General features: G+C 39.9%; 2 protein-coding genes across 5 annotated transcripts; both read right to left on the reverse strand.

The window, feature by feature from the left end:
- Nucleotides 1-81,556: 81,556 nt before the first annotated feature.
- LOC136859426 (zinc finger protein 836) lies at nt 81,557-124,349 on the reverse strand. Its single transcript, XM_068225228.1, has 4 exons — nt 124,186-124,349; nt 113,449-113,585; nt 110,134-110,186; nt 81,557-82,979 (listed from the first exon to the last, which is right to left on the reverse strand). Exons 2-4 carry the CDS (start codon nt 113,545-113,547, stop codon nt 81,971-81,973), a joined length of 1,161 nt encoding a protein of 386 aa, XP_068081329.1. The 5' UTR covers nt 113,548-113,585; nt 124,186-124,349; the 3' UTR covers nt 81,557-81,970.
- A 24,185-nt stretch (nt 124,350-148,534) lies between these two features.
- On the reverse strand, nt 148,535-330,032 carry LOC136883299 (sialin). 4 transcript variants are annotated; one of them, XM_067155545.2, is made up of 13 exons: nt 329,888-330,032; nt 321,478-321,547; nt 304,828-304,938; nt 290,576-292,347; nt 239,156-239,345; nt 231,096-231,332; nt 212,660-212,834; nt 197,712-197,836; nt 186,560-186,683; nt 183,302-183,435; nt 171,744-171,886; nt 168,102-168,222; nt 148,535-149,158 (listed from the first exon to the last, which is right to left on the reverse strand). In XM_067155545.2, exons 5-13 carry the CDS (start codon nt 239,267-239,269, stop codon nt 148,982-148,984), a joined length of 1,350 nt encoding a protein of 449 aa, XP_067011646.2. In that variant the 5' UTR covers nt 239,270-239,345; nt 290,576-292,347; nt 304,828-304,938; nt 321,478-321,547; nt 329,888-330,032; the 3' UTR covers nt 148,535-148,981. The 4 variants fall into 4 exon arrangements, with proteins under 4 accessions (XP_067011646.2, XP_067011638.2, XP_067011654.2 ...); XM_067155537.2 differs by lacking the exons at nt 290,576-292,347; nt 304,828-304,938; nt 321,478-321,547; nt 329,888-330,032 and adding an exon at nt 262,865-262,939; XM_067155553.2 differs by lacking the exons at nt 290,576-292,347; nt 304,828-304,938; nt 321,478-321,547; nt 329,888-330,032 and adding an exon at nt 259,013-259,087.
- Between the last annotated feature and the right edge of the window lie 246,684 nt (nt 330,033-576,716).

A 576,716-nucleotide genomic window follows, 5' to 3' on the forward strand; every position in this document is an offset into this window, starting at 1 on the left:
CAACATGTTTGATCCTCGCGAAGTCCTCGCTCACGGGTACTGGCGCAAGAAAGTATTGATTTATGAGCTCCGCATTAGAAAGTTCCAGTCTGGAGGCATCGTTATGTCAGATATTGCCAAACTTAGAGTCCTTATAACTGTCTATTTGTATCCCAGGTTTTCGGGAAAAGGAAATTGATGAGGCTCTATCCACTATCACAGACAATACCACTGAGCCAGCGTCTGTAGTTAGTTTCTTTGAAGTGAGGGACCCATCTATTTACCAACTTAAGAAAGTACAGGTTACACAGTTCCATTTTTACAATAGGGCTAGGAACCTATTGTCTCTAAACTTAAAGGATGATCATACCAAGGAGGCTAGCAATTTGGTTGAACATCTGTCAGACATGTCCAATAGAGTTAGTCACTTGTTGTCTAGGGCGGCTACTCCCAAAACCGACCAAGTCCCTTTGATAAACTTAGCTACTGAGGAGGATCCTAGTAAATCTATTGAAAGTAGGAAATCTGCCCCATTGGAAACTGAGACCGGTCAGCCTAGACAAATTCCACCTTTCTTTCTGAATAATGCTGCGTTTGAAACTTCTCAACCTCCTATGCCGTCACCTATCATGTCACCCGGTTTCAGTAGTTTGCCTCATCCATTGGCTATGTTGCTTAAGGGAATTTCAAAATTTTCAGTAAACTTACTAATGAAGTCATTTCCTCTCTAAGGATTTTAGTAGAATTTCAAGATCATGCGTTGGTGTTTTCTCTCTCTCATTCCCAAATTCTTCAAGTTATGTATCCGTATTCTGTAGGCGTCCTATCGGACAAAAGTCAAAGCCATAGCTGATCGATAATTTATAGAATACTTCCACGCCCACCTACGGGCTAACTTTATTCCGGCTAGAGCAATATCGTCCTTAATACAAAAGTTCTACTTTAGAGTACAGCGGTTGGATGAAAATCTTGCAGACTTTATCCAAGATATTAAATTTTACACGAGGGTGTTCGCTCGTATATCTTTGAAAGACCAAATTTTGCAAGCTATTGTCGAAGGCATCTCTCCGACCTGTACGTTTTATCTATGTTTTGCATCCCGACCGCAAACTTTCTCAGAATTAGAGGCAATGGCTGTGTGAGCCGAAGGAGTACGGTACGCCGACACCTTACGAGTAGCGAAGGAGCCCCCTCCGTCTTCTAACAGTTCTCGGCCTCCACTCGCCGAACATTCTTCACTCGCAAATGTTATGCTTGTGGTTCAACTGAAAATCTTCGCAGTAAATTCCCATTGATAAAATCGAGTGGGAGTAAGAACGGAGCAGGTTCATCTCAAGGTTGCTTTAAATGTGGCTCTTTTACTCACCTCGCCAATAATTGCACTAATATCAATAGCACACCGTCCTGCTCAACTTCTGGTGCTACCTCCGCTAACCCTGATAATAGGAAATGACTGGTGTCATCGGCTAAGTCAGCATGTTCACCTTCCCAAGGCTCAGTCCCTGTTAAACTCAGTAAAGGTTCTGTTAAGGGTGAAATTTCTCTCATTTATCGTTTGAAGGCCCTAGAGAATGTCTTAGGATCGCGGAGGAGAACCCTGCATTCATGCCATTTCTGAAAATTGAAGTAAGCAATGAACCTGTCACTGCTCTAGTAGACTCAGGGAGTGTGAGTTCCATAATTTCGGAAGAAAAGTATTCTAAATTAAAAACCGCTTGTATGTTTCCGGAATATACTCCCTCTTCTGTTAAATGTGTTTCGGCTAACTCCTTTCCATTAGAAATTTTAGGTTCCATTTGGGCTTAAGTTCGTATTTTAAGATTTACCTGGAAGGTGAAATTGTTGGTCGCTAAACAATGGCCTTGCCCTGCAATATTGGGGGCCGATTTCATGTCTTCTACTGGTCTTGTGCTCGACTTTCAGAGCAAGTCGTGCACCTTCAAATTTGCAAGTAACTGTAACATTCACCTCTTAAAATATAATTCTGTGTCATGTTCATACGTTTCGCCTACCCAGAGTGAGATGTTGTTAAATCTTATACATCTATCTGAGGAGCAGGCTGAAAGTATTCGAAGGTTGTGTCAGTCCTATCCTGATGTACTTTCTGATACTCTTGGCGTTACTGAACTTTTCGAATGTAAGATTGAGGTAACGGATTTGATTCCAGATAGGTCCCCGCCGTATAGGCTGTCCCCACCTAAAATGAAGGCTCTTATGGAAATATTCGATCAGATATTAAAGGATGGTATAATTCGGCCTTCTAAGTCGGCGTATTCATCGCCCATTTTTCTTGTACCGTAACCTCAAAGTGGCTTTAGGCATGTTATCGATTACAGGGCTTTAAACCTTAAGGTGGTGTTACAGTCGGTACCACTTCCTGATCTTCACTCTCCTTTTTCATGGTTTCGAAGGGCCAAGTTCTTTACCAACTTCGATCTTAATCAGGCCTATAACCAGATAACTCTAGCAGAAGAATCGAAACATATAACGGTTTTGCCACGGATTGGAACCTGTATGAGTACAACCGCGTGCCTTTCCTGCTCCCCACGGGGGCAGCTGTTCTTACTAGACTGTTAAATAGGGTGTTCTCGGACATCAAATTCGAATATCTTGATCACTACCTCGATGGTGTCCTTGAATTTTCTGAGACCTTGGAAAAACAACTTGATCATCTAAAGGAAGTACTCAATCACCTTCGTAAGGCCGGTTTGACTGTGAACTCATCTAAGGTAGCTTTTGCGAAACCTTCCGTCGTTCTTAGGGCATATTGTGTAGCCCGGTGGTGTTTTCATTGATCATTTCAGAACACAAGCTATCCGTGATATTAAACCTCCCCAGCACATGAAAGGCATTGCCAGTTTTATAGGCGTGGTGAATTTCTTCAGGAAATTGATTCTTAACTTCGCTAACAGGGCGGCGCCCTTGAACTTATTCCGCAGGAAAGGTGTCAAATTTGAATGGGGGCAGTCTCAGCAAGCAGCTTTCGAAAATCTGAAATTAGCTCTTTGTAAAGTCCCTATATTAGCCATGCAAGTTTTCCCTAAGAAATTCATTGTTAAAACAGACGCCTCGTCAGCGGAGGTTGCCGCTGTCCTTCTTCAGGAAACGGAACTCGGGATTCGACCCATCGCATACGCTTCTAGGACCTTATCGGCTCAAGAAGCCAAATATTCAATCTATGAACTTGAGGGTTTGGCAGTTGTGTTTGCCAAAATTCGACTTAGAAACGGATAACCAAGCCTTAAATTGGGTGTTAGCTAGGCCTCGTCGTACTGGACATATCGTCCGCTGGGCCATCAGAATTTCAGCTTTAAAATTTGATGTGAGGCATATTAGGGGATCGGAAAATTTGGGGATGGATTAAGCCGCATATTTTCACATGAAGTGGAGACCACTAAACAGGAAGAGAGTTCCTATTTTCCCACGCCCATACCCTCGAGTATTAATGCTATCCTGAAGGATGCCCCTATGTTATTTTAGGATATTAATGAATATCAACGTGAAGATCCAGTGCTGGCTCCTATAATGGGAACCCTTTCTTCTGGGGAACATGTAGTCCCTTACGTGTTGAGGAACGGGGTTTTGTGTTGCCCTTCGAGGCACGATCAAAGGATGAAAGTAGTGGTTCCGGCTGTGCTTGTGCTTATGATCTTCAAATACTACCATGAGACCCCGTTAGGTGGGCATTTAGGCATCTTCAAAACTCGGGAAATGACCCGAGAGATGTTTATTTGGAAAGGTATTGTACCAGGAAAAGTTGTGGGCAAAGGGCATGAGTAGGACTTCAGGGAGTGGAACTGGGTTTTGGAGCCGATACAGAGAAGGATAGTCTCGCAGAGCGAATAATAGATGGTAAATAATTTTATTTCTTAAAACGATTTATTAATTTTTCACCCTGCGGTATGATTATTGACTCAAATTTTGCATAGAAATTAAATGTCGAAAATAATCTCCTTAAAAAAATGGCATAAATATCATTGGTTTCAAAGTCTTTCATATGTGGGAATTTCCACCTAAAGTCTTTTTAAACCTAAGCACACTTTTATAATGAGAAATTATCAAAGTTTTCAGTTCTCAGTTCGTCAATCTCGATATATAGCACACTTGAAAGCCTATAGTCTTTCTACTGAAATTAAATTTATCACTTTTGAGAAATTATGAAAATTGTTCACACGCGACACTGAAGTTTCACTGTTCAAAATAAATGAAAAGGTTTAGTCAGTTTGTTACTCACTTATGACAAGAACTGTTGCTACCAAATGTCGAAAGATGGACGTCTGGAATGTTCCATGTAGAATCAGGATTGGCGATGTTGACGTTCCCAATGAGGTGATGACGGCTGGAACTGGATCACGTTGAGTTGTAGCTTGTTCGGGTGATTTTCGCACACGAAAATGGCGTATGAAGAATCACAGTCCCTTCTGTACGAAATGCTATTTACAGTCGTTATTGAAACGTTCATAATCACACAGTTCACATAAAAAAAAGAAAGTAAGTCGATAAGCACAGTCTTTGAACACAGTCTGAAGTTGCTAGGGATTATTTTCTGCTAATCCTGTTACTATAATGTTATATTAACACAGAAAAGTTCTCACTTTTTCACTCAAATTACTACTGTGAGTCTTATGTTGGTGTGACGTGAATATGAGTTCTGGTAATTCTAAGTATTAGGCTCAGTAAAAGTTCAATGTTACTTGAAGTTACCTAAGTCCACACGTAATGAAATAGTTAATATTTGTACTCCAATAAGTTCACTCGCGTTACAGTCTTAAATGTCTTTAGGATTATATTGTAATCGCAACGCGGTATACTAACTGCAGTGCGACGTCCTTTAATAATTCTATCGGTGATAGAATTTCGCGTTCCGGAGATACGACGGAAAGTACTTCTACCGTGACTGCGCGAACATACTGTACGCGGGCCGGTCTCTTCGCTATCTCACTCACACAGCTGTTTGCTTGTCCTTGTACTAGTTTGCGGGCTGTCTGGCCTTGACATATATAGATACCAGCGCAGGGAGGGGTGGCGGCTCTCTCGGCCTTGTGACCATGATTACGTAATTTCGTTGAGACTTTAAATTATTATAACTCAACAACCGTTTGATGAATTAATTTGAAATTTACAGGGATTAACTTTTATGATGTTTGCTATAATTCAGCGTTTGTCCCGTTGAAATTGGTTAAGGCGTTAAAAAGCTGTTAAAAGAAAATTTCTTTCGAGAAATATCTCTAGGGGAGGTGAGCTTCAAGCGACAGGTGACGTCACTTGACTCCGCCTAGCGCACTCGTAGGGTCTGGCACATACTGGAACATTCTTTACATGGATGTTCGTACGTCGGTCGGATCTTTAATGCTGGAAATAACATTTCTTTCAATTAACATGGACCAGGACCTAGGCCTTCCTGGTACATCTTCCCCTTGGTTGGACGAAAAGAAAATACGCAGGATTTTCTTTTCCAGGCTTTACTCTTCCTGTGGTACATATTGTTTTAAATTGGCTGAGTTATAAATACCCTCGAAAGTGCCGTCCAGTTTTGCAATTTCATAAGCCCCGTTTCTCAATACAGTGCGGACACGGTAAGGACCTACGAATAGTGGACAGAACTTAGCGTAAATCCTTCTCTCAGGGTTGGAAGTAGCTGGTCTCCGTATTAAAATAAGGTCTCCAGGATTCAATGGTCTTCTGAACTTCCTATTACGCTGGCGTCGTTCTCTAAGGGCGGCTGCATGTCTTAACCTGGTCAGCGCGTCGTTAATCTTAACTTGCTGCGGCACAATAGCATTTGGTAGAGCTGGTAAAATTCTGTCCCAAGGTCGCTCTGGTTTTGACCCATGATGTAGGCTGAGAGGAATGTCATTAGTAGATTCATGCACAATAGAGTTCATACTTTTCTGAATTACTGGTAAGACCTCGATCCACTTCCAGTGATGTTCACTACAATAAATTCGACAGAATTTAGCGAGTTCTCTCATTATTCTTTCAGCAGGGTTAGCTTCCGGATGCCTAATAGAATTCATGATATGTCGAATGTTGAGTTCTTCCAAAGCCTGTTGGAATTCTACGGAAGTGAATTGCGTTCCGTGATCCGTCAGTAGGTATTCAGGCTTTCCCATCTCAGGGATGATGTTCTTTTTCAGCCTCCTTAAGATGTTACCGGCGTTAGCTTTCTGGATAGGCAATAACATAGTATATTTGGAAAAGACATCCACAACTACGATGACATGTCTGTTCCCCCTGGTCGCCTTTGGCAAAGGGCCGTACAGATCGATTGCCATTATTTCTCCGGGCTTTTCCGGGATCAGCGGTTTGGGAAATTCCTTAAGGAGATAATTATTCGGCTTGATCCGCTGGCATAAATCACAGGACCGTAAAATTCTCCTAATGTCTCGCCTAAGATATTCCCATGTAAACCTTTCCTTAATAAGGTTGAGAACTTTATCCGTACCAGCATGACCTGAAATTGAGTGACAATGCCACATGATGGCCTTCCTGATTTTAACAGGTGCATAAATCCTGCATTGCGTCTTGGCTAAGTCAGTGTATTTCATAAGAATCCCATCTCGTAAACAGAAGTTTGAAGAGAGTCGTTGGAGACGTGGGAATTCATCATCATCGGCGGGAATCGAACCTGATAAAAATCGAATTAATTCCCTACAATTGGCGTCTCTTCGTTGCATCTGGACAAGGTAACGAAGTTTGCGAAGACATTCTTCGTCATCATCAGTCATGATGTTAACCTCGTGAATTTCAATAACTTCAGCAGGGTTGCGGCTGAGGGCATCTGCTAATGTATTCTTCCGGCCAGGCCTATGTATTACTGTGAGGTCAAACTGTTGAATAAAAAGAGCCCATCGGGAAACTCTCTCATTCGTCATGTCAGATGACAGTATGAATGTCAGAGCTTTATGGTCTGTGTAAATCGTGATGGGATAGCCGTAGATAATTTTCTTCCAATACTGGAGAGAAAAAACAATAGCCAGAGCATCGAGTTCAGTTATAGTATAAGACTTTTCGTGAGGTCGTAGTTTTCTACTTAGAAACGAGATGAAAAGTCTATAATCGGGATCTTCAGGTCTCGCTTGATACAGTACCGCGCCTATTCCTACAGAGCTGGCATCACACTCTATGAAGAATGGAAGAGAAAAATCCGGATAAACTAGTTTAACAGAGTTTTTCAACATGTCCTTGGTGGCAAGGAAAGCTCGTTCACATTCTTCGGTCCACTTCCATCTATTATTCTTAAGTAGTTGCTGAAGAGGAGCTACCGTCTCAGTGTAATCTGGACAGTGTTGAGAAAAGAACTGACAAAGTCCTAGGAACTGTCTCACGTTTCTAATGCGCTGAGGTCTAGGAAAGTCAATGATACTCTTAATCTTGGCAGGGTTGGGTTGAATTCCATCACCACTAATTACGTGTCCTAAGAATAATACTGATGTTTGAAAAAGTTGACTTTTCTGGGCATTTATCTTGAAATTCTTCTTCTCCAATTCCTGCAGGACCAGATTGACATCTCTTACATGCTCTTCGAAAGTTCTCGAGGCAATCAAAATGTCGTCAGCATAAATCGTAGTTATGTCCTTTACATCATCTGATAAGTGTTTTTCCAAGGCTCTGATCAAAACAGCTCCCGAGTTCTTAATTCCAAAGGGCATTTTGTTGAAAACATAGGTCCTATTTTCAAATAAGAAGCCTGTGAATAGCCTACTTTCAGCATCCAATTTTATGTGATAGTATGAAGAAGTTCCGTCAAGGCAACTAAAGAAATTCATGCCGTGGAATCTTCTGATAATATCCTTAAGTAATGGAGGACGGTCATATTCTAAGGTCAGTCGGTCATTTAGGACCCTTGCGTCGAGGCAAATTCTGATACTGCCGTTAGGCTTACGTACTATGGCCAATGGATTCAAGTACTTAGTTACGCAAGGCGAAATTATCCCATCATCTGTCATTTTATGAATTAAGTTACGAACTTCTTCTCCATATTTCTCGGGTACGGGATATGGTTTCTTCTGATAAGGAGACAAGTCATTTACATCAAGATGATATTCGTAGTCAGCTATCTCTCCAGGCTTGTCATCGAATACACATGCAAATTTCTGTAGAACGTCATTTTTAGCCTCCTCCAATTTTAATTTAATTTCCGGGTCTTCAACCACACTGGCTATTGACATTATATAATCCGGACCTATAATGGAGTTCTCATTGAATAGGGACTCTGCGTCGTCCTCACTTTGGTCACCCTTTCTACTTTCTGCTACGGCTGGCGCAACCTCGCTTACAGCGGGCTTAATAATGTCACCACCGGCTTCTTCAAAACGGGCTCCCTTCTCTTGAACTTCCAGGTCACTTCGTCCTACCAGCTGTAGTTCTACGGAATGATTCTGTAATCTTACGAGGTTGGCATCATAGTCAATGGTTCCTTTGTATTTGATCATAAAATCTGATCCAAGTATTAAGTTGAAGTTAAGACGTGATACTACCAAAAATATGTGTTCGAACATCTGACTGTTAATTTCAAACTCTAAAAATGCCTGGGATTTGCATTTAACAATCTTATCAGGAACTATCCCTCTTACTTTAATCTGAGCTGCAGGTAATAACAAAACATTGTTCTGATCTTTCAGCGAGTCTACAAGCTTATCAGAAATTAAAGAAACTTGCGCTCCAGAATCGATGAGCGTAATCACCTGTAGGTTGCCTGTGCGTACTGTTATGACAGGTAATGAACGTGTAATAATTGGCCTTAGTGTTTGTGCGTCTTCGAATAGTAATTCGGAATCGTCAATATGCCAGTAATTGATAACAGCAGTACAATAATTTGACGTTTCGACCTCATCGTGTTCGGTAGTCAATCTCCCTATTGCGAGATCGGCGTTTTTTTTATAGCGCCTGTTGGGTCAGGATCAGGTGATCTTTGTTCTCTTGGTCCGAATTGACGTTGATATTCCAGGGATGTCGCTCCAGGTTCATCAGGATTACGGTTTCTCTCCCTGATGTATTCCCGTGTGTCCTTCCATCTACTTTCGAGTTCTCGCCGTCTGGCCTCACGATTTCCTTCAGGAGTGCTTTCGCGCTGTCTCCATGAATTCCTAGGTTGGTAAGGATGTCTATCCTGATTCCTCTGACGTCTAAAATTCCGGAATCTGGTTGGGTTAGTAGGGCTTAATCTGCCTTCTTCACGTATCCTGGGTTCCTCTCTCTCCGGAGGTTTTATTTCCGCAGAATTCGTATTTATTTCTCGACTCCTGTTAGTTTTCGGACTAGATTGGGTATTAGCCGTATCTAACCTACGCAAAGTAGCGTCAAAATGCTCCATTGTTTTAATGTTGGCAGCGACTAGTATCTATTGAACATGAGGCGGATATTGAAGTGTCAGGATCTGAATAAGTTCAACATCTGGCAAAGGTGGATCTAAAAACTGGAGTTTCTTTAATTGCATTAGACAGTAATCTGAATATCGGGAAGTATTGACTGAAGTATTGTATTTGCTAGAGTAGAGTTGCATCTTGACAAGGTGCTGTCTTTCTGAATCCCAAAAGCGTTTAAGAAGTGCCTGTTTAAAGTCATCATAGTTTTTAAAATTGCTCTTAAAAGCTATGAACCATGATAAGGCTCGTCCTTCTAGAAGTTTGGATACTACTCTAAGTTTCCTATCGTCCTCTACCCTATTCTCTTCCAGGTAATCGTCGACATTTAACAAAAATTCTCGAGCAGTGTACTCATCACGTCCTGAAAATTTGACTGGTTTGTCATCTGGTACTTTAATAAGGGTAGTTGTATTGTGTATTTCCCTCGACGAACCAGGAATTGTGACGTCAGTTGTATGTTCTTTAAGTTTAATTTGATTCATTTCTTCGGACAAATTTTTAATTTTAGAATTAATTGAGGTGTCTAAACTTTTTATTTCATTTCTCAAGTCAGTTTTAATGACTTGTACGTCTTTACAGAAAGCAGCTATCTGGGTATGCGTGCTATCTAGCTGTCCTGTAATACGCTTGTCGAGTTCTCCTTGCGTGCTCTTAATTAATCCTATCTCGCTTCGTAATTTACCCACGTCGCTCTTTAATGCATCTCGCAAGGTTTCCTGCACCTGAGCTAACTTTGCTTGAGTTTGTGAGATGTTACCATGGGATTCTTGAAATTCAGTCCGTAAATCTTTAAGTTCAGTGGAAAATGCTTGAACGGAAGGAAGAACATTTCTAAGATCTTTGTCTAAAGACTTGACGACCTCTGTCTTTATTTCTTCCTTAATAGACTCTAAATTTTCAACAAACTGATCCCGCATGTTTTTCAATGTAGCTTCGACTTGTGCACTAGAATCAGTAAGTTTCTTTTCGAGGCGAGTTCCAGCTTCACGGGATCGTTGCTCGATAAGGGCACTAGATTCAGTGAGTCTTTTATTAATGACTTTATCCGCTTCAGCAAACTTAGTGTCCAAGGTCCTGTCAATTTTAGAAGTTAAGTCTTCAACCTTACTATTTGACTCAGTTAACTGCGCTTGAAGTTGAGTATTTTGTGCCTGCATTTGTTGTTGAAGTTGAGTATTTTGAGCCTGTAGTTGGGAATTAGACTCGATCATTTGAGCCTGCAATAGGTTATTAGACTCTACCATTTGTGACTGTAGTTGTGTTATCTGGTTATTAGACCTATCAATCTTGGCATTCTGATCGTTAATGCTAAGGCTGAGAGCTTCGATTGCTGCAAGTAAGTTATCCATGTTTCCGGAATATTCGATAAGTCAAATACAACAAATTCTTCGTGTTCGTAATGATTGCAGTCGGATCCTGTGCGCAAAATACAATGACTTGAATCGAACCCTGAATATTGCGATTATTACGGGCGCATCATCTGTTATTATAGCACGGCTCCAAGTTGAACCCTTGAAGTTGCGACGTCATTTATTATTATAGCACGGCTCCAAAATCGAGCCCCACGTTGGGCGCCATCTATTATTTTACTATCCTCTCTGTACCAGGAAAAGTTGTGGGCAAAGGGCATGAGTAGGACTTCAGGGAGTGGAACTGGGTTTTGGAGCCGATACAGAGAAGGATAGTCTCGCAGAGCGAATAATAGATGGTAAATAATTTTTTTTCTTAAAACGATTTATTAATTTTTCACCCTGCGGTATGATTATTGACTCAAATTTTGCATAGAAATTAAATGTCGAAAATAATCTCCTTAAAAAAATGGCATAAATATCATTGGTTTCAAAGTCTTTCATATGTGGGAATTTCCACCTAAAGTCTTTTTAAACCTAAGCACACTTTTATAATGAGAAATTATCAAAGTTTTCAGTTCTCAGTTCGTCAGTCTCGATATATAGCACACTTGAAAGCCTATAGTCTTTCTACTGAAATTAAATTTATCACTTTTGAGAAATTATGAAAATTGTTCACACGCGACACTGAAGTTTCACTGTTCAAAATAAATGAAAAGGTTTAGTCAGTTTGTTACTCACTTATGACAAGAACTGTTGCTACCAAATGTCGAAAGATGGACGTCTGGAATGTTCCATGTAGAATCAGGATTGGCGATGTTGACGTTCCCAATGAGGTGATGACGGCTGGAACTGGATCACGTTGAGTTGTAGCTTGTTCGGGTGATTTTCGCACACGAAAATGGCGTATGAAGAATCACAGTCCCTTCTGTACGAAATGCTATTTACAGTCGTTATTGAAACGTTCATAATCACAGAGTTCACATAAAAAAAAGAAAGTAAGTCGATAAGCACAGTCTTTGAACACAGTCTGAAGTTGCTAGGGATTATTTTCTGCTAATCCTGTTACTATAATGTTATATTAACACAGAAAAGTTCTCACTTTTTCACTCAAATTACTACTGTGAGTCTTATGTTGGTGTGACGTGAATATGAGTTCTGGTAATTCTAAGTATTAGGCTCAGTAAAAGTTCAATGTTACTTGAAGTTACCTAAGTCCACACGTAATGAAATAGTTAATATTTGTACTCCAATAAGTTCACTCGCGTTACAGTCTTAAATGTCTTTAGGATTATATTGTAATCGCAACGCGGTATACTAACTGCAGTGCGACGTCCTTTAATAATTCTATCGGTGATAGAATTTCGCGTTCCGGAGATACGACGGAAAGTACTTCTACCGTGACTGCGCGAACATACTGTACGCGGGCCGGTCTCTTCGCTATCTCACTCACACAGCTGTTTGCTTGTCCTTGTACTAGTTTGCGGGCTGTCTGGCCTTGACATATATAGATACCAGCGCAGGGAGGGGTGGCGGCTCTCTCGGCCTTGTGACCATGATTACGTAATTTCGTTGAGACTTTAAATTATTATAACTCAACAACCGTTTGATGAATTAATTTGAAATTTACAGGGATTAACTTTTATGATGTTTGCTATAATTCAGCGTTTGTCCCGTTGAAATTGGTTAAGGCGTTAAAAAGCTGTTAAAAGAAAATTTCTTTCGAGAAATATCTCTAGGGGAGGTGAGCTTCAAGCGACAGGTGACGTCACTTGACTCCGCCTAGCGCACTCGTAGGGTCTGGCACATACTGGAACATTCTTTACATGGATGTTCGTACGTCGGTCGGATCTTTAATGCTGGAAATAACATTTCTTTCAATTAACATGGACCAGGACCTAGGCCTTTCTGGTACAGTATGGACAGCGAAATGAGAGAAATGGTGAAATCTCGTAAATCTTGCTTGCTTAGTAAGCCCACCTTGTCACTATGCTAGGGCTCTTTCCATCGCATCAAGCGCCTCGCTCCATGGAACGTCTATATATTGCATCCGCTCACCTCCTGAGTCCCAGACTAGCCTTAATCTCAGGGGTGATCAGTTCGTAAAAGATGTTAACAATTTTAATCAATAAAAAATATATAGGCGCACCAAATGAACACAGGGATGAACGCGGTATGCAAATTAAGGTAAAGGGGGACGGCTCATTCATAGATACTAATTATAGACACAATAGGACTGGGAAGTGACAACTTAAATGCCATGGGCATACTGGACTAACTACAATAAAAAGATATGAAAACTGTGTCCTATTGAAATTGCAATAAGAAGCAATTTATTGACTTATTTTGCAAACCGCACATGATGACAATTATTACATTTAGAAATTTCCCTCCTGAAATAGAATACATACATTTAAATTGACGTCACTACTCTGGTAGTGTGAAATATTTAGTGAATTCGCCCCATGGGTTAATGGGGATCGAATCCACATCCGTATGAGTGGACGTTTCACTGCTGGAGATCTTCTTCCGGAGACATGGGCATGAGAGTCACTATTTACTGTCATCTCCACGTTCCTTTGGACATGAGTCACTTCCGGTATGTACATTCTAGTAGGACGGATCCCCACCGTAGAAATGTTATCGTATCTAAAACGGGAATTTATTGTACGGACAAACTCTAGCCAATATTTCCAGATTCACATACATGCCAGATGTAGCTCGTTAACTCAAAGCTTATCTCAATATTTACATTTTTCAATACTACAAGACGTACGGAAAGATTCATTACTATGCTTGCACAATGAAGACACGTGCCGTCCGTGGGTTATTCCGCACATACCGCCAATAATCTCCCGCGTGGAAAACCAACATCTCGTTCCGACCAAATCGACACATGACGACTGTCCCTATCATATCTTCCTATGATTAATAAATAATTATCATCATCATACTTTATCTGATCATTATCCTATTCTGTGATTACGATCAATTATTTTATTATTATCATTAATTCCAATTATCATCCTATATTTGATTAGTATTGTTACGGAGATATCCGTGGTAGGTAGAGGTGAAAGAAGGTGCGGGTGTGAATGGGTTTCAAGCTACGAAATTAACGGGCAATGAAAAATTAATTTAAAATTTAACTAGGTTATATTTTCTTTTCGAAAACAAGAGATAACAATCATAACAGGTACAGAGTAGCAAAAATGTAGGTACAATATTACTGGGTTCGGGCTCAGTGCCCTTACTTCATAACTCTTGGGCAATCAGCCCCGCCTTACTCCCAAAGAAAATTTTAGCCAAGGGGCAGAAAACCCCATTCATGCCCAGGAGCACTGGCTCCAAACATTACACATAAAGCCTGCACGAGGCATTCAGAAACAAATTTCAAAGAGCGATCCGCTCTCAAAATTGTAAGCCTATCACAAGGCCACACCAAACTCTACCTTCAAGCTGTCCTCTAAGGACGTATTTACAGGGGTAAAATACCCAAACTACGGAGGTCTATTACATGAAAAGAAGGTTGACTACATGACCTCTAAAATAACAATTTGAGAGGAGGCGAACTTGCACTCCTAATACACTTTGTTTTTAAAACCTAATCTGGCTCTGGGCCACTAACGCAAGGGCTAATCCCATACTACAGAGGTGACTTAGAGAAGAACACTTTACATTACATAAACGAAGAATAGTTTGAGAAAATAAGTTCACCTCAAAACAAATGTGAGTGGGAGCTCGAGAGGGTTAGCACTCTCTATCCCAATATGTAGCTTTACAAGAAAAAGATGAAAAGAATAATTACATTTTAGGAAAAGGTTACATGATGGAAATGCTTCGAACCCGCCGCGAGCGTTAAACTGCCGACCTAGCAAGAAAAGAAGTTATTAATAGGCCATTACCTGGTGTTGAACGGCTGAAGAAGAAAGAGGCGCTTCCCGCCTCCTGCTATGTACTTAATACACTGAAAGATGGAACAGAAGTGGCCCGGAGACCCCAAAATCAGCAGTTTATATCCTCTCGCGGAAGATTCTAGGCGTTAGGGGAAAGAAAACACCCTCCCACAAAATCAATATTGGCTAGGGAAAAGAAACCCCTACATAGAGGAAAAAGAAACACATTATTGGTGGAAAATTAATTAAAGAAATTCGGGATTGGCTAGATCCAAACTAAGGGGAAAAAGAGGAGTATACAGCCAACTTAAACAATGACAGAAGGAAATTTAACAAAGAACAAACTCTTGAAATAAAAATTTCTCCAACAAAATAGTTCTTTGACTCCGCACTAGGTCGCACTATTGTTGATCTTCAGTAGTGTCCTCTAGAAGAGAAAGTTCACACTTCTTACTTCAAGCGAAACAAAAACACATCAAAAGTGACACAGTTCAAAAACTCAAAATTTTCCACGTGGTGACATCTTCTGAGAAAGTAGAGAATTAATAGAATAGATAAAGTTCAACCTTCCTCCAGAAGAGGAGTTTCAACTGGCGCAACTTTTAAATAAACGGTGTAGAGGTGTACCGCCCGGTACAGACCTCCCCCCCCAAAAGTTCCTCCAAGGGGTAACACAGAAGAACATAAGCTTTGTTTCCAAAATAAGGTCCAAGTTTTGATGTTGATATTAAGATTAATTGCGGAAGCATTTATAAGATTTTAGTAATTTGGTTGGTTGCAATTTCAAAATTTTGTTGTTGCAGGTGCAGTAAAGTTTTTCTGTTGTAGTAGTTGAATTTCTGAAGATAAACCTTTAATGCTTAAAAGTGAAGAAAAGTTTTGCAATGTCCACCAAATATTGTTGTTGAATTCCCAAGTGTAATTATTGCTTATGGTGACTGTCCATGTAGTTGATGTAGATTGAGTCGGATGGCCAGACCGGCCGTTGCAGCTTGCGTCCAACGGAGGCCGCTCGGACCCCTCAAGTACCCTGAGATACCGCTCGCCCGCACTATGAGGGGAGCAGAGGTGTTGAAGTACGCCGCGCCCGCGGTGAACAGATACAGGCTGCGGGCATGTAGTAGGTCGTGCGCCGCACATCAGCCTTGGCCGGGACGAGAGCTCCGGCTCGCCGTGCACATGTCGTCCTCGCTGGAGAGGAGGGGGCCCATCCCCCTCCCCAGTCGCTGCACGGTGCTGCGCGGCTGCGGGGGCGCTGAAACATTAAAGCTAGGCGGCAGAATTGTGTTGGACTATCATCTTCTTTGAGGGTACAGGCTTGTGGAGAGGTTGAGGGGCCAGCGGCGTGTAGATATCCATGGCATTTACTATTATGAAGCCACAGTGTAAGGTGGAGCAGGAGGGGGGAGCGTGGTAATGGCCGTGGCAAGAACAGGATGGCAGTTTAACGTTTCGGGGCAGGTTTTACACAAGGCTTACATCTAAAACCAAAATATTACAGAAGGGGCAGAATGCCTTAAAAGTGAAACTCAAAAAAAATATAACCTTCATATCCTTTCAAAATAATATGAAGCAAGTTAACACAGAAATTACACCGGTTTCACCTGGGACAGGTGAACTCTAAATATCCTCTCGGTGGCTGGATTACTTAGCAATAAGGTAACCGGCGTAAGAAAATCGAGAATGATACAAGGTCCATGAAATCTGGGGGCAAGCTTGCCCGCGGGAACAAAATTTTTGACCATAACCTGGTCACCTACCTTCAAAGTGGTGGGTCTCCGTCCACGATCATACCTTTCCCTAACCTTTTCATGAGACACTTTAAGATTGGCTTTAGCCTTCTTCCAAAGATCTTTAATGTTATCCGGATCTATTGTCTCGGGTAGAATGTCATTCAAAGACCAGAGGTTAGAGAGCGGCGAGTTGGGAACAAACTTGAACATCAAGGAAGCTGGAGTAAACTTGTGAGATTCATGAACCGCCGAATTCAAAGCAAAAGCTATCCAATGCAGGGACGTGTCCCACCTGGAAGGATCTTCATGATGATAGGCAATGAGTGCGGACCTGAGATTACGGTTAACCCGTTCAGCCAGAGATGGTTGAGGATAATAAGCAGATGTAGTTACATGAGAGATGGACAAGTCAAAACAGAATTTACGAAATAAATTAGATGTAAAAGCCTTAGCATTATCAGATACAATATATTGACACGGACCAAAAGAAGCAAAAATAGAATTTAAGCAAGTAATTGTAGACTGAGCGGTAGCCAGCTTAGTCGGGAATAACCACGAAAATCTTGTAAAACCATCTACACATACAAAGATGAATTTGTTGGCATTCCCCTTTGACTGGGGGAAGGGTCCTACATAATCAATATACAGGCGTTCCATGGGGCGCGATGCTTGATGCGAAGACAAGAGGCCTACCTTGGTGGACATGGTTGGTTTACTGAGCAAACAAGATTTACAAGCTTTTACAAGTTCACGGATTTCACCGTCCATACCTTTCCAGATGAACATTTCACGAATCTTTTCACGAGTTTTAAAGATACCCAGATGCCCTCCTAATGGGGTCTCATGATAATACTTGAAGATCATAGGTACAAGAACCGCTGGAACAACAACTTTCATCAACTTATCATGCCTCGAAGGGCAACATAGAACACCATTCCTCAGAACATAAGGGACAGCATGTTCCCCAGAAGAAAGGGTTTCCATTATAGGAGCCAGCGTCGGATCTTCACGTTGGTATTTCTCAATATCCCTAAAAAGCATGGGAGCATCTGTTAGGATGGCATTAACCTCGGATAGTATGGACTCGGAAGGTGATGAACTGTCGACCGGTTCGTGGGTTTCGACGTCGTTATGAAACATACGGCTGAGTCCATCAGCAACAACATTTTCGGTACCTCTGATATGTCGTACATCAAATTGGAAGGCAGAAATACGGATGGCCCAACGGGCTATACGACCAGTACGACGCGGCCTACCTAAGACCCAGCTTAAGGCTTGATTATCTGTCTCCAGGTCGAATTTGACATGTTCCAGATAGAGACGGAACTTTTCTAAGGCGAATAAGACTGCCAACCCTTCGAGCTCATAGATGGAATACTTGGCTTCTTGAGCCGATAGAGTCCTAGATGCATAGGCGATGGGACGCCTCCCTAGTTCAGTCTCTTGAAGAAGGACTGCAGCTACAGCTGACGACGACGCGTCGGTTTGGACGATGAATTTCTTCGAGAAATCAGGCATAGCAAGTACAGGGGCATTACAGAGAGCTAATTTAAGATCTTCGAAAGCGGCTTGTTGAGAAGGTCCCCACTCGAATTTGATGCCTTTCCTACGAAGAAGGTTTAAGGGCGCCGCTCTATTAGCGAAGTTAGGAATAAACTTCCTGAAGAAATTCACCATACCAATGAATCTAGCGATACCTTTGATGTCCTTAGGAGGTTTAAAATCACGGATGGCCTGTGTTCTAGAATGATCGACAGCTACCCCATCGGGTGACACAATATGCCCCAGGAATGACATTGAGGGCTTAGCAAAGGCAACCTTGGACAACTTAACAGTTAACCCAGCCTTACGAAGGCGATCGAGAACTTCTCGCAGATGATCTAGATGTTCTTCAAAAGTCTCGGAAAATACGACGACATCATCCAAGTAGTGATATAAGTACTCAAATTTGATGTCGGAAAAGACCCTATCTAGTAGTCTAGTGAGCACAGCTGCCCCCGTGGGGAGCCCGAAAGGCACGCGGTTGTATTCGTATAAATTCCAGTCCGTGGCAAACGCTGTAAGATGTTTAGACTCCTCGGCAAGGGGAATTTGATTATAGGCCTGATTCAAGTCCAAGATAGTGAAGAACTTGGCCTTTCGAAACCATGAAAAGCAAGAATGAAGGTCGGGAAGGGGCACAGATTGCAACACCACCTTCCGATTGAGAGCCCTGTAATCAATGACAGGCCTGAAGCCTCCTTGGGGTTTCGGGACTAGAAAAATAGGCGAAGAATACGCTGACTTAGAGGGCCTAATAATACCATCCTTCAACATCTGATCGATGATTTCTTTTAGAGCCTTCATTTTAGGTGGAGATAGCCTATACGGTGGAAAACGGACAGGAATCGAATCCGTAACCTCAATTTTGTATTCAATAAGGTCAGTAACACCAAGAGTATCAGAGAACACCTCGGGAAACGACTGACACAGTTTGCGAATACTATCAGCCTGCTCCTCAGGTAGATGTCTAAGGTCTAACAACATCTCATCCTGGGTAGGCGAAATAGATGAACATGATACAGAATTACACTTTAATAGTGGGATTTTATAACTAGAAGCAAATTTGAATGTGCACGACCTAGACCGGAGATCGAGCACAAGACCAGTGTGAGAAATAAAGTCAGCTCCCAATATAATGGGGCAAGACAATTGCTTGGCCACAAACAATTTAACTTTCCATGTAAACTTAAAAACACGAATTTTGACCAGTAAGGAACCTAGAATTTCTAATGGAGATGAATTAGCCGAAACGTATTGAACAGGAGAAGAGACATAGTCAGGGAGTTTACAAACAGATTTCAATTTAGAATACCAATCAGCCGAAATAATGGAACAAACACTGCCTGAATCTAAGAGAGCTGTTATAGGCTCGTTATTTAACTCAATCTTAAGAAAAGGAACAGGTGCGGGGGTATCCGCCGCAATCCTAAGACACTCTTTAGGGCATTCAAAAGATGAATTTGAAGGCTGGTCGTTCTCTGCATTTACAACATGTTTACTAGGGGCTGAGTCTCGGGAAGATGGATTAGTCGGCTCAGCCGACGCCACTAGTCACTTTTTATTATTGGCATAGCTAGAATTTGCACCAGAAGTTGAGCAGGAGGGGGTGCTATTTGAGTTTGGGCAATTCTTGGCGATATGTGAGAAGGCCCCACACTTAAAACAGCCTTGTGATGACCCTGCTCCATTCCTTGTCCCACTTGACTTGATCAGAGGACACTTATTCCGCAGATGGTCAGGCGACCCGCAAGCATAACATTTACGGGGATTGACTGGTCGGCGAGGTGGAGGCCGAGTGTTACTAAAGGAAGGCGGGGGTTCTTTCGCGACACGCAAAGAATCGGCGTATCTAACTCCTTCCGCTGAGACTGCCAATGCTTCAAGTTCCGAGAACGTTTGCGGGCACGCCGCGAAACACAAATATGACCTATAGGATGGTGAAATACCTTCCACAATAGCTTGTACAATTTGATCCTCAGGGAAGTGAAGAGCAAACACCCTAGTATAAAACTTAATATCTTGGATGAAGTCTGCCAGGTTTTCATCCAAGCGCTGTACCCGATAATAGTACTTCTGAATAAGGGAGGACCTGGCCCTAGCCGGGATGAAGTTAGCTAGCAAATGGGCATGGAAATCCTCAATAGAAGATTGCTCAGCGATGGCTCTAACTATTTTGTCAGATAGAACACCAATAGCATAAGGATAGATAATTTGCAAAATTTGACATGGGGAAAGAGAAAACACAAGGGCATGATCCTGAAATTCCACTAGAAATCTTAAAAATGAAATTACGTCACTGGTGGTGTTGACGGAAAACTTAGAGATACCTCTAAGCAACATTGCCAATGGATGAGGCAAGCTGCTGAACCCAGGTGACATAGTCGTTAAAGGTTTCAATGGCAAAGAAGTTAATTCAGAGCGGATGTTACTCAATGACGCACGGCGTTCAGATTCGTTGTTCGATGGGGCAGAGATAGTTTGAGCAGCAACGGTTATCCTATTGACTTCTCCCTGAGGAGGCTCTTCCTCGTTACCTACATTCACCGTGGCGGGTTGATCAGTTTTGGGAGGAGCTTCGCCGGTTAGCAATTGAGTGACCTTATTAGACAATTCAGAAATAGTTTCAAGGAGCGTATTAGCTTGCTTCCTCTGAACGTCATTCACCTTTAGAGACAACAGATCATTAACTCTATTTGCAAAGTGATACAGCCTGCCTTGCACACGCTTAATTTGATTAGGAGATGGATCGTTTTCATCAAAAAACCTGACTACAGATGCTAGCCCAGTAATATTCTCGACGATCGTGGAAAGAGAGTCATCAATTTCTTTCTCTCCCAAATTGGGGATGGAAATGGGCAAATCAAGGGACTCTCTAAGCTTGTTAGTGTCTATTGCAACCGTGCCTCCAGATTGAACGTTTCTGATAGTTAACTCATATATCAACTCCTCTTTGCGCAAGTAGTTAAGGAGGAGAACATCGCGAGGGCCGGGCATGATGACAGAACAATTTTGAAAAACTCAAAAAATTCCAGCAACTGAGAAAACTGTTAGAGTTCGAATTAAAGCAATGTTTAGCCGTCAAAAGGGGCTAAATTGAGACCCATTCAACCACGCTCTGCTACCACTTGTTACGGAGATATCCGTGGTAGGTAGAGGTGAAAGAAGGTGCGGGTGTGAATGGGTTTCAAGCTACGAAATTAACGGGCAATGAAAAATTAATTTAAAATTTAACTAGGTTATATTTTCTTTTCGAAAACAAGAGATAACAATCATAACAGGTACAGAGTAGCAAAAATGTAGGTACAATATTACTGGGTTCGGGCTCAGTGCCCTTACTTCATAACTCTTGGGCAATCAGCCCCGCCTTACTCCCAAAGAAAATTTTTGCCAAGGGGCAGAAAACCCCATTCATGCCCAGGAGCACTGGCTCCAAACATTACACATAAAGCCTGCACGAGGCATTCAGAAACAAATTTCAAAGAGCGATCCGCTCTCAAAATTGTAAGCCTATCACAAGGCCACACCAAACTCTACCTTCAAGCTGTCCTCTAAGGACGTATTTACAGGGGTAAAATACCCAAACTACGGAGGTCTATTACATGAAAAGAAGGTTGACTACATGACCTCTAAAATAACAATTTGAGAGGAGGCGAACTTGCACTCCTAATACACTTTGTTTTTAAAACCTAATCTGGCTCTGGGCCACTAACGCAAGGGCTAATCCCATACTACAGAGGTGACTTAGAGAAGAACACTTTACATTACATAAACGAAGAATAGTTTGAGAAAATAAGTTCACCTCAAAATAAATGTGAGTGGGAGCTCGAGAGGGTTAGCACTCTCTATCCCAATATGTAGCTTTACAAGAAAAAGATGAAAAGAATAATTACATTTTAGGAAAAGGTTACATGATGGAAATGCTTCGAACCCGCCGCGAGCGTTAAACTGCCGACCTAGCAAGAAAAGAAGTTATTAATAGGCCATTACCTGGTGTTGAACGGCTGAAGAAGAAAGAGGCGCTTCCCGCCTCCTGCTATGTACTTAATACACTGAAAGATGGAACAGAAGTGGCCCGGAGACCCCAAAATCAGCAGTTTATATCCTCTCGCGGAAGATTCTAGGCGTTAGGGGAAAGAAAACACCCTCCCACAAAATCAATATTGGCTAGGGAAAAGAAACCCCTACATAGAGGAAAAAGAAACACATTATTGGTGGAAAATTAATTAAAGAAATTCGGGATTGGCTAGATCCAAACTAAGGGGAAAAAGAGGGGTATACAGCCAACTTAAACAATGACAGAAGGAAATTTAACAAAGAACAAACTCTTGAAATAAAAATTTCTCCAACAAAATAGTTCTTTGACTCCGCACTAGGTCGCACTATTGTTGATCTTCAGTAGTGTCCTCTAGAAGAGAAAGTTCACACTTCTTACTTCAAGCGAAACAAAAACACATCAAAAGTGACACAGTTCAAAAACTCAAAATTTTCCACGTGGTGACATCTTCTGAGAAAGTAGAGAATTAATAGAATAGATAAAGTTCAACCTTCCTCCAGAAGAGGAGTTTCAACTGGCGCAACTTTTAAATAAACGGTGTAGAGGTGTACCGCCCGGTACAATTATCATTTATCATTCGGGATGATTTTATGCTATCCTTTGCCGACGTTTCAAACGAAAGGTCGTTTTTCCTCGTAATTAATCCGCATAAATTAAGGATCAGTCTCATAATAAATTATTATTATTTTCATCGGTGGAGATTATCATATTCGTGACACTGAATCATCGTCCATTTAATATCTTAATTTTCTTTCATCGTAATTATTATTCTCAAAATACTATTGCAAGTTCTCCTTCTTCTGCTTCTTCACATGACTGTGTTTATGTCATCAGACCATAGACTGGTTTGATGCAGCTCTCCATACCATCCTATCCTGTGCTAACCTTTTCATTTCTACGTAACTATTGCATCCTACATCTGCTTGTCATATTCATACCTTGGTCTACCCCTACCGTTCTTACCATCTACACTTCCTTCAAAAACTAACTGAACAAGTCCTGGGTGTCTTAAGATGTGTCCTATCATTCTATCTCTTCTTCTCGTCAAATTTAGCCAAATCGATCTCCTCTCACCAATTCGATTCAGTATCTCTTCATTCGTGATTCGATCTATCCATCTCACATTCAGCATTCTTCGGTAACACCACATTTCAAAAACTCCTATTCTCTTTCTTTCTGAGCTATTTATCATACATGCTTCACTTCCATACAATGCCACGCTCCACACGAAAGTCTTCAAAAACATCTTTCTGATTCAGATATCAATGTTGAAGTGAGCAAATTTCTTTTCTTAAGAAAGCTCTTCCTTGCTTGTGCTAGTCTGCATTTTATGTCCTCCTTACTTCCGCCATCGTTAATTATTTTACTACCCAAGTAACAATACTCATCTACTTCCTTTAGGACTTCATTTCCTAATCTAATATTTCCTACATCACCTGCCTTCGTTCGACTGCACTCCATTACTTTTGTTTAGGACTTATTTATTTTCATCTCGTACTCCTTACCCAAGACTTCATCCATACCATTCAGCAACTTCTCGAGATCTTCTTCAGTCTCAGATAAAATAACAATATCAACGGCAAATCTCAAAGTTTTGATTTCCTCTCCGTGGACTGCGATTCCCTTTCCAAATTTCTCTTTGATTTCCTTTATTGCCTGTTCTATGTAAACATTGAAAAGTAGGGGGAACTGCAGCCTTGCCTCGCTCCTTTCTGGATTGCTGCTTCTTTTTCATAGTCCTCGATTCTTATCACTGCAGATTGATTTAAATATAGCTTGTAGATAATTCTTCATTCTCAGTATCCAATCCCATTCACCTTCAGAATTTTAAAAAATCTTGGTCCAATCAACATTATCGAATGCCTTTTCTATATCTACGAATGCCACGTACGTGGGCTTGTCCTATTTGATTCGATCCTCTAAGATCAGACGTAAAGTCAGGATTGCTTCACGTTTTCCTACATTTCTTCTGAAGCCAAATTGATCTTCTCCCAACTCAGCTTCAACTTGTTTTTCCATTCTTCTGTAAATAATACGTGTTAAAATTTTGCAGACATGAGATACTAAACTAATGTTGCAATAGTTTTCACACCTGTCAGCACCGGCTTTCTTGGGAATAGGCATAACAACATTCTGCCGAATAACGGATGGGACTTCTCCTGTCTCATACATCTTGCACACTAAATGAAATAACCTTGCCATGTTGGTTTCCCCTAAGGCAGTCTGTAATTCAGAGCGAATGTCATCAATTCCACGTGCCTTGTTCCTATTTAGGTCACTCACAGCTCTGTCAAACTCTGACCTCAAAATTGGGTCTCCCATTTCATCAGCATCAACAGCCTATTCATGTTCCAGAACCAAATTATCCACATCTTTACATTGATTCAACTGTAGGATATGCTCCTGCCATCTTTCTGCTTTGTCTTCTTTCCCTAGAAGTGGATTTCAATCTGAGCTCTTAATATTCACACACCTAGATTTCCTTTCTCCAAAGGTTTCCATGATTTTCCTGTATGCAGCATCTACCTTTCCCAGGACCATACAGCCTTCGACATCCGTGCACTTCTCCTTCAGCCATCCTTCCTTAGCTACCTTGCACTTTCTATCCACTTCATTCTTTAATCGCCTGTATTGTTTTCTGCCCTCTTCATTTCTAGAATTCTTGTAATTTCGTCGTTCATCAATCAGGTCTAGTATCTCCTGAGTTATCCACTGATTCTTAGTTGATCTTTTCTTCCTTCCTAACATTTCTTCAGCAGCCCTACTGACTTCATTTTTCATGACTCTCCACTCTTCCTCTATAGTGTTTCCTTGAGCCTTTTCATTTAGTCCTTGTGCAACATGTTCGTTGAAACAATCCCTCACACTCTTTTCTTTCAACTTGTCTAGATCCCATATTTTTGCATTCTTTCCTTTCTTCAATTTCTTCAACTTCAGATGGCATTTCATGACCAACAGGTTGTGGTCAGAGTCCACGTCTGCTCCTGGGAAAGCTTTAAAATCCAACACCTGGTTTCTGAATCTCTGCCTAATCATAATGAAGTCTATTTGATAGCTTCCAGTGTCTCCAGGTCTCGTCCACGTATACAGCCGTCGTTTGTGGTGCTTGAACCAAGTATTGGCAAGGACTAAATTATGATCAGTGCAGAATTCAACCAGCTGACTTCATCTTTCGTTCCTTTGTCCCAATCCGAATTCTCCTACTGTATTACCTTCTCTTCCTTGGCCTACCACTGCATTCCAGTCTTCCATCACAATTAGATTCTCGTCACCTTTTACATATTGTATTAAATCTTCTATCTCCTCATATATTCCTTCGATTTCTCCATCATCCGCTGAACTAGTAGGCATATAGACCTGCACTATTGTTGTGGGCATTGGTTTGGTGTCTATCTTGACGACAATAATTCTTTCACTATAGTAGCTTACCCGCTGTCCTATTTTCTTATTCATTACTAAACCAACTCCTGCATTTCCCCTGTTTGATTTTGTGTTGATAATTCGGTAGTCGCCTGACCAAAAATCTTGTTCTTCCTGCCAACGTTCTTCACTTATACCAACTACATCTGACTTTAGCCTATTCATCTCCCTTTTCAGATTCTCTGACCTACCACAACGATTCAAACTTCTAACATTCCACACTCCACTCGCAGAATGTCAGTATCCATCTTCCTGATGATCGCATCTCTCGTGTAGTCCCCACCCGGAGATCCGAATGGGGGACTAGTTTATCTCCGTAATATTTTACCCGGGAGGAAGCCATCATCAGTACACCATTCATACAGAGAGAGCTGCATGTCCTCGGGAGGTAGTTACGGCTATAGTTTCCCGTTGCTTTCAGCCGTGTAGCAGTATCAACACAGCTAAGCCATGTTGAGTATTATTACAAGGCCGTATCAGTAAATCATCTAGACTGCCACCCTTGCAACTACCGAAAGGCTGCTACCCCCCTTTCGATGAACCATTCATTAGTCTGGTCTCTCAACAGATACCCATACGATATGGTATCAACTGCAGCTCGGCTATCTGCATCATTGGGACACGCAAGCCTCCCCACCGCGGCAAGGTCACATGGTTCGCAGAGGAGGTCACAAGACTATTATTATTATTATTATTATTATTATTAGTGGAGATTATCAATATCGTATCAATTATTCATCACGGATTTAATATTTTACATTGATATCACCAGAATTATTCTCAAATTAATCTAACAAATTCTTCCTTTTATTCCTCCTCGAATTATTATAATTATTATTATAACTCAATTTTACATGATACACTACCGTTAGCGATATTTATGGTTAATGCATAAGCTTTTACAATTTCGGTCTAGTTTGGCACTAAGTAATTGATTTAAGAGAAGATTCACTTGTATTATTATCATTAAACTGAAAGTTTTATATTTTAATTTCCACTCTTTAGAATTTATTCACATATGTTGAGTCCCATTATGAACCTCCAAGATCCGATTTACATCGATCGGGACACCACGGCATTCGGAACCGTAGTTGAAGAGATGCAAATCATTAAACAAATCGCGAAAGAAAACGACCATCCTCCAGGCACAGTAGATAAACTATTAAATAAGCATAAGAAGAGTCGCCGGAAAAGCACCACACATGACAAAGAAAACTACGTTGTTCTCAACTAACAATAACACATACAAAGTAGCTAACATTTTCAAGAAACAAGGTTTAAAAGTAGCCTTTCGAACGAATAACACACTACAGACACAAATCAGCAGGTGCAACCTAAAAAAGGACCCTTTCTCAAAGTCAGGAGTATATGAACTCAAGTGCCAAGAACCTAACTGCAACGCCACATATATAGGTCAGACAAAACGTAATTTCCATACAAGATACAAAGAACCCCAAAAAGCGATCAGATATAATCGGCATTCAGCCTTCGGGGAGCACATATACGACTGTTCACACCATTTCACAGACATCAACACTGATCTAAAAATTAAACACATCGAAAATAAAAGTAAATCTGTGAATATAAAAGAAACAATAGAAATTCACATTGCAAAAAATGCTAATGCAAATAACCTGAATGAGCATACACATTTAAATAATTCCCCCTATTCGCTCTACTCACATAATATCTGACAACACCTACTGATTAAATTGCTTTTATAATAATAATAATAATAATAATAATAATAATAATAATAATAATAATAATAATAATAATAATAATAATAATAATAATAATAATAATCTTGAGGCAACCTCTGAGGCTCAATACCTTAGTTGTAACTATGAGATTGACAAAGATCAATCTCCCCATTATCTTCAACTTACTAGCATGATGGCAACGTCAGTTAATGATACTACTACCCCAGGCCCTAGTATTCATACTAGGTTTTCTCGGTCATCGGATTCTGGGGGACCGAGAACATCATGCGGGAATGTATCGGAGCTTCCCAAATCTCTTCGCCCAAAGGAAAAACATTTTATTGGCACTTTAAACATCAACACGCTTCGCAAAATTGGAAAGTTGAAGCACTTAACAGACACATTAGACCAACTCAACATCCAAATTCTGGCACTCCAAGAAACTAGGTACAGTGACGAAAATCATTTTGAATCAGGAAACTATAGAATTTATAAAGGTAAACCAGCTACCCTCCTCCCTAACAAAATATTACAATTTGGCACTGGTTTTGCAGTGAGAAAAAATATCACAAATTCGGTATTATACTTTATATCTCCTTCTGAAAGAATTTCGCTAATGACAATCAAATCAGGAAACAAAGCTTATACACTAATCAATGCACATGCACCAACAAACAATTACAATAAAAAAGACCAACAGAAGGTAGATGACTTCTGGGAATTACTAGAAGAAACTACAGCCAAAGTTCCAAAACATCATGTCAAAATTCTGCTGGGGGACTTCAATGCACAAATTGGCAAAGAGAAGAAATTTAGGACCACTGTAGGACTTTACCCTGCTCACAAAAGAACCAATAAAAATGGAGAACGTTTAATTGGCTTCTGCGAGAATTTCGATCTAAAATTGATGTCAACCCATTTCCTGGCACTTCCACAAAAGAAAATGACATGGAGATCCCCGAACATGCATTTAGGAGAATTTCAACTAGACCATGTGGCAATTTCCAAGAAAAACCAAAAAGAAATTATGAACGTTAAAGTCAAAAAGGGAATTATTGACTCCGACCACCACCTATCTCTTGTTAAAGTAAAGTTTCAACCCAACAGGAAGAAAACCAAAACAATCAGAAACCCAAGAATCGACCCTGAATTTCTGAGACAGAACTCAGACAATTTCCTTGCGAATATCTCCAACGATGCTCCTTCAAACTGGCTAGAACTCAAGGACACACTCTTGAAAGCTTCACAAAACATCAGCAATCCCCCAAGGAAACGCAAACACAGGTGGTGGAATGACACCTGTGACAAGGCCATAGAAGTCAGAATTAGGTCCTGGCTAAACTGGAGTTCCCATAAAACTGATCAAAATCGTGATGAATTCTTCAAAACACAGAAACAAACCTCAAAAATCATCAGATCTGAAAAACGAAAATATGATCAAAACAGACTGGTAGAAATAGAAGAAGATTTCAAGAAAAACAATACACGGAACTTCTACAGAACATTCAGAGAAGAATTATCCAATTACCAGGCACCTAGTCTCTGTTTCAAACGTACAGATGGGACTTTGGAAACAAGTAATAAGGGAAATTGTGAACTCCTAGCAAACCATTTCATGAACCTTTTAAACTGTGAATCTCCAAAGGAACAATTCACGTATGAAAAACCAACACCTAATCCAGATTCAGAACCCCCCACATTACAAGAAGTCAAACAAATAATCAGAGATTTAAAAGACAACAAAGCACCAGGAGAAGATGGAATAATCGCTGAAATGTTGAAAATTGGTGGTGACAAACTGGCCCAGAGTATTCAAAAAATCTTACAGGACATTTGGTTTTCTGAAGAAATTCCGGAGGATTGGAAATGTGCATTGATTCACCCGCTTCACAAGAAAGGAGACAAATCAGATATTAATAACTACAGAGGAATTTCTCTCCTCTCACTCGTATATAAAATCTTCTCTAAAGCTCTACTTAATAGATTAGAGAAACAAACAGACCACCTGATCGGAGATTATCAGGCTGGATTCCGAAAAGGGAGATCCTGCGCAGAACAAATCCTAAACCTAAAAACCATACTGCAGATTCGCAAAACCAAACAAACAGTAATCACCTTTGTTGACTTCAAAAAAGCGTATGATTCCATAGATCGGCAGACCCTGTTCAACATACTAGAGGAATTTCAAGTCGACAGGAAAACGAGAGAATTGATTAAACAAACTCTGACCAACACAACATCAAAAGTTAAGTTCTTGGGAGAAATTTCTGAACCGTTCGAAATCAGAACTGGCGTCCGACAGGGAGATGGACTATCCCCACTACTATTCAATTTAGTTTTGGAAAAAGTGATTCATGAATGGAGAAAAGAAACTAAAGGTATAAACATTGGCAGACTTCTTAAAGACAAAATTCACCTTGACTGCTTAGCTTTCGCAGATGACCTTGCGATCCTTTCGAACAACAGACAAGAAGCAATCCAATCCATAGAAAAATTGAATGAAATAGCCGCAAAAACCGGACTTCAAATTTCATTTGAAAAGACGCAGTTTATGGAAGGAACTAAATCAAGATTCGACAATCAACCATTAATCACCAAATGTGGAATAATTTCCCAAGTAGACAAATTCAAGTATCTAGGTGAAATTATTCAGCCAGCAGGGTTAAATCAGGAAGCTAACAAAGAAAGAACTGCTAAACTGCAAAGGGCTTACAAAATCACATGGAACAGATACAACAAAAGATGTATATCAAAAAATGCAAAATTACGACACTACAATACAGTCATCAAACCAGAGGCACTTTATGCATCTGAAACACTGATTATTGGCGGCAGGTCACAAATGAAAAGCATTGAGAAACAAGAGAGGAAAATTCTCAGAAAAATCCTAGGACCAAAGTTCGAAAATGGAATTTGGATGAAAAAGAAACCACACGAAATTTTTCAATTCACAGAAAAAAATCACAGATACCATCAGAAAGAGACGACTAAAATTCTACGGACACCTACACAGAATGGATGACAACAGGCTGACAAAGGAAATTCTAAATCTAGCTCTAACATTGAAAATCCGCAACAATTGGTTAGCAGAAATTCATGAAGATCTACAAGAAATGGGTATTGAAGACGAAACCATTCAAGATAGAATGAAATTTAGAAGCTTAGTAAACAAACATAAATTTGCAGAGAAACCAACAAGAAAAAATACAGGCTGGACAGAAACACGCAGAAAGGAACACAGTGAAAAAATGAAGAGATATTGGGAAGAAAAGAAGAAGAAACATTGTGCAAAATAAGTTCAAACGCGCTCCACAGCTGGGCACAACGAATCAAAAATAATAATAATAATAATAATAATAATAATAATAATAATAATAATAATAATAATAATAATAATAATAATAATCATAATAATCATAATTGTACCGGGCGGTACACCTGCACGCCGCTAATTCAAGCATTGCGCCAGTTGAAACTCCTCTACTGGAGAAAGCCTGAACTTTAACAACCACATTAATTCTAAGCTTTCTCAGAAGATGTCTTTACTGTAAATTTTGAAAGGATCTGAACTATGTCGGTTTTGATTTGTTTTTGTTTTCTCTGTAGTAAGAAGTGTGAACATTCTCTTCTAGATGGCACTACTTAAGAACTACAATTGTGCACCCTAGTGCGAAGTGAAGGAACTTTTTTTGAAGAAATTTGCTATTCATAAGTTTGTTCTTTATTAAATTTCTTTCAGTCATTGTTTGGATTGGCAGTATAACCCTTCTCTTTCCGCCAGTTTTGAATTTGACCAAGAGGAATTTCTGTAATTAATTTTCCACCAATAAGGTATTTCTTCTTCGTCTGGTGTATTAGTTTTTGCTGTTATCCAATAAAATTTTGTGGGCGGGTTGTAATCATTCATGAAACGTCTCGAATTTTCCACGAGGGTATATAAACTGCTGATTTTCTGGTCTCCTGGCCACTTCAGTAACATCTCTCCTAGTGTGATTATGTAGCAGGGGGCGGGAAGCACCACTTTCTTCGGGCAGCAGTTCATCCACAAGGTAATGGCCGTTTAATAACTTTCTTTCTTGCTAGCTCAGCAGTTTAACTGTCGGGGCAGGTTCGAAACTTTTCTCATGTAACCTAACCTTAAAATGTAATAGACATTTTGTAAAATTTTGGCTTTTTAACTATAAATTGGGATAGAGAGTGCCTAACCCTCTCGAGCTCCCACTCATATTGTTCTGAGGTGACTACGTTTTCATTTCCTTTTTCTCCCTTCGTAATGTAAATAAGTTTTCTTATCGTGTCACCTCCATAGTATGGGATTAGCCCTTGCATAAGCGGCCTAGTGCCAAATAGGTTTTAAAATGTATTAGGAGTGCAAGTTACGCCTCCATTCTACTCAGAATTTTGGGCCATGTAATTGACCTGTTTCTTTACTGAATAGGACTCAGTAGATTGGGTATTATTACCCCTGTTCTTGTGTGCCTGGAGGGCAGATTGAAGGTGGAGTTTGGTGTGGCCTTTGAATAGGCTTGATCTTTGAGAGCGGGTTTGCTCTTTCTTAAAAGTGGATTTTCTGTGTGCCTCGAGGAGGCTTTACTGGGTAATTGGGAGCAAGTGCTCCTTGGCCTGATTGGGGTTTTCTGCCCCTTTGTTGTACCTTGTATATAGGTAAAGTTGGGCTTATAGCTCAATGATTGTGAGTCTGGGGCTCGAAGCCCAAATCCAATAACAAACTGTAATTGTACTTTCTTAATTTGTTGATCTGCTACTTGGTACCTGTTACATTCTGTTATTTATTTATCTTGAAAAGAAAATATAACCTTTGTTAAAGTTTTAAATTAACTTTAATTTCGTAAGTTGAGACCTAATCCCGCCCGCACCTTCTTTCACCTCTGCTGTTCCACAGATACCTTGGAATAATAATAATAATAATAATAATAATAATAATAATAATAATAATAATAATAATAATAATAATAATAATAATAATAATAATAATAATAATAATAATAATAATAATAATAATAATAATAATAATACCGTTTCTTACTTTATTCGCCTAAATTATTAATTTGCATTCATCCATATTACATAAAAGTACATTTAACAGGAATAACCTGTCTCCCCTCTCCAATGTTGATGGAAGGTTCCACAACGCTCCAGCCGCTCCTCCCTAATTCTCCCTCCCCTCTCCACTGTACAGTATACTCGATTTAATCATCCAATAGGAGAGATCCACATCGCTCTACGAGGCCCGTCCCATTCTTTCCCTCCCCTCTCCACGCGCAGCGTTCCTCACCATAAACTTTCCATGACCACAGTCCTGAAATAGTGTTTGGTGACAACGGACTTAACATCGGAAGTCTAGATAAGTACGTAAGTTTTCGTTATATTAATACTTGTAAATATTTTTATTTTTATCATTACTGTTTCATGTAATCACTAAACTCTCTATCATTGACAAGTTTACGCTACGTAAACAATACTGTACATATATCTGTGGCTTGGTTCTAAAAGGGCCAATGTCATTTTTTTAAATCGAAATTGAGATATTAGCTGATACAAATGTGTTTTATCCTGGCTTGCAACATGTTAAAGGACCAATGTCTCTGTTAAGTATTAAACAAGCAGTTAACATTTAATTAAATCAACCCTTGCAAATAATGTTAGATTACAAATAAAGATTAGAGACTTCGCAATTTTTAAAGAATACGATCGAAAAAATTAGCGTTTAATAAGGTGAATTCCACAAAGAAATTATAAGGTTATTTAAAGTTAGTTGTTGAAAAAAATAATTGGAAAACTATAAACAAAACTTCAAATGCTCATAGCTCAGAAACAGGTTTTTTGAGATTGGCCCGTTTAGAACAAAGCCACAGATATAAGCATGTTCTTAAGTGATTTGATAGAATCTGAGGATGTTCTTATAGAATGAAACATGTCATTCTTTGTATGTTAGTGTGTATTTTACAGGTATGTTTATAGTGTTATAATTTACATTGTATTTGCTGTGTGTTTGACAGACTAAAAAGCCTTTGTTACACTTCTTTACACATATAATTTATATATATAAGAAAACGCAAAGATCAAATTCTACTGCCTTGAGGAATTCCCACCTTAATTATTACAGGGTCAGATAAGGCTTCACCTACTCTAATTCTCTGTGATCTACTTTATAGAAATATAGCAACCTATTCAGTCACTCTTGTCTAGTCCATTTGCACCCATTTTTGCCAGTAGTCTCCCATGATCTACCCTATCAAATGCTTAGGACAGGTCAATCGCGATACAGTCCATTTGACCTCCTGAATCCAAGATATCTGCTATATCTTCCTGTAATCCTACAAGTAGAGCTTCAGTGGAATAACCTTTCTTAAAAGCGAACTGCCTTCTATCGAGCCAGTAATTGATTTCGCAAACATGTCTGCTATCATCAGAAAAAATACTTTCCCAAAGCTTACATGCAACGCATGTCAAACTTACTGACCTGTAATTTTCGGCTTTATGTCTATCACCATTTCTTTATACACAGAGGCTGCTATAGCAACTCTCAATTCATTTGGTATACGGCGTCTCCGAAAACCGTAAGGGTAGTTACTGAGACGTAAAGCAAATAACATTATTATTATCATTTAGTAAAGCGCCTTCAATCAAACAATAATCAAATAAGTACTTCAGATATGGTACTATATCCCAACCCACTGTCTTTAGTATATCCAGAGAAATCTTGTCAATTCCAGCCGCTTTTCTAGTTTTCAACTTTTGTATCTTATTACAATGTGATTGTTATCATATATAAATTTTAATACTTCTTTAGCATCACTCACCTCCTCTATCTGGACATTATCCTTGTGACCAACACACTTTACATACTGCTAACAGAATACTTCTGCCTTTTGAAGATCCTCACATACACACTCACCATGTTCATTAATTACTCCTGGAATGTCCTTCTTGGAATCGGTTTCTGCCATAAATTACCTACACATACCCTTCCATTCATCACTAATATTTGTATGACTGCCAATTATGCTTGCCGTCATGTCATCCTTAGCTGCCTTCTTTCCTAGATTCGATTTCCTTCAATTTATCCTTACTTCCACAGCCATTTCTAACTATATTTGTTTCCAGTCCCCACATCAATCAATCAATCAATCAATCAATCAATCAATCAATCAATCAATCAATCAATCAATCAATCAATCAATCAATCAATCAATCAATCAATCAATCAATCAATCAATCAATCAATCAATCAATCCTCATCAACCGAGCTCGATAGCTGCAGTCGCTTAAGTGCGGCCAGTATCCAGTATTCGGGAGATAGTAGGTTCGGACCCCACTGTCGGCAGCCCTGAAAATGGTTTTCCGTGGTTTCCCATTTTCACACCAGGCAAATGCTGGGGCTGTACCTCAATTAAGGCCACGGCCGCTTCCTTCCCACTCCTAGCCCTTTCCTGTCCCATCGTCGCCATAAGACCTATCTGTGTCGGTGCGACGTGAAGCAACTAACAATCAATACTGATCTGCATTTAGGGCAGTCGCCCAGGTGGCAGATTCCATATCTGTTGCCTTCCTAGCCTTTACCTAAATGATTTCAAAGAAATTGGAAATTTATTGAACATCTCCCTTGGTAAGTTATTCCAATCCATAACTCCCCTTCCTATAAATGAATATTTGCCCCAGTTTGTCCTCTTGAATTCAAACTTTATCTTCATATTGTGATCATTCCTACTTTTATAAACGCCACTCAAACTTATTCGTCTACTAATGTCATTCCACGCATCTCTCCGCTGACAGCTCGGAACATACCACTTAGTCGAGCAGCTCTTCTTCTTTCTCTCAATTCTTCCCAACCCAATCATTGCAACATTTTTGTAACGCTACTCTTTTGTCGGAAATCACCTAGAACAAATCGAGCTGCTTTTCTTTGGATTTTTTCCAGTTCTTGAATCAGGTAATCCTGGTGAGGGTCCCATACACTGGAACCATACTCTAGTTGGGGTCTTACGAGAGACTTATATGCCCTCTCCTTTACATCCTTACTACAACCCCTAAACCCCCTCATAACCATGTGCAGAGATCTGTACCCTTTATTTACAATGCCATTTATGTGATTACCCCAATGCAGATCTTTCCTTATATTAACACCTAGATACTTACAATGATCCCCAAAAGGAACTTTCACCCCATCAACGCAGTAATTAAAACTGAGAGGACTTTTCCTATTTGTGAAACTCACAACCTGACTTTTAACCCCGTTTATCAACATACCATTGCCTGCTGTCCATCTCACAACATCCTTGAGGTCATGTTGCAGTTGCTCACAATCTTGTAACTTATTTATCACTCTATAGAGAATAACATCATCCGCAAAAAGGGTTACCTCCGATTCCACTCCTTTACTCATATCATTTATATACATATAAGAAAACATAAACGTCCGATAATACTGCCTTGAGGAATTCCCCTCTTAATTATTACAGGGTCAGATAAAGCTTCACCTACTCTAATTCTCTGAGATATATTTTCTAGAAATATAGCAACCCATTCAGTCACTCTTTCGTCTAGTCCAATTGCACTCATTTTTGCCAGTAGTCTCCCATGATCCACCCTATCAAATGCTTTAGACAGGTCAATCGCGATACAGTCCATTTGACCTCCAGAATCCAAGATATCTGCTATATCTTCCTGGAATCCTACAAGTTGAGCTTCAGTGGAATAACCTTTCCTAAATCCAAATTGCCTTCTATCGAACCAGTTATTAATTTCACAAACATATCTAATATAATCAGAAATAATGCCTTCCCAAAGCTTACATATAATGCATGTCAAACTTACTGGCCTGTAATTTTCAGCTTTATGTCTATCACCCTTTCCTTTATATACCGGGGCTACTATAGCAACTCTCCATTCATCTTGTATAGCTCGTTCGACCAAACAATAATCAAATAAGTACTTCAGATATGGTACTATATCCCAACCCATTGTCTTTAGTATATCCCCAGAAATCTGATCAATTCCAGCCGCTTTTCTACTTTTCAACTTTTGTATCTTATTGTAAATGTCATTGTTATCATATGTAAATTTTATAACTACTTTGGCCTTAGTCTCTTCCTCTATCTCGACATTATCCTTGTAACCATCTTTACATACTGCTGACTGAATACTTCTGCCTTTTGAAGATCATCACATACACACTCCCCTTGTTCATTAATTATTCCTGGAATGTCCTTCTTGGAACCTGTTTCTGCCTTAAAATACCTATATATACCCTTCCATTTTTCACTAAAATTTTTATGACTGCCAGTTATGCTTGCCATCATGTTATCCTTAGCTGCCTTCTTTGCTAGATTCAATTTTCTAGTAAGTTCCTTCAATTTCTCTTTACTTCCACAGCCATTTCTAACTCTATTTCTTTCCAGTCTGCACCTCCTTCTTAGTCTCTTTGTTCCTCTATTATAATAAGGTGGGTCATTACCATTCCTTACCACCCTTAATGGTACAAACCTGTTTTCGCATTCCTCAACAATTTCTTTAAACCCATCCCAGAGTCTGTTTACATTTTTATTTCCCGTTTACCAAAGATCATATTTACCTTTTAGAAACTGCCTCAAGCCTGCTTTATCAGCCATATGGTACTGCCTAACAGCCCTACTTTTAAGACCTTCCTTTCTATCACATTTATTTTAACTACCACAAAAACAGCTTCATGATCACTAATACCATCTATTACTTCAGTTTCCCTATAGAGCTCATCTGGTTTTATCAGCACGACATCCAGGATATTTTTCCCTCTGGTTGGTTCCATCACTTTCTGAATCAGCTGTCCTTCCCATATTAACTTATTTGCCATTTGTTGGTCATGCTTCCTGTCATTCGCATTTCCTTCCCAATTGACATCTGGCAAATTCAGATCTCCCGCTACAATCACATTTCTTTCCATGTCGTTTCCCACGTAGCTGACTGTCCTATCAAATAATTCCGAATCCGCGTCAGTGCTACCCTTTCCCGATCTGTACACTCCAAATATATCAAGTTGCCTATTATCTTTAGAAATGAGCCTTACACCTAGAATTTCATTTGTCTCATCTTTAACTTTTTCGTAGCTTACAAAATTCTTCTTTCACCAGAATGAACACTCCCCTCCCTCCCTTCTTATCCTATCTCTACGATACACACTCCAGTGCCGGGAGAAAATTTCTGCATCCATTATATCATTTCTCAGCCATGATTCAACTCCTATTACAATATCTGGTAAATATATATCTATTAAATTACTTAATTCTATTCCTTTCCTTACAATACTTCTACATTTCAACACTAACAATTTTATGGCATCCCTACTTGATTTCCAGTTCCCTGTTCCCTTATCACCGCTCCCTAGGCCATCCCGTTTCCCTGAATGTACCTCCCTATTACCCTTCCAAACAAATTTCCTAACTTACACGTACCACTGCGGTTTAAATGAAGGCCATCTGAGCGCAGATCCCTATCTCCTACCCACCCATTAGGATCTAGAAATTTCACTCCCTCCTCCTTAGACTGTTTATTTCTCTGTTATAATAAAGTGGGTATTTGCCATTCCTTACCAGCTTTAATGGTACACACCTGTTTTCTCATTCCTCAACAACTATTTAAACCATTCCCAGATAATGTTTACAGTTTTATTTACCATTTTACACCGATCTTAGTTACTTTTTAGAAAGTGCCTCATGGCTGCTTTATCAGCCATATGGTACTGCCTAATAGCTCTACCTTTAACACCTTCCTTTCCAACACATTTATTTTTAACTATGTTAAAAACAGCTTCATGATCACCAATGCCATCTAATACTTCGGTTTCTCTATCGAGCTCATCTGGTTTTACAGCACCACATCCAGGATATTTTTCCCTCTAGTTGGTTCCTTCACCTTCTGAATCAGCTGTCCTTCCCATATTAGCTTATTTGCCTTTAGTTGATCATGCTTCCTGTCCTTCGCATATTCTTCCCAATTGGCATTTGGTAAATTCAGTTCTCATGCTAAAATCGCATTTCTTTCCAGTTCGTTTCCCGATTATCTTATCAAATAATTCTGAATCCGTGTCAGCAGTACCTTTCCTTGTCTGTACACCCCAAAGGCATCAAGTTGCCTATTATCTTTAGAAATGAGCCTTACACCCAGAATTTCATGTTTCTCATCTTTAACTTTTTCGTAGCTTACAACTTCTTTCACCAGAATGAATACTCCCCATCCCAACATTCCTATCTTATCTCTACGATACACTCTCCAGTTCAGTGAGAAAAGTTCTGCATTCATTATATCATTTCTCAGCCATGATTCAACTCCTATTACAATATCTGGTATATATATATATATCATTTAAATTAATCTATTCCTTTCTTTTCAATACTTCTACAGTTCAACACTAACATTTTTATGTCACCCTCACTTGACTTCCAGATCTCTTTACCCTTATCACCGCTCCCTATACGACCCCGGTGCCCTGAATGTACCTCCCTATTACCCTTCCAAACATATTTTCTAACTTATACGTACCACTGCGTCTTAAGTCAAGGCCACCTGAGCGCAGATCCCTATCACGTACCCACCCATTAGAAGCTAGAAATTTAAACCTACTCCATAGTCTCATTTAAATCTCCAATCACCCTCCAGTCAGTATCTCTTCTACACAGTATTCCACTGACAACAATCTCCGCTTCCTTAAACTCCACCCGTGCTGAATTTAACAGATCCCACACATCCCCAACTATGTTGCTACTTATATCAGCTTGCCTTACGTTGTTGGTACCAACGTGAAACACTACCACCTTCTCCTTCCCCTCCTCTCTCTCTTTTACTTTCCTCAACATCTGCCTCAACCTAATTCCTGGATAAAACTCTATCCTGTTTCTCCTTCCTCCACACACTTTCTCCACATGTCTAACGATGGGATCCCCCATGACAAGAGCCTTAACCCTACCCACCTCATTTGATCCCCTCCTCTCCTAGTCAGCCCTATCTTTCTTGATAGCTGCAAAATCCACTTCCTCCTCACTTTTCTCCAACGCATGACCCTGTTCCGCCTTTCTTTTCCTATCATCTAATCTACATTTCCTTTTCCTACCTTTTCCCTTCCTCCTACTTCCACACATCTCAGCAACAGTTCCCTGTTCCTCTTCTTCCCTCTGTTGTTCAACCTGGAGTAATTCGTACCGATTTCGCACAGCCATCTCTCCTGAATTCTGATCCGGAGTAGAGCCCTTAGCCTGCAATCTCCTTCTCCTTAGAACATTAGACCACCTGTCTTCTTCAAGTCCCTCCCTTTCCGTCCTTTCTCTCTTGTCCACCTACTGTAAACTGTATGTTGTTTGAGAGAGGCCTATCTACCTTACTGTCTTCTGTGAGAATCCTAATTATCTCCCTCAAACTCTCCAACTCCTCCCTCTTACCCCTTAATGCCTCGCCACACCCACAGTTCCTACACTTGCACTCTTTAGCCATTCTTTACGGAAAAATAAAATAACTTATGTGCAAAAACAATGAACGGTGGGATATATTGTCCGGGATAGTACTCAAGGATCACACAACAATAAGGTAATTTATATACGACCACACTGCAATACGACTTGGTCGAACTCTATTTTATCCTACAACACTGTAACAGGAACTGAGAGGAATACACAACAATTGCATAATTCTAAACTGCAATTAACCCTATCCTAATTACAACAACAGAATCTTAGTAAGAGAGTTTCTACGGATATCTCCACTATACTGTTATTACACAAATATTTTACAATAATAAAATAAGCACGCTATTTCGAGATCATTAGTATCTTTGGTATTCTACAGAAGTGGATCCTGGTTCCTCCTGAGTACGGTTTTATCTTTCATATACTCCCGGGTATCCTTCCACCTTCTCTCCAGCTCACCTCTCCTCGAGTCTCTAAGTTGTTCTGGAGTTTTCTCGGATTTCCTCCAAGAAATCCTTGAGTTATGAGGGTTCCTATCTGAGTTGTGTTGCATTTGTAATCTTCGAAATCTGTTCGGAGTGCATTGATTATCTCTATTTTCTAACCTCCATCAGGGGTCATCTCTATCTGGAATATTCAATTCAGTACAATTAGCAACTGTTTCCTTGACTCGGCTGGTCTTAGGCGTAGATTGTGTGTTTGCCGTGTTAGTATGAATTCTCAAGCCGTATATTCATCCCGTCCTGAAAATTTGATAGGTTAATCTTCTTTGACCCTAATGAGTATTGTCCTGGTATGTACGTCCCTCGAAGTACTCAGGTTAATTATGTCTGTTGAAGTATTCCGTTGTTTGAGTTGAGCTACTTCTTCCGTAATATCTTCTATTTTTATTGCACGGCAGCATGTAAGTTGTTATTTTCTGTTTGTAAGCTTGCATTAATATTCTGCACGTCCTTACAAAACGTTGCATTGTTGGATGCGCTTGAGAACGGTTGGCTGTTGAGAGAGCTCTTGCATTATTGTAGTGATAAAGTAGTGAAAACCTATTGAAATAGCTTAATTTTGTGTATAACTGATTCATTTAGTGCTGTTTATATAGTGGTGTTTAGTGCTTGTTGGTAGAAACTGGGATTAGTAATAATTATTAAATTTTGTAACAAGTAATTCAGTTGGTCTTCAGTAAATTACGTTTTCTAGGTTAAGTATGCTGGCTAGGTGCACCTTGTTTCGAATTTAGGTTTAGGTAATACTTTAGGTAACAATATTAACTTTAAAAATATTTGTAAATATCTGTAGCTTCGTTGGTTGTACTTACAAAGGCAAATTATCATAAGGAATAGTACCGTAACTTCTGCAGCAACTTCTCCGGTATTTCGTATAGATATACGTTCAAACTATCGCGAAGGTAGTAATTTACTACATTAAAGAACATGATACGCCTGTGAACTTCCATTGAAAAAGAAGTTAAAGAGATTACACGGTAATAGTTAACAGTCGTATTGTTATTGATTATTGTCGCTCCTCATATTCAAATATTGCATTGTTAGCTACAGTCGTGAACAAAGGGTGTAGTGCAGTCAAGTAAATATAAATAAAAATCAGCTGACCTTGTATTCCATTCATTTGTACTTCTGAGTAGGTAGTTAGTATCCGAAATTTATATTTCGCTCCCTTGATCTTTCAGTATTTATGAGCGGTTAGCTAATAATAATAAAGTTCATATATCCCAGTAATTGCAGTTCAAGTCCCTGGAGTAGTAGTAGTAGTAGTTTTGATAGAAATATTTGAGAAATTATTGTAGACAACCTCGTATTTTTCAGTAGGCCTAATTAAGGACACTTTTTTTTCTCCGTCCCGTGGAGTAGGGAAAATAATAGTAATCCACCAACTGTAATAATCACATAACCACATTTCAGTAGAATTGTAGTGAAGATAAGGTATAATATATTAGATAGTATCTTGCCAGTTATATTCGTGTTTTTCTTCGTGTACGGCAATCCTTTTGATACTTAAGCATTTAACCAAACGCAGTGTAGTGTAGTGTAGATACATTGTAGTATAGATACAGTACATTTAGATAGTGCCGTATCTTGCCCGCTATATTCGTGTGTTATCTTTCGTGTATATCTATTAGACCGTAATACTAATAATAATTTGTCTAAGCATTTAGCTTCGTTGGTAATCTTTGAGTACAGTAGTTCTTGCAAATTTCATTTCTGTTGTGCTTAGTAGTGACATACGGTACGGTACCAGTATCGTAATTAGGATACGTCTGAAAGTAGTTTAAAAATTACTGTAGTGTACTGTACAGTAGTATACGAGTAATATCCTATTAGAATTTAGTGTGCTTATTTTATTATTGTAAAATATTTGTGTAGTACTGGTGTAGTAGAGGTATCCGTAGAAAATATTACTAAAATATTGTTGAAATTATGATAGGCTTAATTGCAGTTTGGAATTTTGTAGTTCTTGTGTATTACTTTCGATATTCAGTAATTAACAGCAGTTTTTATCCTGTTAGGGGTTGTAGGATTAAAAAAAATAGAGCACGACTAAGTAGTATTGTAGTGTAGTCGTATATTAATTACCTTATTGTTGTGTACTATCCCACACAATATAACCCTCTGTTCATTTATTTTTTTGCAAATAAGTTATTTTTTAATTTAAAATTTTCCCCCCGTAAAGAATGGCTAATGAGCGCGAGTGTACTTATTGTGGGTGTGGTGAGGCATTGAGGGGTATGAGGGAGGAGTTGGAAAGTTTGAGGAAGATAATTAGGATTCTCACAGAAGACAGGAAGGAAGATAGGACTCCCTCAAACAATGTACAGGTTACAGTAGGAGTACAAGAGGGAGGCGAAGGAAAGGGAGGAGTTGTAGAAGACAGGTGGTCTAATGTTCTAAGGGGAAGGAGATTGCAGGCCAAGGGCTCCATTCAGGATCAGAATTCAGGACAGGTGTCTGTGCGAAATCGGTACGAGTCACTCCATGTAGAACAACAGAGGAAAGATGAGGGACAGGGAACTGTTGCTGAGATGCGTGGAAGTAGGAGGAAGGGAATAGGTAGGAAAGGGAAATGTAGAGTAGAGGATAGGAAAAGACAGGTGGAACAGGGTCATGGGAAGGAGAAAAGGGAGGAAGAAGTAGCTTCTGCAGCTATCAGGAAAGATAGGGCTGACCAGGAGGGCAGGGGATCAAATGAGGTGGGTAGGGTTGAGGCTCTGGTCATGGGGTATTCCATCGTTAGACACGTGGGGAAAGTGTGTGGAGGAAAGGGAAGCAGGGTAGAATGTTATCCAGGAATTAGGTTGAGGCAGATGTTGAGGAAAGTAGAAGAGAGGGAGGAGGGGAAGGAGAAGGTGGCAGTGTTTCACGTTGGTACCAACAACGTAAGGCAAGCTGATATAAGTAGCAACATAGTTGGAGATGTGTGGGATCTGGTAAATGCAGCACGGGTGAAGTTTAAGAAAGCAGAGATTGTTATTAGTGGAATACTGTGTAGGAGGGATACTGACTGGAGGGTGATTGGGGATTTAAATGAGACTATGGAGTGGGTATGTGGGAAACTGGGAGTGAAATTTCTAGATCCTAATGGGTGGGTAGGAGATAGGGATCTGCGCTCGGATGGCCTTCATTTAAACCGCAGTGGTACGTATAAGTTAGGAAATTTGTTTGGAAGGGATGGCCTAGGGAGCGGTGATAAGGGAACAGGGAACTGGAAATCAAGTAGGGATGACATAAAATTGTTAGTGTTGAACTGTAGAAGTATTGTAAAGAAAGGAATAGAATTAAGTAATTTAATAGATATATTTACCAGATATTGTAATAGGAGTTGAATCATGGCTGAGAAATGATATAATGGATGCAGAAATTTTCTCACGGCACTGGACTGTGTATGGTAGAGATAGGATAGGAAAGGTGGGAGGGGGAGTGTTCATTCTGGTGAAAGAAGAATTTGTAAGCTACGAAAAAGTTAAAGATGAGACACATGAAATTCTAGGTGTAAGGCCCATTTCTAAAGATAATAGGCAACTTGATATACACTGACTGACAGAGCAAATGCAACACCAAGAGGGAATGGTTCGAAAGGGATGAAAGTTGGGGAAAAACAGAGACGGCACGGACGAATAATTGATGTTTATTTCAAACCGATATGCAGGTTACACAATGCGCACGGCATCGACTCAGTAGGATGTAGGACCACCGCGAGCGGCGATGCACGCAGAAACACGTCGAGGTACAGAGTCATTAAGAGTGCGGATGGTGTCCTGAGGGATGGTTCTCCATTCTCTGTCAACCATTTGCCACAGTTGGTCGTCCGTACGAGGCTGGGGCAGAGTTTGCAAACGGCGTCCAATGAGATCCCACACGTGTTCGATTGGTGAGAGATCCGGAGAGTACGCTGGCCACGGAAGCATCTGTACACCTCATAGAGCCTGTTGGGAGATGCGAGCAGTGTGTGGGCGGGCATTATCCTGCTGAAACAGAGCATTGGGCAGCCCCTGAAGGTACGGGAGTGCCACCGGCCGCAGCACATGCTGCACGTAGCGGTGGGCATTTAACGTGCCTTGAATACGCACTAGAGGTGACGTGGAATCATACGCAATAGCTCCCCAAACCATGATGCCGCGTTGTCTAGCGGTAGGGCGCTCCACAGTTACTGCCGGATTTGACCTTTCTCCACGCCGACGCCACACTCCTCTGCGATGACTATCACTGACAGAACAGAAGCGTGACTCATCGGAGAACACGACGTTCCGCCATTCCCTCATCCAAGTCGCTCTAGCCCGGCACCATGCCAGGCGTGCACGTCTATGCTGTGGAGTCAATGGTAGTCTTCTGAGCGGACGCCGGGAGTGCAGGCCTCCTTCAACCAATCGACGGGAAATTGTTCTGGTCGATATTGGAACAGCCAGGGTGTGTTGCACATGCTGAAGAACGGCGGTTGACGTGGCGTGCGGGGCTGCCACCGCTTGGCGGCGGATGCGCCGATCCTCGCGTGCTGACGTCACTCGGGCTGCGCCTGGACCCCTCGCACGTGCCACATGTCCCTGCGCCAACCATCTTCGCCACAGGCGCTGCACTGTGGACACATCCCTATGGGTATCGGCTGCGATTTGACAAAGCGACCAACCTGCCCTTCTCAGCCCGATCACCATACCCCTCGTAAAGTCGTCTGTCTGCTGGAAATGCCTCCGTTGACGGCGGCCTGGCATTCTTAGCTATACACGTGTCCTGTGGCACACGACAACATGTTCTACAATGACTGTCGGCTGAGAAATCACGGTACGAAGTGGGCCATTCGCCAACGCCGTGTCCCATTTATCGTTCGCTACGTGCGCAGCACAGCGGCGCATTTCATATCATGAGCATACCTCAGTTACGTCAGTCTACCCTGCAATTGGCATAAAGTTCTGACCACTCCTTCTTGGTGTTGCATTTGCTCTGTCTGTCAGTGTATTTGAAGTGTACAGATCGGGAAAGGGTAGCACTGATGCGGATTCGGAATTATTTGATAGGATAGTGAGCTATGTGGGAAACGACATGGAAAGAAATGTGATTGTAGCGGGAGATCTGAATTTGCCAGATGTCAATTGGGAAGGAAATGCGAACGACAGGAAGCATGACCAACAAATGGCAAATAAGTTAATATGGGAAGGACAGCTGATTCAGAAAGTGATGGAACCAACCAGAGGGAAAAATATCCTGGATGTCGTGCTGATAAAACCAGATGAGCTCTATAGGAAAACTGAAGTAATAGATGGTATTAGTGATCATGAAGCTGTTTTTGTGGTAGTTAAAAATAAATGTGATAGAAAGGAAGGTCTTAAAAGTAGGACTGTTAGGCAGTACCATATGGCTGACAAAGCAGGTATGAGGCAGTTTCTGAAAAGTAACTATGATCGGTGGGAAACGGTAAATAAAAATGTAAACAGACTCTGGGATGGGTTTAAAGAAATTGTTGAGGAATGCGAAAACAGGTTTGTACCTTTAAGGGTGGTAAGGAATGGTAAAGACCCACCTTATTATAATAGAGAAATAAAGAGACTAAGAAGGAGATGCAGACTGGAAAGAAATAGAGTTAGAAATGGCTGTGGAAGTAAGGAGAAATTGAAGGAACTGACTAGAAAATTGAATCTAGCAAAGAAGGCAGCTAAGGATAACATGATGGCAAACATAATTGGCAGTCATACAAATTTTAGTGAAAAATGGAAGTGTATGTATAGGTATTTTAAGGCAGAAACAGGTTCCAAGAAGGACATTCCAGGAATAATTAATGAACAAGGGGAGTGTATATGTGAGGATCTTCAAAAGGCAGAAGTATTCAGTCAGCAGTATGTAAAGATTGTTGGTTACAAGGATAATGTCGAGATAGAGGAAGAGACTAAGGCCAGAGAAGTAATAAAATTTACATTTGATAACAATGACATTTACAATAAGATACAAACGTTGAAAACTAGAAAAGCGGCTGGAATTGGTCAGATTTCTGGGGATATACTAAAGACAGTGGGTTGGGATATAGTACCATATCTGAAGTACTTATTTGATTATTGTTTGGTCGAAGGAGCTATACCGGATGAATGAAGAGTTGCTATAGTAGCCCCTGTGTATAAAGGAAAGGGTGATAGACATAAAGCTGAATCAGGCCAGTAAGTTTGACATGAATTGTATGTAAGCTTTGGGAAGGCATTCTTTCTGATTATATTAGACATGTTTGTAAATTAATAACTAGTTCGATAGAAGGCAATTCGGTTTTTTGAAAGGTTATTCCACTGAAGCTCAACTTGTAGGATTCCAGCAAGATATAGCAGATATCTTGGATTCTGGAGGTCAAATGGACTGTATCGCGATTGACATGTCTAAAGCATTTGATAGGGTGGATCATGGGAGACTACTGGCAAAAATGAGTGCAATTGGACTAGACAAAAGAGTGACTGAATGGGTTGCTATATTTCTAGAAAATAGATCTCAGAGAGTTAGAGTAGGTGAAGCTTTGTCTGACTCTGTAATAATTAAGAGGGGAATTCCTCAAGGCAGTATTATCGGACCTTTATGTTTTCTTATATATATAAATGATATGAGTAAAGGAGTGGAATCGGAGGTAAGGCTTTTGCGGATGATGTTATTCTCTATAGAGTGATAAATAAGTTACAAGATTGTGAGCAACTGCAACGTGACCTCGAAAATGTTGTGAGATGGACAGCAGGCAATGGTATGTTGATAAACGGGGCTAAAAGTCAGGTTGTGAGTTTCACAAATAGGAAAAGTCCTCTCAGTTTTAATTACTGCGTTGATGGGGTGAAAGTTCCTTTTGGGGATCATTGTAAGTATCTAGGTGTTAATATAAGGAAAGATCTTCACTGGGGTAATCACATAAATGGGATTGCAAATAAAGGGTACCGATCTCTGCACATTGTTATGAGGGTGTTTAGGGGTTGTAGTAAGGATGTAAAGGAGAGGGCATATAAGTTTCTGGTAAGACCCCAACTAGAGTATGGTTCCAGTGTATGGGACCCTCACCAGGATTACCTGATTCAAGAACTGGAAAAAATCCAAAGAAATGCAGCTCGATTTGTTCTGGGTGATTTCCGACAAAAGAGAAGCGTTACAAAAATGTTGCAATGTTTGGGTTGGGAAGAATTGAGAAAAAGAAGGAGGGCTGCTCGACTAAGTGGTATGTTCCGAGCTGTCAGCGGAGAGATGGCGTGGAATGACATTAGTACACGAATAGGTTTGAATGGCGTCTGTAAAATAGGAAAGGTCACAATATGAAGATAAAGTTGGAATTCAAGAGGACAAGCTGGGGCAAATATTCATTTATAGGAAGGGGAGTTAGGGATTGGAATAACTTACCAAGGGAGATGTTCAATAAATTTCCAGTTTCTTTGAAATCATTTAGGAAAAGGCTAGGGTGCAACGGATATGGAATCTGCCACCTGGGCGACTGCCCTAAATGCAGATCAGTATGATTGATTGATTGATTGATTGATTGATTGTTGCTATTCGCGTGTGTGTACTGTCTAATTTTCCAATTCTCCCTGGGTGCTTTTGAGCCTCTAGTCATGGGGGATTCTATCGTTAGACATGTCGGGAAAGTGTGTGGAGGAAATGGTACCAGGGAAGAGTGTTATCCAGGAATTAGGTTAAGGCAGATGTTGAGGAAAGCGGAAGAGAAGGAGGAGGTAAAGGGAAAGGTGGTAGTGTTTCACGTTGATACTGACAACGTAAGGCAAGCAGGTATAACTACCAACATAGTTGGGGATATGTGGGATCTGGTAAATGCAGCACTGGTAGTGTTTAAGGAAGCGGAGATCGTTATCAGTGGAATACTGTGTAGGAGGGATACTGACTGGAAAGTGATTGGGGATTTAAATGAGACTATGGTGTGGGTATGTGGGAAACTGGGAGTGAAATTTCTAGATCCTAATGGGTGTGTAGGAGATAGGGATATGCGCTCAGTTGGCCTTCACTTAAACCGCAGTGGTTCATATAAGTTAGGAAATTTGTTTAGAAGGGTTATAGAGAAGTACATTCAGGGAAACAGGGTGGCCTAGTGAGCGGTGTTAAGGGAAGAGGGAACTGTAAATCAAGCACGGATGACAAAACTGTTAGTGCTCAACTGTAGAAGTATTTTAAAGGAATAGAATTAAGTAATTTAATAGATATATACTTACCAGATATTGTAATAGGAATTGAATCATGGCTGAGAAATGACATCAAGGATGCAGAAATTTTCTCACGGAACCGGAGTGCGTATCGCAGAGATAGGATAGGAATGGTAGGAGGGGTAGTATTCATTCTTGTGAAAGAAGAATTTGTAAGGTACGAAAAAGTTAATGATGACAAACACGAAATTCTAGGGGTAAGGCTCATCTCTAAAGAAAATAGGCAACTTGATGTATTTGGAGTGCATAGAACGGGAAAGAGTAGCGCACATGCTGATTTAAAATTATTTGATAAGATAATCAGCTATGTGGGAACGATGAGGAAAGGGACGTGATTGTAGCGGGTGATCTCAATTTACCAGATGTCAATTGGGAAGGTAATGCGAACGACAGGAATCATGACCAACAAATGGCAAATAAGTTAATAATGGAAGGGCACCTTATTCAGAAAGTGATGGAACCAACTAGAGGGAAGAATATTCCGTATGTGGTGCTGGTAAAACCACATGAGCTCTATAGAGAAACCGAAGTTCAATACTTAAATATTTGGTGCATTTATTATTAATGTGTAGCTCTAATTTAGGTCTTATACACATTCACATTATCAATTACTTTTCCGGTGGCTCCGATTTAAGCCCCACGTTGTGCGCCATCTATTACTATTTACTCTTTCTCTTTACCAGGAAAAGTTGCTTGAAAAGGAGTATGAGATAGGTCCTAGGTAATGTTCGGTTCTTAGGAGCCAGTACAGATAAAGGTACTCGCAGTGCGAAATAATAGATGTTCTGTTTTTAAGGCTAACTTTATTCGATTGATATGATGCGTAGAAAACTTTATTATTTCGCATGCGAAACCAAATTATTTTTACTTCCCTTCTTTTAATAATTATTATTGCACTGTAGAAAATTCTCATTAAGTGTTTGCAAGAAAAGGAAGTCAAAAAGAATCACTTGTCATGAAATAAATGTTGCCTCAAAAGAGTTATTAAAATTCGATATCAGATAAAACTTAAAATTTTCTTCAAGAGGTAAACACTTGAAACTTAGAGTCTTTTTAAGAAAACGCCTACAGCCTTTCTAAGAAAAACACCTACAATCTTCCTAAGATTATTATAACGTGAATATATATATCACTGGAAATTACTGGAATACTTTGACATTTTTGAGTTCTTTGAATTAACACTTGAATAAAAATAAAGTTATTAGTTCATGAAGTCTATTAATTAGTGGCTGAATTGGATTATTTATCACTTTGAAATTACTTCAAAATTTTATCATTGTCTGCAGTGAAAGAAGTTTTGAAATTAAAGGCACCCATATCACCTGAATTATTATTTAAGCAGCGTCTATTGAACTGTAGTACAGCAAACAGCATTGATGAGCTCCATTGATGTCGTGATGTACGAACTCCTACGAAGGACCACGTTCAGTTCCTCGTTGTACCACGTATTATCTCCCACGTCGTACCATGCACTATCTCCCACGTCGTACCATGTCGTATCTCGTTGAGGTTGATATGATAATGGCAACACTCGGTCAAGGTTTCTGTGTCATGTATTAAATTGTATTGACACTAGAAAGTTCAATTGACGGATTAACTTATAAGAGTGTTGAACTAGCACGATTCTACCTATTTAGAAGTCAGTAAAATAGCACAATGTATTACAGTTCATGTCACAGTCTACCATTTGAAGTTGAAATTAGAAGCATAGTTTTAGTAAAGATACTTGACTAGAAATGAATTCACTTTGAAATGAAAGCACAGTTCGAAGTTCGAAGCACAGTCCACGATTCGAAATTCTATCTTTATTACACAGTTCAAAGCATAGTTCATTCTATTTACGTAGTTCACGGTACAATTCATTCTATTTACACGAAAAGTAATGCCACAGTCTCTCTGGGTTCACGGTATTGGATTGAAAATTAATTTAAAGAGTGAAGTGTTAGTTCAGATCGCTAACCACACACGAACATATATTTGAATATTCCTAGTTGTTCACTGCACCAATATTAATCAAATAATATTTGCTAATTTCCTTCAACTGAGTTGATATTTTCTTAATTGATGGTAACATAACCTTAAGGTTCACTGTACCGTTTTGTATTATTGTTCACAAATAGGACAACATCCGATAAATTTAATCACTGAAAATGTTAACCTCAAGAATTTTCTAAGTCCTGAGTATCATTGATACGAATTTTATAAGTTTCGAATCGCAGTGTTCGAATGTTAAAGTCACATTAATACATGCGGTAAATTTTATAAGTCCCGAGTTATCACTCTCAAAAGTTAAAGTTCACATTGATATAGGCGGAAAATTTCACAAGTTCCAAGTTAATTTCGTATATATGTTAATCTCGACACACGCTGGATATTGACAAACTATCGACGCACTGTAGACAAATTTTGTAAGTACGGCGAATAGTACAACATTACGAACAACGAAGTTCCAATTTCCCGACCCACACAGTGTCAGCACGACATACCGTTGCGGTTGAGTTACGATGCATAACTGATTCTACCTCCCTGAACGCTCTAATATGTAGGCGTAGTCGAGGTCACTGTTGTTTGCTCACAGAAAAATGTGTTTTCTTACCACTAAAATATTTTGGTAACCTGTGGGTCGATTGGCTTGAAATTTTAACACAGTGAAATCCAGGTAATGGGCTTTACAATGATATGCTTCATTTTTATATCTCAACTGGTTTCCGAGGTATAAATAGGTCTCTGGAATATTCCAGACGACAGCGAGACAGCTACACGTGGCGACTACATCACAGCCGATGACATACCCTCTCACTCGCTCTGAACTTCCACGCCGTCTCGTTAGCTTGCACATTATAATCAGCTGTTCCGTGCCGCCCTGTTGCAAATACTTGGCGACATAACAATGTTCCAGGAAGAAATACGCCCTTAGGCATTCATGATACAATACCTCCATGTCACATTAAATTATCTCTTACCTCATTCAATGGTACCGGCCCCTGGGTGTAGGATTAGCGTGTTCGCCTCTTACCTGGAGGTCCGGATTTGATTCCTGTCCTGGTCAGGTATTTTTACCCGGATCTGAGGTCTGGTTCTAGGTCAATTCAGTCTGCGCGAGGATTGCATTTGACGATCTATATGACCGTAAGATAGCGGCCCCAATCTAGAAAAGCAAGAATTACGTCCGAGAGGATTCGTCGTGCTCACAACATGACACCTTCTAATCTTCGGTCAATCGGGCTGAGCAACGGTCGCTTGGTAGGCCATGCCCTTCGGGGCTATTAAGCATGGTGTTTGGTTTTGAAGCTATTAACAACTATCCTTCGAAGTAATATGACATTTGATCACCTGCTAACAATGATTTCAGAAACTACCCTCCCTCATATGCTATGTGAATATTGTAATAACCTCCACAAATATAATTCACCAAATCCCATCATAATATTTGCATTTAAAAGATCATTAATATTCGCCTACATCGATCACATATTGTACCAGGAAAAGTTGTTGGGCTATTGAGCATGGGGATGGTCTCAGGTAGTGTACGAACCTTAGGAGCCGGCACAGAGAAGGGAGTTGGCAGGGCGAAATAATATATTTTATTTTGCTAATAAAATTTATTCAATGTCTAGTTGCAAAAATAACCCTCTTCTTATCTCGCATTTAAGATTGAGAATATAACTTGAAAATATCTTCTCTCATAGGTATGGTCAACTCAAAACTGAAATCCAGAAACTCTCTGATATAGATAAAGTTGAACATAAACTTATCCCTTCATAAAATTCATATGGTGAATGCAGTTTCATAAGTCGTTAGAAGTTCAAAAATAAACACTTATGTTCATCAATCACACTCATATAAAACCTACAGTCTTTTTTTAAATTCATGCCTACAGTCTGCTTAAAATATTAAATTGAATTTCATAAATTGAATGTGGTTTCACAAGTCTTCGGAATGTTCAAAAGTAAACATTTGTTTTCATAAATCACCCATGTGGAACCCTTTAGACTTTTTAAATTGATGCCTAAAGTCTGATTACATTCTTAAATTAATAATCACACGAAAGTGAACTTTGATCAATTGGCACTTGTAATTGGTGGTTAACGTAGCACTTAAAAATTTTTTGGAAATGTGCCTCTTCAATAAGTCAATGATTGTCTAGTGCGATAGTTTTTAAAGTATTCACTTGCTTTTACCAGATTAAATGCTAAATGCACTCATATCATCTGAGAATTATGTAGGCTGCAACTGATGAATGCGGCTCCACGAGCAGCAACTGGAACTCCAACGATGTTATCAGCTCGATGTCGAACCAAGTACCACCAACGTCGTACCACGTTCCATATCCCTCGATGTACCACGAATTACGTCCCTCGTCGAAACACGTACCACCTCCAACGTCGTACTATGTCCCACGTTGAGTCAGGTGTTAAGTTAAAATGAGGCTTAGTACTCCGTCAAGACTTCTGGTGTCGTAGAATGTTGTTGACACACGAGAAAGTTCAATTGACACTGAATCATGAGTGTGAAAATGTAGCACTGTCTGTTAATTATTTGCAAGTCAAGAATAAATAGCAATGCACTTAGATTCACGTGAATTTTAACTCACTGTTTATAATGAGCACTTTGAACACAGTCCGTTTTCTAAATTCCAAAAAAATGCTCGAAAATAGTTATGGCTTTCAAAATGGTTTAAAGCACAGTCTGAAGCGTTTGAAACACGTGCCCCACTTCGAAGTGTTCACAGTTTTAAAATATTCACACTTCTTAAATAACCTGAGCGTTTAAAGATATTCATATAATGCAAGATATTTACACTGAACACAATGATCCTGACATTCAAAACTCGTTGTATTAAGTTCGAAGCGAAACTTAAAGTTCACAGTTTATGGAAATAGCGTGTGTAAATCCAGTCCACACACGATGCGTTTAACTGTCTCTAGCTATCAGCAACATATGTCTTACGTAAGTTTTCAATGATAATTATCTTCACTTAAGTCAGTATTTCCTATAAATGACATAAAATGTCCTTAAGGTTTACTCAATTGTCTGATATCAGTGTTCAATCACTAGTTATATCTGTTAAAATTGTTCACATTCGGCTATGACAATTATTGAGTTTCTGATTATCAAAATGCTCTAAGTTATGCGAAGTCACAGTTCAATGTTAAACACACGTAGAAATGTTATTAACTTCGGAGATGCACCTATAAAAATAAAGTTTAAACCGTCACTCGCAGTCTTTTTCAAAGTCCGCAACACTGTATCTGAGAATGACAGAGTTCGACTTAATGCACGCTAAAAATTTTACAAGTCCGTAACACGCCAGAAAATTTATAAGTCTCGTCTTATTATACGCCGAATTTTTCTAAGTCTTTCCGTACGACAGACGTTTCATAACTCCGACGGATCACTTCGCACAACGCTACACAGCGATAGCACCATCTCACATGGTCGAGTTGTGTATTCTAACTGCCTGTACTCAGCGAGGCGATGCTCTTATATACTGAGAGCTGGCTGGCTTGCTGCTTCAAGCGAAGAAAATGTGTTTTGTTTCCACCTTAATATTTCGGAAACTAGTAGATGGATTTCCTTCAAATTTTGGCAACCTTACTTTTCACTTATGAGCTTCACGCTGGTTTACTTCGTACTTTTGTAGTTAACGGCTTTTATAGACATTAGAATGATCCGGAATCATTCTAAACGTGCGGGTCTGCAGCACGTGGCGATTTCGTCACCCAGCCGGTTCCCTGCTTGTGACGTGGCGCTGTCTCTCTCACTCACATAGCGAACAGCTGAGTCTCTAATGTTCGCTCGGCACGCTGTCTCCAAACGTTAGGGCTAACAATTCTTTAATAAATTATGAATTACAAAGTTGATGGGCCAGATCGTAGGCATTCCTGGAACAATAAGTCAATTATGTATGGTAATTACGGTGATCCTAACCTCACAATGGCATTATACTCTCATCAAACTATCACAACGTCGCACTCAGCACAAATCTGAACTATAAGTTAATCAATGTAATCTACTAAACAAGTAAATTGTCGTGATTATTTATATCAACCAGTAGTGAATCAGAAATATATTAGTCTTCTCTCACAGGAATTTAATAATCCACTTTCAAATGAAATGCATACACATTAGGTGATCGAAGAATAACAAAATAACATCTTAGTTAATTGTCTGGTGGGAGAGGAAATATTACAATATCTACAAGAAAGTAATAATACATATATATTGGCACCGGTACTCATCCTCAGGATATTCTGGTGACGACTGATGAAATATCTACCGGTCCTTCATGGTTCTGGTCTCACACACAATCGGGCTGCATATTCAAGTTCCCCTCCTTCAACTCAATGAAGTACACTGCCCCCTTCCAGATTATTGTTTTAAATTTCAAGTGTGCAAGTTACCTTAAGAAACATTGAAAACATTAATACAATTATTCATACGCATCTCAGTTATCTTCTACTCTAATCAATGAATCACTACTGATCTGCATTTAGAGCAATCGCCCAGGTGGAATATTCCATGTCTGTTGTTTTCCTAGCCTTTTCTTGAATTATTCCAAACAAATTGAAAATACGTGGAACATCTCCCTTGGTAAGTTATTCCAATCCCAAACTCCCCTTCCTATAATCGAACATTTGCCACAAATTGTCCTCTAGAATTCCAACTCTATATTAAGATCCTTCCTACTTTTAAACACACCACTCAAACTCATTCGTCTACTAATGTCATTCCACGCCATTTCTCCACTGACAGCTTGGATCATACCACTTAGTCGAGCAGTTCGTCTCCTTTTCCCATCTCTTCTCAGCCCAAACTTTGCAACAATTTTGTGACGCTATCCTCTTGTTGGAAGTCACATGGAACAAATCGAACGGCTTTTCTTTGAATTTTTCTCAGTTCCTGAATCAAGCACTCCTGGTGAGGGTCCCATACAATGGAATCATACTCTATTTTGAAGCCTTACCACTTATATGCCCTCTCCTTTACATCCTTACTACAACCCCTAAACACCCCCATAATCATGTGCCTAAGAATAACACCTATGCACTTACAGTGATCCCCATAAGGAACGTTCGCTCCAACAACTCAGTAATTAAAACTGAGTGGTCTTTTCCTATTTGTGAAACTCACAACCTGACTTTTAACCCCGTTTATCATCATACAATTGCCTGATGCCCATCTCATAATATTATCGTGGTCATTTTGCAGTTGCTCACAATCTTGTAACTTATTTATTCTCTGTACAGAATAACATTATCGGCAAAAATCCATACGTCTGATTTCAATTCTTTGCTCACATAATAATATAAGAAGGTTTTATAGTGATGTAATATCAACATTATTATTTCGGAAAGTAGTATCATCAGCATATAGGACTGATGTGCAGAGAACCTTACATGCCAAGTGATTGATACAGACCAAAAACAGGAAAGGTCCCAATACAGATCCTTGTGGAACTCCTGCTTTAACAGTTTCCAGATCAGATTCCTTATTACTTATTAACACCATATGTTTCTTGTGATAAAGATGAGATGCTATTAATTTCAGTTATTGGCCCCTTACGCCATAATAACTGAGCTTATGAATTAAGATTTTATGCGAGCACACTCATAAGCTTTTGTCAGGTCAATTAATGTAGCGTCAGTAACTGTTCCATCCTCAAAATTATTTAATATGTCCTTGATGACACATTCAACTGCTTTTATCGTTGAATGACATTTTCTAAATCAAAACTGTTTTTTGTACAGTAAATAATTTTTGAAAAACTACTCTTCGAGTTGCATAGATATACAGGATTCAATGATTTTACTCCGAATGATTACTATTGCTATAGGGCGGTAATTTGATGGACAATTTCTATCCCCCTTTTAAAAGATATATATCACTTTAGACATCTTTAAATACTCGTACTCAGGAAAATTACCGTGTCTAAGCATTACATTTATTAAAATATCAATGGCATCAATCTAACGTCAATAACTACTTTGGTTGTATTGTTGGAGAGTCCATAAATATCTTGGTTTCTAGATTAATTCAAATTTGTAACAATACTTCTGACTCTCTGTGGATTTACCTCCACCCACCTAACATCTTTATTCAATACATTTGAGAGAAGATGAAAGTTAAGCAACCAGTCAAAGAAATTATGTTTACTTGCATCCACATCTGATAAAATGCTATTATCCGTATCACATGTGCATTGTACGCCCTTCCCGCGTCAAGGATGTGACACGTACAAGAAATCCCGGCCAGTCTCTCAAGGTTTTTGATTGAATAGTTATTTTATGTGGAATCAGAAAATAAAGTAGATACAGCGATTATTTATTTTATGCATCATTAGACTCGATGGACGTCTCCATCCGACGTATCCATAGATCATACGGATACCCAAAATTTCATTACTTCGACTTTAGGGCCTCTAATGCTATCATAGCAAGCTATAAATGAGATATCCAATAAATCTTAATTACTATGATTTACTAATAAAAATAAAATCTTGCAAGAGAAAAGTGGAATAATGAAATTAATTAAAATTTCAAACTTAATTAACAAGATAACATTTGGTAGGTTGGAATTATTTGTTAGCAAACACATTCTTCGTAGCATATTTTTGTATCATCATAGAAATAAGCTAATGATTCATTGTATTTACAATATTTACAACATAACATAGTTAAAAAAGCAAGTTGATCATGGGAAACTTGGTTATATTAAGATATCATATTCCTTGCAGCTAAGATTCCTTATCCATTTTGATATTCTTATTTGTACATAGAATATTTTGATAAGATATTGTTTGGTGATTTCTAATCGTGAAGTATCTCATGATATTTACAAAATCTCCTCAAAATCCTACGGAAAATTTATAAGTTTTCGGTTATTCAGCAAAATCTTGCTTTAAATCAGTTGAAATTACCTATTCATTTAAATTCATATCTCAAAATAACATTCCTATTAACATTAAAGGAATCATTAAATCTAGCATGGCATTCATAGCCTATATTGGGTCTTTTTTGCTAGGGGCTTTACGTCGCTCCGACACAGATAGGTCTTATGGCGACGATGGGATAGGAAAGGGCTAGGAGTTGGAAGGAAGCGGCCGTGGCCTTAATTAAGGTACAGCCCCAGCATTTGCCTGGTGTGAAAATGGGAAACCACGGAAAACCATCTTCAGGGCTGCCGATAGCGTGATTCGAACCTACTATCTCCCGGATGCAAGCTCACTATAGTGGGTCTCAATATGACTGTGTGATCTCGCGTGATTCAATTAAAGTATTAGGGAAAATTCATTATTGAAGATACTGTATGGAACCAACTTATCTACATTCTGATATACAGTAGCAATGATCATTCGTGTTAATCTAAGTATGCCATACTCAACTTTAGAAGAATGCAACTTTACAGAAGAAATCCTTAGTTAGTATTTCCAAGTGTAGTGCATATTCGTTCTTATAATGATATCTTTTTTATGACTACGTCCTAACATCCTATTTTATGGATTTTAAGATACGCCACAATTATTGTTGTACATGGATTCTTGACAAAATATGCAACGATATTCCCTCTTGCACATAATTGATCCTAATCGGCGCCCATCATCTTACTTTAACAATTCATTTCTTCTTTCATTTCATCGTGGGATATAATTCATCCAACTCATCTTTCATTTCTTTCATTTAATATATCGATATCCTCTTCATTTACTCATTTCAACTCGCATCTCTTCCTACTATTCCCAACCTTTCACATAATCACTTATTTCTCGCGCACAAATAACCCCACTCTCATGCCTTCTCATCATTGGATTTATATCTTGTCGAATTACAATAACATTGCCCCCGTCTACTGACATTTCCGTATTTCGTAATACTATTCTTTATATTGTAACAACGTATCACATATTCATATCATTTTAAATATGTCATCTACACTGACTGAGCAAATGTCATGGGATAGCGGAGCACTGATGCGCAGGTGTGTTGTCTGCGCACCACACGCCCCCTGTGCCAGCGGCAGTTGTATAGGAGGCCGTGTGAACAGTGGATGTGCATTTGAAAAGTGTAACATGGAACGTCGTCTTGAGCTGACACCGTTCGAACGGGGTATGGTGGTCCGTGCCCGACGGATTGGAAGTACAATTTCGGAAGTGGTGCCGGAATTCGGCTTCACACGATCAACCGTGTCCAGGGTGTATCGTGAATGGTTGAATGCGGGTGTCACCGTCCACAACAGACGAACGACTGGCCGTCCAGCCACCCTCGATGACCGTGACCGGCGACATCTTAGACGGATTGTCAATAGTGACAGACGGGCAACCGTGGAACAAATCACGGCTAAATTCAACACAGGCCGTGCAAGGCACGTCTCCCAGTGGACAATTCATAGGAACATGGGTTCTATGGGGTATGGGAGTCGGCGCCGCACACAGGTGCCACTGTTAACCCAACGTCATCGGGCACAACGACGCGCATTTGTCGCCAGTCACCAGGGATGGACACTGGAACAATGGCGTAACGTGATATGGTCGGACGAATCACGATTTCAACTGCACCATGCCGATGGGAGGCACCGTGTATGGCGCAGACCACATGAAGCGATGGACACCCCTGCCTCGAAGGTGTGGTCCAGGGCGCTGGTGTCTCTGTTATGGTCTGGGGTGCATTTTTCTGGTATGGAAAGGGCCATCTAGTTGTTCTGCAAGAGACTTTGAATTGTACGCGGTATTTGAGATGCTCGGAGACCATCTCCACCCATTTTTGGCCTTCCAGCGCCCAGACGGTTCTGCGGTGTTTCAAGATGATAACGCGCCGCCACATCTCTTCCACGTCGGCCGGGAATGTTTCCAGGAAATGCAGCGGAGGTCCAACGACTGCCAAGGCCACCCAGGAGCCCCGATATGAACCCTATCGAGCATATCTGGGATGTCCTGGAACGCAGGCTCCGTACCATGGATCCTGCACCCACGAACATACCAGCATTGGCGGCCGCTCTGCAATCAATTTGGTGTCAGCTGCGTCCAGAGGACTACCAAGGACTTCTCGACTCACTTCCACGGCGTCTCACTGCAGTTCGCAGGGCCAGAGGAGGCCCCACGACATTTGGTAATTCAGTGTACATTCATATTAACGTATCACTTGGAATCTATACAATATCTTTAAGAATTCTTCTTGTCAGAACTTCACATCTGTAATGGCATTCCTTGGATATTCATTTTTGTATCTAGTGTTTGGTTATATTTCTGTCGAGGACTGCCTAATTCCTTTATATCGATCTAATGAGAAATCACTTGCGAGAATCTAACATGATATAGTTTAATTTGAAGATTAAACGGCACAATCTCAAAACTTCAATTACCAATTACCTACTTTATATCTACCTAACTATATGTTTTTATTTGTTAAACATCTCTTTTCCGTCGCTTTTGGGATGATTTATGCCTCATTCATTCTCCGCTGCCGAGGGCGATCTCCATGCTATGTGGCTGGCTTTGTGGACGTCATCTGTGATGTAGCTAAATCATCGTCCAGCTCAGGTTATCCCAGGTAGCCTGTCACTCATCTTCTTAAAGAGCCGTCATCTTGTCTCGTTCAATTATAGAAATACAGGATATAAATGATATCAGCTGATACATGTGGATGCTAACAAAGCCTTCTGATTTAGCAATTATTTATCTCGTGTTATAATTTCTTTGACTGACCTGTTACTTTTATCAGACTCCCAATATATCTGTTTTATTATCAAAATATATGTCGAATGGTTTGCTTTGATTTATGCTAGCAATGGTATTGCGTTCTTGTGACTTGTTGATTCTCTAGTTGAATCTATTCCCTTGGCGTCTTCAATCTGATTGATTTTCAACTCTTGGGAAATGTTTCAAGTGAAATTAACTGCTTTGTGTGTTCAAATATTACTCTGTTGCGCGTTGTTTCGACGTATAATCGTAGTTGATATCTTCTTTAACCAAGCTCTCTTCTTTCTTGATGCATTTTATCTGACTTAATTCGCTCTTTTTTGCGATACATCTGCTTGCTGAATAAGTCAGACATCTTGTTATTTTCTAGTGTTGGGACCATATTTTTTAAGAATCCGGCTCCTGTTTTTGGTCTTTTTTCTAACTGCCATTATGATTATATCTACTTCGATATTGAGTCAATCTTAGCTTCTATGATCTTCTATGAAGTTATTCACTTTGATTAAACTTGATGTGGGTAATCGCTTTTACTCCGACCCGATTGGATTTTCACTTCGGGAATGGTGTAATGGCACAATTGATAAAATATCTATTACAGTAATCAGGTACTAGGGGCATCACATCTTTGTTAATTAAAATTTGACTAGCAATTCTACTCTTATCAAAAAGAAACGTTCCGTTTTACTGACCTAAGCGGTCTTATTCATTAGAACCGCGGTGTTTGTTTTATCTTCTTTGTAACTATTACGTAATTAGTTTTCTTTCAATTTTAAGATGGGTATAATTGGGATGCTGGGTTTTTTCATGTTTTTATGAACGTATTCTGTAGTCACCTTGTCACCTTGTTTCTCATAGGGTAACTTGCTGATGGCCAATTCTGATTCCGCTAACCGTAACACGGTTCTGAGTATGTAGAATATGTATGTAAGTAGAGTTATGCTACCCGCCGATCACGATTCCCCTGCGAGCATGTCAGCTGAGAGCAGCCGGGAAGTAAGACGTCACAACTGGGAAACTTGGTCAAGGCTATATTACGTCAGACGACGGAATATTCGATTCCCTTCCATCATTAATTTCTTCTAAATGAATTAAGATATGAAGAAATGAACTACATCGCTGTGTAGCTTATTTTCTTATAATCATGATTCCAAAGCTTCAGGGAGATCTGTTGAAAATTACGGAAGATATTAGCAATTGCAATTTCTTGGGGATACCTTATAAAAAGGCAGGCATTTCGCTTGTCAAGTCAGTTCATCTTGTATCACAGCCGAGATCGGACGGCCGGCTGTTGGGTATTCTGCAGTCATAATGTAAATAGTCAGTTCGACCCTCTGTGAAAGTTTAAGCCCGCGTATGACGACGCACTACAAGACTTAGAATATTTTCAGTGTCGCGTGGGTGGTGACAGAATCTGCGCCTAAGTTGAAGTGTGAAAAGTTGAGGAGTTTTACGAGAACAGTGTGACTAAAACTTACATTTTCTCACTAATACGATGTTGCGCCAATATAATTTGATGTTCGTATTTGAAGAAAGTGATTAACTTTACATGGGATACTGAAAGTGTTGAAACGTGATCGTCAGTGAAACGTCAAAACTGTCCATGATTTTATATTTAATTCTGACTGTGCTAGTAGTGAAATATAATCCCATATCTTCAGACTGTTCAGGTTATTGAATTTACGGTAGTGAAGCATCACAGTGCATAGTTGTTCTACCTAGGATGTTGGAACATTTTTCAAACTGCACGTCTATGTCACGAACGACTGATACAATTAATCATATTTAACAGTGTCGTCGAGCTTTGATTCTATTTAACAAGTGACCAGATTCTTAAATGAGCATAAACTCAATACTGTATTTAAACGATCTGGTGCATTTAACATTCCTTAATTATCCTGATAAGACTTGTGTCGAACCAAGAACGGTTCCAGGAAGGACAGTGTTTTCTTTTGCCATTTTCGATAGTGAACGGGACTAAATTCACGGAACTTATTCTTTTCCTTTGATGTTGTGTGAAGTATTTAAACGGGATACCTTGTTTTCTACATCGTTATTCGAACAATTTTACGTGATTAATCCATCAGTAATTACTGCATCCTTCTAATTAATTAGTGAAATCCCACTGGGAAGACAATTGAGTGGAGCTTGTGACTCGTCAAAGATCGCTACTGACCATAATCTCATTTGTGGAGATCACTTACTTTGAATCCATTTCATACCCCAGTGCCGCGTTACAACCAAGACCACGAGTGCTCCTAGACCATCCAGACCTCCGAGATATTCGAGACCTTCTAGATATTTGTGACCGGTTCGGAATGTGGTGGCACCATGAGCAGACATTGCGGACCCGCAATGTATCAGGACCAGTTCAACCCCAGGAGAAGTACTCATTGTAACTGCTGTGCTGAGGTGATGTTAAATTCAGAATTTATTTCATGAATACACTTTTCTTTAAAAAATAGCATTCCTTATACTTATCTTACTTACCTCTCCTCTGTAACAAGTCAGATAAGGACCGGTCACCCTTGTGCCGAGTCTTGTGTTCAGCTAGCTATCGAAACAAACTTTTAAGGTTACAGTATTCTGTAGTTTTTTCTTTATTTCATGTCTGTCACCTTGTTTCTCATAGGGTAATTTGCTGATGGCCAATTCTGATTCCGCTACAGTGTTGATTAAGTTGCTTTTGTTGGGAGAGTTGACCCAGTTATGTTTAGGTCACTTGCTGATGATCTCTAAGTCAAACTCATTCAAATCTAAATTCGTGAGATTCATAACTGGTGAATGAAATTTGTGGTTGACTTGTTGTTCATCTTGGGGACTGAATGTCTCTTGAAAATGATGCCCAATTGTTGGCTTTCAAATTTAATAATAATAATAATAATAATAATAATAATAATAATAATAATAATAATAATAATAATAATAATAATAATAATAATAATAATAATAATAATGTTATTCACTTTACGCCCCACTAACTACTTTTACGGTTTTTGGACACACCGAAGTGCCAAACTTTAGTCCCGCAGGAGTTATTTTGCGTGCCTGTAAATCTACCGACATGAGGCTGAAGTATTTGAGCACCTTCAAATACAACCTGACTCAGCCAGGATCGAACCTACCAAGTTGAGGTCAGAGGGCCAGCGCCTCAACCGTCTGAGCCACTCAGCCCGGCGGCTTTCAAATTGATTAGCTTTTTATTCAAAGTATTGTGTTTGTATATGATTTGAAATAGTCTCAGATTCCATTCCATTTCAATGAGGCTAAGGGAAGAGGAGCTGCTAAATAAGCGTCATGTAGTTTTGCATTGAGACAAGATTTCTTTTTATAAAGATAATTTATCTTCTTATACGTAATGTGGCCACTTTTGATTGCGTTTTTCGTTCCCAACTTGAACTTTCGCGTTTGTTGAGACTGGCACTTATGAATTTTGGAGTTATCTTTGAGAAACCGTTTTAAAAAGAATATGCCTTTGCCGAATTTAGCAACTGTGATTTTAATATATTTAAAAACAAATTTTCGTTTTTATATGCCTGGTTAGGATTACTGTGGAACCCGCTTTTAACGAAGACTTTCGTAAGGCCCAGCCAAATGGCCATAACCCCCTTCTAACGAATCTCAGCATAAGGAAAAGTCCGTTTTTAAGGAATATATTTCACATAAATTACCATCGCACATCCTGTTGTAACGAAAATTTGCGATAGGATACTTTTTCTAAACTTGCTTGAAATCTTAATTAACTTCCGTTTTCACGTAATCTCAGTCTGAATTTAACGGGTTAAATTAAACCGCTCCGTTAGCAATATGTGGAACCTTTGGAAATCACTGTTATCGGCGAGCAGCAGTCACTGTCGTGCTACATGCCGTCGATAAGTCATGTCCACTGAACTGTAGGCAGTACCGAAATGACGACTCTTTGGCAGCTAAGTGCGGTTTCCGGCGAGACTAGATGTGCGGCCTAGAGGCATGACTGACGTACGCGTACACGCCGCGAGACACAAGTAACTTCACGAAATATAAATATTTAGGTGGAAGGTCTCTTACAAATTTTACGTGATTTACAGTGAAAGATATATTTTAGAAGATTTAAAGCAATTTGAAACTGAAAAAGCTATGGGTACGGTATTGAACAAAATGAAAATGTATTCTAGAAAAAAATACGGAATAAGTAGAAGGTCGTGCATTCCATGCCTTACGCTGCCTGAACCGTCATGGATAGACCCCAAGTGTAAGCGTACGAAAAGTAGAGCGGTTCATGCTCTACAAAAAGTCTGCGAGGGTATATACGTATCTCCAACCATTTGACCTTTAGAGCGATTTTAGTTCATAGTCGGTGGTAAAATAAACCTTCTCTTATAAATAAATAAATGGAGATTTTCCCCATATGTTACATCCAAATAAAGTGTCCAACCTCCTCTAGGACTCGTTAAGTATTAAAATAATCTTTAAAGTACATAATTTTCATGAACGGTTCGGGAGTTACGATAATTTATGTCGGATGAGTCGCTAGTTGGCCTTAAAATATCCACAAAATGATTAATTTCATATCGTACATCAAGCCTGCGACATTTCTACCGACATATTTTTCATTATCCGCAATAACGGCAGTTAATAATGATGATAAATTTTAAAATGTATGAATAATCCCTTAATGAAAATAAATATCCTATGTCCCGTCATTATCTGAAAAAGGAAAATCTGGACTAACGACAGTTAAATAGTTATGTCTCCAGTGAGGTCAGCTGCCTTAACCTGTAGCCCCAGTGCTGTTACACCGGCTAGGCATTTCCGTCTCGCAGCACCAATCGCTGCTTAGGAATCACGCGGAGCGTGCAAACTGAAGAATATCTGCAGCTTCATTCACTATTTTTGTCCTTGTGTTGCATGTTGTGCTACGAGTTACATTTGTGTCCGTGATTAAGTGTTGTACTGCGAGTTACATCGGACTACGTTCATTATGGATGCTGAACGTATGAAGCTGACTCTTCACCAAAAGATCGACATTATTCACAGATGGCAAAAATATGACTTGGCACCCTCTACGCTGTTTGGCAAAATGAAGCAGAAGGAAACAATTCTGACCGCGGAAGTGGAGTGTGGTTCTGGGGCAAAAATGTGGAAGAATTTTCGTTCTTCACCGTACGAGGAACTTCAAAACATTTTAATGAAATGGTTCGTGGAAAACGGAGTGAGAACGCTCCAATTCACAGGAACATTCTTAAACAAAAAATTCGAGAAATCGCGCTTAAGCTGGGTTGGGTCGACTCCCATGCTTCTAATGGCTAGTTTGATCGTCTTAAGGAACGGCACAATCTTTCGTTCCAAAACATGCGCGGCGAGGGTGCGGAAGTTAATGATGATACATTTGTGTACTGGAAAATGAATACGTTACCTCGACTTCTTGAAGGATATGATGCTACGGATAATATTTTAACGCCGATAAAACGGGGGTGTTTTACAATTTGCGCCCGTCCAAGACATATGCTGTTCGTGGAGAAAAATGCCACGGAGGCAAACAAGTAAAGAAAGACTGACAGCGTTGTTATGTGTTAATAGGGCGGGAGTGAAAAATTACCCCTGCAATAATCGGAAATTTTAAGAATCCAAGATGTTTCAAGAACACACCCATGTAAATACAATGTTAACAAAAGTGAGCGGATGACATCGGAGATATGCTAAGATGGGATCATCAGGAAGGAAGATAGTGCTGGTGACAGAAAAATGCCCAGCTCATCCTTCAGATACATCTCTCCTGCAGAATATCAAAGTGGTTTTCTTTCCTCCTAACTGCACTAGTAACCTGCAGCCTTTGGACCTTGGCATTATTCATTCTGTGAAAGTGAAGTACAGGAAGGCGCTGGTTCAATGAGCTATTTCTTTCCTCAAAAGAAATGAGGAAATGAAATTGAACATACTCCAAGCCATGCATATGTTTGTAGCAGCATGGCAACTAGTCACAACAGACACTATTCAAAACTGCTTTGGCCATGCAGGTTTTGGTGCCATTTCAGAAGTTTCTAATGAAGATGATACTACTGATGACATTAGCGAAGATTGGGGGGTTGTATCAAAGAACGCGAGTGCCAACACATTATAAGAATTTGTAACTTGTGATGATATCCTAACCTCAGTACCACAGATGGATGATGGAGACTTTTGTGACGATGCAAGAAAACAAAGTACCGGTACTGAAGAAGATCCAGCAGAACCAACTTTAGGGGCAGCAGTGGAGGAACTGGTTATTGTCCCCCAGTACTTCTCTTCCTTCAACATTGATGAAGATCTCATCAACAGTCTCAACCAAATTGAGAGAAAACTTTACGTGAGACATCTGGGAAAGAGGAAGCAAACTACTGTATTCGACTATTTCAGAAAGTGAAAGTTAATATGCTAATTCTCTTGGTTCTCATATTCTATTTTTCACAAATATATTTAAAATCATGTTAGGTCTCTGTTTCTTCAATTTAAAAGTGCAAGTCAGTTATACCCATTTCTCTTTTCCTTGCTGCAGGTTGTGCTCCAATGGTCCAATAAGGAATTTGTTATATCAGCTGTTTTGTAAACACTTCCTGTTATTCTTGTGTTAATTTGAGATTCTAGTATTAATATGTTCATTTATTATTTCTTTACATTACTTAAAGACATAAATGTATTATTTTTTCTTGTGATATATAGCCTATTTTCTTTGAATCCCCTTTTAAGGAAGAAATATCAAATTCCAATGAGATTCACTAAAAAGGGGTTCTACTGTATTATTACAAGTAATGAACTTCATTCCAGTTCTATATTGACTTAAATACCTAATATAAAATACTAAAAATGTAATGGTATAAAGTCTACCCATTCAATACACGTTTACTATTTGATAAAGGGTCTGTCTGAAAATAAATATAGGACATGTTTCGACCTAAGAGGTCATCATCAGCTACATAATGGAAAGAAGAAAGACATATATAAAAACAGTGATACGTAAGACATTTGAGATGAAATACAATCAACAAATGCAAAGGTAACTTATGTTTCAAATATGCATAGTTTCAATCTTAAAATACAATCAACAAATGCAATGGAAATCTGTGTTAAAATGTACACAGCTTCAATCTTTAAATACAATCAACAAATGTTTAATAGAGTTCCCTGTTTGGTTATATGTAGGATCATAGATCTTTATCTATGGTGGAGAATGATTTTGATCTTACTTTGTGTTCATTCATAGTGGAAAATCTCTTGCATTTAGCTGCATTAAAATATTCTTCGTAGAGGATTTGCAAGTTTCTCCCAGTCTGTCCAATATAACTAGTGTTGCACTGGTTACACATCAACTTGTAGACCCACGACTGCAAATGTTTGTCAAATTTGTTAAGTGTGCTTGTGTTATAGAAAAGTTTAGAAGTAGTGTGGTTAGTTCTAAAGGTGATACTGAGGTTCTGTTTTTTTTAATGTTTGAGATTTGGCATAGTTTATTGCTGTTGAATGTGAAGGCGATAAAATCAGTATTCTCTTTCTTTTGTTTTTCAAGTATGGTGGTGGGTTTACATTTTATCTTATTGCGAATTCTGCCACCAAAATTGCTATTAAACCCATTAAGGTTTGCTAAAATGTGGATGGTGTTAATTTCTTTCTTATATGCTTTCTTGGACTTAGGAATGTTCAAGGCTCTATATATCATACTACAAATTTTCAAATTTATTTTTGTGAATCCCACACTCCCCACTGCTAGATCTTTACCAAAGATTCATAAGACCAATGTTCCCATCAGGTGAATCATTACTTTCAAAAGTAGTCCGACTTACAATGTTTCTCATTTCATACAAAATTCTTGGCTAAATATTATACATTTCCCTATAGAACCTCCTTCAAAAATTCCATAGAATTCAGTAGCATCACAAATAAACTTAAATCCAAATCACACTATGCACTCGTTCGAAATTACTAATATGTGAACTAACTTTTTATTTCAATATTAAAATTTACATTTCAAGCATTTCAGGAGAGAGTATATAAAACTGATATAGCTGATTGATTAATAACAAAATAAAATGTCCGATTCAATGTCCATGGCTCACTAAAATATGTTTGGAACCCATCATATAATATACACAAATAATGTCTACAGGAACTCGGTGCTCATCACTTTCATCTTCATTCAGGCATTAATTTACTCTGGGTGACACAGTGCCACGACAAGGTTATGAAACCAGGGAATTAACAAGGCACCTGAAAGCGGTCCACTGTTCACCCACCCATTCTCTCGTGACCCCTTAAAGGCCTAAGTGGGATGGGGGATAGGTGGAGGGGCCCGCCCATTCATTTGTCCTAAGACTGTAAATATTAGCTGGACCCTTCCAGAGCACTGGACACACAGCCTTAATTAACCTAGCTGTTAGATCGCGACACTGTTACCACCCTCAATTCTCTCACCCATGATAGCTTATAAAGCACAATAAGATATATACCACCGAGCTCGATAGCTGCAGTCGCTTAAGTGCGGCCAGTATCCAGTAATCGGGATATAGTGGGTTCGAGCCCCACTGTCGGCAGCCCTCAAGATGGTTTTCCGTCGTTTCCCATTTTCACACCAGGCAAATGCTGGGGCTGTACCTTAATTAAGGCCACGGTCGCTTCCTTCCAATTCCCAGGCCTTTCCTATCCCATCGTCGCCATAAGACATATCTGTGTCGGTGCGACGTAAAGCAAATAACAAAAAAATGTATACCTAATAATACAATGAAAGGAAATGTAAGTACTGAACACTGGTTGTTAATATATTGTCATCTGTAACAATTCATAATCACCTGCTCATGCTCTCACACATCCATTCATCTTGGAATCATTTCACAAGTGCAATAGGCATATATTCAAAACACACTTACAGCCAGGCGTTCTTCACTCGCACATCATTCATCCATCTAACATTCGTACCCACTACCGTTCATTCACTCGTGTCGACAAGCATTTCTACATGCACACCCTAAAATATATTACAGTTATACACTGCTACATGTAATAAAGAATAGGGGAACAATACATTCATAACGATTAACACCACTAACAGACTGTTGCGCACTGCACTTACATTTACTATTTTGGTGCACTACACAACACTCGCACTGAGCACTGCTGCACTACGCCGCCCGCCTAGGTGTACTGGCGGTGTCCGGTGATGTATTCCACTTAAAGGTCACGTGACCATCAAATCGTGTCCGAGGCACAGAAGTTCGCCATTACTTTAGTGTAACTCTTGGCGATGCCCAAGCAGTAGGTGGACTTAGTGCTGCCGGAGTCCCAGGTGTCGAGTGAGCCCACTACGAAGGCTTCCAAGTTCACCTTGCACCCAGCGTTGCGCAGGATGGAGGCAGTAGGCTCGTACTTTTGGATTTTGTTCTCACGAGCCTTCTGCAGAAAGTGGTAGCCATCCTCGAACGGGATAGTGACATCGACGATGGTGATGGTACTGTTCACGTCGTTGACGACCACAAAGTCCGAGCTAAAGGACTTAACTCCGGCGGTGACGGTGTTGGATGCGTTGGCCCCTATAAGTTGGTCAAAGGGGACCTGCTGGTTTTTCCTGACGGACACAGATTTGGCGGGGACATCTTTTGCCACTCGGTCAAGGACCGAATCATGGCGCCTCTGGATGGTGGCGAGGTGGGGTCGGCAGTAGTTGAAGTCGTACACCGTCGTCTCTTCATGTGCGCCGCACTTGCGACGAAGGCATTGTTGCCCTTAATAAAAATATAAATGGTCCGTTATTGGACATTATAAATTTTCCGGCCAACGTGCTAGGTACCAACTGATGAGCCCAACTTAGCACACGGGGGCGAAATGCTGGCAACCAGGAATGAGTTAGCTGGAAAATGTATAATCTCCAATAACGGACCATTTATATTGGTATTATAAATTTGCACATTCGGGACAAATATTTCAGGTTCCCTATGGGAATCAACATCTATATCATTGTTGCCCTTATCAAACCTCCGGCAACCGATGAGACGGAACAGTCCAAGGCGGGCCCGGTGGATGAATCTCCAGTCAGCGAATCTTGCATACCTTCCGGACTGCAGGAAGTGATTTGATGCTGTGTTCCGGGAAGAGGACTGGAAGACCTTGCCTTGATCGGGATTCTGATTCAGCTTGGCCTTATAGTGCTCCGTCAGGCAGTTTCGAAGCAGCCCTGCCATGTCACGGCGCGATCCTTTATCGGTAATCGAGGTGTTGGCGTTGCGATTAGGAAGGTGTAGTTCTCACCTCTATACGGTTTCAGCCCATCCCAATCGTAGTCCTGGTATACGTGCTTGAAGTTGACGCGTAGCAGATCTCAATTAAGACCACATAGTTACCACGTCCCCGGAGTCACGGTTAAAAGGCTCAACCATTGAGCGACAGAGTTACGTGGCGATGTCGTCCTAAGTGGATTCCCTCCCCGTCTTCTTCCCACTCGTCCGACGATGTCAGCAGCCTGAATGCGTGGTTTACAGCTGCAAGGTTAGACACGTCGGCTAATAGCGCATGGGCACGTAGACTATCTCCGCGCTGGCATGCTGCGAGGGGTTCAGAGCGTTCTTGGCGCCTGTCTCAATCTTCCTGTCCAATTGGGCGAACGGTGTCTTCTTCACTCTCGCAGTCTGGAGCGTGTGCTAGAGTTGTAGGATGGTGAAAGTCCGTACAGCATCGAGCTTTAGCCACGGGTCTAGGAGGCCATCAAAAATGGCGTCGACCTCCTGTCCAATCCGTAGCATGGCATCGTTGGGTGTCTGAACAATCCTTAGTCCAGTGGGGACAATAAGAATTGGTAGGCGTTGAGCCACACCCTCCCTAACTAAAGGACACACATAGTGAATCACGACCATCGTAAGGAAACAAATTTGCCGTGGATCCCCGATCACGAAGGGCGAAGTACACAGCCCTGAGCTGAAAATGTTATTCTCCTCAAACAATTAAAGCTAACAACTAACACTACTACGAGTAAAAATCCTTATAAATGATAGATGAGGATTTATAGTAATGTAACGTAAACCAAGGGATTAATTAGATGAAATAACCAGTAATAATAACAAGGTAATACATACATATTCGGCGTCAGCCCAAAAGATAATCGTACCAAGGTCTCGTGACCTCATCTTTTCTTACATGCATAGGGCAGAGTTACTCTTGAGATGATAGCAGTTATTCCACCACTGACCTCGCTACTAAAAACTGCGAGCTGAATCATTAACTCAATCTTTATTCAATATTTCCTTCGGCGAGGAATAGAAACGCAATTTCAAGCGTGGGAGTCATTTTCAATATCCACACTTTTTTTAACAATCCCCTCTCATATCGATTCCCACACACCAAGGAGCAGATAAAATAATAAAGTGATTAAATCAGAAAACTGCCGGACCAAGGAAATAATCCACGAGGGGCAAAGACAATGCTCCATGGAGCAATGAACGCAAAGCAAAACAATAACAGAAAACATGGACCTGAACACGGCCATGAAAGAAATAAACCAACATGGCGAGCTCCAGGTCGTAAACAACTAGGATGCACATCATACAAAATAAAGACTTCGCACCCAGGAGAAAAAGAGGCGCGATAGGGAACAAATAGGCATAAATTCAACAGACCGATACGTCATCTTAGCACTCAGCTCATTCAACTACACATTCATTCAATCACGCGATCCTTTTGCCCCCAAAGGCAAATAATTCCGGCAGATTGGTGCGAGTAAATAAAATCAAGGCAACTCGTAGAGTGCAGTTCAACATTTCATCAATAAGGTCTCACGTCAATAGTAGATATATAGCCCACCTAGGGCAAATGACAGTAGGACGTTTGTGACCCCACGGTCACGTGTAGATCGATCACCTACATACTGCGTACGGCTAGAATAGACCTTCTGGCCGACACACAGACCATACCTCCAAATAATGGCAAAATGTTTCATCGAGAAATTCATTTGAAATAATCAGAGACCAGATTTTGACGCACCACAATCACCTACACAACTCATACACATGCCATTCTCGCCTCGAGTACCGAGATGGACTTCGGTCGCCCATAATAAAAATAAAGATAATACATCAAATAAATTTAAAACGTTACATTACCGTCAATATCATTCATCGAAGCATGCAAATGATGCAGCAGTTTTGCATAGTTTTAAACTTATAAAACCACCATAAGAAAAGCAAAAACGCCGCTCCTGTGTGTGTGTGATACATCTCTTCATTCCCCAGCATAAACAACCCAACATTTACTTCAAGGAGAAGATATTAAAAAGGTCTCGCCGAGAAAAGATCCTTCACGCTCGCGACAGAGGGAGCTGCCCTCTGTCGACAGAAGGTTGAAATACAATAACTATTGGAACAGCCAGATACCTACTCATGGAGACATCGGTATAATAACATTAGAAACCATGCTAAATTAGCATGTTTCAGCGTCGTCCGCGCAAAGACCCGTCATGGTTCCCCTGGAGATGGTGAATTCCGTCCTGAGGGCGGCCTCCTTCTTCACGTGCAATGATGCCAAGACGGCGTGTTGCCCATATTCTTCAGTGGGTTCTTTATTTCTGCCTCCAACTGGGCCACAAGGGCAATGCCTTCGGTAAAGGCCAGAACGGAGACAGTTCGTCGTCTGATGCGGTATCCTTCGGTGGAAGTTGGGATACGCAGGAGGTACTCCATAACTAGGTTGAAGTGGATGGACGAGAGCGGGCATCCGTGCCGCAATCCCGCGTTGAAGGGGATGGGCTGTGTCTCCCCCGTCATGGATCGGATCCCTGTGATGTTGTTATACAATTCCTTGACGATTCTTGTGAAGTGAGGACCTGGGTTGACGTCGTTCAGTGCCATGATGAGGATGGAGTGTGGCACTGAACCGAAGGCGTTGGCTAGGTCAAGCCAAGCTCTTACCAGTTTTTCCCCGATCTTCTGGCGTCCACCAGGATCTCTTGGAGGATGAAGTTGTGCACAAGGCACCTCTCCAAAGGCATGAACCTCTTCTGGGCTTTGGATATGATGTTATTATCCGCGGCGATACTTCCTAGCCTCGCTGCTAGAATGGCGCAGGACCGTTTCCCAATAGTGTTGGAGAGAGCGATGGGCCTCCAGTTAATCACGTCATCTGATCAACTTCTTGAAGAGCAGCACCGCCCTGCTCTCCTTCCAGGAAGACGGGACCTTCGGGAACTTTAGAGACGTGTTGTAGATGTATGACAGAAGAACTCCATTCTTATCGATCTGACGCCAGTCGGATTACGAGATGGTGTCGGGACCAGGTGAGGTGTTTGGTGCACTTAGACATCTTGGCGGCCACTCCTTCCGGCAAGATGTTGACAATGGTAATGGAGTCCTCGATTCTCGGTAGCCTGGGTGTTTTCTCGGGTGCATCAGTGGTACTGCAGCCATCCGTGGCCCGTTGAATTCCCATGAAGTTCGTCTCCAGCTCTTCTGTGGGGGCCGTGCAAAAAGGTGGATTCTGCTTCGAGGAGCTGCCTCATTGCTTTCCTCCGATCAACACGGCAGAGGCGCTGAATTCCGGCGACCTCTTTCGGGTCGAATTGCAGCATCCCTCGGCGTCTGCGCTGGAGTGTTTCACCTCGAGGCTTCCCTGTGCCCTTGGCACTCTTCCACTCATTCGCAGCAGTTTGGCGTTCAGTTCTCTTACTGCGGACGACCTCAGTTAGTTCGGTACAGGTGCATTCGAAGACTTCCCACTCTGTAGCGCTCTTGAAATTCTCCAGCGGTTCCTCCTGGAATTCGGTGAGTTTCGATGGGCCAGTCAAGGTGTTGGCATTACTGGCCTGGCTGGGAGGTTGGTCTGCACGACTGACGTCTAGGTTGTCGCTGTCTGGTCCATGGGGGACGCCAGATCCGGTGTCGTATACAATCGGGACCGTCAGGATTGTCATAGTCGTTGTCATCCCCTGTGGGTATCGGCGAGGCTCGCTCGGTGATGAGTCCCGGGGCGCTGAAGTATTGCCAGCGCAGGTGGTAGGCAGGGGTGATGAGGCCTTGGTCTCCAAGAAGCCGCCTTTGTCCCGCATGGGTGCCTGGTTGGAGCCAGTGGGTTATTCGTCGGCAGGTGTCGGTGCGGTCTGTGTTCCTGAAGACCCATCTGCGTCCCAGATAGGAGCCTCTACGGAGCAGGTAGGGCGTACATTGGCGAGCTGGCCATCTCTGGCATGGTGTTCGGGGGGCTAGTAGACTCTGCTTCAGATGGTGAGGTGCTTTTGCCTGGGGGTGGCGGTAGAGTTTTGGCAGGGATTAGCAGGCCAGGATTCAGGGTGTCAAGGATGTTTAGATTGATCTCGGGAAGGATTTGTATTCGGGAAGGGGTACCAGGCGTTGCAGTTCCAGTTGCGATACTGCCGTGGATGGTGAGGCGACATCTCAGTGGGGTGTCTGCTTCCAGAGGCTCGCCTTGGTGTTTTTCCTCTCCAGTGCTTCCCGGCCAGCTTCTTAACATAGCAGTTCTTGCTGGTTTCGAACCGCTGACTGCAGCATTCAAACACCACGTCCAGTTCACTGCCCTTCTCCACGTGGAACTTACGCGTGTGTTTAATGAAGTCGTCATACTGCTTGAAGGAACACGGCGGCGCAGTACAGATCTGGCATGGTCACTTCTCCTTGGTGAATAACTCAATGTGTAGAATACCAGTGCGCTGGCCTCTTCTACCTGGAACAGGCAAAAATATAGCAGCCTCCATATTAAGGGTGTTTAAGTAGGATGCCCAGGGGCTGTTGAGACTTCGTCTGTCTGTAGGGCTAGGGAGCACCGCAGTTCCTGCCCCTCAGGGCAACCACTCAAATTATTGCCGGAGGTGAAACCATTAAACTAGTTAAAGATAACCTAAACAAATCATATATTTTAGCCCTGAACTGTGTTGGGTGTGGCATATTTTTTTTGTGGATTGTCACCTTAATTTTGGGAACTGAATTGAATTATCCTTGGGCTTGTGGATTATTACCAGTGGAAATGAAGTTGTAACTTGGAAGGCCATATGATTTGATTTAATACTTTCCTTAATTTAATGTCATCCTTGAATATTTTCCTACATTTAAATTTGTTCTTTGATCTCATTTAAAACTTGTTCGGTTATATCTTACTATTGAGTTTTTTATATCATTGCAGATTTGTGTAATTTTCTAACACCTCTTTTTTGTGATAATTTTTCTATTCTTTTCATACTTTTATTCCCCTCCTGTTCATCAAACCTGTGACCCATTTGAAGAAAAGGTAAGTCCTAGTGCCACGGATTATAGTCTGGGATTATTTTGTTGAATTTATAATGTATTGTGGGTACCCGCCTAACTAAACAGTTATAATTACCTCATTTATGCATTTTAATTTAAAATCATGTCATTCTGATGAATATTTCCTTTTCTTCATGTTAAATTTTTGTTATCTCATGAGTTGTTATTAATATCTATTTCATTCCCTATTTAAGTTTTCTTTGAGTAGATAGTCACAACATGTACTTTGGATACATCCGTTCTTGTATTTGCTTTTTCAGCTTATTTCACATGGACCTTTCTGGAGTATTTTGTGGTAATTTTTGTGATTGTTTTGCATTTGAAAGATTTGTTCTTATCTGTTTTATTTGTTCTGTCCGGTCCATTTATTTGACCTGTACCCTCTAATGATGTTTTAATCAGGAGCGTGGCATCACTAAAAGGGGTGAAACCGCCATGGCAATACCGCAATAACCATATTTGTGTCGGGCTATCCCCAGTAGTATCGTCATTTGAAGCATGTAATAACTAAAGCATATGTGTTTTCTACAATTTTGCATTTTCCAGAGTATTTTTGGTATGGTCTAATATTGTTTTTCAACAGTGTGCACGAGTTACATGACCATACTGGCATGTCACCTGAAACCCCAGGTAATGTACCTAGTATCTCAGGTACAGCAAGTAATATTCATAATTATAAGTTTTGAAGGAAATATTACAATGTAACAGCAAGTAATATTCATAATTATAAGTTTTGAAGGAAATATTACAATGTATTTCAATACTGTATAATAGTCATAGGCTGATTCAGGAAGTAATGTCACAATTGTATTTGTCACTGGGTTGGTCATCCAAAGTAAATCCAGTGACACACACATGAGCGGAAGATTCTTGATGATGACTCGCTGTTAGTCATGAGCAATTGAGTGTATTGTAATCTCGGGGTGCGCCCTGAACTTTGCTCGCTACTTCATTATAAAAGAGCCTGTGTCCCAGGCTCACCAGTTTCACTTAATCATCTACACGCTGCAAGGTAGGACTCTGCCAGTCCGTCACCAAGAATCGAACTCTGCATTAACATCAGCATTGAGAGTAGATTATGAGCAACTGTTTAACTTATTCAATCTTCAATAAAAGTCAAGTTATTTTAAACCTGCTACCAACAAGTCTAGTTATTTCTGAAAGAGTAGCCTACAGCAAGCGGTAACGAATCCGTGACCTTAGTGGTTTAACATTAACACTATTTGAAGGTTCTACATTCCAAGTATAAACCGCTAAAACATAACTCACGTAGGTGATATTTTAAATTTGCAAAAGAAAGCTATTCGCATATTACAGTTATCAGTTTCACTGGTTTCCGTATTGAAGTGGGATTACAGTAAATTAAAATTCTTTCAATGTCCACCTATTCAATACAATGATATTTTATTGTGATTCAATCACATGTCAAATGGTACTAGTTTGGGCATCTATGTGCTATCATCAGCCTTACGTACAAATTAAACAATTATATACATATGCTTAAAATATCATAAAATACATTACTGTAATGATACATGAGATAAGTTAAAATTATGTTACAATTGATTGCTGTAACATAAAATTCTTAAAATTCCGGCTATTCGTTATATAGTCCAGTCTGTGTACATCCGTGATAAGTGAATTTGTGCTGTTTTATGCTGTCTATATGGGTGACACTTATTCCCTTGATATTAGGTGGTTCCGGGGAAGTTTAGTTTGATCATGTAAGATCGTGATATAAATAGAGATGAATTCCCACTTCAATGTAAACCTGAAGAAGAAATTAGCCAACTTAGACATTGGAAGCAATGTATGGAAGTTACTAGAATCATTAAATGATGATTGACTCACCTTGAACAGCATGATGAACGTGTTTGTTACACAGCCGAAGCCGGACGATGTGTGTGTGATAGGTAAGGTAGGCAGTGGTAAAGGAGGCGAGGGAATGGAACTAGGGCGGGGCAGAAGGATGGTGGTAGTGGGGGTAATTGACGGGAGTGTGTGTTACGGATTACTTGGATAATCGAACTGTTTTTCGATAGTTTGGTATTTTTAAGCCAAATGATTAAAAGATCGAAAAGGATATTGGGTTTCTCGTAAATTTCGTTTAAATTATAATTGGGGTTGAAGTACTGATCACAGTTAATGTAACAACTATCAATAATATTCATGATGAATCCCTTACTTGCTGTTTGGAGAATTTCCATATCTTGTTCAATGTCGGTAAATTTGTAATTAGTGTCATGCATATGTTGACCCATGGCGGAGAACTTACTGTGCCTTATCGCGTTGACATGTTCTGAATATCTAATCATAAAATTACGACCTGTTTGACCCACGTAAAAGATGCTGCATTCGTTATATTTCAGTCTGTATATTCCAGATTTGGAGTAAATATTGGGGGTATTGATTGATGTAGAGTTGTGTACAATTTCGGAGGTTCTATTGTCAGTTTTGAATAAAATTCTTACATTGTGTTTCCGGAAAAGGTTGGTGATTTTGTGGACGTCGTTATTGTAAGTGATGGCGGTTGAAATAGATTTTTCTTTTGCTTTTATGAGTTTGGTTTGTTGATTATTTGTTTTATAAACGGCCTGTTGTACCCACTGAACTTGGCAATTGCCCCTATGGTGTTAAGTTCTTTATTAGTATCTTTCTTTGTCATGCATTAGGGGATGTATGGAATCTTTGTGGATCGTGTTAGCAGTTTGTGTATGTTTCCTGTAGATTTTGTAAGACAAACCAGAGATATTTCTGGTAATGGTTATATCTAGAAAATTGATTGTTTTATTTATTTCTGACTAGTGTGAATTTAATGTATGGATCAATACTATTCAAGTCTTGAATAGTGGAGTCCGCTTTCTTGATTAATTCATCCATAATGACGAATGTGTCGTCCACATATCTAGACCATATGAGAATATTTGAAAAGTTATTGTTGATTTTGTGTGTTGTAAGTTATCTAAATAGATATTAGCCAAAATTACTGAAGAAGGTAATCCCATCGCCAGTCCATTCTGTTGATAGATAATTTTGTCGAAAACAAAGAAGTTATTGTTGATGACCAGTTTTAGAAGCTGAATGAAATCTTGTACTTCTAGTTTGCTGAGAGAACTGTATTTACTTAAATTATTTTCAATGAGTTTTGGAAGTTTAGAAATTGGTATGCTCGGATACATATTTTCTATGTCAAATGAGTGGAGGGAGTGGTTAGGTTGTAGGTTAAATGCCTTTAATTTCTCAATGATTTCGGTAGAGTTTTTAATGGATTTATTGCAAAGTGATAATTTTGGTTAGGAAACTTTGGATGAATTGGGATGCTTAGTAGAGTGGACTGGGTCTATAGTTGATAATAGGCCGGATAGGAATATTAGGTTTGTGAATTTTTGGAAGGGCTTTAACTGTAGGAAGGCCTGGATTCATGATTACTAGTTTAGATTTTTCATGGTCTGAAAAAAGAAATGATAAGTTCTTTAAAGTTTGTTTTAGTTGTCTCTGGATTTTTTGGGCAGGGTCTTTCTTGATTATTTTAAATGTGTTGCTATTGAAAAATTCTTTAGTTTTGGATACATACTCAGTTTTATTCATTAAGACAGTAGCTTTACCTTTAACTGCCTTTGTGATTATTAAGTCAGTATGTTTTATTTCTTTTCTAAGTTCTATTATTTTTTGACAGAGCTCGATAGCTCCAGTCGCTTAATTGCGACCAGTGTCCAGTATTCGGGAGAAAGTGTGTTCGAACCCCACTGTCGGCAGCCCTGAAAATGGTTTTACGTGGTTTCTCATTTTCACACCAGGCAAATGCTGGGGCTGTACCTAATTAAGGCCACGGCCGCTTCGTTCCGACTCCTAGCTCCGTCCTGTCCCATCGTCGCCATAAGACCTCTCTGTGTAGGTGCGACATAAAGCAACTTGCAAAAATGATTTGTTTTTGTTCAGAGATAAAATTGTCATCATTAGAGTTAGTTGAAATGGTTTTTCTGCTTACGTTCTTAGCTGTGTACATCTTATCTAGTTTTCTTTTTATTTCAAACCTAATTTCGTCTCGTTTCTCTAAAGGCATTTTATTCAATGTGTCTTCTGATTCTATAATTATGTTAGTCATTATATTTATTTTATTCATGTTAGGCCAGTTTTGGCTAGGGCCCTTTGGTAGTATGGCGATTTCTTCCTTATTAAGGTTTACATTGGAAAGGTTAACCAGAGGGGGATGAAATTTCTCGATTATGCTTTTTGTCAAATTGATTTCTTTGGGTTGATTTTGAAGTGAAAACGTATGCTTTTCTTTTTCAAAGTGTTTAATCTTCAATCTAAAGTAAGCTGTTTTTGTGAAAGAATATCAAACAATTTGTTGTCAATTTGATTTTTAAATATGTCCCATTGTGCTCTAGAAAACAGATGAGCTGCTTCAACGCGAGTTTCATACAATTTGTTATTTAAGAAAGATTTTTCTTTTGTAAAAAAATGTAATTTTTCAGCCAAATTTTGTTTTTCTTGCTGAGTTTTGATCAAATGTTGTGTATAACGATGTTTTTAATCGTTCCTTTCAAAAAATTAGGTGTTAAATCATTGCTTCAGGAAATTGATAACTTTGTCTAATTTTGCAACTTTAATTTTTAGGCCTGGTAGGCCGTTTCACTTATAGTTATGAATTTCATTGGGTTCTGTATTGAAGTGGGATTACAGTAAATTAAAAGTCTTTCAAGGTTTACCTATTAATTAAAAAAGGCATTTTATTGTGATTCAATCACATGTCAAATGGTACTAGTTTTGGCATCTATGTGCCATCATCAGCCTTAGGTACAAATTAAACAATTATATACATATGCCTAAAATATTGCTGGCATTCGCCTTACAGCCACTGTAAACGACTATTAATTGAGCTGTGTATCTTAACAATAATCAATTTATATGTATATAATCTTCTGATATATATATATATATGAAGAGCAAGCCCAGAAATGATTTGCCAGGATGTCAGAACACCATGCACATCTATGGTACAAGGTCGTATTATCATCTCGGTATGCCATGGTATATATTACAGAAAATTTAAAAATGTCATATATATTCAAGAATTCTATGGCACTCCATTGCCAAGAGCATTGAAGAGGACTGGAGTGGTCTACAATAATTTTGAGTGTTAATTCCTAGGTTTCTATATCTTCAGAAGAGGTAATGTCTTCGACAGTATTTGTTTAAATGTAATATATCTAGTTATCTAAATGTACTATGTATAACTCGATTCATCAATGATATCTTTAACAATTTTTATTGTTGTTCTGATATCATATGAATGTCCACTGCACATTGAACTGGATGAGAATCCCCTGCCAGATGCTACCAGGATTCACAGCACTGACTGAGTGCATTGATGGACAACATCACTGCACTGCTGATGTACTTTTTTACAATGTTATAATTAATTTTTTATTACTCGCATATCTGTCAATTTACTGGAGTATAAATGTGTAGTTTCTACAGGACATACATTTTTTTAATACATAAGTGCATCCATTACCATGCAAGATATTTTCAGGTGTCTATAGTTTTAGGTGTCCAGAAGACTGAAACTCACCATGTACTGGGTTATAATCCAACCAGAATATCTCGAAAAGGATCCTTGGCACGGCTCATGATAAGAAGAGTGGCGCATCAGGACCAACGAAGAAGTCTTTGCTCTGTATGGTGACCTTGCTTGAGATAGTTGCAAAGGCCAAAATGAGGACACTTCAGTCACATCATAAATATAGACCAGGACTGAGCAACAAAGACCAACATCCTGGTGGCCAACAAAGATGGGGAGACCAAGGACAATATGGTTGGGCGTGTTGAGAGATTTGAAGTTGTTAGGGATCCAGGGCTGAAATAGGAGAGCTGTGGACAAAAGGGACTGGGCAAGTGCTACTGAAGAGGTCAGGGTCCTTCATGGGCTGTAGCACCAGGAGAATGACAGTGAGTGAGAATTTAGTTTTAATGTTGGTATAAGCTTGTTTAGCTTATATGGATATCTCTATATATTAAAGCAATATGACAAAGGATATTGCACTTGTTTTTGGTTGCCTAATGATTCAATGAGTCAATTAATATGCATTTTCTTCACTCATCTCACTGCGGTGCATCAAGAGATGAGCATGGAGAACAACTTCAACAACACATTTCAGCAATGAAAAGAAGAAATCAGTGCAAGTGGAATTGATCTGTGAATGCAGACTACGGTTAAATTATAAGAGTTGCCCTGGATTTTTATGAATTTTTCAGGTAGTTTGTAAGTTCATTTATTCAAAATTACTTTCAGCAGACTATAACCTATCAATGATATATTAGTCGAGTTGAAACTGGGAAAAAGGCTTTAGATATCACAAGAGATACCCTAGAGGCAGACTACCAACTAAAATAATATTTGAACAGAAACAATCCAGTGAATACATATAATATATATATATATTTTTTGCTATTTGCTTTAAGGCGCATTAACACAGATATATATTATGGCGATGATGGGATAGGAAAGCCCTAGGAATTGGAAGGAAGAGGCCGTGGCCTTACGCTACAGCCTAGTGTGAAAATGGGAAACCATTTGCAGGGTTGCCGACAATGGGGTTCGAACACACTATCTCCCGATTACTGGCCGCACTTAAGCGACTGCAGCTATCGAGCTCGGTAATATATATACTGATAAGAGTGTATAAGGAAGAGTTCAATACACAAATATTTAAAGTAAAGAGCTAATAACAATGTTTGGACATATCCATGTTCTTTGCCCTGTATTTACTAGGAATCTATTTTCGTTAACCAGTGTAATGATTGCTGTTTTTAGAGGCCTAGTAAGCAGGTCATCTGCTAATTTTATATTCAAATTTGGAATTATACTAAGGCAGGTCCCTCTCGTGTGATAAGTTGTGTCTCTTAAGGTGGAAACCCCTAGTAAATGCCTTGCCACACAGGGTACAAACGTGCCGCCGTTCCCCTAAATGGAGTAGCATATGTCTCTTAAGGTCGAACGACAATCGAAAAGATTTTCCGCACGTAGTACAGTTAAACGGGCGCTCTGTAGTGTGTCGAGCAGTGTGGTTCAAAAGGGTGGCTTTACTTTTAAAGGATTTGTTGCACAGAGTACAAGAATGTGGGCGATCTTGAGAGTGCAGTATAAAATGCCTAGCAAGACTAGCGCGCACATTGAATACCCTACCACAGATACTACAACCAAATGTATGATCCTCAGGTCCATCATTGACACACTTGTGCCTTTCATGGTCCAAACGGCTCTTAAATGTCTCTAGACAGATAGAACATTTGTACGGGCGTAGCACCGCATGGAGCCTCATATGTTTACAATAACTGTAGTTTCTTGTGAATGCTTTATTACATATAGTACAAAAATATGGCCATTTTCCATTGTGACTAACAGTATGATTACTTAGTTCTTTAGCCTCTTTGAAAGTTATTTTGCAGACATTACAAACATAAGGCCTATCCACTCCATGTTTCATCAACATATGTTTCTGGAAGCCAAACTTACGAGTGTACACTTTATTACACTTAAAACAATTGTATGGCCAATCCTCTGCATGATCAATACTGTGTTTCTTCAGATCTATCAGGGATTTGAGAGATTCCTTACACACTGGACATGGCTGAATACTTGATTTCTTTTCTCCTGGTCTCTGGTGTGTAAGATCTAAGTTTTCTTCCTCATGCAAATTACTAGTAAGAGGAGTATCTTCAACTATGACACGCCGGAGTTCGGTTAAATGTTCACTAGTATAAGTTTGGCTGGTAGAAGTCTGACACAAAGTAGTACACCCATAAGTCCTGTCAATAAGTAAAGGTTTAGTCTCTTCAGTTAGTAATTCCTTAACTTCTGATGATGACACTCCTCTGAAAATAAAATAGAAAGGAATTAACATGCAAGTTTAAAGTTTCATATTCCTTCAATCTACTTATGTGGTGCTACAAAGAATTTCAGAGAATGTTCTCATAAAAACAAAAATACTTATGTTAATGCATAATTTCCACCATTAACTTCAAAGTAGTTTCCCTAGACTTGAATACAGTTATTCCAGCAATTTTCCCAACTTTGGAAGCACTCATAGAAATCTTGCAGCTTCAACGTGCCCAGCACCTCCACTGATTCTGTTTGGAATTCTTCAATGGAGTCACAACACCACTCTTTCATGCAGAGTTTCAATTGGGAGCTGCATAAATGGTTGCCATGTTGATTTTTTGTTAGGAAGTCCCTCACATTAAGCAAGGTGTATGCAAGTGTAATGCCATTGTTCAGTAACCAGTCCCCATTGTTCCATACATCAGGTCGTTTGCATCTCACATGTTCTATCAATCACACCACACCCACTTCCTGACCATTTAAGGAGTGCACATGATTGTGCTTAATTTAAATAGTCTTGTATTCCACAGACTCCTAGCCATCTAGGAAAATACTTAAACACTTGTAAGTTTGGCTTCCAGAAATATATGTTGATGAAACTTGCAGTGGATAGGCTTTATGTTTGTAATGTCTGTAAGTAAGCTTGGTTAGATATGACTTCTTTTGTATTCAATGAGTTCCAGTTAAAATTTAAGTGAACAAGAAGCAATATTGAAAGCAGATTCTTTGCTCCTTAGCATAAGCCATTTCAAAATTTGCAGTAGGACAAGGACAAATAATAAAGAAAAGCACCTAAACTCTAAAAACACATGTATTTACAAGGGTGGCTATTGGAAGATTAAAGATTTCTTTATAATATTTGGAGCAAGGATGTCTCTGAGAGAAACAGAGTGATATACAGGACATACTATGAACCTACTGTGACCAGGATACAGGCAAGTGAAATGAAATTTCTGAGAAGCACGAAAGGAGTAAAAAGAATGCGTAAGATGAGGAAAGAGAAGGTTAGGGACATAGTGAAAGAAGAGCCACTACAGAACAGGGTAGAGGCATCTAGACTTAGATGGGATAGACACATGAAGAGAACAATAAAAGAAATGATACCCAGGAGGATGCATGAAATACAGATAACAGGAAAACGACCAAGAGGAAGACGAATAGACAGGTGGATAATAGGAGTGAAAGAGTGTGTACAGAGAGGAGGAGACGACTGGGTAAGAATGAAGAGGGAGAAGTGATGGGAAAACAAGAAGAGATAGAGAGCTTTATGTTCCAAGCAGACCTGGCTAACAGCTGCAAACTGCATATGACGGTGATGATGATGTTTAATATGGTCATGGACAAAACTGTAAAGGAAACAAAGGAAGCCTAAGAAGAAAAAGAGATGACGATACTGCTATCTGCAGAAGATAATGAGATCTGGAGAAAGAACAGCAAATAAGTGCAACAACAAAAACTGGATGTACTGAACGAAAAAATTGAGAAGTATGGCATGAGAATCAGTACAGAGAAAAGCAAGACTAAGAAGATACAAGAGGGGAAAGGCAGGGAAAGGGTACTATGAACATTGGAAGTCAGAGTCTGGAAATTGTGGATAGCTTTAAATACCTAGGAAGTATATTGATTCAAAATGCTACGGTGGACATGGATATTAGCAGGAGGGTACAGCAGGGTAATGCATTCTACCAAAGTGGAAGAAAACTTACTTGGAGCCAAGAAGTACCAAGGAAAAGTAAATAGATAATGTACAAAATGTATTAAGTACCCATACTGAATTATGCAGGTGAGACTTGAACTTCGATTAGCAGGCAAGAGAGTAGAATTCAAGCCAGTGAGATGACATTCCTAAGAAGTATGACAGGAAAGACAGAGTGAGAAATGAAGATGTTAGGAAGAAAGTTGGAATAGGAAAGCTAATCGAGAGAGTTGAAAAGAATAAACTAAGGTGGTTTGGACATGTAAAGAGGATGCAGAAGAATAGAATTCCAAGATAGACATGGGAGGCAAAAAGCGAGGGCAAGAGAGCAAGAGGAAGACCTAGAACAAGGTAGACTAAACAGTGAAGAGCAGCATAAGAAGATAAAATTTAGACTGGGACAAGATCATGGAAGAGGAGTCGTGGAAGGAAAGAGGAAGATGGAGAAATGCCATAAATACCCCAACCCAGCAGGAACTGGATAAGGGGAAATGATGATAAAGAATAGATTTTCATGAATGGTGGCCATCCCTGCTCACAGAGGCTGTCATCAATGAAAATGAAACACTTTTTAGAAGTCAGAAACAACCATTTGCAGCCATGAAATTTAAACAGTTCCTATAACAGCAACCAAACTGGACCAGCTCAAGCATCTATCTTCATAGACTCCCCAGTGATGCATAATTTTTTTCTGGGAAAACAAAATATTGTAATGAGCCCTGCAATTCCTTGTGAGTAGCCATATAAGGACGTGTCCATGACCTTCAAGAAGCTGCAGAGCATTAGAAAAATCATCTAATGTATTCCATATGAAGGACTAGATTTCTATGTTGGGTTGCTGGAAGCGGCTAAATACAGCAAATGAAAGGGGATCCTTGTAATGTTCAATGTCAGGAGTGGTGTTGTAAATTATATTTGTACTGGATGTAGTACATGGTGTTTTATTACAAATATATTTTAAAACAAAATATCATATGAAATATTCATTACAAATGTCTTTATGTGATATTTAACTGACCAAGGAGCTGAATGGAATTACATCGCTTTTACAAAACAGATTTTGATAGTTGTTGATTAAATTAACATAGACTCTCCACAAACACAAATGTAACATGAATAGATACTTCATAATATAGAAGGACATAGTGTGTTTGTCAAGTTCTGTTTGAGTAGTGACAATTTTTCAGTCCTGTCCTGAAAACTGACTTAATGCTTTTCAGCTCTGGCCGATTCATTTAACCTGAATCCGCCCAGCGTGCCATATATGGCACGGCAAACTACACAGTCTTCTTGGACTCTTATTATTGAAACCGCGCGCACGGTATCCAATGCTAAAAGTTACAACTTTATTCTCAAAAAATTCAATCTTGGGCGGATCCAGGTTAAGGTCATACCAGTCAGATTCCAACACTTACTAACCTTCACAGAGCTATGCCATGAGGTTGCAACTTTCAGTACACAACTTTTTAAAGATATTACTGTACTATTTATATGAGTGCTGCTTCATTTCTGACTACTGCTATAATCTTTTCAGAGTTTGAGGAAACACTTGAAACTTTTCCACAGTTTTTTTAGAGACAGAGAGGAGTAAAACTCCATGATATGAAGTATTCCACCAAATGAAACCATGGCTGATTCGATCAAACCAGGAACATCACATGGTGTGAGTTTAGTGAGAAGTTGTTTTTGGCCTGGTTTCTGTGTGATCAGTACATGGTTCAATCCATATGATGTTCAACTAATTTCATGCTGCGTACTGATAGGAAGCTACAATATTTGAAACATTTCGACTGTTACGATTACTCAAGCCAAGAACGTCAAACATTGTGAATTTAGCAAGAAGTGAACTGGATAAACTATAAGGTGATAAAATTTGTAATCTTATTTCTATCATTAAGTCTGAATGTGAGTTATTCAGTGATAGCAAGTCACAGAACAATAAGACTCCCAATACTACAGCTCTTGGTGATAAAAGTAAGTGTTAAATTAGCAAAACTTTTATTTAACAGGGTAACATACCTTTTTCAATCTGTGATTCATTGTTTTGATAATTGTTATAGTGGCTTTTGTGAAACCTATAACAGTGAAATAAGACATGTTGATGTTTCTTATGAACATGGAAATGAGCAATAAAAGCTGGCACAGGCATGTGGTAACTTAGCCCTTAGAGGGTTGTATTTACTGTCTGGCAAAATACATTTCACCTTAACTTTCCTCTCAGGCCCAATTCTCTGGAATAATACTAGATGAAAATGGAGATTAAACATCATATCTCATACGAAGATTGCAATATACTGATAGAAAGCTACTATATTTAAAACATTTGGACTGTTATGATTATTCAAGCCAGGAACATCAAGCAGTGTGAATTCAGCAAGAAATGAACTGGAAAAACTATAAAGTGATAAAATTTGTAATCTTATTTCTATCAAATCTGAATGGGAGTTATTCAGTGATAGCAAGTCCAGCAAGTCACATGGCCTGTACAAATTAGAAAGGGCAATGCTATTGCAATTAATACTTAAGTAAAATGAAATTGAGCTTTCTTAGTCTGTCGACTCACTGATACTGAGAGTTAGTGGTCAACAAAAGTCTAAGGTTAGTGTTCGAAGCAGTAAGAACAATTTGTAACTCAATGACATTGTCTTCAAAATTACAAGTTGCTGGCAAGCTTCCCTGAAACTATCTTTGCATGTACTTTCTTTAGATCCTGAGAAATGGTTATGTTTATCTTAACCAATATAATCCATTCACATATTACATCTAGTGGCCTATTATGATCCCATAAAGCATTCCTTTGTCTACATTTCTTTTGATGACTGAGTGATTTCTTTCCTTTAGGGAAGTGGTTGAGAATTTTTCATGGAAATCTCCCTGTATCCATCCTTTGAACAAGATTTTCCCGCTTTTGTTGATAGCTATATATACTGTATCTGGATTCTGCAATGACCCACCCTTCAAAATAAGCGATCCTATTGCTACAGTAATACAACACATTGAAAACGTGTCATATAAAATGTACAGGGCGGTACACCTCCACGCCGCTAATTCAAACATTGTGCCAGTTGAAACTCCTCTACTGGAGGAAGCCTGAACTTTAACAACCACATTAATTCTAAGATTTCTCAGAAGATGTCCCTACTGTAAATTTTGAAGTGTTCTGAACTATGTCAGTTTCGATCCGTTTTTGTTTTCTCTGTAGCAAGAAGTGTGAACATTCTCTTCTAGATGGCACCATTTAAGAACTACAATTGTGCACCCTAGTGCGAAGTGAAGGAACATTTTTTGAAGAAATTTTGTAGTCATAAGTTTGTTCTTTGTTAAATTTCTTTCTGTCATTGTTTGAGTTGGCAATGTTAATCCGTTCGTTCCGCCAGTTTTGAAATTAGCCAATCCCAAATTTCTTAAATTAATTTTCGAACAATCGGAGCTTTCTTCCCCAACCTGCTCTGTAACTGTGTTCGGTAACCAATAAAATTTTGTGGGCGGGTTGTAATCATTCATGAAACGCCTCGAATCTTCCACGAGGATATATAAACTGCTGATTTTCTGGTCTCCTGGCCACTTCAGTAACATCTTTCCTAGTGTGATCATGTAGCAGGGGGCGGGAAGTGCCTCTTTCTTCAGGCAGCAGTTCATCCATCAGGTAATGGCCTTTTAATAACTTCTTTGCTTGCTAGCTCAGCAGTTTAACCCTCGGGGCAGGTTCGAAACTTTTATCATGTAACCTTCCTTTAAAATGTAAAAGATACTTGGTATAAATTCAGTCTCTTTAACTACAAATCGGGATAGAGAGTGCCTAACCCTCTCGAGCTCCCACTCATATTGTTTTGAGGTGACTACATTTTTATAACTGTTTCCCATCTCTTCGTAATGTAATAAAGTTTTATTTAGTGTCACCTCCGTAGTATGGGATTAGCTCTTGCATAAGCGGCCTAGGGTCAAATTAGGTTTTAATAAAGTGTATTAGGAGTGCTGAGTATGCCTCCACTCAAGTTGGTATTTTGGGGCCATGTCATTGTCCTGTTTCTTTACTGAATAGGCCTCAGTAGGTTGGGTATTTTTACCCCTGTTTTTATGTGTCCGGAGGACAGCTTGAAGGTGGAGTTTGGTGTGGCCGTTGATGGGCTTGAACTTTGAGAGCGGGTTGCTCTTTCTTAAATTTGGTTTCTGTGTGCCTCGAGCAGGCTTTACTGGGTAATTGGGAGCAAGTGCTCCTGGGCATGATTGGGGTTTTCCGCCCCTTTGTCAAACTTTGTATTTGGGTAAAAGTTGGGCTAATTGCTTAAGAATTGTGAGTCTGGGGCTCGAAGCCCAAAATCCATTAATAAACTGTAATTGTACATTCTTAATTTGTTGATATACAACTGAGTTCCTGTTATACTTGTTATTTCTTTATCTCGAAAAGAAAATATAACCTTTGTTAAAATTTAAATTAACTTTAATTTCGTAAGTTGAGACCTATTCATCCCAGCACCTTCTTTCACCTCTAACTACCTACAAAAACAACAATGGAAAAACATGGCCTAAGGAAATCAATTACACAAAGAGGGTTTGAGAAAATGAAGATTGCTTGTTGGTTGTAATTAACATTTGTGAAATTTATTTAAATTTAACACTGAGTAGTTCCATTGGTGTTGGACAAATTTTGTATTCTACATTATGTAGGTTAGGTTTATTTTGTTTCATATCTGGGTAGTTTACATATCTACAGTTAAGTTGGTAAAATCCCATCATACAACTTCCCTGAAGGTCCATGGCCTACCAAGCAACTGTTGCTTGCCCAAAGGCTTGCAAATTACGAGGTGTCGTGTGGTCAGCACGATGAATCCACTCGGCCATTATTCTTGGCTTTTTTAGACCAGATAGTTATGTTGGTATGTTGCATACAAAGACAGTTTATTAAATGGAGTTATACCTTCCACAATTTGTTCATTTTTAATTTGTGTAAGTACTGTACTACATTACACTACAACATTAAAGACTGGAAGGTGCTGGAGGAACCATCACTGGCAGACCACCAGCATATCCAATTTGCAATAGATGCGAGACTATGTGGGACTGAGATGTACAGAGACCCAAAAAGAACTAACTGGGATAGATACAGAGCAGTTCTAGGGAAGACTGTACAAAAAATTCCAACTAACGTGAGAGGACAGAAAGAATTGGATGAGGCAGTGGAACTATTAGAAGAGGCCATTATAGACTCATTCCATGACAACTGTCCTCTCAAAGAAAAGAAAAACACCAAAAGAGTAAGGTGGTGGAACAACAAAGTAGCCAAAAGGAAAAAAGAGGTTAGGATGTTGTATAGAATATCATCTAGAAATGGTATGTGGGACGTATATCACAGGAAACTCACTGAGTATAACCTAGAGGTACAGAAAGCAAAAAGAAAATCTTGGAGGCGGTTCTGTGAGAAAGTGGAATCACACACTGAAACAGCAAGGCTCCAGAAGGTTCTGAAAGCAACCCATATAAATCAAGTGGGGACACTGGAGAAACCAGATGGGTCAATTACTCAGGCGGGGATGTACACACTGGAGATACTAATGGCGTGTCACTTTCCTGAGGCTGAGGAGATGACAGAAGAAGAAACGGTTGGAACAGAGACCAGAGCTCAAAGAGCAGACTGGAACTGTGCCGACAGAATAATAAAACATAACCATGTAAAATGGGCAATCGACACGTTTCATCCTATAAAGGTTCCGGGGCCAGATGAGATACTTCCGATACTCTTACAGGAAGGACAGGAGATACTGGTTAATGCTCTGAAGAAACTTTTCAGAGCTAGTCTAGCTTTAGGGTACGTGCCAAAATCATGGTCTGAAGCTAAAGCAGCATTCATACCTAAGCCTCAAAGGGCAAATTATGCTCAAGCAAAAGCTAACAGACCATTAAGTTTAACCTCCTTCATGCTGAAAGCAATGGAGAAAATTATGGATAAATATATCAGAAGAACGGTGCAACTGGACTCAACATTACATGAAAATCAGTTTGCACATAGACCTGGAAGATCCACTGAAGTAGCACTCCACCAGTTGGTTTGTAAACTAGAGGAAGCCTAGAATATAAAGAAATTGTACTAGCTGCATCTCTAGATAAAGAAGGAGCCTTCAGCAATACAACCTATGACTCTATGATCAAAGCATTGGAAAAGAGCAAGGTGAGTAAAACCGTCATCAAATGGATTAAATCCATGTTATACAGGAGGAAGATAAAAGCAACCCTGTTTGAAGAAACGCTGATGGTTAGGACCACCCAAGGCTGTGCTCAGGGAGGAGTTCCTTCACCTCTGCTGTGGAACCTCGTGATGAACAAAATCATAGCTGTGCTCAACGAACAGGGTTTTTATACACAAGGATACGCAGATGATCTAGAGATTGTGGTACAAGGTAAGGTGGTAAGTGTTATTCAGGACCTCATGTAAATATCACTTAACTTTGTGGAGAACTAGTGTCAGGAAGAACAACTATCAGACAACCCGAACAAGATAACTCTGGTCCCGTTTACAAGGAGAAAATTAGAGGGAAAGAGATCACTGAAGCTATTTGGACAAGATATATATGGAAGAACCGGCACTGCACCTAGGTGTAGTGTTAGATAAAAATCTAACCTGGAATCCACATACAGGAAGTAACATAACCCGGGCCAAGAATTTGCTGTATGCATATAAAAGAGCCATCAGGAAGACATGGGGCCTAAGCAATGGTAATGTTGATATACACAATGATCATTAGACTGTTGATGGCCTATGTGGCAATCATCTGGTGGCAGAAAGTAACCCAAGGAAAAATCAGTAGTAGATTGGATAGCCTATAGAGAATGACATACATAGCCATAACTGGGGCTATGAGAACTACGCCGACAGAAGCCTTGAATACCGGTAATTTACTACACCTCCCATCACTATGCCATTTCATAAAAGGACAGGCAAGAATGAGTTCATATAGACTGGCACAATCAGAGTGCTGGAATGCACAAAGACCCGATCTAGGACACTGTGAAATTAACAGAGTAATAACAGAGGAATTTCTAGACATGCCTTCTGATCATATGATACCAAAGTACAATTTTGAAAAACCGTTTGAGACCCAGATAATAAAAAAAGAAGAATCAGATATCAGCAAATGGAATACTGAAAAATAAGATATAGTGTGGTGGACTGATGACTCAAAGACTGTGGATAGCACACTAGGAGGGATCAACGGGGAAGACCTGAGAGATCAATCCAGATGAGCCTGGGCGAACACACTACAGTCTTTCAACACGTCTTGAAGAAAATCTGAAAACGAACTATAGGAATAAGAACTTCCTCATTTTTACAGACAGTCAAGCGGCCATTAAGGCACTAGAGGCAGTGTGGATAATATCCAGAAAACCTGGTATTGCCATTCACTTCTCCTGATGCTTTCAAGGTACAACATTGCCAAGATAATATGAGTACCAGGGCATGCAGGTATAGAAGGAAATGAAAAGCAGATAAACTGGCCAGAAAAGGGGCAGAAACACATTTTGTAGGCCCAGAACCTGTAAGCAGGATTTCCTATGGATGAGCTCAACACTACATAGGAAAATGTGTACAAAAGAAACAAATGGAGAACTGGAAAAATACTCCACGATGCAGGGTTGCAAAGGAACTGAGAAAAGGACCAAACAAGAATCCTACTAAAGAACTGTGGAAACTCAGCAGAGAAAATATAATATGGGTACTAAGACTGTTGACAGGACACTGCCATCTGAAAAAACACCTACATAGAATTGGAGTAATAAGAGACAATATATGTAGGAAATGCAATGAAGCAGAGGAATTAACTAAACACATACTTTTCGAATGTGAGGCGCTGGGTAGAATCAGACTCTCCATTCTAAGACTACCAGGTGAAGAGAGAGAAAAAAGCCAAGAAGACCCAATAAGAACAACCTACAGCTTTGTGAAGGGAGCAGGTATATCTAGGTATCTAGGTGGAAATGAAGGAAAAACATGGTAGCAAACGATCTTAGAGGTCAACGCAAATTAGGAACTAATATTAAGAGGCCCCCTGAAGAAAAGAAGAAGAAGTACTGTACTACAGAAGATACACTGATCAGCCAGAACATTACGACCACCTACCTATTATCGATGTAAACCCGTCCAGGCGATAGCGACATCACCTGATGAGGAATGACTGCTAGTCAGACACACGCATGGTGCATGTAGTATCAGCGAGTGTGCTGCCCATGTGTAGAATGGGGAAGGAATGGGATCTATCTGAGTTTGACCGAGGGCAGACTGTGATGGCCCGGAGGCTCGGCATGAACATTTCGGAAACTGCATATGACTTGTCGAGTGTTCGAGGAGTGCTGTGGTGAGTGTTTTCAACAACTGGCCAAACCAAGGTGAAACTACGTCCAAAGATGTAGGGGTTGGGCAGCCACCCTTCATTACAGTCGGATGTCATATGCTGGCCGGACTGGTAAAATAGGACAGACGGCAAACTGTGGCAGAACTAACATCAGACCTTAATGCTGGGCAGAGTACAAGTATAGTGCACTGAACACTCCTAAGAATGAACCTCCACAGCTGACGACCCATGCATTAGCCAATGTTATCACCACGACATCAGCAACTACGACTAAAATGGGCACATGACCTTCATCACTGGACGTTGGCACAGTGGCAGAGTGTAGTATGGTCTGATGAATCCTGATATCTTCTTCGTCATGCAGGGGAGGGTACGTACCCGTTGTCTTCAAGAGGAACAGCTCTTTGACACCTGTACTGTGGGACGGAGATAAGCTGGTGGTGGCTCAATTATGCTCTAGGGGGAACATTCATGTGGGCATTCATGGGTCCAGTGGAGCTAGTTCAAGGCACCATGACTGCCGAAAAGTATTGTACACTGGTTGCAGACCACATATACCCCTTCATGATGATCATGTTTCCCAATGGCAGAGGCATTTTTCAAGATAATGCTCCATGTCACAAGGCCAGGAGTGTGATGGTTCGAGGAACACAATGATGAGTTACAACTGATGTACTGGCCCCCCAACTCGCCAGATCTTAGCCTGATCTAACACTTCTGGGATGTGATTGAACATGGTGTCAGACCTCATTAACCCCCTGCCCAGAATTTACAGAAATTAGGTGACTTGTATGTACAGATGTGGAGCCACCTCCATCTAGTGACCTACTGCTTGCATGCCAAGACGCGTCGCCGCTGTTATCTGTGCCAAAGATGGACATACCGGCTATTAGGTAGGTGGTCATGATGTTCTGGCTGATCAGTGTATTTCATATAGCACTCCATTGCACCTACCTTGAGGGAAATAAGTTCCTTAAATAATCAATGAACTACTAGTAGCATTGTAAATTTAATTAAAGGAAATAAAAAGGCATCAAAAGAGTATAATGTATTTTGCTCATAAGGTAGTAAATGGTCTTTCATTGTTGGTAATTACTGCTGCTTTGCCAATTCAAATATTCCACTGTTGACATACGAGTGGGCACGAGATAGGGATCTAAGCTCAGATGCCTTCAACTGAAGTACAATGGTTTGTATAGTTCGATATTTGTACTTCAAGTCTCCAACATAATTAAGTCACTGGTTGGTGTCTTCACTTGTACTTTTGATATCTCAGCAATTAATGGCAGTTTTAATTTCTGTTAGTGAACAAGTAGAAAAAGAATAATAATCTGTCTAAGTATCAAGTATCTAGGTTTAACTTCTCTGTTTTTCACTTTACCTGTTCTAATTAGAATATGCCCACATGCAGTTTAGAATTGAATGTAGTTATTTTGATAGACAGTATCTAGTTTGCTATTCTGGTATTTCTGCTTAACTGAACAGTGGTGTTCAAATATTTTAAAAATCTCTCAAATTTGGTATTCTTGTTTAATCCTGTGTAGTCCTTTGGATATTTCAACATTTAATGGTGGTTTTCATTTCTATTTGCATGTAATAGGCTGATAATGTTGATGATGATAATAATAATAATAATAATAATAATAATAATAATAATAATAATAATAATAATAATAATAATAATTGTACCGGGTGGTACACCCCTACGCCGCAGTTTTTAATCTTGCACCAATAAATCCTCCTCTACAGGAGAAACAACGAACTTTAAAAACTAGATCAACTCATAAGTTTCTCAGAAGATGTTACTACCGTAAATTTTGTGATTACGAAGTTGTCAATACTGTGTGGATTTCAACTTGTTTTGTTTTCCATTGATCAAGAAGTGTGGACATTATCTTATAGATGTCTCTACTAAAAAAACTATGATCATGCACCCTGGTGCAAAGCGAAGGAACTTTTTGAAGAAATTTTGTATTCATAAATTTTCTCTTTACTAAATTTCGTTCATTCATTTGTGGGTTGGCAATATTAATCTTTTCTTTCCACCAGTTTTGAATTGAGCCAATCCAGAATTTCTGTAATTAATTTTTGACCAATCATGTCTTTCTTCTTCGATTTTGAGTGTACTGTTTACACTGAACAATAAAATTGAGTGGGTGTGGCTGTTTTATTCATGAAAGGTCTCGAATTTTCCCCGAGGGTATAAAAACTGCTGATTTTCTTGTCTCTCGGCCACTTAATCAACATCTGACCTAGTGTATGGACATGTAGCAGGAGGCAGGAAGCGCCTCTTTCATCAGGCAGCAGCTCTTCAGTAAGGTAATGGCCGTTGAACATCTTTATTTCTTGCTAGCTCAGCAGTTTAACCCTCAGGAAAGGTCGGAATCCCTTTACAATGTAAACTATCTCTTTGACATGTAATTTTTTGCCATTTGATGTAAAACTTAATTAAATCTGTAACTGCATTCGGGGATAGAGAATGCTTTACCCTCTCGAGCTCCCCTTCATATTGGTTTGAGGTGACTACGTTTTGTAACTGGTTTTCTTCCCTTCTGTAATACCTTAAAATTTTTCTTATATGAGTCACCTCCATAGTTTGGGAATAGCCCCTGTTTCATCGGCCTAGTGCCTCTTAGGTTTTAAGAAGTTTCATATAGGAGTGCAAGTGCACGCCTCCATTCATCTTTGTATTTTGGGCCATTTAATTAACCTGTTCTTATCTGCTAAGGCCCAGTAGGTTGGGTACAAGATACCCCTGTTTCCTTGTAAGTGTGCCTTGAGGGCAGTTAATGGTGAAGTCTGTTGTGGCCTTTAATAGGCTCAAAAAATTGAGAGCGGGTCAGCTCTTTTATTTGTGGTAAAAGTGCCTCAGAGAGGCTTGATATTAAAAGTTGGGAATAAGTGCTCCATGTATGGAGGGGATTTCTGCCCTTTGGTAAATATGTGTTGTGTGAGCTGAGAGCTCAGGAAATGTAAAGTGAGGGCTTGAAGCCCAAGTTCTGTTTATACCACCAATCTTGTCTTTCCTAGACTTAAATTTTTGTTACTGGTACCTTGTTACTTGTTGTTTCTTTTAAAAGAGAGAAAAAATATAACCTTTGTTACAGTTTTAAATTAACTTTCATTTTGTAGTTAGACCTGTTCACCCCGCCACCTTCTTTCATCTCTGCTAATCCACCAAACCACGGTAACAACAATAATGATAATAATAATAATAATAATAATAAAAATAAACCAAACCCCATGGCACTACAGCCCTTGAAGGGCCTTGGCCTACCAAGCGACCGCTGCTCAGCCCGAAGGCCTGCAGATTACGAGGTGTCGTGTGGTCAGCACGACGAATCCTCTTGGCCGTTATTCTTGGCTTTCTAGACCGGAATAATAATAATAATAATAATAATAATAATAATAATAATAATAATAATAATAATTGTACCGGGCGGTACACCTCCACTCCGCTAATTTAAAATGTGCGCCTGTTAAAACTCCTCTGCTGGAGGAAGTCTGAACTTTATTGACGGTATTAATTTTCTACCTTCTCAGAAGATGTCACTACCTGTAAATTTTGGAGTTTTAGAACTGTGTCATTTTTTATGTGTTTTTGTTTCGCTTGAAGTAAGAAGTGTGAACTTTCTCTTCTAGAGGACACTACTGAAGATCAACAATAGTGCAACCTAGTGCGGAGTCAAAGAACTATTTTGTTGGAGAAATTTTTATTTCAAAATTTTGTTCTTTGTTAAATTTCTTTCTGTTATTGTTTAAGTTGGCTGTATACCCCTCTTTTTCCCCTTGTTTTAGATTTATCCAATCCCGAATTTCTTTTAGTAATTTCCGACCAATCCGATGTATTTCCCCCCAACTTGGATATGTTTCTGTAACCTAGCCAATAAAATAATTGTGGGCGGGTGTTTTCATTCCCCTAACGCCTAGAACCTTCCACGAGAGGATATAAACTGCTGATTTTTGGGTCTCTGCGCCACTTCTGTTCCATCTTTCAGTGTGTTAAGTACATAGCAGGGGGCGGGAAGCGCCTCTTTCTTCGGCAGCGGTCAACAACAAGGTAATGGCCGATTAATAACTTCTTTCTTTGCTAGCTCAGCAGTTTAACTTTCGGGGCGGGTTCTAAGCGTTCAACCATGTAACCTTTTCCTAAAATGTAACTACTCTTTTCATATATTCTCTTTTAAAACGACATATCGGGATAGAGAGTGCTTAACCCTCTCGAGCTCCCACTCACATCGTCTTGAGGTGAACTTATTTTTCTCAACCAATTCTTCCGTAATGTAATGTAAATTGCTATTAAGTCACCTCTGTAGTATGGGATTAGCCCTTCTATTAACGGCCTAGTGCCAAGTAGGTCTTAAGCAAAGTGTATTAGGAGTGCAAGTTCGCCTCCTCTCAAATTGTATTTTTGAGGTCATGTATTAACCTTCTTGTCATTTAACAGACCTCAGTAGGTTGGGTATTTTACCCCTGTGTATATGTCCTTTGAGGACAGCTTAAAAGTGGAGTTCGGAGTGGCCTATGATAGGCTTGTATTTTAGGGGGAAGTTGCCCTTTCTTGAAAATTGTGTTTCTGCCTCAAGGAGGCTTTTGGGTGTAATTGGAAGCAAATGTTTCTGGCATGTTTGGGGGTTTTCGTCCCCTTTGTTGTATGGTGTTCATTGTAAGGTTGGGCTCATTGCTCAAGAATTATGTTTCTGACTTTTGAAGCCCCAAATGGGATACCTATGTAAATGTATTTTTCAATCGTGTTTCGGCTACTAAGTACCTGTTCTATTTGTTGTTACCTAATTTTGAAAAGAAAATATAACCTTGTTAAATTTTAAAATTAATTTCACTTTAGTAGCTTGAGACCTATTCACCACCCAGCACCTTCTTTCATGCATAACTACCACAAAAACACGGTAACAAGTGGTAGCAGAGCGTGGTTGAATGGGTCTCAATTTAGCCCCTTTTGACGGCTAAATATTGTTTGTTCCGAACTCTAACTATTTTCCCAGTTGCTGGAATTTTTTGAGTTTTTCAAAATTGTTCTGTCACCATGCCCGGCCCTCGCGATGTTCTCCATCTTAATTATTTGCGCAAAGAGGAGTTGATCTATGAATTAACTATCAGAAATGTGCAATCTGGAGGCACGGTTGCAGTAGACACTAACAAGCTTAGAGAGTCCCTAGATTTGCCCATTTCCATCCCCAATTTGGGAGAGAAAGAAATTGATGACTCTCTTTCCACGATCGTCGAGAATATTACTGGGCTAGCTTCTGTAGTTAGTTTTTTTGATGAAAATGATCCGTCTCCTAATCAAATTAAGCGTGTGCAAGGCAGGCTATATCATTTTTCGAATAGGGTTAACGATCTGTTGTCTCTAAAACTGAATGACGTTCAGAGGAAGGAAGTTAGTACGCTCCTGGAAAATATTTCCGAATTATCTAGTAAGGTCACTCTATTGTTGACTGGGGAAGTTCCTCCCAAATCTGATCAACCCACCATAGTGAATGCAGGTAGTGAGGAAGCGCCTCCCAAGGGAGAAATTAATAGGATAACCGTTGCTGCTCAAACTATCCCTGCCCCATTGGACAACGAATCTGAACGTCGTGCATCATTGAGTAACATCCGTTCTGAATTAACTTCCTTGCCATTGAAACCTTTACCTACTATGTCACCTGGGTTTAGCAGCTTGCCTCATCCATTGGCAATGTTGCTCAGAGGTATTTCTAAGTTTTCTGTTAATACCACCAGTGATGTAATTTCATTTTTAAGATTTCTAGTTGAATTTCAGGATCATGCCCTTGTGTTTTCTCTTTCTCCATGTCAAATTTTGCAAATTATTTATCCGTATGCTATTGGTATTCTCTCAGATAAAATCGTAAGAGCCATTGCCGAGCAATCATCTATTGAGGATTTCCATGCCCATTTACTAGCTAATTTCATCCCGGCTAGGGCCAGGTCCTCCCTTATTCAGAAGTACTATTATCGTGTACAGCGCTTGGATGAAAACTTGGCTGATTTCATACAGGACATTAAGTTTTACACTAGGGTGTTTGCCCTTCATTTTCCTGAAGATCAGATTGTACAGGCTATTGTAGAAGGCATTTCACCATCTTATAGGTCATACTTGTGTTTTGCGGCGTGCCCGCAAACTTTCTCTGAACTTGAAGCGTTGGCCGTCTCAGCGGAAGGAGTTAGGTACGCCGATTCCTTGCGTGTGGCAAAAGAACCCCCTCCTTCGTTTAGTAATACTCGGCCTCCACCTCGCCGACCAGTCACACCCCGTAAATGTTATGCTTGCGGGTCGCCTGACCATCTTCGCAATAAATGTTCATTGGTCAAAAGTAGTAGGGCAAATAATGGAGCTGGTTCAGCACAAGTCTGTTTTAAATGTGGGGCCTTCTCACATATCGCCAAGAATTGCCCAAACTCGAATAGCACCCCCTCCTGCTCAACTTCTGGTGCAAATTCTACCTATGCCAATAATAAAAAGTGACTAGTGGCTTCGGCTGAGTCGACTAATCCATCTTCCCGAGACTCAGCCCCTGGTAAACAGGTTGTAAATTCAGAGGACGATCAGCCTTCAAATTCATCTTTTGAATGCCCTAAAGAATGTCTTAGGATTGCGGCGGATACCCCCGCACCCGTTCCTTTTCTTAAGATTGAGTTAAATAACGAGCCTATAACAGCTCTCTTAGATTCAGGAAGTGTTTGTTCGATTATTTCGGCTGAATGGTATTCTAAATTGAAAACGCTTTGTAAACTTCCTGACTATGTCACTTCTCCTGTTCAATACGTATCGGCTAATTCATCTCCATTAGAAATTCTAGGTTCCTTACTGGTCAAAATTCGTATTTTTAAGTTTACATGGAAAGTTAAATTGTTTGTGGCCAAGCAATTGTCTTGCCCCATTATATTGGGAGCTGACTTTATTTCTCACACTGGTCTTGTGCTCGATCTCCAGTCTAGGTCGTGCATATTCAAATTTGCCTCTAATTGTAAAATCCCACTATTAAAGTGTAATTCTGTGTCATGTTCGTCTATTTCGCCTACCCAGGATGAGATGTTGTTAGACCTTAGACATCTAACTGAGGAGCAGGCTGATAGTATTCGCAAACTGTGTCAGTCATTTCCCGAGGTGTTCTCTGATACTCTTGGTGTTACTGACCTTATTGAATACAAAATTGAGGTCACGGATTTGATTCCTGTCCGTTTTCCACCTTATAGGCTATCTCCACCTAAAATGAAGGCTCTGAAAGAAATCATCGATCAGATGTTGAAGGACGGTATTATTAGGCCCTCTAAGTCAGCGTATTCTTCGCCTATTTTTTTGGTCCCGAAACCCCAAGGAGGCTTCAGGCCTGTCATTGATTACAGGGCTCTCAATCAGGTGGTGTTGCAATCTGTGCCCCTTCCTGACCTTCATTCTTGTTTTTCCTGGTTTCGTAAGGCCAAGTTCTTCACCATCTTGGACTTGAATCAGGCCTATAATCAAATTCCCCTTGCCGAAGAGTCTAAACACCTTACAGCGTTTGCCACGGACTGGAATTTATACGAATACAACCGCGTGCCTTTTGGGCTCCCCACCGGAGCAGCTGTACTCACTAGGCTACTAGATAGGGTCTTCTCCGACATCAAATTTGAGTACTTATATCACTACTTGGATGATGTCGTCGTATTTTCAGAGACTTTTGAAGAACATCTAGATCATCTGCGAGAAGTTCTCGACTGCCTTCGTAAGGCTGGGTTAACGGTTAAGTTGTCCAAGGTTGCCTTTGCTAAGCCCTCTATGTCTTTCCTAGGGCATATTGTGTCACCTGATGGTGTAGCAGTCGATCATTCTAGAACACAGGCCATTCGTGATTTTAAACCTCCCAAGGACATTAAAGGTATCGCCAGGTTCATTGGTATGGTGAATTTCTTCAGGAAGTTTATTCCTAACTTCGCTAATAGAGCGGCGCCCTTAAACCTTCTTCGTAGGAAAGGCATCAAATTCGAGTGGGGACCTTCTCAACAAGCCGCTTTTGAAGACCTTAAATTAGCTCTTTGTAATGCCCCTGTACTTGCTATGCCTGATTTCTCGAAGAAATTCATTGTCCAAACCGACGCATCGTCGTCAGCAGTAGCTGCAGTCCTTCTTCAAGAGACTGAACTAGGGAGGCGACCCATCGCCTATGCATCTAGGACTTTGTCGGCTCAAGAAGCCAAGTATTCCATCTATGAGCTCGAAGGTTTGGCAGTCTTATTCGCCTTAGAGAAGTTCCGTCTCTATCTGGAACATGTTAAATTCGACCTGGAGACAGATAATCAAGCCTTAAGCTGGGTCTTAGGTAGGCCGCGTCGTACTGGTCGTATAGCCCGTTGGGCCATCCGTATTTCTGCCTTCCAATTCGATGTCAGGCATATCCGAGGTACTGAAAATGTTGTTGCTGATGGACTCAGCCGTATGTTTTCAAACGACGTTGAGAACCATGAACAGGTCGACCGTTCATCACCTCCCGAGTCCACACTATTTGATGTTAATGCCATTTTAACTGATGCCCCCATGCTCTTTAGGGATATCGAGAAATACCAACATGAAGATCCGACGCTGGCTCCGATAATGGAAACCCTTTCTTCTGGGGAACATGTTGTCCCTTATGTTCTGAGGAATGGTGTTTTATGTTGCCCTTCGAGGCATGACAAGATGATGAAGGTTGTCGTTCCAGCTGTTCTTGTGCCTATGATCTTCAAGTACTATCATGAGACCCCATTAGGGGGGCATCTTGGAATCTTTAAAACTCGTGAAAAGATTCGTGAAATGTTCATCTGGAAAGGTATGGACGGTGAAATCCGTGAACTAGTAAAGGCTTGTAAATCCTGTTTGATTAGTAAACCAACCATGTCCACCAAGGTAGGCCTCTTGTCTTCTCAGCAAGCGTCGCGCCCCATGGAACGCCTGTATATTGATTACGTAGGACCATTCCCCCAGTCAAAGGGTAATGCCAACAAGTTCATCCTTGTGTGTGTAGATGGTTTTACCAGATTTTCTTGGTTATTTCCGACTAAGCTGGCTACCGCTCAGTCTACCATTACTTGCTTAAATTCTATTTTTGCTTCTTTTGGTCCGTGCCAATATATTGTATCTGATAATGCTAAGGCTTTTACATCTAACTTATTTCGTAAATTCTGTTTTGACTTATCCATCTCTCATGTAACTACTTCTACTTATTACCCTCAACCATCTCTGGCTGAACGGGTTAATCGTAATCTCAGGTCCGCACTTATTGCCTATCATCATGAAGATCATTCCAGGTGGGACACGTCCCTGCATTGGTTAGCTTTTGCTTTGAATTCGGCGGTTCATGAATCTCATAAGTTCACTCCAGCTTCCTTGATGTTCAAGTTTATTCCCAACACGCCGCTCTCTAACCTTTGGTCTCTGAGTGACATTCTACCCGAGACAATAGATCCGGATAACATTAAAGATCTTTGGAAGAAGGCTAAAGCCAATCTTAAGGTATCTCATGAAAAGGTTAGAGAAAAGTATGATCGTGGACGGAGACCCACCACTTTGAAGGTAGGTGATCAGGTGATGGTCAAGAATTTTGTTCCCGCGGGCAAGCTTGCCCCCAGATTTCATGGGCCTTGTATAATTCTCGATTTTCTTACGCCAGTTACGTTGTTAGTAAGCAATCCAGCCACCGAGAGGATATTTAGGGTTCACCTGTCACAGGTGAAACCAGTGTAAATTTTGTGTCAACTTGCTTCATATAATTTGAAAGGAATATGAAGGTTATATTTTTTTTTTGAGTTCAACTTTTAAGGCTTTCTGCCCCTTCTATAATATTTTGGTCTTATATGTAAGCCTCGTGTAAAACCTTCCCCGATCCGTTAAACTGCCATTCTGTCCTTGCCTCGGCCATTACCACGCTCCCGTCTCCTGCTTCAATACACACTGTGGCTTGATTTGAGTAAATGCCATGGATATCTGCACGCCGCTGACCCCTCAACCTCCTCACCAAGCCTGTGCCCTCAAAAAAATGATGATGGTCCAACAATATTCTGCCGCCTAGCTTTAATGTTTCAGTGCCCCCGCAGCCGCGTGGCGCCGTGCAGCAACTGGGTCCGAGGACGGGCCCCCTCGGCCCCAGCGAGGACGACATGTGCACGGCGAGCCGGAGCTCTCCTCCCGGCCAAGGCTGATGTGCGGCGCACGACCTGCTACTTGCCCGCAGCCTGTATATGTTCACCGTGGGCGCGGCGTGCTTCAACACCTCTGCTCCCCTCATAGTGCGGGCGAGCGGTATCTCAGGGTACTTGAGGGGTCCGAGCGGCCTCCTTTGGACGCAAGCCGCAACGGCCGGTCTGGCCATCCCACTTCATCACCATCAACTACATGAACAGTTACTATAAGTAATGACTACACTTGGGAATTTAACTGCAATATTTGATGGACATTGCAAAATGTTTCTTCACTTTTAAGTATTAAAAGTTTATCTTCAGAATTCAACTATTACAAACAGAAAGACTTTACTTCACCTGCAACAACAAAATTTTGAAACTGAATCAAACCAAATTAAGAAATCTTATAAATGCTTCTGCAATCTATCTTCATATTCACATCATAACTTGGAACTTGTTTCAAACTGACTTCATGTGTCATCCCTGGAGGAACTTTTGGGGGGGGAGGTCTGTACCGGGCGGTACACCTCCACTCCGCTAATTTAAAATGTGCGCCTGTTAAAACTCCTCTGCTGGAGGAAGTCTGAACTTTATTGACGGTATTAATTTTCTACCTTCTCAGAAGATGTCACTACCTGTAAATTTTGGAGTTTTAGAACTGTGTCATTTTTGATGTGTTTTTGTTTCGCTTGAAGTAAGAAGTGTGAACTTTCTCTTCTAGAGGACACTACTGAAGATCAACAATAGTGCAACCTAGTGCGGAGTCAAAGAACTATTTTGTTGGAGAAATTTTTATTTCAAAATTTTGTTCTTTGTTAAATTTCTTTCTGTTATTGTTTAAGTTGGCTGTATACCCCTCTTTTTCCCCTTGTTTTAGATTTATCCAATCCCGAATTTCTTTTAGTAATTTCCGACCAATCCGATGTATTTCCCCCCAACTTGGATATGTTTCTGTAACCTAGCCAATAAAATAATTGTGGGCGGGTGTTTTCATTCCCCTAACGCCCAGAACCTTCCACGAGAGGATATAAACTGCTGATTTTTTGGGTCTCTGCGCCACTTCTGTTCCATCTTTCAGTGTGTTAAGTACATAGCAGGGGGCGGGAAGCGCCTCTTTCTTCGGCAGCGGTCAACAACAAGGTAATGGCCGATTAATAACTTCTTTCTTTGCTAGCTCAGCAGTTTAACTTTCGGGGCGGGTTCTAAGCGTTCAACCATGTAACCTTTTCCTAAAATGTAACTACTCTTTTCATATATTCCCTTTTAAAACGACATATCGGGATAGAGAGTGCTTAACCCTCTCGAGCTCCCACTCACATCGTGTTGAGGTGAACTTATTTTTCTCAACCAATTCTTCCGTAATGTAATGTAAATTGCTATTAAGTCACCTCTGTAGTATGGGATTAGCCCTTCTATTAACGGCCTAGTGCCAAGTAGGTCTTAAGCAAAGTGTATTAGGAGTGCAAGTTCGCCTCCTCTCAAATTGTATTTTTGAGGTCATGTATTAACCTTCTTGTCATTTAACAGACCTCAGTAGGTTGGGTATTTTACCCCTGTGTATATGTCCTTTGAGGACAGCTTAAAAGTGGAGTTCGGAGTGGCCTATGATAGGCTTGTATTTTAGGGGGAAGTTGCCCTTTCTTGAAAATTGTGTTTCTGCCTCAAGGAGGCTTTTGGGTGTAATTGGAAGCAAATGTTTCTGGCATGTTTGGGGGTTTTCGGCCCCTTTGTTGTATGGTGTTCATTGTAAGGGGCTCATTGCTCAAGAATTATGTTTCTGACTTTTGAAGCCCCAAATGGGATACCTATGTAAATGTATTTTTCAATCGTGTTTCGGCTACTAAGTACCTGTTCTATTTGTTGTTACCTAATTTTGAAAAGAAAATATAACCTTGTTAAATTTTAAAATTAATTTCACTTTAGTAGCTTGAGACCTATTCACCACCCAGCACCTTCTTTCATGCATAACTACCACAAAAACACGGTAACAATAATAATAATAATAATAATAATAATAATAATAATAATAATAATAATAATAATGTCTGCATATTTACATACTAAGTGTAACTTGACTACATTTCTGTAGTTTCTGCTATTTTACAATTAGGATGCACCTAAGTAGAATAATTGTAGTGTAGTTATTTTATCAGCAAGTATTTTGCTCGATTTACTGTTGAGAATTATTTCTTTCCTGTGACATATATGATTTTTATTTATGGAATAGGCTATTTTATTTCTGCTGATATTTCATATTTCTGAAAAAGAAGATAGAATACTGGGTGAGGGGGGCAGGTGAATGGACTGTGGGTGTGAGAAGGCATTAAGGAATATGAAGGAAGAGATAACAAGTTTGAAAGAGAGGCTTTTAACAGAGGATAGGAATGAAGACAGGTCTACCTCAATAAATATACAGGATATGATATGAAGAGAAGACATAGGGGAAGGCACAGAAGAAGTTGTGGAAAACAGAAGGGCAGGTTTACAGACTATGGTTGCGAGCAGACGTTAAGGAATATCATGGAAGAGACAGCGAGTCTGAAGGAGGGGAAACAAAATTAGGGCTACGGGTACACATCAGGATGTGAGTTCAGGAGAAGTATTGGTGAAGAACTGTTATGAGCCACTGCAGGTAGAAGAGCAGAGAGAAGATAAGGATGAGGTTAGTGTTACAGAGGTGTGGCAAAGTAAGAGAAAGGGAATGTAGAGGAAAGGATAGGAAGAGAGAGTTGGAACAAGGTTGTGAGAAGGAGAGAAGGGAGGAGGAAGTTCGGAGAGGGGACGGATGACGTAAGTTATCGGGTGGCTTATTTTGACATTCTAACTTTGAAGGCTATTTTCTCATAAGTTTACTTTATTATTACTTAATGTACCTTTCCTCAGCTTCCTTTACACGTAGGAGCTTGAAGCGTTCACAATTTGTTTATTCAAGGGTTATAAAGGTACTAACGGTCTCTAATGGCTTGATTTAAAATTTATAGTCACCTTAATAAAAATTATGTTCCAACACTGCATATAATACTTTGACACTTTAGAAAAATACATATTCATTAAACCTGAAGCACAATTTTAATTATATGCACTTCAGCAGGGAGTCAAGGTAAGTGTCCTAACCACACAAAAATTTCATAGGTCTGTCATGCATAGTTTTTGAGAAAAGGTACATCAAACATTGATAATTTAGCATTGAAGGGATATGGCATTCAAGGTCCCTTAAGAAAAGACTAGGTAAACTATTAACAGGGAATCTGCCAATAGAGCAACAGCTCTAAATGCAGATCAATGAGAATGACTGATTGATTGATTGATTGATTGATTGATTGATTTGAAAACAATTATTCAAAAATGAGTGAAGCTCAACTAAAACTTAAATTACAAGGGGTGTACTAAGTTGTTTTACACTTAATTTTTTGTACGTCTGGGTGTAGTTCACATTTCACCTTTGAAGGTGGTGACACGTAACTAGTGCCTTGCTCCACCGTTTGGTAGCAGCTCACGCACAGGGCCCAATGAATGCACTCGTCACAGGCATTTCATAACAACACCGTTAGCGCAGGAGCAGACAACATGGAAAGCAATCGTTAAGGACAGCGCTACACGACTTGGTTCCTATGGAAAGAAATTCATCGGTGCTTGGTGGCAGTCTATGGAGAACATGCGCCGTCATGACAAACAGTTTACAACTGGGTGGAATGCCACTTACAGCTGGGGAAAGTGTCATCCACGTGGGTGCCTAGACTCTTGTCTGCAGACAAAGAGCAGAAGCGTGTGGACACGTGCAGAGAACTTTTGTGACACGATGATCAAGATCCAGCTGACTTCATGGCTAGGCTTGTGACTGGTGATGAGACATGGCACCATTACCATGAGGCACAAATGAAACAACAATCGATGCAATGGAAGAAGAAATGTCGAACAGTGCCATCAGTTAGCAAGCGAATGAGAACAGTGTTCTGGGACACAAAGGCCATCATCCTCATTGACTGGCTGGAATTTGGAGCCACGATTAACAGTGCAGCATATGTAGCAACCCATAAGCACTTACGTCGTGCCATTCAAACTAAACGGCCAGGAAAATGGGCTAAAAATGTGCTTCTACAACATGACAATGCCCGACCCCATACTAACCGAGAGACCACCGCTGTCACTGATGAAGTGGGATTCACGGTGCTGCCACACCCACTCTACCGACTTGGCACCAACATGAAGAAACTTCTGAGTGGTCACCGTTTTGTGCATTTTGCAGAACTGGACACAGCTGTCAAGGCATGGGTACTCAGTACTCCAAAAGAAAGTTTTCAGGAAGGTCTGGAGAGAGTGACACATTGATGGCAAAAGTGCATAAGTTACAAGGAGATTATGTTGAGAAGATGTAACTACTCATGTGTAATGTACTTCATTTGGGTAGAAAAAATAAAGTGTAAAACAGTATAGTATGCCTTTCGTACATGAAAAGAAACTATCCAATGACATGGCAAAGTATGAAATACATATCACAAGGACAAAGCAAAAAATGTTAAAATAAAGATAAAGCCCCATGGATAGTAAAATAAGCAATTATGAATTAAAGTTACACTACATATAATATTTGCTAATTCTCCTTAGACATAATTGCAGTTATAAGAAATGGAAGATACCCAAAATGGGAAGAGAACAAAGATATCTGTCCTTCCTGTGTGAAGGATTAACGTACAGTCACACCAAATAGGACAGTTCACTAGCTACAAGCTTGCTATCAATCACAGAGAGGATAAAAGGAGAGCATGGGAAAGAAACTTGATCAATTTCAGCACACAAAACAAAGTCAAGCAGAACAGCAGTTGGTCGATGGATGATTGGTCGATTGCTAGATACAAATGCTATGTCATATAACAGCATAGAATAAGAATTGCAAAATTTACAAATGCTCTTCCCAGGATAATTTTACCATAATAGTAACTTTAAAAAATGTTAAACCCATAAATATCCACAGTCTGTCCAAATAATGTCCACTCTTGAGTACCATTACACATTCAATGATGAGTTTCTCCAGCACCATTTCATTTGTTTTAGATCCCATCTAGCATACCTAATGTTGTCACCACAGTGATGGTAATTCATTTGCACAGTTTTCCTGTGTTGTTCATGCTTCATTTTCATGGCAAAGGACTGGTCTTGCTAGATTTATATATCAACCTTTTCAATACTAATTACGTGTTGATGTTACAAATACCTTTTATTCAACTTGGGGATCGGTTTCGACATATATAATGTTATCATCAGCCATAAAATGAATCACAAATACAAGGACAGTTTGAAAAGTTCTCGGAATCACCGCTAGATGTCAGTGTTAGAGCAACGAGGTTCCCACGCAATAATCCCACATCCTTTGTGAGTGAACACATGGCGCGTCAGTGCTCTAGCTGCAGGAGTGTAGTAGTGACGACTCTTTGTTGTTGTTCCCGCATAGTGATTTGTGATAATGGGAAAAACTGAGATTCGAGCAGTGATTAAATACTTTGTAAAGAAAGGTATGAAAGCAAAGGAAATTCATGCCGACTTTCAGAACACACGGGGGGGGACTCTGCTCCTTCATATTCAACTGTTGCCAAGTAGACCAGCGAGTTTAAATTTGGTCAGGAGAGCTTGGATGATGATCCACATAGTGGACGGCCAAAAAGTGTTATGACCCCAGAATTTATCGCAAAAGTGCATAAAATGGTCATGGAGGATCGTCGACTGAAAGTGCGGGAGATTGCCGAAGCTGTTAGGGATGTCTTCTGAACAGGTATATTATATTTTAACCAAAGAATTGGGTATGAAAAAATTATCCGCAAGATGGGTGCCATGGCTCTTGACATTGGACAATAAACGCACCAGATTGGAAATGTCCGAACAAAGTCTGGCCCGTTTTCAGTGCAACCAATAAGATTTTTTGTGCCGGTTTGTGACTACAGATGAAACTTGGGTCCACTACTATACCCCAGAGACAAAACAGCAGTCAAAGCAGTGGAAACATGCTGATTCACCACCACCAAAGAAAGCAAAGGCAGTGCGTTCGGCCGGAAAGGTCATGGCCTCAGTTTTCTGGGATGCAAAAGGCATTCTGCTGATAGATTATCTTCCTACTGGCCAAACAATTATGGGGCAATACTATGCAAACCTCCTAGACCAACTACAGGAAAAGATACGCGAAACAAGGCCTGGTTTAGCGAGAAAAAAGGTCATCTTTCATCAGGACAACGCTGCGCCGCACACAAGTGTTATTGCCATGGAAAAACTTCATGAAACTTCATGAACTGGGGTACGAATTTTTGCCACATCCACCTTATTCACCTGATTTGCCACCATCAGACTTTCATCTATTCCCCAAGCTGAAAATTTTCCTTGGTGGACGGAGATTTTCTACAAGGGAAGAACTGACAGCCGAATTGGAGAGGTATTTTGCAGGCCTGGAGGAATCTCATTTTCGAGACGGGATCAAGGCATTGGAACATCGCTGGACCAAATGCAGTAGTCTACAGGGAGACTACGTTGAAAAATAAAAGCAGTTCCACCGAGGTAAGATAATTCTAGTACATTCTGAGAACTTTTCAAAGCACCTATATAAGCAAAGATATAATACTCAAAACTATTGTGGATACATAGTGAAATATGTTCATTAAAAATCTATAACTGTCCATTAGACCATGTGTTAAGATAAATCACCATAACAGAAGAGCAACAGCATATATGTCTTTGAAGAAAGGATGGTTTGTAATTCCCAAAGTTGTGTATATTTCATGATTTTTATGTGGAAATTTATTGCCTAAATAAGTAAACTCATAATTCTGTGTTTAAACACATTTTCTTTTGCTTTAAAAGTCGTACAAATTGTTGCACGTAGGCATGAAAAAATGAAGATATAGTGAAAATAGGGGATGTTCATTCTAGAACAAGAAATAAGATACAAATGTATATATTGGTACTTACGCATTTGAAGGTTCACCACAGATAAATTTTTGTTCGATTTCTTCTTTCACTTCCTACACAAGAAAGGAAGGTTATTTTCAATATAAAATTATCCAACAATTTCATTAAAATCTAAAACACTACCTGTAAGGTCTTTATTTATTTACATTTATTTGCCTTGTTTATTCCATTCTATGAGCTTCTATATCCAACTTCTCATGCTGGCAAACAATAAGGATTTATCTACTTGGACTTACTTACATTCTTCTGTTTTTGGCAACATTTGTCAATATTTGCAAAATTTCTGTTTGTAACAACACATATTTCAAAGCATTGAGGTCATAAATAGAGCCCTGCATGGATGTGGATATCTGCAAAGTTAGTGTCTTGGCAGATACAAACTGTATGGCAGTGCGGATAATTTTGCAGATGATTTCTAAATAATGACATTTATTGATTTTCACTCAGGTATACTCTTATTTTTGCTTGTGGCGACCCTTGACAGTGGTATGGGAGAAAGGTGATATATGAAGAGTCTCGAGGCCATGAAGCCAAAAATCTGACATAAACCTACCTGTCCCCTGTCCTTAATTAATGAATTAAGGAACAAAGGTCAATACATTGGTAGTTTTCGCAACAGAAAGTCTCTCATGAACCTGTGACAGTAGGGGTTCTGGTGCCAGGTGTCAGGCCTATTGTATTATGTTAACAGATCTATCTGTTTCAGTATCTTGGATGTAACAGACTGTAGTTCAATAATTACAATATCCGCAGATAACCATTTTGTGGATGCGGATAACCATTCACGGATGTGGATATTATTTTGTATATCCGTGCAGAATGCTAGTTATAAAGATATTATTATAAAAATCATGTCTGTTATAATTTAAAACAATGTTTAAATGTATTATGTCAAGAGGCATAAGACAGGATACTAAAGGAAAATATACTAGCTGTACTCGATGACTATGGCATTAGGGGTAGATTATTAAAGTAATTAAAGGCATTTATGTCAAAAATTGGGCTGCAGGGAGAATTACTAACAGAATGAGTTCCTGGTTCAAAGTGCAGGGCGAATCCCACAAGGGTTACCATCCTTCCTGCATATCGTGTGTCGGTAAATCAGGGTTTGGTTGCCATCACACACAGGAAGTCCATCAACTCTGATAAACAGATAGAACAATAAAAGTTACCCCATTACAGTGAGTGTTGAAAATACTGTCCCTTAACATGTACACAAGCACTGGAGCATGTGGATGATATTCTGGTTCACTCTCAACAATTAAGCCTCATGAACATTCAAAATTTGGGAATTGAAATTAAAAATCTACAGCATACAGACATACATTGTTCAACACTTAATTCAGAAGCTACAAAATAAACTAAACGGGTCAATTACTGCTGTATGAGAAGTAATCACACAGTACACTTAAAAAAGCCAACCAAAGACCAGCTGAGGCCCCCATATCACTGGGCAAGCTATTTGGATCAGGTGGCTACTGCAATAACCATTTGCCCAGACACAGAACATGGTATAACTGGCAACTCAACTGAAGCTTGCTCTGTAGTTTCACCACTGCTGTTCACAGTATATATGGATCATTTACTGAAAGGTATAAAATGGAAAGGGAGGGATTAAGCTGCGTGGAAATGTAGTAAGTAAATGTAGTAAGCAAAAAATGATTGTATGGGAAATGACCAACACTGTGTACTTACCTACACTGGCGAAGAAACACCTGTCATTACATGCATCCCTCCCTGAGGAACTGATAGCTAAGCTCAAAACCACTCTTCTCCCAGGATCACAGATCCGTTATAGTGAGAGGTGACAACAGACATTTCTTTGGCAGTGTAAATAAGTACAAGGCATTTCATTACACAGTGTTGGTCATTTCCCATACAATCATCTTTTGCTAACATATGGTTCTGCTTGTTGTTTTAAGGGGCCTAACATCGAAGGTCATCGGCCCAACATATGGTTCATAATATCTCCTAACCCCATGTCATTGACAAGTTTACACTACATAAACCATACTGTACATAATTTAAGTGATTTAATAGAATCTTAGGATGTTGTTGTAGAACAAAACATGTCATTCTTTGCATATGATATGTGATTTTTACAGGTATGCTTATGGTGTTTTAATTTGCATTTGAAATTGTTGCATGTCTGACAGACTGGAAAGTTTTTATTAGATACCTTTTTATGTTGCTCAGTCCATCCTGTATTTAGTCGGATGGGCTTTACAGAAAATTTGTGTTTGTGAATTAAGATTCTGAATTTTATTCTATCCCAAATGCTTTCTTCATTAATGCCAATTTCATTTAGGTCTTCTCTGATTTCTTTTAGTCAATTATTGTGATTTTGCATTGATAAAGCTAACTTTAAAATTTTCTTTGTGAGCCTATTATTAACCATTCTGTATAAGTGACCATAAAATTGTAATCATTGTTTCCTGATGGTATCTGTGATTTTTCTGTAACTTGATAGATTTCGTGTGATTTCTTTTTCATCCAAATTCTATTTTCACACATTGGACTTTCCTGAGGATTTTTTCTTCTTTTACAATCATTTTTATTTAAGATCTGCCTTTAATTATAATAGTTTCAGATGCATAAAGTGCTACCGTTTTAACTACTGTGTTACAGTGTTGTAATCTTACCTTTTTGATATAGTTCTTTTATTGTATCTGTTCCAATTAATTTTGTATGCTCTTTGAAGTTCTTCAATTCTTTCTTTGTTAGCTTACTGATTTAACCCTGTTGGTTCAATAATTTCAGCAAAACTTACTAATAAATATATGTAAAAGAATCTTCACAAACAGGAACTTCATTTGCTAGTATCTGTATGACAGTCATCTGAGGACAAATCATCTTCATCAACCACAACTTCCATGATGGAGATTTATCAAGAAGAGGTACACTGGAAATCTTTATCTTATGAGTCAACACAGTCATGCCCATGTAAACACAGACTTCTTTTAGCAACTGGTCAAGAGGTACTAACAGTGATTTGCTCTCTTTCTCCCTCTTGCAACACACTACAATATTTACAATAATATTTATCTTGACGATATGGAATATACAGCAACTATTTCCTTTAGGAGGAGTTTTGGGACCTTCTGAATATCCAAGATCAATGCCTGCCATTTCAGTGTCAGTCCAATGAAGTCAACAAAATCTAAATATGCTGCAGAAATATTGTATTCAATCACATCACACACATGTACACAAAGCAAGCAATACAGAACTATGGATCAGAGTGCTTTCAAGAACATGAACATAGAATACTTATCTGGTGTGTAAAAAGAGAATAAAATCAACGGGGCTACTTACAACAAATTGGGTCTTCAAAGGCCATTCTGTTTCCCCCTTAATGTCCCATTCTTCCTCTGGAGTTTCTAGCTCTTCCTTAATATATACTTCCTTGTCCATTCTGTTTAATAAATACAATATCTACATCAGCAACACCACTGAAAGAAGAGAATATTAATAGACTAGTGCCCCGGTATAACTACTTATTTCTTGTGAACATAACATGTCATCGAGTACCAATTACACAATAAACACTTTCTTTACAATATTGTACTTATCAGAAGATGCATTTATTTTTGTAATTCACGATAAACAGAGAAGTGGTAATAGTGCAGCAATTGATATTATCTTTCATTATCTAATTATAATCATTATAAAATATCAAAGCCATTTTGACAGTGCTGATGTAATTATTTTATTATTATTATTATTATTGATATATACAGTCGTATCAGCACACACATTATTAAAACATAACTGGTTTTCGGACACTAAGGTCCATCATCAGTGTTAATATTTAAATTTAATTTCACATAAGTGTGTCATCAAAATGAGTTAAAATGAGTTTAAATTTGTAGCCCTGTCGACATCAACTGTAAAATGAAAAAAGAAAACAAGTGTAAAATTATGAAATCAATACATGTAAACTTACATTGTTGTTGTAAAAGTTATGGACATACCATGGTAAGACTGGCTTTCCTTCGTGCTCAGGCAGTTGGTCGAGTACTAACAAGCGTTCAGATTTAACTACGGAACCGCACTGCAAGCACATGATGTTGCGTCACCTCAAGGTTATGTAGGAAGCACCTGATGTTACATCAACTCAAGATTGTAAACAAGATGTTGCTTGCGACTGTTTCATTTAAAATTTTATCTGGTTCCCTTGTCTGCACTAAAAATATCTCAATGTTTTCACGTGTATTTAATTCAAATCCATAATTACCCTTAAAAATTAACTTCATGTCCTTTTCAATCCCTAAAACGCTATGGTTATTGTTATAAATGTGTTCCGCAAAAGCTGAATACTTGTTGTACTTTATTGCCTTAAAATGTTCTTGATATCTTTGATTTAAGGTTCGCCCGGTTCTTCCTATATAAAACTTTTTACAGTCGTCACAAGTGAGCCTGTATACCCCCGAATTAGTATATATATCTTTTTTATTGACACTGTGTGCATTATATATATGTTCTGATATTTTATTTCTGGTTCGGAAAGCTCTTTTTAGTTGAAATTTCTTAAATATATTCGCGATTTTAAAAACTTGACTTCCAAAATATGTAAATGTCACAAGTTTATTACGTTCATGGATTTTCTTTCTTTTCTCATGGTTTTTCTTTTTTTCTCCATTTTCTTTCTTACGTATAATATTGTCTATCATTTCTGGGTTGTAGCCATTTGCTTTAGCAATTTGTTTTATTATTCTAATTTCTTTTAGTTTGTTTTTATAACTCAAGGGAAGTTTTAGTAATCTACTAATGTAGCTGTTGTAAGCTGATTGTTTGTGAGTTCCTGGGTGGTTGGAATCTTTATTGATGGTAGTGATGGCCTGTGTGGGTTTCCTAAAAATATCGAAATCTATCCTATTGTTGGTTTTTGTTAATGTGAGGTCCAAAAAATTTAACTTTTTATCGATTTCTTTCTCCATAGTGAATTTAATGTTGCTGTCAAGCAAATTCAAACAACCCAGAAATGTTTCGGGAGTAACGAGGTCTCCATTTTAAAATACTACCGTGTCAACAAAACGGACCCATAATTTTATTTCTTTCCGATATGTGTTCAAAATGGTTTTCTCAAGATTATTTAAATAAATATTGGCTAAGAAACCTGATAGTGGGCCCCCATTGGTAAATCTGTGTTTTGCTGGTAGTACTTCCCGTTGAATGTAAAGTAATTATTTTCTAATATTAGAGTTAATAAGTTTATCGTTTCATTAATTTCTATGTGATTTAGTCTGTCTTGATTCTTTAAGTTTTCTTCTATTAAGTCTATGGTCTCTTTAATAGGAATATTGGAATACATGTTGGTCACATCGTATGATACCATTACAGTTTCTTCGTTTATTTCTGTTGATTGTATTTTGGAAATAGCTTCCAAAGAATTCGATATTGAATTACTATTTTCTAGTGTGATGTGGTTTTGTAAGTGTTTAAGTAAAAATTTTGATAATTGAAATGTGGAGCTGTTACGACAATTAATTATGGGTCTAACAGGGTAATTCTCTTTGTGAATTTTTGGGAGAGACTTTAAAGTTAGGCACCTTGGGTTCATCGGGACTAATTTTTGTTTCTCTTTTTCGTTTATTATGAACTGTGTGTCCTTTAGAGTTTCTTTTATTTTTGTGTTTAAGTTCTTGGTGGGGTCCTTCTTTATTTCCTTTATGTCATTTGTTTCTATGAAATCAATTGTTTTTTGGATGTAGTCGTCTTTATTTATGATTTTAGTTTTTAGATTAGTTATTACTTTTTGTTGTGTACTACTTTCTTTATTTTCTTTAATAGGTTTGTTTTTGATGTTTTCAATTTGATTTGCTACTAAGTGTCTTACAGTTTCTTTTTTGTTGTCAGGGACTTTTTGGATAGCTGATTCAGTTTCTGTTATTAGTTGTTTTAATGCGGCATTGTTAATGTTTTGTTTAAAATTGTGTTTGTAACCTAGTTTTAATAGGTTAGTTTCATTTTGGGTTAAAGGCGTGTCCGAAATGTTGACAACAGGTTCACAAAATTCGTGTTCATTATCTATGCATACTGGAAGTAAGTAAGTAAGTAAGTATGAATTAAATTGCAAAATAAAATGAACATCCATCCACCCATCCACCCACCCACCCACCCCTGCTAATAGGTATGACATTCTCTGTACAGTCACAGTATGCTAGGTACAGATTTACCGAGCAAGTTGGCCGTGCAGCTGTGAGCTTGCATTCAGGAGATATGAACCTCGGGCCTTCCAACAGCGAGAGCACTGCCCAAGATTCACAAGGCCGGGGTTCCCATTCGGCCCATAATAAATTACAGACTAGTGATGGGACATTCGATTCATTTAACTGAATCGATTCATTTGATTCTGTTCACGTTACTGAATCGATACAGTGATCCGATTCATGGCTCATTGGTCACCGCTCCTACTGCATCTGTGTAGTATGTGCTGGTAAGACAGCAGCAACAGCATTCAGTGCTCGCAGCTGCCATCTGGTCTTCATACAATGAACTCCTTTCTTAGAAAAAATGCTAGTTACTCTAATACATCGAAGGTTTCCGGCGACGCAGGGTGGGAAAGGTTAGGAAGGTAGCAGCCCTGGCCTGAATTAAGGTACAGTCCCAGCATTTCCTGGTGTGAAAATGGGGAAACTACGGAAAAACCATCTTAACGGCTGCCGACGGTGGGATTCGAACCCACCATCCCCCGAATGCAAGCGCATAGCCACGCGATATTAACCTCACGACAACTCGCTCAGTCATTTTTAAAAAAAAAGTATTTTTCTATCAGCTGAGGATTTTTTTAAATCGTCATATTTTGTATAGGCTACCCGAGATGTACAGTAGCCCGCTGGTTTTCTGATTCAACATACTGTTATTGCGCCTGTCCACATATGATTGAAGTCTTGTGCAACGATGTGACATATGAACTGAGAGAATACTGAGCTGTTCTTCCAAAATATAAAACAGGTACTTTTGAGTGGTCATGAGCATGACTCATAGTCATAGGACAGGCTAGAGTCGAGTTTAATTGTCAAATGTCAACTAAGTTATAATACTAAGATTCATTAAACTAATAAATAGTATAACCTAATAGCCTACCTACTTACTAGCTACTTCAGAATTATGTTGTGACTACCTTTTTAACACTGCAAATAAATCCATCTATTACTTAAACCTCCCTGTAAGAAGAGGACAGTGAATGCAAATGGGTATTATTTTCAAATGAGCTGAGCTCGAGAGTCCATTATAGCATACAATTCTTTCAGTGTAGCATGGCTCACTGTATGTCTCGCTGCAGCGGAAGCTTGGCTTTCCGGGTGCCCAGTGAGCCGATAAGGAGCCGTGTGTATCATGTGTCTCACTGAGCCGCGCTCGTTCACGATTCTTTCGATGTGCCATGATTCAGTGTCTCGCTGCAGCGGAAGCCCGGCTCTCCGCGTGTCCAGTGAACCGATAAGGAGCCGTGTGTATCATGTGTCTCACTGAGCCGCGCTCGCTCACGATTCTTTCGATGTGCCATGATTCAGTGTCTCGCTGCAGCGGAAGCTCGGCTCTCCGTCAATGTCCAGTGAGTGCGCCACTCAGCACTGTCCGCTGGGAGTAAGCTGAATCGTGTGCCGTGAGCTCGCTGTTCCTGTGAATCGATTCACTCGGACACTTAAATGAATCGATACACTGCTTCGAATCATTCATTCAGTAGCCAACACTATTACAGACCCAGTCCTCTATACAAATTAGCTAAGTTCATTCAGAAATTCCTTAAACAACACTATAGATTTACGGCAAACAAATCCATAAAGAACTCCATAGAACTGGTTAAGAAATTAAGCAATTTTAAATTACAAGCTCATCATACCTTACATTCATTTGATATCGTCAACATGTTTCCGAGTATTAGAACCAATAAGTTGCTTCCTATTGTTGTTAAGAATCTAAGATCCTACAGTCAGCTAAGTGAACTTGAAATACAAGTTTTCATGAAATTGGTTAAGTTACTTGTAAATAATTACTTCATCTTTGACAAGGTCATTTATAAACAGGATGGGTTGGCAATGGGATCTCCGGCCTCGGGAATCTTGTGTCTCAAGTGTTATTACAATATTATAAGTCCACCTGTTCAATACAATACAATATGATCCACTATTTCATATGGTCAAATGTTTTTTATACATAATACATAAAAGTCAAAGGTACATGTTTCACCCTCCTTAGGGGCATCATCAGCCTATATCAATCTTAAAAATAATAATAATACCGTACATATACTTATAAATTATAGGTTAAAATGTTGAAAATGGTTTTGTAAAACATTATACAATAACATCTAAAACAATAATGCACCAAAGTATGTTAAAAGAGAGTGAAATTAACAGTTTGAAGATTAAAACGTGATTAAACATGAGATTTTGAGAGTCTAAAACTAAAATGGATCCATATTTTTATAATATCATGAAGACTGTGAAAGCCTTGAGTATAAAAACAATCATCAAAGGGGGATGTTTCTTCAATTCTCAAGTTGAATCCAAGGTGGTAAAATCACTTTCAGTTATTTAAAACGGAAGTGTGAATGTAATAAACAAGTTTAAAATGTATATGATTGGGATATCTGAAAGTCAAGAAGAAAATGGAACTTCTGTAGAGGCGATGCTTGTGATAAAACGTATGTCAAAGCTAGCGGAGTTCGGAAATCATGGTAGTCGAATGGATCTAAAAGATAGTCAAGTTGATATATAATTCCGTTGAAACATGTGTTGGAAGAAATGTTCAGGATTTTCTGAAACAAAATGTAGAAGAAAGTATGTTAATAATACCGTACTGTACAAGAGACTTCCCGTACGTCAAAGATGGCTAATGCGGTACTTACTCGTACGGAGCGTACTAAGTACGTCAGGTTGTTACAGCAACGCTAGCTTGACTGGGTTTTCGACTTCTAGTATTATAACGGTGTGGCTGAGGCAGTGAAGGGCATGGAGGGGGGGTAATGGTGGGTGGATCCTTGCGCGCATGTGTTGTTATTGGCGGGCTGTTAGGAGCAAGATGGGCGGGCCTATCATTTGACGAGGTGGTGGAAGCTTTAGAACAAGAAGTTCTAAAAGTTGTTCTAAAGCTTCCACCACCTCGTCAAATGATAGGCCCGCCCATCTTGCTCCTAACAGCCCGCCAATAACAACACATGCGCGCAAGGATCCACCCACCATTACCCCCCCTCCATGCCCTTCACTGCCTCAGCCACACCGTTATAATACTAGAAGTCGAAAACCCAGTCAAGCTAGCGTTGCTGTAACAACCTGACGTACTTAGTACGCTCCGTACGAGTAAGTACCGCATTAGCCATCTTTGACGTACGGGAAGTCTCTTGTACAGTACGGTATTATTAACATACTTTCTTCTACATTTTGTTTCAGAAAATCCTGAACATTTCTTCCAACACATGTTTCAACGGAATTATATATCAACTTGACTATCTTTTAGATCCATTCGACTACCATGATTTCCGAACTCCGCTAGCTTTGACATACGTTTTATCACAAGCATCGCCTCTACAGAAGTTCCATTTTCTTCTTGACTTTCAGATATCCCAATCATATACATTTTAAACTTGTTTATTACATTCACACTTCCGTTTTAAATAACTGAAAGTGATTTTACCACCTTGGATTCAACTTGAGAATTGAAGAAACATCCCCCTTTGATGATTGTTTTTATACTCAAGGCTTTCACAGTCTTCATGATATTATAAAAATATGGATCCATTTTAGTTTTAGACTCTCAAAATCTCATGTTTAATCACGTTTTAATCTTCAAACTGTTAATTTCACTCTCTTTTAACATACTTTGGTGCATTATTGTTTTAGATGTTATTGTATAATGTTTTACAAAACCATTTTCAACATTTTAACCTATAATTTATAAGTATATGTACGGTATTATTATTATTTTTAAGATTGATATAGGCTGATGATGCCCCTAAGGAGGGTGAAACATGTACCTTTGACTTTTATGTATTATGTATAAAAAACATTTGACCATATGAAATAGTGGATCATATTGTATTGTATTGAACAGGTGGACTTATAATATTGTAATAACACTTGAGACATACGTCAACTTCAATACGGAACCAAAATGAGAATAGTCACTTGTAACTCGGGAATCTTGGCGGAGATTTACCTGGATTCTTTGGAAACATACATGATGGAGAACGACAGAGAATTTGACAATATTCTGTTTTGGTCTAGATTTGTGGACGATACATTAGTAATTTTAGACGAACGTGTTAGGGATGCAACGGCTACTCTACATGTACTTAATAACATTGACCCACAGATTAAATTTACTTTGGAGTCAGAAAGTAATGAATCAATTAATTTTCTTGACTTAAAAATCAACAGATCGGATTTATCTTTTGCTTATAGTACTTTTAGAAAGCCTACACAAACGGCAGTCACTATTAGACAAGACTCAGAACACCCACAGAGTCAAAAAAACTCTACATACAATAGTTCAGTAGAACGGGCATTTAGGATCCCCATGACAAAAGCTAATTTGAATAAAGAACTCGATATAATCCGTTCAATGGCTAAGGTTAATGGTTTTAGTAAATGCTTTATTGAATGTATCATCGACAAGTTCAGGTACCGTTTACAAACCACTTTGGCCAAAGACAAACCTAATCAGAAGGCGTTCGCAATATTTACTTATAATAAGGATATATATAAGTTTACTAATGTTTTCAAGAAACATAATGTCAGGTTTTGTTTCGTACTGATAATAATAATAATACAATTGTATTGCACAATTCAGCCTCAGTTAATAGATCGAACCCGTATACCAAATCAGGTGTGTATAGATTTAAATGCAACGACTGTGGGTGCACATATCTAGGTGAAACAGGACGAAGTTTTAAAATTAGATACACGGAACATACCAATGCAATAAAATATAACAGATTTTCTGCGGTAGGCCAGTATGTACATGATCTAAAGCATAAATTCACATCTATAGAACAGGACATTGAGATCTAGGAGAACTTAGGAAAAGGAAGTTTGCTGGATGTTACGGAGGGTTGCTATATACACCTGGATCAGTATTTTAATCCAAACCTCAATTTAAAGGAAATTTCTGAAAAATCGAATATTCTTTTTGATTTCCTTATTTAAATTACAAGCTTCCTTATTGAGTTTTAAGAAATGTGCATTTCAATATGCGTAATAGCTTTGCTAGTTGCTTTCTACGACCACGCCCTCCGGAGCTCCAACAGGTTGCCACTCCTCAGTTGCTTCTCCCTCTTTCCCCTATTTCCCCCCTTCGGCCCAGACCAACCTTGGACACTTGATTACTAACACAACACTGCTCGCTAGGCTTCATTGTGCTTCGCATGGACAGCGATCTTTTGAGGTGAGTCACGTAAAAACGTTTACGTCATAAGATGTAATTTTATATTTTGCCTCTTCAGTTAAGCGATAGTTTATTAGATTCCTATTATTTCAGGTCCGCATTGAACTGGGAACATTGTACTTGTTAACATCTTAAAGGACCGATTGCTCGTTTCCACCTCACTAGGAATGCTCCATTAAAGCGACTCTGAAGATTTTATTGAATTATTTTCATACGATTCTACGTCACATTTTAAGAAGTGTGTTAAATTAAGCTAATGTTTCTTCAAGACTATTTTATTTTTAAGTTGTTGTTTTGAATCCATGTTAGTTTATTAGTGAGCAAACCGGTTTGCATATGTTTTCATCAATTTAAGGTTTAAGACTAGCAAGTCTCGGACTTGTAGAAAATATGGACTTTGAAACAGTTTAATAGTAACACAGTTTTAGGTTGTTAATATGGTTTTAAACTGTGTTCAATTTGACGTAGATAAACTTATGTGATTGCCAATTCTTCCAAGAACCTACATCAGCTGATGATGACGCAAAAAGGGCTTCGAAACTAGTTCTGATTGAAATATATGTTGTAATTTTATCTAAACAACAGTTTTTATGTATTGAATAAGGTGGATCCAAATTATAATAAAAGTTGTAATCTTGGTTCAATACGGACAAACAATGAAATTTATTAATTTAACTAGGTACTTTTAAGGCAGAAACAGGTTCGAAGAAGGACATTCCAGGAATCATTAATGAACAAGGGGAGTGTGTATGCGAGGATCTTCAAGAGGCAGAAATATTCAGTCAGCAGTATGTAAAAATTGTTGGTTACAAGGATAATGTCCAGATAGGGGATGTGAGTAATACTAAAGAAGTATTAAAATTTACATATGATAACAATGATATTTACACTAAGATACAAAAGTTGAAAGCTAGAAAAGCAGCTGGAATCGATAAGATTTCTGGAGATATACTAAAGGCAATGGGTTGGGATATAGTACCATATCTGAAGTACTTACTTGATTATCGTTTGGACGGAGGAGCTATACCAGATGAATGGAGAGTTGCTATTGTAGCCCCTGTGTATAAAGGAAAGGGTGATAGACATAAAGCTGAAAATTACAGGCCAGTCAGTTTGACATGCATCGTATGTAAGCTTTGGGAAGGCATTCTTTCTGATTATATTAGACATGTCTGCAAAATTAATAACTGGTTTCACAGAAGGCAGTTTGTGTTTAGGAAAGGTTATTCGACTGAAGCTCAGCTTGCAGGATTTCAGCAAGATATAGCAGATATCCTGGATTCAGGGGGCCAAATGGACTGTGTTGCGATTGACCTATCTAAGGCATTTGACAGGGTAGATCATGGAAGACTACTGGCAAAAATGAGTGCAACTGGACTAGAAAAAAGGAGTGACTGAATGGGTGGCTATATTTCTAGAAAATAGAACTCAGAGAATTAGAGTAGGCAAAGCTTTATCTGACCCTGTAATAATTAAGAGGGGAATTCCTCAAGGCAGTGTTATTGGACCTTTATGTTTTCTTATATATAACAATGATATGTGTAAAGAAGTGGATTCAGAGATAAGGTTGTTTGCAGATGATGTCATTCTGTACAGAGTAACAAATAAGTTACAAGATTGTGAGCGGCTGCAGGGTGACCTCGATAGTGTTGTGAGATGGATGGCGGGCAATGGTATGAGGTAAACGGGGTTAAAACTCGGCTTGTGAGTTTCACAAATAGGAAAAGTCCTCTCAGTTTTAATTACTGCGTTGATGGGGTAAAAGTTCCTTTTGGGGATCATTGTAAGTACCTAGGTGTTAATATAAGAAAAGACCTTCATTGGGGTAATCACATAAATATGATTGTTAATAAAGGGTACAGATCTCTGAACATGGTTATGAGGGTTTAGGGGTTGTAGTAAGGATGTAAAGGAGAGGGCATGTAAGTCTCTGGTAAGACCCCAACTAGAGTATGGTTCTAGTGTATGGGACCCTCACCAGGATTACTTGATTCAAGAACTGGATAAAATGCAAAGAAAAGCAGCTCGATTTGTTCTGGGTGATTTCCAACAAAAGAGTAGCGTTACAAAAATGTTGCAAAGTTTGGGCTGAGAAGATTTGGGAGAAAGGAGACGAGCTGCTCGACTAAGTGGTATGTTACGAGCTGTCAGTGGAGAGATGGTTGAGTGGTGTCTTTAAAAGTAGGAATGATCATAATATGAAGATAAAGTTGGAATTCACGAGGACAAATTGGGGCAAATATTCGTTTATAGGAAGGAAAGTTAGGGATTGGAATAACTTACCATGGGAGATGTTCAATAATTTTCCAATTTCTTTGCGGTCATTTAAGAAAGGGCTAGGAAAACAGCATGTAGGGAATCTGCCAGCTGGGCGACTGCCCTAAATGCGGATCAGGATTGATTGATTGATTGATTGATTGATTGATTGATTGATTGATTGATTGAAGATCGTAACATACCGAACACCAAAAGAACCACTCAAAGTAAAATTTAGAAACTAATTACTGGTACCTTATCTTGATTACTACCAACAACAAACCAACAACAAATTGTTTATTGAACTAACTGTATCATTCATACACCAAACTTTTTTAAGTTTACAGATATGTTAGGATAGGCAGCCTATCATTGTAGGAAGAAAAAATAAATTATAGCGTAGCCTACCTGATACAGTGGTATAATACGTTCCTTGTTGAGATCTAGAAGACACAGCAGTAAAGGACTGAGAATCCACTTTACCAGTAGAATGTTAAAGTCTGTGGACACAGTGTAAAATGAAAGAAATCGAAATTACTTGATGAAAATCTACGGTAAATAGCAAAATCTACCAAATGAACCCGCATAAGCTGTCGCAATACCCGCCGCAGAAAATAGAACATTAACATTACATAACAACAAACTAACCACTTAGAACACAAACCGAAAATAGTTACTGTAGAGCGTTCCAACCTTAAATTGCAGTACAGCGTAGATAGAGCGCGCTGTTGCGAAATCGACTCGTGAAGATCACGCTCGAGTGTAACTCAAACAGAGCGTCACAGTTCCACATTTTTCGTTTGTAATTTTGTAATTTTAAGTTCATTCATTCATAAATTAATATTTGTAGGATGGTAACATAAATACAGAATACCTTAATCACTGGCGTTGCTCTTAGACATTGGACGTACACCTTCTATCATTTCTGCAAGGCCTGATGTTCTCGCTTTGGATGAACCGGGTTCGGGAGATGAACTCGAGGATGATCCGGACGATGAAGAAAGTCGTATTAAAACTTTTCATCGTCGACATCGTCCTGCAATTCGTCTGCTTTCCAGAAATCTCTTTCATTTTTCTTTACTTCGTTCACGTAATTTACCAAATTGCCTTATGTTTTTATTGCATAAAAATGTTAGTTCAGCATTTGGAACAAAACCATGTTCATTATCCGCGTGAACTAAGGTGAATCGCGGTCCTCGGCTTTTCGGTGGCATAACTTAAGTCCCGAACTCACCCCTTCAATTGCGGCCTGCCGTGCACTTTTCACTGTCGTATCCTTCCATTCTTTCGTCACTGTCTGCCCAATATTTACCCACGATTCATATGTGAAAATTATAGCTTTATTTTGTGCCCTCAAACGTTTTATCTCCCTGAGATATCTGTGCCTCCAATTAATAATTTCATCGGTTTCAATGAAAGCTGCTTTATTACCCCGTCTTAAATAACGGAAGCCTATATCATGTAAGAAGCGATACAACGGAAAATCGTGGCAAAGAATCTTCTCCATTTACCCGACTCAAAATCACGTTCAGTGTCAGTGGTATTTTATGTTAGCAAATAAAAGAGAGTGAACCACCCGACGCACTCACTCCACTTCGCACAATTTCATCATATTTAATTTTCCTTGCATTTTTCTGCCGTCCTTCTCTTTTTTGCTTTTTTGGCCGGAGTTCGCAAAGGACCATGTGTGTGTTCCTTCCTTATAGCATAGGTTGTTCTTTCGGAACAACCTGTATCTTTAGCTGTTTCACTGTCTGCGCTGCTCATATTCATAGTCTTTAAAAATAATCCAGGACACTCATAATATTGCGTTCTTTACCCTGAGTTTACTTACGGAACGTTTCTTTCTAATTTGACGATCCATTGTACATCCTTCTGCACTTTTTCTTCGAACTAAGAACCCCCCGCACGAGCACGAACTGACAGCTACACAGACTACATAAACACAACAAACACAATCCATTTGTCCTCAAGATCTGATCTTGTCCAGCTCCATGGCTAAATGGTTAGCGTACTGGCCTTTGGTCCATAGGGCTCCGGGTTCGATTCCCGGCCGGGTCGGGGATTTTAAACTTCATTGGTTAATTCCAATGGCTCGGGGGCCGAGTGTGTGCCGTCTTCAGCATTAGAATTCATCACAGGTAGGGCCACATTCTTAGAGACGCGTAGGTCGCCTATGCGTAGTCAACTCGAAAGACCTGCACTCGGCCTCTTCGGTGGCCACACGCCATTAAATATATCACTGATCTTTATTTAATCAATATAATACTGATTAAATGAACACCACTGCACACTGCTGTCAGTATATTTAACAGCTCGGCCAGCCGAGTCACTCGTGAAACGTAAACAAACGAGACGTTCTCCCTGTCATAAATTAAGAGATAACGAGATAAGGATTTGGGGTATGTTTTAAAAATAACTTCCAATTCCGAAGACCATTTGCTTTGCTTTAACCACGCCATGATCCTTCTGCACTTTTTCTTCGAAATTAGATCTCCACGCACGAGCACGAACTCACGAACCACATAAACGAAATACACTTTCCCTCAAGAATTGTACATATGTCACTGATATGTATTTAATCACTATTATACATATTACTGACGAAATGAGCACTGCACTGCATGCGACTGTCTGGAAATGTTAAAAGCGCATGTTTGGGAGATCACTACCGGTACTTCAGCCAGCCAGCCAGCCAGACAGACAGACAGCCAGCCAAGTCACGCGCGAAACCAAAATTCAAGGAGATATTTTTCCTGTCACAAATTAAGAACTAAGCAAGATAATAACTTCGGGATTGTTTTAAAAATAACTTCCATATCTGAAGACCATTTGCCTCGCTTTGACCCCCCATGCAAATTCAATAGGAAAGACGCTGGCCAGCGACTGACTTTTTCGTGCCTGCACATAAAATTCCCTAAACATGACTGAAAATAAAAGCGTATACTGCATTTTGTTATGATTGTAATTTAAAAATAAACTTATCTACATCGATCTGAAATGTTTCTTTACCAGCAGTGAAAAAAGTAGGAAAATAACGAATATAAAATAGGAGTTATGACATGATAAGTTCTATGCAATGAAGATTTTGCATTTGGCGTAACTTTTCATTATATTACCATTTTCACACTAAATTAATTTTTTTTACTTTTTTTTGTTAACGGCATCAAATGCGCCTTGAAATTCTGTACATAACACGATATTCACCCATTTTAACCGATAACATTCTGATTTACGGATATTTGGCAAACCCGCTGCATTAGAGTAGGACAGCGCTACCCGCAAAACATGGGAGAAGGAAAGAGACGGAATTATCCCATTACAGTACCGGTCAAAAGTTTAGGACCACATTAAAAAAACCTTTAACTTCCATCTACAACCTAAAATTTTGCTACTAGACCTCTGTATTTTTTTTTTCCTGGGCTCTCGCATCTAATATGATATATGTCGCCTGATTTCAGTGATTTACGCCAAGTAGTGTATAAGTTATGCATTTTTAACTGTTGGAAGGTCACGTCAGAAAGTCAACATTTTTGGAAATATTATGTACTATGTACTCTAATCGGCTTCAAGTATCACCAAAATGATTATTTTATAGACTTAGCAATAGTCGGGGGTATTTTGGTATAAATAGAAAAATTACCGAAAAAATGCGGCACCGACTTTTGTGCTTTTATTTTTTTGTTTCAAATCAACTCTAAAATGATGAATTTTTCCTTGTGATTGCCATAGGTCTCAGTGTGAGCTATCGTCATCAGAAATGTGTTCTTGGTTGCCATCCACAAAGTGCAAATGGAACTATCAGGGAAGAGAAGTTTCATGCCGATAGCTCGTCCTGAGACCTTGGGCCATACATGATAAGGGCAAAGAAAAATCAACCATTTTGACCCTGGTTAAAAAAAATAAAACACGCAAAAAAAGGTGCCGCATATTTTCGGAAGTTTTATATTTATACTAAAATGGCCCCCACCTATCTGTAAGTCTACAAAAAAATCTTGGCGGTGATACTTGCAACCAATTAGAGTGTACAGTACATTATATAACGAAAATTTTTGATCTTTTGTTGTGAACGTCTAAGAGTTAAAAATTCATAACTTCCACATTATTTCGACTCACTCAATGAAATCAGGCGACATACATCCTATTAGATGCGAGGGCTCAGAAAGAAAATTACAGAGATCTCGTGGCACAATTTTAGGTTCTAGATGACATTTCGTGATTTCTTTACGTGGTCCTAAACTTCTGACCGGTACTGTACTGCTGTACTGCAATTTAAGGTTGGAACACTCTATAGCGCTTCTCACTAATTTATAACCAGTACGATTTTCCTCTCCTATGCCGTATATATTACATATACACACCCGGTATAATTTATTTATCTCCAAATAAAGTATACGTTTCAGAGCGAGATCCAAGGTAAGATTAAGTTATCTGATACAAGTGAGAGCCAGTTGTGCGTGAATGAACACCGGAGTCGCGAAAGTCCACTTCTTCGACTCTACTCCAAATCGGGAGTGAGTTCGCATGCGCAGAGTCGACTCCAAACACTTAGCGTGGTTTTACATTTTGCTACACATCGCAACAACACAGATAGGTCTTATGGCTTTGATGGGATGGAAGAGGGCATGGACTTAATTTAGGTACAGCCCCAGCATTTCCCTGGTGCGAAAATGGGAAACCACGGAAAACCATCCTCAGGGCTGTGGGGTTCAAAGCCCACTATCTCCGGAATGCAAGCTCACGGCCGCGCGATCCTAACCGAACGACCAATTTGCTCTGTTTCACATTTCTTGTCAGGAGATCAGGGCATACACGAGAATATTTTGGTGCGCCTACAAACCCACGATTTTACCTTTCTTCCCTAAACAGCTTCCTCAAGGGAATGAACTTCAGAAAGGCAAGCCTTTGAGGATGGCCTTGGAACACCCTGCCAGTACAGCTGTCTCCCAGAAAATATTGTAAAATGAAGCATTTACAACACACATATTTGCCAAATTTGAGTTTATTTTATTTTAATAAGCTTACAAACTCATTTAAATTAATTAAAAATAATGGGTTCATAGAAAGGAAGTCATTAAAAAAGAACTAATAGGCTACACTTTATTAAACATATTATTAAAGTTACATTAACTTACATCACGTTGCAATCGTAGGTTAATCTTCATCAAAAGTAATTACCAATATGTGTCTCAAGATATATCAAGGGTTTGAGTCATTGGCCCTTAGTTGTAGGGGAAAAAGTCTTAAATTTAACAACCGGCATATCTGTTGACAATTGGTACGGTATGTAAATACCTGCAGCACTGCTGGTCCAATGGTTGGGGTCTTCGACTTCCGCACAAGTGTCTTATTTTTCGTTTTGTTTACTTCTCTGTTTTATTCTTTTCGTTTTACTTTTACCAATTGTTTGTTGTAGAACATAAAAAGTTTTGGGGGTGCAGTGGTGGAGATTATTCTTTAAGAGGAAGTAGGCCTCTAATGTGAAAAGTATCCCTCTCATTCCATCTCTTATCTTAGCTGCAGCAGTGGTTGTAAATAACAGGAAAAAACAAACAAAGAAAAAAATGGAAGAATTGTTACCGTAAGTATGCATGGATGACTGTAAATAAGTTTACGATATAGCTTATCTCCATCCATACACTTCTTAGTCTACATATACAATAAAAGTTGACCTTGAAAAAGACAAATCTATGAAACCACAATACCGTACTACGGAGACAAATATAAGCATGAGTCCATAAGCATAACTGGCTTCATGATCGGTGCTCGAGGGAGCATTCCCCGACTACTCGTAAACTTCGTGAAAAGGTTTGGACTGAGTGCTGTTCTTCCCCACAGCCACATCAAAGAGGTTGAAAGCCATCCTCAGAAAGCACATAGCTATAGATGTTAGTAGTATAATTGGGTGGTTCGGCCGCCTCCTCCTCCTCCCGCGGCGCGGGAAATTTAAATTCTGGCGGGAAATTTGAATTTTGGCGGGAGATTTGAATTTTGGCGCGAGATTTGAATTTGTAAACAAAGCCACGTGCTTTTTGACAGCTGTCATCGACAACAACGCATCGCTAACCTCACTGCTGCCATCTTGACGGTCCTAAACCTCAGTAGTGCCAACTTAACCTAAGTAGCGTGAGGTAAACAAAGCCACGTGTTTTTCGACAGCCACGTGCTTTTTGACAGACAACAACGCATCGCTAACCTCAGTACTGCTATCTTGACGGGCCTAAACCTCAGTAGTGCCAACTTAACCTCACTAGCGCGAGGTAAACAAAGCCACGTGTTTTTTGACAGCCACGTGCTTTTTGACAGATTTGTAAACAAAGCCACGTGCTTTTTGACAGACAACAACGCATCGCTAACCTCAGTACTGCCATCTTGACGGGCCTAAACCTTAGTGGTACCAACTTAACCTAACTAGCATGAGGTAAACAAAGCCACGTGCTTTTTGACAGCTGTCATCCGCCATCTTTAATCCAGAGAGCACAGTGCTGCCCTCTTTAGCTACTTACCTTTGACAGCTGTCATCCGCCATCTTTAAGCAGTGCTGCCCTCTATATGGTGGCGGCAAATTCTAAATGCTTTACAAACCTATGCCCTTTTTTGACAGCTGTCATCCGCCATCTTTGAGCACTGTGCTGCCCTCTTTCGTCACCTGTCATCGGCAGTGCTGCCATCTTGACGGGTCTAAACCTTAGTGCTACCAACTTAACCTCACTAGCGCGAGGTAAACAAAGCCACGTGCTTTTTGATAGCCACGTGCTTTTTTGACAGCTGTCATCCGCCATCTTTGAGCACTGTGCTGCCCTCTTTAGATCCACCATCTTTGAGCATCGTGCTGCCCTCTTTAGCTACTTACCTTTGACAGCTGTCATCCGCCATCTTGCATCCGAAACCTCAGTGCTGCCTGGTGACGGCAAATTCCACGTGCTCTTGTTTGGAAACAAAGCCACGTGCAGCTGTCATCCGCCATCTTTGAGCACCGTGCTGCCCTCTTTAGCTACTTACCTTTGAAATGTGGTACGTCATCCGCCATCTTGCAACCGAAACCTCAGTGCTGCCTGGTGACGGCAAATTCCACGTGCTCTACAAAGCCACGTGCAGCTGTCATCCGCCATCTTGCATCACAAACCTCAGTGCTACACTCTATGTGGTGGCGGCAAATTCTAAATGCTTTACAAACCTATGTGCTTCAGCCATCATCCGCCATCTTTAATCTCCATGCTGCCCGGTGGCGGTAAATTCCACATGCTTTACAAACCCATGTGCTTTTCTGACAGCTGTCATCCGCCATCTTTAATCACCGTGCTACCCGCTGGCGGCAAATTCTACGTGCTCTTGTTTGGAAACAAAGCTTTTAATCCAGAGAGAACAGTGCTGCCCCGGTGGCGGTAAATTCCACGTGCTTTACAAACTTATATGCTTTTCTGACAGCTGTCATCAGCCCAGCAATTCTCTTTCTATATAATAATTTCGTGTGGCTATTTCTAGCCAAGTGCAGTCCTAGTCTTGTTACATCAGGAAGGGTAACTGGCTAAATCCTGGTCTTTCAGCGTCAGGAAGGGCAACCGGTCGAAAACTATAGTGTAAGAGGCTAGATACTCCCAGTTTTGCATCAGGAAGGGCAACTCAACAAATTCTTGCGATTTAAAAATCTTAGTCAGGAAGGGCATCCGGCTGTAAAACAATAGTTCGTGATTTACAATCTAAGAAGTACATCTAGCTGTAAATCCCCCGATACTCGACAGATTCTTAATCTGAATTGTCAGGAAGGGCAACCGGTCGAAAACCATAGTGTATGATGTGAGAGGCTAGATACTGCCAGTTTTGCGTCAGGAAGGGCAACTCAAAAAATTCTTGCGATTTAAAATCTTAGTCAGGAAGGGCATCCAGCTGTGAAACAATAGTTCGTGATTTAAAATCTAAGAAGTACATCTAGCTGTAAATCCCACGATTCTCGACAGATTCTTAATCCGAGTTGTCCGGAAGGGCAGCCGGTCGAAAACTATAGTGTATGATGTAAGAGGCTAGATACTACTAGTTTTGCATCAGGAAGGGCGACTAGTCTTAAAACAAATTCTTGCAATTTAAAATCTTAGTTTTGCGTCAGGAAGGGCATCCGGCTGTAAAACAATAGTTCATGATTTAAAATCTAAGAAGTGCATCTAGCTGTAAATCCCCGATTCCCGTGTTAGAAGTTGTAAAACAGATTCTTAATCCGAGTTGTCAGGAAGGGCAACCGGCCGAAAACTATAGTGTAAGAGGTTAGATATTGCTAGTTTTGCGTCAGGAAGGGTAACTCAACAAATTCATGCGATTTAAACACATTTTTATTCCCAAGAGAATCGAACCCGAGACTACCGGGTGAGAGGCATGCACACTGTAGGCTATAGGTTTGTTCCACAGTCTTTGAAGAGCGAGCAGCGGAATGCATGTGTTAGCTGAAATTGTACACGTATCTTCCGGCTTGTGTAACCTTGAACGAAAACACGGTGTGCTGATAAGCGACTTGTAACTCACGAACGTCTTCTTAGCTGAGTAGCATTCAGCTATGTAAGCTCTTAAAACACAGTACTAATTAAGGTTGTAAAATATTCTGAAATAGTCCTCCTCTGTAGTGTAGTAGTTAGTGTGATTAGCTGCTACCCCCGGAGGTCCGAGTTCGATTCCCGGCTCTGCCACGGAATGTGTAGCATTTAGCCTATGTGAGTTCCTAACGTAAACTATCATGATTGTACGGAGAGGTTAAAACACACACAGTGTCAGCATATAGCACACCCCTATCGAAAGAGCCTGCGCGGTGCCGGCATGTAGGCTTCTCCTGATGAAGGAGCCTGCACAAGGTTTAACGTCCCCATCAACAGCCCTTACTTAATGCTGGCTTTTTTTTTGCACACCCCGCCTCACACCATAGATCATACACCATAGCATTTGCCTGGTGTGAAAATGGGAAACCACGGAAAACCATTTTCAGGCTGCCGACAGTGGGGTTCGAACCTACTATCTCCCGAATACTGGATACTGGCCGCACTTAAGCGACTGCAGCTATCGAGCTCGGTGCTTTGGAAATGCATTTGTCCCATTGTATGGGAAGTAAAGGTTGAAACACACAGAAATATTTTAACAATTTCAAGATTTGTATATAATTGTTTCTGTTGATAAGTATATTTGTACCAATGTACCAAGTCCAAAGATTATCGATGTTTTGGCACCGCTGAAGAAGAGAGTAGTTAGCTCTCGAAACATGTATGATAATTAGCTATAATAAAATATGTAAAGTATTGAAAAGGCGGAAAAGCGTTCTATAAAAAATTTGAATATAAGTCAATACGGACAGGACCAACATGGGGAAAATAATCAATTCACTAGTCAGTTGCCCACAAAGTCTTCCACGCTCCCATCATCTTCAAATCATTGCCCTCCTAGAGCTTCTATAAGCGGTCCGAACAAATGGAAATAGCCGGGCGATAAGTCCGGGCTCTAAGGAGGATGATCAAGTGTAGTCCAGTGCATTTCCTATAGCTTAGAGACAGTTAGTGCTGGAGTATGGGGCCTCACCTTGTTCAACGGCTCACATAGCAAGCAGCATTGATTGTGCGTCGCTCATGCAAAAAATCAATCAGCAAAATGCCTCGCCGATCGAAAAAACAGTTGCAAGAACTTTGCCAGCTGACAGTCGAGTCTTGGCTTTCACTGGTGCTGCCTCCCCTTTCCTCTGCCACTCCTTACACACACACGTCCTTGACAATGTTTGATCATCGAACTCTGCAGTCAACCTCTGGCAAATTTCCGCCGCTGTAACTCCTTCACGAGCAAGAAATTTTATAATTATGCGTTGCGCAGTGAAGGGGTGCACCTGTTGTTCCGACATCGTGAGCGTTACTGACGAAATGGTGAGAAATATCTAACAGCACGCTCTCCTCACTCCTAACGGTCCTGCCAAAGCATAGCAGAAGCACGGGGCCAGTCCTACCAACTGTTGATATTCAGGAACAAAAATCCTGTTTATATTTGATCGACCTTTTTAACAGTTGCATATGCATGTCAAGTAGCATCTGTGAATGTATACAGCGACCAGTGTCATCTATCCGTAACTCCATCAGTAGCTAAGCGCTGAATCTTCATTTTACTCAAGAATGGTATTTCTTCGTATTGTTTACAATCCAATGGCTCTACAGACTGCTCAACAAGATATGGGAGGAAAATACTATTCCTGAGGACTGGAAGATGGGCATCATTGTACCCCTGTTCAAGAAAGGAAGCCGACGAAAATGTACTAATTACCGTGGTATCACACTACTGTCCCATGTCCTGAAAATATTGGAAAAAATAATAGAGACCAGAATCAGAGATATTGTTGAACCAATTTTGGAAGAAGAGCAGTATGGTTTCAGACCAGGAAGGTCAACTACAGACCTTATATTTGCAATTAGGATGCTAATGGAAAAATACTGGGAGAAGAACAAGCCTTTATTTCTAATATTTTTGGACAATGAGAAAGCATACGATAGTGTACCAAGGGAAATAATTTGGCAATGCATGAAAGAACTTCAAGTGTGAGACAGCCTCATAGACAAAGTGAAAATGTTGTATAGTGGGAACAGAAGCTGTGTTCAAGTAGGATGTGGTTTGTCGGACTGGTTTGAAACAAAGCAGTGCAGCAGGGCAGCTCATTGTCACCACTTCTATTTGTTATTGTAATGGATGTAGTAATGAAATCAATTAAAAGGAAAGAACATGGAGATATCAAAGCCTTCACATTTGCAGATGATGTTGCGATCTGGAGTGACTCAGAAGAGGAATTGGGAGAGAGAATACAAAGCTGGAATGAGGAGTTTAAGAAATATGGTTTAAACATCGGCAAGACCAAGACGGTGGTGATGAAAGTGTATGGGGAAGGAGCAGAACCAATAGTCATGTTAAATGAAGCTCAACTGGACAGCGTTCCAGTTTTCAAATACTTGGGTAGCGTTATATCAAATGACAACCTAGCAAAACATGAGGTGAACAATCGAATCAATAAGGCAACACAATTTTACCACCAGGTAAGACACCTCCTTTGGGATGAGCAAATACCCATGAAAACAAAAATGACATTGTACAAGTCCTATTATACACCAATTCTTACGTACAGTCTCGAAACCACAACACTGACCAATAGAGATAATTCCAAACTTCAGTCAGCTGAAATGAAATTCCTACGCACTATGATCCAGAAAACCAGGAAAGACAAGATTAGGAATGAGAAAATTAGAGAAGAAGTAGGAATAGATGATTCTCTCCTCAATAAGATTCAGATATCAAGACTGAAGTAGTTTGGTCACATGAAGAGGATGCCAGTAAACAGAACTGCAAGGAAGGAATTTGACAGAAAGGTAGAAGGAAGACGACCCGTGGGAAGGCCATGAAGGAAATGGATAGATTTAGTTAAGAGCGATGTACTGCTGAGAGGTCATGATTGGGACAAGTTGGTGGAGGAAGAATGGTACAAGGACAGGATGAGATGGAGGAGGCTCATATACCACACCCGGGAAACTGGACTTGTATGCAGCATTACTTTGCCACAACTTCTGTAACGGGATTTTAAATGGCAGAAGTGCAGGACAAAAGGATTCTATTACATCAAAAATTCTGTATACTGTCAAAAGAATAACTCTCTTTTCAATACGTTTGGAATATCCTGTAGTTTTAGAGGTAATTCCACGTCCAGTGTATCCAGCCGCTTATTCCACAGAAGATCTAAAACATTCGAGTAGGGTTCATTTCTCGTTTCACAACTCAAATTGAAATTGTTGTCACGATATGGTGCATGCTCGTACGTGTGTTCCCAACATCTTAACTCCATTTTAGCTCCAGACAAAATACATGTACTATTGTTGTGAAACTTGATCATCCTCCAAAGACTGGACTGAAGTACCACAACTGTCTACATACAAAGATCTCTTCATCTTAATGATGATTGCCTCATCTTCTTCACTTGCATTTGAAAGATGATAGTCGATAACAGCAAATAGTTACACTAGCTTCTTTGAACATTGGATGGTGAGGAACATAAGGGCACCTATTTTGTAACTCTTCTATAGGTACTTCCTCTATGAAAACCTTCTTGTTCCCAATCTTCGAAGATCTCCCCATACATACAGAAAAGTTTTAGTTTCTCTAACTTTTTGAGGCAGATGGAAGTCTATTCTCGGTAACTTCCTTGTTACAAGAAAGTTCAGGATGTCCATCAGCGTATGGCAGCCCTACCACATAACTACCATCTCCATTTCTCTTCAAGATACATAGAAGGTAATCCCTGGCTTCTTCATCTGAAGCTGTTGATGATTGTACTTCTACAGGGTCCAAAATACAATAGTTTCAATATCCCATAACTGTGTAATAGATCCATCATTGCAAGTCATTATTATGGTAAGGTTGGCCATGTTAGTTTCGGATAGTTCGTCAAATCTCTCGCCTCCATGCGTCCACCGAAATTTGGTTCCTACAGCAGTAAGTCCATCTGAGAGTGGAGCAATTTTCTCTGTCAGAATATCTACATAGACATCCATCCCTATGACTAACTCAATCTCAGGGCAGCTTTCTCCAAAGTCAATGATCCATATCTTCTTTTCCTCCAATTCTTTGATCAATGTTGTAGAACTCGTTGATATCCACGTGATGAACTGACAAATTTTTTCTGTATCTCCCACTTGGATTTCACAAAGATATTGGCCTCCCATCTTATGTGCTTTCAAGTTATACTTCAGATGCCTTACTTTCAACGTCTGGCTGCCTCCATAAGGAACATGAGTAACTGACTCTTCAGCAACGGCTGTTAACACCAGACCTTCTACTGTCCTCTGGAGTAAGTAGGAACGTTGAGAACCACAGTCTAAAAGTGCTTTACTTGTCTTGGTTTTGTGTTTTTTATATATACAGTGACCATCAGAGTCTGAAGTACTACCTTGTTGGTGCATACGTAATTAAACATGTCTGAGGTAATGCCAACTTTCTCTGTCGTTAACTTCTCTGATGCACCATTTTCAGAAAATCCATTTTTTTTTTAAATATCAAAGAGCTTGGGACACATCATTGTAAGATGTTTTCAGAGGCAGATAAAACATTTCACACCGGGCGAGTTGGCAGTGCGATTAGGAGTGCGTAGCTGTGAGCTCACATCCGGGAGATAGTGGGTTCGAACCCCACTGTCGACAGCCCTGAAAATGGTTTTCCGTGGTTTCCCATTTTCACACCAGGCAAATGCTGGGACCGCACCTTAATTAAGGCCATGGCCGCTTCCTTCCCATTCCTAGGCCTTTCTTGTCCCTTCGTCGCCACAAGAACTATCTGTGTCGGTGCGACATAAAGCAAAAAAAATTCACATTTGCCTTGCAATTAATACCAATATGATTTGGCCTAAGACAGTTATAACAACATTCTTTTCCTTGGCCTTGATTTTTCTATCTGCCAACATCATACAATGAGTGAAAAAGCTTTCCTTCTTTTTCTTGCAGAAGATACATTCTTCCAAGTTGCCGTCCTCAAGAGCTGCTAGGGAAGGAATCCTGTCACATTTCTTCATCTGCTTTGCTCTCTCCTTGAAATGTCTGCCACAATTTTCCTGTCTTTTTTTTTTTTAATACTGAAGAATTTTCAAATCCAGATTGGGCTAACATGATTTGTTGTTCACTTCGGACTTCCATTCTAACTAATTCCATTAGACAATCATGCCGTGTTTGTGAACTGTTTTCTTGGGTTTCTGCCATTCTATAACTTGAGTTTCTCTGCCATGCTCGCAAACTTTCTTCAGGGAGACTCGATTCAACAAGAGGGAACAACCATACACTTGGATCTGCAGAATCAAGCTCTAGCATCTTCAATGATTGAAGCTGAGATTCCAACTTGACCATCACCACATTGAATGCAAACCCCTACCACCAGCTGCAATCTTAAGAACGTGCCAGCTATTTAATCACACCTCGATGTGCCATCCTTAACTCATCAACTGACAGTTTTGAACAGAGGAACTTTTTCAGGGTTTTCAGGATAATTTAAAAGGAGCGCTAATGAAACATTTTAACACATTCACTGCCAAGCATTCTGTGCCAGATACTTTCAAGGGAGGTGAACTGGTTTGACATACAAACTAGTCCTATGAAAATTTAATATGTTGTAATTGAATAACAGCATTAAAATTGTATTGAATAGGTGGAAATATCAAGTTTATTTATTGTAATTCTTGGTTCAATACGGAAAAATGAAATTTCTTACGTTAACTGGTTTGACATAGTTACAAATAAGAGTGCATATAAAGGAAAGTTGCACACATAATAGCATGAAAATTTCAAGTTACCTCCAGTAATGTTTAAAGAGCTAAAAGCGACTTCTAGGCATAATTTAATTGAATATGGGAGTAGCAAATATGTCTGTTGTCTAATACATTTGTAATTTAGTCTTTCTTATTACACCGGCCATTATCCTGAGTCCTAAAAAATTTCTCATCTCATCGTAAATAATAGGCCTCCTATTATTATACCTGCAGTATTTAGTAAATGGTCTTTCTACTGTGCTCAAAAATTGTTCCACGTATCGGTTAGTTTCTGTTATGAGAAATGACAGAAATGGCGGCGTGAAAAACTACATGAAGTATGCTATGCAAGATTCTTCTCTAGGTAATTTGCTCATACTGAATAATTGGGCATGTGTCGGGGTTAATCGGTGTCTGACCAGACATCTGAATCAGCAGCGGATGTATCCTCTGAAAATAAATTGTTAAATATTGCTGGACCTACCTCATCAGATTCAACACTTATGACTTTATCAGATGAATTGCTATACTTTCCTCCACACAAGGCACTAAATCATTTTCCGACTCACTCAGCATACACTTTTTGAACATACTCCACATATTGCTTTCCTGCAAGTAATCTGCACTTTTGTAGTACGATTTACAGGCCATTTTATAAGAAGGCAGAGACACTAACTGAGAACAAACAAGTGAAAATAGCATGTGTTCGGGGGTAAACAGCAAGTTACTTTACTAAGGAATGTGGTTCGCATGTTTATCAATTCTGTGAAAGTTAGAATGCATTTAGGTGACATCTGTGGGAGCGACAATCAGCATTTGAACATATGCACTTAAACATCAATCGACGTATTTGGCACTGTCAGTGCACTGGTTCTAAAACGTTGATCGGCATACATGGCGCTGTGTGTATTAACATGATGCAACGCATCTAAGGACTTTAGAGCCTTATTTTAATTTCATCAAATATTTTACGTGTTGTGCACATAGTTCAGATGCTTTTGATACCTTTTAATGTTATTTGTGTTTGTTTGTAGATTTGTTTTAGTCATTACATGTGTTTGCATAGTTTTGTATTATGGGTAATGATAGTCAGCCAAGGCCGAAACCAGTTCCTAGATAAAAAATATAATCTAAACATTGAAAAGATGGACCGTTACGACATAAGTTTAGTTATTATTACAATTTTTTGTGTTTTTTACTACATGTTTATTCTTTAATAAACCATAAAATGAGTCAGGTTTATGAAATTCAGTTTCACCATTGCAAAAGTAATTTCTTCATGTTACACTCAAAATTCACATAAAAATTTTCATACATGGACATAACTGAAAATAACTGAAGGCTTTTCCTCCTTGAATACTTTAATATTGTAATTTAATGTTATACGAGAGGTATCCAAAGAAACCTGGACTTATTTTTTAAAAGCTATATATTTTCACATTTTTTTACAAAACAACCCTATCCACTTCAAAACACTCTCCATTAAAACTAATACATTTGTCCCACTGGTTCTTCCACTGTTCTAAACATTTTTTGTAAACTGGCAATGAGTTGCTGATGCTAGCGGCAGAAATGCATACCACACAAGCTTCGCCCACGGCAATGTTATTCCAGTTATTTTTGGATACCCCCTCATACAGGACTCACTGACATTAAAATTGATAAGTGTTCTGTATAATAAATTACACAGAAAAATTCTGCACTACTCAAATTAACCATATTCAGTGTAAAATTACACACACTGTAGACACATCTTACATGAACATTGCAAACAAATTGGAATTTTATACTTGTAACACAAGTACCATACTTCCCGGCATAATCTTCGCCTAAAGGAGAACAATAAAACTTTGATTTCCACATATTCCCCCTTTTTCTTTTCATTTCAGATTCCAAACTCCAATTTGTGCCATAATCTGCTCTATTCATCTAAGAATTGCTAGAACTCTCCTTATATTCAAGATCGTCGTTACTCTTTAATGAGTCCTGTTACGGAACCACATTTATTCCATGGACTGCCGTGTCATATCTTACTGGCATATCTATGAACATTACAAGTGACACAACACTGTTTATCTTGTTTGTGTAATCTTTGGTTGTGGTGTAGATCATGGCGTACAATGTATCTCTTGGTCAGTGCAGTGAATTGTAAACTTGTTTTATGTAAATAAATTGGAGCATTTGTGTTAAATTGTGTTAACGTTACATTATAAGCACTTTTCTCAACATCTGGCGACCGTGACAGGATTAGTTTCCGCATAAATATGGCAGAAATTACGAAATTGAAAAGTGAACGAACACAATTGCGCCGATTGTTTACACGTGCTGGCAATGACTTTGAACAGAAGTTAAATGCAGAACAACCCACAAGAGAAGAGGTCTCCGCAGGATTCAAGATCTTCGAGGACAAAGCTGAACGATTATTCGTGCTCGATGAAAAAATTTGTGATGTTTGGTACGCCGGAGAGCACGAAGAAGAAGAAGAGATCGCTGCCGAATACGAAATCATGGAGGGATACCGCGAAAGGTGGTTAACCTTAAAGACCAGGTATGAGAATTTTTTGCATGATGACACACTCAGTGACAATGGGGCAAATAGTATTGCTAGTACTAGTTCTAGTAAATCCAGGAGTAAAAGAAATTTAAGATTGCCGAAATTAGAACTTAAACAGTTCGATGGAGATGTGCGCAACTGGATAGCCTTCTGGGGGCAGTTCAGAAAGATACATGAGGATGACGAAATCGAGGAAGAGGATAAATTCCAATACCTTTGCCAGGCTACTGTACCCGGGACGTCAGCTAGAGAACTCGTGGAAAGTTTCCCACCCTCAGCTTCAAATTATCAGAAAGCTATAGAGCAATTAAAATCGAGGTTTGCAAGAGATGAAATTCTGATTGAGATTTACGTTCGTGAACTCTTGCAATTAGTACTTCAAAAGAGTAGCATGCTAAATGATATAAGTCTATGGAGTCTTTTTGATAAACTGGAGACCCAGTTAAGGGCACTAGAGTCACTAGGGGTTACTAGCGATAAATATGCGGCAATGCTCTACCCACTTGTAGAATCAGCACTACCAGATGACATTTTGAAAGCATGGGAGCGGTCTCGTATGTCGCAGGCATGTAAGAAGGGTGACCAATCTAATTATCTCGAGACACTTTTGAGATTTTTGAGACAAGAGGTAGAAAGTGAAGAACGTCTCCTTCTGGCTCGTTCTAATTTCCTAGGTGGCTGTGGGAGTGCATCGCAAAATAACAAAGAAAAGCTACCGACAGCAGCAGTAATTTTCTCGAGTGAAGAGAAAAGGGGTGATAGTGCATGTATTTGGTGCGATAAAGGGAACCACATGTCTCAGGACTGTTTTAAAGCTAGAGGTCTCACTACAGAGAAAAAACAAGAAGTTTTGAAAAAGAAAGGAGCATGTTTTCATTGCCTCAAGGTGGGCCATAGTGCAAAAAAGTGCAAAGTTGTGCTCAAGTGCTTGATTTGTTGCAAGGGGCATCACACTATTATGTGCAAGGGTTTAAAGGATATAATTCCAGTCGATAGCAGCAAGAAAAGTTCAGTTGAGAAAGGAAACGAACCAGGTAGAACAGAGAACTTACTGTCTCATCAAAAGGGTCAGACATTGTTGCAAACTTTGGTAGTTAAAGTGTTGGTGGACAAGGTTGTTAAGTTGGCAAGAGTGTTACTATACTCGGGATCTCAAAGATCATACATCACGAAGGACAGTGTTCACAAGCTTGGGCTGAAGAAGATAGGGGAAGAGACGTTAATCCATAATCTGTTTGGTGGAGTAGAGACAGGGCGAGAAGTGCATGGTATTTATGAAGTTGCTCTTAGAAGTTTAGATGAAAAATTTGAGTGCACCATTCCTATGTTGGACCAACAGAAAATTTGTGATTTTATACCCCGGCTTGAGACACAGCGGTATTACCCAGTGCTTCGAAACCACAACATAATCTTATCAGATGTAGGCTATAATGTTCCTGAGGTAAAGATATTACTTGGAGCAGATGTAATGGGGCAATTGCTAACAGGCTGCAGATTAGTTTTAGATGACACGATGGTTGCTCTCAAAACTAAGCTGGGCTGGACGGTGATGGGGCAGCGTAGAATATTCAGCAACTGCAATACAGTAACTGACCTCTTTTGTATGGCAGGTTTTAATGTAGCTGATTTGTGGCATCTGGAAGCCATAGGCATTAGCGACCCGGCAGATGTCAAAACCAAAGAAGTTCTAGAAGCAGAGACACTTGAATTCTTCGAGAAGACAGTGAAAGTTGACCAAGAAGGAAGATACGAGGTTTGCCTTCCCTGGAAAGAGGGGCACCCACAGCTGAGGGACAACTACGATTTAGCAGAGAAGAGATTGTTGAGTGTAAGCAAAAGACTAGAAACCATTGGCAAGTTGAAAGAGTATGATGAAATCTTTCGTGAATGGCTGCGAGAGGGCATAGTGGAAATGATACCCTCTGCCAGCAAGAATGATGGTCACTACCTCCCTCACCAGCCAGTAATAAAGGAATCTAGTATGACCACCAAAATTAGGCCTGTGTTCGATGCCTCAGCCCAAGATAAAAGAGGCAACTCACTTAACAGCTGTCTGGAAAAAGGGCCCAATTTGGTGGAATTAATACCCAAGCTGTTGATACAATTCAGAAAACATGCTATTGGAGTGACAGCTGATATCAGAAAGGCATTTTTACAAATTAAGCTAGCCCAAGGTGACAAGGATTTTTTAAGATTTCTTTGGTGGAAGGACTGTCGTAACAAAGAGGTGGCAATCCTCAGGCACTGCAGAGTTGTCTTTGGAGTGTCGTCTAGTCCATTTCTACTGGGTGCGACTATATCACATCACTTGAGACATGCGCCTGAGGAACTGAATAGTACTGCAGAGCGACTCAAAGACTCTTTCTACGTGGACAACTGTGTTACCAGTGTAGCCAATGAAGAACAGTTGCAGAAATTTGTGAGGGAAGCTACTGCACTGATGTCTACAGCACAATTTGATCTTCGCGGATGGATCAGCAGTCCCGTTCATCAAGAAGACAGAGCTGCGATGCAAGATGGAGTTGTTCCAGTCCTGGGTTTCTTATGGGATGTCACTACAGATGAGCTTCTCTGTGATGTCAAAACCATTGCGATGACCACTTGTCGAGTTACCAAGAGGAATCTGTTGTCTGTGGCTCAGCGTGTTTTCGACCCAGATGGCTTCACATGTCCGTCTACCTTACTACCAAAGCTGATGCTGCAAGAAACATGGAAACACAAATTTCGATGGGATGAAGAGCTTCCAGATAGCATTACAAGTAAATTCAGGAACTGGGTGGAGCAGATGCAATGGTTAGCTAGATGTCGCCTTCCAAGGAGAATGGTACAAGTGGACTGTGGAGCGGAAGATATCAGTCTTCATGTATTTTGTGATGCGAGCAAACTTGCTTATACAGCTTGTGTATTCTTAAGGGCAAGGAGAGGTGCAGAGGTATCGATCCAGTTGGTCCAGACTAAGGCGAGGATTGCTCCTGTCAAACATGTCACTATACCACGTTTGGAACTGTTGGCAGCAGTCATTGGTACCAGAATTTCTACCCAAGTGAAAGAGGCGTTGGGACTACAACGGTGCAGAACATTCTTTTAGAGCGACTCGTCAGTAGCCTTGACTTGGATAAAGCGGGTGGACAACTGGAGTACATTCGTGGGTAACCGTTGTCATGAAATACGACAGTACACCAATACTGATGATTGGCGCCACCTACCGGGGACTCTGAACGCAGCAGATCTTCCATCAAGGGGATGCAGTCCAAAGGCACTCTTTGAGAGCAAATGGTGGGAAGGACCACGGTGGCTAAAGGATAATCCAGAGCAGTGGCCTTTTTATGAAATTGCCGCACCTGAAGACGAAGTCAATATTGAGAAACGGAAGACAGTTATATCGAGTGTGGCGTGTAGTTCACCTGACTTTTGCTCGCGTCTCTTGTATTTCTCAAGTTATGTCAAGATAGTCAGAATGATTGGTTGGATCATCAGATTTTTCCGCAACCTTACTAAGGCAAAACAAGCAAGAAGAGGTGAACTCACTGGTAAAGAAATGCAACAAGCCGAGAACACCTTGTTGAGAGTTGTGCAGCAGGAATGCTTTCGAGATCACGAGCAGGAACTTGAGAAGAAAGTCAGGGTATTCAAGGACAAAATGGGAGTTCTGAGGGTTGAAACAAAACTTACCTTTGGGGAAGAAAGTGAAGCATTCACGAAACCCATCTTGTTGCCGTCAAACCATGCCATCGTGACCAGATTGGTTTGGGACGAACATCATCGGTCACAGCATGCAGGGCTACTGACGCTGTTAGCTAGACTCAGGGAAAGATTCTGGATTCTTGGAGTTAGGAAAGTGGCAAAAAGAGTTATTGCAAGATGTGTCAAATGTAAAAGGTACAAGGCTAGTCCTACAGCACCAGCTTTTGCTCCTTTGCCCAAGGATAGAGTGGGCTCAACAGCAGCTTTCGAGGTCTCGGGAGTGGATTATGCTGGACCACTGTACCTAAAGTCTGGAGAAAAGGCGTGGGTTGTATTATTTACTTGTGCGGTGTATCGTGCAATACATCTGGAGCTGGTGCAGTCTTTGACAACTGATGCTTTCATTCTGGCGTTAAGAAGATTCATTGCCCGGTGTGGAAGAATTTCTGTGCTGTACTCGGACAACGGGACCAATTTCATAGGACTTAATAATGCCCTGAAAGCGTTGGATTGGGATGAGATTGTCACCCACTCGGCTGTGAGAAAGATTACTTGGAAATTTATCCCACCTACAGCAGCCTGGTGGGGAGGATGGTGGGATAGACTAATCAGAACAGTGAAAGAACTACTGCGTCGAATCTTGGGACGAGCCTCTGTGTACTATGAAGAGTTACATACTGTGTTGTGTGATTGCGAGGCGACGATCAACTCTAGACCACTTACATACATTGCGGACCATTCGTCTGAACAAAGCCTTTGACACCAGCAACATTTCTGCAGGGTATTGCTACAAATGAGACTCCAGATTTGGATGCAGTTGACAAGGTTGACTATGTTAAACGATGTAGGTACCTCCAGAAACTACGTGAGGACCTACGACAAAGATTCAGAAATGAATATTTGGCGCTCCTAGTTCACCACGGCCAGAGGAAAACCAACAGCATCAAGGTGGGAGATGTGGTATTGATAGGAGCAGATTCCACAAAACGCATCAACTGGACCCTCGCGGTCGTCGTGGAAGTGTATCCAGGGAAGGATGAAGTAGCAAGAGTAGCCAAACTGAAGACATCTGAGGGAGAGCTGATCAGACCACTCCAGCGTCTCTATCCATTGGAGGTGCACACAACTCCAGAGGATTGGAAGCAGCCTGAAACTGTGACTATCACTTCGCCTGAGACAAAGCCTCCACATGAAGAGTTCAAATTGTCAAAAGGGGGGCGGAGAATTAAAGTGCCATCAAGACTTGATTTGTGAATACTCTTGATGTGACCTTGCTTTTGTGTTCATTTATTTATTGTGTTATGTGTTTGTGTTTCAGTTGTGGTACGGAGTATTTTGCAATTGAAAATAACAATTGCAAGGTGGGAGGATGTTACGAAACCACATTTATTCCATGGACTGCCGTGTCATATCTTACTGGCATATCTATGAACATTACAAGTGACACAACACTGTTTATCTTGTTTGTGTAATCTTTGGTTGTGGTGTAGATCATGGCGTACAATGTATCTCTTGGTCAGTGCAGTGAATTGTAAACTTGTTTTATGTAAATAAATTGGAGAATTTGTGTTAAATTGTGTTAACGTTACATTATAAGCACTTTTCTCAACAAGTCCATTATTGCTGTTCTATGTTACAAACGATTTTAGTTTTACTGCTAGCGCATGAATATGGACTAGTTAACTTGTATTTCCTTCTGGCATCGAGAACTTCTCTCCTACAGAATTTGCAACCATTGGAGACCACGTCATATCAACCTTAGTTTCGTCATTATGCACCTTTTGACTGGTTCAGTTTGGACTCTTAGTATTCAATGAACTCTATTTCAACTCTTGTTTTTGCATAACTGAAGGAACTCCATCCTCAGTAATTAATCCACGCTTCACGCATTGACATATATTTTAATGTCCACAATATCTAGTTTTTACTTTAACAACCCATGATTGTTTTTAACTTCACAGACTGCCATCGTTCAATGTATTCCACAACAAATTCTTGCTGTTATCTGTACATATTGTTACAATCTAAGTCTAATGTTATATTATTACTTTTTATTATGACATTGTCATTCTTTTAATATGAAGACACAGTTTTGATCATTTTAAGCTCAGGGCCCTGACCTAGTCTTTGTACATTAACGGCTGATGATGTTCGCTATGCCGAGCGAAACATGTCCCATTATTTAAGACACCTCATGATTATTTTATAATTCAATGAGTGTATTGTATTGTATTGTATTGAGTAGGTGGTTGTAAATAAAAGGATTTTATAACCCTACTATTTTTTCAAACATTTTGGTATAAAAATTGCGACGATTATGCCAGGAAATACGGTAGCTTGTTTTTTTTTTTTTTTAGATTGACAAATTCGACATGTCTTCCTTGCATCCCTCGGCAATTTGTCCTCCTGGCCCAGGTGTACTTCGGCTCTCACAAATCTACCAACAGAAAATCGCAGTTCTCGTGGAAGGCATCTGTTCATTAGTCTTTCTCGCAATGTAGGTTTAATTTGTTGTTTTGCAGAAGTTTTTCTGCAAAGTACAGTTCTTTCATTGAAGCACTGGTGAATAATATATGCACTGATAACCCTCATATGAAAGACGCAGCCATGCAACAGCGCTGTGTATGGCATTTTGAAAAGTATTTGGCGCTTTTATCATCATGTACGGTGCCAACACCATGTTTTGTGTTATTATGGTGGGCTATAATTTACAATTTTCCTGTTTCTCTGGGGAGATGAATTGTTGATAAGAGAATCACCGCTTTTCCCTTTGTAGGCACGTGGGAAAGTAGCATAATATCTTTGTTGATTGAACACCCATTGTTGTTTCAACTTTACATTTCCATCACCGCAAGAAAGATACGGGAATTTCCTTATAATTCTTTTTCATGGTCTCCACTATGGACAAACAATTCTTCCGCAACACATCCGCAAGTTAAATTGAAACATACCAGTTGTCTTTTCAGTTACTACCTGCTATCAGCTTGCACAACTTCAGGACATCCTAGGTAGGATTAACATATTTCCTCTCATTTTGGCGAAGTCTCCTGCTCCATCAGCACCTTTCCCGAGTATTTTCTCCAAATATCTTCTAGTTCCTTATTTGTCTGACTCATTGGCTGAATGGTCAGCATACTGGCCTTCGGTTCAGAGGGTCCCAGGTTCGACTTCTGGCTGGGTTGGGGATTTTAATAGATTCTGATTAATTCATCTGGCTCGAGGACTGGGTGTATGTGTCTGTCCTAACACTCTCTTCATCATATTCAGACAACATACCATACTACCAACCACCACAGACACATGCAATAGTGCTTACATCCCTCCATATAGGGTTGGCATCAGGAAGGGCATCCGGTCGTAAAACGGGCCAAATCCACATGTGTGGCGCAATTCGCACCTGTGACCCCACAGATGTGAGAAAAGGCGGTAGGAGAAGAAGAAGAAGAAGAAGAAGAAGAAGAAGAAGAAGTAGTAGTAGTAGTAGTAGTAGAAGAAGAAGAAGAAGAAGAAGAAGAAGAGTCTTACAGTTCTTTATTTGTCCACATTGGTATTTCATTCAGCATGTAATCACTGAAAATATAGCCCTATAAAACGAGTGAGTCGATTTCAGTATGTTTTCTTAGATCAGGACAAAGTGCTGGTATCCTGATTATAGTGTGAGCTGAAATTCTAATCATTAAAATATTTTGCATCACGTTCCTCATCATTTCTGCTTTCCAGTTCTCCTTTGGCTATCTCCTCTCTACTTTCACTGCCATCTGAGACACAGGAGAATGACTCATGTTTGGTATGTATAGAATTACCATCCTCTACCTCAGAAATTTCTGAGTTGAATATGCCACTTCCTAGGTTATCAATAATTTTCGAAACAATTTTATCAAAATTTGGATCGTTCGATGGGTCACGGTCACCCAAAATAGTTCACCTGTTACTGTCATCAACAGATACGGAAAACAAATTAACACGTGTGGAAAAAAAAAAATGCTCAGTCTGTCACGGACTTACACACTCACAGTCGTGCGATACCCCGGACGTTGCTTTAACAATACGAGAGACAACATACCACCTATAACACTGACTACCATGGTGATCAGCAGCAAACTGAGAATGAGGAGGCAGATCTCCAAGGCCGATAGTGTTCCTAGAGTTAGAATTGTCCCTGGGACCGCACAACTGCAGTTAAGGGTTAATATTATTCTGGAGGGAAAATGTTAACAAAGGGAGTCAAAGCCAATATTTATTTCAAAAATATATCTTAAAACTAATAAGAAATACATTATCAGTTAATATTAATAAAGATTTAATGCTTGTAACTTACACTGACAGACATGCTCAAATTGCTAGCTTTGAAATAGCTGTTTTGATCATTCTAATTTGAATAACAAAGTCATTCATTTGTTGTTGTGTTTGTGTCAACAGAACAACCTTATTGTGAGTTCTCAATCGACATATCAGGATTGTCCGATGTAGATACTATAGAATCGGTCTGCTCTGTTTTCAGATACAAACCATGGTCAAGCAGTCACACAGAGCACATTAATACCAACAGCAGCAAGATGAACATGGGTGATAGAACTGGTTAAGCCAGGAACTTCCAAGAGGCATAGATGAGCTTATTTTTCTGCTAAGCATTAAAGATGAAGCTTGTTTCAAAAGAGAACATCTACCTGGTACTCATCCTCTCATTTCTCATAAGCTTTGTTACTACAACCCTGCAGGGTGTCTTCGTTAACAGTTTCCTCATGTCGTATCTTGGCCCAGCTTTGAACTTCTCCTGAACCAAACAGCCCATAAAACAATGCACCAGCCAAGTAAATGGCACTTGCAATATAAAAGATGATTTGCCATTCATGAGCCATCTGGAATATGGAAAGAATACATCAGACATAGCCTAGTAGCTCAATTCAGAAAAATGTTTTACTGACAACATTTTAAGAAACTAAATTACCTTTCATAAACATGGTGTTACATACATACATACATACATACATACATACATACATACATACATACATACATACATACATACATACATACATACATACATACATACATACATACATACATACATACATACATACATACATACATACATACATACATACATACATACATACATACATACATACATACATACATACATACATACATACATACATACATACATACATACATACATACATACATACATACATACATACATACATACATACATACATACATACATACATACATACATACATACATACATACATACATACATACATACATACATACATACATACATACATACATACATACATACATACATACATACATACATACATACATACATACATACATACATACATACATACATACATACATACATACATACATACATACATACATACATACATACATACATACATACATACATACATACATACATACATACATACATACATACATACATACATACATACATACATACATACATACATACATACATACATACATACATACATACATACATACATACATACATACATACATACATACATACATACATACATACATACATACATACATACATACATACATACATACATACATACATACATACATACATACATACATACATACATACATACATACATACATACATACATACATACATACATACATACATACATACATACATACATACATACATACATACATACATACATACATACATACATACATACATACATACATACATACATACATACATACATACATACATACATACATACATACATACATACATACATACATACATACATACATACATACATACATACATACATACATACATACATACATACATACATACATACATACATACATACATACATACATACATACATACATACATACATACATACGAGTATGCAAACTGGGAAGATACTGAATGTGATGTTAATTAACGAGTTGCTCCTACGCGAGTCCTTGATACGGCAGAGATTCGGCGAGGCATCGACTGTATGAGGTGTTGGAATTGTTCTGGAGGGATCAGTTGAACGGAGTCTTAGTCTCCCGACTGGTCCCGCTATGTTTACTTCTTCTGTTATGTTGTCAGCTGATTGACGTGTAGAAGTAAACATAGCGGGACCAGCTGGGAGACTCCCTTCAACATCTTAAAACTTCATAACAAAAACTTAACCTCAACTTCAGATATTCTTTACAAGTTTCTCCCAATCATTGTATTTTAAATTTTACATTTTAGATTTTAAGCCTATCTTCAAAATATTAAAAGTACATACTTCTCCAGCTTTTGAAGAAAGAAGATCCTTTACATCAGATTTTTATCTCAAACTTGAACATTGACTTGTCGTTTCAACTCAACATGAAGGAACATATTAGCTCATCATCATCATAAGTGTTTTTATTTTGTTTATACCAATTTTTGTATCCATTTTAGCTGATGATGTTCCACATTAGGAATGAAACATGTCCTATTTAAAATAATGTAATTAGATTTTAAGGTGGATTATGTTTGAGCCCTTGCTGATGAGATGTAGTGCTTACAGTCTTCTGTTATGGGCTAGAACATTGACCTGTCTCAGTCCAATCCTTGGCTTTGGCAATATGAAAGTGACCAAGCGATGCTAGTAATACCATTCCTTACACAGCCAGTCCCTGTTATGATTGGTGTGAAAATATCACCTGTAGGGTCGGTTGGTGCATGCATTTCAGTGGGCTTGGCAGACTGATATGCAATAGCAATTTCTAGCTCAGTGAGGAAAGCAACGGGAAACTATCTCACTCCTCATTTCCCTAGTATGGCTCTTCAGTGACATCTAGGCTGTCTATGATAGCCTTTGGCGGAACTGTGGAGGATCAGACCAGCCTTCGGGCTGAATATACATACAATTACATAGACTAGCAGTATGAAACAAACAAATATTGGAAGGTGGGATTCTCCATTCAACCTGACTTCAGTTGAGTTGATGCCAATACGGGACAAAAAATGAGATTTATACGAAGCATGTTTTTAAATATGGCTGCTGCAGTGTTTCAATCGTCGTTCAGAGCATGCGCGCTCAGTACGTACATCTCTAGGCTAGCCACAAACACCATTATGAAAGCATTTGGCCCGTATTTACATTTGTTTGTGCGTATTGAAAAAGCCTCTAAAGAATAACAGTCCCGCCGAGTGTGAAGTACGCACTGTGATTTGATTTTTAAATGGAAAAGATGTGAAAGCTGTTGAAATTCATCGGCAGATTAGTGAAGTGTATGGAGAACACACTATGAGCAAAGAAAATGGGTTAGAGAATTTAAAGAAGGCCGTACTAATGTCCACGACGAGAAGCGTAGTGAGCGACCGTCTGTCAATACTGAAGACTTGGTGCAAAATATTGATGCAAAGGTTCGAGAAAACAGATGCTTTAAGATTTCATCATTAAGTTATGAGTTGCCTGAAATTTCAAGAAGCGTTCTTTATGAAATTGTATCAGGATGCTTAGATTATTAGAAGTTGTGCTCACGCAATCCAAAACAAACAACTTGTCATGCTCACAAGGGGGATTATTTAGCTTCATGACAATGTGCGATCTCACACGGCTAATTGAACTTGAGACCTCATCGCTTCAATTAGTTGAGGACAATTTGATCATTCTCCATATAGTCATGACCTAGTAACTACCACTTCTTCCTTGATTTATGAGTTTCATTTCCATATTGAGAGATTACACATGTACAGATAAGAAAGGATTTACACCTATCAATACTGTTTATTGTAAGAATTAGCTTACAGTACCGGTTTCGACCCTAATTGGTCATCACTAGCTGAACATAAATACCTTTACATATGTATCAAACAATATTTAACATTATCTTGTCTAAAGAAGGATGCTGTAAGGAAACACCGTATCTGATTTTGTCCAATTGGGCATGTTAGTGTGAGTTAGTTGTGTGTTATGATTTGACTTTCAGGTACATGGGTATAAAGCTATCTTCTTCAGGACTAGAAATTTGACTGTAAAACCTATCCTAAGCTTAAATCTAAGTTCTATACTGTAACCGTAAAAGTTTATTTTGGTATTTATTTTGGTAGCTAGCTCGAACATAAGACTCGGCCCAGGTGGTGACTGGTCACTATCTGAATGGTTACAGAGGAGAGGGAAGTCAGATAAGTATAATGGGACACCGATTGTTTATAGAAAAATTTATTCATGAAAATACAGTCAGATTCCCACATCACCTCAGTGTAGTAGTTATGAGTACTTCTAGTTGTCTCCATAGATAATCCTTGTGGAACGGAGACCCAACCATGGGAACATGATCCCTCAAAGGCAGCGATCAAACCATGGAAACACGATCCTTCGTGTTCAGCAACCAAACCATGGAACACGATCCGTTGTAAGCTGGTCGTCGTTGATTCTAGAAGGTCTTGGTTCGAGGTAACCACTCACCGATTATGTTACGCGAGTGTCCACATTTGACAGTCCGAGTAATGGAATGGTTTCGCGTAAATCACAGCACTTCGTAATCGTGACGTAATACTTAATAATTGGTTATGCTCTGACTTAGAAAAAAAATGTTAGTTTAGAAAAATAGCATGTACTTCTGTGAAAAGATTGTGGTTGTTTGCTCACACACAAAGGAAAAATCAAATTTGAATCCCTACACTGGCGTGGTGTCCTCCCACGAAACTAGAAATTAACACCGTTTCTTTACACTAATAAATATACAGTTTATTCTTAATCACATCAGAAAATATAGCGTCTGATGGAATTACTTCATTTGGAGATAATTCCTGAATATTCTAGAATGAAATTAAATGTCTGCAGCGACCGACCAAAAGCACTTGTGAGATGACGTGTCAAATAGCATATCACAGTTCAAAATGGAAATATCACTCGTAATTACTGTATTCTATACGAATGTCTAAAGCGATTTAAGACTGCATTCGTGTCATGGAATGTCTATTCGTAAAGTACAATTCACACGAAGCACTTATTATTATTGTACCGGGCGGTACACCTCTACACCGTTTATTTAAAAGTTGCGCCAGTTGAAACTCCTCTTCTGGAGGAAGGTTGAACTTTATCTATTCTATTAATTCTCTACTTTCTCAGAAGATGTCACCACGTGGAAAATTTTGAGTTTTTGAACTGTGTCACTTTTGATGTGTTTTTGTTTCGCTTGAAGTAAGAAGTGTGAACTTTCTCTTCTAGAGGACACTACTGAAGAATTACAATAGTGCAACCTAGTGCGAAATCAAAGAACTATTTTGTTGGAGAAATTTTTATTTCAAGAGTTTGTTCTTTGTTAAATTTCTTTCTGTCATGGTTTAAGTTGGCTGTATACCCCTCTTTTTCCCCTTATTTTGGATCTAGCCAATCCCGAATTTCTTTAATTAATTTTCCACCAATAATGTGTTTCTTCTTCCTCTATGTAGGGGTTTCTTTTCCCTAGCCAATAAATACTTTGAGGGAGGGTGTTTTATTTCCCCTAACGCCTAGAATCTTCCGCGAGAGGATATAAACTGCTGATTTTGGGGTCTCCGGGCCACTTTTGTTCCATCTCTCAGTGTGTAAAGTACATAGCAGGAGGCGGGAAGCGCCTCTTTCTTCACCAGCTGTTCAACTTCAGGTAATGGCCTCTTAATAACATCTTTTCTAGCTAGAGTTGGCAGTTTAACTCTCGCGGCGGGTTCTAGGTCTTCCACCATGTAACTTTCCTTTCAAATGTAAAAGCAACTGGTATCTATTCTATCTTTCAAACTACATATCGGGATAGAGAGTGCTTAATCCTCTCGAGCTCCCACTCACATTGTTTTGAGGTGAACTTATTTTTCGCAACCTATTCTTCAGTAATGTAATGTAAGTCACCTCAGTAGTATGGGATTAGCCCTTGCATCAGCGGCCTAAGAGCCAACGTAGGTCTTAGAAACAAAGTGTATTAAGGAGTGCAAGTTCGCCTCCTCTCAAATTGTGATTTTAGAGGTCACGTAATTAACCTTCTTTTCATTTATTAGACCTCAGTAGATTGGGTATTTCTCCCCTGTGTTTTGGTCCGTTGAGGACAACTTGAAGATGGAGTTTGGTGTAGCCTTTGAGAGGCTTAAATTTTGAGAGCGTGGGGCTCTTTTGAAAATCGAGTGTCATATGCCTCATGGAGGCTTTTTAGTGTAATTTGGAGCAAGGGCTCTGAGGTATGAATGGGGTTTTCTGCCCCTCTGTTGAAACTAGTGTCTTTGAGGTAAAATTGGGCTGATTGCCCAAGCATTGTGTTTTCGGGGCTCGAAGCCCAAATCCTGTAAATATTGTGACTCCCCGTTGATTTGCTACATTGTACCTGCCATGCTTGTTATATCTTTGTTTTGAAAAGAAAATATAACCTTGTTAAATTTTGAAATTAATTTCTCTTTAGTAGCTTGAGATCCATTCACCACCCAGCACCTTCTTTCACGCCTACCTACCACAAAAACACGGTAACAAGTGGTAGCAGAGCGTGGTTGAATGGGTCTCAATTTAGCCCCTTTTGACGGCTAAACATTGTTTGTTCCGAACTCTAACCATTTTCTCAGTTGCTGGAATTTTTTGATTTTTTCCAAGTAGTTCGGTCATCATGCCCGGCCCTCGCGATGTTCTCCTTCTTAACTATTTGCGCAAGGAGGAGTTGATCTATGAATTGACTATTAGAAATGTACAATCTGGAGGCACGGTTGCAGTAGACACTAACAAGCTTAGAGAGTCCCTTGATTTGCCCATTTCCATCCCCAACTTGGGAGAGAAAGAAATTGATGACTCTCTTTCCACGATTGTCGAGAATATTACTGGGCTAGCATCTGTAGTCAGCTTTTTTGATGAAAACGATCCGTCTCCTAATCAAATTAAGCGTGTGCAAGGCAGATTATATCACTTTTCAAATAGAGTTAATGATCTGTTGTCTCTGAAAGTGAATGACGTTCAGAGGAAGCAAGCTAATACGCTCTTTGAAACTATTTCTGAATTGTCTAATAAGGTCACTCAATTGCTAACTGGGGAAGTTCCTCCCAAATCTGATCAGCCCACCATAGTGAATGTAAGTAGTGAGGAAGAACCTGCTAAGGGAGAAGGCAATAGGATAACCGTTGCTGCTCAAACTATCTCGGCCCCATTGGACAACGAGTCTGAACGCCGCACATCGTTGAACAATGTACGTGCTGAATTAACTTCTTTGCCATTGAAACCTCTAGCGACTATGTCACCTGGGTTCAGCAGCTTGCCTCATCCATTGGCAATGTTGCTTAGAGGTATCTCTAAGTTTTCCGTCAACACCACCAGTGACGTAATTTCATTTTTAAGATTTCTAGTGGAATTTCAGGATCATGCCCTTGTGTTTTCTCTTTCCCCATGTCAAATTTTGCAAATTATCTATCCTTATGCTATTGGTGTTCTATCTGACAAAATAGTTAGAGCCATTGCCGAGCAATCTTCTATTGAGGATTTCCATGCCCATTTGCTAGCTAACTTCATCCCGGCTAGGGCCAGGTCCTCCCTTATTCAGAAGTACTATTATCGTGTACAGCGTTTGGATGAAAACTTGGCTGATTTCATACAGGACATTAAGTTTTATACTAGGGTGTTTGCTCTTCACTTCCCTGAGGATCAAATTGTACAGGCTATTGTAGAAGGTATTTCGCCATCCTATAGGTCATACTTGTGTTTTGCGGCGTGCCCGCAAACTTTCTCTGAACTTGAAGCATTGGCCGTTTCAGCGGAAGGAGTTAGATACGCCGATTCTTTGCGTGTCGCGAAAGAACCCCCGCCTTCCTTTAGTAACACTCGGCCTCCACCTCGCCGACCAGTCAATCCCCGTAAATGTTATGCTTGCGGGTCGCCTGAACATCTGCGGAATAAGTGTCCTCTGATCAAGTCAAGTGGGACAAGGAATGGAGCAGGGTCATCACAAGGCTGTTTTAAGTGTGGGGCCTTCTCACATATCGCCAAGAATTGCCCAAACTCAAATAGCACCCCCTCCTGCTCAACTTCTGGTGCAAATTCCAGCTATGCCAATAATAAAAAGTGACTAGTGGCGTCGGCCGAGCCGACTAATCCATCTTCCCGAGACTCAGCCCCTAGTAAACAGGTTGTAAATGCAGAGAACGATCAGCCTTCAAGTTCATCTTTTGAATGCCCTAAAGAATGTCTTAGGATTGCGGCGGATACCCCCGCACCTGTTCCTTTTCTTAAGATTGAGGTAAATAACGAGCCTATAACAGCTCTCTTAGATTCAGGTAGTGTTTGTTCGATTATTGCGGCTGAATGGTATTCTAAATTGAAATCGGTTTGTAAACTTCCTGACTATGTCTCTTCTCCTGTTCAATACGTTTCGGCTAATTCATCTCCATTAGAAATTCTAGGTTCCGTACTGGTCAAAATTCGTATTTTTAAGTTTACATGGAAAATTAAATTGTTTGTGGCCAAGCAATTGTCTTGCCCCATTATATTGGGAGCTGACTTTATCTCTCACATTGGTCTTGTGCTCGATCTCAAGTCTAGGTCGTGCACATTCAAATTTGCTTCTAGTTGTAAAATACCACTATTAAAGTGTAATTCTGTGTCATGTTCTTCTATTTCGCCTACCCAGGATGAGATGTTGTTAGACCTTAGACATCTACCTGAGGAGCAGGCTGATAGTATTCGCAAACTGTGTCAGTCGTTTCCCGAGGTGTTCTCTGATACTCTTGGTGTTACTGACCTTATTGAATACAAAATTGAGGTCACGGATTCGATTCCTGTCCGTTTTCCACCGTATAGGCTATCTCCACCTAAAATGAAGGCTCTGAAGGAAATCATCGATCAGATGTTGAAAGATGGTATTATTAGGCCCTCTAAGTCAGCGTATTCTTCGCCTATTTTTCTAGTCCCGAAACCCCAAGGAGGCTTCAGGCCTGTCATTGATTACAGGGCTCTCAATCGGAAGGTGGTGTTACAATCTGTGCCCCTTCCCGACCTTCATTCTTGTTTTTCATGGTTTCGTAAGGCCAAGTTCTTCACCATCTTGGACTTAAATCAGGCCTATAATCAAATTCCCCTTGCCGAAGAGTCTAAACACCTTACAGCGTTTGCCACGGACTGGAATTTATACGAATACAACCGCGTGCCTTTCGGGCTCCCCACGGGAGCAGCTGTACTCACTAGGCTACTAGATAGGGTTTTCTCCGACATCAAATTTGAGTACTTATATCACTACTTGGATGATGTCGTCGTATTTTCAGAGACTTTTGAAGAACATCTAGATCATCTGCGAGAAGTTCTCAATCGCCTTCGTAAGGCTGGGTTAACTGTTAAGTTGTCCAAGGTTGCCTTTGCTAAGCCCTCTATGTCATTCCTGGGGCATATTGTGTCACCCGATGGGGTAGCTGTCGATCATTCTAGAACACAGGCCATCCGTGATTTTAAACCTCCTAAGGACATCAAAGGTATCGCTAGATTCATTGGTATGGTGAATTTCTTCAGGAAGTTTATTCCTAACTTCGCTAATAGAGCGGCGCCCTTAAACTTTCTTCGTAGGAAAGGCATCAAATTCGAGTGGGGACCTTCTCAACAAGCCGCTTTCGAAGATCTTAAATTAGCTCTCTGTAATGCCCCTGTACTTGCTATGCCTGATTTCTCGAAGAAATTCATCGTCCAAACGGACGCGTCGTCGTCAGCTGTAGCTGCAGTCCTTCTTCAAGAGACTGAACTAGGGAGGCGTCCCATCGCCTATGCATCTAGGACTCTATCGGCTCAAGAAGCCAAGTATTCCATCTATGAGCTCGAAGGGTTGGCAGTCTTATTCGCCTTAGAAAAGTTCCGTCTCTATCTGGAACATGTCAAATTCGACCTGGAGACAGATAATCAAGCCTTAAGCTGGGTCTTAGGTAGGCCGCGTCGTACTGGTCGTATAGCCCGTTGGGCCATCCGTATTTCTGCCTTCCAATTTGATGTACGACATATCAGAGGTACCGAAAATGTTGTGGCTGATGGACTCAGCCGTATGTTTTCAAACGAGGTCGAGACCCATGAACCGGTCGACAGTTCATCACCTTCCGAGTCCATGCTATCCGAGGTTAATGCCATCCTAACCGATGCTCCCATGCTTTTTAGGGATATTGAGAAATACCAACGTGAAGATCCGACGCTGGCTCCGATAATGGAAACCCTTTCTTCTGGGGAACATGTCGTCCCTTATGTTCTGAGGAATGGTGTTTTATGTTGCCCTTCGAGGCATGATAAGATGATGAAGGTTGTCGTGCCAGCGGTTCTTGTGCCTATGATCTTCAAGTATTATCATGAGACCCCATTAGGAGGGCATCTTGGAATCTTTAAAACCCGTGAAAAAATTCGTGAAATGTTCATTTGGAAAGGTATGGACGGTGAAATCCGTGAACTTGTAAAAGCTTGTAAATCTTGTGTGCTCAGTAAACCAACCATGTCCACCAAGGTAGGCCTCTTGTCTTCGCATCAAGCATCGCGCCCCATGGAACGCCTGTATATTGATTATGTAGGACCCTTCCCCCAGTCAAAGGGGAATGCCAACAAATTCATCTTTGTATGTGTAGATGGTTTTACAAGATTTTCGTGGTTATTCCCGACTAAGCTGGCTACCGCTCAGTCTACAATTACTTGCTTAAATTCTATTTTTGCTTCTTTTGGTCCGTGTCAATATATTGTATCTGATAATGCTAAGGCTTTTACATCTAATTTATTTCGTAAATTCTGTTTTGACTTGTCCATCTCTCATGTAACTACATCTGCTTATTATCCTCAACCATCTCTGGCTGAACGGGTTAACCGTAATCTCAGGTCCGCACTCATTGCCTATCATTATGAAGATCCTTCCAGGTGGGACACGTCCCTGCATTGGATAGCTTTTGCTTTGAATTCGGCGGTTCATGAATCTCACAAGTTTACTCCAGCTTCCTTGATGTTCAAGTTTGTTCCCAACTCGCCGCTCTCTAACCTCTGGTCTCTGAATGACATTCTGCCCGAGACAATAGATCCGGACAACATTAAAGATCTTTGGAAGAAGGCTAAAGCTAATCTTAAAGTATCTCATGAAAAGGTTAGGGAAAGGTATGATCGTGGACGGAGACCCACCACTTTGAAGGTAGGTGACCAGGTTATGGTCAAAAATTTTGTTCCCGCGGGCAAGCTTGCCCCCAGATTTCATGGGCCTTGTATCATTCTCGATTTTCTTACGCCGGTTACCTTATTGCTAAGTAATCCAGCCACCGAGAGGATATTTAGAGTTCACCTGTCCCAGGTGAAACCGGTGTAATTTCTGTGTTAACTTGCTTCATATTATTTTGAAAGGATATGAAGGTTATATTTTTTTTGAGTTTCACTTTTAAGGCATTCTGCCCCTTCTGTAATATTTTGGTTTTAGATGTAAGCCTTTTGTACAACCTGCCCCGATCCGTTAAACTGCCATTCTGTCCTTTCCACGGCCATTACCACGCTCCCGTCTCCTGCTCCACTACACTCAGTGGCTGGCTTAGATGAAATGCCATGGATATCTGCACGCCGCTGGCCCCTCAATCTCTTTTCATGCCTGTGCCCTTAAAAGAAACATGATGGTCCAACACAATTCTGCCGCCTAGCTTTAATGTTTCAGCGCCCCCGCAGCCGCGCAGCGCCGTGCAGCGACTGGGGAGGGGGATGGGCCCCCTCCTCTCCTGCGAGGACGACATGTGCACGGCGAGCCGGAGCTCACCTCCCGGCCAAGGCTGATGTGCGGCGCACGACCTGCTACACGCCCGCAGCCTGTATCTGTTCACCGCGGGCGCGGCGTACTTCAACACCTCTGCTCCCCTCATAGTGCGGGCGAGCGGTATCTCAGGGTACTTGAGGGGTCCGAGCGGCCTCCCTTGGACGCAAGCCGCAACGGCCGGTCTGGCCATCCGACTCAATCTACATCAACTACATGGACAGTCACCATAAGCAATAACTACACTTCGGAATTCCACAACAATATTTGGTGGACATTGCAAAATTTTTCTTCACCTTTAAGTATTAAAAGTTTATCTTCAGAAATTCAAATTCTACAAACATAAAGACTTTCATTCACCTGCAACAACAACATTTTGAAACTGAATTAAGAAATCTTGTAAATGCTTCTGCTATCTATCTTCGTATCAACATCATTACTTGGACTTTGTTTCAAACTGATTTCATGTGTCACCCCTGGAGGAACTTTTGGGGGGGGAGGTCTGTACCGGGCGGTACACCTCTACACCGTTTATTTAAAAGTTGCGCCAGTTGAAACTCCTCTTCTGGAGGAAGGTTGAACTTTATCTATTCTATTAATTCTCTACTTTCTCAGAAGATGTCACCACGTGGAAAATTTTGAGTTTTTGAACTGTGTCACTTTTGATGTGTTTTTGTTTCGCTTGAAGTAAGAAGTGTGAACTTTCTCTTCTAGAGGACACTACTGAAGAATTACAATAGTGCAACCTAGTGCGAAATCAAAGAACTATTTTGTTGGAGAAATTTTTATTTCAAGAGTTTGTTCTTTGTTAAATTTCTTTCTGTCATGGTTTAAGTTGGCTGTATACCCCTCTTTTTCCCCTTATTTTGGATCTAGCCAATCCCGAATTTCTTTAATTAATTTTCCACCAATAATGTGTTTCTTCTTCCTCTATGTAGGGGTTTCTTTTCCCTAGCCAATAAATACTTTGAGGGAGGGTGTTTTATTTCCCCTAACGCCTAGAATCTTCCGCGAGAGGATATAAACTGCTGATTTTGGGGTCTCCGGGCCACTTTTGTTCCATCTCTCAGTGTGTAAAGTACATAGCAGGAGGCGGGAAGCGCCTCTTTCTTCACCAGCTGTTCAACTTCAGGTAATGGCCTCTTAATAACATCTTTTCTAGCTAGAGTTGGCAGTTTAACTCTCGCGGCGGGTTCTAGGTCTTCCACCATGTAACTTTCCTTTCAAATGTAAAAGCAACTGGTATCTATTCTATCTTTCAAACTACATATCGGGATAGAGAGTGCTTAATCCTCTCGAGCTCCCACTCACATTGTTTTGAGGTGAACTTATTTTTCGCAACCTATTCTTCAGTAATGTAATGTAAGTTTGTGTTTTCTTAAGTCACCTCAGTAGTATGGGATTAGCCCTTGCATCAGCGGCCTAAGAGCCAACGTAGGTCTTAGAAACAAAGTGTATTAAGGAGTGCAAGTTCGCCTCCTCTCAAATTGTGATTTTAGAGGTCACGTAATTAACCTTCTTTTCATTTATTAGACCTCAGTAGATTGGGTATTTCTCCCCTGTGTTTTGGTCCGTTGAGGACAACTTGAAGATGGAGTTTGGTGTAGCCTTTGAGAGGCTTAAATTTTGAGAGCGTGGGGCTCTTTTGAAAATCGAGTGTCATATGCCTCATGGAGGCTTTTTAGTGTAATTTGGAGCAAGGGCTCTGAGGTATGAATGGGGTTTTCTGCCCCTCTGTTGAAACTAGTGTCTTTGAGGTAAAATTGGGCTGATTGCCCAAGCATTGTGTTTTCGGGGCTCGAAGCCCAAATCCTGTAAATATTGTGACTCCCCGTTGATTTGCTACATTGTACCTGCCATGCTTGTTATATCTTTGTTTTGAAAAGAAAATATAACCTTGTTAAATTTTGAAATTAATTTCTCTTTAGTAGCTTGAGATCCATTCACCACCCAGCACCTTCTTTCACGCCTACCTACCACAAAAACACGGTAACAATTATTATTAATAATATCTCCTGTCAGCAGAGTTCAATTCACTAAAACATATCACTTATAAGTACTGCGTTCTTCACAATGTCTGAAGTGAACTACAAGAACACTTGCAATACGTAAAGTCCATTACAAAGTACCTGGATATTCTATCACTCAAGTCGAAACGTCAAAGTTCAATTAAATTCACTTTGAAACTGTTCTGACATACCTGACACACGTAAGTATTGGTTCTACTATGATTTACAAGTCCTGGAGCTGAACTCGAATCTTTACTAGTTCCTTTAATAAAGTTCTACTCACTGCAAATGTATAAGTTCCGTAACACCGTAAGTATTCTATGTTCAAAGTTCACGCTTCACTTGGACAGAGTCCTGTCTTGAAAATACGATCCAGTGAAGCGACGTCGTTGAGGTGTAGACTGTAGCTGTACTGTAGATGAACTGGCGGCTAACATCACCAACAGCCGACCGACCGGCCTCGACTGTGGCACAAGGCAGACTGATCTGACAAGCGAAATGCTTGCCTATTTATTCAGTATTCCCTGGGAACCGTAATTGCTAATATCTTTCGTACATTTTAACGGATCTCCATGAAATTTAGGGATTATGACTATTAAAAAAATCAGGCTATGCAGTGATGTTGTTCGTTTTTTTATATCATCAATCCGTCTGAAAGAAATTAACGACGGAAGAAAATGGAACATTCCATCTGACGTAACACCACCTTGGTCACGTTACTTGGTCGTGACGTTTCACTTCCCCGCTGCTCGCAGCTGACGTGGTCGCAGGGGAGTATGTTCAGCGGGTAGCATAACTCTGCATACATTGGGACTTTGATTGTGAACCGTGTTACGGGTATAATACAGAAATACAATAAACACATTAAAATACATAGAACATATTAAAATGCACTAAAATAATGTGTATAAAACATTTCATGGACTTGATAGTGCGTGTCTAGAGTATCTCTTCATTCCCGTCTTTAGAGTCCATAGTTGTGCAGTACATAATCCGGTGCTTGCGATCGTCAGTAATGTTGTAGGTCTCTTAAGAAGTCCTTATTGTATGCTTAAATGATGTCTTCCCGTGTATATATGATAATCTACTTTTTTTGTTGTTAACAAATCCAATTATATAGACAGAGGTAAGTATGTGCAGCTGTGAGTGGAGTCTTATTCCTTGAGTTTGGAAGCAGATGATATGGACTTGGTCATTCGTGTATTTTTCTTGATGTTAGGCTATTGTGGTGGCTCCTTCCTCATCTATATCTGTGTGCTGGTGTTGAAGTTGTTGTCGTGGCTAGGTTGCGTATGATCCGAGAGCTTGTCGTGTACACAACATATCGTACGCAACACCAGCACACAGATAGAGACGAGGAAGGAGCCACCACAAAGGCCTAACATCAAGAAAAATACATGAATGACTAAGTCCATATCATCTGCTTCCAAACTCAAGGAATAAGACTCCACTCACAGCTGCACATACTTACCTCTGTCTATATAATCGGATTTGTTAACAAAAAAAAAAAGCAGATTATCATATATACACGTAAAGACATCATTTAACCGGACAATAAGGACTTCTTAAGAGAGCTACAACATTACTGACGATTGCAAGCACCAGATTATGTACTGCACAACTATGGACTCTAAAGACGGGAATGAAGAGATACTCTAGACACGCACTATCAAGTCCATGAAATGTTTTATACACATTATTTTAATGTATTTTAATATGTTCTGTGTATTTTAATGTGTTTATTGTATTTCTGTATAGAACTTAGATTTAAGCTTAGGATAGAACAATGTAAAGATTGTTGGTTACAAGGATAATGTCAAGATAGAGGAAGAGACTAAGGCCAAAGAAGTAATGAAATTTACATATGATAACAATGACATTTACAATAACATACAAAAGTTGAAAACTAGAAAAGCGGCTGGAATTGATCAGATTTCTGGGGATATACTAAAGACAATGGGTTGGAATATAGTACCATATCTGAAGTACTTATCTGATTATTGTTTGGTCGAAGGAGCTATACCAGATGAATGGAGAGTTGCTATAGTAGCCCCTGTGTATAAAGGAAAGGGTGATAGACATAAAGCTGAAAATTACAGGCCAGTAAGTTTGACATGCATTGTATGTAAGCTTTGGGAAGGCATTCTTTCTGATTATATTAGACATGTTTGTGAAATTAATAACTGGTTCGATAGAAGGCAATTCGGTTTTAGGAAAGGTTATTCCACTGAAGCTCAACTTGTAGGATTCCAGCAAGATATAGCAGATATCTTGGATTCTGGAGGTCAAATGGACTGTATCGCGATTGACATGTCTAAAGCATTTGATAGGGTGGATCATGGGAGACTACTGGCAAAAATGAGTGCAATTGGACTAGACAAAAGAGTGACTGAATGGGTTGCTATATTTCTAGAAAATAGATCTCAGAGAGTTAGAGTAGGTGAAGCTTTGTCTGACCCTGTAATAGTTGAGAGGGGAGTTCCTCAGGGCAGTGTTATCGGACCTTTATGTTTTCTTATATATATAAATGATATGAGTAAAGGAGTGGAATCAGAGGTAAGGCTTTTTGCGGATGATATTATTCTCTATAGAGTGATAAATAAGTTACAAGATTGTGAGCAACTGCAACGTGACCTCGAAAATATTGTGAGATGGACAGCAGGCAATGGTATGTTGATAAACGGGGCTAAAAGTCAGGTTGTGAGTTTCACAAATAGGAAAAGTCCTCTCAGTTTTAATTACTGCGTTGATGGGGTGAAAGTTCCTTTTGGGGATCATTGTAAGTATCTAGGTGTTAATATAAGGAAAGATCTTCACTGGGGTAATCACATAAATGGGATTGTAAATAAAGGGTACCGATCTCTGCACATGGTTATGAGGGTGTTTAGGGGTTGTAGTAAGGATGTAAAGGAGAGTGCATATAAGTCTCTGGTAAGACCCCAACTAGAGTATGGTTCCAGTGTATGGGACCCTCACCAGGATTACCTGATTCAAGAACTGGAAAAAATCCAAAGGAAAGCAGCTCGATTTGTTCTGGGTGATTTCCGACAAAAGAGTAGTGTTACAAAAATGTTGCAATGTTTGGGTTGGGAAGAATTGAGAGAAAGAAGAAGAGTTGCTCGACTAAGTGGTATGTTCCGAGCCGTCAGCGGAGAGATGGCGTGGAATGACATTAGTAGACGAATAGGTTTGAATGGCGTTTATAAAAGTAGGAAAGATCACAATATGAAGATAAAGTTGGAATTCAAGAGTACAAACTGGGGCAAATATTCATTTATGGGAAGGGGAGTTAGGGATTGGAATAACTTACCAAGGGAGATGTTCAATAAATTTCCAATTTCTTTGAAATCATTTCGAAAAAGGCTAGGAAAGCAACAGATAGGGAATCTGCCACCTGGGCGACTGCCCTAAATGCAGATCAGTATTGATTGATTGATATAGATTTTACAGTCAAATTTCTAGTCCTGAAGAAGATAGCTTTATACCCATGTACCTGAAAGTCAAATCATAACACACAACTAACTCACACTCAACATGCCCAATTGGACAAAATCAGATACAGTGTTTCCTTAGGCCATCCTCCTTTAGACAAGGTAATGTTAATTACGGTTTGATACATATGTAAAGGTATTTATGTTCAGCTGATGATGACCAATTAGGGTTGAAACTGGTGCTGTAAGCTAATTGTTACAATAAACAGTATTGACAGGGTAGAAATCCTTTTCTTATCTGTACATGTACCACTTCTTCCTGTGCCTGAAAAAGCATTTACGAAGTCAACGCCACGACGACGATGGTGACGGCTCTGGCTGGCACATCAGGCATCAGATTATTATGCGGATGGAGAGGTTTAGGAGAGAGGAAAAAAAATATCCACAGCCTGTTTCCAGTCATTCAACCGGGTCAGGAATGGAATGAATGAAGCACCCATCTAGCGGCGAGGATAGGAACTGTGCCGGCTGTTGAAGCCTGTCGCACTCCTCTGGGGCAATGATTAATGAACGACAGATGAAATGATATGATATTGGAAAGTGTTTCTGGAATGAAATATGACACAGAAATCCGGAGTACCCGGAGAAAAATCTGTCTCGCCTCTGCTTTGTCCAGCACAAATCTCACATGGAGTGATCGGGATTTGAACCGTGGAACCCAGCGGTGAGAGGCCAGCGCACTGCCGCCTGAGTCACGGAGGCTCTATACTAGAGAGAAAGTGAAAAATAAACTGAGGTATGATATGGGCAAAGAATCAAGCGGTTGAGGCATGTTTAGGTCCAGGAAGTTCCGTGAAGGAGATAGGAGGTTGAGGAATGTTGTCGGATTCATTGGGTGAAATTTCCACAAAACGTTCCCCAGAGACATTATCATCATCATCTTCGTCATCACTAGTTTCATCTACTACCATATTCACAGTAGCTTTAGTGCCGTTAGAAACAAATAAATGTCTCTTCTTTAGTTGCAGTGATCCTGGGGGCGTATCCGGTATAATTTCGTACCCACTCTCTGAACAAAATTCACTATAGCTATTGGATAAATCATCCGCATTAACTTCACATTGTTCCAATAATGCATTAATTTATCATCATGAATACCTGATGAAAAAATATCACGTGAACCACTTACATTTTGCTCTCACAAAGAGTGCCACAAAATTATGTATATCACAGAATTTTAAGCCGGCCGATGTAATCGGCTCTGGCAACTTCCGACTGGATTAATAAAGGCCAAACTGATCAGCTTTGGCAATTTAACCCTTTCACACTCAGCGAGAAAGCTGACGGCGCCGATACATCGGCTCTGTCCTATTTAGGGATTTTAGTCATTTGTGTGCCTGTTAAATCGTAACAGTTAATCTTGATGGCACCTTAAAGCGTTGAATTTGCGTTTTACTCTACAGATATATCCACCAGCCGTACAAAATATTTTTATTTTCGACAAATGAAATCTGTTGACAGTGAATGTTCATGTTGTGGTTATTTGAAGTTGTTATTGCATGGATCAGTTTTGATTGGCTTATGAATACAACAATTTGATCTTGATATGAGTTTAGGTTAGAGTATATTTTGTTTCTTTGATATATCGTGTGTTCGCTGCACTTCGCAAACTATAATTTTACTCCTTTTCATAACTCCGTTGTTGCACGTGCTTGCGTCATCTTTTTATCGTAATGGCTAGGCCATATTCAAGGCCGAATGAGGTCGATATTCTTGAATTTTCAGATGATTTAGACAGTAATAATGACCTTCTTTTGCTGAAAGTGATTTGCATTATGTGGGAAATGACACAATCACAGCTGCTCACCGTGCATCGGACCGCGAGGACCTGACATCGATGACCGTTACATGTACACTGAATAACTTTTTTGCCATGCTTCATGAGTGAATTGCAGCATACACATAATACTGATATCAAATTATACAGAATGAAATGTTCTTTCTTTCACGTCTAAGAGGAAAGAAGGAAGACGCAATAACGTCTGATTTTTCAGTTATTGAAAACTAAAAATTAATTTTATTTTCAAAATTTAATAAATTTTTTTGGCTTTACCAATAACAATACGTCCTAGGTATATTCATTTCTGAAATGCTCATAGTTTCCTGTATTAGTGTGATTTATTTTATTTTAATGGGTGTTAAACTGTTTGCGTGTTGATTTTTTGTAATTTGGTTCGGAAAATGACAGAAATTAGTCTGAGTGTCTTCGAGCAAACTCCTGCATATAGGCTGAGTGCCAAAGGGTTAAAGGGCGGGTGCTTGCTCTACCGCCTGGCTCCAAGGGGGTTAAATTTAATCTACAAGTTCAGTTCTCGTGAAAACGTTGTCATCAATTTAATTACAATAAACTGTTATTTTAATTTCAAATTTAATTAATTCACATTATTTTTCCTTGTTTCCCTTGGGAGTCTACTTAATGCCACTCCACCCCTGGGGGGATCAAGAGTCTGTATATTTTTATTTGATATTTTGTCTTTAAGCCTTAAGCTTGAAGAGCTGGAGAGTAAAGCAACTATTATACGAGGTGTTTGGTGACACTGAATCATACAACTATGGAGCTAGTGTAGCTGGAATGTCACAAACTCACCCACCTTGTTCTGAACTATGAAGCCCGTTATGGTCGGACTGATGATACCAGGAAGGCTGCCAAATGTGTTTCCAATCCCAAGCAGCACACTTGCATGTTGAGGTGCGATGTCTAAATAGTTCACACTGCGAACAACAAGAAACAATTTTATAAATTATACTGCATGTGTTGTCATTATCTACTAATTATGGCACAAGAAAATCACATCCAAAATATTGTATTTCGTTTTTCGTTTTCCTTTGTGCTTGTTTGAACATCTAGTTTATAAAAATGTTGTTTGTTTCATGTCAGCTGTTACTGGAGATTTTAAAATTGTTTATATATTATACCATATTTTGCGAATGAAAAAAGTCTGACAGATTATTAAGTAAGTACAGTTTTCTGAAATACTGTTATATTTTCCCTAGATTGATCATGTCTTATTTCTACTTGTGTGTAGATAGGGATTCGCCCTCATTTAATCATCATGTACCATTGGACAATTTTCTTTTAATTCACATTAAGTGATTAAATTTCTTTTAGCGCACTGCACATGTCTGAAGGTGCGGTAAAATCCTAAATTTCCTTGTAAAGATCTTCCTATTTTGAGTTTTTGATTTGTTCCTTCCATTATGAGTTTAGATTTGTTTCTTTTTTCTTAAAATAAATGTGTGTAATCCAAGGCCAATTACCCTCTACATTTTCTTTCTTCGCAAAAGGCTACGTTCCATTACCTCTCAGGGTTGTATGCCACTTTCCACATTCATTTTGTAATTGTCATGTTTCCTAACCTGTTTGTTTACATTTTATGCTACAATGTTTTGTTGAATCTTAAGTTTTCTTTTACTATGTTTAAAGTTTCATAACTTTATTACTATTATTTTATTTGTGTAAGTAAGCTGTTAACGATTACAAATTTACTTAAATAATGCTACATCATTACTATGCCTTAAGCGGGGCATGTTTAGCCTATGTTCTAGGCATCTTCAGCTGCTGATCCTAATATCTAAGATGAAAATTGCTAGGATCCTAGGTTTTGTTTACGATAAAATGCTTAAAATATTTGGGCTAACATGAATTACTCTGTCTACTAAGTTATGGTTACACATTACTATACATTTTATAAATCGATCCACCTTGTTCTAGGCCTCCCTCTCGCTCTCTTTCCCTCAAACTTCATCTCTATCATCTGTTTTGGAATTCTTTCCTCCTCCATTCTCTTTACATGTTCAAAGTATCTTAGTTTACTCTAATCAATTATCTCATTTACATTTTCCATTCCAACCTCGTTTCTCGCATGTTCATTTCTCAATCTGTCTTCCCTTCTCTTTCCTGTCATACTTCTTTGGTATTTCATTTTGCTGGCTTGAATTCTACTCTCCTCCCTACTTGTCATTATCCAGGTTTCAGGTCCGTAAGTCTATATGGGCGCATAATACATTTTGTACATTATCTCAGTACATTTCCTTGGTACTTCCTTATTCCAGACAAAGTTGCACCCTCTTGTTAATCTCCTTGTATTCTGCATTAACATTCCCACCCTGTGGTGGAGCCATGCCACATAGCCGATCAACCACTGAAGAAGTCGTGTGTCTTTCGGCTGTTTTCCGTTTCACTACGATAGACTGCTATGGAAGTTTGGCCTTGGAAGTCTCTCGTGGCTATCTGGGGAGTTTATAGTTATGGGTATTGTAACCAGATGACAGGAGTAACCAGTTCATAGATGATGTACGGTATGCTACTCACTTGGCGCCTAGTTGCTCCCTGTGCTTCTTGGCTTAGCTTTCAACCACTCTGAAACTGTGAAAGGTCTGATGATGTAGGAAGGATATACTGTGGAGGAAGCTCTTGTCCTCATTGAGTAGTGATTCTGAAGAAGATGACGATGACAGTGATTTGTCATCTGATTCTGGTGATGGAACGATTTCAATCACATCTTCTACTTCCGGCATGTTTTCCACCCCAGTTACTGTTTTGTCGTCTAAACGGTCGGCCTATTTCGATGATTCGACTGAAGATGGTGAGGATGAAGATCGGGTGCCTGAACCACTGAGTAGAAAACTAAATTGGAAAAAGTACAACCTGAATCTGAAGAAACGTAAAATTGACGCAGCTAATTCCAGATTTACTGGGCGAGTTGACCGTGCAGTTAGGGGCTGTGAGCTCGCATCTGGGAGATAGTGAGTTCAAACCCCACTGTCGGCGGCCCTGAAGATGGTTTTCCGTGGTTTCCCATTTTCACACCAGCCAAATGCTGGGGGTGTACCTTAATTAAGGCCACAGCCACTTCCTTCCCATTCCTGAGTCTTTCCTATCCCATCGTCGCCATACGACCTATCTGTGTCGGTGCAACGTAAAGCAAATAGCAAAAAATTTCGGACTGAAAAGTGTAGTGGACAATGCTAGCATGTGAAGTTTGTTTCAGCTGTTTTTAACATGAGTATCATAACTCTTCTGTGCGAGGAGAATGAAAAGTGCTAAAAATATATTCATAAGCATTTCACTGAATACACATTACAAATAAAATTCTTTTAAACTCTGCCTGTCCTCTCCTTACATCAGCAGCTGACCGCAGATGGGAGAGCGGAGCGTCACAAGTATTCCGTACAGCGGGCTTGGTGAACTGCCCGCTGATTGTGTCCAGATGGTCACGCCACCATACTCGCTACGTCAGAGTTCATTCACTCCCTAGGTTTTTATTTTTATTTTTTACAATTAGCTTTCCGCTGCATCGACACAGATAGGTCTTATGGCAACAATCGGACAAGAAAGGGCAAGGGGTGGGAAGGAAGTGGTTGTGGCCTAAATTAAGGTACAGGCACTTGCTCAATATGTACAGGTTACTGTGCAGTATTCTTTATCAAGATGACTAATGTACCCCTACTAAAATCTTGAAAGAAAATCTAAGAAGCTACTGGTGTGAAAATGGGGAAGCATGGAAAACCATCTTCAATCCTGCCGACAGTGGGGTTCGAACCCACTATTTCCCGGATGCAAGTTCACGGCTGTATGCCCCTAATCGCACGGCTGACTTGTCTTAAGTATTTGAAACTGTCAACAGTTTCATGGCTTTGACCTCCAATCTTCAGAATTTTCTTGTGAACATCTTCCAATATTTCAGGGTTGGTGAGGCTGTTATATATATATATATGGGCCAATAGAGTAATAGACATAAAATATGAATTGTTAACATGTTGTTCAGATGTTTCTTTATTCCTGTAGCTTCTTACATTTTCGGAGATTTTGGTAGGGGTGCATCAGTTGCCTTGATAAAGAATAACCTGTACATATTAGGCAAGTGGCTATGCGGTTTAGGTTGTGTAGCTGTCAGCTTGCATTCAGAAGATAGTGGGTTCGATCCACAGCCATGAAGGTGGTTTTCTGTGGTTTCCCATCTTCACACCAGGCAAAAGCTCCTCAATGAAGGCCAGGGGCACTTCCTCCAAAGTCTAAGACCTCGCCTATCCTGTCCAGGATCATAAAATCTGTCTGTGTCAGTACAAAAAGTAAACTGTACATAAAACAACAGGTTCAACCCAGGAAAAAAGCTAAACAGTAATTTTAAAAACTCTCCACATCAAAAACATTCAAATGTTCTGCCAAATGAACAGAAAAACAGGTTGTAGATAAAAAGCAGTCATCAGCCCATAAAAGTGAGTCTACTCACAAGAATCCTGATGTAGCAAACGCTCCCAGTCCCACAGCTAACGTGAGACACGTGATGGCACCACTGGGAGTCAGCAGAAATGCCGCAAGAAGCATGAAAGTACACTGGCAGATGAAGGCCCCGCATATGAATATCTTACGAACCTTTTGAATGATAAAATCTCAAAGTTAGAATATAATGAAATAATTTTTTGGTTGGGGACAAGAGAAATGTTGTAGCCTTGTCTATCAAGTAAGGTATTTTGACCAGAGAGGTGGAAAGTAAGAGATACCTGCAAGGATATGTTGGGCTAGGTTTACCTGAAGGGAGGAGGAGCTACTTCGGTTATAATAGTAAGCCAACTTTTCCCCTCGGTACTGGAAAATAAAATGAATGTATATTGCAACCGTTCACTATATATTGCCTGACACATGGATGATGATTTACTTAGGTAACACAAAGAGTAATTTTGCATCAGGAATAGTTATATCAAGACCATAGCTAGCATCATACAAACGTACCACTCAAGTGCTTGTTTAAATTGAAGAAATTTGGACAATGTATTTATTTAAGTCATGGATAGAATAAAGAAACTTTGCATATATAACTATGAATTTTAAGGACTCCAAAATGTAATCACTATTATGAAGGATGATAAACTTTGTGCATAAACATTGAAAATGACTCCTGTTGTACATATTGTGGTATGAAGGAAAAGTTTACGACATGTTTGGCATGCTAAGAAAAAGGACAATTTATTATACTGTATTTTGAAAAGTTAGAATTTAAATCTTACAAACTGACATTCCTTGTGGAAGTTAGTTTATATTATGAAAGAATGCTGGACAAGTAGTATTCAAAATTCAATCATCTGTAATACTTGTTTATAACCATATTGTTACATCCAGAGACTAAATGGAATGCACCCACCAGATTTTATACTCTTTGGTTTGGAGAACAGGTTTTTTTTTGTACAAGAAAGGATGATGTAAATAAAGTTTCTTTGTGGAAAATAATAAAAGTCATCACCTGTGTAACTATCTGACAAATTCCGTTATATCGGGTAGATTTTCGGGTTCGACGTAACATTAGTGGCGACCATGACAGGACGTGAACAAAGCAGTAATTTGAAATGGATAAGTTGACTAAATCGCGAAAACCAATACGTGCGATGTTCACGAAAACATACGATGCGGTGATGGCGGAAACAGACCCCAACAAGGTAAGATTGCATTTTACTAAACTAGAACGACTAGAACATGAACTGAAGGATGCCGATGAGAAAATATTAGAACTGCTTCTCGACGACAGTGACGAAGAACGATACACAAATGAATACGATAAAGTGAATGAATATCGTGATAAAGTAGATGAAGCTCGTCAGAGAATGGAGTGTGTTGTATTATCACAATGTACAAATGAAGGAAATCAAATATCGACTGATGGTTTCATAGGTTTCTCACAGAAAAAGCTCAAACTGCCGAAAATTGAACTTCAAAAATTTTCCGGAGAGGTTAGGGACTGGTTAGGGTTTTGGAGTCGGTTTCGTCGAATTCATGATGACTCAGACATAGAAAAAGAAGATAAATTTCAATATTTGATCCAATGTACTGTTGAAGGAAGTAGAGCTAGGGAGGTGGTAACTAGTTTCCCTCCAACAGCAAAAAATTATGATAGTGCAGTTCAGTGTCTTAAAAGTAGATTCGGAAAAGAAGAATTACTCGTAGAATTTTATGTTCGCGAACTACTTGGACTTGTGATTCAAAATGTTTCTTCAACACAAAGACTAACTCTCCTAAAGCTCTACGATCGCTTAGAATCCCACCTTCGATCCCTTGAATCTCTGGGCATGACTGCTGACAAGTACGCAGCATTCTTGTTTCCGTTAGTGGAGTCATCTCTACCAGAAGACTTGCTGAGAATATGGCTTAGAAATTCTGTCCATCACCCTGTTAGTGACTCTACCGAGGATTTATACTATGACAAACTCTCGCAACTGATTTTATTCCTCAAGAATGAAGTGGAAGGTGAACAGAGGGTAGCACTAGCCCAAGGAGGATTTAATACAGCAAATCAGAAGCCTACAAAGCAGAAACCTAGGTTAAACGAAATGGAAAACATGGCCACTGCTAGTAGTCTGCTCACAGGAGACATTAAAGATCTTGGAAATGTATGTGTATTCTGCAGAAAATCTCATGAGAGCAAAGAGTGCTTCAAGGCGCAGAAGATGACTCTAGTGGAAAGAAAGGATAGTTTAATGAAAGTGGGGTATTGTTATCAGTGCTTGAGACCTGGTCATGTTGCCAAGATCTGTCAGGGTAATGTAATGTGTCACTTCTGTGGAAAGAAACATGTTGTTCTAATGTGCCCAACATTACCTTCAAATATTTCCAAGGAAAATGTGGAAGAAACATAAGACGAATAGGAAGGTGCCAGTGCTACCTCAAAATCAAATCAAAATCTCTTTATTTGCAAATGAGGTGTCTACCTCGGTGGCAAATGGTACACTAAAATACATTATTGTCAAGCACTAAATATTAAATTAACAAGAGAAGAAAATTTTCCTATAATACAATATTATACAATTTACGCTAACAATGTTTTCTATTAAACACACAGCTCATCCTTAATAAATTTATATTGTTTACAAAATTCTACTTATATCTCCTGTACTACTTACAAATATAGTCAACTGATATACAGTATGTATAATTACTTCAAATGATACTATACAACTGGTATAAGATTAATATTTACATTGCATTTATTTATTTAATTTTTTTTTTTTTTTTTTTTACCCGTTCTGGATCCTAAGTAGCATAACGACCTGCTGCGTCTTAACCAGAGCCCCTTTTGCCACCACTTTTCAGAGTTCCTGAAGGGCCTTCACAGCTACCGTAGCGGTCCCAGGGCCCCCGAAGTCCCCACTGTACTTCACCCCTACAGGCAGTCCCCTACTTTGGCTGTCCAAACTCCTTAGACCAGGGGATGGAATTAATTTATTCACACACATTTTTTTATTTACAATAACCTGCACTGGTCGAATGCCCTCTAACACTTCATTTATTTTCTCTGTTGCTGTTTATTCTCTTCTTGAATATCTGTACAGATTTTGGAAAAGGATCAAACACTACCCCTGGTAAACTGTTCCACTCCTTCACACCCTTCCCAATGAATGAAAATTTACCCCAATCGCTTCTGCTAAAATTCTTTCTAAATTTATATTTGTGGTCAGTCCTGCCGATATAATTATTTTCCAACTGAAGCCTCTCACGGATATCTCCCCATGCTTCTTCTCCCGTATAGGCTCTATATAATCCTATAAGTCTAGTTTTCTCCCTTCTCTTACTTAAAGTTTCCCACCCAAGTTCCTTTAACATTTCTGATACACTACTCTTTCTCCTGAAATCCCCTGTTACAAATCTTGCTGCTTTCCTCTGCACACTATCTATTTCTTTTATTAGGTATTCTTGGTGAGGATCCCAAACACTGTTTGCATATTCCAATAATGGACGAACCATACTCAAGTAACTTTTTTCTTTTAATTCTTTGTTGCATCCTTTAAGTAGCCTCATTATGACATGTAACGATCTGTATGCTTTCCCAACAATGTCATCAATATGACCCTTCCAGTGCAAATTACTTTCAAATCTCACACCTAAGTATTTGCACTTGCCATCTTTTGGGATAACTACCTCATCCAAAGTATATTCAAATTCAGTTTTAAAGCTCCTGTTTGTAAAAGTTGTAACAATTGATTTGCCTCCAATAACCTTCATATTATTTTCTTCAACCCATTGTTGGATACTTTCAAGGTCCCTTTGTAATTCTGAACAATCCTCAATGTTGCTTATTTCCCTATAAACAATTATGTCATCTGCATACAATCTTATTTTTGATGTCATATTGTTCCCGAAATCATTTGCGTATATTAAGAAAAGTAATGGACCGATTATACTACCCTGTGCAATTCCCTTCCAAACTTTCTCTTCCTGAGATACATTATTTCCTACTTTGACTTTCTGAACCCTTGAATTTAGAAATGTTTTTATCCAACGTGTAACCCTTACGTCCAATCCTATTCCCTCCAATTTCTTTAATAATATTCCATGTTCCACTCTATCAAAGGCTTTGGAAAGATCTATGGCTATGCAATCTAACTGACCTCCTGAATCCAATTGATCTGATATGTCCTGCTGAAATCCCACCAGTTGTGCCTCACAAGAAAATTTCTTTCTAAATCCATACTGGCTCCTCATGAACCAATTTTTATCATCACGTATCCCTCTGATGTACTTCGATATTATACTCTCCAGTATTTTACAAACTATACTGGTCAGGCTGATTGGTCTGTAGTTCTCTGGTTTCCTTTTATCACCCTTTCCTTTATAAATTGGTATTATTATAGATTCCTTCCATTCCTTTGGTATTACACTATTATTTATGACATAGTCAAAGAGAAATTTTAAATAAGGCACTATGTACCACCCCATTGTCTTTAATACCTCCCCAGTAATTTGATCACTTCCTGCTGCTTTTCCTTGCTGAAGCAGTTGGATTTCTCTGAAAATATTTTCGTTTGTGAATGAGAAGCTTCTTGTTTCCCTCTGTCTCTCTCCCTCTCTATCTTCTGTTTCGGTTTCCAACTCTTGACAATCATCTACTGAATCTCTAAATTCCCTACTAAATAGGTTTGCTTTCTCAGTATCTGTTAAATAGTGTTCACCCCCTTCTCCCACCATTGTAGGAATTTGGATTCCTTTTCCTTTTTGATTCCTGATATATGAATACAGCTTTTTCCATTTCCCTTTGTGGTCATTACCCTCTTGAAGTATGCCATTCATATAATTCTCTTTTGCTTCCTTTTTCACTCTATTCAGTTCCCTCATTAGCTGTTTTCTAGTTTCTCTACTCTCCCTACCCTCTTTGATTTTCCTGTTTACTATTCTACATTTTCTTTTTAATTTTCTTATTTCCCTTGTATAAAAAAAACAGGGTCTGAGGTCATTTTACCCTTCTTAACAGGTACAAATCTCTTCTCTCCTTCCCAAATGATTCCTTTAAATTTAGCTCAAAGTGTATCCACATTACTCCCTTCACTTATCCAACAACTGAATTGTGATTTAAGGTAAGTCCCAAATTCATCAACTTTAGTTTTTCTGTACAATTTCTTGTCTTGTGTAACCCTCTTATTAAGCCTTTTTTTTGGGGGGTAACCAAAACTGTAGTCAGGATGTTCTTCTGCAGACCTTGTTGGTGAAGATCACAGGAAGAAAAGGGGATCGGGTAGTAAGAGCACTCATAGATAGTGGATCACAACGATCATACATATTAAAGAAACTGGTAGATACCATCGGACTGGAACCGTCGGGATCTGAAAACATGATTCATGCTCTGTTTGGAGGAACTGAATCAAAAGAGTATCTACATTTTAATTATCAAATACAGTTGAGCAGTTTAGATGGCAGGTACACATGTAAGATCCCTATATTGGATCAACCGATTATTTGTGGTACTGTCCCTAGAATCCAAAGTGGTCCTTGGATGAAAGCACTTGAAAAAAATAGAATCTTTCTCTCTGATTCTGGAGAAGGGACGCCTGAAATTGAACTTCTTTTAGGAGCGGACACCTACGGAACACTTCTCACTGGAAGAATAAAAAACATGAAATGTGGATCAGTGGCAGTTGAGACTCAACGTGGGTGGGTTGTTATGGGGAGGCTATCTCTGAACAGTCTCTCAGACTCATCCAGTATGGTGGTATCGTCGATGTTGACTTTAAACACTGCAATCACTGATTTATGGAAGTTGGACACCCTGGGAGTTAGGGATCCTGCTGAGAGGACATCGAAGAAAGAAATAGAAATGGCTACCTTGGATCATTTTAAGAAGACTGTCTCAATCAACGAGGAAGGCCGTTACGAAGTCCATCTACCATGGAATGAGGTATCTGAGGAGCTCCGCAACAATTTGGAAATTGCTGAGAAGAGGTGCAGGATGACAACTAACAAATTGTTGAGTAGCAACAAGTATCAGGAATACAATGTTGTGTTTCGGGATTGGCTTCAAGAAGGGGTGATTGAAGAGGTACCCTTTCAAGACCTTGAGAATAAATGTCACTATTTACCTCACAGAGGTGTATTCAAAGAAAATTCAACCACACCGTTAAGACCCGTATTTGATGCTTCTTGCAGGGGGAAGGAAAGTCCATCTCTGAATGAGTGCCTGGAGAAAGGACCAAATCTGCTGGAACAAATTCCACCTATTCTGATCAGGTTTCGCTGTCGTGAAATTGGAGTAATTTCGGACATAAAAAGGGCCTTTCTGCAAATTTCTGTTGCTCCTTCAGACAGAGATTTCTTGAGATTCCTATGGTGGGAGGATTCCTCCATGAAAAAATTCAAGTTATTCCGACATCGACGAGTTGTATTTGGGCTCAAGTGTAGTCCATTCTTGTTGGGTGCTGTTCTTGATCTCCATTTAGAAAACATCCCTCCTGAACTGCAAGAAACAGCACAACTATTAAAAAGCTCATTCTATGTCGACAACTGCGTAACATCCCTTGATTCAGAGGAGGAAACGACCCAATTTGTTGAGAAATCTATGAAACTACTTTCAGGAGCCAGATGTGAACTACGTGGCTGGGAATGCATCTCCAGGGGAAAAGAGAATACGTTTGAGAGGATTTCTCCTGTTCTTGAATTATTATGGGACAAGGAAGAAGATGTATTTTACTGTGATGTGAGGCCTCAAAATGAGACTGGATGTGTTACACGAAGAAAAATCTTGGCATCTGCTCAGAGGATTTTTGATCCCATTGGTTTTTCATGTCCTCTGACCTTATTCCTTAAACTTCTCATTCAGGATAGCTGGAATTCGAAGATGGGGTGGGATGATCCATTGCCAGAGGATGTACAGAAGAAGTTTAGAAAATGGGAATCTGAAGTTTGGCGACTTTCTGAAGTGAAAATACCGAGACATTTCGTAGTAAGCAGGTCTGAACAAACCTGGAGTTTACATACATTTTGTGGTGCCAGCCGGAGTGCTTATGCTGCAGCTGTCTTCATACGAAGCTGTACCGGAACTGAAGAGATTGTTTCTGTTCAGCTGATCATGGAAAAGACAAGAGTTTCACCACTGAAGGAAATTTTGATGCCACGATTGGAACTCCTGGAATGTTGTATTGGTAGTCGACTAGCAAACTTGGTCAGAGAAAGTCTGAACTTGAACGTCTCGGAGTTTTATTGGACGGACTCTTCAGCGGCATTGTATTGGATCAAGAGAGATGAGTCATGGGGAGTGTTAGTGAACAATCGAGTGAAGGAGATTAGATCTCTGACGAGACAAGAAGACTGGAGGCATCTTCCTGGGGAGCAGAATCCAGCTGACCTTCCATCTCGAGGCTGTTTCGTAGAAGTCCTTATAGACTCCAAATGGTGGGAGGGTCCTCACTGGTTGAAGTTGGCAGAAGGGGAATGGCCGACATCAGTGGTCAACGTGGATGATGACATCATCAAACAAGAGAGAAGAAAAATATCTGCATTACTGATCAATTCCTCAGCGGAGAATGGAGATGTCTGGTACCTAAGAAGATTTTCCAAGTTTTCTCAAATTGTCAGATTCTTTTATTGGTTCATTTTGGTTTTCTGTTAACAGAGGAATAAAGAAAACCAAAAGGTGGGAGGTATGTTACATCCAGAGACTAAATGGAATGCACCCACCAGATTTTATACTCTTTGGTTTGGAGAACAAGTTTTTATTTGTACAAGAAAGGATGATGTAAATAAAGTTTGTTTGTGGAAAATAATAAAAGTCATCATCTGTGTAACTATCTGACGAATTCCGTTATATCGGGTAGATTTTCGGGTTCAACGTAACACATATAAAGGTGCAAATTATTGTTTAGGCACCATAAGTCCCTGTAGAAAGGACTGGATACCAGCATTATTTTCCTTACTTTTACTACTACTACTGCCAATCAGTTTTTCATTGTCTTACAGTCTCTTTAGTAAAGAACTCAAGAGGACAAACTTGGACAAATGTTTGTTTCTAGGACGAGGAATTAGGGATTGGAATTATTCACCAAGGAAAATGTTCAATAAATTTCCAACATCTTCAAAGCCATTTTAAAAGAAGTCTAGGTAAGCAAGAGATACGAAATTGGCAACCTGGACAATAGCCCTAACTGCAGATCAGTGATTGATTGATTTTGATAGGATAAATGTGTCAAGGGATAGGATATTAAGATTACACATCAGAAATGTATCGGATAAAAATTAAAACACAAATTTAAAAAAAAGAAACTGTAACTGTTTTTCATGCCATGCATTTTGGGGCAGAAGTATTCTCGAGTACTGCTCCTGTAATCATAAATGTAGCTGTTTCTAGAAGGTAGGATTCTAGTTTGTGGAGAGGAGCATCCACATCAGGAAGAGAATATACCAGAGCCCAAAAACTGGTCTGTGGTAGACGAGTCTTGTTCATTTCAAAAGTTTGTAAATGTTGAGGATAATATCAGTAGTGTCAACGATAGTAAGATATCATTTTGAGTCACCTTGAAGAAGAAGAGGAAGAAGAACTTCATTGATTGTGAGAAAGCGTTTCATAAAGTGCGATTTCCACTTCTCATTGAGATAGGTTGCCTACATCACATGACACGAACTAACAGCCCCTGTATATATACTGAAAGGAGTGAGACAAGGCTGTCTACTCGTACCATTCCTGTTTAATGTCTCTGCTGAGAAAATCGTCAATAAATCTTTAACCCTTATACGCTCAGCGAGCCGATCTATCGGCTCGGGTGGTATTGCTTAAAACACTCAGCGTGCCGATCTATCGGCTTTGTGTTCGGACGGCTGTATAAGTACCTTAATGGACCCCCAGATGTCAGGAAAAGACATTAATAGTAGCTTTTGGATTTAGTTTACACTTTTCTCGAGAGATACAGACACTAAGCTCACCTGTTTGGAACAAATGAAGATATCAAACCGCGTATGTTCACCGCATGACGAGTTGAAGTGTGCTGCTTGCCAGTACAGTCTCATTTAAGCTTCAAAATACGTGTTTTCCTTCGTTTTATTGCTTCCATTTTAATAATAGATTATTGTTAATTATATTTTCTTTATATTCTACATTTATCAGTGTTCTCAAGTGAATTTTAGTTTAACATTTCGTGTTATTAGATTTTCGTGCCACGAGTAGGCCTAATTTTTTTACATGGCTGGGCCAAGTTCTAGACTAAATAATTCCGATGTTTTGGATTATTTAGATGCTTTAGACGATGACGGTGACGTTATAGCCGATATTGATTCGTATTTCAGTCCGACTCATTGGCCGAATGATCAGCGTTGAGGTATTCGGTTCAGAGGGCCCGGGTTTCATTCGCGGCCAGGTCAAGAATTTTAATCGCCATTGATTAATTCTTCTGACCCGGGGCCTGTGTGTTTGTGTTTGTCCCAACACTTTCTTCTTCATATTCAGACAACACACTGCACTACAAACTACCACGGTAACACGCGATAGTGATTACTTCCCCCCATATAGGGTTGGCGTCAGCAAGGGCATCCGGCCATAAACCACCAGCCAAATCCACATGTGCGACACAGTTCGCACCCGCGACCCCACAGGTGTGGGAAAAGCTGTAGATAAAGAAGAAGTGATTCGGATTTTACAGGTACTGAGGATAGGAGAATGTTTTGCAAAACACAAATGCTGACTCCGGAAGGTACGTGTACAGTTCTTTACGTCAGGTGCTATAACTCATGACTAAATAAGAATACAAAAAACAAAATTATATCATGTTATACAGAATTAAATGCTCTTATTTTCAGAATGACTGAACACCAATATCACTAAAGAACATATTACTTTTTTAGTATTTAAAAACAGATTTTTATTTTTTGTAATATATTTTCAAATTTCAAAATTTATTTTGAAGTAAAATATGCCATGAACAATTTTGGGATAATTGTTTCCTAAAACGATATTAAATAGTGTACTACTGTAATTTTTTTCAATTTTGTAACTGGGGATTTCTTTATACGGCAATTTTTTACATTTTAACATGCATAATCATGAAAAATGGCCTGAGTGTTTTGGGCTTGACCGGTGAAAATAGCCTGAGAGCAAAAGGGTTAACAAAAACCAAGTTTGGGGTGAAAATAAGAGGGAGACTACTGCAGACCATCAAATTTGCTGATGATCAAGTTATAGTTGCAGGTAGTCCAATGAATTTATCCAAAATGTTGCTAAAGCTGAATGAAAAAGCTAAAGAATTTGGTATGAAAATGAATATTAATAAAACAAAAGTCATGATGTTTCGTAGGAACATTGCACGTGAAGATCAGTGGTGAGCCTGTACAACAAGGAGGAGAGTTCACATACCTTGATCATATCATAACAGAAAACCTTACACGTCACACTGAAATAAACACATGAACAGCAATAGCAGAGGAAGCCTTCAGAGATAAACGGTCCCTTCTATGTCCGTCATCTTACGTCTGTTGTGTTGAGACCTGGACATTAACCATGTTATATTATGAGGCTAGAAGCCTTTGAGATGTGGTGTCGGCGTTGGTAGCAAGGGATAAGTTGGGTGGAGAAGACCAACAGAGCTACTGAACACTGTCCAAGAAAAGATAGCTGTTGAGTCAGATTAGGAAGAGACGACTTTCTTGGATGGGACATAGGCTTTGACATAGAAATATGTTGATGGAAAGTTTGGAAGGTAAAAATACCAGGAAAACGCCCTCGTGGAAGGTCAAGAAAAACATTCATGGTGACATTTCTTGTGAACTCAGGATGCAGGAGCTATGCAGACGCAAAACGTACTGCACAGGATCGACCCAGTTGGAGAAGATTCATCGCAAGGGCAAACCAGTCATAGACTGAATTACTCAAAGAAGAAGATGGAAGAGGTATTAGTGATTGAATTAGTTTACCAACGGAGAGGTTCGATAAATTTCTGACTTCTTTGAAATCATTTAAGAAAAGACTAGTTAAATAATCTATAGAGAATCTGCCACTTGTGTGATACTCATAAGTGCAGATCAGGGGTGATCAGGAGAGGAAGGGGCTTTTAATGCCTTATATGCTGTAGAGAAGGTGTTTTTTACAAGTTGCTTAATGTCGCATCGACACAGACAGGTCTTATGGCAAAAATGGGACAGGAAGAGCCTAGGAGTGGCTGTGGCCTTAATTAAGGTACAGTGACAGAGTATCCATTTGCCTGGTGTGAAAATGGGAAACTATGGAACACCATCTTCAGGGCTGCCAACAGTGGGATTTGAACCCACTACTTCCCAATACTGGATACTGCCCGCACTTAAGCGACTGCAGCTATCGAGCTCGGTGTGGAGAAGATGGAACTAATACGAACATATAACAGACAAAAACAATCAACAATTTCATACATTTTCAATTGGTAAAGTAATTGTGTATTCATTTATTTTTGATGCGGTAAATTTTTCAGACAATGCAATATGTAGTGTTACAGCTTAATAGTAATAATAAATTTGTGTTTGGGACAGTTCACATGCCGTTTACAGTTGTTGTGTCAGTCCCTTGAAAAGTGTACTTACATTGGTGATGCTCAGCATTTTCCTGGAGAGTATCCAGTCTGCAAGGACACCAGCCACTTGTAAAGTGATAGCCACAGCCAGGTACGGGAGAGCTGATAGGAACCCTGCCTCTTGTACGTCAAACTGGAGGACATCTCAAAACAGAAATACAAATCAGTTCTCTTCAATGTGTTCATTACATTAGCCAAATGCAATGAACAACTATAAATAAGCTTCATTCAATGAGTCTGATGAAGCAATGTTGGGATGAACGACTGATATTAAAACCAAGAGGAATAATCCCACATCATTTTAACCTTTAAAACTCCTATGTCTGGCCACTTTCATTTAAAGCATGTTTTTACTCTCAATCAAACTCTTTCCTTCGTCAATGGAACTTTCCATTCCTGCCGATCGTCATGTCAAATCAAAAATCAAATCAAAATCTCTTTATTTGCAAATGAGGCATCTACCTCGGTGGCAAATGGTACACTAAAATACATTACTGTCAAGCACTAAATATTAAATTAACAAGAGAAGAAAATTTTCCTATAATACAATATTATACAATTTACGCTAACAATTTTTTCTATTAAACACACAGCTCATCCTTAATAAATTTATATTGTTTACAAAATTCTACTTACAATGTCTCCTGTACTGCTTACAAATATAGTCAACTGATATACAGTATGTGGAATTACTTCAAATGATACTATACAACTGGTATAAGATTAAACTTTACATTATTGCATTTATTTACTTTTTTTTTTTTTTAAACCCATTCTGGAACCTAAGTAGCATAACGACCTGCTGCGTCTTAACCAGAGCCCCTTTTGCCACCACTTTTCAGAGTTCCTGAAGGGCCTTCACAGTTACCGTAGCGGTCCCAGGGCCCTCGAAGTCCCCACTGTACTTCACCCCTACAGGCAGTCCCCTACTTTGGCTGTCCAAACTCCTTAGACCAGGGGATGGAATTAATTTATTCACACACATTTTTTTAAATTTACAACAACCTGCACTGGTCGTATGCCCTCTAACACTTCATTTATTTTCTCTGTTGCTGTTTATTCTCTTCTTGAATATCTGTACAGATTTTGGAAAAGGATCAAACACTACCCCTGGTAAACTGTTCCACTCCTTCACACCCTTCCCAATGAATGAAAATTTACCCCAATCGCTTCTGCTAAAATTCTTTCTAAATTTATATTTGTGGTCTGTCCTGCCAATATAATTATTTTCCAACTGAAGCCTCTCACGGATTTCTCCCCATGCTGCTTCTCCTGTATAGGCTCTATATAATCCTAGAAGTCTAGTTTTCTCCCTTCTCTTACTTTCCCACCCAAGTTCCTTTAACATTTCTGATACACTACTCTTTCTCCTGAAATCCCCTGTTACAAATCTTGCTGCTTTCCTCTGCACACTGTCTATTTCATGTTATTTTCTAATGACTATTACTGAAGTGGAGTACATGTTGTACATTATATATTCCTGTGGTTATACTTTAACCTCCACAAGCACAGATACAGAACTAAAAGAACAGGGAATCAGCAAGTTTTTGGATGAACAGAATTCATCTGATGACTATCCATTGCTTCCAAATATGAACTGCACCATTTGTGTAGTGACACTGGAGAAGAAATGCCAGAAAACAAGCAACAATTTACATGTGATCCTGAAAAGAAGGAAAAGACATTGTATACAGGCCATCAACATTACATGACAGTGGCAGTAGTCGTGTTGGGCGTCCTTACAAACGTACCGCGAACAGAATTTCGGTGACCACTGACAACTCTAACCTCTCCAGCTTCTGCATGTAGATAATGCCAATGGTAAAAATAAAGGCTTCAGTACTGACAAAGGGAAGCACACATGATTAAAATCCCCAATCTGGCTGGGAATCAAACCTTGGGCCCTCAGATTGATCAATCAATCAATCAATCAATCAATCAATCAATCAATCAATCAATCAATCAATCTGCATGTAGGGCGGTCGCTCAGGTGGCAGATTCCCTATCAGTTCTTTACCTCCTATTTACATTTATTTGTAATTGTTTATGAAGCTGTTTTCTTAAATGTTTTCAACAAACTTGGAAATACTGTATATCGAACGTTTCCCTTCATAATTTATTACCAGGTGAGTTGGCTATGCGGTTATGCGTGCGCAGCTGTGAGCTTGCATCTGGGTGATAGTGGGTTAGAATTCCACTGTCGGCAGCTCTGAAGATGGTTTTCTGTGGTTTACCATTTTCACACCAGGCAAATGCCGGGGCTGTACCGTAAATAAGGGCACCGCTGCTTCCTTCCCATTCCTAGGCCTTTCCTATCCTATCATCATCATAAGAACTACCTGTGTCGGTGTGACATAAAAGCAAATTCTAAAAAAATAATTCGCTAATAATTTATTCCAAACCCTCATCCTATAAATGAATATTTGCCCCAATATGTCCTCTTGAATTCCAACTTTATCTTCTTCCTACTTTTAAAAGCTCCACTCAAGCTTAATCTTCTACTAATGTCATTCCATCCCAACTCTCCACTGGTAGCTCGAAACATACCACATAGTAGAGTATCTCGTCTCCTTACTCCCAAGTCTTCCCAGCCCAAAGTTTGAAACATTTTAGTAACACCACTCCTTTGTCAGACATCAACCTGAAGAAATCGTGTTGCTTTCCTTTGAAATTTTCCAGTTCGCATACCATGTAGCCGTGGTGCGGGTCCCATACAATGGGGCCATATTCTTACTGTGGTCTTACCAGAGACTTACATGCCCTCTCCTTAAAATCCTTACTATAACCCGTAAATACTCCCATAACCAGGTGAAGAGATCTGTAACCTTTCTTAACTACCTCATTAATATGATTGCCTCAATGAAGATCATTCCTTATATTAACACCTAGGACTGTTCCTCTTGGTGAAACTTACAACTTGGCTTTTCATCCCATTGCCTGCTGTCCATCTCACTACAGTTGCTCGCATAGTGAAGTATATATCATAAATGAGATGAAGATGTTCAAACACTGTTTCATTGACTAAAGTACACATTCATTTCAACATATTATTTTGTTAATTGTCTGGGGAAAATCTATTGTGTTACAAATTAGGTCATTTTCTGATGAAAGTGCAGAAATCAATAAGAGTGAAAAGAAATTGGAGTGCAAAGGGTTAATAATATGAGTAATATGAATACTGTATAATAATTTACAGGCCACCGTTCATCTGGGAACAGAACCCCATTCAGCCAAGGAGTCGGACACAAGGAATGTTATAAGTGCTCACCCTTCATAAATAATGGCAGCTGTGTTATGAGAGTGAGGAATCCCCAGTTTTCACTGACGTTCGCCACAATTGCAGCCCACACTGATCCAGAAGTGAAGAATTTCTTCCATGGATGAACTATGTTCTGGGGGTTAAAAATACACATTAACATTTAATAAAATACCTTGACAGAATACCATAAAAGAACAGGTAGCTCTATATATATATATATATATATATATATATATATTATATATATATAAGGGTAAACAAAATGGAAAGGATGTTTTACAAGATATATGACAAAAAATATATACAATAAGAAATGTCTATCCTGGAATTTGAAATTAAGACATTATCAAACAGTGGCCCAGCCAAAAATTTTACATGCAGCAGAAACTCTTTAAACTTACAAGAATTGGAGATTTTGAAAAATTAGAAAAAGTTGAAAGAAGAATTTTGAGAAAAATACTGGGACCTATAACAAACAACAATGCTGAATTTAGACCATGGTCAAACAGAGAGCTATATTTAAAAGTAGAAAAACTAAAAACTGTTATGAGGAAAAGGAGGAAAAGAGGACTCCAGTTTTTTGGACACATTTATAGAATGAATAACAATAGACTAACTAAACATATCTTCAACTTATTGAACAGTTACAAATCCAAACCAACGTGGTTCACTAAAATTTAAAAGGATATGAAAAACACTGGAATTAAAATAGATATGATAGAAAACAGAACACATTTCAGAGAAGTAGCACAAAAGGCAGGATTTCAGGAGACAAAGAAATTAACAACTGGAAAAAAATAGACTCTCAGTAAATGAAGGAGGCTTTGAAACAAAGAAAGTTAAATGCAAAGAAAAGTAACCAAAGTTGATTTATCGTACCCTCAAAAGGGTTATTCGAAGAAGAAAGAAAGAAAATATCTTCATGTAAGGCAATCCAACTGTCGCCTTCCAACTCCATCAAACTGCTCGGTATTCACATTATGGAGAATCTAAAATGGGATAAGTATGTGCAGGCATACACAAAACTAGGTTTTGTCTGTAGATGTCTCTGCCCTATGATTGGCGTACACTTCACTGGTGTGGCCCATACTACTCTATGGTCTCCGTTCCTGTCACTTAACGACAACGGAAAAGATGAGGAAACTAGAAGGTGTCCAGCATCAAGCAGAATGTATAATAAAAAAACCACATCCCTTTACGTGCAGCCAAGTCATTGCCACCAGTGAACTCATTATATCAACAAATAGATGTAGCCTTCCTTAAGAAATCCCTGACAGACAACACACATCTCACCCCCTTTCCATCGTATGCATCTTAATTACTGCTGTGTAATTAAGGAGTTAATCTTGTTCCCACACTCGCCAGAAAAACCTCATATTCAAATGGATTTTACGCATGGTCTGCTCGTCTATGGAACCTCCTACCAACTGAAGTAAAACTGCTTTCTCTTCCTCACTTCCTCCACGCAGTGAAGAAAATGTATTTGTAAATACATGTATGTATTGTACACTTCCTGACAAATAAAAATGAAGCACCCAGAAGAAATGGATGGATGTTAATGTAACTTCGTACTCGTACACATCATCAGTGGGTATGTAAATGGTTAGAGTTGCAATTCTCTGTGACATAGAACGGCCACTAGAGTGCAGTAGTGTTGTTCGTGTGTAGTGTTGTTACCAGGCCTGGTAGGGTATATAAGGGCATGAACAGCATCAGATGTTGAGTGATCATTGTGAAGGACATCGAGATGCCACACACTCATGTGAGACAGCATTATCAGCACCTGGCAGAGTTTGAAAGGGGCCTCATTGTGGGTCAAATCATGAAATATCCAGATTTGTATGGCATTTGGATGTGACAGTGGCCCATTGTTGAACTGAATGGGAACATGAGGGCAGGCATACTCATCGTCAAGTTTCTGGTCAACCACGTTTAACCACCACAAGAGAGCATCGCCATATTGTGGAACAAGCTCACTGTAACCCCTTCACATCTGTGCCTGCCATCTGAGAACAAGCAATGGACTCCCTGCAACATTCTTTGTAATCCCACACCACTGGTCGGAAACTGGCAGCAGCCGAACTAGGGAATTACCCTCCCATGCGTAGGCTGCTGCTAACCCCACAACACAAACGGCTGCATTTGGAGCAGTGCCATGACCGGGAAAAATGGACTGCTGATGAATGGCAGCACATTGTATTCAGTGATGAACCGTGGTACTGCACCACCTCAGTTGACAATCATCTGGGAGTATGGCGACAACCTTGGGAGAGGTCCCTTTCTTCCAATGTTTTGGAGATGCACAGTCGTGTTACTCGTGGTGTCATGGTGTGGGGAACCATCGGGTACGATGACTGGTGGTGATTAAGGAAACTCTGACAGCACAACGGTACATCACGGACATCCTACGTCCTCATGTGTTACCTATCATTCAACAGCATCACAGTGCCATTTTTCAACAGGACAATGCTCATCTACACAAGGCACGTGTCTATATGAACTGTCTGTGTGATGTTGAGGTACTGCCGTGGCCAGCAAGATCCCCACATCTGCCCCCAGTAGAACATGTGTGGGACCAGCTTGGATATCAATTCTGCTCAGTGCGAGTATCCAGGATATCAAGGACCAGTTACAACAGTTGTGGGCCAGCTTACCTCAGGAGAGGATACAACGGCTTTATAACACCGTTCCCAACTGGATCAGTGCATGCATTCAGGCCAGAGGAGGCGCAATGTCATAAGTGGGGTCATACTACCAAGTTTTTAGTAAATTTGACTCAAATTTGTAGTCACTGACATAACATCATGCACCTTCTCAACACGTGAAGGTCCATTTCATTTTCTCCTCCTCGTCTTGTGGGTGCTTCAATTTTTTTGTTAGGCAGTGTATATAACTTGTATATATTCATATTTCAAGAATGATGTGTGCAAGTACAGTTGAATGTGGGTGAAAGTGTATCCGTGCCCATTTGGGAGTGCTTGTGTATGAGTATGAGCATGGAAGAGTGAGAATACAGGGGTATGAGTGAGGTATTAAAGACTGGGTCATTATTATTATTCCAAGATTACACTGTTTGGAGTGTAAATATATAGATTTAAAATTATCTATACATCTGTAAATATTCAGTATAGTTTTTGTAAACACTGTCACTTCTGTCAATGACAGACCAATGGCTTTTTCAACACCTTGCATTCTATGCTAAAGTGGAGAGGAAACAGGACTTGATTAACCTTTTGCAGGATTGCCTGATTCAGGAACTGGAAAAAATCCAAAGAAAAGCAGCTCGATTTGTTCTGGGTGATTTCCGACAAACGAGTAACGTTACAAAAATGTTGCAAAGTTTGGGCTGGGAAGAATTGGGAGAAAGAAGACGAGCTGCTCGATTAAGTGGTATGTTATACATTATAATTCTCATGTTAGGTCTGTATTGAAATGTACATAAATACAAAGTATGTTACAAGTGTTATTTTTTTAATATCCACCTATTCAATACATACGACTTGTAAGAACAATCAGGATCCTGATTTTTCACCATACAGGTTTGAGTTTGAGGCTGATGATGCCCTTAATATGGGCGAAACATGTATCTTAACATTTTATAATAATATTTAATTCTTAAAAAAGATCTCTATATATTGAATAGGTGGATATTAAAAAAAATAACACTTGTAACATACTTTGTATTTAAGAGGTATGTTCTGAGCTGTCAGCAGGGAGATTGCGTGGAATGACATTAGTAGACGAATAAGTTTGAGTGGCGTCTTTAAAAGTAGGAAAGATCACAATATGAAGGTAAAGTTGGAATTCAAGAGGACAAATTGGGGCAAATATTTGTTTATAGGAAGGGGAGGTCTTGGAAAAGGTGCGGTATCCAACTGATGAGCCCATGCCGCACTCTGGGCGAAACACTGGTAACATTTGACGATTGAGTTTCTTGAATTTTATTTTTAGCTATCTCAATCGGAAGCCATATTTTGGTCATGCTAGCCCGGGAGGGCAATATAGCAAGTGGAGATGCAATTCTCCTCTAGTACGTCAGCACTGCACTGTGCTTATCACATGTATGGCTTGCAGTGGTGTCGCTACCGGCGTGCTAGCCGGCCAGTGTCTTGGAAAAGGTGCGGTATCCAACTGATGAGCCCATGCCGCACTCTGGGCGAAACACTGGTAACATTTGACGATTGAGTTTCTTGAATTTTATTTTTAGATATCTCAATCGGAAGCCATATTTTGGTCATGCTAGCCCGGGAGGGCAATATAGCAAGTGGAGATGCAATTCTCCTCTAGTGCATCGGCACTGCATTGTGCTTATCACATGTATGGCTTGCAGTGGCGTCGCTACCAGCGTGCTAGCCGGCCAGTGTCTTGGAAAAGGTGCGGTATCCAACTGATGAGCCCATGCCGCACTCTGGGCGAAACACTGGTAACATTTGACGATTGAATTTCCTGAATTTTATTTTTAGCCAAGGGAGATGTTCAACAAATTTCCAATATCTTTGAAATCATTTAAGAAAAGGCTAGGAAAACAACAGATAGGGAATCTGCCACCTGGGCGACTGCCCTAAGTGCAGATCAGGATTGATTGATTGATTGATTGATTGATTGATTGATTGATTGATTGATTGATTGATTGATTGACGTATGTCGGTATGTGATCAACAAGTGTAATATGCTTCCACGGTCGATGTATATTCAACATCTCACATTTTCCATTCTGTGCAGTCGCTCGTCGCAGTGTCCCCAAGGGATATGTTCAAGGACCCATGGAGTAGCTTCTGCTGCCATCTCTACGCAATATAGGAAACTGCAAAGAATATAAACTACGAGATACAGGATGTGTCCTGTCTCTCTTTGCAGAGCTTGACCACATGGTGTCAGACGAGGTTGCAGCTGGCTTTTCTGGGTTGAATAGAAAGCGATATAGTATTTTAGATGAGGAACAGATAAAAAAAAAAGTGTTAGGAGAAGAATCTAGCAGTGATAATAGTAATTTTGAGAACAAAATACAAGGGACAAATGAACAATTGAGCGATGAAAGTGTCAGTAGTGATGAAAGAGTGGGAAGTTTACCGTATGTTGACGGGTGGAAGGAAGTAAAGTCTGATGACAGGAAACTGAAGGAACACGCGCTCTGTAATAATTCTGGATGTAAGACAAACTTGCCACTTGATGCAGTCTATTGACTACTTTTCCCTATTTATAGATAATAAGTTTTTTACTGAGACCAACAGCTACTCATGTGATGAAATCACCAAACTTGAGCGCAGCCCAAGATCCATATGGAACAAGCATTATTAGGTATCATTCCATTGTTGCCTGATATAAAGGAGTCATTCAATTGTTTCTACAGTATGTAAACCTTGTGCACTGTATATTAATCGGAAAAGTACCCATTTTAGAAAATATGTATGTTTATAGGTTCAGAAATATGCTTTTTAGTACATATCAAATTTATGTTGAATAGAAATAATAATGCAAATAATAATTCAGAAACCATAACATTTTATGAACTTGATTCTTTACCCTGAAATATGTATGTCCTGACTGCAGAAATTTCTTGGATCCATACAATCACAAAGGGTTAAGATAAGGTCCAGATTTTAAGAGAAATACACATAAACATTTATACTTTTGTAAATATTTCAGGCTGATGTGATCTGATGATGTTCTTTCAAGAATGAAATACGTCATTCCATGGTTGTGGTTTAATGCTGTTACCAGATGTTTTCTTGCAGGTAGTTTAGTTCCGGCAGACTGAAGTAACTGAGTTGAATCGAAGACAGATGGCTTCAGATATCACAAGCTAAACTTGGTCTTGAATTAGAGATGAGTTCCCATGTTTTCCAGTAAGTTTTAAAAATGATGCAATACCTGATGGTTAAAGGAATTAGTTTTGCCTGTGTGTTGTCTGATATCAGCTGTACAGGAACCTATTGCGTGAATTGCCCAGCGATTACTATTTATTTTTCAAAGTCGCATTTTGCTTTTTGCCAGTTGCGGGTGCAAATTTTCCTGCCAACGTATATCCTTCCTGTTGCATGGTTTCCAATGTTCTTTGCATCTTCAATAAACCCAAGCTTATCTTTAGTAGCCGTGAACGAGCGATTATGGGAACATTCCCTTCCCACTTCACTTCCAAGGCCAGGCAACACTATAGCATAACAGGATCCATCGTCTGAGGTGAAGCAGTACAAACTTATTTCAAATAATGCGAGCACCCAAGTTTTCTTCACTAAATTATTGTGGAAAAAATATGTCCAGAGTTTTCACATATACGAAGTATTCGTGTATATGAAAGGAAACCCAAAAATAACAGCATGTTATCTGCTGTGTACATCACTCTTGTAGTTAGGGCTTCTCCCACTAGATGGGTGTTAAGTAACCCTTCCTGAGTCAGTATGCCAAATGACATGGCTTGAGACGATGTAGCGACTCCTTGTGGCAGTTTTCGTGCAACGTGCTTTTTGACCTATGCAATTTTTGTGATTTTGTGAAATGATTGATATTCAATAAGAGCATGCAGCATGTAAAAGTACATGGGATGCAGCTGATATATTGTCTAAAGCTTGTAAAGAACATGCCTTGAAAAGAACTCAGGTTTTTGAATAATATTAGTGATTCAAATGCCGCAACATGATGATCGAAGACATTCGATGCCCAGGTTGGCCTTTACCGTCCAGAACTGATAAAGAAGTGGGAAAATTTTGTGTGCTTGTATAAGAGGATAAAGGGTGTATTTTCATGCATCAATGCACTGTAGCTGAAGATCTGCAAATGAGACAAATCATGGCAAAATTCATGCGTGGCTTGTTGTGCTTTGTAGCCGAAGATTTGCTTGATGAGATGAATCGTGGCCAAATTCATCCCACAAAAAGAGGCTCATGTTGCTGCTTGTCATGGCTTGTTAGACCATTTAGAAATTGTCAATGGGAATGAACTGTGGTGTTTCGGTACAATCCCAAAACAAAGCACAGTCATCGCAGTGGACAGCACCCAAGACTCCTTGCCCAAAAAAGGCATGGCAAGTCAAAACTGCTGGGAAGACAACGTTGATCTGTTTTTTTTGATGTTCGCAGCATTGTTCACTGAGAGTATGATCCTGAACATCAAACGGTGAACCAAGGCTTCCTCCTGAGTGTTCTGAGGTGGTTGCGTGAGAATGTTCGGTTGAAATGGCCCAATTTGTGGTGGAGTGGGGACAGGTTCTTTGACCATAACGATGCTCCAGCCAATGCAGCCATTTCTGTGCGTGATATTTTGGCAAAAAAAAATGCATGACACCGCTTCATCCCTCACCCTACTCGTCAGATCTTGCACCTTGTTGTTTCCCTGGATGAAAAGGGACCTGAAAAGGAAACATTTTGCAGACATTCTGCAGATGAAAGGGAATCGAACGCAGTACTGCAGGATATCTGAAAGGATGAGTATGGAACTAGTTTTGCACAGTGCTAAAAATATTTGAACAAATGTATTACCTAGTGTTAATGGAAAGTACTTCGAAGGGGACTAATGTTTGTAACTCGAAAGAATAAATTCTGTATTTTTTAAAAAGTAGTGTCCTGTTATTTTTGGGTCCCCCTTTGTATACTGTATTCTGCTGATGTGTGTTATTCTTCTTCTTCTTTCCTGACTTTCTTTCCAGTAATCTGGGTTGACACTATTGTGAATTGATAATAGTTTTGCAGCCAGATGCCCTTCCTGATCCCAACCCTATGTGGGGGGATATATTCACTACTGTATTAGTAGTGTAAATGAAATTACATAACTACAGGCTCCATAATTCTTTTTAGCATCTTTTGGAGCATGCAAAGTGTGATTCCTCAGGCTTTTGTCGTGAGTATAAGCAGTTAATAGTTCCCCGAAGGCACGTAACATGTTAGCATGGTTGTCTCGGAAAGCTCACAGAATTGCATAAGACCAATTTCATGAAAATAGTCAAGCGCAACTAAACAAAAAAGCATGAAACAAAAGGACACATTCATCCTCAACGTTGCAGTATACAACACATCACGCCTATGTAATAATTATAACGTCCCTTTAAACCAAGCTTAATAACAAAGTGACCAGGAAATACAGGCTGACTCAAATCAGTTGAAGATTGTGAAGACTACAAGCATGATGCATACAACAGAGTATAAACCTCCAATGATCCATCCCTTAATAATGGCGTAGATGTCAATTAACGAAAACACAACGGAAAAATACTGCAAGTTTAACCTTTTAACTTTGCTATTTGCTTTATGTTGCACCAACACAGGTATGTCTTATGGCGACAATGGAATAGGAATGGCCTAGGAATGAGAAAGAATCGTCCATGGCCTTAATCAAGGTACAGTGTGGTTTGAAAATCGGAAACCATGGAAAATCATCTTGAGGGCTGCCGACAGTGGGGTTCGAACCCTCTATCTCCCGATTACTGGATATTGGCCGCACTTAAGTGACTGCAGCTATCGAGTTCGGTCCTTTTAACTTTTACTATTTTCGTATGAACATTGAAACTTCGATAAATACACTAATAGTGCTTGGAAAAATCAAGAATCAAACGAGAATTAGCCAAATCTTCCAATTTGATTGGCTTATTTATTACGACTTGGACATCAATATTATGTAATTAACATCTAGTCCATTAATGAGACATTTTAATTGTCAGTTTTTCTTGTTTACTTGTTAAGTGTGATGACATTTTATTGTGTAAAACATTTTTTTTTTTTTTTTTTTTTGCTAAGGGCTTTACGTCGCACCGACACAGATAGGTCTTATGGCGACGATGGGATAGGAAAGGCCTAGGAGTTGGAAGGAAGCGGCCGTGGCCTTAATTAAGGTACAGCCCCAGCATTTGCCTGGTGTGAAAATGGGAAACCACGGAAAACCATTTTCAGGGCTGCCGATAGTGGGATTCGAACCTACTATCTCCCGGATGCAAGCTCACAGCCGCGCGCCTCTACGCGCACGGCCAACTCGCCCGGTAAAACCATTTTTAATGTGCAAATTTATTGTAAATAGGACTTAATGAATGACTTAACCTTGAGACAATTGTATAAAATATGGCTGAAGATGCTCAGTACAGTGAGCAAAACATGTTCCTATTAACGTTTGTATTGTAATGACCCTTTAGGACAATAAACATTTTATGTATTGAAAAGAGTGGATAATAAAAACAAGAATTGAAAATACAAGCTCACAGGAGCTGTATTACTCATCCGCAGTTCATCTCCCACAGTCTATCAACAGTAGAGTCATATATCCATCCTCTGCCGTCTGGTTGAGAAATTGAAATTTACATTCAAGCAGCCCAGACTTTTGACCCCAAACTGGCAGGTTCAATCCTGACTAAGTCCGGTGGTATTTGAATGTGCTCTAATATGTCAGTTTTGTATGGGTAGATTTACTGGCATGTAAAAGAACTCCTGCGGGACTTATTTATGGCGCCTCATTGTCTCCAAAAACTGTTAAAGTAGTTACTGGGACGTAAAGCCAATAACATTATTACTATCATTATTATCATTATTATTAAACAATCGTATGAAGAAGTACTGGGAGGACCGCAAGACTCAGACAGTTCCTACCAAGGAATCGACAACCCAAAGGGTTGATTAAAGTGATCCAATATGGTCTCAAAAGAAGAAGAAGAAGGATAAGAATAAGAAGATTAAACAATGAAAAAGACGTGTCAGAAATTAGTGGAGACAGTAGACTTTCTAGCAGTGGTTCAGAATTGTATTCTGATGAATGTAGTAATGATAATTATTCCAAGAATCATGAAAATCATGAACAAATATTGTGCGAAGACGAAGGGACAGCGCCATAGGGGAATGTTACTAGTGATATGTGAAATTCCAATAATTGATTTGATAACTGCAAATACAGGAAAACAATACTGGTCAAAATTATCCTTTCGGGTGTTCAGAAAAATACTTTCTTGAACTATTAGTTGGATGGGAATTTTATGAGCGATTAGCAAAGCAAATGAATACTCATGCTGAATATTTACAAAGAAAATCTGACACTGTTAATACTACCTGGGATATGTAGGTGTTTCAATTTATATGGGGTTCATTGTTTTACATGAAACTGATGATTAATTCCTTGGAGACGTTTTCATGTGCCCGTTAGTAAGGCAGGTTTGGGAAACTTGGACAATATTTAGATTCAAAACTGAGGTAAGTACAAATATATAAGCACTGATCATTTAGAAATGAATTTCAAAAGAAATATCATTTATACCTTTATTCATTTGACCTCTGTGTCTATTAGAATTTAAATGCCCCTGTAAGAAAACTGAGTCATTCTTGCCAGGCAGCTGCCCTTAAATAGGGAAGGGCAATGTATTAGGCTGTGAGGACTCGGGATATTTTATTCACAAGTTAGGAGTAACAGATATGAAAGTAGCGAGTGTGATTACTCGTCAATACAGGTATAATATGATTGTTCCATTACTGGAAATTATAAATTTCCCAGGTAACTCATTCTTGATTGCTAGCATTTCACCCCAATGTACCAATTTGGGCTCATCAGTTGCTAACTAGTATGCCTACCAAGATGTATGGCTCATGCATGTAGTGGAGGCCACTGCATAGGCTACTGAAGTCACAGGCAGTGCCAATGCACTATAAGAGACTTGGTCTCTTTTGTGTTTTCAGTTACTGCTGATGGATTAGTTTGAAGTCAACATGGGTCAAAAAAATTAAACTATTATGGTTAAAAATAATAAACGTAGTGCTTAGTCAAGCATCTCCTCTCCTTAATCCCAATTCTTCCCAGCCCAAACACTGCAACATCTTCATAATGCTACTCTTTTGTTGGTAATCACCCAAAATAAATCAAGCTGCTTTTCTTTGGATTTTTTCCAGTTCTCAAATCAAGTCACCAAGGATCATTGAGGCACTTAATTCACAGAGTCGAGCAGACTTAATGCTGAAAGGTATAACAGTCTAGAATGAAGATGTGTATGTATTATTCCTAGTTCAAGTTGTGAACCACAATATGTAAATAACAATTGTTCTCAAATTGGTAAATTCAATTTTGCTCAGCTGTGTTTGCCTCGCATGACATCTGTCTTGTTTTTGTTTTTACAAACAATGCATTGATTATTCCTGCCCACTTCGTTCTCACACTAACTAAGTTCACTTTGAGGAAATCTGGAAGAGAGAAATGTTTGTACCTCCTGAGATGTACCAAGTGAATCCTGAATGTACTTGAGTTCTCGAGCATCAATACAGCGATCATACTGCGGACCTCGCTTCACCAGCACCCACCAAGCAGCGAACCATAGCAGTCCTACAACACCTGCAACAGTAGGAATGGCAAAGTTAATAAACACAATACCATTTATTTTCCAGTAAGGAACCCAGTTTTGCTTGGTTTAATGATTATAATTTACAATGTATTTACAATTTACAATTCATAAAGCCCGCTTTATCCCTGTAAACAAAGGGCAAGCTCAATGCGTGAGCTAGTCACTGACAGTTATGGCAGGTTGCAAGCTATTAACACCAATAATCTCAACCTTAAGAAAGTTCTAACTACTTATTTTATGTCCACAAATCATCATTCGTCCTTATTCCAATTACATTTGAGATTAAGAATGATTCTTTCCACTTCACTCTGACTCTTGCTCTTCTTGACTACTTAACACCAGCCATTTCCATCTCTGTGATGGACATCCTCTGTTACAGTTACAAAGGTACCAACATTTCTGAAATGCCTTGCCTTATAAAATAACACATATCTTCTCAAATTATATTTACAGACTTCAAAATGATATGTCACATGGAAATAGTTAAAGTAGGAATGAGCTAAGACGGAGAAGATGTGCTAACATTTCCCACGGTTGTAAACAACATACAGCGACTTTACGTCTCCATGGACTTCTGGTCTCAACTGTTCTGTAATCTGCTACTTTTCCAATGCCTGACTGAAATCCACCTCAATATAATTATCTTATATGGCAAATGCATGTCTGATTGTCTCTTATGGGCCGACAGCATACGGCTCAACTCATCATCATCATTTCCCCTATTCCAGCCCCTGTCAGGTCAGGGTATTTATGGTACTTCTCCATCTTCCTCTTTCCTTCCGCCCTTCCTCTTCCACGATCTTGTCCTAGTCTAAATTTCATCTTCTTGTGCCACTCTTCACCGATTCAATCCACCTTGTTCTAGGTCTTCCTCTTGCTGTCTTGCCCTCACACTTTGCCTCCAACATCTGTCTTGGAATTCTATTCTCCTCCATCCTCTTTACATATCCAGACCACCTTAGTTTATTCTTTTCAACTCTATCATTTAGCTTTCCTATCTCAACTTCCTTCCTAACATTTTCATTTCTCACTCTGTCTTTCCTTGTCTTTCCTATCATACTTCTTAGGAATTTCATCTCACTGTCTTGAATTCTACTCTCTTGCCTGCTAGTCATAGTCCAAGTCTCAGCTGCATAAGTCAGTACGGGTACATAATACATTTTGTACAGTATGAACCATGCTATTATGCACTGCACGTTTGTGTGTTTGGGGGTGTATGGAATCTTGATGAATAGTATTGGCAGTTTGTGTCTGTTTTCTGAAGATTCTATATGAAAGTGCAGATGGATTTCTGAGAATAGTTAAATCCAGAAAATTAATTACTTTATTATTTTCGGACTTAAGCGTGGGGGTCAATGTTGTTTAGTTCTTGTAGGGTAGAGGTCACATTCTTGATTTCTTCATATTGCTATTTATTTTTGTATATTCCAGAAAGTCTAAATAAATGTCTGCTAGAATTCCCGATGTAGGTGATCCCATGGCCAGTCCATTTTGTTGATAGATGGTTTCATCAAATTTAAAGAAATTGTTGTTTATGTACGAGTTTTTCGCGGATTTTTTGATGATACAGACCACTATCTGATCTGTAGTGAACTAAGTATCTCTAGGCCTAGGGTAGAGAAAGTGAAATCTGTCTGCAAATGAATAAGAGTAGAAAATCTCCAGGACGAGGAAATTAGACAGAAGTACATGGATATGATTAGTGAGAAGTTTCGAGCAGTAGACAGTAAGCAGGTTCAGGATATAGAAAGCGAATGGGTGGCATACAAGGATGCTGTAGTAGAAACAGCAAGGGAATGCCTAGGAACAACTGTGTGTAAAGATGGGAAAAGGTGAACATCTTGGTGGAATGATGAAGTGAGAGCAGCCTGTAAACGTAAAAAGAAGGCTTATCAGAAATGGCTCCAAACAAGGGCCAAGGCAGACAGGGATTGGTACGTAGATGAAAGAAACAGAGCAAAACAAATAGTTGTTGAATCCAAAAAGAAGTCATGGGAAGATTTTGGTAATAACCTGGAAAGGCTAGATCAAGCAGCAGGGAAACCTTTCTGGACAGTAATAAAGAATCTTAGGAAGGGAGGGAAAAAGGAAATGAACAGTGTTTTCAGTAATTCAGGTGAACTCATAACAGATCCCAGAGAATCACTGGAAAGGTGGAGGGAATATTTTGAACATCTTCTCACTGTAAAAGGAAATCATCATGGTGGTGTTGCAAACAGCCAAGCTCATGGGGAGGAGGAAAAGGATGTTGGTGAAATTATGCTTGAGGAAGTGGAAAGGATAGTAAATAAACTCCATTGTCATAAGGCAGCAGGAATAGATGAAATCAGACCTCAAATGATGAAGTACAGTGGGAAGGCAGGGATGAAATGGCTTCATAGAGTAGTAAAATTAGTGTGGAGTGTTGGTAAGGTACCTTCAGATTGGACAAAAGCAGTAATTGCACCTATCTATAAGCAAGGGAACAGGAAGGATTGCAACAACTATCGAGGTATCTCATTGATTAGTATACCAGGCAAAGTATTCACTGGCATCCTGGAAGGGAGGGTGCGATCAGTTGTTGAGAGGAAGTTGGATGAAAACCAGTGTGGTTTCAGACCACAGAGAGGCTGTCAAGATCAGATTTTCAGTATGCACCAGGTAATTGAAAAATGCTACGAGAGGAATAGGCAGTTGTGTTTATGTTTCGTAGATCTAGAGAAAGCATATGACAGGGTACCGAGGGAAAAGATGTTCGCCATACTGGGGGACTATGGAATTAAAGGTAGATTATTAAAATCAATCAAAGGCATTTATGTTGACAATTGGGCTTCAGTGAGAATTGATGGTAGAATGAGTTCTTGGTTCAGGGTACTTACAGGAGTTAGACAAGCCTGTAATCTTTCACCTTTGCTGATCGTAGTTTACATGGATCATCTGCTGAAAGGTATAAAATGGCAGGGAGGGATTCAGTTAGGTGGAAATGTAGTAAGCAGTTTGGCCTATGCTGATGACTTGGTCTTAATGGCAGACTGTGCCGAAAGCCTGCAGTCTAATATCTTGGAACTTGAAAATAGGTGCAATGAGTATGGTATGAAAATTAGCCTCTCGAAGACTAAATTGATGTCAGTAGGTAAGAAATTCAACAGAATTGAATGTCAGATTGGTGATACAAAGCTAGAACAGGTCGATAATTTCAAGTGTTTAGGTTGTGTGTTGTCCCAGGATGGTAATATAGTAAGTGAGATTGAATCAAGGTGTAGTAAAGCTAATGCAGTGAGCTCGCAGTTGCGATCAGCAGTATTCTGTAAGAAGGAAGTCAGCTCCCAGACGAAACTATCTTTACATCGGTCTGTTTTCAGACCAACTTTGCTTTACGGGAGCGAAAGCTGGGTGGACTCAGGATATCTTATTCATAAGTTAGAAGTAACAGACATGAAAGTAGCGAGAATGATTGCTGGTACAAACAGGTGGGAACAATGGCAGGAGGGTACTCGGAATGAGGAGATAAAGGCTCATTTAGGAATGAACTCGATGGATGAAGCTGTACGCATAAACCGGCTTTGGTGGTGGGGTCATGTGAGGCGAATGGAGGAGGATAGGTTACCTAGGAGAATAATGGACTCTGTTATGGAGGGTAAGAGAAGTAGAGGGAGACCAAGACAACGATGGTTAGACTCGATTTCTAACGATTTAAAGATAAGAGGTTTAGAACTAAATGAGGCCACAACACTAGTTGCAAATCAAGGATTGTGGCGATGTTTATTACATTCTCAGAGGCTTGCAGACTGAACGCTGAAAGGCATAACACTCTATAATGATAATGTATGTATGTATGTATGTTAGATATTCCCCTAAGTTACATAGCTAAAGAGTGAGGCAAACTACTAAACCCTGGTGACATAGTAGGTAACGGCCTAGGAGGTGAAGAAGCTTCAGAGACAGCATTATATAAAAAGAATGGGGGAATTGAGGTACGACGATCCAACTCATTTCCTAATGGGGCAGAAGTTTGTTGAGTTACCGCAGATTTTCTACCTTCTTCACCCTTGGAAGAATCCTCCTTATTTACAATGTTTATAACAGTGGCCTGGTCGGTCTTGGGGGTAGCTGCCCCAGTCAACAATTGACTAACTTTACTGGACATTCTTGATAGATGATCAGTTAAATTATTTGCCTCCTTAACATGATTTTCCTTTAATTTTAGAGACAATAGATCGCTCACCCTGTTATAAAAGTGGAACAATCTTGCCTGCACTCTCTTAAGTTGGTTAGCAGAAGGATCACTCACTTCAAAGAAACCTAACTACGGATGCTAGCTCCGTGGTGTTTTCCGTGATAGTGGATAGAGCCTCATCAATGTCCTTCTCTCTCAAAGTTGGGAGGCAAATAGGTAATTCAAGGGATTCCTTAAGCTTGGTGGTATCTGCCGCAACCGTGCCTCCAGATTGAACATTTCTAATAGCTAATTCGTAAATCAATTCCTCCTTGTGCAAATAGCCGGGATGGAGGACTTCGCGAGGGCCAGACATGACAGAAAAGTACAAATTTAGAAAATAGGAAAAGATAAATTCCAGCGACTGAGAAAATTGTTAGAGTACGAATCGAATCTTATGTTTAGCCATCAAAAGGGGCTTAATTGAGACCCATTCAACCACGCTCTGCTACCACTTGTTACGGGGTTACCCGTGGACCAGCAGAGGTGAAAGAAGGTGCCAGAGTGAACGGGTCTAACTACAAATTCATGAATTCATTAAAACTTCAACAAAGGTTATATTTCTTTAGGATTTCAGAAATCACGGCTTAGAGGTGTACCTCCCATTACAGGTCTTATGGCGACGATAGCAATGGGAAGGAAGCGCCCATGGCCTTAATTAAGGTACAGCCAGAACATTTACCTGGTGTGAAAATGGGAAACCATGGAAAACCCTCTTCAGGGCTGGTGACGGTGGGATTCGAACCCACTATCTCCCAGATGCGAGCTCACAGCTGCGCGCCCCTAACCGCACGGCCAACTCACCCAGAAATCTAGGGAATAAAGAGAGTTGTTAAAATTCCTTGTAGTCAGGGGTACCCACAGGGTTCTAAAGGGTAAGTATACAAAATTTGGTTCAGATTGGTGGAAAGGCATAGATTTGTACAAGGAACAGACGGTTGGACAGAAGGACATAGCGCGTGTTCTACTTTATAGATTACCAATAGGAAACAGATGGACAATGTGCAAGCATGTGGTAATAGAGTACACATAAAATAAAGACATTGGTTCCAAATTTTAGCAGCAGCCTTCATCACTGGAAGAAAGAATAATTATAGTGGTCATCACTGTTAAAAAGTAGGTACAGAAAGGAGGGAAAGAGGGTTAACTATTGTTAAGGAGGGTGTCTCCCTAGACCTGAGTACCCAGTTGATATCTAATTTTACAATCTCCAAGGGCAAGGCAGTGTGGAGATTGGCGGGAAGTGGGGTGGGGTGGGGTGGGGTGGGGCGGGGGACTAGGGGGAGGTGTGTATGTGTGTAAACGTTTAAGGACTTTAACTGTGAAACAGTCATTAAATGTGGATTGAATGTGTTGGGTGTGAATCAGTGCAGAAAGAACAATGTTATGGGCGGGTAAGTGCGATCAAAAACAGGAAACTTTAAAAAAGAGTTAGATCGTAATGTAAATTTGAAATTTATACAATTTCACTTTGACGCTGGTCACAAATTAATTTATATTTTGTTATATTTTCATCTATCACTTAAATAGAAAATAGAATCAGTAAAAAAGCTAATAGCAAAATTATGGAAGAGTAAGAATAATATCAGTCTGGCCCCATGGTGTAGGGGGCAATGTGTCCACCCTGGGTTCGACTGTCGGCCGGGTCAGAGGTTTTTAATTGTAAATGGCCTGGGGACTGGGTGTTTGTTGTGTCGTCCTTAACGTTCCTTTCCTCACATTCAACACTCTACACTTCCGCAATTCCAATTACACGCAGGTTCCTAACATGTGGTGCAAGTAGGGGCAAAAGGTCCGATGCCCCAAACAAATACCATTAAAAAAAAAAAAAAAAATAAAAAAAAAAAAAAAGGATCACAGAACTTAAAGATGCAATAAGAGAGTTATGTATTACCTTAGAAGATTTACAATTCAAAACAAATGCACTCAAGATATTGAAAGATAAACACACTAGACTACAGACGAAAATCAACAAGCAGAGAATAGGAAGAATGATTCCAGAAGCAGAAAGAAAATTATGTTCATAACGGATGACTCAGTACTGGGCTGACAAAAAAAAAGAAAAACCTGACTAAAGTAGTCCTATGTTGGCTAAAATATTAAAATAAATAAATTTAATAAATTTAATTTTTGGTCGGTTTCAGTTCACAAGAAGAGGTGAATCCAATCACTAACTTAACTGGATACAAGAATGGAATCAGTCTACCAGCGTGTGAAAATAATCACTATTTTGAATTTTTAAAACATGTATCAAATTTCACTACAGTCTTACAGTACTTTGTAAAAACTATTACAATATACTTAATTCTAAAAGTACTGCTTTAGAAAACACTTGAATTATGAATGATTCCACAACTAATCTAAAATATATGTGTTCCACGAGGTAAAAAGTTACGGTCAACATTAAGGATGATTTATTCAATACCACATTCTTTTAAGGCGTTACAAATATATATACAAAGGTTGATCAAATGTAAACAGGATTTTTGTTCCTGAACATCAACAGTTGGTTGGACTGGCCCCATGCTTTCGCTATGCTTAGGGACGACCATTAGGAGCAGAGAGAGTGTGCTGTTAGATATTTCCCGCCATTTCATCAGGAACGCTCATGATGTCAGAGCAACAGGTGCACCCCTCCACTGCGCAACACATAATTATAAAATTTCTTGCTTGTGAAGAAGTTACAGCGGCAGAAATTTGCCAGAGATTGTCTGCACAGTTGTCAAGGATGTGTGTGTTTGCCTGGCATATGAAGTTCAGAAACATGTGGAAAATCACCAACAGGGCCTGCATTACAGATGAAAACATTCGTGCGGTTAAAGACATTATTGACAACGATCGACGGGCGACAGTATCAGAAATTGCAGAACAAGTTGGAATCAGTTTTGGGAGCTGTCAAGCAATCATCACAAATGACCTACAGTTCCGTAAAGTGTGTTCAAGATAGGTCCCTCGCCTTTTGACCAAAAATCTGAAGTTGAGACATTTGGCGGTCTGTCAAAGGCTTACAGCAAGGTTTGATCATCCTCCATAGAGCTAGACTTATTGCCCTGCGATTTCCATTTGTTCGGACTACTTAAAGAAGCTCTAGGAGGGCAACAATTTCAAGATGATGAGAGTGTGGGAGACTTTGTGCGCAACTGCCTGGTGACATGTCCCTGTTCTTTCTATGATGAGGGCATTAAAAAGCTGCCCATATGCTGGGACAAATGGATTTCCAAAGCTGGAAACTACGTGGAAAAATAAATTGTAATTGCCGTGTGTTTTTCAATAAATAAATTTAAATTTAAAATAAAATCCCGATTATATTTGATCCCCCCTCCTATGTGTGTGTACATGGACACAAAACATCTTCTACCTCCACATTATTTAACTATGTTGTACAGGAGTGTGAGGCAAATAAAACTGAAGGATCAGACAAGGAGGAGGAAAAACAGAGAGTGGAGAATTAAAAGGAAATTATTTCACCATCAAAAAGAGGATTTGATGTTGGCAACATTGAGGATGACACACATGAAATAACATTGAGAAAGGAGGAAGGTTTACTTCATATTTTTGAAAAATGAACGTGCACTTGAGGGAGAAAAAGCACAAATTGTTCGAAAGTCTGTGCTAGGATGTTGATTTTTGAGTTAATCTCAGCACTTTCTTATAAACCTGCATGATTGGATTCACCCTGAAAAACTCCAACATAATTAGTTGCGGATAGTGTAAAAATGGTGTTAACTATGGACATTCAAATAAAAAGTAGTACAGTCGAAACTGGTTAAGACATCCCTCTCCAGCATGTTTCCCTGGTTGTTACATCATTATTCCAAATTCCCAGTGCATATCCTATTAAATATATGTTAAAGCGACCTGGATAGACATTTACATCACTCTTTAGTACATTCCTAATATTCCCGACATAAGAAATTTAAATTAGCATTCCCGACCACGTTGTGCACACAATGCACCAGCGACAAGTGGCCAGGGCGAGAATTTGGTAGACAACTTAATTTCACGGCTTTAGCACGTCAGCGTACAGCTGTAGGGAGCATCAGTCTCAAGGCAGTCTTTGATGTGGGCATGTTTGTTTGGATCACGTAACAGTAGCTCGTGTGATGTGTTGGTGCTTAATTTTACGTTCGTAAGTGCATTGTGTAACAATGTACGTAAATTAGGCCTACGTATACAGCAGACATGTTGGTGCTTAATTTGTCATATTAAATACATCTTAAAGAAACCTGAACAGCACATTTACATCACTCTTTAGTACGTTCATAATATTCCCACCATAAGAAATTTAAATTAGCATTCCCAGCCACGTTGTGCACACCATGCACCAGCGGCAACTGGCCTGGGTGAGGATTTGGTGGAGAACTGAATTTCACGGCCCTAGCGTGTCGGCCTACAGCTGCAGGGAGCATCAGTCACGAATGAAGAGGTGTTTTATGACAGGATTGTAAATCTATAATACACAGTTATGTCATTTATATCATTTGTAATGATGCGTAGTTTTTAAAGTTATTCACTGTAGCTGACCACGCGAGTTGGCCGTGCGGTTAGGGGCGCGCAGCTGTGAGCTTGCATCCGGGATAGCGAGTTCGAACCCCACTGTTGGCAGCCCTGAAGATGGTTTTCTGTGGTTTCCCATTTTGACACCAGGCAAATGCTGGGGCTGTACCTTTATTAAGGCCAAGGATGCTTCCTTCCCATTCCTAAGCCTTTCCTATCCCATCATCGTCATAAGATCTATTTGTGTTGTTGCGACATAAAACAAATTGAGGAAAAAAAAGTGTAGCTGAGGATGGTCTTAATAAGAGACTGAAACTGGTACCACCATAAAAATGAGACAGAATAAATTCTATATAAATTTTAAAAGTGTTGATTAGGTGGAATTGTCCTAATTTAAAATTAAAGCAACTGAAATTGCCAGTGGTCTATGGTGATCTTTAACAGTGTGATGAAGATTGCTGCTATTAATGCATTAGTGATAATGAACAATCCTAAATGTAATATGTTGTGAAGAATTTTCTTAGAAATACTGGCATTCGATTTAATCAGAGATCATCTAAAAGAGCAAGTTCCAAGACTGACTCGAATGAGAATTGTAGAGATCTCTAACATTCCAACTGGGAACATGGTGGTATCTGCACACAAAGAAAAAGTTGTTTGTAATCAGTGGCAGCTGGTGCAGAAAATCAGTTGTGTGCTGTAATCCATTCACACTTCAAAAAATAAAAATATTTAGAAACATACCGGTATGTGGTTTTCAAGAGGCTCTCCACTGAGTTTTCCACACTGAACAAACATGCAAACAACCCAAACACATATACACATTTCTCATAAAAAACTATAAAACTATATAATTAAACACACAATAACACATGCAATGGCAAAATATTCACAATCTCAAACACTTGGTGTGAGCGCGCAAAAACAGAACTTCCCAAGGTTACCAACATCATTGAAATAAAACCAGCAACATTGTAATGCAAAATTATATGTTATGTTTTTATAGTGTCATTTATAAACTAGACACATTAATTAAAGAAAATCACAATATCATGTCCTTATTTTGACAACATAAAAAGTACAATTTTTATAGTTCATCGATTTACAAATGTGACTCTGGAATAGGCAAGTTGGTAGTATTCTATCCTCTTTGGTATTAAAAGACCTGGCGCGAACAGCTCTATAGTATTTCGTTTTCCCATTTGCTTTGAGCGATCCTCTCTTAAATACTACCGCTGAGTCAAGAGGGTGCCAGCTGCCACGTTCTCATATCGTTCGTAATGCAAGTGTGCCTAGTGCAAGTGCTGCCTGTCTGTGGTCGAACGAAGAATCGCTGTGAAGTGATGTCTTGGCTGTTGTTTCCACAGCCTGTCGGAACTGATCGGAACACATTCTCTTTGTATCGGAAAAGTTTGGCACGCCTGCGCAAAAGGCAGAGTTCCTGGTTTCTGTGAGCTGTGATCGCACAGCACCCGGCGTGCAGCGCACCAGTAGTTACCTGGTTGTGAGGGGAGTTGAATAATGTCCTATTCTTTGGCTGACGTCTTTTTCAATGCACTGTAGAGTACAGTATTTGATTGTAGATAATATTTTAAAACTAATTTAATTTTCCCAATAGGCAATGTGCTGCAGCACTTGAGCACATAAGATACGGCCGCCCCTGTTTGTAATGTAGTTTACCTGTAATAAATGATTTTCTTGCTTATATGCCCACAGGGTTGAAAATGACCCACAATAGTCATTTGCCATCATTTATCCCCATGCATTCATTTTCAACTTAAAATCATGATTATGTATTTGTCAGCATGTCGGCAATTATTGTGAATGTGTGAAGCTGTATTGTGTTACATCGTTCAGCACAGTGTTGATGCAGTGTAAGTTGACACTTTTGCTGTTTATTGTTTTAGCTTGGTTCTTGTGCTGTTACTTAGAGTAAAGAATATAGTTTACAACTACATGTCACAAGTTTTTTAATTTTACTATATGCTCATGTAATAAAGCAAGATATTTGATATGGGTTGTTTTTGACTCTGCGGGTATATAAGGAACCTTTCATGCATTTCATCAAATATGATTATAGTTGCATTATTGCTCAATGATAAGATATAGCTTAGTTTCTTTCCATTATTATTGCAACTTTTTATATTTGGGGAGAGGGAAGTATCACGGGATTCAATTACCGACTCGGTACTGAAACTTAAGAGTTCTTCTTCTCATGTTTTAGGGCTAGTTTCCCAAACAGTCTTACAACTTTTGAGATTTTAGAAGAGCTTGAAAGGTTATCTTCCAAACATGAGGTTTCAACTATTGATGTGTCTTTACAACCTCCCGCTGATGAGGGTAATAAAGAGTAATAAATAAGTTACAAGATTGTGAGCAACTGCAAAATGAGATGGACAGCAGGCAATGGTATGATGATAAACGGGGTTAAAAGTCAGGTTGTGAGTTTCGCAAATAGGAAAAGTCCTCTCAGTTTTAATTACTGCATTGATAGGGTGAAAGTTCCCTTTGGGGATCATTGTAAATACCTAGGTATTAATATAAGGAAAGATCTTCATTGGGGTAATCATATAAATGGAATTGCAAATAAAGGGTACAGATCTCTGCACATGGTTATGAGAGTATTTAGGGGTTGTAGTAAGGATGTAAAGGAGAGAGCATATTTGTCTCTGGTGAGACCCCAACTAGAGTATGGTTCCAGTGAATGGGACCCTTACCAGGATTACTTGATTCAGGAACTAGAAAAAATCCAAAGAAAAGCAGCTCGATTTGTTCTGGGTGATTTCTGACAAAAGAGTACCGTTACAAAAATGTTGCAAAGCTTGGACTGGGAAGACTTGGGAGAAAGGAGATGAACTGCTCGACTAAGTGGTATGTTACAAGTAACTAATCTCATTTTGGTCCGTATTGAAGATACAATAATAAAACACTTTCAAGATTAAAATTACTGTGTCCACCTTTTCAATACAAATATATTTTTTAGTGATTAAAATCTACATGAATTAAAAACACCAGTTAGGGACATGTTTCACCCGAGTTATGGGCATCTTCAGCCTAATACTAAATCTTAAGGTCAAGAATTAAAACTATAAACATCAGAACTTAATAGTAAACTTAACTTAATACTAAATACAATGGTCTTATGTTTTTTACATAGTTTACAATATGTACAGTATGTACAATATGTACATTAACTTTGCCAGAATTTATGAACAATGAATTAATTAATTTTATAATGACTAGACATCCAAATTGTAGATTGGATTGATCACAGCGTGTTGATCACTGGTGTTTTTAATTCATGTAGATTTTAATCACTAAAAAATATATTTGTATTGAAAAGGTGGACACAATAATTTTAATCTTGAAAGTGTTTTACTTAAGTGGTATATTCCGAGCTGTCAGTGGAGAGATGGCGTTGGAGGACATCAGTAGACGAATAAGTTTGAGTGGTGTCTTTAAAAGTAGGAAAGATCAAAATATGAATATAAAGTTGGAATTCAAGAGGACAAATTGGGGCAAATATTCGTTTATAGGAAGGGGAGTAAGGGATTTGAATAACTTACCAAGGGAGATGCTCAATGAATTTCCAATTTCTTTGCAATCATTTAAGAAAAGGCTAGGAAAACAACAGACAGGGAATCTGCCACCTGGGCTACTGCCCTAAATACAGATCAGTAGTGATTGATTGATTGATTGATTGATTGATTGATTGATTGATTGATTGATTGATTGATTGATTGATTGATTAATTGAAGTAATGAAACTGATGGTGATTCGGGGGATGAAGACTGCAATGATCCGAACTGTGTCGGCCGTTGCCAACTTGAGGCTCCAGCTGAATTGTTTATCAATAAGGAATGTGTAGATCCCGGTAAAGTGTTTCACAATACATGTGAAATTGAAAGCAGGGAAGAAATACAACCTTCTTCGGGGTCTTCCTCTGTTGGAGTTGTGGGTTCTATGCAAGTAAAACCCAGCATTTCTCGTGGTGGTAGAAATATGAGAAAAAGTACGTCAAGGAATCGAGAATATTTTGAATGGGAACCTGGGATCTTGGAACCCGTACGACGCAATAGGTTTGAGGAGATTATGCATTTCTTTCTCGTAGTCGATAACGATAATTTGGCCCCCAATGACAAAATTGCTGAAGTCAATCTTCTTGTAAAGGCTTTGAATGCATTATTTTTGTTGTATGTCCCTATTGAGAAGAATCTCAGTGTTGATGAAGGAATGATTCCATACTTTAGGAGACACGGGTGCAAGCAGCACCTCCACGGGAAACCTATATGCTTTGGATTCAAAGCATGGATTATTGCCACAAAACTAGGTTACTGCTTGCAAATAGAGTTATACCCAGGTAAAAGACACCTGAAAGAAAATCCAGAACTCCTCCTTGGTGAATCAGTTGTTATGGATCTGGTCTCAAAAGTGCAAACTATGTATCCCAATTCTTCATTTTCAGTCTAGTGTGACAATTTCTTTACTTCTGCTCATTTGCTATCATTGCTTCAGACAAAAGGTGCAAAGGCAACAGGAACTGTTAGAAAGGACCGTACAGGACACTGTCCACTAAAGAGAATTGATGTTATGGGCAAGGAGCCTAGAGGAGTATTTGACATCATGACAAACAAGAAACACAGTGTCAATGCAATTAGGTGGCAGGATAACAACGTTGTTACACTCCTGTCAAGTGAGTACACAAAGGTACTCTTCAGCACAGAAGAAGTCCGACTCGTTGGCTGAATGGTCAGTGCACTGGCCTTCGGTTCAGAGAGTCCCGGGTTCGATTCCTGGCTGGGTCGGGGATTTTAACCTTCATTGGTTAATTCCAATGGCTCGGGGGCTGGGTGTTTGTGCTGTCCCCAACATCCCTGGAACTCACACACCACACACAACACTATCCTCCACCACAATAACACGCAGTTACCTACACATGGCAGATGCCGCCCACCCTCCTCGGAGGGTCTGCCTTACAAGGGCTGCACTTGGCTAGAAATAGCCACATAAAATTTATTATTAGCACAGAAGAAAAGAATTGCCATTCCTCAGCCATTCGGTTTTCATCGGTACAATGGTTATATGGGCGGAGTGGATCAAATGGATAGCAATGTTGCTGTGTACTGGGTTGGAATTAGGGGAAAGAAATGATACACACCAATTGTATTTTGGCTGCTTGATATTTTTGTGAACAATGCCTACCTTCTAGCTCAATCGATGATCTTCTATCATTTCATAGGGAACTAGCAAAAGCGCTTCTTATGAAATATGGAGTTGCGCAAACACAACCCGGCCCATGTCCCCGATCAAGGAATGTCATAAAGAATGTCCCAGAAATTGCGCGCAATAGTGATGGTCATATGATTACTGTGGGTCAGAAATATAAAAGATGTGTTTCGTGCAAAAGTAAAACCATGAAAGTGTACAAGAGATGCAATGTCACGTTGCATGATAAATGTTTCTTAAAGTTTCATGAAGACTGAGACTTCAGTGTAAGATGCACACAGTGCTTGTAACTTTCTAGTGCTGTAATATTTTTGTGAATGTGTTGTATTTCACCATTGTACTTGAGCTCATAATTATCTGTGTAATAATATTTGTGTACACTGTAATATAATATATAATTATAATAAACAAAACAATAACATTTCACTCAATAATGGTTGTCTGTATTAGTAAATAACTGTAAGATATGTTGTGACATCAATCTAGGAAAAGGGCCCCCAGGGTCGTTTTCGACCCATGGCCAATCAGACAGTAATGCTAATAGAAACAAAAAAAAAAAAAAAAATCAGTGTTGCCATTAACCTAATATCACTAAAAGAAAATTAGCACTTTATTGAAAAACAAAAGTTGCGGGCATATATGGGTTAAATTGGAAGACATACACAAGTTTATAACTTTGAACTCATGCTAGGATTTGTCATCTTAGTACTGGAGGGTTAATGACAAATTCTATTCTATTCTGGATTATTATCAAGAGAGGCCATGGACACCATCACCACCACCACCACCACCACGACGAATGTCCAGTAAACACATGAAGACACAAATCCCTTAAACACGAATGGAAAGCACAGACTTAATTATTGATATTGATTACATGTAAGCACGGACTTACCGAAAACATAAAAGACAGCGGGCCAGCCAATGTTGTGAGCAAGGACACCACTGAGAGGCATCACGATGACAGTTCCGAGGTAGCAACCAGAATACGCAAAGGAGGCGAGTCTGCTCCGCTCCAGGGGAGGGGCCCAGTGCGCCCACACATCGTGCATGCTGGGGAACGACACTCCCTGTGGCAAATGAATTAGCTTTGACAGTTTTCTCAATGGATATGAAATTTCCTTTCACAAAGTTTAAAATGATTCAGATTCAATGAAACTTATTATATACAGAAGATAAACACAATGACGGAAGAGGACAATCTCCACATGCAGGTGATGGATGTCATAGAACTAAGAAACCTTTGACACTTTTAGCATTTTTTGATGAGTCAAAAGCTTCTAAACTCTTGAGTGTTTCATATTCCTTCATTTCTTAACCCCAGAATGGTAGCAATCACCTCCACGACGAACTTGTGATACACTAAAGCTTCACCCACTTTGGTCTGGCAGTGCCTTGTGCAATGTTCCCGCTAGCTGAGAGAGCAGAACAAAAGTTGACGTAAGTATTGTTTAGGATCAGTTTCTAAAATCGTAGGTTGTCGCCGATACGAAGCACTACATATAAACTGCAGCTGCGGTTTCACATCTAAGCTTTGCATATAAGATGGTTAACTTATCAAACACGCAAAATCAAACCATACACAAGGTACTATAATCTGTTAGTTTCATGGTCTGTATTGATAGTTCAAGTACAAGTATGAAGGATGAGTTCTCTGCCTAATCAATACTTTATTTTACATAGTGTCAATATTATTTACATAAAAATACAGATGACCTATTTATGGGTTGAAACCGGTACTGTATTATTACGTAAATAATATTGACAGTATGTAAAATAAAGTATTGATTAGGTGGAGAACTCGTCCTTCATACTTATACACAAGGTAATCATAACTTACAGGCCTAACAACGACTACTACGGAAAGGATTGTGGAACGTGAAGGAGCCCTATTAAGGTCGGTGGGAAAGTTTGATGTTATGGGGAAGAAATGTTTCACAACAATCACCCTCAGACTAATAGTTATTAACAAATAAAAAAATACATATTCAAATGAAACAAAATTAATAAAAGGCAGAGTAGCTGATACTTAACTCACTAAAACAAAGAATATTTAAATAGACATACAAAACGAAACAGCAATCTAATCAAGCTCGTCGGACACAAAACGGACTTTGACATAGAAGTTCCCATTTAACGTAAGTTCACAGAATTAAAGGAGGCATCCTCGAAAGAATCAAAAAATTAATTAATGTGATGTACAAAACACTATTCCAAAAGGAGTGTTACATTTACTTTTACTTGCAAAATACTAAGCCTGAAAAAGGTTTGCCTCCAAAAGCATGTTGCGGACTAGCTCAACACCTAAGTCATACTGATGCTCAGTTTAGGTAAATGTGGAAATCTAGAGGAAACTCCGGCAGACAAAATAAAATTCTACATAATTATGGAAGTTACTTTAAGTGAGAAAAGTCCAAAACACAAAAACACATTTAAATTAATATAAGGCAATAACTTAGTGCTCACCGTGAGAGACTGGGGATCCAAGGTGGGACAGACGCAAGATGCGTCCACCCGCTGCAGTGATCCAAATTCAAAGACGCGGACAAATAGACTCGCACATGCAAGGAGCCAAAAACAGGAAATCGTACAATTCCAAGTAGGCATAGATATCAAGGGTAATTTAATAAAAAACCACCTATTCAATACTTTCCACGTTTAATGTGGTTATTATCTACATGATTTTATGTAGACCTATTTAGGTCAGGTACACGTTTCACCCATTATTTTGGGCATCTTCACCCTGTATACAACCTTTAGGTCAAGGTTTTGGACCTTTTTAACCAATATAAACATACCAATATATACACTATATACATTATATACATTATGTACAATATATACAAACATTAATGGACTCTTAAGATGGGTACCGGTAACATAAGTTAATGGACCCATTTTAGTTTTGGACATTTTTCATATTAGATAGATTAGGACCAAAAAACTTAACTGTATTAACTTATGTTACCGGTACCCATCTTAAGAGTTCATTAATGTTTGTATATATTGTATATAGTGTATATATTGGTATGTTTATATTGGTTAAAAAGGTCCCAAACCTTGACCTAAAGGTTGTATACAGGCTGGAGATGCCCAATATAATGGGTGAAACATGTACCTGACCTAAATAAGTCTACATAAAATCATGTAGATAAGAACCACATTAAACGTAGAAAGTATTGAATAGGTGTTTTTTTATTAAATTATCCTTGATATCTATGCCTAACGTCATCTTCAATATGGATCAATAATGAGAGTTGCTACTTGCAATTTCAAGTAACCAATGACAACACTCCAGATTCCCAAATCCACAAATAAAAAATGCCAATATACTGGCCAATAGCCATAGGTCTTATTGTGACCAATCCAAATTCTACATTTTTTTATGATAAAGCATTTCACAAGTTCTCGAACATTTCTATTGCGACACAAAAGTTTTCAGCTGCGGAAACCGCACATGCGGTATAGGCTGCCTCAAAAATAGAGCCCTTTTAAATTTTTCCAGCATCTTACAGAATTACAATTCTTGATGTACAGAATATACAATGATAATATCTTTTAGTTCAGTAATTCTTCTTCATACAATAATTAAAAAAAAATAACTTTCAATAAACTGCATTTTAAAAATTTTCTTCTTCCAAGTCCATAGGTTTCTTGAAACTAATTTAACTGATACACAATCGTTTCAAAATTCCAAACAACACAACTACATGACATATACAGTTTCAAACAATATGTAAATAATTTCTTGATATCTCCAGAAAAATAAAATGGTAAAGCAACATATTAAGCATTTCTGTGGCTTCACTGCTGTTCAATCATGGTCACATAAATGTTTACTATTTCTTTCATCTCCAAGACGAACTGCTACTAAGGATCATCATGCAGTTTACATTTAACTACATAAAGTAAAATACTTCACTTAGTAGTTGTGTGGGAATATACACCGAGACTCTGTATCTATATTTTTTAGTTTTTTTGTATATGGTCAAGAGTCTGAAATGGATCAAGATCTCATGGAAGAAGAAATCCAGAATATACTCGTTAAACCTTCCAATGTAAAGGAGAATGACAATTTTCAAAAAGAAGTGACCTAGATCTGGACTTTATACCTGATGGACAGTAGTTTGATACAGAGGAAGATGAAAATGAAATGGCGTATGGCTTTTAGTGCCGGAGTGTTCGAGGAGAAGTTCGGCTTGCTGGATGCAGGTCTTTTGATTCGACACCCATAGGCGACCTGCAAGTCTTGATGAGGATGAGATGATGATGGAGTCGACACATATATCCAAATGGTAATACTAAATTCCCATGAAGGGAATTAGATATTTTTCCACCAATAGAGCATATCAAAAATCAAATCAAAAATTGGATGTATGGCTTTTCAGGCGTTTGCTCTATTAACCAGCACTTCGTCTTAGGTCTGACACTAGACTCGTCAGCTGGCAACCAGGAATGAGTTAGCTGGAAAATTTATAGTGTCCAATAACGGACCATTTATATTGGTATTATAAATTTACTCATTCGGAATAAATATTTCTGATTCCCTATGGGAATCAACATCTATATCACATACATCCAGCCTCTGTGCCAGCGGAATTAACTAATTATGGTTAAACTTTCCGACCCTGCCAGGAATCAAACCCGGGACCCTTGTGATCAAAGATCAACATGCTAACCATTTAGCTACGGAGCCGGACACAGAGAAAGATGAGGATAACACCATTATGACCAACATTAGAACTGAATAGTGTGTCATGTACTATTATTCTTTGTCTATTATAACATGTTTCATGTTAATGTTATATTGCTCCTCTGTTCCTACTCATGTATCCCACTAAATCTGAGATCTACTTGTAATTACAATTTAATCATATCAAATGAAAAAATAAAATATATTATTGATATTACAATACGGACAATTATTTAAACAATGAAAAATACCAGTGGATAAACACTAGCAAAAGCGTAGGAGTTTGCCCCAATGAAGCGCTACTAATAACAACATTGCGAGTAGTGCGACTGTTCTAGGGTTAACAAAATTGATCAGAAATAACATCTGATAATCGTTAGTTTGATTTTTCAATTTAGTAATTAAAAAAAGAAGGATTTTATTTACACAAATTTAATATCATTTCTTCACCTCTCTTTCAGGATTAAGTTATTCATTGATGATCGTACCAAGATAACTGTACCTCTTGACTCTTCCAATCTCTTGGTTGTTCAGATGTAAGCTGTATTTGTTTATTGAAGATGATAAACTTGTTTGTTAGATGTGAGTAAATATGTAATTTGCAAACAAGTTTTGTTGTTGTTGTTGTTGTGGTGGTGGTGGATGCACTGTTACTGGTTGTGATAACCATTAATTACAGTAGAGGAAGTAATGATGTCATCTACAAGCCATCCTCAGAAATGGAAGAAATTGTCAGCCGAACTGCCAGCTGAGTGGTTCAGACAGTTGAGACACTGGCCTCCTGAGCCCAACTTGGCAAGTTTTGTTCCTGGTTCATTCCAGAGATATTTGAAGGTACTCAAATACTGGCACATTAAAAAATTCCTGTAGAGTAAAATTCTAGCATCTCGGCATCTCCGAGGATCATTAAAAATAGTCTGTCAGACACAAAACCATAACATTACCATTATTATTATTATTTTTTTTTTACAATTTGCTTTACATCGCACCGATACAGATAGATCTTATGGTGACAATAGGATAGGAAAGGGTGTAAGGTGTAAGAAGGAAGCAACTGTGGCCTTAATTAAGGTACAGCCCCAACAATTGCCTGGTGTAAAAATGAGAAACCACAGAAAGCCATCTTCTTTTTTTTTGCTAGGGGCTTTACGTCGCACCGACACAGATAGGTCTTATGGCGACGATGGGATAGGCAAGGCCTAGGAGTTGAAAGGAAGCGGCCGTGGCCTTAATTAAGGTACAGCCCCAACATTTGGCTGGTGTGAAAATGGGAAACCACGGAAAACCATCTTCAGGGCTGCTGATAGTGGGATTCGAACCTACTATCTCCCGGATGCAAGCTCACAGCTGCACGCCTCTACGCGCACGGCCAACTCGCCCGATAAAGCCATCTTCAGGGCTGCCGACAGTAGGGTTCGATCCAACTATCTGCCTGATGCAAGCTCACAGCTGTGCACCCCTAACTGCATGGCCAACTCGCCCGGTCTAACGAATTTCTACACGAGTTGCTTCTAATACGCTTTAAGATGGATGTAGGAAAAGTATTTACACCTCGTACAGGGCATGGTACAGAATCTGATCAGTTTCTTGTACTAAGAACACGGCAAAGAGTTCTCACTCACAAGTATCTACCTCGGTACATTCAAGATCGAGCACATCACTCTGTTTATGATGGCTACGAGTGAAATGAGTAGACAAGACAGGTCCGTCCCCTACATGGTGATGAAGATTATGCATGTCTGTTTGACTGAAGGATTGTTCGCCATGTTCAAAACCACTGATGTGATACAGCTAACCTTACTCACACCAGCGTAGAAGACAAGAACAAATTATAAATCTCGTTTTTGTCCCGTATTGGCATCAACTCAACTAATATCTGCAAGATGTTTACAGTACATATTTCTCCAGCATTTTCAAGAAAGAAGATCCTTTACATACGGATTTTATCTCAAACCTGAACACTGACTTGTTAGTTAAGTGTTTTGGATCAATATGAAGAAACATTTTATCTCATCATTATCATCATCATCATCATTAGTGTTTTTATTTCATTTGTGGTGATTTTGGCACCCTCTTTTTTAGCTGAAGATGTTCCACATTAGGAATGAAACATATATTCTTTGAAATGATGTGACCAGATACTTGTTTAGAAGACAAGAAGTTTATGGAGGGCTGTATCAAGCAGAATCTCTCATTCTTCACAGCAATTCCCAACTTAATACAGTACTGGATGCAGTGGAAGATGGACATATTTGCATTGATCCGTCAGTGAGGTACATCAAATGAGGATATGAACTCACTCATCATTTTCTAAGCCCAAAAACATAACCACAATACTATGTTTCACCATGTAGTACCTATAGACAATCCCTTAACACAGTGTTCTTGAGTCAAAAGCCGATTTCATTATTGTTAATTAATGCATTATTCCTGCTCAGCTGAGTTGGAACCGACCGACCAATTGCTTACCTAGTCGTTTCCTAAATGATTTCAAAGAAGCTGGTAATTTATCAAACATCTCCCTGGTATATGTATTCAATATCTTATTTGTCTTTGTATAGACAAGTATTTGCTCCCATTTGTTCTCTTGGATTCCAAATTTATCTTCATATTATGATCTTGTTTAACATCAAAGACATTTGTAGTCATTGGAAAGAATGCATTGAAGACCTATACAAAGGAAAATATGTAAGTAATATAGTCAGCTACATTGAAAAAGAACATAAGATAGACGAATGTAGAAAGGGCCCCTTAATCACATCTTCAGAGATTAATGCAGCACTACACAGTCTCCGGGAAGAAAAGCACCTGGTCCAGATGACATTCCGGCAGAACTTCTGAAACACTCAAGTGACGATATAAAATTCACCTCTTTCAGCTGGTATCAGGTTGCTATGAGTGTGGCATAGTCCCTCCTGACTTCAGTAAAAACAGAACTGTTGTGATTCCGAAAAACAGGAATACCACTGACTGTTCAGATTATTGAACTATCATGCTCCTGTCTCATGCTTCAAAAATACTACTCAACATCATTAAGAGTAGAATGAAAGGAAAGTCAGAACACTATACTGATAATGACCAGTTTGTATTTTGATCAGGGAGGGGTAGTAGGGAAGCAATTGTGGTTTAACTCTGGAGATAAATTTTGAGAACAATAGGAAAGTATACGTGACCTTCATCAACTTAGAGAAAGCATTTAACCGAGTCGACTAGAAACAGCGTTTCTTTACCATGAAAAAGGAAGGAATTGATTGGAAAAATAGGCTCCTCAACTAAATTTATAGAGAATACAGAACACCAATTTTGAAATCAATGGGATGAAGAGAAATGCCTAAATAGGAAGAGGAGTTAGGCAAGGATGCCTACCCCTTATCTCTTCACTATGTTCATCGAAGGAGTCAACACACTCACGAAAGAAAAAAACAGCTGGGGTCAAAATTACTGGTAAACAAGTGCATTCTTTAAGATTTGCTGATGATATTGCCATACTAGTAGAACCTTAGGCAAATGAAAACTCAAAATAAATGTAAGGAAAACAAAAACCATGACAATATGTAAATCCAAGAAAACACAGGTAACACACATCAATATTGGTCCTGATAAAATTGAACAAACAAAACAGTTTTGCTACCGTGGAACCGTAATCACAAGTGATAATCGGAGCATATCAGGAGTCGCAAAAAGGATAGCAATGGCAAAGAGAGCCTCTCTGCGAGCAACAAATTCAAACTGGGAAGGCCGAAACTTTTGTATGGAGCGTGCTCCTGTACGGTTGTGAAATCTGGACATTAGGAGAGACTAGAGGCAACTGAAATGTGGATCTGCAGAAGAATGCAGAGGATAAGTTGGACTGAAATGAAGAGCAATGCCGAAGTCCTTAGAGGAGGATAACGGAGCCTGGTAACTGAAATTTAAAAACAGAAAATAAAATTTTATGGTCACATTCAGCGGAATGAAGAGTTCCTTTGTAACATTAATGAAGGAAGAATTGCAGAGAAAAGAATAAGAGGACAACCCAGAGCATCTTATTTCAAGAACCTGCTTCAGAGAATGAATTGCAAGACCTACGCCGAGTTGAAAAGGCTGACTCAAGATAGACATGTATGGCTGTGGCGCCTTTAGAATATGACGATGATAATGATTATGATCTTTCCATTGCTGGCCCCGTGTTGTAGGGGTAGCATGCCTGCATCTTACCTGGGTTTGATTCCCGGCCAGGTCTGAGATTTTACCTGGATCAAAGGGCTGGTTTGAGGTCCTCTCAGTCTGCGTGATTACAATTGAGGAGCTACCTGACGATGAAATGGCAGCCCCTGTCTAGAAAACCAACAAAAATGGCCAAGATGATTCATAGTGCTGACAACATGACACCTTATAATCTGCAGGCCTTAGGGCTGAGCAGCAGTCGCTTGATAGGCCGTGCATAGCCTTACAGGGCTGCTGTGCTGTAGGGTTTAGTTTCGACCAACCGATCCTGATCTGCATTTAGGGCAGTCACCCAGGTAGCAGATTCCCTAACTCTTGTTTTCCTAGCAATTTCTTAAATGATTGCGAATAAATTGGAATTTATTCAACATCTCCCTTGGTAAATTATTCGAATCCTTTACTCCCCCTTCCTATAAATGAGTATTTGACCCAATTTTTCCTCTTGAATTCCAACTTTATCTTCATATTGTGATCTTTCCTACTTTTAAAGATACCACTCAAACTTATTCATCTACTAATGTCATTCCACGCCATCTCTCCACTAACAGCTTGGAACATACCACTTACATGTTACAAATCTCATGACTGGTCCATACTGAAATATACATAAATTCAACAATGATACAAAAGTTGTTTTTTCTTTAACTTAAAGTCTTTCTACCCACCTCTCATTACAGATTCTTCACCACACATCCATCAACAGTCATTTTCAATATTCAAACTACAGCCAACATCAAGCGTGAGCATTCTCATTTGACTATTAGCACAATGAAGAAACAATCGCATCAGCTAGTAAAAACACACATGGCAACACTCAGCTGTGAGCCTCTTATAATTTTTTCAACAAAAATAAGAACACTGTGGACTTACCTCACAAATACGGGTCTAATAACAACAACAATAACTCTGTCAGTCACATAGCTTATATACTCTGTGGTAATACTATAAACTTTCTACAAAAATATTTAATGTTTTTTTTAAATGATTGAGCCACTCAAGGATCATTGTAACCATTCTACAACTTCAAATTGGGTTGCCTTTAACCACATTCTATTAATTTTGATCCTGTACCTCAAAGCCATAATTTTAGCCATAGACTTTCTTATCATTTACATAAATAAGGGCAGTTTGGCTATTTTAAAAATGTTTTAAAGATTTCAATGTAAGATTGTAAGATTGTTTAAATTGTCATTTAGGAACTTACAACAAGTTTCCTCATTTTTATAACACATATATTTCTTTATGTAATACTTTGACTAGAGTAATCAGGATCCTGATCTTTATCTTTTAGGAATGAGATTACAGCTAAGGATGCCCTTACAATGGGCGAAACATGTCCCGTTAAATTAGAATGACAAGATGTAAATCTTCATTTTTAAGAACCCAATGTGTATTGAATAGGTGGATCTCAATAAACTTTTGTATCATTGTTGAACATACCATTTAGTCGAGCAGCTCGTCACCTTTCTCCTAAGCCTTCCCAGTCCAAATTTTGCAATATTTAACGTTACTCTTTTGTTTGAAATCACCCAGAAACAAATTGAGCTGTTTTTCTTTGGATTTTTCCCAGTTCTCGAATGAAGTAATCCTGGTGAGGGTCCCATACACTGGAACCATACCCTGGTTGGGGTCTTACCAGAGACTTATATGCCCTCTCCTTTACATCCTTACTACAACCCTTAAATAGCCTCATAACCATGTGCAGAGATCTGTACCCTTTATTCACAATCATATTTATGTGATTACCCTGTACTGGGAGGTACACCCCAACACCATGCTTTTAAATCTAGCGCCTAAAAGAACCCCTCTACTGGCGAAACAGTGAAATGGAAACTATACCTACTTAGAACCTTACTCAGAAGATGTCACCTCTAAAATCTGATGTAATTTTGTTACTGTGAAGTTTCCTGAACTGACTGTATTTCTACTTGTTTTCTTTGCCATTCATCAAGAAGTTTCGACATTCTTCCACAGATGTCACTACTAAAAACTATGACATGCACCCTGGTGCGAAGTGAAAGAACTTTTGATTTAAAGAAGTTTTGTATTCATAAGTTTTTTTTACTAATTGTTGTTCATTTATTTATTTTTGGGTTCTCTGCAAATAACCTTACTCCTTGTGGGTGGGGTTAACTTGCAATAAGTAACCAGGGGAACCTGACCCCTACAGAGCGCGTCCCCAGGTGGCGGATAGGGGGCTCCTACAGTATGTAGGGCTGGTTGAAATAACCAATACAACCCGCGGACTAACAGGTAGCCCAATTCCTGGGGGTTTTAAAATACTGGGACACCCTCTCTCCAGGGGTCATAAATATGGAGGGCCCTTGCCCTGGGTTAAGGGTGAAGACCTCAACGGCATCTACCCCCCAAAAAAAAAAGAGACCCAAATACCGAATTGGAACTATGAACATTCTATCATTAACTGGAAAGTTAGAAGAACTCCTAGACATGATGGATAAGAAAAATATCAATATTGGGATTAAGTGAGACCAAATGGAAAGGGATTGTATGTAAGACACTTCGTGGAGGTTATAAATTATACTGGAGTGGACAGGAGAAGGTAGCGAAAAATGGTGTTGGATTCTTAATTAACGAAAGGACTGATGCTACAGCTGAAGTTATCTGCGAAAGTGATAGAATCATTAAAATGTCCATGAAACTGGAGAACACTAAGTACACCATCATACAAGTGTATGCCCCACAGACAGGCTGCAGTGAGGAAGACAAAGAGAAATTTCGGCAAGACCTGGAAGATACTGTTAATGAGGAAAATGTTATTATTATTGGAGATCTAAATGCGCAAGTTGGGGTAGACAGACTTGGGTACGAGAACATCATTGGTCCACATGGATTTGGACAAAGGAACCCAGAAGGAGAACAACTATTAGATCTGTGCAGAAGAAGTGATCTTATAATCAAAAATACATTCTTCAAAAAAAGAGACAGTCACAGAGTAACAAGGTACAGTTGGGATGGCCAGTATAGAACATTGATTGACTATGTAATCACGAATAAAGATGGTGGCAGGTACATCACAGATGTAAAGGTCATCCCTAGTGAAAGCATGGACAGTGACCACAGATTGTTGGTAGTAGACTTCAAACATAAGACAAATGAAACGCAGAAACTTATTACGAAAAAACCAAGGATTAAAACTTGGAAGTTGCAAGAAGTCCAACAAAGGAAGAATACAAACTAAGGATTCAACAGAGTTTGCCGAAGTGTGAAGTAACCAGCGTTAATGAAGAATGGAAGGCCTTCAAAGACACCTTTGTGGGAGAAGCCAAAAACCTAAATGGAGTTACAAGTTATATCAAAAGAAAAAAGGAGACACCATGGTGGAATGATAGAGTGAAAACAGCGGTGAAAGAAAGAAACCAAATAAAGAAGGCACTGGACAAGGAGAAACAAAAACAGGGACAAGAACGAAATGAACAAGAAATACAAAGACTTCAAGGAGTATACAGGAACAAGAAACTTGCTGTAAAGAACATTGTAAGGGAAGAAAAAGAGAAGAAATGGAATGAGTTTGCAGACAAACTGGAAGAGGACAGTAGAGGAAATATGAAATTGCTATACAGAGTAGTGAAAAACAAGCGAAGGGATCAAGAGACCATAAAAGCAATAGAACGTGATGGTGGAACTCTGGCACAAGAAGAGGGAGAAATTAAACAAGAACTCAAGATCTATTTGGAAAAGCTGCTGAATGGAGATACAGAAAACATAACAACGGATAGAGGAGAGCCAAGTCGAAGAACCACAACTGAACCCCCAATTACATGGCTTGAGGTTGAAAATGCGCTCAAGAGCATGAAGAAAGGAAAGGCAGTGGGCGTAGATGAACTAAGTGCAGATATGCTGAAAGCAGCGGGAGTTCCAGGAATCCAATGGCTCTATAGACTGCTCAACAAGATATGGGAGGAAAATACTATTCCTGAGGACTGGAAGATGGGCATCATTGTACCTCTGTTCAAGAAAGGAAGCCGACGAAAATGTACTAATTACCGTGGTATCACACTACTGTCTCATGTCCTGAAAATACTGGAAAAAATAATAGAGACCAGAATCAGAGATATTGTTGAACCAATTTTGGAAGAAGAGCAGTATGGTTTCAGACCAGGAAGGTCAACTGCAGACCTTATATTTGCAATTAGGATGCTAATGGAAAAATACTGGGAGAAGAACAAGCCTTTATTCCTAATATTTTTGGACATTGAGAAAGCATACGATAGTGTACCAAGGGAAAGAATTTGGCAATGCATGAAAGAACTTCAAGTGCGAGACAGCCTCATAGACAAAGTGAAAATGTTGTATAGTGGGAACAGAGTAGGATGTGGTTTGTCGGACTGGTTTGAAACAAAGAGAGGAGTGCAGCAGGGCAGCTCATTGTCACCACTTCTATTTATTATTGTAATGGATGTAGTAATGAAATCTATTAAAAGGAAAGAACACGGAGATATCAAAGCCTTCACATTTGCAGATGATGTTGCGATCTGGAGTGACTCAGAAGATGAATTGGGAGAGAGAATACAAAGCTGGAAAGAGGAGTTTAAGAAATATGGTTTAAACATCAGCAAGACCAAGACGGTGGTGATGAAAGTGTATGGGGAAGGAGCAGAACCAATAGTCATGTTAAATGAAGCTCAACTGGACAGCGTTCCAGATTTCAAATACTTGGGTAGCGTTATATCAAATGACAACCTAGCAAAACATGAGGTGAACAATCAAATCAATAAGGCAGCACAATTTTACCACCAGGTAAGACACCTGCTGTGGGATGAGCAAATACCCATGAAAACAAAAATGACATTGGACAAGTCCTATTATACACCAATTCTTACATACAGTCTCGAAACCACAACACTGACCAATAGAGATAATTCCAAACTTCAGGCAGCTGAAATGAAATTCCTACGCACTATGATCCAGAAAACCAGGAAAGACAAGATTAGGAATGAGAAAATTAGAGAAGAAGTAGGAATAGACAATTCTCTCCTAAATAAGATTCAGATATCAAGACTGAAGTGGTTTGGTCACATGAAGAGGATGCCAATAAACAGAACTGCAAGGAAGGAATTTGACAGAAAGGTAGAAGGAAGACGACCCATGGGAAGGCCACGAAGGAAATGGATAGATTTAGTTAAGAGCGATGTAATGCTGAGAGGTCATGATTGGGACAAGTTGGTGGAGGAAGAATGGTACAAGGACAGGATGAGATGGAGGAGGCTCATATACCACACCCGGGAAACTGGAGATGGTTTAGGATGATGATGATGATGATTATTTTTGGGCTGGCAATATTTGTCTTTTGCCAGTTTTGAATTCAACCAATCATTAATTTCTGTAATTAATTTTCTACCAATCACAGTCTTCCTCTTCTTCTTCTTCTTCTTCTTCTTCTTCGTCTTCGATTTTAAGTGTAACTTTTAAAATACCCAATAAACGTGAGAGGATGTGGGTAGTTTAATCTGGAATGGTCTCAAACTTTCCCTGAGGGTTTATAAACTGCGGCTTTTCACGTCTCTTGGCCAATTGATCGTCATCTTACTGAGTGTGTGTGTCAAGCAGGAGGCGGGAGGCCTCTTCATCAGCTGCTAGAACTTCTACAAGGTAATGGCCACATAACATCTTCCTTCTTTCTTGCTAGCTCCACAGTTTAACCCGAGGGAAAGGTCCGAAACTTTAACTATGTAACCTACTTTTCTGAAAATGTAACTTCTGCCGGCTAATGTAATAACTTCGTAAAATCTTTAACTGTAAATTGGGGATAGAGAGTGAAGTACCCTCTCGAGCTCCCCTTCATCTTGGTTTGAGGTACCACGTAATGTAACCTTTGGTATATGCAATGTATTAAAGTTATTCCCATCTGTGCTACCTCAGTAGTTTGGGAATATCCCCTGTTTCGTCAGCCAAGCACCCTATAGGGATTAAAAAAATTTTTTTTTGGAGCTCAGTCTTTGACTCCATTAAAATGGTACTTGGGCCATTTATTTAACCTGTTCTTTCTTCTAAGGCCCTGTAGGTTGGGTACTAGATACCTCTGTGTAATTAGATTACTATTTGTAAATAGTGCCTTGTAAGGCCAGAGATGATTAGAGTTTCATGCTATGTTGCCTTGAGTAGGCTTGGAAAACTGAGAACACGTTAGCTCTTTTCCAAGTGTTGTAAAATTGCCTCTGGGAGGCCTGATATTTAGGGAGCAAGTGCTCCATATATTGAGGGATTTCTGCCCTTGTATTAATTTGTGCTCTTTTGTAAATTTGAGCTAGGAGCTCAGGAAAAGTTAAGTGAGGGCTTGGAGCCCACGATCTGTTTATACCAATTTTGTTGTTCCTAGACTTGTTTAATTTTGGCTACTTGTACCTGTAAATTGTGAAATTTTGAATTTTGAAAATATAACCTTTAAGTTTTAATTAATTTTGAGATTGTAGTAAGACCCATTCACCCTGGCACCTTCTTTCACCTCTGCGATCCACAAATACCTCAGAACAACCCCAATGAAGATCTTTCCTTATATTAACACCTAGGTACTTACAGTGATCCCCATAAGGAACTTTCACCCCATCAATGCAATAATTAAAACTGAGAGGACTTGTCCTATTTGTGAAACTCATAACCTGACTTTTAACCCTGTTTAACATCATTCTATTGCCTACTGTCCATCTCACAATATTATCAATGTCATTTTGCAGTTGCTCACAATCTTATAAGTCATTTATTACTCTATACAGAATAACATCATCCACAAAAAGCCTTATCTCTGATTTGTGCAACAGGCACCCGGTTCCTTCAACATTTGTAGGGCATTTGCGCGTGCAATATCAAATAGATTGTCCAAATTATTTCTAAACCTCTCTACACGATGCTTAAAAATATCTTCACACTTATTTGCATTTTTTTGCAATTTTATCCCCTCTAAATACAAGTTAATAAGTTTTAGTGAATGATGCTGATTAGCTTTTGTCGGAATTCTTGCTTTCTTCCAAAATATCATGCGCTCACAAACCACAAGATTAGCATTTACATTGACAGTTAATTTTACCTCCCATGTGTTCTACAATAAAACTTCGAGCACTTGTCTATTTGATGGTAATTTGTGTCCAGTTATTTGGTGTTCTATATCTCTTATTAAAATACATATTCCCTGGCACTGAGTAATTGATGTGACATTATGTTAAATTTGTGATCCGAAAACACGTGTGACACCATGAATAACAATGCACGTACTGATAGGTTCAGGCCTGACTCAGTGCTGGGTGGTTAGTCCGGACTTTTCTTTCATGCACGTTTGCGCTCAAGTCGGCATAGGTTAGAATGCTCCAATCCCAACAAACTTTGGTATAGGTATGTTTTAGAGTCAATTGAACAAAATTGGAGGGCGAGCGTTCAAAAATTTTGCAGGCAGTAAATAAAGGACACCCTAATACATACCATACCTGCCAACTTTTAAAAATAAAAAATAGGAAGATTTTTTGATACTCGGATTTTATCGTGTATAATGTGTCATGGACTTGATGAAAAAAGGCCTACTGTTACAAGGCGAACTGACCATTAAATTTAAAATCTCAAACTAAGAAAACATAAAAAAATGGTTACAAGAAAATATAACAAACATGAAACAAAATGCATAATAGTTTCCTTTATTAGACTGTAACATGAATGGAAATTTGATTTTATAGGTATCTCTCAACACATCGAAACAATGTTTGTTACGTTTTGTGGCCATAATGTGAATTGAAAATACCAGAAACTGTTACCGACACAGCTCTCTGAAGTACATTCAACTCATTCAAATTATGAACTAAGAATGAACACAAATGCACCAAAATATGCGAAACTACTGCAAACAAAACAGATCAATGTGTCTCATAGATTATAAACATATGACTTTGACAGGAGGGGAAAAGCACAGAACCTCAAGAAAAATCACGTGGCCTACAACTCTAATGAAACTACGCACAGAAACATATTAACAGCGCGCGTACAAGAAACTAAATCTTAACGAAGTCGCTAGTGTGCACTAGCCTCTCCCTTGCTTGTAGTTTGATTGCCGTCCCAAATCCCCAGCTTTAAAATGCACAGGATGCTGTAGTGAGTGGGAAACATGATACTTGGAAACGATGGACTATACACTTGCCAAATAAATACACTTGAAAATGAGGTTGCGTTAATTACACTAGCAAACAATAATTTATCCTAGGGGTAGAGTACTGACTGTACTGAGGTTATATTGGTCAAAAATAGGAAGAAGTAAAAATAAATCGGAAAATTGGAGGACGAGTTAAAAACCCGGAAAGTTTCAGTGTAAACTGGAGGGGTTGGCAGGTATGATATATGAAATTCCGCAGCCTGTTTCCAGTCATTCGATGAGGTCAGGAATGAAATGAATGAAGCTCCATCTAGCGGCGAGGATAGGAAATGTGTCGGCTGACGAAGCCTGACGCACTCCTTTGGGGCAATGATAAATGACTGACAGATGAAATGACATGTTAATGGTGAGTGTTGCTGGAATGAAAGATGACAGGGAAAACCGGAGTACCCAGAGAAAAACCTGCCCCGTCTCCGCTTTGTCCAGCACAAATCTCACATGAAGTGATCGGGATTTGAACCACGGTATCCAGCGGTGAGTGGCCGGCACGCTGCCGCCTGAGCCACGGAGGCAGGTATGATATACACATGCTTAAAAGTGATTTGACAGAACCGGAGGACGTTCTTGTAGAATGAGACATGTCATTCATTGTTTAATAAGTGTATTTTTGGAAGGTATCCTACAGGGTTATACAGAGTTCTAATGTTGAAACCATTTCTTAGCGGACAAAGTAGGGGTGCCCATACTAGGAAAAATTTCAAATTAAGCAATTTCCTCAGTTTTGCCAAAAGTTAAAGAGCTGAGGGGCCCAGAAAGTTTTCAAATTGTGTGTCTTGGATATATCTATCAAACTAAAAAAACAAATTTCAAAAATCACTTCTGGCCTAAATGCAGTTTCAGAAAAACAGCCTAAAATCGCTTGTCTTTTCTTTGTGATTCAACTAGTCAAATTAACTTATTTACATTATTCTTTCTGTAATGTGTTCTTGGTTTAATACCGTCAGGTGTTTTATTTTTATTTTTTGAATTTAAAAAAAAAATTTGTTTTACATCGCACCGACACAGATAGGTCTTATGGCGACGATGGGATAGGAAAGGGCTAGGAGTGGAAAGGAAGCAGCTGTGGCCTTAATTAAGGTACAGCCCCAGAATTTGCCTGGTGTGAAAATGGGAAACCAAGGAAATCCATCTTCAGGGCTGTCGACAGTGGGGTTCGAACCCACTATCTCCCGGATGCAAGCTCGCAGCTGTGCATTCCTAACTGCATGGCCAACTTGCCCGTTTTTTTGAAAAATGTCCACACCAAATGTAGTTATAAGGGCTTAACTGAAACAATGTATTGACTCACATTAGCGCTTGTAGTGGTACAAACATGAAAACTGCTAATCTAATCAACTGTATAACAATGATTAAGAAAAGGATTGTGATTTTTAGGAATAAATAACAAATATATTCTCACACTTTATTATATTTTATTTACCTAAAGTTCATAGCTCATATCCCTAGAATGTTCTCAACACTGAGTTGCTTGCCTGAAGGGCTAGAGCTGTGAAGTTTTGGTATAAAACCTGACAACTCATGCACGGCTGAGCCACTTGCCTCTGTGACTCACTTCCTGCCCTTCACTTCCCAGCAGTCTGCATTCGTTTATGAAGACAGGAAGACAAGTTACCTTTAGAGCAACATACTTCTGTATGTAAATGTTATTATATATATGAATCGGCTCACTGCATTCGTGTGGGCTTTATCAGGAGGTTCCCCAGCCAGGCGCCTCCTTCCAGAACTGCAACTCATATTGTGAATAACTTTGAGACTACTGGTTCACTCCTAAACCAGAAACACACGGAAAGATATACAGTGGAATCAGAAGGAAAATTAGACTAACATGGCACAAAATTTCAACATTCACCACAAAAATCACTACCAAAATTAGAACAGCAAGTGACTTTTGCACATACAGCAACCAAATTATTAAAACTGCAGACAGGCCCCTACCCTATGAGATGCAAGTATAGTTTATTTTTTTATACTTAACATGCAGATTTACAGATTTAAGAAGCAAAGACAGGGTACAGATCGGCTGTTGCCAGGTGAGCCACGGGTGTGAAGGAAGCCAGGCGGTAATTTACCAGGTCCATTGTATGTTGTTATAATCAAGTTGAATTCTATTAACGAAAATGAGAATTTGATCATTTGAGAAGCACAGAACTTTGGGTCATTCTCTCTTTATAAGGCACACTTCATCACATTGTCCACAAATCCTGCATTCTGAGGATGAGGTAAACATGTTGGGTTCAAAAGGTACCTTAAACTAGGGCTGTGCAACACAGTTGGAGACAGTACCTCAAAGATGCCCTCAATGACTCGGATGGCAATGAACCAGTAGATACTGACTCTCGCCAGCAGTGGTGTAAGAAGCGTGAACAGAGATGTGACGGCTATGCCGATCCCAAACAGCCTGTTTCCTCCAATACGAGCGGCCAACCATCCTCCCAGCAACTGAGTCGTGATGTAGCCATAGTAATAGGAGCCCAAAATCAGACCTTGCTGTTTGGTGTCCCAGTCGAACTCCGCAGGCTCCTGTTAACAAGATCAGCCGAGAGTGACCAGATATTCAGAGACAAAAAATCAGGACCTGATCATAAAATTGGCGTAGGTGTGAAACTGATTGCTGATTTACCTTGTTCCTTTTAAGCCTTATCAAATATAAAAACATACAAGAAATCATACTTTATTAATCACTTTAACATGATAAAACTTGAACACTCTCTGATTACTGGATGCAACATCAAAGGAAACAATATGTTTCAATAATAAAAACTGCCAAGTCTTATCAATCTACTTTTACTGTAATTAATGTTAACATTTTTTTACACTATAACATACAGTGTTACATTAACATGTTCTAGTATGAACTCATACTTCTCACTCAAATGAATTGCCTTCAACAACTAAGTTTACAAGCAAAATGTCATAAAACTCTAAACAGTTCTAATCCAAATTACACCATGTCATTAGCATGGATTTTTCACTTGTCCAAAGATAATACATTAATGAAAACATATATTGTAGAAGAATTTGTAGCAGGAAAATTTAACACAAATTTAACACAAATTGAACAACATTGCATATATTACTGAGGCCAGTATTCCTATCTCCAAAATTAGTGAATATTTCCACCCACCTCAAATGAGCTGGTCAACAAGCTGAATTCCATTCCTATACTTTAGTAACTGTAACATATTCCCTGACATTAACCCTTACCCCTCGAATTAAAGTTCTCTGTGTTGTCTTTACTACTCATATTTTAGATGTGAATTTCTATCTTATATGACCTGTATTACACTTTTACAATTTTGGAGATAGCACTTGCTCTATAAATCACGTATTTAAGCTATAAATGTTTAGAGCAAGCTACGTGTTGTGTTACGGTACACAAGCCGACCATTGCCAGTTCATTTGTAGGTGCCGTAAAATGCTATTAGGTATATTCTTGAGGGTACAAGGAAGGAGTAGAGGCACAAAATTTCTGGGGTTTTGTACAATTACCTGACATATACAACACTGAACAGTACAATGTATATGACTAGGAGAGCACATGGCGACCATGTTCGTTTACTATCGCTCAAGCCTTCATGTGCATGAGTGCACTGGACACAACTGATGGCTACACTGCCATCTATATAATAGATTTTTGACTGAATGTCAAATAATATCTGGATTTTACAATGTTCCACACTGAACCAAAAGAAGGCAGTAGAGTACAGCATCGTGTACTTTGTCGGCTAAGAGATGGCAGATGAGCAGTGGGCCATACAATATCATGTCGGGCCTCGCCCGACACATGACCGGAAAGCGAATATCGTAATGTTGCGCCTCTCCCGACAGACGAGTGGTATGGGTTAAACATCTCATCAAAAAGCATATGTCACATATGACTTTCTCAGTGCACTTAACCCGTGAGAGGTCGAAGAGGGAGTTTCCGTCCAGGCTCTAAAACATTACGAATGTGTATTTTCATAGGTTTGTGCTTAGGGGTTGTCCCTTCCAATAACTTTTTCTCAAACTGTTGTCTAGTGGTGGGGGAAGTTTTAGCCTGGCAACAATCAAGTGGTTGGTGCAGAAGGTGAGGAGGGGCAAGAACTGCTAAATGCAAAAAAGAAAGGTCCACTTTAAAGACAGATATTCACTAAAGAGACACCAATTGATGATGATGATGATGATGATAATGATGATAACGGATATATTGGAAGACAACTCCTATTCCGAAATTTATGTTGCTGAATTATTGTGACAAGGTTAAAAAACTTTCAGGTAAACTGGATGGGAAAGTAAATTCAACAAACCAACCCGTGCAGTATCAGAAGAGATGGGACAACATACCAGGACGTTCACACACTATCTCAAAATGTTAGGACTCTTTCTCATGTTAAAATAAAAAGCATGCTCTCCACTAGATGTGTGGAGACTTTTTCCACTGATGATACGGTGAGTGACATAATCAAATTTACAAACATATGGACAGAGAAAAATCAAAGTAATTACTCACAGGAAAGAGATGCTGTGAACACAACGATTGCAGAAGTTCAAGTTATCTTTGGTCTTTTGTATATATCAGGAATTCTGAAAACTGAATTTGGAAGATTTTTGGGGATCAGTTGGCACTGGTATGGAATTCTTTTGAAATTGCATGGCTCTCAACCGTTTCAAGATATAAATAGCCAAGAGGAGCAAAACTTGCTTGATAAACTTGAACCAGTCTGGGAGGTGTTAAAAAAATTTATGGAAAACTGCCAATGTAATTATGTAATTAGTTATGTCATGCACAGTTATAGTAGGAAATTATTGTGTTTTCTTGGTGTTTTCACTACATCTTACCACTTCTGTAAAATAAAACATAGCTTTATAAACATTCTGTTACCATTAGAACAAATTTTAATAATTCTAGATTTAATTTTTGAACAAAAGGTATGAAGAAATTAGCTTAATGCAGTTGTATGATGTCTATGAGTATTTATTTATGTTACTGTAATATTACAACTGTGACAAATATATCGTATGTGAAGCTCCATTTGTCTTTATCATGATCATGTGACCTCTGACATTCGAACATTCTATTTTGTACATCACTCCATTCAAACACAGAATTAAGATCTGTCTAAATGAACACACTGAGTTAATTTTGTTAAGAAGGTAGCCATGTTGACTCAGTTAATGTAACTTTACAGCTTTTCATACTGTCTAACACGTGTATCATACCTGAAAAAACTATTAAACAAAGAATAAAATGTCTTATTCTTGAAAGAACAGCATCAGATTGTATCAAATCATGCTTTTTTATTAATTCATGAATTTTTTTAAGAAATGTAGACATTTATGTTTAAAGTTTATTTATATTATTTAGTACCTGAAGCTCAGAACTTTGAAGTGCTCCTCTCTCCTCGCTAGTCTAACAGGGAGCGTGAGGTACTGAAATGCTCTGTCACTGGCTTCTTAGAATTGTACTTTTAGCTTTATTATTATATGTAGAAACTGTTTGATGAGACTGGAGCTTCTAGATCCTAATGGCCTACACTTGAACCACAGTGGTAAGTATAAATTAGGACATTTGTTTAGAAATGTTATAGGGAGGTACTCGTACATTGAGGGAAACTAGGCGGACTAGGGAGTGGTGATAAGAGTATGGGGATCTGGAAGTCTATTAAGGATGATATCAAATGTTAGTGTTGAACTGTAGAAGCATTGTAAAGAAAGAAATAATATTCATCATCATCCTTTCAGGTATTAATCCTATAGAAGAACTGTTACGGTCTATACAAAAGATTTGCATTTTCACGCCATCTCTTCCTGGGGCATCCCAGAGATCTCTTCCCACCGGGGCAGTAGTTTATGACTGCTTTGGGGATCCTGCTTCTGTCCATCCTATTTATGAAGGTTATGCCGAAAGTTTTAGCAGCGCGTAAACCGTAATTCTGAGGACAACGGGATTATTTTCATTTGAGAGAGCGATGTTTTTTGACCTTGGAACATAAGCGCAACCCCTCCTAGTGGTAGTTCCTCCACAGCGAGGGAAGAAAGCACGGGCAGTGCTGAGTCAGACATGGTGCAAGATGGATCTGTCACGCTGCGATTTTTGAGCAATGAATTTTTATGATTGTAAAAAGAAATTAAGTGCCGAAGAATGCCATTCTTCTTTGCTGAGCACTTTTGGTGAGGCTGCCGCTTCTAGAGCCACAGTTGGAAATTGGTTTCGCAAATTTTCAAGGGGTCGGCGGTCAATTGAAGATGAACCTTGTCCCGGTCGCCCAGCAACAGCTGTGACTCAAGAAAACATTGATGCTGCAAGGGAAATGATCAAAGCAGATCCACATCTTATATCTTGTGACATTGAAGGGGCCTTAAATGTTGGGTCAAGAGCAGCGCAGACCATCGTTCATGATTATTTAGGCCTTACCAAGAGATGTGCCCATTGGTTGTCACATTCCCTGACAGAAAGCCAAAAGGAGGAGAGAGTGGACTGGTGTCATTTCAATGGCGGGCAGTCCGAAGACACCTACAATATAGTCACAGGTGATGAAACAGGGGTCTACCATTATGACCCTGAAACAAAGAGACAATCTTCCGTGTGATGCTTTCCAGGGGAGGAACCACCCACAAAAGTTTGACGAAGTCGGAGCTCCGGAAAGAAGATGGTGACAACTTTTTTTTTTACAAAAATGGGGGATCTCACCTCTGTGACCTTGGACACACATCATACAGTCAATGCTGAATGGTATGCAAATGACTGTCTTACAAGTTATAATTCTCATGTTAGGTTCATATTGAAATGTATGTAAATACAAAGTATGTTACAAGTGTTATTATTTTGTTTATATCCACCTATTCAATACAAAGAGATCTTTTCTTAGAAATGAATATTATTATAAAATGTTAAGGGACATGTTTCACCCATATTAAGGGCATCATCATCGTCCTCGCCACTTGGAGGTCACAGCACCCAAAGTCTGCTGCATCACAATGCATCTGCACACAGGGCTGCCAGAACAATGGACTTTTTGGAAAGAGAAAAAGTGCGAGAGTTACCTCATCCCCCCTATTCACCTGACCTGGCCCCATGTGACTTCTTTCTGTTCCCTAAGACCAAGGAAAAAGTACGTGGGCAGCGGTTTTCGTCAGATGAAGAGCCACTGCAGCATACGAGAGTGCACTAAGTGACATCCCAAAGGAAGCTTGGACTGAAACGTTTTCTAAGTGGTTTCAGAGAATGGAAAAATGTATACATGCTAATGGAGAGTATTTTGAAAAGTTGTAATTGTTGTTTTGCCCAAAAAATTTTTTCTCACACTCTGCTAAAATCTTTCGGCATAGCCCTCGTAGGTGTTCTAGCCAATTTCTCTGGTATTCATAGATGTATTCCAATATAGGTCTGCTTTTAAGGTCATTCATTTCTTTTGGTATTTGCAGATGATGTGGTGATTTAGGAAAAGTGAGAAAAGGAAGTACAAAGGAGACTGGACATTTGGAATGAAAATATGAAGGAGTTTGGAATGGTAATTAGTAAAACAAAAACTGTAGTCATGCACTGTGGAAAAGAGAAGCCAAGTGAACAAGTTAATGTAACTTTACAGCTGTCGAACACTAATTATAACACCTGTAACATACCTGAAAAAACTATTAAACAAAGAATAACATGTTTTATTCTTGTAAGAACAGCATCAGATTGTATCAAATCATGCTTTTCTAATTAAATCATTTAATAGATATATATGTTCAACAGACAAGTAATATTGTGGATGCAGAAATGCTCTCATGGAGCTGTTTATTGCAGAGACAGTATAGGAATGATAGGAAGGGGAATATTCATTCTGGTGACAGAAGAATCTGTTAGCTGTGAAAATGTTAAGGATGAGAAACATGAAATTTTAGGTATAAGGCTCAACTGTAAAGATACTAGGCAACTTAATGTTTTTTGGGTATACAGACCTGGAAAGGGTGGTGCAGGTGCTGATGCAGAATTATTTTATAAGATAATCAGCAAAATGAGAAAAGACATGGAGAGGAACATGATTGTAGTGGGTGATCTCAATTTACAAATTGTCAATTGGGAAGGTAATGCGAACAATAGAAAGCATGACCAACAATTGGTGGATAAGTTAAACTGGACATCTGAATCAGAAAGTGATGGAACAATATTATGAATGTGTGCTGGTAAAACCGGATGAGTTCTATAGAAAAAATTAAGTAACAGATGGTATAACTGGTCACAAAACTGTTTTCTTTGTAATTAACACCAGAACTGCTGGTGGGGTCATTTTGACCGCTACTGAAATTATTATATTTTCATTCTCGGTACACACAGTCACTAATTATTATCATTTTGCCTCTGTTTCTGTACATTAGTTTATGTGTTTCAATACTGATCCATCAATAAAAAGACAGCACACACTCATTACACTGTCGTCAGAAACATGCTGCTTTGAATATGGAATAGGTCCTGGATTTCCTTTCGAGATGGTATGGCAAGCAAACCTAGAAAAAGTCTGCTCTGTGATGCCATCAGTACCTAATGACGCATTATCTTGCCATGAGAGGATTTTACATTGGTTCTCGTGTCCCCTATGGTACCATGATTTATGGGTTACTGTTTCTACGGCTGTAATAGAAAAATTGAAAACTAGTCAGTACTGAGCCAATGTGAGGCATCATTATTATTTGAATACGCAATTACTCAAGGAATTTAACCACAGTTGTTATGCTGAGAGTTGTAATACTAATATCAACTTACCTTCAGCCTGAACTGTCCGGTTTTCAGAGTGATCTGAATCACTGCATTCCAAGTGATCACTTCAGCTTCTTAGGTCCTTTATATCTGGACCACACTCTACATCAGACATATCTTCAGGAATGCCATGCAATATACTCAACAACTGGAGGTCTAAGAGACATGTTTACTGTACTGTGACAACGCTACCGGAGACGCAGCGGAAATAATGCTCGTACAGCTCATAATATATTTGAGTTCCATTGTGCTGTTTTTGAACATTACTATTGTCGATGGAATAATTATGAGCAGATGAGAGCAATGAGAGACATGTATTATAATACATTTTATCATGTTCATTAACACAGCAGTCAAAATGACCACTCCGGTGGTATTAAGTATACTTGTTACTAACACTCCATCCAATGATGCAAAATTAATTACATATATTTAATATGAATGATCCTGACCACTAGTCAGGAAAAGTCACTGTAGCTCAATACCCTACAATAAAAACTCTAGTCAGAATAGAGTTTGGAAAATGTGAAGCGGTCATTTTGACTGCTCTGGCAGTTCTAGTGTAAAAAATAAATGCAATATAAAGGAAGGCTCTAAACAAACAACTATTAGGCACTACTACCATATATGCTTGATAAGATATACATGAAGGAGATTTTGAAAAGTACTTATGAGTGTAAAATGGTAAATAAAAATGTAAACAGCCTGTGGGATGGGTCTGAAACAATTTTTGAGGAATCTGAAAACATGTAGGTACTGGACCTTTAAAGATGGTAAGGAATAGTAAAGATCTACTATATTATAATAGAGAAGTAAAGAAATTAAGAAGGAGATGCAGGTTGGAAAGAACTGAGTGGGAATAATGAGAACTTGAAGGAACTTAATATGATACTGAATCTAGCAAAAAGTCATCTAAGGATAACATGATGGAAGGATAACTGGCCGTCATGAATTTTAGTGAAAAATTGAAGGTTATGCATGAACTTAAACGCATGAACGAGCTTTACCGAATGAGTGGTGAGCTGCTAAAATAGCCCCTGTGTAGGCCTATAAAGGAAATGCTGATAATTACAGGCCAGTCAGTTTGCACATAACTTTTGGGAGAGCATTATTTGCGATTATATTAAACATGTTTGAAAAATGGCTAACTGGTTTGCCAGAAGAGTGTTTGGATAAAAGTTATTCCATTGAATCTCAACTTTTAGGATTCCAGCAAGATGTAGGACATGTTTTACATTCAGGAGATCAAATGGACTGTATTGAAATTGATCTTCCTAAGGCATTTGAGTGAGTTACTACCGGCAAAAAAAGTGCAACTGGACTAAACACAACCGTGACTGAATAGGTTGCTATATTTCTACAAAACGGAACTCAGCATTATCTGATCCTGTAATCATTAAGAGGGGAATTCCTCACTCTGTACAATATAACACCATCTGCAAAAAGATCAAATGAAAAGGATGGGAAAACAGTTGAGATTAGTAAGATTTGTGGGGATATATTAAAACCATTTTTCATTTGATTTCTCCATTTACCTGAACCATCAACATGGCAAATTAGTCAAAGAGAGGTATAAGGGTTAGTATTATGTTGTCACTAAGCCACGTGACAAATAAACAAGTACCTCTAATTTAGTTCCATTTTCGAGAATCCTCCAAGTGCTGGATGTCATGGCAACGATGCCAACGCTCACATTTACACGTAAAGCAAACACGTTGAAAAAGCCAAGGTGAGCCATAAGAGTTACAATGTACCGGCGTTGTCTCCAAAACTTCCAGCATGGAGCATCCACATTGCTGTCCCCAGCTTCATCTCTGCAATGACAAAAAAATTTGAACCAGAACATTTGTTATGGTACTGTCTGTATGAATATCTATATATATAAAATAAGAGTTTTATGTGTACACTGGTCAGAATTTGAAAATAATAGCATGTCTGTATTGGTCGTGTCCACAGTCACAGGGGAATGCACTGTTTAATTTTCCGTCATTTGTGTCCATCCGTATGTATGTATGTATGTACATACATACAAGCATCACGAGAAAATGGCTGAGGATAATTTAATGGAAATCAGTAAGTAAAGTCAACGAATGATGCACTACAATCTAGGCTATACATAATTTTATTCACACTGAGTGAAATGGTAGTTTAGGGGAAGGCCTAACATTTAATTCTCAAATATCTATGTTATTAGTGGTCCTATCGGTAAATACTACATTGTTAAAGATGTACAGAATTAAATTTACGATCATTTATGCCGTATACATTTTTACCATACCGGCTATAACTGAGAAATTCCTGAATTTTGATTTTTATTGCTACGTCCATATCAATGCCGAGCCACGAGAAAATGGATGAACACAATTTAACAGAAATCGGTACGTTACGTTGGGGAATAAGGCACTACAGTCTAGGCTATAAATTTTTTTATACATGCTGCATGAAATGACAGTTTAGGGGAATTCCTCAAGGCAGTATTATCAGACCTTTATTTTTTATATACATATATATAAATGATATGAGTAAAGGAGTGGAATCAGATGTAAGGCTTTTTGTGGATGATGTTATTCTCTATAGAGTAATAAATAAGTTACATGATTTGAGCAACTGCAACGTAACCTCGAAAATGTTGTGAGATGGACAGCAGGCAATGGTATGTTGATAAACGGGAGGGTACAGATCTCTGCACATGGTTATGAGGGTGTTTAGGGGTTGTAGTAAGGATGTAAAGGAGAGTGCATATAAGTCTTTGGTAAGACCCCCAACTAGAGTATGGTTCCAGTGTATGGGACCCTCACCAGGATTACCTGATTCAAGAACTGAAAAAATTCAAAGAAAAGCAGCTCGATTCGTTCTGGGTGATTTCTGACAAAAGAGTAGCGTGATGTAGATGTTGATTCCCATAGGGAATCAGAAATAATTGTTCCAAATGAGTAAATTTATAATACCAATATAAATGGTCCGTTATTGGACATTATAAATTTTCCAGCTAAATAGGATCTTGTAGATTCTTTAGAACAGTTGACGTAAAAAACAATTGTTTACATACTTCAATTATATTAAATTATATTAAATTGTATTATATACATTTTGCAACCGAAACAATTACAGGCTTGATCATTAAGCTATTCACTGAGTTTCGTCGGCATTTGAAAGCACAGTGCTGGACATTGACTATGTTGTGCTGATCTTCAGGAGCTAGCATCTTGCTTAAAGCGACTCGTCTTCGACTTCTACACAATTTTGGGACTTCATATTTATTAAATCGTGTTGTGACTTCATGCCTGATAGTATATGCAGGCTGGCTCAATTAACTGTTCATCTCTTCTCATAAACATTTTGAGGCACAGTGCCGAACATTGCGTGTGTTGTGCTACTCTTCAGAGGATTGCGCCTTACTTCATATAAGTGACTGACCTTCAACTTCTTCTAGATTTTATGATTTAAAATCGTGCAGTCCTAATCCCTATTATCTTATATTGCTCCTCTTCAACTGCTTTTGTGAAAGACTCATCATTTAATTTCTTGTTCTCCTATGCATTGTTTTTGTATTTTTATTTGGCTGACGATGACCCAGATTGGTGGTCGAAACTAGTACCGCTTCCGCTCATAATCAAATAAGAATGTAACACTACATTTCTTATTTACTTGTATTGAATAGGTTGAACCACGTTATTCGTTATTTCAATTTAATTGACTCCCGTAGGCTACACCCAGTCACTGTGCCAGGGGAGTTAACCAATTATAGTCAAAATTCCTGACCCTGCCGGGACCCCTGTGACCAAAGGCCAGCACGCTAACCACCTAGCCATGGAGCCAGACAAGGGACACCACGATCATCAATCATGGATGCTAAACTTCAACTTCACTTTAAGGGGCGATGATGGTCAGTTCATAGTTCTAACTGAAGGTTACTCATGATGAACTGGATGGAGTTATGCATCAATAGATTAAGCACCATTTGACAAAAATTGAGATTTTAGCACTATCTTAGAGGAAAGCTTGAACTACATATAATATATTCCCCACTCTCTTACAAGAGGGCATTAGTTGTCAGTAAACTGAAAACCTAAGCGACAAAACAGAAATCAGTTAAACTGTAAATTGCATCATTAGACTATGCGACGTTCCATTTTGCATCATTAGACCAAGCGCCCCATTCCTCACATTGCATCATGGATGACAGTGAGGAAGCCCGGGTTTTTGATAGTGCTAAGTTATTGACATGGTGATACATTGAGTGGTTTATCAAGTGACGAAGTTCGGCGATGTATCAAGTACTTCCAAAAGTAAGGAGAAGGACAATGCTACTAATGTAGCTTTCTTAAATGGTTACGTTGGAGAATTGTTCTAGAAGAACTTTCTAAGGTTAGTATCAAAATGAGACTGTTGTACGGTATCTAATACGGAAGTCTGCAATGTAAGTATTATTTCTGTATCGATATATTTATTTGAAGAACCTGTGAAGGCTTCACTGTAACAGTGTTTTAACATGTAATGCTAGGTAATATGCGCCAAATCAGTGAATTCCAGATCAGAATAATGAATGCAGTGACTTTGCAGATATTTAGCGTGCCCTCAAATTTCATCAGTGTATATACATTGCAGAAGACTTTGTCAATGTAATGAGAAACTGCAGGCGGAAAAACCCCATTGTCGTTCGGCAGATGGAAGACACGTTTTTCAGTTCAGCAGAACTTGAAAAACTGATCATGAATTGGAAAACAGATGCTCACTGTTGCAAGATAAACTGGCAAAAACTAAAAGCAATCCAGTTCTTGAAATCAGCCATTCAGTATGTACATCAAAACTAAATTTGATGGTGAATATATGCTAGTAAATCTAAATACATCAAGACTGGGACGACCACGGGAAACTAGAGCTCCCCTTAATCAGGCATTAATACTTTTGTGGCCAAATGGAAAACCTATCTCTGAAGCCAAACTTGGAGACCTTAAGTGCATCTAATACTTGCAGATGCCAAACAATTTTAGCAAAAACTTTCAAGGAGATTCGGACATCGTGGATGGCATAGGTTGATTTAATAGAGATCCTGATTTTGAGACTGAATGAACTGAGAGTAACAGTCTTTTACCTGCCCAGTGTTTTGTGTGAATTTATGGGAGCAAATATTTTAATCACATTTTCTGTTCCTATTCTGTTCGACTGAGATAAGTGATTAAAATTCTACACTTTCTTTCAGAATTCCTTTATTTTTCTTGGAATGAGGTAATCATAACCACATATACCAGGCTCCATATCCTTTACTTAGTTTAAGGTACTGCCATTCCGATGATGATGATAATGATGATGCTTGTTTAAAAGGGCCTAACATCTAGGTCAACGTCCCCTAATGGTATGAGAGACTGCCATTCTACTTAGCAACTAAAGTGTGTCTGAAGCAGAACAAAACTTATCCACAGGCTTTAAAATATCATGTCAGTACTGTACTCTCAGAACATAATAGGCCTATCATGAAGGAAAATCCATAAAGAAATATGCATTGCACGGTATAGACTACAATGGCTCACTTCTTACCATTTGTATTTGACTCAGATCAGTTGACATCCATCAAATCAATAAGTGGTTATAGCAATGACTTTAGGGAATAGCTCCCCTTCTAGAGTTTCTCCATCTAAAACTTGAATAATGTGCCGGAGTTGTGGCGTGGCTCACAATGGTTCAAGCACTTAGCGCAATAGGAGATTCAGGTTTTAATTACAACTGCAGTCACATATTTTTTGAAGTTCTACTCAATAGATACTCAGAAGTAAAGGGTTATTATTGTGATGCATTATTCACACGTGAGAAATTACACCAGTAGACAAAGCGCTATTTCTTCAAGAAAATCTATGAACTGTAAGTATAAAAATGTTGAAATTTGGTGAGAAGGTACAATCTGTTATCCTACAACACCAGGAATACCATGTTTAACAAAATTATGTTTTCTCAAATTTACACATAAACCTAAAGTTAAACGCGAATATCTCGAAACCAACTCTTGACGCTTCGTCTAATGATGCATAACAGCATCCAATTAAGGGTCCATGTACCTCGTTCTACATTATCATCAGTTAGTGGACAGCCTTAATTTAAGAGAATTTCTAGAAATTGGTTTTGTGATATTTGGGCATTCCAGCAATTGGAAACTTATCCTGTAGTTGTTAATGGAACTGAAGAGAAATTGTTCTGGGTTGTTGTTGTTGGCTTGAAGTTAAATATGAAGTGGTTTCTATTCGATAATAGCCCTTCAGATGATACAGATGTTATTCCCATAGGGAATTTGGGCATTTCTTTATGAAGGCATAATATCACACCCAGAAATCATCCAGCTGTCACAAAATATAAGGTCATTTACCTTGATTTTTGTCATGGTGGCTTTTGATGATTAGTTTTCTTTGATTTTCTTTGTTTATATCTGAACAAATCTAGTTAATTCATCCACATCTTTTATTGATAGTAGTTAGCTTCTCTTGATACCCAGCAAGTGATGAAGAGCCATCAATGTTCCCTGAGACAGAAGAATCTACAATACATGCTCAAAACCTAGAACAGGTAATTTACCAATTAACATTCTGACTAAAGAGTTCAATACAATTTATTATATACTATTTTTAACCTTTATTTTCCCATAAATGTTCCAAATGTTGTTTCTTGTAAAAGTCATTCTTTGGTCTAATAACATTAGAACTAATAATTATAAAAAAAAATTCACAAAATTACTTCCATATACATATTTATATATGTTTACAAGTTGCTTTACGTTGCACTGACACAGATAGGTCTTATGACGATGGTGGGATAAGAATGGGCTAGGAGTGGAAAGGAAGCGGCCATGGCCTTAATTAAGGTACAGCCCAGCATTTACCTTGTGTGAAAATGGGAATACCAACAAAAAAGCCATCTCCAAGACTGCTGAGAGTGGGGTCCAACCCACTATCTTCCAAATACTGGATTCTGGCCACACTTAAGTAACTGCAGCTATCGAGCTTGGTACTTATAGTAGGCAAACGTTTTCTTGAGCCCTAGTTCCCAATCAGCACTATGGAGCTCAGTGCTCAAGAAAAGGATCACCTACTATACATATTACTACAAGTGTAAAATTTTATAAATTTGAATTTCTGAAAAAAGGAAAAAATCCAGTCCTGTGCATACAGTATTGAACATGACATAATCAGCTGAAAGCTCATTTCAAACTTTTCATGTAAGAGAGATCATAATATGAAGATAAAATTGGAATTCAAGAGGACAAATAGGAGCAAATATTTATTTGTAGGAAGAGGAATTAGGGATAGCTATAATTTATCTCAGGAAATGTTTAATTTCCAAGTTCTTAAGAAAAGTCTCGGTAAACAATTGTGAGGGTATCTGCCACATGGGTGACAGTAATGATGATTGATTGATTGATTTATTGATTGATTGATTGATTGATTGATTGATTGACTGATTGATTTTATATCTCTGAAATACATACATATGCTTCAGTATACTATGGAAATGATATTGAAGAAGAGTAATTGGTCTTATCTACTGTATTTCTTTTAAATTACAAGAATATTTTTCTACCACCACAAGGTAAATATATTTACCAAAGAATGGGACAACTCTTTCAAAAACCTATAAAAGGTAGGACTGAAGTTTTTCAAACACAGTCTGAATAATGTTCAGCAAATTTCTTTAAATATTAATGATATTAACATTTTCATTCCCAAGTCCTTTTCAGTCTTATGTATGTCCATACCAGACTTTTATGAATGTTTTGACAGTAGTTGAAATAATACCAATATAGTTGGTCCACTGTACTAGCCTTACTAGCTGTGTACAAATTGGGGTTTGAGACCAAGAGTGAAGTTCAGCAAGGAAGTGCACTGTCCCCACTACTGTTCATCACTGTTATGGACAATATAATGAACAACATCAAGGAAAAGTTAGGTGAACTGAATGCAGTGGCCTTTGCTGATGATATCATGATTTGGGGTGAAAAAGAAGAGGAAGTACAGACCAGACTCAATGTATGGAAATCCCATTTCCAGGAATATAACCTCAACATCAGCGCGACCAAGACAGAGGTGATGGCAGTAACAGAGAAGGGCGTCTAGCAAGTTTAAAACTGGGAGACCACCAGCTAGAGTGTGTGTGGATAGTTTTTCTTGCCTTGGAAGTGATAATTTGGCCAGAAAGGAAATTAAAAAGAGATTGCAAAAGGGATCAGAATTCTACCAAGTAAGAACATTTTTATGGGATGACATGATTCCAAAGCCGACCAAACTGATGATGTTTAACAGCTATTTCATACCAATATTGACCTATGGTATTGAAGCGTGCACCGTCACAAAAAGACCAGTAGGAAGACCGAAAACCCGATGGATGGACATGATCAAGGTTGATCTAGTTGCCAGGGGATGGACAGTGGATGACATCTCTCCATGACAAGTTGTATATGGACAGGAAGAAGTGGAAGAGGCTCATTAACAGTACCCGGGAAACTGGAACTGTACAATAATGATGATGATGATGATGAGAGTTGGTCCATTATTGTACATTATAAATTTTCCTGCTAACTCATTCCTAGTTGCCAGCGTTTCACCCCAGTGTGCTAAGTTGGGCTCCTCATCTGGTAAGCAGCACATCTACTAACACACATGGCATACTGTGGAGGCCACTGTATAGGCTACTTGGAGCCACCGGCAGTGTCAATGTATCATGAGAGACTTTGACAAATTTTTTGCTAGTGGCTTTACGTTGCACCGACACAGATAGGTCTTATGGAGACAATGGGATAGGAAAGGGCTGGGAGTTGGAAGTGGCCATGGCCTTAATTAAGGTACAGCCCCAGCGTTTGCCTGGTGTGAAAATGGGAAACCATGGAAAACCATCTTCAGAGCTGCCGACAGTGGGATTCGAACCCACTATCTCCTGGATGCAAGCTTACATGATATAGATGTTGATTCCCATAGGGAACTTAAAATATTTGGGAGGTGTGCTAAGTCCCAACTGACGAGCCCAACTTAGCACATGAGGGCAAAATGCAGGCAACCAAGAACGAGTTAGCTGGAAAATTTATAATGTCCAATAATGGACCATTATATTGGTATCATAAATTTACTCATTCAGGACAAATATTTTAAGTTCCCTATGGGAATCAACATCTATATCATCTGATGGCCAAGCAGGCATCAATTTTTGGAAATGAGACATAGCTCTCATAGTGCATTGGCACTGCTGGTGGCTTCAAGTAGCCTATGCAGTGGCCTTCACGGCAATCCAAGTCAGTACTCAGCTGTCTAGTCCAGTGGTCAAGATGGCAAGTAATACGGGAACTAACAAGAAGCTAGAAAATGAAAATAAGCAGGAGGGAGCCAAGAAAGAACCAGGCGCTGTCGCTGCAGGATATGATCCAACGAGGTGTGAAACTCCGCCACCAGGGGCTTCATCAGACGTCATGAATACTAAGACGAAGTTGAGCCAGCCAGCCAAAGATGTCGCTTCAAGCGCAACGGATTCAGAAGGAACCATGAACAGATACGGATCAACTACTCCAGAGGTCGCCAAACGCACTCCAACCGGAGCGAGGAAGAAGTGCGGAAGAAGAACACCAGATGCCACCACCCGTAACCGTGAAAGTTTCGACTCCACAATAAGAGTTTCTTTACAAAAAACAATATAAATATGAGTCTCCACCTTATCAATACAAAATTAATTTACATTAAGCTGGTAAATATAGTCAAGACTAGTTTCGACCCCTAGGGGGTCATCTTCAGTTGACATGCATTAAAAATGTATTTTTTACAAAAACATCACATGTAGTGGTAAAAGCTTAAATTAATTTAAACCGATCATAAATGTTGGTATGTCTGGTACATTTGGGCTATTGTATGTGTCAATTTTGAGTTTTTAGCACACAGTGTGAAGGTAGTTGATTAACTAGTGTGCATCATCCATGAAGTCACATGTTATTTTTTATGCTACTACCATCCAATTTTTTTGGGTTATACAATGTGGAATATACATACATTTGTGCAAATCAACAGTGGCAAGTTTAACAATATACATTTAAAGTTGGTTCATAAATTACACAAATTGGCTATTGATTAGTCATATGAAAATGTAGGACATTGGTTTGAACACTTTTGACTGAAATATCAATGTAACACCTTACTGGCATATATCTTAGATGCTAAAATCAGTTTATAAAGCCTGTTATTCTTGATTGAGTCTTGGAATAGGGTTAAATTTTTTTTAAATAAAAACTATTTGCTTAATATAGGCATTAAATAATGCTGTTAAAATGGACATATAACTAAAACAGTGGTATATGTATGCCATATATGCCTGGTTAAAAACACATTACATTAATGTTATTGATATGTGGTGCTACATGTACATTGTTTTGGAATAAATAGGGTTGACGAATTTTTCACAACAGTCTTAGATATAGTGTTCCGATAAAATGGGTCCGTAAAAATATTTATATGTAAAAAACGGTTAGGTAAGTATTTGAATAATCCGCTTGCAGATCAGGTAATACTTAGTTATATATCTGGAGATATTTTAGGCAGCTACTAATGTTGGAGTTATTAGAAATCTTGAATATATTAATGGAGCATGTTTTCCCATCCGTATGTCGTGATGTTTTAAGTTGGTGACATGTTGAAATTATGCGTCTTGATGCACGTTGATTTTATCATGGAAGCGTATATGTTGTAAAAACAAGGTACAGTATCTGGAAATAGAAATAATAAGTGTGATAATGGTGTGGTATGAAAGTGTAATAGTAAATTGTATGTCGTTTTACTTACGTAAGGTGTTGGAACGGTGCATTCTTTGTAGCTGCCTGTTGAGATCTGATACGTGTTGCTCTGAGATTGTAGTTAGCGGCGGTAGAGGGGAGGTTTGGGGGGATGGGTGGAGTGTTAGTAATGGGAGTGGGGTTGGAGGGGAGGAAGTCTTGGGGCGGTTGATTTGAACGTATAGATTTTTGTTTACTTATTCTTTTGATGTAGAAATCTTTTAATAAGGGAATTACTGCATGAAAAAGAATATTGTTTCTGTCTATACTTTCATTTAAGTTGGAGTTCGGATTGACGTATTTGTCTAAATTTATGTAAAATTCTTCTATTATGCTGAGCAAGGGACTTTTTGGATTCATATTGAGGATTTGCATGTCGTTCTTAATGTCCGTAAAATTATGTTTTTGATCGTCAATGTGCTGACCCATAGCTGAGAAATGTCTGTGTTTGACGGCGTTGACATGTTCATTATATCGTATTAAAAAACTTCTACCAGTGAGCCCTACATAGCTGGCTTGGCAGTCGTTGCATTTGAGGCGATAGACTCCTGAGTGATTGTATTTATTTATGTTATTAACTGATTTGGAATTGTATAGTATGTTGGTGTTATTGCGTGCAGTTTTGTATGCTATTTTTAGGCCTTGTTTTTTGAAGATATTTGTTATGGGATGTATATGGTTATTTGTGTAAGTAAACAGTGCATATTCTTTTTTATTTTTGGTGATTCTGGTTAGCTTGGTTTTAGGTTGGTTTTTGACTTTGTTGATGATCCGGTTTATCATTTCTCTTTTATATCCATTTTGTTTTGCTATTTCGTGGATTGTGTTTAGTTCTTTATTTAGATTTTCCTTTGAAAGTGGAATGTTGTATGCTCTGTGAATCATACTATAGTATGCAGCTCTCTTATGAGCATGTGGGTGGGTGGAGTCTATCTTTATTGTATTTGGATGGATGAAAACCATAACGGTATAAGTAACATTTTGGTCATTCAGAGAAAAAGGCATTTAAACATCTTCAACACTCATATAAAGCATGCTATTTGTGGTTATACCACCCATCACTAGAGCGCAGAATATTACCGCTATCACTTGTATCTCTTTGCTGGTGAAAGGATACATCCTCCCGGAGTTACATTCTGCAGTTAACTCATTTTTTTTTAAATGTCACTTACACCATTATGGTTTTCATCCATTCATTTGATGTATGGGTAGGTTTTCTATATATGTTGTATGTTAGGTGGTTGTTATGTCTAGTTATGGATATATCTAAATAGTTTATGGTGTTGTTATATTCAGTGTCCATGGTAAATTTAATATGGGGATCTATTCTATTTAGTTGTTCTAAGATTATGTTTTCATTAGTATGTCTATTGTCCATGATTATAAATGCATCATCGACAAACCTGCACCAATAGATGATATTTTCTATTTTTTTAATTTCTTGGTGTTCTAAGTAATCCATATATATATCAGCTATTATGCCTGATATTGGTGATCCCATGGGTAATCCTTTCTGTTGATAGATAGTGTCATGGAACTTGAAATAATTGTTATTGATAGCGAATTGTAAAAGTTGTATAAATTCATCTATTTCCAATTTGCTTAGCTTACTGTGGTTATAAAGATTGGATTCTATGATAGTGATAGTTTTTTGTGTGGGTATATTAGGATACATGTTTGTTATATCATATGTTGCTAGCTTGTAGAAGTGTTCTATTCTTATATTCTTAGTAATATTGCAAAAATCTATTGAGTTTTTTATGGTTTTATTTGCTTGAAAGACATAATGTTTTTTGAGGAATTTTTGTATGTATTTGGATAATTTATAAATAGGGCTTGGCCTATAGTTTATTATGGGTCTCATAGGAATGTTGTCTTTATGGATTTTAGGGTAAGCTTTAGCTGTAGGTATCCCTGGATTCATGGTGATTAATTTTGTAGTTTCCTGTTCATTCAAGAGAAAATTGATGTTTTTTAGGAGAGTTTTTAAGTTTTTTTGGATACTGTTAGTAGGATCTTTAGTCTTAATTTGAAAAGTTTCATCTTGAAAGCAGGTTTTTGTTTTTGTTATATATTCCTCTTTATCCATAATGACTGTAGTGTTTCCTTTATCTGCCTTTGTTACTATTAGGTTATTTTGCTGGATTTTATTTTTGAGTACCTTAATTTGTGTTTGGTTTGTGATATCTTGATTCTGAGGTTTTTGAGTGATCTTATCAATATATTGTGGTAGTATTTTTTTAATTTCATATCTAATTTCATTTTGTTTTTCTTGGGGTATTTTGTTTAGAGCATCTTCTGTTTCAGTAATAATAGTGGCAATATTTTCAAAAACTGAATTGTTTTTCCAGTTATGTTTTGGTCCCTTGCTCAGTATAGTTGTTTCTTTTTCATTGAATATTGTGTTAGTTAGGTTTTGGAGTGGGGGATGGAAAATATGTTGGTTGTTGTCAGTAGAAACAGTAGTACGTTGTCTATACTGTGTATGATTGGTTTGGTTTAGTGATGCCTTAAGTGCGTTGAGTTTCTTGTTCAGGGTATTCTGCTTCTGTATGGCTATATTTTCAATCTTTTCGTTGGTTATTTGTTGGAAGTTGTTCCAGTATGTGTATGGTAGTTCATGTGAGGCTTTAAGGTGTGCTTCATACATTTGTATGTTGAGGTGTTGTTTCTTTCTATACATGAATTTAATTTCTTCCTTAAGCCATATTCGGTTTGTTTTGTTTTGTGTATTTTGGGTTTGATAGGTGCTTCTATGTTTATTATTATATTTCCTAAGAAATTTAGGAGTTAGATTATTTTGTAGACATTGTTTTAAGAAAGTGATGTTTTTGACAATATTTGTGATCTTAATTTTCAGATTTTGGTATCTGTGTGCCATTTTTCTTGCCTGGTTGGCTTTTCTACTGTTGTTTATAAGTTTCATTTCCATATTGATAGATATTACTTTACAAAAAACAATATAAATATGAGTCTCCACCTTATCAATACAAAATTAATTTACATTAAGCTGGTAAATATAGTCAAGACTAGTTTCGACCCCTAGGGGGTCATCTTCAGTTGACATGCATTAAAAATGTATTTTTTACAAAAACATCACATGTAGTGGTAAAAGCTTAAATTAATTTGAACCGATCATAAATGTTGGTATGTCTGGTACATTTGGGCTATTGTATGTGTCAATTTTGAGTTTTTAGCACACAGTGTGAAGGTAGTTGATTAACTAGTGTGCATCATCCATGAAGTCACATGTTATTTTTTATGCTACTACCATCCAATTTTTTTGGGTTATACAATGTGGAATATACATACATTTGTGCAAATCAACAGTGGCAAAACTTATAAACAACAGTCCACAATAAGAGATCGCTCTGTATCTCCAGCCTCATCTATGGAAGACGAAACTATTTGAATGCCAAGGAGGAAGATCAACAGGGACTCACCAAGCCCAGAGGATAGAAAACGCAGAGCTATTCAACGAGAGCCAAATGAATCAACAGGGAGTAACCCCGTTCTCCAATGCAGAAAACCCATCACCAAGTAGCATGTCGCCACTTAACATCAATACAACAGACATTACGGCTCCATTTCACTACCAGCTGAAAACCGCTCACCAGGCTTTATGCCTCTATCTACTCTGAGCTACGCAGAAGCTGCCCGGAACCCGGCAATGCCAAATCAAGTAAGACTTCGGAGCCGAACTGCTACAGGTACAGGAGTACCAACTCATCTATATATATAAAATAAGAGTTTTGTCTGTACATTGCTCAGAATTTGAAAAGAATGGTATTTCTGTATCGATCATGTCCACAGTAACAAGAAAATGCAGGTTTTACTTTTCCGTAATTTCTGTCTGTCTGTCTGTATGTATATACACGCATCACGAGGAAACAGCTGAAGAGAATTTAATAAAAATCGGTATGTAAAGTCAGGGGGTGAGCCGCTACAATCTAGGCTATAAATCATTTTATTCACACTGAGTAAAATGGTAGTTTATGGGAAGGCCTAAAATTCAATTCTCAAATATTTATATTATTGGTGGTCATATCGATAAATACTACATAACTAAAGTGATATAGAATTAAATTTCTAATCATTTACATCTTATGCATTTTTACCGTACCGGCTATGATAACACAGATATTCATGAATTTGGATTTTTGTTGCTAGGTCCATATCAATGCCGAGCCCCGACAAAATGGGTAAACAGAATTTAATGAAAATCGGTATATAGAGTCGGGTAATAAGAAACTACAGTTTAAGCTATAAATAATGTTATTCACCCTGGGTGAAATGGTAGTTTAGGGGAAGGCACCTAAAATTTAATAAATACCTATGTTCTTCATCCTATGGAAGAGTACTACATAACAAAAGTTATAGGGAATACAATTTCCGATCATTTATGTTTTATTCAGTTTTACCGTACCGACTATGATAAGAGTGGTATTTCAGAACCCGAAGACAATTAATAATGTGAAGGCCTACAATATCGAAAGCGCGTAACGTTGATCAACAATAACATTACACTGGCCGTTGTTTGTTGTAATGTTCTTTGCCTCTTATGCTGACATTCAACTCCGGTAGATGGGATTACTTTCTTTTTTTGTTATTGGCTTTAAGCGCACCGACACTTCGTCGTCTTATGGCGACGGTGGGACAGGAAATAGCCAGGACTGGCAAGGAAGCGGCCGTGGCCTGACATGATCCACAACATTACGACACCGACAAACCAAGAAGAATTACACAACACAACACAACACAACACAACACAACACAACACAACACAACACAACACAACACAACACAACACAACACAACACAACACAACACAACACAACACAACACAACACAACACAACACAACACAACTACTACAATACTCACATGACCTATACAAAGCCTACCTTCGAACACGAGACCCCAACACTCTTCGGGAACACAGAACAACACTATGACACACACGCTCATTTATCAAAGCCATAAAGCGAAAAGCCTGGAATAAGACTTGTACTGAACTATCCAATACAACCAATGCACGTAAATACTAGACTAAATTGAAACAACTCACACAAACTAAAAAATCATTTCCACACTACCCGATAATACACAACAACACCGCACCAAACAATAAAGCTGATCCCTTTGCAGACCACTACAGACAAGTTTTTTCACTTTCTGCTGACCCTAACTTTTACCATCCAGATCATGAAACAATAACTGAATACACAGACATTACTAAAGCACGACTACATACCACGTTCGAGCCCCTCCAACTATAGAACAACAACACCCTCTAAACACACCAATCACAGTACAAGACATACACAAGCTTTTAAAATACAAAAAGAACACTGCTCCTGGCCTTGACCAAATTACGTACAGACATATCAAAGAAGCACCACTCCGTTTTCTTCAAATACTATGCAATATATACAATACTAGCTGATGTACCCGTGCTTCGCTATGGGATTCTCAGAAAGACTGACTTTGTGGTCTTCCTAACTGAAGTCAGCATAGGTCATTACAATAACGCCAGTAGGAATGTAGCGATTAAAAGTAATGTTATCACATAAAATATTTGATCAAATGATAAACTACACATTTTCTCACTTTTAACGAACAGTACTACAGTGCTGATCTAACAGTCCAAAGTTCCAGAGCTGGAATGATCAGGCCGCAGACAGCCGTAAACACTCCTCTGCCAATATTCCATTAAATATGCACACTGCTCATTCCAGTCAGTGCCTCAGAGTAGGGATTGAATAGCTCGAATGCTATGATGAACCAGTGTGTCAATTGCCAGTAGTATCGGAATATTTATGAAACAGAGGAATGGCATGCTAAAGAAGAAAGTTACCTAACACCCCAGCTACTTCCCGCCAATATTTAAGCAGACTGTTACACTCGTACGACTGGGCGAGTTGCCATGCGGTTAGGGGCGCGCAGCTGTGAACTTGCATCCGGGAGATAGTGGATTCCAACCCCACCATCGGCAGCCCTGAAAATGTTATTCCGTGGATTCCTGTTTTCACACCTGGCAAATGCTGCAACTGTACCTTAATTAAGGCCAAGGCTGCTTCTTTCACACTCATAGCCCTTTCCTATCCCATCGTCGCCATAAGACCTAACTGTGTCGGTGCGACGTAAGGCAAATTTAAAAAAATACTCGGTACGCAGCAGTAATCCTATCTATCGGAGATGAATGACAACAGAAGACAAAGCACATCACAACAAACAATGGTCAATGTAATGTTATTGTTGTTCAATTTTGTGAGCTTTCTACATTGTAGGCCTTCACATTAAGTTTTCTTTCGACTCTGTGATATTAGGGCATCTTATGAAATTATTTATAGCGTAGACTGAAGTTCCTTATTCTCCGACTTTACATACCGATTTTCATTCAATCCCGTTTACCCATTTTCTTGTGATTCGGCGCTGATAAGGACTTAGTAACAAAAATCCAAATTCATGAATATCTCTGATCATACCCGGTATGGTAACAATGTATAAGACATAAATAATCAGAAATATAATACTACATAACTAAAATGTTATGTAGTCTTTATCAATACGACCACTAATAACATAATTATTTGGGAATTAAAATTTAGGCCTACCCCTAAACTACCATTTCATTCAGCGCGAATAACATTATTTATGGCCTAGATTATAGTGACTTATTCCCTGACTTTGCATACAGATTTTCATTACGATAGGACCACTAATAACATAAATATTTGAGAATTCCATTGTAGGCCTTCCTCTAAACTATAATTTTTCTCAGCATTAATACAATTATTTATGGCCTAGATTGTAGCAACTTATTCCTTGACTTCTCCTACCGATTTTCGTTAAGATAAGGCCACTAATAACTTAAATATTTGAGAATTAAATTTTAGGCCTTCCCCTAAGCTACCATTTCAGTCAGTGTGAATAAAATTATTCATGGCCTATATTGTAGCGACATATTACCCGACTTTGTATACCGATTTTCATTAAATTCTCTTCAGCCGTTTTCTCGTGATGCGTGTGCAGACAGACAGACAGACAGACAGACAGACAGACAGACAGACAGACAGACAGACAGACAGACAGACAGACAGACAGACAGACATTACAGAAGAGTAAAAAGTGCATTTCCTGTTTACTGGGGGCACGACTGATACAGAAATACCATCCTTTTTAAATTCTGAGCAATGTACAGACAAAACTCTTATTTTATATATATAGATTATAATCCAAACAGGTTACTTTCCACCCCCCTGGGGACATGCAAAAATCCTACTATTCATAAAGCCTAACAAACTACCTTCCCAGATAACTTCTTATCGTCCAATAAGCCTGTTACCAGTACTAAGTAAAATATTAGAAATCCTCCTAGCCCGTAGAATCTGTTCTTTCTTAAATTCTCACCAACTAATTCCACAATCACAAGCAGGTTTCCACCCACACCACTCTACACAAGATCACCTCTTCCATATCTCAGCTTCCTTTACAACATACCTCCCACCTAAGAAACAAGCCGCATTAATCAGTTTAGACGTAGAAAAAGCATTCAACAAAGTCTGGATCTCAGGACTCATTTTTAAATTGCGACATCTACCACTACCTTCCACAATCATCCGTTTCCTAGCTAACTTCCTCAACCAACATAATGCTCAAATAACCATCCACAACACCCTATCATATAAATTTCCCTTATTAGCTGGAGTCCCACAAGGCAGCACTCTGAGCCCCCTATTATACGTCCTATATTGTATTGACATTCCCCAACCCTCACCCCCACTCAAACTATATCAATTTGCGGATGGAACTAACAACCGCTCCCTCCAATCACGCATACAACCCTACCTCCAACAACTCGAACAATGGCTAAGTCTTTGGCAAATCAAAATTAACGTTAACAAAACCCAATTCATAGTTTTTAGAAACGGCAACCGTAGATACCGACCCACTAACAAAATTCACCTCACACTTAATAATCAACCGCTTACAGAAACCTCAACCCTGAAATACCTAGGTATCACGTTTCAAAATAATCTAAAATGGAATGTACATTGTAATAATATTTATAAAAAGGCATACAGCAGGTTCAACCTCTTACGCTGGTTGAAAGATCAAACCTGGGGACTAAAAGCCAACCAAATTATAAACACTTATAAAGTCTTTGTTCGACCTATCATTACCTATGCCTCCCTAACCAGGATTGTAGCCCATCCCATCCACTACTTAGACATACTAAAATTAGACCGACATGCCATTCGAATTGTGTACAGCCTCGGACCTAAAACTAGAATAGAAGCAATAAATGATTTATACACATTCCCTACCATCCGCTCCTACCTCCATTCTCTCAGATTGCAATACCTTAACACTGCTAATTCTCGCAACCTCCCACAACCTACTGAAGCCATCAACCTATCCCCGCTAGCTCAATCCATCCTAAACCAACAGCCAACACCCGCTACTACCTACCTATTCCCAACCCCAGCCACCGCCCGAAATTAACCATCGACTAAAAACTACAATAAACCACTGCAGATGACGCAAAAAAGGGGCGAAGGCCTCACAAATAACCCTTCCATTGGCAACACATAGTACTGACTGGAAGGCGACACCATCGCCATCACTTAAAGAACAAACACACCAATCAAAATAAACACCCAGCCACTCAATACACAAAAATGAATAAATTATATCCCTACACACAAACAACACACTACACTAATATAAAATGTAACATCAACACATAACACAACTATAGTCATTGTTAAATAATAAAACACCAAATATAAAAACTCAAAAACTGAAAATTAAATGATAATATTACGATGAATCTGATTGCATTATATGTCTCACACAATACAACACATTACACTCCTCAAAATGTTACAAATACACAAAACAAAAATTGAAAAATGTAAAATAGCATCAAGAAAGAACTCACAGTGCAAAGTGTAATAATATAAAGTCAAATGTGAAATTAATTAAGTGAAATTAATATATTAATAATGATCAATTCATCAAGAGCAAAAATTCTAAAAGAAGATAACATAATACAACATATAATGTAAATATTGTAAAAATTGTATCTCAAAAAGCTTCAATAAACAGGGGATAGCAAGGTAAAGACCGGGCAGGCGCGGTGCGGGACTCACACTGGGTGACGCCTTGTTGTGACAATCCACACGCCAGTAAAAACTTCAACCAACAACATAAAAACACGTGAACCATAGCACACCTTCAATGACAACTAGAACACCCAAAACCAACCAAATCACCGACCAAAGAGTCCCTAGTGGGACTGGTGGCCTGCTCCCAAACAGGGAGAATGAAATAATGATCAGCAGCAGCAGCAGCCTCCACGGTATGCACTAGCCTTGCATCTTGGGAGGTGTGCTAAGTCCCAACTGACAAGCCCAACTTAGCACACGAGGGCGAAACGCAGGCAACCAAGAATGAGTTAGGTGGAAAATTTTGATGCCCAATAATGGACTATTATATTGGTATTGCAAGCTCACAGCTGCGTGCCCCTGACCGCAAGGCCAACTCGCCCCGTGTCTCATCTTCATTCGGGACAAATATTTTAGGTTCCCTATGAGTTGAAATAAGCTAAAAATACCTCTATGTACATAGTTCTGGAGCGATAACATTAGGAATAGTTTTCTGTTGGCTCTTTTACAAGAACTTGGTAGTAGTGTGATAAATGTCTGTTTCACTGCCGCTTATCTTCACTATACTCATAAAAGTCAGGCTCATCATCATTCCCTAGAATTTATAAAATATAATCTTCCTTCATGATTTCCTTACACTTCTGCACCCCCAGCTCAGAAGACAGCTGTGAAAAAAAAAAAACAAAAGACACATAATTTTCGTCAAAATACGGTGAGGTGATTTGTGAATTGTCCATCGCCTGAACAGAGCACGTGATGAACAGCGTCAAGACTGAACTCGGAGTTATCCCGTGTTTGGGATAGCGGGAGACACTGCTTATTTTAGTTGTGCTTGGTCTGAGGATCATGGAGTTTTCTTTTTGGCTACCGAACGAGTTGGCTGTGTGGTTAGGAGCGCAAAGTTGTGAGCTTGCATTTGGGAAATAGTGGGTTCGAATTCCATTGTGGCAGCACTGAAGATGGTTTTTCATGGTTTACCATTTTTACACAAGGTAAATGCTGGGGATGTAGCTTAATTAAGGCCACGGCTGCTTCCTTCCCACACCTAGTCCTTTCCTATCCCATCGTTGACATAAGATCTATCTGTGTCGGTGCAACGTAAAGCCAATTGTTGTTGTTTTATGGCTAAATTCAAGATTTTACTAAGATACTTTGAAGGTAATCAATACCATGAACATCTATTTACATTAATGAATCATCTTTCCTCTTTTGAATGAGGTACTTTACCTTTAAATATAATATTAAGAACTTTCCAAAATAATTTTTGATAAAGATTTACTTTTCAAAAATAAAGGACTCTTGCTTGCATATAAAAATTGATGACACAGATGAGGAATAGATAAACTATGTCACAACATTTCAAGTACAGTGCCATTCCTAGCTTTTAATATGAGTAATGCTTTCTGGAATGGAATATTCAAAACACTCTGGACCGACATCACACACTTCATACATCGACCTGCTCTCTTTTCATACTCCAGGACCACTGTTCTTTTTTACTGCATTTGAAGAGAATTTACACACTCTAGTTGTCCTTTTCTTCCTTGCTGTGCTGGGTGTCCTGGATGGCAAAAGATGGTAGCAGCATTCACCTAAAAGACTGTTGGCAAGAGAAACTGGCATCTCTTTTATTAAGTTTATGCATTCCTGTATCCAATTTTAAATTATAATTTCCTGCTTCTGAATTACTCTCTTCCATTTCTGATCCACAATTGATCCAAAACTCAGCACTGTCGCAGCTAAACAACTTGCTGACAGCCATTTTACGCATAGAGTTGTACCTAACCACATTCCGATAGGTGCTGTGACCTAGTGTATTTTTTTGAAAAGTAATTTAAAACGTACTTCTACGCTACACATTGGCATACATTTAAGCTAAAAATCTGCTGTACTACACATAGTTAAATGCGGAAACGAACACTGCACGAGAATGTTGCTTGACTCTAGTGGTTTAGAGGGAAAAGTATTAAGAAAAAATAATTTGTTCTCCGCACAGTTCCTCTAATAATATTAAAGGTGCTACCAGTTATCAACCAATCAATCAATCAATCAATCAATCAATACTGATCTGCATTTAGGGCAGTCGCCCAGGTGGCAGATTCCCTATCTGTTGCTTTCCTAGCCTTTTCCGAAATGATTTCAAAGAAATTGGAAATTTATTGAACATCTCCCTTGGTAAGTTAATCCAATCCCTAACTCCCCTTCCTATAAATGAATATTTGCCCCAATTTGTCCTCTTGAGTTCCAACTTTATCTTCATATTGTGATCTTTCCTACTTTTATAAACGCCATTCAAACTTATTCGTCTACTAACGTCATTCCAAGCCATCTCTCCGCTGACAGCTCGGAACATACCACTTAGTCGAGCAGCTCTTCTTCTTTCTCTCAATTCTTCCCAACCCAAACATTGCAACATTTTTGTAACGCTACTCTTTTGTCGGAAATCACTCAGAACAAATCGAGCTGCTTTTCTTTGGATTTTTTCCAGTTCTTGAATCAGGTAATCCTGGTGAGGGTCCCATACACTGGAACCATACTCTAGGTGGGGTCTTACCAGAGACTTATATGCCCTCTCCTTTACATCCTTACTACAACCCCTAAACACCCTCATAACCATGTGCAGAGATCGGTACCCTTTATTTACAATCCCATTTATGTGATTACCCCAATGAAGATCTTTCCTTATATTAACACCTAGATACTTACAGTGATCCCCAAAAGGAACTTTCACCCCATCAACGCAGTAATTAAAACCGAGAGGACTTTTCCTACTTGTAAAACTCACAACCTGACTTTTAACCCCGTTTATCAACATACCATTGCCTGCTGTCCATCTCACAACATTTTCGAGGTTACGTTGCAGTTGCTCACAATCTTGTAACTTATTTATCACTCTATAGAGAATAACATCATCCGCAAAAAGCCTTACCTCCGATTCCACTCCTTTACTCATATCATTTATATATATAAGAAAACATAAAGGTCCGATAACACTGCCCTGAGGAACTCCCCTCTCAACTATTACAGGGTCAGACAAAACTTCACCTACTCTAACTCTCTGAGATCTATTTTCTAGAAATATAGCAACCCATTCAGTCACTCTTTTGTCTAGTCCAATTGCACTCATTTTTGCCAGTAGTCTCCCATGATCCACCCTATCAAATGCTTTAGACAGGTCAATCGCGATACAGTCCATTTGACCTCCAGAATCCAAGATATCTGCTATATCTTGCTGGAATCCTACAAGTTGAGCTTCAGTGGAATAATCTTTCCTAAAACCGAATTGCCTTCTATCGAACCAGTTATTAATTTCACAAACATGTCTAATATAATCAGAAAGAATGCCTTCCCAAAGCTTACATACAATGCATGTCAAACTTACTGGCCTGTAATTTTCAGCTTTATGTCTATCACCCTTTCCTTTATACACAGGGGCTACTATAGCAATTCTCCATTCATCTGGTATAGCTCCTCCGACCAAACAATAATCAAATAAGTACTTCAGATATGGTACTATATCCCAACCCATTGTCTTTAGTATATCCCCAGAAATCTGATCAATTCCAGCCGCTTTTCTAGTTTTCAACTTTTGTATCTTATTGTAAATGTCATTGTTATCATATGTAAATTTTATTACTTCTTTGGCCTTAGTCTCCTCCTCTATCTCGACATTATCCTTGAAACCAACAATCTTTACATACTGCTGACTGAATACTTCTGCCTTTTGAAGATCTTCACATACACACTCCCCTTGTTCATTAATTATTCCTGGAATGTCCTTCTTGGAACCTGTTTCTGCCTTAAAATACCTATACATACCCTTCTATTTTTCACTAAAATTTGTATGACTGCCAATTATGCTTGCCATCATGTTATCCTTAGCTGCCTTCTTTGCTAGATTCAATTTTCTAGTAAGTTCCTTCAATTTCTCCTTACTTCCACAGCCATTTCTAATTCTATTTCTTTCCAGTATGCACCTTCGTCTTAGTCTCTTTATTTCTCTATTATAATAAGGTGGGTCTTTACCATTCCTTACCACCCTTAAAGGTACAAACCTGTTTTCGCATTCCTCAACAATTTCTTTAAACCCATCCCAGAGTCTGTTTACATTTTTATTTACCGTTTTCCACCGATCGTAGTTACTTTTTAGAAACTGTCTCATGCCTGCTTTATCAGCCATATGGTACTGCCTAACAGTCCTACTTTTAAGACCTTCCTTTCTATCACATTTATTTTTATCTACCACAAAAACAGCTTCATGATCACTAATACCATCTATTACTTCAGTTTCCCTATAGAGCTCATCTGGTTTTATCAGCACCACATCCAGGATATTTTTCCCTCTGGTTGGTTCCATCACTTTCTGAATCAGCTGTCCTTCCCATATTAACTTATTTGCCATTTGTTGGTCATGTTTCCTGTCGTTCGCATTTCCTTCCCAATTTACATCTGGCAAATTCAGATCTCCCGCAACAATCACATTTCTATAGTACTAGAGGAACATTTTCAGAAACATAACAGGAGGTTTATTCCGCTCTGATTCAAAAAAGTCCGGTTCTGCAACAATCGAGCAAAACGTCTTCTGCCCTGATGGCACATACATGGCTAAAATTTCTAATATGTATACAACGACGAGCGTATCAATGCAACCTATAAGGGTATTAACTTTGAAGGATGTCAAATTGGACGTTAAGACGGTAGATTCCTAGTGGCAGCAACAATACAAGCAAGGTACATTTTACCAGTGGCTGACTCAGCTAATGGATCCATCCAGGGTGATGATACACATTGTAAGAGCGTAAAGGACAGGAGGAATGAGTGGACAATTCAAGAGTGTTTCTAAATATGTTGCATGTCTTACGTGTTGGGTACAACAGGCAAAGTGTACATGTAGTGACTAGTGTTGAGGTTAATGTGATGAGATGTTGTATCTTGAGACTTGGATAAAGTAGATTTTGATGTAAATAAACTGACGAAGTAAGTTAAGGTTCGCGAAACATGTACGTATAAATTATTCAAATACTAATAACATATTGACAGGGCGGACCAAACAATCACCCGTTGTTATTTCTGTGAGTTCTGTTAAGTACAGGTACTTTAGTGTTAATCTCATGGGGCCATAGAATATTTCCCTTAACACCATGCTTTGCCATGTAGAGGTTCTCTTGTAATCAGCTTTCACTGTAACCTAAAATATGCATTTAAAAAAAAATCACTTTCTCAAGTGAAAATACAAAACTACAATCCTATTAAAGCATTTTGAATAATATCATCATTGTGAAAAAACACCACCCCTAATCATCCTTAACATGCCATGTTAACTCTTTTCTCCCTTAACAAGACATAAAGCAACTAGGTCACTAGTGACTTGCCTTGTCAGTTTCCCCAGCATTGTAGGTGAGCACAAGTGATAGGAACATGGCCTGACTAAGCCTCTTATCAGGAGTCTTAAGATACCACCTTTGTGTGTTGTGGAATTATGACATAACAGCAGCAATTAGCATGGCTAATCTCTTAATGACCTTCCACAGGAAACCAATAACCCTGAGCTGTGAGTTCACTCTACAACAAGGGTTTTCACCTTGTGGCACATTGATCCACATGCAGTCTACTTTAGAAGGATTTCAAACTCTAGGAAGCAATTCTTATCCATCATGAGCTGTAATGGAAACTATATAAACCACTGGAAAGCTCAAGAAAAATATCAAAACCTCATGTCCTATCCACACTACTTCACAATTGACTTTACGTAGCACTGGCACTGATAATTAGTATTATGGTTATGCTGGGATAGAGAAGATTCGACAAATTATAATCATTTTCGGTCCCTTAGGGATAGAGAAGCTAGGACTGGGAGGGGAGTGGCTATGGCTTTAATTAAGGTACAGTCTGGTGTGAAAATTGAAAACCATGGAAAACCATCTCCAGGACTGCCGACAGCGTGGTTCGACCACACTACATCCCGAATGCAAGCTCGCACGTGTGCGTCCCTAAGCACACGGCATACTCCCTCGGTACTTCAGTTACTAACAACAGGATTTTTTGCATTGATCAAGATTAAAATGAAAAAACAAAGATTTCTTCTGCAGATTACGAATTACAGCTGTCTTTAGGCAAAATATGACGAACACATAACAGATATCATTTCCAGTTTGTGTTAAAACTGGGCCTCATCTTCAGTTAATATTAAAGGGCCATGATTATTTGACTGTGCGAAGGTAGCATATGCATTAGTCCTTAAATTGATATTATTAAATCCAAATATCCTTGATCAATAATATTTAATGGTGTCAGCCATTTCATTGTACGGCTTTGGGAGAAGCAAGCTAGCCTGGCTCCAGTCAAGAGTCAGACCTCCGCCTCCTCACCACTGCAGCAACTGGTGAGGACTAAGCCAAGCACGCCAGGCCGGCCTCCTCTGCCCACCGCCTGCTCACCACTGCAGCAACTGGTGAGGACTGAGCCAAGCACGCAAGGCCGGCCTCCTCTGCCCTCCGACTGCTCACCACTGCAGCAACTGGTGAGGACTAAGCCAAGCACGCCAGGCCGGCCTCCTCTGCCCACCGCCTGCTCACCACTGCAGCAACTGGTGAGGACTAAGCCAAGCACGCATGGCCGGCCTCCTCTGCCCACCGCCTGCTCACCACTGCAGCAACTGGTGAGGACTGAGCCAAGCATGCCAGGCCGGCCTCCTCTGCCCTCCGACTGCTCACCACTGCAGCAACTGGTGAGGACTAAGCCAAGCACGCCAGGCCGGCCTCCTCTGCCCACCGCCTGCTCACCACTGCAGCAACTGGTGAGGACTAAGGCAAGCACGCCAGGCCGGACTCCACCGCCTGCTCACCACTGCAGCAACTGGTGAGGACTAAGCCAAGCACGCAAGGCCGGCCTCCACCGCCTGCTCACCACTGCAGCAACTGGTGAGGACTGAGCCAAGCACGCAAGGCCGGCCTCCTCTGCCCACCGCCTGCTCACCACTGCAGCAACTGGTGAGGACTGAGCCAAGCACGCAAGGCTGGCCTGCTCACCTCTGCAGCAACTGGTGAGGACTGAGCCAAGCACGCAAGGCCGGCCTGCTCACCTCTGCAGCAACTGGTGAGGACTGAGCCAAGCACGCAAGGCTGGCCTGCTCACCTCTGCAGCAACTGGTGAGGACTGAGCCAAGCACGCAAGGCTGGCCTGCTCACCACTGCAGCAACTGGTGAGGACTGAGCCAAGCACGCAAGGCTGGCCTGCTCACCTCTGCAGCAACTGGTGAGGACTGAGCCAAGCACGCAAGGCTGGCCTGCTCACCACTGCAGCAACTGGTGAGGACTGAGCCAAGCACGCAAGGCTGGCCTGCTCACCTCTGCAGCAACTGGTGAGGACTAAGCCAAGCACGCAAGGCCGGCCTCCACCGCCTGCTCACCTCTGCAGCAACTGGTGAAGACTGAGCCAAGCACGCAAGGCTGGCCTGCTCACCTCTGCAGCAACTGGTGAGGACTGAGCCAAGCACGCAAGGCCGGCCTCCTCTGCCCTCCACCTGCTCACCTCTGCAGCAACTGGTGAGGACTGAGCCAAGCACGCAAGGCCGGCCTCCTCTGCCCTCCACCTGCTCACCACTGCAGCAACTGGTGAGGACTGAGCCAAGCACGCAAGGCCGGCCTCCTCTGCCCTCCGCCAGCTCACCACTACAGCAACTGGTGAGGACTGAGCCAAGCACGCAAGGCTGGCCTGCTCACCTCTGCAGCAACTGGTGAGGACTGAGCCAAGCACGCAAGGCTGGCCTGCTCACCTCTGCAGCAACTGGTGAGGACTGAGCCAAGCACGCAAGGCTGGCCTGCTCACCACTGCAGCAACTGGTGAGGACTGAGGCAAGCACGCAAGGCCGGCCTGCTCACCACTGCAGCAACTGGTGAGGACTGAGCCAAGCACGCAAGGCTGGCCTGCTCACCTCTGCAGCAACTGGTGAGGACTGAGCCAAGCACGCAAGGCTGGCCTGCTCACCTCTGCAGCAACTGGTGAGGACTGAGCCAAGCACGCAAGGCTGGCCTGCTCACCACTGCAGCAACTGGTGAGGACTGAGCCAAGCACGCAAGGCTGGCCTGCTCACCTCTGCAGCAACTGGTGAGGACTGAGCCAAGCACGCAAGGCTGGCCTGCTCACCTCTGCAGCAACTGGTGAGGACTGAGCCAAGCACGCAAGGCCGGCCTCCTCTGCCCTCCACCTGCTCACCTCTGCAGCAACTGGTGAGGACTGAGCCAAGCACGCAAGGCCGGCCTCCTCTGCCCTCCACCTGCTCACCACTGCAGCAACTGGTGAGGACTGAGCCAAGCACGCAAGGCTGGCCTGCTCACCTCTGCAGCAACTGGTGAGGACTGAGCCAAGCACGCAAGGCCGGCCTCCTCTGCCCTCCACCTGCTCACCACTGCAGCAACTGGTGAGGACTGAGCCAAGCACGCAAGGCTGGCCTGCTCACCACTGCAGCAACTGGTGAGGACTGAGCCAAGCACGCCAGGCCGGCCTCCTCTGCCCTCCGCCTGCTCACCACTGCAGCAACTGGTGAGGACTGAGCCAAGCACGCCAGGCTGGCCTCCACCGCCTGCTCACCACTGCAGCAACTGACAAAGGAGTAGCGTTATAAAAATGTTGCAATGTTTGGGCTGGGAAGACTTGGGAGAAAGGAGACGAGCTGCTGGACTAAGTGGTATGTGATTGAAAAATTAACAATAAGTTAATTTATTAATTTGACCATCTAATCAATAAACCTTGTCTTTACTGAATTACATAACATGTTAATTAAAATGGTACATATTTTGCCTTGCATATAGGCATCATCACCCATAGGTTTAACCTTGAAGGAAAATCAGGTACCTGATTTACATATAAATAAAATAAAACTAATATATAAAAAGGCTTGAAGAGATTTGAAAGAAAAGTAACATATGGTAAAAAAATAGTACTATGTTGGTTTTAACAATATTGTTATGAGTGAGAAGTTTACAATTGGTGAAAGTATTTGCAATATTTACATTGGGAGACTACTACTGTAAGTAAAGTGAATAAAGCAACAGTTTGTTATAGACGAGTGGTAAAATTGCTATAAAGTGATGTTGACCGACTAGCGCTTAGAATTAGATAATAATGAGAATCACAATCAAAATCGTATTTTTTAAAACATATTGTTGAATAAAATAATGTTAAAAGATGGTCAAATGACCTGTAATTATTTGTTTATATAAGATAAAAGTCAAAAGTCAATAGCATATGGTGAAGTTGTGGTTCACTTTGATGAAAAAGTACGAGGTTGATATATGATGTTTATATTGGACCTCTATGGACCATCTCATTTGATACGATGCTATAACTTCGTTAAGAATATGGGTTTATTGACATGCTGGTCAAAAAGGCAATGTGACAGTTGAATGTAGCTAATGTGTAGAATGTTGGATCAGAAGTAGAATCATTTGATGATGGTGAGGGTAACTGTTAAGCTCGACAGTCATCAATAACTTTTAGCTCATAACATAACAAGTCCCTTTTAATGTAGTGTTGTAGTAAAATGAATTTCTAACGATACAAAATCAATTATATTGAATAGGTGGAATAGAAAAATAAAAATTTATAGGCAAATTATAGCAAATTTCAATACGGGTCTAAACATGAGAATAGTTACATATAACGCAATTGCTAATGTGTCGTTAACATAACGGAGCCACATGTAACATACCACTTAGTCGAGCAGCCCGTCTTCTTTCTCCCAATTCTTCCCAGCCCAAACTTTGCAACATTTTTGAAACACTACTCTTTTTTATTACAAGTCATTAACCTCATTTTTGGTCTGTATTGACAACAGTGATTACATACAATTTACAAAATATTAGTTTCAATACTTACAGTACAAAACCACATTTTGTGGTTAAATAATTATACAAAATAGAAAGATCGTGAAAATGTTTTGCCCTTCTTATTGGGCATCATCAGCACTAATGATAACCTTAAAACAAAAAATTACAATTAAGATTGTTTACAATTATTCTATTTTGTATAATTATTTAACCACAAAATGTGGTACTGTAAGTATTGACTAGGTTAACATTAAACGCTACTCTTTTGTCAGAAAAAAAACCAGAACAAATCGAGCTGCTTTTCTTTCAATCATAAGGGAGGGTAGGGGCATAAGATCCATAATAGAGCATATCTTAACCAAATTTGAATTCAGGAAATCTGTTAGGAATGTACAGGTTTCTTGGGAATTTTTCTATGATACAGACCACTATCTGATCTGTAGTGAACTAAGTATCTCTAGGCCTAGGGTAGAGGAAGTGAAATCTGTCTGCAAATGAATAAGGGTAGAACATCTCCAGGTCATGGAAATTAGACAGAAGTACATATATATGATTAGTGAGAAGTATCAAACAGTGGACAGTAAGCAGGTTCATGATATAGAAAGTGAATGGGTGGCATACAGGGATGCTGTAGCAGGAAGAGCAAGAGAATGCCTAGGAACAACTGTGTGTAAAGATGGGAAAAGGCGAACATCTTGGTGGAATGATGAAGTGAGAGCAGCTTGTAAATGTAAAAAGAAGGCTTATCAGAAATGGCTCCAAACAAGAGCCGATGCAGACAGGGAATTGTATGTAGATGAAAGAAACAGAGAGAAACACTTAGTTGTTGAATCCAAAAACAGTCTTGGGAAGATTTTGGTAATAACTGAAAAGGCTAGGTCAAGCAGCAGGGAAACCTTTCTGGACAGTAATAAAGAATCTTAGAAAGGGAGGGATAAAGGAAATGAACAGTGTTTTCGGTAATTCAGGCAAACTCATAATAGATCCCAGGGAATCACTGGACAGTTCGAGGGAATATTTTGAAAATCTTCTCAACAGAAAAGGAAATCTTCCTGGTGGTGTCATGAACAACCAAGCTCATGGGGAGGAGGAAAATGATGTTGGTGAAATTATGCTTGAGGAAGTGGAAAGGATGGTAAATAAAATCCATTGTCATGAAGCAGCAGGAATAGATGAAATTTGACCTGAAATGGTGAAGTATAGTGGGAAGGCAGAGATGAAATGGCTTCATAGAGTAGTAAGATTAGCATGGAGTGTTGGTAAGGTACATTCAGATTGGACAAAAGCAGTCGTTGCGGTGACATCAGTGATACTGACAGTATGCTAAAGTTTAGGATGTATGTATTAGGAAATAAGTTTCAGATGTGGACAGATCACCAGGCATTAGTATTTATTAAGACATGTAAGTTAACAAGTAATCAAAAGACAAGGTGGATCTTGGCTATCAGTGAATATGACTTGACTATGTGGTGTTATTAAACTAAAAACGCTTGTTATGTCATATACTTTGGACACTCATCTGTCTATGCGTCATTTATTTAAATTGTGTCTCTTATCGGCACTTATAATTTTGGTGAATTATTGCTTTCTGCTATGGACCTCGTGTTTCCGGCCTACTGACTGTGGGGAACTGTGATATTACCACGAGTATATGAGACTGGAATTCTACTCTATGTGAAGTATTGGACTGCTAAACTCTGTGTCTGGTAGAGCTCAGAAACTGTTAGCCTACTGGTCATCTACGCTGACTATATGCGGCGAATGTGACTTTTCCTCACATAGTTGTTCTGTGTATTACTGCCGCTGAGGGTATAAGCATTGTGGACTGCCACGCAGACTTGTACGCCATCTATTAGTGCGCATAGCTACTGCAGTGTGGTTTTGGACGGCGCCACCAGGGCGAGTAGCGGGACTTGTGAGTGTCTCTCCTGCCGGCGAACTCTGAAGGTGATATTCTGGGCTTGGAACGTATTGCGGTGGGTGCGACCGTTGCCAAAACTATGTGTCCCTGAACTGGTATATGGTGATGCCCTGAATCATCACCACATCTAGAGATGGGATTTGCATTATCCTTTTGGTTCAGTATTGTCCATGTTGTTCATTCAGTGTATATACGTAGCTAAGTAGTTTGTTTTATTTTGTACTTGTGAAGTGGTAGTGTTTGGTCAAGTACGTGGTAAGTTATCTTGGCATCCGGCTTACTTGTAAATATGTTTAATTAATTATTTCTGTTACTATTATTTTAATGTGTAGACTTTATACTCAAGCTGGTGTGTTACATGGTTGTGCTGGATATTTAAGTTTGGTGATACTAAGTTCTGGTTGCAAGTGTGTGTGTAGTACGTAACGGATGGTCATTATTGTGCTGAGATAATATTTGAAATTCTTCGTTTACTCGTTTCTTGAAATTTATCCTTCTTTCCTTCTGCCCTTATATTGGCATATTTGTGAGTGATTTGTTTCTTGGTGATATGATTTAGCGCAAGTGCCATTACCTGTGGAAATTTCGCTTATTTATTTTTCTCCTCTTTCGTTTGTGTTTGGTAGGCACCTTGGGCCTATTCATGTTCATTTATGGTTTCGTGCCTCTTGGCATGCGTTTTGGTTTTCGTGTGCTTGTAATTGACCGAACACTACACTACACTTGTCTCTATTATTTTCTTTAAAATTATATTATTATTATTATTAGTAACATTTTCGTAAGATAGTAAATGGTTTTATTTCTTAGTGACTATTTTATTTGAGTTTGATTAGCTTATTTTCATTCCCTTTGGGGGAATTTATTATAATATTACTCTATTGTTGGTGTAATATCGCATTAATATTATCTCACTTTCAACAATACAATTGTAATGTTCAGTAAGTCGAGGGTTTGGGCAGCCCTGGAGCAAAGGATATGGTGCCTGTCCTTATCTTATCTTAGGTTGGGGATTGTTGTTGTTATCTTTTCAGGCTTGACAGTTACGTATTTTTATTATTGGCGAGAGAGTGTGTATTGTCTCTGCCGCGATGACTGTATCTTGTGTATTGCTCCATGAATTCTACTATGAATTGATTTTCTTCTGAAACCGTTGGTTTTGGTTTTGTGTCTTGGTAATGTGAAGTGATCTGCTCGTGCTATTTTAGAGATGTTACTGTGGCTTTATTATCATGCTTGTTTACCATGGTTTTGTGATTGTAAATTATTTGTAACTTGGGCAAAAAAATGTTTCTTTTCAAACGCGGAGCAAGTTTGTGGTTGTGACATTATGTTCGTAATTGTGGGCTGACTTTATTTGTCATGTACGGTGGTGTATCCTTCGTGTCTGGGTTTGGTGTGGGCCATTTACTTCAACTGGGTGCTGTCGGAGTCCTCGATTTACAATCCAAACTCTTCCTTTTTCTGGCTTAAATGTTAAAGTTTCATTTAATTTTAATATACTTCAAACATGTGCTTACCAGGGCAATTATGAAGTTAGACTGATGCATCAGTATATAGGCCCTATATATTTTTGGGAAAAGAAAGGTACTATTTATTAGGGATGAATTTTTTTCTACTTTATCTAATTCATTTATTTACTGAATATTTATTTTACCCCTTAATGTTGTGTTAATTGCCAGTTTCACTATTCTCCTGAGTTTATTTAATTTTTATTTAAAAGTTTGAATTGTAGTGTAAAGGATGATTTATTTATTATATTTTATTTTAAATTTTTGAATATCTTGGTGTTGTTTCCTTGGTGTGTCTGCTACGTAATTTCCTGGATCCCCACCTCTATTCTTTAAATGGGTAGGCATCAGCACCCTTCCTTGCTTCCTCTATTCCATATCCTTGAAGTGTTTTTCTGATTTATCATGAATTATTTGCTCTTTTGAAATTTACCTAGTGTGCTAACGTCCCTATGACGTTCTCTTCAGAACGTCTTTCTACCACCATTGTTAGGGGGTGTTGCAACTATTTGACATTTTAAGGGTAAAGGTAATGTCTTGGTTGATTTCCTCAGTAAGAATCTATCAGGTAATACGGAGTCCAGGTATGTAGAGATAAGGGATACTGGTATGTGTGGGGAATGTAACGGACAACATGACAGAATGAGATCGGTTATATCATCTCATGTTGGAACAAGAGAGGGAGGACAAGTTGTATGCTATTCTGACCTTGCTAGGAGATAAGGAGGCAGATGTTGTCATGAGGGAAGGTAAACATGAGTACAAACTAAGTATTGGTGTCCTGGCAAGGAAGTGATATTCTGGTCAGTTTAAAGTTTCTGTACCAAAGTCATTACAGGCAGATATGATTTGGTATTACCACAAAGAACTCGGTCATTCTGGGGCAAACAAGGTTCTTTATGCAATTCAAAAACAACATAAATTAATTCACTATTAGGGAAAACATTCACCATCATGATACTCGGGGTAAAGCAGACATCGACATCCCAATTCACAGGCTGTCAAAAACTGCTCACTCACATAAAATCAGTTGTTTAAGATTATTTAATAAAGTACCACATTCTACATGGTCCTCTCCTTCAAGTAATTTTAAAAGAAAAATGTATGATTGGTTAATAGAAAATCCATTTTATAATACCTCTGAATTCTTAGAAATGCATAATGTTAGTATTAAGTTTTCATAAAAGGTGCATGTTCATTTAGCCTTAGTAATATTAAGTGTTACGGAGTTATCCGTGGTAGTTAGAGGTGAAAGAAGGTGCGGGCTGGAATAGGTCTTAACTACAAAAGTAAAGTTAATTTAAAACTTTAACAAAGGTTATATTTTCTTTTCAAAATCAACAGATAACAACAACAGAGTAACAGGTACCAAGTAGCAGGAAAACAAGTTAAGAAATTACAATTGTTACAAGATTTGGGCTTCGAGCCCCAAGATTAATTTCTGAGCTCTCAGCTCACCACCACAATAGCTAAAGGGCAGAAAACCCCTAAGTACGAGGAACACTTGCTCCTAATTACAATGTTAAGAGGAAAAGAGCAGACCCGCTCTCAATTTTACAAGCCTATCAAAGGCTACAACAAACTTCATTCCTAACTGCCCTTAAGGCACACATACAGTGAAACAGGGGTATCTTGTACTCAACCTACAGGGCCTTCACATGAAGAAAACAAACTCTGGGTTAATTCAATGGCCCAAAAAAACCAAACTGACTGGAGGCGTAGCTTGCACTCCTACATGAAACTTCGGCCAGTTATACAGGGGCTAATCCCATACTAGGGAGGTGACTCGTAGAAGAATAATTTATTACACTAAGAAGAGAAGAAAATCGGGTATGAAAACGTAGTCACCTCAAAACAACATGAGTGGGAGCTCGAGAGGGTTAAGCACTCTCTATCCCAAATTGCGGTTAATTTACATGAATATAGTAAGGTTTACATTAAAAAGGATTCGAACCTTCCCCCGCAGGTTAAAACTGCTGAGCTAGCAAGAAATGAAGATGTTAACAGGCCATTACCTTGTTGATGAACTGCTGCCCGAAGAAAGAGGCGCTTCCCGCCCCCTGCTACATAATCACACACTAAGAAAGATGTTACTGAAGTGGCCCCGAGACAAGAAAAACAGCAGTTTATATACCCTCGTGGAACATTCGAGACCTTTCATGAATGATAACAACCCACCCACAATCTTTTATTGGCCGACAGCAAAAACTAATACACAAGACGATGAAGAAACACCTTATTGGTGGAAAATTAATTACAGAAATTTATGATTGGCTAATTTCAAAACTGGCGGAAGGAAAGGATTATATTGCCAACCCACAAACCACAGAACAAAATTTAGTAAAAATAAAACTTAGGAATACAATATTTCTTCAAGAAAGTTCATTCCATTGCACCAGAGTGTGTTAGCAAAGTTTTAGGGTAGCAACATCTGTTAGAGAATGTTCAAACTTCTTGATATGGAGCAAACAAACACAAATCAAAATAGACACAGTTCAGAACACTTCAAGATTACCAAATTTACAGTAGTGACATCTTCCGAGAAACCATTGAGATAATACAGTTTTTAAAGTTCAGAGTTTCTCCTGTAGAGAGGTTTCAACTGGCGCAATATTTGAATTCGTGGTGTGGAGGTGTACCGCCCGGTACAGACCTCCCCCCCCAAAAGTCCTTCCAAGGGGTGATACAGAAGAAAACAAAAATTTGTTTTAAAAAAAGAGTCTAACTTTTGGCTGAGGAGTTGAAGAATTTAGAAGAGAAAAACATAACTTTTCAATATTCGAAGGTCTCAGAAGTTAGTTTGATATAAGTGGGATTAAATAAAATCCAGTTTTAAAACTTTTGTCGTAGATTTGATGAAAAGGCCTCTATGGTTGTAGTAATTGGATTCCAAAGGAAAACTTTAATCCTTGGAAGAAGAAAAAAAATTTTTTTCTAAGTCCACCAGATGTTGCTGTAGAATCCAAAAACACCGTAATTGTGGATATGGAATATCCATGTAGCTGAATAAGTACATTAGTTGTTGATTAAGTTTGACGGCCAGACCAGCCGCCGCTGCTTGTGTTCAGAGGAGGCCGCTCGGACCCCTCAAGTACCCTGAGATACACCTCTCTCGCTACTTTGAGAGGGGTAGTGGTGGTGAAGCACGCCGCACACGCGACGATTGTTTACAGTCCGCAGGCAGTTAGCAAGTGGTGCGCCGCACATCAGCCTTGGCTGGAAGGAGGACTCCGACTCGTCGTACACTGGTTGGCCTCACTGGAGTAGAGCGGGCCCGTACTCCACCACAGTGGTGGTACGGCGCCGCACGGCTGCGGGGGCACTGAAACATTAAGATCTCGGCGGCAGAATTTTGTTGGACCATAGCCTAATGATTTTAGGGTACAATCTTTGTGGTGAGGCTGAGGGGCCAGCGGTGTGGAAGTTTTTATTTCATTTTAATTAGCCACTGGTGTGGTTTAGCAGGAGACGGGAGCTTGGTAATGGCCTTATGGAGAGGACAGCCGAGTAACCTGAGGGAAGGTTTCACACAATTTATACAAGGCAGATTCAACCAAATGTAAAACAACAAGGGGCAGAAGGCCTTAAAATGAACTTAAAAATATAACCTTCAGGATTCTTACGAAATTATACAGACCAAGTTAGCACGGAATTTACACAGGTTTCACCTGCGACAGGTGAACCCTAAATATCCTCTTGGTGGCTGGATTGTTTAGTAACAACGTCACCGGGGTAAGGAAATCTAAAATGACGCACGGCCCATGAAATCTGGGGGCAAGCTTGCCCGCGGGAACAAAATTCTTGACCATAACCTGGTCGCCTACCTTCAAATGGGTGGGTCTCCGTCCACGATCATATCTTTCCCTAACATTTTCATGAGACACTTGAAGGTTGGCCTTAGCCTTCTTCCAAAGATCTTTAATGTTATCAGGATCTATCGTCTCGGGTAGAATATCACTAAGAGACCAAAGGTTAGAGAGCGGAGTGTTGGGAACAAACTTGAACATCAAAGAAGCTGGAGTAAACTTATGAGATTCTTGAACCGCCAAATTCAAAGCAAAAGCTAACCAATGCAGGGACGTGTCCCACCTAGAATGATCTTCATGATGATATGCAATCAGCGCCGACCTCAGATTACGATTGACCCGTTCAGCCAGAGATGGTTGAGGATAGTAAGCAGAAGTTGTTACATGAGAGATAGATCAAAACAAAATTTACGGAAAAGATTCGAAGTGAAAGCCTTAATGTTGTCGGACACGATATATTGACAAGGACCAAAAGAAGCAAAGATAGAATTTAAACAGGAAATGGTGGACTGAGCAGTAGCCAGCTTAGTTGGAAATAACCATGAGAATCTAGTGAAGCCATCTACACACACAAGGATGAACTTGTTGGCATTCCCCTTTGACTGGGGGAAGGGTCCAACGTAGTCGATATACAAACATTCCATTGGGCGCGATGCTTGATGAGAAGACAATAGGCCTACCTTGGTGGACATGGTGGGTTCACTAAGCAAGCAAGATTTACAGCTTTAACTGGTTCACGAATTTCACCGTCCATACCTTTCCAAATAAACATCTCCCGGATCTTTTCACGGGTTTTGAAGATACCTAAATGCCTCCCTAATGGGGTTTCATGATAGTACTTGAAGATCATGGGCACGAGAACAGCTGGAACCACAACCTTCATCTTATTATCATGCCTCCACGGGCAACATAAAACACCATTCCTCAGCACATAAGGGAAAACATGTTCCCCAGAAGAAAGGGTTTCCATGATAGGGGCCAGCGTCGGATCTTCACGTTGATATTTCTCAAGATCCCTAAACAACATGGGAGCATCAGTTAAAATGGCATTAACCTCAGGTCGTATGGACTCGGGGGGTGAAGAACTATCGACCAGTTCATGGGTCTCTACATCATTGGAAAACATACGGCTGAGTCCGTCTGCCACAACATTTTCAGTACCTCTGACATGCCTAACGTCAAATTGGATGGCAGAAATTAGGATGGCCCACTGGGCTATACGACGAGTACGACGCGGCCTACCTAAGACCCAGCTTAAGGCTTGGTTATCAGTCTCCAAGTAGAACTTGACATGTTCCAGATAAAGGCGGAACTTTTCTAGCGCAAACAAGACAGCCAAACCCTCAAGTTCATAGATGGAATACTTGGCTTCTTGAGTCGAAAGAGTCCTAGATGCTTAGGCGATGGGTCGCCTCCCTAGTTCAGTCTCTTGAAGAAGGACGGCAGCCACTGCCGACAACGACGCGTCGGTTTGGACGATGAATTTCTTCGAGAAATCCGGCATAGCCAGAACAGGGGCATTACACAAGAGCTAATTTGAGATCTTCAAAAGCGGCTTGTTGAGAAGGTCCCCACTCAAATTTGACGCCTTTCCTATGTAGTAAGTTCAAGGGCGCCGCTCTATTGGTGAAATTTGGAATAAATTTCCTGAAGAAATTCACCATACCAATGAACCTAGCAATACCTTTGATGTCCTTGGGAGGCTTGAAATCACGGATAGCCTGTGTTCTAGAGTGATCGACTGCAACACCATCGGGCGACACAATATGCCCTAGGAATGACATGGAAGGCTTAGCGAAGGCGACCTTGGACAACTTCACAGTTAACCCAGCCTTACGAAGGCGATTGAGAACTTCTCTCAGATGGTCTAGGTGTTCTTCGAAGGTCTCCGAAAATACGACGACATCATCAAGATAGTGGTACAAGTACTCAAACTTGATGTCGGAGAAGACCCTGTCTAGCAGGCTAGTGAGTACAGCTGCTCCCGTGGGGAGCCCAAAAGGCACGCGGTTGTATTCGTACAAGTTCCAATCTGTGGCAAAAGCTGTCAGGTGTTTGGATTCCTCTGCTAGGGAAATCTGGTTATAAGCCTGGTTGAGGTCTAAGATGGTGAAGAACTTAGCTTTACGAAACCATTAAAAACAAGAATGAAGGTCGGGAAGGGGCACAGATTGTAACACCACCTTCCGGTTGAGAGCCCTATAATCAATCACGGGCCTGAAGCCACCTTGGGGTTTCGGGACTAGAAAAATCGGCGAAGAGTATGCCGACTTAGAAGGGCGAATAATACCATCTTTTAGCATCTGATCAATGATCTCCTTCAGCACCTTCATTTTAGGCGGAGATAGTCTATAAGGTGGAAATCTGACGGGGACGGAATCCGTAACCTCAATCTTGTATTCAATAAGGTCAGTAACACCAAGAGTTTCCGAGAAAACCTCTGGAAATGACTGACACAGCTTACGAATACTATCAGCCTGCTCCTCAGGCAGATGTCTAAGATCTAACAACATCTCATCCTGGGTAGGCGAGATAGATGAACATGACACAGAACTACATTTTAGCAAAGGGATTTTGGAATTACTGTCAAATTTGAAAGTGCACGACTTGCTCTGAAGATCGAGCACTAGACCAGTATAGGACATGAAGTCTGTTCCCAATATAACGGGGCAAGACAAGTGCTTTGCCACCAATAGTTTAACCTTCCAAGTAAATTTAGAAATACGAATTTTGGCCTTTAAGGAACCTAAAATTCTAATGGAGAAGAATTAGCCGAAACATATTGAACCGAAGACGAGCAAAAATCAGGAAGTTTACAAATAGATTTTAATTTGGAATACCACTCAGCTGAAATAATGGAACAAACACTGCCAGGATCTAATAGAGCTGTTACAGGTTCATTATTTAATTCAATTTTGAGAAAAGGAACAGTTGCGGGGGTATCCGCCGCAATCCTAAGACATTCTTTGGGACCTTCAAAAGATAAATTTGAAGACTGAGTTTTCCCCGAAATTTCGACACGTTTACTTGGGGCTGAGCCTCGGGAAGATAGGTTAGCCGACTCAGCCGAAGCCACTAGTCACTTATTATTATTGGCATTGGTAGAAGTTGCACCAGAAGTTGATCAGGAGGGGGTGCTATTCGAATTTGGGCAATTCTTGGCGATATGGGAAAACGCCCTGCATTTAAAACAGCCTTGAGATGACCCTGCTCCATTCCTTGTCCCACTAGACTTGATCAATGGACATTTATTGCGAAGATGATCAGGCGACCCGCAAGCGTAACATTTACGGGGTGTGACGGGTCGGCGAGGTGGAGGCCGAAGACTACTAGAGGATGGAGGGGGTTCTTTCGCGACACGCAAGGTATCGGCGTATCTAACTCCTTCGGCTGAGACAGCCATAGCCTCTAACTTGGCAAAAGTTTGGGAACGCGACGCAAAACACAAGTATGATCTGTAAGGTGGTGAAATTCCTTCCACAATGGCTTGAACGATTTGATCTTCGGGAAAATGAAGGGCAAATACCCTAGTGTAGAATCTGATGTCTTGTATGAAGTCTGCCAGGTTTTCATCAAGTCGCTGCACTCTATAATAGTACTTTTGAATTAGAGATGACCTAGCTCGAGCTGGAATAAAATTAGCTAACAGATGGGCGTGGAAGTCTTCTATGGATGACTGTTCAGCAATTGCCCTAACTATCTTGTCTGAGAGAACACCAATTGCATAGGGATAAATGATCTGCAAAATTTGACACGGAGATAGAGAAAAAACCAGGGCATGATCCTGAAACTCAACTAAAAACCTTAAGAATGAAATTACGTCACTGGTAGAGTTAACAGAAAACTTAGAAATACCTCTGAGCAATATTGCTAAAAGAATGGGGCAAACTGCTGAAACCCGGGGACGTAGTAGGAAGGGGCCTAAGTGGCGGAGAAGCAGATTCAGAAGGAGCATTATTTAATACGAAGGGTGGGATGGACGTGCGACGATCGGACACAGTTTCTAATGGGGCAGATGTTCGTTGGGTAGCCTCCGCAGTACTACCTCCTTCCTCTTTAGAGGAATCCTCCCCACTTACGATATTTACTACAATAGGCTGGTCGGTTTTTGGAATAGCAGATCCAGATAACAAATGGCTAACTTTACTAGACATTTTAGACAGGTTTTCAGCAACAGCACTCGCTTCCTTACCCTGGAGGTCATTTAACTTCAGGGACAATAGATCACATACCTATTATAAAAATGGTACAATCTAGCCTGTACTCTTTTGAGTTGATTAGGAGATGGATCACTTACTTCAAAAAAACTAACTACAGATGCTAGCTCAGTAGCATTATCAGTGATCGTGGAGAGAGCGTCATCGATCTCTTTTTCTCCCAAAGTCGGGATGGTAATAGGCAAATCAAGGGCATCTTTTAACTTATTGGTGTCTATCGCAACCGTGCCTCCAGATTGGACATTCCTAATCGTTAATTCATAGATCAATTCCTCCTTGCGCAAATAGCCGGGATGGAGAACGTCGCGAGAGCCGGACATGATGACAGAATTTTTTTTAGAAAAATAAAAAATTCCAGCAACTGAGAAAATTGTTAGAGTTCGAAACGAAGACAATGTTTAGCCATCAAAAGGGGCTAAATTGAGACCAATTCAACCACGCTCTGCTACCACTTGTTACGGAGTTATCCGTGGTAGTTAGAGGTGAAAGAAGGTGCGGGCTGGAATAGGTCTTAACTACAAAAGTAAAGTTAATTTAAAACTTTAACAAAGGTTATATTTTCTTTTCAAAATCAACAGATAACAACAACAGAGTAACAGGTACCAAGTAGCAGGAAAACAAGTTAAGAAATTACAATTGTTACAAGATTTGGGCTTCGAGCCCCAAGATTAATTTCTGAGCTCTCAGCTCACCACCACAATAGCTAAAGGGCAGAAAACCCCTAAGTACGAGGAGCACTTGCTCCTAATTACAATGTTAAGAGGAAAAGAGCAGACCCGCTCTCAATTTTACAAGCCTATCAAAGGCTACAACAAACTTCATTCCTAACTGCCCTTAAGGCACACATACAGTGAAACAGGGGTATCTTGTACTCAACCTACAGGGCCTTCACATGAAGAAAACAAACTCTGGGTTAATTCAATGGCCCAAAAAAACCAAACTGACTGGAGGCGTAGCTTGCACTCCTACATGAAACTTCTTAAAACCTAGGTGGCACTCGGCCAGTTATACAGGGGCTAATCCCATACTAGGGAGGTGACTCGTAGAAGAATAATTTATTACACTAAGAAGAGAAGAAAATCGGGTATGAAAACGTAGTCACCTCAAAACAACATGAGTGGGAGCTTGAGAGGGTTAAGCACTCTCTATCCCCAATTGCGGTTAATTTACATGAATATAGTAAGGTTTACATTGAAAAGGATTTGAACCTTCCCCCGCAGGTTAAAACTGCTGAGCTAGCACGAAATGAAGATGTTAACAGGCCATTACCTTGTTGATGAACTGCTGCCCGAAGAAAGAGGCGCTTCCCGCCCCCTGCTACATAATCGCACACTAAGAGAGATGTTACTGAAGTGGCCCTGAGACAAGAAAATCAGCAATTTATATACCCTCGTGGAACATTCGAGACCTTTCATGAATGATAACAACCCGCCCACAATCTTTTATTGGCCGACAGCAAAAACTAATACACAAGACGATGAAGAAACACCATATTGGTGGAAAATTAATTACAGAAATTTATGATTGGCTAATTTCAAAACTGGCAGAAGGAAAGGATTATATTGCCAACCCACAAACCACAGAACAAAATTTAGTAAAAATAAAACTTAGGAATACAATATTTCTTCAAGAAAGTTCATTCCATTGCACCAGAGTGTGTTACCATAGTTTTGGGTAGCGACATCTGTTAGAGAATGTTCAAACTTCTTGATATGGAGCAAACAAACACAAATCAAAATAGACACAGTTCAGAACACTTCAAGATTACCAAATTTACAGTAGTGACATCTTCCGAGAAATCGTTGAGTTAATACAGTTTTTAAAGTTCAGAGTTTCTCCTGTAGAGAGGTTTCAACTGGCGCAATATTTGAATTCGCGGCATGGAGGTGTACCGCCCGGTACATTAAGTACTAAATTATTATCAGTTGATGAAGCCTATTTCATTGTATATGGTCAATGGCAAATATTCTTGATTCTTGAAGGGAATTTTGTCTGGAAGAATATGGGAAGGAGAATTAGGAAATTACTTGTAACTTGTGATCTATGTCAACACAGTAAGCATTAAAGGGGCCACGCCAGGCCATCATTGTAGATAAGCCAGGCCAACTTATATGCGTAGATCTGTTCGGGCAACTAGTAAAATTTGGTATGGATACTGATATGTAATCGTTTTGATTGATGGCTTCAGCAAATATGTCAAAATGTATCTACTGAGAAAAGCTACTGGAAGGGGTTACCTGAAGCAGGTTATTGACAGATATATTCCTGAGTTTGGATGACCATTCAGAATATTATCAGATCACGGCAGTCAGTTCAGTTCAAAGATATGGACTACCAAATTGAATGAACTGGGTGTTAAGACCATATATCTGTCTATTTGATACCCACAAGGTAATAAGTTCAAGCGGGTTATGAGAGAGATCGGGAGGATATTTAGAGCCTACATACATGATAAGCACAGTTCGTGGTTTTCACAATTAAGTGATGTAGAACGATGGTGTAATATTACGTTACACAAGTCTACGGGATGTACGTCTTTCGAAATTCATTACGGTAGGAAGCCAACCAATCAAATTGCAAGTATGCTAGGTTTAGACTTGGGAGAGTGAAAATCTAAGGATTATTATATCCAACTGGCCAGAGAAAATTTAATCAAAGCAGGAAATACACGCATTCGCTAGCAGAAAAGGGCAAAATTGGACAAATTCAGTTTGGGTGACAAGGTGCTACTCAGAGTTCCATTTCCATCATCTGCAGAGGCGGGAAATATGTATAAATTCTTTGTTTTGTATCAGGGGTATTTCATGTTTGTGAACCATATCGGGAAGTGTGCATATTCCTTAAAAGATCAGGAAGGGAATATTGTTGGTACTTATAACATCAGAAATTTAAAGAGGTACATCATGTGAGATTCACTGAGATTAATAGGATGATTGTCATTTTTGTAAACAACTGGCGTTAAAAAACTAACATCTGTGAATTTGTGCGAGAATCAAGTGTCGTATTGGTGCACTGAATTCCAGCATATGGAAAAATAAGTGCTATATTGTTATGAATTGTATGATAAGGAGAGAATGGGACACTTAAGAGTTATCTATGATGACAATGCGCAAGAAAAGTTCTCATATAAGTGATATTTCATAAAACGTATTGATATATTGTAGAAAGAATGTAGTATATTCATTTAAAGTTATTTGTATGTATTAATTCCAGTGCTATATTGTTGTGAATTGTATGTTAAGGAGAGAACGGGGTACTTAACAGTTATCTATAATGATAATGTGCAAGAAAAGTTCTGATATAAGTGATATTTTATAAAATGTATTGCTGTGTTAAAAGAAGTTGTATACTAATTTTAAAGTGTTTATATGTGCCAATGTTGGTGTTTTATATATATATTTATTATGTTCATATATCAATCAATTCTTTGTTCTTCAATTTATTTATGAGGGGGGCAAATTGTAATGGTTCAAATCCTGTTACAAACATTTTGTATTATTATTATTATTATTATTATTATTATTACTGTAACTATTATTATTGTTTGATTCAATTCTATAATCTGATTTTTCAATGTATTAATTAATTATTGCTTGCTTTATTGTATTTAATTCATTGTGTATATGAATGTGTGTGAATATTAGCATTAAAACCATGTAAAGTGAGATTTACTACCTAATATCATATATGGATATGCTTTGTGAAACCTTTTGACATTGCAACACAGGGTGCAATACTGCTACCGTAACTGTAGAGTCATCGCTCTGTCTTTGTATGCATTTAGCGATGAGCTCATATTCAGGGAAACACCTAGATCACCTTAGGCTATTTCACCATAGTATGTAACATTTGTAGCCAGGTGGGAGTGACATCATTGTTATTTTCGGAGATTACGTAAGTGTGACAGCTAATGGCTATATAAGCTGGTCGCATCTTACAGAGTTAGCAGTCAGATGGATGGAGCCTTGGTCGATGGATGGTCATATGGAGAGTGAGGCCACAGTTGGTCAGTCAGTGAGATGGTGAAGCAGCAGTCACATGGATACTTTGTCATCAGTCACCATACGGATTAAATGTTCGGAGTGTGTTTCGTATATCAGTTCCGTTGAGTCTTTGTCAGTGTGGTGACAGCCGAATATTGAGTCGTCGTAATTCAGACTAACAGTTATCAGTGAATTACTTGTAAAGTTGATTGTCAAGTGTGAATCTAATTTCAAGCCATGCTATATCTCGACAGTGAAACAAAAAGGGTACATCACCAAATGAGGTTTAAGATACCTACAGGTGATACCAACTCAAAGGAATACGTTGTAATAACACTCAAGGTGTTTGAGGTACAGTCAACAGTGAGGGATACATTTTTGGTATAACTTTTAAATGTCCGGTCAAGAAGTTTTCACATTTAATGCCTACAGTTTCCTTCAGTTACAATGTCGGAGTTTTCTATTTTCTTTTGTAGGTCTCGCTAATTAAAGTCAATGTTTAAAGAATATATTTCGTTCATTACCAAATATAATTGATTGTTTCATTTCTATAGTAGATCAGATAACCTCACATTTTAATAGGGAAACCGAACGCCAATCTCCTTTTCCCAGAACCTATATGACATGTTTCCATAGTAAGCTCATTACCCCGCACCCTGGGGATATTCAAGACTCTCATTCTATTATCGCTACATCTATTTGTAGCTGACGCCCATCAACAATTGTATGTCTAAGTAATCAAGTAACAACTAAGTGTGAGTATATAGTCCGACGACTGAGTATTTTATTTCATGAATATTTTAATAATTTCTAATTTTTATTCAGTTTTATATTTTTAAATCAGTGAGTAGTAGTCACAGAGTGGAGAGGAAGACTCCGGAATTCTCTGGGCGAAGCACTGTACACACCCACAAATTCTATAGGTTGATTTAATAAATGTACAAAATTCCTGATGGGCCGAAAATTTAGAAGAAGGAAGGAATAGCAGTGCTAGTAACCTAAGAACACACAAAATAATTTACAACAATTTCAGTTCTGAAAACCTCTAAATTATAAATTTCTTTGAAAATTAATTGTTCATCTTCCCACCAGAGGGGGCACATTAGTAGACATCTGACGATAAGCGTTCAAACTTCTTGCAATACACAGTTTGAAGTACACGATACAGATGGCCTCGTAAAAGGCTCTCAGTTTAAATACACGGAGAGGGTGCACCTCCAGTACAATGATAATAATAGTGGGTTTCTCTGGGACATATTTTCATGGAATGCACATGCCAACATTGAACCTGGCCTAAAATACTGTTTCTGTCCAACAAACAATTTATTTTTAAAGTTCTGGGGCAAGTATTTCCTATTTCTCCAAACAGTCCCTGTGCCCAGCTGATGGAGATGGCTTACAAGTGGTACATATATGAAATAACTGTCAACAAATATATTGTGAGGTAACCACCCATGACTGCAAGTTTTTCACGATGTATACCAAACCATATTTTTTGTAATATTGTCTCTGCCTTCTTGAGATCTGGCACCTTTGTAGGTAACAAGACCCAGGCAGTAATTGGAAACAGAATCACACAACATCAAAAAAAATTTCCCCCAGCGGTGGTGGTGTTGTTTGTTGGGCAGGTATTGGAGAAGGTTGGTTTTAGTTGCTACAAGAGACTCTTAAATGTTTATCTCCTGATGTGGTGCCCAAATATCCTGTTGTCATGATCCACTAATGGTTGATACTTTGCACAGGGATCATATCCTGTTTCTTCTGGCTATGGCAATCCCTCAGAACCACAGCAAATTTAGTGAACATTTTAGGGAATTATGGCTGAACTAAGAGGGCAATGTGCACTAATAAGGGGCTATGGTTGTTTCCTATTGATACCCATACAATAAATTCCTTCATTTCAGAAACTGTGATGCTGACCCAATTCTTTAGACAGGTGGGAACATTATCTCTCTTACTTATAATGAACTACTGGGCATAATGATTACATTCTGTCATCATATGAGAAAGGATAAAATCTGTGAAAAACAAAAGAAAGTAGGCTATTGGAAGAGAATCAGAAGGTGGCACGTGTTTGGGCCCAGATAATTCACAATAATGAAATGGGAGAGGATTTTCAGGTGACAGAATCTCCCTGTAGTCTTCATCATTCGTCTCATCATCATCATTGTGAGATAGGGTGTGATCATCTAATAGGATTATTTATGGGACACTATCATCACTTTCTGTAAAACACAAATCACTCTCAGCAATAAAGTCACTGTCATCATCTAAAGCATCTAAATAATCCAAGAACCTGGTCCAGCTATTGAAAAAACTTAGGCCTACTCATGTCACAGAAACCTAATAACATGAAATATTAAACTATACTTCACTTGAGAACACTGATAAATGTTGAATGCAAGCAAAATATAGCAAAGAATAAACTAATATTAAAATCAAAACTATATAATGAAGGAAAACACGCAACTTATTTTGAAGCTTCCAGAAGATGATACTCAAACACAACACACTTCCACTCACCATGCTGTAAACATACGCAGTTTGCTAATTTCATTTCTTTCAAACAAATACGCTGAGTATCTCTATCTGTTGGGTAAAGTGTAAACCAAATCCAAAAGCTACTATCTCAATCTTTTTATGACATCTGGAAGTCCACTAAGTCACTAATCCCAGCACAGAGCTGATAGATTGGCTCACTCAGCGTATAAGAGTTAGGGACATAATTCCACATACTTGGCACACTTTATCAACTATTTTAGGAATTCTTCTGGGATACATTTCAGGAAAGGACTTCATGCAAAAATTATGTTAATACTTGATGTAAATATTGCTTGTGTAAAACTTTCAACTTTTAAAAAATACAACCACTCTTTATTCCTTTAGGTGCATTACAAAGTACTTTCTCGATAATATGAAAAGTTCACAACAGTAAGATGAAACTGTAAATCAGAAACAATCCCAATAATCACCAACATATAGCTAAAAACTGTACAGAATCTATTAAGTTAATACAGATATATGAGAATTTAACACCAGACAGCTTATTGTTGCTACCCATGCTGCAGAATGGCCAAGAGAGCATAAAATACAGGCTTGAGCATAGTGCCATTTAACAAGTACATTACACTTGCTGAAGGTTCTTACCTTAGATACAACAGGGTCTCTCTTATAAACTCAGACTGAGTGGACAGTGTTTGTACTCTGCACTACGGCAACTGTCTCAGCCCAACTTATGTTGCGTGCGGTCGCCCTGCTTTAAGTGTGTATACAATCTTATATAAAATATTACCTTATAAAAGATGCTGGAATTGTCTTCCTTCATCACCATTACGATTTTTTGCACACCAATAGTTACAGTTATGATTGTTCACATGACCATTAAGATGAAATCAGTCCTCATCCGAAAAGAACACAAGCCGTGGGTCGAATAAACGATCATTCAATGATGCAAGATACCACTCACAATATCTCACTCTTGTGGCTGGATCAGCAAGTTTTAAACAATGGGCCCGCGTAAACCTGTACGGTTTGATGTGTAACAGCTTTGTAGCTCTGTGTGCAGAAGAAACTGAAACCACTACTTGTTGTGCTAATTTATTCAGTGACCGTTCAAGATTTGCATCAATGTCATCTAGCTTTTCCTCTGTTAAAACTGTTCATGTGTGCACATATTTTTTATTGAGCACTAAGCGAGTAGATTAAAATTTATTTACAATTATGTGAATCTGTGCGCATGAAGGTGGCACTTCACCAGCAAAATTGCAAAACAAATGCATCGCGTACCTGTTGAGCCGACTTTTATATAGGAAAATACGCTGTTGCAATGATAACAGTCTCACCATGTTAACAGCTGTGGTTCAGATTGGCTATGGATGCTAGGTCGAACATGTGAACACTCCTTGCAAGGTCAAGAACTATGTGCGTGCTTCCTGTACAGCTGCTTAGGTCTTGGAGAGTAGAAATACAGCTGGACGGTCTGGGTTTATACGAGAGACTCAGAGCATCACAAACTTCCTGCAAGAATTTGGCGAAATATTTCCCTATACCACAAGCACTGGCCCTTCTGGGATGCTATGGTGACATTGGCAATTCATTCACTGACACGCAGTGTTAATGGCAATGTTACATAGCCACAATGTCAGAGGTGAAAAATGTGTTGAGCGAAAAGCATATAGTAGTTGAATTCTAAAATAATCCTGTTCATCAGAAAACACAAACAGTTTGTAGCCACATCAGCCTGCCCTTTGTCTGAGAGGGATGATGCAGTCTTACGAAATACAGTGGGAACTCCTTTCATCCACTGTCAAAGATCCCTGTCCACCACAGGAGGCATTTCAATGTACGTATATGTATGTACGTACCTGAGTCCTGAATTAGTGATCATCAAACTGGAGGAGACCGAAGCAAAATGAAGTGACAAAAAAGGATTCATTTACAATTCCGGTCTTCCACGGATTTCTAATCAAATACATAAAATCACACAGCCTGTCGTCAATGTGTTTAACCCAAGAGATCGCAAACAGAGTTTTCATCCGGGCTCTTAGTAATTATAAACGAGTAATGTCATAGGATTGTGCTTATGGGCTGTCCCAAACCTTCTCCTCAAACTGCTGGCTAGTGGTGGTGGAAGTTTAGCCTAGCAACAATCACGTCAATGGGTGAGTTGGCTATGCGGTTAGGAGCGCATAGGTGTGAGCTCGCATCCGGGAGATAGTGGGTTTGAACCCCACTGTCGGCAGCCCTGAAGATGGTTTTCCGTGGTTTCCCATTTTCACACCAGGCTGTTTAATTAATGCCACGGCCACTTCCTACCCATTCCTAGGCCTTTCCTCTCCCATCGTCACCATAAGACCTCTCTGTGTTGGTACAACGTAAAGGACTAGCAAACAATCAAGTCATCAGTGTGAACGCGCTTTCTGTGAATGCCTGGAATATCTGTCCGTTTGCAAACCTGCACGTTGCTCAGTGAGATGGAGTTTTATCCATGTGCAACCTCTTATGTCACAGATATTATGCAAACATTTATGCTCAGAGCGTAGATATTTCAATAGTGTAGTGCTTTCTGAAATTCTACAAGAACATGGAAGAAGAACATGAAGGCATTCAGAGACTGGACAGTGAAGAACATGAGGAGCAGGAAGAATAGGTAAATGCAAATATGGAATGTTCATTTGGAAGACAGTTATTCGCTGAAAAGACAGGAGAGATGCCAATTTATGGAGTAAATGTGCTTGATGATGATGCCGATGTGTTGGAAGAAGGTAATCACAACTCCCATTCCAAAATTTTTGTTGATTAATAAGCGGAACTAGGTGAACCAGACGAGGAGGTAAATGCAATAAACCATCCGATATATATTGGAAGAGATTGGACAACACACTGGAACATTCCCTCACTGCATAAAAATTTTAGGACTCTTGCTTGCAATATAATACAAAACCATTTACCTCCAGTGAGGAGACAAGCTGTTGAAGCTTGCACTAAACTAGATCAATCAGTCACCACTGATCTGCATTTAGGGCAGTCGCCCAGGTGGCAGATTTGCTATCTGTTGTTTTCCTAGGGTTTTCTAATGATTTCAAGGAAATTGGAAATTTATTGAGTATCTCGCTTGGTAAGTTATTCCAATCCATAACTCCCCTTCCTCTAAATGAATATTTGACCCAATTTGTCCTCTTGAATTCCAACTTTATCTTCATATTGTGATCTTTCCTACTTTTAAAGACACCACTCCAAATTATTTGTCTACTGATGTCATTCCATGCCATCTCGGAACATACCACTTAGTCGAGCTGCTCGTCTTCTTTCTCCCAAGTCTTCCCGGACCAAACTTTGCAACATTTTTGTAACGCTACTCTTTTGTCGGAAATCACCCAGAGCAAATCGAGCTGCTTTTCTTTGGATTTTTCCAGTTCTTGAATCAAGTAATACTGCTGAGGGTCCCATACACTGGAACCATACTCTATTTGGGGTTTTAGCAGAGACTTTACATCCTTACTACACATTTATTGAACATTACCAAGGGAGATGTTCAGTAAATTTCCAATTTCTTTGAAATCATTTAGGAAAAGGCTAGGAAAACAACAGACAGGGAATCTGCTACCTGGGCGACTGCCCTAAATGCAGATCAGTATTGACATTGATTTTTAAATAGCCACATACCCATGTGCAGAGATCTCTACCCTTTATTTACAATACCATTTATGTGATTACCCCAATGAAGATCTTTCCTTGTATTAACACCTAGGTACTTAGTGTGATCCCCATAAGGAACTTTCACCCTATCAATGCAGTAATTAGATGTGTTGAAGCTTTTTTCCACTGACGATATGGTGAGTGAGACAACGAAATTTACAAACACATGGATAAAGAAAAATCAAAGTAATTACTTGTGGGAAAGAGACAATGTGAACATGACTGCAAAAATTAAAGCTGTCTTTGGTCTTTTGTATATGTCAGATATTTGGAAAGCTTTCCACCTGAACTTGGGCATCAGATAGCAATGGAGTGGAATTCTTTCAAAATTGTATGGCTCTCAAGTGTTTCAACTTCCTACTGCGAGGTCTAAGATTTGATTATATAAATGGCAGAGAGGAAAGAAAATCGCTTGATGAACTTGTGCCATTCCAAGAAGTGCTCAAGAAATGTGCAGAAAACTGCCAGTGTAATAATGTAATTAGTGAGCACTGCACTGTGGACAAAATGTTGCAACCATTTTGTGGAAAATGTGGTTTCTGACAGTATATTAAGAGTTAGCAGGCAAATTATTTAATAAAGATATTTGTATTGACCTGTGCAAATACGTACTACACTCTAAACATGGAGATGTACATGGGTAAGCAACCAGCAGGACCCTACTCTATTTGCAGTTCTTCATAAGGTGTGGTAGAGGGACTGGTGCAATCAATATCAGGCAGAGGTCGCAATGTGACTGTAGACAATTGGTACTATTCATATCCTTTGGTAATGGATATGTGAGAAAACCGCAGTTTAAAAATTGTTGGCACTGTAGAATGATTCAAGGTTATAAACTTCATTATTGGTTCCATATTGAATTAAGATTACATAGAAAATATTTATTATATTACAAGAATGTCGTATAGTTTTATCGACATTGAACTTTTGTATTAGATATATTGGACATCAAGCAAGAAAGATACCCTCTGCGCCAATGTTGAACTTTTTATTTCTCCAGCTGAAGACGCACTCAGAATTCTAGAACTCAATAGAAGCATTTGGACCTTCATTCAACCGGCATATTACGTTTTTAAAGTGCAATTTTAGAGTATTCGCCAACAAGGGCTTATTTTATTCATTATTGTAATAATAGTGTGATAAATATTCTTAGTCTAATTGTATGTGACATAAATTCCAAAATTTTATTTGTTAATGATAAGCACAACATTATTTCATCTATAACAGTCTATAATTCCACCATTTTATATGTACATCATTGCATCACATACTCAGTTCATTCTTTTAAATTTCATTTCCACCATGTAATTCTGTCTTATGACTTCGGCATATCCATTAGTATCTTAGTTAGGCTGATGGTGACCCATACAGGGTCGAAACTAGTACCTTGTTAATATATTGTAATGTATTTATAAACATTGCAATTACTGTACAGTATTGAGTAGGTGAATTAAACTTTGTATTTTATTTTAAATGTAACTGTAGAATGATCAAAAGAGAAGTACCACCTTTGTTCATTCAATCTAAGAATTGGTCAATAACAAGTTCTAAATTTGGATGTATAACAGTCACCTAAATTCTATTAAAAAACAAAGTGGTTTTGCTACTATCATCTATGCGTACCAGTGATGACTTAGACCCAGACACTGCAGATGCAGCCAGGCTGAGTGGTTCAGACAGCTGTAGCGTAGGCTTTCTGACCCCAGCTTGGGGGGCTCAATCCTCAGTCCGGTGATATTTGAAGGTGCTCGGATATGTCTGCCTCATGTTGGTAGATTTACTGGCAAGTAAAAGAACTCCTATGGGACGAAATTCCGGCACCTCAGTACCTCCGAAAACCGTCAAAGTGGTCAGCGGGATGTAAAAGAAATAACATTATTATCTGGAGATGCGGTGAAACCTGATATTTTAACATTTTACAATGGAATGAAAGGAGGTCTAGGTACAGGCTACAATTACCATTGCAAGCACAAACAACTGATAGTTGTTGACTATTAAGGTCTTTGAATGTGGGTGGAAGTTTCATCATTCTGAAGAATAATGTGAATTATACAGGATTGCTCAGGAGACTATTTTTTAAATCTCCAGCACACGAACCGTGTAGTGTACATGAAGCTATGACTGATGCACGGAAATTTGCCAAGAACACTGCACTGCAAACAAGAATCCAGGAGATTATTGGTGTAACATCCTCATCCTGTTGTTCACAATGGCATGGAAAGATGTTTCAAATGTGATTCGAAGAACAGGCCCTCAAAAACCAGGCATGCTACTTAAGGTTATTTCATCTGCAAAGAGCACACTGTGCCTACATATCAAGACTGCAAAAAATGAGCAGGTGACCAAACTCGATGATGGGGAGTAGAAGACGAGTGTGATGAATAAGTCTTGTCTTAGACTGAATACTTTCCATCGAGTTAAATAATTATGGTGGGCACTAAGAAACAAAATTAACAAACATGGTACCGGTAGTTACTGAACACATAAACATCCGTTTCTTATGATATTTACTGTTTTCAGTGAAGGTATCTTATCCCATAGTTACATCAAGCATTTATACAGTAGGCAATTACTGTGTTGCATTTGTATTTTAATTATGTCTTACTACTTCTGTAAAATATGCATTAGTATTACAAAAATTCTTGTTGCCACTAGAATAAATTTTAACAACTCTACGTTTCATTTCTGAAAATGGTAAAAAAAAAAAGATTTGTTTAATGAAGAAGTATGATGCCTATCAGTATTTATCTGTTACTGTAATACTCCATCTATAAGAAATATCAACTGTGACACAAATATATCATATCTGTCTTTATCTTGATTATGGAAGTAAACTCTGTAAGCGACCTCTGATGTTCAAACATTCTATGCGTCCTCTCATGGGTCACTGGTCACTGATGCAAGGAATTTGAAGGCAGTATTACACAATCAAACTCATATAATCACAAAAGCTCTACTGTACATCTGACATTGAATTTCAGTGCCTGGAAGAATAGTAAAGACATACAAAATCATCCTCAGGAATGAACAGACATATGTCTTCTGAGATTTGACCGTTGAGTGAATGACTTAGAGCATATCACACAAGCATGAGGCTTTTGCCCGGTATGTAATAATATATGCCGTTTCAATTCAGAGTTGTATGAAAACGTTCTGAGGCATGTATTACAAGTGTACCGTTTCACACCCATGTGTGACATTACATGCACGTACAAGTCGGACCGATATGCAAATGTCTTCTGACATTTATCACAAGAGAAGGGACGATCACCCGTATGGACAACCTGATGCCTCAGCAGAGTTGAAGGAAAAGGAAATGATCTGTTGCAAATAGGGCATATGTTTTTCCTCCCTGTGTCGACTTCTGTCTCACTTCGGTTTTCCTTCTTCTCAACCTGCCAAAAAAAAAAAACAAATCAATGTGTAATTTTGAATATAACCACAACAAGAAGTTTAGAGGATGTGGGTATTGCTGAAGAATATTAGAATCCACCTGAAAACAGACAAAAATGAACAAAGTGTAATTTTTCAGACCTCACCAAATTTGAATCACATATCTTTCATTGAAATTCTTAGAAATGCATTCTTTCTCTTTGCATACCTGTCAATCTTCAAAACGAGAAATCCAGAAAAACCTAAAATGGAAAAATCTTAACAACATGTGCATGCGTCACCAAGTCTTGAGACAGTGAAAAAGGATGGCAAGTGGAAATTACAAACAATACTACTAATACACGTCAAATACATGTTATCACCACCTCTGAAATTAAATACTTACACTACGTTACATCTTGATGAGTGCTCATATGTTTTCACTTAACAGTTCACGCAGTACACAAACAGTGCTACCGGGCGAGTTGGCCGTGCGCGTAGAGGCGCGCGGCTGTGAGCTTGCATCCGGGATATAGTAGGTTCGAATCCCACTATCGGCAGCCCTGAAGATGGTTTTCCGTGGTTTTCCATTTTCACACCAGGCAAATGCTGGGGCTGTACCTTAATTAAGGCCACGGCCGCTTCTTTCCAACTCCTAGGCCTTTCCTATCCCATCGTCGCCATAAGACCTAACTGTGTCGGTGCGACGTAAAGCCCCTAGCAATAATAATAATAAACAAACAGTGCTTTTCTGCACTTTAAATTTTCGGGTCACAATATGAATATCATTAAAATTAAACTAAACATGAATACTTATTTACAAAATTCTGTCAAGTTCACAGTATGCAGGCTATTATCCATCACAGGTTGGAGAGGACAGACGGAGATGTGTTGCTTTCTTTGCTTTCTTCAGAAATTTTGGAGGAAAACTACTCAAGTAACATGGACCAGTACTTCTGGTTTTCAAAATAGAAATAGAATCCAGAATTTTATTTGACATTAAGGACGTAAACTGATTTTAGCTCTTTTTCACCAAGCTGAACACATGTTCACACTCAGCACTGCTGTGCGGGAGAATCAGAATGACCAGAATTTAGGGCAGTCATCCTTGTATTTCCTTAAACGATTTCAAAGAAGTTGGAAATTTATCGAATTGGTGTAGATACAGTAGGGGGCACCCTTGGTAAATTATTTGAGACTGTAATTCTTCTTCCTATAAATCAATACTTGTTTTAGAAATACATTTATTTGAATGACCTTTATATTACCATATGCTTTTAAATACAACAGCCTACTTTGTTCAAGAAATTTATTGGAAACATAACCTTGTCACGAATTTCAATTACACTATGTGATCAAAAGTATCCGGACACCTCCAAAAACATATGTTTTTCATCTTAGGTGCATAGTGCTGCCGCCTACTACCAGGTACTCCATATCGGCGACCTCAGTAGTCTTTAGGTATCGTGAGAGAGCAGAATGGGGTGCTCCGCGAAACTCACAGACTTCAAACGTGGTCAGATGATTGGCTGTCACTTGTGTCAGAAGTCTGTACGTGAAATTTCCACACTCCTAAAGATCCGTATGTCCATTGTTTCTGATGTGATAGTGAAGTGGAAACGTGAAGGGACACGTACAGCATGAAAGTGTACAGGCCGCCCTCGTCTGTTGACTGACAGAGACCGCCGACAGTTGAAGAGGGTCGTAAAGTGTAATAGGCAGGCATCTATCCAGACCATGACACAGGAATTCCAAACTGCATCAGGATCCACTCCAAGTACTATGACAGTTTGGTGGGAGGTGAGAAACTTGGATTACATGGTCGAGCGGCTGCCCATAAGCCACATATCATGCAGGTCAATGCCAAACGACACCTCACTTGGTGTAAGGAGCGTCAATATTGGGCGATTGAACAGTAGAAAAACATTGTGTGGAGTGACAAATCATGGTACACAATGTGGCGATCCGATGGCAGGGTACGGGTATGGCATCTGCTTTTCATGGAGGGGGTTTGCCCGCTTGTTGTTTTGCATGGCACTATCACAGCACAGGCCTACATTGATGTTTTAAGCACCTTCTTGCCTCCCACTGTTGAAGAGCACTTCGGGGACGGCAATTGAATCTTTCAACATGATTGAGCACCTGTTCATAATGCACGGCCTGTGGCGGAGTGGTTACACGACAATAACATCTTTTTCATGGACTGGCCTGCACAGAGTCATGACTTGAATCCTATAGAACACCTTTGGGATGTTTTGAAAGCCGACTTCGTGCCAGGCCTCACCGACCGACATTGCTACCTCTCCTCAGTGCGGCGCTCCGTGAAGAATGGGCTGCCATTCCCCAAGCAACCTTCCAGCACCTGATTGAACGTATGCCTGCGAGAGTAGAAGCTGTCATCAAGGCTAAGGGAGGGCCAAAACCATATTGAATTCCAGCATTACCGATGGAGGACGCCACAAATTTGTACGTCATATTCAGCCAGGTGTCCGGAAACTTTTGATCACATAGTGTATCTCATAACAATGATTCCTATAATGACTCACCAAACTGCTATACTACATCTCTTTCACTTCAGATAATGAACAGGAGAATCTATTTGAAGTTCTCTGGTGGCATATGCATTATCGTACAAAGCCTTTAACACCCAAATTGTTAGCAACCTAAATACGTACTGTAACAGTATATCAGTTGATAAATTGTCCCTCTAATTTTAACAATTCACAGATAAAATAAATAGCTTTATCACTTTTTATAACCTCAAAAGGAATAGTAATTGAGAAATGCACTAGGATGGGCATCAACACAGACACTCGGCCTTATCCGAAAAAAATAGCTCATGAAGTATATGGAAAATCCTCTCTCCTCAAATGTTTTTGTTACGGAGTTATCCGTGGTAGTTCGAGGTGAAAGAAGGTGCGGGCGGGAATAGGTCTCAACTTACGAAAATTAAGTTAATTTAAAACTTTAACAAAGGTTATATTTTCTTTTCAAAATCAACAAATGACAACAAATAACAAAGATGTAACAGGTACCAAGTAGCAGGTTAACAATTTAAGAATTTACAGAGCCCCAAGATTAATTTCTGAGCTCTCAGCTCACCACCACAATAGCTAAAGGGCAGAAAAACCCCTAAGTACGAGGAGCATTTGCTCCTAATTACCAAGTTAAGAGGAAAAGAGCAGACCCGCTCTCAATTTTACAAGCCTATCAAAGGCTACAACAACCTTCATTCCTAACTGCCCTTAAGGCACACATACAGTGAAACGGGGGTATCTTGTACCCAACCTACAGGGCCTTCACATGAAGAAAACAAACACTGGGTTAATTAAATGGCCCAACAAACCAACTTGACTGGAGGCGTATCTTGCACTCCTACATGAAACTTCTTAAAACCTAGGTGGCACTCGGCCAGTTATACAGGGGCTAATCCCATACTATGGAGGTGACACGATAAGAAAACTTTATTACATTACGAAGAGAAGAAAAACGGTTATGAAAACGTAGTCACCTCAAAACAATATGAGTGGGAGCTCGAGAGGGTTAGGCACTCTCTATCCCAATTTGTAGTTAAGGAGACGAAATTTTACCAAATGTCTATTACATTTTAAAGATAGGTTACGTGAGAAAAGTTTTGAACCTGCCCCGAGGGTTAAACTGCTGAGCTAGCAAAAAATAAAGTTATTAAACGGCCATTACCTTGTGGATGAACTGCTGCCCGAAGAAAGAGGCGCTTCCCGCCCCCCGCTATCTATGTTCACACACTGCGAAAGATGTTACGGAAGTGGCCCCGAGAGAAGAAAATCAGCAGTTTATATACCATCGTGGAACATTCCAGACCTTTCATGAATGATAACAACCCGCCCATAAACTTTTATTGGTCGGCTAAAGATTACAAGTCAAAACTGACAAAGACATCTAGGGTTGGTAGAAAATTAATTACAGAAATTACTCATTGGTCAAATTCAAAACTGGCGGAAAGAGAAGGGTTATACTGGCAACCCAAAAAATGAATGAAAGAAATTTAACAAAGAACAAACTTATGAATACCTAATTTCTTCAAAAAAACAGTTCCTTCACTTCGCACTAGGGTGCACAGTTATAGTTCTTAAGTAGTGCCATCTAGAAGAGAATGTCCACACTTCTTGCTACAGAGCAAACAAATACAAATCGAAATAGACATAGTTCAAAACACTTCAAAATTTACAGTAGAGACATTTTCCGTGAAACCTTTGATTTAATACAAATTTTAAAGTTCAGAGTTTCTCCTGTAGAGAGGTTTCAACTGGCGCAATATTTGAATTAGCGGCGTGGAGGTGTACCGCCCGGTACAGTTTTAATGCACCCTAATAAATTATCTGTAACTACGAAATCATCACAATGCATTAAATACACTTGATCTGAATGTGAGTGCATCTGCTGCAATATGAATTACATCCAGACACGTTACGATCGACACATCCTAATATATCATAATAGTTTTAAAATCAGATTTCAATAAATATATCACTATACTAATGTTTCCCAATCAAACCAAATGAACAGAAAGAACTAAACTGATACTTCGTCATGCTCATGTTTACATTTGAACTACCAATTTGAACAAGCCGATCGCGTTGGCATTTTAGCTAATATCGATAGCTGTATTAAGGTCTAATAAATTGTAGTTTGTCTTGGTCATTGCCTACGAGATATTGCAGGCCGAGAAATACAGCGCATTACACTCGGCCTAGAGATACTTCTGACTAGTGCCACTAGAGCTCTCCTTACTGAGCCGTCTCACCCGCTCATTGCAACAGGTTCGTATATAAAAATTCATTGAAACTAGTAACTTCAGAAGACACCAAACATAGATCAGATAAAAATAGACCACGAGCAATTGTATGACATACTTTCTACAATGTATTTCTTACAGTATGCTAAAACAAAATAAGTAATTCATGAACACTTTGTGATAAATTAAGACAAATATTTCAGAAGCATTAGTGTTCACAAGGACCACTTCATTTCATCTCATAGAAATATTATCTATCTTCTATGACTTAACGATACATAATATTAGATTACCTGAATTTCAGGAAGTTATCACAATTTCCCACCTGTTGCCATTTGTTCATGGATGCAGTATTTTTGTATCTGTCTCTTGGCACAGGCCAGAGCAAAGTGTAGCTTCCACGGAAGTTCCAGTCTCATCCATGGCTGTGACAATATGGAAGCTGCTGGGGTATGGGTGGTGCTGAGTAATGACATTTTGAGCACAACTAGTATCTGAGTGTTATAAAAAGGTGCTCTCATAGGATCAGTTGTGCTGCAGTGGCAAACTACCTCACGCCTCCCCCATCTTGCCTAGTAGCCTCATTTTGGTGCTGCCATTGGTTTTTGCAGTTTCCCTATAACTGCATAGCCTTTGGTGGTGCTATTTGAGGATCTAACCAGCCTCTGGGCTGATGACCTAATAGACCACAATTTCAACACTTTGGGTTTGGGGGTTTTGTTCTGAAATTCTTGAAGACATCCTGACAGATACCCTAAAACATTTTTTTCTAATTTCATTACCTGTATCTTACTTCTCAATTTCAAGATTGTTTTCCTTAATCTGGTATTTGATTTTCTCATGAATTTATATGCAACAGAGCTACTCATAGTCTTTCCTCGATACAGAAACTGGACTTTTACTTCTTTTTCATCTTTAATACCAATTTTAGGTTTCCTATGGGAATCAACATCTACATCATGTTCATCTTTATCCGAATCGGAAATGTTACTAAATTTTGATGGCAATACGTCAATTCTAGGAGCTAGATCCTCCCTGCGTTTGACACTTTTATGTAGTGACAAGATACACACTAAAAACAGAAGGAATTTTGTTGGGAATAATTTGTTTCATAGATGTGTTTACATTGAAATCTGATGACTTAAAATACAAGCTACACACCCGGGAAGAACTGTTAGGTAGCCGAGGAGATCCTACTTTATTTTACACCTTGCCTCGAAATAGCTTGCCTCCGTTTCTCTCTAAAGCCACACTTCGAAGGGAAACTATACACGCCACTCTCTCTAAAGCCGCACTTTGAAGAGAAACTATAAAACGCCACATTTTCTTGCTTTTTAGCAGTATCCAAAGTACATAGAGGTACACAACTGTTTACCATCTGCTCAACCTCACAGACATTAACTGACAGAATGAATACTCACAAAAAATTGCAAAAAATCAACACAGTATTACAATTACTCCGCACATCTCTGTGTTAAAAGTCCGCCAAGAACTGAACAGAATCCTGACATCTAGCGGCCAAACCGTGAGCCCAGTCGGACCGTCCTTTCAGCGGCAAACTAGTATCTATGTCCGAGCCTTGTATATCTTGTAGGCAACGTCCTGGCTGAGATAGAATAGATGGCAAAAGCATGGTGATAATCGATAATGAGATTATCGATACATTTACCGGTCGAACTTCAAACACTGTACCTTGTATTACCAGCTACTATCAAAAGAGAAACAAATCTAATTTGACCGCAGAAAGCGAAAACAAGCGCGGATATTAAATATCCATACATTTTATGGAAAAACTGAAAAAATTGGCAGGTATGTCTTTGTCATCAGTGCTTGGATTGATCCCCAATCCATCCCGCCTTGCTCTATCCCATGTCCCTCTTCCAATATACCTTGATCCCATGCTACCCTTGTACCAACCTTCCCACTATGTACTCAGCTTGCCAGTCTCTTGTAGCAAACCGGGCCTGCTTTTCATGCTTGCCTATGTCAACGCACATATCACCTCACCACAATATCGCTCTCCGGCCTTCTGAGTAGATACTGCAAATGATGAATTATTCACCTGGTTCATCAGGTTTGAAGCAGTTCTCCACATCAGCCTAACCTGCAGAACTATCACATCCTTCACCAATCCTAATCTGATTCCTCAATATCCTTCGGCCATATTTATCCCTTATGCCTTCCTCCAAAACTAAACGAACAAGCACTGAATGTCACACAGAATATAATTTTAACAATGAATTTTAATAATCTGGCATTATTGACATCTAGTGGTGATCTTGATTAATTAATTTCATTATGTTCTGTATTGATATCTACCATATATCATAGAAGGAAAAGAAAGATCCACCTGATCAATACTTATTTATTAAATTTCTTAATAACAGAATCTGTTTCGACTCCTCACAAAGTCATCTTCAGCTGTCTTATACATTTACATTAGATTACAGGTAAGACAGCTGAAGATGACTTTGTGAGGAGTCTAAACAGGTTCTGTTATTAAGAAATTTAATAAATAAGTATTGATTAGGTGGATCTTTCTTTTCTTTCTATGATATCTAGTGGTGAAACGCTGGACTAACTACTTAGTAATACTGCAGCCTATCCATAGGTACCACTTTCCTGTTTGAGGTTGCAACCTAGGACCTTGTGTTGGAACATTGCTTTTAAGGAGGAATTATGATTATAATGATTAGGAGTTGGCACCTCCTGTAATTTCTCTGGTTAGGACTGCATCAATTGTTCTCTTCAATCAAAGGCCAGTCTCCTAATATAAAAGGGACTCAGAGATGTCTGCTAGGTTTGGCTTGTCTTGATCATTGGCTGAGGTTCGATGTTGCTTAAGGCAACTGGCGTGCTGGGGCAACCAATAAGGTAGGCTATTACTTTGTAAACAAGCGACTAGAAACACTGAGTGGCCACGGGAGAAAAGAACATGTTTTTAGGATGTAAACTTTTGGGTAGTCCCATTACCTGGTCTGTTTTAATGTAGGGATTCTGTTAACTTAATTCCTTCTGTATTACATACCTTTTCTAGTTCCTTTGAGCAACAAAAAAGGCCACCCCAATGGGTATAATATTTTAAAAGGAAGTATGGGGGTGACTCTTATTTCCCTTCTTTCAATCTTACAATGCTGAAACCTACCAAGCAATCCCATGACATCGACTCTCACCCATTGTTTCAAGTGGCCTTGAAAGGTCATCCGTGATTGGAGAAACTAACTAGACAAGAATGTTATTAGGGTGGGCATTGGATTGAAAGCAGAGAAAATCAATGGCCTTGCTTTTGCAGATGATATAGTCCAAATGGAAGATAACTTCAACACTCCCACCTCCAGGCTGAAACATTATAAGAAATAGCTGAAGCTGTTTGTCTCCAAATTTTCCTTTCAAAAACTGAAGTACTGATGTCTGACCATTGACACATTTGAATAAGAGAGAGAATTTCCTTTCATGCTTTAGGGAACATCAGGCTAAATGGATGAAAACTACTTTTCACCTCTGTAAACACACTTCACAGTCTAGAGTAATCTCTTGGCCATCCAAAAACAAGCACTGCATTATAGTAATAGGTCCTGAAGCCCTACATTCAATCAGTTCTTGGCCCTCATCAAATTAAAATACTAATGGCAAATATTTCCTGACGTCAAAGGCAGAGCTGTACTCTAAATCTGAAAAGCTCTCAAATGTTATGTGGAAGTCATCTCTCTCAAATCCAGACTTGAAAATGTATCACTCCATAAAGAACTACATTGAAAGAGGATATGACTCTGAGGTACTGGTTCAAAATAAAAGTAATTTTGCGACATTGGCCTATAGCATAAATGATCTTCCAGAAAGAGTGAGAAGACAACCTGGTGCAAAGTGAACCAAAGAACTGCAGGCTATGTCAAGATGGACAAATGTTAAGCATGGTCCTAAGTGCCCAAAATGACAGGTTAAAAAACAAAAACAATCATATGCACTTAGCTACTGTGTAGCAGACATTTTCATTTCAAGCCAGTTAATACTGCCTGCAAGTCAGTTGCCAAGTTTCAATTTACTCTATGAGATGACAGATCTAAGGCTGAGATTTAATTCATTCTGTTGAGTAAACATCAAATGTGTCACCACAGATTCTTTACTTGACTATATAGTAAGAGAAGGAATGTCAAACTGGACTTTCTCTCTGCCCTTCAGAAGTCCAAACACCGATGCCTAGTTTGTACCTGTTACAGTAACACCTAGCTTTTTTCATTTCAAATCATCCTGACTTTTTATCTAATACTTCAGAATTAGGCAGGATCCTTCTTGCCTGGCATCTACATACTGGAAAGGTCCATTCCAGGTGCAATCTGGCAAAAAAAAACAACACACACACTCTCTCTCTCTCTCTCTCTCTCTCTCTCTCTCTCAATCTCTCTGTCTACTTACACCATACTAAAAAATGGATGTACAAGATGTCTCTTTTCTCGCACTTCTGTTTGTTGAGGTGACATCATGAAAGCTTGAGTTTCAATTGGATAAAACAGTGTTTAAATTCTTTGAACTTTCAGTTCAATGGTTTCACATTGAACAGTGGGTCGTGTTAATTTTTAGTGATTCCAATTTTCTATTTCACACTGTTTGCTATAATAATGTAGCATATCCATGGATACCTTCAACATTTTTTACATTGTTTTCTTTATACACAACTATACAGAATTTCCTTTCCACTGCAATAATATATTTGTTCAACTCACATTTTACTAAGGTAATACTTTGCATATATGCTCAATTCTGCATCTAATCAAGATTATCAATGATTTTAAAGTGCGTCTACGCTTCGCAGTGATAAGAAGAATATCATAAGACTTCTTCTCCTCTACCACAACAACACAATGCATATATGCCTACTTCAACATCTCATCAAGACTGTGAATTTTGAATTGTATCTTCGTTCTTGAATACTACGAAGAATATTTTAAGACTTCTTCTCCTCATATATTCCTATAGCTAAGTGAACTAATTTCTTACAATAAATGTGTTTTCAGGAAATTCTATAACAATTTTTCATAGTGTCGAACTTATATGTTTTAAGACCATCTTCAAAAGAACTGTGTTTCAAATACTTCGTTCTACACGCAATATGGCTGAAGATGATCTTTAACTAGGTTGAAACTAGTCCCATTATATGTTTATTTTAAAAGCACTATTTAATTTGTATTGTAAAGGTGGAATAACTCAATTAATATTTTATTTGGTTTAATCAAAGTTCAATATGGACCCATAAAATGAAATTCATTTCTCTATACAATAATGAAGGGCGAGTGATCCAATAAATTTCAGCTCGGTGCGAACATTATAAAAGTTTCCTTGCAGCCAACTATATAAAGAGAGTGCTTACTAGTAATTCATCTGATAATGTGAATTTGTAATCAAGAGATGGGGGAATATGCAAATCATACTGAGTAACACTGTACTGGTAAATTATTTGTTCATAGATAATAGTAGAAAAATTGCTTTCAGACAGAAATGTTACTTGCAATTTACTCTTTTCTGGAGACAATGATGTAGGGCATTATAATGTTTCAGAATACAGTTTAAAAATTCCATTACAGAACCAGAAGATACTGATAAAGAGATGAACGCTGTATCAGTCAACTACTCATCACATCTTTACAAGTTCCTCGTGCTGATGTCATTGACAATGTGGACCTCCCATCTTGTGTGTCTGACTCATTTTATTAAACTACCTTTATGTGGCATCGAGCTTTTATAGCCTATGCATATAATTTATCACATGTGCAATAATTTCAAATGTTGGGTCATCAACATCACCGCAATCAATTTATTTTATAAGCCACATTGAATTAAATCCGTGCAGTCCACGGACATACTGATACAGTTAAAACAATGCATGATGTGATCTACGTTACACCCAAGTGCAGATTAATTTTAGGATCTTTTTACATGTTACCAAAGGTTTTATGACAAGATGTCAACATGCCACGTTCCACCAAGGATGCAAAGACTTTTATCAAATATTTGAATTTTGTTCTTACTACATTTTTTAATGAGTCCTGCTCCTATTTGACTGAAGATGTCCCAAAAGTGGGACAAAATATGTCTCATTATTGTAGATTAAAGTAGTCTTAAGAATAATGACAATTCACAGTATTGTAAAGATGGGATATTTGATATAAGGATTCACAAGTTGGCAAAACTAGCCGATTACAAAATCAGGGGAAGATAAGCTAACTGCGTGACAGTTCTGATCAGCAGGGTGCCTATCCAACAGCATGAGAAGATTATGATACATTTCTAAACAACAAATTTATATTTTACTTATTTAAGGAGTACGTCATTATGTAGGATAAATTTCTTGTAAATAAAACACAATTTTTTTTTGCTAGTTGCTTTACGTCGCACTGACACAGATAGGTCTTATGGCGACGATGGGACAGGGAAGGGCTAGGAGTGGGAAGGAAGCAACCGCGGCCTTAATTAAGGTACAGCCCCAGCATTTGTCTGGTGTGAAAATGGGAAACCACGGGAAACCATTTTCAGGGCTGCCGACAGTGGGGTTCGAACCTACTATCTCCCGAATAGTGGATACTGGCCGCACTTAAAACACAAATTAAGGTCCATTTCCTGAGTAATATTGCCATGGAGTGAGATATTATTATCATATAGCATGTAATGCAGATGTTGAGTGCTGCATGGATATCACTGAAAGAAAAATAACTGCAAACTGCTTTAGAAAAGCTCGAGTGGCTTATGTACAAGACAACATCACAGAAAGTAAAGTGTTTGAAGATGCATAAACAGAGAAAAACAGGAACTGTTTGTGTGAAAAGTTGGATGTGCCGAGAAGTGTGAATCTTGCTAAAGAGATCTGCATCTGTGTTAGTGCAAAAAGAAATCACTGATGATGAAATTGTGACAGACAATATGAGTGATACAAATCCATGTGATGATGAGGTGGAAAAGGAAGATGTGCCTCAAAGTGATCAACAGAGTTCGACTCTTATGCAAGTAACAACCATTGCACGTAGTCGTCAAGAATTTCTTCTGTTACAAAGTGATGTGCCAGAATCTGTCTTCAATTCACGTGCAGTGGTTGGTGACTATCTTCAATATTCTTTTCTATCTGGGAGTGTTCAGAAGAAAAATGTCCGACTCACTGGCTGAATGGTCAGCGTTAAAACCCTCGGTTCAGAGGGTCCCGAGTTCGATTCTTCTGGCTTGGCGACTAGGTGTTTGTGTTTGTCCTAACTCTCTCCTCTTCATACAACACGCCACACTACCAACGACTGCATGAACATACAATAGAGATTACATCCTTCCACACAGGGTTGGCAACAGGAAGGGCATCCGGCCATAAAACAGGTCCAAATCCACATGCGACACAGTTTGTACCTCCGACCCCACACATGAGAAAAGTGGTAAAAGAATGTTCAGAAAAAATATCACATAATAATTCGGGTGTGATAAATATTTTGCCCAGTCACGTGGTTTTAGGAAAGTGCTGCTGTAGCCAAAGTTCAAAACTGATATACACACACAAAGGAAAGTGATCTCGGATCCTGTGATGGAATAAGTCGTCATACATATTGCCAAAAGACATTTACAATGTGATGGTCACTTAGGAAGCCATGTGGCTATGATGATTTATTCTGTCATTACCGCTTGAAATGTTAACCTACAGAAGATGAACAGTGGAATACTTTGCAGATTAGAGTACGTGCAGCAGAGAAGAGGAACTTACCTCTGATTCATCTTGCTGCTCTTCTGATGGGGACACATCACCCTCCACTTTTATTTCAAGCAGGGATACGATAGCAGGTTCCACATTAATAAGGGCCTTCGTATCTTCTTCCTAACGGAACGAAAGACAAAGATCAGTTCATTTTTATAACACATTATCACACTAGAATATTTTACACAGAGACTGAAACCAAAAGTACAGAAAGAATATTTAATATTTAGATTGATGCTTTCATGACATGTAATTGTAGACATGATAATGAACTTTAGGGTTTCTGCCATGTCAAGAAAATGAGATGAAGTTCTTTACATATCCCAGAGAACTCTGTTCCACATCTCAAAAGAAAATTTTCATTTGAAGTGCCACTGCTCTGCTTGAAATGAGCTGCTCTGAAGAATGTGGAGTGTTAGGAAAATTATTGAAGATGGAGCCCCATGTGGTGACAAATGGACATTTCCGACATAATTTTCTGTAGCTATGGTGGCTTGAACTACCAGCACTGTGTTCAGAGACAATGCTACTGGGGAGAGCATGGCACAAAAAATGCTTCCTAAATGCAATCTTTCTTGCTAACGTTTAATGTGAACAACTGATGACAATGTTTGTTGTTTGAAGGGGCCTAACAGCTAGGTCACTGGCTCCTCGTATTAGTACTAATCACTGGTAAAGCAGAACCATAGTGTTCCTCCTATAGTGGTACACATCACAGGTAACATAAACTCATGGTGCTCCCCACATAGTATTACTAATCACAGGCTGTACCAGCTCGTACCGGCAATTACTGGTACAAGTAAACAAAGACAAGAAATAACTCAAACAAGAAAAATATTTAACAGGAAGCGTAGATACTCACCCAATGCAGACAACTGGCCCATTAAACAGAGGCAATTCAGACCGAAACCTAGCAGTTTTTGCGGTGGTAAATATTTGAAGAAGGAAAGAAAAACACTGCTTAATTTCCTTTTTCTTAAAAAACTATATTGTTCAATTCTCAAGATTTTAAAACAAACTTTAACACATGACAATAAAACATAACCTACAATGACTAGGGAGGTGCACCTCAAAAAGTATAGAATGAATTACTTAAGGTAGGTTAATTAAGAAAATAAACTCTGAACTAAATTGAAATAACAAACTTATTTAACAAATAGTTTAGATTTGAAAAATTAGTGGATATTTGAATAGAGTGATGTGGTTGGATTTTAAAACAATAAAGGGTAAAATTGAAAGAAAATCAAAACAAGGTAGTTAAAAGTCAAGAATGTCCATGGTCACATCTATTCTGACCGTCACAAAGCCTCAAGAAGGTACCTTCAATTTTCGCAGATTTACACCAAAATAAATAATAATTTTCTTTTTTCAACTCCTTCTCTGAGAATAATTTGTACATCAGGCAAGGCGAGACCGCGAAATTCTTCTCTGAAACCGGATCACAAACGGATACAAGTAGAAAACTAATTAACACGCCTCAGAAACCATAACCAAATCGGAAGGCGCACGTCAAACCAAATAGACACGAAACAGGGGAAAATGACCCATAAACCACCACACAACAAGGATAAGATAGCCTAAGGTGGATCACATGCGCAATTAAAGAGAAGACAAACTTAGTTAACGGGGTAAGCAACTCAAATCAGAGCAGAGTGGGCGCACAATAATCCAAGTGTGCATAATATGCCAGGCAGCAGAATCCAAAGGATAAGCTCCCGGAATTAAATCACAAATCACAAGGAAGAAGAATAAATAGCCAACAGCACTCAACGTAAAACACACATGCCGCCAATTAATTTCCAAACAAATCTCATCCACATTTTCAATAATAAGGAACAATTGTTCCTATCGGCGACAGTAACCATAGCAAGGTCAACTAAATAGAGCATTACCCCAGCAAAAAGGAAAATAAACAGGACCCCCCCAAAAAAAAACAAGGACAGAAAGAAAAAAACATAAATAAACAGAAAACAGATTCCGATCTACAGAGATAATCTCACAATCTCATACAATTTAACATTACATGATTCCCCCTATAAAATTAAATTTACATTACTCCAACTTCTTCTACACTGTTGAAATAGAAAAGCCTTTTAGCATATAAACTCGTTGTCGAAAGGTTAATATTCCTGCGGAGATGCTGATTTAACTGAGTAGTCCGTAAGCCGAGTATTATTATGCATGAAATTTCCAAGCAGATTACCAGAATAGGAGATCGTAGAAATGTCCACCAAATAAGTTTGGGTTTGAGATGATTCAATCCATTTTCAGTGGAAAATTTAAATAAGATATGTTGGAAAATAGAACTTACAATTTCGTCCATGAAGCCCAGTTAACGCATGGCGTCAGATAGATAATCAGCTACTTACATTCTTGAAGAGCTCAAAACGAGCTAAATAAATAATCCACGTCCACTCATTTGAAAAGAAAAGAAGTTAAATTAGAAGAATCATCACATCAGGGCCGTAGCTCCATATTCCTAACGCGTTATCCAGGCATATTGCGGTGGGTTAAAACTCCCTTGTAGAGCAAACTCTCCAAGCTTGCATACAGCATGGCTTCCAAGAATGCAATAATCCATGCCAGCAAGGCGAGGTACACCAACAAAGCATAGGCTCGCAAGCTGACCAAATCAAACTCGCTCCAAAGTTGGCCCGAGATCAGACCAGTAGTTAATGGAGAAAAAGAGATGTACAACAAATTAAACCTTAAAAGTACTCCGCGGACAGACGGGCGGAATACAGATACAGCAAGCGACATAGTCGCAGTTACTAAATAAAGAGAATAGGAAAAGATTTCCAAGTGACATAGTTTTCAATGGCATTTTGCCCAGGCCTAAAATGTAGTAGGGAAAGGCTAAAATCGTGTGCCGACTGGCACAAGGCAACGCTGACCCATTCTGAACACAGGGGAAATGACACATTCCAGCGCACTGTACAGCACCTTTTATCGCATGAACATTAGTTCAAATAGGTGTTGATTCCCATAGGGAACCTGAAATATCTGCCCGAATGAGTAAATTTACAATACCAATATAAATGGTCTGTTATTGGACATTATAAATTTTCCAGCTAATTAATTCCTGGTTGCCAGTGTTTCACCTCCGTGAGCTAAGTTAGGCTCATCAGTTGGTACTTAACACACCCACCAAGACGCATGGCTAGTGCATACCGTGGAGGCCTAGGAACCTGGGGAGATGTTTTCATTCCCCTTCCCCTTGGGAAGGGGTGGGCCACCTAGAGGGTGACACTCTCTCTCAGGCCAGGAGAGGTGACAGGTTGTGAAGATTTGATGGAGTTAGGAGATTGGGTAAAGGAGAAGATATTATTAAGGAGATGTGAAGATGTGGCCTCTTGCCTAAGGGGTGTAGTTTGTTCTGTGCTTTTTATTGAGATATTGTTACAGATACATTTACAGTCGTTATAGATACATATACAGATTTGATTAGATATACAGTCCAAGTACAATTGTGGGTTCAGGTACATGTTGGTGATAAGGGGAGATTTAGTCTAGGATGGTCAGAAGGGGTGCTTGGGTTTAGATGTAGGGTGAGGAGGTGGAGAGTGGCGGTGAAGTTGTACAGGGAAGAGATGAGGAGGCAAAGGGTGTCGTATGTTGGTAGGGGTGGTAGGATGAGACCGTTTGGGGAGGGAGAGGACAGACTTGTGGATATGACTGGGCAGGTGGAGGGGCTGGCCGGGGTCGCCGATGTGCATTTTCAGGGGGACGGCGGATAGAGGGGATGGAGAACGAGAGGGTTCCACTCTGCGATGATGTCCTTGAACTCCAGTGTTGATGAGCTGGTTGACATTGTTTGTGGTAGGTAGTTGTAGTCGCACCATGTATATGGGGCTGTGGGCGCTGCAAATCCTGATGGCGCGTTGTACGGGGATACCTGCTGCTCTTAGTTCCTGCAGTATTTCTGTTTCCGGAATGTCAGGTGCTACTTCCCGTAGCACACAGCTGAACCTGGAATGAGGAGGTGGTGATGGCCGCTGTATTGATGTTGGTGGGGCGGTGGTGGCGGCATTCTCTGGTGGCGACGGTGGAGCAGCCTCTGTCACTTCCTGTGTGGTGACGGGGGATTGCTGGAGTGGGAGCGGTGTGAATTTCGGGAGGGATGCTGACATTACCGGTGATGGGTGGAAGGACGTAGTAGTGGTGGATGAAATTGAGGAAGGGGTGCAAACGAATATTGTAATGGCTGTAGTGGTAGTAGTTGATGGGAGGGAAGGTGATTATAGAGGGGTTGTATGGGATGGAGGCTCATGGAGGATGGGAATATGCAGGGGGTCTGTGGCTAGCTGGTCAAGAATGTATGACGGAGGTGGCACCACTGCATAGGTTCTATTATGTATTGTGGCTCCGGAGGCGAAGAGGCAGTGCTGGTCCTGGTCCCCTGGAAGATGTACTAGCACGCGTGATGTTGGCGTGGCAGTGCGGCCGTCCGACAGTCTATATGCATTAATGGCTGGAATGTCAGCTGCTAGGAGGTTGTAGTAGATGTCTTCTTCTGGTATGGAGAGGTCCACACCAGGGATTAGGCAGTAAGACATAGTTGTAGTTGTAGGGGAGGCGACTGCCAACAAGGCGTTTGCCTGTATTTGCTTTAATGTGGTCGACTGGGCTGCAATTAAAGTTGAGGGCTACCCAGCCGAAGAAAATGTTTGAAGCGTGTATTTAGTGAGACTTCGGAGTTTGGAGAGGAGGTATGTGTAAAACAACCGTGTTTGAATCTATAAGTAGTGCTGCGTAGGCCACTTGGAGCCACTGGCAGTGCCAATGCATTATGAGAAACTTTGTCTCATTACGAAAAATTGATGCCTGCTTGGCCATCAAATGATATAGGTGTTGATTCTCATACGGAACCTGAAATATTTGTCCCGAATGAGTAAATTTATAATACCAATATAAATGATCCATTATTGGACATTATAAATTTTCCATTATAATACCTACGCAGTGGTACCTAGTACCTAGGGTAATACTCCTAGGTAACGTAGATCCTTGGTGTTCCTCACCAACTGGTACTAGTTACAAGTAACTTTGACCCATGGTGTTCCTCACCAACTGGTACTAGTTACAAGTAACCTCATGGTTCATCATCCCTTGGTTGGCCCTTTTAGTCACCTCTTGCAACAGGCAAGGTATACTGTGGCTATATTCTTCGTCTGCATCCCCCACCCACAGGAGGTATTGTCAATAATTGAGATACCTTGCAGATGCAATGCAAGAAAACCAACCGGGATGATCTTAAATGTTGCTATTGCACAATAATGCACATCTTCATGCCCCTTCTATGATAAAAGCAGTTATCCAGAAGCAAGGTTGAAATATTCTTCCTCACCCCCTTATTCTTCCATTGCTGTGGCCCTTGATTTTCACCAATTCCATTCTTTATCAAGCAATATACAAGGATGCTCTTTCCATTATTTTCAAACTTAGCCTGTCAGGCATGGAATTGAAATACTTTTTTGCTATTTGCTTTATGTCGCACCAACACAGATAGGTCTTATGGTGACGATGGGATACGAGTGGCAAGGAAGCAGCCGTGGCCTTAATTAAGGTACAGCCTCATCATTTGCCTGGTGTGAAAAGGGGAAACCATGGAAAACTATCTTCTGGGCTGCTGACAGTGGGGTTCGAACTTACTGTCTCCCGGATGCAAGCTTACAGCTGTGCGTCCCTAACCGCATGGCCAACTCACACGGTGAATTGAAATATTATAGAAATTGGCAGAAAATAATTTATAATGCAAGATGTGATGATTTAAGAAAAATGCTATTTGTTCAGGGCGTCGACCCATGTGGATCTTTTGCCTCTACTGGCACCATATTGTATGAACCTGCGTGTAATTGGAATGGCGGTAGTGTGGAATGTTGTGTGTGAGGAAAGGAAGATTAAGGACGTCACAAACACCCAGTCTCCAGGCCACGGATATTAATCATTACAATTAAAAACCCCTGACCCGGCCGAAAATCGAACCCGGGGCCGCCGGGTGACAGGCGGACGCATTGCCCCCTACACCGCAGGGCCGGACAAGAAGATGTGATGATAATGATGACGATGATTAGTGATAATAGCGTGCAGTGTGAATCACCACTGTGCAACAATTAAAGGTGTAATAACATTAACACGTCCTGTCACAGCTAAAGCACTATGGACTTCTGTATCAACCTAATAATAAATACTATCCTATTTTTATTTCAACAGCAGTAGTTAAGGTTTAATATACGTATTCACCAGCATTTACTCACGGCTTGGCAAGAGTGATATGAATTTCAACCAACAGTACCTCAAGCACGCTTTCCCACGAAACATTGGCAGTGCTTTAGCAGCAGTATGTGAAGCTTGTCAGTACGAACACAGCTGGTGGAAATGACACCTATGAGAGTTCCACAATCAGATGTTTTAAAAACTCAAGAAAGTCCTGACCTTGTGGTCAAAGATTATTGTCTCCAATCATTGCCTTCATCACTGCACAGGCAGAGGTAGTAATCCTTCCATACTGCCTCAACTCCTTACTCGCACACAAGCGAGGTCAAGTGTGAATGCCTTCTTAACACTATGCGCCCGCCGGTAGTAATATTACTACCACGCGGCGCGGTGTGCGCCTGAGTGCCACTGTTAGTAATATTACTACCACGATCTTTGAAATTCAGCCACTCGAAAGCTATTCACTTTATCGAATTAGTTTTTGCTTTGACGTGTTGTCGAATTCCATTACTATCGTTAGGTGGTGTTGTCGATCGATAGTGATTGGTGGTGCAACTTAGGGACGATGTTTCGTAGCCACGTGTGCTCAGTTATATCTTACGTAATTGCTGACATACGTACTCCTCGCGCGCTTCGGTTAGATAAGCTCAAATTTATGTGCGTGTGTTCTAATGATAGATTACGTATATGACTTCACAGATTTAGAATGAAAGTGTAGTGAGTCAACAGTCTCCAATCATCTCGCAAGTAATCGATTTATACTGTATAATTATTGAGATATGGATCCCGGACCTAGTACAAGTAAAGGAAATCCTACGCGTGCATACAGCCCATGGCTAAGTGAACAGATTATTACAGAACTTGTGAACAATTCAGATTCTGATCTGTATGAAAGTGATCGTGAAGAAAATGAAAATATACAAGTCCCTCAGGATGCTGAATCATCAGATTCATCACCAGAAGAACCAGTCGCAAAAAGACGAAGGGAGGTGAAAAGCACGGTAACACAATGGAAACAATGTACTACTCATGTGAACAGGCCCGTTTTTTCTGGCGCACCAGGACTGAATGCTAATAACCTTGGTATTTGTGCAGAATCTTCACCTCTAAATTTCTTTAGTATATTTTTTGATAGTAATGTACTGAACGTTATCCGAGTGGAAAGTAACAGATACACCCTACAGCAAATACAGCTAAAGAAGCAAGAAGGCCCTTTGAAACCTAAATCAGTGCATGCACAGTGGAAACCAGTGACTCTGAATGAACTAAAGTTATGTCTTGCAGTAGTGATTCACAAGTGTTTGATTCGTAAACCTTTTCTCCGGGACTACTGGAGGACAACACCAATTCTAACAACTGACTACGCAAAGTCCATTGGAATGTCGAGAGACTGATTTCTCGCTATTCTGACAATATTGCATCTGAACGACAATGATAAGCAAAAACAAAGGGGCCATCCAGGCTACGATCCTCTGTTCAAAATCCGACCAATACTAGACTGCCTGAAAACATGTTTTCAGAATTATTACTCTCCTCATGAATCATTCACAATCGATGAAGCAATATGTCCATTTCGGGGACGTATATTTTTTCATGCGTTCATGAGAGGAAAGTCACGGAAGTAAGGAATCAATATCTTTCAACTCTGTGAAGCGAGGAGTGGTTACGTGTGCAACATGGAAGTGTATTCTGGGGCCCATGTCACAGTGGAGGATTGCAATTCTTCCTTTGATGTTGTTGACAGACTGTGCGAAGCAGTAAAAAATAGGGGGCACACAGTTTATATGGACAGATGGCCATCTGTGGGACTGTCAGACTAAAGCAGCTGGCACCGTGATGCCAAATCGGAAAGGAATGTCAAAATCAGAGTTTGGGAAAAAACTGAAAAAGGGTGAAAAAATGTCATTGCAGAAAGAACACCTTCTAGCAATAAAGTGGCGAGATGTTCGAGACGCGTATATGCTGAGCACTGAACATGATGATGACATGATTGAAGTACCCGCAGCAAGAGGGAGCCACGAGAAATCCAAACCATCAGCAGTAGTAGGCTATAACAAATTCAAAATTGGTGTTGATAAGTCCGACCAATTGTTGGAATATTATGCATTCACAAGGAAATCGATCAAGTGGTGGAAAAAATTATTCTTCCATCTGTTTGATCTTGCCCTAGTGAATGCCTATATACTTCACAAAAACTTCCCCTTTCGAAATTTTGTGAACGTTTTGCGGATGATTTGGTGAGTAGTGCTGGGGACGAAATTTCTGAAGAATCACAAGCATCAACTGCGGCAAGGCCAGTAGGTAGAGATCATTTTCCACACAGAATACCTGCAGTAGGCGCAAAGAAGGAAGGACACGTCCAGCGTACGTGCAAGGTTTGCTACGACAAGTCCAAACATAACACCGGTCGTGCTGTGAAGAAAATGACAACGATATATTGTCGTAAATGTGACGTAGGTCTTTGCATAGGAAAATGTTTTGAGTGTTACCATACCAAAGCTTTGGGAATAACAATGTGTAATTCTGTTATTCAGTGGTTAAAAACTATCAAACTTTTCTAGTGAATTAGAGATTCAAGTGCGTGAATATGGATATCAGAATGGACCAATATTGTAGCCTAAGTTTCTTTCCAATGCTGAAGGTAAGCATTTTTTATTTGATTTCGTGGGATAGCCCATTCTTTGTACAATATGTACATAAATTTGTCAATTTATAATGCGAAAACTGACAGAACTGTGATTTTTTCCCGAGAGTCTAAATTACGCCGGCACAAGGTAGGGACGCCATCTTGAAACATCCGGGCTCATAGTGTTAAACAATTTCTCCAGTGATCCTACAGATCAAAAATGTTTTGTAGCAATTAACATTGATCATTATTAAATTTCAGGCAGTAGCCGCCCTCACTACTGACCATGCCATCAATTATCTGAGGCAGTATTAGCAGACCATTGCTCAACAATGAATATAAACTCCAGCCACTGCAGTCATTTTCTTGTTGTCAAAGTCAATTCTGGTCAGAATTCACAAATTTGACCACTTTTTGGTGCTAGAAGGTCCATTTCGACTATGACAGTTGTAATACTCAAGGGTTCTTTATTGGGTCTGCCCTGTCAACACTTAATACATACAATAACAAACAAAATTGTAGTCTATATTAATGGTCCTTTTGCAAGACATGTACATTTACTAGACAACAACTTTCTTTGCCATTGTATGTACTAACAATTGACAGGGTGGACCCAATAAAGACACCTCGAGTATTATAATTGTCACAGTCAATACACACCATTAACTCTTTCCGGTCTAACTGCGAGCATAGCCCGTAGTAAGGTTAGACAATTTGCTACAAATCGAGAACGAGCTATGCACACATTCTGCCGACTGCATTGTGTTTCTTCATGTGTTACTTACGAGAGTATTTCAACAGATGGCAGTATTGGCTAAGTCAGAGAATTAACGACATAATTGACGAGTGTGCATTAGTAGGTGTTGTCACTCAATGTGCTCTAAAAAGTGGCATTTTGCGACAAGCAAGTGTTTGATAGAAGTTATATTTTTGATATTTTATGTAATCGCAATCGCTCACATCTAAAAAACAGAAAACTTTACTAATATGTAGATATTCTTACGTATTCGCGCAGTTATGAAATGCACGGGAACATACGGTAAACTGTAAAATGAATTCCAGTCATAGTCAGTAGATGCAGAGTGGGTTGTCCCATAAGCTCTATACTCTGACCGGCCAACCGAGCAGAGGAAAGGTGGCCACGGCTGTACGCCTCTGCATTCGGGAGATGGGCCTGGGGCACAGTGCTGCACTTCTCGCCTGGCCCCACCCATCGGCTGTCCTGAGAATGGTTTTCCGTGGTTTTCCATTCTCCTGCACTAAGGCAAATGCCGGGACAGTTCATAGTGTAGGCCACTGCCGCCTACTCCCTCACCTTCTCCGCACATCTCCTTCACCGTTACAAATCTCCTGGCCTGAAAGACGGCGTAACCATCTAAGAGGCCCTCCTCCCCTGTTTAGTAGTAGTAGTTCCAGTCATAATGAAATGCAAGATGTTGATTCGAATTCCTATTTGAATGTCAATATTTCCATTTGTGAATAAAATTACAATTACATGCCTTCAATATCACCTTCGCTAACATCACCTTCCAAGCCGCATCGTCACATAAAAATATATAAATAAAATTTCATAAGAGCTCCCATTTTTGTTGTTATTACTGTTATTATTATTTTATACCATTTTCATTATTGTTGTTGTTTTCTAATGGCAATGCACATTTTACATGATCAGTCTAGGGAAAATATAACAGTATTTCAGAAAACTGAACTTACTTAATGCCGGCCCCGTGATGTAGGGGTAGCGTGCCTGCCTCTTACCCGGAGGCCCCCGGTTTGATTCCCGGCCAGGTCAGGGATTTTTACCTGGACCTGAGGGCTGGTTCGAGGTCCACTCAGCCTATGTGATAAGAATTGAGGAGCTATCTGACGGTGAGATAGCGGCCCCGGTCTAGAAAGCTAAGAATAATGGCCGAGAGGATTCATCGTACTGACCGCACGACACCTCGTAATCTGCAGGCCTACGGGCTGAGCAGCGGTCACTTGGTAGGCCAAGGCCCTACAAGAGCTGTAGTGCCATGGGGTTTGGTTTTTTTTGGAACTTAATAATCCGTCAGACGTTTTACATTCACAAAATATGGTATAATATATAAACAATTTTAAAATCTGCAGTGATAGCTGACGTGAAACAAACAACATTTTTATAAACTAGATGTTCAAACAAGCACAAAGAAAAAGGAATCATGCAAATATCTCCTACAGGTACAGAGATATATTTTTCAAATCCTTAGAAATGCCCAGTCCGGAACGTTTGTTAGGGATATTTAGGCCCAGAGCAGAATGGGATAAGAAAAAGTAAACTTTGTCAATTCTGACTATGCCAGCCAGGTTAAAAGACTATTTAATTGATTTAAGAACATAAAAATTAAAATGTCTAGCATTTCAGAGGACATAGCTTTTATTTTGAGGGTCTAAATATCTATGAATGTTTTTATAGTTTTTCTACAACTTACTTAAGGTCACACTGACACAGTTAGGTCTTATGGCGACAATGGCCTAGGAGTGGGAAGGAAGTGACCATGGCCTTAATTAAGGTACAGCCTCAGCATTTGTCCAGCATAAAAATAGGAAACGAGAGAAAACCATCCTCAGGGCTGCAGACAGCGGGGTTTGAACCCACAGTCTCTTGGATGCAAGCTCACAGCTGCATGTCCCCAACCGCACGCCCAACTCAGCCGGGTTTTTGTTTCTGACAGCTGATGAAGAGAATGGTCAATCAATCAATCAATCAATCAATCAATCAATCAATCAATCAATCAATCAATCAATCAATCAATCAATCAATCAATCAATCAATCAATCAATCAATCAATCAATCAATCAATCAATCAATCAATCAATCAATCAATCAATCAATCAATCAATCAATCAATCAATCAATCAATCAATCAATCAATCAATCAATCAATCAATCAATCAATCAATCAATCAATCAATCAATCAATCAATCAATCAATCAATCAATCAATCAATCAATCAATCAATCAATCAATCAATCAATCAATCAATCAATCAATCAATCAATCAATCAATCAATCAATCAATCAATCAATCAATCAATCAATCAATCAATCAATCAATCAATCAATCAATCAATCAATCAATCAATCAATCAATCAATCAATCAATCAATCAACACTGATATGTATTTAGGGCAGTTGCAAAGGTGGCAGATTCCCTATCTTTTCTTTTCCTATCCTTTTCTTAAATGATTGCAAAGGATTCGAAAATTTATTGAACATCTCCCTTGGTAAGTTATTTGAATCCCTAACTCCCCTAAATATAAAATTATGAATATTTGCTCCAATTTGTTCTCTTGAATTCCAACTTTATCTTCATATTGTGATCTTTCCTACTTTTAAAAACACCACTCAAACTTATTCGTCTACTAACGTCATTCCATGCCAGCTCTCCACTGACAACTCAGAACATACCGCTTAGTCGAGCAGTTCACCTCCTTTCTACCAAGTCTTCCCAGCCCAAACTTTGCAACATCTTTGTAACGCTACTCTTTTCCCACTTTTCTAAATATAATTTCTTTTTTGACAGTCCACATTTTCAATACAATATGTTTTTATTGATGTACATGAAATATTTTTCATTATTATGTCGTGAGTGGGACGTATTTTGCCTATATTTTTAAGGCATTTTTAGCTGCTGTTCCTAGACTTTACGATCAGAATAGTCAACGTTTGATCAACGTTGATAGAGCTCTTTGGTGTGAAGTCTGTAACAAGAGGAGAGTGAATGCTTAGGAAGGTATTTTTGAAGAGAATGTGGGTTTAAAGAAAGGTAAAACATGGAAAATGTATAAAACACTTACCCTTTCGTCTGTGAAGATGTAAATCAGTTATGGAAAGGTTAGTTGAAGAAAAATAACGTTATGTGTAGGTTCATTTATTTCTTTGACTGTTAATGCAGTTGCTATGGTAGCGTTGAATGACTGACACTTGTACTTCTGGTATTGTATCGATGTGAGATTGGCGGAGGAGGGTGTGGTTGAGGGGAGGGGGTAGGCGGAGCGTTAAGTTTATGTGTTGTTGGTTGCGAGAGATTTACATGGTCGGACAGGGAGGGAGTCATGTCCCTTAACATTTTATAATAATATTTAATTTCTAAAAAGATCTCTTTGTATTGAATAGGTGGATATATAAATAAACACTTGTAACATACTTTGTATTTATGTACATTTCAATACGGACCTAACATGAGAATTATAACATGTAATACAGAACTGTTCCGTACCAACTTATAAACATTTGTAGTTTTAGTTACTAGCAAGTGATGAGTCTTGCACTGAATATAGATTACTCGTTGAAGTTCAGTGAATCTTCTAAATGGAATCCACCCTTCTAAGTTCACAGAATACCATATAAAAACACAAAATGCTACACACGTCCGCTTTTTAATAAATAAACATGGCTGATGATTATGTAGATATTCTAAAGTGGTTAGAAAGTGATAATGAGAATGATTTTTCTTTAGAAGACAGTGATATTTCTTATACTAATGGTGGTAGTGATGTTGATAGTGTTAGAGAAAATCATTCTCGTGATCATGACAGCATGGACGATGTAAACTTTAATAATAGTCAGTATTTGTTTACTGATAAAATACTTAAAATTGTCAAATTAACATGGATTCTTTTTAAATAAAATATGATTTTGTGTAAATATATGGTCTGTGAAAACATCTGGCTGTTTTGAATCATTTTGACTGGTGCAATCTGCTATATATAAAAACATTTAGATTACATACAATTACTCTGTTCAAAAAAGCGAGTCAACCCTTGTTGAACATTTGATAAAAAACTAATTGTTATGCTGTATAACCTTTGAATGACATTAGGTGGTTTGAATTAATCAGTGTTTAATATCCAATAAGCGTGCTCTCCTGATTGGTTGGGTTATTTGATCTTGAATATCCGATTTGTGTGCTCTCACTCGAATGTTTGCGAACTTGAGTGTCACCTTAGGATTTAAATTTTGTTAGTGTATTTGTAAGATAGTAAATGATCTGTTGGCTTAATGTTACTTGTGATGCTTAAAATTATGAACAATCACTATGTAGGTTTGAAGAGGGGTTTTCTCAAAGTTGTTATGACAAGGTGTTGTAGTCTTGTTGCTTCAATTTAATGGTTGATATTCGTTGATTGAGAGTCTTTAACGAAAAATGTGTCTTAGTTGTGAAATTTGTGTGAACTGAGCTTCTCTTCTGGCTGGCTTGCTCTAGTGACACCTTCTGTTTGACTATCTACGGCTAACTTTGTGTGTCTCATGTATCTGTGTGTGTTATGTGGAGGAAAATGGTTTGGGGAGGGGTGGGCGGATGAGATATTGGCTGTTCTCGGAGGAAGGTTTTTTGTGTGGGCGGAGCTTTTACGCGTGGCGATTTATTAAAGTTTACATAGTCCATGCTGTCATGATCACGAGAATGATTTTCTCTAACACTATCAACATCACTACCACCATTAGTATAATAAATATCACTGTCTTCTAAAGAAGACTTTCTAATCACTTTAGAATATCTACATAATCATCAGCCATGTTTATTTATTAAAAAGCGCAAGTGTGTAGCATTTTGTTTTTTTATATGGTATTCTGTGAACTTAGAAGGGTGGATTCCATTTAGAAGATTCACTGAACTTCAACGAGTAATCTATATTCAGTACAAGACTCATCACTTGCTAGTAACTAAAACTACAAATATTTATAAGTTGGTACGGAACAGTTCTGTATTACATGTTATAATTCTCATGTTAGGTCCGTACTGAAATGTACGTAAATACAAAGTATGTTACAAGAGATCTTTTTAGAAATTAAATATTATTATAAAATGTTAAGGGACATGACTCCCTCCCTGTCCGACCATGTAAATCTCTCGCAACCAACAACACATAAACTTAACGCTCCGCCTACCCCCTCCCCTCAACCACACCCTCCTCCACCAATCTCACATCGATACAATACCAGAAGTACAAGTGTCAGTCATTCAACGCTACCATAGCAACTGCATTAACAGTCAAAGAAATGAACCTACACATAACGTTATTTTTCTTCAACTAACCTTTCCATAACTGATTTACATCTTCACAGACGAAAGGGCAAGTGTTTTATACATTTTCCATGTTTTACCTTTCTTTAAACCCACATTCTCTTCAAAAATACCTTCCTAAGCATTCACTCTCCTCTTGTTACAGACTTCACACCAAAGAGCTCTATCAACGTTGATAAACCTTCGACTTTCGTCCTTCAAATAAGATAAATACATCTATAGACAACCGAATGCTTTTTCCTTGCTCCCACAATTACGTAAGGAAGACTGTTATCTTATCATAACACATTCGACTTTCACTCCTTCAGCCAGTTAAATAGACTATAGGCAGATGAACAGCCATTTAAGAGATCTGTTGTCTTATCACAACATACGATATTGACATCTGTAACAGTGTATCAGCTTTGTTTTTTCTTATCATCTTCAAGGAGGCACATTTCTGTTTCATTATAAAGGCTGAGCTGTTTACTGCCCTACCCCAACAAGTTTTTCAACGCTCCGGAAAGTATATTCATGTGAACTTATGACATGCAGCTTGATACTGCAATTTTAGCCAAGGACATTCTAATATTTTGTATGTTTAGATTGACACCTATAATGATATCCTCTTTTTATGGCTTGTAAGAGCAATCAGGATCCTGATTTTTCACCATACAGGTTTGAATTTGAGGCTGATGATGCCCTTAATATGGGCGAAACATGTCCCTTAACATTTTATAATAATATTTAATTTCTAAAAAGATCTCTTTGTATTGAATAGGTGGATATATAAATAAACACTTGTAACATACTTTGTATTTACAGTTCTGTATGTCGGCATTTGGTCCAAAATGCCAGCGTAAACAACGGTTCTGTAAGTTGGCGCCAATGAGTTAAATAGCTCGGAAAGGTGTAACCCCCAGTACATACACAAATAATGCTTGCATAGTTTCCAACTGAAATGTATTGCATTGTCAAATAATTCATTTGAATTACCAGTCCCACCTTACTCATTACTCCGTAAAATTACATGCTGACCCAATCTGGTCAATAAACAACTTCACATGCAACACCATTTTGTAAGTGTTCTATGCTGCCTAGCCAAACCAATTACCTCATCAATTTACTGCAGAGTGTTATTTCTGGTCAGGTATAACTGGTAGAGTTAATTCTTAAATACCTGATCAGACCCACATGGCAATTAGCATGTCAAGGCAGTTGTTGCAAAACCTCACCAAAAAAATTAAATAATATACAGTTTGTTTAAAAAAATTTCATTTCAAATCCCGGTCACTCCATGTGAGATTTGTGCTGGACAAAATACAGGCAAGATAGGCTTTTCTCTGGGTACTCCGGTTTTCCATATCATCTTTCATTCCAGCAACATTCTCCAATATCATTTGATTTAATTAATCATTGCCCCAGAGGAGTGCGACAGGCCTTGGCAGCCGGCACAATTCCCATCCTCGCTGCTAGAAGGGGGCTTCATTAATTCCATTCCTGACCTGGTCAAATGACTGGAAGCAGGCTGTGGATTTTCATTTTCATTTGTAAGTTTTAATGCCACAATTTGTTTGCTTATCAGGTCACCTGCAGTAAGTTGTCTGAACCACACACACTGGGCAGAAACTCATCTATAGAAGGGCAAGATAACAACAGAATATACAATGCAAATTTGAAATTCATAGGGAAGGAGAGTGTATCATTCAGAGGCAATACTGAGTTTCTAAAAAGCTATTGCTAAAAATTAGTCTATATATGATTCATACAAGTAAAGCAATACTTACAGAAGAGCTCTCCTCAGGATCTTCTGGCTCCTGCTTAATGGTGTGTACCTCAGCCATGATCACCAACTAACTGTAATCATACACAACTACTGGTAATTGTCAGAAATTACAAAACAGCAGTAAAGCTAACAGAAATGAAAATACACTAGTGAACATGGAAAGTGCAGCGCTATGAAGAGGTGTGCCAACAAAATCCACAGTGCACACAGTGGATGGGACTGAGGAAGTGATGCAATTATAACACCTTCAGGTGCCTAAGTGTGCAAAGTGGATATAGGTGAGTAGAGAATGTGTCCACATCAAGATTCAATACACTGCTGAATCCTGTGCAGTATGGAGTTGACAAGTCTGTGGATCATGCTGGAGAATTTCCATCCATGCTAACTGCACCAAGATGGTCAGTTCGGCCAAAGTTTAGGGTGGCTGAAGGGAGTTGTGCAGGCATCTACCCATCATGTCTCCACACATATTCATTATGTGAGCCACTTGGAGAGCTTCTCTCGAGATGCCAGCAGCATGTGGGCAGGTACTGTCTAGCAGTAACATCCCATTTGCAACAGTCATCATCAGAGGGACAGCCAAGGGATCGACAACCCTGTCTAAATAATGTTGAGCAGTCACTGCAGACTCCAAATTCACTATGACAATTTCATATGAAAGCCAACAACTCCCCAGACAATAATGCCCGAGGTTAGTCCCGTGTGCCTCTTGACAACAAGACTGACCTGGCCCATCTTCCCACATGCTGCGGAGACATGCCAACTCCTATCAATACAGCTTGTCACACAATGTGTGGTGCCATAGCAGCTCGAATTTCTGCTGCTGCAGATCGGGAGGTTCTTGTGGGTCATCTCCCGCACTGTTACCAATACAGCTTATCACACAATGTGTGGTGCCATAGTAGCTCGAATTTCTGCTGCTGCAGATTGGGAGGTCCTTGTGGGTCGTCTTAAAGCTGCGATGATCCTCCCACACCGTTACCAATACAGCTTGTCACACAATGTGTGGTGCCATAGTAGCTCAAATTTCTGCTGCTGCAGATAGGGAGGTCATTGTGGGTCATCTTAAAGATGTGGCGATCTTCCCACACGGGTTGGTCCTGTCCCAGATCTCCGAGCATGTGATCCTTCATTTCACCTCTGCTGCCATACACATTGTACTGGCCAATATGTACAGCTACAGCATGCTCTTGCACCAGCCAATTATCCGTGTCTCTCAACCAGTAACAGCTGTTGATATTTTGCTCGTACCTGTCATGACATACAAGCAAACGCTTCACGGCAATGCATGCCAACTAAGCTCTATGCTTCATATTCAAAAGGTGTTTTGTTCTTGACCAATCAAGTACAGAGGGCAGAATAATTTGACTGACCTGAAAATAATATCATTTTCATACTTAACTGGCATCCTTTCACATATCTCATTTCAACACAAATGGCCTTTCCCTTTGTGGAGCCACAATTTCCATATTTCCTAGTACATATACAGCAAGGCAGTGCTTTGTCACCCCTATTATTTATCACTGTGATGGATACCATAATAAAGGCACTAAAAAGGAAGGAGCAGCAGGACTTGCAAGCTTTCATCTTTGTAGACGACGTGGTGATCTGGGGTAAAACCGAAAATGATACAGAGGAAAAACTGCAGAAATGGAGTCACGAGTTTAAGAGATATGATTTAAATATCAACACAGCTACGACAGTGGTGATGAAGTTACAGAGGGCAGATGACAAATCACAAATCAGAATACATGACACCAAACTGGACAGTGTTCCAACGTTTAAGTACTTGGGTAGTATAGTATCAAAAGACAACCTTGCAAAATATGAAGTAGACAGTCGAATTAGCAAGGCAACTCAATTTTACCACCAAGTAAGACAACTGCTGAGGGATAAACAAATACCATTGAAAGCTAAGATGACATTATATAAATCATCTTATACACACATCCTCACGTATAGCTTGGAAACTACCACGTAAACGAGACAAGACAACTCAAAACTACAAACTGCAGAAATGCAGTTCCTATGCACCATGATACAGAAGATCAGGAAGGACAAGTTCAGGAATGAAAAAGTCTGAGAAATCTACGACAAGAGGATCCAGAAAGTATGACTGAAGTGGTTTGACCATGTAAGAAGAATGAGTGCAAGCAGGACTGCACGAAGAGAATATGAAAGAGAAATAAAAGGAAAAAGACAAGTGAGCCCTTGATCTCTATTTCGCTAATGTTTCGTCACCGAGTGATATTTCAAGGAATGTTTATCTCTGCCACCAGGGGCAAGCACTGTTTTTTGCCTGCTTTCTGGTGACTACTATGCACACTTCTTGCATTATACCTATATTTCCTCTTGGGAAAGAACCTGTCTGTCAACATAATCATAAATCCTGTCTATTCAGGACTGTCTCGAGACTGTTTTTTTCCTGTCCTTTTTCCTTATCACACGTTGTATTGCATTCCGTTGGATGTGAGGGAGATGGCTTCTACAAGTAAGTGTGGGTTTTTGAGTGTTGAAATACAGGGTGTTTTAGAACAGTTGAGTGGTTCTAACAACATTTTATTAGATTCAGATGGTGATTTGAGTGAGGTGGGTGACATCGCTGCACGCAAAGTCCTTGGTTCGGAATCAGATATGAGTGATAGTGCGCAGAATGGTAATGTGCGTGTCACGGATAAGTTAATACATTTCGATGGGTACAAGTGGGTCGAATAGAATAGAAGTTTATAGGGAATCCAGGCCTCAGAATGAAGCAGCTGGGGAATGTGGTGGAGTGAAGGTTTCCAAGATGTTTTTTACGGATGAGTTAATGCAACTAATAATTCGTGAAACAAATTTATATGCTGAGCAAGGAATACTATCTAGGGTCTTATTACCACTTTGGTCCAAAAAGCGGGATTGAAAACCAGTCACGAAGGATGAGATATACTTTGTGATTGTCCTTTATATGCTAATGGGTACATAACAAAAGCCTAAGCTACGAAGCTATTTTTAGAAAAACTCTATTCTGTCTACGCCAATTTCTGGATAGATTTCAATGGATAGATTTCAATCAATTAGTAATTTTGTGCATTTCAAAAACAATGAGATATCAGAGACCCTCAAAACTTTTCAAAATTTACCCGATTATATCCTACCTAAAAATTACGTTCCAGTATTATTGAAATCTATAAAAATGTATCAAAGTTGTGTTGCTTTGAATAAAGTATTGCACGAATCTGAGAAAGTTTAAACACCATGCTCAGAACAGCTCCCACAGCACAGAGATGACCGGACATTTAAATCCACCGCGCTGAGGCATTAAATTTTCTCATAACCAAAACGTCTCACATAACACATCTAAATGTTCAATCCTTGTCTGCTCATTTCCACAAACTTAAAGAACTTGTTCCAGATGTTTGCTTTCTAACTGAAACATGGTGTCATGATCTGATCCCTTCAAAGACTTTTAACATACTAGGCTACTGTCTACTCCGCAAAGACAGAATGGGGAAGAGGGGACGCAGTGAGGCAGTTATAGTTATGACCAGTTTAAAGCCTATGATGAACCATGTTCATGATTATGAAGTAACTGTGATTACTTCCACAGTATGAACATGTAATTACCATGGGTGACTTTAATAACACAGACAATGGAAACAATAATGCCAAATCTCAGCCGCTTGTAAACATGACTGCGTAATGCAAAATTAGCATTTCACAAACGAAACTTTCCCTATGACACCACACTCCCATGTCACACACAAGGCCCTACATCGCTGGCTGCGCAGTAGCGTGTGACTGAGGAAGAGCTGTCCATGCGCGTATCACCATGTTGCGGGAACTCCACAGCTCGCTGAGGAGACCGTAGTATGGAATTCATGCATTAACTTCAATTACGCACAAATGAATACACCTGTCAACAGGTTATTTTTATTCCTGCGATACAGGATAACACGGTACGAAAAGATGTTCATTAGATACCTCCAAAATAAAAGTTAAAAAGGTGCCGGTTTAGAAAGCAGAAGCAGAAGATCCGTATGGAAATGTTTCATTCCAAGCATCAGGGACACTTAGCTATTCCCAGGTCCTAATTCATTAAATAAATGGCACAGCCTACACCGACTAACGTGAATATACGCAATAAATATACAAGAATCAAGACGCTAATAACATGGAAATGATACTTAGGCATACTAACTGAACACATTTACACTGTTATTGAACAAATCTCCACAAATCATTTGGATAGCTAGCCTATACGTAATAGATGTAATAAAACAACATTTAGAAAATTCGATAGGAAGACTTCAAAAGCCACTACTAATGATGATAAATATATACCTACGTAGATAAACACGTTTTAAATTTAGAGAACACTCTCCAAAAACAGAAAACATTGTATACCAGTACATTACATTAATAATCTTCAAGAAAGAATAAGTAGCTCACATTAGGCCTACTATAATGATCATGTTTGTAAGTGATTTGTTTGTATGTTCAGAATAGACACATTCAATTAAATCCTACACTCTGCACTTAAGCTTTCATGAAAACAACAAGACATTTTCAAATCACAGCAGTTTACAACTTCAGTATGATTTCTAGATCATGAGGAGAAAAACAATCTTTTATCTGTGACTTAGGAGACTGGAGAACATCAGTAATCCATCAATTCTTTCAATATTTACAGTTTTTACAAACTGTTGTATCAAAAGCAAGAATCTGTAATATTGGCAAAAAGAAAACCTATGAAATAGAATGTTTTCTATGAAAGTTACATGGCAGATCTTTTCTTTCTGATGAGTAATCACAGCAGATATTATTCAGTGCTACGAACAGATTGTTGAAAAGGTACATGAATGCAGAAATCTGTAAAAAATTAAGCTCTGCCCAGTGTTCACCACAAGTAACTTTACTAATTTCCATCTGAATGACATTTTTCTTTCTTATTATTTCCAGGATGTGAAATAGTATATCAGGATGAGTATACCTTCAATTATGATTTCTATATGGTTTGGAAAATAGCTATCTAAAATCTACTGAGATATACTGAGATTTTTATGTTTTGTGGGGTTTTCTGCACTAAAATAATTGTGCTCAGATGAAATGTGCTGTGTAACAGTACTGACTGAACTGCTACATGGACTGGGATCTATGGTGTTATTCTGTTGATTTGTCTCTCCAAAATCTAACTTCCTTTTTAAAATCCTACAGCGAGTCTTTTCAGTCTGAAAAAATAAAAATAAAATGAAGTAATACAATATCTAATCCAAATTACTTGACCTACAAGTACCTTTTTTTAGATGATCTGGAAAGTCAAACAGTGTTGACACTGCATCATCTTTCAGAATGTTGTTCCCTTCAGATTGCTAAAAACTTACTTCTGTGAAGTGAAATGAATATAGTCTGTGCAAATAAGTTGGAACAAACTTGTCTCTTTTAACAACAAGAAGCCACTTTGATAGAAGTTCAGGCTTATTCAATGGAAATTTGTAAGCAATATGTCTAAAAATAATAGCCATGTATTCAAAATCAAAGAAATGTATATATTTATATCACCTCTTTTTTTTCTCAACCATTCCTGGTACAATGACAGAACATTCTTCCAGTGATTTATCACAATATATTCTTCTGCTTCATAAATAGAACCTCATGTGATATATTTCAGAACAGAGTGGTGGAGCCAGCAATCATTCATATTTCACTACATTATTTTACATTTTGAAAATATTCTTCCTGAAAAAACTCATTACACTCGTGCTACTCTACCTCATAATTCTAAATGTATCTAACAATGAAAATAATACCTAGCTTAGTTTAAGTTTCTCTGAATTAAATATATTTTTACCAGTTGGTTAAATTTAAGATAGGAAAAATATATCATTTAGGGTGCAAAATTCCCTCTCATACTATTCTCACCTTAAATACCAATAATAGACCTACTGATTTTATAAACTCGAACTGAAAAGAGATTTTCTGAGCACAAATTAAAATTGAAAATGTGTTCTAAACTTTTCTATTACAGGAACATTATGATTCACATAAGGAAGAAGATAAAGGAGCTTGAATATTAAGTATATATGGATATAACAGTTAAATAGGTAGTTTGATTAGTGTTTTCTAGTGCAAAGTAGGAGTCAGCCTAGTCAAACTTCTCTGGAACAGCATACTTAACAATTCTTTTATTATAAAGGAGATGTGAAAATATGGATAATGATATCAATAAATCATTTTTCTGATAATCGTTAATAATCTGAAGCCATAATTTGACCTAAAAACAGATGGGATTACGAAGCTTTATCAATCATATTTTTCGGATTCTAGGCCCGTGTTTATCAAAATTTTAATACGGGTACACAGTCTGTGAGAACAAAATGTGCGCTTTTTCAGAACAGCTGTTTAGTCCATAAGAATTGTCCCTAATTAAATGAGAAACGCCAAGAAGAAGAAGCCTAAACGTTGAGAATGCCACGTCCATACATCCCTGAATCCACCACTCTATAGCCCATTCTCGATTGTGGTAATTGTATAACATTACAATTTCTACTCTCTTGTGAAAAGAAATACCAGATCCTTTCTGATACCGATTTGTGCAACTGAAAGCTGGACAAGAGGTCACCATCGTGAATATTTCTCCACTCCGCATTTACGGCTTCACTTAGACCTACTCTCCTATAATATCGCCAATCAATGTAAGCTCGCACTTATCACTAAAAATAGTTGCCAATACTACAAATTATCACTTCATTACATAACACAACCACAGATCCGCTAATCGAGAGGAATCAGCATGAAAAACACACAAGAAACTGTAAACATCACCACATGTTAACCATGCATTCAAACTGAAGTGCCCGCAACATGGCGATGCACGAAGCTATTCAATTTTCTGCATAGCACCAGCGCGCTCTGTGAGTCTAGATAAGTAATATTAAAGCCTTTGGTCACACGTGACAATCAAATTAATGACTGTAAAGAATACTCATGGATAGATATTTGTACAAGGAATTTCAGCTCATAACTTAGTATACATGTCCAACTCCTTAAAAACCTGAAAGATACCGAGTACTATTACATTCAGAGTTCTCTCTGAAATTGACTTCCTGAAGATATTTTAGATGTTCCATGGCATCATGTTCTGACAGCTGATGGCACTGACATCACAATAAACAAGTTTAACAAATATCTGACCACATTCTATAACCAACACGCTCCACCTAAAATAGTATGGGCAATGAGCCCCAGCAATGAGGCTAAACCTGAAGTTAAAGGAACTAATGGAAAGACAAAATGCGACACTGGATACAAGGCAATTTTGGCGCATTAAAATGGATACAAAATAAGACATCACAGGTGGTACGCAATACTAGAATCAGATATGCACATGCCTTGTTAAAATAGAATGGGATGGAAAGAACAAAGAAACATGGGAACAGATAAACGAGGAGACGACCACCCTATTGATGTAGGGTCAGTTGCGGTAATTATGGGACAGAATTGAAAATTTTCAAATTCTAGGGCACTAAATCTCAAAGTGGAAATTTGACACAATGTTAAATTATTGTAATTTAGTACCCACAGTTCATTTCCAGGAAGAAATTGTATTAAAATCTTATAACTATTTAGACTGTGTCCCATAATTACCCCTTGGTTTGGGGCAATGCTGAGACAGGCATGGGGCAAAAGAGGGACACAAAAACAAAATCTGACCTTGCCCTATGAGTGTCCCTGAATTCTCCCTCCCCAAAATGTTCCCCAATTTCCCCGAATATGAAAAGAAAAAATTCTTGCTTAATATTAATCCTATAAATGCAGGGCTTTAGAACAATTTCTGCAAAGTTCTCTTTAAATTTGGAATAAAAGGAATTAATGGTGTCTACAACAGTTTTTTTCTAAAATTACAAATATTTCTAACCAGAAAGCAAATTTTTTAAAGCTGAAAATTAGTGTTAATTTTTCATTTTTGGTCATTTAGTTATTGTCTACCATTCAATGAATTTAAAATACGGTAATCTATTGTCGCTAATCAAGCTTACAGATAATTTACTTGTAAGAAGCTCTGATGATGTCCCGCTTTTACCCAAACATTTTGCTGTCTCATATTTGCCACCGTTGACCCCCCTGCACTCACTCAACACACATTTCATCAACCTTCCAACTTCCTAGAAATCATTAAAAAAAAAAATATGTAAACAATTCATAGTGACGATAGCTCAAAATGCAGATCAATGGTGATTGGTTTAATGATTGGTTGCACTCTCATGACAAACAGCCCAGCAAACTTACCTCAAAATATTCTTCACTGGTCTATAAAATGAATGAAGTGGTCCTAAGTGAGTGCAAAAACAAAATAATTGTGTATGTTTAGTAATACTTTCATCATGAGATCGAAATTTAACACTAATATATGATTTGATCTGTGAACTAACCTCTTCACCAAATTACAAACATATTACTCCCTCACTTTTGATCATTTCAGACGAACCCAGCTGGGTGAACATTTCAGTTAAACTTAATCGAATACTGTCACTGTCACTGCGTATGACATACACTTGTTAGGACAAGAGATGAAACACACACACTCAGCTAACTTCTAGGGCACGAATGTTTACATACGTTGGGAACCTAGTTCAGCACGGCAACGTATCACACATATCGACAGCAAGTTGCACAACCGTAAAACCGTTAGGATTTCTTCGTTTACGATCCATGCAATTAAATCGTCAGATAAAATCATATCCTTGGTACTCAGTCTAATTTCAATGTACCGGTAACCTATGTAATAGCTTTTGAATCAGAAAGCCTACGGATTTAAAATAGGTCTACTGTGCCGTTTCTTTCCAGGTTTTTCCCTCGGACTCAGTGAGAGATCCCAACTCTCGATATGCTCGAGCGCGAGACTTTGGGTCGGGCGGGATACAACTGTAGTGGAGGACCAGTACCTCTCTAAGACATCCTCATCTTGCTATGCCGTTGCCTACGAGATACACAACGCCGGGACATAGCTACTAATTTGTCGCTGAAAAAGTGGCCCGACCGTGTTCACGGTTTGGCCGCTAGATGTCAGGTTTCCGTTCTGTTTTTGACGGACTTTAACATTGTGATATGCGGAGTAATGCCTTTGCTGGCAGGGCCTAGTGTTTACTGTGCACTTTGTCTTCTGGTATGGGCTAGAGCAATTTTGTTACTTTCATTGATCTGTCTCTGTCTTATCCTTGGCTTTGACAATATGAAAGTGACTGAGGTATGAGCGATGCTAGTAATGCCATTCCTTCTGCAGCCAGTCCCTGCTATGAATGGTGTGAAAATGTTGCTCAAAGGGTCGGTTGGTGCATGCATTTCAGTGGGCTTGGCAGACCGGTATGTAATAGCAAACTTCTGGCTCGGTGAGGAAAGCAACGGGAAACGACCTCACTCCTCATTTCCCTAGTACGCCTCTTCAGTGATGCCTAGGCCATCTATGACAGCTGATGGCAGAGCTGTTGAGGATCCAACCAGCCTTAGGGCTGAAGACTGAACATACACATACATGCGGAGTAATTGTGATGCTTTGTTGATTTTGTGCACTTTATATGAATATTATTTCTGTCGGTGAGTGTCTCTGAGGTTGAGAAGAAGGTGTACTGTTGTGTACCTCTCTGTATTTCGGATGACGCTAAAAAGGCATGAAAATTGACGTTCCATAGTTTCCCTTCCGAGTGCGCTTTAATGGAGAAATGGACGCCAACTATGTCTAGGCAAAGTGATATAGTACGGTAGGATCTCTTTAGGTACCGTACCCAGCAATTGTTCTCATAACACAGATTTCAGTGTAAGCACATCAATGAAACTTCCTTCTGTTTTCATTGTGTATCCTGTTCACAAACTGGAAAATGTCAAACGCAGGAAGCGTCCAGTTCCCAAAAATGATGTATTGCCATCAAAATTTAGTAAAAGTTCCGATTCAGATAACGATAAACATACCATATCTTCATACGTCAGCCACAAACGAAAAAGGAGTACATGTCTCGTTTCTGTATCAAGGAAAGTCTACGAGTATCTCTGTTAAATCTAAAAACTATACGGATGAGAAAATTAAATACCAGATTACAGAAAACAATCTGTAAATTGAGAAGTAGGATACGGGTAATGAAATCACGTCGGTAGATGCAGAGTGTTGTCTGTACTCTGACCGGCCAACCGAGCAGAGGAGAGGTGGTCACGGCTCTACCGTGGCATTCGTGAGACGGGCCTGGGGCACAGTGCTACATTTCTCGCCTGGCCGCGCCCGTCGGCTGTCCTGAGAATGGTTTTCCATTCTCCTGCACTAACGCGAATGCCGGGACAGTTCGTAGTATAGGCCATGCCCACCAACCCCCTCGCCTTCACCGCACATCTCCTTCACCGTAACAAATCTCCCGGCCTGAGAGACGGCGTCACCGTCTAAGAGGCCCGCCTCCCCCTTCGGCGGAGGAATGAAAACGTTTCGTAGTAGTAGTAGTATGAAATCAGAAAAAAAGTTTTACGGTATCTGAACTTGACCAAAAAGCAAACCAAATTGAAAAGCATGCTAAACTTGGTCATTTAGGAGCTTTATGTCTGTTAGAACAAATTTAATTTTTTTCTTCTTTCTTCATCCGTTTACCCTCCAGGGTCGGTTTTTCCCTCGGACTCAGCGAGGGATCCCACCTCTACCGCCTCAAGGGCAGTCTCCTGGAGCTTCAGACTCTGAGTCGGGGATAGAACTGTGGAGGATGACCGGTACCGCGCCCAGGCAGCCTTGAATAGGGGCCTTGTGGAGGGATGGGAAGATTGGAAAGGACAGGCAAGGAAGAGGGAAGGAAGCGGCCGTGGCCTTAAGTTAGGTACCGTCCCGGCATTTGACAGGAGGAGAAGTGGGAAACCACGGAAAACCACTTCGAGGATGGCTGAGGTGGGAATCGAACCCACCTCTACTCACTTGACCTGCCGAGGCTGAGTGGACCCCGTTCCAGTCCTCGTACCACTTTTCAAATTTCGTGGCAGGGCCGGGAATCGAACCCGGATCTCCGGGGGTGACAGCTAATCACACTAACCACTACACCACGGAGGCGAACACAAATTTAATTTCACGGGAAGAAAAAAGAGAAATACGGTGAAACGACGCTAAATATTTGCGTTACGTGCATAACATCGCTCACCAAACAGCGGCTTCAATACGAATGTTAAAATATCAGATGTGCGGAGGAAAAGATTGGATCGGTGAAAGGGCGGTTAAACCCAAAGTTATTTATGACCGCAATCTCGATCCGCTTATCGGATACTCTGAGGCACAATTAAAGGATTCGGTAAGAAGTGACAAACTCGCTATCAGATTTCTCTGCTTCTTTCGTGGATTACTTCATTCGTTTAAGCATATTGTAAGAAATACGTTGCCGGGCTGAGTGGCGCAGGCGGTTAAGGCGCTGGCCTTCTGACCCCAACTTCGCAGGTTCGATCCTGGCTCAGTCCGGTGGTATTTGAAGGTGCTCAAATACGACAGCCTCGTGTCGCTAGATTCACTGGCACGTAAAAGAACTTCTGCGGGACTAAATTCCGGCACCTCGGCGTCTCCGAAGACCGTAAAAGTAGTTAGTGGGACGTAAAGCAAATAACATTATTATTATTATTTATTTAAGAAATACGTTGTGGAAAATAAGTCAAACAATTGCTTTTGGCCTATCTTTGATCTCATATCTGTTTGCTGCCTTCTGAAATTACTGATTTTAATGAATTTTTATAGTTTTTCATATTCGAACGTGTTGCAATGAGCGGGCGAGACAGATCAGTAAAGAGAACTCTAGCGGCACTTGCCGGAAGTATTTCGAGGACGAGTCTAGTGTGCTGTATTTCCCGGCCCTGTGTATCTCGTAGGCAACGGCTATGGTGGACAGGGGCCTTTTGGAGGGATGAGAACATTGGAAGGATGCGGCCGTATCCTTAAGATACTGTATACATATCTTTCATTTTTCTCCTATTCTTTCTGTACTTCTAAACTTACATAGGATCTCCCTTTCCTCACTACTGTCACCCTAGTTTCCAGGAATTTTTTTTGACGAATAGCCTAAATCTCTTTCTGTCCATTATATCATCTTCCATAACCCCCATCTTAGTCATGTAAAATAATAATAATAATAATAATAATACCCGTGTGGGGATTTACCGGTTACCTCCATCGGGCGCGTCCCATTGGAATTGGGGAAGCTCGCTGGCTCTGCCGCCAGCAGAGTCAGAGGGTAGTAGGGAAATAAAATACCACCGTGAAAAAAAACTGGTCCCTTGCCAGGGTTACGGCGAAGACTGGTAAATGACCAGAAGCCAGAAAACATCTTGAGGCAACTTCTAGGGCTAACAACCCTAGTTGTAAAAGGATGGGTACCCGTCCAAAGCAAAGTCAAGTCAAAAAGCATGATGGCAAATTTCAAGAAACATACCCCAGGGGGTAAATCTTCGGATAAATCCCTCGTCGTGAACGTCACGGCGCACGAGTCTCATTCGGATTCTGGGGGAGACTCGACATCATGCAAGAGACGAGTCGGAGCGTCTCGGTGTACCCCGAAGAGTCAAAAACTCAGGCCAAAATCTAAAACCTTTCTAGCAACTTTCAACATAAATTCACTTACACAAACTGGCAAGCTGAAAACCCTCACCAAAGCTCTTCACGAAAATCAGATATCCATAATGGCCCTACAGGAAACAAGGTACCCAGATGAAGAGATTTTTGAATCCGAAGGCTACCGATTTTTCAAGAGCAAAGCGCAAAGAGGAATCCTCAATGGAGCTGTGATGCTTGGAACCGCATTTGCTGTTAGAACCAAGATCCTTAAATCGGTTGCAAATTTCGAGTCTGTGAATGACAGATTGTCTATACTCACAATTAAATGCGCGAACAAAACCTACGCCCTAGTTAACGCACATGCTCCTACTAACGATAAGAACAAGTCTGATCCAGACGAAGTTGATAATTTCTGGGACCTACTGGATGAAAAATTAAACAAAATCCCCAAACACCATGTCAAGCTTCTTTTGGGTGACTTCAATGCCCAACTAGGTCGTGAACAGAAGTACAAGAGAGTTATAGGAAATTACCCTGCTCACAAAAGAACCAATCCCAACGGCAAAAGACTGGTGTCCATTTGCGAAAATCACAACCTGCAGGTCATGTCGACCCACTTTCGCCATCTACCCAGAAAGCAAATGACTTGGCGTTCTCCCGTCCAAGCTCTCGGAGAGTTCCAAATTGATCATGTTGCAATCTCCATGAGAAACAGCCCTGAGATTATGAATGTCAAGGTAAAGAAAGGCATCAATGTGGCCTCAGATCATTATATGTCTCTTATCAAATTCAAACCAATTCCCGCAAACACAAGGAAGACAACCAAACAGATCACACGCTTCGACAATGATAAACTTCGGCAAAGGGTCGAGGAGTCCAGGAGAAGGCTAGACCAAATGACTGTGACTTTAACAACGCCAAAAGTCTCCTTGTTGAGGCCGCCAAAGACGTTGCAGAAATCAAGAGAGGCAAAAAGCATGCCTGGTGGAATGGTACATGCGAATCAGTCCTCCAAGAAAGACTCAATGCGTGGAAACAGTACTACTCTACGAAATCCGAAAATGATTGGGAAACCTACAAAACCCAACGTGCCCAAGGAGCTAGGGTGTTCAGAACTGAGAAACGTAAATACGAAAAATCTCTCATTGAAAAGATAGAACAAAACTTTAGGAAGAATGAAAGCAGAGAGTACTACAGAGCCTTCAAACGCAAACTCACTGGCTATAAACCACCATCTCTATGCTTTGAGCGAAAGGACGGCACACTGGCGACATCAAATGAAGAAAATTGCAGCATTCTGGCAGATTACTTCAAGAATTTACTTAATTGCTCTAAACCTCAAAGCGCCATTGAGACCAAGGAACCCTTACTCAGGTACCCAGATTCCAGACCAACCGACAGAGATGAAATCAAGCGCCACATTGCCGTCTCAAAAATAACAAAGCGCCGGGGGAAGACTCAGTAGTAGCAGAACTATGGAAATATGCCCCAAAGGAATCACTTGATGTCTTGCAAAAGCAAATAGAAGACATTTGGAACAAGGAGACCCTACCCGAAGATTGGAAAATAGCTTTGATCCATCCATTACACAAAAAAGGCAGCATGAAGAACATCAACAACTACAGAGGAATATCTTTGCTACCCGTGACTTACAAAATTCTATCACTTGCCATCCTGGAGCGTTTGGAAGCACAAGTCGAACATCAAATAGGTGAATACCAAGGAGGGTTCAGAAAAGGTCACTCAACAGCTGAACAGATCCAAAATCAAAAAACGATCATCAGATATTGTACACTAAGGTCCAAGCAGTATGTGTCTGTCTTTGTGGACTTTAAGAAAGCGTACGACTCCATTGACCGGGAAGTCCTGCTAAACATCTTAAATGAATTTGGAGTTGATTTGAAACTGGTGGCATTAATTAGAGCCACCCTGACCGATACAAAATCCAAGGTGAAGTTCCACGGATGTCTCTCGCATTCCTTTGGCATCAAAACAGTAGTCCGACAAGGTGATGGGCTATCCCCGATACTCTTCAACTGTGTTCTTGAAAAGATCATCAGAACCTGGCGGGTGAGATTACAGGAAACCAACTACAGTCCATTGAGAATAGGAACCAAATCCAAGGGGATCGCAACAGACTACTTAGCATTTGCCGATGATATTGTTGTTCTCTCAAACGACATAGAAACCGCTAGAGCTCAGGATGAAATTTTAAAGGAAATTTCCGAACGAACTGGTTTGCAGATATCGTTTGAGAAAACAGAAGTAATGACTAACATCAAAGAGGCTCCACCAAAACTCCATACAAAATACGGGGACATCACCCGAGTAGACAGATTCAAATACCTGGGTGAGATCATCATGAAAAATGGACTGGACAAAGAAGCACTTCAGGAGCGAGTACGCAAACTGGAAATAGCCTACCAAACATCCCGCACAATCTCCAACAAAAAATGCCTTTCCAGAAACACCAAGATACGTCACTATGAAACAGTTCTGAAGCCAGTAGTTCTATATGCAGCCGAAACCCTGTCTCTAAATGCCAACAAAGGACTCATTGAAGAACTGGAGAAAAGAGAACGCAAAATTGTGAGAGGAATCTTGGGATCAAAGTACAGAAATGGAATCCATCAAAAGAGATCCAACAAGGAAGTCTACAGCAAAATAGAGAAAATTACCGACACAATCAGAAAAAGACGGGCACGATTTTACGGTCATCTGAAAAGAATGGACGGAAGAAAGTTAACTAAAGAAATCTTTCACTTTTTTGATTCAAACCCCAAAACCACAATTCCCTGGTTTAGAAATACCAAAGAAGACCTGCAAATGCTACATATCTCAGCTGAAGACGCCCTTAACAGAGATCTCTTCCGCAAGAAAATATTGACGAACGGGCTAAACCGAGACGAGCAGCCGAAGAGAAGACACGGTGCCCCTTGGACAGAGGAGCGTAAGCAGGCCCACTCACAAAGAATGAGGGGAATATGGGCTCTAAAGAAAGCCAAGTTCAGTGTCAAATGCAACAAGACTTAACGTGGTCCTTGATGGCCCCAGCGAATATATAATAATAATAATAATAATAATAATAATAATAATAATAATAATAATAATAATAATAATAATAATAATAATAATAACCTGTTTTGGTAAATTGCCGAGGTGTAAGAAGGTGCGGGCGTGAATGGGTGGACAGAGAAACGATCAAAGCATATTTTAAAACACTAAAATTGAAAATGTTATTTATTTCCTTTTTTTCTGATTTTAAACAACAGCAAATCAGTAGCTCGTTGGCTCAAATAATAAAAAAGATTAAAGTTTAGGTATATAGTAATTTGTAGAATGAGCTTGTAGCTCCAAAGTTACATTATTCAAAAGAGCACCATTGCTCCATTCAATTAATACTCTAAGAGACTGCTCTCCAAAACTTATTACAATCTAACCTCTTCAAGGCACAATTTTCTAAATCAAATTTTACAATTAGATTTTTCAAAATAGTTTTACTGTCTTAGGCTACCTGCTTGACTATGAATAGTTAGAAATCAAACATGTCTGTGTCGGTGCGACGTAAAGCAACTAACATATCGTCCCGTAGGGACTAGAATAAAGTCTTCAGACTTGCTTGAACATTTAGATCTAGAAGATGATATCAAACTTTATGAATTTACACTAAGAATGAATTTTGAAACCTTCCCCCCAAGTCAGCTATCTGAAACTATCACATACTTAAAGGATGTCTGCCATTACCTTGAGCTAGTGGGCCTTCCGACGGTGGGCAAGGTTTGCCCCCTGACTCCACCACCTACGCACTCTAAAGCTCTTGACTCGAGCGACGGAAACGACAGCATGGCCCAAAAGCTCCCAGCTTTTATAGCCGAGGGGAAGGTTCCAGAACTCTCTCGGCCGAAGGCCTGTATACACCCTCAGTTTTGATTGGTTAATTGAATAAATATTCCAAATTTCGGATTGGTTAATAAATTCATAGAGAAGGAATAGATAGCAGTGCTAGTAACCTTAGAAAAAACAATATACAAACATTTCAGTTTTGTAAACCTAGAAACTACAAATTTTTTAGAAAATTAATTGTGCATCCTCCCACCAGAGGGGGCACATAAATCGATAGTAGAGCCATCTGAATATTAAGTTCAAAACTTCTTCTCATACACAGTTCAAGATTCACATTACAGATGGCCTTCTAAGAGGCGCTCAATTTAAATGTACGGAGTAGGTGTACCTTCGGTCCAACCTTCCACTCTCAAGGGTTCTTCCCCGGTTGATCCAGTTTTGAAATTTGAGATTTAAGATAATTTGAAAATTAGAGATCGAAGTCAGAAAATTTCTTGATGGAGAGTTCATTCAGCAGATATTTGAGTAAAATAAATCTGTGTCTCTGAAGTCGTAGAAGTCCGGTCAGTTATGTGAAAGGTTGACGGTAAGGGCGGCCGCCACTGCCGAAGCTCGGGAGGACCCCCCCAAGTACCCTCAGATACCTCTCTCTCGCTTCCTTGAGAGTAGTGGGGACTCCCAAGTACTCTCAGATTCCTTTCTCTTGGTACCTTGAGAGTAGTGGTAGCTATGGTGATGGTCACCACGGACCAAATATCATAGTTCATGCCAATGATGGAGTGGACGGTTGTGGTATAGCATCCCAGGCATTACCCTTAATGATGGTGTCCAGGTACGCCGTTGTGAAAGAGACTGGGCCGGAACGAGGCGGGCCCTTACCCCGCGCCGGCACCTCTTGCCAATTGTTACACCGCGGCTTCCACTGACGCCAGAGCACTGCAACAATTAATTCCTTGGCCACAGTGAATTGTTTATGGACAGAGTTACTCTTGTATTTTTTTAATGGGTTGGTAGTTAAGGCTGGTGGCATGTAGGACAAGTGCGTGGAATCCAGGCTCAGGCTTGGAGGCAGGGGAAAGGTAATGGCAGACGGGAAAGTAAATTCCTGAAGCGAAGGTTTTTACAAGAAGGGAGAAAAAATGGTACATTTTGAACTGAACATCATTACTTACAATTTTACCTCATTAACAGGGGCAGAAGGCCTCCTCTTTTAAAACTTACTTATGAAAAACCTAAGATTCTAATCAGTTGAGGAAAGAAATATAATTAAATTGGGATGTAGCCTATACTGAAAAACACAGATTTTTAGCGGTTTTACTTGGGGTAGATGAACCATAAACATTCTCTCGGTACTTGCATTGCTCACCAAGAGGGTGACCGGCGTTAGAAAATCAAGAATTATACACGGTCCATGAAATCTGGGGCCAAGCTTGCCCGCAGGAACGAAATTTTTTACCATTACTTGGTCTCCAATCTTTAAATTAGTGGGTGTCCGTCCACGATCATATCGCCCTTTCACTTTCTCATGATAAGCTTTAAGGTTTTTTTAAAAAATGCTATTTGTTCGGGGCGTCGACCTATGTAGATCTTTTGCCCCTAGCTTTAAGGTACGTTTACCCTTTCTACACAGATCCCTGATATTATCGTGGGTCTATCATCTCTGGCAAAATCGCATTGATCGACCATATATTGGACAACGGAGGGTTAGGAAGGAACTGAAACATAAGAAATGCAGGTGAAAAATTGTGTGATTCGTGAACCGCCAAACTGAATGCAAAAGATAGCCAATGCAGTGAAGTGTCCCACCGAGAATGGTCTTCATGATGGAAAGTGATCAAGGCAGATCTTTGATTACGGTTAACCCGCTTAGCAAGAGATGGTTGTGGTTAATAGGCAGATGCTGTGACATGTGTGATGGACAGATCAAAACAAAATTTGCGAAATGAATTATAGTTGAATGTCTTGGCATTATCACAGACTATGTATTGATAGGGTCCAAAAGAAGTAATAATAATAATGTTATTTGTTTTACGTCCCACTAACTACTTTTTAAGGTCTTCGGAGACGCCAGGTCCAAAAGAAGCAAAGATTGTATTAAGGCAAGAAGTTGTTGACTGAGCGGTGGGCAGCTTAGTAGGAAATAGCCATGAAAACTGTGTGAAACCATCGACACACACAAGGATGAATTTGTTTCCGTTCCCCTTAGACTGAGTGAAGGGTCCGACATAATCTATGTATAATCGCTCCCTAGGGAAAGATGCTTGATGAGATGACAATAGCCGTAGCTTAGTAGACAACGTGGGCTTGCTAACCAAACACGATTTACAAGCTTTAACCATTTCCCTAATTTCGCGCCGTCCATATTCTTCTATATGAATATTTCTCTAATATTTTCTCTAGTTTTGAAGATGCCTAAATGTCCCCTAATGGGGTCTCATGATAATACTTTAAAAGCTTGGGATCAAGAGCAGCTGGGTCTACAAGATTCATCTTTCGATCACGCCACGAAGGGCAACATAGAACCCCGTTCCTAAGAACATAAGGGACAACATGTTCCCCAGGAGAAAGTGTTTCCATTATAGGAGCCAGCACTGGATCTTCCCGTTGATATTTTTCAGTGTTACGTAATGACACAGGGAGCTATGAAAATAGAAGGAGAATAACCTTTTCCTTCGGCTCAATGGAATCAACCTCGCCAGAAAACACATGGCTTAACCCATCTGTGAGCACATTCTCGGATCCCCGAATGTGTACATGTCAAACTGAAAGGCCGAAATGCGGATAGTCCAATGTGCGATACATCATGTACGACGGGGCCTAGCCAAAACCATCTTAGAGACTGATTGTCAGTTTCTAACTCAAATTTAACATGCTGCAGATAGAGGCGGTATTTTTTCAAGGTGAACAGAACACCCAGCCCTAACTCACAAATGGAGTACTTGGCTTGTTGAGCCGACAATTTCCTAGACGCATAGGCAATTGGACTATTCACAGTTATCTAGGTACAGAATACGACTGCTGAGAGAGCACTTGCATTATTGTAGTGATGAAGTAGTTAAAACCTATTGAAATTGTGTGTGTGATTCATTTACTGCTATATTGGTGTTTAGTGCTTGTTGGTAGAAAAATGGGAGAAGTGATATTTATTTGAATTTTATAACAAGTAATTCAGTTCTAGTTTTAAGATTAAGTAGGCTAGCTAGGTGTACCTTGTTTCGAATTTATGTTTAGGAAATAGTTTAGGTGATAATATTAACTTTAAAACATATTTGCAAATATCTGTAGGTTCGTTGGTATAATACATACAAAGGCAGAATACCATAAGGAATAGTACCGTAATTTACGTCGCAACTTTCCCGGTATTTCGTACAGATATCCGTTCAAACTATCAAGAATGTAATAATTTATTAAATTAAATAACACGATACGCCTGTAAACTTCGATATAAAAAATAAGTTAAAGAGAATACACGGTAATTTCACTGGATAATTACGGAACTTAACAGTTTTTGGATTGTTGGCGATTGTTGCTACATTCCGACGAGGTCAAAGAGTAGGGGCTACATGCACATGGTAGTTGTGTAAACAAATATAAAATCGGCTGATTACTTTATTCCGATAATTTGTAGTCTAAAGCTCCGCAACACTTTGTACTGTACTTTGCACATTCGTTCATACATCGAGTAAAAGTTAATAATCAAATTCCTATAGGGCCTATCCCAATAATATTGCAGTTCAAGCCCCCGGCGTAGTTTTGACAGAAAATATTTTAGACAACCTCTTATATTTTAGCACTTAAGGACACTTTAATTCTCTGTCCCGCGTAGTAGGGAAAATAATAGTAATCCACCAGCGGTAAAAATCATACAACCACATTTCAGTTAAGAATTATAGTGTAGATACGATATATTTAGATAGTTCAGTATCTTACCTGCTATATTCGTGTGTACCTTTGTGTGTGTATCTTTCATGTGTGTCTATTAGAGCATAGTACTAATAATAATCTGTCTAAGCATTTATATTTGTTGGTAATCTTTGAGTACAGTAGTCCTTGCAAACTTCAAATTTGCAATTTTAATTTCTGTTCGTGCTTACTAGTGGCATGCGGTACCGGTGTTGTAATTAGGATAAGTCTGAATGCACTTTAAAATTATTGTAGGGTACTGTACAGTAGTATACCAGTAATACCTATCTTATTAGAAATTAGCGTGCTTATTTTGTTATTGTAGAATATTTGTGTAGTATAGTAGAGGTATCTGTAGAAACTCTCTTACTAAAATTCTGTTGTTGTAATTAGGATAGGCTTAACTGCAGTATATAATTGCGTAATTCTTGTATATTTCTTTCGGTATTCAGTAATTAACAGCAGTTTTTATCTGTTAGGGTGTTGTAAGATAAAAATAGAGTACGACTAAGTAGTACTGTAGTGTAGTAGTATATTAATCACCTTATTGTAGTGTGATCTTTGAGTTTATCCTAGACAATATTCCTTTCCGTTCACTTTTTTCACATAACAAGTTATTTTACTTTTCTTTTCAGTTTTTCCGTAAAGAATGGTTAAGGAATGCATGGGTAGGAAATGTGGGTGTGGCGAGACATTGAGGGGTATGAGGGAGGAGTTGGAGAGTTTGTGAGAGATAATTAGGATCCTCACAGAAGACAGGACGGAAGGTAGGACTCTCTCAAACAATGTACAGGTTACAGCAGGTGTAAAAGGATTGTAGAAGACAGGTGGTCTGATGTTAAAGCGGAAGGAGATTGCAGGACAAGTGCTCTATTCAGGATCAGAATTTAGGACAAGTGTGTGTGAGAAATCGGTGCGAGTCACTCGAGGTAGAACAACAGAGGGGAGATAAGGAACAGGGAACTCTTGCTGAGATGTGTGAAAGCAGAAGGAAGGGGATAGGATAGAGGATAGGAAAAGACAGGTGGAACAGGGTCATGGGAAGGAGAAAAGGGACGAGGAAGTAGCTTCTGCAGCTATCAAGAAAGATAGGGATGACCAGGACGGGACGGGATCAAATGATGTGGGTAGGGTTGAGGCTCTGCTCATGGGGGATTCCATCGTTAGACATGTGGGGAAAGAGTGTGGAGGAAAGTAAACGAGGGTAGAGTGTTATCCGGGAATTAGGTTGAGGCAGATGTTGAGGAAAGTAGAAGAGAGGGAGGAGGGGAAGGAGAAGGTGGCAGTGTTTCACGTTGCTACCAACAACGTAAGGCAAGCTGGTATAAGTACCAACATAGTTGGAGATGTGTGGGATCTGGTAAATGCACCACGGGTGATGTTTAAGGAAACGCTGATTGTTATCAGTGGAATACTGTGTAGGAGGGACACTGACTGGAGGGTGATTGGGGATTTAAATGAGATTATGGAGTGGGTATGTGGGAAACTCAGTGTGAAATTTCTAGAGCCTAATGGGTGGGTAGGAGATAGGGATCTGCGCTCAGATGACCTTCACTTAAACCTCAGTGTTACGTTTAAGTCAGGAAATTTGTTTGGAAGAGTAATGGGGAGGTATATTCAGAGAAATGGGGTTGTTTAGGGAGCGGTGATAAGGATACAGAGATCTGGAAGTCAAGTAGGGATGACATAAAGATGTCAGTGTTGAACTGTAGAAGCATTGTAAAGAAAGGAAAAGAATTAAGTAATTTAATAGATATGTATTTACCAGATATTGTAATGGGAGTTGAATCATGGCTGAGAAATGATATAATGGACCCAGAAATTTTCTCACGGAACTAGAGTGTGTATCGTAGAGATAGGATAGGAAAGGTGGGAGAGTGAGTATTCATTCTGGTGAAAGAAGAATTTGTAAGCTACGAAAAAGTTAAAGATAACAAACATGAAATTCTTGTTGTAAGGTTCATCTCTAAAGATAATAAGCAACTTGATGTATTTGGAGTGTACAGACCAGGAAAGGGTAGCGCTGACACGGATTCAGCATTATTTGATAAGATAATCAGCTATGTGAGAAACGACATGGAAAGGAATGTGACTGTAGCGGGAGATCTCAATTTACCAAATGTCAATTGGGAAGGAAATGCAAACGACAGGAAGCATGACCGACAAATGGCAAATAAGCTAATATGGGAAGGACAGCTGATTCAGAAAGTGACGGAAACAGTTTCTTTGCAAGTTGCTTTACGTCACAATGACACAGATAGGTCTTATGGCGACGAGCGGAACCAACTAGAGGAAAAAAATATCCTGGACGTGGTGCTGATAAAACCAGATGAGATCTATAGAGAAACCGAAGTAATAGATGGTATTAGTGATCATGAAGCTGTTTTTGTCGTAGTTAAAAATAAATATGATAGAAAGGAAGGTTTTAAAAGTAGGACTATTAGGCAGTACCATATGGCTGATAAAACAGGCATGAGGCAGTTTAAAAAACGTAAATATGATCGGTGGAAAACGGTAAATAAGAATGTAAACAGACTCTGGGATGGGTTTAAAGCAATTGTTGAGGGATGTGAAAAGAGGTTTGTACCTTTAAAGATGGTAAGGAATGGTAATGACCCACCTTATTATAATAGAGAAATAAAGAGATTAAGAAGGAGGTGCAGACTGGAAAGAAATAGAGTTAGAAATGGCTGTGGAAGTAAGGACAAATTGAAAGAACTTACTAGGAAATTGAATCTAGCATAGAAGTCAACTAAAGATAACATGATGGCAAGCATAACCGGCAGTCATACAAATTTTAGTGAAAAATGGAAGGGTATGTAGGTATACTGTAGGTACTTTAAGGCAGAAACAGGTCCCAAGAAGGACATTCCAGGAATAATTAACGTACAAGGTGAGTTTGTATATGTGAGGATCATCAAAAGGCAGAATTATTCAGTTAGCAGTATGTAAAGATTGTTGTTTACAAGGGTATTGTCCAGATAGAGGAGGAGACTAATTCTAAAGAAGTATTAACATTTGCATATGATAACAATGATATTTATAATGAAATACAATAATTGGAAACTAGATAAGTGGCTGGAATTGATAAGATTTCTGGGATATACTAAAGACAATGGGTTTGGATGTAGTACCATATTTGATTATTGTTTGGTTGAAGGAGCTATACCAGATGAATGGAGAGTTGCTATAGTAGCCCCTGTGTATAAAAGAAAGGTGATCACTAGGGCCCGGATGTTCATACAGTAATAGCTTAGAATGCAAACTTACTGAAACGAGTAATTAGTTTACCCACATGACGGTGATGCTATGAGGTTTGCATAAACATTAGAGGTTCGGCCCATTAGAACCCCTAGAATTTATGTCACTCCCACTACATTACGTTAGAGCAGGCTAGTCGACATTTCCTACTAAACAATGTATATGCAAACCTCATAGCATTACCGTAGTGCATGTAGACTCTACTTATTACTCGCTTCAGTAAGTTTGCATTCTAACCTATTACTGCATTAACATCCGGGCCCTAGTGATAGATATAAAAATGAAAATTACACTCCAGTATGTTTGACATGCGTTGCATGTAAGGTTTGGGAAGGCATTTTCTCTGATTATATTAGACATGTTTGCGAAATTAATAACTGGTTCGATAGAAGACAGTTCGGTTTTAGGAAAGGTTATTCCACTGAAGCTCAACTTGTAGGATTCCAGCAAGATTATTACCAGCGTAATAATTTATTCCCTCTCCGTAAATATTTTTGGACTAGCTGCATGGCTATTGAGATCTGTGTTCTTAAAAGTGGTCCGCCTCTTCGTTATTCATTAAGTAATTATTGGTCAAGTATACCCTTGTTTTCAAAACTTATAAACTGGAAACTTCTCCCCTGGAGAGCTTATTATGATGCCCTTCTGTTGTGTAAGTCCAGTCAGTGCCTTACTGTATTTTCTTGCATTCTAGTGGAGTAGGTATGAACTACCTCACCACTCGCTTGTTCTTCCACTGGGCGCGAGTGCGCATGATATCGTAGTGGCCGTGGACTGATTAATCTTTGGAAAAAATCGCCATTAGTTTTCTGAAGGTGAAGAGTCATGAAGGCGTGGCGTGCTTCTCTCCCTAGCGAGATGAATTGTGAAATTATGGTGGACCCAGGCTGAAGTTACTTGGGCATGGCTTAAGCCCTAGTGAACGTCGAAGGTTTTCTTTTAATTTAAATAACTTCGCCTGGAATTTGTAGTGTTTTATAAGGATTTCCTGTACTATACGTAAGTAAGGTCTACTCTCTGGAGCGTCCTCTCAACTACGGCAACATGAAACTGTAAGTGTTTTTCCAACTCATCTTTTACCGATTTTATGCGGTGAACTGAAAATTCCAAAATGTGAAGTGTGTGCCGAGACACGATGTAGTCTTGCGTCGTCTAAAACCTACGTTTTCGACTTGTGCTATTTGAACATTTTTTGGGTTTTTAAAAGGAACTTACTGTATATCTTCCTAATTAGGAACTTGAGTGTACTGTAAAGAACTTTTGTTAAAATTCTTTGTGATTGTATATTTAAAACTTAAAATTTGATTATGGCTTCCTAGGCCTTAAAAGTAGGAGGGTAAACGCTATGTTTTACCTAGGTTACCTATCAAGCGAGTTGCTGCAAGGGTGTGGGATTTACGCGTGTTTTCTGTTTCGGTACTAACTTCATGTCCGTCTTCTTTATTTCATTTTATTTCCTAGTTCCTTGGTATTTGGGTGGTTTTTTCTGCGTCCCGTTTTTTCTTGTTTCTTAACATGTATTTCGCCTATTGTTGATTGTCGGCCTGTGATTGGTCCTTTCCCTTGACTGTTATATCGTGTGTTGTTGCTATGGAAATAAAATGATGTTGACGTTGTTGGATATGAAAAGTGGTCCCTGTTAAGCATTTAACGTGGTGGGCGGTTTAACCTGCTTCCTTTTAGTTGATTTTGGCATTTCTTTTCCTCTCCCTTCCTGCATAATGTTCTACCCAGTGTCGCGGATCTTTTTATTATTGTTCCGAGGTATCTGTGGAACAGCAGAGGTGAAAGAAGGTGCTGGGTGGAATAGGTCTCAACTTACGAAATTAAAGTTAATTTAAAACTTTAACAAAGGTTATATTTTCTTTTCAAGATAAATAAATATCAGAATATAACAGGTATCAAGTAGCAGATCAACAAATTAAGAAAGTACAATTTTAGTTCATTACAAAATTTGGGCTTCGAGCCCGACACTCACGAAACTTGAGCAACAAGCCCAACTTTACCTATATACTAAGTTCAAATAAAGGGGTAGAAAACTCCAAACATGCCAAGGAGCACTAGCTCCTGATTACCATATTAAGCCTCCTCGAGGCACACAGAAACCAAATTTAAGAAAGAGCAAACCCGCTCTCAAGGTTCAAGCCCATCAAAGGCCACAACAAACTATACTTCAAACTGCCCTCAAGGCATACCAAGAACAGGGGTAATAATTACCCAACCTTCTGGGCCTATTCAGTAAAGAAGCAGGTTAATTACATGGCCCAAAATACCAACTTGACTGGAGGCGTAACGTGCACTCCTAATACACTTTTAAAACCTACTTGGCACTAGGCCGCATACACAAGGGTTAATCCCGTACTAAAGAGGTGACTTGTATAAGAAGACTTAATTACATTAAGAAAGGAAGAAACGGTTGTGAAAACAAAGTCACCTCAAAACAATAGGAGTGGGAGCTCGAGAGAGTTTAGCACTCTCTATCCCAATTTATAGTTAAAGAGACGAAGTTTGATCAAGTGTCTATTACATTTTAAAGATAAGTTACATGAGAAAAGTTTCGAACCTGCCCCGAGGGTTAAACTGTTGAGCTAACGAGAAATTAAGTTATTAAATGGCCACTACCTTATGGATGAACTGCTGCCCTAAGAAAGAAGCGCTTCCCGCCCCCTGCTACATAATCACACTAGGAAATATGTTACTGAAGTGGCGTGGAGACCAGAAAATCAGCAGTTTAAATACCCTCGTGGAACATTCGAGACCTTTCATGAATGATAAGACACACCCACAGCAGTTTATTGGTTACAGAACACAGTTACAGAGCAGGTTGGGGAAGAAAGCCCCGATTGGCCGAAAATTAATTTAAGAAATTCGTAATTGGCTAATTTCGAAACTGGCGGAAAGAAAGGATTAACATAGCCAACTCTCAAACCACAGAACAAAATTTAGCAAAAACAAAACTTATGAATGTTAAATTTCTTCAGGACAGTTCATTCCTTAACACTAGAGTGCGTTATTATAGTTTTGTAAAGACATCTGTTGGAGAACGTCCAAATTTCTTGATCCGGAGGAAACAAACACAAGTCGAAATAGACACCGTTCAGACACTGCAAAATTACCAAATTTTTTGTGGTGACATCTTTCGAGAAACTATTGAATTAATATAGTTTGTTAAAGTTCAGGCGTTCACCTGTAGTGGAGTTTCGACTGGCGCAATATTTGAATTTGCGTCGTGGAGGTGTACCGCCCGGTACAGACCTCCCCCCCCAAAAGTCCTTCCACGGGGTGACACAGAAGAAAACAAAATTTGTTTTAAAAAAGGGGTCCAAGTTATTGCTGAGGAGATGAAGAATTAGGACAAGAAAAATAAATAACTTTTCAGTGGTCGGAGGTCTCAGAAGTTGTTTGATATAAGTAGAATCCAGTTTTGAAATTTCTTTGTAGTAGCTTTGCTGAAAGGTACTTTTGCTGAATAGTTAACAAATCTTGAAGAAAGAAAGATAATTCAAGGTCTCTTGTGGTTATTAATTTAAATTTCAATTTAAAGCTAGGTGAAACCACTACACGCTGCTAATGCATGACGGGCAGACCTGCCGCCGCAGCCGATGTTTGTACGAGTCGCCCGGACTCCTCCCGTACCCTAAGATACCGCTCTCCCGCACTATGAGAGGGGTAGGCGAGGTGAAGCACGCCGCAGATGCGAAGTTTAGGAAGCAGTCCTCGAGTAGCTTGCGGTTGGTGCGCCGCACATCAGCCTTTGCCGGGAGCTGAACTCCGGCTCGCCGTTCTTAGAGAGTCTTCACAGGAACGAAGGGGGCCCAATTTCCGTTCAAGTTGCTGCGCGGCGGTTGATAGCTGAGGGGGCACACAAACAGTAAGATCTCCGCAACAGACTTTTGTTGGAAATTTGCTTTAGGGTACAGTTATTGTGGTTGAGGCAGAGGGGCCAGCGGCGTGGAAACATTTATTTCATTTATATAGTTATTGCCACTGGTGTGGTTTAGCAGGAGGCGGGAGTGTGGTAATGGCCGTATGCGGAGGACAGCAGAGTAACCATGGGGAAGGTTTTGCATAGTATTGGTACAGGGCAGATTCAACCACATGTAAAAATATAAGGGGCAGAAGGCCTAAAAATGAAATCAAAAATATAACCTTCAGGATTCTTCCAAGATTATAAAGACAAAGTTAGCACGAAAATTATACAGATTTCACCTTTGATCGGTAAACCCTAAATATCCTCTCGGTGGCTGGGTTACTCACTAAGAATATAACAAGTGTCAAAAAACAAAAGTGACACACGGCCCATGAGATCTGGGGGCAAGCTTGCCCGCGGGAACACACCTTTTAAACATGAATCAATTTCCGACATTAAACGGGTAGACATCCGTCCATGTTCAGATCTAGTTCATTACCAGGGTACCAAAAAGAAGAAAGAGGAACTCACTTTACGATATGAAAACACCGAATCCAAAAAAAAATAGAGGGACACGGAAATTCAGTAACATTCTATCAGGGAAGACTGTTATGATACACTCCCGAAACAATTTGACGGAAGAAAATGAATGGCACCTACTTCCCAGGAGGAATTCTTGAGATGGTAAAAATAAAAGAAATATCGAGAACTTCACAGGGATGAACCTCAAAATCGACGATGCAGATGGTTTACTACCGTATAAGAGCCTGCCCCAAAGAAGAGCACAACTCCCAGGAGTAATTAATGTGTAGAATCTCATCGATAAATCCAAAGGCCGAAACACGCTTCATACCGATATAAACGTCCTACCGGGGATAATCACTCAGGGATGACTTAGTTACACCCATGTTACAAGAGAAATGACCCTATACAATGTACACATGAAAAGAGGTAACACCATGACCTCACAATACAGAAAATAAATACCACGAGAAGATGCATCAATACCCAAAAGGAGCAACCTACTCCCAATGCATCCTCCCATTCTCTTACATCATAAATACGCTAAATCACAAAAGAGAAAAATGTATATCAAAAGGAGCCTATAACTCCCATACAAGATCCCCTATTACACAAAAATATGACCCTACAAAGCATTAAAATACAAAAGACATCATGGGTGAACTTGAGCAGGAGGACCGGATAGCGGGTCGAAAAAGTAGAAATACATCTCAAATGGAAGCAAAATTCCTCAACCGAGTAGGCACTGTCAAGAATAGAGAAGTGAGACCGAGAATTGTGTACGTCGTGAGGACGAAAACAGGAAGATAAAAAATCATGACGGAGACCGCTTTAAGTATGTTGGAAGCTTTACCCCATCTGTAACATCACCAACGGGAGGGATATATAAGGTGAAGACACAACAGAATGTTGGGCGAAAGGAACACATACTTCGTTTGCATACCTCGCAATCACGCAAACTTACCAACCAATACGCGCCGCTAAATCAGAAAACCCTACAATCTAGGATAGGAACTAGCCTAGATTCAGATCATGCCTAGAGGAGGCTACAGGTCCCAAGGAACTTAGATTCCACACAACATAGAAGGCTTCGATTACAGAGAACTAGGACGTAAGCGACCCTTGAACGCCACAAGGCTCATTCGATACACGGGAAGAATTGGGCAAAGAAATGCCCGACCCAAGACGAAAAATAAGACGTGCAAATAAAATATACACAATTTACCGTAGCAGACAAACATTAAACGTGACTTCCAGCAAGGCTTAATAGTAGCGATAAGGAGAAGTTGGCCTGAAGGCATAGTGCCTATACAATGAGAGTAGGTCTATCGCAAAGAATTTAGCCCATGAACGTACCCAACGACCTCGCCCAAAAACTACATCTTAACGAGGCAACCGATAGGAGAAGTGCAGTTAAGAAGCACTCGAAACGAATGACAAGGTTGATGTCACACGACCAAAGCAATGATCATCACTCAAAAGAAACCACTTGAAAGGGGCAACCAGACGGAACCTTAAGTTTCACAATCCCTTGAACAAGCATGCCACTATATTCGACCTTCGTAATGGGGAGTTTATAGAAAAATTCGTCCTTGCGCAAGTGGCGAGGATGGAGGACTTCGCGAGGGTCAGACATGATAGAAAAGAATTTACAAATTTAGAAAAAAAATTCCAGCACCTGAGAAAATCGTTAGAGTTCGAATCGAAAACAAGGTTTAGCCGTCAAAATGGGCTAAATTGAGACCCATTCAACCACGCTCTGCTACCACTTGTTCCGAGGTATCTGTGGAACAGCAGAGGTGAAAGAAGGTGCTGGGTGGAATAGGTCTTAACTTACGAAATTAAAGTTAATTTAAAACTTTAACAAAGTTTATATTTTCTTTTCAAGACAAATAAATAACAGAATATAACAGGTACCAAGTAGCAGATCAACAAATTATGAAAGTACAATTTTAGTTCATTACAAAATTTGGGCTTCGAGCCCGACACTCACGAAACTTGAGCAATAAGCCCAACTTTACCTATATACTAATTTAAAACAAAAGGGGTAGAAAACCCCAAACATGCCAAGGAGCACTGGCTCCTGATTACCATATTAAGCCTCCTCGAGGCACACAGAAACCAAATTTAAGAAAGAGCAAACCCGCTCTCAAGGTTCAAGCCCATTAAAGGCCACAACAAACTATACTTCAAACTGCCCTCAAGGCATACCAAGAACAGGGGTAATAATTACCCAACCTACTGGGCCTATTCAGTAAAAGAATAGGTTAATTACATGGCCCAAAATACCAACTTGACTGGAGGCGTAACTTGCACTCCTAATAAACTTTTAAACCTACTTGGCACTAGGCCGCACACACAAGGGCTAATCCCATACTAAAGAGGTGACTTACATAAGAAGACTTAATTACATTAAGAAAGGAAGAAAAGGTTGTGAAAACAAAGTCACCTCAAAACAATAGGAGTGGGAGCTCGAGAGGGTTTAGCACTCTCTATCCCAATTTATAGTTAAAGAGACGAAGTTTGACCAAGTGTCTATTACATTTTAAAGATAGGTTACATGAGAAAAGTTTCGAACCTGCCCCGAGGGTTAAACTGTTGAGCTAGCGAGAAATGAAGTTATTAAATGGCCACTACCTTATGGATGAACTGCTGCCCGAAGAACGAAGCGCTTCCCGCCCCCTGCTACATAATCACACTAGGAAATATGTTACTGAAGTGGCGAGGAGACCAGAAAAGCAGCAGTTTATATACCCTCGTGGAACATTCGAGACCTTTCATGAATGATAAGACACACCCACAGCAGTTTATTGGTTACAGAACACAGTTACAGAGCAGGTTGGGGAAGAAAGCCCCGATTGGCCGAAAATTAATTTAAGAAATTCGGGATTGGCTCATTTCGAAACTGGCGGAAAGAAAGGATTAACATTGCCAACTCTCAAACCACAGAACAAAATTTAGCAAAAACAAAACTTATGAATGTTAAGTTTCTTCAGGACAGTTCATTCCTTAACACCAGAGTGCGTTATTATAGTTTTGTAAAGATATCTGTTAGAGAACGTCCAAATTTCTTGATCCGGAGGAAACAAACACAAGTCGAAATAGACACCGTTCAGACACTGCAAAATTACCAAATTTTTTTTTGTGGTGACATCTTTCGAGAAACTATTGAATTAATATAGTTTGTTAAAGTTCAGGCGTTCACCTGTAGTGGAGTTTCGACTGGCGCAATATTTGAATTTGCGTCGTGTAGTTGTACCGCCCGGTACAATTATTATTACTACTATTTTTGGAATTACTCTCTTGGAAACTTGGTTGTAATTCCCCCATCCTTTTAGGAGCTCCCTTAAAAAACTAAAGAAAGTTTCAGCATTAACAACATACTGTTTAAGTCAAATTGATTTCCTGGTTGAAAAAGATGTGTGATAAAACTAAGTACTTGTCAAGCTAATTTATTGGTATTTAAAGATACCTTCGAGTTGAAGAGGCGTTTCAGTATTGTATGTAGTCTGATTAATTTTCTTATCCCTTAGGAAATTAATTAATTAATTTTTCCTTTTTTGTGAGCGGTCGACCGTTGGTTTTTGTGATCTTTGAGCAGTAAGTTTTTAAAATTTAATTTTCCAGGGAAGATGTACATTTTTAATTTGTAAGTTAATTAAAGTTGGTCATTAAATCTCTCTTTGTTTCCAAGTAAGTGATGGTGTTTTTTTAAATGGTAATTTTGAAATGACCAGGTCTGCATTTGATCCACCCCTCTGGTGTCACCGGTTAATTAAATGGTGAGTTTCTTTTCTCTTTTTTCTTTCATTAGTGTTGGTCTTGCACGTGTTCGTGACTCTGAACTTGCCTTGCCTACATGGTCAGAGCTTTTGTGCTGTCACTTGGGGTGATTGTGTCATTAATTGCTCTAAGTGCCACAGTTCGTGGCAGCAGAGCTCTGTTAATTGATTTGTGTGCCACTTGCTCGTATCTACCCGAAGGTCTGTTGTATCCTCCTTAAATTTATTTTGCACTGTGTACGATATGCTTTAATCTCCCATTCTTAAACTTGTTGTATATTCTGTTTGGGCCAACTACCAGTGGGTTATTTGCATTGTACCTTTAAATTAAAAAAATCCTGTTCGTGGGATAATTTTAAATTATATGGGGATTAAAAGAGAGTAAAAATTGAAACTTGTAATGTATCTTCCTGTGAAAGGAACGCTTTTATTTGGATTAATGTGGGAACTTATTATTTCATATACAACAACGATGGCGAGGGCAGTTCTGTTCCCATACTAGCACAGGAAATCCGAGTTAGTTTATGAACTAACTATCCGGGGGATCAATTTTGCTAACACTGTCGCATAGTGCGCTGCTTTGTTGACCTCGCATGTCCAGGTTCCTATTAATCTCAATTCTGTAAAGATGTGCAACTGCGGTGAGTCTCTAAATTTTATTGCTGATGCCTTAACTGAAATTGAAATTGACAGACAATAATTCATTGGAACCTCCCCCACAAAGGGGCAGATTAACAGACTTAAGTCTAGGGTGTGGCATTATTTAGGTCGCATCCAAAATTTAATTACTTTGAGTCTTGAACCTAACGTTATTTCTGAGTGTACTAAGCTGTTGACCATTGCTTCTAGTATTTCTGCTGACTAGACATAATGTTAGCAAGTAATGATATGGAGAATCTATCGGTTGTTGAGAGGGGAAGCTGCTCTTTTCCTTCCTCTAATAATGCTACTAATCATGTTGATGCCTCCCCTAATTATCAAGGTTCATCTTGTGCAGCCTCCCCAGTTTTAGAGAACTTCTTAGCCCGTTTAAATTATACTCCTCACTCCTCGTTAAAGGACCTTTTTAAAAATTTCTCCGTCAATTCCATTGAAGAAAGTACCAGGTTTCTGAGGTTCCTGGTAAAAATTACAGAGTCTGGTAGTGTGTATTCCGTTGATGACTTAGGAATTTTCCGTGCCCTATTCTCCCATTGAGAGGGAATTTTGAAACGTGAAATCTCTGAAGCTATTTCAAGGAACTTAACGATTATGGAATTTCATGAAATTGTTTTATCAAAATGTATCCCTTCCTTAGCATTGCAAAGCTTCATTCCTCAGTATTGCTTTCGCACTCAATTGCTCAATGAAAATCTTTAAAACTATATATTAGACTTGCGGGTTTATTGCAAGGTATTTCGAATTTCGGTGCCAGAAGAGGAAATGGTGGCCCGTATTCTGAAAGGTATTTCCCTAGCCTATCGATCCGACCTCTCCCTCACGAAGAGCCCGACTAATTTTGTTGAATTAGAAGCCGCGTGTACCTTTGCTGAAGATGTGAAGCATGGGGATGCAGCAAGACCTATCTGCCACCCTCGCCCTACTATGAACCCTGTTTCGCCTCAAAGTAGGGATAGTGGAACTGTGAAATTTTTTACAATTGTGGGTCACGTGATCACCTTAGGAATGCTTGCCTCTCAGTCAAGCATAGCTTTTGTCCTTGTTGTTATTTGTGTTGGTCGAGGCAGCATCTTAGAAATAATTGCCCAACTTCGTTCCAAAAACGTAATCAATGACTAAGCTCTAATGGTAATACTGGTGATTCGCTTGCCCCTGAATTTAATGTGGATTCTGAAAAGTTTATTTGTCCGCAGGAATGTAATAAGATCTCCGCTTTGGTTGAGTCTAAAAGTACCTTCGCGAAGGCGGAACTGAATAATGAACCAATTGTTGCTCTTATGGACTCGGTTAGCGTTGTCACTTTAATTGATGCTAGTTGGTATGATGAAATGATGTCCCCTTGTAAACTGCCTGAGTTAAAGGAAGTCAAAGTTGCATGTGTCACGGCTAATAAGGGTAATATGAAAATTTTAGGGTCCGTTGACGTGAAATTGCGTATTGGTAATTTTACTTGGAAGGTTCATTGCATGGTAACTCCGAACATATCTTGTAGTATGATTTTAGGCGCGGACTTCTTGTCAAGGACTGGTTTAATTTTAGACCTCCAGGCTAGAAAATTCCACTTTAAATTTTCCCCAAATTGAAAATTTGATATTATTGATGCTCCATTGGGTACCTTCAGGGTTGCTTGTGTAGGTAGATCGCTACCTAGGGAGAACAATGAAATAGATCAGTTGGATCTTAATCATTTGGATTATCAGCAAGCTAATCGAGTGCGTGACTTGTGCCATCAATTTCCTGATGTGTTCACTACTAAGCTAGGAGTTACTGATGTTCTCGAGTATCAGATTGAGTTATCAGATAACACACCTCTCAGATCTCCTCCTTACCGTCTTTCACCTCCTAAGATGTTAGAACTCAAAAAGATTATCGATCAGATGCTTTCCGATGGGGTCATCAGACCGTCCACTTCTCCTTATGCATCTCCTGTTTTTCTAGTACCTAAACCCTCTGGACGCTATCGTGCTGTTATCGACTACAGGGATTTGAACCGCAAGGTCATCTTGCAATCAATCCCTTTGCCCGATTTACACACTTGTTTCGGGTTGTTCTCAGGAGCTGAGTTTTTCACAGTGTTAGATCTCAATCAAGCATATTACCAAGTCCCGTTGTCTAAGTCATCCATTCCACTGACTGCTTTCATTACTGATTGGAACCTTTACGAATTTCTGAGGCTTCCCTTTGGGATCTCTTGTGGTGCGGCCGTTCTTACGAGGCTGTTAGATTCCATACTCTCTGATGTTAAGTTCAAGTTCGTCTTTAATTACCTTGATGATCTCGTTATATTCTCAAATTCCTTTGAAGAACATGTCGAACACTTTAGAGAAGTCCTGGATCGCTTGAGGAAAGCCGGACTAACTGTTAAGTTATCTAAGGTAGCGTTTGCTAAGCCGAGTATGTCTCTCCTTGGACATGTGGTTTCCTCTGATGGTGTCTCCATCGACCACTCTAGGACTCAGTCTATTAGGGACTTTCAACCCCCTAAAGATGTCAAAGGCATCGCATGGTCCGTAGGCATGGTAAACTTTTTCAGGAAGTTCATTCCTATTTTTGCAGAGATAGCAGCTCGTCTAAATCATCTCAGGCGTAAGGATGTCATGTTCATCTGGGGCCCCTCCCAGCAAGAAGCCTTTGAGACCCTGAAACTTGCCTTGTCGAATGCTCTTGTTTTGGCCATACCCGGCTTTAGTAAAAGCTTTATTATATAAACTGATGCCTCAGGAAAAGCTGTTGCTGGTGTACTCTTACAGGAATATGAGGACGGTCGTAGACCGGTTGCCTATGTGTCTAGGGTCCTCAATAATCTGGAGAGTAAGCACTCCATCTATGAATTGGAATGTTTGGCCGTGCTGTTTGCACTCGAAAAATTCATACCTTTCATTGAACATGTAAATGTCGATCTAGAAATAGATAACCAGGCTCTCTCGTGGGTCTTGAACCGTCGCAAGAGAACGGGCAGAATCACTAGGTGGGCGCTTAGGATCGCAGACTTCAGTTTTTCCAGGTTGTCTTATTGATCGTTCCAGTCTAGAGTGTGTGTGTTAATAACGGAGGCGGGGATGCCTCGTCCATCGTCGAGTACTTCATCAGCTCAAGGTAATGGCAGTCCTAGTTTAACTAAGTGATAGTCTTTGAAAGCTAGCTCGAGGGGAAGTTTTCCAATCTTTATTAATGTAATTCAATTTTCTAAAAGGTAAATTTCTAACTTCTAATGTAAATTTCAAACTTCTAATGTAAATTTCAAACAAGCCAAAGGAATTAACCGTAATCAGGGAATAGAGAGTGAGCGATCCTCTCGTGTTCCTTATCAACTTAATTTCGAGGTAACTGTGATTTTGTAAATTTTTTCAATTTGTGATCTTTGTAACTTGAATGTTCTCTACTTCTAGTCACCTCAGTAGTATAGGCCTAGCCTCTGTATCTTCAGGCCATAAGCCCAAATAGGGTTTTAAACTTTTCATTTCAATTTCAAGGAGTGCAAATGTCCGCCTCCACACAATTTTGATTTTTGGGCCAGAAACGTTATCCTATTGTTTTTCACGAAGGCCCGGTAGAATAGATATTCAACTCCCCTGAGAAATCCTCTTTCATTTCTTTTATGTAAAGATGTTAGACTGTTGAGCATATATAATTTGTTAGTTGTAGTTTGTGCCATTGATAGGCCTGGAAATTTCGGGAAATAGATCCCTTAGTGTAAATTTTGTTGAGTAAAGACGCTCTTTCTATTAATGTAATGGTTGAATGGTGCCTTTGGAAGGCTGTAATGTCATAAGGTTCGGGGAATAGTTTCCTGGATAAAATTGTAGAAAAGAAATTGGAAGATCCGTCTCCTTAATTATGGAGTGAATGGAGCAGTAGTCTCAAGTCACGTTTGTAAATTGGGAGCTTTAAGCTCACATTGATAATTGGCAATTTGTTGATTATTCTGATTTTTCCTACATTGTACCTAAACTAACGAGATAGTTCTGTAACTGCAATTTTGTTTCCGCTATGCGAATGGTTTATTCAAAATTAACATCTGAAATGAAACCAAAAATAGCAGAGAAAAGAAATATAAATCTGATTTTAAAGTCTTTAAATTAGTCTTCTAATTGTCTTATATCGACCCATTCATCCCCGCACCTTCTTTCACCTCGGTAATCCACGAAACACCTCCGGCTATTTAAAGTGCGCGTCTTCCCTACAGCCATCTATGCCACCGGTCTTGCACTTGTAAACTGTCAAGGACTTTCTTCGTCTACTGTTAGGAGGCTCTACCATCGATTTGTTTGCGCACTCCTATCACTAGAAACAAACTGACAGAATTAATAATTGTTAGTGTAAATTTTATAATACTGAATTTTAGGAAAATGTCTTCTTCTCTTGTTAATTTAAAAGTTTTGTGCTAGATAATAATGTATTTTTGTGTACCATTTGCCACCGAGGTAGACACCTCATTTGCAAATAAATGATTTTGATTTGATAATATTTATTTTTAGAGTTGGTAAATCTTTCCTTTGAGGATTGTTTTTCTTCTTGTACCGCAGTTGTGAACACTTCAGCTGGTTCCTCCTCTGTTGTAATCTACCTACCAGATGCTTGTAAATGTGTTCTCTAGCCAATCAAACCCGCGAGTGTGTAGAGGAGTGTGTATCAGGAAAGTGTAGTTCAATTTAATCTAGAAGTTTCCCCTACGGAACTATAAAAGTTGGCCACTTTAGGGCCGTCTTGTATGAGTTGTTCCAGTGCTTGGGAGTGCGACTTGTCAGAGGCCCAGGAGGCAGGGGCGAGGTGTGCTTGAAGAACATCCAGTGGCACAAGTTAATGGCAGAATTTACCATAACATGCGATAGCGCCTGCGGATAGTTCGAGGGGAATGTTTCGGCCGTTTCCTTTTCATGTAATTTGGTGGTTTAAATGTAGGATTTTCGGTGATGTCTGAGGTCTCTAGTTATCTTCCCTACTGGCAAATATGTAATATAAGGGGAACGCGAATGATGACCTTCTGCCGTCTCCTATTCAACCTTTCAATTGGGTGATTGAAGTTTTCAGCCTCTAAATTCTGGAAATATGGTCTCGGCTTTAAAGGTTACTATTTAGGCACTCTTTAGAGTATGGGATTAGCCTCTGTATCAATGGGCCTTAAGCCGACTTAGGTTTCTAGAAATGTCTGTGAAGAGTGTTGGTGTTTCGCCTCTTTGCCTTTTTTTGATTGCCGGTTATGTGCAACTTTTTATTTTTAATCTTACGGCCAAGTAGTATGGGTAATTATGCCCCTGTCTATTCTGTACTTCCATAGGGTAACTGTTTCTCCATTTTAGTTCCCTTTGGGAACAGTGAATACGATTATTGTTGAGCAAGGGATGAGCCCAACATGGAGCAACCGTGTATGAACACTTTCAAGTGGGGTCACCCGATGGTTTTCCTAGTGTAATTTCAAGTTTAGCGTAAGAAACTGGTTGCCTTTTTGAGGCTAGACTCTTCTATTTTTGAGCTCAGACTCCTGTAAAGTGTACCTGCTCGGAGCAAACCTTGTTCTTTCAAGATTTTGTACCTGTCAGCAGAAACAATGCTTTTCTCTACGTAATTTAACGACTAGGTAATTATGTCAAGTAATGTTCCTGATTTAAGGACTTCTAAGTCGAAGATATTGTAATAGCTGACAAGCTCATTATTAATCTGTCCAATTTTTTGGTTATTTTATCAGATTTTCTATCTCTCAATTATAAGAAAGGAAAGAAAGAAAATTTCCAAATTAGTCACATTAAATGCTGCTCTAAGTAATGCCTTGTTTAACTATTCAAACCGGGCGCTTCCTGTTCCTCTGTGAATCACGGAAACTCCGTAACAATAATATGTAACCAAGAAACATTTAATTACGACATATTTGATATCCTCGTCACCACGACCTCCAAGCGCACACGATTTGTGCCAGAGATCACACACTGACAGAGACACGAGATGTGCGAGCTTTAGTACAATAATTAATACGATTTTGTAACACTCGTCCTTAACCAACTTGTAAATCACATTTTCAGTCCCTTACCTCTTAATTTTCCGATCACTTGATAAGTTGATGAAATTCAGTCCTGGTACATTCGCCGTTAGTATATTGGTTCAGTTCGTCAATTAACAAATATTCAAGCGAGTTTATATGTAACAACTACTGATTTTTGTATTCTTTTCTGAATTATATGAACACAATTTAGATCATATGCATTTTTATTTTCAGGTAAGAATACTTGGAAAAATACTTTGAGTTTGCTATTTATTAATATATAAGTTTTACACGTACTTTCATGAACATATCTTCTCCTCGTTAACATTTTCCTTTATCTAGATTCTACCTCACCACTTCTACTCGCCCAAAATGTGTCCTCTTTTGTTGTGTGCGTTCATATTGCTTTAAAGGTGGTAAAGAATGGTAATGACCCAATATATTATGAAAAACAGAGAAGTAAAGAGATTAAGAAGGAGGTGCACACTGGAAAGAAACAGAGTTAGAAATGGCTGTGGAAGTAAGGAGAAATTGAGGGAACTTACTAGGAAATTGAATCTAGCAATGACATCAACTAAGGATAACATGACGGCAAGCATAATTGGCAGTCACATAAATTTTTGTGAAAAATGGAAGGGTACGTATATAGCCTAGGTACTTTTAGACAGAAACAGATTCCAAGAAGAACATTCGAGGAATCATTAATGAGCAAGGGGAGGGTTTATGCGAGGATCTTCAAAAGGCAGAAGTATTCACTCAGCAGTATGCAAAGATTGTTGGTTACAGGGTTAATGTCCAGTTAGAGGAGGTCACTAATAATAAAGAAGTATTAACATTTACCTATGGTAACAACGACATTTATAATAAGATACAAAAGTTGACAACTTGAAAAGCGGCTGAAAATAATAAGATTTCGGGGGATATACTAAAGAAAAGGGGTTGGAATGTAGTACCATATCTGAAGTACTTATTTGATTACTGATTGCATGAAGGAGCTATACCAAATGAATGGAGAGTTGCTATAGTAGCCCCTGTGTATAAAATAAAGGGTGATAGACATAAAAGGTGTAAATTACAGGCCAGTGAAGTTCAACTTGTAGGATTCCAGCAAGATATAGCAGATACCTTGGATTCGGGATGTCAAATGGGTTGTATCGCGATTGATCTGTCTAAGGCATTTGATAGGATGGATCATGGGAGACTACTGGCAAAAATGAGTGCAATAGGACTTGACAAAATAGTGACTGAATGGTGGCTACCTTTCTAGAAGATAAATCTCAGAGAATTAGACTAGGCGAAGCTTTATCTGACCCTGTAATAATTAAGAGTGAAATTCTGCAAGTCAGTATTATTGGACCTTATATTTTCTTGTTTAATAAATGATATGAGTAAAGAAATGGAATCAGAGATAAGGCTTTTTGCGGGTGATGTTATTTTGTATAGAGTACAAGGTTGTGAGCAACTGCAAAATGATCTCGATAATATTGTGAGATGGACAATACGCAATGGCATGATGATAATCTGGGTTAAAAGTCAAGTTGTGAGTTTTTCTAATAGGAAAAGTCCTCTCAGTTTTAATCTGTGTTGATGGGGTGAAAGTTCCTTATGGGAATGATTGTTAGTACCTAGGTTTTAATATAAGCAGAGATCTTCATTGGGATAATCTCATAAATGGGATTGTAAATAAAGGGTACTGACCTCTGCACATGGTTATGAGAGTGTTTAGGGGTTGTAGTAAGGATTTAAAGGATAGAGAATTTAAGTTTCTGGTAAGACCCCAACTAGAGTATGGTTCCAGTGTGTGGGACCCTCATCAGGATTACTTGATTCGAGAACTGGACAAATCCGAAGAAAAGCAGCTCGATTTGTTCTGGATGATTTCCGACAAAACAGTAGCGTTACAAGAAAGTTTGGGCTGAGAAGACTTGGGAGAAACGAGACGAGCTGCTCGACTAAGCGGTATATTTCGAGTTTTCTTTGGAGAGATCGCGTGGAACTACATTAGTTGACGAATAAGTGTGAGTGGTGTCTTTAAAAGTAGGAAGGATCACAATATGAAGATAAAGTTGGAATTCAAGTGGACAAATTGGGTCAAATATTCGTTCATAAGAAGGGGAGGGTGGGATTGGAATAACTCACCAACGAAGATGTTCAATTAATTTCCAGTTTCTTCAAAATCATTTAAGAAAAGGCTAGGAAAACAAGATATAGAGTTATCTGCCACCTGGGCGACTGCCTTAAATGTAGATCAGTAGTGACTGATTGATAATGATTCATATCTATCAGTATATCTGAGTCTTCCTCCTCTTCTTTTCTCTAACAGATTGACGTCGCACTAATGAACGCAAGGATTCCGGTCACACAAGCGACCTCAGTTAAGATACAGCTCAGCCAGCATTTGACTGATGTGAAAATGGGTAACCACGAAGAACCATCTTCAGGGCTGCCGACAAAGGGATTTAAACCCACCGTCTCTTGAATTTATACTAACAGCTACGAAATAGCGCGGTTTACCCTTCGTCGGTCAATCTCCTTTCCTTAGTAGATTCCATAGTCAGTGATACAGCTGTATTTACAACGTTCTGTAAATAATTAGTTGCTACACGATTTGCATGTAACAGAGGAGCGCACTATTTGATAGGCGGAGCCTTTCGTTCGAGGATTACACCAACAAATCTCATATCAATGAATTATTCAGACATTACATTCTCGCTGTATGGAGGATATTCTCGTTTCCATCTAACACAGCGTACTCTCTAATGGCTAGATCATTCAAACGTGACGTCGTCTACCCCACCACTCCGTACTGTGTTCAAGGGGCTTCTTCTAAGAAAGTGATTTATCATATCACAGGACCGAACAGGCAGCACTTATAAGTTAGGTTTTATTTCATATTACCTACTAAAGTGTCCCAATTGTTAGTTTGTGTTGGTCTCCTTCATACACTTACCTGACTCACTTATGTTCTTTGATTGCGAGATGGAGGATAACGATTTTGATGAAATGAATTGGCGTATGGCTTTTAGTGCCGGGAGTGTCTGAGGACAAGTTCCGCTCGCCAGATGCAGGTCTTTTGATTTGAATCCCGTAGGCGATCTGCACGCCTTGATGAGGATGAAATGATGATGAAGACGACACATACACCCAGCTCCCGTATCAGCGAAATTAACCAATTAAGGTTAGAATTCCCGACCCTGCCGGGAATCGAACCCGGGACCCTGTGACCAAAGGCCAGCACGCTAACCATTTAACCATGGAGCCGGACCACGATTTTGATGAATAGGTTGCATTTCATACCAGAATGCTTTAGAGACATGGAAAATCCTGTGACAGTTATGCACGTTCTTGTTTCCTTGGCGGACAGATCGAACATAACCTCCCTACCTCACCATCAATGAAGATATTATGCCACCTCTTCATTTCAGGCGAGTATTATTATTATTTGGATTAATTAATTGGAAACATGGTACAAAATGATGAATTACAAAGACTGTAGACCTACAGAAAATTAACGTGAAAATAGCATATTGCCATTTTTCTGTTGATTTGAACTGATCTATATCAGGCTAAACAACCAGCAGTTTGTCAGTTTGCATAAGAAGTTTCTGAAATAATGGCATCCCGCATCAAATGCCCTACAGACCATGTTGAATTACTTTCTTTTTTGCATTCTGATAACCAAAGAAGTATTGACAATCTTCTAACTCAAAAAATGGCAACAAATTCGCAGGTCGTAATTTGGACGCTGCCAATCTTGAGTCGTCATAGCATCCGTGGTGTAAAACGTGCTCCATATTTGTTTCTTCTAGTCGTGTAGCTCTTTTCGCACTCTAATACACAGGTGTAGAATGTAATTGCATCCATCCTTGAAGATCCTCTATAAAGAACCATTCTCTCACCAGCTCATATACCAACCTTAAGGGGGTAAATTTAGATACGCTGAGTACTCTTTTTAGATAAATTGCCTTGATCTTCTCCAATTCCAGAAGATTGCTCTTAGAAAGATGTAATTAGATGTAATCCATAGCTCACAATAGGCGAGATATTCACTCTGAATTGCTTTATTGCTGTATCCACTGAGAGGTTGCTTATGTGTAAGATATTGTGCATTGCTATTATCGCAGTTGCGACCTTGTCCATGATGTGAAGTGTGAATGTGGTTCCTGTAGACTGTATCGTCATTCCGAGGTATTTAAAGGATGCGATCGTCGTTAATCTTTCGTTCTTGTAATAAATTGTGTCATGTGATGAAATTCATCCCCCTCGTCTGAATGTCATAACTACTGTCTTATTTGCATTCAGCTGTAGGTCATTTCTGCCGGCCCATTACACTAATCTATTGAAGGCTGCTTGCAGATCTGCATGAGATGATGACGCAATGGCCATGTCATCCCCGTAAACATATATTTTTACATTATTGGAATTTACTGTTCTTATTGCGTCCATGGTCGCTATGTTAAACAGGATCGGACTCAGCGGGTCCCCCTGAATCACTCCAGTCGTTTGCTCTATTGGGAAAGATTTTGTCAGATTGTCATCAATCTGTACGTAGTTTTCTGAGAGTATGTTTCGTATCAGAACTAAAAGAGATGTATCACTTTCCAAGACATGCTTCAGTCTTTTCAACAGTAACATTCTATTGATTGAGTCAAAGGCCTTTGAAATGTCTATGGAAGCTACATGTAATTTTCCTTTTGGGTCTCTCGTCGTTCCCTGTATGTCATCTTGTAGACACTTAACTGCTTGTAGAGTAGACCTTCTCTTGCGAAACCCAAATTGCTCTTCAGGTGTTTTACAGTCCACGAGGTCAGTCAATATATTTGTGATAAGCTCTGTCAGTATCTTGAACGGAATGCATTCTAAAGCGATACTCCCATAAGGATCGGGGTCAATATTAATGGATCAAAATGACATACCGTTATAATTCTTGTACGGGTGTAGGTTATTTTATGTGTTAAAAGTGACCCCCATTAACAGCCAAACCACGTCGATGCCACTGTAGGAAAAGTCCTCTCAGTTTTAATTACTGCGTTGATGGGCTGAAAGTTCCTTTTGGGGATCATTGTAAGTATCTAGGTGTTAATATAAGGAAAGATCTTCATTGGGGTAATCACATAAATGGGATTGTAAATAAAGGGTACAGATCTCTGCACATGGTTATGAGGGTGTTTAGGGGTTGTAGTAAGGATGTAAAGGAGAGGGCATATAAGTCTCTGGTAAGACCCCAACTAGAGTATGGTTCCAGTGTATGGGACCCTCACCAGGATTACCTGATTCAAGAACTGGAAAAAATCCAAAGAAAAGCAGCTCGATTTGTTCTGGGCGATTTCCGACAAAAGAGTAGCGTTACAAAAATGTTGCAATGTTTGGGTTGGGAAGAATTGAGAGAAAGAAGAAGAGCTGCTCGACTAAGTGGTATGTTCCGGGCTGTCAGCGGAGAGATGGCGTGGAATGACATTAGTAGACGAATAAGTTTGAATGGCGTTTATAAAAGTAGGAAAGATCACAATATGAATATAAATTTGGAATTCAAGAGGACAAACTGGGGCAAATATTCATTTATAGGAAGGGGGGTTAGGGATTGGAATAACTTACCAAGAGGGATGTTCAATAAATTTCCAATTTCTTTGAAATCATTTAGGAAAAGGCTAGGAAAACAACAAATAGGGAATCTGCCACCTGGGCGACTGCCCTAAATGCAGATCAGTACTGATTGATTGATTCACTGAACTGCTGAACGAACTACGGCTGTCAGTGTTGCCGGTGTATAGCCTCACAGGATGCCTCGCCGGTTTCTCGTAGCTCGTTCAGTGTAGATGGCTTCTCTCGATGAACTTCATTTTCCAGGGGACCCCCACAGGTAGAAGTCAAGGGGTGTAAGGCCCGAAGAGCCTGGTGGGTATTCAATAGATCCTCTTCGACGTATCCATCGCCCAAGTAGATTTTCATCCAAGTAGGCTCTGATATTTCTGTGGTAGTGAGGCGGAGCGCCATCTTGTTGTAGGTAAAATCTTTCGTTTCCAAACACCTCTCGGATAGCAGGTAAGATCGATGTTTGCAGCATATGAAGATACACCTCACCAGTCACTGTGCCTTCAAAGAAGAATGGGCCAATGAGACCGTGCGATGACAGCACACATTGGTTTCTCAACGTGAACGTGAGGATTTTCAGAAGCCCAGTTCTCGCAGTTGTGGCGGTTTACAGTACCGTTCAGTTTGAATTGCACCTCATCAGACCAGATAACCATCCCTGCAAACCGCTCGCAGTACTCCATCTCTTAATCCGGGTCGTCCTCGTTCATAGCGTGCAGCGATCTTGGTATGTACATTTTCCACTTTGCAGTCTTCGGAATTCATCGTACGGTTGACCAGCTTACCTGGCTTTCACATGCACCCTGATTCACAGATATTTGTGGTGACCTAGTAAAATGTTGCAACACAGGAGCGCTGGAAGCTGGACTTGTTGATGTTTTTGGTCGGAGAGACCTTTTCTTATGCACGTCCTAAACAATACCATCGGCTTCAAATTTATCCCGAATACTATAAAATGTTGTACGTGCTGGTGGCTGAGTACCGTACAAATTACGCCATTGCCGTTGTATCTTCACCATGTTGTCGTGCTTCCAGTACCATTTCAATACATCTTTACATTGCTCAAACGACAATTTTACTTCATTCATTACTGCGATGTCATTTGCTGTAAAACGCACTCCAAGATTGTCGCGCCATTCATCATCTGTGGAGAAAACAATGGACTACGCTACTGTGCAACGATATATCGTTCTTTTTACCAAGATATTAACTGCCAAAGGGTGTCCAAATACTATGGACCCATGTGCATACAATCGAGGAAGCATAAACGCAATGTAGAGCGTTGCTACATCTCCAGTGAATGCTCAGTGTATAAATGTGCGTGCCCTTTAAGTGCTGTCTATGAAAAGTAAACTCATATAAGTGAATACTTACCATAAAAGATCCCATATTCCTTAAGGATTCAACTTATTTGTAGTACTTCAGCCCTAAGTCTATCAATCAATGAAAACTGATCTGCATTTAGGGCAGTAGCCCAGGAGGCAGATTCCCTATCTGTTGTTTTCCTAGCCTTTTCTTCAATGATTTCAAAGAAATTGGAAATTTATTGAACACCTCCCTTGGTAAGTTATTCCAATCCCTAACTTCCGTTCCTTTAAGTGAATATTTGCCCCAGTTTGTCCTCTTGAATTCCAACTTTATACTCATATTGCGATCTTCCCTACTCTTAAAGACGCTACTCAAAATTATTCGTCTACTAATGTCATTTCACGCCATCTCTACGTTGACAGCTCGGAACATACCACTTAGTCGAGCAGCTCGTCTTCTTTCACTCACTTATTCCCATCCCAAGCTTCGCAACATTTTTGTAACGCTACTCTTTTGTCGGAAATCACCCAGAACAAATCGAGCTATTTTTCCTTGGATTTTTTTCCAGTTCTTGAATCAAGTAATCCTGGTGAGTGTCCTATACACTGGAACTAGTTGGGGTCTTACCAGAGACTTATATGCTCCCTCCTTTACATCCTTACTACAACCCCTAAACACCCTCATAACCATGTGCAGAGTTCTATACCCTTTATTTACAGTCCCATTTATGTTATTTCCTTATATTAACACCTAGATACTTACAATTATCCCCAAAAGGAACTTTCACCCCATCAACACAGTAATTAAACCTGAGAGGACTTTTCCTATTTGTGAAACTCACAACCTGACTTTTAACTCCGTTTATTAACATACCATTGCCTGCTGTCTATCTCACAACGTTATCGAGGTCACGTTGCAGTTGCTCACAATCTTGTAACTTATTTATTACTCTATACAGAATAACATCATCTGCAAAAATCCTTACATCTGATTCCACTTGTATACTCGTATCATTTATATAAATAAGAAAATATAAAGGTCCAATAATACTGCCTTGAGGAATTCCCCCCTTAATTATCACAGGGTCAGATAAAGCTTCACATAGCCTAATTCTCTGAGATGTGTTTTCTAGAAATGTAGCAGCCCATTCAGTCACTCTTGTGTCTAGACCAATTGCACTCATTTTTGCCACCAGTCCCCCATGGTCCACCCTATCAAATGCTTTAGACAGGTCAATCGCGATATAGGCCATTTGACCTCCTGAATCCATGATGCCTGCTATATCTTGCTGGAATCCTACAAGTTGAGCTTCAGTGGAATAACCTTTCCTAAAACCGAACTGCCTTCTATCGAACCAGTTGTTAATTTCGCAAACATGTCTAATATAATCAGAAAGAATGCCTTCCCAAACCTTACATGCAACGCATGTCAAACTTACTGGCCTGTAATTTTCGGCTTCATGTCTATCACCCTTTTCTTTTTACACAGGGGCTACTATAGTGACTCTCCATTCATTTGGTATAGCTCATTCAACTAAACAATAATAAAATAAGTACTTCAGATATGGTACTATATCCCAACCCATTGTCTTTAGTATATTCCGAGAAATCTTACCAATTCCAGCCGATTTTCGAGTTTTCAACTTTTGCTTGCTTGTTGTTTTAAGGGGCCTAACATCGAAGGTCATCGGCCCTTTCAACTTTTGTGTCTTATTGTAAATGTCATTGTTATCAGATGTAAATGTTAATACTTCTTTAGCATTAGTCCCCTCCTCTATTTGGACATTATCCTTGTAACCAAAAATCGTTATATACTGCTGACTGAAATACTTCTGCCGTTTGAAGATCCTCACATACACACTCCCCTCGTTCATTAATTATTCCTGGAAAGTCCTTCTTGGAACTTGTTTCTGCCTTAAAATTCCTGTATATACACTTCCATTTTTCACTAATATTTGTGTGACTGCCAATTATGCTTCCCACCATGTTATCCTTAGCTGCCTTCTTTGCTAGATTCAATTTCTTAGTAAGTTCCTTCGATTTCTCCTTACTTTCACAGCCATTTCTAACTCTATTTCTTTACAGTCTGCGCCTCCTTCTTAGTTTCTTTATTTCTCTACTATAATAAGGTGGGTCTTTACCATTTTTTACCACCTTTAGAGGTACAAACCTCTTTTCACATTCCTCAACAATTGCTTTAAACCCATCCCAGAGTCTGTTTACCTTTTTATTTACAGTTTTCCATCGATCATAGTTACTTTCTAGAAACTGCCTCATGCCTGCTTTGTCAGCCATATGGTACTGCCTAATAGTCCTACTTTTAAAACCTTCCTTTCTATCACATTTGTTTTTAACTACGGCAAAAAGAGCTTCATGATCACTGATGCCATCTATTATTTCGGTTTCTCTATAGAGCTCATCTGGTTTTACCAGCATCACATCCAGGATATTTTTCCCTCTAGTTGGTTCCATCACTTCCTGAATCAGCTGTCCTTCCCACCTTAGCTTATTTGCCATTTGTTGGTCATGCTTCCTGTCGTTCGCATTTCCTTCCCAATTGACATTTGGTACATTCAGATTTCCCGCTACAATCACATTTCTTTCTATGTCGTTTCTCACATAGCTGTTTATTTTATCAAATAATTCTGAATCTGTGTCAGCGCTACCCTTTCCTGACCTGTACACTCCGAAGACATCAAGTTGGCTATTATCTTTAGAAATGAGCCTTACGCCTAGAATGCCATGTTTCTCATCTTTAACTTTTTAGTAGCTTACAAATTCTTCTTTCACCAGAATGAATACTCCCCCTCCCACCATTCCTATACTATCTCTACGACACACTCTCCACTTTCGTGAGAAAATTTTTGCATCCATTATATCATTTCTCAGCCATGATTCAACTCCTGTTACAATATCTGGTAAATATATATCTATTAAATTACTCAGTTCTATTCCTTTCTTTACAATGCTTCTACAGTTCCAACACTAACATTTTTATGTCATCCCTACTTGACTTCCAGATCTCTCTACCCTTATCACCGCTCCCTAGACAACCCCGTTTCCCTGAATGCACCTCTCTATTACCCTTCCAAAAAAATTTCCTAACTTATACGTACCACTGCGGTTTAATGAAGGCCATCTGAGTGCATACCCATCCATTAAGATCTAGAAATTTCACTCCGAGTGTCCCACATACCCACTCCATAGTCTCATTTAAATCCCCAATCACCCTCCTGTCAGTACCCCTCCTACACATTACTCCATTGATAACAATCTCCGCTTCCGTAAACTTCACCCGTGCTGCATTTACCAGATCCCACACATCCCCAACTATGTTGGTACTTACACCGTCTTGCCTTGCGTTGGTGGTACCAATGAAACCCTACCACCTTCTCCTTCCCCTCCTCCCTCTATTCTACTTTCTTCAACATCCGCCTCAGCCTAGTTCCTGGATAACACGATAACCTGGTTCCCTTTCCTCCATACACTTTCCCCACATGTCTAACGATGGAATCTGTCATGACCAGAGCCTCAACCCTACCCATCTCATTAGATCCCCTCTCCTCTTGGCCAGCCCTATCTTTCCTGATAGTTGCAGAAGCTACTTTCTTCTCCCTTTTCTCCTTCCCATGACCCTGCTCCACCTGTCTTTTCCTATCCTCTACTCTACATTTCCCTTTCTTACCTGTTCTCTTCCTCCTACTTCCACACATCTAAGCAACAGTTTCCTGTTCCCCATCTTCCATCTGTTGTTCTGCCTGAAGTGAATCGTACCGATTTCGCACAGACATTAGTCTTGAATTCTGATCCTGAATAGAGCCCTTAGCCTGCCATCTCCTTCCTATTAAAACATCAGACCACCTGCCGTCTACAACTCCCCCCTCTCCTTCCTCTCCCTCTTGTACACCTTCCTTAACCTGTACATTGTTTGAGGGAGGCATATCTTCATTCCTGTCTTCTGTGAGAATCCTAATGATTTCCTTCAGACTCTCCAACTACTCCCTCATACCGCTCAACGTCTCGCCACACCCACAGTTCCTACACTTGCACTCCTTAGCCATTCTTTACGGAAAAATGAAAATAAAAGAAAAAATAAAATAACTTATGTGCAAAAAATGAACGTAGGTATATATTGTCTGGGATAGTACTCAAGGATCACACGACAATAATGTAATTAATATACAACCACACTACAATAATACTTAGTCGAACTCTACTTTTATCCTACAGCACCCTAACAGGATAAAAACTCATGTTAATTACTGAATACCGAAAGGAATACACAAGAATTACATAATTCTAAACTGCAATTAAGCCTGTCCTAATTACAACATAATTTTAGGAAGGGAGTTTCTACGGATAACTGTACTATATCGGTACTTCACAAATATTTTACAATATTAAAATAAGCACGCTAAATTCTAATAAGATATTACTCGTATACTACTGTACAGCACACTACAATAATTTTAACTATGTTCAGACGTATCCTAATTACAATAGCGGTACCGTGTGTCACTACTAAGCACAAACAGAAATTAAAATTGCAAGTTTGAAATTTTCAAGAACTACTGTAGCTGCTCAAAGATTATCATTTTCCCAATTTTGAAGATTGTAATGTGTAAAGAGTCCTCTGGATGTTGTGAGAGTCACATTGCATTTAAGAATGATATCGCAGCGCCAACATGACCTCTTTCCCGATTGATTTCTATACATTAGAGAATTGTGGAATTCTTTGTTTACGTATAGTCGACATTGTTTTGTAGCTTCTTCAAAATGGACTCGACAATGCGGAAAGCTGACGAAGTAATGAGAACCAACCATTCTTAACTCGTAAAGAACGCTCTCGAGAGCCATCAGGCGGCAGAGTTTGTTACTACACAGCACCACAGACATGACGTAGTTATAACCGAGCCTGTTGAAATTGAGCGCAGGGATTTTAAATTTGAGATTTACAGCGACTGATCAACCGAGTCGTGGAGGCAAGTGACCAGCGGGCCTTTACATCTAATGTAAGTAGGACAAGTTTTATGGCAGTATCCCGAATACAACACCAAGAAAGTTTGATGATCAATCGAGAGACAGTACAGCAAGTGACGAAATGCAAGTATTTAGGAACAAGTGTGAACTACAATATTGACTGTGCTGAGGAAATAATGTCGAGGATCGGCCAGAAATATATTCAATAAAATGAGGAGTGTGTTCTGTAGCAGAGACCTTAGTTTACATCTAAGAATTAGACTTCTCAGGTGTTACGTCTTCTCCAGCTTATTATATGGAGTTGAGACCTGGACCATAGAGAAAAGAGAAATGGACAGATTAGAGGCATTTGACGTATTGACGTACAGAAGGGTACTGCGGTTGAGTTGGACATGCAGGGTCACACACGATGAAGTAATGAGGGGAAAGGGAAAGGGAAAGGGAAAGGGAAAGGGAAAGGAAATATTAAATACGGCCAAAATCAGAAAGCTCCGGTATCTCGGTCACGTGGTTCGAGGAGAGAAACATCATCTGCTGCTGTTGGCTATTCAAGGGAAGATACAAGGCAAAATATGACCAGGAAGAATATGCACTTCTTGGATTGATAGTCTGAAAACTGGTTCAATCTCTTCTAAGAAGAGATGGCACTTGAAGAGGAACAGTGTTCATGAATTTTAGAAATTAAAGGCGTGGTCAACATCGAAGAAACGGAAGAAGACCATTGAATCTACGGGCATCGCTGCCAGGCAGTAAAACACTGTTGGCATCCATTCCGGATTAAATTCAAATCAAATATGTTGTATACAGCATTATCTATGAAGTGTATTTGAACTATCAGCACAAAGTGTCATCAGAGGTGTCTCGTTACGGCTGGTCTGGATAGGAGTTTTTTAGAACATAATAATTCATACACATGTTGTACATGCAATTAGAAAGAGATGTGCTAGCAGTGAAAATGCAAAGTAGTTTAGAGTGTTAACAGCTGTCGAGTGAAGGACAATAAAGTGAAGTTGGCTTTAACATGTAAATGAGAGCACTCTTGAAACTCTGTAAATGGTTATTACCTGCGGGCATCTCTCTCTCTCTCTCTCTTATAATTCAATTGAAGGGAGTTGCGGTCACCTCCACATATTAAAACTCCCCAGTGAATTCACCAACTTATTGGATGAAAAGTTTGCTCCCCTCTCCACCTTATTGGTCCCTTGATTTGATGCAGAGAGCTCATTCCACCCGAAAATAACCTTGGTTCTCATGTACGAGCCGGTTTCGTATGATTATTTCTGGTGTAGTGCAACGCTCCAAGTCTAGGGTGGGCAGCGTCTGCCGTAGTAGCGAACTGTGCATAATGGTGGTGGTTATCATTATAAGAGGATGTACAACTCGACAACCATCCTCTATTAACACTAATGGTGGTGGTGATAATTGTTTCAAGAGGCAGTACAGCTCGACAACCATCCTCTATTAACACTAATGGTGGTGGTGATAATTGTTTCAAGAGGATGTACAACTCGACAACCATCCTCTATTAACACTAATGGTGGTGGTGATAATTGTTTCAAGAGGTTGTACAACTCCACAACCATCCTCTATTAACACTAATGGTGGTGGTGATAATTGTTTCAAGAGGTTGTACAACTCCACAACCATCCTCTATTAACACTAATGGTGGTGGTGATAATTGTTTCAAGAGGATGTACAACTCGACAACCATCCTCTGTTAAGACGGATCGGAAGAAAAATAGAAGGGGTCCGGTACTTCAAAGTACGCAGATGTCGGCCATTGTCCTTGGTTAAGTGGTTATATTGCCTTTGGTCTAAAGAGCACTGGCTTTGATTCCCAGCTGGACCGGGGATTCATCTTTCATTCCATAATTCCGATCGCTGAAGTTCTGCCTCGTGTGCAGTTCTCGTCATTATGATTCATCGGAGGTCTGATCCTCATTTCACGCAAATCGCCTGTAGGCGTCAACTGGAAAGGCTGGACCAGGGTTACAAACTAAGCAGGGGGATTCGCGGTTTGAATCATTGCATGCGGGAGATGGTGGGTTCGAACCCCACTGTTGGCAGCCCTGAAGATGGCTTTCCCTGATGAGACTATACCTTAATAAAAGCCTCGGCCACTTCTTTCCGGCTCCGAGCCCTTTCCTATCTGTTCGTCACCGTGACACCTATCTGTTCGTCACCGTGACACCTATCTGTTCGTCACCGTGACACCCATCTGTTCGTCACCGTGACACCCATCTGTTCGTCACCGTGACACCCGTCTGTTTCGGTGTAACGTAAAGCAAATTGTAAAAATAAAAATAAAACATCGGCAAGAGAAAGCGAAGTCTCTCTGAGGAGAACAAAGACTTGGGGTTAAGGAGACGAGCTGCTTGACTAAACGGTATGTTTCGACCTGTCAGTGGAGAGATGGAGTAGAATGATATTAGTAGACGAATAATTCTGAATGGATTTTAAAAGTAGGAAAGATTATATGAAAATGAAATTGGAACTCAAGAGGACAAATTGGGCAAACATTCATTTATAGGACGAGGAGTAAGGGGTTGGAACTTCCAAGTTCTTTCGAAAAGAAAACGCTAGGTAGATATGTAGTAGTGAACCTGCCACCTGGGCTCAGAGTGTAGACGATACAGATCAAGAGTATTGTAAGCCCTGAACAAGGAGAGAAATGACCGTGGCCACTATTCTCTGCACGCAGATCATCTAAATCTTGTCCTATAGACGGTACCAACCCTCACAAATTTCTCCAAAGCCCATACTCTGTCACTGACCGGGAGTGCGATAAGCAATAGCTGCAATATAAGGAGCCACACGTGAGATGTTTGCAATAAGATGCCGATTATTCTCAACCTCGAGTGTTCCCATGCGGAGAACACAGTCACTTCTTGTATTCATTAACGACCAGCTTTTCTTGATATTTCCGTGTCTGGGATGGCGTCACCATTGATGGACTTACCAATAGAAATTAACATTTTAATCATAGCCTATAGTCAAAGTGTATAGCCCATACAATATTGGAAATTGCATATTCTACAAATTTTGTTATGTTCCGGCATTAGATAGAAGTTGCCGGTCCTGCGGTGTAGGGGTAGCGTGCCTGCGGCCCCGGGTTGGATTCCCGGCCAGGTGGTTCGAGGTCCACTCAGCCTACATGATTACAACTGAGGAGCTATCTGACGGTGAGATGGCGGTCTCACGATAATTCTCATTACTTACCAGTGTCAATAATTACACCTGGAAGCAGTACTAAACCACCCATTCCAAGGTTAAAATCAAAAGGCCAGGAGCTAATTTTTTAAAATTACACTTCAGCTCTCTCAGCGATGTTTCATGCAATGAGGAGCACGACATACTCCGAAATAACATTGATAAATCAGGACGAGAACCTTAGCATGGTCAAATTAGAGTGAGAAAATTACAATGAGGTACTTCAATTTACGTAACCAAACACACTTAGTTCTTGAAAATAAATTAATAAATAAACAAATTAATTAAGATTTGTTGAAAGAAAATTATTTAACTTTAAAGGGGATTAAACTGCCTTAATTCCGGGACCCCAAAATTATAACTGCTTGATATGTAAGTCGAGCAAGATGTGGAGAAATAAAATTTCAACTATTCTTAAAAATTATGTACTGAAGTCACAAATAATTAACTTAATAGATGAACAAGAATCAATTCAGTCGATGAGGTTAAAGATCACACGTCCATAGTCATAGGTTAATTATCATTCATCACCAACAATTTTTTTGTTTTAAACGAGCGGAATGGAAAACAATTCATCAAAATAAATGACAGTATCAGCAAACAAACGTGAGCAATGCATTAAGTCAGCGAATAATATTGAGATTTCGTTTACATGAATGTAAATGTTACATAATGAACCTTTGTGCCCAAAGAATATTATGTATTAAATTGTCAATTGGATAAGAAGTTTGATTCTTGATAGCAGGGAACTGACACGTGGAAAGGGGGTGGCTGCCTTCTGTCCGACGCTCTGGGATACGTGACGTCAGTCGCACGTGTCAACGGCGGAAGAATCTTAAGTCAATTTTGTGACTTATTTCAGAAGAGCGCGTGTATATGGCGTGCCCAAGCCAAGTCGAAAATATAGTGCCTATCAAACGAGGTCATTTATCCCACAAATTGAACATGTATAAATTTTAAATGTCCATGAACACTACTGCCGGAAATGTAACAAGTATGTAGTCACCTTCAAAACTCTTGTAATTACAGTTTAGTTAAGTCAGAAAAGTTACAGAAATTTTCTTGGCGGCAAGGGGAAATGCCCGGAGAGAGGGGATAGCTGCTATAAATAAGAATTGACGCCATGACGAAACCCCCTGCATTTTGTATCACGAGGCGGAAGACAGAGGTTTGAGCTGCTCTGTAAAATCGAACGACAAAAGTAGATTAAGTCCAACCAACATATTTCAGCCGATGTGGCTGGGGTCTTGACTCCATGCGGAGATAGTTTTTTGAGTGGAAATAATTGTACCAAATAGGACGGTCAAGGTACCGAATAAATTTGGAGTGGATGAAGAAAGTAATTCGTGTGCGGAAATAATTACAGTCTACCGTGTGCGCTCAATAAAAACAAATGAAGGGTATTTTCTTGTTGTATGCTTTATTTCCAGAAAACAGGAAGAATTAAAGATGATCTGTACAGCCAAAAATGTAAAAATGGCTAAATAAAAATGATCGGGTCGCTGGAGAGCCCAATGATGACCGATGGCGTAACGTAAGGTATGTGACTTACCATCTTACCACCTATTATATCTTGTTTCATGATGTCTAAAATGTGTATTTGAAAGGGGTATATACAACGCAGTTGGTCGCCCCTATGTGGTTTTTGTAAATGTCAGAATACGACGAAATAAGGGTCATTTGTTTTATTTTCCACTTGGATAAATTTTTGAAGTCTTGCGAGTGCCGTTTCATGTTGTAAAAAGTTATTAAATAGAGTTTCGAAGTGATACTACGTCCAGTGCAGATCGTCATTTCCGTGTGTATATTGCCTATATTTTGTGATGTCAAATTAAGATGTTCATTCGACGTAAAATTTTTCTGTCTGAAATTTTGATGTAAAGAATATAAGAAATCCATGGTTACTCATTTTCAATCGATTGGAAGCGCGCTGTCGGGTGAGAATATAGAGTGATGAGTTTGGTCACGGAGTGAAACGTTTTCTAGGCCCATTTAAACTGTGTCTGACTGACAATATAAAAAGATTTAGTAGAATTTTTCAGTCATTTTCGTGAAAATCCAGTTATTAAATACGATATCATTTTACGCGAAGTTATTCATTATTAAAGCACTGTGCGGTATTAGACGTCGTGGATTCTAGTAAGAATTTTATTCCAGTTCTTTTGTCAGTGATAGTCGCGAGTTGGAAAACACAGGTTAGTTTTGTTGTGTGAGTCGAGATGAGATTTGCGAATCAGGTTGAAGACCTGTCAATGAAGCCGGGACTTGTGGAAGCCCGAGGAAGGTTTTGTATAATGTTTGGGGATGGAAAGTAGAAGTAGGGAATCCATGGCGGTATTAATTTGCGACGTGTACAATAAGTGTGGGCATTTTGAAGTGTAATCTATGTGCATTTTGTTGGTTAGAAATATCATATTTGTTTAATTATGTCGGCAGAGTTTAAAGGTTGCATTCTGAGAAGCCAGTCAGGTAGAACGACCAGATGTCTCATGTCACTGCCAAGCGGGCTTGGGGCGAAATGCCGTCAGCTGTTAGGGGTTCGCCGCGGGGATAACGGGACATGCGGAGTGTGTTACGCATGGAATTGAGACTGCATTTCTCGGCAGGGGATAACGTTAAATGTTGGATTTAGTTGAAATCATCCGGTAATAACGTGTGTGTTATTAGATACTGTAACATTTGTTTAATTGGGAACGTAATATGCATTTGATACCACGGACTTAGAATATAATGAAAAAGATTAGCCAAACTCAGGGTTGTCCAAAATATAGAGTGATGGTAGTGATGATTGTCTGTGAGGGGTGCGCAAACTTTATAAATGTTATGACGAGATATGACATCGTAATTATATGGCGAGTTGCTTTTGGTTTATACATAGATTATTAGGGTTATCCAAGTGTTAATAATGGCTAGGGTTAGATTAGATTTAAAGTGTGAGGTCATGAAACAAGATATAAACTGGACATGAATGATGTAATAGTTCTTTTCCAGCTATCGGAATCAACAGATAAACATCACAGAATTAAAATTTTTACATTACAACTGCGTAGGAATTTGTAAAGAAACCATTAGTTCGCGGAGATAGAATTTGTTGTTCTTTAAGATTTCATTAAATCATTTCAATTTATTTAATTATTAAATTCAGTGAAACCGCATTTTGAAATAACTTTAAATCAAGCGAATAACTTGGAGATGCATTCTGGAAATCTTAGTTTGTTTTCTGGGGAATGTGTAAATGTTAACGTAACAATTAAGGGGACATATCCGAAGGTAATGGATTTTACTGCCACAAAGTATTGTGAGCATTGCTATTGTTGTATTATTTAACTTTGATTCATTGAGCAGTGAATGTGTTGGGGATAGTAAAGTGCAAACTTTGGTCATCAACCGATGTAACTTAATTGTGTTTAGCCTTCAGCTTAGAAACTTGGATGGTCAAGGGGTCATCAACCTCAGTGACTCAGATTAGGGCCATATGCCACTGTAGCATAATTTTCCTTGCGGTCATCATCCACAATGATTTTAAGGTAAGAAGTTTAGATGTCGGTCCATGACTTAGTCGCAGGTCACATCGATTCAATTAAGGGTCCATGCCGTATAACCACTGTGTGGCACACACCGATTGGACTGCCTTAATTATACCCAGAGTCCAGAGTTCGTGTTACGAGGGCTGGACCATAAAGAATCACTATGATGGTACATGCAGTCTCACATGGAAGCCGAATCTAAGGATTTCCAGACTTTCCTTTCTTTAATTAATAATTGAGACAATGGTTTCTAGTAAGAATGCCCATCAGGCAGTTACGTCACAGGCTCACACCAGTGTTCTGACCCTCTATGTAAAATAATTGTGGTGTCCAGTGGACACAATTGAGTTAAATGATACCGTGGATATAGAAGAAATTCCACATGATATTATTTAATAAATAGGAACATTTTTTAAACAAACCTTCCATTTGAGTAGATAGATTAGAATTACTGAACCCTACCTTTACCTCAGCAAGTGACGAAGAACCCGATACGACTCAAGAGACAGATCTCATGAACTTTGCTGATAGATAAGAAAGGTAGGCATCCTTCGATATGGACCTAAGGGGTTCAATAAGTACTGTAGAAATGAATTCGAAGATGTACTGTTAGGCCTAACCTCACATACAGTAAACTTCGTAAACTTTAACCAATAATTGGAATCACAACGTACCTTCAAAATTTTACTAAGAAATAATGTTAACTGAAGAAAAATTTAGTCCTAACGGTTATGAAAGTATCCCAATGAGGTAGGTATGACATGTTAATACCAAATACAAGTATAGTTTTCATGCCGATATAGCCGACATAAGAAATAGATATACGTAAAATTTCGATTTCAAATTCGCCAATAATTATATCTGACCTTTCAATTTGAAGTTGCAGAATAAGTATCTTCTTGATTAATATAAGGTTACATGGTGAAATTTCAAACTACTACAAAGGCCATTAAAAAAACAAAAAGGTGTCCAAGACTACATAAAAAATGTCGACGCCTTGCACCGATGTTAAATCTAAGTTTGATCCTTAGCCAGGATCACACTACAAACTTTGCGATGAATGCAAAAAAGCATTCGGTTTGGAAGCCCTCTTCTTATCGACTACAAATATCACTCGTCTTTTATTTACAACCAATTATTCGACGCATTGTCGCAGTTATGTGTAGTGGCCACTTGATGCGCCACCAGCTGGATGAATGTTTAGTTAATAGTCACGCCAACAGACAGCGTTCAATTGCACACCAGCTGCATTTCCTCGCTACTGAAGGAAATGGACATTTTAAAATTAAGGTGTAAAACACAGATTGCCACAAATTTCCAAATAGTTCCAAATAATATAATTAAAGTTCCGTAGTAATGTCACAGCAGCCCCGGTCTAGAAAGCCAAGAATAACAGCCGAGAGAAATCGTCGTGCTGACCACACGACACCTCGTAATCTGCAGGCCTCCGGGCCGAGCAGCAATCGCTTGGTACGCCACGGGCCTTCGGGTCAGTTGTGCCATAGGGTTTGGTTTATTATTCGATATACATGATATTTGAAAAGATAGCTGAATGCTCGTAAAAAATGTAATTACCACGATTTACTATTCCCGGACATGTACTCGCCAGTAAACAACCGGAATGATTCATTTAATAATATTTCGGTCGTAGATCCATAATTTACTATTGGGAGATCCGTTAAGTAAAGTACTTTGGAAAAATTATGCTTTGGGAATGTTTGCTTTTGGGAAATGTGTCTGCATGAAATATTATCATTTGGAATACAGTACTGTTTATTGGAAATAATTTCTGTCACGAATATTTTAGTGCAGATAATATTGAGTATCGTGCACTGTTGAACCGCCAGGACACTCCTGTGTATTAGTATATCTCTCCGTTACTGAGCACCTGTTTCAAAATTACAAGTCTTGTTAGGTATTCAAATATAATTTTTAATAATTCATAACCTAGGGAGCTGTGAAAGTTAGTGCACATCCATCAACTCCTAACTTCGCCATTCTGAACGAGCTTCAGGAACGTGCTGAATGCCGAAGATCAGAAACTCTCCAGAACTCGTTACCGCATCTTTCTCTCTAACCTCTTATTACAGTTTCATACGGAGCCCTGGTGTTTGGTATGTACCGCGCTTCCGCGTCCGCCAAATTAATCAATTAGCGGCAGAAGACATGCTCGCCATTAGAAACGAAAAGTTGGTCTGGGACTCTTGTGGGGAGACATTCTTTACGGAACTGGAAGAGATGAGAGAACACACTTCATTTCTTACAAATTGACAATTGTACATTCCGCAAGTTAACGTAATAAATTAGGATCTCGTCTCTCTGATTTAAATGGGACTGAGTCCGATCCACATGACTGAAAATCCGGGTAATCCGAACAATTCGCTAAAGAAGTAAATAATACTCTTTATATACATTTAAAGAGAGTCTTCGTGGGTCAGGTGGCAGTGCTTCGGCCTCTCACCGCTGGGTTCTGTGGTTCAAATCCCGGTCACTCCATGTGAGATTTGTGCCGGATAAGCGGAGGTGGGACAGGATTTTCTCCGGGTACTTTGGTTTTCCCTTTCATCTTTCATTCTAGCAACACTCTTCAATATCATTTCATTTCATCTGCCAGCCATTAATCATTGCCCAAGAAGAGTGCGACTGGCTTCGCAGCTGGCAAAATTCCTATCGTCACCGCTAGAGGAGGTCTCCTTTCATTCCACTGTTGACCCAGTAGAGGATTTTCATGTATACATTTATAACACCAACAGCACAAACCAAATGACATGTCTACATTTAACAGTAAATGGAAATACTGTACATCTGATTTATCTACATACCAGGTGTATCATACAATAACGGGAAATTTGATTGATCCACCTTTTTTCAATACATAATATGTTGTTAATATAATCACAACATTTGTATTCAGTTTCGGTGTCTATGGACACCATCATCAGCTGAAACAGGTTGCGTGAACAAAGATATACAAGTATGTAGTACATATAATAGACCCTTAGTAATAAGTGACATTAATAGGATGAAGTAAAAAATAGAATGCTTAAAAGAATATAAACAAGTTATGTGCTTGTTGGTCAAAGTAAAAAATGACAGGGAAGGTATTAATACGTGTTTAAAGACTTGATCACTTTGGAATGGTTAAAAGGTCTCAAGCGTAGCACTGCTAAACACTAGGTGAAAATAGAACATGGACATCTAAAAACTGACATAGGATGCAGTCCTTCCACAGATTATTGATAATACAGTAACATAAATAGGTTTGATGGTGGCTTGTAACATCAACTCATAAAAAGAAGCCGTCATTTGTGAGGTACTCAAAGAAGGGGATGATATTGCTGGCAAATATGGCCAGAAAGTTCTCGATCCAATTCGGAACCTGAAGTATGAGAAGAAAATTTAGAGTTAAAATGAGATGTTGGAAATAGGACAAAACACTATAAAGTTAAGTAGGAGACTCACCTCAAACAGCCTGATGTGTACGTGGAGAGTGGCAAGAAGCAAGTGGTAGAGTTTGCTAGAAACATAGAACATCGTTAAGGGAGAGAAAGGGGTGGGTCAAGAGGGGGAGGGGAGGGGTGATGGATGGGGGGAGTCAGGTGGGCGTGGTAGGGAAGGTTAACGTGATAACGTGTGACGTATAATCTAAAAAACAAGCTATTTTTAGGGAGTTTAACACTGTTGAGAACTGAAATAAGAGTATCAAAATGCTGGGCTTTTCGGAAATGTCGTTCAAGCTGACTCCGCCCCATCCATCACACCTCCCCTCCCCCTCCTGACCCACCCCTTTCTCTCCCTTAACGATGTTCTATGTTTCTAGCAAACTCTACCACTTGCTTCTTGCCACTCTCCACGCACACATCAGGCTGTTTGAGGTGAGTCTCCTACTTAACTTTACAATGTTTTGCCCTATTTCCAACATCTCATTTTAACTCTAAATTTTCTTCTCATACTTCAGGTTCCGAATTGGATCGAGAACTTTCTGGCCATATTTGCCAGCAATATGATCCACTTCTTTGAGTACCTCACAAATGACGGCTTCTTTTTATGAGTTGATGTTACAAGCCACCATCAAACCTACTTATGTTACTGTATTATCAATAATCTGTGGAAGGACTGCGTCCTATGTCAGTTTTTAGATGTCCATGTTTTATTTTCACCTAGTGTTTAGCAGTGCTACGCTTGAGACCTTTTAACCATTCCAAAGTGATCAAGTCTTTAAACATATGCCAATATCTTCCCTTTCATTTTGTACCTTGACCAACAAGCACATAACTGGTTTATATTATTTAAGCATTGTATTTTTACTTCATACTATTAATGTCACTTATTGCTAAGGGTCTATTATATGTACTACATACTTGTATATCTTTGTTCACGCAACCTGTTTCAGCTGATGATGTTGTCCATAGACTCCGAAACCGGTACTGAATCAAAATGTTGTGATTATATTAACAACATATTATGTATTGAAAAAAGGTGGATTTCCCTTTATTGTATGCTATCTCCTTTCAATATGGACCAGACATGAAGTTTTTAGTGTCGAACACCAGGTGTATGCATAAGTCTTCATCGGTTTCACTAAGAGATGGCGCCAGAGAACAGTACGCAGCGTATGAATTTGACACATACGTCAGCTTCTGCTAACACACACATGTTGAGTCGCCAAACACTAGCGTCTGTGTCGTATCAGTGGTCATGTTCACGTTTTGCCTGGTAAACAGCATTTGCGGCACGCATTGGTTTTCTTAATTATTCAAAAGAAAGGGACCGTGGAAAGTCATCGTTTGCTGGTGGAAATGTGTGGTGAACACGCTCCATCGATTAGAACGTGTGACATGGTTTCGCCAAATCGCTTCGGCAAGAAGACCATGCTTTGTGTCGGGTGGGACCAGAGCGGTGGCCGTTTGATGCCCAGCGGAACCGTTAATGCACAATTCTATCACCAACAAATAATTTAAATCTCACACTGATCGAACGACGACCGGAATGGGCCAGAAGACATGGCAAAGTGATTTTGTTACACGACCTTGCGCCGCGTCGCACAGCAAAACCAGTGAAAGACAACTTTAAATCGCTTGGATGGGTCATCCTTCCGCACCCGCCGTACTGCCCCGACCTGGCGCCATCCGATTATCACCTCTTCGCATCAATGTGGCACGCGCTCCCAGAGAAGCATTTCAGCAATTTCAAGGAAGCTGGAAAATGGCTCCACGAATAGTTTGCCGCAAAAACAAGCAGTTTTTCTGGCATGGTATTCATAACATACCTGAAAGATGGGCGAAGTGTGTAGAAGCCGATGGCCAATACTTTGAAAAAAAATCCCTTGAAAATTACGTGTTCTCTTTACCACAAACCGGCAAAAACTTATGCATACACCTGGTATATATGTGTGTTTGTGTGTGTGTGTTGTATATGGAGTATTCAGCCCGAAGGCTGGTCTGACCCCAACAGTGGCTTCATCAGGCATCACTGATGAGTTGTACTAGGGAAACGACAGGTGAGGCCAGTCAAGCCAGCAGCTCTATTACATAGGAGTCATCCAAGCCCGTTGAAGTGCTTGCACAAACCGACCCCTTGAGCAACATTTTTACACCATTCAGATGGTTGGCCGCATGAGGAATGGCATTTCTAGCATCGCTCATATCCTAATCACTTTCACATCGCCAAAGCCAAGGGCGGGACTCAGACAGCCCACACTAGAAGACATAGAGTACTGTAAACACTAGGGCTTGCCGGTAAAGGAATCTATATATGTACAGCGTAAACCCGAACTCCACCCACAAACTTTCGGCGGTAGTTCAGGCATACCTTTTGAGTATATTCAGGGGCGAAGCGTCAGGGTAGACAGCGTGTAACCTTAACATTTACTGAACGAAGTATTTTCTAGTTAATTCAATTACTTTTTAGAACATTACTTATTTCCACATACATGACACTATTGTATTCTCCGCTTTACTTATTTTCGTCTCACTTCGGCAATGCTCGGGCTCGCGTCAATGACACGAAGTACGTAGGCGAAAGTAGACGCTGTCTGTTCTGTGGTGTGTTTCATTTGATTTTCAAAGCTTTCAGATAGAGCAATACTAACGCTACCTGTAGGTGCTGCATGTGGAACTAAGACTTTCCTATAGCGAGATTTCTCCGCCCTGTAGACAGACCAGCGTCTCCTCTTGCGCACATTGGCTAGTATCTCAGTTACAAAGGTGTTCTTATTGGCTACCCTTTCAGGCATAATTTTAATGTAATTTGAATGCACATTATAAGACAGGTCTAAAACTAAAATAATATTCAAATACGAAGTATAGTAAACTTACACCTAATAAATGAATGATAGCATCAATACCCTTCAGGTACATGCATTTTCTTGCCCGCCAATATTAGTTACGGTATCATAACCCTAACAACTATTAGCTTATATTCTTAATAATGAATTCCAGAGTGACGGAAACAACAACATTGTTTAACTTAATGCTGTCTATTCCGTTAACGTCAGTTTCTGGTGAATGCGGTATGAATGCCTTGAAACGAATTAGAACCTTTTTAAGGAATTCGATGACCGACCAGAGATTGTCCAACTTGGGATCTCTAGCTACAGAGAAGGAACTGTTGTGGCATCTCAGCAAGACGGCTGACTACAAGACGAAAGTAACATATAAATTTGCTGGATCTAATTCATTTACAGAGAATACTGTTTAAGGTGACTTGTACGAAAATTTATTTATTTCTTAGTTCTCTTATTAAATCTATATGACAATGCATTATATTGCTATTTTTTAATTCTAAACGTATGTTCCCGCTGCCTATTTAGTGCATATATTGTACCCGTCCAAATGGTATCATATAAGTATAAATGAAGATTTGTTTTATTTCCGGTACATTTAACATGCATACGCACGGATCAGGTATCAGCTGATAGACAGGCCGTCCCGTTGTAAGCCAAATAACGAAACAGGGTCGAGCGGTCACAGCGGAGAGCTCGTGCTGCAGCGGAAAGTTGGAGAAGGAGGCGGGAGAATTCTAGAATAATCTGTACTCTTACAAGAGAGGACGAATCACATTCTAGTATTATGTTTAACCATTAAGACAGGTCTAAAACTAAAATAATATTCAAATACGAAGTAGGATATACCGTCTATCGTAAGCCTACCCACACAAATCGCTATCTTCATGCAGATTCTCACCACCATCCAGCACAAAAGGAAGGCATTTTCACGACACTCGCCAAGAGGGCGAGACGAATTTGTGAATCATCAAATATCCAGGTGGAGATGGACACACTCAAAATCACGTTCAATGGTAATGGTTACAGCGATTTGCAGATTCATAGAGCCCTGCATCCCAGAGAAACCACCAAGCAAAGCTCACAGAAGGAAGAAGTGAAGGGAGCTGCCTACCTGCCTTACATTCACAACACCACAGATAGAATTATAACGTCTAAATTTAAAATAGCTTAGTAATGTCCTCAGAGAACATGTGTTCAATGAGAGACATGACCGAGTCGATCGGCACTTTAGTGAACAAGGACTCCAAAGTGCATTAGGCTGAAGGGTTATGGTTGACAGCTTGTTGACGAAATACCGAGAGTTTCTGACGTATGATTCAGTACGTCCTACGTGTGACTGAAGCAATTTGCTTAGGTATTCAGCCAGAGCATACGTAGGAGAACCTATCGCACTAACAATAGTTTGAGGCCGAGAATAGGGATTTATTCCTCGACTTTACATATCGATTTTCATTAAATTCTCTTCATCCGTTTTCTCGTGATGCGTGTACAGACAGACAGACAGACAGACAGACAGACATTACGGAAAATAAAAAAATGCATTTCCTTGTTACTGTGGACACGACGGTTACAAAAATACCCTTCTTTTTAAATTCTGAACAATGCACAGACAAAGCTCTTATTATATATATACAGCGTGAAGCGTAATTCGCGCACTCGGGCGTCACAGCGCGACTCCTCACATGCCAGCAATAAAAAAATGTCTCTTACAAAATTTCATCTTGCGAGTATATCCGGCAGAAAAACGACGTTGAAGAGTAGCAATCTGGCAACACTGTAACCACATGTAGGGTAACTACCTCTGTCAGCAGAAGTTAGTCGTACTGTACAGTTGGTGCAATGGATAAAGTTTTGGGTTAGAATGCAGGAGGTCGAGTGGTCAATCCTGGGTTGAGGCGTGTGTTTTTTATTTCGTAAATGTAGTCCAGGTGGTATGGTATCTGGCACCTTAATCGTCAACAGCGATTGAAGTGGATCCTCTAGAAACCATTTGCACTTACATACTACGATCCTAGAAATGGACGAACAATCGTTTTCATTGGTCAGCTTTGAAAGGCGCCCTTTCCACGTGGTGGGCGTGAATTTATTCGCACCACTTCATCTACTAGATGTGAAACCTCTTTTCTTTGTACTCTCCTCCAGTGGTCCCATAGATTAGTCATCATCATCATCATCATCATCTGTTTACCCTCCAGGTTCGGCTTTTCCCTCGGACTCAGCGAGGGATCCCACCTCTACCGCCTCAAGGGCAGTGTCCTGGAGCTTCAGACTCTTGGTCGGGGGATACAACTGGGCAGAATGACCAGTACCTCGCCCAGGCGGCCTCGCCTGCTATGCTGAACAGGGGCCTTGTGTAGGGATGGGAAGATTGGAAGGGATAGGCAAGGAAGAGGGCAGGAAGCGGCCGTGGCCTTAAGTTAGGTACCATCCCGGCATTCGCCTGGAGGAGAAGTGGGAAACCACGAAAAACCACTTCCAGGATGGCTGAGGTGGGAATCGAACCCACCTCTACTCAGTTGACCTCCCGAGGCTGAGTGGACCCCGTTCCAGCCCTCGTACCACTTTTCAAATTTCGTGGCAGAGCCGGGAATCGAACCCGGACCTCCGGGGGTGGCAGCTAATCACGCTAACCACTACACCACAGAGGTGGACCCCATAGATTAGTACCAACTATTATTCTTGCCTCGTTCAAGTCCATTACATTTCGTTAGGGCCTTACGTTACCAGTAGGCCTAGCAACGTGCTCTGCGAATAATGTCCAAACTCGGTTACAGTTTGTATGTGTTATCACCATGGTCCCAATAATTCTGCTTTTCAACATTGCGTCTGGTAACCGCATGCTGTTTAGTACGCATCTCAATGTATTATTATTATTATTATTATTATTATTATTATTATTATTATTATTATTATGTTGTAAATGTAGGATACATGTGACCTCAGAAACGGTGTCTTACTGTATTACAGTAGGTAATGTCAGATGGAAATTAGCAAATAAAAAATGCACCTCTACCCAGGATCGAACAATCGACCTCCTGCATGCCAACCAAAAACTCCACCCACTGCACCAACTGTACAGCACGACGTGAACGTGCTGACAGCGGTAGTTACAATACATATGGTTACAGTGTTGCCAGATTGCTACTTTTTAACATCCGTTTTCTACCGGATATACTCGCAAGACGAAATTTTGTTAGATACATTTTTTTATTGCTGGCATGTGAGGAGTCGCGCTGCGACGCCCGAGTGCGCGAATTACGCTTCACCCTGTATATTGCCCCCTTTTACGGCGTCACTCAGTCAGCGGAGCGCGAATCCCGCGGGTGGAACGTTCGCAGGGCCGATTTTGCTATATCAGGACAGTTCTTTTAAAATTTATTTCGCAGGGCATAGGCGATTGAATAGGTAACACAGGCACAATGAAATAAATAACAATAAACATCTATCAACAGCAGTCTTGACGTCAGGAAAAAGAATAGTACACGATATGAGTAAAACTCTGAACTGCTTCAAATGAATATAAAAAACGTATTTACTAAATGTGCTTCTTGCTTTCCTTAAATTGCATTTTGAATATTTCTCGTATTCATTATTCTCAAATGCTTCTTCTGGTATCAATGTCGAATCAATATAACTTTAAAATCAAACAAAATAAACTGATATTAGTAAAAATATGAATCACAATTGATAATAGGATATTAAGATCATATCAATTTGCCCATAACACATCAGCATTCTACCCTTGTGGTAGTTAATTTCACCGAGTATAATCTCCTTTCAATCACTTTGCTGTTAATTAATTTCGCATAATTTTAAAACTATATTTATTTGTTTATTTAATTGAATTTATTGAATTTATCTCTTAATTCCCATTCCAATCAATGCTGATTATTAATACTACTGTACATTTAAAAAAAATTTGTTAACTCAGCGAAGATTTAAATATTTAGAGTTTATATAAGCTTCTTAATTGTGCTCATTTTTATCAATCAATCAATCAATCAATCAATCAATCAATCAATCAATCAATCAATCAATCAATCAATCAATCAATCAATCAATCAATCAATCAATCAATCAATCAATCAATCAATCAATCAATCAATCAATCAATCAATCAATCAATCAATCAATCAATCAATCAATCAATCAATCAATCAATCCTGATCTGCATTTAGGGCAGTCGCCCAGGTGGCAGATTCCCTATCTGTTGTTTTCCTAGCCTTTTCCTAAATGATTTCAAAGAAACTGGAAATTTATTAAACGTCTCCCTTGGTAAGTTATTCCAATCTCTAACTCCCCTTCCTATAAATGAATATTTGCCCCAGTTTGTCCTCTTGAATTCCAACTTATCTTCATATTGTGATCTTTCCTACTTTTATAAACGCCACTCAAACTTATTCGTCTACTAATGTCATTCCACGCCATCTCTCCGCTGACAGCTCGGAACATACCACTTAGTCGAGCAGCTCTTCTTCTTTCTCTCAGTTCTTCCCAACCCAAACATTGCAACATTTTTGTAACGCTACTCTTTTGTCGGAAATCGCCCAGAACAAATCGAGCTGCTTATCTTTGGATTTTTTCCAATTCTTGAATCAGGTAATCCTGGTGAGGGTCCCATACACTGGAACCATACTCTAGTTGGGGTCTTACCAGAGACTTATATGCCCTCTCCTTTACATCCTTACTACAACCCCTAAACACCCTCATAACCATGTGCAGAGATCGGTACCCTTTATTTACAATCCCATTTATGTGATTACCCCAATGAACCTCTTTCCTTATATTAACACCTAGGTACTTACATTGATCCCCAACAGGAACTTTCACCCCATCAACGCAGTAATTAAAACTGAGAGGACTTTTCCTATTTGCGAAACTCACAACCTGGCTTTTAACCCCGTTTATCAACATACCATTGCCTGCTGTCCATCTCACAACATTATCGAGGTCACGTTGCAATTGCTCACAATCTTGTAAATTATTTATTACTCTATACAGAATAACATCATCCGCAAAATGCCTTACATCCGATTCCACTCCTTTACTCATATCATTTATATATATAAGAAAACATAAAGGTCCGATAATACTACCTTGAGGAATTCCCCTCTTAATTATTACAGGGTCAGTTAAAGCTTATATCCTAGTTTTGCCTCTCTTGTTCCTTGTTAATTATTGGTAAAATTTACCCCTATTCTGATATATACGTTACCATTTAACCCTACTCTGTATTCTTTTAAATGGTTTACGAAAATTTCAATTTTATTCATTCCAATAAATTAACGGAGGTTATAATTCATTATTCTTAGGGCTCCATTTCTATAAAGTTGGGCTCAAAAAAAAAAAAAAAAAAAAAAGAAATACTCTTCCCTTCTACATTTTACTCATGAATTCATAATTAAACATTTAGGTTTCCTAATAGCTCTTCGATTCTTACGTTTACAGATCGTTACACTTCCTCTAATTTTTAGTGGTCAAATCCTCACATAAGGAGTTAGCATAATTTTTATTTCACTCAAATTCCTTCCTATAAAGTATCTATAAATTTTGGATTTTATTCAAATTCTTACATATAAGGTTTCTATAATTTTAAATTTATCCAAATTCTTTGGCTTATTCTCTTCCTTCCCATATCTCGTCTGATTGTATATCTCGATTTTAATACAAATTGTCTTTCCATTAACTGAATTAAAATTAAGTGAGAAATAGAGCATAATCATAATCAAGCGAAAATCTTAAATTCTACCATATCAGAATCAGCAGAGTGCGAATATGCATAGAATTCAACAAAAAGAAATCCTAGGAACATGAAGTATACTGGTGCAAAATATCACACGCGAACACACAATCCCCTCAAGTTTCCGGAAATAGATTTATCACCATACGGTAATTCCTTATAAGTTACGGGGCGTTCCATTCTGCCAATCACAGTTTTAATTAACGTCCAAATAGTCATCGTATTTTTGCAAATACCCCCGAATATTCTCGAATACGTCCAAAATTCTCCCCTAGGATGCTGCATATTGTGGGTTCATTTCTTGCACACAGAGATTGTAATCGGGTCTCAGAACTCTCGCTTAGCGGACATGAAATGTGAAGAGGACACAGGATGTTCGTAAAGTGACGATACAAAAATGGATGCTCTGTTTCCAACGACGTAACTCTCGGCTACGGTGGCTAGTAGATTTAGGGGTTCCTTTTGATGATTGACGTGTTCAATATTGTAATCTCTCCTACTTTTCAAAACCCACTCAAACTTTTTCCTCTACCATTGTCATTTTAAGCCATCTCTGTACTGTCAGCTCTAAAAATACCGCTTAGTCAGCGGCTCACTCACTTTTTCCCTAGTCTTCCCGGCCCAAACATTTTCGTTACGCTACTCCTTTGTCGGAAGTGATCCTGAACAAATGGAGCTACTTATCTTTGGATTTTTTCCAGTTCTCGAATTAAGCAATCGTGGTGAGGATCTCATACACTGGAACCATACTCTGTTTGGGGTCTTACCGGAGACTTATATGGCCTCTCTTATTTACATCCTTACAACACCCCTAAATACCCTCATAACGATGAGCTGAGATCAGTACCCTTTTACAATCCCATTTATGTGATTCTGCTAATGAAGATCTTTCCTTATACTAACACTTATGTACTTAAAGTGATCTTCATAAAGATCCCATCAACGCAGTATCGTAATTAAAACTGAGAGGACTTTTCCTGTTAGTGAAACTCACAACCATGACTTTTGACTCCGTACACCATCATCTCACGACATTGTAGAGGTCTTTTTGCAGTTCCCCACAAACTTGTAGTTTAGTTATTACTCTACATATGAAACATGCTCGTTTAGCATGTTCATAACATGTAGGTTTATCTGTGATTGCTAAGAGCTTGCATTAGCTCTCGTTTGACTTCACTAAACTGGCTATTAACTATTTCCCAAACTGTACCGCAGAGGGCAGCGCCCCTGCTTTGTAAACGGATGGTCCTTCCTTCCGCGAGTCTTTTATCTCCTTGACTTGACGTCTTTGTTGTTGTTATGACCTGAAGGAAAGAAAGAAAGATGGAGTCGCCTCTACTCGGAGTAGCATTTTTGAATTATCGATGGGTTTTTTTCAGGTTTAAACTCTGCCTGTATTCATATTCCGATTTTTAATTGATCAGCTTCAACCTCAGGTAATGTGAGCTGTGTTTTCGCTTTTATTTTATGTTTATCTTGTGGCTGTTTCAAGTGCCTTGTAATCGCGACTGACTGATATACGTCTTTGCCCCGCGATATGAATGGGTGTGTGTTTGCGGGCATTATTGTGGTGGTGGTGACGCGGTAACTGGGTCTCTACGAGAATTGTCATCATGTGCACGACATTATACTTCTTTATTGGCACCAAATGTTACTAGGCTCTGGGCGTCGACACGGAGAAACGTCGTACCCAGCGCCTGTGTTGGTGCGCTTGTACGTGGGCCGTGGGTCCATATCGTCCTGCTTATAACATATTTGCAGTGTGCACGTTTCTACGTCGTGTGTTGGAACTTACTTATGGCCAGGTGAGTCATACTACATGTGTTTACGATCTGTTTTGAAAAGAGGTTATTGACCCTATTGTTGCCCGATGTCGACAATATATAATTATATAAGGAGCACTCGAATGAGTATTAAGTTTCTTGTCCCAATTTACATTGTGCTGTATTCTGTTAGAGTCTTTATTCTGTTCTTGCACTTTAGCAGATGGTAGCGGTCGCACTTTTCCTTACACAGTGTACAAACACAGTCATCTGTTGGATTGTGGAATTTTGTCTTTGCGCATATTTTGTGGTGGAAGCCATGTATTGCATATCTTGTTATGACATGTCTTTGCTCTTGAAGTTGCTTGGTCCAGTTTCGATCGATCATGGCGTCATTTCCGTAGAATTCGGGGTCTATTTCCGCGCGTTTCTTGAGAAGTTTCTTCTGAAGCTCTTGGAATGGGCCGGTAGATGGCAGTGGTAGATTGAGTCGTAGATCCTCAATGAAGTAAGTTTCCCGTGCCAGTACATAAACAAGTCTGGAGGGTGCCAGTTTGCCTACTCCTAGGGCCTTCTTCAGGAACCTTGCTTTGACCCTTTCTATCCTCTCCAAGTCACCGATTGTCAGGTTATCCCATATTATTTCGATTCCATACGAGACAATTGGGGTTATTGCGGTCTTGAATAGAGTCATCGCTGTGTTAAGGGATAGCATAGAAATATTCTTGATATTGTGGATGGCTCTGATTGCTGCTGTCGTTCTGTCTATGACGTGGCTGTTGAAGGATGTCATGCTCGTTTGGAACGTGATGCCTACGTATTTGAATTTCTTGACTATTTCTAGTGGTTTATTATTTAATGATATAGCGTCGTCCTTGGCCGCCTTGCCACCTTTTCTGAAGACCATCTGTACTGTCTTTTCCTGGTTAATTTCAAATTTGTTATCTGAAGCCCAAGCTTCTAACTTCATCACTGTCGACTGTAGTTCTGCTTTTGAGCTCGATCCCAGAGCCATGTCATCAGCGTACATTATTAGAGTAGTCTCAGGGGAGTCCGTCATTATCTGTGTGATATCTGCCGTTGCTACGTTGAATAGTAGCGGACTTAGCGGGTCTCCTTGGGGTACCCCGTTTGTTTGAATTACTTTCCCGGATGAGGATGCTCCATCTTCAATTTTGATTAGGTTGTAGTCTAGTATGGTCTCAACGATTCTCACGAGCATGTTGTCACCAATCATTTGTTTCAATTTTCCTATCAGAATATCTCTGTCGATAATATCAAAAGCCTTCTTATAGTCAACAAAGACGACGTAGTACTTCCCTCTTGGATGCCTCAGTGCCTCTTCAATTTTTTCTTTCAGGCATGCTGCGGCTTGTAACGTGCTTTTTCCTTTGCGGAAGCCTAGTTGGCATTCTGGTATGAATGGGTCTATTTCGTTGTTCAGGCGATTCGCTACAATAGTTGCAAATGCTTTGTATAAGTTGCTTTCTAGAGCTATACCTCTATATGAGTCGGGGTTGTCAGTTTCTCCTTTCCCTTTGTACAAAATCTTCAGCGTTGCCGTTCTCCAAACTTCCGGTATTTTGCCTAAATTTAGACATTTGTTGAATAGTTCTGTCCAAAGCTGTAGTAAATGGTCTTGAGTACTTTTTAAGTGTTCTGTATATATGTTGTCCGGTCCTGCTGACTTCCCTTTTTTTCCTTTGCTGATTACCATCTGTACTTCCCCTGTGGTTAGTCTAATTTCGTGTTCTGGATCGATAGGGTGGTTTGCGGTGTCACCTTTTGCTCTGCTGTCCCTGTTTAGAAGCGCTGAGAAGTGTTTTTCCCATGTTTCCATTGGTATTTCCCGCGCTCTACACTCTTGCTTTTTCTTGAGGGCCCGAAATGGGTCTGTTTCTGCTTCGACTGCAATCTTCTTGGCTTCTGCTTCCAGGTATTCAGCTCGCTTCTCTTTTAGAAGTTTTCTGTAATTTCTTCTTTTGATGGCATATGCTTCCAAGTAATCGGCGGTCTCCATTTTTCTGGCTGAGTATAACGCGCGTAAGGTGTCTTTTCGTGCTATGTGCATTGCCTGTCAAACCACTTTTGCGCTCTCCTTTCTTTCACAGGCAAAGCGGTTTCCTGTATCAGATTTGTAGCAACTTCTACTGCTTCATCTAGGTGTCCTCGAGCTACAAGTGCTCTTGCTTTTTGTATATTCGGGTGGTCTTGCAGTTTCGTTCCATCAATATTTCTTGAAATTGTGATGCCCTTATCATCGGGGATTAGTGTTTTCCGTGACTCTTTGTGTTCAATTTCTGTGCAGATGGGTATATGTTTTCTGATTGGCGTTGACCCTGAGGACCATAGACCTTCCTGTTTCCTTATCATAAATCTTTCACCTCTGTAGAATAAAAGATCAATTGCACTAGAGCCATTTGGAGCAAAGTATGTTTTAAGGTCTTTTCTGTTTATCATTGTGTAACCTTCATCCCTCAGGATTTGAATAACTAACTCCGATTTTGCGTTCGGCTTGTCTATCCTGCAGTTGAGGTCACCCGCGATTATCACTTCTTCCGCAGTATTTACTTTCCCTATTGCATTAAGTACTGATTCTACTACATCTTCTATTGAGTTATCTGGTGCGATATATATTCCTATTAATGTTAGCTCAGTGGTCTTAACTATGATTGTATTTTCACTTCTCTGGATTTCATGTACTCTTCCAACAGTTGGTTTGAGGAAGCATGAGACTCCTCCAGCCGGTCGACCTCCTGTTGGCGTTGCAAATGTGTGGTATCCATAGAATTTTGGTAGGTCTGTTGGTTCTAAAAGAAAAGTTTCCGTGGCTATGATGACATCGAAATGTTCCATTGTCTTTGGGGGTATTAATGGTAAGGCGTTTTTTAGTCCTTCGATGTTCCAGAGAAGAATCTTGATTATTTTATTATTCGAGGGACACTCCAATGTTGCGTCTTTGGCCTCGAAAAGAAAATCTTCTAACTACAATACCTTTAGGCCAGAAATCTGGTTTTTCTGTTGTTTGTAGAAACTCAAAAGGAATTCCCAATTTGCAGGCTTTCATGGGCCCAACTGTATTAAGCATTTCACAGGCCTTTATCTCTGTAATGCCATTTCTTAATAAATAGTTTTTGATGTTATCTTCTGTGGTTCCTTCTTTTATCTTTCCCACATATAGCCATGCTGTTTTGGCTGCCGGTTGTAGTTCTTCGTTGCTTTGTTTCGTCCCGATGATGGTCCTACGATGCTGTTTCGATTTCTTCACCACTGTGTTCCAGGGTGTTTTTTCATCGGGTCCTGCGTCTTCGGTCTGTGTTGGTAGGGTGGATTCATTTAGATCACTCGTTTTCTCCTTGTCTCCGACGTCAGTATACGAGCAAGCTAGAGGTCTATAGTTCCGGACTTGTGCTGTTCCATCCACGCACTTTTCTTTGGAATTTTGTTCCTGTCCAATCAAGTTGTCCGTAGGTGGATTCTTTTTTGAGGTTTTCCCGGGTCTAGTACTTGAGTTCTTATTTTGGATCGGTATATCTGAAGCTGTACGATCTTTAGAGGAGTCCGTTTTCTGTTCTTCCGGTGGGGTCTGTGGAGTTTGGTTTGATTCTACCTCTGGAGATGTCTTTGATGTCTGCTCATTGTTGGTTTGATTGGTTTGATTGTCTTTGCAGGTGAGGTTTTCGACGAATTTCCTCATTTCTTCTCTGACTCCGGCTAGGATTGTTTCTTGTAATGTTTGCATTTCTCTTCTGATATCTTTGAGTTCGCTTCTGCTTCTTTTGAGATATTCTAGTTCTCTTTTACACGGTTTACAAAGCCATAACAATGTGCAGCTAGGTTTCTGGAGAGTAGTATAGTCTCCAGCGCTGATACCGACACAATCTTTGTGAAACCATTTATTACAGCTATCGATACAACAAACACCGGCATCGCTATCTGTTACTTGTTTGCCGCATGTGCCGCATGGGGCGTTGTTGTTGCCTTTCCCAGTCATGTTTCTTTGATTCCTTCTCTTTAAATATTATGATAATATACTCTTTGTTAGCACCGAGCAACAATGGCGTTGAGTTCACTCACCAAATGATTAATGACTATATCTTATATAGACTACCTAATGTCCCAAACAACTCAATAATTCGTTTGCTATAAATTTGTTCACAGATTAGTGAAATATACAAATCATTTTTATATATAATTCTTTTCTAAAGATGCATTTTAGCTTACTTTATCGTGGAGTTACATCACATCTGACAGTCACCATTTTCTTATCTAGTAGGCCGTGATTTCAAGTGTTCAAATTTTAACAGTCACTATCGATTGTTCACTCTCTTCACATCAACAACAACGGCTCAGAATAAAAGGTGGCTTATCGAAGTAGGATACGTAGGATATGTAAGGCAATAGTTAACGTTTTCAAAAACACAATATTTACACTGATTTTTTCTATAACTAATACTGCTTGAGGTGTTTCTTTTTATGCTAATATTAACTATTCCACTTTCATAACACAGCACTCGATATAAATTTAAAAACACTTCACTTTGTAACTTGCATTGTTGTGATGACGGTTACACTGCATTTTTAAAGAATTCCCTTATTAGTGAAAGATACACTGTTTAAGCACAGTCAGAATGCACTGTTATAAATTAACATATAGCACTTTTCACTCTTAAAACACGCAATATAATTTATAACAAATTAACTAATCAGTTCGAGCATTTGGCAGTTTATATAATGCCGTATAAAAGAGATTTTAAAGACACAAAACCAGAACACTAGGTGACGCAACCGATTTTTACTCACAAATTAACATGCATTTCACATTTTGCTCTTCTCTTAATCCTTGGAAAATATTACCAAAGCAATAAACTGTTTTGAAATGTGAACATTCTGGGCAGACAAGAGTGCTTTAGAAGGAGCCCATTCACATATATCCATGTTGTTTACGATGTCGAAATCAGATCCGATGTCGACAATGCCTGAATGTTTGTGTGTATGTGTGAGAGCGAGCGAGGGGCTAAAAGGATGTCGTATCGGTTAGTTAATTTATGTTTCCTTTTCATTTATTCCTCGTACACTTGTTTTTTTCACTTCGAGTGCGGTATTTATTATTTTGTCTTGGTCTATTTTATGACCGTTTTGCTCGTTCTTATGGCCGCCATTTTGTTTCATTTCAATTCGGGTGATGCGCACACCCGCTTTATTTTCTTTGCCTTTTGTGTGCCCTTTGGTACAGAGATGCTGCACTCCTGGCCATCTCGATACCTTCATTGCCTTCATGTAACTATTGTTCGCTCTACTCCGAGAGGCTGCGTGATCTTTTATCCTTGTGATGGTCATTGTTGATGCTGTAATAATGATGGAGGTTTGAGTAATGTTTGGAAAATATAATGTGAACTGCTTCGCGGAAAGAAATGACCAAAATAAGTCTGTGAGGATCCTTCCTGTTGTAGGTGTTTAAAGATGTTGTGAAAATATCAATTAAGCCGTGAGCACGTCTCAAGGTATTGTTTATCCATATGTTTATGGTATGTTGTGCTCAAAAGGTTACGATGCTAGCTTCTACTAACCTGAAGGACAAAAGCACGTATGTAATAATGTTTCAATTTTTTTTTGTTTTTGGTGGCTCCCTTTTTGCATTTACGTTTTATCTTAATAAACCCTCATTAATTTCATTTGATTTTTATTGCTGGTAGTTAGTTGTTTTTCCTTGTCATGAATTATTATTATTATTAATCAACGTCTTCAGTTCGAGGCTGTTATCTGCCTCTCCTGATCGGAGTCCACGTTCTCGAATCTCCCGTCGGTTATATATGTGTTTTTTTTTTTTCGTATTGGGTCCGGTACACATAGCATAACAGCATCCGAAAAATATAACGTGGATTCATGACCCTGTAGGTTCACGACACCACGGTGTGTGGGTGTGATTGCTTGGCACGTAATGCATTTCCTTCAGTCAAGTGGCTGGCAATGCTTCGGGCAGACACAGGGCCTGTCTGGATGGTGGATAAGTTAACAGCTGGCTCTGATCGTCTTTGTCGGAGAAACAGACGATCCTGTCTGCTGGTGGTTGCTGAGTCCACTTGTCGAGTGAGGATGAGTCGCAACACGCCTTAATAGTCTGATCAGGACGACCTAGGCGGTGCGGACATCCAGACGATGGTGAGGCCGTTTTCAAACTCAGAGAACTGGTCAATACGAGTTCGAAACCACTCACTAGCAGTGAATGGCTTCAGGATGGCGTAGCAGAAGCGCGACTTATTCCAGACAGGAGCTACCATTGTCACAACGAGATGACTTCTCACGTCACTGGTAGGGAAAATAAGTTTTTATTCCACTACAGACACCTTAAACTAAGAATGATGAGGAACAATGTTTACAAATCCTGTTGTCTTATCACTTAATTCTTTCCTTTGCTTGTCCCATTTCTCTACGGGGTCGGGTATGAGGTGAGGTGAATCTGTCTTAGCGGGTTTTTACGACCGGATGCCCTTCCTGACGTCAAGCTCGTTAGAGGAGTTAATGAGATGGAATGAATGACGTGATATATGATAGTAGGAAGGGAGAGGGTGAAACCCGGTGTCGGCACACAGCCTACTCCTGTCGAAGAGCACCAAGGGGACTGTTAAAGGCTTAACGTCCCCATCCGACGGACGAATCACCATCAACAGCGTCATATGCCCTCACTCCATATGAACACTGCGGAGAGGTTTGGAATTTAATCCAGGCTTTTGGCACGCTATCTAGTGATTAGAAATTGTATACCACCACCTCCCCTAACCTGCCGGCCAACATTCTGATGGCGAACATTTTTTCGACCAACGGGACTCGAACCCGCTAACCACGGTGTCAGAACATATAGACTCCATCACTTTAACGGTGAAGTCTACCGGACCGGCACCTAGTTCTTTCCTTCAATTTATCCAAACATTAGTTCGGCTCCATGGCTAAATGGATAGCGTGCTGGCCTTTGGCACAGGAGTAACCATAATTGTTTAATTTCGCTTGTACGGGGGCTGGGTGTATGTGTCGTCTTCATCTTCATTTCATCCTCATCACGACGCGCTGGTAGTCTACGGGCGTTAAATCAAAAGACCTGCATCAGGAGAGCCGAACTTGTCCTAGGACACTCCCGGCACTAAAAGCCATAAGATCTTTCATTCTAAACATTAAAGAAATGCTTAGTGAAAATACGCACAAAATGTCATTCGTCGCAGGTGACCGCTTCGCACAGCTCCACAGCAAGTAGAAGAGACTCGAGCAAACATTCGCTTGGCACTAAATGAGTTTTGTTTGCAGCAGCATGACTGACAGGGGAGGAACGTCCAGTTCGCTGGTTGCTGGCGACTACTTTAGGCTTCATTTCACTCCCGTTAGCTTAGCATCCACAGCCTTCCTTGTTCTAATTTCCCCTCCAAGCTCAGGGCTTTGCGCAGGTTTGAACCATCTGATAGCATGTGCTGTGAGGAAGGGAAGCAGGGGCATGATTCACTTGCTTGTAGAGATGGGCACTATCGACTGAAAATCGCTATCGACTAGTCGGGCGATAGTCCCTTCGAACTATCGACTAAATAGTCGAATGTTTTCAGTCGAACAAAAGTATTCATTACTTCCTGTGGAGAAGACTGAACAGTCGAATGATTTCAGTCGAATGAAAGTATTCATATAACGCAAGTAGTCAGTCCATGAAAAACATTCGAATGTTTCCAGTCGAAAATCTCCGTATCAAAAGTGGAGAGTCGTGCTTTTACGAATTCGACTCATTTTAACGTAATTTACCAATAATTAGAAATCACTTGTATAGACACCCATTAAAATCCGATTTACGCACTCGTTCGTACACGGGGCTAATAGAGAGATGCCCTTAATACGAACCAACATCATACGAATGGCCTTTCTTGGTGCTAAATGGACAGTGAAACGTAGAGAGACGACAATGAGGCTCTATTCCCGAACAATGCTAACAATAATAATATGTAAAACGCGTTGCTGTAGTACACAATCAAGATATACTGTATATGAGAACAGCCAAACACAATACTACCGTATTTTCTAGATTATTATTATAGTTATTCAGATTATTATTATTATTATTATTATTATTATTATTATTATTATTATTATTATTATTATTATTATTATTATTATTATTATTATGCCTTATATATGAATAGGGCTTAACGTGATTAACATAAAAAAATATGCAACGAAATAAAGAGCATATAAACGACAAGAGAAAATCGCCATGTATAGTAGGTATGTACATATGAAGTTAATATAATTATATATTACATATCCGAAATGACCATAAACCGATAGTTCCATTCGCTTCCATGTTGCTGTGACTTGAGTGCGACTGAATTCAGTCGACTTGTTTTGTGCTGACTGGACAGTGAAACGTGGGGAGATGCGTGGCGGGAATGCGACTGAATTCAGTCGACTTGTTTTGTGCTGACTGGACAGTGAAACGTGGAGAGATCCGTGGCGGGAATGCGACTGAATTCAGTCGACTTGTTTTGTGCTGACTGGACAGTGAAACGTGGAGAGATCCGTGGCGGGAATGCGACTGAATTCAGTCGACTTGTTTTGTGCTGACTGGACAGTGAAACGTGGAGAGATCCGTGGCGGGAATGCGACTGAATTCAGTCGACTTGTTTTGTGCTCACTGGACAGTGAAACGTGGAGAGATCCGTGGCGGGAATGCGACTGAATTCAGTCCACTTGTTTTTTAAAGTAGTCGGCTATTACGATAGTTTAAACTATCGACTAGTTCGATAGTTATCAGTCGATAGTGCCCATCTCTACTTGCTTGCCACGTTCATTCCTCAGTCTGACAATCTCACTCAGAATTAGCTCTATCTAGCGCCTTACTTTCTTTGTGTGTACTCAAATAACGAATGGTTTTTTAATTGTATAACCACGCCGTCCTTAATTAAAATACATGTGTAATTGTTCCTCTGGTGAAACGTTTACTGTACTATTGAATCAAAATTTAAAAATACTGCATTTAAGGAGGAAAACTGTGAACCTTTATTACTCTGTCAAAATTTGTTCAGAGAGCATCAAAACTTACCGTTTTGTAGCATTTTTTTCAATTTTGTTGCCTTCTTCCTTCAGTAAATCTGTCCTTAGACAGGTATCAACTGCTTGTGCTCCATTTCTCTTTGTCCTGAGCATCTTCCTTCATTTGCTTGTAACTTCTTCCAGTCTTCACATCTGTCAGAATTCAACACTTGCTTCTTCCTCTCCCTCTTTTTCCTTCAAATGTTCCCTCCATGATTTTCTACGAAATATGTGACCAATCCAAGATTTTTCCTGTTCTGTATCATCATAATGGAGTTCCTCTCCTTTCCTGCTCAGCACCTCCTCATTTCTCATTCTATCGGTCCATTTCACGTTCTCCATTCTTCTCCATAACCACATTTCAAAACTTTCTAAATATTGTTGTTCCTTCTGTCTGAATCTCCACGTTTCAGAACCATAAGACACCACACTCCACACAAAACATTTGGCAAACCCCTTCCTATGTTTGATTGGTATGTTTCTAGCTCCCTCTTTCACATGGATATTCTGCGTCTCACTTCCTCCTCGCTGGAAGTTATCACGCTACCCACCCCTGACTATATCCCCCAGATTCCGGTACTTAAAGTTGTTTATAAAGTTTTGTGGCCCCACTTCTAATACCCAATCTCCGCTAGTGACTAGCGGTGGTGGTGATTGTTGTCTTAAAAGCAAGTACAACTTCTTAACCACTCTCTTAAAACTAATCAGGAGAAAAACAGAAGAGATACGACACTTAGAAAAATGAACATATCGGCTAAAGGTAGAGAACGGCTACGAATGGCGTGGAAATGAAAGACTCCCTTGGGCCCCCAAACCTAATTTCATCGGGATCAGAAGGGAAACCGAGAGGAATGAGGCTGACACAAGTGAGCTTGGGGAATCGTGTCACCAAGCCATGGTAGGGGCAGTTACTTTTCAGTCACCTCTTACGACAGGTACAGTCTGGGGGTACCTCGAGTACATTTTACCCTCTCCACCGACACGGGACCGTGTGCCTCCCGTAAACTATCAGCTACACATGGTTCGTCCATTATTGGAATACGCAGTGTTTGGGATTCTCACAAGGAATCTATATGTATAAAATAAGAGTTTTGCCTGTACATTGCTCAGAATTTGAAAAGAATAGTATTTCTGTATGGTCGTGTCCACAATAACAAAGACACTGTCTGTCTGTCTGTCTGTCTGTCTGTCTGTCTGTCTGTCTGTCTGTCTGTCTGTCTGTCTGTCTGTCTGTTTGTACGTATGTATGTATGTATGTATGTATGTATGTATGTATGTACACGCATCACGAGAAAACGGCTGAAGAGAATTTAATTAATTAGATTAGCCACTACAATTTAGGCTATAAATAATTTTATTCACGCTGAGTCACGCTGAGTGAAATGGTAGTTTAGGGGAAGGTCTAAAATTAAATTCTCAAATATTTATATTATTAGTGGTCCTATCGATAAATAATACATAACTAAAATTATATAGAATTAAATTTCCAATCATTAATGTCTATACATTTTACAGTACCGGCTTTGATAACACAGATACTCATGAATTTGTATTTTTGTTGCTAAGTCCATATCAACGCCGAGCCACGAGAAAATGGGTAAACAGAATTTAATGAAAATCGGTATATAGAATCAGGGAATAAGAAACTACAGTCTAAGCTATAAACAATTTTATTCATCCTGGGTGAAATTGTAGTTTCGGAGAAGGCGCCTAAAATTTAATTTTTAAATACCTATGTTATTGGTCCTATCGAAAAGTACTACAAAACAAAAGTTATAGAGCATACAATTTCCGATCATTTATGTTTTATTCAGTTGTACCGTACCGACTATGATAGGAGTGGTATTTCAGAGTCGGAAGAAAACTAACTGTGAAGGCCTACAATATCGAAAGCGCATAACATTGACCAACAATAAAATAACATTGACCATTGTTTGTTGTGATGTTCTTTGTCTCTTATGCTGCCACTCAACTCCTATAGATGGGATTACTGCTGTGTACCGAGTATAACAGCCTGACTGAATATTGGCGGGAAATACCTGGGGAGTTAGTAAACTTTCTCCTTTAGCATGCCATTCCTCTGGTTCATACATTTTCTGATACTGCTGGTACGTAACAAACTGGTTCACCATGGTATTCCAGCTATTTGATCGCTACTCTGACGCAGTAGTAGTAGTAGTATGACCTCGTCTAGAATTACAGTTGGGCCTATTCCAAATTATAGCACCACAGTTCACTAAATAACTCAAAATTCAACCCTGAAAAGAGCCGTGTTTTAAGAAAAGCTTCTTCCTCTTCACTGTTATTAAATTCTGCATTCATTTTATTCCAAATTACGAGCAATTAGAAGGGGGTTTCTCCTCTGGCTTGGAGGAAAAATTTACCTCCAAGTCAGATAGATTTTCCCTCACCAGTTTAGTGAATTGAGATTTTCTGACTCATCGGGTACTCCGAGGAAACCGATTAGAAAAGGACATGCTTTTTTCCCTGGGACTCTGAACTAACTCCCCCCCCTTCCGCTGTAAAATGACGAAGAGTGTTCACGGATCACGGCTGTCTGCGGCTTGGTCGTTCCAGCTCTGGAACTTTGGACTGTTAGATCGGCAGCGTAGTACTGTTTGTTAAAAGTGAGAAAATGTGTGGTTTCTCATTTGATCGAGTATTTCATATGAAAGCATTGCTTTCAATCCCGCCATTCCTATTGACGTCATTGTCATGATCTTATCAGGATGTAAAAAGGCAGGTGGAGAACGCTTGTCTGCAATTATAATGAATACTCTCCAACCTGATTGTGACTGATGGTAGGCAAGCGGACCAACCATTGTAACCGTCCAGGCTTCTCCAGCCCTACTAATTTAATATAATATCATTTTTCGCGATATCATTTGATATCAAGTTTATCCGCCATCGGCAATTATTCGTAATAACATATTTATTCTACGTCAAGCATTTGTAAATAAGGTTTTTGCTATCATATTGTATATATTATAACATCATTTATTATTATATTATGAAAGATAGGAATTTATTATGTATTGGATTTGGTTAATATGTTGAAATATAGTTGTTGTCATTTCATCTCATATTTGTGTATACGGAAAAGGTTATTCTTGAGCTTGGAAATTTGCATGAGTCACTGGGTTTAACTCTTGAGCACAAGAAGTAAACAGCGACCCGCGCGCTAGGCTTGCAAGCTGATCAGCTACACCATCTCTACGCCTACTGGACTTGTCAAGAAAGAAGAGAAAGGGAGTTGATAAATCGATCTACGAATCAGATACTTCGTTGTATATGAGTTTTGAGATTGAACTGTTACCAAGAGTGGGAGTGAGCCCGGATATATAGAGATTTTCACTACGAGAACGGCATCCGAACTACAACTTCTGCTGTGATCCTAACTACTATTAGAACTTCTTCTGTGAACATCTACGTTGAACTTGTTTATTGATTTTGAGACGGTATGTGCTCGCTTCGAGACACTGAGTGGTCGCTCCCCGACATAGTTACTTTTGTACAGTGTGTTGTCGCTTCGATACAGTACTTAGCTGCGGTTATGTTATCGGATCTGTAAGAGACGAAACAAGCTTATGGCTTGTGTTATATTCAGTAAATCTTCTGGACGAAGAACTATGTTTAGTTCAAGTCCACGGAATTTGGTACAAGTCTGTACCGTATAAATTGTATAGCTCAGTTGGATTGGGATTTCTACTAATATGGAAAAATTCATATCTCTGAATTTTCTCCTCTTACGATCAACGCTGATCAGTTTTTACAAGTGTTACCGTGTTTTGGTGGTAGTTATGCATGAAAGAAGGTGCTGGGTGGTGAAGGGGTCTCAAGCTACTAAAGTGAAATTAATTTTAAAATTTAACAAGGTTATATTTTCTTTTCAAAAACAAAGAAATAACAAGTATGGCAGGTACAAAGTAGCAAATCAAAGGGGAGTCACAATATTCACATAATTTGGGCTTCGAGCCCCGAAAACACAATGCTTGGGCAATCAGCCCAGTTTTACCTCCAAAACACAAGTTTCAACAGAGGGGCAGAAAACCCCATTCATACCTCGGAGCCCTTGCTCCAAATTACACCGATAAGCCTCCACGAGGCATACCACAATTGATTTTTAAAAGAGCCACACGCTCTCAAATTTAAGCCTTCTCCCAGGCCACACCAAACTCAACCTTCAAGTTGTCCTCAACGGACCTAAACACAGGGGTAAAATACCCAATCTACTGAGGTCTAGGGAATAAAAAAAAGGGTTAATTAAATGACCTCTAAGGTAACAATTTGAGAGGAGGCGAACTTGCACTCCTAATACACTTTGTCTTTAAGACCTATTTTGGCTCTTAGGCCACTGATGCAAGGGCTAATCCCATACTACAGAGGTGACTTAAGAAACTACTAACTTACATTACTGAAGAATAGGTTGCGAAAAATAAGTTCACCTCAAACAATGTGAGTGGGAGCTCGAGAGGGTTAACACTCTCTACCCCAGTATGTCGCTTTACAAGAGAATAGAAGAAAAGAGAAGTTACATTTTAGGAAAAGGTTACATAGGGGAACGCTTAGAACCTGCCCCGAAAGTTAAACTGCTGAGCTGGCAAAGAAAAAATTTATTAATCGGCCATTACCTTATTGTTGACCGCTGCCGAGGAAAGAGGCGCTTCCCGCCTCCTGCTATGTACTTAATACACTGAAAGATGGAACAGAAGTGGCCCGGAGACCCTAAAATCAGCAGTTTAAATACTCTCGCAGAAAGTTCTAGGCGTTAGGGGAAAGAAAACACCCTCCCACAAAGATTTTATTGGGTAGGACCCCGCAACAGATTCAAGTTGGGGAAAGATACACCAGATTGGTCAGAAATTAATTGAAAAAATTCGTGATTGGATACATTCAAAACAAGGGGAAGAAAGGGGTAAATATTGCCAACTTAAACAATGACAGAAAGAAATTTAACAAAGAACAAACTCCTGAAATTAAATTTTCTCCAACAAAATAGTTCTTTGACTCCGCACTAGGGTGCACTATTGTTGATCTTCAGTAGTGTCCTCTAGAAGAGAAAGTTCACACTTCTTAATACAAGCAAGACAAAAGTACGTCGAAAATGACACAGTTCACAAACTCAAAATTTCCAGGTAGTGACATCTTCTGAGAAATTTGGAAATTAAGACCGTAGATAAAGTTCAGACTTCCTCCAGAAGAGGAGTTTCAACTGGCGCAACTTTTAAATAAACGGGGTGGAGGTGTACCGCCCGGTACAGACCTCCCCCCCCAAAATTTCCTCCACGGGGTAACACAGAAGAACATAAACTTTAGTTTGAACATAAGTTCCAAGTTTTGATGTTGATATTAAGATAACTTGCAGAAGTATTTGAGAAATTTCTTAATTCGGTTCCAAAATTTTGTTGTTGGAGGTGAAGTGAAGTCTTTAGGTTTATAGAAGTTGAATTTCTGAAGATAAGCTTTTACTACTTAAAAGTGAAGGAAAAATTTGCAATGTACATCAGATATTGCGGTTGAATTCCCAAATGTAGTTATCTCTTATAGTAACTGTCCATGTAGTTGATGTTGATCAAGTTGGATGGCCGGACCGGCCGTTGCAGCTTGCGTCCAAAAGGAGGCCGCTCGGACCCCTTAAGTACCCTGAGATACCGCTCGCCCGCACTATGAGGGGAGCAGAGTGTTGAAACACGCCGCGCCCGCGGTGAACATATACAGGCTGCGGGCCAGTAGCAGGTCGTGCGCCGCACGTCAGCCTTGGCCGGGAGGAGAGCTCCGGCTCGCCGTGCACATGTCGTCCTCGCTGGAGAGGAGGGGGCCCATCCCCCTCCCCAGTTGCTGCACGGCGCTGCGCGGCTGCGGGGGCACTGAAACATTAAGGCTAGGCGGCAGAATTGTGTTGGACCATCGTCTTTTTGAAGGCACAGGCATTATGGAGAGGTTGAGGGGCCAGCGGCGTGTAGATATCCATGGCATTTAATCTTATGAAGCCACAGTGTAATGTGGAGCAGGAGACGGGAGCGTGGTAATGGCCGTGGCAAGAACAGAATGGCAGTTTAACGGATCGGGGGAGGTTTACAAGAAATTCTTACATATAAAACAAAATATTATAGAAGGAGCAGAATGCCTTAAGCGTGGAACTCAAAAAAAAATATAACCATCATATTCCTATCAATTATATGAAGCAAGTTGACAGAAAATTACACCGGTTTTACCTGGGACAGGTGAACCCTAAATATCCTCTCGGTGGCTGGATTACTTAACAATAAGGTAACCGGCGTAAGAAAATCGAGAATGATACAAGGCCCATGAAATCTGGGGGCAAGCTTGCCCGCGGGAACAAAATTTTTGACCATAACCTGGTCACCTACCTTCAAAGGGGTGGGTCTCCGTCCACGATCATACCTTTCCCTAACCTTTTCATGAGACACTTTAAGATTGGCTTTAGCCTTCTTCCAAAGATCTTTAATGTTGTCCGGATCTATTATCTCGGGTAGAATGTCATTCAGAGACCAGAGGTTAGAGAGCGGCGAGTTGGGAACAAACTTGAACATTAAAGAAGCTGGAGTGAACTTGTGAGATTCATGAACCGCTGAATTCAAAGCAAAAGCTATCCAATGCAGGGACGTGTCCCACCTGGAAGGATCTTCATGATGATAGGCAATGAGTGCGGACCTGAGATTACGGTTAACCCGTTCAGCCAGAGATGGTTGAGGGTAATAAGCAGAAGTAGTTACATGAGAGATGGATAAGTCAAAACAGAATTTACGAAATAAATTAGATGTAAAAGCCTTAGCATTATCGGAAACTATGTATTGACAAGGACCAAAAGAAGCAAAGATAGTATTAAGACAAGAAATGGTGGACTGAGCGGTAGCCAGCTTAGTCGGAAATAACCAGGAAAATCTAGTAAAACCATCTACACATACAAAGATGAACTTGTTGGCATTCCCCTTTGACTGGGGGAAGGGTCCCACATAATCAATATACAGGCGCTCCATGGGGCGCGACGCTTGATGAGAAGACAAAAGACCTACCTTAGTGGACATGGTCGGTTTACTAAGCAAACAGGATTTACATGCCTTTACTAATTCACGGATTTCACCGTCCATACCCTTCCAGAAGAACATATCACGAATCTTTTCACGAGTTTTAAAGGTACCAAGATGCCCTCCTAATGGGGTCTCATGATAATACTTGAAGATCATAGGTACAAGAACCGCTGGAACAACAACTTTCATCATCTTATCATGCCTCGAAGGGCAACATAGAACTCCATTCCTCAGAACATAAGGGACAACATGTTCCCCAGAAGAAAGGGTTTCCATTATCGGAGCCAGCGTCGGATCTTCACGTTGGTATTTCTCGATATCCCTAAACAGCATGGGAACATCTGTTAGGATGGCATTAACCTCAGATAGCATGGACTCGGGAGGTGATGGACTGTCGACCGTTTCATGGTTCTCAACGTCGCCTGAAAACATACGGCTGAGTCCATCAACGACAACATTTTCGGTACCTCGGATATGCCTGACATTGAATTGGAAGGCAGAAATACGGATGGCCCAACGGGCTATACGACCAGTACGACGCGGCCTACCTAAGACCCAGCTTAACGCTTGATTATCTGTCTCCAGGTCGAATTTGACATGTTCCAGATAGAGACGGAACTTTTCTAAGGCAAATAAGACTGCCAACCCTTCGAGCTCATAGATGGAATACTTGGCTTCTTGAGCCGATAGAGTCCTAGATGCATAGGCGATGGGTCGCCTCCCTAGTTCAGTCTCTTGAAGAAGGACTGCCGCTACCGCCGACGACGACGCGTCCGTTTGGACGATGAATTTCTTTGAGAAATCAGGCATAGCAAGGATAGGGGCATTACAGAGAGCTAATTTCAGATCTTCAAAAGCGGCTTGTTGAGAAGGTCCCCACTCGAATTTGATGCCTTTCCTACGAAGAAGGTTCAATGGCGCCGCTCTATTAGCAAAGTTAGGAATGAACTTTCTGAAGAAATTCACCATACCAATGAACCTGGCGATACCTTTAATGTCCTTGGGAGGTTTAAAATCGCGGATGGCCTGTGTTCTAGGAATGACATAGAGGGCTTAGCAAAAGCGACCTTGGACAACTTGACAGTTAACCCAGCCTTACGAAGGCGATTCAGAACATCTCGCAGATGATCTAGATGTTCTTCGAAGGTCTCCGAAAACACGACGACATCATCCAAGTAGTGATATAAGTACTCGAATTTGATGTCGGAGAAGACAATATCTAGTAGCCTAGTGAGCACAGCTGCCCCCGTGGGGAGCCCGAAAGGCACGCGGTTGTATTCGTATAAATTCCAGTCCTTGGCAAACGCTGTAAGGTGTTTAGACTCTTCAGCAAGGGGAATTTGATTATAGGCCTGATTCAAGTCCAAGATAGTAAAGAACTTGGCCTTACGAAACCATGAAAAACAAGAATGAAGGTCGGGAAGGGGCACAGATTGTAACACCACCTTCCGATTGAGAGCCCTGTAGTCAATTACAGGCCTGAAGCCCCCTTGGGGTTTCGGGACTAGAAAAATAGGCGAAGAATACGCTGACTTAGAGGGCCTAATAATACCATCCTTCAACATCTGATCGATGATTTCTTTCAGAGCCTTCATTTTAGGTGGAGATAGCCTATACGGTGGAAAACGGACAGGAATCGAATCCGTGACCTCAATTTTGTATTCGATCAGGTCAGTAACGCCAAGAGTATCAGAGAATACCTCGGGAAACGACTGACACAGTTTGCGAATACTATCAGCCTGCTCCTCAGGTAGATGTCTAAGGTCTAACAACATCTCATCCTGGGTAGGCGAAATAGAAGAACATGACACAGAAGTACACTTTAATAGTGGAATTTTACAACTAGAAGCAAATTTGAATGTGCACGACCTAGACTGGAGATCGAGCACAAGACCAGTGTGAGAAATAAAGTCAGCTCCCAATATAATGGGGCAAGACAATTGCTTGGCCACAAACAATTTAATTTTCCATGTAAATTTAAAAATACGAATTTTGACCAGTAAGGAACCTAGAATTTCTAATGGAGATGTATTAGCAGAAACACATTTCACAGGAGAAGAGTCATAGACAGGTAGGTTACAAACAGACTTCAATTTCGAGTACCATTCAGCCGAAATAATGGAACAAACACTGCCTGAATCTAATAGAGCTGTTATAGGTTCGTTATTTACCTCAATCTTAAGGAAAGGAACAGGTGCGGGGGTATCCGCCGCAATCTTAAGACACTCTTTGGGGCATTCAAAGGACAGATTAGCAGATTGAACGTTCCCAGAATTTTCGATCTGCTTACCAGGGGCTGAGCCTCGGGAAGATGAATTAGTTGACTCAGCCGAAGCCACTAGTCACTTTTGATTGTTGTTGGAAGTTACCCCAGAAGTTGAGCAGGAGGGGGTGCTATTCGAATTGGGACAATTCTTGGCGATATGTGAGAGAGCCCCACATTTAAAACAGCCTTGTGATGAACCAGCTTCATTATTTGCCCTACTAGACTTGATCAGAGGACACTTATTGCGCAGATGGTCAGGCGCCCCGCACGCATAACATTTACGGGGATTGACTGGTCGGCGAGGTGGAGGCCGAGTGTTACTAAAGGAAGGCGGGGGTTCTTTCGCGACACGCAAAGAATCGGCGTATCTAACTCCTTCCGCCGAGACGGCCAACGCTTCAAGTTCCGAGAAGGTTTGCGGGCACGCCGCGAAACACAAATATGACCTATAGGGAGGTGAAATTCCCTCTACAATAGCCTGCACAATCTGATCTTCAGGAAAATGAAGGGCAAACACCCTAGTATAAAACTTAATGTCCTGTATGAAATCAGCCAAGTTTTCATCCAAGCGCTGTACCCGATAATAGTATTTCTGAATCAGAGATGACCTCGCGCGGGCAGGAATGAAATTTGCAAGCAAGTGTGCGTGAAAATCTTCAATAGATGACTGTTCAGCAATAGCTCTTACTATCTTATCTGAGAGAACACCAATAGCATAAGGATAGATTATTTGTAAAATTTGACAAGGGGAAAGAGAAAACACAAGGGCGTGATCCTGAAATTCAACTAAAAATCTTAAAAATGAAATAACTTCACTGGTGGTGTTGACAGAAAACTTAGAGATACCTCTTAGCAACATTGCCAATGGATGAGGCAAGCTGCTAAACCCGGGTGACATAGTAGGTAGAGGTTTCAGGGGCAAAGAAGTTAATTCGGAACGGATGTTACTCAACGATGCACGGCGTTCAGACTCGTTGTCCAATGGGGCAGAGATAGTTTGAGCAGTGGGGGTTTTCCTATTTACTTCTCCCTTAGGAGACTCTTCCTCGCTACCTACATTCACTATGGTGGGTTGATCAGATTTGGGAGGAATTTCCCCAGTTAACAATTGAGTGACTTTACTAGACAATTCAGAAATAGTTTCAAGGAGCGTATTAGCTTCCTTCCTCTGAACGTCATTCACCTTTAGAGACAACAGATCATTAACTCTATTTGAAAAATGAAATAGCCTGCCTTGCACACGCTTAATTTGATTAGGAGACGGATCATTTTCATCAAAAAAACTAACGACCGATGCTAGCCCAGTAATGTTCTCAACGATCGTGGAAAGAGAGTCATCAATTTCTTTCTCTCCCAAATTGGGGATGGAAATGGGCAAATCAAGGGAGTCTCTAAGCTTGTTAGTATCGATAGCAACCGTGCCTCCAGATTGCACGTTTCTAATAGTTAATTCGTAGATCAACTCCTCTTTGCGCAAGTAGTTAAGGAGGAGAACATCGCGAGGGCCGGGCATGATAACAGAAAAATTTTGAAAAACCTCAATAAAAAATTTCCAGCAACTGAGAAAATGGTTAGAGTTCGGATCAAAACAGAGTTTAGCCGTCAAAAGGGGCTAAATTGCGACCCATTCAACCACGCTCTGCTACCACTTGTTACCGTGTTTAGGTGGTAGTTATGCATGAAAGAAGGTGCTGGGTGGTGAAGGGGTTTCAAGCTACTAAAGTGAAATTAATTTTAAAATTTTACAAGGTTATATTTTCTTTTCAAAAACAAAGAAATAACAAGTATGGCAGGTACAAAGTAGCAAATCAAAGGGGAGTCACAATATTCACATAATTTGGGCTTCGAGCCCCGAAAACACAATGCTTGGACAATCAGCCCAGTTTTACCTCCAAAACACAAGTTTCAACAGAGGGGCAGAAAACCCCATTCATACCTCGGAGCCCTTGCTCCAAATTACACCGATAAGCCTCCACGAGGCATACCACAATTGATTTTTAAAAGAGCCACACGCTCTCAAATTTAAGCCTTCTCCCAGGCCACACCAAACTCAACCTTCAAGTTGTCCTCAACGGACCTAAACACAGGGGTAAAATACCCAATCTACTGAGGTCTAGGGAATAAAAAAAAGGGTTAATTAAATGACCTCTAAGGTAACAATTTGAGAGGAGGCGAACTTGCACTCCTAATACACTTTGTCTTTAAGACCTATTTTGGCTCTTAGGCCACTGATGCAAGGGCTAATCCCATACTACAGAGGTGACTTAAGAAACTACTAACTTACATTACTGAAGAATAGGTTGCGAAAAATAAGTTCACCTCAAACAATGTGAGTGGGAGCTCGAGAGGGTTAACACTCTCTACCCCAGTATGTCGCTTTACAAGAGAATAGAAGAAAAGAGAAGTTACATTTTAGGAAAAGGTTACATAGGGGAACGCTTAGAACCTGCCCCGAAAGTTAAACTGCTGAGCTGGCAAAGAAAAAATTTATTAATCGGCCATTACCTTATTGTTGACCGCTGCCGAGGAAAGAGGCGCTTCCCGCCTCCTGCTATGTACTTAATACACTGAATGATGGAACAGAAGTGGCCCGGAGACCCTAAAATCAGCAGTTTAAATACTCTCGCAGAAAGTTCTAGGCGTTAGGGGAAAGAAAACACCCTCCCACAAAGATTTTATTGGGTAGGACCCCGCAACAGATTCAAGTTGGGGAAAGATACACCAGATTGGTCAGAAATTAATTGAAAAAATTCGTGATTGGATACATTCAAAACAAGGGGAAGAAAGGGGTAAATATTGCCAACTTAAACAATGACAGAAAGAAATTTAACAAAGAACAAACTCCTGAAATTAAATTTTCTCCAACAAAATAGTTCTTTGACTCCGCACTAGGGTGCACTATTGTTGATCTTCAGTAGTGTCCTCTAGAAGAGAAAGTTCACACTTCTTAATACAAGCAAGACAAAAGTACGTCGAAAATGACACAGTTCACAAACTCAAAATTTCCAGGTAGTGACATCTTCTGAGAAATTTGGAAATTAAGACCGTAGATAAAGTTCAGACTTCCTCCAGAAGAGGAGTTTCAACTGGCGCAACTTTTAAATAAACGGGGTGGAGGTGTACCGCCCGGTACAACAAGTATAGGGCCAATGTCTAATTTAAAGACTAGGCAATTAGGGAGTGCTAGTCCAGATAGCCCGTACCACACAAGAGAAGGAAGGATATCCATGGAGCCAATTCTACATCGAGAAGAAGAGAACGAGTAACCACGGAAACCAGATGACTTCAACGAAAGCTGCAATTGGTGAGCTTCAGTTAGAAAAAGCAAGCAATTAGTAAATTCAGTAACGTAAATTCTAAATCCCTCCACGCTTTAAGGAACTTTTCCTATTCATCTCATTTTTTGTATAATAAATTCATTTGTATTTTATATTGCGTTAATTTTCTTTCTTAAGCGATACTTAATGGTTAATTATTTAAAATCCTACGCCTGTGATTTAAGTATAAGTCTCTATGGTAGTAAATATACATTTTGGTTTACAGTTTTGTTTAAAACTGTAACCCTGGCGCCCAAACATCACATAGAGGAATGGGAAACCATGGAATGTTAATTGTTTCTATTCGCGTGGCGATTTGCGGGCAAGCCACAAATAGTTTATTTGATATTCATGTGTCCCAAGGTATTAACTTTCATCTCCCCAAGTGTCTTGATGAGGAGAGCGAACAGTTACACAATTACAATGAAAATTCCCTAACCCAGTCTTCATATGAGATAAGACGTTTGGTGACTTCCCTGTCGCATTTCTAGGGTAACGTTAAGAGCTATACAATTTAATAGAATCTTGCTCACAACGTGTACACTACTTAACCTAGTGCAAGCAAAACAGAAGTGTCTTGCTTTCATTTAAATAATCGTTTGGCGAACGTGAAACTGAATGTTAGTTTCAGAGGGAGAATTCTTCGTCATAACTGGAACCCAAAATACCTTGGTGTCATCTTGGACCGCACACTATCCTTCAAACAACACCTCCTGAACTTAGCACAAAAGTTGAAGTCTCGAAATAACATCCTTCATAAACTGTGTGGAACTACCTGGGGATCTTCAGCCCTGTGTTTGGTGTATTCAAGTGCTGAGTATTGTGCACCTGTTTGGATGAACAGTCATCATACAAGGCTTGTTGACACCCTGCTTAATACCACAATGCGCATCATATCTGGCGCAATCACATCTACTCCTGCTAATTGGTATAATGCCACCTGATCTACGCCGATCTATTGCCCTTATGAAGGAATTCCACAAGATCTCGAGTAATCCTAGTCTACCCGTGAATAGTGACCTGCCTCTTCTGAATGTTAATAGACTAAAATCACACCATCCAACTCTGCGTGATGCCTCTAACATGGATGCTAAGGATTTTAAATCTCTTCAGGAGTGGAAAAGTAGATGGGAAGCGGCAATGGATGTGCGCCTTCATACCTTGTTCTCAGGTCCCAGACTTCCAAGTGGATCCCACCTACCACGCAAGACTTGGACTGCCCTGAATAGAATCAGAACAGGACGTGGCCGGTGCAGAGCCGCTCTCCATAAGTGGAAAAAGCTACCTAACCCAGACTGTGACTGCGGAGCTCCTCACCAGACTGTTCGTCATATCGTCAGGGAATGTAGGATTCGAGCCTATCACGGTGATGAAGATGACTTCCTGCTGCTAACTCCGGATGCTACACGCTGGATCGAAGAATTAGACATTCAATTGTGAAGCACAAGTTGCTTTGTTTCTCAGCTGTAAATATGTATATATGTATGTTACTGATTATGTCTATATAAGCCATACGCTAAATAAATAAATAATCTGTATAGAATGTAGAATTCCGTAGCGAAGCACGGGTACAGCAGCTAGTATCAAATAAAAGAAATAGATAACTTGCAGAGGGAAGCAGCGAGATTTGTAACAGTGTATCAGAAATATTAGAGAAACATGGCTGGGGAACTTTAAGTAAGAGAAGACAGGAAACTAGACTTATAGGGTTATATAGAGCCTATACAGGAGAGGAAGCATGGGGAGAAATCCGTGAGAGGCTTCATTTGGCAAATATATATAGGCAGGGCTGACCACAAATATAAAATTAGAAGGGATTTTAGCAGAAGCGATTGGGGTAAATTTTCATTCATTGGGAAGGGTGTGAAGGAGTGGAACGGTTTGCCAGGGGTAGTGTTTAATCCTTTTCCAAAATCTGTACAGATATTCAAGAATATAGTTAAACAGCAACAAAGAAAAGAAATGATATATGAGAGGGCATTTGACCGGCGCAGATTATTATTATTATTATTAATCGATACGGCCACCTGTGGGCCACGTTTACACAATCTTCCTTCTGTCACGCAGACTGATACCCTTCTCTTTACACTCTCGCCAAAGATTCTTGAGTCTTTGACTTCTTCTTGCTCGTTCTTCCACCGAGATGTTCCGTGGCTTCGCATGTTGCTCTTCAGACGCATCCCTCAATCCCGCAACCTTCTTCCTAAATGATGTCCTTTCTTTTATATCCTCCTCCTTGATACCTATTTCTGCCAAGTCATTGTGCACGTGTGTAAGCCATCCCGGTTGTTTTTTCCACCTTTCCTGCAGAAGAAGTATCCTGTTGGCCAATCTCTCAGATTATTTAAATAAAGAATTTTTTTGAATTGTGAATAAATTGATTCCATCCCCTGATCTATGGAGATTGGACAGCAGAAGTAGGGGACTGCCTGTAAGGGGTGAAGTACAATGAGGACTTCGAATGCACAGGGACCACTACGGTAGCTGACAAGGCCCTTCAGGAACTCCGAAAACCGGTGGCAAAAGGGGCTCTGGTTAAGACGCAGCTCGTTATGCTTATTAGGTACCAAAATGGTAAAAAAACTATTGAAAATTTTAATCATATAGCAGTTGTATTAATTGGAGTAATTCCACATACTGTATATGAGTTGATTATGTTTGTAAGTACAGAATATTTTATGAGTAGAATTTTGTAAATAATTTAAATTTATTAAGTATGAGCTGTGTGTTTAATACAAACATTGTTAGTGTAAACTGTATAATGTACTTTAGGAAAATGTCTCCTTTTGTTAGTGCTTGAAAATAATATGTTTTTGTGTACCATTTGTCACCGAGGTAGACACCTTATTTGCAAATAAAGGGATTTTGATTTGATTTGAAAGAAGAACGGTGACTAATTAAGTCCTGAGCTTTGTTTGCAGGTTAAAATATTGAGAGAGCATTTACGCGATGCCGAACAGAGGTGATAGAAACTCGACGCGCCATTTTCATTTAATCGAAATTCAGCATTGCGGGAGAATACATTTAGAAATGTCAACTCGGAAATTAAGAGCTTCAGAATCCGACACTGAATCAATAAACACATCAGTTTGTGTAAATGGAATGGTAATGCTTTTTTGCAGGGATGGAGAATGGGGAACTCGTGAACAAGAAGTATAAAGCCCGAATACCACGTCTGGTCCTGATACTACCGACTAGTTGAGATATTACAAATACAGTTTGTATCACCACAAAATGCAATTTATTAGAACCGATTTAGGGAAGTAAATTGAATTATCAGCAAATGATTCATACGAGGGTTGTAAGTAAAGCTGTGGAATGCAATATTTGATGAACTAACAAGTACCGCACGTTACATTCATTCACTGTTTGTCGGGGAGCCGTTGAGGGTGAGGCGTTCTCTGTAGATGTCAGCCCTACTGCGTGGAGTACTGATGCCACGTCACGAAGTCTTCAACTTCAGAAAACGGGTCGAAGTCACAAGGACTAATGTCTGGTGAGTGCGGAGGATGTTCCAAGACCTCCCAACGCCACCGTTGCAATAAGACCTTGACATAGGACGATCGTCTCGCAGTAAACGTGAACGTTCTGTGCCACTCCAGTCCGTAACATCTCTTCTTATAAACGAATATTTGTCCTCTTGAATTTCAATTTCATTTTCATGTTGTTGATCTTTCCTACTTTTAAAAATCACCACTCAACCTGATTCGTCTACTAATGTCATTCCACGCCATCTCTCCACTGACAGGTCAGAACATACCGCTTAGTCGAACAGCTCACCTCCTTTCTTCCAAGTCTTCCCAGTCCAAACATTGCAACATCGTTGTAACGCTACTCTTTTCCTACCTTTCTGAATAAAGTTTCTTTTGTGAGAGTCCACCTTTTCAATACAATCTTGAAACTCATCCTTTCATATTTGAAGCGCAGAAATAAAGAATTTGTGTTGACGTTCGTAGGTTCCAAGAAGGCATATGACTCGATAGATCGTACCACCATGCCGGAATTTTAAAGAAATTAGGCCTAGACAACAAAACCAGAACAATCATTCAACCGACCTTGACCAACACCACTTTGCAGGTGAGGTTCAGGGAAGATCTTCCAGACGCCTTTGAAATCAAGACAGGAATTAGGCAAGGAGATGTACTATCACCTCTACACTTCAACTGTGTCCTTGTTAGGGTAATCCGGAAGTGGCACAAAGACCGAATAAACAAGGAGTTCAAATTGGAGTCAGACTAGGGTTCAAGTACACGGATATAATTAGTAGGAAGTTCCGAACGGTTGACAGTAAGCAAATTCAGGATGAAGAAGAGAATGGGTGGCATACAGGGATGCTGTAGTAGCAATAGCAAGGGAAATGCCTAAGAACAACTATGTAGAAAGATAGGAAAAAGCGAACATTGGTGCAATGATGAAGAGAGAGCAGTTTGTAAATGTAAAAATAAGGCTTATCATAAATGGCTCCAAACAAGGGCTGATGCAGACACGGAATTGTACATAGATGAAAGAATCAGAGCGAAGCATATAAATGTCGAATCCAAAAAGAGGTCGTGGGAAGATTTTGATAATAACCTGGAAAGGCTAGGTCGAGCAGCAGGGAAATATTTCTGGACAGTAATAATGTCAGCACAGTTTCCACGAAGTGAATTAACACAGTCTTTGAAAAGAATGGTTGACACTGTCCTTTACGACGCGAATTAACACAGTCCTTTGAAAAGAAATGTACTTTCACTAGGGCACAGTTTTCTCGAAAGGAAACAATGTTTCACTAAGGCACTGGGAGGGAAAAATGAAACGAACAGTGTTGTGGGACATTCAGGTGAACTCATAATAGATCCCAAGAAGAAACAGGAAAGCTGGAGGAAATATTTTGAAAATCTTCTCGACGTAAAAAGGAAATCTTCATGCTGGCGTCGCGAACAACGAAGCTCACGGGGAGGAAGAAAGTGATGTAAGCGAAATTACGCTGGAGAAAGTGGAAAGGATGGTAAAAACACTCCATTGTCATAGAGCAGCAGGAATTTAGATGAAATTAGACCTGAAATGGTGAAATATAGTGGGAAGGCATAGAATAATACGATTAGCGTGGAGTGTTAGTAAGGTACCTTCCAGTTTAGACAAAAGCAGTAATTGCACCTATATATTGAAACGGAAATGCCCTGTCAGCATTCGCCGTTCATACATTTCTTGAGGAGAACGCGCTAACACTCTACTGTGTGGATTTAAAACGAGCGCCGAGTGATCGCTCGCTGCAGAGTACCAGCTAAGGCCAAGTGACATCACGCTGGAAGTTCCATTCGCTTCGATGTCATTATATCACGAACGGGATGTCCGATTGTGATTTGAATAACGTCACCTTGTAGGCCTGGATAACAAATACTACTGGCAAAAGTTTCATCAAAATTGGCGGAAGGATGGCCGAGTTATAAAATTTTAAAGAGGCTCATATTTTCAGCCTGGCCGTCCGACCAAGGGCAATATAAGGAGCTCGCCAGCTTCTCCCTCAACCTCACGAAACCCCTCACTTCATCACACCACCATACGCAACCTGGTTGTAAAATCGCAAATGTATCTCTTATAAAAATCCATAAAGCTTTGCATATATGTATGTATCATTGTCAATAAAGCACTGAGGAACAAGACTACCCTTAGCCAAGAGGCCATATCACAAAATCTCCTAAACACAAATCCCCCCTTACCCATCTCCCAACTCCAGCAAACCACCAAACCCCGCCAAATCTCCTGGCCAGAGAGAAGGCGTTACCTTCTAGGTGGCCCGCCCCTTCCCTTCGGGAAGGGGAATGAAAACATTCCCCTAGGTCCCTTAGTAGACAGTGTGTGATTTCATCGTGTACCAGCTGCCATGCCGTGCGGGCCAGCTGCGGTAGTACAGTCTGTTACTCTGTCCGGCTAAGGACCGGTGATAGAAAATACGCGATACAAATGTCGAACATATTCTCATCGGACTCTAACTTCGCGTGCAAGCAGAAAACTTATTCATTTGTAATGTCGATCTGTCGAGATGATTAACATTATTTTCGTCTTGTGAATTTCGTATTGCAGAGACTATACAGTAATCGCCGTCTCGTAGATATTTTTGAAACTGTGCTGTTATAAGAGTGTGAAGGACTTAGTGCGTAAAGACTGTGCCTTAGTGAAACATTGTTTCCTTTCGAGAGATTGTGTTATTTCGTGAAAACTGGGTCCTAGTGAAAGTACATTTCTTTTCAAAAGACTGTATTAATTCGTGTCGTAAAGGGTAGTGCCAACCTTTCTTTTCAAAGAATGTGTTAATTCGCTTCGTGAAATACTGTGCCTTCATTTCTTTTCAAAGACTGTGTTAATTCGCTTCGTGAAATACTGTGCCTTAATTTCTTTTCAAAGGACTATGTTAACTCACTTCGTGAGAAACTGTGTCTACATTTATTGTCGAGAGATTGTGTTAAGCTACATGTAAAAACTGTGCCTCAGTGGAGAATTTATTTCTGAGAGACTGTGTGATTTTTTTGATTAAGACTGCATCTTAATGGAACTTGGTTCTTTTTCGCGAGACTGCGTGTTAAGAGTCATAAACTTCTTTACTGTGTTCATAGAAACTTTAATATATTTCCACGTGTGCGTGTGTGTGTGTACTAGATCATTGCATTTGCTTCTCCGTACTCATTCCAAACAGTACGAAAGACTGTGTCCGCAGGACTCACTTTATTTCTCTTCTTTACAAAGTGAAGCTGTATACAGTTGAATCTCAGAAAGTTCCAGATTATTTTTTTGTTCCCTATCACTTCGAATTCGCCAGCAACTATTTCATGAACAGTGTTAATTTATATTATTTTCACAGAACTGTGATTTTGAATCAATTTTTTCAAAGTAATGTGCGTCCAACACCATTTACACTGGAACTTGTTCAATTAATAAACAGTGCCTTCCCACAAATTGCAGTGCAGTGCGGTAGAGAAGTGTCGTATCAGATTCTATTGACATTCTGTGCGAACCTCTTACATTTCTCTACTCCCTTCATGGGACTTTAGTGGAATACAAAGCTAATCGACTATTCCACGCTGCACTATCACCAGACGACCGACCACAGGTTCGAGTTTCCTTTAACATCGAGGGTCGACAACCGCCGTGGGATGACGAGGTACCTTGGTGAGAAGTGGGGAGTTCAGCGACATGGGACGACGCCGACGCCGAGGGACGACGCCTTCTCCACATCTTTCAGGACACTCAAACCATTCATCTGTAAAGGTAATATAATTTCAATGTTTTCTTGAGTAAACTGCAAGTTCCACTTTAAAATTAACTTATTGCACTACCCTTCTCTCTTATACTCTCTGAGCATGGACCGTACACGCCCTGGCGTCAATCCATGCTCTCCACTAAGCTAAAGTACGGGTGTTCCTGTTTCAATATAAAGAAGGGAACAGGAAGGATTGCAACAACTATTGAGGTATCTCATTAATTAGTATACCAGGCAAAGTATTCACTGGCATCTTAGAAGGGAGGGTGCGATCAGAGGTTGAGAGGAAGTTGGATGAAAACCAGTGTGGAATCTGACCACAGAGAGGCTGTCAGTATCAGATTTTCAGTATGCGTCAGGTAATTGAAACAATGCTACGAGAGGAAGAGACAGTTGTGTTTATGTTTCGTAGATCTAGAGGAAGCATATGACAGGGTACCGAGGGAAAAGATGCTCATCATATTGGGTGAATATGGGCTCAAGCGTAGATTATTAAAATAGATCAAGTGCATTAATGTTGACAATTGGGCTGCAGTGAGAATTGATGGTAGAATAAGTTCTTGGTTCAGGTTACTTCCAGCGGTTAGACAAGGCTGTAATCTTTCACCTTTGTTGCTCGTAGGATACATGAATCATCTGCTGAAAGATATAAAGTAGCAGGGAGTTCTTCAGTTAGGTGGAAATGTAGTAAGCAGTCTGGCCTATGCTGGTCTTAATGGCAGACTGTGCCGAAAGCCTGCAGTCTAATGTCTTGGAACTTGAAAATAGGTGCAATGAGTATGGCATGAAAATTAGCCTTTCGAAGACTAAATTGTTATCAGTAGGTAAGAAATTCAACAGAATTGAATGTCAGATTGGGGATACAAAGCTGGAACAAGTAGATAATTTCAAGTATTTAGGTTGTGTGTTCTCCCAGGATGGTAATATAGTGAGATTGAATCAAGGTGTCGTAAAGCTAATGCAGTGAGCTCGCGGTTGCGATCAACAGTATTCTGTAAGAAGGAAGTCAGCTCCCGGTCGAAACTATCTTTACATCGGTCTGTTTTCAGACCAACTTTGCTTTACGGGAGCGAAAGCTGGGTTGACTCAGGATATCTTATTCATAAGTTAGAAGTAACAGACATGTAGCAGTGAGAATGATTGCTGATACAAATAGGTGGGAACATTGGCAGGAGGATACTCGGAATGAGGAGATAAAGGCTAATTTAGGAATGAACTCAATGGACGAAGCTGTACGCATAAACTGGCTTCAGTGATGGGGTCATGTGAGGCGAATGGAGGAGGATAGGTTACCTAGGAGGATAATGGTCTCTGTTATGGAGGGTAAGAGAAGTGGAGGAAGACCAAAGCGACGATGGTTAAACTCATTTTGTAACGATTTAAAGATAAGAGGTTTAGAACTAAATGAGGCCACAGCACTAGTTGCAAATAGAGGGTTGTGGCGACATTTTTTAAGTCCACAGAGGCTTGCAGACGTAACGCTGAAAGGCATAACGGTCCATAATGATGTATGTATGTATGTATGTAGGTATGTATGTATGCATATGTTGCAATTATTTAAGAAAAGGCTAGGTAAACAACAGGTAGGGAATCTGCCATCTGTGCTAGTGCTCTAAATTCATATCAGTAGTGACTGTTGATCCAACAGGAGTTCTTTAATGTTGGTAGTGTGCCATTCCCCCTTATTCAATAAAATATCAAAGAGAGGGACCATGGAGGTAAACTCAATAATAATCATATACTAAGCAGAAAGCGCCATGCATTAGAAGCGTAAGAATAGTTTATCTTCATAAAGCATATATGTTGCCCAATGGATCCGACCGGATTAGACAGAAATAGTGTGGAGCTGAACCTGAGCCTCATAAGCCAAAGAGAGCAAGCAAATGAGGCAATTCTATCAACAACATCAACAAGAATTAAGGTGAAATGAACGGTTTATGCATTATCATAGAATAAAAGTGTGTTTATGACTTCGTAAGAAAAACAATAAGGACATTAATAATATTGAAGGAGATTACTCACATCAATTCATTCGAACAGTTCTGTAGACCTACAGCCAAGACCGAACAACCATACTGGTCTAATAGTTTAATGTAATACGTTACATGTCATATTTTTGGCTCATAGTATTCTGTTTATGAGGGATATTTGACAGGTTTGAACCAGTGAAACGTGGACTTTTACTTTTCTACTGCCTTAACACCAAACACGGTAGAACATCTTCTTATTGGTAACAATCCCCCAGGAAATCTCAAGGATCACCAAAGAATATAAAGCCGCTGACGAAACACAGGGGCAGAGGGTCATAAGCAAAAATAATAACCGTGCAGAGCGCAACTGAGAAGAAAGTGGTACACGGGTAAATTCACATGTTGCCATAGCTAACTCGAAAAGAAAAAAAGGACAAAAAGGGAGACATGCGTGGGAAATAAAGCATTCAAATGGCGAAACATGCCAAAAATAATAAATAAAAAGGCACGTAAAATATCAAGAGGAATCAGGCAGTGATGCACGTCCTATTAAAACTCTTTTACACACCCACACATCCACGGACCCAACATTACAAACTCAATGATTGAAAAGGCAATATGATGACAAAATGCATCCAGTCGGTCACCATTATGAACAAAACGCTCATAGTATTCTGTCAAACAGTGAACCATAATGCAAAGCACACAAGAGGTCTTTATGGAGCCACCACAATAACACATTAAAATCAGAACTCTACGCATGAGCAAATATCGTCACTACACATATATTGGGAGGATGCATAATTTCGTGGGGTTTTTATGTTTTATATTGTTTTTATTATACTGTCTCTGTCACGCACTGTAACTCACGATCACAATCACTCAGTGATGTAATCGTTACGTTTTTCGGAAGAAGTTCATGGTGAAGAATGCCATCTTTGTTCCACCAAATACACAACATGATTTTCTGTGGATGGGCGCCATCCTTGGCACGGGGAGTTGGGCCAAATACTTTAATATGATAATACCGGACAGCTTGCTGTTTTCAGCGAGAAAGCCGATAGTGCTGCTACCTACATGGCTTGGTGTGACCAACTCTTCAAAAACATATTGCCATCTGCATGATTCTTGGCGCACTGCCGTGTTGTTTATAATGTATCGGTGTTTGTCACTAAATAATCTTACATTGCAGTTATATTCCAAGAAAAGTGTTATGCGCTGAACAAATTACCCAGCAAGATAATGGGCTTGGGAAATGATAAGGACCGCAAGTATTACAAAAAGTAATGACCTTCCATCTGTGTTGAGGTTACATTCTATGCCCCTTATATTAAGAAATTCAATCAAATACCCCATGGGCGCCCGCAAGGGGGGGGCAAGGGGGGGCACTTGCCCCCCCCCTGGAATTCTAAAGATGTTGATGTTCAATTGTTTAATATCATACCAGATTATTTCATAAACTGAAATTACTGACAGTCATCTAGCATATGTTATAACTGGAAGTTTCTGTAAACAATTTAATGTTGCTGACGTTATATTGGTTTTTATATTCAAGAAAATGGTTAATGTGCCCCTCCCTGGAAAAGATCCTGCGGGCGCCCATGAAATACCCTACTGAAATGTTAGTAGGAAGTAAGACCGATAATATTAACAAATATGCAACTCTAGTATACTCAAGCTTGAGGATCCATATTGTTAAACAGTGCCATAAATTTCACAATCGAAAACTTGCGGGTCTGTAGCGTAATGGTTATCGTGGTAGTCTTGAAATTGAAAATTTAAAGCCATGACTTTCGAATCCAGTCACCTTTTCTTTTACTGTAAGAAAATAATAATAATTTTCTTTACGTCCCACTAAGTGCTTTTACGGTTTTCGGACACGCCGAGGTGCCGGAATATAATCCCGCAGGAATTCCTTTACATGCCATTAAATCTACCCACACGAGGCTGACGTATTTGAGCACCTTCAAATACCACCGGACTGAGCCAGGATCGAACCTGCCAAATTGGATCAGAAGGCCATCGCATCAACCGTCTGAGCCACTCAGCCCGGCGCAAGAAAATTATTTCAGTGCATTATTGGCATAGGCTTGAGCACCAGTCCAATTAACTTAAAACGTGTGTATGCTAATTCTTCATGCATTAATTTGTGAAAGAGACGTTAGGAAATTCTGGACCCTTCATCCTTGTCAGGAACATCGTAGTTCACTCACGTAACCCCAATATGTGTTACATATTACCGGTATGTATTTTTGTCTTCAGAGGTAAAACAGAAAATTCAAAGAACGGCAAAAGCGAGATGGCAGCGTGAGGTTGAGTTGCTCTGTAGAGTTCGGAAAGATCGGCCGTACCGAAGAAGAAGAAGAAGAAGAAGAAGAAGAAGAAGAAGAAGAAGAAGAAAGAAGTCAACATAATGGACCAAACTACTGTTTCTTAATTACAGCTTCTTCTCTTTCCCAAAATCTTAATAAATCACGGATGTTGTTAGGTTATCTGTCCCCGTTGGCTCTTTGGCTGATTGGTTAGCTCTTCGTGCCCCCCCCCATTTATAATACCTTCATTATTTTGAGTGTTGGACTTCTTCCATTTCCCTTCTAAAACCAAACCCCTTGGCACTACAGCCCTTGAAGGGCCTTGGCCTACCAAGCAACCGTTGCTCAGCCCGAAGGCCTGCAGATTACGAGGTGTCGTGTGGTCAGCACGACGAATCCTCTCGGCCGTTATTCTTGGCTTTCTAGACCGGGGCCGCTATCTCACCGTCAGATAGCTCCTCAGTTCTAATCACGTAGGCTGAGTGGACTTCGAACCAGCCCTCAGGTAAAGGCAAAAATCCCTGACCTGGCCGGGAATCGAACTCGGGGCCTCCGGGTAAGGGGCAGGCACACCACCCCTACACCACGGGGCCGGCCCATTTCCCTTCTGATTAGTGTTAATAGAGGATGACTGTCCAGTTGTACTTCCTTTTAAAATAATCACCACTACGGAATGGTCAGCGTACTGACCTTCGGTTCAGAGGGCCCTGGTACGATTCCCGGCTAAGTCGGAGATTTTAATCGCGTCTGTTAATTCCTGTAGATCGAGGGCTATGGGTTTGTGTTCGTATTCATACGCATCCTCAAGTATATACAACACATGCAAAAAAAAAAAAAAAAAAAAAAGAAAACACAAAAATACTAGTGAGTACGGTATATATCCCTCCACATATGATTGCTGTTATGAAAGGCATCCGGCCGGAAAACTAGGCTAAGTCCATACAAAATCCTACGCCAGGTAATTGAGAAGTTAGAAAGAAGAGGAGAGTGTAATTATTAAGTATTTCCACAGAGGCTGGGTGGATCCTCAAACAGATTCTGCTTTATAATTTTTAAGACATAGCGAAAGGCACGGCTAACATAATGCTCGTTTGAAGGTTTATAAAGGAGAAATTTCATATTTTAAAATTTCATTCTTAATTATTGTGATTATTCAATTATTTTAACAAAAATATTTCCAATGAGTGTAGTGCATTCCTCTCAGCTGTAGCATAGACGAGTATGCAGTTCACACCAACACGCTAGATGTCACCACCATCGCTGTTCGCACTCCACTCAATGCTGTTGAGATACAGCTGTCCGGTATTGGTGTATTAAAGTATTTGGTTGGGCTGAGCCACTCTTTCCTCTTCTTCATGTTGACATGTAGGCACCATTTCTCGTCACTGGTGACAATGTTCGAAAGGAATGCTTCGTGCCTATCACAAGCCAACCGGTGCCGGTCAAGCAATGACGAACAGATGTTTACTCGTTAATTTTTGTTACTGTCACTTAGCACATACCCAATATCTGTACCTTTCCCTTCGAATGCAAATGGCGTACAACAGTTGACTGATCACATTTAAAAATTTGCGCTATTTCTCGCTTTGTTTGACGAGGATTCTCATGAAGCAACTCATTCAAGCGACTTTCGTCCCAATCTGAAGATCTTCTCTAGAACGTGGATCATCAGACAAGTCAAACCGTCCTGCTTGAAAGCGGGAAAACTATTTTTGTGCTGTTCTCTCAGCAATTACTTAATCCACGTACACTTCACAAATTGTTCTCGTAGCTCCCGCTGCACTGGAACCTCGGTTAAACTCAAAGAGTAAAATGTGTCGGAAATGCTCACTTTTCTCAACTTGACATTCCATATCCGTTTGTCTAAAATGTACATAAATAATACGTTCACAAACAAGAAAACCACAACACACAAACTCTAAACTCAGTTATAACAACGGAATAACGATAAGCAATCCCTTCTCGCCGCATTGTTGCCAACCCGAAACAATACCGCACGAACTTATGCATCGACCAGAGCCATCTACAGTTAAAGCCAGAAGGTACGCTTGGCAACGCTGTACCTATCTGTCAAGCGGAGGCCGAGAGAAAAGGGGGCGTTTCCGACTTCGAATGACTTCACCCATATTCACCAGATTTAGACCAACACGATGATTATGATAAATGCACACTCTTCGTAAAATGGTACTAGAAACACACACATCAGTAAATGCATTCACTGAAATTAGAAATACACATTTTATATGAATAAAAACAAAACACCTTATGAACAGTAATCACAAGCTCCATTCTTGTGGAGCGTTGAGAACTTCCTCCGGTTAATGTTTTTATCCTCCCCGCTGACATAACTCATGTTCTTCATCTGCTTTCAACATTAATTTACACGACATTGGAAAATGTAGAGAATAAACAATCTGCCGCACCAGTATTGTCTTGCCCACAATGACGGCGTTCAAACCAGAACTGTTGATTGTCATCTCTTCCCAAAGCAGCTCAGGATAGAGAGAACAGAAATTCTTTATAATTTTCACAATCCAGGTAGTCTTCATATACCGGTACCACTGTTCTGCAGACACACACAACACAATGTGATGGCACCACTAAGCCACTTCTCTGAAATATTTCAAAATAGGGACTACCGGTACGTGTTTCATTACTCTACAGGAGACCTAAAGAAGTGTCACAGCTTATCCTTCTGGATATTGTCCTTAGTGTGTACTAAAAGATCTACAGCATATCACCCCTGATATCTCAAAATGCCCACACAAAGAAACGCATGATAAAAGTGAGTCTAACTGGTTTATTACTTCCGTATTGAGCCCAATAGCATCTGTCTTGATGGAATGAGACATTTCTAATTGGATACAGCTAAACCTCACTTTTCCCTACCATCAGCACCACCACCACCACCACCACCACCACCACCACCACAACCCTAGAATACCCTTAATCCAAATTTTCATCTCACTTCTTAGGACTTGAAGTGCAGTAACTTTGTAGTTACAACCAATAAGCTATAAGTACTCACTAAACCTTCTTTCTAAGTTGTCACATTGAAACTTTATTGGCAGTAAAGAATTTGCTTTCACAGTTCCAAACGAAACTTTTTGAATAACTCTTCTTCCTTTTAGTGCAAATAATAATGTTACTTGCTTTGCGTTCCACTGACTACTTTTACGGTTTTTGAAGATGCCGAGATGCCGGAATTCAGTCACTCAGGAGTTATTTTACGTGCCAGTAAATCTACCGACACGAGACTGACGTATTCGAGCACTTTCAAATACTAGCGGACTGAGCCAGGATCGAACCTGCCAAATTGGGGTCAGAAGGCCAGCGCCTCAACCGTCCGAACCACTCAGCCCAGCCTTTTTAGTGCAAAGTTCGAATTGTTCCCTTAAAAATATGAGGTAAGCCAAAGAGTGTGATTTCACTGCTTACCTCACGATTCTGTATGAGATTGTGAAGCATTTTAATAGATTTATTTGTACACATTTAATACTAAAACTACAAGAAGTGGTTCCTAAATAATTTAATAAATATGCATTTAGTTGAAACCACTTTGATATTTTACTATTTTACTATTTTGCTATCAACTAAACATTTCTTTTACCAATACCTGATAACATATACAGTGACATTCATATCTTGGTGAATTTTGAGTAAATGGGTTACATTTGGCATATCATCCATCTTCTTGTTTACCCTACTCTACGTTTCCAAGCTCCTACCATCAGGATCTTTTTTAAAATACTTTTTGATGACAAATATTTTGGCGATTTTGGGAAAATAATTGGACATGCATCAGCGAGAACCTCATTAGGTTTAATTGGTAGTATGGTTACGTTGACTTTACTATCACAAAAATCTTTCATGTGTAACATGTTTTATGCATACGACTGAATCCTTCCCAGGTTCCCAATTATCCCGTTTAAAATGACAAATCCATTCCTGTATTAATTCCTCGTCTGAAGGAAACCTAAACGAAGTAACAAAACCTTTTTTAATGCTATAGTTGTTACGATACATGGGAACACAACATTTTCTGGTCATCTGCAAATACACGAAACGTTTTATTAATAAGCCAAATTCAGTCCGCACCTTCACAAAAAATGATGTCATTGATTTAACGTCCCACTAACTACTTTTAAGGTTTTGGGAGACGCCGAGATGCCGGAACTTTGTCCCGGAGGAGTTCTTTAACGTGCCAGTAAATCTACCGGCACGAGGCTGACGTATTTGAGCACCTTCAAATACCACCGGACTGAGTTCTGCTTAGAAAGCCAGCTCTACAGTCCAAGCTAATCAGCCTTGCTTAGCCTTCACGTTATTTCGATAATAGGCTCTATGTATGCTTATTCTATAACTTATCTTGTTATATATTATACTGGAACATATCCGTGAAAAATTAAGCGAAACATGAGAGGAAGTTCACTAGACATCAACATACACGGATAGATCCCGCGCTTTCACCTTGGCCTCCACTGGACGTTGCCAAACTTACATGACTCCGGCTTGTAACTGTAGTCGGCTATGGCATCGACCCAATATATACAATATGGTCCCAGATCCGCTCCACCACACACACACCAAAATAGCAGGAAATATACCTCCGATAGTTCCGATAATCAGAAGGGAAATAAAAAAACTCGTAGAAAAATAAACACGACAAAAGTCTGGCTAGAATCAGCCAACAGGCTTTAAATACGTATAAATCATAAAGCACAAGATAGCTTTTACAAACATATCAATAATAAAAAAGTTACGATAACATTACCTTGCTACTACTCAATGTTTTCATTCCTCCCCTGAAGGGGGAGGCGGGCCTCCTAGACGGTGACGCCGTCTCTCACGCACGGTGAAGGAGATGTACGGAGAAAGTTGGCGGCTGTGGCCTATACTAGGAACTGTCCTGACATTCGCCTTAGTGCAGGAGAATGGATAACCACGGAAAACAGCCTCCGGTGGGACAAGCTCCTCTCCGTCTCCAGAATGTAGAGGCGTAGAGCCGCGGCCACCCTTCCCCTGCTCGGTTCCGCTGGTTATCCGTGGTGTGTGAGATACCGATACCGGTGCGCCCATTTGCGCTCCTCCATGGGCCTATGAACAAACGAACGAAGTTGTATCATTCCTGCCCATTATTAAGGCCTTTGATTTGAATTAAATTTTAGAACGATTTCCTTATGGCTTGTGTGTTAGTACATACGTAGTTTGTATGTTATTGGTTTTTGGCGCAGAGGTTGCCGGACCCCCAGGGCGGCACCCCAAGGAGAGACTCGCACCGCACCCCCCCCCCCATAGTTTTTCCACGCTATCACCCGTTTATTGAAATCTTTTTGTACAGTACACAGTATTTACATTTTTACATACTTTATTTACTATGTATGTATTTAGTTTTATTTGTTTGTGTGCCTCTTGTTTGGCGTTAGTCTTTTAGTTCGTTTCTTGACGTAAATTTGCATATTTTGGCATTGCTGGTAGTGAAATAATAGTAACATTGAATTTACATTGTAACATTAACAGAATATTTACATGGTTGACATATTATTATATACATTACATATCTTTATTATTTTCAAAGCCTCTTGTCTGGCTTGAGTCTGTGTCCTTTCTTGTCGTAGTTTGCGCGTTTAAAGATAATGAATTGTAGTACTATTCACATATGTTTCTAAGAATGTCATTCATGAGTCGTAGTGGTCACTGTTAGTGGGTCAGTTGGTCTGTCAGTGTTGTCAACAATGAGGTCGAACTAAACATGGTCATTGATATTAAATCTCGTCTTGGGAGCTATTTACTATTGAATGGAGTGTTCTGAATGGAATGAGATAACCAGTCATATTAATAATAATAAGAAGAAGAAATGTACCGGGTGGTACACCTCCACGCCGCTAATTCAAACTTGCGCCAGTTGAAACTCCTCTACTGGAGGAAGTCTGAACTTTATCTACTGTGTTAATTCTCAAGATTCTCAGAAGATGTCCCTACTTGTAAATTTTGAAGTTTCTGAACTGGGTCGTTTTCGATGTAGTTTTGTTTTGCCTGTAGTAAGAAGTGTGGACATTCTCTTCCAGATGGCACTACTGAAGAACTACAATTGTGCACCCTAGTGCGAAGTGAAAGAACTATGTTTTTGGAGAAATTTTGTGTTCATAAGTTTGTTCTTTGTTAAATTTTTTCAGTTATTGTTTAAGTTGGCAATATTAACCCTATCTTTCCGCCCGTTTTGATTTAACCAATAGCGAATTTCTGTAATTAATTTTCCACCAATTATGTGTTTCTTCTTCATCTTGTGTAGGGGTTTTCGTGGTTAGCCAATAAAATTCTTATGGGAGCGTGTTCTCATTCCTGAAACGCCTCGAACTTTCCACGAGGGTATATAAACTGCTAATTTTCGGGTCTCCGGGCCACTTCAGTAACATCTATCACTGTTTAAAGTACGTAGCAGGGGGCGGGAAGCGCCTCTTTCTTCGGGCAGCAGCTCAGCCACCAGGTAATGGCCGTTTAATAACTTCTTTTCTTGCTAGCTCAGCAGTTTAACTCTCGGGGCAGGTCCGGAGCCTTTCTACCATGTAACTTTTCCCCTAAAATGTAAAGACACCTAGTATCTATTCTATCTTTTAAACTACATATTGGGATAGAGAGTGCTTAACCCTCTCGAGCTCCCACTCATATTGCGTTGAGGTGAACTTATTTTCTCAACCGTTTCTTCCTTAATGTAATGTAAATTGTCTTCTTCTATAAGTCACCTCTCTAGTATGGGATTAGCCCTTGCAGTAACGGCCTAGTGCCAAGTAGGTCTTATATAAAGTGTATTAGGAGTGCAAGAACGCCTCCTCTCAAGTTGGTATTTTAGAGGCCATGTAATTGACCTGTTTCTTTACTTAATAGGCCTCAGTAGGTTGGGTATTTTTACCCCTGCTTTCCTGTCCTTGGAGGACAACTTGAAAGTGGAGTTTGGTGTGGCCTTTGATAGGCTCGAACTTAAGAGCAGGTTGCTCTTTCTAAAATTTTGTTTTCTGCGCGCCTCGAGGAGGCTTTACTGTGTAATTGGGAGCAAGTGCTTCTGGGCATGATAGGGGTCTTCTGCCCCTCTGTTGAATTCTATATATCGTAAGGTTGGGCTTATAGCTCAAGAATTGTGTGTCTGACTCTCGGAGCCCAAATCCTGTAATCACTGTAATTGTACATTTTCGAATTGTGTTTCGGCTACTGAGTACCTGTTCTATTTGTTATTTCTTAATCTTGAAAAGAAAATATAACCTGTTAAATTTTATCTTAACTTTAATTTCGTATTTTGAGACCTGTTCACCCCCGTACCTTCTTTCACCTCTGCACATCCACTAGACTCCGTAACAAGTGGTAGCAGAGCGTGGTTGAATGGGTCTCAATTTAGCCCCTTTTGACGGCTAAACATTGCCTTGTTTTCGAACTCTAACAATTTTCAGAGTTGCTGGAATTTTTTTGATTTTTCCGTTTGTTTTCAAAATTGATTTGTCATCATGACCGGCCCTCGCGATGTTCTCCATCTTAACTATTTGCGCAAGGAGGAGTTGATCTATGAATTAACTATTAGAAACGTGCAATCTGGAGGCACGGTTGCGGTAGACACAAATAAGCTTAGAGAGTCCCTTGATTTGCCCATTTCCATCCCCACTTTGGGAGAGAAAGAAATTGACGACTCTCTCTCCACAATCACGGACAATACTACTGAGCTGGCATCTGTAATTACCTTTTTTGAAGAAAATGATCCTTCTCCCAATCAAATTAAACGTGTGCAAGCCAGGTTATTTCATTTTTCTAATAGAGTTAACGATCTGTTGTCTCTGAAGTTGAATGACGTTCAGAGGAAGGAAGCTAGTGTGGTTCTTGAAAATCTTTCTGAATTGTCCAGTAAGGTTACCCAATTGTTAACTGGGGAAGTTCCTCCCAAAACTGATCAACCCACTACGGTGAACGTAGGTAGCGAGGAAGAGCCTCCTAAGGGAGAAGTCAATAGGAAAACCGCTGGAGCTCAACAAATCTCTGCCCCATTGGACAACGAGTCTGAACGCCGTACCTCGTTGAATAATGTACGTTCTGAATTAGCTTCTTTGCCACTTAAACCTTTACCTACTATGTCACCTTGGTTCAGCAGCTTGCCTCATCCATTAGCAATGTTGCTCAGAGGTATCTCTAAGTTTTCTGTTAATACCACCAGTGAAGTAATTTCATTCTTAAGGTTTTTAGTTGAGTTTCAGGACCATGCTCTTGTATTTTCTCTTACTCCATGTCAAATTTTGCAGATAATTTATCCTTATGCAATTGGTGTTCTCTCAGACAAAATAGTAAGAGCCATTGCCGAACAATCATCTATTGAAGACTTCCACGCCCACTTGCTAGCTAACTTCATTCCGGCTAGGGCAAGGTCCTCACTTATTCAGAAGTACTATTATCGTGTACAGCGGTTGGATGAAAACTTGGCAGATTTCATCCAAGATATTAAATTCTATTCTAGGGTGTTTGCTCTTCACTTCCCTGAAGATCAGATTGTACAGGCTATTGTGGAAGGTATTTCATCATCTTATAGGTCATATTTGTGTTTCGCGGCGTGCCCGCAAACCTTCTCTGAACTTGAAGCATTGGCCGTCTCAGCGGAAGGAGTTAGATACGCCGATTCCTTGCGTGTCGCGAAAGAACCCCCTCCTTCTTTTAGTAATCCTCGGCCTCCACCTCGCCGGCCAGTCACACCCCGTAAATGTTATGCTTGCGGGTCGCCTGACCATCTTCGGAACAAGTGCCCATCAATCAAGTCTAGTGGAACAAGGAATGGAGCAGGGTCATCTCAAGGCTGTTTTAAATGTGGGGCTTTCTCACATATCGCCAAGAATTGCCCAAATTCGAATAGCACCCACTCCTGCTCAACTTCTGGTGCAAATTCCACCAATGCCAATAATAAAAAGTGACTAGTGGCTTCGGCTGAGTCGACTAATCCATCCTCCCGAGGCTCAGCCCCTGGTAAACAGGTCGAAAATTCAGGGAAATCTCAGTCTTCAGATTTATCTTCTGAATGCCCCAAAGAATGTCTTAGGATTGCGGCGGATTCCCCCGCACCTGTGCCCTTCCTCAAAATTTAGTTAAATAATGAACCTGTAACAGCTCTTTTAGATTCAGGCAGTGTTTGCTCAACGGTATTCGAAATTGAAATCAATTTGTAAACTTCCTGACTATTGCTCATCTCCTGTTCAAAATGTTTCGGCTAATTCTTCTCCATTAGAAATTTTAGGTTCCTTAAAAGCCAAAATTCGTATTTTTAAATTTACTTGGAAAGTTAAATTGTTTGTGGCCAAGCACTTGTCTTGCCCCATAATATTGGGAGCTGACTTCATTTCTCACACTGGTCTTGTGCTCGATCTTCAGAGTAGGTCGTGCACTTTCAAATTTGCGTCTAATTGTAAAATCCCCTTATTGAAATGTAATTCTGCATCATGTTCATCTATTTCGCCTACCCAGGATGAGATGTTGTTAGACCTTAGACATCTACCTGAGGAGCAGGCTGATAGTATTCGTAAGTTGTGTCAGTCGTTTCCAGAGGTGTTCTCTGATACTCTTGGTGTTACTGACCTGATCGAATACAAAATTGAGGTCACGGATTCGATTCCTGTCCGTTTTCCACCTTATAGGCTATGTCCACCCAAAATGAAGGCATTGAAGGAAATCATCGATCAAATGTTAAAGGATGGTATTATTAGGCCCTCTAAGTCGGCGTATTCTTCGCCTATTTTTCTAGTCCCGAAACCACAAGGTGGCTTCAGGCCTGTCATTGATTATAGGGCTCTCAATCGGAAGGTGGTGTTACAATCTGTGCCCCTTCCTGACCTTCATTCTTGTTTTTCATGATTTCGTAAGGCCAAGTTCTTCACCATCTCGGATTTGAATCAGGCTTATAATCAAATTCCCCTAGCTGAAGAGTCTAAACACCTTACGGCGTTTGCCACGGATTGGAATGTGTATGAATACAACCGCGTGCCTTTCGGGCTCCCCACGGGAGCAGCTGTACTCACTAGACTGCTAGATAGGGTCTTCTCCGACATCAAATTCGAGTACGTGTATCACTATCTTGATGATGTCGTCGTATTTTCGGAGACTTTTGAAGAACATCTAGATCATCTGCGAGAAGTTCTCAATCGCCTTCGTAAGGCCGGGTTAACTGTGAAGTTGTCCAAGGTTGCCTTTGCTAAGCCCTCCATATCATTCCTAGGGCATATCGTGTCACCTGATGGTGTTGCAGTCGATCATTCTAGAACACAGGCCATCCGTGATTTTAAACCTCCCAAGGACATCAAAGGTATCGACAGATTCATTGGTATGGTGAATTTCTTCAGGAAGTTTATTCCTAACTTCGCTAATAGAGCGGCGCTCTTGAACCTTCTTCGTAGGAAAGGCATCAAATTTGAGTGGGGTCCTTCTCAACAAGCCGCTTTTGAAGATCTTAAATTAGCTCTCTGTAATGTCCCTGTCCTTGCTATGCCAGATTTCTCGAAGAAATTCATCTTCCAAACCGACGCGTCATCGTCGGCGGTAGCTGCAGTCCTTCTTCAAGAGACTGAACTAGGGAGGCGACCCATCGCCTATGCATCTAGGACTCTATCGGCTCAAGAAGCCAAGTATTCCATCTATGAGCTCGAAGGTTTGACAGTCTTATTTGCCTTAGAAAAGTTCCGTCTCTATCTGGAACATGTCAAATTCGACCTGAAGACGGATAATCAAGCCTTAAGCTGGGTCTTAGGTAGGCCGTGTCGTACTGGTCGTATAGCCCGTTGGGCCATCCGAATTTCTGCCTTCCAATTTGATGTTAGGCATATCGGAAGTACCGAAAATGTTGTCGCAGACGGACTCAGCCGTATGTTTTCCAACGACGTCGAGACCCATGAACCGGTCGATAGTTCATCACCTACCGAGTCCATACTATCTGAGGTTAATGCCATCTTAACAGATGCTCCCATGCTCTTTAGGGATATCGAGAAATACCAACGTGTAGATCCGACGCTGGCTCCTATAATGGAAACCCTTTCTTCTGGGGAACACGTCGTACCTTATGTACTGAGGAATGGTGTTTTATGTTGCCCTTCGAGGCATGATAAGATGATGAAAGTTGTCGTTCCAGCTGTTCTTGTACCTATGATCTTTAAGTACTATCATGAGACCCCATTAGGGGTGCATCTAGGCATCTTTAAACCTCGTGAGAAGATTCGTGAAAGGTTCATCTGGAAGGGTATGGACGGTGAAATCCGTGAACTAGTAAAGGCTTGTAAATCCTGCTTGCTTAGTAAACCCACCATGTCTACCAAGGTAGGCCTTTTGTCTTCTCATCAGGCTTCGCGCCCAATGGAACGCCTGTATATTGATTATGCAGGACCCTTCCCCCAGTCAAAGGGAAATGCCAACAAGTTCATCTTTGTATGTGTAGATGGTTTTACAAGATTTTCCTGGTTATTTCCGACTAAGCTGGCTACCGCTCAGTCCACCATTACTTGTCTAAATTCAATCTTTGCTTCTTTTGCTCCATGTCAATATATTGTGTCTGATAATGCTAAGGCTTTCACATCTAATCTATTTCGTAAATTCTGCTTTGACCTGTCCATCTCTCATGTGACAACTTCTGCGTATTACCCTCTACCATTTCTGGCTGAACGGGTTAATCGTAATCTCAGGTCAGCGCTAATTGCCTATCATCATGAAGATCATTCTAGGTGGGACACGTCCCTACATTGGTTAGCTTTTGCTTTGAACTCGGCTGTTCATGAATCACATAAATTTACTCCAGCTTCGTTGATGTTCAAGTTTGTTCTCAACACGCCGCTCTCTAACCTCTGGTCTCTGAGTGACATTCTACCTGAGACAATAGATCCCGATAACATTAAAGATCTTTGGAAGAAGGCTAAAGCCAATCTTAAAGTGTCTCATGAAAAGGTTAGGGAAAGATATGATCGTGGACGGAGACCCACCAATTTGAAGGTAGGCGACCAGGTTATGGTCAAGAATTTTGTTCCCGCGGGCAAGCTTGCCCCCAGATTTCATGGGCCGTGTACTATTCTCGATTTTCTTACTCCCGTTACCTTATTGCTAAGCAATCCAGCCACCGATAGGATATTTAGGGTTCACCTGTCACAGGTGAAACCGGTGTAATTTCTGTGTTAACTTGCTTCATGTAATTTTGAAAGAAATGTGAAAGTTATATTTTTGTTTGAGGGGTTTCACTTTTAAGGCCTTCTGCCCTTGGAATCTGTTTCCTTTGTGTGTAACCATTTATCGTAAACCTTCCCCGACCAGTTAAACTGCCATCCTGTCCTTACCACGGCCATTACCATGCTCCCGTCTCCTGCCCAACAACACACAGTGGCTTTCAAGTGAAATAAATATTTCTACGCCGCTGGCTCCTCAGTTCCACCACAATGAATGTACCTTAATATCATTCTGGTCAAACAAAATTCTGCCGCCGAGCTATAATGTTTCAGTTCTCCCGCAGCAGCGCGGCGCCGTACCGCGACTGAGGTAGGGTATGGGCCCGCCCTTCTCCAGTGAGGCCAACCAGTGTACGGCGAGCCGGAACCCTCCTCCCGGCCAAGGCTGATGTGCGGCGCACAACCTGTAACTGGCCCGCGACCTGCATGTTCGCCGCGGGCGCGGCGTGCTTCAACTCCACTACTCCTCTCATAGTGCGGGCGAGCGGTATCTCAGGGTACTTGAGGGGTCCGAGCGGCCTCCTCTGGACACAGGCAGCAGCGGCCGGTCTGGCCGTCTAACTTAATCAACCTTGGATATATGTAATCAGCTACATGGATATTTAATATCAACATTACGACAGTTTTGAATCCAACTGCAACATCTGGTGGACTTAGAAAATTTTTCCTCAACTTTAAAAACTAAAAGTTTCCTTCTGAATTCAACCTCTACAAGCATAAAGACTTTACATCTAAAGTTACTATAAAGAATTCTGAAACTGAATCAAACCAAATTTAGAAATTTTTTATAAATACTTCTGCAATTAATTTCCATATCAACATTATAATTTGGACCTTATTTTGAAACGAAAGCTTATGTTCTTCGGTGTCATCCCTTGGAAGAACTTTTTTTTGGGGGGGGGGAGGTCTGTACCGGGTGGTACACCTCCACGCCGCTAATTCAAACCTTGCGCCAGTTGAAACTCCTCTACTTGAGGAAGTCTGAACTTTATCTACTGTGTTAATTCTCAAGTTTCTCAGAAGATGTCCCTACTTGTAAATTTTGAAATTTCTGAACTGGGTCGTTTTCGATATAGTTTTGTTTTGGCTGTAGTAAGAAGTGTGGACATTCTCTTCCAGATGGCACTACTGAAGAACTACAATTGTGCACCCTAGTGCGAAGTGAAAGAACTATGTTTTTGGAGAAATTTTGTGTTCATAAGTTTGTTCTTTGTTAAATTTCTTTCAGTTATTGTTTAAGTTGGCAATATTAACCCTTTCTTTCCGCCCGTTTTGAATTTAACCAATAGGGAATTTCTGTAATTAATTTTCCACCAATTATGTGTTTCTTCTTCATCTTGTGTAGGGGTTTTCGTGGTTAGCCAATAAAATTCTTGTGGGAGGGTGTTCTCATTCCTGAAACGCCTCGAACGTTCCACGAGGGTATATAAACTGCTGATTTTCGCGTCTCCGCGCCACTTCAGTAACATCTATCAGTGTGTAAAGTACGTAGCAGGGGGCGGGAAGCGCCTCTTTCTTCGGTCAGCAGCTCAGCCACCAGGTAATGGCCGTTTAATAACTTCTTTTCTTGCTAGCTCAGCAGGTTAACTCTCGGGGCAGGTCCGAAGCCTTTCTACCATGTAACTTTTCCCCTAAAATGTAAAGACACCTAGTATCTATTCTATCTTTTAAACTACATATTGGGATAGAGAGTGCTTAACCCTCTCGAGCTCCCACTCATATTGCGTTGAGGTGAACTTATTTTCTCAACCGTTTCTTCCTTAATGTAATGTAAATTGTCTTCTTCTATAAGTCACCTCTCTAGTATGGGATTAGCCCTTGCAGTAACGGCCTAGTGCCAAGTAGGTCTTATATAAAGTGTATTAGGAGTGCAAGAACGCCTCCTCTCAAGTTGGTATTTTAGAGGCCATGTAATTGACCTGTTTCTTTACTTAATAGGCCTCAGTAGGTTGGGTATTTTTACCCCTGTTTTCCTGTCCTTGGAGGACAACTTGAAAGTGGAGTTTGGTGTGGCCTTTGATAGGCTCGAACTTAAGAGCAGGTTGCTCTTTCTAAAATTTTGTTTTCTGCGCGCCTCGAGGAGGCTTTACTGTGTAATTGGGAGCAAATGCTCCTGGGCATGATAGGGGTCTTCTGCCCCTCTGTTGAATTCTATATATCGTAAGGTTGGGCTTATAGCTCAAGAATTGTGTGTCTGACTCTCGGAGCCCAAATCCTGTAATCACTGTAATTGTACATTTTCGAATTGTGTTTCGGCTACTGAGTACCTGTTCTATTTGTTATTTCTTAATCTTGAAAAGAAAATATAACCTGTTAAATTTTATCTTAACTTTAATTTCGTATTTTGAGACCTGTTCACCCCCGCACCTTCTTTCACCTCTGCACATCCACTAGACTCCGTAACAAGAAAAATAATATGATAATATAAGTGGTATGATAATATTACTTTGGATGTTAAGATATTGCTGATTGTAATAATTCCTTTATAAAGTTGATTAGAATGGTAGTAATAATAATACAAATAATAAAATAATAATAATAATAATAATAATAATAGCAATAGTCATCGTAGTGAAGCAATGATATTAATAATATTTATAATAATTATGGACGAGAACTTTGGCATTTCTCGCTATCTCACTGCACTGAGTGAAACACTACTTGATTTATTTGCACTTGTCTTAAGGAATCACTGATTGGGAGTCTGAGAAAGCACTTTTCACTGAACTTCACTGCACTTCATTGCACTTCACTGAGCGTACTTTTGGTGCCGTTGCCGGCTTATGGAAAGGTGTTCTTCCACCGCAGTCAGGAGCAATCCTAGATATTCATTTAAATTTTTCTACTATTGAGCGGTAGGGCGGTGGGTTTGAAAACGGGTAGAAGTTATGTTATTGGTGGCGGGAAGAGGTAGGCATGTTGTGGGGTTCGGATGGTGTTCAGAATTTCTGGAAATGCCAGAAATAGACGAGTGCTCGAATAGAACGTATTTGAACGATGAAAGTACCGTCGGTAAGTTAAGGAAAAGGGGCGAATTCACGCAGTCTCCATTTTCATCTACACAAATCCACAGAGTCAAGTCAAGGAAAACAAGAGGTCAAGTCAAGGCAAGAAAGAAATACATTTCTCAGATGGCCTTCATTTAAACCGCAGTGGTACGTATAAGTTAGGTAATTTGTTTGGAAGGGTAATAGGGAGGTACATTCAGGGAAACGGGATGGCCTAGGGATGATGAGGGAACAGGGAACTGGAAATCAAGTAGGGGTGCCATAAAATTGTTAGTGTTGAACTGTAGAAGTGTTGTAAGGAAAGGAATAGAATTAAGTAATTTAATAGATATATATTTACCAGATATTGTAATAGGAGTTGAATCATGGCTGAGAAATGATATAATGGATGCAGAAATTTTCTCACGGAAGTGGAGAGTGCATCGTAGAGATAGGATAGAAAGGGTGGGAGGGGGAGTGTTCATTCTGGTGAAAGAAGAATTTGTAAGCTACGAAAAAGTTAAAGATGAGACACATGAAATTCTAGGTGTAAGGCTCATTTCCAAAGATAATAGGCAACTTGATGTATTTGGAGTGTACAGATCGGGAAAGGGTAGCACTGACGAGGATTCGGAATTATTTGATAGGATAGTCAGCTATGTGGGAAACGACATGGAAAGAAATGTGATTGTAGCGGGAGATCTGAATTTGTCAGATGTCAATTGGGAAGGAAATGCGAACGACAGAAAGCATGATCAACAAATGACAAATAAGTTAATACGGGAAGGACAGCTGATTCAGAAAGTGATGGAACCAACCAGAGGGAAAAATATCCTGGATGTGGTGCTGATAAAACCAGATGAGCTCTATACGGAAACTGAAGTAACAGATGGTATTAGTGATCATGAAGCTGTTTTTGTGGTAGTTAAAAATAAATGTGATAGAAAGGAAGGTCTTAAAAGTAGGACTGTTAGGCAGTACCATATGGCTGATAAAGCAGGCATGAGGCAGTTTCTAAAAAGTAACTATGATCGGTGGAAAACGGTAAATAAAAATGTAAACAGACTCTGGGATGGGTTTAAAGAAATTGTTGAGGAATGCGAAAACAGGTTTGTACCTTTAAGGATGGTAAGGAATGGTAAAGACCCACCTTATTATAATAGAGAAATAAAGAGACTAAGAAGGAGGTGCAGACTGGAAAGAAATAGAGTTGGATATGGCTGTGGAAGTAAGGAGAAATTGAAGGAACTTACTAGAAAATTGAATCTAGCAAAGAAGGCAGCTAAGGATAACATGATGGCATGCATGATTGGCAGTCATACGAATTTTAGTGAAAAATGGAAGGGTATGTATAGGTATTTTAAGGCAGAAATAGGTTCCAAGGAGGACATTCCAGGAAAAATTAATGACCGAGGGGAGTGTGTATGTGAGGATCTTCAAAAGGCAGAAGTATTCAGTCAGCAGTATGTAAAGATTGTTGGTTACAAGGATAATGTCGAGATAGAGGAGGAGACTAAGGCCAAAGAAGTAATAAAATTTACATATGATAACAATGACATTTACAATAAGATACAAAAGTTGAAAACTAGAAAAGCGGCTGGAATTGATCAGATTTCTGGGGATATACTAAAGGCAATGGGTTGGGATATAGTACCATATCTGAAGTACTTATTTGATTATTGTTTGGTCGGAGGAGCTATACCAGATGAATGGAGAGTTGCTATAGTAGCCCCTGTGTATAAAGGAAAGGGTGATAGACATAAAGCTGAAAATTACAGGCCAGTAAGTTTAACATGCATTGTATGTAAGCTTTGGGAAGGCATTCTTTCTGATTATATTAGACATGTTTGTGAAATTAATAACTGTTTCGATAGTAGGCAATTCGGTTTTAGGAAAGGTTATTCCACTGAAGCTCAACTTGTAGGATTCCAGCAAGATATAGCAGATATCTTGGATTCTGGAGATCAAATGGACTGTATCGCGATTGACCTGTCTAAAGCGTTTGATAGGGTGGATCATGGGAGACTACTGGCAAAAATGAGTGCAATTGGACTAGACAAAAGAGTGACTGAATGGGTTGCTATATTTCTAGAAAATAGATCTCAGAGAATTAGAGTAGGTGAAGCTTTATCTGACCCTGTAAAAATTAAGAGGGGAATTCCTCAAGGCGGTATTATCGGACCTTTATGTTTTCTTATATATATAAATGATATGAGTAAAGGAGTGGAATCGGAGGTAAGGCTTTTTGCGGATGATGTTATTCTCTATAGAGTGATAAATAAGTTACAAGATTGTGAGCAACTGCAACGTGACCTCGAAAATGTTGTGAAATGGACAGCAGGCAATGGTATGATGATAAACGGGGTTAAAAGTCAGGTTGTGAGATTCACAAATAGGAAAAGTCCTCTCAGTTTTAATTACTGCGTTGATGGGGTGAAAGTTCCTTTTGGGGATCATTGTAATTATCGGGGTGTTAATATACGGAAAGATCTTCACTGGGGTAACCACATGAATAGGATTGTAAATAAAGGGTACAGATCTCTGTACATGGTTATGAGGGTATTTAGCGGTTGTAGTAAGGATGTAAAGGAGAGTGCATATAAGTCTCTGGTAAGACCCCAACTAGAGTATGGTTCCAGTGTATGGGACCCTCACCAGGATTACCTGATTCAAGAACTGGAAAAAATCCAAAGAAAAGCAGCTCGATTTGTTCTGTGTGATTTCCGACAAAAGAGTAGCGTTACAAAAATGTTGCAATGTTTGGGTTGGGAAGAATTGAGAAAGAGCTGCTCGACTAAGTGGTATGTACCGAGCTGTCAGCGGAGAGATGGCGTGGAATGACATTAGTAGACGAATAAGTTTGAATGGCGTTTATACAAGTAGGAAAGACCACAATATGAAGATAAAGTTGGAATTAAAGAGGACAAACTGGGGCAAATATTCATTTATAGGAAGGGGAGTTAGGGATTGGAATAACTTACCAAGGTAGGTGTTCAATAAATTTCCAATTTCTTTGAAATCATTTAGGAAAAGGCTAGGAAAGCAACAGATAGGGAATCTGCCACCTGGGCGACTGCTCTAAATGCAGATCAGTATTGATTGATTGATTGATTGATTGATTGATTGATTGATTGATTGATTGATTCTGATAGATATATGCCCGTAGCGCCATCTTTCATTAATAGGACCAAATAAAGGATCAACTACTTTTTCATGAGTCCGATGAAGTCATTATTGGTGAAAATACAGAAGCTCCTGGCCAATATGCTCACATCCGCCAAAAAATAGCTGCAGAGGTCATAACACTGGCTCATCAGGCACGAAAATGGGCTCATGTGACCCAGCCATTAGCGATGGCGACCACAGCCGAAAACACACGGAAGCTGAATTTTGTCCAAAATAGCTAGTTGTCGGTGGTGGGGTCATATGAGGCGAATGGAGGAGGATAGGTTACCTAGGAGAATAATGGACTCTGTTGTGGAGGGTAAGAGAAGTAGAGGGAGTCCAAGACGACGATGGTTAGATTCGGTTTCTAACGATTTAAAGATAAGAGGTGTTACGGACTTTTCCGTGGTAGGTAGAGGTGAAAGAAGGTGCGGGTGTGAATGGGTTTCAAGCTACGAAATTATAGTGCAATGTAAAATTAATTTAAAAGTTAACAAGGTTATATTTTCTTTTCGAAAACAAAGAAATAACAAACATGGCAGATACAAAGTAGCAATTCAAAAGGGGTTAGTTACAATATTTACAGAATTTGGGCTTCGCGCCCTGACTTCACAATGCTTGGGCAATCAGCTCAGTTTTACCCCAAACACAAGTTTTAACAGAGAGGGAGAAAACCCCATTCATACCTAGGAGCCCTTGCTCCAAATTACACTGAAAAACCTCCATGAGGCATACGACCCAGAATTCTCAAAAGAGCCACTCGCTCTCAAAATTTAAGCCTCTCCCAGGCCACACCAAACTCCACCTTCAAGTTGTCCTCAACGGACATAAACACAGGGGTAAAATACCCAATCTACTGAGGTCTATTAAAAGAAAAGCAGGTTAATTAAATGACCTCTAAAATAACAATTTGAGAGGAGGCGAACTTGCACTCCTAATACACTTTGATTAAGACCTACTTGGCACTAGGCCGTTAATACAAGGGCTAATCCCATGCTAAAGAGGTGACTTAAGAAAAGAACCATTTGTTTTACATTAACGAAAAATAGGTTGAGAAAATAAGTTCACCTCAATACAATGTGAGTGGGAGCTCGAGAGGGTTAGCACTCTCTATCCCAATATGTCGTTTTAAAAGAGAATATATGAAAGGAGTAGTTACATTTTAGGAAAAGGTTACATGGCTGAACGCTTAGAACCCGCCCCGAAAGTTAAACTGCTGAGCTAGCAAAGAAAGAAGTTATTAATCGGCCATTACCTTGTGTTGAACGGCTGGAGAAGAAAGAGGCGCTTCCCGCCCCCTGCTATGTACTTAACACACTGAAAGATGGAACAGAAGTGGCCGAGAGACCCAAAAATCAGCAGTTTAAATACTCTCGCGGAAGTTTCTAGGCGTTAGGGGAAAGAAAACACCCTCCCACAAACTCTTTATTGGATAGGACCCCGCAACAGATTCAAGTTGGGGGAAGATACATCTGATTGGATAGAAATTAATTGAAGAAATTCGGGATTGGATACATTCATAACAAGGGGAAGAAAGGGGTAAATATTGCCAACTTAAACAATGATAGAAAGAAATTTAACAAAGAACAAACTCTTGAAATTAAATTTTCTCCAAAAAAAAATAGTTCTTTGACTCCGCACTAGGTTGCACTATTGTAGATCTTCAGTAGTGTCCTCTAGAAGAGAAAGTTCACACTTCTTACTTCAAGCGAAACAAAAACACATCAAAATGACACAGTTCAAAAACTCAAAATTTTCCACGTGGTGACATCTTCTGAGACGGTAGAAAATTAATACTGTCAATAAAGTTCAGACTTCCTCCAGCAGAGGAGTTTCAACAGGCGCACATTTTAAATTAGCAGAGTGGAGGTGTACCGCCCGGTACAGACCTCCCCCCCCAAGAGTTCCTCCAGGGATGACACATGAAATCAGTTTGAAACAATGTCCAAGTTATGCTGTGGGTATGAAGATTGATTGCCAAAAAATTTATAAGATTTTCTTAATTTGGGGTTGATTTGGTTTCAAAATTTGTTGTTGCAGATGAAGTAAAGTCTTTATATTTGTAGAAGTTGAATTTCTGAAGATAACTTTTTATACTTGAAAGTGAAGGAAAAAAAATTTCAAAGTCCACCAAATATTGCAGTTGAATTCCCAAGTGTAGTCATTACTTATGGTATCTGTTCATGTAGTAGATGGTGATGAAGTGGGATGGCCAGACCGGCCGTTGCGGCTTGCGTCCAAAGGAGGCCGCTCGGACCCCTCAAGTACCCTGAGATACCGCTTGCCCGCACTATGAGGGGAGCAGAGGTGTTGAAGCACGCCGCGCCCGCGGTGAACATAAACAGGCTGCGGGCAAGTAGCAGGTTGTGCGCCGCACATCAGCCTTGGCCGGGAGGAGAGCTCCGGCTCGCCGTGCACACGTCTTCCTCGCTGGGGCCGAGGGGGCCCGTCCTCAGCTCCAGTTGCTGCACGGCGCCGCGCGGCTGCGGGGGCACTGAAACATTAAAGCTTGGCGGCAGAATTGTGTTGGACCATCATCTTTTTTGAGGGTACAAGCTTGTGGAGAGGTTGAGGGGCCAGCGGCGTGCAAATATCCATGGCATAAGTTATGCCACTGTGTGTATTGAGGCAGGAGACGGGAGCGTGGTAATGGCCGAGGTAAGGACAGGATGGCAGTTTAACAATCGGGGAGGTTTACAAGAAATGCTTACATGTAAAATAAAATAGAAGGAGCAGAATGCCTTAAGAGTGGAACTCAAAAAAAAAAAATATATATATAACCTTCATATTCCTATCAAATTATATGAAGCAAGTTGACACCAAATTTACACCGGTTTCACCTGGGACAGGTGAACCCTAAATATCCTCTCGGTGGCTGGATTGCTTACTAACAATGTAACCGGTGTGAGAAAATCGAGAATGATGCATGGCCCATGAAATCTGGGGGCAAGCTTGCCCGCGGGAACAAAATTTTTGACCATAACCTGGTCACCTACCTTCAAAGGGGTGGGTCTCCGTCCACGATCATACCTTTCCCTAACCTTTTCATGAGACACTTTAAGATTGGCTTTAGCCTTCTTCCAAAGATCTTTAATGTTATCCGGATCTATTGTCTCGGGTAGAATGTCATTCAGAGACCAGAGGTTAGAGAGCGGCGAGTTGGGAACAAACTTGAACATCAAAGAAGCTGGAGTAAACTTGTGAGATTCATGAACCGCCGAATTCAAAGCAAAAGCTATCCAATGCAGGGACGTGTCCCACCTGGAATGATCTTCATGATGATAGGCAATAAGTGCTGACCTGAGATTACGGTTAACCCGTTCAGCCAGAGATGGTTGAGGGTAATAAGCAGAAGTAGTTACATGAGAGATTGATAAGTCAAAACAGAATTTACGAAATAAATTAGATGTAAACGCCTTAGCATTATCAGATACAATATATTGACACGGACCAAAAGAAGCAAAAATAGAATTTAAGCAGGTAATGGTAGACTGAGCGGTAGCCAGCTTAGTCGGAAATAACCAAGAAAATCTGGTAAAACCATCTACGCACACAAAGATGAACTTGTTAGCATTACCCTTTGACTGGGGGAAGGGTCCTACATAATCGATATACAGCCGTTCCATGGGGCGCGACGCTTGATGCGAAGACAAAAGGCCTACCTTGGTGGACATGGTGGGTTTACTGAGCAAACAAGATTTACAAGCTTTTACAAGTTCACGGATTTCACCGTCCATACCTTTCCAGATGAACATTTCACGAATCTTCTCACGAGTTTTAAAGATTCCAAGATGCCCTCCTAATGGGGTCTCATGATAATACTTGAAGATCATAGGTACAAGAACAGCTGGAACGACAACTTTCATCATCCTATCATGCCCCGATGGGCAACATAGAACACCATTCCTCAGAACATAAGGGACAACATGTTCCCCAGAAGAAAGGGTTTCCATTATCGGAGCCAGCGTCGGATCTTCACGTTGGTATTTCTCAATATCCCTAAAAAGCATGGGAGCATCTGTTAAGATGGCATTAACACCAGATAGTATGGACTCGGGCGGTGATGAACTGTCGACCGGTTCGTGGGTCTCGACGTCGTTATGAAACATACGGCTGAGTCCATCAGCAACAATATTTTCGGTACCTCTGATATGTCTAACATCAAACTGGAAGGCGGAAATACGAATAGCCCAGCGGGCTATACGACCAGTACGACGCGGCCTACCTAAGACCCAGCTTAATGCTTGATTATCTGTCTCCAGGTCGAATTTGACGTGTTCCTGATAGAGACGGAACTTTTCTAAGGCGAATAAGACTGCCAAACCTTCGAGCTCATAGATGGAATACTTGGCTTCTTGAGCCGACAATGTCCTAGATGCATAGGCGATGGGGCGCCTCCCTAGTTCAGTCTCTTGAAGAAGGACTGCAGCTACTGCTGACGACGATGCGTCGGTTTGGACAATGAATTTCTTCGAGAAATCAGGCATAGCAAGGACAGGGGCATTACAAAGCGCTAATTTAAGATCTTCAAAAGCGGCTTGTTGAGAAGGTCCCCACTCGAATTTGATGCCTTTCCTACGAAGAAGGTTTAAGGGCGCCGCTCTATTAGCAAAGTTAGGAATGAACTTCCTGAAGAAATTCACCATACCAATGAACCTGGCGATACCTTTAATGTCCTTGGGAGGTTTAAAATCACGGATGGCCTGTGTTCTAGAATGATCGACTGCTACACCATCGGGTGACACAATATGCCCTAGGAATGACATAGAGGGCTTAGCAAAGGCAACCTTGGACAACTTAACAGTTAACCCAGCCTTACGAAGGCGATCGAGAACTTCTCGCAAATGATCTAGATGTTCTTCAAAGGTCTCTGAAAATACGACGACATCATCTAAATAGTGATATAAGTACTCGAATTTGATGTCGGAGAAGACCCTATCTAGTAGCCTAGTGAGCACAGCTGCCCCCGTGGGGAGCCCGAAAGGCACGCGGTTGTATTCGTATAAATTCCAGTCCGTGGCAAACGCTGTAAGGTGTTTAGACTCTTCGGCAAGGGGAATTTGATTATAGGCCTGATTCAAGTCCAAGATAGTGAAGAACTTGGCCTTACGAAACCATGAAAAGCAAGAATGAAGGTCAGGAAGGGGCACAGATTGCAACACCACCTTCCGATTGAGAGCCCTGTAATCAATGACAGGCCTGAAGCCTCCTTGGGGTTTCGGGACTAGAAAAATAGGCGATGAATACGCCGACTTAGAGGGCCTAATAATACCATCCTTCAACATCTGATCGATAATTTCTTTCAGAGCCTTCATTTTAGGTGGAGATAGCCTATAAGGTGGAAAACGGACAGGAATCGAATCCGTGACCTCAATTTTGTATTCAATAAGGTCAGTAACACCAAGAGTGTCAGAGAACACCTCTGGAAATGACTGACATAATTTACGAATACTATCAGCCTGCTCCTCAGGTAGATGTCTAAGGTCTAACAACATCTCATCCTGGGTAGGCGAAATAGATGAACACGACACAGAATTACACTTTAACAAGGGAATTTTACAATTGGACACAAATTTGAATGTGCACGACTTACTCTGAAGATCGAGCACAAGACCAGTGTGAGAAATAAAGTCCGCTCCCAGTATGATGGGGCAAGACAGGTGCTTAGCCACAAACAATTTAATTTTCCAAGTAAACTTAAAAATACGAATTTTGACCAGTACGGAACCTAGAATTTCTAATGGAGATGAATTAGCCGAAACATATTGAATAGAAGATGAGACGTAGTCAGGTAATTTACAAACAGCTTTCAATTTAGAATACCATTCAGCCGAAATAATCGAACAAACACTGCCTGAATCTAAGAGAGCTGTTATAGGCTCGTTATTTAACTCAATCTTAAGAAAAGGAACAGGTGCGGGGGTATCCGCCGCAATCCTAAGGCACTCTTTGGGGCATTCAAAAGATGTATTCGAAGACTTATCGTTCCCTGAATTCTCGACCTTTTTGCCAGGGGCTGAGCCTTGGGAAGCAGAATTAGTTGACTCAGCCGCAGCCACTAGTCACTTTTGATTGTTGTTGGAAGTTACACCAGAAGTTGAGCAGGAGGGGGTGCTATTCGAATTGAGACAATTCTTTGCGATATGTGAGAAAGCCCCACATTTAAAACAGCCTTGTGATGAACCAGCTCCATTATTTGCCCTACTAGTTTTGATCAGAGGACACTTATTGCGCAGATGGTCAGGCGACCCGCAAGCATAACATTTACGGGGGGTGACTGATCGGCGAGGTGGAGGCCGAGTATTACTAATGGAAGGCGGGGGTTCTTTCGCGACACGCAAAGAATCGGCGTATCTAACTCCTTCCGCTGAGACGGCCAATGCTTCAAGTTCCGAGAAAGTTTGCGGGCAAGCCGCGAAACACAAATATGACCTATAGGGAGGTGAAATTCCCTCTACAATAGCCTGTACAATCTGATCTTCAGGAAAATGAAGGGCAAACACCCTAGTATAAAACTTAATGTCCTGTATGAAATCAGCCAAGTTTTCATCCAAGCGCTGTACACGATAATAGTACTTCTGAATAAGGGAGGACCTGGCCCTAGCAGGGATGAAGTTAGCTAGCAAATGGGCATGGAAATCCTCAATAGATGATTGCTCGGCAATGGCTCTTACGATTTTATCAGAGAGAATACCAATAGCATACGGATAGATAATTTGCAAGATTTGACATGGAGAAAGAGAAAGAACAAGGGCATGATCCTGAAATTCCACTAGAAATCTTAAAAATGAAATTACGTCACTGGTGGTATTAACCGAAAACTTAGAAATACCTCTGAGCAACATTGCCAATGGATGTGGCAAGCTGCTAAACCCAGGTGACATAGTAGGTAAAGGTTTCAATGGCAAGGAAGTTAATTCAGAACGGATGTTACTCAGCGATGCACGGCGTTCAGACTCGTTGTCCAATGGGGCAGGGATAGTTTGAGCAGCAACGGTTATTCTATTAACTTCTCCCTTGGGAGGCGCTTCCTCACTACCTGCATTTACTATGGTGGGTTGATCAGATTTGGGAGGAACTTCCCCAGTTAACAATTGAGTTACCTTACTAGATAATTCGGAAATATTTTCCAGGAGCGTATTAGCTTCCTTCCTCTGAACATCATTCAGTTTTAGAGACAACAGATCGTTAACCCTATTCGAAAAATGATATAGCCTGCCTTGCACACGCTTAATTTGATTAGGAGACGGATCATTTTCATCAAAAAAACTAACTACAGAAGCTAGCCCAGTAATATTCTCCGTGATCGTGGAAAGAGAGTCGTCAATTTCTTTCTCTCCCAAATTGGGGATAGAAATGGGCAAATCAAGGGACTCTCTAAGCTTGTTAGTGTCTATTGCAACCGTGCCTCCAGATTGCACATTTCTGATAGTTAATTCATAGATCAACTCCTCCTTACGCAAATAGTTAAGAAGGAGAAAATCGCGAGGGCCGGGCATGATGACAGACCAATTTTGAAAAACTCAAAAAATTCCAGCAACTGGGAAAATAGTTAGAGTTCGGAACAAACAATATTTAGCCGTCAAAAGGGGCTAAATTGAGACCCATTCAACCACGCTCTGCTACCACTTGTTACGGACTTTTCCGTGGTAGGTAGAGGTGAAAGAAGGTGCGGGTGTGAATGGGTTTCAAGCTACGAAATTATAGTGCAATGTAAAATTAATTTAAAAGTTAACAAGGTTATATTTTCTTTTCGAAAACAAAGAAATAACAAACATGGCAGATACAAAGTAGCAATTCAAAAGGGGTTAGTTACAATATTTACAGAATTTGGGCTTCGCGCCCTGACTTCACAATGCTTGGGCAATCAGCTCAGTTTTACCCCAAACACAAGTTTTAACAGAGAGGGAGAAAACCCCATTCATACCTAGGAGCCCTTGCTCCAAATTACACTGAAAAACCTCCATGAGGCATACGACCCAGAATTTTCAAAAGAGCCACTCGCTCTCAAAATTTAAGCCTCTCCCAGGCCACACCAAACTCCACCTTCAAGTTGTCCTCAACGGACATAAACACAGGGGTAAAATACCCAATCTACTGAGGTCTATTAAAAGAAAAGCAGGTTAATTAAATGACCTCTAAAATAACAATTTGAGGGGAGGCGAACTTGCACTCCTAATACACTTTGATTAAGACCTACTTGGCACTAGGCCGTTAATACAAGGGCTAATCCCATGCTAAAGAGGTGACTTAAGAAAAGAACCATTTGTTTTACATTAACGAAAAATAGGTTGAGAAAATAAGTTCACCTCAATACAATGTGAGTGGGAGCTCGAGAGGGTTAGCACTCTCTATCCCAATATGTCGTTTTAAAAGAGAATATATGAAAGGAGTAGTTACATTTTAGGAAAAGGTTACATGGCTGAACGCTTAGAACCCGCCCCGAAAGTTAAACTGCTGAGCTAGCAAAGAAAGAAGTTATTAATCGGCCATTACCTTGTGTTGAACGGCTGGAGAAGAAAGAGGCGCTTCCCGCCCCCTGCTATGTACTTAACACACTGAAAGATGGAACAGAAGTGGCCGAGAGACCCAAAAATCAGCAGTTTAAATACTCTCGCGGAAGTTTCTAGGCGTTAGGGGAAAGAAAACACCCTCCCACAAACTCTTTATTGGATAGGATCCCGCAACAGATTCAAGTTGGGGGAAGATACATCTGATTGGATAGAAATTAATTGAAGAAATTCGGGATTGGATACATTCATAACAAGGGGAAGAAAGGGGTAAATATTGCCAACTTAAACAATGATAGAAAGAAATTTAACAAAGAACAAACTCTTGAAATTAAATTTTCTCCAAAAAAAAATAGTTCTTTGACTCCGCACTAGGTTGCACTATTGTAGATCTTCAGTAGTGTCCTCTAGAAGAGAAAGTTCACACTTCTTACTTCAAGCGAAACAAAAACACATCAAAATGACACAGTTCAAAAACTCAAAATTTTCCACGTGGTGACATCTTCTGAGACGGTAGAAAATTAATACTGTCAATAAAGTTCAGACTTCCTCCAGCAGAGGAGTTTCAACAGGCGCACATTTTAAATTAGCGGAGTGGAGGTGTACCGCCCGGTTCTGATAGATATATGCCCGTAGCGCCATCTTTCATTAATAGGACCAAATAAAGGATCAACTACTTTTTCATGAGTCCGATAAAGTCATTATTGGTGAAAATACAGAAGCTCCTGGCCAATATGCTCACATCCGCCAAAAAATAGCTGCAGAGGTCATAACACTGGCTCATCAGGCACGAAAATGGGCTCATGTGACCCAGCCATTAGCGATGGCGACCGCAGCCGAAAACACACGGAAGCTGAATTTTGTCCAAAATAGCTAGTTGTCGGTGGTGGGGTCATATGAGGCGAATGGAGGAGGATAGGTTACCTAGGAGAATAATGGACTCTGTTGTGGAGGGTAAGAGAAGTAGAGGGAGTCCAAGACGACGATGGTTAGATTCGGTTTCTAACGATTTAAAGATAAGAGGTATAGAACTAAATGAGGCCACAACACTAGTTGCAAATCGTGGATTGTGGCGACGTTTAGTAAATTCTCAGAGGATTGCAGACTGAACGCTGAAAGGCATAACAGTCTATAATGATAATGAAGGTATGTATGTATGTATGTATGTATGTATGTATGTATGTATGTATGTATGTATGTGTGTAGCTAGTTACGAAAAAAATGCTTATAACGTTTCTTGAAGAAAGTGTAATTTCATAGCCACTCTTGACAGGGCCCACCGTTTAGACGTTATTTTACTTCATGTAAGACAAAAAGTATCCAAATTTAGAACACATCTCATAAAATCCCCACCAGTTCGATACAGTAACATATTCCTTGCGTGACTCGGGACTTGCAGCTACATCCTTACTCAGACGGTCCAGTAACTGACGACGTAACAAACAAACAAACAAACAAACAAACAAACAAACAAACAAACAAACAAACAAACAAACAAACAAACAAACAAACAAACAAACAAACAAACAAACAAACAAACAAACAAAACAAACAAACAAACAAACAAACAAAACAAGCAAACAAACAAAAACAAATAAACAAACAAGCAAACAAACAGACAGGCACGCAAACAAGCAAACAAACAGACAGACAGACAAACAAACCCATACGAACAGACACGCAAACAGATAAGCAAACAAACAAACAAACATACGAACAGACATGCAAAGAAAAAGACAAACAAACATACGGAATTGCAAGCAAACAAACAAAGAGGCAAACAGAAACATACGAACAGACACGCAAACAAACAGGCAGGCACGCCAACAAACAAACAAACAGACAAACAAACAAAACAAGCAAACAAACAAAAACAAATAAACAAACAAGCAAAGAAACAGACAGGCACGCAAACAAGCAAACAAACAGACATACAGACAAACAAACACATACGAACAGACACGCAAACAGATAAACAAACAAACAAACATACGAACAGACATGCAAACAAAAAGACAAACAAACATACGGAATTGCAAGCAAACAAACAAAGAGGCAGACAGACAAACAGAAACATACGAACAGACACGCAAACAAACAGACAGGCACGCCAACAAACAAACAGAGAAACTCACAAACAAACTCACAAACAAACACACAAACAGAAATACAGGCAGAGAGACAAACAAACAAACAAGCAGACACCATCTCATGTATCTGTGTAGTAAAGATTACCGTACAACACTTCGTAGCATTTTGCATTCCCCATTGCCAGTGTGTTGAGGTTATTAAACGAAGATCCTTCTTTCTTTCATTGAATGAAAATTAGTAAATAAATTGGGGAGGGTTAAACCCCATTTCCTTTGATATTCCGTCTTCGATCAATTGAGATACTTCTCACTTCTTTTCTACAATTTAACTTTTACCAAGAATTCTGTACATTGAAACTTTCTTTGCGTACTTTCTAAACTTTCTTTCGTAAATGGATGGCTGTAAGAAAAGAGTAATTTGGTTCTCTCGTTATTGAGCGCGCAATTAGTCAAGTAAGCTCTGTGCTTGGGGCAACGATAAGAAGAAATTTATAGCAACTGGATTTTCTCTATGAACAAATTACTCTATCTCTGAGGAGAATTCAAAAGAACAATTAGACTACGAGATGAGCTCTGTACTGTACTTTACTCTAAGTGAGGTAGCAAGTCAGACTGAGAGAAATAGAACACATTTGGGGAAACCGTTGCTGACATTTTCATTAAAGTATCTCTCTTTGATTTTAAGTTATTACATTTTTTGTTTGTAATAATTAGAAAGAAAATACCTATTTCTTAATACTTGAGGAGATCTGGACAGTACAATATCGGAATGATATGAATAAAGTTTGTTATGAAGAAACATAGACACCTGTAGAATATGTATTATTGAAATAGAGCAACAGAATGCGTTTGAATTAAAAATATTCCTCCGTTTTATAACTCGCAATTGAACCACAGAAAGAGGTCATAAAACAAAAGAATGGGAAGTTGGTGTAGTATGTCCTAATTATAAAAAGAATGGACACAGAAATCTATCAGAGAATTATAGAGGAATAACACTGCTAGACTCGCTGAGTAAGGTTTACACAGGGGTTCTGGCGAACAGGCTAAGTAATTGGGCTGAGAGACAGTCCATATTGTCAATCTATCAAGGGGGGTTCAGGAGACGACGCAGAACAACAGATAGCATAATGACCGTCAAGATGATTATAGAAAAATATCTGGATAGGAAAGGGGGCAAAGTGTACCTAGCTGCAATAGACTTTGAGAAAGCATTTGATACGGTTAGTAGAAGAGCTTTATTAGAAAAATTAGGAAAATGATCAAAGCGATTGAAGATATATATAGGAAGGTATATTGTAGGGTTAGATTGGAGGATAATCGGTTGAGCAGCCAAATAGAATCTAAGGTAGGTCTGAGAAAGGCCTGAAAACTATCGCCCATATTACTTCTTCTTCCTGTGTTGTATTTTCCGTCCACCTGTACTTAGTGTAACTTGTACCCTTCTCCATGCATCCATTTACCTCCTCCCCACCCGCTATTTTCCCCTCGCTTCTTTCTAACATTACCCATACTGGTGCATGATGGGACTGAGCCCAGTCTCCAACCTGCATCTTTTTAATATGCTCTAGCATGTCCTCTGTACACAATATTAAATCAATACAACACAGGAGCTAAATGTCCTTTTAGATAAGGAGCTGGATATAATTAGGTATGGATGGGAAGAGGCCTTGAGAGACGGTAAGACTGATAAAGCACTAGAGTTAATCGAATACCCAATTAAAAGGGTGGCAAAGGCTAATAGAGTCCCTAGCAGGTCGGAGAATAATGAAGATTGCTGGTACAACAATGATTGTAAAGAAAAAAAGAAAATTAGTTATAGTGGCGCTAAAAGAGTTTGGGAAGAAGGGAGGGTGCCAAGAAAGAAAAGCGTTCTGTAAGCTAAGGAAAGAATACAAATTAAAAATCGCAGAGAAAGAGAATATGGATGAAAGAGCAAACAGAGCTAATAAACAAGGAGTGCAAAATGAAACAAGTGGACAGAGTATGGGACAGATTTAATCAAATTAACAAGGGGGGGGAAAAGGGTTAGCAAACCGAATATAGTGGACGATCAATGGTTTGATTATTTTCGGGATCTGTTAGGAGGTGAAGACAATTGGAAAAAAGGTAGAAATGGAAAGGAAAGGAGGGAAAAATCTAGAGGTTCGCATCCAGGAACTGGATAAAGAGATCTCAAGGGATGAAGTGATGAGAGTGCTGAGCAATCTTAAGAGTAAATCAGCGGGAGGTTGTAATGGTATAAGTAACGTTTTTTGGAAACTTCTTCTGTTCATTAATAACATCCTACAGGGCCACGGTAGAGATAGCTGGGCGGTGCCAGCGGTAAATGGGTTAGAGGTACCAGGCTTAATATTTGCCGATGATGTGATCCTACTAGCCCTGACAGGAGGAGATTTGCAGAAAAGCCTCAAAATGGTTGAGGAGTTTGCAAGGAAATGGTCCCTGAGAATCGATGGAAGTCGAAGGTGATGGTAGTAAGTAAAACTAAGTGAAGGAAGAATGAAAGGATATGGGTGGTACAGGGAGTAAAGATTGAAGAGGTAAGCAAACTAGAATATCTGGGGGTAATCATAAACAGGAGAGGAGACTGGAATGACCAAGTGAGGACAGCGAGATGGAAGGGAGTCGCAGCACTTTCGGTGGTCAACACCCTAGAATCAAAATTCCATGGTATAAATTACAGCCTGCAGAGACTGGTTTTTAAAACGCTGGTGCTAGGCAGAGTACTGTACGGGGTGGAACTATGGAGTTTAGTGGACAGAAAAGACATGTTGAAACAGATTATATCCAGATTCAGTAAAATAATAAAGCAATTACCACAATGCACGGCTAATGTCGGGGCATTACTAATGTGTGGGGAGTGTATCGAAGCTGATTGTGTCAAAAGAGTGCTAAAATATTGGATGAGACTTAAAATAGGAGAAGGGGGTGTTGTTTTACAAGCAGCGTATCTTCAACAGTTGAAACATATGTATAAGGGGTGTTGGCTTACGAAAGTTAAATAGTTGAATGGGATTGGTATGGGGTATATCTGGAAGACAGTGTGGCACGGGAAAGAGAGCTGTAGATTGAGAGAGATAGTAGGGAGAATTAAAGACATTCAAAGGCAGCGTTTGATAGAGGAAGGTAGGGAGAAGCTTTCCCTTAGCCCAGGGGCGTAGCCAGGGGGGGTTACTGGGGGTTAGAACCCCCCCATTGAACTTTCACAAAAAGAAAATAAATAGAAACTGACAGTAAACAATAAACTTCTTTTATGTGATCAAGATAAACTCCCTGCAATCTACTGCTTGTTGAGAGTGTTTGCCACCCTACCTGTCACCACTGCAGCCAGTGAGAGATCATTTTCAACATTAAGACGCCTTAAAACCTACCTCAGAAATACCACAAGTGAAAGTCGACTCAACGGGTTGGCTCCCTTGAACATTCACAGCAGTGGCGGCGCGTGACTTTCATCGCTGGGGGTTCAAAAGAAGAAAAAATTGCCTCCCCCCAACCTCTCCTCTTCCCATCTCCGCCAGCTTCTCTTCCATCGTGGGCCGTAACCTCCTAAACTAAGATGACATAAGTTCTAGAAAGTGATCAAATACAAGAGGAGCAGAAAATACGGTAGGCCTACATGCCGAGTTTTACCACATGCAAAATAAGAAATAACTGCTTCATTGAAGTCCGCAGAGTCTCGAAAAAAGTTCCTTTCAATTGACAACATAGCAAGAGCAATAAGTCTATCCTGGGTCATTGTGCTGCGCTAGAAAGTCTTTATTCTCTTCAGGGTAGAGAAACACCTTTCTGCTTTCGATGTCATGGGAATAGTAACAACTATATTTAAAAGTTTTCATTGGTATTACCTTGCCGCTATTCTTTGCCTCAATGATTTTTGAGTTAAGTTTCTCTCCAAAAGGTAATTATTCCAAAGAAGGCAAATTAATAGGTGTTTAGTAAGTAATGATATATTTGGGACAAGATATTAATTGGAATTTGACAGTTTAATGTGACTTTTGGTAGTAACGATGCTTTTCAACACTAGCGCTAGTTACGTGTTCTATTCTCTCTGTTGCCTAGTCAAATTCCCGTAAGGCCAACAGATGGCAGGCACATACCCCAACCCCAACAATACGACTAGCTAGTCTTGAGACAGTGGCCTATTGCGCATGCGTAAAGAACAGAGATCCGTTTCTGCGATATCCTGGTCTTGCCTTAGTGCTGGCTTTCGTCCCCCCGCACCTCGCCACTCCCTTCGCCTATGTACGGACGGAGAGATCGTCTTTGCAAGGGGGTTCATTCCAGACAAGTATCCAGCCACAGACCTTGCGCAGCTCACATGAATTGAAAGCCAGTACGAGTATATTACGGATAGAGGGACTTAGCAAGAGCTTCGAGACTGACAAGGGAGTTATGAAAATTACGTAGTTGAGTACAATTGGATATAAACTGGAGGTTCATTGCTCCATTGCGCTATACCAGAAACCGCCACTGATTCACAGAGACATAGTTGTAAAACCAACAGATGTGTTAAATTTATTTTCTAGCAAGCCTCGAAAATTAGATTTTAGATTGTAAACTGAACATACCGTTTGAGATAAAACTGCTGACCTCGATCATATTGTTCTTGTTCTGTATTTTAAAGTAAGAATTTTGTAGTGTATTGCAATCTGAATATCACATACAGTAATTCACTCTTGTATCAGTATCCTTATGACAGTCATGCATGCGCGTACCAGACACGCACAAGCACAAGCACTTTCATTATGTTATATCTTAATTTTGTAACTGTAACCCCCCCCCCATTGGCCGATCCTGGCTACGCTACTGCCTTAGCCTGTATAAAGAAATCGCCAAAGAAGCAAGAATAAGCATTACCAATGTAAACAGAGCAGAGAGAAGAGGAATGATATGGCGGTTATTGGGAATGCTTAAAAATAAGGGATGGACAAGAAGGGCTGAGAAGTCACGGTGTTTATTATGCGAGAAAGTGTCAAATGACCTGCACTTGGTGAAAGAATGTGTTGCTCTAGATAAAGTGAGAAATAAATTGTTGAATCCAGAGGAACAAGCCATACTTAAGCAGGGGGATGAACGGAAAATTACTAAATGGATAGTGAAGGAATGGACCAGGACTGGTAATTTAAATAAATACTTATGTGCTGCAAAAAATTATGTGTGGGCAAAATAGAAGAAGGAAGTGGTCAATGCTGCTCTTAAATAATGAGTCAGGGTTTAGGAGACTTCGAGTTGGAAGTAGTGTATAACTCATCAAACTATAGAAGTTATGTGTGTGCAGCGGAATGGAACAATAGAGGATGCCTAAGAGCAAGCAGACTGGTCCAACTATATTGAACAGAGTTCAAGGACAGTGCCTGCTTGCTAAGATGTCTGAGCGTGAGGAGGAAGTGAATGGACAAGTGTTGCTGACACTAAGGATGGGGGCAGGTCACGTAACTCCCTAGAGTGCCGATATGTTTTATTTATTTTAATGATTTTCTTTTTTCTTTTTTTCTCGCCGAGAGGCATTTTTTAATATATATATTCATGTTGCCGTTCTGCCAAGGTCTCCGATAAGGAGCGAATCATTTCCCTTTTTTATCAGTTCTATATACTGTATATTGGGTTAGATGTAAATTAGGAATCATATTTAGTAGGAGGGGGTAAGAGGAATAGTATATTTGTTTTTTTATGGATATGGTGAACATGTATCTGGGCGAAAGCCTGCTATGTTCAGTGGTAAATAAATAAATAAATAAATAAATAAATAAATAAATAAATAAATAAATAAATAAAATATATCCGAATCGCCATGTTTTTCACCTCGTAAAGATACAGAAAAGACTTCATTTTCCAATGAGGAAATACTGCCCCGACGGTGGGTAAGAATGTGTTTTGTTCGTGAGGTGAGTTATAACAAAATGAAGTCCGCTGGTATCAAATGGAATCGTCAACTTGACTTAACTAACGTAAAATAAGAATTATGGGAGAAAATCGCTTGTACTTAAAATATATATTACAACGAAATCACTTAGATTTGACAACCCTTACATTTTTCAATCGCCTGTTTACCATAATTCATGATCGCTACAGGATGTTGCTCCTCTTATACAGCCAGTCTCGGAAATATTACACACCAACAAATACATCCTGTCACAAAAATTCTTCTCCATCAAACTACTGGGTCCTTTCTCTTCGGAATCCTACTTTAAACATCCCACTCATGTAATACAGGGCTTACTCTGCCTCAAACTTTTTTCTAATGATTCTAATGATTCTCATTATTCCTTATTTCGACCCATTTCTTCTTGAGCTTGATCAAATCTTAAGTATACGTCATCCCATAACCAAAAAACTTCATGATAATCTCACTCTAAATTTTCCCAGACCTCAGCAGCAAAGTAATTTGCCGTGATTCTACTGCTCAAATACACGGTATCACAAAAAATAAATTTCCAAATGTCAAAAATTATCTCACTTCACTGGATTTCGATATGAAACTGTAAAGATCGCCCATACAACTGCTGAACGCTTCATTATTTTCTCTATTATTATTATTATTAATATATTATTTGACTTTATCACACTTATGATAGACACTTTATTATTATTGTTACCACTTTTACCGGCGTGAACATATTTAACTGATTTTTATTGTAATATTTAATTTCACATTTTAAGAAAATTAACACAGTTTTATGCGTCTCGTGGCTATGAAGTGACCGAAAATTGCACCTACAGTGTTTTATGGGATACTTTCTACAGACATGGCACAAAATCACCATCTCAACAAACTTCTATTTACACACGTCACATACGCAACGCAGTGTCATGATTTACTAATTAATTTAAGAGGACAAGTATTTATATTTCTAACTACAAATACATAATATTGGAATTAGACAGACCTGTAATATTGTGCTAATTGGTGTGGCGTCATTTTGGCCGTATTTAGTAAGCCAGCAACCACCGATATTTAGTGCCTTCTAATGATAGGTGGCATCTTCGCTTAAATACTCACTTATAAATTACACTGACTCTGCACTTATCTTGATGCAATTGAAACATACAGACATGAAAGGTACGATGCACAACTCTTCTAACCTCGTGATTGCTTAGGGCGCAGGAAGCTACTAACGTCTAACGGCCAGGTGTTCGTTCCTGCGTATCAATCAGAAGGGATAACGTTCGCCTCCGTTTTCACTCCAAAACAAATGTTTCCCTCGTGGTTGCGTAACCCAAAGACCGTGTTGACAGACAGACAGACAGACAGACAGACAGACTTTAATCTCCATTATCGAAGTTCATTAAAACCTTCATAATCACTAATGCGCGGTGTCACAGTGTTCAGTGACGGCAGCATTAAACTTTATTTTAAGTTTTCTCAACACTGCTTTTTCCTGCCTCACTCAAGCCAATAAGGATTTCGAGGTCCCAAGTCTATCACCTACTTCCTGAATTTTTGTAAGTTCTCTTCTTGGTGTTGCCTGTCGCAGGTTCACCCTCTCGATCCGGTGAATGCTGAGCGGGTTCTCCCGCGCAAGAGGAGTTTATTTACGAAATCTAATGACGCCGTGGGGCACGGGGCCCTTGTTGTGCTGTCTCATCCTATCCTCTCTTCCGCTAGACCAATTTTTCTGAAGCTCACACCAGAGATTCCGCCTATTTTTCCGACCACAATGGAATTGTACGTTGATTTCTCCTGCTTCTTTTATGGGCGTAATTAATTAATTCTGTGGGTGATTTTTCACGCGTCTTCTGAACGGATGACCCTGCCTCGTGTCGTTTCCACTCTGGCGATAGACAGGCGAGCTTTATCAAGTGATTCCAATACTCCGTTATTGTTCGGTGCTTTGGTGAACTCCCGCCGTGAATAATAAGCCAGGAACATCAGGCTAGCTATTTACCAAAATGGATGCAGCTGGCCTTACATAACAGTGCGTCGGTTCTTCTGTAATGTAGAATTATGAGTGTTGCTGCGTTTGTGTGGATCACAGAGGTGAAAGGAGATGCGGGCATGAATGGGTTGATATAAGAAGATTAATTAAAACTTTGAAATTAGAGCTGTATTTCTTTCTGTGCTATCTTTTGGTTTCTTTTCAAATTTTAAATTTTACACTTTGCTAAGAAAGCAACAATTCAGGTACAGAACTAGCTCGTTAGCTTAGGTCCAGGTGTTGGAAAAATAAGAATAATCAACAAATTGGCAATTAACAGTCTGAGCTTAAAGCACCCAATTTACAAATGTTACTTGATCAGAACTGCTCCATACAATCCATACTCAAGGAGACCGATCTCACCATTAGTAAGAGCATCTTTGCTCTACAAGTTTATCCAGGAGACTACTCTCCGAACCTTATAACATTACAGCCTTTCAAAGGCACCATTCAATATTTACATTAATAGAAACAGCGTCCTTGCTGTATAGGGACCTACATACAGAAATATCCAGTCTATCAAAGGCAAAACCTACAGTTTACAAAATAGAACCGTATTCACCATTTCTTAAAGCACTGTTGAAAAGAATGAAAATAGTTTAACAGGAGTATCGAGTACCAGGCCTTTGTGAAAAACAACAGGTTAAAGTTACTGGCCCAAAAATCAAAATAGCGAGGAGGCGGACACTTACGCTCCTTGAAAATTGGTGTGAAAAGTGAAAAGCGTAAAACGCTATTTGGGCTTATGGCCCGAAGTTACAGAGGCTAAGTCTATACTACTGAGGTGACTATATGGAGAAAATATTTAAGTTACAACGATTATATACGAAAACTTTTTGCACTATCATAGTCACATCAAAACCAAATTGATAAGGAAAACGAGACGGTAGTTCACTCTCTATTCCCTGATTTCGGTTAAGTTCCTTCGGCTTGTTTGAAATTTACATTCAAAGTTTCAAATGTACATTTTAGAAAACTTAAGTTTTGGCCTTTATATCAAAAAAGTCTGAAAACCTTCCCCTCGAGCTTGCTTTCAAAGACTACCACTTAGTTAAGCCAGAACTGACATTACCTTGAGCTGGTGGACTTCTCGAAAATGGACGAGGCGTCCCCACCTCCTTTATAAGCACACACTCAGTAGACTGGAACGATCAATAAGACAACCTGGCCCTAAAATGTGCCAGATTTTATACCCGAGGGAAAAGATCCAGAACATTCTGGGGTAAGGCCTGACAAAAACCCAATTCTTATTGGGTACCGGTAACTAACTAAATACTAGACACTGTTGATTGGATTTAAACTAAATATACAAAATTGTCTATTGGCCAACATCTTAAGTTGGCGGGAAGAGATACAAGTGTTGTAAACTTTAACACATCAAAAACAAAGAATAATTAATTCAGTTTAGGGAACCTTGTAACACAAAATTACTTTACAATTTCAATAGTCACTCTTCACACCAGAGGGCATAACATAAGTTTATGGCAGATACATCTGTAGGGAAATGTCCAAACTTCTTGTATTAGTTATTGCGAGTTATAATTTTTAGATGGTATTCTCCAAGGCGCTTCTGTGCAATGAGCACAATACTCTTCCTTACAAATTTTGGTTATCATTCCATCCCAATGTGAAAAAAGTGATAGTGATTTCCTAAAGACTCGCTTTCTATGAAAGTAATTGGTAAATGTAATTGAGTATTGTTTCTCATGTGTTTGTAACTGAGCCCAATTACTTTTATTTTGTAGTTTTCTCTCATTGAAAATATCACTAATTTTGGTAAACAGGAGAATCCATGTCTTTATAATATTTTATGGCACTGTAGCCGCACCCTACCCATAAGGGTCTCCGGCGATAATATCTACAGTGTGGTATCTGCGTTATTAACTATTGGGCTCAAGAAATATATAACTTAGCTGCTTAAAGGGTAGGAGAATGTGGGCGGGTGTCATCAAACAACTAGCGAATGAGAACATAATTGAATATTTGTAAATAAAAGGTGTTTGTTATACTCCTGATGATGGTAAAAAATGACGAAAATATACATTGGCGAATATAAAATCGAATTTTACAAACATTAATCACTGGATACGTTGACCATTGTTCAAGCTTTGGGAATAAGACTGAGTATAACCATTCAAGAAAAAATCAATTATATGACTTCGCGTGTGCGGAATATTAAATGTTAATCACTCAAGCTACTCCCAATCATTCTGAAAAACATGATACACAAATATAAACAAATCTGAGTGACACCTAATCTACCAGTAACAAATTTCCCACTGGAATAATCTAAAGTAATATATAACATAAACAAACACAAACTTCAGATGCCTTGGGTCCTTATAGTCCTTGGTTCATGTCCCCTGTCGGGTACAGAATGCACAATATAACCTTATTAATCTTGACCCCAATGGCCCGGACTTAGCTTAATTCGGTCAGCTGTTTAATAATAATACTACCGGGCGAGTTGGCCGTGCGGTTGGAGGCCCGGGGCTGTGAGCTTGCATCCGGGAGATGGTGGGTTCGAATTCCACTGTCGGATGCACTGAAGATGGTTTTCCATGGTTTCCCATTTTTTCACACCAGGCAAATGCTGGGGCTGTACCTTAATCAAGGCTACGGTCGCTTCCTTCCACTCCTAGGCCTTTCCTATCCCATTGTCACCATAAGATCTATCTGTGTCGGTGCGACGTAAAACAAAATAGCAACAAAATATAATACTCGCACATAAAGGAGAGCGCATATGCCTCTGTTTAGACCCCAAGTAGAGTATGGTTCTAGTGTATGGGACTCTGATTACTTGATTGAGAACTGAAAAAAATCCTAAGAAGTGCAGCTCGATTTGTTCTGGCTGATTTCCGACAAAAGAGTAGTGTTACAAAAATGTTGGAAGGTTTGGGCTAGGAAGACATGGGGCCATCTGTCAGTGGAGCGATGGGGTGGAATGACATTAGTAGACGGATAAGTTTTAGTGGTGTCTTTAAAAGTAGGAAAGATCACAATATGAAGATAAAGTAGGAATTCAAGGGGAGAAATGGGGTCAAATATTCGTTTATAGAAAGAAGAGTTGGGGATTGGAATAATTTACCAAGGGAGATGTCCATAATTTCTTCGCAATCATTTAAGAAAAGGGTGAGAAAAGAACAGATAGGGAATCTGCCACCTGGGTGAGTGCCCTGAATGCAGGTCAGTAGTGATTGTTGTGAATGCAATTACGCTCGCTTACCAGCTCAATGTTGTAAATTACGCTGAGGAGGAGATAAGTGTATCGCTACAGAAACTGATGACCAAGATGAAGCAGGTGTTTTTATTAACCCTAAGCCAAAACTTAAGACTGTCTAATGATTGTCATTAAATACGTTGAAGATAACAACGCTGGAAACAAATCTGCATATTACGAACATTTGAGCCATCTGAGCGAGTTAATTATTGAAGAAATTAATGTTAATTAATGTTCTTCAGACCAGTAAGCGTGTCAAGTGTGGTCAATGAAGGCGTGCCATGACTGCCAAGTTCTAATTCTGTACTGCACTAGTTACTCTGTATTTTGTAGGGCTTCATACTGTATTGCATTATATTCTGTATACTAAATAACCTTTGTAGTTCTTAAATTTCAAATCCTGTACTGTATACGTTCTTTTTACAGAACAGAGTGTTTTTAATATCTAACTTGGCTCATATCATAAGTTATTTATTAAATACGAACTTTCATTAATTCGGACAACCCAGAGCGCCAATTAGTCCGGATTAATGTGGTTCTAGTGTAATGATTTACATTCCACAGGAAAGATGAATTAATACAAAGGATTTCGTGTTTGTATAAATATTTCAGAATCCATTTTTGAAGCTTAATCAAATGATTCATAACACCATCCAATTATTTATCCTACCAGTGCTACTCTACTGCTCTGAAAATCAGGTCGTAACCAACAAGGAAACTATCAATGAACTCATTTCATAACTAACTAGAAATTCCGCAGAAAGAATTCATACCGTATACTGCAAGAAAGGGGGTGCTAATTCAATTAGAATAGAGTGCTGCCAGCCTCGAGTTTCGGATCGCCTGAAACGGCAATTCATGAACGTCTGATACATGCATTGCATTTTCCTCTTATGTCTAGGACAACATGTATCTTTCCTTAGCTTACTTAATCCTTACTTTTCTGTCACAAGTCTTTTTGGATTGTCCTACCATTAACAACATGCCTTACTTAACGGCTGGCACGACAATACAACAATTTATATATTACTGCATTTGAAACTATTTTTAACCTACTCGTAATTATATTCAATATTGTAGGATACGCAGGCCCTTTATCCATCTTATCCTTATCCTTCATTTCTCCCGTTTGTACTTGTTTTGTTTTTAATTTCCTTTCTCACATACTGATTGAAATACACAAAACTTTTCTATTTTCCCCCGCGTAATCCACTCTTTATTTAATATTTTAGCAATTGTGTATAATTCTATTTTTATTTCTATTCGCAGATATCTTACTCTCAGTGCTTCGGTTGCTCTACAAACTCTTAATAGGTGCGCTTCTTCCATTTCTTCTATACATATTAAACACTGATTTTCGTTATTTATTCCTCCCTGTGTCCCTTCCTTTTATACATGCCCATCAGCCACCGCACCATTCCTCTCAGCCTTTCGCGCTGATACAATTGAAAAGTCGTGTAATATATAAATCACCTTCACAGGAGAAATGGCAACTGGACTCTCGCAAGCGAGCCTACAGCGAGTCGAGCAACAGAAGTGTTAGTTGCTTTATAGAAGTTTGTCTGTGAACGTGAAGCTAGGGCTCAATCTCAAGACCGTACAGCTGGAAACAGCAGCTGATATTCCTCCACGGAGTACATTCTCCCTGGGAAATTTCAAGTTCGGTGTGATATGACTTCAATGGTTGCTTCCTCGTAAGAAAAGCTGTCAATCACTCATTAAATTTGAAAGTAAAATTCTCAGGAAAATCTCACGACCTCTAAAAGAAAACAATTCCTTGACATTAGGACGCCTACTGTGACTGCCATAATCGTGCTTTGGTTATGATGACGGAGTGCAGCAAGTCTTCGCTCGGCAGCCAGGAGACCGAGAGCTCCCTGGAGAGATCAAGCAACGCAGGTTTACCAGGATGTTAAATATGCCACCGGAGAAATTGGCAAACACGTTTAGAAGAGGTTAACGTACATTTATGTTTCAAATAGTCAGCGTCGTAACTGTAGTGTAGTCCTATTTAAAGAGTATACTCCAGCGAATACATGGATTCGTGATCATAAAGGATTGTCTTGCAGTGAATGACGTGATGCAATCAAAATGAACGCCAATGTCTCTGCTGTGCCTACTGTACCAGGCAGATCCCACGGCAATAATAGCCTCTGTCGGCGTTGCCACAGAGAGTTCGAAACTCTTTCACACGTCCTGGGAGCCTGTCCACATGGTGAATTACTACGCACTTCACGTCATAATTTAGCCAGATCAATGATAGCTAACGCTCTTAGAGGACAAGGTTATAATGTCTATGAAGAAGTACACGGTCTCTCCAACAGAGGAAGCAATCGACGCATTGACATTATTGCTTTTAAGCCATCCTGTTCTGAAGGTTTTATCATTGATCCAAGAATTAGATTTGAGACCAACGAAAACCATCCGGAAGAGGTCGATGCAGAAACAAGAAGAATTTATGAAGAAACGGCGGACTTCTACAAGCGAAAATATAAGCTCTCATCCATCTCTGTGATCGGCTTGATGTTAGGTGCTCAAGGAACCATACCTACATTTTATGTCAACTTCTGCAATACCTTTGGGCTAAATAGAGATTTTATCTATAACATCGCCATTACCACACTCAAGAAGTCCATCATGATCTTCAAGAACCATGCTTGCGGACCTCAAATAAATGTTTGACATGCCTCACTCGACTGCCTACATTTAACATCATACGATCACATTATCTATTGTATCCACATCCATTATTGTTGTGAAGGTACTCTTTGTCTTTGGGCAACCTGCAGCTGTTGCAGGAAGATTGTATAATAATAATTAAATTCGATTGGATTTCTAATTTTTATGTTATTATCACTTAAAGCCCACTCAGAGAGAGTAATTAATTTATAAAGCACCCCAGTACTCTGTATTGAACCCTTGAACTTACCATTCCATCGTAGGTCGGCCACGGCTGCTACAGTAGAACAATATAGAACTCTTAAATCATGGGTCGTTGCGGGAATAAATTCGGTCACGATCTTAACCAAACGATGGGGTTCAGAAGAGAGCCTAACTACTTGAAATGAGGAGTAAATATGTGCTTACTAACTTTTATTAAAATCGAAATGACACGACAACCTTATTATTTTTAATATAAATCCTTGAAATAAAAAAAATAAAATTATTTATTATTGAATGTTTCAAACGCCGTCACATTGCATAGCGTTGATTTATTTCTCACACTATCGAAGAGTTGCTTCGGAGAAATTAGTACATTAGTGGACAGCGAAACTGAAAAACTGAAAAAGGAAAGACCTGAAAACCGGGCACCTATTACTCCAAACGAGGACTGAGAATTAATCCACACGATCCGTGGAAAATCTGACTTTCAACAAGTAGAACGCCTGATTTCCTCTCAATTAAGGTTATCCACCAGTCGAATACCCTTTTCGGATACGGAACACCTGCCGAATGGACGCTTAATCGAACCAAATTGACTATCAGTTGCTTTGGATAGATTGCGAAATATTATGGGAAAGCATGGTGTTCACTAAGAGTTAACAGCATCATTCATAATTGAAATAAAATTCCACCATGTATTTGTCATTCATAACACCCTTAAGTGATAAGGTAATCCCGATGCTAAATGTGCATCACCCAAACAGCTGTTCGGAAGGAACCAACAACAACATGATCCGCGAGGATCTTACGTTACGTCGTTCTAAAGGAACAAAACTGCGAAATGCAGGAAACACTTATTCATCACGCATTTAGAAGAAATGCCAAACACTGAAGTTAATTAAAAAGTGGTAAATCACTTGAAAAGTATTATTATCAAACCGATTTTCAGGTTAGAAATGGTTTTGCTACGCTTAATAAAATTACCAGTCCACATTGAAAAATACTACAACTTTAAGGAATTCTTTCCTTTAAAAAACAATGACTACCATTACAGATCCATCTACTTACTGTCTGTCCCAACACACTACCTATAAAGTGATTACTTAATCGAATTCAACTACGAATAAAATGAAAGTACGACAAAGATTGAAAGTAAAATAATATTACTGGGTGACGAATCGAAACCGCATTCGCAACTCAAGTCTCACACTAATACACTGAGTGTCAATATGCACACTATCAAAACGAAACGGACGCCAGAACGACAAAACAATTAAGTCCGTAAAATAAAATAACATATCGAAGTCATTAAAACTCAACACGCATGGAGAATTACAGTAAAAATATTTAATCTCCATCAGGTCGATATCCAATATTTGGGCAACCCTCATTCACCGATAGCGGCCCCGTTATCTTAAGGAACACCCTTCAGCTGTTGGAGCTACGCACTAGTTGGCCTCGTTATTGTCGATCTAACCCTCTTCATATTTCATATTTTACTGTAGGTGCTACCTTCGCACAGGTCACTTCGCAAAAAAAAAACAAAAGGAACATCTAATCTGAGACTTGAGTATGTACAGCTGACATCCCAGACCTATCGTCGGGCTCACTTAAAATCTGTACATCCTAACACTAATCTCTATGTACAAGATACCTTCCAAATTCTATCGTCGGGCGTGAACTAGGACATCTCATCATCAGTAACTCCAAGGATAACATGTGACATCCTAATTGTATGGTCGGGCGTAAAAATGGGTCGTACTACGTATCCCCTAGCATATCAGGCGAACTAACAATTTCAAACCAACTTTGACATTTCAATACACATGGAACCACGTCTCTTACTATTAAACGAATGCAAGTCGAAAAATGCAGGAAGTCTCCATCTCGTTACAATACGTGAACTCGAAAATAAATATACGTGACGAACAATTCTCCAGCTCAAACACAATCTCAGCCTGTACAATGAAGTTTTTAGGGAAGCAATGATAATTCCCAACACACGTCTACCATTTAGTGGATGTATTCAAAATAATAATCATCACTACCGCATTAGAAACTCTCAAATCGCCTACCGTCAATTCCAAATATTTATATCAATGACATATCCAGTGAAACGAAATTCAATACAACACCAACCATGTATTCTAAATGCTCTTTTATCCTTGAGGTCACATTATCTTAATATTCATACGGGCTTTACGTAAGTAGTTACTTGACTTTTACTACCAAGATTTTTAACCTTTACTAGAGTCGTTTTCACTTGGGATCTTACTAGAAATCTACGATGACTCACACAGTAGTCGTCTCAAATTTCGGTTTGGTAGCGGAATACTCTACAGCCTGTCACAATACAGTCTGTTTCACAAATACTTCCTCGGCAAACATAGCCTGTCTCAAACTCATTCTCCTCGCCTTATCCCAGCGGTATCACTTAAAATCCAGGCTTCATTTCATCTTCAATATTCCTATCCCTCTCATCTCCACATATATAAATTCTTCGCTCTCAATACATTCTTATATTTCCAAGACCCTTTTCATATTTCAATCCTCTAGTGAAAACAACAACCATTATAAAACACACCTCTTTATTTTACTATTACTACGACTTTCGGACCTCGATAATCCAAGAACACACCGCGATATTCCGTATCATTGATATACACGATGTCCCAAAATTTTTACTTCCCATGAATAAATATAACTCTATCGAATTTCACTGAAATATTCTAAGTGCCTGCGATCCTTGTAAAATATACCGGTTAAATGAACTTTTAACATAGAAAAATTTCTTTATCCCGCGGTAGACATTATTATTATTATTATTATTATTATTATTATTATTATTATTATTATTATTGTACCGGGCGGTACACCTCCACGCCGCTAATTCAAACTTTGCGCCAGTTGAAACTCCTCTGCTGGAGGAAGTCTGAACTTTATCTACTGTATTAATTTTCAAGTTTCTCAGAAGATGTCACTACTTGGAAATTTTGAAGTTTCTGAACTGGGTCGTTTTCGATGTATTTTTGTTTTGCCTGTAGTAAGAAGTGTGAACATTCTCTTCCAGAGGACACTACTGAAGAACTACAATGGTGCACCCTAGTGCGAAGTGAAAGAACTGTTTTTTGGAGAAATTTTTATTTCAAAAGTTTGTTCCTTGTTAAATTTCTTTCTGTTATTGTTTAAGTTGACTGTATAACCCTTTCTTTCCCCTTGTTTTGAATTTAGCCAATCCCGAATTTCTTTAATTTATGACCAATCTGGTGTATCTTCTCCAAAGGGGATATGTTGCTTAACCCTAGTCAATAAAGTTTTTGTGGGAGGGTGTTCTCATTCCTGAAACGCCTCGAACATTCCGCGAGAGTATATAAACTGCTGATTTTCGGGTCTCCGCGCCACTTCAGTAACATCTTTCAGTGTGTAAAGTACGTAGCAGGGGGCGGGAAGCGCCTCTTTCTTCGGGCAGCAGTTCATCCACAAGGTAATGGCCGTTTAATAACTTCTTTTCTTTCTAGCTCAGCAGTTTAACTCTCGGGGCAGGTCCGAAGCTTTTTACCATGTAATTTCCCTTAAAATGTAAAAACACTTGGTATCTATTCTATCTTTTTAAATTACAAATCGGGATAGAGAGTGCTTAACCCTCTCGAGCTCCCACTCATATTGCATTGAGGTGAACTTATTTTCACAACTTTTTCTTCCTTAACGTAATGTAAATTGTTCCTTCTATAAGTCACCTCTTTAGTATGGGATTAGCCCTTGCATTAGCGGCCTAGAGCCAGATTAGGTTTTAAACAAAATGTATTAGGAGTGCAAGAACGCCTCCTCTCAAGTTGGTATTTTTGAGGCCATGTAATTTTCATGTTTCTTTACTTAATAGGCCTCAGTAGGTTGGGTATTTTACCCCTGTGTTTAAGTCCTTAGAGGACAACTTGAAGGTGGAGTTTGGTGTGGCCTTTGATGGGCTTAAATTTTAGAGCGAGTTGCTCTTTCTTGAAAAAGTGCGTTGTTGAATGCCTCGAGGTGGCTTTACCGTGTAAAGAGGAGCAAGTGCTCCTAGGCATGTTTGAGGTCTTCTGCCCCTTTGTTGACTTCTGTATATCGTAAGGTTGGGCTTATAGCTCAAGAATTGGGTGTCTGGCTCCCGGAGCCCAAATCCTGTAATCTCTGTAATTGTACCTTTTCGAATTGTGTTTCGGCTACTGTGTACCTGTTCAATTTGTTATTTCTTATTCTTGATTTTGAAAAGAAAATATAACCTTGTTAAATTTTACCTTAACTTTAATTTCGTAGTTTGAGACCCGTTCACCCCCGCACCTTCTTTCACCTCTGCTGTTCCACAGATACCTCGGAACAATTATTATTATTATTATTATCATCGACAAACATTTCTGAATTCAACTGATATTTGAAATTAATACATTCGCCACGACTATTTTACAATTATAGCTTTCCTAAATTTCCTCAGTTTGGAAAATATCTCATAGAACAATAACACCAGATTTAAACGTCACATTTTACAGTTTCTTGACGTGAAATTTACAAACTAAAATTTTCACACGCTAACCAAAAATATAACACTTTCGCCTGATAATTACAAATATCAACCCGACAATCATCTTGAAAAATTTGTTGGGACAGAACAATAAAATCTAACTACAACATAATACAAATATAGACAGACCTGCAAATGGTGCCATCCTCAGTATTCTGGCTACATTGTCGCCAGATGACCTCGTGCCTTTAGCCGTACATTTGTACAAATAACATCATCATTTCCAACATATCACTCTTACAAACACTGCCTTTTTCACACGATATTAAATTACAACACAAATCACGCACTTTCCTCGTTATAATTTGTACCACGAACCTCCCTCGTTCTGCAGTCAACTGCGGCTGTCTGCTTTCTTCCCAGAGTTGTCTCTCTCTGTCACCCACAGCACGACAGGTGTTCAACATATACAGAAATCAGAACTACTCTGACTAGCTTCCCCAACTCTCTTACCACTTTCAAACGCACATGAGGTGATATAATAAAATCTGCTGTGTACTTTAACAGACGCCTATACTTTCACAGTTTGTCAGCAAAAGTTCAGAAATTTTCAGTCACCTTCCCTTTCTAACCGAATATGTGGACCTCAGCCACTAACATGTATTAAGTTGTTTGTAGATCAATCTGGTACAATTTTCTGCTGACGACGGGCGTAAGCTACCGCCGCTTCAAAAACCAGATCGACACTGCTAAATATGCAATGGGGGGGTTCCTCTTATAGTCTTAGGAGGGACTCTACACACACTACTAAGCTTGATTGCGTAATCTGCTAATTTCGCGTCCAATAGACCGATTTTTATGAGACTTCTCCCAGAATTCCGGACAGACTTGTAATTATTTTAGATGTTAATCTCATAATTTTACCACACTCGCAACAGGTGAAATAAATTATTTCTGCCCGGACGTTTCGCGCGTTTTCTTTATCCATTGACCTTGGCACGTGGAGCTAGTCCACTGATCTGACACTGACATGTACTTAGGCTTAACTGCATTTATAATTTACCCTGGGGTTCTGTCTTCACGTAGGGTTACAGAATAATTTAGATTATTTATTTCTTTATTTACTGTATTGCCAAAATCCCTCGTCACGCAGAATTCCGTGAATTTAAAGAATTATCGGGCACTCGAAGTCCGCCGAGGTGTCACGGTATTTCACGAGCTTGCCGCGGGTGAGATCTTTCCCACGCGACATCGAGGCTCTTAGGAGCGCAACATGGCTGCCCTCAAAAATAAAAGTAGCTTGTTGATTTGAAATAAATATTGAGAAAAAAAATTTTCTCATCGTAGAATTATGGGTTCAGCATATCACCATCTCAATCAATCAATCAATCAATCAATCAATCAATCAATCAATCAATCAATCAATCAATCAATCAATCAATCAATCAATCAATCAATCAATCAATCAATCAATCAATCAATCAATCAATCAATCAATCAATCAATCAATCAATCAATCAATCAATCAATCAATCAATCAATCAATCAATCAATCAATCAATCAATCAATCAATCAATCAATCAATCAATCAATCAATCAATCAATCAATCAATCAATCAATCAATCAATCAATCAATCAATCAATCAATCAATCAATCAATCAATCAATCAATCAATCAATCAATCAATCAATCAATCAATCAATCAATCAATCAATCAATCAATCAATCAATCAATCAATCAATCAATCAATCAATCAATCAATCAATCAATCAATCAATCAATCAATCAATCAATCAATCAATCAATCAATCAATCAATCAATCAATCAATCAATCAATCAATCAATCAATCAATCAATCAATCAATCAATCAATCAGCACTGATCTGCAGTTGGCAAATTTCCTATCATTTGTTTACCTAAAATATTTCTGAACGCTTTCAAAGAAGTTGGAAGCAGGCCCGTTGACAGTACTCTCTGGCTCTTATGTCCCGCCCCAGAATTAAATTAGGTCAGAACTGCGACCTTGCAGGTTATTTTATAGCAAAGACTTACCTGATTGTCAGCCCCTGGCGACGGAGTTTGTATCGAAAATTGGTATAAAACTGGTGCTAAATTTTTATCCGTGCAAACGTGGTGTATTTGTGGTGCTAATTTGGTGCAAAAGCGACAATGAAAATGCATAAAATGCACCATTATTACACCACACATTTTTTCAGACTAATTTACACTATTTTTGTACCAACAAACTTGGTACAAGTGAAGTCACATTTCACACCGTAGTTACACCACAAATTAAATACATTATCAGACAATTTCTGCGTCAAGTTCGTGCCAAAAACACACTAAAATTTTTCTTTTAATCTTCTTCATTGTCAACACCACTGTTGATCCAAATTTACTTAAAATTGCTTCAAAGTTTCACCAACGATACCCGTGCATTTATGGAATCACCTTGGTGTCATTTTAGTGCAAAATTTGTGCAGTTTCCTCCGTATTTACCTCATAAATATATTTGTTCAAAATTGATATAATGTTGGTGTATCCTCGGCGGTACATTCGTGGAGTAAACTTTGTGACACTTTGCTGCAAAATTAGAGCATATTCTTTCCCATTCACCCCATAAAATACAGCACAAATTTGGCATAAAATTGCTAACAACAAAAACGCTAACGTCCTACTTCTCTGCTACACACTGACACATGCTCTACCTTGATAGTTTTTCACTTTTTAAACAACGAAATTTTGTATTCTTATTGACATCGAAATTTAACTTAAAATTGTAATTTTTATTGTTAATTAAGTTTTCTGGTCCAGGGATCTCTGCGGGACCAGGAACCTGAGAATTTGCCTCTTTACCCCTCCCTTATCGCCTGCCCTATTTAGAAATAATTTCACCAATTTGTCCTCTTGAATTTCAACTTTATCTTCATATTAAAATCATGCATATTTTTAAAACTCCATTTAAGCTTTTTCGTCTACTAATGTCATTCAGCTCCTTCTCTCCACTGACAGCTCCGAACCTGTCACTTAGCCGAGTAGTTCGCCTCCTTACTTTCAAGTCTTTCCACCCCGAAGTTTGTACATTTTCTTAAATCTCTGGGAACAAATCCTGCTGCCTTCATTTGGATCTTTTTCCAGCTCTAGAATCAATCTAATTGTGGTTTTGAGTACGAATGGTACCCTCTCTCCTTTACCCTCATAACCATACGAAGAGGTCTGTAAGATTTATATACGACCTTCTTAATGTGGTTATTCGACTGAAGATCGCTCCATATGTTAACATCTTTGTAGATATACTGATGCGCATTCAGTACCTTAACCCAAACTGAGAATACTTTCCCTCTTGGTGAAACTTATAACCCAGCTTTTAACTCCGTTTGCACATCTCACAACTCACTCACTACCCTGTAATTTATTCATTACTCTGTACGATATAAGATAATCCGCGATGTGATTCCAGCACATTAAGTTATAAAGGTCCAATAACAGTGCCTTGTGGAACTCTTGTCTTTATCGCTACAGCATCACATAATGCTTCACTTACTATAATTCCATGATTTGCATTTTGTAAAAATGTAAGTTTCCACTCACTCTTTTGTCTAATCCAATAGCCGTCTCGTCCATCAGTAGTTTCCTATCTTCGCCTCAAACGAATATACAGCAATTGTATATCGTGAGTAATGTTCGTTCCGAGCCAGTCTTACAGAGTGGCGATTGATTAACAGAGTGTCGTTCGTACAATTTAGCCATTCTTAACAATTAAGAAGGAGAACTGAATGCCAAGTGTTTACCTATCAATCACCGCTGGAGCCGTAAGTAAACAGTAAGGAAGTGACAAGTTAATTATAACTGGTTGACAGGCTGTCGGCCCCACACTCAATATTCCTGCGCCCGCCCTGAGCGTTGCACGCCTCACTCACTAATTCGACTAGCGGGCCTCAATCGAGTTAGGGCGTCCCTCAGGTTGGAGACGTGTTCTGACATTCCACTGCGGTTCGCAATTACAATTAGCAGAGTTAAGTGTTACAAGGCTTCGTGTTTCATTAATTCTCACACAGCACTGGGATCATTATAACAATATACTAGTTGTAATTCTGTCTACGACAGGGAAGAAGCCTCGATACCCCACCTTCGTCTTGAACTAATGTTAGTGTCATGAAATGCCACGGATAGGAACACTATTAACCTTCACTGGTAACGCGAATAAACTTAGTCACTAGTACGGTTGGGTCTGTCAGACCTGGAATTTGAATTATGACCTGGCCTTTGAAGAATCACTAGGAATCATTTTACCTTTCATATTATTGTTCTTTTTATTACTATTTGCTGTAAACAACTGTTTATTGAAAAGTATATTAATACATGTATATTATACAAACATTTTAAGGATTGTCTTATGTTAGAGAATGATACGCAATACTCAAGTCCAACATAGTACCAACATAGTTGGAGATGTGCGGGATCTGGTAAATGCAGCACGGGTGAAGTTTAAGAAAGCGGAGATTGTTATTAGTGGAATACTGTGTAGAAGGGATACTGACTGGAGGGTGACTGGGGATTTAAATGAGACTATGGAGTGGGTATGTGGGAAACTGGGAGTGAATTTTCTAGATCCTAATGGGTGGGTAGGAGATGGGGATCTGCGCTCGGATGGCCTTCATTTAAACCGCAGTGGTACGTATAAGTTAGGAAATTTGTTTGGAAGGGTAATAGGGAGGTACATTCAGGGAAACGGGATGGCCTAGGGAGCGGTGATAAGGGAACAGGGAACTGGAAATCAAGTAGGGCTGACATAAAATTGTTAGTGTTGAACTGTAGAAGTATTGTAAGTAAAGGAATAGAATTAAGTAATTTAATAGATATATATTTACCAGATATTGTAATAGGAGTTGAATCATGGCTGAGAAATGATATAATGGATGCAGAAATTTTCTCACGGCACTGGAGTGTGTATCGTAGAGATAGGATAGAAAGGGTGGGAGGGGGAGTGTTCATTCTGGTGAAAGAAGAATTTTTAAGCTACGAAAAAGTTAAAGATGAGACACATGAAATTCTAGGTGTAAGGCTCATTTCTAAAGATAATAGGCAACTTGATATATTTGGAGTGTACAGATCGGGAAAGGATAGCACTGCCGCGGATTCGGAATTATTTGATATGATAGTCAGCTATGTGGGAAACGGCATGGAAAGAAATGTGATTGTAGCGGGAGATCTGAATTTGCCAGATGTCAATTGGGAAGGAAATGCGAACGACAGGAAACTGAAGTAATAGATGGTATTAGTGATCATGAAGCTGTTTTTGTGGTAGTTAAAAATAAATGTGATAGAAAGGAAGGTCTTAAAAGTATGACTATTAGGCAGTACCATATGGCTGATAAAGCAGGCATGAGGCAGTTTCTAAAAAGTAACTATGATCGGTGGAAAACGGTAAATAAAAATGTAAACAGACTCTGGGATGGGTTTAAAGAAATTGTTGAGGAATGCGAAAACAGGTTTGTACTTTAAGGGTGGTAAGGAATGGTAAAGACCCACCTTATTATAATAGAGAAATAAAGAGACTAAGAAGGAGGTGCAGACTGAAAAGAAATAGAGTTAGAAATGGCTGTGGAAATAACGAGAAATTGAAGGAACTTACTAGAAAATTGAATCTAGCAAAGAAGGCAGCTAAGGATAACATGATGGCAAGCATAATTGTCAGTCATACGAATTTTAGTGAAAAATGGAAGGGTATGCATAGGTATTTTAAGGCAGAAACAGGTTCCAAGAAGGACATTCCAGGAATAATTAATGAACAAGGGGAGTGTGTATGTGAGGATCTTCAAAGGGCAGAAGTATTCAGTCAGCAGTATGTAAAGATTGTTGGTTACAAGGAAAATGTCGAGATAGAGGAGGAGTCAAAGGCCAAAGAAGTAATAAAATTTACATATGATAACAATGACATTTACAATAAGATACAAAAGTTGAAAACTAGAAAAGCGGCTGGAATTGATCAGATTTCTGGGGATATACTAAAGACAATGGGTTGGGATATAGTACAATATCTGAAGTACTTATTTGATTATTGTTTGGTCGGAGGAGCTATACCAGTTGAATGGAGAGTTGCTATAGTAGCCCCTGTGTATAAAGGAAAGTGTGATAGACATAAAGCTGAAAATTACAGGCCAGTAAGTTTGACATGCATTGTATGTAAGCTTGGGGAAGGCATTCTTTCTGATTATATTAGACATGTTTGCGAAATTAATAACTGGTTCGATAGAAGGCAATTCGGTTTTAGGAAAGGTTATTCCACTGAAGCTCAACTTGTAGGATTCCAGCAAGATATAGCAGATATCTTGGATTCTGGAGGTCAAATGGACTGTATCGCGATTGACCTGTCTAAAGCATTTGATAGGGTGGATCATGGGAGACTACTGGCAAAAATGAGTGCAATTGGACTAGACAAAAGAGTGACTGAATGGGTCGCTATATTTCTAGAAAATAGATTTCAGAGAATTAGGATAGGTGAAGCTTTATCTGACCCTGTAATAATTAAGAGGGGAATTCCTCAGGGCAGTATTATCGGACCTTTATGTTTTCTTATATATATAAATGATATGAGTAAAGGAGTGGAATCGGAGGTAAGGCTTTTTGCGGATGATGTTATTCTCTATAGAGTGATAAATATGTCACAAGATTGTGAGCAACTGCAGCGTGACCTCGAAAATGTTGTGAGATGGACAGCAGGCAATGGTATGATGATAAACGGGGTTAAAAGTCAGGTTGTGAGTTTCACAAATAGGAAAAGTCCTCTCAGTTTTAATTACTGCGTTGATGGGGTGAAAGTTCCTTTTGGGGATCATTGTAAGTATCTAGGTGTTAATATAAGGAAAGATCTTCATTGGGGTAATCACATAAATGGGATTGTAAATAAAGGGTACAGATCTCTGCACATGGTTATGAGGGCGTTTAGGGGTTGTAGTAAGGATGTAAAGGAGAGGGCATATAAGTCTCTGGTAAGACCTCAACTAGAGTATGGTTCCAGTGTATGGGACCCTCACCAGGATTACCTGATTCAAGAACTGGAAAAAATCCAAAGAAAAGCAGCTCGATTTGTTCTGTGTGATTTCCGACAAAAGAGTAGCGTTACAAAAATGTTGCAAAGTTTGGGTTGGGAAGAATTGAGAGAAAGAAGAAGAGCTGCTCGACTAAGTGGTATGTTCCGAGCTGTCAGCGGAGAGTTGGCGTGGAATGACATTAGTAGACGAATAAGTTTGAATGGCGTTTATAAAAGTAGGAAAGATCACAATATGAAGATAAAGTTGGAATTCAAGAGGACAAACTGGGGCAAATATTCATTTATAGGAAGGGGAGTTAGGGATTGGAATAACTTACCAAGGGAGACGTTCAATAAATTTCCAATTTCTTTGAAATCATTTAGGAAAAGGCTAGGAAAGCAACAGATAGGGAATCTGCCACCTGGGCGACTGCCCTAAATGCAGATCAGTATTGATTGATTGATTGATTGATTAACAATCAGGTAATGCGAAACCCACCCTTGCATGTATTGCGATAATATTAAAAGAGTCAACATACATTTATTCTACACCAAACATTCACTGCATATTGTTATAGCATGAGATTGTTGCAGGATTTACAGTGGTACTTGCTTTTCCTATCCTTACGGGCATAGCACATCGTTCATGTCAGGGGTAGGTGGCTTTTCCAGTGTCATGTCGGACAACTTTACTGCTGTCTTTCGTAACTCAGTGTGGTTACGCATGTTTAGGGTTCTTCTTTCCAAGCAGGAATTTAATTGAAAAAGGCAAATTCTTTAGATCTTTCCTTCGAGGTACATCGTTCCGATTGTAAGCAATGTTAAACGTATTTCCTAGAGTATAAATGATTCTTCTATTTAATGATTTTATCCTTACCTAAGAAGAATTGATCTGTTGATTGAGGAGTAGATGATGAATCATCGTCTTCAACTTCATTGGCGACATACTCATGTTCGATGTCACTAAAAATCTCACTTTGAACACACGAATCTTCATCTCCACTATCTTCAATATCAGTGATGTCCACTTTTTGATCAATCATTCTTCTAATAATTTCATTTTGAACTTAGTAACTCACTGTCATTTTGGTATATGTATTAATACATAACGCTGATATTAAAATATTTTAACAAATTCTATAAACTACCGGAACCACAGATAGTATAAAAAGTATCAAATGTACCAGAAAGTCTCAAAAAATTTAAGAATTTCAAATCGCACAACACTGAAAACAGTGATGCCAACATAAATAAAAGGAACAAAATTATTCCCTTCGGTCTCTGAGGCTAAACCTTCCCAATGAATGGTTACCATGTTAGTATCTAAAATGGGCCTACAGTAGTTTCGTAAGAGGTATCTAACTTAGTGAAAGCAGCCTTGAACTGTGTCATCACGGATCTGAATTCAGGATTGTCGAGCAGATTCCCCATCAGTTGTTTACGTGGCATGTTTTCAATGAACTTGGAAATTTGTCGAACATTCCTTTGGCGAATTATTCTAATCCCGAATTCCTTCCCCTATAAATGAATATTTGGCCCAATTTGTCCTTTTGAATTCGAATTCTAGCATCGGATCATGATCTTTACTATCTTTACAAACGCCACTCAAGCATATTCGACTAATTATGTCATCGCAAGTAATGAACTTCATAACTGAGATGAAGTTCTCAAAGAATTTAATTGTATAAAGTCCACCTGTTCGATACACACTTGTCATTTGATAAATGGTCTGTATAAAAAGCTACATAGGGCATGTTTAGACCTAGGCTAGATGTCATCATCAGCTAAAAGAACATGAAGAAAGGAGATATACAAAAAACAGTGATACATTAAAACTTGAGATAAAATACAATCAACAAATGCAATGGAAATCTATGTTTAAGATGTACTGTGCCCGTTTACGCCGAGACTAGCTACACGAGAAACACAAGACACCCTCAGCGGTGCTCAGTAAGGGATTTGACATGTTCTAAAATGGTGTGGATCATAGGAAATGGGGAGATATCGGCAAATAATGACTACTCGAATACAAACCAATGGTAGATGATTTATTACAAAAATTATGTCATCCTGAGAACAATGATTATGAAATATGATCACTAAATTTTAAATTTTACGTTCAATCTTGATGGACATATAGAAATAAAACAAATGGGATAGTACACGTTAATAAAATCCTAGTAATTTTGACAATTTTTACATTAAACATCAATTTCGAATTTTTTGACTGTTAATTTTATTTAGTTAAGAGAATGAGCCTCGTGGGCATATCAAATAATGCCGGTAAAGTCTGGTACAAGATTTCAAAACGTTTGAGTTACGTGACTTGGTCAGAAAAGAAAATACAAAATTTTAAATTTAAGTTTCACTTAATGATGCCTGGTTCTATGTCCACCAAAATTAACTCTACATTGAAATTGTTTTCTGTTCAGCGTTCAGCGCGGCAAAATAAGAAAGTAAAATTAAAATAAATCTTTAACCATGTGCAATGACATTAACAAAACGCCGAAACTTAGGACAACGATGGTGACCCACACATCAATATATTACAATGAAAATAAAAATCACTCAACCTGTGGAAATAAAAATGCAAGTAATACTATAAATCTCGCGTTGCCATCATCTACCAAGGGAAGAAATGCAATCAACTACCGCTAGAAAAACACTATCTTACAAATATACAGCACGTGTTCACACGTGTTTCATCCAATGATGAAATAATCCCATAAATGATTACCTGAAAAACAACAGTAATTGATCCGGCTGAAATAGTCTGGGTGATAGTGAATGATGATTGTCACTACATACATCGAACGCGAGTCGTTACGGAATCTATCGAACATTGAGGAATTGATCATTATCATACAGCTACGCTTTGATATAATTGTGGTGATGATCATCAAGTGTGACAAAATGTTTTAATAACCTCGTACCCTCAATCTTATTTCATAAGTAGACATGTGGTTTACCTCGTAGTTCAATAATACTTTGTGGAGAGAATATCTTCTATATTTTCCCTCATGGAAAACATCCAGTCGCAGATTTGTCAAATGACTACAAATTATCCCTAAATATCCATTTATCATTATACACAACATCACATAAAATACTATATATGTGCGTAGGATCATAATGACGCGAGGATTCGTCCCAAAATAGCACATATAAATATCATAATCATATACAACATCTCTCCAAATAGCACAGTGTGAGAGGAAAATATCACAGTACAATTCGCAACATCCGTCCAAAGATAGAACGGGTAAAATCACATAAATGACTTGAACCACACAAAAGTGTAATCATCAAGAATGTCCTCCCTTAAAACATAGAAATCGGTTTCAAGAACATTTGTCCGTATCACTACCGTAGCATTAGCACGTCAGATCAGCTTAACCCCTTATGAAAATGTACCAAACACTTTTGGAAAAATATGGGAGAAATAAACTCCGAAGAATAAAAATATTTACACGTACACATTGCTCAATATCGTAGCAATCGAATTGAAGAGTAATATTTACTAAAGGTTGGCCGATGGCTGATATTTAAATCGGATACTCGTCCGATGACATAACATATTCAAACCCACACAATCGACGATCTGGACATTCAGTCATCACGCACATCACAATCGTAAAGTTGAAGAAAAGTACAGACTCAACGTCGTGTAACGAAAGAAAATGGCACGGTAAAGTTGCTTAACTCTAACCAAACTACTGTTCAACAAATAATCCCTTCAAGAAGAAAGTTAACTACGTATTACAGCTACATAGAACAGATAATACGCATTGAAATGAATTGTCGACTTAACATTGACGTCTTGATAACCCTGGTTTCCTGGCATTAGGACGCTGTCCGCATCGGTCCTCCTCAACTCGTACCTTCAACATTATCACGGAATAATACGTACTTTATTCATGAACATTATTGACGTCTGCTATGTGAATCGAGATGGTCTTTGATACGATTGAGAAAAAAGACTGCTCACCTCGTGGCTGTCCAGGCCTACCCGGCCTTCCTCTCCACGTACTGAGTGATGGCAGGTCAGCTGAATCCAACAGCATGTGAGCAAATGAACTAGCGGGTAGCAATTGAGAGAGTCGTTCGCTGTGTGCACGAAATATATTCCTAGCTCTGTCCTACAGCGTAACTCATGTCCCAATGTTGTAAATAACATGGCACACGGGTTCTTATTAATTAATTAATTAATTAATTCCATAATTGATTTTTATTTGTAAATATCACTATTTTGTATTTTATGCTATTAAATCTGTAACACACACGCGCTGAAGAATGTTTGTTATGGCGCCGAATCTGAAGATTTGATATTGCGAGTAGTTGTAAATGTAATGTTTCTTGTGGGGAGAGTCCAGCAGTATTAATAAATTTATCTGTCTCTTCTCGTGGTGACAACGTTGGTCTACACCCCCCAACAGGTTATATAAAAAGAAAAAATTACCCTTTGATTTCACAGTCGAAACTCGGCGTGGAACACGTGGCGTGTAGTCCCGTCACATAAAATTCGCTACCAATCCCAATAGACGTGAATGTCACAGTACATATTGTACCGGGTGGTACACCTCTACGCCGCACGTTTGAATCTTGCGCCAATTAGAACTCCTCTACTGGAGAAACACTGAACTTCAAACTGGACCAACTTAAATTTTTCCTCTGGAGATGTCACTGTGTGAACGTCGACTAATTTTTGTTTACTATTTATCAAAAAGACTGGACATTCTCTCATAGATGTCTCTACTAAAAAACTATGATCATGCACCCTGGTGCGAAGTGAAGGAACTTTATTTGAAGAAATTTTGTACTCATAAGTTTTTGACCTTACTAAATTTCGTTCTTTCATTTGTGGGTTGGCAATATTAGTCTTTCCTTCCGCCAGTTTTGAACTTAGCCAATCCAGAATTTTTGTAATTAATTCTTGACCAATCGTGTCTTTCTTCTTCGATTTTAATGTGTAACTGTAAGCTGCCCAAAAAACGCCTGTGGGTGTGTCTTAATTATTCATGAAAGGTCTCGAACCTTCCCCGAGGGTATAAAAACTGCTGATTTTCCTGTCTCTCGGCCACGTCATCAACATCTGACTTAGTGTATGGACGTGCAGCAGGAGGCGGGAAGCGCTTCTTCTATCTGGCAGCAGTTCTTCAGTAAGGTAATGGCCGATTAACATCTTTATTTCTTGCTAGCTCAGCAGTTTAACCCGCGGGAAAGGTCAGATACTTTTACAATGTAAGCTACCTTTCTACAAATGTAAACTTGTGCCGGCTTATGTAAAAACCGCATATACCTGTAACTGTAAATCGGGGATAGAGAGTGCTTTACCCTCTCGAGCTCCCCTTCATTTTGACTTGAGGTGACTACGTTTTGGTAACTGATTTTCTAGTCTTCCTTAATGAGTTAAATTTATTCATTATACGAGTCATCTCCATATTTGGGGAATAGCCCCTGTTTCAGCAGCCTAGTGCCTCTTAGGTTTTAAGAAGTTTCATGTAGGAGTGCGAATTCACGCCTCCATTCAGTTTTGCATTTTGGGCCATTTACTTAACCTATTCCTTTTCTACTAAGGCCCAGCAGGTTGGGTACGAGATACCTCCGTTTCATTTTGTGTAAGCTGTGCCTTGATGGCAATTTAGTGTAAAGCCTGGTATTGCCTTTAATAGGCTTGGAAAACTGAGAGCGGGTCAGCTCTTTTAATTATTGGATATGTGCCTCTAGGAGGCTTGACATTGCTAGGTGGGAGCAAGTGCTCCAGGTTATAAGGGGATTTCTGCCCTTTGGTAAATATGTATTTGTGAGCTGAGAGCTCAGAAATTGTAAAACTTGGGGCTTGAAGCCCATATTGTTAAATTGTCTCTAAATTTTGGATTTTCTTGTTTTGGTTCAAGCCTTGTCATTTTACCTAACGCTTCATTGTTATAAAATTTGCTAAAGTTGAAGAAAAAAAAAAGGAAATATAACCTTCAGTTTAAGTTTTAATTTTTTTCTTTTCTTGGCATTTGTAGTTAGACCCATTCACGCCTGCACCTTCTTTCACCTCTGCTGTTCCATAGATACCTCGGAACACATCTTCAATCTTAAAATACAATCAACAAATTCAATGAAAACCTGTGTTTAAAATGTACATAGCTTCAAACATGGACGAATTTAGTTGCAAGTGTGGGTCCATCCGCATGTAATACAACTGTTAACTGGCTGGAGGAAATCTTAAAAATTGTTGTTTTGCTTGTCATGCTTCTGGAAACGGAGTGAAGTTTTGAAAAATCCGTTACATTTCTTCACGGAGAGTACAAGTGTAGCCAGGAATTTCCTCTTTTCCCCATCCCTGTGCTTGCATAGATCAGGTGTGGCGTATTTGTCAATGTGGGGTGCTAATAAATATTATGTTCATAAAAATGGCTAAAAGGACGAAAATCTTGGCATGGATAATGATAGGATGGTCGACCCACAACATCAAAGATCGTCAAACGGTAATCATTAGGACACCATAAAGCTAGAAGCAAGCAAATGTTATTTCACTGGTGGTGACTTGTCGGACCACGGAAAGGCATGCGCTTGATGCCTCGTTGGGTCAAACCTAGTATATCAGACTTATTATTCATCAATCAGCAGAGCCAGTGGACGCCACGGCGGGCTAACCGAGAGGGCTGTCCGTGGTAAGTACAATGTTAAAAAAAAAAAAAAAAAAAAAAGAAGGAAAAGGTAAAGAGTGAGAGAGAACGTACACCGAACCAAATGTAAGGAAAGTGAATTGATTTAAAACAAATTGTATTTAAACTTCAAATGACTAGAATAGGCAGTGTATAACAAACAAAGAATGAGAATTACAAACATTTAGCAAGGGCTCAGCCCGTTTGACAACCAAAATACAATCAATATGAATAATAATTAAGAATTCTTGGGAATAACGATTATGATTTTCAAGAAAAGCCCAAGACCAGAGTTTGACAGAAAAAAAAACCCCAGAATTAGCACCTATTTAAATTTACTACTACCTTTTTTTAAATAAAACACATTGGTTAAGAATTAAAGGGGGGGTACATTAGTATATCTGAAAATAATGATTTAAGGCCACCCTTACAATCTTCATTTGAAACACAAAAGAGGGCAAGAGAATTAAAGCACGTCGGGAGGCAAAATTTTTACCATTCAATACCGGAAAAGAAAAAAGGGAAAGAAAAAGAAAACTGAGTGAGAAGGGAAGAAAAGAGGAAAAGGAGGGGGGGGGATCCTTCCAGGCTGCTTAAACGCTATCACATTGGCAATGTAAGCGACCACTCGGGCCTGTAGAAAAAGTCCAGGATGTGGCAACACTTCTATCACTTGTTCAAGCACAGTTTCTTTTGGTGTATGAGATAGATAAAGGTATCAGTCTGAAGGACTCAGTTAGAATGGAGACCATGAAGCCACCGAATAATTTAATATTCAAAGTTCAAATCTTGATATAAACCACGAAAGATATAAAAAGTTGTAACATTTTGCTCACCCAGTCTGTTGATAAACAATGCAGCTATTCACAAATTAAAAGTAGGTAAAACGTCGCAACGGGCCAGCCGCTAGCGAACAGTTCCGCTCTCTCCACTCGTGTTGTTTTCCAACTCAATGTCTGACCGGGGAAACTAAGGAATAGCTTGCTTATATGCGTGGTGAAGAGATTCGAGAAGTTACTCGATGAAAAATACGTTGGTGTGACGTCACAACGAGGGAGCAGCAACAGTGCCGGAGAACAGGCCAGTCAGTGAACAGCTGGGCGACATTCGGTGTTCGGCTGTTGTGCGGTGCACACGTCTTGCTCCGGTCACTGGTGCAGCGGCCTTTTCCTGTCCGTAGATAAGTAGAGTTTTTTATGTTTGTGTTCATATTTTAGTCCTTTTTTTGTGTTTGTTCTGGGGCTAGTGTAGGGTAATTCTTTTTGGGCTATTATGTCTGTAGATAGTGGCGGCGGCCCTTTAGACCGGCCTCCTGATATTGGTACAGGTGCCGTGCGTAAGGATTTACCCATGGACGTTAGTAATACTGCTACCCAACGTGACAGTTCTCAAGATACAATACGTGATTCGGACCAGCGTCCGCAAGTTCCTGTAGCTACCTATTCTACCACTCATCTTGGCCCTTACATAGTATTTGTTGAATCGATTGACTCTACAAATAAAATAGGACATATTCACCCTATGGCTCTGGGACGGATTTTCTACGAGAGGCACATTAGTGACGTCAAGGCCATCCATAGGAAGGGAAGAAATAGAATTCAAGTTACTTTCATGTCTAGTAAGGCTGCAAACGCCTTTCTCTCTCATCCCATTCTTACGGAAAAGAAATTGACAGCTTTTATTCCGTCTTCGAATATTCAGCGAGTAGGGGTCATACGGGGAGTAGACACTACTCTTTCCGAATCCGACATTCTCACCTATTTAGACTCGCCATATCCAGTGGTGAAGGTACAACGTCTAAATAGACGTTCATCTAAAGACGGAAAAACTGAATATATCCCTACAGGTACTGTGAAGGTTGTATTCGAGAGTCAACAACTTCCGAAAAGTGTGTCCATTTTTAAAGTTATGTTAGAGGTTCAGGCCTTTATCTTCTCTCCTTTATTATGTAAACGATGTCAGCGGTATGGACACACCGCTACTAATTGTCGTTCCAGGGAACCGAGATGTGGAAAGTGTTCCCTTACTCATTCTACTGAAGTCTGCACTCACCCAGTCGTTAAATGTGCTAACTGTGGCGGAAATCATCTTGCGGGAGCAGAACATTGTGAAATCCACAAACAACAAAAAGAAATTAAACGCATTATGAGTGTCGAAAACAAATCATATTTCGAAGTGAAAAACTATTTTGCCCCATTACAGTCCTTATCTAACCCCCTTCTGATGCCCCAACATTTTCCTCCTTTACCCAATAGATCATCTCAATCGGATGAAACTTTCCCTCGAAAGCGTAAATTTACTATGGTGGTTAGTAACCCTTCCCGCCCACCCGCTAAACCAGGTTATGACAAGGCATCTTATCTTAATTTGCTCAGTAATCCGAAGACGGTTCCAGAACATTCTGGCACTCCAGTCGTACGTTTGATACCTGCTACTTCTAACGAGCCTGCATCTACATCCCGGAAGCCGAGTCCTCAAGGGCAACCTTCGGCGCCTCCTGCGCCAATATCGGTCTCTCCCTCTGTCATGGCTTTACATGGTAAATCAAATGATCACTCTGATGTACGGCTTCCAAAACTCTTTAACGATTTTGCAGCTTTAATCGCAGTAATGGACCCAAAAGACCCATGGAAACCACAGCTACAAGAAGTATATGATGACCTTTTTCTATCACTTGGACTTTCCCCTACTGCTAAGTAACACATGCGGATCCTGCAATGGCATTATCGGAACATATTACATATGCAACATCATACAATATTTTGGAATATTCACAGCTTTCATTTGTACTAACTACTAAAGCACCTTGATGGCTTTAGACAATCCCGAACATTCAATTATTTGGTACATTCAACATTTCCGTAAATTACGTTCAGACTTGTCCCTCCGTCATGTTCAAGTATTATTCACATGGCTTCTGGGCCATTCTGGAAAACACGGCAACGTCATAGCGGATATCCTATCTATCGAGGCCGCCCAGGGTACTGGATTGGTCTACTATAACGCAGTTTCACACACTGACTTATGGGAACACTGTCATCACGCCATCCACGATCAGTGGTGTGCAATGGCGACGAACTTCCCCGTTGAAAGGTAAGCACTTATTCACGATACTGTCTGATATTCTTACTAAACCGTGGTTCGCCGTTGGTTACTACACTCGGCGTCATATTCTTCAAATCATACGTTTCTGCTTAAATCATGTGTGTACGCCTGCTCATCTCTATCGCCTTAATCTTATCGAAAGTAACTTATGTCCATGTGTTTGGGCAGTAGGTCCTGTCAATCATATCATTTTTCAGTGTCAGACATATGAACATCACCGTCACGCCTTCTTAGCTAAGCTTCTTCATGCGAGTTGCCAACTGCCGTTAAATGTTTCGTGTTTAGTGTTTCAACCGCTTTTTCGCGTTGTAGACTTAATATATATATATTTTTTTTAGTTACCTGTAACATTCAATTCTAACCTTTTCCTTCCCTATAGGCACGAACTTTCGCATCCCAACCCTTATTTGTGGTCCGGTCGAGTTTGTTTGTAGTAAGACGTCGTAGCAGATCACACAGACGTGAAGCATTAGAACCCTGTATCCCAGTGTTTTTGGGTTATCCTCATTATTTTAGCCTCTATATTATTGGTTTTTTCCTCAGTTTCATTATTACCGGTTGTCATTCACTTCATTACATAGCTAACCCTTCTATCTTGTAGTGTACTACTTTCTTCTCATGTTGGTACCTCTCCCAGACATTAATTATCCCGCAAACCAGTGACTAGACGTAGCGTCTTACGACGATGTCCAAAAACTAACCAAGAAGAAGAAGAAGAACAGCTGGGCGAGCAAGCAGATGGACGGTAGAATGCGACAGAAGGCAGAAGGTAAGATGTAGTAGAGCGGTCGTAACACAGGTTGGGTCGGTGTTAGAGGCTATACTTGTATTCTCCATAATAATAATTTCGTGTGGCTATTTCTATCCGAGTGCAGCTCTTGTAAGGCGGACCCTTCGATGAGGGTGGGTGGCATCTGCCATGTGTACAGTAGGTAGCTGCGTGTTATTGTGGTGGAGGATAGTGTATTGTGTAGTATGTGAGTTGCAGAGATGTTGGGGACAGCACAAACACCCAGCCCCGAGCCATTGGAATTAACCAATGAAGGTTGAAATCCCCGGCCCGGCCGGGAATCGAACCCGGGACCCTCTGAACCGAAGGCCAGTACGCTGACCATTCAGCCAACGAGTCCGACTGTACTCGCCATGAAAATATGTAACTTATTTTTCAAAACTTCACTCCGTTTCCAGAAGCATGACAAACAGAACAACAATTTTTAATATAATCATTTAGACTTTTGCGCCCCATGTAACTATTCATCATGTATATTTAGGGTTTATTCCGTGTAATGAACTATATAAACACTTTCAACGCGTTTCAAAAGGAATCTTACCTTTCTTCATCGGGAGACAACAGAGAAATGAAACATGACGCATCAAACGTTGCTAGGAGAAAGCAACAAGGAACTTAAAATGGTTCCCTAAGATGTAAAAGGGACGCAATATTAGTCCCATGCTAGAGACAACAAATGGCAACAGTAAAGCTTCATTCTCTAACATTTCTGATACTAGGTAGCCATGATTCACTGAGATTGTAGCGATCGTCGTTGAAATTATACGAGAATTTACATATTTCAACCGCCTCTCTGATGATTCTTGGGCGATGTTATTTTATACGCGCAAGAACATCCACTTCTTGGAACATTACATCATGACCAGGTGTTAAGGCATGATCAGCAACAGGTTGGTTGAGTCTGATACACGTGGTTTGTTCTTAAAGCTATGTACATTTTAAACACACATTTATATTGCACTTGTTGATTGTATTTTATCTCAAGTTTTTTATGTATCACTGTTTTTGTATGTATATATATTTATTGACTGTAGCATGTCTTTCTTCTTTATGTAATTATTTTTTTTTGCTAGGGGCTTTACGTCGTACCGACACAGATAGGTCTTATGGCGACGATGGGATAGGAAAGGCCTAGGAGTTGGAAGGAAGCGGCCATGGCCTTAATTAAGGTACAGCCCCAGCATTTGCCTGGTGTGAAAATGGGAAACCACGGAAAACCATTTTCAGGGCTGCCGATAGTGGGATTCGAACCTACTATCTCCCGGATGCAAGCTCACAGCCGCGCGCCTCTACACGCACGGCCAACTCGCCCGGTTTATGTAATTTTAGCTGATGATGACCTCTAGGCAAGGTCGAAACATGTCCTATGTAGCTTTATAGACAGAGCATTTATCAAAAGGCAAACGAGTATTGAACAGGTGGACTTTATATAATTAAATTCTTTTAGAACTTTATCTTAGATAATAATGCCATTTCAGGCCATTCCTCCACTGAAAGATCGGAACATTACTGCTAAAATTACAGGAAAGGCGAGATCGTGAGTGGGCGCCGTGAATCGCACACGGGTGTGTGTAGCACTTCTCCAAAACTGGTGCAATTTCTGTCATGTTGTGGCTTATTCTATTTGTTCAAAGGACATCACACTCCAACTCGAAAAAGTATATTCCAAAAAACAGAAAATCATTCTTATCTCGGAAATTATTACAGTTACGAGGAAAATTCATACAAACGTTTTCTGGTAGGCTAAATCGAATTTGAAGTACAGCTGCTCCGCTCCAGTGTTTAATAAGACTAACCGTTCAGGCAGCTTATTTACTTTTAAGGGTCATAGGCATACGTTTTTCTTCGATTTGTTTGACAATTTCTTTCCCTATATTGCCCGCGTGAGAGATAGTGTAATAATAAAACACAGAAGACCATCTTCTTCTGGAATACTGTTAGAATTACGAAGAAATTCCTCTTTTTTCTAGGCAATCGAACTTGCAAGCGTTCCAGGAGTACATTTCCCAGTGACATGCTTCACATTTTCTTTCCATGCATGGGCCCCTCAAGATACACCATAATAGTAAATAGACTATATGTTAACCAAACGTTTCCGTTGTATGCCTGCCAAATTTCAGCACGGTCCGTCGAGTAGCCTTTACGTGAAGACAAAGAGTCGAAAGAAAAAAGATGCGCCAAAACACAGTGACACCTTTTCTCGAAATTCCAGATTGGTGATACAAAGCAGGAACAGGTAGATAATTTCAGGTATTTAGATTGTGTGTTCTCCCAGGATGGTAATATAGTAAGTGAGATTGAATCACGGTGCGACAAAACTAATGCAGTGAGCTCAAATTTGCGATCAACAGTATTCTGTAAGAAGGAAGTCAGCTCCCGGACGAAACTGTTTTTACATCGGTCTGTTTTCAGACTAAATTTGCTTTCACTACTCAGCCCGTGGTAAGTAGCCAATGTGTTAACTGAAGGTACCAAATTTGAACTCCATCAGTCAAGTAGTTTTTACATGAGAAAGCACAGACTGGCAAACATTCAAACTTTGAGATTTATTACTGCTGCAGTATTTTCCTTCATTCGTGGCTATCGTGGTAACCGTTCGATGTTCCTATGTTACCCGAAATTTTATTTCAAATGGTGAAATACATTTTAAAATACGTCCAGTAGTTTCTGAGATTGTACGTTACATACAAACAAACTCATAGTCTTTCTTTATAAGTAAGATTGAAAATGAACAGCCTCTTTTAGTGTGTGAGGAGAAAAAGGCCATAAATGAACCATGCCTTGAGGATCTCAGAAAGAAATACAAAATGGGAAGTTATTGGCCTTATGATTGGCGCTAGAGGGAGAATTCCTAACGAGACACAGAATTTCTTAAGAAGAAATAAAATCCCGAAGACTATTATCCAGACCTTAGCACACTCAGGGTTACAAAAATCATTGGCGATTTAAGACCCCACTTTTACTTCCTAACCTGAAGAAGAATGTATTGGATTTTCTTTCTCAAATAAAGTCTGAAGGAGACAATCTGCCGGATGGTGGCAATAGTAATCTTGAGTTATGACTCAAGTCCTGCTTAATTCAAATACTATATAAAATAAATATTACTCATATAAACTGATTAGGAGGCCGATGTTTTGATTCCGTGATTGGGGCGGCAGTGAAGTGTATTATCTCTCTAGTATAAATAGCGAAACATGTTGGATACATTTGCAAGTTCTTTGACATTATTTAAGGAAAGACCAGGCAAGGAGATGATAGGGAATCTTCCACATGCGTGGCAGTCCTTAAATGGACGTTAATGATGATTACTTGCCAGTAGTTGTTTAGAAATCCAATTATACCGGTTTAACAAAAAAACTTTCATTACCGAAGCAGCTTCGGACTTTTCAAATTCCTTTAAACGGGGCTCTAGTGTAATAATAACTAAAAATCTATGTGTTAGTCACAATGTAATCTTCTATTATCAATAGGGGATAGTGGTAAGTCTATGTGAGTCAGGAAGTCCACAGCCGTGGCAAGGAGGAAATCTGAACCTTAAACAAAAATTCCTTGAATTCATATAGAGTGCTGTAGATGGTGTTTTAAGGGGAAGTACAACTGCGCAACCATCCTCCATTAGCACTAATCAGAAGGAAAACGGAGGGAAAATAAAATGAAGTGCAACGAAGGGGGTGAAATTGAAAGACACCCTGGACTTCTCAAATCTAATACCGTCGTATCGGAAAAGAACAAGAATTAACCAGTGGAGTCACATAAGGAAACGAAAGTGAGAAGCTGTGCTAGACTCAGCTAGGGAAACCTTGGTCGGCAAATTACGCTCCCGAGTGGAGAGCCCCTGAGACTCATACGACAGACAGAGGATACCGTTCCCACTCACACAGGCTAAGGTCACATGCCGCTGGTTGAATGTCCTATCCACTTTAATATCGATTTGCTGGTAGTCGAGAAACTGTTCCAAATGTCCGCACCAAAACAATGAGCACTACGCAAACTGTTGCAATTGCTAAAAGGAAGCTTATAAGCCAAGCTCTGCGCAAATATAAATCTATCACCAGCCTGTAACAGGATGGTTCTGTGGTTTGTATGAATTAACAGTCAACCATTAGTACGGGAAACTTAGTTCGTGGCTGTGGTTACTAAATGAGTAAAGACCGTGGAATGTAAAGAATCTCTCGTGAGGCAACTAGAGTATGGTTACAATATATGGGACCTTCACCAGGATTACTGGATTCGAAAACAGAAAAAGAACCAAAGAAAATCAGCTCGTTTTGTTCTCGGTGATTTCCGACATAAGAGTAGTTTTACAAAATTGTTGCAAAGTTTGGGTTGGGAAGACTTGGGAGTAAGGAGACTAGCTGCTCGATTATGTGGTATGCTCCCAGCTGCCAGTGGAGAGGTGGCATGGAATGACATTAGTAGACGAATAAATCTGAGTGCTTGGTTTAGAAGAAGGAACGATCACAATACGAAGATAAAGTTGGAATTCAAGAGAAAAACATTAGCGCAAATATTCCTTTATAGAAAGGGGTATTAGGGATTGGTATAATTTAGGAAGGCAGATGTTCAATAAATTTCCAAATTCTTTGCAATTATTTAAGGAAAACAGCAGATAGGGAACCTACCACCTGGGCGACTGCCCTAAATGCAGATCTGTGGTGATCGACCGATTGATTGATTGATTGATTGACTGATTGATTGATTGATTGATTGATTAATATGTAACTAGTGAAAGAGCATTGAACTCTTGAACTCATTAATTTTTACGAGGTAGTTTAATACACGTCACGTTCCAATTGTTTGATTTTTAAATCTTAATACTGGGATACTCAAAGTTAGGTGATGGTCCATGTTGTAGCCTTCGGTTCAGACGGCCAGAGTTCGACTGACGATCGGGCTGGGAATTTTCAAACAGGTCTGATGAATTGTTTAGGATCGAAGACTGAGTGTTTTGGAAGGCAGCCTGAAGATAACATGATGGCAAGCATAATTGGCAGTCATGATCTCTTAAAGCAAGTAGATGAATATTGTTACTTGGGTAGTGGAATAACAAACGATGAAGAAGTAAACAGTACATAAAATGCAGGCTAGCACAAGCAAGGACGTTTTCTTAAGAAGAGAAATTTGCCCACTTCTAACATTAATATAGGAACCAGAAAGAAGATTTTGAAGACTTTTGACTGGAGTGTGGCATTGTATTGAAGTGCAACATAGAATGGAAGCTTTTGAAATTTGGTGTTACAGAAGAATGCTGAAGGTGAGATGAGTAGATGTAATAACGAATGAAGAGATAGTGAATCGAAATGGTGAGAGGAGACTGAATTGGCGAAATTTAATTGGAAGGAGATAGACAATGATAGGGCACATCTTGAGACGCCCAGGTTTTGCTCAGTTAACTCTTGAGGAAAGTGTAGGCTTTAAAACGCTAAGGGATGGACCGAGGGATGAATATGACAAACGGATGTAGTAGTCACGTCGAAACGAAAAGGTTAGCGCGGGATAGGGTACAACAATAGCTCTCATAGTGGAGCTTAAGTGAAACTCAGCATTACTCACATTAGTGCTGGTAGTGGAGCCTAAGTGAAACTCAGCATTACTCACATTACTGCTGGTAGTGTAGCTTAAGTGAAACTCAGCATTGACTCACATTAGCGCTGGTAGTGGAGCTTAAGTGAAACTCAGCATTGACTCACATTAGCGCTCGTAGTGGAGCTTAAGTGAAACTCAGCATTGACTCACATTAGCGCTGGTAGTGGAGCTTAAGTGAAACTCAGCATTGACTTACATTAGCGCTGGTAGTGTAGCTTAAGTGAAACTCAGCATTGACTCACATTAGCGCTCGTAATGGAGCTTAAGTGAAACTCAGCATTGACTCACATTAATGCTGGTAGTGTAGCTTAAGTGAAACTCAGCATTGACTCACATTACCGCTGGTAGTGGAGCTTAAGTGAAACTCAGCATTGACTCACATTAGCGCCGGTAGTGGAGCTTAAGTGAAACTCAGCATTGACTCACATTAGCGCTGGTAGTGGAGCTTAAGTGAAACTCAGCATTGAATCACATTAGCGCTCGTAGTGGAGCTTAAGTGAAACTCAGCATTGACTCACATGAGCGCTGGTAGTGGAGCTTAAGTGAAACTCAGCATTGACTTACATTAGCGCTGGTAGTATAGCTTAAGAGAAACTCAGCATTGACTCACATTAGCGCTCGTAGTGGAGCTTAAGTGAAACTCAGCATTGACTCACATTAGTGCTGGTAGTGGAGCTTAAGTGAAACTCAGCATTGACTCACATTAGCGCTGGTAGTGAAGCTTACGTGAAACTCAGCATTGACTCACAATAGCGCCGTAGAGGAGCTTAAGTGAAACTCAGCATTGACTCACATTAGCGCTGGTAGTGGAGCTTAGGTGAAACTCAGCATTGACTCACATTAGCGCTGGTAGTGGAGCTTAAGTGAAACTCAGCATTGACTCACATTAGCGCTCTAAGTGGAGCTTAAGTGAAACTCAGCATTGACTCATATTAGCGCTGGAAGTGGAGCTTAAGTGAAACTCAGCATTGACTCACAATAGCGCCGTAGTGGAGCTTAAGTGAAACTCAGCATTGACTCACATTAGCGCTGGTAGTGGAGCTTAAGTGAAACTCAGCATTGACTCACATTAGCTCTCATAGTGGAGCTTAAGTGAAACTCAGCATTGACTCTCATTAGTGCTGGTAGTGGAGCTTAAGTGAAACTCAGCATTGACTCACATTAGCGCTGGTAGTGGAGCTTAAGTGAAACTCAGCATTGACTCACATTAGCGCTGGTAGTGGAGCTTAAGGGAAACTCAGCATTGACTCACATTAGCGCTCGTAGTGGAGCTTAAGTGAAACTCAGCATTGACTCACATTAGCGCTGGTAGTGGAGCTTAAGTGAAACTCAGGATTGACTCACAATAGCGCCATAGTGGAGCTTAAGTGAAACTCAGCATTGACTCACATTAGCGCTGGTAGTGGAGCTTAAGTGAAACTCAGCATTGACTCACATTAGCTCTCATAGTGGAGCTTAAGTGAAACTCAGCATTGACTCTCATTAGTGCTGGTAGTGGAGCTTAAGTGAAACTCAGCATTGACTCACATTAGTGCTGGTAGTGGAGCTTAAGTGAAACTCAGCATTGACTCACATTAGCGCTCGTAGTGGAGCTTAAGTGAAACTCAGCATTGACTCACATTAGCTCTCATAGTGGAGCTTAAGTGAAACTCAGCATTGACTCACATTAGCGTTCGTAGTGGAGCTTAAGTGAAACTCAGCATTGACTTACATTAGTGCTGGTAGTGGAGCTTAAGTGAAACTCAGCATTGACTCACATTAGCGCTCGTAGTGGAGCTTAAGTGAAACTTAGCATTGACTTACATTAGTGCTGGTAGTGGAGCTTAAGTGAAACTCAGCTTTGACTTACATTAGCGCTGGTAGTGTATCTTAAGTGAAACTCAGCATTGTCTCACATTAGCGCTGGTAGTGGAGCTTAAGTGAAACTCAGCATTGACTCACATTAGCGCTCGTAGTGGAGCTTAAGTGAAACTCAGCATTGACTCACAGTAGCGCTCGTAGTGGAGCTTAAGTGAAACTCAGCATTGACTCACATTAGCGCTCGTAGTGGAGCTTAAGAGAAACTCAGCATTGACTCACATTAGCGCTCGTAGTGGAGCTTAAGTGAAACTCAGCATTGACTCACATTAGCGCTCGTAGTGGAGCTTAAGTGAAACTCAGCATTGACTCACATTAGCGCTCGTAGTGAAGCTTAAGTGAAACTCAGCATTGACTCACATTAGCGCTCGTAGTGGAGCTTAAGTGAAACTCAGCATTGACTCACATTAGCGCTCGTAGTGGAGCTTAAGTGAAACTCAGCATTAACTCACATTAGTGCCGGTAGTGGAGCTTAAGTGAAACTCAGCATTGACTCACATTAGTGCTGGTAGTGGAGCTTAAGTGAAACTCAGCATTGACTCACATCAGCGCTGGTAGTGGAGCTTAAGTGAAACAATACAATGACTTACATTACCGCTGGTAGTGAAGCTTAAGTGAAACTCAGCATTGACTCACATTAGCGCTGGTAGTGGAGATTAAGTGAAACTCAGCATTGACTCTCATTAGTGCTGGTAGTGGAGCTTAAGTGAAGCAATACAATGACTTACATTACCGCTGGTAGTGAAGCTTAAGTGAAACTCAGCATTGACTCACATTAGCGCTGGTAGTGTAGCTTAAGTGAAACTCAGCATTGACTTGCATTAGCGCTGGTAGTGGAGCTTAAGTGAAACTCAGTATTGACTCACATTAGCGCTCGTAGTGGAGCTTAAGTGAAACTCAGCATTGACTCACATTAGTGCTGGTATTGGAGCTTAAGGTAAACTCAGCATTGACTCACAATAGCGCTGGAAGTGGAGCTTAAGTGAAACTCAGCATTGACTCACAATAGCGCCGGTAGTGTAGCTTAAGTGAAACTCAGCATTGACTCACAATAGCGCCGGTAGTGTAGCTTTAGTGAAACTCAGCATTGACTCACATTAGCGCTCGTGGTGAAGCTTAAGTGAAACTCAGCACTGACTCAAATTAGCGCTCGAAGTGGAGCTTAAGTGAAACTCAGCATTGACTCACATTAGCGCTCGTAGTGAAGCTTAAGTGAAACTCAGCATTGACTCACATGAGCGCTGGTAGTGGAGCTTAAGTGAAACTCGGCATTGACTCACAATAGCGCCGGTAGTGTAGCTTAAGTGAAACTCAGCATTGACTCACATTAGCGCTCGTAGTGGCGCTTAAGTGAAACCATACAATGACTCACATTAGCGCTCGTAGTGGAGCTTAAGTGAAACTCAGCATTGACTCACAATAGCGCCGGTAGTGGAGCTTAAGTGAAACTCGGCATCGACTCACAATAGCGCCGGTAGTGTAGCTTAAGTGAAGCAATACAATGACTCACATTAGCGCTCGTAGTGGAGCTTAAGTGAAACTCAGCATTGACTCACATTAGCGCTCGTAGTGGAGCTTAAGTGAAACTCAGCATTGACTCACATTAGTGCTGGTAGTGAAGCTTAAGTGAAACTCAGCATTGACTCACATGAGCGCTGGTAGTGAAGCTTAAGTGAAACTCAGCATTGACTCATATTAGTGCTGGTAGTGAAGCTTAAGTGAAACTCAGCATTGACTCACATTAGCGCTGGTAGTGAAGCTTAAGTGAAACTCAGCATTGACTCACATTAGCGCTGGTAGTGTAGCTTAAGTGAAACTCAGCATTGACTTACATTAGCGCTGGTAGTGGAGCTTAAGTGAAACTCAGTATTGACTCACATTAGCGCTCCTAGTGGAGCTTAAGTGAAACTCAGCATTGACTTACATTAGTGCTGGTAGTTGAGCTTAAGTGAAACTCAGCTTTGACTTACATTAGCGCTGGTAGTGGAGCTTAAGTGAAACTCAGCATTGACTCACATTAGCGCTGGTAGTGGAGCTTAAGTGAAACTCAGCATTGACTCCCATTAGCGCTCGTAGTGGAGCTTAAGTGAAACTCAGCATTGACTCACATTAGCGCTCGTAGTGGAGCTTAAGTGAAACTCAGCATTGACTCACATTAGCGCTCGTAGTGGAGCTTAAGTGAAACTCAGCATTGACTCACATTAGCGCTCGTAGTGGAGCTTAAGTGAAACTCAGCATTGACTCACATTAGCGCTCGTAGTGGAGCTTAAGTGAAACTCAGCATTGACTCACATTAGCGCTCGTAGTGGAGCTTAAGTGAAACTCAGCATTGACTCACATTAGCGCTCGTAGTGAAGCTTAAGTGAAACTCAGCATTGACTCACATTAGCGCTGGTAGTGGAGCTTAAGTGAAACAATACAGTGACTTACATTAACGCTGGTAGTGAAGCTTAAGTGAAACTCAGCATTGACTCACATTAGCGCTTGTAGTGGAGCTTAAGTGAAACTCAGCTTTGACTTACATTAGCGCTGGTAGTGGAGCTTAAGTGAAACTCAGCATTGACTCACATTAGCGCTGGTAGTGGAGCTTAAGTGAAACTCAGCATTGACTCACATTAGCGCTCGTAGTGGAGCTTAAGTGAAACTCAGCATTGACTCACATTAGCGCTCGTAGTGGAGCTTAAGTTAAACTCAGCATTAACTCACATTAGCGCTCGTAGTGGAGCTTAAGTGAAACTCAGCATTGACTCACATTAGCGCTCGTAGTGTAGCTTAAGTGAAACTCAGCATTGACTCACATTAGTGCTGGTAGTGGAGCTTAAGTGAAACTCAGCATTGACTCACATTAGCGCTGGTAGTGGAGCTTAAGTGAAACAATACAATGAATTACATTACCGCTGGTGGTGAAGCTTAAGTGAAACTCAGCATTGACTCACATTAGCGCTGGTAGTGTAGCTTAAGTGAAACTCAGCATTGACTTACATTAGCGCTGGTAGTGGAGCTTAAGTGAAACTCAGTATTGACTCACATTAGCGCTCGTAGTGGAGCTTAAGTGAAACTCAGCATTGACTCACATTAGTGCTGGTATTGGAGCTTAAGGGAAACTCAGCATTGACTCACAATAGCGCCGGTAGTGGAGCTTAAGTGAAACTCAGCATTGACTGGCAATAGCGCCGGTAGTGTAGCTTAAGTGAAACTCAGCATTGACTCACAATAGCGCCGGTAGTGTAGCTTAAGTGAAACTCAGCATTGACTCACATTAGCGCTCGTAGTGAAGCTTAAGCGAAACTCAGCATTGACTCACATTAGCGCTCGTAGTGGAGCTTAAGTGAAACTCAGCATTGACTCACATTAGCGCTCGTAGTGAAGCTTAAGCGAAACTCAGCATTGACTCACATTAGCGCTCGTAGTGGAGCTTAAGTGAAACTCAGCATTGACGCACAATAGCGCCGGTAATGTAGCTTAAGTGAAACTCAGCATTGACTCACATTAGCGCTCGTAGTGGAGCTTAAGTGAAACTCAGCATTGACTCACAATAGCGCCGGTAGTGTAGCTTAAGTGAAACTCAGCATTGACTCACATTAGCGCTCGTAGTGGCGCTTAAGTGAAACCATACAATGACTCACATTAGCGCTCGTAGTGGAGCTTAAGTGAAACTCAGCATTGACTCACAATAGCGCCGGTAGTGGAGCTTAAGTGAAACTCGGCATCGACTCACAATAGCGCCGGTAGTGTAGCTTAAGTGAAGCAATACAATGACTCACATTAGCGCTCGTAGTGGAGCTTAAGTGAAACTCAGCATTGACTCACAATAGCGCCGGTAGTGTAGCTTAAGTGAAACTGAGCATTGACTCACATTAGCGCTCGTAGTGGAGCTTAAGTGAAACCATTCAATGACTCACATTAGCGCTCGTAGTGGGGCTTAAGTGAAACTCAGCATTGACTCACATTAGCGCTCGTAGTGGAGCTTAAGTGGAACCATATAATGACTCACATTAGCGCTCGTAGTGGAGCTTAAGTCAAACTCAGCATTGACTAACATTAGCGCTGGTAGTGGAGCTTAAGTGAAACAATACAATGACTCACATTAGCGCTCGTAGTGGCGCTTAAGTGAAACCATACAATGACTCACATTAGCGCTCGTAGTGGAGCTTAAGTGAAACTCAGCATTGACTCACAATAGCGCCGGTAGTGGAGCTTAAGTGAAACTCGGCATCGACTGACAATAGCGCCGGTAGTGTAGCTTAAGTGAAGCAATACAATGACTCACATTAGCGCTCGTAGTGGAGCTTAAGTGAAACTCAGCATTGACTCACAATAGCGCTCGTAGTGGAGCTTAAGTGAAACTCAGCATTGACACACATTAGCGCTCGTAGTGGAGCTTAAGTGAAACTCAGCATTGACTCACATTAGCGCTCGTAGTGGAGCTTAAGTGAAACTCAGCATTGACTCACAATAGCGCCGGTAGTGTAGCTTAAGTGAAACTGAGCATTGACTCACATTAGCGCTCGTAGTGGAGCTTAAGTGAAACCATTCAATGACTCACATTAGCGCTCGTAGTGGGGCTTAAGTGAAACTCAGCATTGACTCACATTAGCGCTCGTAGTGGAGCTTAAGTGAAACCATACAATGACTCACATTAGCGCTCGTAGTGGAGCTTAAGTGAAACTCAGCATTGACTCACAATAGCGCCGGTAGTGGAGCTTAAGTGAAACTCGGCATCGACTGACAATAGCGCCGGTAGTGTAGGTTAGGTGAAGCAATACAATGACTCACATTAGCGCTCGTAGTGGAGCTTAAGTGAAACTCAGCATTGACTCACATTAGCGCTGGTAGTGGAGCTTAAGTGAAACAATACAATGACTCACATTAGCGCTCGTAGTGGCGCTTAAGTGAAACCATACAATGACTCACATTAGCGCTCGTAGTGGAGCTTAAGTGAAACTCAGCATTGACTCACAATAGCGCCGGTAGTGGAGCTTAAGTGAAACTCGGCATCGACTGACAATAGCGCCGGTAGTGTAGCTTAAGTGAAGCAATACAATGACTCACATTAGCGCTCGTAGTGGAGCTTAAGTGAAACTCAGCATTGACTCACAATAGCGCTCGTAGTGGAGGTTAAGTGAAACTCAGCATTGACACACATTAGCGCTCGTAGTGGAGCTTAAGTGAAACTTAGCATTGACTCACATTAGCGCTCGTAGTGGAGCTTAAGTGAAACTCAGCATTGACTCACATTAGCGCTCGTAGTGGAGCTTAAGTGAAACTCAGCATTGACTCACATTAGCGCTCGTAGTGAAGCTTAAGTGAAACTCAGCATTGACTCACATTAGCGCTGGTAGTGGAGCTTAAGTGAAACAATACAATGACTTACATTAACGCTGGTAGTGAAGCTTAAGTGAAACTCAGCATTGACTCACATTAGCGCTCGTAGTGGAGCTTAAGTGAAACTCAGCTTTGACCTACATTAGCGCTGGTAGTGGAGCTTAAGTGAAACTCAGCATTGACTCACATTAGCGCTGGTAGTGGAGCTTAAGTGAAACTCAGCATTGACTCACATTAGCGCTCGTAGTGGAGCTTAAGTGAAACTCAGCATTGACTCACATTAGCGCTCGTAGTGGAGCTTAAGTGAAACTCAGCATTGACTCACATTAGCGCTCGTAGTGGAGCTTAAGTGAAACTCAGCATTGACTCACATTAGCGCTCGTAGTGTAGCTTAAGTGAAACTCAGCATTGACTCACATTAGTGCTGGTAGTGGAGCTTAAGTGAAACTCAGCATTGACTCACATTAGCGCTGGTAGTGGAGCTTAAGTGAAACAATACAATGAATTACATTACCGCTGGTGGTGAAGCTTAAGTGAAACTCAGCATTGACTCACATTAGCGCTGGTAGTGTAGCTTAAGTGAAACTCAGCATTGACTTACATTAGCGCTGGTAGTGGAGCTTAAGAGAAACTCAGCATTGACTCACATAAGCGCTCGTAGTGGAGCTTAAGTGAAACCATTCAATGACTCACATTAGCGCTCGTAGTGGTGCTTAAGTGAAACTCAGCATTGACTCACATTAGCGCTCGTAGTGGAGCTTAAGTGAAACCATATAATGACTCACATTAGCGCTCGTAGTGGAGCTTAAGTGAAACTCAGCATTGACTCACATTAGCGCTCGTAGTGGAGCTTAAGTGAAACTCAGCATTAACTCACATTAGCGCTCGTAGTGGAGCTTAAGTGAAACTCAGCATTGACTCACATTAGCGCTCGTAGTGGAGCTTAAGTGAAACTCAGCATTAACTCACATTAGCGCTCGTAGTGGAGCTTAAGTGAAACTCAGCATTGACTCACATTAGCGCTCGTAGTGGAGCTTAAGTGAAACTCAGCATTGACTCACATTAGCGCTCGTAGTGGAGCTTAAGTGAAACTCAGCATTGACTCACATTAACGCTCGTAGTGGAGCTTAAGTGAAACTCAGCATTGACTCACATTAGCGCTCGTAGTGGAGCTTAAGTGAAACTCAGCATTGACTCACATTAGCGCTCGTAGTGAAGCTTAAGTGAAACTCAGCATTGACTCACATTAGCGCTCGTAGTGGAGCTTAAGTGAAACTCAGCATTGAGTCACATTAGCGCTCGTAGAGGAGCTTAGGTGAAACTCAGCATTGACTCACATTAGCGCTCGTAGTGAAGCTTAAGTGAAACTCAGCATTGACTCACATTAGCGCTCGTAGTGGAGCTTAAGTGAAACTCAGCATTGACTCACATTAGCGCTCGTAGTGGAGCTTAAGTGAAACTCAGCATTAACTCACATTAGTGCCGGCAGTGGAGCTTAAGTGAAACTCAGCATTGACTCACATTTGTGCTGGTAGTGGAGCTTAAGTGAAACTCAGCATTGACTCACATCAGCGCTGGTAGTGGAGCTTAAGTGAAACAATACAATGACTTACATTACCGCTGGTAGTGAAGCTTAAGTGAAACTCAGAATTGACTCACATTAGCGCTGGTAGTGTAGCTTAAGTGAAACTCAGCATTGACTTACATTAGCGCTGGTAGTGGAGCTTAAGTGAAACTCAGTATTGACTCACATTAGCGCTCGTAGTGGAGCTTAAGTGAAACTCAGCATTGACTCACATTAGTGCTGGTAGTGGAGCTTAAGTGAAACTCAGCATTGACTTGCATTAGCGCTGGTAGTGGAGCTTAAGTGAAACTCAGCATTGACTTACATTACCGCTGGTAGTGGAGCTTAAGTGAAACTCAGTATTGACTCACATTAGCGCTCGTAGTGGAGCTTAAGTGAAACTCAGCATTGACTCACATTAGTGCTGGTATTGGAGCTTAAGATAAACTCAGCATTGACTCACATGAGCGCTCGTAGTGAAGCTTAAGTGAAACTCAGCATTGACTCACATGAGCGCTGGTAGTGGAGCTTAAGTGAAACTCGGCATTGACTCACAATAGCGCCGGTAGTGTAGATTAAGTGAAACTCAGCATTGACTCACATTAGCGCTCGTAGTGGCGCTTAAGTGAAACCATACAATGACTCACATTAGCGCTCGTGGTGGAGCTTAAGTGAAACTCAGCATTGACTCACTATAGCGCCGGTAGTGGAGCTTAAGTGAAACTCGGCATCGACTCACAATAGCGCCGGTAGTGTAGCTTAAGTGAAGCAATACAATGACTCACATTAGCGCTCGTAGTGGAGCTTAAGTGAAACTCAGCATTGACTCACATTAGCGCTCGTAGTGGAGCTTAAGTGAAACTCAGCATTGACTCACATTAGTGCTGGTAGTGAAGCTTAAGTGAAACTCAGCATTGACTCACATGAGCGCTGGTAGTGAAGCTTAAGTGAAACTCAGCATTGACTCATATTAGTGCTGGTAGTGAAGCTTAAGTGAAACTCAGCATTGACTCACATTAGCGCTGGTAGTGAAGCTTAAGTGAAACTCAGCATTGCCTCACATTAGCGCTGGTAGTGTAGCTTAAGTGAAACTCAGCATTTACTTACATTAGCGCTGGTAGTGGAGCTTAAGTGAAACTCATTATTGACTCACATTAGCGCTCCTAGTGGAGCTTAAGTGAAACTCAGCATTGACTTACATTAGTGCTGGTAGTTGAGCTTAAGTGAAACTCAGCTTTGACTTACATTAGCGCTGGTAGTGGAGCTTAAGTGAAACTCAGCATTGACTCACATTAGCGCTGGTAGTGGAGCTTAAGTGAAACTCAGCATTGACTCACATTAGCGCTGGTAGTGGAGCTTAAGTGAAACTCAGCATTGACTCACATTAGCGCTCGTAGTGGAGCTTAAGTGAAACTCAGCATTGACTCACATTAGCGCTCGTAGTGGAGCTTAAGTGAAACTCAGCATTGACTCACATTAGCGCTCGTGGTGAAGCTTAAGTGAAACTCAGCACTGACTCAAATTAGCGCTCGAAGTGGAGCTTAAGTGAAACTCAGCATTGACTCACATGAGCGCTCGTAGTGAAGCTTAAGTGAAACTCAGCATTGACTCACATGAGCGCTGGTAGTGGAGCTTAAGTGAAACTCGGCATTGACTCACAATAGCGCCGGTAGTGTAGCTTAAGTGAAACTCAGCATTGACTCACATTAGCGCTCGTAGTGGCGCTTAAGTGAAACCATACAATGACTCACATTAGCGCTCTTAGTGGAGCTTAAGTGAAACTCAGCATTGACTCACAATAGCGCCGGTAGTGGAGCTTAAGTGAAACTCGGCATCGACTCACAATAGCGCCGGTAGTGTAGCTTAAGTGAAGCAATACAATGACTCACATTAGCGCTGGTAGTGGAGCTTAAGTGAAACTCAGCATTGACTCACATTAGCGCTCGTAGTGGAGCTTAAGTGAAACTCAGCATTGACTCACATTAGCGCTCGTAGTGGAGCTTAAGTGAAACTCAGCATTGACTCACATTAGCGCTCGTAGTGGAGCTTAAGTGAAACTCAGCATTGACTCACATTAGCGCTCGTAGTGTAGCTTAAGTGAAACTCAGCATTGACTCACATTAGTGCTGGTAGTGGAGCTTAAGTGAAACTCAGCATTGACTCACATTAGCCCTGGTAGTGGAGCTTAAGTGAAACAATACAATGACTTACATTACCGCTGGTAGTGAAGCTTAAGTGAAACTCAGCATTGACTCACATTAGCGCTGGTAGTATAGCTTAAGTGAAACTCAGCATTGACTTACATTAGCGCTGGTAGTCGAGCTTAAGTGAAACTCAGTATTGACTCACATTAGCGCTCGTAGTGGAGCTTAAGTGAAACTCAGCATTGACTCACATTAGTGCTGGTATTGGAGCTTAAGGGAAACTCAGCATTGACTCACAATAGCGCCGGTAGTGGAGCTTAAGTGAAACTCAGCATTGACTCGCAATAGCGCCGGTAGTGTAGCTTAAGTGAAACTCAGCATTGACTCACAATAGCGCCGGTAGTGTAGCTTAAGTGAAACTCAGCATTGACTCACATTAGCGCTCGTTGTGAAGCTTAAGTGAAACTCAGCATTGACTCACATTAGCGCTCGTAGTGGAGCTTAAGTGAAACTCAGCATTGACTCACATGAGCGCTCGTAGTGAAGCTTAAGTAAAACTCAGCATTGACTCACAATAGCGCCGGTAGTGTACCTTAAGTGAAACTCGGCATTGACTCACAATAGCGCCGGTAGTGGAGCTTAAGTGAAACTCGGCATTGACTCACAATAGCGCCGGTAGTGTAGCTTAAGTGAAACTCAGCATTGACTCACATTAGCGCTCGTAGTGGAGCTTAAGTGAAACTCAGCATTGACTCACATTAGCGCTCGTAGTGGAGCTTAAGTGAAACCATATAATGACTCACATTAGCGCTCGTAGTGGAGCTTAAGTGAAACTCAGCATTGACTCACATTAGCGCTCGTAGTGGAGCTTAAGTGAAACTCAGCATTGACTCACAATAGCGCCGGTAGTGTAGCTTAAGTGAAACTCAGCATTGACTCACATTAGCGCTCGTAGTGGAGCTTAAGTGAAACTCAGCATTGACTCACAATAGCGCTGGTAGTGTAGCTTAAGTGAAACTCAGCATTGAGTCACATTAGCACTCGTAGTGGAGCTTAAGTGAAACAATACAATGATTCACATTAGCGCCCGTAGTGGAGCTTAAGTGAAACTCAGCATTGACTCACATTAGCGCTCGTAGTGGAGCTTAAGTGAAACTCAGCATTGACTCACATTAGCGCTCGTAGTGGAGCTTAAGTGAAACCATATAATGACTCACATTAGCGCTCGTAGTGGAGCTTAAGTGAAACTCAGCATTGACTCACATTAGCGCTCGTAGTGGAGCTTAAGTGAAACTCAGCATTGACTCACAATAGCGCCGGTAGTGTAGCTTAAGTGAAACTCAGCATTGACTCACATTAGCGCTCGTAGTGGAGCTTAAGTGAAACTCAGCATTGACTCACATTAGCGCCGGTAGTGTAGCTTAAGTGAAACTCAGCATTCAATCGCATTACCGCTGGTAGTGGAGCTTAAGTGAAACTCAGCATTGACTCACATTAGCGCTCGTAGTGGAGCTTAAGTGAAACTCAGTATTGACTCACATTAGCGCTCGTAGTGGAGCTTAAGTGGAACAATACAATGACTCACATTAGCGCTCGTAGTGGAGCTTAAGTGAAACAATACAATGACTGACATTAGCGCTCGTAGTGAAGCTTAAGTGAAACTCAGCATTGACTCACATTAGCGCTGGTAGTGTAGCTTAAGTGAAACTCAGCTTTGACTCACATTAGCGCTTGTAGTGGTGCTTAAGTGAAATTTTGCATTGACTCACATTAGCGCTCGTAGTGGTGCTTAAGTGAAACTCAGCATTGACTCACATTAGCGCTTGTAGTGGAGCTTAAGAGGAACTCAGCATTGACTCACATTAGCGCTTGTAGTGGTGCTTAAGTGAAATTTTGCATTGACTCACATTAGCGCTTGTAGTGGTGCTTAAGTGAAACTCAGCATTCAATCGCATTACCGCTGGTAGTGGAGCTTAAGTGAAACTCAGCATTGACTCACATTAGCGCTCGTAGTGGAGGTTAAGTGAAACTCAGTATTGACTCACATTAGCGCTCGTAGTGGAGCTTAAGTGGAACAATACAATGACTCACATTAGCGCTCGTAGTGGAGCTTAAGTGAAACAATACAATGACTCACATTAGCGCTCGTAGTGAAGCTTAAGTGAAACAATACAATGATTCACATTAGCGCCCGTAGTGAAGCTTACGTGAAACTCAGCATTGACTCACATTAGCGCTTGTAGTGGTGCTTAAGTGAAATTTAGCAATGACTCACATTAGCGCTGGTAGTGGTGCTTATGTGAAACTCAGCATTCAATCGCATTACCGCTGGTAGTGGAGCTTAAGTGAAACTCAGCATTGACTCACATTAGCGCTCGTAGTGGAGCTTAAGTGAAACAATACAATGACTCACATTACCGCTCGTAGTCCGACTCGTTGGCTGAATGGTCAGCGTACTGGCCTTCGGTTCAGAGGGTCCCGGGTTCGTTTCCCGTCCGGATCGGGGATTTTGACCTTCATTGGTTAATTCCAATGGCCCGTGGCTGGGTGTTTGTGCTGTCCCCAACATCCCTGCAACTCACACACCACACATAACTCCGTCCTCCACCACAATAACACGCAGTTACCTACACATGGCAGATGCCGCCCACCCTCATCGAGGAGTCTGCCTTACAAGGGCTGCACTCGGCTAGAAATAGCCACACGAAATTATTATTGTTATTAGCACTCATAGTGATAGAAAACGGCAAAGTGCTAGTCTAATCGACCGGATAACTATCATTATGTAAGGATTGTAAATTTTCGGAATACATAATATATTGTCATAATTATGTTTTACTTACCTAAAATTTGTAGCTCGCCGTCGTGGCGTTGACCTCCTAAGCGCTCTTTCAGGCGCAGGAACAAGTGGTAGTCACTATGTCACGACTATACGGAGGATGATCCAATTGTCCCCAACCAAATGAAGGGATGAGATCTCGGCTTAGATTATTCGTGTGAGATCGCACACTGTTATGAAACAACAGAATCCCCCTTCAGAGCATGCTATGCGGTTTGTTTCGAATTGCGTGAGCACAACTTCCGACAATCCTGACACAATTTCATAAAGAACACTCCTTGAAATTTCAAGCAACTCATAACTTAATGACGAAATCGTTAAGTATGTGTTTTCTCGAATCTTTGCATCAACACTTTGCACCAACTCTTCAGTACTGACGGACTACGCTTCTTGTCGTGGACTTCTTTAAATGCTCTAACCCATTTTATTACCATTTCTTTGCTCATAATGTATTCTTCATACACTTCACTAACATGCCATCGAATTTTATCAGTTTCCACGGATTTTCCATAAAAAAATCTAATCACAGCGCGTACTTCACACTCGGCGTACCGTTCGAGGCATTTTCAATACGCACAAACAAACACAAATACGGTTGAGCCACGACAAAATGGGTAAACAGAATTTAATGAAAGTAGGTAAGTAGAGTCGAGGAATAAGACACTACAGTCTAAGATATAAACAATTTTATTCACCCGGGATGAAATGGTAGTTTAGGTGAAGTCGTCTAAAATATAATTTTTAAATATTGTACCTACGTTATTCGTCCTATCGAAACATACTACATAACATAATTTATAGAGAACAAAATTTCCAATCATTTATGTTTTATTCAGTTTTATCACACCGACTATGATAAGAGTGGTATTTCAGAATCGAAAAAAACTTAATGTGAAAGCTTACAGTAACGGAAGTTTATAAAATCGAACAGCAATAACATTATGTTCACCATTGTTGTTGTGATGTTCTTTCTCTCTAATGCTGCCACTGATCTCCGATAGATGGGATTGCTGATGCTTACCGGTGTAACAGCCTGCCTGAATATTGGCAGGAAATAGCTGGGGAGTTAGATAACTTTCTTCTCTAGCATGCGATTCCTCTGGTTGATAAGCATTTTGATACTGCTGGTACGTAACAAACTGGTTCATCATGGCATTTCAGCTATTCAATACCTACTCTGAGGCACTGATTGGAATGAGCAGTGTGCATATTTAACGGAATAATGGCAGGCGAGTGTTCACGGCTGTCTTCGGCCTGGTCGTTCCAGCACTGTAACTTTGGACTGTTAGATTGGCAGTGCACTACTGATCGTTAAAAGTGAGAAAATGTGTGATTTTTCACTTGATCGAGTATTTCATATGATGGCATAGCTTTTAATTGCGGCATTCCTACTGGCGTCATTGTAATGACCTATGTTGATTTCAGTTGGGAAACCACTAAGGCTGTCTTTTGAGGATGTTAAAAGGCAGGTGGAGAGTGAGAGTCTGCCATTATAATGAAAATTCCCCAACATAATTGCGACTGATTGTAGCCAAGAGGGCCTGCTCACAACACGTACACTACATAACCTAGAATTATGTATACAATGTAGAATTCCGTAGCGAAGCACGACTACATCAGCTAGTTACGTACATATAAATGTTAACATCCATAATTCTCAACGAGTTTCAATTTGTCATATTTTCGGTCCGCGTATAGACACAAAACACTTCCGCCCGCTTAGGTTAATAGCTTTTTGACTTGTGGCGCGCACGTTCTGCCGCTTTACCGACTATCAGCATCAGAAGTTAAACATAGGCAAGAAAACTAAAAGCAACAGCAAAAATAATTAAAATCAAACACTTACCCTTACTTTAGTTAAGACCAACAGTTACCCAGAGACCATGAACCAAATAACCCCTGGTATGGCAATAACTTGTTTTAACACTACCAAAGAAAACAAGAGATTCATTGAGAACAAGGTACATATTACTTTATTCAATAAATAAGGGTTAAAAGGGAGACTTAATTAGTATAAAGTATAAAAAAATAAACGTCCTCGAGATGAAAACATAACCTACTTAAAATCACAATAGTGACGTATAAATTTAAAATGTTCGGCCGAACGAAAAAAGAAAGAAGTAATAGAATTTCTATATTTTTAAAAACCTCCAAGAAATTGAGCACTCAGTAACCTGTTTTACAATCCACCAGAAACCATTTCTTTGCTTAAGTTATTCTCTTCTGTAGTTTCAAGCAATTTACTTTTCTTTCATTATTATCGTTACCGTGTTTTGGTGGATCAGCAGAGGTGAAAGAAGGTGCGGGCTGGGTCTAACTACAAGGCCGAAAGATGAATTAAAATTTCAATAAAGGTTATATTTTCGAAACTTAACAATTTTCACATAAATATTTCAGATATTAACAAATAACAACAAGTAAATCAGGTACAAGACCAATAAACCCGAGATTTACAGAGATATTAACAATCTGGCCACAAGCCCTAATTTTTACAATTCCTGAACTCTCAGCTCACAACCACATATTACCAAATGGCAGAAATCCCCTTATTACATGGAGCACTTGCTCCACTTTTAACCTCAAGCCTCCCAGAGGCACTTTTCAAACGCAAGAAAAAAGCTGAGCCGCTCTCAATTTTTCAAGCCTCTTAAAGGCCATACCAGACTTTACAGTAACTTGCCATCGAGGCACAACTTACAAGAATTAAACAGGGGTATCTTGAACCAGCCTACAGGGCCTTAAAAGAAAAATAATAGGTTAATTAAATGGCCCAAAATACCAATATGAATGGAGGCGTTGCTTGCGCTCCTACACGAAACCTTATAAAACCTAAGGGGCACTAGGCCGCTGACACAGGGGCTATTCCCAAGCTAGGGAGGTGACTCGTATAAGAAAATATTAAGATATTAAGAGTAGAAAATCGGTTATGAAAACGTAGTCACCTCAGCTCAAGATGAAGGGGAGCTCGAGAGGGAAAAGCACTCTCTATCCCCGATTTACAGTTAAAGTAATAAGAAACTTACCTAAGCCGGCACTAAGTTACATTTTTAGAAAGGTAGGTTTACATGAAAAGGATTTGGAACTTCCCCGAGGGCTACACTGCTGAGCTAGCAAGAATTAAAGATGTTAAAAGGCCATTACCTTGTAGAAGAGCTGCTGGCGGGTGAAAGAGGCGCTTCCCGCCTCCTGCTATACTTCCATACACAAAGATGTTGTACGAGTGGCGGAGATCCAGGAAAATCAGCAGTTTTTATACTCTCGGGGAAGATTCGAGACCGTTCATGAATGATTAAGAGACACCCACAGTCGTTTATTGGGTAGCTTACAGTTACACCTCAACAAACGGGGAAGAAAGATGCCATTGGCTAAAAATTAATGGCAGAAATTTACGATTGGCTAATTTCAAAACTGGCGGAAAGAAAGATTAATATTGCCAACCCACAAATGAAAGAACAACATTTAGTAAAGAACAAACTTATGAATACAAAATATCATCAAGGAAAGTTCCTTCACTTCGCACCAGGGTGCATGATCATAGTTTTTGGTAGAGACATCCGTGAGAGAATGTCCACACTTCTTGATAATTAGTAAACAAAAACAATTCGAAATTAACTCAGTGACATCTTCTGATAAACGGTTAAATTAATTCAGTTTTAAAGTTCAGAGTTTCAGCTGTAGAGGAGTACTTTAAGGCGGAAAATTCAAATGTGCGGCGTATAGGTGTACCAACCGGTACAATTATTATACTTGAACAATACCAACAAGCAACCCAGAGATTCCACCAGAATTCAGTTCGTATCTCACTGCTGGAAATCATAATTAATCATACAACCAACAGGAGGGCAGAATTAAACTAACCCCAACAGAATAATAAAGGAAAAAGAAGAAAAAGACAAGGAAAAACAAGTTAATACATCACAGAGATGTAGGGACCACCCAACACATATAATTAGAATACAACGCGAAGACGGAAAGCAACCCCATTGTAAAAATAATCAAAACAAAACAAGTACAACAATGGTACATATACAGGAGGAAAAGAAACCCCAAAAACATAATGAAAAAAGAACACTACAAGATAAAATTTATTAACCGGAATTAGAATGTGGCAGAAAAACATTTCACTGAAATTCAGGTGAAACCTCTTGTGCTCTATAATTTATAAACAGAGTAGTTACCTTTCAAATTACATATACCGAAAACGTTAGATAAGTATAAACCAATTTGCCTTTTCAAAAGGAGAAGAAATGCGAAATCATAATACTTATTTGGAAGTAACCTTCTTAAAATTCACTACCCTCACTTTTCAGAAACAGGCGATATTATCAAGATACACTAAAGGAACCCGATTTAACGAATACCCTAACTAAAATTAAAAGAATGCGAAGATGGACGCTTTTAAAAGTTCACACACCCGAAATCTTGAGACACGAAGTTTTGTACACTATCTTCCATAGAATACAGAAGCCAAAAGGAATAGAATTGTGAAGAGACTTACATGTTGGTTCAAGCTGCAGAAACACGTTACCATAGTCTACTGACGTAGAGGCACTAGTACTCTACCATATCCAGAAGAAAAGTAAATAAATAAGAGGACGTTCTGATTGAAACATGTTAAGAAGATATCCGAGGGCATGCCCTCACACAAAGAACAACTATCCAGGCTTCATATTGTAGATAGAAACCGTATGCCGGAGCGGAACAAACACACGTCCTTCCTCCACCTTACACAAGGCACAACTCATAGCGACGCACACCAATAATCAGCATGGCTCCACTGAGCGGAAGAGAAAGTAATAGACTCGCCCTCAAGCGGACACTACAGCTTAGGGCACGGATTCGTACCAGACCAAGTTTACGTATTCCTAGAGAAAACATTAAAGCAATATAATCTCATGGTTACAATGCCGAAGATGGTATCAAATAAATAATGTAGGCAAAGCCACGTAGAAAGTACTAGGTGAATACAAGACGGAAATAATTTCCGAATGACACCAATTTCTATAGCACGAATGCAGATTTCGAAATATGGTTGGGGAGAGCTAAAACTCGTCATCAACCTGACAACGTATGCGTCTTATCAACCCAACCACTTCGGCGTTTTGAAATGGGAACACGTTTCCGCATGTAATGTTCCCCATACAAGTGTTCGTGGGACATTGATACGTGCAGAAGGTCGTCGTGTGCAGGTAGTAGCACTTCAACAATGCGTTGCTGTTCCTTCACAGGTTGTTGAACTACACGTTAAGAAGAAAAACGGGAACTTGGAATAATACCTGTGTCACCCAATGAGCTGAAAACTCTGGTAAACGCTCTACGATCAGGAATACGACGTGTCGGAATGCGCCGAAGGTATTCCTCGACTGCAGCAGGAGCACTGCCATCGCAGAAGCCGTAAACATACGCCATGTCTGCATATTCTTCATTAGTGGAGGTGTGTCAGCGCTCCTAGTGTAGAAACACAGTTAACGTATGCGTACGCAGATGATACCGCCAAATCCGCTGTCTCTTGGAAACGACCCAGAGTTCAAAATTATCTTCCGGAAGCCCTCTCCACCATCGAACCTTGGCTTCAACAGTCGAGTATCAAAATTAATGTCATAAAGAGCAGTGCTACACTCTTCTCCAAACGTACAAGATCTGACCCTCAACCACTGATCTTTTCCGGCGAAGTGATCCGATGGTCTGATGTAACCAAATACCTGGGTGTTTCCCTCAACAAAGGATTGACATTCAAAGATCATGCAGCCAGCATTTTGGCCTAGACGTACAGACCCCTTTATGAAATCGTTCCCATAATGAAAGGCTTAATTTAGAAAACAGGCTTCTGCTGTACAAAACCTCCGTTCAGCCAATCCTCGAATATGTCAGTCTGGGGGATCGCAGCCAAAACGCACCTGAATCAAGTTCAACGCTTTCAAAATCATGTCCTTAGCATGATCTGAGGTCCACAATGGTACGAACGGAATCGAGAATTTCACAATGACCATCACGTCGAGGAATTCCGCCAGGAAATTCTACTCTGGTAAAGACTCCAACCCAACTCCCTCATCTTGAACTCGGGCAAATGTGATACTGAAGGTCTTCGCTACAAAAGACTCCAGTCGCTCCTAAATTAATCGCCCTCCGGGGTGACCAGTTCGATTCCGTCCAAAAGTACCACCAGTCCAAACTCTATGCTGTCCAGTTGAAATTTTGTCCAAAGTTGCACTCAAGGTCACAAGGCCGGAAGGCTGAAATTGCTCAATGGAAGGGTTCCGCCTACGTATCCGTCGAGACGCGTGGTCTACACGCTCTCAATCCCTCGCACTATGTCACTCACACACCTATGGACAAATGCGCGTTCAATAGGCTAGTTTAATTGGTGGCAGAAAGAGGACAGGGGTTGAAAGCAGCGAGTTAGGTTGGGCTTGAATAAAACATCAAAGAGGTGGGAAGAAATATACGTGCTCGTCACTTGCCCAAAAACAAATCTACGTTAAATATGTTCTATCTCGGAAAATATTAGAAATAGGGCATATGTCCATATTAAGAATTTTGCTTCAAATGATCGTTCCTATTATATCCCTCAATATTTAGTTTCCATTACAAAGGGTTCCAACTAATATTTGGTACACATTTAAGATAAATTCAGAATGTTTCTTTTCTCGTTAACTAAGCATTTTTTCTTCAACTGCCAGTGATTGTTAATCTCGCATCTGTGTGATTTCTGACAGAACATACATTGATTAGTACAAATACGATTGCTTTCCGTTTCCGTGCCTCAAATGAGCGACATGCATATTCACTGTCATAACGTGGATTCGACTAAACTCTGTGAATACAAAAATCATTTAAGTTCCCTCGTTCACGAGACATTGTGACCTCCCTACTGTACCGAGCTGCTGGAGTTTCTGAATACGAGTTACTAGAGTTGACGAAGCATTCGACTCGTCATTAGTCATGGACATGATGAACTTACGTTGCAAGCGTTCGGAAGAGTTCACAACTTCTCTCTCCTAGTTGCGAGCCAACGTATGAAGCCTATGAAACATGAAGGCAATGTACCAACTTACGAGTAATTGACGATGAAATGAATATTTGTACTATCATCCACTTTGATGTCAATAAATCGCATTCAAAAGGAATATAAGGGAAAGTGCCAGTTCTGCGAATTCGACCGGAAGAAAGCACTGAGCATAGAATTTAGCATAAACAGAAGAATTTAGTTTCAGCTCGCGAGTGGACCATACTTATAACCTTGTAATATTTTCCCCACATGTAAACAACGAAAGAGTTTTTCTTTAAAAGTACATTTTTACTGCTGCTGCTGATCGTTATTTCACTCTCCCAGTTGGGAGCGGGCCACCAGTCCTACTAGGGACTCTTTGGCCGGTGAGTAGGCTGGTTTTGGGAGTTTTATTTGTTATTGAGAGTGTGATATGGCACACGTGCTTTATGTTGTTAGTTGAGGTGTTTACCGGCGTGTGGATTTCTCAACAAGGCGTCACCCAGTGTGAGTCCCGCACCGCGCCCGCCCGGCTCTTGCCCTGCTATCCCCCGTTTATTGAAGCTTTTTGAGGTACATATTTAAATATTTACATTATATGTTGTATTATGTTATCTTCTTTTAGAGTTTTTGCTCTTGATGAATTGATCACATTAGTATATTCATTTCACATTTCACATTATTTATATTATTACACTTCCACTGTGAGTTCTTGCTTGATGCTGTTTTATATTTTTCAATTTTTGTTTTGTGTATTTGTGACATTTTGAGGAGTGTAATGTGTTGTATCGCAGTGTCATATATTCCAATCGATTCATCGTAATATTGTCTTTACTTTTCATTTTTGAATTTTGATATTTGATGTTTTATTATTTAACAATTTTCTACTTGTGTTTAACTGTCCATCTTTTCCAGAAATGTTGATTGTCTAAGAGTTACGTTCGTAGTTCGATTGACTGAGAAGCATATACGTTCTATCCAAGTACATCATTGCATTGGTCCAAGGACCGGATGAGTGAGAAAATTAAGAAATACATTGCTCCGCTACACTGTAAAACATAGAATTATGGAAGTAGTAGGGCAAAATATATTCTAAAACAATAGGTAGTGCGTCAGCATCTTTTCATGCTTTTTGCTGAGTCACATTTTTTGGTGCAGGAGAGGTCATTGACTGCTAGTCAGTGACGTCAGCATGATGTCAAGCCTTACCTATCTGGACTGGCCTAACCTCACGTAGGTGACCACGAATGCTAACCTAACCTCACTCGGTAAAGTTAGCGTCCGAGGTATTTTTGGGAGGGTGGAGAGAATCCACTCCTCCATTCCTGGGAGCCACGTACTGGCCCGTGGGAAACTTAGTGGGAAGGGACATAGATTGCTCTCTCTCTCTCTCTCTCTCTTTCAGAGGACCATCTTCCGGTCCTCGTCCAAATCTATTGCCGGCTCTCTTGGGGGAGGACAAGAAGCCGAGCAGATGCGGAGAGTGACGATGTGACCGATAGAACACACCTTACCCTACTATGCTTTGGGCCTAGAATACGAGAGATTTTGTTGTTCCTCTTACAATATGCAGGGTACAGATAATGCATCCCTCCGCTCCATAGACAGGGGAGATACATAAGTACGTAGCATCATGGTCTACGTCCAATAATATGGCAGCACACAACAATCCCATGCCTTGTCACAAGATGGCCCATTCTAACAGGATCTAGGTCCGACAAAATGTTCCTTAATTCAGCACACAATTGTATGCCCATAAATATTCGCAAGATTCGCATTATGAGAAGAAATCTGTTGCCTTCGGTGACATCACAATGTGTAAGGGGCTTTGCTAGGACCTAGACGAAACGCCATTTGTATCTAATTGTACACTTCTATCACTCTGTAAATGGTGCTCCACATGGCGTCTTAAGCCTAATCCTACCAAGTGTTCCTCTATTTCAATCACGCTTCGCAAATCGCCTATTCTTAGTAAATACTCCACTCCCAACTCTAACTGCACAAAGTTACTGTGGAGTGTTATTTGACAGTAAATTGTTACTTGTCCCCCCCCCCCCCTTCTCACGCGCAATGTCACTTCTCGGTTTGTTCTATAGATTTTCTGACATCACCAATATCCACGCCCTTAGAGACTACTATTTATCTTGCATCCTACCGTTTATTGAATTCGCGTCTCCCGTTTGGTCTACCTCTTGACCCACTAATCTGAATCACATTGAGTGCGTGCAGTCATTCTTCCGTGCCATTGTTAGAGCCACAGTATCTGATTGTCGGAACTTGAGCATTAATCAGATACTGGATAAGTTAAACCTTCGCCCGTTATCATGTCAAGGAAAGTAGCCGACCTTGGATTCCTATATAACGATGTTAACGCTTTATTTCGTTCTCCCGAACCTGCATCTTTCTTTTCCCTACATGTTATAATTCGCAAAACCAGGATTAATCTACCCTTACATATTCCCTATTCCCGCCTCCCTCCTGTTCAAAGAACTTTATTTAACCGCATTCCAACCCTCCTTAACTCTTTATCTTCTGACAGGAACTTGGATGTTTTTTCTTCGCATGCCTCCTTTAAACGAATCTTCCTTAACTTAATATAGCTCATTTACTTCATATTCCTTTTTTATCTTCTCATTGCTGTCCCCTCCGTTGTATATAATGTAATATTTACTCATTGTTTACTGTACTCTGCCGTTACTTATATGTTATATCTGTACTTATCTTACTGTACCTAGCTTCGTTTTACGTTCAGTCTTTGATTTTCCTCCTTGTTTCTTTCGCCTTTATGTTTTGTTGTTAATTGTTGTGTCTCTACAGTTATTTTGTTAGTTCCTTTTCCTCTATTTTTATCATTAGATGCTTTATCCTCATTCTTCTTCAACTTATTTTTTATGTTTGCGTTGTGCTACTATATTGTAAGTACATTTTTCATCGTGGACTCTGTAATTCGGCTTCTGGCTGTTTTGGTTTCCAAAATAAATAAATAATTAAACATAGAAGGCAGTGTTCTGGCACCCGGCAATAACGCGAGGAAGAAGGTCGCCTGGTTACCACAGAGTCTGATTTCTGTTCTCGATGGACTGTGATGTAAGGTATTGTTACCGAGCAGGCTGTGTCTTATGACTGGCTGTCATCTCAAATTAGCAGCCATTAGTGGATGGCCATGACCGGAAGACATATTTATGATCATTTGATTTTCGCCAAATTGTTTTATTTTTTAAACATAATTGGATCAATTAATATAACGAGGATTCAGTAAGAAGTTCCATTAATTTGTTTAATTGAGGACATTTGCCAACATTACAGACGTTCTTGCAATATTTGGCAAAAGTCGTTTTTCTTGAAGAGTCACAGGGCATAGCACCATTTACAAAGAGAGTTCTGGGACCTGCTGGCCAAAATGCCAGTGTATTTCCACCTGGAATAGAATATTTTAATAGAAACCTTTATAAATGAGTAGACTGGTTAGTAGAGTAAACTTATTGTGGAATTAAGCGGTAGACGGCTCTTTACTTTGAAATGTACATCGAGTCCATGTTGATATTCAACTAGTCCCGTGTTCCGCTAAGTGGGGATACAAGGGTAACTACATCCTGTTGGGTGGGAAGTCATGGAAATGAGATTAAAAGTTAGAAGGTTCGATACACTTGGCTTGTCCAGCTCTCGTGTTCAAGAACTCCAAAACAAAATGTAGCACTCTGCCAACAACCTGCAGTCAGAATTAGTTCCTGTGAATTCGATCAATGAGTGAACAACAAACGCGACAGATAGTAAACTCATTCTTGATGCAGATAGTCACTATTGTTTTAAGTTGCGAAAAATCGAGGTGACAGGCCACATTCATATGTAATATATCTGCGTATCGTTAGAGGTGACTAGGTCCCCAGAGGATGTAAACATTGGAGCGTGGTTTGACGACCACGGGACCGTAGCTGAGTCCTGGTACTGCTACCAATTACTTCTGCTTGGCTTCTCATTTCAATCACCTTATCTGACCTCCCTTGGTCAACTCGCGTTCTTTTTTGACCACAACGCTATTAGGCTCCGAATGCTAGGGAATGTTTCGTTTTCACGCCCTTGATTTTACGAGTTGCCACTAGTAAAAAAAAGTTGCTTTACGTCGCACCGACACAGATAGCTATTGTGGCAACAAAGGGATACGAAAGGGCTAAGAGTGGGAGAGAAGGGGTCGTGGTCTTTATTAAGGTGTAACCCCAGGATTTGCGTGGTCTGAAAATGAGAACCACAGAAAACCATCTTCTGGTCTGACGACAGTGGGGTCCGAACCCACTATCTCCCGAATGCAAGCTTACAGCTGCGCCCCCCTCCCTAACTGCACGGCCAACACGCCCGGTTCAACGGCCTGCGTGGCCCTTGTCTTTATTTAGCCGATACCATCTTTTTCGAAGTGTCGGACCCTTTTCCCCCTGTCAATACTGTATGGTTGCCTAGTTTTACTACTCCCTCTTAAAACAGTTATCATCACCACCATATCCATACGTGCACAATACGAGCAGATTGTCGGTTTTGTTCTCCTTATTCTCATCACTTAAGTGAATATTTCAATATTTTGGTGGCAGCCTCGATTTCTCCCTTCAAAGCAGACTCTTAAGGCAAATAAGGTAGCAGACCCTTTTCGTGGTGGGGAGTCATACTGTGATTAGTGGTTCGGACATGTTCTCATTTGTCGAGACCACGACAGGTACACGTCTGCTTAGCTCAGCACTTCCGGTGTTAGCAGATCAGTTCGAGTTTGAAGAGATAACGATACTACCTCGTCAAAACAAATTCATAGCTGAATTAGTTCACTTTTTGTCCTGGCTGGACGCTCTTGAATTCTAATAAAATTCTCCTTTAAGTTTGAGGTTTAATTAAGGTGTACTATATTTATTTAGTAAGAATTTGTAGCCTCAGTGACTTGCAAAATATTAATAAAATCAGTTTAATTCAATTTTGTTTCACTAAATATCTTCCTCAGTCTGAATATGTATACCTTATACAGCAAAGAAATGGAATTACTACGAGCGGCGTATGCTAGAATCAAGACTGCGTCTCACAAGTGGCCGTGGCAGCTTGTAGCTACACACACTGCGAGCTCTTTAGTCTTCTTTACTAAACTTCGTGGATTTTTCTTAAACGTTTTCAAAGAATTTGGACAAATCACTTGATAACTCATTCCGATCCCTTACTCCTTGTCATATAAATACAGTATTTGCCGCAATTTAACCTTTTGAATACTAACTTTATCCGCATTTTATGATCTTACCCACTTTTGAAAGCTACGCTCAAGCTTATTTGTCAACTAACGTCATTCCACGCCATCTGTCCACAGAGAGCTCGGAACGTACAGCGTAGTCGAGCAGCTCGTTTCCTTATTCCGAAGTCTTCCCAAAGTTTGCAATATTTTCGTAACACTACTCCTTTGTCGGAAATAAATTTGGAAATAAAGGTTACGGATCTCTTTGAATGGTTATTATTATTATTATTATTATTATTATTATTATTATTATTATTATTATTATTATTATTATTATTATTATTATTATTTCGATTGTACCGGCTGGTACACCTCTACGCCGCACATTTGAATTTTTCGCCTTAAAGTACTCCTCTACAGGAGAAACTCTGAACTTTAACAACTGTATCAACTCATAAGTTTTCTCACAAGATGTCACTACCGTAAATTTTGTAATTACGAAGTTGTCAGTAGTGTGTGGAGTTCAACTTGTTTTGTTTGCTATTGATCAAGAAGTGTGGACATTCTCTGATAGATGTCTCTACAAGAAACTATGACCATGCACCCTGGTGCGAGGTGGAAGAACTTTATTTGAAGAAATTTTGTATTCATAAGTTTGTTCTTTACCAAATTTCGTTCTTTCATTTGTGGGTTGGCAATATGAATCTTTTCTTGCAGCCAGTTTTGAACTTAGCCAATCCAGAATTTCTGTAATTAATTTTTGACCAATCGTGTCTTTCTTCTTCAATTTTGATGTGTAACTTTTAGCCAGCCAATAAACGACTGTGGGTGTGTCTTAATTATTCATGAAAGGTCTCGAATCTTCCCCGTGAGTATAAAAACTGCTGATTTTCTTGTCTCTCGGCCAGATCATCAACATTTAGCTTAGTGTATGAACGTGTAGCAGGGGGCGGGTAGCGCCTCTTCCTTCGGGCAGCAGCTCTTCAACAAGGTAATGGCCGTTTAACATCGTTATTTCTTGCTAGCTCAGCAGTTTAACCCTCGGGGAAGGTCAGAAACCTTTTTATTATGTAACCTACCTCTTAAACATGTAAATATTTTGTAAAACTTCACAGATCTTTAACTGTAAGTCGGAAATAGAGAGTGCTTTACCCTCTCGAGCTCCCCTTCCTTTTGATTCGAGGGTACTACGTTTTCGTAACTGTTTTCCTGCTCTTCCTTATTCTGTATACGAGTCACCTCCATAGTTTGGGAATAGCCCCTGTTTCATCGGCCTCACGCCTCTTAGGTTTTAGAAGTTTCTTGTAGGAGTGCAAATTCTCGCCTCCATTCATTTTGAATTTTGGGACATTAACTTAACCTGTTATTTTTCTACTAAGGCCCAGTAGGTTGGGTACAAGATACCCCCGTTTCATTTGATGTAAGCTGTGCCTGGATGGCAATTTTATGTAGAAGTCTGGTAGCCTTTTATAGGCTTGAAAAATTGAGAGCGGGTCAGCTCTTTCTTGCATTTGGATGTGTGTCTCTAGGAGGCCTCACAGTGCTAGGTGGGAGCAAGTGCTCCATGAAATAAGGTGATTTCTGCCCTTTGGTAATATGTGGTTGTGAGCTGAGAGCTGAGGAATTGTAAAACGTGGGGCACAAGGCGCAGAATTGTTCTGAATCTTGGCTTTCCTAGCCTTGTCACCTGATTATTGATTTTGTTGATTTGTTGTTAAAGTTTCAAATTCTATGTGAAAATTGTCAAGTTGCCATTTTCAAAGATATAACCTTTGTTAAAATTTTAATTCATTTCTTGGATTGTAGTTAGACCCATTCCGCCCGTACCTTCTTTCATCTCTGCATTCCACGGGTAACCCCGTAACAATTATTATTATTATTATTATTATTATTATTATTGTTCCGGAGATCTCCGTGGTAGTTAGAGGTGAAAGAAGGTGCGGGCTGGAATAGGTCTCAACTACAAAAGTTCGAATTAAAATTTCAACAAGGTTATATTTTCAAAACTTAACAATGGTAACATAGAATTTTGAGCGTACAACAAATAACAACAGTTAAATCAGGTACACAGCAACTTTACAAATTCTGGGCTACAAGCCCCAAAATCTGAGCTCCCAGCTCACACCCACAATTTAACAAAGGGCAGAAAACCCTTAATTACCTGGAGCTCTTGCTCCCGCTTAATAATACCAGAAAGAGCGGACCTGCTCTCAATTTTACAAGCCTATGAAAGGCCACAACAAACTTCACTACTAACTGCCCTCAAGGCACACAAAGAAACAGGGGTATTTAATACCCAACCTACAGGGCCTTCGCATGAAGAAAACAAGACATCAGGTTAAGTTACTGGCCCAAAGTACAGCAAGGACTGGAGGCGTGAACTTGCTCTCCCAAATATACATTTTAAAACCTAAGTGGCTCTAGGCCGATGCACAGGAGCTAATCCCAAGCTAGGGAGGTAACCCGTATGAGAAAACTTTAATACATTAAAGAAGAGAAGAACGGTTATGAAAACGTAGTCACCTCCATTTCAAAATGAAAGGGAGCCCGACTTAAAGTTCAAGAAAACAGAAGTTTAGCAAGAAAAAGGGTTTACATGTTTAGTTGTTTACATATTAAAGGTTTCGAACCCTCCCCGAGAGTTACACTGCTGAGCTAGCAAGAAATAAAGATGTTAAAAGGCCATAACCTTGTAGAAGAGCTGCTGCTTGAAGAAAGAGGCGCTTCCCGCCCCCTGCTACATATCCACACACAGAGTTAGATGTTATACGAGTGGCCCCGAGACAAGAAAATCAGCAGTTTTTATACCCTCGTGGAAAATTCGAGACCTTACAAGAATGAGTAGACACACCCCCTCAATTTTATTGGCTCGCTAAAAGTTATACATCAACATCGAAGAAGAAAGACACTATTGGTCAAAAATTAATTAAAGAAATTCGGGATTGGCTGAGTTCAAAACTGGCGGACAGAAAGATTAATATTGCCAACCCAAAAAATAAAAGAACATAATTTATTAAAGACAAAACTTAAGAATGCAAAATGTCTTCAAGAGAGTTCATTCCATTGCGCCAGAGTGTATTACCATAGTTTTGTTTTGGTAGAGACATCTGTTAGAGAATGTTCACACTTCTTGATCACTGAAAAAATAAAGTAAATCAAAAACACTCAGTGACCTCTTCTGATAAACCGTAGAGTTAGTTCGGTTATTAAAGTTCAGGGTTTCTCCTGTAGAGTAGATTAAATTGGCGCAAGATTTGAACTTGCGTCGTAGAGGTGTACCGCCCGGTACAATTATTATTATTATTATTATTATTATTATTATTATTATTATTAACAAGTACATCGCAATTGCGAAATATCACCGTGGAAATGACCACTTACAGTAGTGTGATAATAAAGTAGAGTTAAAACCCAACAACGACAACAACAAGCAATTTTATGCAAAGAAAATATTACAACAAATAATACTAGTTTAAGTTCTAAATCCATCATCATCGTTCAACGGCAACAACAAGCAATTTTATGCAAAGAAAATATTACAACAAACAATACTAGTTTAAGTTCTAAATCCATCATCATCGTTATCATATACAAATTCGCACACAACGTAAGTATTCCCAGTGCTTAACAATGCACCTTACAACACTATAGGTTGAGCTTAACATTACAACACTGTTATATACACATTCCCACGTACCTGCAGTATTCCAAAATTGTATATTATGACTTGCAACAACAAAAACAACTCGGTGGAAAGAGACTATTGCAAGGAGTACTGTTAGTTTATGGGGTATTCAGGCGATGTAAAGCGTTCCATTGTACGGGACGCACACCAGGATTATTTGATGCGAAATCTGGAGAAGATCCAAAAGAAAGCAGAGGGATTATTTCTGTTTGATTTCCGACAAATGAGTCGTGCTACGAAACTGTTGCAAACTTTGGGTTGGGAAGACGTGGGAGTGAGGAGACGAGTAGCTCAGCTATGCGGTTTGTGCCGAACTGTCAGTGGACAGATGGCGTCACGGCGCAACCAATGCAATAAGCGCCCGCCCCCCTCAAATGAAACGTAAAAACCTTTGAATGATAATCCACGGCCTGTTTCCAGTCAATGACCGGCTCAAGAATGGATGAATGAAGCTCCCATCTAGCGGCGAGCATAGACATTGTGCCGGCTGCCGAAGTCTGTCGCACTCCTCTTGGGCATTGATTAATGACTGACAGATGAAATGATATTGTAGAATGTCGCTGGAATGAAAGATGACAGGGAAAACCGGGGTATCCGGAGAAAAACCTGTTCCAACTCCGCTTTGTCCAGCACAAATCTCACATGGTGTGACCGGGATTTCAACAACGGAACCCAGCGGTGAGAGGTGGGCATCCTGCCACCTGAGACACGGAGGCTACGTAGAAACCTTTGAATAACTAATCAGCAGGTACACGTAATGCAATACATTGTGAGCTTGTAGAAACAAAGATTTTATTCGTTATCGTAAAATTATCGAAAAATAATGTTTAATAGGTTGTATATGACCGCATCAATGGTTTAACGGCTTTGGTACTTAGCTATCAACCATGAATACTGGGACCTTTCCCACCGTCACCCATGACTCATGGGACCATGTGACAACAAACCAACCCTTTCGGGTCACGAACACATGGGACCATGCTCCACGGAAGTCGATAGTCAAGGGATCTTTTTGGTCTGTGCCGATTTCTCCTCATTGGGATTGTATACTTAATCCACTCACATGAAAAGTTATCGACCATTCGACTCAGCTAGATCAAAGCTACTCTCCCGTTCCTGAGGTCTGAACACGGACTCCTCAGGGCCGAAGAACGTTCGCGGCAAATAGAGGCTATCAAACATAAACTACCTTAAAGGATACAATGAACGGAAGAGGATTTTTGGATGCTCGTTTTTCGGCAAAGAATAAGCACAAATAAGTTTTCCAAATTTACTAAGGCGCTCGTTGAAATCTACACATACACTATGACATCCTTGGTAAACTAATATAAATTGACAAGTTGAATACAAATACTTAGCAACGGTAAAATCCGTGCTACCATCCATCAGCTAAACTTCATCCACATTCCATAAGAATATTTATGTGGATGACCACAGTTCCTAAGGAAATTTCAAATGTAAGAAGACTTCCATCCGAACTAACAAGCTGATGTATACCTGATTTGACATACACAGAAAAATATACATCCCCGAGAGATGACCAATCTCGTTGACATACTACGTTCATACCATCGGTTTTGTCTGTCTATCTCCCGTTGGATATCAAAACTGTTGAGTGTTACACAAACAAAATATAACACAGATTACCTATTTACAGTTACAATTAGAACCATTTTCCTCCAAATATCAGTATTCCCTGGGACCGAATCCCATATCATGAAGTTAAAATTTACTTACACTAATTCAACTACCCCGGAGTGGTCATTTTATCTTATATCTACCGCCATCAAATATCTATACGTGAATAAAAAGTATACTGGAGAAATAAACATATGTTTACGTAAACCATGGAAAAGACAATAATATTGCGCGTCTCCACCAATTGGAAGACAAATGAAATAAAAATCACACGAACACAGGCTCGACAACGAACCCGTCACTTCCAACAACTACCAGTGAAATTTCACGAAGTCTAAACTCGCCCAGAACAGTACATAACATAAAACAAGATCACACTCTGAAAAGGAACACACATTATACAACAACACGAAGTATAAATGGCTGTATTTCATCTCGTAGCACCCGCTACTTGAGCGAGCTATCGGTCCCTTCTGTGCTCTATTGAGGTTCGAACCTGAGACTCTGGTCGTCTCCATCAGGGACACTGAAATAAAAACCCTAATTAACCTAATCATGTCATTGACAGTCGTAAAAATATTCTACATTGCTTTCGGGTCATGGCTCACGGACTGGGTGTGGTGGTTACATCAATATTCTGTCCCTCTTCTCACAGAAAACTGCAACGTTTTAAAAGAAACATTCTCTGGCGAGTCAAGTTCTCTAAGCTGCTTCACACTCTGACCTGCCCCCTCGGGCAATAACTTACTGCTTGTCAAAGCTCCCTTCCACAACACGGGCGAAAGGACATTTAGCACGCACAATAGCGGCAGTCACGGGGTCGATAAAACCATACAATTGAGCTAATGCAGGGTACACCTGCTCGAATTAACTCATACTATCATTATGATCCAACAATACACTTCTCAAATTAAGCAGCCATATTATCGCAAAATTCCCTAATTTTGCCAGGAGTCTGGAGTTCAACCACACATTTCTTCCCGTAGCCTTCATCGTACATTCGTCAGCCTTTACCAAAGAGCAATGTCTCCTAATCTCTCCCCTTAGAGGCGAGATTGTGTACCTGTCAGATACTACCCTATTGTTCGAGATCTATCGGTATCAAATCACCGATCAAAATACTTTAAGAAATTAATAATAATAATAATAATAATAATAATAATAATAATAATCCACTAATCTGTTGCTTAAAATGTATCGGTATAAGACACTGATCAAGTTACATTAAGAAAATAATAATAATAATAATAATAATAATAATAATAATAATAATAATAATAATAATAATAATAAAAATAATATTCAGACATGATCAAACTCAACTAGAAAAATCTCTACTTTATTAGCCTAGCTAATGTGTAGGGTGGGCCAGGTTTGAACCTCCGCACGTATTTTCTCGAACGTCTTCAGTTACAGCCAAACTTATACACTAGCATGCAAAAACAAACTACTGTCTCTACTTTTATGAATTGAGTGCTGTCACTATCCCACATTAACTTCTGTATAGGCACATGTTAATGATACTGACACCTACTAATCCCTGCTCGTATTATGCAGTCACGCAGATTAAATTATGGCATTAACCTGGCCAAATTTCTATTCATTTCCCCCCCTCAAATCTTTCTCAGCACTCATGACAAAAATATATAATATAGCATGCGCATGCAGCTTCTAAAAGGGGTCCCAAACTCTATACATCCTTCCTGGTTCACTTCCCTCCCATATCTACTTACAAAAAAAACAAATTAAACAAGGGTCATCCGACCATTCCAGGTAATTAACCTATCAATTACCTCATCATTAACCCTATCTTTACAGTAACTCTATTTACAAGGGGAAATACTAACATTGGAAGAAAATAGCTCAATACTCAACAGTTTATGATGTTTTTCTGGCCACCGCCCGAAGTTTTCAGGGGCCTGCCATCGGTGCTCACTCCATGTCGCTGGCTCGTGCAGTCCTTGGTTCTAGGAGTGTGATGACTTTGCTGGAGTAATCCATCTTCCTGGTAAACAAATCACTGCAATTATATTTACACAATCTTGCACACTTGTTGATCACTCGACACCATCCAACTTCCCCTCTATCGTTCTAGACCGATGCCAGTTACGTGATGCTAATTATTATGGATATCTCAGCTAGTCTATTTCGTTAAATCAGGCGAGCTGTAAATTCATGGTCTCCTCCTTCCCAAGTCTATCGCCTCCTACGTCCGTGACTTATATCAACCGTCCTTTTCTTACTTTCTTGTCTCGATTAAATCAGATCCTGTACTTATCATTCCCCTTTACTTGGTGTTATAATCTGTTCCGGAAATCCTGCTCTCAATGTTACATGGATTTAAACTGATAGTATTTCTTCACACGATCTGATTTTCTTTTGAAACAAAGTTTACCAAATCCCAAAGTTAGACTCCTCGAAAAATGAGCCCCCTTACTGCTATAGTCATCAACCTCGCGATGAGCGTTCTCCGTCTAGAGTTCGTTCCCCCACGACGTACTCACCCTTTCGCAGTCACTACCTACGACATACTGACAAATATTCAGAGTTTACTTCGCGATCGGATGTCGCACAAATACCTTTGTCATATAGTTACATTTCCTACTATCACTGCACACTGGAAAACACTTTTAAAACTTCACTCCCGTTTATTTGTGTCAGTTATTCAGACAAAGAAGAGGTAGACCTTGCTCGCGGACCGCACGTAGTTCCACCTTCTGAAGCTCGTTTTCGACTACTACCCCCTCGAGAAACTGCAACCACTTATAGCCAAACCGGGAATAGGGGTGGCTAGCGTGTCCTTCCCCCACTCTGATTCTGGCCTTTCCTGGATAAACCAGCCTGTCGAAATTAGCAATACGCTAGACTGTGTGACTTGGTTATGCACAAGTACGCTATGATATGCGGAGTTGAATATGTTCGGCGGATCTGCCGTAATTAATTAATAACATCGGAGGGGAAGTGGTGAATCCCCAAAAGCATCTGGTTTCAGCCATCGCGTCCGTACGCTATGGGTATTATATAAGTTGTCTACCAACGCCTTTCGCTTGGAGAGTATTTTCTACCAGAACTCCTGACTTTATAATTCCACCAAAATTCAGCACATTACTCTAACGGGTGCAGTATTGTTAATTAAGCCTTATTTATGCCGAAAATGCATTAAAATTTGCCCGATTGCTTTGGCATCGCTGTACGCTGGCATATGTTTTCCAATATGGAGTCGCTAAATAGTGTTCTTCTCCTGCTTCTTCTATGACGTGTGCCTAGTTCGGGGATTCTTTAAGCCACCCAGTGGGCTGGTGAAGGCGCCTCTCTGGCGGGCTTCGTATTGCGCAACCTGACGATACCCCCAGCATCCACACAAAGAAAGCTTGCTGCCAGCTTCCTTACCAAGCATATCACTTGAAATAAATACTAATTGTGCCGGTACGGTCACATCTGCCCCTCCGTTGGTTTCAAGAAATTTGAAACGGAGTTGCGAATTTCTTGAACAATTACTACTCAATCCGTCCTAAGGTCAATCTTCTTTAGCTGCTCTAAGTTTCTGTGATTCCAACCTCAACTGGGCATTTTCTCTCTGGAGCAAGAAACATACTCGTGCCATAATGTCGCGTCTCTGGTACCTCTCTATGCACTCCTCACGACTGTGGTCACTCAGATCATCTCGTTCCTCCACCGTCATTACATGGACTGCTGGATCTTCTTCACCATCTTCTTCTTCGTCCCCTGGATCCTCATCTTCGTCTCTCTCCAGATCCTCTTCCTCTTCTTCGGCGTTCTCGTCCACCTGATTGGCGTCTATTCTGCTGCTTTCTGGAGGATGGTACAATTTCAAATTGGCGGCATTGTACACTGTCTCAGTCGTGCCGTCCATGCTCTGGACCTTGTAGGAATTATTGTCCAAATTTTCGATGATCCGATATGGCCCAATGTATAGCTCCGCGAACTTATGATAAATTTTATTTGCGGGATCGGAGATCGCTGGTCGTTTGACAAGAACAAGTTCTCCAACTCGCAATGGACGATGGTACCTTTTTCCACGCAATCGCCGTAATCGCTTCTCTGCCTGTTCTTTAAAATATTCCGCCGTCGTTTGTATGCAGAGTTCCACGGATAAGCGGGGGTTCTTGAGGGCAATGGATTGCATTCACCCAGGGTCTCTTGGGAACTTCGTCGAAGTGAACGACGCTTGGGATCATCCCAGTTGACTCGTGGACAGTCCCATTCACACATTCCTCAATAATAGGAAGGACGTCCACCCATCGCCAATGTTGACGGGAACAGTAGATCCGGCAAAATTTGCCTATCTCCCGCATGATTCGCTCGGCTGGATTTGATTCGGGGTGGCGAATCGAACTCAGGTGATGCTTCACCCCTAATCGTTCAATATCCTTTTTAAAAGCTCTGGACGTGAATTGGGAACCGTGATCTGTTAATATACACTCCGGTTTACCCATCCTCGGAATGATTTTATTCTTTATCTGATTGATGACAGCTCTGGTATTCGCTTTTTGTACGGGGCAAAGTTGGATAAACTTCGAGAAAACATCGACGCAAACCAAAATATGCTGCATCCCGCGTCGTGCCTTGGGTAAGGGACCGTAAAAATCTAGCGCGAAGAGCTCTTTGGGCTGCTTCGGCAACAAGGGTCGCGGCAGTTGTTTAAGCAAAAAGGTGTTGTGTTTCACCCGCTGGCATATATCGCATGTCATCAATACACGGCGGACAATTTTCCTCATATTTGGCCAAATGAATGTTTCCTTTAACGTTGATACAACCTTGTCGATCCCGGCGTGACCAATGGCTCGGTGTGCCAAACAGATTAAGTCCTCTTGTAAAACGGGCGGCACTACAATCCTGTATCGAGTGTGATTATCATCGACAAACTTATGGAGAATCCCGTTGAAGTAATTGTACCGTTCTGCCTTCTTCTCTATTTCTGAGTGCTCGGCGGTACCCGGTTGTAATTTCCGCTTGAAGAACTCGATCAATTTCCCTGTTTCCGGATATCTTTCCTGCTCCTCCCCTACAGTTTTCAACTTTTCTAGAGTGGCATGGACTTCATCTTCCAGCTGGATGTGAAAAATGGAAGTTTCGCTGGGGTCCGGGTTTCGACTTAGGGCATCTGCAATAATGTTGTTTTTTCCAGCACAATGCTCAACCGTTAAGGCAAATTGTTGGACGAAAAGACACCAACGATTGACCCTTTCGCTCGTCATTGTCGACTTGAGCATGAAAGTTAATGCCTTATGGTCTGTCCGAAAGACAATGGGGAAGCCATAGATATACTTCCGCCAGTGACCTAGGGCTGTGACGATAGCCAACATCTCGAGTTCAGTCACTGTGTATTTGAGCTCGTGAGTTCTCAATTTGCGGCTCATAAATGCCAGATATGTGATTTTTGGTTGTGCCCCCGGGTCTTCTTGGTACAATACAGCAACGACCCCAATTTTCGATGCGTCTGTTTGCACAATGAATTTCTTAGAATAATCTGGGTAACCTAATTTAATGCTGTTGGCGAGGAGTTCCTTCGTCTTATTGAAAGCGGCTTCGCATTCCTCGTCCCACTTCCAACGGTTATTTTTCTTTAGCAAATTTTGGAGGGGTGCTACGACTTCGGTATACCCAGGACAGTGATCAGAGAAGAAATTACAGATCCCTAAAAATTGCCGAACGTGCTTGACCCTAGTTGGTCTTGGAAAGTTTTGAATTGCTTGAATTTTGACGGGGTTTGGGATCACGCCATCGGAATCTATCACGTGTCCCAAAAACAAAATACTCCTTTGACAGAACTGTGACTTTAGAAGGTTGACTTTAAAGTTGTTTCGATCCAGATCGAGCAAGAGCTTCTTGATCTTTTCGAGATGGTCCTCGACTGTCTCAGATGCCACCAAAATGTCATCGATGTACCTTACCGTAAATGCCTTTACCTCGTCGCTAAGGTTTCTATTGAGAGCTCGGATAAGAGCGGATCCCGCGTTCATAATGCCGAACGGAAGCCGATTGAAGACGTATGTCGTTTGGTCAAACATAAACCCAGTCAAAATTTTGGTCTTCGGGTCTAACTCTACGTGATGAAAAGAGGAAGTTAAGTCGACCCCAGAAAACAACTTCATATGCCGAAATTTCTTCAGGATGTCTTTGATACAAGGGGCTTGATCATACTCGGGGACTAAGCGTTTATTAATAGCCCTCGCGTCAAGGCAAACGCGAAGAGACCCATTCGCTTTTTCAACAATTACGAGTGGGTTCAGGAAAGGCGTTGGGGACTTCATAATTAAACCACTAGCCTCCATCTCGCCAATGATTTTACTGACTTTGTCATGATACTTTTCTGGTACCGGATACGGGCGTTGCCTAAATGGTTCCCAATTGTTGACTACCAAGGTATATTGAAAGTTTGGGATCTTCCCCGGTCGTGAACCGAAAACTTCTTTACATCGTTCTAAAATTTTGAGTAATTGGTCCTTTTCATTTTCCCCAATTTTGGCTTCATGAATTTTCCCTTGAATGGTTGAATCCAACGATGGTTCCTCTTCTGTCTCCAATGCTGCGATTGTCATTCCAGATTCCTCAAAGACTTTGTGGCAGATTTCGTCCAATCCTATCCCGCTTTCTTCTCCCTCCGGGTTTCCTGAACAGATCTGTGTCGTCCAAATTCTCTCCTCGGTTTCTAAGTCCTCAAAATCATTTAACTTCATCTCGGTTTGGGCCGAATCAAATTTTAAACAAATTTCGTTCGTCTCCATATTAATATGGGCTTTATATTCCCTTAAGAAATCTGAACCGATGATAATATTATATTCAATTTTGGATAAAACGATAAATGGATGGGAAACAATGTCCTTTCCAATCTCCAGGTCCAGATACGCTTGGCTATTGCAGATTGTGGTCCTGTCCGGAATTACTCCACGAACCTTGACATTTGATATTGGGATAACCGGGATATCATTTTTGGATTGAAGTTCTTGTAATAGAATTCTAGAGACAACGCTCACGCTGGCTCCCGTATCCACAAGACAACGAACTCGAACCCCGTTAACCCTGATGTAAATAACGGGTAGTTCTCTTATGACCTTAATGTCTGTTTTCAACTGTTCCTCCAGTAAATCATCAGCTTGCACCACCCAGGTGTCTATCGTAATGACCGTCCATGACGTCTCCTGAGGATCGATAGCTTCCGAAAATCCGGCTATCTCCCCGCTTAGTAGTTGGGCTTTTTTTTAAGGCGATTCCCCTCTGTGGCCTCATACTCTGGCGCACAGGGGTTCAACCTCCCTTGATTCGCGTTATGCTGCTGTAACGCAAGGCTCTCTGCCCCTTGACACTCATTTGTTTGGGAGAGTTGCCTTATGGGCTGCTCCCATATGTCTCCATTGCTTCGCGCCTCGCGCAGTTCTTTAACGTACCGTTGAGATTCCTTCTTACGGTCGTTCTGGTCTCCCTGACGATAATCTCCCCGTGGTTGCGGATCCCTATCGTTTCTAGGTTGCCATTTCGGATAGGGTCGCCGGTCCTTACGGTAATTATCTCTCGTATAGGATTGCCGACCGTAACTACGCCTATCCTCTTTCCACGGACGAGGATTCCACCTACTATCCCTTGAATGGTTATTTGTAGCGTACAACTCCCGCGTACTTGTCCCTTGGTCCTTTTGACCGACCGAATTAGCATTTCCTTGGCAGTTCACGATATTTACCATTTCAGTCTGCCTGGTCCGCATGTGTTGGACACCTGACGTCTGGTCCAGTTGCCGTAACACTTGCTCCATCTCAACAGCTGTTTTTACATCTGCCACTATCAAAATACGCTGCACGTCAGCGGGAAATTGTTTTCTGAGCGCTGCTAATAGTTCGCCTTCTGCCGGAGGGTTGTCCAACTCCCTCATCTTCACTAGCTGTCCTGTGAAGTACTCGCAGAAGCGCGTTGGTCCCGTCATCGAGTACCGACGTGAGTACAGTTCGAGGCGCAAACCCTGCTGCGTTTGCATCCCCCAATATTTGTCTAGAAATGCCCTCTTAAAGCTTTCGTACCCGTCGAAGCAGTATCGAAATGCTTGGAACCACACAAGGGCCTGGTCCTCTAAAAATTTCTCGACAACCCGTAACTTTCGTTCAGACGAGATCCGGTTATCGCTCATGTACCCGTTCATCTCAATCAAAAATTTCTTTGGCGTCATATTCCCGCCAGGTTTGAAACGTTTTGGTTTGTCGTCCGCCATCTTCACCATGTTATAGATGGGGATAGGTTCGACAGGAAGAAAGGTTGAGTTATTGCCTGGTGTCCCCGCTATCTGATCTTGACTCATACTCATTTTCTGGAAGAGTCCTGATCTTTCGGATTCGGGCTTTGTGTCGAACGGATTAAATTGACTTGGTTTCATTGGGCTAAATTCCTTCCCAACTTCCTGAAAATTCTTCCCTACTTTAATTTTCCCAAACTCTTCCTTTAATTCCTGAATTATGGCGTCGTGGGTGTCTACTTTGAGCTTGACCTTCTGAGTTCTATGTGACCAATCCTCGATCCTGTCTGAAAGTTTATCGTCCCTCTTGTCGATTTCTTCCCGGATCGCGGTAATGTTTACGGACGTTAGCTCTCTTTCTTCTGCTACACGCAGTTCGATCGTGTCGGTAAACTGTCGTAACGCTTCGGCTTTATGGCGTACGTCATTCAACTTCATCTGGGTTTGGGATATTTCCCGAGTTATTGCCTCAGTTTCCCTACGCTGATTTTCTTGGTATTCGACTGTCGCCTTCATATGTTGGTCTAACTGCTCCGCGACACTTGTGCTTCGAGCCTCAACACAGTCAATGCGTTCAATTGCCGTATCCATGGTCTTACTGATCTCCTCCTGCTTTGCCTCTACGCTCCCTACTCGTTCTTCTAAACGTTCGGTTATCTTAATGCAGCGTTCCCGATCGACTCTCAATTGTTCGACCAATTCGTCCTGCCGCTCATCGATTCGCTCTAACCGCTTATTAATTTCTTCCCTTCCTACCTTACACTCTGTCTGTACCTGGTCTGTCATTTCTTTGATGTTTTCCTGAACGTTTCCAATAGCCTGACTCAGTTTTTCCGTCATCTTTTCCTGAATATCCTCACTATTCTTATTCAGTTTTTCCTGCATATCTTCACTAGTTTGATTCAGTTTTTCCGTTAAGTTATCCTGAATACTTTCACTCGTTTGATTCAGTTTTTCCGTTAGATTATCCCGAATATCCTCACTATTCTTATTCAGTTTTGCCTGCATCTCCTCACTCATCTCCCGTAAGAGTTCCTTTAACGCCTCCATATCCATGATAATACAACTGTTTTCATTAAAATGAGACCCCCTTCACCTTCGGACCTTGGACCTCGGGTTGATAGACACACAAAACAATGTTCATTCAAGAATGCGTTCCCGCCATTCAACTTCGAAAAATTTTGAAAATCAAAACATTAATTCCAAAACACCGCCTCAAATACGGCTAACTCGAAGTTGCCTAACATGTACACCCCTATTTCACCGAGAGCAAAATCACGATTTAAAAACATAGCCTTTTTCATCAATAATCAATTTTGAATAAATTAATGACGCGCGCAATAAATTACCCACACAGGTGGTATATGCCAATAAAGCAGGTCATCCGTCAAGCATTGAGGCAGATACACCCGATACAATAGGTCATACCGTCCCAAGACTTTCCGTCTGAAACCTAATTTATTGCCATTTCATAATCAGCTCAAGGGCCTGAGGTTACCCTTGCTAAATCACGAGCAATCTACCTTAATACGTAAATAACCTTCACTACTAGCAATGAGGCCTACATCAAACAGTACCTTCCGACTCATACCCGCGAATACGATTACCTGAAGGGTATCGATATTCATTTTTCCCCAGATTCTGGAAAATCATTTCATTGTTTCCGGGACTCGATTGAATCCTCATTTACCTTCCGGGTACGTCCATTGCTTTGAATGACCATCATGGTTATTGCAATGATAATAATAATAATAACCACGACATACCGAAACATTCCTCAGATTAACATTTATTATTTACTTAGTCATTCAGATTTAACTACTGGTCCAATTACGTGCATCCAAGTATGAACTAAATCAGTTCCTTGTCATAATTGGCCATTCCTATCCATTTTAACTTAGGCATATGTGCCATGCGCCCAATAAAAGAAAACATTAAAATCCGAAAATACCAACCGAAAAATGCCGAAAATGCCTACACGCAAATGCCGAAAATGCCGAAAATGCCAACACGGAGGGCGCCATATGGGACCTTTCCCACCGTCACCCATGACTCATGGGACCATGTGACAACAAACCAACCCTTTCGGGTCACGAACACATGGGACCATGCTCCACGGAAGTCGATAGTCAAGGGATCTTTTTGGTCTGTGCCGATTTCTCCTCATTGGGATTGTATACTTAATCCACTCACATGAAAAGTTATCGACCATTCGACCCAGCTAGATCAAAGCTACTCTCCCGTTCCTGAGGTCTGAACACGGACTCCTCAGGGCCGAAGAACGTTCGCGGCAAATAGAGGCTATCAAACATAAACTACCTTAAAGGCCTACAATGAACGGAAGAGGATTTTTGGATGCTCGTTTTTCGGCAAAGAATAAGCACAAATAAGTTTTCCAAATTTACTAAGGCGCTCGTTGAAATCTACACATACACTATGACATCCTTGGTAAACTAATATAAATTGACAAGTTGAATACAAATACTTAGCAACGGTAAAATCCGTGCTACCATCCATCAGCTAAACTTCATCCACATTCCATAAGAATATTTATGTGGATGACCACAGTTCTTAAGGATATTTCAAATGCAAGAAGACTTCCATCCGAACTAACAAGCTGATGTATACCTGATTTGACATACACAGAAAAATATACATCCCCGAGGGATGACCAATCTCGTTGACATACTACGTTCATACCATCGGTTTTGTCTGTCTATCTCCCGTTGGATATCAAAACTGTTGAGTGTTACACAAACAAAATATAACACAGATTACCTATTTACAGTTACAATTAGAACCATTTTCCTCCAAATATCAGTATTCCCTGGGACCGAATCCCATATCATGAAGTTAAAATTTACTTACACTAATTCAACTACCCCGGAGTGGTCATTTTATCTTATATCTACCGCCATCAAATATATATACGTGAATAAAAAGTATACTGGAGAAATAAACATATGTTTACGTAAACCATGGAAAAGACAATAATATTGCGCGTCTCCACCAATTGGAAGACAAATGAAATAAAAATCACACGAACACAGGCTCGACAACGAACCCGTCACTTCCAACAACTACCAGTGAAATTTCACGAAGTCTAAACTCGCCCAGAACAGTACATAACATAAAACAAGATCACACTCTGAAAAGGAACACACATTATACAACAACACGAAGTATGAATGGCTGTATTTCATCTCGTAGCGCCCGTTACTTGAGCGAGCTATCGGTCCCTTCTGTGCTCTATTGAGGTTCGAACCTGAGACTCTGGTCGTCTCCATCAGGGACACTGAAATAAAAACCCTAATTAACCTAATCATGTCATTGACAGTCGTAAAAATATTCTACATTGCTTTCGGGTCATGGCTCACGGACTGGGTGTGGTGGTTACATCAATATTCTGTCCCTCTTCTCACAGAAAACTGCAACGTTTTAAAAGAAACATTCTCTGGCGAGTCAAGTTCTCTAAGCTGCTTCACACTCTGACCTGCCCCCTCGGGCAATAACTTACTGCTTGTCAAAGCTCCCTTCCACAACACGGGCGAAAGGACATTTAGCACGCACAATAGCGGCAGTCACGGGGTCGATAAAACCATACAATTGAGCTAATGCAGGGTACACCTGCTCGAATTAACTCATACTATCATTATGATCCAACAATACACTTCTCAAATTAAGCAGCCATATTATCGCAAAATTCCCTAATTTTGCCAGGAGTCTGGAGTTCAACCACACATTTCTTCCCGTAGCCTTCATCGTACATTCGTCAGCCTTTACCAAAGAGCAATGTCTCCTAATCTCTCCCCTTAGAGGCGAGATTGTGTACCTGTCAGATACTACCCTATTGTTCGAGATCTATCGGTATCAAATCACCGATCAAAATACTTTAAGAAATTAATAATAATAATAATAATAATAATAATCCACTAATCTGTTGCTTAAAATGTATCGGTATAAGACACTGATCAAGTTACATTAAGAAAATAATAATAATAATAATAATAATAATAATAATAATAATAATAATAATATTCAGACATGATCAAACTCAACTAGAAAAATCTCTACTTTATTAGCCTAGCTAATGTGTAGGGTGGGCCAGGTTTGAACCTCCGCACGTATTTTCTCGAACGTCTTAAGTTACAGCCAAACTTATACACCAGCATGCAAAAACAAACTACTGTCTCTACTTTTATGAATTTAGTGCTGTCACTATCCCACATTAACTTCTGTATAGGCACATGTTAATGATACTGACACCTACTAATCCCTGCTCGTATTATGCAGTCACGCAGATGAAATTATGGCATTAACCTGGCCAAATTTCTATTCATTTCCCCCCCTCAAATCTTTCTCAGCACTCATGACAAAAATATATAATATAGCATGCGCATGCAGCTTCTAAAAGGGGTCCCAAACTCTATACATCCTTCCTGGTTCACTTCCTTCCCATATCTACTTACAAAAAAAAAAACAAATTAAACAAGGGTCATCCGACCACTCCAGGTAATTAACCTATCAATTACCTCATCATTAACCCTATCTTTACAGTAACTCTATTTACAAGGGGAAATACTAACATTGGAAGAAAATAGCTCAATACTCAACAGTTTATGATGTTTTTCTGGCCCCCGCCCGAAGTTTTCAGGGGCCTGCCATCGGTGCTCACTCCATGTCGCTGGCTCGTGCAGTCCTTGGTTCTAGGAGTGTGATGACTTTGCTGGAGTAATCCATCTTCCTGGTAAACAAATCACTGCAATTATATTTACACAATCTTGCACACTTGTTGATCACTCGACACCATCCAACTTCCCCTCTATCGTTCTAGACCGATGCTAGTTACGTGATGCTAATTATTATGGATATCTCAGCTAGTCTATTTCGTTAAATCAGGCGAGCTGTAAATTCATGGTCTCCTCCTTCCCAAGTCTATCGCCTCCTACGTCCGTGACTTATATCAACCGTCCTTTTCTTACTTTCTTGTCTCGATTAAATCAGATCCTGTACTTATCATTCCCCTTTACTTGGTGTTATAATCTGTTCCGGAAATCCTGCTCTCAATGTTACATGGATTTAAACTGATAGTATTTCTTCACACGATCTGATTTTCTTTTGAAACAAAGTTTACCAAATCCCAAAGTTAGACTCCTCGAAAAATGAGCCCCCTTACTGCTATAGTCATCAACCTCGCGATGAGCGTTCTCCGTCTAGAGTTCGTTCCCCCACGACGTACTCACCCTTTCGCAGTCACTACCTACGACATACTGACAAATATTCAGAGTTTACTTCGCGATCGGATGTCGCACAAATACCTTTGTCATATAGTTACATTTCCTACTATCACTGCACACTGGAAAACACTTTTAAAACTTCACTCCCGTTTATTTGTGTCAGTTATTCAGACAAAGAAGAGGTAGACCTTGCTCGCGGACCGCACGTAGTTCCACCTTCTGAAGCTCGTTTTCGACTACTACCCCCTCGAGAAACTGCAACCACTTATAGCCAAACCGGGAATAGGGGTGGCTAGCGTGTCCTTCCCCCACTCTGATTCTGGCCTTTCCTGGATAAACCAGCCTGTCGAAATTAGCAATACGCTAGACTGTGTGACTTGGTTATGCACAAGTACGCTATGATATGCGGAGTTGAATATGTTCGGCGGATCTGCCGTAATTAATTAATAACATCGGAGGGGAAGTGGTGAATCCCCAAAAGCATCTGGTTTCAGCCATCGCGTCCGTACGCTATGGGTATTATATAAGTTGTCTACCAACGCCTTTCGCTTGGAGAGTATTTTCTACCAGAACTCCTGACTTTATAATTCCACCAAAATTCAGCACATTACTCTAACGGGTGCAGTATTGTTAATTAAGCCTTATTTATGCCGAAAATGCATTAAAATTTGCCCGATTGCTTTGGCATCGCTGTACGCTGGCATATGTTTTCCAATATGGAGTCGCTAAATAGTGTTCTTCTCCTGCTTCTTCTATGACGTGTGCCTAGTTCGGGGATTCTTTAAGCCACCCAGTGGGCGGGTGAAGGCGCCTCTCTGGCGGGCTTCGTATTGCGCAACCTGACGATACCCCCAGCATCCACACAAAGAAAGCTTGCTGCCAGCTTCCTTACCAAGCATATCACTTGAAATAAATACTAATTGTGCCGGTACGGTCACAATACCTTAGATGTTCGTACTTTTTTGATTTCATTTATCAGTAACTGCAGAAGTATACTCTGTAGCCGATACCGAAGTCTCGAGTAAGGCTCGCACTGCGAACTAAACACGAAACGCGCAAGCTCGCTCCACTAGCTGAACGAGGCCGCGCTGTTATCGTAAGGCGACTATCCTTATTCGGTCGTTTTATTTCGTTCTGAACGTTTCTTTTTTTCTTTTCTTTCCTTCGTTGTTGTTCTTGTTCCGTTCTGTTTCATTTTATGTGGTTTTGTGAATAAGAAGATAGGCAGTACGCCTTCTCTGTAAGTTCAGTATGTTTACTTGCTCTCAGTGTGGCAGTGTGCACGAAGCAAGAACTACTTCGCGGAGGCATGTAAAACAGAAACATGCAGATAGCGTCAAACTCATGAAAACCTCAGGGTAATGGGTTTCCTGCGTGTAACATATGTAATACTAATAAAATATTTGTTCAGCAATCGTGTCTGAAGCGGCATCAGCACTCTGATCCTGTGTTCCTTTAATTCGCTTTATATTTTTAAAGAATTCATAAAATACCACTTTGTACATAAATGTGCGCGTAAAATATCATGTTCACTTTCTTTAAGAAATCGTGAGTGTTCGTTTTCAAAATTCACAATTGCTGTCTTCTGAATAAACTCCCGGTCAACTGTAACTGTTTGCTAGACTTGTGCTCATTCTCCAGCTTAGTACCCGTACTGTATTATACGCAATAATCAGTTATTCCGTAGACTGTATTGCGTTTTATTCTGCTGTCGTAATGTGCGCTAGAGCATGCTGGTTCTCGTTACTCGCCTGCTGCGTTACGCATGCGCACATTGGAAGAGGTTCATAGTGCGGCACTGTCTTTAAGGGCTTGTATGATTTATTCGATTACCAAAAAAAATGGAAACTGTTGCAATAAAGGGAGCTCGTTCGACACTGAGTTCACTGATTGTTAAACGTTCAAGCTCTTAAATCTTTAGACTTTTTCAATCGTAACATTTTTTGAAACTTCTCACAGAGTATAAGCTATGTGTCTGTGAACTGGTTGCTGAACCTCTTATTCTAAGGAGCATGACGCACCCGCACAACAATGCACTTTAAACATCTCATAAACCGTTCTACATAACAGTGGCATTTAACTTGACACCTGAATGTCAGTGATTCTTGTTAAACTCTAAATATTATATCCAATTCCAACCTCAGTAAATGTAATTTTTGAAAATAGTCCCTTAACCCCAAAACTGTACCATACGTATATATCTTAACATTAAGTAATTTTAGAATAGTGGTATCATGTTTATTTATTGGCATCCTTGTTTAATTTTAATTTTAGTGGTATTTATTCTGTACAGTCGCTATTGAGTAGGTTCTCTAGCAGCTGAAGATGACCTATTTAAGGGTCGAAACCGGTACTGTATTTTTATGTAAATAATATTGACACTATGGAAAATAAAGTATTGATTAAGTGCAGAACTCATCCTTCATACTCGTGCTATCGAGCTCGGTGACAAAATTTAAATGTTCAGCAAACTTTGTGCATAATACGATCTCAGGTGCACTACACATTAACAAAGTATCATTTTCTAACTAAAATATGATAATTTGGTATCAGTTTTGATTGTAATTATTTTTCAGTAATGTTGTGAAGGTTTTTGTCAGGAGCGTGCTGCGGTGTTGCAAGGGCAAGCATTTTTTACAGCTGTGTTGTGCTGTGATAACTGCTGCCAGATGCAACCAAATGGCAATTCCTCTACGCACACATTGTAAAAAGAAAAAACAACTACTTCGACTAATTGTACGGAACGGCCCTGCTCATTTTCGTGCAGAGTACATTACGTTATACACTACCCGCGAAACTTTTACTGACACTTCGGCTCCCTAGTGCCGAATCGGTAGACTTCGCTTACCTTCGAGGTACGGATTGGCAACGTATCAGAAGTCGTAAGATATCTGGCGGTGTAATCGCAAAATTTCGAATACCATTATTATTTTTACATCAAAGCAAAACATATAGGTTAGAAATGAAATTTTGAAACCTATTGCAATGGCTGAGAAAAATGCAGATACAATACATGTATACCTCAACATCACGGTCTATAGACAGTGAAGGTACCTTGTAATTCATGGTCAGTTCATCTATCATTGCATGTAGGCTGTATATGTATTGCGTATATAATTACGTCCTATTCAAAAGTAGTTTCTAAGTCAGTGTTCACGTAAATTCCATCCATCTACGCATTGTACATATTATTGCTCCAATTCGTTCTGTGTTTCTAGCATTGTAACATTTCTCAAAATTAAGATGCAACTCTTGTTCTGTGTTGCAATAGAATACATATTGTAAAAAAAGATCGAGTTCACATCCATATGTGAAATAGTGTACTCAAATTCAGATGTCACTACTAATATGCCTATCCTATATATATGTAAAATAACCAAGATGATCCCCTACCACCAAAAGTCAGCAAAAAAATAAATAAATAAATGATATCCTTACCCACAAAACTGATTAAAACTCCCTCTAAGTTATCACCATACCCTTCCATCACTTTCACTTATAATTCTCACCTCCCTTAACATACTCACCGTCCCGGCCAAAGAGAGGGTGTTCCCTCTGTGTGGCCCGCCTCACCCACCATTCAGGGTGAGGAGTGAAAGTATTTAGAAATGTAGAAGACTGCTGTGAATTAGAAAAAAGGAAGTAAAGAGTTGCTCTTCCCCTCACTAAGTCGATTGAACGATCTGATGCATATACGGGAAAATCTGTTTCCACAATTAAAATAATTGAAATATTTCCTGCCTCTCCATGCAGGAGAACAAGGCCAATTTCACTATGGCTGATATCATACGGATAACAGAGAAAAATGTCACGCGTGTGTGACGCAATTGTGTGCTTTATATAATAAAGGTTTTCAAAATTCATATCGATTACACTATCGATGCAATTCAGATTTCAATTCCATTTAGTTGGCAGTTCTACTGGAAGAGCTGAGTTCCCTCCTACCCCTCACCTCCATAAACTGCAGTGCCACTAGAAGTTTCGCGGATAGTAGAGGAGTCTGTAGGGCCCAGGGCATTAGCAGCTGGAGCTATGTGACAAATATCTCAGTATGAAGATAGAGTTGCTACTGAAGATGACGAATTGGGACAAATAATCATTTATAGACGAGGGATTAGATTAATTTATCAGCGAAAATGTTCCATAAATTCCCAAGTTCCTTGAAATCACATGAAAATGACCAAGTAAACAACTGGTAGGGAATCTGCCACCTGGGCGACAGATCAATGCTGCTTTCACCTTGGCTGCCCAGTAATGGCCGTGTAGAGCTCATTTTGACGCTGACTCCCCGTACGGAAGATGAACTAATGACTATTGCTGAACGCTCTGATATAGAACAAGTCAGAGCAGTGACACGTGAGATACTCATCTTTAATTTAGTGCGGGCTTATCCGACTGCGAACTTCAGTGTCTATTACAGTAACATCCACTCATTTTTCCAGATTATTTCTGTAACGCAGTTCTTATTCTCATTGGTTAACACGTTTATTTATTTATTCGTGTCAGAAGTACAAAATGTGAAACATAAAAATATAAAAAAGAAGCATGAAATGGACACAAGTACATAAATATGAGATCATCAAGTGACTTCAAGCATTTCCCGCCCAAAACTTAGCCGCTTCGAGAGCACATGAATTAGCTTGATTCAAATCATTCAGTAATTTGATGCACATGTAAAGGACTAGTATAATTTGGATAAAATTATCTAAACCCATGGGTAAATATCGGAAATATCGAGATTGATTAGTAGGTATTCTTGTCCGTTTCACCCACCTTGGGGTATGATGGATCTATCAATGGTTAGTGAGTCGTGTTTTCCTGTCCTCCCAGTACTTTTTCATCCTTTCAAATATTGCCTTCCTCTCTTCTTCAGAAATTCTGTATAGTCGTTTGGGCTTCACCCTGTCCTGAAATATCTTTATTTTATCTTTGGTTATTTTCTTTGCAGATCCATCTACAAGCATCTCTTCTGTAATTTGGAATTCTCGTAGGTCCTTCTCAGTTTCCTTAAACCAGTTCGGCTTGGTTTTCTTATTACGGAAATAGTCGAAGTTTCTTTTAGTTATCCTTCTCGGATACATTCTTAGGATGTGGCCATAGAAGTCAATTCTTCTTTTCCTTATTGTGTCGGAAATCCTTTCTGATTTCCTATGCAGGGTTTCATTGCTGATGTGTGGAAGTTCGTTATTATGGAATTTGGGGCCTGGAATTTTTGGTAGTATTTTCTTTTCCTTTATCTCCAACTTTTCCATTGGACCATGTGTAGTTATAGATAGAGTTTCTGCAGCATAAAGGGCTGTATTATAATGTCTGATCCTGGAATTCCACGAGAGGGATTTTTTTGTTATAGGTGTCTTTCGTAAGCTGGAAGGCTGTTTCTATTTTGGTTCGTCGAGATTCCATTGCTTTCTTCTCAAGACCATTCCAACTGATCCATTCACCAAGGTATTTGAAATCTGTGACGATCTCTATTTTCCGTTCCCCCACTTTCAAATATTTTGGAGGATTATAGAAGTGAAGCTTCCACGGTGTGAAGAATTATTTAATTTATTTTCCGGGTTGAACCGTGTTGTACTTGTACGCATATCACGTACAGTTTGCCGACGTTTCGAATACATTGCAGTATTCATTGTCAAGGCGACTGAAATACCCCTACTCGATCCGAGGTAATCAGTCTCCCAGGCAGAATTACACTACTAGAGTGGCCTTGATCTTGGCCTTTTATATCCTAGCCTATCTGGCTGACGTAAGCCCTGGCTGTCTCGCGAGGCTTCTGGAAAGTTTATGTCACAGCCAGGTAGTGGGGGCTTGCCCGCGCTGTTATGTAATGGGGTTGCGGCCCGTGTGTTTATGTTGTGGTCTGTACGTCTTAAACTATGAATGATGGGCATCCAAGAATTACTGATTTTGTATCCTTCTTCTAAATTTATGTTATTCGGATGTTTCTTGATTTCGATAGCCTCGCGGATTTTTCTTTCCAGATTCCAAGGGATAGCTGCTAGGATCTTGGTCTTGTCAAATGATATTCCGTGCCTAGTTTCGTAGGAATGCTTGGCTACTGCTGAAATATCTGCGTTTTGGTTCTTGGTGTGACGGATATGTTCTTTTAGGCGGGTGGAGATCAGACGTTTTGTAGGTAGCAGCTATCCCTTGGAATCTGGAAAGAAAAATCCGCGAGGCTATCGAAATCAAGGAACATCCGAATAACATAAATTTAGAAGAAGGATACAAAATCAGTAATTCTTGGATGCCCATCATTCATAGTTTAAGACATACAGACCACAACATAAACACACGGGCCGCAACCCCATTACATAACAGCGCGGGCAAGCCCCCACTACCTGGCTGTGACATAAACTTTCCAGAAGCCTCGCGAGACAGCCAGGGCTTACGTCAGCCAGATAGGCTAGGATATAAAAGGCCAAGATCAAGGCCACTCTAGTAGTGTAATTCTGCCTGGGAGACTGATTACCTCGGATCGAGTAGGGGTATTTCAGTCGCCTTGACAATGAATACTGCAATGTATTCGAAACGTCGGCAAACTGTACGTGATATGCGTACAAGTACAACACGGTTCAACCCGGAAAATAAATTAAATAATTTTGGAGGATTCTTAATGTTGGTTATTATTTTGGTATTATTATTATTATTATTATTATTATTATTATTATTATTATTATTATTATCCGCCTATTACCATTTATTGATGGATGCAGTATTTCTGTATCCGTCTCTTAGCACAGGCCAGAGCAAAGTGTAGCTTCCACTGAAGTCCCAGTCTCATCCATGGCTGTGACAATATGTAAGTTTCTGGGGTATGAGTGGTGCTGAGTAATGACACTCGGAGCACAAATAGTGTCTGAGTGTTATGAAAGCTGTTGCTCATAGGGTCAGTCGTGCTGCAGTGGCACATTCTGGCCCAGTGAGGAAAGCATTGGCAAACTACCTCACTCCTTATCTTGCCTAATACGCCTCACTTGGGCTCTGCCATTGGCTTTTTGGTTTTTGCGGTTTCCCTATATCTGCATAGCCTTTGGTGGTGCTATTTGAGGATCCAACGAGCCTCTGAGCTGATGACCTAACTCACATTATTATGCCTTGTAAGGTGTGGCTATGAAGTTGTTTACGGCTATTATTATTATTATTATTATTATTATTATTATTATTATTATTATTATTATTATTATTATTATTATTATTATTATTATTATTATTATTATTATTATTATTAACGCAGTTATGTACAGACTTTATTTGGTATAAATCGTGGTCATATCATTTATTATTTGCGTGTTGTATGATCTGTCTTGTGTAACAAAACATGTGAGGTTGTGTCACGACACGTCTGCTGTATGTATATTAATACGACTTTATTTAATGCAAGAACACGTAATGAATAGTATATAATTTATTATTACTTGTAAATATGATGTATAGATGTTGTGCAGCACAGGGTAATAGTCCAGAACAACTCATCTTTGTCACTAGAGTTGTATAGAACATTCTATTCATGTGTACATAAGTTATTGGAGACTCGTGAAAATATGAGAAAACATGTTGTGTCATACTTTTCTAGAAGCCAGGCCATCCAAGGTATATAAAGAGACAGTTTTGGGAGTTGGAGTTGAGTTGTTAGCGAGACTTGTGAGTGCAAGTCGTTAGTCGAGTGTGTGAATTCATGTCGTCATTTTGTTGTGTTGGTAGTCGGTTGACATGCTAATGTGGCAGTCTCCTTCTTCTTCTTCTTCTTCTTCTTCTTCCAGTCAGTTCAAGATGGCAGATTATTAGTAATGTGTGAATCATTTATAAATATAACAGTGTACACAATATTGACAAACTCGTGCGTGCGTCTTTGCGAGCACGCCAACATCTGGTTGGGCAGATCGGAACAGTCAGTTGTTCCGAAACATTAGGAGCCTGAGGGGGAGTGTTTCGGTACAGTGTGACGGCACACGATACACGGGACTGTAACTGCGCTGGAGAGAGAACTTCGTGAGGCAACATGACATGCACCGCATCAGTGGGAATGTGCCGGTACCGGACGTGCTGTGTGTATTTACGGCCAGCAAAAAGCTGTACGGAACGTGAAGGAACGGTCGGAATACTGAAATTCGTGCCAATAATCATGTTTAAATGCTGCTTTTAGGTTAAGATCTTTATGGTCAATAAGAAATGCACATAACACGGTTACAATCGCAGTACAGGTGTTTAAAAGTAACTAATCCAAGGATATTTTCACCAGCTGAATGTATCGGCCTGTATTGTGAGTAATTAGGGCCAGGATAAAGTTTCACGGCACGTGAGGAAACACTCGGAACTCTGAAATACGCACTCAAAAAATCATGTCCAAATGTTGCTTTTAGGATAAGACTGTTTCCATTCATTCTCAAATACACCTGTCACAATATACAAGCAGAACATGAAAATGAAAATTGTGGGACGTTTAAGTTTGAAATGTGTCGTCACTGTGCCAGTTGAAGATCCTTTGCAGACAGAATAGAAGAACATAAATTGCATTTCACTCTGTCCGGTTTTATTCTAGTAAAATAGTCGTAAATAGAATTCCGGTGCGACATTCTGCAAAGTTGAAAACAAAACAGAACACTTAAGTTATTCACATGTACCCAAGGCGAGTTGCCTCACAGAACAAAGAGGATATGACGGAACACGGAACACTCCAGCACGTGGCGGCACACCGTCAGCTAGTAGGGCAGTGCATAGTGGCGCTTCTCACGGAATATCGAGTCACTGCATTGGTTGGCCTTTGCTTTGAATTCAGCAGTTCACGACTGATTGATTGATTGATTGATTGATCGATTGATTGATTGATTGATTGATTGATTGATTGATTGATTGATTGATTGATTGACTGATTGATTGATTGATTGATTGATTGATTGAAGCATATAAGCCTTCCGGTCTAACAACAGTGCTGTAATGTCTTAATTTGACTCTAGAACTTAGCATCTTCTTATTGTAAATGTTTTAGTCAATTGGAACGTTCGCTCTGATTTCCGGATGCGGATATTGATCGCTTCGTGTTCTTGTTCTAGTCCATTCTCCTGGATTACATCACGCACGTACTTGACTCTTCTAATATGTCCATGGTCTGTTGGTATTCATTCTCGACCATCTCTCATGTTCGCCATGTATTTCGTCTTCTTAAAGTAGATTTGTAGTGCTAATTTCTCTGCTATTTCTTTAAGAAAGTTGTTCTTCCTCATTGCTGAACTGATGTTGTTGGCAAATAAGGCTGAGTCACCCGCGAAAGACACACCGTAAACACACATTCCATTGTGTTTGGGGCCTGATCGAAAATGATCTTCGTTTCCTTTTTCTTCTCATATTATTCATTTCATCTCTATTAATTCTTCAAGTGAGGTTGGCATTAGGAAGGCTATCCGGCCATAAGAACATGCGGTATAAATTTATCTCACCTCATTCGCAACCCTCTAGCAAGAAATGGGATTAAATGGTCGAATAAAACATTGTAAATATTATTACGCTCAGCAATGAGTAAACCGACTGATGATGATGACCATTATTACCGGTATTATTATTGTATTGTTATTATCGTTCCGGGGAATCTGTGGAACGCAGAGGTGAAAGAAGGTGCGGGTATCAATGGGTGGACAGAGAAAAGATTAAAGAGCATTCTAAAACCTGAAGACATTCCAATATATTTCTTTCCTACTTTTTTCCGTTTCATTTCAAACTTTACACTTTGCTCAGGAAATAACAAAAATCAGCTACAAGATCTAGCTCGTGAGTCTGAGTAACAATATTAGAACAATCTCGAATAGTCAGATAACAACAATTTAACAACCTGAGATTGAAGCTCACTAGTTACAACTTTATCAAGACCACTGCTTTTCCCTTCAACCCACACTCAAGGAGACGGAGCTCCAAATTTTACATCAGTACGAAGATCGTTTTCGTTCTACAAAATTACTTCCTAGGAGACTATCCTCCGAAATCACAAGTTCCAGGCCTATTAATGCACCTACCTACACTTAATAAAACCAAACTGTAGACACTATCTTAATCCCTCAACAGTCTGATTTACCAATACAAGAAAAGAAGCTGATTTTAACAGGGCAAACAAGTACCCATTATACGCGGCCTTATGTAAAAACAGAAGGTGAAAGTTACTGGCCGAAAATCGAGATGTTAGGAGACGAACACTTGCACTCCTTAGGAATTCACCAAAACATCATTCAGACCCTATGTGGGCTACGGAGGGGTGACTAGATGGAGAGAAAGTTATAAGTTAAAAAATTAAGAGGTAAAAGGTTACACAACCACAGACACCTGAATATCAAGTTGAAAGAGGGTGCCACCTTTTATTCTTTAAGTTCGTTTAAGTTCTTTAAACTTGTTTGAGAATTTACATTGAGAAATAGACGTTATATCACCAATGAAATTTAAAACCTTTCCCTCGAGTAAGATTTCAAAGACTATTACGGGGTTAAACAGAGTCTGCCATTACCTTGAGCTGGTGTACCTCCGGAAGATGGACGAAGCAGCCCTTCCCCCTGCCTCCGTTATGAACACACTCTAAACCTCTTGACTGGAGCGATCATAAAGGCAAAATGGCCTGAACGGTACCAGCTTTTATAGTGGAGAGGAAGGTTCCAAATTTCTATGGGCCTAGGCCCGCACACACACAGAATTCCTATTGGTTAACTTAATGAATATACAAAAATATCTTATTGGCTGAAATATGAATTTGGCGGGAAGAGATAGGTGTAAATAACTTTAGAACACAAAAACAATTTACAAACAATTCACTTTACCAACTAATGAATACAAAATTTGCCTGGAAATTGAATTGACCATCCTCTCAACAGAGGGAGTCCCAAGTTTGACAGTAGAGACCTCTGTCGAAAAATGTTCGAACTTCCTTCCTCTAGCAGTTTCAAGGTTTACGGTATAGATGGCCTTCTAAAAGGCGCTTCTTTTAAATGAATGGGCGGGTGTACCTCTGGTACAGATCTCCACCCCTTAAGGTCCTTCCACAGTTGTCACAGTTTTGAAGAACAAAATTTTGAATTGGAAGATTGAAGTCAGAATATTTCTTCATGGAGAGTTCATGTATAAGTTATTTTGCAGAAAGCAAGTCTTGAAGTGTTTCTGGAGTCGTAGAAGTCCGAAAAGAACAGTCCAAATTTGACGACAAGAGCGGTCGCCTCTGACGATGACAGGGTGGAGTCGCCCGGACCCCCTAAGTACCCTCAGATACTTCTCTCCTGTTACATTGAGAGGGACAGCTATGGAGATGGTCGTCATGGACCAACAATAGAACTTCTGCCGAATAAAGAAGTGGGCGGTTGTAGCAGCGCACCACAGCCATTGTCACTAATTATGGTGCTCAAGTTCGCCGTCATGAAGGAGACTGGATCAGAGCGGCATGGGCCCTTACCCCAAGCCAGCATTACTCGCCATTTGTTGTGACCCGGCCGAAGATTACTATTAGGGCAATGAAACAATGATTTATCGACGACAACGGCAGCTTTTATGGAACGAATGTATGTTTATATTTGAGTTTGTGGTGCAAATAAGGCGGGTGGTATCTAGGATGAGTGTGTGTAATGCAGGCTCGTTTTGGAGGTAGGAACAAGGTAATGAGAGACGGGCAACCGAAGAAAAGCAAAATCTTTCCAAAGGGGAAGGTTTTTACATAAACAAGTTAATACCATACATGTGTTTTCACAGGACAGAAGGCCTCAACATACAACATACAAACTCAATTTTTACTTGTAAGGTTGTAAGCTGGTTAAGGATAGAAATATAATTACGTTCTCACTGCTATGATTTAGTGGCCTACACTGAAAAAAGGGAAATCATGCAGGTTTTACTTGTGACAAATGAACCCTAAATATTCATAAATACTCATTCGGTGTCTGGGTTGCACACCAAAAGTGTGACCGGTATTAAGAAATCCAAAATAATATATGGACCATGAAATCTGGAGGTAGCCTTGCCTGCAGGTACAAAATTCTTCACCATGGCCTGATCTCCGATCTTTAAATTGGTGGGTCTCCGTCCGCGATCGTATCTCACTCTACCCTTCTCATAAGGTTACTTTTAGCCTTCTTCTACAGGTCCCTGATATTCTCGGGTTCTATTGTCTCTCTTAAAATCTCATTGATGGACCATAGATTATACAATGGCGCCTTAGGGGCGAACTTGAACATGAGAGAGGCAGGGGGAAATTTGTGTGACGCGTGAACAGCCGAATTTTGCGCAAAAGGTAACAAATGCAGAGAAGTAATCCACCTAGAGTGGTCGTCATGATGAAAGGCGATCAAAGCCGATCGAAGATTACGGTTAACCCGCTCAGCAAGAGATGGTTGTGCGTAATAAGCAGCAGTAGTGACATGGGATATGAATAGGTCAAAAACATTTGTGGAATAAATTTACATATTGACAAGGACCAAAAGAAGGAAAAATAGTACTCAAACAAGAAATTCTAGACTGAGCGGTAGCCAGCTTAGTCGGAAATAACCGTGAAAATCTGGTGAATCCATCTACACACACGAGTATGAATTTGTTCCCGCTTACCTTAGATTGAGGGAAGGGTCCGACATAATCTCTATGCAAATGCTCCGTAGGGCGAGATACTTAATGAGATGACAAGAGCCCTAGTTTAGTGGGCAAGGTGGGCTTACTAAGCAAGCAAGATTTACAAGCTTCAACCATTTCCCTGATTTCTCCGTCCATACTATTCCAGATGAACATATCTCTGATTTTCTCTCTGGTTTGAAGATGCCTAAATGTCGGTCTAATGGAGTCTCACGATAGTACTTGGAGATCATGGGCACAAGAACAGCTGGTACTACAACATTCATTTTCTGATCATGCATTAAGGGACAACTATTTCTCAGCACATAAGGGACAGCTTGTTCCCCATAAGAAGGGGCTTCCATGATAGGAGCCAGCACTGGATCTTCTCGCTGATAATTGATATCTCGGATAACATAGGGGCATCCGTTAAAATATCACCAACAAAAGAAGGTACGGAAATGGAAGGAGAAGAAGTTCCTCCTGTTTAATGGACTAATGTCACCAGAAAACATGCGGCTTAATCCATCTTCGACCACATTCTCAGTTACTTTAATGTGTCGCACGTCGAATTGAAATACCGAAATAACGGATAGACCAACGGGCGATACGACCAGTACGACGGGGCCTAGCTGAAACCCAACTTAAAGCCAGATTGTCAGTTTGTAATTCAAATTTAATATGCTCCAGATACAGCGGAACTTCTCCAAGGCAAAGGGGACTGCGAGTCCTTCCAATTCATAAATCGAGTACTTGGCTTCTTGAGCCGATAAGGTCCTAGCCGCAAAGGCAATAGCCCGCCGTCCAATTCCGGTTTCTTGAAGAACGACAGAAGCAACAGCAGACGAAGAGGCATCGGTTTGAACTATGAATCTCTTAGAGAAATGTGGCATAGCTAATATTGGGGCGTTACAGGGAGCTAACTAAGATCTTCTAACGCAGATTATTGCGATGGACCCTATTCGAACTTGACACCTTTCCTACGAAGTAGGTTTAGGGGCGCCTCCCTATTAGCGAAGTTGGGAATAAATTTCCTGAAGAAATTCACCATACCGATGAACCTAGCAATTCCTTTAATGTCCTTAGGAGGCTTGAAGTCTCGAATTGCCTGCATTGTGGAATGGTAAATAGAAACTCCATGCGGCGACAAATATGCCCTAGAAAGGCATATAAAGCTTAGCAAAATCCACCTTAGATAACTTAACGGTCAACCCAGCCTTGCGAAGGGGATTTAGAACTTCCTCTATAAGATGATCTAAGTGATCTTCAAAGGTTTCAGGAAAACGACATCGTCAAGGTGATGGTAAAGATATTCAAATTCGATATCAGAGAAGACCCTATCCAGCGGTCTAGTAAAAACCATCGCTCCCTCATGGAACCCGAAAGGTACACGGTTGTATTCTTACAAATTCCAGTCAGTAGCGAAAACCGTCAATATTCGAATTTTTTCGTCAGGGGAATCAGATTATACGCTTGGTTGAGGTCTAGGATAGTGAAGAACTTAGCCTTACGAAACCATGAAAAACATGAATGAAAATCAGGAAGGGGCACTTATTGTAGTAATAACTTACGGTGTAAAGCCCTGTAATCAATGACAGGCCTGAAACCACCTTGGAGTTTTGGTACAAGAAAAATGGGCGACTTTGAAGTCGAATAATACCATCTTTCAACATTTGATCGATGATCTCCTTAAGATCCTTCATTTTAGGTGGCGATAGCCTGTAAGGAGGAAATCTTACGCGAAAGAATCCGTTACCTCAATCTTATATTCAATGAGGTCAGTGACATCAAGGGTTTCCGAAATACATCTGGAAAAGACTGACAAATCCTTCGAATACTCTCAGCCTGGTCCACAGGTAGATGTCTAAAGACATCTCTCTCTGGGTAGGCGAAATAGATGAAGACGAAACAGAATAATATTTTAGAAGAGAGATTTTAAAGTTAATGTTACATTTGAATGTGCAGGTTTTGCTGTGAATATCGAGCACAAGACCAGAATGCAACATGAAACAGGCCACCAATATTACAGGGCAAGACAACTATTTAGCAACGAACAACTTAATTTTCCAAGTAAATGAACCTTAACATTTCTAAGGGTGAAGAATTTGCCGAAACGCATTTGATAGAAGTAAAAACAAATCCAGAAATTTACAGCAGGCTTTCAATTTAGAGTAACACTCCTCAGAAATAATAGAGCTAACGCTTCCTGAGTCTAACAGCGCAGTGAGGGGTTTATTATTTATCTCAATTTTAAGAAATGGCACGAATCCTGGATTCTCAGAAAAAATTCTAAGGCATTCCCTTGGGCCTTCAATGGATAAACTAGGGAGGGTTTCTTCCTCAAAGTATTCGATGCCCAACTTTACGTGGGCTGAGCCTCGTAAAACTGAACTTGGTGACTGCAGTAGTCACTTCCTATCGCCTAAGTTAGTGGAGGCAGAACCAGCAGTAGAACAGGAAGGTGTGCTGTTAGGTGGCTACAATTTTTGGCCAGGTGAGAGAACGACCCGGACTTAAAACAACCCTGCGACGGGCCTGCTCCATTCCTAGCTCCACAAGGTTTCCGTACGGGACACTTATAGCGAAGGTGTTCTGCCGATCCGCACGCATAAGACTTGCGTGGAGGGAAGGTTCGGCGAGGTGGTGGCCGAGAACTGTTAGATGACAGAGGGGGCTCCCTTGCGGCTCGTAAGGTATTTGCGTACCTTACTCTCTCTCTGCTGACACTGCCATCGCCTCAAGTTCAGAGATTTGAGGCCGAGACGCAAAACTTAAGTACGACCTGTAGGATGGAAACATTTCTTCGACAATGGTCTGTAAAATTTGATCTTCGGGGAAGTGAAGAGCGAATAGATCTTTATGTCTTGGATGAAGACAGCCAAATTCTCATCCAACCTTTGGACTCGGAAATAGTTCTTCTGTATTAAAGATGACATTGCACTAACTTAAATGAATTTAGCCAAGACATAGGCATAGAAGTCTTCTATAGAAGATCTATCAGCTATTGCCTTCACAATTTTATCTGAGAGGACGCCCACAGAGTGTAGGTAAATAATTTGTAGAATTTGAGAATGAGACAGAGCAAACACCAAAGCAGGGTCCTGGAATTCTACTAGAAATCTCAGAAAGGAAATCAGATCGTTAGTTGAATTTACTGAAAGTTTGGAGATGCCCTTGAGCAACATGGCTAAGAGGTGAGGTAAGCTCCTAAAACCTGGCGAAATAATAGGGGACGACATAGGAGGTTGTGGATTTTCAAAAACTGCGTTATTGATATAAGAAAAGTGGAAGTTGTTTCAGATGATCAGACACTTGCTCAGATGGGGCAGAAGTTTGGTGTGGAACCGCCGATTTCCTACTCTCAGCAGACCTACTAGGATTATCTTCCGTTGTTAGGTTTACAGCTTGAACATGGTCGCTTTTAGCACTAGCAGCTCCGAACAACAATTGACTAACCCTACTTGACACGTCGGGAAGGTTTCCGACTAAATTACTAGCTTCCTTAGCACGTTCGTCCTTCAGTTTCAGAGACAATAGGTCCATAGCCCTACTGTAAAAACGGAACAGTTTAGCTTGTACACGCTTGAGTTAATTTGTAGAAGGGTCTCTTACTTTAAAGAAACTTACAACAGACGCTAGCTCAGTGGTATTGTCAGTGATGGTGGACAGAGCCTCATGAATATCCTTCTACCCAAATACTGGAATACAGATGGGAAATTTTATATATTCTTTAAATTTCGCAATATCTGTGGCAACCGTGCCACCAGACTGGACCTTCCTAATTACAAGTTCATAAATTAACTCCTCCTTGCGCAGGAACCCCAGTGCAAAGACTTCTCAAAAACCAGACATATTTAGAGGAAATCAGGAAAAATTTTGAAAATTAAAAAGACGGAGAAACATTTTAGAGTTAGGTTTCAAATTCTATTAGTTGCCGTCAAAAGGGGCTTTTCCATTTCAACCACGCTCTGCTACCATTTGTTTCTGGGATTCTGTGGAACGCAGAGGTGAAAGAAGGTGCGGGAATGAATGGGAGGATAGAGAAAAATTTAAATAGCATTTTAAAACTTGAAATTTTTGGAATATATTTCTTTCACCTTTTTTCCTTTTCCTTCCAAATTTTGCACTTTGCTAAGCAAATAACAAAAATCAGGTACAATGTCTGGCTCGTGAGCTTGAGTAACAATATTAGAACAATATGGAATAATCAGAAAACAACAATTTAACAACCTGAGCTTGAACCCTCCCTTGTTACAACTTTATCAAGACCTCTGCTTCTCCCTTCAACCCACGCTCAAGGAGACTGAGATCCAAATTTTACATAAGTAGGAAGAGTGTTTTTGTTCTACAAAATTACTTGCTGTGAGGGAATCCTCCAAAATCTCAAGTTAATGCACCTACCTACACTTAACAAAACCAAACAGTAGACACTGTCTTAATCGCTCAACGGTCTGATATACCAAGACACAAAATAAAAGAAATTAGAAGCTGATTTTAACAGGGGAAACAAGTACCCATTCTACGTGGCTTTATTTAAAAACAAAAGGTCCGAGTTACTGCCCGAAAATCAAAATGTTAGGATGCGACCACTTGCACTCCTTAGGAATTCATCAAAACATCATTAAAACCCTGTGGCCCCAAGTTATAGAGGCTAAGCTTACACTACGGAGGTGACTAGATGGAGAGAAAGTTTTAATTTACAAAATTAAGAGGTAGATTTTAAAGGTTACAAAATCACAATCACCTCAATATCAGGTTGAAATACAAGAGAGGGAACCACTCTTTATTCCCCAAGTTCGACTAAGTCCTTTAAACTTGTTTGAGAATTTACAGTGAGAAATAGAAGTTACATTACATCGAGATAGCTTTCAAAGACTACTGTGTGTTTAAATAGAGTCTGCCATTACCTTGAGCTGGTGGACCTCCCGAAGATGGACGAGGCAGCCCTTTCCCCTGCCTCCGTTACGAACACACTTTTAAATATCTTGACTGGAGCGATCAGAAGGGCAATGTGGCCTGAACCGTCCCAGCTTTTATAGTGGGGGGGGGGAAATGTTCCAGATTTCTCTGGGCCGAGGGCTTGACACACCCACAATTCCTATTGGTTAACTTATTAATAATCCAAAAATTTCTTATTGGCAGAAATATGAATTTGGCCGGAAGAGATAGAAGTGTTGATAACTCTAGAACACCAAAAACTGTTTACAAACAATTCAGTTTTACCAACTAACGAATACTAACTTTATCTTGATTTTAATTGTCCATCCTCTCATCAGAGTTAGTCCCAAGTTTCACAGTAGAGACCTCTGTCGGAAAACGTTTGCATTTCTTCCACTAGCAGTTTCAAATTTTACGTTATAGATGGCGTTCTAAAGGGCGCTTATTTTAAATGAGCAATCAGGTGTACCTCCGGTATTATTATTATTATTATTATTATTATTATTATTATTATTATTATTATTATTATTATTATTATTATTATTTACCTTTATATTTTATAGCACTGAGAAAGTTAAGTGACAGTCAGCTTTTAGGAGATGGTAGGTTCGTACCACAACGTCGGCAGCTCTGAAGATAGTTTTCTGTAGTTTTCCAGTTTTACTCAAACCTAATGCTGACTTCCTGTATTAAGTAGAGCAAACCAAACCTGTATTCATGAATAAATGTAGCTGGATTCGTTTTGGAATATTATAGAATGCATAACAAACGAGCTATCGATACTGGTAAGTACCAGTCTGTGTTTAGTACCCTGAGATAGTAATTGTTAACTGTGAATGCAATAATACTGTACTGACCTAACCTCTGCAATTTTAATTACCGGTAAAAGATATGCCGGACACTTAGCAGGCGATGTGGATATTAATCGACAGTCAAACTCTGATTCAGTCATATTAGGATCAAATGGCGCTGTAATCAAAATACACAGCTGTGTGGTGTGTCATCTTAAGATCAAATGGAGCTGTAATCAAAATAGCCTACACAGCTGTGTTTAACCCTTCTTAGAATAACAAACAAGTATTGCACAGTGCACGCGCTGTCTTCAGGTTACAAGTGACAGAGACAAGTGCCATCATACTTCAAAGCGTGAGTTACATTCCTGGTGTTATCGCAAACAAAAGTCATTCAAGCCTACTTCAGCTACCACACCTCAGGTGTTGTCTGAGTCTGACATTGCCGACCATGGACCACGTTAATTCGAATTCAGCTACATCTGTTCCTGGGCTTTAATCATCGTCCTGTTCTCCTTCATCCTTTCGCTCTGCAATCTCCTACTTTCTTCTCTCCATGGCGCTTCGGTACAGGATCTTACATTTTCGTGGCCTTTGTCCTCGACTTGTGAGCATCCCTGTTGCTCATTTCCGTTCCTTTTATCCCCATTTCTTCCAGGTCCCTCTTGATCTCCTGGTATCAGCGCACTCCAGCTTCCCTGATCTCAAAAATCTTATTATCTGATTGGTCAGTCTTCCCGGGTTCATTCTGTTGATATGTCCCAACAACATGGCTCTGCTCTTCTGGATGGTATCTAAGATCTTTTCCAACTTGAGATATAATTCTTGGTTTCCTTTCTTTCTGTATGATCCATGTTCTGTTCTTTGGAGTCCCAGTATCTTTCTTTCCACCAGTTCCAACTTGTTGACCAATCATGCTTTTATGAGGTTCAAAATTTCACCTGCATATAACCTCCAGGCGGATGACTGTCTGATAGTGTCTGAGTTTTGCATTGATCGAGATAATATTCTTGTTGTAAGTTTTCATAGTTACCTTAGATGCCAAGTTCATCTTGTTGATTCTCGATAACAGCGACTCTCTTTCTGACTCCCTCAGATATTGAATTTCTACATCTGGGTGCTGTTTTGATGTATTGTGTCTCCTCGAAGAAGATCCTTAGGCCTGCCTTACTTGCTTCTTCCTGGAGTTGGGGAATGTGGTTCTGTGCCTCCTCTATTAACTCTGACAGAACCACAATGTCATCCGCAAAGGCTAAACAGTCAACTCCAATTCTTTTGTTCTTGCATCCCATTCGTATACCACCTGTTCCTTGCATCGCCTTCACTTAAGTTATACTTCTCACTTTCCTCTTTTCTATCCGATCTCCTTTGGTCGACTCTTGTTGCTCCATCTCATCTCCAGAAACCATCCAGCACATAACCTCAGCTTGTCAATTAATGGCTAACACAGGCTACAAGTACAGACATGACCAAACTGCAAAAATCATTCACCAGAAATTAGCGCGACAGAATAACCTAATCAATCAGTCAATACTGATCTGCACTTAGGACAGTCGCCCAGGTGGCAGATTCCCTATCTGTTGTTTTCCTAGCCTTTTCCTAAATTATTTAAAAGAAATTGGAAATTTGTTGAACATCACCCTTGGTAAGTTATTCCAATCCCTAACTCCCCTTCCTATAAATGAATATTTGCCCCAGTTTGTCCTCTTGAACTCCAACATATTGTGATCTTTAACCGCCACTCTTCTTGCGAGGTCTCGGGCTTTTTCCCCTCATCACCCTTTCTTTTCTCTTGTCCGTAGCTTATTGCTTCAGACGATCAGATCCATACCTTTTACCTCTGATTAGCTTTGGTTGTCACCCACACCAGTCTATATCGTACCGGGCGAGTTGACCGTGCGGTTAGGGGCACGCGGCTGTGAACTTGCATCGGGGAGATAGTGGGTTCGAATGCCACTGTCTGCAGCCCTGAAGATGGTTTTCGGTTGTTTCCCATTTTCACAATAAGCAAATGCTGGGGCTGTAACTTAACTAAGGCCAAGGCCGCTTCCTTCCAACTCCTAGGCTTTTCCTATCCCATCGTCGCCATAAGACCTATCTGTCGGTGCGATATAAAGCAACTAGCAAAGTCTACTTCGTACGTGTTACACGCTGCGTCAATTTATCTTCTTCCAGACGCTCTGAAGGACGTCACGTCCCTCATCTTTCTCCATATTGACGTGCGCTGCGTTAACATTTAATATTTTACCGGAAGTTGGTAACTCTGTTTATTTTACCTTCGAACGCTGATAATTTATTCATTAACTTTCCGACATGGCGCTGTAATGGAGAAGTTTAATTTTCCTGAATTCATTATTAGATAAAGACGGCTCGTCTGCCAGAAGAACACGGGACAGTCCGATTACCTGTTATTTACAGTAGCGCTCATAAATACAGTGTTTTGAAGTACTATTCTGTGAAATGTTTGTATTTATTTGCTTCAGGACACTTAAGTTCAGAATGTACAAACAGTGACATCAGATACTTTGGATATCAAAAGCAGACATTCAGCGTTAAAGAACGTAAAGTGACGGCTTATAAGTACTTTTATGTTTTGTTGTAATTCCATTTCCTAACATGTGCTCTTTTTTGTGTGTAATATTTTGTTGTATAACAATTTGCAGCAACTCCACTTTGTGTCAGTCAAGCTTTTCTTGACGCCAGTAGATTTTAAGGGGAGGGGGCGACATTATGGGGGAAAGTAACATAAAAACACACAAGATTTCAACTAAAATATCTTACTCCATTTTTCCAATATAAGTTCAAAACTCTCAGAACAGGTAAACTCGTACTTCATCTTAACTATTAGAATCCTGAATGTTTTCAATGTTACTAGAAAATAGTGTTGTTGTATATTCCTTAATATAGTGCAGTTTAACTTTTAGTATGCATCTCAAATTCCCGGTACACTTTTCTAGCTAAAGGCTGTACTTCAGGAAGTAAAATTTCAGAATCATGCGCAATAGGCTTGGTGTGTGATAACAGCAGTTAGAACGAAAATTATACTTACTTTTTATTTTCAGACACTTTAAATATCTGATCATGAAAATGAAAAAATAATTTTTTTGCAAAAAATTAAGCCCTGTGGGTCAATAAGGAATACATTTTTTAAGGCTACCTTACAGATGACAGAACACATAAATAGAATGTTTAATTTCAGCTCTGAATATTTAATAGCTCCTTAGTAAAGTGTACCTGAAATATGGGATGAATACTAAAAGTTATGTTGTCCTATATTTTAAAAAATTGAATAACTCTGTTTCCTAGTTTCAGGATGGTAACAGTTAAGAAAAAGTACAAATTTACCTGTTCTGAGAGTTTTCCATTTATACTCCAAAAATGGAGTAAGATATTCTTCCCTACTTTTATGTCACTTTTCCCTGTAATGTCGTCCACCTCCCCTTAAGGTGATCCTTTAGATATTGTGACGTACAATCGGAAACTTATGCCTACATACGCGCGCTTATTTCATGCTTTTGGACAACCGTTGGTGCATGTTGATTGTTTTGAATTGAGCTCCTGACCTTCTTCCAAACGGTGAGCACATTTGTTCTTTGTTTTAGAGTGATAGAAGCTGAATGTATGGAGAAAACCTAACGAAAGCCTACAAGAGAAAAAACTTGTTCCATTAGTGAAGCATGGAGGTGGGAACACTCTTGTTTGGGGTGGACAATTTAGTGTTTGTTGTTGTTTGATTCATCATTCCAGAGACTGGTTTGATACAGCTCTCCATGCCACCCTAGCACGTGCTAGTCTTTTCATTTCTACATAGCGACTACATCCTACATCTGCTCTAAACTGCTTGTCATATTCGTATCTTGGTCTACCCTTACAGTTCTTACCACCTACACTTCCCTCAAAATCCAACTGAACTGTACAAGTCCTGGGTGTCTTAAATGTGCCCTATCATTCTACCTCTTATTCTGGTCAAAATTAGACAAGTTGATCTTATCTCACCAATTGCATTCATGATTCTATTTACCCATCTCACCTTCAGCGTTCTTTTGTAACACAAGATTTCAAAAGCTTCTATTCTCTTGCTAGTTTCAAATCAAATCAAATCAAATCAAAATCTCTTTATTTGCAAATGAGGTGTCTACCTCGGTGGCAAATGGTACACTAAAATACATTATTGTCAAGCACTAAATATTAAATTAACAAGAGAAGAAAATTTTTCCTATAATACAATATTATACAATTTACGCTAACAATGTTTTCTATTAAACACACAGCTCATCCTTAATAAATTTATATTGTTTACAAAATTCTAATTATAATATCTCCTGTACTACTTACAAATATAGTCAACTGATATACAGTATGTGGAATTGCTTCAAATGATACTATAAAACTGGTGTAACATTAATATTTACATTGTATTTATTTATTTACTTTTTTTTTACCCGTTCTGGATCTTAAGTAGCATAACGACCTGCTGCGTCTTAACCAGAGCCCCTTTTGCCACCACTTTTCAGAGTTCCTGAAGGGCCTTCACAGCTACCGTAGTGGTCCCAGGGCCCTCGAAGTCCCCACTGTACTTCACCCCTACAGGCAGTCCCCTACTTTGGCTGTCCAAACTCCTTAGACAGGGGGATGGAATTAATTTATTCACACACATTCTTTTATTTACAATAACCTGCACCGGTCGAATGCCCTCTAACACTTCATTTATTTTCTCTGTTGCTGTTTATTCTCTTCTTGAATATCTGTACAGATTTTGGAAAAGGATCAAACACTACCCCTGGTAAACTGTTCCACTCCTTCACACCCTTCCCAATGAATGAAAATTTACCCCAATCGCTTCTGCTAAAATACCTTCTAATTTTATATTTGTGGTCAGTCCTGCCGATATAATTATTTTCCAACTGAAGCCTCTCACGGATATCTCCCCATGCTTCTTCTCCTGTATAGGCTCTATATAATCCTATAAGTCTAGTTTTCTCCCTTCTCTTACTTAAAGTTCCCCACCCAAGTTCCTTTAACATTTCTGATACACTACTCTTTCTCCTGAAATCCCCTGTTACAAATCTTGCTGCTTTCCTCTGCACACTATCTATTTCTTTTATTAGGTATTCTTGGTGAGGATCCCAAACACTGTTTGCATATTCCAATAATGGACGAACCATACTCAAGTAACTTTTTTCTTTTAATTCTTTGTTGCATCCTTTAAGTAGCCTCATTATGACATGTAATGATCTGTATGCTTTCCCAACAATGTCATCAATATGACCCTTCCAGTGCAAATTACTTTCAAATCTCACACCTAAGTATTTGCACTAGCCATCTTTTGGGATAACTACCTCATCCAAAGTATATTCAAATTCAGTTTTAAAGCTCCTGTTTGTAAAAGTTGTAACAGTTGATTTGCCTCCATTAACCTTCATATTATTTTCTTCAACCCATTGTTGGATACTTTCAAGGTCCCTTTGTAATTCTGAATAATCCTCAATGTTGTTTATTTCTCTATAAACAATTATGTCATCTGCATACAATCTTATTTTTGATGTTATATTGTTCCCTAAATCATTTGCGTATATTAAGAAAAGTAACGGACCGATTATACTACCCTGTGCAATTCCCTTCCAAACTTTCTCTTCCTGAGATACATTATTTCCTACTTTGACTTTCTGAACCCTTGAATTTAGAAATGCTTTTATCCAACGTGTAACCATTACGTCCAATTCTATTCCCTCCAATTTCTTTAATAATATTCCATGTTCCACTCTATCAAAGGCTTTGGAAAGATCTATGGCTATGCAATCTAACTGACCTCCTGAATCCAACTGATCTGATATGTCCTGCTGAAATCCCACCAGTTGTGCCTCACAAGAAAATTTCTTTCTAAATCCATACTGGCTCCTCATGAACCAATTTTTATCATCACATATCCCTCTGATGTACTTCGATATTAAACTCTCCAGAATTTTACAAACTATACTGGTCAGGCTGATTGGTCTGTAGTTCTCTGGTTTCCTTTTATCACCCTTTCCTTTATAAATTGGTATTATTATAGATTCCTTCCATTCCTTTGGTATTACACTATTATTTATGACATAGTCAAAGAGAAATTTTAAATAAGGCACTATGTACCACCCCATTGTCTTTAATACCTCCCCAGTAATTTGATCACTTCCTGCAGCTTTTTCTTGCTGAAGCAGTTGGATTTATCTGAAAATATCTTCGTTTGTGAATGAGAAGCTTCTTGTTTCCCTCTGTCTCTCTCCCTCTCTATCTTCTGTTTCGGTTTCCAACTCTTGACAATCATCTACTGAATCTCTAAATTCCCAACTAAATAGGTTTGCTTTCTCAGTATCTGTTAAATAGTGTTCACCCCCTTCTCCCACCATTGTAGGAATTTGGACTCCTTTTCCTTTTTGATTCCTGATATATGAATACAGCTTTTTCCATTTCCCTTTGTGGTCATTACCCTCTTGAAGTATGCCATTCATATAATTCTCTTTTGCTTCCTTTTTCACTCTATTCAGTTCCCCCATTAGCTGTTTTCTAGTTTCTCTACTCTCCCTACCCTCTTTGATTTTCATGTTTACTATTCTACATTTTCTATTTAATTTTCTTATTTCCCTTGTATAATAAACAGGGTCTGAGGTCATTTTACCCTTCTTAACAGGTACAAATCTCTTCTCTCCTTCCCAAATAATTCCTTTAAATTTAGCCCAAATTGTATCCAAGTTACTCCCTTCACTTATCCAACAACTGAATTGTGATTTAAGGTAAGTCCCAAATTCATCAATTTTAGTTTTTCTGTACAATTTCTTGTCTTGTGTAACCCTCTTATTAAGCCTTTTTGGTACGAGTCCTACATCCATTATTACAGCCTTATGGTCTCCTATTCCTTCAATTACCTCAATTTTATCAACAATTTCCCATGGTTTAACCAAGAATACATCTAGTAAGTTATTGAGACGAGTCGGTTCTTGTACTACTTGTGTAAATCCTCCCTCCCAAATTAACTTATTTGCCAGTTTCTGTTCATGGGCTTCACTTGCAGCTCCTTTCCATTCAACTTCAGGCAAATTTAGATCTCCCCCAATTATTACCATATCATTATTATTGTTTTTATGAGTATAATCTATTATTTTTTCAAAGATTTCCATGTCTCTTTCCTCTCTTCCAGGCCTGTATGTTCCTATAATTCCCACCTCCTTCATACTATCACAAACTAATTTTATCCCGAATATTTCATCCCTTTCATCGGTAAACCATTCATGTGAACAGTAAGTTTCCTTCACCAGAATAAACACCCCCCCTCCCTTTTTATCTCCTCGGTCTCTACGATAGACTGTGTACCCTTCTGGAAATACTTCTCTATTACCCACCCCTTCTTTCAACCACGATTCCACTCCTATCACCACATCAGTCTCATAAGATTCCATCAATGTACCGAATTTTAATTGTTTATTTACTACACTTTGACAGTTTACCAAGAGCAATCTCAGACCCCCTTCCTCCCTAAAACTTGACTGTTGCAATTGGGTAACTTGAAATTCCTTACTATCCTGAGTTTCTTTTTCTAGTCGACTGAGCCAGCTTGAAGTACAGCTGGCTCTTTCTACTAGTTTTCCTGGTCAGTATTATAACTCAAGGGAGTTGCCTGTTTTACAGTACATATCTTAAGATTAATAAAATCTAGAACAATATTTGCTATCTTTCGTTTACCTGAATTGTTTAGATGGAGGCCATGTTTTGTATAACAGTATCTCTCAAAACTGCTGCATTCAATAACCTGAGTATTCCGAAAATGTTTACAAATTTTAACAATATCTGTATTGACCTTGTCCACTTCAATGTTCACACACGAGTCTCTACTCAAATCATGCCTGTGGGGCACGTTCACTACAAAAACGTTAGTGTGGGTCAGCTTCCCTAGTGTATGTTTAAGTTGTGATCTTACATTCTTGGCGTGGTCGCGAGCTACGTCGTTCGTCCCACCGATGATAAGCACTGCATCGCCGCTCCCGAAGTTCCTAGTTGCTGCTTCTACGTTTTCCACAACACTGCTGATAGAAGCTCCTGGATATATTTCTCCGGTTGCTGCTATATTCTCGTCGTTAATCACTCCCGCAATTCCCCTTCCTTGGCTATCACCAAACACAGCTACCTTCGCTGATTTAGGCCTAACTGGGTCTTGAATCTGAATTCTAGGCCTAAATTTTAAACTCGGCACGGCAACGGATCGCGATGATTTGGTTTCACGCGCGCGATCACTTTCTTCCAGGATTAAATTATTTAGGGCAGAAAACCTATTTCTAATGTTTATTTCCGGAAATTCAGTTGTAGATTTCTTCTTAGCCGGCCATCCACGAACTACGTGACACCACGTGCTCGAGTTTGTTACTTGTACCGGTATATCACTCGAAGAATGGTCTGTCCCAAATTCTAGCGATCGCAGTCTTTCTTTTAATTCTTGATTTTCAACTTTAAGAGTCTCATTGTCCTTTTTTAGAATGTTTATAATTTCTAATGCACTTTTATATTCCTCATCGACTCTTTTCGGTGCTTCGTCAACGCCGTCCCCAACAACAACATTCCGAACACACTGCTCACAAATCCAGTCAACATTTTCATTAGTTTTTACGTCTCTAGGGCAATTTCCGCCCTTATAATGCCACCATCGATCACATGAATCACACAACATTCCATTTTTCACTAATTTTCGACATTTTCCGCACTTTTCGTCACATTTTACGGTTAATTTACTCGGAGAATAAAACACTACGTCGTCATTACCGGGCGCCATACAATGCCACGCTCCAGACGAGAATTTCCAAAAACATCTTTCTAATTCCTATATCAATGTTCTAGGTGAACTAATTTCTTTTCTTAAGAAAGGCCTCCCTTGCTTATGCTAGTCTGCATTTTATGTCCTCCTTACTTCTGCCATCATTAGTAACAATATTCTTCCTTTAAGACTTCATTTCCTAATCTAATATTTCTTGCATCACTTGACTTTGTTCGACCGCACTCCATTAATTTTGTTTTGGACTTATTTATTTTCATCTTGTATTCCTCCTCCAAGATTTTGTCCGTACCATCAAGCAGTTTCTCCAGATCATTCGTAGAGTCAGATCATCGGCAAATCTGAGCGTTTTGATTCCCTCCCCTTGGACTTTGATTCCCATTCCAAATTCCTCTTTGATTTCCTTTATCCCCCGTTCTACGTAAACATTGAAATGGAGAGGGGGAAGTTGCACCCTTGCGTCACTCCTTTCTAGTTTTCTGCCTCTTTTTCAAAACCCTCGATTCTTATCAGTTTAGACTGATTTTTGTATAGATTGTAGATAATTCTCCTTTCTCGGTATCTGATCCCTGAACTTCTTGGAGAATTCTGGCATTGCCAAGACTGGAGTATTACAGAGAGCTAATTTCAACTTGCTGCGACGGCCCCCATTGAAACTTGACACCTTTCCTACGGAGGAGGTTTAGGGATGCCGCCCTATTAGCGAAGTTGTGGATAAATTTCCTAAAGAAATGTACCATGCCGGTGAATCTAGAAACCCCTTTAACATCTTTGGGAGACTTAAAGTTACGGATAGCATGCGTTCTAGAACACCCCGTCAGGTGACACAATATGCCATAAGAAGGTTGGGGAGGACATAGAAATGCTTGTGTATATTTTTGTAGCCAATTAAAACTCGGGGTGTGTACACGCATTCTGCCTAGGTCAAGAGAGTTGGAACTTTCCTCTCTGAGTTGCTATAAAAGCAGGGCGCTTTAGGTCTAAGTGTGGCAGCCTTGCCGTGGTCGGAAGGCTCAACAACTCAAGGTAATGGCAGACATCTTTTAACACGTGATAACTCCAGGCAGAGAACTTGTTAATGTAAAATTGTAAAGTTTCTGTTTAAATGTAAATTGTCGGCAAGTCCAAGGACTCTGTTCAAATCCCTGCTGGGAAATATGTAATTCAGGGAATAAAGGGTGTTCACCATGTATTAATTCCCACTCAAATTGGTATAGCGTGACTAAGGTTTTCTAAACCATCTACTTTCTTCACACTGATTTGGTATTTATTATTTCACATCTAGTCACCCCTTTGTAGTATAGGCTCAGCCTCCATAAGCTCAGTTAAGTGACTTTCAAAAGGAGTGCAAGTGTTTCTCCTCCTAGCATTTTGTTCATGGCCGATCGTTTTGAACCTTGCAGTTTGTAGATTAAGGCCATTTAGAACGGGCGCTTATTGGCTCTGTTTCAATTGTCAATATTTATAGACCAGAGCTGAAATGACAGTAAACACAAATTTTAAAGTTTTTCTGGCACAAAGTTGTGGTGCCTCTAAGAGGCTGGGTTGTGTTAACGTTCGAAGCTCAAACTACTGTACGATGTAAGTGAGTAGAGCAAAAATACTCTTTGAAATAGCGTACCTTTGGAGCTACCACTCCCAATCCTTTGTAAATTTTAGTGTCGAAAATCTCCTCTACTGTACCTGATTTTTGGACTTATAGTCCACCCTTGTTATCCGAGATGACGTTGTCTTTAACTATTATTTGTGGTTGCTTATTCAGATTATCTATCAAATTTTAAAAACTTCAAAAGAAGGAAAGAAGTAAAATTTCAAAATTTAGTACTTTAATTTATGCTTAGATCATTTCTCTGTCCATCTATTCACTCCAGTACCTTCTTATACTCCTCTGGTCCACAAAATCTCCGGAACAAGTGGTAGACGAGCTTGGATGAATGAGTCTGGACAAAGCCTCTTTTGACGGCTTTTCGTAGAATTTGAAATTGAACACCTACAAATTTCTCTATTTTGTGATTATTCCAAATTTGTCAAAATTTTCATTCGTTACGCCTGGTGCTAAAGAGTTCCTTGCTCCGTGGTATTTGCGCAAGGAAGAACTAATTTATCAACTACGAAGATCTATTAGAAAGGTCCAGTCTGGTGGCACGGTTGCAACCGATGCATCTAGGCTTGAAGATTCTCTAGTGTTGACCATTAGTATCCCTGTGCATGGAGAGAAAGAGATTGGTGACGCTCTATCCACAATCACTCCTAACATTACTGAACTTGCCTCTGTCCTCAGTTTTTTGAAGGAGATGAACCGTATGGCAATCAACTTAAACGTGTTCAAGCTAGGTTATTTAAGTTTTATAATAGGATGAACATTCAAGTATAGCTAACACCCTGGTTGAAAATATTTCTGATCTGTCTAATAAGATTAATACATTGTGTTCTGGATCCGCTTGTACAGACCATCCTACCCCATTAAATGTACCCTAATAAGTCTTCTGAGAGTGGGGAATCAATTGAACCGCACGTTTCTGCCCCATCGGAACACGTCGTTAGTAATCCACAACATCTTCCTGCGTTTTTTGTTAGTAATGTTGATATTGAGCCTCCTCAACCTCTGCCACCCCCTTCTGTTATATCACCAGGCTTCGGTCGTTTACATCACCCCTTAGCCATGTTGCTTAAGGGTATTTCGAAATTTTCGGTTAATTCTACTAATGATGTTATTGGATTCCTTAGATTTCTTGTAGAATTTCAGGAACATGCCTTATTGTTTTCCCTCTCGAATTCACAAATTTTACAGATCACTTACACTTACTCTGTTGGTGTCCTCTCAGACTAAATCGTTAAGGTCATACCGGAAAGAAGTTCTATCGAAACCTTTCATGCTCATCTACTAGCTAATTTCATCCCTGCAACAGCTTTGTCATCATTAGTGCAAAAATACTAAAGGCTGGATGAGAATCTAGCAGATTTCATGCAAGATATTAAATTCTACACAAGGGTGTTTGCCTTACACTACCCTGAAGGGCAAATTCTACAGATTATTGTTGAGGGATTTCCCCATCTTACAGATCTCATTTATGTTTTTCTTCCCATCTGCAAACATTTTCGGAAATCGAGCCTATGTCAGTATCCGCGGAAGGAGTCAGATACGCAGGGAACCACCACCATCTTCTAATAGTTCTCGGCCACCACCTCGCCGAACCTTCTCTCCCCGAAAATGTTATGCGTGTGGATCGGCGGACTATCTTAGAAATAAGTGTCCTCTCGTAAAAACTAAATGACCTAAGAATGGAGCAGGGTCGTCTAAAGGATGATTCAAGTGCGAGTCGTTCTCACACATCGCTAAAAATTGTATCTCACCTACAGTAATAGTACACGTTCTTGCTCTACGTCCGGTTCTACTCCTGCTAACCAAAACAATATAAAGTGATTAGCGTGCCCGGCTGAGTCACCACTACAAGCTTCTCAAGGCGTAGCCCAGTTCACTTCGGGCATCGACTTTTCTGAGGAGGGAAGACCCTCTAAAACATCTTTAGAAGGTCCTATAGAATGTTTCAAAATTGCCTCCGAGACCCCGGGATTCGTGCCCTTCCCCAAAATTGAAATAAATAATGAACTGGTCACGGCACTTTTAGACTCAGACTTAGACTTATTTCGGAAGATTGCCATTCCAAATTAAAAGTTTGTTGTAAATTTCCAGAATATAGTTTTTATTCTCTTAAATGTGTTTCGGCAAGTTCTTCCCCTCTAAAGATTTTAAATTTTAGAATTCATTCAGGGTAAAATTCGCTTTTCTAAACTTATATGGAAGTTAAAGTTGTTTGTTGCTAAACATTTGTCAAGACCCGTGATATTAGGAGCAAACATCATGTTATATTCTGGTTTGTGTTCGATCTTTAAAGTAAACGTTTCACATTTAAATTTGAGAATAATTTCCATATTCCCATTTTGGAATATAGTTCTGCATCGTCTTCGATGTTTTCGCCTACCCAGAGTGAGATGTCGTTAGACCTTAGAAATCTACCTGAAGATCAGGCTAATAGTATTCGCAAATTATGTCAGTAATTTTCCGATGTGTTTTCGGAAACCCTTCGTGTCACTGATTTAATCGAATATAACATCGAGGTGACGGATTCGGATCCTGTAATGTTTCCTCCATATACGCTGTCTCCACCTAAAACGAAAGACCTTAAGGAAATCATAGGTCAAATGTTGGAAAATGGTATCATTCGGCCTCCAAGGTCGGCGTATTTATCACCCATTTTTCTAGTTCCAAAACACAAGGTGGCTTTAGGAAACTAATTGATTACGGGCATTAAACCATAAGATTGTATTACGTACAGTACCCCTTCCCGACCTGCATTCATGTTCTTCTTGGTTTCGTAAGGCTAAATACTTCACCATCCGAGAGCTTAACCAAACATATAATCAGATACCTCTGGAGGAAGAATTGAAACATCTGACTCCTTTCGCTACAGACCATACGAATACAACCGCGTGCCTTTCGTACTCGCAACTTCCACGGCTGTTCTTACTAGGCTGCTAGATAGGGTCTTCTCCGATATTGAATATCTGTACCATTATCTAGATGATGTTGTTATTTTTCTGGGCCTTTGAAGAACACTCAGCTCATCTAGAGGAAGCTCTAAATCCCACCCGTAAGGCTGGGTTGACAGTCAAGTTGTCAAAGGTATCTTTCGGTAAACCATCTACGTACTTCTTAAGTCATATTGTGTCACCTGACGGAGTTTCAGTCGATCATTTCAGAACGCATGCTTTCCGCAACTTCAAGCCTCCCAGAGATATTAAAGGGGTTACTAAGTTCATCGGCATGGTGAATTTATTTAGGAAATTCATCCCCAATTTTGTTAATACGGTGACACCTCTAAATCTCCTCCGTAGAAAAGGTGTCAAGTTTGAATGTGAGCCGTCGCAGCAAGCTGCGTTCGAGGATCTGAAATTTGCTCTCTGTAACGCCCCAGTCTGGCTATGCCAGATTTCTCTAAGATTTTCATCGTTCAGACAGACGCCTCGTCATCAGCAGTCGAGGCTGTCCTTCTCCAAGAAACTGAACTCGGAAGGCGGTCCAATTGCCTATGCGTCTAGGACATTATCATCTCAAGAAGCCAAGTACTCTATATACGAGTTAGAAGGACTGGTCGTCCTGTTTGTATTGGGAAAATTTCGCCTTCATCTAGAACATGTTAAGTCTGAATTAGAGACAGACAATCAGGCTCCGAGCTGGGGTTTGGCTAGGCCCCGTCGTACAGGACGAATCGAGCGTTGGGCTATTCGAATTTCTGCATTTCAACTTGACGTGCGACACACCTTGCAACAGCTCAGTCCACCATTTCTTGCCTCATACTATTTTTACATCTTTTGGTCCATGTCAGTATATAGTTTCAGATAACGCCAAAGCGTTCACCTCTAATTTATTTCGTAAATTCTGTTTAGATCTATCCATATCACATGTTACGACGTCAGACTACTAATCACAGCCATCTTTGGCTGAGTGGGTTAACCGTAATCTTCGATCTGCCCTGATTGCTATCCACCACGAAGATCATTCTCGGTGGGACACTTCATTACACTGGTTATCATTAGCCTTTAACTCGTCCGTTCACGAATGACGCAAGCTTTTGCGCGCATCTTTTATGTTTAAGTTTGTTTCCAACACTCCCTTGTCAAACTTGTGGTCAATCAATGACATTTTACCAGAGACAATAGACCCAGATAATATCAGTCATCTGTGGAGAAAGGCCAAAAATAATCTTAAAACATCTCATGAGAAAGTGAAAGAAAGATATAATCGTGGAGGAGACTCTGCTATTTAAAAGTTGGAGACCAGGTCATGCTAAAAAAGTTTATTACAACAGGCAAGCTTCTCCCCACATTTCATGGACCTTGCATCATACCGGATTTCTTAACTCCGGTCACACCTCTTGGTGAGCAACCCCGAAGCAGAAAGGATTTTTCGGGTTCATATGTCCCAAGTAAAATCTGCGTGAACTGTGATGCTTTTCATCCTAGACCACCAAGTGATGGCATTCCCAATTTAATTATATATCTTCGTTTAGAGTCCTTGGTCTAGCTTCGGTCTAGCAAGTTTAAATAAGGAGGTCTTCTGCCCCTGTTAATTGTGAAAATTTGTACGTATTTAAGTTATGTTCAAACTTTACAATAATGTTTGAACATAACTCAAATATGTGCAAATCTTCACAATATCTTCTCTTAATTATTTCTTTTCCTGTCTGTCATTACCGCTCCTGCCTTCCAACCTGAGCCTGAAATTCCGTGCACTCATCCTACAATCCGCCAACCTTAACAGCTCCGTGTATAGCAGACTCCTTAAAGCAGTTACTGTGGCCCAGAGATTTAATTGTTTCTGTGCCCTACATTTAACTGAGGCCGTGTACAATAAACTGGCGAGAGGTGCCCGCGCGCGGTAAGGACCCGCCTCGTTTCGGCCAACTTGGGCACCATCATCAGTGGTAATGGTTTGGATGCTGAACCCCAACCGCCCACTCCATCTTTCGGCTGAACTATGCTACTTGGTCCTTAGTGACATTCACCATGGCTGCTCCTCTCCAGGTACCCGGAGGGAGGTATTTGGGGGTACTTGGGGGAGTCCGGGGGACCCCATCCTGACATCGGCAGTGGCGGCCGCTCTTGCCGTCAACCGTGGGCACAACTGACCGGACTTGTACGACTTCGCCAACTACATCAAGATTTCTCTACTGCAAACACTAATGAGAATAGACATTCCATCAGGATAGTTCCTTTTTTCCCCCGGCGAGATTTCAAATCAGTTCAGACTGTTGTCAAACCTTAGGGGGTGGATGTGTGTACCGGAGGTACACTTATTCCGTCCATTTGAACGGCGCGCCTTCTAGAAGGCCATCTCTGCTGTGAACCCTGAAGTATGTATCTGAAGATACTTGGAACTCTAATCTTTAGATGTCTCTACTGTTGGCCTACTGTATGTGCCCCCTCTGGCGGCAGGACGGGCAGTTTTTAATAGGTAATTTGTTATTGTCTTAGTTGGTAAACCTTAAGTGTTTGTAAATTTTTCTTTACGTGGTGACGTTTTCAGCACTACAACGGCTTCCCTTTTCCTCATTTTTTGTGTATATTTTTCTAGCCAATTAAAATTGGGGTTCTGTACAGGCATTCTGTCTACGTCAAGAGATTTCTGGAACTCTCTGAGTTGCTGTAAAAGCGGGGCGCTTTAGGGCCGTTTTGTCATCTTCATCGCTCCGGTCTAAGTGTGCGTACGGCATGGTAGGGGCTGTCGTAGGATGGTCCAACAGGTCAAGGTGATGGCAGACATTTGATAATATGTGATAGTTCCAGGCAGATAAATTGAGGGGAAGGTTTCAAACTTCTTCCTTAATGTAAATTCTAAAGCTTAATAGCACCTTTTAAATGTAAATTTTCAGGCAAGTTTGAAGACTTTGTTCAATCCCTGCTGGGAAATATGCAACTTAGGGAATAAGGACTGTTCACCCTCTATTAATTCACATTCAACTTGGTGTGCGGGTGACTATGTTATTCTAAAACTCTAAATTCTTCTAAACTACTTTGGTAGTGAATATGTCACCATCAAGTCACCCCTCTGTAACTTCGGGCCTTAAGCCCATGTTGAACTTCACAAGGAGTGCAAGTGTTTCGTCTCAGAGGATTTTGTTTATGGCGGAGCGGCCTAAAGCTTTTCTTTGGCACTTGTAGGCCATTTAGAATGAACACTCACATTATTTACAGACTGTCGAGTTGAAATGACACTAAACACAGTTTTCTTTTAAAGTTTAACTCGTGGAAATTTGGATTGGATAAGAAATTACCGCCTCGAAGAGGCTGGATTGTGTTAATGTTTGAAGCTCAAAGTTCTATACGAAGTAACTGAGTGGCTCTTTGAAATAGTGTACCTTTAGAGCTACCATTCTTCTTCATTTGTAAACTATTCTTTCGAAAGTCTTCTCCATTGTACCCGATTTTTGACTTTAAGTGATTGTTGCTTTCAGAGCTGTCGAGCACATCCTTATTCCATTTAAATATTATTTGTTTTGGTTCATTCAGATTATCCATCAAAGTTTAAGATAAAAAGAAAATAGTACAGAAATAAAATTTCAAAATTTAGTTCTTCAACTTATACTTTGTCCACCGCGGCACCTTCTTACACCTCTGTAACCCAAACAAACGTGTCTACAGCGCTGCACGGTAATTTTCCACGGCCGATTCCTTCTCACTCCTAGCCCTCTCCTATCCCATCGTCACCTATTTGTGTCGGTGCGACGTAAAGCAAACATTGTAAAAATGAAGTTTTTCCCTGAAGTGCCAGCCCCGTCCCCGTCCGCCGATCAAACAGGCTGCTCAAGGTCTAACCAAGTCCATCATATGCATGTCACACGTCAAACAAAGTGTTAACTCCCTAAACTCTGCAGCGTAATTTCAACAAGATCACTGAACTGAAGACAAACCACCGTATATTATGTTCAAAACAACGGAGTCATCGTCATTTTAAAAGGATTTTATATTGAAGTGCAATATTACCTTGTACCATATTTTATTTAGTATTCCTCTATGTGGGTGTTTAAGATTGTTTTTAGTTATTGTGTCTGCCTGATTTGACTCATTTGGCTGATGATGGCACAAGGTCAGTGCCGAAACTAGTACCTCACGTGATTGATTCACATTAATAAATGTCTGTGTATCGCATAGGAGGGCCCCTATTAATTAATTTCAATTATTGTAATCCCACTT

This window comes from Anabrus simplex, chromosome 1, assembly GCF_040414725.1.
Source record: "Anabrus simplex isolate iqAnaSimp1 chromosome 1, ASM4041472v1, whole genome shotgun sequence".
Taxonomy (NCBI): Eukaryota; Metazoa; Arthropoda; class Insecta; order Orthoptera; family Tettigoniidae; genus Anabrus; species Anabrus simplex.

Excerpts from the sequence above, each read along its gene's own strand:
- LOC136859426 (XM_068225228.1), bottom strand. The coding sequence starts at position 113,547 with ATGGACAAGGAAGTATATATTAAGGAAGAGCTAGAAACTCCAGAGGAA. Across the intron at positions 110,187-113,448 it reads CTTTGAAGACCCAATTTGTT|GAAGTGAAAGAAGAAATCGA; the intron begins GTAAGTAGCCCC and ends TTTCTTGTGTAG. Across the intron at positions 82,980-110,133 it reads TGTGGTGAACCTTCAAATGC|AGGAGTGTCATCATCAGAAG; the intron begins GTAAGTACCAAT and ends TTTTATTTTCAG.
- LOC136883299 (XM_067155537.2), bottom strand. The coding sequence starts at position 262,884 with ATGCTGGGGAAACTGACAAG. Across the intron at positions 231,333-239,155 it reads AAAATGGAACTAAATTAGAG|GAGCCTGCGGAGTTCGACTG; the intron begins GTACTTGTTTAT and ends TCTTGTTAACAG. Across the intron at positions 197,837-212,659 it reads CGCTGTCTTTTATGTTTTCG|GTGTTGTAGGACTGCTATGG; the intron begins GTAAGTCCGTGC and ends CTACTGTTGCAG.